At 45.8% G+C, this 568,471-nt stretch overlaps 1 protein-coding gene across 3 annotated transcripts; it reads left to right on the forward strand.

Annotated features, from left to right (window-relative positions):
* The first annotated feature begins 2,765 nt into the window (after nucleotides 1–2,765).
* On the forward strand, nucleotides 2,766–456,119 carry LOC138467526 (zinc finger protein 84-like). Of its 3 annotated transcripts, none has more exons than XM_069607629.1 (8): nucleotides 2,766–3,206; nucleotides 126,899–127,025; nucleotides 254,511–254,615; nucleotides 284,136–284,249; nucleotides 304,283–304,396; nucleotides 337,284–337,394; nucleotides 381,846–381,929; nucleotides 452,909–456,119. In XM_069607629.1, the coding sequence occupies exons 1-8, from the start codon at nucleotides 3,165–3,167 to the stop codon at nucleotides 453,778–453,780; spliced, it is 1,569 nt and encodes a 522-aa protein (XP_069463730.1). In that variant the 5' UTR covers nucleotides 2,766–3,164; the 3' UTR covers nucleotides 453,781–456,119. The 3 variants fall into 3 exon arrangements, with proteins under 3 accessions (XP_069463730.1, XP_069463732.1, XP_069463731.1); XM_069607631.1 differs by lacking the exon at nucleotides 452,909–456,119 and adding an exon at nucleotides 449,877–450,378 and having other exon boundaries at nucleotides 2,790–3,206; XM_069607630.1 differs by lacking the exons at nucleotides 2,766–3,206; nucleotides 126,899–127,025 and adding an exon at nucleotides 192,443–192,513.
* The last annotated feature ends 112,352 nt before the right edge of the window (nucleotides 456,120–568,471 follow it).

Consider the following 568,471-nt stretch of genomic DNA (forward strand, 5'->3'; position numbering starts at 1 on the left):
TAAAATCTTCCAGCTTTTCATAAATACCACAAATCCTTGGAATACTTTCCAACTCTCTTGTCATCAGTACTCTTTACTGGTTCACCAAAATAGTTCTGTCTTTTGAATTCAAAATCACTTGAGCAACTATAGCAAATCACAAGCTTCCTTATAGTTACTTTCATTGGGTTTTTCCAAAAGGGCCAACCGGTCTAGGCGCAGTTTTCCGACCACACGGTCCACCCATTGCTGATTATGCAACCGATACCCTCGCTCATCTGCTTTTCATTAACAATTACCCACTGCTTTCCCTTGACAGTGAAGATGTACTCTTCCAACACTTTCCCATTATTCACTTGTTTACATTTTCTGTACTCTTTTGGCTCTGGCTCATACAGGTTTCTTCTTAACCTGCATTTCCTTTAACACTTTGCTTGTGTCAATACTTGTTTCTCTTCTCGTCCCCTTCTTGGCATTCTATTTGCTTTGCCAACACTTGTATTTCAACCAGTTCACACAGTGGTATTTGCCACTAGTATCACCCTGCTTTCATTCTATTCATGTATGCTCATTACTTGCTTTAGTGCTGCATTCAGAAATGCTTCATTACACTCAAAAAGATTCATAACTTGATTTGGTTTGGTACTACATTCATAAATGCCTATAATGTCTTTCAGTTTGTTCTGTATTCAAAAATCATCTGTTTTAGCCTTGAAACAACTTTCAGTTCCTTCGAGATTTAAAGGCACTTGTTTAGCATTTAAAGTGCTTACGACAATTTCCAGTTCATTTGATATTTAAGAAATGCTTGCTTCAGGTTCCCGGAGTGCCCCTGTATGAGTCTGTTTACACTCACCCGCTGCATGCAGCAGCACCCATCGGCATTGTTCCCTTATTCGCTATGCATTCAGCTTCAACTGACTCTGCTCTTCACTTGCGGAGGTCAGAGAGAGAACTGCTGCTCTCTCCACGGTGACCATAGGGCTTCAGCGCCCACAGCTCCTTCTGCCAGACACAGAGACTGTGCAGGCCTTCCTGACCTTATCTGAGACGCCCTCAGGCCCGGCGTCGCAAGTCTCTGCTTGACACGGCTTCCAGCATCCGTTTCTCCCGCTCCTGTCTCTCCGGTCCGCCTCACTCCAGCTCCGGCCAGCTACACACTCCGGTCTGCTGTTTCTCTCCTCTTCTCGTGGACAGCCCGCATTTTTATATCTGTTAGGCTTGCTAAGTGACCATAGGTGGAAGTCATGTAGTCCAACTGCCTGACCATAGTTAACAGGACATGCCTGGCTGTTCCATCTGAACTCCTCCATAGCCCTCTTCTTCGTCTCATTACCAGAGGGGTGTTTGTGGAGGTTTATATTAAACAAATGAGGATGTGTCCTCCTAGTTGGTCTCTTCATTGTTCCAGTGTAAAAATTGTATTTCTGGGGGACAGTTTGACATTAAAGGGGAGAAAAAGGGACAGGCTTACAATAACCTACAAAGGCTGTTGGGACAGAAGGTTCATTTTGAAAAGGGAATGGGGGATACCATGTCTAACCTAAGGATGGATGTCTTCTCCCCACTCCCCAAGTTCCCTCCACCCAGGTGATCCTCCCTCGCATATCCACCCACAGAGTTGGGATCCAAGAGCGATGGCCTTTCCGTGGCCACCTGAGAGGAGGATCCAGGGGAAAAGAAGTGAGGACGCCCTCAGGTTCCTCACAGAACCCATAAAATTGTATGGTTAAGGGGCTTGGCAGGTGAGTGACGTGATTCCATGGCTGGTGATATCGTCAATAGCGTGTGCAGACATGCCTACATTCTGGAGCCCCTGAGAGGGAGATTGCACTTTTCCCATAGGATTTCATTGGGGTTATAATTATTTTAGGCGCAAGACAGTAAAAAATAGGACTATTTTTTTATAGAAAAATCAGGAGTTTCCTGCCTAAATCGAGAGGGTTGGCATGTATGTTGAGTTGAGAAACATACATTTTGGTTGGGGAGGTGCAAAGATGAAAAAGGTAAGAAGGGCCTGGAAGCAGAGGCCAGCGCCTAAATGAAGCAAGTACTGGGATGAGGAAGAAGAACAGGGAGGCAATGAACTGTTCCATAGCTCTCAACCTTTTGTGGCGCCCGGTCGGGTAAAAACATCTAATTTTGTTTTTGGCGGGTGAAAGTCCATTGACACATATGGGGCTGTAACAGGTAATTGGCAGGTGAGAGATGCTTGTTACATCATGTGTGACACCTGCCAAAAGCGTGTCCGTTAAGGGGTATGGTTAAACAATGCTTAAAAAACGTGACACACCACAATAATCAACTACAATCAAATCATGGCCTAAAATTGAAGTAAACGTAAGTAGTCTCACATTGCTAATCCTGTGAGAGAACACATGCATGCCAACATTCTCGAGCACCTGGGAGAGAAATTTTACTTTGGAAAGCAGGGGAAATTAATTTTCCAATGGGAATTATTTTAGGCGACTAAAAGGGAAAAATAGTAATATTTTTATATGGTAACTCGGAAGTCTCCCGCCAAAATCCGAGGGTTGGCATTGTTATGTCCTGGCAGGGGTGACACGAACACCACAGTCATGTGGGATTGAATGGCATGTTTTTTTGATTTCACGAGTTTTGGTCTTTTTAAAAATGTGTACTAAGCGTACATGTGCTTTATACGTTGTGCTTCTATTTCTTTCTTTTTGGTAGGTGTTTTATCGTTGTATGGTATTGGCTTTATATTTATTTGCTTTTTTATGTTCAAAAACACCCCTTGTTTTGGGCTTCTTTCTGTGGTGCTTGGGCTTGCTTTGTTTTTGAGACTAGGGAACAGTGCTGCCGAGGAATGGTAGCGCGCAAGACTCTATCTATACTCATGGGTTCATGGTATCATATCGGCTATTTTTAACGCTTCTGTTGTACAGATGCACCCATCCGTGCGGCTATATGAACATCAGCTGTGCCGAGACGGGATTATTACACATTTCACAAAACGTCTAGGTTTTCGCCAACTCGCAGCTATCGCATGGGATCAGTATCAAGGTTGTGTGCATGCGCATTAGACTGGACACGGCACTTCCTCAACTACACTACCTTTACTCCTGCTTGCTTTCAGGGACCAGTGTGCATCCAAAGCATTTCAGGGAGCTGTATACAGAGGCCTCCTTCGAGTTTGCTAAAACTTTGCCTGAAACATAACAATGAAAACCAGGAGACAAATGTCACAACAGATTTCGGATAAGGTGAGTGATGTCCCGAAAGCATCGCTATTTTTAGCAGAATATTGGAGTAAACTTTAAGGAATCATTTTTTCACAAAACCTTTGGGGTTAATATTAAGTTAAGTTTTAGTAACTAACTGGTATGCTAATGTGGCAATCTTTTTTTTACATGTACGGTCATGTGATTAAGATTCGGTTCTGGCCCACCGAGCATCTGCTTTGTTTACATATTCATTTGTTCCCTTTCAAATTTCCGTCAATGGTTTCTCGGTGTACTTTATGTTGCAGCTACAGCTAGTTGTTTTATTTGGTGCACGTGACGCACAATCAGCCCCCAACATCCTTCCTCAATCATCAGGCTCCTCTCATCTTAGAAAGCAACCACCATGTTAACCTTTATTTGCAGGGCTGCCATTGCTGCTTAGTGCTATTTCTACTAAATGCGTGTAATGTTATGTTAAAGAGTTAAAAAAAAATCTAGGTGTATCGCTGTAATAAGACCAGACAGTATGGAAAACGTTATTGACCTCCACTCAGCCAATCGGAATGTTGACGGTGCAGTCAGTAACTACACGTATTGACTGCATTCTGGTTTCCAAAGCAGACGGGGAAATTATATTTTCAAATTCAAGGCAAGACGACTTTCAGCAAGACACTTCCTCTCTAGAGTTTCTTTTTTTTAACTGCAATATCCTATTTAACACACCAAAGAGAAGACTAACATATGGGAAAAGGCTTTAAGTTTCTTACAGAGAAACCGTGTACTTTTACACGACCTCTAATGCATCTGTTCAACCCACTGCAATTTACTAACTCAGTTTGCTGATTTTCTTTCTCATGATCAAATTAAACGTGTTTACTTCCCTCTCATGTATTGCTACTTTCAATGTGTGCTAATATCCTTTTAGTCCTCGAGAAGGGTAATTATCGTTTGGGGATAATTGTTCTTTCCCATTTTATGGCCCGGGCAAAGCCTCAGACCATAACTTAGTGGTGTGACCTACTTCAGTCTATAAGGCTATCATTTTTTTTCAAGAATTTACATTGATTGCAACTTAATAAAAAAATATAAAAATGTATATTATTTTTGTTTTATTCTGAGAGTTTTGTGCAACGTGTGAGCTTCTAGCTCTTCCTTTTTCTTTGGTCTTTCTTTAAATGAAAAAGGCCTTAGATCGTTTTCAATTTGTCCTTGGTGCGATCATGTTCACCAGTGCTCCTATGCAGAGTTGGTGTAGTATAAGAATCTCAACTCTTAATAAACTACTCTTTATTTGACTTTGTCTGCGCCCCTGGTACCAAATCTCCTATACCTCTTCGTTGGAGAATTCGAGCCATCACTACCACAAGGCAGTTCTACTCTAGTTTGCCTGTTTTTGTCATCGTATAAGCACTCAGACTTTGGAGTAATTGAACCAGAACTCCCACAAGGCAATTCACACGTTCCCTGGACATTGTCAGTGCATTTTCCGGTTCTCTGTTCTTTCTCAATGCATTTGTGCTCAGTCTTTTGTTCACTTGACTTTCATAGTGACCCTGTGCTCGGGCTTTGAAGTGATTGAATCACAATGCATTTCTTCTCTGTTTTTGCTTAAGTTTGTTAGCACAACTGTGCTAGATCTTTGGAGTCATTGAACTACAACTCCCACAAGACATCTCATCACCCGGTTCCCCTTAGACCTGGTCCCAGGTTTCTCCATTTACATCTCTGTTCTCTACTGGCCTTACGTTCCACATCTCCAGGGTCCCTCCCATCTCCTTCTCAACGTAATGCCTCTCTCTGGTGGTGTATTGAGGGTTTTCAACCCCTCACATCTTCTGTATTGAACATGTTCAGGGAAGGCTTCTCTCTCTCTCTTGTTCTTCCTCCCCCTACTTGACTTTACTGCAAACTCACCTTACCGCCATTCTGGTTTTGGATAGCCTGTGGACTATGTGACCTCATTAGACTGTTCGTAGGTAGCTCGGCAGCCTCTGATTTCTCAGTGTTCTAGAGGTCTGTGGATCCCTGAGGATCTCGGCACAATAATTCTTTCCCAGCATGTGTTGCTGACTGCTTCCTTCATGGGGCTTTCTTTGCATCGTATCTCTATAGCATACTCTTCTCAACTACCACAGACTCCTACATCATGCTGTCTTCTCTTTCTTAGACCCATGCCTCGGCTTGCACTGTCATTTGCTTATGAAAAGAGAAAGAAGAGTCCTTCTTCCTTGGCAAACAGGGAAACTTCATGACACATCGCCAATCTTGGCTTCAACATCTCCAGTGAGATAGGTAAAGGATTTGGGAAGTCAGCCAAATAGTTGACCGCTGAAATGCTTAATCCCAAAATAAAAGGGGTATAGGGCGAGAAACAAATGGAGTACTCCCGCTTCTGTATCCTTGTTCTTTGTCAGCTATACTAGCATTGCATGGTCCGTGATCGGGTGAATGCTCTGTCAGACTGCGATAGTATCTCAGCCCTCTTAATGACCACCTAATCATCAAGAGCTAGTATTCTATGGTGGTATATTCCTTTTCCTTAGGGAACATGTTTCTGCTGATCTATAAGATTGTTCTTTCTTCACCATTACTTTCTTGGCCTAGGACTCCTCCGAAAACCATTTAAGAGGCACCGGTTTGCAGGATAAAAGGTTTAGCAAAGTCCAGTGTAATCCAGACTGGGCAGAACCAAACGTTTTGGAATGATCTTCAGGCTACATTCGTCCATTTTAGAGCATTTTTGTAGTTGTTCGATGACGTCTCCTTTAGTAAACTGGCCCACGAAGAAAACCATGGAATGAATGTAGGTACACTCCTTATCCAGCAAAGCAGCAAGGCTCTTAGGCTCTTCTTTTTAGCAAGAAGCTGGGTTGATGAGTTTGCTTCCTCTTCCTGGACCTATAGTTTGATCACACCATAACGTACTTGATCACCTCAGTGTTTTACTGATTTCTTGGTGAAGGTTCACTTGGCGGGATGTGTTGTTAATCCCGCACCTATATGCATGTGATCACCTCATTGCCTTAATATGCTCCTGCGTAATCTTGATGCTTAAACGAGAACTTGGTCAATTAGTCATTGAAGGGTTGCTAGTTCTCCATGCAGCCCAAATGGAATAACTATAACGTAGCCCTGAGGTTTCAATAAATTGGTTTTTGCTTTATTGGCAGGACGAAGGGGAACTTGCCAATATTCCTTCTTTGTGTCTAGTTTGGATAGATAAGTGAACCTTTCTGGTCGGTCTATCCGATCGTCAACAATTTCCTAAATTCCAACAAAACCTTCAGCTGGCTTACAAACATACTAATGCCAGGTGACGAACATTCATGGCATTACCTCCTTTTATTACTCCATTTTTGAGCATTTTCTCAATTTCTAACATAATGATGGACCTTCGGTCCTCATGTAGCCTACTTGGTTTGGAGCTGTCCTCCTATGATGTTTAATGATCCTGACTTGAACTAATAGGTTGGAACAAAAACCCAGACATTCTCTCGGGTCTCTTGCTGATGGTGTTGATCTGTTGGGATCGTAAGGAACATGCTTCCGCTAGAGTGTTCACAACGGTTCCATTTCATTTTCGATTACCATGATTTAGGCTTTTGGTGTATCTCTTTATGGGCCTCTTTTTTTATCTCCCAGTTTTGAACCAGTTAATATGTCTGATCCTGTGTCTGGTTAGTGAACTCAGCAATTCAGTATTCTGAGACTCCGTTATCTTCTAAGGGCCATGCCATTGTGTCAGGTGATTGTTGTCATGATGCAGTAACAAGACTGATTTCTTGTGTCCTACCTGAAATGTTATGTTATTAAATGGGCTTCTTTGGTGCAGATGGCTTTTTGCTCAGCCTGCACTTTCTCGAGATATGTTTAATAAGCCATCCCAATACTCGCATATGATTTATGTCAGAAATTACTTCACATCCATTTATGCCTACATCCACAGTAGCACCATTTATTACAATTGCACAGTATTATAAATGCTATTTTTAATTAATCAAGAAGTAGAACAAGTTATTTAACACAGTCCCCAAATTGAGTGCAATCAATCTTCTACCTGAAAATGTCCTTAGGAAAATATATTCATGTGGAAAAAGTACTTTCACAACGACATTTTAGTTGGCAACATTTTACCATTCATTTACATACTTGATGTGCAATTGTGGTGTTCTGAAAAAAATACCTGAGTTTTTATAATTAATCAGACATATCAAATGGGATCATAAAATAACAAAATACTCAGTCCACAACATTCATTTAGGAAATGCATACCCACATTCATCTCTTCATACTCAGCATATGCAGTAATTTTAAACAAATTATTACTTTAAAAGCATTAGTACACGACAGTGCACATCTGTAAGGTCGGTTTGTGCTTTGTGCCAGGGCTAATGTGCTGAATTGTTTTATGTTTTTCTCTGAAGAACGACCGAGGGATTGCGAGTGACTGCAAAATTGCTGTCTGCTTTCCATATTTTGGTATTTAGTTTCACATTGAACTTTCTCATACCCACACCTCACTTAGGGCTTGCAAAACTACTTTGTCAAGGGTCACGTGCCTCTATAAGGCCGGTTTGTACTGGCTCATGCATGGTGAGTGCTTGTTATTGTCCTTGTAGGACTATAAGTACTTACCTTGTTATTTTTAAAGTAATCATGGACTATGTTTGAGGCTCGCTAAGTGCTCCCAGTTTGCGTAGTAAAGCCATGTTAAATATTTGGATTTGGCACTCTTTACAACTACTTCTGCCACATCCATTATTTCTTTGCCTTATTCTAATTGTTTTAAGACTGTTCTGTATAATGATGAACGAAACCATCAGTCCAGTGAGGTTATTGATATCTCCTCTTTGTCTAGTTTTCCTACTTTTGATACTAAACAGATCGTCTCAACTTCCACATCTACTGTTTCTATGTGCATTTTCTGGGGAGGATAGCTCAGGGGCAACATGCTCGCCTTGGATGCAAGACAACAATGGAGCACCACAAGTTTAATTCCTGGGTCTGCACTTAGAAACATCTGGGTATTATGCGTGTTATGAATAACCTAACAAGCCAAGCACAGACTGTGGGTCGTATAGACCACTGTCCATGCTAAACCAGGACAGCAAAATTCTCATGTCTGTGCTGGCAAATAAACTCATACACCCCGACCAAACCGGATATGTCCCAGGTAGAAGCATATCTGATAACCACAGGACGCTCCACCATATTATAGAACAGGCAGAGGGCGACTCCGGTGAAATAGCAGTAGTCTTGCTAGATGCAGTGAAAGCCTTCGACTCTGTAAGGTGGCCTTGGATGATGGCAGCCTTGAAAGAATACGGGATGGGACCAGGGTACTTGAGGTGGGTGAAAATGGTGTATAGCTCCCCAACAGCCAGGGTCAAAACGGGAGCGATAATTTAAGATAAATGGCAACTTAGCAGAGGCACGAGACAGGGCTGTCCATGTTCCCCGATGCTGTACATCCTTGCCCTAGAGCCACTAGCGATCTGCCTGAGACAGCAGTACGAAGAAATAGGGTCTCATGCTAGGGGAGGACCGCAATTGATATCATTGTACGCGGATGATATGCTGTAGGGGAGGACCGCAATTGATATCATTGTATGCGGATGATATGCTGTTGTACCTGCGGTACCCAGAAGAAAATTTGCAATACATATTGGAGGTGATGGAGCGCTATGCGACTCTCTCGGGCATAGCGGTGAACCCCAAAAAATTGTGCATGTTCCCCTTGGGAAGGTATAGAGGAGTCCCGCAGGAGAACCTACCTATCTTGCAGATAGCCTGGCAGACCAGAACATTCAGATACCTGGGGATTAACATATATCACACAATTGCAGACGAGCACAAATACAACATGGAAAGAGTAGTAGAAGGTATCAAGAACAGCATGGGGTTCTGAGCAAAGCTCCCCCTAGCCATGGTGGGGAGGGCGGCCTTGCTCAAGATGGTGGTCCTGCCTAGGCTACTACACTTCTTCGTAAATATCCCACACAAGTTGTCCCAACGCTTCTTTACCAAACTCCAGAGCTTATGCAGAGGCTTCCTGTAGCACAACTCCAGAAACAGAGTGGCTCTATGGAAATTACAGAATACGTATGATAGAGTGGGTATAAACACGCCAAACTTCGAGATGTACCACCTGGCAGCGGAGCTACAATATGTTGCTAGGTGGCTGTTGGAAGACAAGACAGCAGAATCTACATTGTTTTTTTTTTATGACTCTGTTTATTGAGTTTGAATAACACAACATAGAAAAAACAGCCATGGATCATCGGCATACATAGGATGAAGACAACATAGCAATAATAACAGTTAGAAGAAACCCACAAGGCAGAGGACCGTGAGACAACAACAAAACAGGGCAGGTAACCAATGCAAACAGTAATATCAATCTATCCCCACCCGCGGATCTCAGTGAGCATCTAGCCATTTACCCCATATTTTTTCAAATTTACGGGGGCAGCCCTGTGCATTATAAATCCGGCGCTCTGAAGCTGCGCACCTGTCCAGCTTGTTACTCCAACGGTTCAGGCACAGTGGGTCGGCAGATTCCCAGTTAGCTGCAATAAGTCTTTTGCCTGCCCCCAATGCGATTGCCAGAAACATTTTCCCATATTTTGACAGGTCTACTTCACCCCAGATGCCCAAAGAATCTACATTGTTGAAGGGTAAATGCAACCCTTATTTCCTGAAATAACTGATATGGCTACCCAAACCAGAGATGCATGGGCGATCGGGATTGCTGGAGCTGGGCTGGAAGACTTGGCACAAAGAGTGTCGAGCTATGGGAAACCCGATCTTCCTGCTCCCCGCAGGCGCCACTTGTGGCGCTATGCGTGGTGGATGAGCAACTGTGGAAAGGGATCTGTAAATATTGGGAGCCGGTAGGAGTTTTATGACAGATCATTACTTAGACGCTTGTCGCAGATGTTATGACTATTGTGGCAAATGTAAGCGGGCCAGACGCACGCTTTAATGAATGTTATTATTTTTTGTAGCAGGTCCACTTGTGAATTTACGCTTAGCGGTTGAGCCGCACGTAGAAAGGCGAACTTTTAAGTTCAATTTTGAACATGCCAGCGATTTCCTGGCTAAGGTCAGCCACTCTTTTGGATATTGACACAATAGCATTCAGCACGCAATGTTAATGTGTTCACTACGGGATTAAGCACGGGGCTTTTTAACCAGCCATATGTAATTCATTTATAAATCCACACGGTACCTGCTTAGTTGGAACACTATTAATATCAGACACCATAGCAATGACTGGCTAGTATCAAAGTTGACAATTGAGGTGCAGCTATTAATTGAAAACACACGGGAAGTTGGGCAGTGTCTAGACACAGCATATAAACAAGAAGCTGACAAACGTAATGCTCAACCGTAAATACTAGTGTGTTGACTCTCTTCTTTCTCCCCTTCCCCCCTCTTTTTTTGTTATGTTTATGTCTCTGTGTATGTGGGACCCTGTTGATTCTGCAATTTTGCAATTTTATGTGATATAATATGTGATGTTTCTTGTTCTCGATTTTCTTTTGATTTTGGTTTTGAATTATCATTATTTTTTGACTTTTTTGACTTGATTGGTCTAATTGTTCCCGATATCGAATGTCTGGCTTTAATTTGTTTGACTAGATAGGCCCCGATGAAGGACTGTTGAGTCCAAAATGCATTGGCCATTTCGGCCCCGATGAAGGACTGTTGAGTCCGAAATGCATTGGCCATTCAGGGCTGTGTTGCCCATCAGTAAAGCGATTGCTCACAGTTACTTTAAATAAATCACCAAATTCAAAGAACTAACGATTTGTTGATGTGAACCGACATAATACTATACTTTCTTTGAAAGCCAATTGGGACGTAAGGGTGTGCGGCCCACACCGCAGGCACGTTTGCCTAGGTCTTTCTTGTCTTGCGTTCTCCTCAATACGCGTTCATTGGTTAAACATGCCATCGAGGTTGCAGAGTATATACAGGATAATCATATTGAGATTGCTTACTTAACTTAGAATTGGCCATCAGACACCTTTGGCCTAGAATTGGCATTTGATATACCTGCTGATTATTGTACTATTAATATTAATAGAGCCGTTGGTGCTAAGGGGTGGGGGTGGTGTCTCCATTAATTTCCGGAAATCCTTCCACATCCATCAAGTTAGTATTGAAAACCCAGAAGGGGTGGAAGTTTCAAGTTGTAGGCCACTAGCCGCACGTAAAAGTCAATCTCCGCCATTGTGAAAGGGCACTACAATCGGAAACTGCCTTATAAACCTAACACCCAAACCAACTCCTCCCACCTAAGACCAAAATAACCCGACGCAGAATTAGAATTGGACGCAGACAAAGATAAAAGGAACACGCTACAAATAACACAGATACACAAGCTCAACCGCCCCCAGCAGAAGACGCCTTCAATACAGAAGACCCCCTGCAAAATAATACTATTGACAGAACAAACATTGCAAGAGAAAAATCCTTATACCTATCACTGTACCTCGCACCAACCAAAGAACCTAGATACTCCAACGACACCAACTTTTCCACACAGATGAAAAAAAAAACACCCGTACAACGGATCAAAAGAAGAGGGGACCCGAGAAGAGAATGTTATGATGCCAATCCCCTTACTCCCTACATTTTAAGAACAGATGGGGATTCCAAGATGGCGGCTGAGCCGAGTGGACGTGCGAAAACTATCGCACCCGATCCGAATCGGAAGGGGCACCAAACAGGGTTGTCCTCTTTCACCCCTGCTCTATGCAGTCTTCCTCGAACCACTACTGGCAAAGATCAGAGAGACACCCGCAATAAGGGGAATGGAAATGGGCGGACAGACGCACAAGACAGCGGCATACGCGGACGATATGATGATGACCTTAACAGATCCAATCAAGACACTCCCTCTCCTCATTCAACAAATCGAGGAATACGGAGCAATTTCAGGCATAAAAATAAACAGGCAGAAATCATCAGTGATGGCTCTGGCAGGAGACAAACAAGCAATCTACAAAAAGACGAAGGATCTCCACTTGCAGACGGCGGAAGACGGGGTGAAATACTTGGGAGTCACCCTAACAGACTCAGTAAAGAACCTCTACGCAGGAAACTACACAGAGCTCATAGAAAAATTGAAAAGAGACCTAAACAGATGGAACCCGTTAGCAATCTCATGGTGGGGCAGAATAACAGTCATTAAAATGACGATACTTCCAAGACTTCTCTACTACTTCCAAGCACTCCCTATTTGGATACCGCCGACATTCTTCAAGACCCTCGCCAAAATCGTCACGAAATATATCTGGCAAAACAAAACACCAAGACTGTCACAACAGGCACTCACAGCACAGAAAATAGACTGGGGCATGGCACTCCCTCACTTCAAGAAATATTACGAGGCCGCCCAACTATGGGTGCTGAACGAATGGATCACCAACACTTCAGACAAGTGGTGGGAGGCGCAGGATAGAGCTGTTGCGAGATCAAATCTACGTCACCTACTATGGACCAAACCCGAGCACAGACACCAAAATGTCAAGATAAGTGAGATCATGAGCTCCGTTATGAACATATGGGACAGAACGACTAAGAAAGGAATACTCACAATAGATCCAGCCCCCTTCATCCCAATCCTAGACAACCCAGACTCCAGGGATGGGAAAAGGAGCATTCCAGAAACAGCGGGAGCTCGACTGCACAAAAGTAGGAGACAAGTTTGACGGACAACGAATTAGACCATTCAAAGAATGTCAAGACTTACTGGGCCTCATGGAAAAGGACAGATATCAGTACGAGCAACTGAATCACTGGCTCACAACTCCAAGAATAAAAGAGGCATTGACAAGAACGCTAACACCGTTTGAAACGTATATAATGTCCCAAACCGGCGAAAGGAAATTTGTCTCCACCCTATATAAGTTCCTGAACGCCCAGACGGAAACCATGACGTGGCAATACATGAAGACATGGGAAAAGACCCTAGGGAAACAACTAACGAGGGAACAATGGATTTACATCTGGCAAATAATCCCCAAATGGACAAAGTCGATCCAAACAAGAGAAGCTTGGTCAAAAATAATGATACAATGGCACCATACCCCGGAATAACTCCACAGAATGTATCCCGCCTCGCAACCAAAATGCTGGAGGGGATGCGACGCAGTAGGGTCCTGGAGACACATTTGGTGGGACTGCACCGAACTGCAGCCATTCTAGTCAGAGGTAAAATCACAAATGCAGAATCTCTTCAAAGAAACGGCAAACATAGGAGAGGAAGTCTGGATGTGCGGCATGTGGGACCCTCGAGATAGGTCTCTCACAAAGACACAAAAAAGGAACTTTATAGCCCAAAACTGGAAACGGAAATCACCCCCAACCAGTCAAGAATGGCTACACAGGATATGGACATATGTGTCAATGGAGAGAATCACATACAATATACAAGGGGACAGACAGAGATTCGCAACAGACTGGGGGAAGCGATAGAGTACCTACAAAGTGACTACATGCTCCAATGGTGTCCACATAAACTCTGAATACTGGACTTGTTCACAGGATAACTCTGAAGCGGGAAAAGAGACTCAGTGGGACAGCGAAGGACGATGCGGCCGGTGCGGGGGACGGGGGAGGGAAGGGAGTTGATACGGGACACTGTTGAGTCCCCATGTTTATGTTTAAAGAAATGCCAATAAAAATATAATTTAAAAAAAAAGAACAGATGGGCACTATCGATACCCGCATCAAATGACGAGAGATGAAGAAACAGTCAGCAACCCAATTATCAATCTTACAGACCGATTCAATGACAAAGCCGCCCTCACAGAACCTATACCGCTCGGAGGCAACATAAAAGCACTCCACCTGAACACCCACAAACCAAAACGGTGAACAAAAAATAAACCAAATGACTCCAAAAAGATCCACTGCAATCTAATCAACGTAAGATCAATGTCCAAACACGCCACCGAAATCTACGGCCTCCTAAGTGACGGAGGCATCATCATCCTTTCCGTAACCAAAACATGGCTAGATGAAAACTACAAGATCACCCTCAATAACTGCCTGCCTGATACCTTCAAGTGCATCCAAGAAAACAGGGAAACCAAATGAGGTGGTGGGCTGGCAATCATCCACAAGGAACACCTGGAAATTAAAGCGGAAGACCCATTAAACATCAACAGATGTGAATCCCCAATCATACGTCTATCAACAAATCCCAGGACAAACCTGAAATTCATACTGATATACAGACCACCAACGTACGATGCAGCCTTCATAGACCACTTCATAGAAGCAATCACCAACCTAGCTACTGAGCATAACCAACTGAATATCTTCGGAGACTTCAACATCTGGTTCGATGAAGAAACCACAACCTCACAACAATCTCTTACCAGCCAACTAACAATAATGGAACTACATCAGCTGATCAAAGGAGCAACCCACATGGCAGGACATACATTAGACGCAATCTTCGCCAACAGAAAACTAATTAACACAGCACCACCGATTCAGATCCTCTGCAGCGCCCACCTCATCATCCCCTTCGTAATCACACTGCCCTCCCCAATAATCAAGAAAGAAGAAAAATTACAAATCATCATGAAAAGAAACTGGAGAACCATAAAAAAAACTCCAACTTAACGGAACAAATGCAGATCACTAAACCACAAAAAACAACCATGGGCGAAGCTGACCTAGACACTAAAATAGATATACTACACAACTGGATCACCACAACAATCGACGAGATCGCAAAAGGAAAAACCTTCCATCCTGCAAAAGAGCAACAGCAAAATGGTTCATCCACTCCATGAAAAGGAAAAAACAAAAACTAGAAATACAATGGAGAATCAATATTGACTGCAGAAAAAAATTCAAACTTCAGCAACATACCCGTTCATACAAAAAGGAAATACGACAACAGAATTCTCAAACCACCAAACGCCCAAAAATAACTGTTTTTAAAATCATAAATGAAATAAAAAACACACCCGGCTGCAACAACACTCCAATACCATCGAAGAAAGTATTCAGTGACCTTGCAGACCACTTCAAAAATAAAATCATAACCATGCAACAGACCATACAAAACAAACTATGCAACCACTACACTGAAGACACTGACCCATGCAAGGAACACCAGAACAAACTCCGAAACTTCCTGCACATATCAGTTGAGACTTTCATAAAACTCGTAAATCAAAGCAACAAATCGGGCTCCCCCGTAGATCCCTGCCCCCGACATCTACAAATCAATCCTCACACGAGGAACACGAATGGAATACTACAGGAACATCCTCAACCAATCTCAACAGGAAGAGTGCCTCAAGCCTTCAAATCATCATACATCAAACCACTCATCAAGGATACAACAGGAAACTTAGAGGACCTCTCCAACTACAGACCTATCTCCAACATCCCCCACCCAGCTAAACTCTTGGAAACACACATATATAGACCAACCCAAGAATTCATAGAAGAAACCCACCTATTAAATCGGGCACAAGCAGGCTTCAGACCGATGAGAGGAACAGAAACGGCACTTATTTCAATCTTGGCTGATCTAAAGGTGAACGCATACTCGAAGAACTGCACCGCTCTGATACTTTTAGACGTCTCTGCGGCATTCGACACAGTTAACCACAACATCCAAATCATGAGACTGGAAGAATTCGGAATCACTGACAACTCCTTACTTTGGATCAGGTCCTTACTAACAAACAGAACAGAAACAATATGGATGAAGCCTTACAAATCAAGCCCACGAGAATCATCATGCAGAGTCCCACAAGGATCATCCTTCTCGCCATTACTATTCAACATCTACCTGTCACAGCTTACTAAAATAATCTAAAGACATGGCCTCACCTGTTAGAACTACGCTGACGACACACAAATAATCTACAAAATACAAGACTCAAAAGAAGGCAATTCAACACTAGAGTACTGCCTTTGTGAAATATAGAACTGGATGAACTTAAACTACCTTCAACTCAACCCAGGCAAAACAGAAATAATGATCATCACAAAAAAACAGAGAAGACAACCTCTACATCCCATGGCCAACTGAACCTGGTGAAACCCCAGCCCCATCATCGACTATAAAAAAACCTGTGAGTCCTGATGGACAACGAACTCACCCTAGAGCCACAAGTAAACGCCCTAATCAAGAAATGCTTATTTCTCCTGCGATCGGTTAAAAGGATCTTACCATTCCTCTCATTAACCAACAAAACGACTACCGTCATCCTTGAATCGTGTCCAGATTAGACTTCGCAAACAGCCTATGTATAGGCATGCCTGAACGACTCCTAAATAAACTCCAACGCATACAAAATCCAGCAGCCAGACTGCTCCTTTAAACTACCACGAAGAGAACACATCACACCAGCGCTGAAAACGCTACAATGGCTACCCATCAAACAGCAGATCAAGTTCAAATCAATGTACATAACCCACAGAACAATCCACGACCAAGGTGCGGAGTTCCTCAGAAGAAAACTAAATGCACATCACACTACAATGCCACTCAGATCTAGCAGCGACATCCGTTTGGAACCCAAATCATAAAACTCTTGAGGATCCTTTTTTTTTTTCTCACCTTGCCCCAAAAACCTGCAACGAACTCCCAAAGAACATACGGAACACAAGAGATCACTTACAATTCAGAACACTCCTCAAATCATGGCTCTTCACCCCATAACCAGAAAGAATGCCCATAAGGACATACACAAAGGAACTAGGCCGAGAGAAGAACCTACCCTGCTTCCCTAAGTCACCAACCCTTATAAAATAAGGATATACGAATCTGTAAAATATCCACTTATCAATTAATAGACAAGCCACATAGAATCATACCAAAGAACACCCACATATCAATCTGAAGGGAGAACAAGGTATGACCCAGCAATAGCACCTGGCCCACCTCGTAGACACGGGCAGCAATGGACCACCGACCAGTAAATAGATGGGAAGGAGCGGGAATGATAGTATATAACACCACTACCAAAGCAGGGATCATGCGCGTCCGCTGAGTGTACTAAGCTCAATAACTTAGCTGGAGGCCAGCCTCACCACTGCCCCCTGAAACTAGACAGTCTGGAAAGGGAAGGGACGAATATACCACCAATGGACTACTGACAGTAAATAGATGGAAAGGAGCTGGTGAATGATAATATACCACCACTATCGAACTAGGGGATAATGCTCGCCGAACCTGGGGTACTAAGCCCAATTTATCTGCTGGATACCAGCCACGGTATCACCCCAGAAACTAAACAATCAGCAAACCAAGAGAAAGAATATACCTACCCAGTATGACAACCTGATATATAAAACTAAACTACAAGGATTATGAGACATACAACCCACTAACCAAAACCTCAAACTTCTGCAAACTTCAAACAAAAACCCACACAACCACCTCTCTCACAGCAAACCGCACAGACATCACCACACCGCAACAACAAACAATCAACACATAAATCGCAACAACAGCACGCGAGGACTTGCTTCGATCCTATCTGCATACCAAGCTCAGCGCACAGTGAAAACCGAACTAAAGCTGCCAACAGTACACCACCTCTCACTTTCCTATGCCCTCTTCACCCACTAACCCACGCCCCACCTTTGTTTACAGATCCGCCTTAGTACCTGGAGACCAACTACTTTGGTGACGGTGCGCTATATAAATACCTTTTAACATTTAGTGTGGTGGATGGCGAGTCATGTTCCCATGTGCGTCAAAACGTCTGCAATCGGATGCACATTAATTTCCATAAAGGCTCAATTACTGGTGCAGATTCTTGCAAAGCAAATAATTCTCATTTGTATGGGCATATTTTAAGCTTGCTGGCTCCGCCTTTACATCTCTTGTATTATATACATGCCGATCGTACCTTTCGGTCGCCTGCTCCATCAAAACACCTAACACTTCAGATCGCCCTCAGAGAGCAGCTCAAGTTCATTGCCTCCTATTACCCAGGTTCAAGCTTCAGAATGCAGTGGGCAGCAGTTTCCCGGGGCTCACCGTTAGGCTCTGGAACTCGTTGCCCAACCCACTGAGATAGGAACACTCATTCCACTCCTTCAGATGCAAAGCGAAAACCTGGATTTTAGCGCAGAACCACTAGAGCTAACACCAGACAACCTGCCCATAATACCTATATCTGCTTTTGCTGAGTGCTTTGCTGCCCTGTTGGACACCTTTGTAAGTATCTTGTATGGATATGTTATGCATATGCTTAATTGTGTAAATGTATGTTATGTAACTGTAACCCTTAAGAAATGCACCCAGATGCCTTTGGGCCATATTGAATAAACAAATTACATCCCTAATGCAGTGTTTTGTACCCTCACTGCACAATCATTTTTGCTGGCGTGCTCTTGACATATCTCATGTCGAAAAATACAACGGTTTTGGATTGATTTCTTCAACAAATATCTTCAAAAACGGCCACCTGTCTTTACCCTAAATCTTCAAATTCTGGCACTGTAAAAAAATAGGGCAGACTTTTTTTTCAGGAGGAAATCAATAGATTCTTTATGAAAAATGCTTGCACTTTACTTTATGAGGAACTTTTTAGTGGCAAAGCAGTCGCGTGGATCGCCCTTGCATGGTGATGTGTGATGCTAGGAAGCGGTTTGGCATGGTGCGGCCAGCCTGCCTCTTGTGTGCGAAGGCCGCACAGATCAGATTAAGGGTTCTATGTTCATTGTTAATTCTTCAACGGGTTTTTTTTCGCTGCACTTTTTGCTGAAAACCTTTTGGTGAAAAAAATCATACAATTTTCTTTTTTCTCTTTTTAGGGGATTCCCCCAAGCACCTCTTCCGTATTATTTATCCCTACACACCACCCCATCCTACCCCTTATATTCCCTCCCCTCCCCCCATATTTTTAAATGTTTTTTCAGCAAAAATATTTCATAAAAAAGTGCAGGGAAAAATTAAACGGTGGATGAATGAACGTCGTACCAGATTAACCACCTCAATGCAGCTCTCATTCACAGGTCCCTGCTCTTGGGCAGTACACCCCATTTCGGCGTGGCCAGTTTGGCTCTGGGACGCCTCGGAATCAGGAGATCGCTATCAAAGGCCTGGCCACACAGACATCTCTGCAGGGGTGTTGCTAGGTCTGGAAAAGATCCAGGGCTGCGCTAATTTTGGGACTGTCGGGACTGGGGGCTAGCTAGCCTTTTTGGTTGTACACCCTCAGTTTCTATCCAGGGCTACAACCAAAAGACCCGGGGCTATAGCCCCCTCAGCCCCCCTAGCAACGCCTCTGCATCTCTGATCCCCTAAGACTGGGGAAGGGAAAGAGTGAAGGAGGGCGTGAGAGTGGGGAGCTTGGCTCCTGACAGCTGCTCTCTTACAGCCACTGTACTTGTTGCCTGCAGGGTGAAGTTTTAAGCCTGCAGTGGGCAGCCTCCAGTATGCAGTCTGCGCTGGGAAATTTGCAGCTATAAGTACACTTTGTTTTAAAGCTAACAAGTCTTTCATGGCAACTGTGTATATGCAGTGCAGGGAAGAGGCCCATTTTTGTACGTGTGCGAATAACTTCTTCCCCCGATCATCCCAGGATCACACGGTTCAAGGAGGTATACGTTGCCAGTGTTATGATATGGCATTTATAACGGGCCTATACACAAGTGTTTCAAGGCGTGACGAGGCAGGGGTGGGGGAACAGTGGGAAGACAGACAGCGATCTTACTAGGCCAGGTGACGTTCAGATCGCGCAAGAGCATGGTAAGGGGGAAGGGGGAAGGAGGAAGAGACAGTGCAGTACATGGGATAATATGATATGATAGGTTATTTATAACACGCTTAATACCCAGAGGTTTCTAAGCGCGGACCCGGGGATCGAACCTGTGTTGCTCCTGTGTCGTCTTGCTTCCAAAGCGAGCATGTTGGCCCTAAGCTATCCTCCCGAGACTCATAGATTATTAGCGACTAATAGAATAAATTAGCAAAAGTATGGCCAGCTGGTGGCAAGTGCGGGGGTAAGTGCAGACATCAGGTGTCAACTGCTGGTAGTGGGACTGTAGGGCTACAGAAACAGTCCCCAAGTGCAGGAGTTGCCAGGAAGGCAGTGCAGGTGTGAGACTGGCAGGGGAGTAGACCTGGAACTGAGAACAGAGGGTGGCCAAGTAACCAGTGCAGATTCAGTTTCAGCCAGGAAGTCAGCAGGGGAGAGGAGGAGAAAAAGCAGAAGCAAAGAGAAAGGTTTTGAGGTGCTTCCGGAACCAGAGATGATTCTCCTCAGGTTTCAGGGAGGGAGGGAGGCTGTTCCAGAGGGAGGCCCCAGCTGAAGAAAGAGATCTACCACTAACTCGTTGCTTGGAGGGGAGACTGACCCTGAGGGAGTTGGAGGCGGATGAGCAAAGAGCTCGAGAAGGAAGATATTTAGGAAGAGAGAGTTGAAGGTAATAAGGCACCAGGCCCCAGATGGCCTTGTGGACAACGCAGAGGGTTTTGAACGGATCTACGTGATCCAACCGCAGCTGATTTTACCGTGGCCGAAATGTTCGCATGAGAAATGTACGAACCACAAACGGTTTGTACATTTCCCATGCGAACACACGTTCATAACCCCCACCCACAACACACACCCCCACAGACCCCAACATACCCACACCCCACTTACCTGTCATTGTGTCGCGCTGTGTCCCTGCAGCGCCAGTTCCCTTTCACTTCCGTGATTGGGACCCGGCACCGCAGGGTCCTTTTCTTTTTCTTTCTTTTTTTTTCGGGAGCTGCAGGGGTTTCCCCCGCAACCCTGCTCGGTATACTGTAAATTATAGTGAGTGGGGTGTTGCAGGGGACACCCCCTCACCCACCATAGTCTTTATTTTTTTTCTTTCTTTATACTTACCTACAATGCGACCACCCAAGGTTCATACCTTGGGTGGTAGCATTTTCCAGTCTTTTTGCACGGTCTTCGGTTAGATCGTACAAACCCTTTTGAACGTAATCCTCGCAGCAACTGGGAGCAAGTGCAGAGATTTCAGTCCTGGAGAGATACGATCCCTGGGCTTGAGGCCAAGGACAAGTCTTACAGTCCTGTTCTGTATGAGTTGCGGAGGGCGGAGAGTAGAAGCAGGCAAATTTAGAAAGAGGATGTTGCAATAGTCCAGCCTAGAGAGAACCAGAGCTCTGGAGACAGTGAGCTTCTCAGGGAAGGAGAGGAAAGGAAGAATACATCTGAGGAGGTGCAGCTGGTAATGTGACTTCTTGGAGACGTCAGAGATGTGAGGAGAGTGTGGAGTCGAAGATGACCCCGAGAATTTTAGTCTCAAAGGTGGGAGCAAGAAGAGGGCCAAGAGAGGCCGGCCAGAGAGTGACAGGAAAGGAGGGAGTGGGTGTGCTGATGAGGAGAATCTTGGTTTTATTAGCATTAAGGTAGAGATCATTGGCGGCACAACGCTCCTGGATGGCGGACCGAGAGTCAGATGAGGGAGAAGAGGTGGCTGAGGGTAGTCTGAAAATGAGTTGAGTATCATCTGCATAGCACTGGAAGTTGGGGCAGAGCGCAGCAATGCGGTGGGCAAGAAGTGCCAAGTATTGGTTGAGCAGCCAGGGAAAGAGGCTAGACCCCTGGGGAACACCACAGGTAGAGATAGCGATAGAGGAGAGGAAGGACCCAAGTTGAACCTGGGAGCATCGATCAGAGAGGAAAGAAGTAAGCCACGCCAGGACCTGACCGATGATACCCAGGTTATCACGAAGACGGTTGAGCAGGATGGCATGGTTGACCGTGTCAAAGGCAGAGGAGAGCTCAAGTAAGACGAGGACACAGGTGGTGTTGGAATCAAGGTTGGAGAGCAGGTCTTCACTGATGTTCAGGAGAGCAGTTTCTATGCTTCTGGCAGCTCTGAAGCCAGACTGATGATCATGGAGACAACCAACAGATTCAGTGTGAAGATTAAGCTGGGAGATGGCCAACTTTTCCAAGAGTTTGCCCAGGAAAGGAGTGGTGGAAATTGGGCGATAGTTAGCCGGGCAGGACGGGTCGGCAGAGGATTTCTTAAGAAGAGGGTGCACAAGGGAGTGCTTCAGGGGGGAAGGGAAGACTCCAGTGGCGAAGGAGTGGTTGCAGAAGTCGGCCAGAGCAGGAGCCAGGGAGTCAATGTGGTCCTTGATGGTTTTGGATGAAGCTGGTTTGATGAGAATTTCATAGATCAGACTTGTCTAGAAACCTCGTCTGGGAGAACAGGGGAAAGGAAGAGAAGGAGGGAGGAGAGGTGAATGAAGAAGGGCCAGCGGAAGAGCGGGGAGTAGAGGGAGGAGGGGGAGAGGAGGAGAGAGAGGACAGGATGTCCTGAGTTTTAGAGATGAAATGAGAAGCCAGTGCCATGCAGAGGGCCTAGGAGGGACAGAAGAGGTAGGGACTGCAGCAGGATTGGCCAGTTCCTTGCAGATTTTAGAGTTCAGCCGAGTTGTTAGATGCCGCAGAGACGCGGCCTTGGATGTGAGCTCTCTTCTTGGTGAGGACAGATAGCCGGTATTGCCTTTAGAGAATGCGACAGGCCAGCTTGTCAGAGGATGTACCAGAAGCACACCATTTCCTCTCAGCCACCCTGCAGTTTGGTTTGAGGGTGAAGAGGTCTGAGTCGTACCAGGAGTTTCACTTGTCTTTGGGCTTCAGGCAGATTCCCATGACAGGAGCAAGAACATCGAGAGTATCAGATATAGCAGAGTGGAGCATGGAAAGGGCTGTGTCAGGGTGTGAGTAGAAAGCCTCAACTGACACATGCTTCATGGGTCGGATGACCGAGAAGGTGGGTGGCAGTGCTGGAGTTGGCTTGGCAAAGGGGTAGGGAGGGTGAGCTGAGAGGAACTGAGAAAGTGATCACTCCAGGAGAGACGAATGGTGAGAGGGATAGAAAGGGGAAGGTCTGAGGAGATCAGAACATCCAGTGTGTCCTGCAGAGTGAGTCGGGCCAAGGGGAGAATAGAGAGTCGCAAAGGTCACGAAAGAGTCCGGAGGAAGGACGGGAAGCATCCAGATGGATGTTGAAGTCTCCAAGAAGGAGGAGTTGAGTGATCGAGACCAGGAGGGAAGAGGAGAGGTCCACCCACTCAGAGAGGAAGGAGGAGAGCTGACCAGGTGGCCTATAGATAGTAGCCATAGTAAGGGAATGGCTAGGAGAGAGAGAGCCTGCAGACGAGGCATTCGAAAGAGGAGTAGGCCTGCGTAGGAATGACAGCGGCAGGAATGGCATTTGGTGTTTCTTGCAGCAAGCATGGCCAATTTGGCGCTGACCCGGCCGTGCCAAACCGGCTCCTGTGGCAAATCGTCTGTGCCTAATCGGCTTGCGCCGTTCTCTCCTGCTCCACTGCCACATGGTGGAGTGAATCGATAATTGCAGAAGTTCTGGAAACCATTGGGAAACACTTTCCAGGCGCCCTTTTATACTCGGCCTAGTCCAATTTTTCACTCACCATTTGCAAGTGGAAATTGCGTGCCCTGGGTGGAACTACTACTCGTTAAACTTCTGGTTTACCTCTTAACCTCATATCATATTTTTTATACTCTACAGACCTCCGCACAAAATACCTGCCTTTTGAAGATCAATTTTCTGTTATGCTTTATTCGTTTGTGAAACCAACCTCCAATATTGTCATTGTTTGTGATTTTAATCTATGGTTCAATGACACTAAGGATCCTATAGCCACCGCTGTTAGCAGTGCCCTTGGAGATCTTGGATTTGGCCAAGTTGTTTCTGGTGCAGAACATAAGGATGGCCACATCTTGGATTGGCTGTGTACCCTGGGCATCTCTGTGGGCCACCCAGAGATTCTTTTGTATCCACGGTCTGATCATTCCTTTATCATTTTTACTGTTACCGTTCCTCAGTTACAACATCATGTTTATACAAAGGATCCCAGTGGATAAACACAGTTTACAGAAGAGCACCCCTCTCTCTCATGCCCCATTCATTGAGTTCCCTGATTATTTGTTAACTTCTTGCTCTTTCCCAGATGTTCTTGCGGATTACTACCGCCAGACTGTATCCATATCCCTTGATAGTATTGCGCCCTGAAGGGTGTGCAAGTCTATCACTTCAGAAACCAATCCACAGTCTTGGTTTAATCAAAGTCTACAAGGCTTGTGTGCCTGTAAGAATAAAGCGTCTAGACTCTGGAAAATGTCTTCCGATACTGTTGACAAAGAGTGTTATCTCTCAGCAGATCGTCAGTATAAGACAGCAATTATTCAGTCTAATAAGGAACATTTTGATTTGCACATTAGTTCTGCTGGATCTAATCTAATTCTAAAGAACTTTTTAAAGTACTTAGAGAGCTTGAGAAGCCTAATATTTATCCAGAAGAATCTATTTTTAGGGACCAATATTGGTGTAATAAAATACAGCATGCTCTCTTAGATAAGGCATCTTCCCTTAAAGCTGCTATCTCTCTTAAACAGTCTTGTATATCTGCCCATTTGTTTCGCCCTGCACCTCCTCACCCTACAATACCGCTTTTTTAATTTACTGAGGTCTCGGAATCCAAAGTGTCGATAGTGATCCAGACACTGACCCACTCATTGTCTAGCAGACCTGTGTCCTTCAAAGGTTGTTAAGTCCTGTGCTTCGACTCTTGTTCCTCTTGATTACCAAATTTGTTGATGCTTCCTTTATGCCTGCTTCTGTCTCTGCAAGTATTAATCTGGCATAGATCACTCCATTGCTAAAAGAAAAATCACTTGATCCTAGTTCTCCAGTAAATAATCATGCCATTTAGGAGTGTGCCCTTTCTTTGAAAGATACTAGATTGTTTGGCTTATCTACAGATACAGGCTCATCTCAATGAATATAACCTTTTGGGTTCCAGACAATCTAGTTTTAGAGCAAATCATGGCACTGAATCTGACCTTCTAGATTTCAAGTCGAGTATGTCAGAAATCATGGATGGTGGTCATTTTGACATCCTCTTTTACAGAGTCCAGGTCAGTGCCTCATTCTGGAAGAATCCAGTCAGCTGCCTTCTATCTTTTTCATCTGGCAGAGCGGCTAGAGTCTTCTGCAAATCTGCTATGGCGTCCCCTAGAAAGCTGTTGTGTGAGATGCTGTATGGCTCTTGCCTGTCGCCCACTCTTTATAATAGTTTTACGAAACAGTCTTCGACTTTTGGATGATGAGGATATTGTGTAAATTAATTATACAGACAACACGCAAGTCTTGATTCAGTGCCCTGGCGATTATGAATTTGACTTGGCAAGAGTGCCATCTTTGACTTAATTCAAAACTGGATGACACACATTTAACGATGCGAAGACAGAACATTTATTGGTTTGAATGCAACAAAGCCTCTCTAAGTTGTCACCTTTGTACAAGAATTGTATTATTGCTGGGTGCCCTATCACTTTCCACACCAAGGTTAAAACCATGGCAGTATATTTTGATTCTACTGTGTCAATGAAGCATCAGGTCAACGCCGTGATTCCGTCACCAGCATATTATCTAAAGCTCCTTTGCCGTATTCAGCCATTTATTTCTGATGAAAATTGCGTCTTGCTTTCTCGTACAATAATTGGTGCTAAAACTGATTATTGTGGGAGCTTATTGGTTGGCATCAAAAACATTAACGAGGTCAGGAATAGATTGTATCCACTGAAGCTCAAAAATCTGATTTCAGAGTAGGAGAATAGATTATAACTCCGGTGGTGAAGCAGTTAGCAACCAATGAAAAACTATTATATGAATAAAACTAATTTTAATAAAATATGATCTGTATTCGTATAAGAGAAATGTGTGTCTTGCCGAACCTCTGATTATTTAGCTGTGGAATACCAAAAGACAACAAATGTGGCCATTAGTGCTACTGGTCATATAGGTTGAGGGTTGGTGACCCGCTAAGAGTAACCCGGAAGTAGTAAACAATAATGAATTTACCCCTGGGTACAGGTGGTGTAGTTCTTCTCTAAAGGACACATGTCTGTAGTGAATCCTTTTGATGGACTTGCATCTGTGAACACACCAATAGGTTGTGTTTAAGAACTCACAACTGAATTGTTGGGTAACAAAGCAATAGAAACCGACTTTTCAAGATAGCTCTAGTTGCTGTTAGGCAACCACAAAGTAGTAACACAATAGTTACCTAGGTTGATCAAGTCCTCTGTAGGGAGAAACTTGATCCCAGGAGACATCTCGCGAATAAATATTGGAAGGGGCGGTAGATAAATCTGCTACAAAAAAAAGTATTGCATGATGAGGTAAGTGTCAGAATAAATAGAACTCACTAATCATGTAATGATTGGCGCATGTAGGCTCACCTCGAGTAAGTGGTGAATGCCACACTATAATTTCGAGCCACACAGAAAAGACCATTCTTGTATATATCTTTGCACTGGAGGGTTGAATACAGGGCCAGCCCGCTGAAATTGAAACCGGCTATATGGACTCTCTTGACCCAAAAGTTAACAGATGGTAAGAATAGTTGAAAGGGGCCATAGGAATCTCACCGTGCAATATGAGAGGATTCACTGAAGCAGATGAAGTCCGCAGATTAACACGTGTTCGAGGGGATGGTAACTTCCCCGCTGCTATGCCCTGGAGATGAAAATATAAATGAATTCTCCATCTCGATAAATGGCATTGAATAGCTAATTCGGAACAAGACAGATCAGGTCTTACTGGGTCCGGATGCTGCCTGTTGCCTTCTTGTAATGTCCGACAGCCGTGTGGGTAGCCTAGGTAATGCCATGCTGTGGTGAAATGTACGCTATAAAGTCAAAACAAAGCAAGGGACAGCATGTCAGTATCAAGTTACAAACTAATGCCAATACTTTGGTTTAGCTCAGAACGTCACGATTGTGGGTAGCGTACCTCTCAACTGAAATGACTCACGTTGACGGTCTGCTACGCATTGTGACGGGTTTCGGGGAAGTGAACAGTTGCTAGGCAAACCAAGTTTATAGGCTCAAGCTAAAGCGTTCAAACAAGCCGGCGCCCATATTAATGAGGTGAAGAATAGTTAATCACCCGTGCTCTCGTAGGCACATGGAGCCTATGCAACTGCACCAGTCAGGTGAAGCTGAACAGTGACCCAATTAAAGGGGGCTAGTATAATGCCTAGCGCTGAAGTTACTTCACTCGAGTTGGAGTTGAATATTATCCAAGCTCAAGTACGGACTTAAAGGGAAATTACTGTGTAGTGGGAGGCATTGGAATCACTCTACAACTAACCTATAATACTTCCTGTGTCAGTAATTGCAGATGACAAACTGTTTCAGAAAATGATGACCCAGACTAGCTGGTTGTGTCTCAGCCCACTGTGACTGCGCCGTGATTATGAATGAAATCTATCACAGGGGGCAGAATCCGAGAATTTATATGTCTAGTGGTGAATTAGTCAATACTGCGATCTTAGTCATGTCATTGCTATTGCCTAAAGCACCTAAATAACAGTGTTTCACTCTATCCTCGCTTAGATAGTGGATAGTCTAAAAGTACTTGGGGGAGGGGGGCGGGGGCCCTACTGGAGTGTGTCGCACCATAGCTCTTTATTATACCAAATGTGTAAACTCAGCAGGGCTAGAGACAAAAGATCAAAATGTAAATTGCAAATATGACTTTTATTTAGTTTTGTGCCATTCGATCGCCTCATTAAGGCCTGTCGCATCACTTTTTGTCAGAAAGATTGAACTCTTGTTCACGTTTTAGGAGTTTGCCCTCCTTAGTTTTAAGAGTGGGTCCTTTCATTGTCTGAAGGACTGTCCATTGAAAAAAACGTCCCAGCCCTCATTCTTGGCCATTCTGAACCTTCGTTCTGTGTCTACGCCTTGTGCTGCTCTTTGCGGCCTGCTTTAAATTGGACCAAGGTAGTTTTGTTAGCTTTTGTGGGATATCTGCTCTGATTGATTCAAGCTGTATGCATGACCCGAGTGCGAGGGGGGTGGGGTAGACGGACTAAGGCGGCCTCAAGCAGTCGAGCGTTCCTCACTTAGTGGTCACTGCTTTCCCGTTCTTCCTTCTAAACTTTGTTACTGGCTCCTGCTGCTCATCCAGCTAAAACTTTGGTGCCCTTTGCCTTTGGCTCGAACGTTCGCAAGGGATTGTGTGCCCAAACCCAAGAGAGACTCCTAGGAGTGAGGGGAGGGAGATGGGCTATGGCAGCCCTTCGTGCATGATCACTCCCAGTACTCTGGGGTTGTTTATTTTTTATTTTCTTATTGCACTGTATGTTTTTAACTGCATTATAATTGCATTACAAATTACCCAGGTAATACCTTGAGCAATTAAACTGTTTTTATTTCTTTTTTGGGTACTGGGTTTTAGTACAGATTGTGATCTCAATTTTACTGTAGAATATTTAGGTATACATCATTGTTGCTCCCTGTTATTTATAGCACTACTGCCTACTCTGCTTTGCAGCATCATTGCACTTTATTTAATCCTGTTTTTTGGGTAATTCACCAGGTGAAGTATGCCTAAGAGAAAGGCTAACGACACCACCTCGCAGAGGGTAGGGCCTAAAAACACTATAACATGTTTGAGAACAGAAGAGAGGTCAATGATTACAGAGATCAAAGACCTTCTACATGACTTTGACGGTGGGGGGGAAGACCAAAGGGATTCACTTCACAAGAAGGGAACCAAATCTAACTGTGTTATTAATTACTATGATATCAAGTTTGTACAACCAATAATGAACGAAAGATCGAGACAAGTCCATCCTGCTGTAATGTGGTGGTAGGCAAAGAATGTCAAAAAGAATTGCTGGAATGTTTTGAAATTGGTCAAAAAGTAGCACAAGAAGGAGGGAAACATAATAATATTCCAGCTATTACACCAGGCTTAAATACCATTTTACTGACCATGTCAGTGTCATTGAACTACACAAAGCTCATATCGATACAGAGGAGGCAATCCCTCTTATCCTAGGTCTTTCTGGTATAGACAGTATTGCTAGTCCTGTCAGTACAGTTAACCATGGGGATAGTGTCAGGATCTCACCTAAGGAAGGAAAGTCTTCTGAGATTTAAACAAATATATATATTTATTACATTTTCGTTATAACAATAACAAAACCACACAGTGATGTACATTATCATATTGCAGTATCTATTTTCGATATTACCTCTCAAACTATCCAACCCACCCCAAACTTGCCTGTGCATGATGTTGTTAATGTGTACTTCTCCAGTTACACTGCGCTTACTTCGTCCGATGTTGCTTGCGTAGCAACTTCCCCTTTTTCACATGTAAACAAAGTCACGGTCAGAGCGATCCACCATTGTCTAGATCTAATTCGAGTTTTTGTTCTTCAAGTGCCTTTTCCCATACTCCCGTTTCTGCCGTTTCCCATTTTACCAAATCCTCCCACCATCTAATAATGCTTGGTTCCTTAGTATCCTTCCAGCTCAGGCTATGCTGTATTTGGCTAGCACGTACATCAGATCCTTGATCTTGTTCAGTGGTATATTCTTCGCACTCCTCCTATAACGGCCAAGCATTTAAGCCTCTGGGGTTTGTATTTCAAGTTCAATGCCTCCTGGTGCCGCTTTATGTGCCACTCTCCTCCAGAACACGTGAACTATCGGGCATCCCCAGAACATGTGTATATGGCCTGCCTCTATCACTCTGCATCTAGGACATTCTTGTTTGTCCGCTCCAAGGCATAAATGAGTTTTCAAACATTGATTAGCAGAGTTTGCTAATTAAAATGTTCTTGATTAGCGAACAAACCCATTTGATTAGCAATATTGTACTCCTATTTTTAACGTCACTATAAGTTGTTTGTTCTCAAAACATAAAATGAGCATCAATACAAAATGTTTGTGTACCACTGGGGTAAGACATTAGTGAAATGATTCAGGCCTTGCAAATTCTTTAAAATGCTGCTAGACATACAGGTCGAGTAACTTAGTGTACCTACTCAACCTAAGAGAAATGCACTCCACCTATGGCAACGTGTGACACAAAGTGTAAATGCGCTCTCTGTAAAATGGTGCAAGTCACTATAAACCCACTTTGTATGGCACACTGCTGCCATCCAAAAGCCAGCCATGCTCAATGAAACCTTTATTTGACATTTACTGCAAAGTAAATTTTAAATATTTCAAACATCTCCTGCAAATGGTACTCGCCCTTTATAAATTCTGCTCAACTTTGCAAGTGGACAAGTAGACTTTGCGAGCCCTGGATGAGTGTCTGTAAAATGTAAAAGGGTAGCTGCATGAATGGACACAAATAAATAGATATGATAAAAGGCTCTGATAACAGTTTGGCAAGCACTCTCCTGCAGGTGCTAATATTTAATGCAATCATAATCCTAGAGCAAAACAAGCTTTGGAGGATAACTACAGCGTATTACTATGCAGTAGATCTGTAGATGTACAGACTGGATGGAACTATTGATCACTAATTTTCGTAAACATCTAGTTAGCTTTGTGTATTCATTATGTAAGAGGAATGAATGTAGAGACTAAGCAGAGTGGATGGCATAGCAGGTAGAGAACTGGTCAAACTAGGTGGAATATTGTAGTTTGCGGCCATCTCACTTTCAGAGTAGCTGGTATAAAGCAGCAGGGTGATCAGATAGTTTGTCTGCTCATGGGTTGAACATCAGTTACGCAGATGTATGCAACCAGAAGGTCATGTAACTAGGTCTGCTATCAAAAGAATTTGGCCTTGCGATCATGTACGTTTTCAGAAGTGTTCACTTGTCAATGTGATGCATCTTCCCCCAACAACATGAAATATAGTTGACACTATGATCCTGATTCACAGAAGTGTTTTATAATGGTGTAATCCCATAGGAAAAAATTCTGTTAATCGGGTCCTATGAGATTTAGATACACTAACATAAACTTTACTGTAAAGCATGGAGACAATGCAGTGTTTCACAGTAAAAATACTGTAATTATGCATCATGTAACAACTTACGTTTTTTATAAAAAAGTTAACACATACTGATATTTGCCAGACCGGATATGGTTTGATTAATGAAAGTATCATCCTGATTACTTCAGGTTTTCAATTATTTGAAAAAGAAGTTCTTGCCTAGCACTCCCACACAGGCCTTTGGCACTTACTTAAGAGTGGAGTGGATGATTATTGCTGAACGCTCTCTCCATTTGCCCTTTTGAACTTGCAGTGAATAGAGAGAGGAGGGTGGCGAGAGCCCGTAGGGCAAGAGGAATGCAGGGTGAGCTGTGCTTTCATTGAGCAAGGTAACTTAAATAGCTAGCTTTGCTACACAAGTGTCAATTTAATTAGAACACCTACATAATTGCATAGCAAATTGCTATGCAACGTGACTTATCTTATGCCTTGCGCTATAATATATAGCATAGGGGACAGGGGGCATCCTTGTCTCATACCTTATGTATTTGCCATTTGTCTGAATACGTGCTCCCCGTCCTAACCCTGCCCATTGCTTTTGGTGTATATAAGCTGTACTCACTTCATGTACTGCGGTCCTACTCCTATCTTCACCATTGTGGCATACAACCAATTCCAATTAACGGAATTGAAGGCCTTAGTTGCATCCAATGAAACAACTGCGCACTGTGCAGCACTGCCTCTCATGCTATAGATCACGTGGTGCAGCCTTCTCATGTTCTGCGCTATATTCCTCCCTGGTACATACCCAGTCTGCTCCGGATTGATCAGCACAGGTATTAATCTACAGAGTTTATTTGCTAAGATTGCTGTGAGGATCTTACTGTCTTGGTTCAGCAGTGAAAGTGATCTGTAGGACCCAGAGTCTGTATCCACCTTATTCGGTTTGAGTAGCAGGATTATCAGGGCTTCCCTCATGCTATCAGGGAGGATGTCATCTTCATATGCTTCATCATACACCTTGGCAAGAAGCGCCGCCAACATGTCTCCGTAGGCCTTATAAAATTCACGGGTCAGCCCATCCGTGGCTGGGGCTTTCCCGGAGGGCAACATTCTGATGGTGGCTACGACCTCCTCTGGGGTTATGGGTGCCTCCAGTGCATCCGACTGCTGTGCATCTAGTTGCGGCAGGGCAATAAGATCTAGGGCATCTTGTAGGTCCGTCTCCCCGTCTATCTGGGGATCTGCGTATAATGCCTTATAATACTCAGAGGAGACTTCATTTATGCCTGTTTGCGTATTTACCTCCGCTTGGTCCGAGTTACAGATGGAACATATAGAGGATCTTGTGTCCTGTCGGTTATACCGCCAGGCTAGCATTGCAATGAAATTCACAGTACTTTTCAAATGCTCTATCTAATAATGATTTGCTTCTCAGCCTCCATGAGGGTATAGGCAGTATTAGGGCAAATACCCATCATTTTACTATAAGTTGAGAGTGGTCTGACAGGATTCTAGCTAAATATTCTGCCTCTGGAATTCTGTCCCAGGTTTATCATCTGCAAACACGTAATCTATTCTTGTGTAGACTTTATGTGGGGCTGAGAAATGGGAGTATTCTCCATCATCCCCATGGTGTACCCTCCACAGATCTCTCAACTGGAAATGCTTCAGAAGCAAGTTTAACTCTTTGGCTAGGGGAGCCGGCCATTTGTGTTTAGCGTCAGATCTACCCATGGTGGGATCTAGTGTGCAAATAAAATCCCTGCCCCTTAGCAACCTTCCATCCCTGTAGGGTCCCAGCCTAGTATACAACGACCGAAGAAGACTATGACATCATGATTGGGTGCATAGGTGTTCACAATACATATTTCTCGGTTCTTTAACATCCCATGTATCTAGTCATTCTACCTTCATTATTCGTCTTCGTGGTCGGCACTTTTAAAGGTATGCCTGAGTCCACCCAAATGAGGACCCCTCTTGCATATGACGAATAAGTGAAACCCACCAACATGCCATGCCCCTGCCAGGATTCTTTGTTTCTGTGCATCTAAATGTGTTTCCTGCAGTAGCGCAATCCCCACTTTATTCCTCTTCATGTACATGCTTATCCTTCTCCGTTTGACTTAGTTATTTGGTTCATGTCATGATTTTAACTGTTTCAGCCATTCTATTTCCATACCCAGGGTACTATTGGGGCCGTCAGCCAAATGTAAGCCTTTGTAAAGATTTTATGCAGCGTTTTTCCAAATATGACAGGCCTCCCTTCCATTTCCCTCTCCCCTCCCCCCTCAACTAACACCAAACCAAACATAAATTTAACTTGTCCAGCTGTGTTAAGCACACTAGGACTACCCCGTTTCCGCTTCATTCAACCTAGTCAGTAGACTAGCCTCCTGGTTCCCAATGGGCGGGCACTGTTCAGTAACCTAAAACAAACTTTTTATGGGAGTAGTGGGTCTGTGCGTAGTGTTCTCTCCACCAGGTTTCTGTGGTTACTCTGTACTACTCCTATTGATACTTTAAATATTATATTGCTTCCATGCTTCTCAACAGCGATTCTCTCATTATAGTCTAAGCATATCACCTCCCTGACGTATATATCCATGAATCTTCAATAATAATACAGAGGTCTTTTCAGGACCCTCTAGTTCTTGTCTAAGTTTGTTGACCTTGCTCTGCATTCTCTGGGATCTGAGTGTTGTCCATCCAGTCTTGTGCTTCCATCGGTGTCTCAAAGAAAAGTGCTTTGCCATTGTGGATAACCTTCAACTTTGCTGGGTATATCAACATGTGTTTTAGGCCCGCCTTCCTGAGCCTTGCGTTCGTAGGGATATATTAGGCCCGTCTCTTTTGAACCTGGAAGGTATAGTCTGGGTATACAGAGATATTCGCTGAGGCCCTCTGTATAGTCCCCCCAGACCTGGCAAAGGCGAGGATTTTCTCTCGGTCTTTGTAATTGAGGACTTTGGCTATCATGGGCCTGGGTGATGCACCTGGCGGTGGCCTCTTGATAAGGGAGCGGTGCTCTCTTTCTATCGTGGACCCCTGCCTAAGTTCCCCGCTCCTATTTCCTGTAACAACAAGTTTTTAATGTACGTAGTGGGGTCAGACCCTTCGGTTCCTTCAGGCAGTCCCACATATTACGGCGTGCCCGGCCTTCCACGTCCTCAGCTCTGTCTTCCAGTAATTTAACTTTCTGTAGGAGGATGTCGATGTCCTTCATTGTCTGCACCCTGACCTCTGTGTTTTCCTTGACTTGTTCTTCCAATTTTCCAGTGCGTTCCGCTATGGCTCATTCGTCCTGCCGTAATAGCCCCACGTCAATGCCCACCACATCAATCTTGACTTCCAGTGTCGCTTGTAGTGCTGCTATGGCATCCAGGATCTGTTGGTTCCCCAAGTCTGCTGTGTCCACTATGGGAGGAGATACCCTCACCTTCTCTTTATCTCCACTGTCACCTCCTTGTCCGTGTACTTCCCTTTCGTGCAGGTTTCCATTGTGGTTTGCTTGTTCTTGGATTTTTTACCTTTGGTTGCCATGATACGCCGTCAACCTTGTTGGGACCACTGGTATCCAGCACTTCAAGGGGGATTATCTTCCCCTGTTATCTCTCGTCTTCGGTTCCCTGACTTGCTTCAGGATACGTGTCCTCATGCACCTGAGTACGCCAGAGCCCCTTCTGACGACAGTCGTGCTTTGTTCTGCTGTTCCAGGCAGTTTCCTTGCAATTTGCGCCCTGTTGGAGGCACTAGTCTCAGTGCGTGTTGCCGCCTGCAACTCGCCGGTTCCCGACACTTGTTCTACTTACCTACCATCAGCCTGTTCTTGGCCTTGTTATATGGTAGGAGCGCTGGGTCATCCTGATATCTGGTGCAGCTCCGGGTGCCCTATGAGTGCACGTTTGCTCGTGCCAGGCCCTTTAAATATATCTGCTTTATTGTTGTTTGCTGGAACAGGAGGGGGCCGGGTAGTCTGCACTGTTGTGCCTGTTCACTATGTCTTCCCTTGTCCTTTCGTGCCCCCAATCCCTTTTGCGGTCTCTATATCTCCCTTCTCATTGGGCTGCAGCTATGTATGTAGTGGCACGTGTGGCCGCCTTTGTGTCGGGCCGTATGTGGCTGATCCTTGCTGCCCCCTGCACTGAGCATCTCGTTGGTGTTAGGGTTCCATTATTGTCGTGCCTGTGCGTGGCAATATTGCCCCATGTCAGTTGTGCAACATACTGTCTTCTGTTAATGTTGCGTGTCCCTTTATGAGCCTATGTTGTTGTGGTCCCCCCCTGCTCGGGTCTTGGTTGCTTGATGGCCTTTACTGATTCCCTGCCTGTGCGCTGGTCTTTTTGTGGCTCCTTGTGGCTAAGGCAAAGTGTGTAAGATCAGACACACTGCTTTATGTCTTGTAGCCGAAATAAGCTGGGAGGGGGTGGGAAGTCCACACTCCTGGGAGGCTTTGTCACTTCTGGTACATTTTATAGTGCGCTTATGTAGGCGCAGCGCTAGAGTTTTATGGGTGGTTGGAGGGAACCCTCTTCAATTCAGTACATTATGTCGACATGTGCGCCGGGCCCCCCACCCTCCAACTACTTACCACCTGCTGTAATAGATGTGGTCTTCCCCCTTCGGTCACACCTCCTCCGTCCCACCGCATGCAGGCTTTGTAGCCGCCCTGCGGGGAAAGTCCTCTGCCTCTGCAATCTTGATGTGGCCTCCTTTGTTTCAGTCCAGTGCCCGTGGGAATAGTCTCTCCGTCGGCCACCTGCCACGTCCACAGGGGGGGATAGTATGCACCCCCAGGGAGGTGCCACCGCTCCAGTTCATACTGCGTAGCGCCCTAGTGACACGGCACCGCAGTCCTGGGGGCAGCGGGTGGGAGCCCTCTTTAGACTGCACAGCTATACTGGCAGTCACGCAGGGCTCACGCACCCCCTTCTGTCTGCCACCCGTAGCGTAGTTGGTTTCTCCCGCCCTTCGGCTCTTCTCCGACTTGTTCTTGTAGTTGCTGCAGTTTTCTTATTGTAGTCAGCTATGTTGTAGGGTTCCTTCGGATATTCTGGGATGCGGCTTCACCGCACTTCGACAGCTTTACTCCTCACAGCGCCTCCCAGGAACTCTGGTCCCTGTTGCCAGTCTCTCTGCTGATTGCCCCTTGAACTACAATGGCCACCTCTCCCTGTATTCCGTGGTGCCACTGTAGCACTTGGGCTCCCCTGTTCCCAGGTCTCTGGTCTTATGTTGTTTCCGCGCTCCAAGAAGCAGCAAGTACTCAGGATTTTATCCTGGGGTATCTCAATACTATTGTCCACTGCCACTGAAGGACTGTTGGTAGCACACTTGTGTCAGCATCTCCTCTATGCGCCCGTGCTGTTATTATCCGGTCAAAACAAATCCTCAGGACTGCGTTTGAGCGAGTGGTTGCTGAGTGGGCTGTCTTGCTCGCGTTATGCCGTGTGAATATCGAACATTGGACTTCTCTTCATTTAATCTACTACAACTGATTGGTTTCTTTTGTATCTTGTATCCTTTTTGTGGATTTTCCCGTCAGTTGGGTCCTCTTTGTGCCCGCACTCCCTCCCAGCAGCCTCCACAAAACCACCGCTCCCGCGCGTTCAGTGCACACGTTCAAGCGAGTGGTTGCTGAGTGGGCTGTCTTGCTGGCGTTATGCCGTGTGAATTCCCGAACATTCGACTTCTCTTTATTTAATCTAATACAACTGATTGGGCAACCACCTTGCAACCATCTGAGGCTTGCTTTTGGATTTTGGACTTTTTCCTCCTTTGTTTCTCACTGATATACAGCTAATCAGTGTTTTTGTTTCTTTTGTTTTCCTAGTTTCTTTTGTATCCTGTCATTCTTTTTGTGGATTTTCCCGTCAGTTGGGTCCTCTTTGTGCCAGCCCTCCCTCCCAGCAGCCTCCACAAAACCATCGCTCCTGCGCGTTCACGCACGCGTTCGGGCGAGTAGTTGTAGAGTGGGCTGTCTTGCTGTCTAGCCTTCGAGCGGGGAGCAGGCACAAGCAAGGTCTCATTGTGTGAGCAAGTATTCCCATACCTGACTAAGGAAAAGTGCTTTTAACATGGAAAGAACATTCATTTTTACATTTCCTCACCTGACCTGCACTGCGAGCTGAGACGGGGCTCTTGCAGGTGCAGGCCATTGAACACTGCCCAGAGGAGGCGGGGCTTGCATGCAGCACATGACCTATCACATGATCCATCTGAGCTTCAAAGCCCGCTGACATCCACCCTTGCGGCGCTAAGCCCGACGGAGACAAGCCTACTGGCTGTTGTGCGGCTGTTTGGCGCTGGAGGCAAGAGGAGCACCCCCAAGCAGTCATTCAGTGTGGCACCGCTGATTTTTCCGGCAGCGCAGGTTTTACCCGTCGTCAACCATAAGTAAGATGCATCCCCGTACTTTAAACACTGGTATGCCTCCCGCAGCAGACTCAGTGGAAATTAGAGGGGAAAGAATACTATTAACCCCTGTACAACGGCAGCACGCTGCAAGTATGACTTGTTCTACTCCTCGTTCCCGTAGATCAAAAGAAAGAGCCATGGCTCCATTGAATCTGGGGAATTGTCAAGATATTCGCACCTTCTGGAAAGACGCAAGAGAAAAGGCCATTGCTATTACTGCTGGGAGGGTGGATCAGTTGCAAATCGAAAACACGGGTATCATAACCTTGCCTGGAACTAAAACACCGAGCACAACATTGGAAATATGCCAACCTAATCAAATGCTTCAAGATACTGCAACATCTGCAGTGCCTGAACCACAGGGTATCTATATATCCCCCCCTGAAGGCTCATCAATCTCAGACAGTGCCCTATTAAAAGCTATTCCGGCAACAGCTAAATTAGCATCGCCAAATATAACAAAGTGCCTGAGTGTAGATGCAGCAGTGATCTATCTAGACCCTGAAGGCTCTGCCTTCTTAATACAAGCACTGCCAGACAACCTGTCCAAATCCCCAATGCTGTTTGACTCCCCTGAAGAGGAGGATAGTACTTCAGCCGCAAGTGTCTCCTTTATGCAACCGACACCTAGAAAACCTTCAAATGGGCCGCGAACGGACATAGAACCTCCTCAGGAAATTAATAATGGAAAGTTACTTGAAGTGACATTGCAGGCCATGAATATGGCGATTCAGGCATTAGGTAGACTATATGAGTCTATTGATTCAAAATTGGCCAAACAGTCAGCCAATATGGAAGATATACGCATTTGGCAAGAAACACTTGAGCAACATCTCATCACTACAATTTTGCCGCAGTCCCCAGTCCAAAAATCGAAAAGTCTGGGGACAGCAGTTGCGTGCCAAACCTCTAATGTCAATAAATTCCTTGAGTCCGTTTTTTTCACAAACACAAGTATACCTCTACCACACATTGGAAAAGTTATAGTGGAGATAATGGAGCCATGCCCAGCTCAACAAAGCAAAAAAATAACAGGAGAATTAGTTACCAACAGCGAACAAGAAACTGCGTCAAAAATGGACTATACAATCTTTAAGGCAGGTAAAACAGGTACTCTTGCAGAAAAAAGATACAAATAAGCTCATTAAAAACTCAAGACACGAAAAATGGGAAGTAACAGCAAGTGCGAAGCAATTCTTCAAGGCCATTACCCTTCCTCAAAAAAATACAACCTCTGCCTCACAAGCGATAAAGAAAAATATAAACAACAAACATTAGCAAAGGAGAATAAAAGCTCAAAGAAAGCTCTGGTCAAGCAGATGTCACACGAACCATTAGACGACTTAATACAATACATCGATAATAGTAACTCAAACCCACCCGTCGAGTCCACTGTCCAAGCGACAAAAAGTGTAACATCAGATAATTCTAGAGCCGGAGCAATTGCAGTAGCAGAAGCTCGCAATTTGGAAGCCCTGAATCAACACAGACTAGATATACGGAAAGCGGTGGATGCCTACATGTCTACCCTTAGAGTACCGGAAGTAGATAAACGAGGCGTAACGAATGCACTGCAGAAGACATTACCTGAGCCAGAGAAGCCTGGTAATAGGTTGTGGGAAGGAAGGGTGCATGAGGGTGATGAAGAGACTAGTCGTATTCAACATAGGGGCGAAGGATCCTCATACCATCGTGATTCATTCTTAGCCCTGGCAGCAATACAAGACATCCAACATACAGCCAAATTGGTGAACAATGATTAAGCAGTTACTAGCTCTCACAAGAACGCTGAAGTTTTACACATAATTGAAGCAGCCTTGAGATCTAATGAAGCTAGTAACAAATCGGGAAGGTTGGCCAAACATCAGCCGGTGGAAAAGAAAAACGAAAAGAATGAGAAAGTAAATCTCAAACTTGGTCCAAAACGCTTGGCAACATATTCCTTGACCCTAGCATGTCGTCCGCCCCCTGGAGTTCAATATGATCTGAACAGTAGATCTGTCATGGCCATTTTCTCAGAAATACCAGAATTAGAGGATATTGCATCCTCTGACATTGACTGTGTAGAATTTACTAAAGATGGCAGACTAAATTCGGTACGGCTTTGGCTAAACTCACGGGTCATCCAAAATGTAATATGGTCATCCAAAAAAGCATTACATAATCTGGGCTTTGAGTTAAGCCCTGAAACAACCATCAATATAAAGCAATGTGCAGAATCAAATCAAGTAATCGCTCACAGAAGAAACACAGTTCAAGAGAAGGAGGATGAAATAAGACATCAAATGCCTCATACCTGTCAATGCAAATGCTCTGAGGAACCATGATAACTAGACAGATTAAAGCATCAAAATCGAGCGACACTGTCAAGAGGGTTCGCCCATTTACTCAATAATGGTGACAGCAATTTAGGAGCTACAGACATCGCATTGCTACAGGAATCTTGGCTGACGTCGGCTCCAGTATGGGACAATCATGATATTTTCTTAAACCCGGCAATCAAACATTCCTCTGGAAGGCCATCATCGGGTCTTCTAATTGCTATTAAATCCACGAGGGTTACATCATCAGAATTATGGGCAATGACAAATAACCATATGCTCTTGGTAAAGGCGGTCATCGGGAACACCGGTTACGCAATTCTGAACATATATTGGAATAGCATAGCTATAATTGAAACGAAATTTTATCATGACTTGTCAATGCTCCTGGATCTAATTGAATCCGACGTCACAGTATCTTATGTAGTAATGGCAGGTGACTTGAACACCAATTGTTGGGAAAGTAAAACACAAAGTGAGAAAATAAAAACACACAGATGGAAGCTATTCATGAAACATCGGAATTTTCATATGCTCAATGGGGCATTCAAAACAGATACGCCACCCCATGCGACGTGGAAACAGGCAATAACCATTCCATAATCGATTACATTTATGTAAATGAGAATCTATTTTCAGCCGTCGTAGGGTTTGAAGTGCTGTACTCAGAAAAAAGTGGCCACAATATTCTAACATTGACCTGGGAGTGCGAGCACCCAAAAACAATTTGTAATAAAATGTTGCAAGAAAACCTTCTATGTGCTAATCCTGGGATGAATCGCCTGAGATGGTCTGAGGAAAACCTACAACATTTCAATAAACTTCTGACAAATTCAATTTCTATGGAAGTAGGCAGTGTGGGCCATCTGGGAATGGAGTATAGCAATGTAATGCAACTTTATCAGCAGCCCAAATCAACATATACCAAATCATTAGCTAAACCTCATCCCCACTCATTTGATTTGACACTGAGATTGAGAAAAATAACATATCGAGCAGAAGTAAGGCACATCATTCGAGACTGTGCGGCTCAGAAGGTACTGCAACTCAGGAAGGCCACAAACCGATACAAGAATTGGGAATTGGGTTAAACAACATCGAGCCCAATTGTATCAAAATGATGGCGCGAACATGTTAAGTATTTTAGCCACGAAAAATACAGCAAAAAATGTGGTCAATCATAAACCAAGCTACGGTTGGCTCACAGGTGGCAATTCAAGCAAATGCAGTTAATGAAAAACAATGGGTACAACACTTCACAAAACTTAACGCCGGTCCCGATGGCAGTAATTGCCCTAAGGATGATAAAACCATGCAACAATTCCATCTAGAATTTGATCAGGAGGATATACTGCTCCTGATCAAATCAGCAAGCAATTTGAAGGCGTCTGGCCCTGACGGGCTATCTAACCATCAGTTGAAATTGCATCCGGAACTCTGGGCATCCATATTGCATAACATTTTCACAGCCATAAATCAAAAGCTAGTGATCCCAAACAGCTGGACTCATGCATCAACTGTACCCCTATTTAAAAAAGAGTATCGTCAACTTCCAACTCGTTATCGCCCAATCTCACTGCTGGACGTGCCTGGCAAAATCTATGGAAGACTTCTATTAAAAGAACTAAACAAATGGACCATAGCTGAACATCTAATTGATCCATTTCAAGCAGGTTTTGTGTCAGGGTTGGGAACAGTACCTAACATCTTATTCCTAAACCTGATAAAACAGCAATATGCAGAAAAAGGCCAAGTGTTATACATGGCATTCATCGACTTTCAGGCCACTTTCGACACGATTGACAGAACTATGCTATACAATAAATTGAAAAAACTTAGTGTCCCACTTCCATATTAACCATGGTTATGCTGCTCCACACGAACACCACAATGCAAGTACGCTTAACATATGGAGGCCTCCTGTCAGCAATGATAGCCACGGAGATGGGCCTGAAACAAGGCTGTCCACTTGCATCTTTTTTATTCAACTTTTTCATTCTGGACATAGGGGACATATTCACTAATATCATCTGTGACGCTCCAAAGCTAGACAATCAAAAAATAAAATATCTACTGTACGCCGACGATTTGGTAATTATGTCCCAAACTCCTAGTGGATTGCAAAATATGTTACAAGCGTTAGACGCATATACATAAAAGAACAACATGATTATAAACGTCAATAAATCCCAGCTGGTGGTATGCACGCCAAGTTTATCAAAAAAGAAAACAAAACAAGAGGGCCCGTGGAGAATCCAAAATACAAGTTTGGCCGTGGTCGACCATTATAAATATCTTGGAATAGTGTTTTCTAACACTATTAATCAAATCCATCACAGAATCGAACCAGATTCCGAACTTCGAGCTTTAACCTCACAAGCTAAAATACTAGCATATAAGTTTGGGAAATTTTCACTTAAGCATGTCCTGTCATTCTACCAAATGAAAGTAAGCCCAATCCTGATATACGGCATGGAGGCCTTCTGGACAATAAAAAAAGAAGATTGGAACAAAATGGAAGCCAGTTTTTGGAAGAAAGTTCTGAATCTGCCTAACTGCACCCCTCTACCCTTGATTCGGTATGAATTAGGGTCACTCTCTTTGTATTCTCAACTACTATGGAAAATGTGTTCTCTGCTCCGTAAATGTATATTGAGTACTCGAATGCATAATGTGTTGGGAATAGCAGCTAAACATTTACTATCAGATTGCAACACACTACCAAAAACCTGGTGTAAAATAACATATAATGCTATGATGGAAGCAGCCATCGATTTAGAACTATTAATAACCAATCTGGGACGAGCAAAAATTAAACTCTGTCAAGGGGATTGGATACAGAACATGGAGTTTTGCGCTCAATACAAGGATTTTGATACCTCGCTGTTTGGAGTAAAAAGGTACAGACAAATGGCAGAATATCTGACCAAATGTCCCTCTCCTCACATCCGGTCTCAGTACATGCGCTTTAGGTTCAACCTATGGCACACTTGCGAAGTATTGGCTCGCAGAAGATTAATCCCGAAGAACTTAATATATTGCCGTTATTGTTTAAATGAAGATGAACCTGAAACATTGAAACACTTATTGGTGCATTGTTCTGCTTTGATTGCAATACGTAAACAATTTTTTCAAAGAGCATTTGAGTTTACAGTATATATGAATGCACAGGAAATTTGGCAATGGGTTTTCTCATGCCCAAAAACATCGGTAAAAGTAGCAATTGTTCACTTTTTTAGAAAGGATAGTACCTGAATTTAGTCAAGGTAGAAAGGTTGGAGGGGAATAATGATGTACTAAAGGAAAACAACTCTATTGCCCCTATTAAGTCAAGTTAAAGCTGTTTTCTTGCCCTCCTTCCTTCCTCGCTTTTGCGTTTTTTTCCTTATCCTTTCTCCTCCATTTTGCCCTCTTTTCTTTTCTTTTGTATGTGAATGAAGTGAGCTTTTGAATAACAAAAATAATTGCAAATTTTTAAAGATTGTATTTTAAAAATATGAAATTTGATTGAAAAATGTTATCTTGAATGAAATGAAATAACTGTATGTTTACAAGTATTTGAAAAGTTGTTATGCAACTAAACAAATTAATGAAAAAAAAGTATTCCCATGCTTATTTTATTTTTTTTTAAACGGTTTTTATTATTTTTAAAACAAACAATAAATACAAACCAAACTGGCAGCGTTATTTGCAACAAAACACATGAACATCAATTGGTCAAGACCACTGCTCCCCCAATCCGTCCCCCCTCAAGAGCTTGTTTGTCCTTCTCATTCCGTATCTGCTGCGTGTGGCAGGGTATCACCTTCTTCTGAGACTGCAGAATCCGTTATTGTTCCAACAGTCCTGCTATTAATACTCTCCATGCTAGCAGGGTACTCACTTCTTCTTTCCCACACTTGCTACATGCCTCCTGCCATACCACCGTTTCAGCCTCCGCCCATTTTTGCAAATCCCGCCACCATACCTCCACCAGTGGCTTATGGCACTGCTTCCAGCCCATGGCAATCCTTCATTTTGCGAGCACATATGCCAAGTCCTTCAATTTCCCAACATGTTTAAGTTTCCGTGGTCTGGGAAACCCTCCCAACAGGCAGGCCCAGGCCGTATCTATAGTGAGCGTGACCCCTTTGTCCGCTAGTTTTTGCGCCACTTCTCCCCAGAAACTCTCAATCACTGGGCAAGACCAAAACATGTGTGTCATATCAGCATCTTCCTTATCGCATTTTGGGCACGCTTGTCGTCCCGCATTTATAAACTTCGATATTCTCATCGGGGTCATGTAAGCTCTGTGCGTTATGTACAACTGTATTTGTTGTAATCTGGCATTTCTGGACACCTTCTTGTGGTATCCCATAGCACGTTCCCACATCCCATCTTCCATCTGTGCTCCCACCTCTGTTTCCCAATCCAGCCTCAAATGCGTCAATTCCTTCCCTACCCGGGTCATCACCATCCCATACAGTCTAGAGATCTCATGCCCTCCTTCTGATATGTCATATATTGTCCCCATAGTGGCGTCTGTCTCCTCCGCCAATACAGTCTCAGGCCAGATTTTACGAATATTCTGCACCAGCCTTAGATACGTGACATACTGGCCCCTATGCAAGCCCGCCTTTTCCCCTAGTCCTTCAAAATCCTTAATGGCCCCCTCTTGCCAGACATCCCCCAATGTAACCAGCCCGGCCAACTCCCAATAGGTCCTTATTATCATCCTTAGTTGTTTGTCTTCCCCTGCCAAGGCCACCAGCGGCACCTGCGGGGAACACGGGTACGGGTCCTCCATCATTCGACATACTCTACGCCACATCTTCCACCCAAGCAACATCATACCCGGGCGCTCATTCATTTCAGACCTAGGCAACCGAATAATTTCTTTCAGGTAAAACGGAGTGCAGTCCTGTCCAAACAGCTTAAATTCGGGAGTTACCTCATCAGAGAGCCATTTGACCACATATTGCAACTGGCCAGCTACATAATGGGCCTCAAAATTAGGCAGCTTAATACCCCCTTTTTCATAGAAATTCTGCAACTTCCATAGCGCCACTCTATTCCGAGTGCCATGCCATAGGAAGTCTCTGCACATACTATTCAGCTTGGCAAAAAACTTCTTAGATATCATGTACGGAATATTGCTGAAAAAATGTAAGAGCCTAGGTAGGACCACCATTTTGAGCATCGCCCCGTCCCATCATTGCCAACGGCAACTTCTCCCAAAACTTCATACGGATTTTTCCCACAGCCACCTCGGTGTTATGCAAATGTTCCTCCTCTACCGTGTGATACACATCTATTCCGAGGTAGCGGAAGGAGCCAACCGCCCATGGTATCGACAACACTGGCAACCGCTCCAGAGGGGGTCCCTCTGTAGCTACCCAATGGGAACATGCTCGATTTTTGGGGGTTCACCGCTATGCCAGACAGTTCTGCATACCTTTCCATTACCTCCAGAATATATTGAAGATTTTCCTCCGGATATTTCAGATATAATAGCAAATCGTCAGCATACAGGGATATTAGGTGTTTCTCTCCCCCTACCTCAATGCCTATCATGTCATATTGTTGTCGAAGGTACACTGCCAGGGGCTCCAGGGCCAGAATATATAACATCGGGGACCAGGGGCACCCTTGTCTGGTGCCTCTGCTAAGTTGCCACCTCTCGGATATCACCGCTCCTGTACGTACCCTAGCCAGCGGCTCACTGTACAGCAACTTCGCCCACCTGACATAGCCCACATAGCCCGGCCCCATCCCGTATTCCCTCAGGGCCTCTAGCAACCACGGCCACCTCACTGAGTCGAAAACTTTGACTGCATCTAGGGACACAACCACCATTTCACCCTCGCTCTTGCTCCCCCCTTCAATCACCCGGTGGAGTCGCCTATGGTTGTGGGTTATATTTCTGTTGGGGACATTACCTGTCTGGTCCGGATGTATCAATTTACTAATAACTCTACGCAACCTATTGGCCAGGACCGCCGTCAATATCTTGCCGTCCTGGTTCAACATTGTCATGACCGCAGCCTCCAAGGAGTCAGGTTTAGCCCAACTGCCTCGGAAGCTGGGTCACAACTTCATTTCCAGGCACCCATCGGCTCCCATAGGGGCCTTATGGACCTTGTCCTGGCGCCAGTGGCGCCAGGCTCATAAGGGGACCCAGTCCCGGCACAGGACGTGCCGGGCTCATGATGTAAGGAATGGTGCTTGGGTGGACCTACCGGCTGCAGACCATGCTGCTCACTCACCTGCAGGATGAAATCCTCATCCATCCATGGCTGGAACTACTTTACCTTCTGGGTGTGGCCAGCACCACTCCCTGGGACTGGATACTGGAACTATTCTGGAAGCTGGGACTTCTTACCTGGGCGAGGCTGCTGTGGAAGGAGACACCTAAGCACTCCAGTAGGACTATTTAAACCACGCCCGATCAGAGCAACGTGCTTCGCGTTATTCTGCAATAGCAGCAGAACGCTCACTGTGTCAGCTCCAGAGAATCTTCAACTTCTGCATCTAGGGAAGAGAAATCCGTAATCTTACCTTCTGAAATACCATCTTCGTCTTCTGCAGCATCTGAGAAGGGAAAAGAACACCAGGTTAGCACGAGATAAAAACCAGCGCAGCACTTACCCAGTCCATCGGTGCATCTCAAGCCACGGGCTGCAGCTTTCCATTTTTCGGCACCCTGTGGAAGTAAGGACTTTGGTTAGTAACCACCGGGAAACTTTCCTTACCTGCGCTGCATTCTTCTCGCCTCCGCCGACGCTGCTACTTGCATCTGCAAAACAAAAGGACATCATTAAGAAATACAAAACTCCATCTATACGCACGTGTTTTGGGCAGCTCTCATCTTTCTCACTCCTCGGCGCATTCCTCGACATCTATTTTTCTACCCAGCTGCTTCTGCAACCTGAAAAAGGAAAAGAGACATTAAGAAGTGCTTTTAACTTCGAATTGACATTTTCTACTTACTTGCCTGCAATACCTTCGCCATTCCATCGCTCTCCGGACCTCCATATTCAAGCAACCGCCGTTCGTGCTGCTAACGACGGCCTAGCTCCAAATCTTCATCCTCTGCAACCAAGAGGCTGGACAATTAACCAGTGAAGTAACTGGCTTCGGCGCCCCTGCACAGACGCAGGATGGAGAGCTCCGCTTTCACCTATATAAGGTGAGCACATTTAGCCTACGAACTACTTGGGGAGTACCAGGAAGGGGAGTCAGCTTGCCCAGTCAGGCTTATATATCCTTATTAACCCCTTGCTCTCCTAATTGCAGACACCTCACCCTTCAGATCAAGATCTCAGTGAGGAAAGGGCCTTTCCAGGGTGGCATTCGAGACCTGCGCGTGACCCTAGAAGACTCCGAGAACCCCCAGCCCAGACCTGCGCCTCCGAGGGATTAAGGTGAGCGTTACAAACATTGACAAGGGCCTATAGGAGCTGCAGCTATGCCCTGGTTTGTTGGGCTTAGGGAGTGGTATTATTATCGCTTCTCTAAGCGATTCTGGCAGCCGGCCCACCTCAAACGATTCATTGAGCATTTCTAGCATGGGGGGGGGGGGAAGTACCTTCTCACTATATGCTTTATAAAATTCGCTAGGGAGTCCGTCCGCACCCGGGGTCTTACTGGTGGGCAGCTGCTTCACCACCTCCTCCAATTCCTCTAAAGTAATCGGTGCATCCAGCTCCTCCCTTTCTTCGGCACTAATCTTAGGTAATCCCATATCTCTTAAAGTGTCTCTTATCTCCTCTTGGTTGCCCCCCCCTTTGTCCTCATGTAGTGCCCTGTAATAATCTAAGAATGCCTCATTGACTCCTTCTTGTGTGTCCGCTACCTCTCCATCATCTCTGGTTATTGTCCTAACCGGGGGCCTAGGGGTTTCGCTCTTGTATAACCACGCCAAGAGACGGCCCGTTTTATCCCCACCTGCAGGCTGTCTCTCAACATACTTCTTATAGTTAAGGTTGCAGAGCCTTTCCCAAAGTTCTGCACACCGCTGCTGTAGTATGAGTACTAGCTCCGCATCCCCCAACCCTATTGAGCTCCCGTTCCAGTTCATCCTCAGCTTCCCCTAGCTCCATTAGGACCCCACCCTGCAGGCCCTTTGATTTAGCAATGGCAGCACCCCGCAATACCACCTTAAAGGCTTCCCAGAGCGTGCCCGGCGAATCCACACTGCCAGCATTCTCCTCGAAATAATGTGTGACCTCATCCCTGATATCCTCTCTAAAGACCGGATCCTTGAGCGCCTCAGCCCGGAGGCGCCACGTCGGTATCCGCGCTCTGGGGCGGCAGTACTGCCAATCCAGGACCAGAGGCAAGTGGTCCGACAGGACCCTCGCTTTGTAGTCTATTTCGGTGGTTTCTATCGCCACATCTGGCGTGGCAAACAAATAATCAAGTCTCGTATGCAGTGGTTGCGGGGCTGAGTAATGCGAGTATTGTTCCTCATTAGGATGTTTCAGCCTCCAAACATCTGCCAGCCCGAGTCGTCGAGCAGTGTCTGCAATGCCCTGGCCGCTGGGGTGGGCCTATCAATCTTATCTGTCTACCCTGGGGTTCAGCACACAATTAAAATCCCCTCCCCAAATAACCGCCCCACCCACACACGCACCCAGGTTGGTACACAGAGTCCTAAAATATGCTGCCGTATTTTGATTGGGGGCATATGTATTTACAATGCACACCTCCCTGTTCTCCACCAGTGTCTTCAGTATGACCATCCTCCCCTCTGTATCCACCACCTCTTGTGTAAGTTGCAGCAGAACATGCGGTGCTGCCACCCAGACCAACACTCCCCTAGCATAGGCAGAATACGGAGAGCCCACTACAGTACCTCTCCACTTCTTCCCCACCAGTTCCAACTTCTGCCGAGTCAGATGCGTCTCTTGAAACAGTGCAATATCAATCTTCTGTCTTTTCAAATACATCATGACCATGTTCCTCTTTAGGTAACTATTGAGTCCCCTGACATTCCACGTTACGATCTTAAGATCCCCCATAGCTCAAAAGTATCCTCCCCCCTTCTGTGCAGCAAATCCCACCTGCCCACGCGATACAGATACAGCCCTCTGGCTTTTTCTTGTAGCCTCTTGTACAAACTCGAACTCCCCATAACTATACACACCCCAAACTCCCCACTTCCCTCCCCACCCTCTACCCATCCCTTCCCCAACACCACACCCCAACTGCTGCCCAGCTCCATCCTTGGAACTCAGGCACCCCCACATCTAGCCCTGCAAGCACCAAACAATGCCCAGAGCTCAGTAGGGTGAAGTCGCCCTAATGGCCACTTAACTAAAGTTACTAAGTGGGGTAAAGAGATCCGCTCTGCAAGGCTCCCCTAAATACAGCAATTGTCATGATCTCTGCTTCCAAAAGGTCAGGGTTTTCCCAACTCCCTTGGAAGCAGATCCATAACCCAGGTTCCGAGTGCCAACCAGTCCCAATTGGGACCTTTTGGACCCAGTCCTGGCGCCAGTGGCACCAGTCCCAGCGCTGGAAGCGCCGGGCTCATAATGCTTGGGTGGACTTACCTGCAGCAGACCATGCTGCTTACTTGCCTGCCAGTTGAGCCTCTGAGCCTCTGATCCTCTTCTGTTTGGAACTACTTTTCCTGTTGGGTGGGGCAGGAGCCACTCCCTAGATTCAGAACACTGGAACTCTTCTGGAAAGCAGGAACTCTTTTCTTACCTAGGCGTGGCTGTGGAAGGAGACACCTAAGCACTACAGGAGGCTATTTAAACCACACCCGATGGATGAATCTTGCTTTGCGTTATTCTGCATCCTCTGCAGCAGAACGCTCATCGTGTCTTCTGCATCTGATCCTGGGCCTAAGGAAAAAGGCTTACCATCCTGAATCCAGTCTTCAGCAACACCTATAAAGACAAGAAAGAACAGGTTAGCATTACGGTCTTCAGTGACAGCTCTTCACTTACCTGGTCCATCGGCTGTCACCAACGCCTCGCACTGCATTCCGGCATCTGAAAGACAAAGGCTTACCTACTCTTCGTGCGCTCCGGAGGTCTTCACACTGCATTCCGGCATCTGAAAGACAAAAGCTTACCAACTCTTCGCATGCTCCGGAGGCCTTCGGCGCTGCATCCCGCATCTGAAAGACAAAACAAGGTGCGTTTAAAGACATTGGGGAACTTTAATACTCACGTGCCATTACTCCTTTCCACATCTAACCCAGTGGGTATTCCGGCACCCTGCAGCCGCTCCGAACTTGTACCTGCAAAATAAAAAGACAGTTAGAGCGCATCGTGAAGCAGGCAACAAGCGCTTACTTACGTGCTTCCAGGCGCTTCTATTCATCACACGGGCTCCATCTTCAACTCACTTCAGCCCGTCATCCGCCATCGCCGGAACCCTGCAAAACAAGAAACATCATTACTAAAGACTTTAAAGACATTAGAATTACTCAAAACTTACCGTTCGTGCAGTAAACGACGGACAGCAGTCCTCTGAAGTCAAGAGGCCTGCTCCCCTTATCCAGTGAAGAAACTGGTTACAGCACCCTGCCCCGAGGCAGATGGAGAGCACGGCGTTCACTTACCTAAGACATCTTACCCTTCAAGTCAGACATACAGTGCACAGAGGTCCAGCCCAAAGAGCCAGCCGTGTGTTACACATCACCTTTGCAGATACGGTATACGCCCAGTCAAGACCGGCGCCTCTACGGGAATCAGGTGAGCGTTACAGCAATAGTCACAGTGCTCATAATATCTTGTGCAACAGTCTGACCTTCTCTGCCTAAGGCCGCGCAAATGACTATAATCAAGTCCCAGAGATCTATTCCGCGCCATCTTGTAGCACCCTCCTCGTGCACTACTTGTCTCCTCCATCTCCTCTTCCCGTCCGAACATCAGGCTCCTGGGGACATCCCTGCGCGTCAAGCCATCCCATGGCATCCTCCGGAGTCTCAAAAAACAAAGTTTTGTGTTTATGAAAAACTTTCAATTTCGCCGGATACAGCAACATGTATTTATGGCCCGCCTCTCTCAATCTCTGCTTTACCGTCCCAAAGTTCATGCGGCTATGCTGCACAGTCAGGGTATAGTCCGGGTAGGCCGTTATGTTTGCCGGTCCTCGTGTAATCGTTCCTCCCTTGCGGAAGTGTTCTAGTATCCTCTCCCGGTCCCGGTAATTAAGGATTTTGGCAATTACTGGCCTAGGCGGGTTTCCCGGCAGCAGCCTCCTTGTTAGAGCTCTATGCGCACGTTCCACCGCGAATCCTTGAGATAAGGCTCCTCCGGGTATCTCCTGCAACAGCATAGATTTGATGAACTCCGTAGGATCGTGGCCCTCCAATCCTTCTGGCAAGCCCACGATGCGAATGTTGTTCCGTCGGATGCGTCCTTCTGCCTCCTCCGCCCTGTTCTCCAAGTTGCCCACTCTCTGCACCAGGGCATTCAATTCGGCCTTATGGGAGGCACAATCCGCGGTGTTCAGGCTCACCTCTTTCTCGAAGGTCTCAGTGCGCTCCGCCAAGGACCTGACGTCCTGCCGGAGTAAATTCACCTCCTCCTGCACCTCACCGACCTTAAGGTCCAATGCCGTTTTCAGCTCAGTTACGGCCAGTTCAAGCTTAGCTTCCCAGGTCGCCTTCAAGTCCGCAATCGCAGCCAGGACCTCTTGGTTAGTACCCGTCGCAGGCATGCTGCCTGTAGGCGACTTATCCTTACTCTTGGAATTTTCCAGACCAGGGGACATCTTGGCGAAGTTGTCCAAGGTGGGCTGCTTCGCCTTTGGTCTCACTGTTCTATTAGACATGACCCAGAGGACCTGCGTTCTGCACAAGTTACAAATGCGCACACAGTACGCTTCTATCGCCCGACCACCGTGCGGCCTGCTCCTTCCTTTGTTCCGGTTGTTAATCGGCCATTTTGTTTCGTCTTTCGTCTCCGGCGCTCCTTATCTTTTTCGCACAAAACTCTGCCACCGTTCCTCCCACGCCTTCCAAAAGTTCACCAAGCGCAGTCAGACCGTCCACACACCGGCATGTGTGTTTTCAGCAGTCATAGGCACGTTGTTATGCACTATTTCGCCAGGATCATTTCAGGATCTCGGGAGCTCCTCCATATCGCGTCCTCCTACATGGCCCTCGTAGCCACGCCCCTCCCATACTTATTTAAGTGCATTTTCAGTTCAAGAAATCCACATTTTGTTTCCACAACGGTCCTTAAGAGATTTACATTGAAATCCGGCATGCCAGCCATTATTCCGGCCCATCCGCTGAGCATTGATCACCTTAAGATGGCAGCGGCGGCCAGAAATTCATGCCTCGCGAGTCGCAGAATACCTAATATGCAGCGTTCAATTTCCTTTACCTCGAACATTCACGCCTTTTATTCCAATGATCCAGTCTCTAGTGATTCCATCCTTCCACGAGCTGATTCATCTACTGGCACCAACATTAGAAATAGCGACGCCACAAACACCAATGGTTGCTCAATTCCACCAGTGATAGCACAAAGTTCAGATTCGGTCCCACAGGGTGTTTCCAACTTATGTAACAGACCTCCACACCCAACCGATTCCAACGCACCAAACATTTTAGGGCTAATAGGGGAAGTCACTGGCATAACTTTAGTATCAGCTTGTGTCTCGGGTGAATTGCAACCCTATAGCTTACCCCCTCCATCTGACCACATCATTTCTCAATTGGTGTTGGAACCAATCAGATGCACATTGGCTGCTCAACACAAGCTGCGTGCTGCACACAAGCTTTTAACAATCGCAGGGGAGGCTGATGATGAGGCCATGGACTTTATGGATACATCAAATAAGTCACCTCCGTAATCTCCCGACATTCTCTACATTTGCTCCAACACTGGTGACCTGATCCAGTTGCATGAGGATGATACCCAGAGCATTACATCAGCTCAAAATAAGCTCTCACCAGTGCAGGAATCTCCACTCCAAAACAGGGACGCAACCTTCCATCAATCACCAGATATCCTGCACCGGCCCAACACCCACTGCGTAGATGAGTCACCATCTTTTATTGCCCCCACCCCTCGTCGCACAAGATTCCAAGAAGCCACACAGGATTCTGAATTCTTCATTAACAAAACACAATCCAAGCGCTTCTCCTTTCCAGAAGCCCCAGCTCTCAACAACACCTTGAGCGCTATGAATACCGCCCTTCTTACAATAGCAAAATTATCCAAAATTCTCGACTCAAAGATGACATACCAAATGAGCCCAATAAAGGCTTGTCACGAATTGAGTGTACCATCTCTCCCCTCACACGTCCTGACTAATCCACAAATGACTTCTGTGGATTTTGGTCATGCCATCAACGCTCAACAAGTGAGGCTTGACAAGCCTCCAACAGTCAATATCGACAAGGATGATCTCGCTCCTAAAGATGGTGAGGCGAAATCTCCTATATTCACTCCTAGTGTTCATACCATTCCCACATCAATGCCGAACATCTTTAAGCTTTTTGTGCCAGTGTCCACAAATCAAGAGGTTAACAAAGTCGCCCCTCAGTCCTCCCAGATTTTGAACACCGAGCCGAGTAAACCTGTGAAATTGGGAAGAACAGGACGGCTCACACAATCAAAAGTCAAAAGTGCGCAAATTCATCAAAATTATCACCACGCATTAAAAGCCCCAGACCAACACATCCGCCAAGGAAATGCTGAATGTCAAGAAGGCCACTACCCAGACATTTATGGCCTGCAGACCTCTAGATGAATTGGTGGAACTTACAACCAAAAGAGATCCAGCAGGCTGTTCAGCGACGTCCATTCCTCAGCCCGACATCTCAAACGCTCCAGTATCTACGATTGACCTTACCAAACAGTTGGTGAAAAACCATCGCACCTCACCACTTTCAGCCTAGGTAAAGCACAAACCGTCCCGCCAACCTTTGAGGAACGGAGAGAACAGATCAGAGCTTCTATCAATGCTTAAATTCGGAGGTCTGTCAAATGGCTCCCTCGCAATAGTTCTCTAGTTCCAATTCACAAGTTGCTACACAAATTACTCCTTTAGTCATATGCAGTGACTCGATCTCGCAACTGTCTGCACCATCTAGAGCTCAACCATTCCAAAAAGATCTGTCTGATTAATTCCATTATACCTGGCCCCTCACCCACTCGGATCGTTTCACAACCCACGAGCTTTGTTTCACCACCGACAGGGCCACCTGCTCAGACAATCTTGCCAATTCAAGACATACGGGACATCATAAAGACATCAATCGACTCTTATTTTGTGGAATATCATGGTCAAAAGCCATGTGCTGACAAAACACAATGCAAAGCATTTCCGGATGTGAGCTTGCTGCTAAAGGGTCAGATGAAACCATCTAATATGACAAACTCAGATGAAGTTCATTCATAGAACGTAGACTCCCCCAAGTACCACAACAAAATCTAGACAAACCTTTGTCCAATTCCAATCGTCTAGACAATGACATAAGTCAGCCAAAATACTGTTTTTTATTGATAAGATGTCGTGACGCACCTTTTCCGAAGTACGCCCTTAACAGAGCGAGCATTCTAAATATTTGCAGTGAAGTTCCAATGCTAGCAGCTTTATCCACAGCAGACATCAATCTAGTGGAATTTACCAACATGAATGATCTCTCAGAAGCGAGAATTCATGTGCAATCTAACCTAGTAGCCAATATCTTGTGGCAGGCCAGAATGCACTTATTCGATCTAGATTTTGTATTATTACAAGAACAAAACACCAAAGCTGATTCTGCCGAAAGACCACAGGTCAATACATACAAGCGCAGCCATATCGGTTTGACACCACAAACTATAAACCATTCAACCTAGATTCCGGCAGCCCAGTCATATAGTTCGAAATCCTAACATGATGCATTTGTCAGTTCTTGTAGTTTAGTTTCATGGAACACAAGAGGCCATAAACACATCATCAATTCTGGGACCAATGGCCTAGCAAATTATGACACAGTTGCACTACAGGAAACTTGGCTCATTAAGACCCCTGTATGGGCGTCTCCCTTCATCGTCGCCACTCCAGCCATCAAGAACATCAGGGGCCGCCCTATTGGCGGGGTCCTCTTGGCAATTAGCAAAACCTCTGCTTTCAAAAGTGAAAAACTCCCCTCGCCCTCCCCCTATTTTCAAGCTGTAACATTGACCAGAGGTAGCTTAACTATTGTCACCATTACCATCTACTGGAGTAGGCAGAACTTATCAGTAGATCATTTCTTTGAATATTTGCTCGAGCATCTAGATGCCCTCTTGTTGGACCAGAATATACAGTCTACAATCAGAGTTGGTGACCTCAACCTGCACTTATTTCCAAATGGAATGAAATGACCTGGTCCAACATCATGCAAGAAAGAGCATTTGTCATGTTGAATGGTGCTGTACCAGGTGGTGATCCATCTCAATTCACTTGGGGCAGGGAGGACCAGCGGCGGCCCTAGATTACATTTATGTACACACCAGCTTTTTGCCAAAAGTCCAATCCATGCAGGTCATACAAACAAATCTTAGCGACCACAACAAGCTCATTATGTACTGCAGAATTCCCCAGCCTACAATTTTACCGCAAAGGAATCTCCACGTCACTAACATCACAGTGAATAATAGTGGTAACCGTTTGCGTTGGAACCCTTCTAAATTGCATCAATACAACAATTCTCGGAGGAAGGCCTTTAATTCCCCCATAATTCATGATACTTATTGCTATGTTGAAAGGATGCGAGTCTTCAAGCAAACCATAATGCCTCAAGCAATAAATACAAGCGCAGCCATCGTTTTTGATCCATTGGTGCAGCTAAAGAAAGCTCATCTACGATGAAATTTCTTCCAATTGCAAGTCGCACGACAGCAAAAGAACAAATAAAAGCAGCCTATAGATCCTGGTGGAAGAGTCACTGTTTGCTTCAATATCAAAATAATGGCGAAAAAATGCTACAACAGATTTTGTCCAAATCCACGAGTGGCATTTGGGCTTGCTTGAATGACGCGACATCCAAAACTCAAGGTTCTGTACAAAACAATGCCATCCCTAATGAGCTGTGGAAAGCCTACTTTCACAAATTATATTGCTCCCCATTTGAACACTTGACTCCAAATTTGACCAGTCAACATATGCTCCATCACTTTTCAATCAATATTTAAGACATACAGCATTGTATTCACGAGCCACGGGTCCGGATGGCCTAAATAATGTTATGCTGAAGGACCATCCATATGAATGGGCGCAGATACTCCTTCAATTCTTTATGCACATATTCACAACTGGAGCTATACCAAAATCATGGAAGCAATCTATAATACTTCCAATATTTTTAAAAAAGGCAGCAGAGATAATCCCACATCATACCGGCCCATTGCCCTTCTAGACTGCCCGGGTAAGAGATTTGCACAACTCATTCTGAATAAATACAATCTATGGCTGGTCTCAAAATGCTTACGTGATCCATTCCAAATAGGTTTTCTTCCAGGCCTCGGTACAGCAGTGAACATCATTACCTTGAACAGTATTATACAGCAAGTACAACAACACCAGGCTCTTTACACTGCCTTTATAGACTTTTGTATGGCCTTTGATGCTGTTCCGGGGGATGTTCTTTACAAAAAATGGATGGACAAAGGGTGTCCATGGTCCATTTTAAAATGGCTCATTGATTTCCATACCGACACTACAATCCAAATTTAAATTGTCTAATGAAGGCCTGTTATCTGATCCAATCCACACTGCATGTGGACTAAAACAGGGTTGTTTTTTGGCATCTGCAATGTTTAACTTCTTCATTTCTGACGTGGGCTCTAGTTTTGCAGCTATTGTATCAGATTCTCCCAAACTCAATGGCGTTCATGTAAAATCCTTGCTCTACGCTGATAACATGGTTCTTTTTTTCAAAGACTCCTAATGGGTTGCGAGCTCTCTTAAGTGCGCTTGACGCATACACACAGAAAAATTGTATTTCATTTAATCTAATGAAAACAAAAATTATACAATTCGGCAAACATAATCAACGTGTTGCCACTCATCAGTGGCCCCTTCAAAACACAAATCTAACCTCAGTCACATCATATATATATTTGGGCACTTACATTACCAACTGCCCTAGTCAGAACGCAAATCCTCAGCATGTAAGGCAAAAATTATTAACTGCCATATCGCAAGCGCGTCTAATTAAAGCAAAGTATTGTAAATGTTCGATAACCCCTGTTATTCTATACTATAAACCAAAACTATCCCCAGTATCTTATATGGTACCGAAGCATTTACAAGTAAATCTTAGCAATATTGGTCAACTGTAGAAAGCCGCTACCGGAAGCGCGTCCTAAATATACCATTGTTAGAACCAATATGTATTCTCAGACATGAGCTCGGGCTACTTTCACTTTATGCAGTATACAAATGGAAACTATGCTCATTTTACCGTAAATGTGTGATGGGCACAAATCGGCCTGGTCTTTTACGCATCATAGCGGAGTACCTCTTGAGATCAACGGAGGTCTTTGCTGTGACCTGGAGACAAATGGCGCAAAAGATCATTAACAATATAGGCATCTCCATGGCATTGCTAATTGATAATCCAGATAAGGCCAAAAAGCGCCTTTGGGAATATGACTGGATCAAAACCAGGAGTGCGTGTCTTAAATATCACATTCTTGTCTAACCCATTTACCCTGAAACGCTACGGTGGAATCGAGAGCTATTTAATCATGTTTCCTGCCTCACGACAGCGAGACGATTTCTTGCGATTTCGCTTAAACATCTGGCCCATTAAGGAAGTCTTGTGCACACGCAAACTGTTACCAATCTCTGATATACAATGTCGTTTCTGTCAAGTTGCTCCTCAACTGATGATGCATCTGTGTACTGAGTGCCCAATGTTACTATAGCAGAAAATCTTACATTTTGAGCCTCTGTTTAATGGGCACTTGATTGTTACTAGTACTAAACTATGGGAGCTGTTGTTTCATACCGCTATGAGAAATGTTAGATATGCGATTCTTAACTTTCTGTAGAGTTTAAATTTGCTGAAAAAATCAACAATCATGAGTAATTTGTGAGAAACAGAATGTGACATAGAGTGAAGTATGTGCTGTAATAATTTTTATCTATTTGCATTTTCTTTATATGTTCTTTCTTTTAATATTATGCATCATATTTTCCAGATATATTTTAATTTCTAATACGTTGAAATGTGTTGATATGTACATTTTTATGATTTTCTTGATTACATGAATTGAATGAGTTTATGATTGTATGATGTTTTATATTTTACATACAAGTTGAAAAATCAAGTTCTCTTGATTATAACTAATAAATAAAAAATCCTCAGGATCCTCTGCGCCGCCCTGTATCTGTCTAGCCGAGAACTATTGGCTTCCTAACACGAGTATAAAAAGCGCAACCTATCGTCAAGACGATTCAGTTGGTATTAATGGTCCACCAACTACATTTCATGTGTCAATTGCAGAAGTTATTAACAGACATACAACAGCTAACCCGCCTCCTCGACACTACCCTGGTCAAGTGAAGAATCGCTTTCGTATCAGTGCAGTTGAAGCTGGGTTGCACTCTAGCATGGGGAACCAAGATGTGGGAACCAACTTTCATGTGCAATGTTCCCAGACCAGTACATGATTCATATGAGAACCAAAAGTCACAAGTAAATAAGTGTATTCATTGGATCTGTTCAGTTAATGGGTGCACTTCGATTATCCGATGAGAGATTCTCTGGTGTGCGCCGCCGGAACCATAATGTTAATACTGATTTTATACAAATCCTTTTAAAGAGTAGTTACTTGGTCGATGGGCTTCTGGCCATTGACTACAGAACGCACCCTCCAATTGGATCTAAGATCACACTAAGGCGCCTCCTTCCTTCATTTGTCAACCACTCGAAGTCATGGGCCAGATGTAGTCGGGACAAATGCTGAGGTGCAAGTGGGCCTGGAAGGAGTGGATTGACTTGAGGATGAACAAAGCACCCTCATGGAAGCTGACCACCAGCTTGTCAAGTTGGTCTCATGGAAAATAGCCGGAGTGGGAAAGAACCTGGATTATACTGACTGCTGTTGTTTATTTGAGGGTTTGAGGTAATTTGTCTACAGAAGATGTGGGCCATAGAGTGTATTGAGTTACAGGGTGTGAGGAACCAGGAATGAGACACGAACACAGAGGACACATGGTATTGGTTATAGACTTTTATTAAATGATAAAGGGGTTGGACATGACTCACTATCCATAATCTAGCAGGGATTGCCCTACCTCAACCAAAACTAAGGGTCTGTCCTGTAAGATGTCCAAAGCAAAAATGTCCTGTGTCTGAAATCCTATCCTAGCCCTAGCATTCTAAAATAAACTCTAAGGTGTTAAGGGTAGTATCTGGCTTGAAAAGTGCACACAAAGTTTAAGTTCAACAAAAAAGGTATAATCAAACTTAAGTTCCAAATGGATAATGTTCACTGTTCCTGAGAATGGCTCCCTTCCCCTGGTTTCTTTTCACCAAAACAAAAGTACCAATGAATAACCAAGTTTTTTAAAGCCCAAGAGGATGACCCCCTTCACTCCAGGGGAAATAACTCCCTTCCCCAAGTCTTTTTCACAATCAATGTAATTCAATATCCTAAGGGCATACCTCACCACAACTTGGGTGCTGGACCCAGACTCGCAAGACACCGTGTATGCATTCCTGCCATGCTTTCTCCTTTACAGAATGTGGGTGCGGGTTCTGCTTTTATTTTTGTATTCACACAGTTCCAATATTCTGTATATCTTTTATCAGAACACTCAAACCCACTTTAATTTACTTATTTTGTTAAATGTTCCAATGACCCAACCTCCTTCTTCAGGGTCACCCGATTCATGTAACTGGCACTTATCGGTACTTGATGGAACTGCTGAAGCACCCCGGTGACCCAGCTTCCTTTCTCAGGGCTCACCGGCTTTCTTAGTGTTCTCTGGACCACTTGCGGCAAACACATAGAAGCACCCCAGCTTCGTGCCTCCACATGACGGGCTTACCGGCTTTGTCTGGCGTCTTCTGTGTCCTTTGCGGCTCCCGCTTCGCTCCTGGGTCTTTCTCCGTGTTCGGGCAGCATCTGTTCCTTTTCTCGGTTCCCGCAGTCTCCAGGAAGGGTCCTCTTCTCTTCCTGTTGCAATCCCAGCATGGCAAACCAGCTCCTGCAGCCCTTCCTCTCGTGCTGTCCCCCAGCTTGCCTGTGGACCTCTCCAGTTGGCGTTCCCGGCAGCGATTAGCTGGTTGTATCTCCCTGTTACATTCAGCTGTTCCATCTTTAAACTCCCACTTCATGGAAGGGAAACTGGTGCTTCAAGGAAGGGAGTTGCTTGGAGCCAATCGGCTTCCGCCAAGCACTAGACTGCTCATTCTGGTTCTGCAGAGTATTCACCATTACTTGGCCCCTCTTCCTCGTCCAAGTCTTTATCATTCTGTTGTTTACAAAATATTGAGGGATACTATCAGCAGGCTTTACGGTTTGCTGAAGATGATGATCACAGTTTGCCATCGAGGCATGAGTAATGGAAGGGATATCCCTAAAAGGGAAAGGAGGAAAGGGGGATACCATGTCTCATCTAATGATGCCAGGCCCTCCCCCTGAGGGACGCCTCCCCTCATGTGGTCCTCCCTCAAATAGCCAGGGTCAGGATCAGGTAGCTGCTACCGTCCCCTGGCCACATGAGGAGAGTCTAGCTCTGGGAAAGGCGTGATGACGACATGACATGGGATATAAGTCCTTTTTTGTATTAATGCCCAGAAAGGCCCCAGACGTAGACCTAGCAGAGGCCTATTCATCTGGGTTGATGTTAGCATGAATTGGACCATTTGAAGTCTGTGAATTTGAAGTCTGTGAATCATGATCTATGGACCTGCAGATTTGATCAATAACACTCCCTGGAGGCCAAAGATTACTCCTGTTTAACATATATAACAGGTTAATTAGGAACCCCTCCTCCTTTAATTTTGAATTACCGTAAGACATCATTACTAGGTGGGATCATAGCAACATAAACACAACCTGCATCCTTGTGGCTGGAGACTTTAACCTCCTGTATGATCCGTTGAGTGCCCTAGTTGTTTTTTGGGAATAACAGATCACGGTCTGGGATATCCCAGAAGTAATGTGAAATTATCCAACTAGACTGCATATGCTCACTGCTCTGTAAAACGGCTAATCGTGTGGACTCGGATAGTATTCCAGGCATGTACCAAGATGTCCTGGGTAACCTTGACACTATTATGTGCGGAAGAATATCCAGATAGAAAAGTGTTGGCTGAATTTGATTCCTTAGCAAAATCTGTTGCCACCTTCATCACCTATGAAATATCTATAGTAAAAAGGCATACGCTGAGAAGAAGAGATGTGGGACGATGCGAAGTGTAGGATGCTAAAAAAAGATTCTTGTCACCTATCCCAATGAAAATTCCCCAGGAAATAGAGAACATCTGTGTTCCCTTAGGAGCAATTCTTAACCTGCCATTAAAAAGAAAAAAAGGGAATTTGAAAGTGCACAATACACGTTCTAAATGCAGCTAAGAATGGTGATTGTTCAACATTCTGTAAGCTGGTCTCTTATATAGAACTAAGTGGTGATGACACCTTCAGAGCAGTACCCCACCTGACACACGACTATGGGGATTCTTCTGCTAGTAGTGAAGATTAGACCATCTCATCAAGTATGATACAGACTGAATTGTATACTAGAGGGACCCCCTTTGGGTCTACATTCCAAGAAATTGAGACAGACGTAAGATCTCAAAATAAAAAATCCCAGCTAAAATCCCCATCGACTTGTACAGGAATGAATTATCAATTTGGCGACTGTTTAGTGCAGCAGTGGAGTTGGGAATGGTTCCTAGGTAATGGCAGGGGGCCGAAATCAAACTGATATATAAAAAAGGGGGGAGGGAGCGTCCTGACAAATACCACCCAGTCTTACTACTGGACTCGTCGGGAATTGTTTTTGCTAAGGTTCTCTTAATACACCTGCAGGATTGGGTGGATACTAACACCTCCAAGCAGGTTTCAGAGAGGGTATAAGTACTATTGACCAGAGCGTTCGATTACAATTGAGCTTGCAGAAAAACAGTGATATGCAAAACAAGGACCTACACAGTGTTTGTTGATTTAAGAACAGCGTTTGATAGGGTCTCTAGTAGCTTGCTCTGGCAAGTTCTCATTCATAGGAAAGTCCCTGCCCACCGTGTGCAGCTTATCCAGCTATTATACTCAGAAAAACAGCTGTTTGTGCGCTGGGGACTCGCAGGTGAGGTGCCAGAATCTTTTTGTGTAAATAATGGAGGGGGGGGGATGTTCTCACCCCTCCCCCCCAACCATTATTTTGTTCAGTATTTATATTCACAAACTAATCGAAGATTTGGTAGTAAACTGTTTGGATCCTTCAAGAATTAGGAATGACAGATTTCCTGCACTATTTTTTGCAGATGATATTTTGTTGGCTACTTCTTCCATGGGCCTAAATATAACTGTTGATAGTGTTATCAGAAAATGCGACCAATTGAAGTTCAAGATTAACATAGGGAGAACTAAAGCCATTGGGCCTCATTACGACTTCGGCGGTAGCCATGCCTCTATTGGCGGCATGGCTGCTGCCGAAATCGAGTCCGGGTTCCCAGAATTGGGGAATTATCGGCCCATTCCGAGTTCGGAGGGCCCGGTAATTCCTCCCTCCAGGAACCCGGGCCCGGACCTTCCCCATTCCCATCTGAGCCCCCATAGGGCTCAATGGGAATGGGAGAGGGTGCAAACAACGGGCCGATTACGAGCGCCCCATTGTTTGCTCCCTCTTCCCCTCGCGGGACCCAGTAAGGACGCCTGGTTTGACCAGGCGTTACTTACCGGGTCCCGCAAGGGGAGCTTGTAATGAGGTGGAACGGGTTTAACGGGTCCGCCTCGTTTAGCGGAGCCCGTTAACCCGTTCTGCCTCAGTCGTAATGAGGCCCATAGTCTCCAGACTGAAACACTCCTTTTTTATGATTACTTGGGCACCAGATTCACTGGCCATGGATCCTCGTTGGCCCAATTATATAAGGCCTTTCTAATCTTAGAAAAGAACTGCCGGCAGTGGGAACATTCTTTTTTAGAAATCGAGGTGGGGCTGTAAGGTCTGCCCTCAAACTACCAGCTAAAGGCAAAACACTCTGCCTTATATGGTGCTGATATCTGGGGATCTGCAAACGGAAAAAGCCTAGCCCCTATGGAAGATGCATTCCTTAAAAAACGTCTCTTGCCAATGAGTACCCCCAATGCGCAGACACACCTGGAATGTGACTTATGCCCATTTGCGGACGAACTGGGCCTGAGGTCGGTGTTGTACTGGATTACACTGTGGGGAACTCCGGGTATACCCACATTTAAAGAATCTCTGGTGCATGTCTTGGCATTAGATGAGGGAGGAGCTTTTCCTTGGTTTGTCCATGTCAAAAGATGGTTGGTATCCCTGGACTTGGGAGCTCTGTGGGAAAATCCAACTTGTATAGACATTTAGAGCAAAACTAGAGTAAATTCGGCAGCTGCTGCATTGTCAAGATTGGGGCAGGAAAATGAATGCCGCAGCAAGAGCCTGGGACCACCATTACTAGTTAAGTAAAAAGGACCGTTTAGAAGAATACTTGGATGTTATTCCTGCTCTTTAAATTGAATTTAGGTTGAATACCTTCAAAGTCGCCGAATTTACCAGCTTGTGGACAAAATCACGCGCTGACACCTATCCGGTCTGTGGAATCATTGTGGAAACTCAGGCCCACTACATGTTATGCAATGGTTTTAAACATCTGAGAGTGATATATTTGAAACCTTTATTTCTACAAGTACACATACGTGCAATAGATAGGCAATGGCCATATGTAAATCGTCTGACAAACTGGATGTGGTCTATTGGGTGGCTACATTTCTCCATCTAGCTTGTTTCAGAAGGTGCCGTGTGCCGACATCCATGAGTTGATCTATAACGCATACATTGAGCCAACAATGTATGCATTTTTATGAATTAGTCATTTTAATTTCGCTTCGTGAATTATTTTTGTTTTATTTAATATGTTGTATATGATAATTGTGCCATATAGGGAATTAACTGATTATTTATTTTTTTAATGTGATATTTTTCTTGTATTTTGCACCTGAAAACCAATGGTCGGCTGAAGTTATAAAGGAAGAAAAAACAAAGAACAAATATAATGTATCAGCAGTTTACTGTCAGTGTAATTTAAATTAAAAAACACATTTATATTACATGTAAATCAATGAATCCAAAGAAAATTTTAGTAACACAAATAACGATCAAAGACACAAAATTAGCTTAATAAATGGAAACATTTAAAATAAAAGAAACACAAATAGATTAAAGGTCAATACTACATTTGTATTATGTATGGCAGACATGTCTTCAGTATTCACATTTTTTATGTATGTTATTTGGATAAACAAACCTAAAGAGCATAAATACATTAATCTACAAATTCAGCTTTTTTATGTCCTTATTGCATTTTGTAACTTACAATGAAGCAATATAACGTGACTATTGGCGAATATCTTCAATATGCAAAGTGCAGCTGAGACTGCAACTATAGTACAAACTATCTTTGTGGCAAGCTTTCATAATTACTCTTGATTACCTAATCAGTATTGTATCCAGACTGCTCCTCTTTTTTCGTGTCTCATGGGTTATCTATGTCTGTACTGAAAATACTAGAGAGCTTTGTTAAGCTAACTGTTCTTTTATCAGGATGATACTAATAATGATCCATTCCATTGGTTATACTGACCATTACTGGGAGCTGTACTGAATTATCCACATTATCGCAAGCTCTTATGTTTTTGACGGGTCACTGTTCTTGTCCCATCCAGCTATTCTCTGTAAGCAACAGTTATCGTCTCCATATGGTTGTATTGGTGGATTCTTTCAAATAAGATTAGATTACACAATGTATTCAGCCTTCTTGGTACCTTTTAGACTTAGGGCCTCATTACACGGTAGGCGGTGAGCCATGGCGCTATTAGCGCCATGGCTCATGCCGGTAAAATACCGGCACCGCCTTGGCGGAAAGGGGATTTACCGCCCCATTCCAAGGTTGGAGGGGCGGTAAATCCCCCTTCCACCATTGCCCTTCCCCATTCCCATTTCTGCCCCATAGGGCTCTATGGGAATGGGGAAGGCGTTAATTACGGCACCGCAATTTTGCGGTGCCGTAATTAGCTCTGAGGTCCCTTAGCGGGTTGGATTTTAACGCCTGCAAAAAGCAGGCGTTAAATCCCCCAACCCGCAAAGGGACCTCGTAGTAAGGCGGTAAGGATTTACCGGTACCGGTATTTTACCGGTAAATCCCTACCGCCATCCGTGTAATGAGGCCCTTAGTATTTACAGCTCTAATTTAAGATGCGATAGGAAATCTTATCAACTCGGTTCAGGCCTCTTAAAATCGGCTTGACCACAAACAGTTTTGACCATTTTCAAGTTACTTGACCTTATGGTTGAGTGTCCATTCTGAAATGTTTGTATGCTCTAATTGCACTGTCCTCAGCTGCCCTCTCGATGGAAACATTGCATCAGATTTTTCTCACTTACCTGAAAGTCAGTATTTATTTATTTCATTTGTAAAGTGCACATACAACCCAGAGGCATTGAGGCGCTGTTGCAGGTACAAGTCAAGGAGGCAAATTTAGCCATACAGTCAAGTATTTGTAGCATAGACAAGAATGAGCAAAGGTAATATTACAGTTACATTCAGACATAGCATTCTCAAACATATTAGTCATAGTGTACATGTTGTAAGGAGTCAAGGTGTGGATAACTTGCTGATGTGATGGGATGGGTGGGCGAGGTAGGAGAAGAGCTGAATTTTGAGGGATTTGCGAAAGATCCAGTAGGATTTCTCAGCCCTCAGATCGGGAGTGAGGTCATTCCAGAGTTTGGCGGCGCAGTAGGGGAAGCTGGAGCCTCCAGCTTTATTTACATCTCCTCACTTTGGGCACAAGAAGTCTGTCTGTGTATGGGGTCCTGGTGGGCCTTGATGAGTGGGATTTGGTGATTCTTTGTGTGAGGTAAGGGGGCACTGTATTGGAGAGGCACTTGAGGCAATGGAGAGTGTTTTAAAAGGATCAGCTCCTGAATGGGCAGCCAGTGAGCTTCTCTTCTGGCTTTGGCGATGTGTTCTCGTTTCGGGATATAAGGGAAGCTCTCAAGGAGTTATTTTGTATAACTTGCAATATTGAAGGTTACCAGGCAGAGGTGCCTGTAAACAGGACGTTGCAATAGTCTGTCTTGGAGCCAATTATGGCCCGGGCAATGGTGAGGCAATTGGTTTTAATGAGGAAGGTTCTGGCTGCATTGAGGACTTAAGTGGTGTAGGCTGCAAAGGAGGCCATGGCGCTAACTTGTCTAGACAAGGTGAGTGAGGAATCAAGGTAGATGTCATGCCTGCGCCTTGGGCGCATTCATTGGCGATCAATATGGACTAATTATTATTCATTTATCTGCGGAGAACTCTTGGATCAACCGTTGTTCACTTTTTGGACCTTGTTTCCCATTTGCGAGACTTTGGTGCTTTTCTATTTTTCCCAACAAACTACACTTGCCACAATGCCCTTGGCTATAACTATCTATTCCTGGCCATTCCTATTCGTAATCTTCGGAACTACAATCCCCAGAAGCCCTAGGGATCAGCTCTGCTTCCACCAGCTCAGGAACAGAGAGGGAGGAGGCAGATTGTATGCAGGTGTGCTGATCCAGGTGCGACCAATTAGCCTGCCTCTGTGCTGGGCTGGGAGGTATAAAAGCTGCTGCCTGCAGGGGCTCAGTCTCTTGCATTTAGAGTCCTTCCGGCACCTTTTTGCTTGGAGCTACGGATCTTGTATGCGGTTCCTCCTTACTCCTGTTTTGGATCCAGTGCCTTGCTGGGCTCTCTGCACTGCAGCCGATCACGCTCTGCTGCTTTCCAGCCTCTGCCTTTGCCCTTCCGGGCTTTTGCCTTGCAGCCGATCACGCTCTGTTGCTTTCCAGCCTCCGCCTTTGCCCTTCCGGGCTTCTGCCTTGCAGCCGATCACGCTCTGCTGCTTTCCAGCCTCTGCCTTTGCCCATCGGGCTTCTGCCTTGCAGCCGATCACGCTCTGCTGCTTTCCAGCTTCCGCCTTTGCCCATCCGGGCTTCTGCCTTGCAGCCGATCACGCTCTGCTGCTTTCCAGCCTCCGCCTTTGCCCTTCTGGGCTCCTGCCTTGCAGCCGATCACGCTCCGCTGCCTTCAACCTACAGCCTTCGTCCGCTGGGCTTACAGCCTATCAGTCCTCTACAGTCCCTTGCAGCCTTCTACAGTCAGCGGCCCTGTTCCTCTGGGCTCACTCCTTGCTGCCCGGTCCTTCTGGGCTCATTGCCGTGCAGACTGCTTCTCTCCGCTGCCCTAAGCCCTTTCCCTCTGGGCTCCCTTCCTTACAGCCCTGCTCCTTTGGGCTTGCTCATTGCTTTCCTGCTCCTCTGAGCTTTCAATCTTGTACCCTACAGTCCTCTGCTATCCTCAACAGTTCACCTTCTTATTTACTTTCAGTTATTGCAGTCCCCCTGTTTCCTGACTGCTGCTCCCTTGATTTCTTCCTTGTTTTCAACCCTCTGTTCTTTATCCCTATCCAATCCTGTTATACGACTTTCCCTTCATTTCCTTCTGCTAGTTTGCTATCGACTTCCTTTTTCCTGGATTTGTCGGTTAGTGTCTTCTCTTGTTCTGTTTGTAGACCCCTTGTACAGAGCTTGCCTGTTGGTTTCCGTCAGGCAACCTCTGCCCTTTCCCTTGTCTCGTTTCTGTGTTAGAGACACCCATAGCTGTTGTTCCAAGCCATGAGCAATCAGCGTGGGCCTCTGTTATAGCAAACTGTGCAGAAGGCTAGAGTTTTTTATAAGGTCCTTGGAATACTCTTTTCCTATATCTGCATACACCCCTAGAGGGAATCCATTCTGTTGTACCTTATTTCCTTGCTACACTTGCCTACTCTTCGTTCTCATTACTTTAAGCTGTGTGTGTACTTATCTGTCCACCTTACTTCGGCACAACCACCCAAAACCCTTCCTGGGTGTCCTGTGCCACTCTTCAAAAATGTCTTGTTCCATAGGCAGGAAAGGCACACACAGACCAAAGATGCTTTCCTTTCGGGTTAAGAAACCTTTGCAAAGATCTATAGGTTCCCTAAAGTCAGCAAACAAGAACATTAGTCTAAAAGACAGTCTCGCCTTAGTTAACAAAGATTTACAAGCACGGTACTACACTCACTGGCTTGCTGACCCTTCTTCCATGTATAATTATTATGACATTTGCGACTATGATCCGCAGTCCTTATATGTTGAAGAGCTACAGCAAGATAATGATAGCAAGATAATGAATTCTTACAGATCTTGTTAGCCCAAACAGTGAAAAACACTCCTGCGTCTTCTGACATTTTTTCTAACACTGCTACAGCCAAAGATATAGCTCTCATTGTGGGAGACTCTAAACCAGAGTACGCTGTTGCTAGTGTGATATGCTCAAGATCAGCTTGGCAAGCTCCCCACACTGCTGGAAACCCTCATTTGACTGTACAAAGCATTAAGTATCCTGAGGTTAGTCCACCTGGTCCTGGGTACAAAAGACCAATACTGCCCATCGGTTGTCTTAATACTTCCCCAGTATCTACCAACCATAATAACCTTAAGGTCAGTCTTCCTATTGCTACAACCAAATTTTCTGCTACACCAGATTCTGAAGCTTTAGATCAGGCTAATGGTACATACCTGCTTCAAGAACAACTCCTACGCCCTAGAAGACAGACCGAAGATCTCTATGATGACTTTGTTTATTTACATAGTAAAAATTTAATGAAGGGACACAATATTCCAGACCTTCTGACACTATGTCCTACACCCGATATTCTATCTTTAAAGATTGACACGATAAGGCCTGGAATTGCCACGCAGAAAAGGATACAGACTTATACCAAGCAGATGCAAGACCCACATTTAGCATATGCATCCCTTCTAAAGTCTGACACAGCTCTTTCACTTTCCAGCCACAGTAACTCAGGTTGTTGTACAGACAGTAAAGAATTAACTCCTTCAGTGGGCCAAATCACTCACACTGCCATTACACCACAAGACAAGTGTAATCTTCTGATTAGAGATCCTTCTGAGTCAAAGGATTGTTCCGCTCTTACCCCTGACTACTGTCCTTTACTCACACTTACAGCCTCTTCTGAAGTGATCAAATCAGAAATGTACTCTGCTTCTAAGGGTTTTTATACCCCAGACCCACCTAACAATCTGAGCACACCAGACTTTGAAGATCAGCCTTCAGAACGCCTACCCTATCCTGACCCCACATCTGACATACTGCCTGTTACTGTATCTGCTAGCCCAATCTCTGCTGCTCCTCCTGCTAATACTTCTAAATCTGCTACTGTTGCAGCATCTCACATCACTCTTTCTGCAGTAGAAGCACCCCCTTCCTCTCTGCCTGCAAGGACAGAACCTGTTGCTAAGTCAGATAACAACTTTTCTTTTAGGACTACAGCTCCGGTTGTTCCTGCTGGTGCCTCTGCAGCACTAAAACTACCAGACTCTACTCTATCAGTCTCGGGTGCGTCACTGCCCGCTGGTTCTTCTATGGCACCCACACTCCCAGTTGCTACAGAATCGGAACTATCTACAGCCATTCATGATCTCCCTGCTGCTGTGGCTTCTGAACTTCCTACAAATCTTGGAGAATCCGCCATTGTGACTCATGAAATTTCTGCTGCTAACCTTGACTTTGCCATTGCTGCTTCTGATGCTTCGGAAAACCTTCCTAGAGCAACCAACTCTGCTGTACCTCTGGCTCCACCTTTCAACACCTTACAGTTGCCTTTCAAAGCAGGATTTGCCACGGAGCCTGCAGCAGGCATTCACAGTTCCTCTATTCATGAACACACTGTTGGGTTTTGTGCTCCAAAGACTTTGTCTTTTCTGAATTCTACCTCAATGGTTCAGAACATTGGTACTGTCTCCGTCCTTCAAGACTCTCACCTTGCAACCTCAAACAGTTTTTGGTGCTTCATGATGTGCCTTTTTGGTATGAGACTCTTTCACGGTGTGACAGACATTCTTCTTGTTGGTCGGTCTTCAGGGAACCTGGAGAGGAGCCTGGAGAGGAGCCTGGAGAGGAGCTTGGAGAGGGGCCTGGAGAGGGGCCTGGAGAGGGGCATACTGTCATGCCTGCGCCATGGGAACATTCATTGGCGATCAATATGGATTAATTATTATTCATTTATCTGCAGAGAACTCTTGGATCAACCGTTGTTCACTTTTTGGACCTTGTTTCCCATTTGCGAGACTTTGGTGCTTTTCTATTTTTCCCAACAAACTACACTTACCACAATGCCCTTGGCTATAACTATCTATTCCTGGCCATTCCTATTCGTAATCTTCGGAACTACAATCTCCAGAAGCCCTAGGGATCAGCTCGGCTTCCACCAGCTCAGGAACAGAGAGGGAGGAGGCAGATTGTATGCAGGTGTGCTGATCCAGGTGCGACCAATTAGCCTGCCTCTGTGCTGGGCTGGGCGGTATAAAAGCTGCTGCCTGCGGGGGCTCAGTCTCTTGCATTTAGAGTCCTTCCGGCACCTTTTTGCTTGCAGCTACGGATCTTGTATGCAGTTCCTCCTTACTCCTGTTTTGGATCCAGTGCCTTGCTGGGCTCTCTGCACTGCTTTCCAGCCTCCGCCTTTGCCCTTCCGGGCTTCTGCCTTGCAGCCGATCACGCTCTGCTGCTTTCCAGCCTCCGCCTTTGCCCTTCCGGGTTTCTGGCTTGCAGCCGATCACGCTCTGCTGCTTTCCAGCCTCCGCCTTTGCCCTTCCGGGCTTCTGCCTTGCAGCCGATCACGCTCTGTTGCTTTCCAGCCTCAGCCTTTGCCCTTCTGGGTGCCTGCCTTGCAGCCGATCACGCTCCGCTGCCTTCAACTTACAGCCTTCGTCCGCTGGGCTTCCAGTCTAGCAGTCTTCTACAGTCCTTTGCAGCCTTCTACATTTAGCGGCCCTGTTCCTCTGGGCTCACTCCTTGCTGCCCGGTCCTTCTGGGCTCCTTGCCGTGCAGACTGCTTCTCTCCGCTGCCCTAAACCCTTTCTCTCTGGGCTCCCTTCCTTACAACCCTGCTCCTTTGGGCTTGCTCATTGCTTTCCTGCTCCTCTGAGCTTTCAACCTTGTACCTTACAGTCCTCTGCTATCCTCAACAGTTCACCTTCTTATTTACTTTCAGTTATTGCAGTCCCCCTGTTTCCTGACTGCTGCTCCCTTGATTTCTTCCTTGTTTTCAACCCTCTGTTCTTTATCCCTATCCAATCCTGTTATACGACTTTCCCTTTATTTCCTTCTGCTAGTTTGCTATCGACTTCCTTTTTCCTGGATTTGTCTGTTGGTGTCTTCTCTTGTTCTGTTTGTAGACCCCTTGTACAGAGCTTGTCTGTTGGTTTCCGTCAGGCAACCTCTGCCCTTTCCCTTGTCTCATTTCTGTGTTAGACACCCATAGCTGTTGTTCCAAGCCATGAGCAATCAGCGTGGGCCTCTGTTATAGCAAACTATGCAGAAGGCTAGAGTTTTTCATAAGGTCCGTGGAATACTCCTTTCCTATATCTGCATACACCCCTAGAGGGAATCCATTCTGTTGTACCTTATTTCCTTGATACACTTGCCTACTCTTCATTCTCATTACTTTCAGCTCTGTGTGTACCTATCTGTCCACCTTACTTCGGCACAACCACCCAAAACCCTTCCTGGGTGTCCTGTGCCACTCTTTACAGAGTGCCATCCGTGACAGTGGACTTCTAGTGTCTTTACTGTAGGTGAGACCAGAATCACACACTGGTCAATCTGGAAGGAAGTGTATTGAGTGTTAAGCGACTTGCGGGCATTGGGTGTGCCGACAATTAAGATTTCTGTCTTGTCGCTGTTGAGGCAGGGGTGATTAGCTGCCATCCATGCCTGAATTGTAGAGTAGATGTTGTTTAGGGTATTAGTCATCTGTGTGATTGCCTGAGAGTGGGATCAGGATTTGCGTGTCGTCAGCATAGTTGGTGTACACTATGCTGAGGGAGTCTAGGATGAAGAGTGGCCTTGTGAAGATATTGTAAAGGGTGGGGGCGATGCAGGACCCTTGGGGTACACCGCAGGTGATGGGGTGGAAGGACATTGGCATTGTCTGAGAAGACTCTCATGACTCTGCCTTCCAGGAAGGATGCGATCCAAGCTGTTGCATGTGGGGAGAAGTTGGTGTGGTTGGTAAGGGGTTGGCAGAGGATCTGATGGTTGACCAGGTCGAAGGCTGCAGACAATTCTAGAAGGAGGAGCAAGGCACAGTTTCCTTCATCTCTGATCTCATCAAGCTGATTTTTAAGATCAAGAAGGGCACATTCTTTTCCGTGTCCTGGGCGGAAGCTGGATTAGCGCATCCCTAGTATTTTGTTGTCCTCCAAGAATTGCTGAACCTGCAGGTAGGCTGCACAGTCTAACATCTTTAGTATAAGGGGGACAGTTGTAATTGGCCTATAGTTGGATGGAATGGAGGGTTCTAGTGAGTTTTTTCAGTGGGGGTACCCAGGCGTCTTTAAGACTGGATGGCACAGTGTTTTTGGAGAATGAAGCGTTTATGAAGGTTGTGATGACTGGGTCTAACACATCAGCACAGTCTTTGACGAGGGATGCTGGGCAAATATCGTCTTTGCATTTAGAGAGTTTCAGACTTTGGACTAGCTTTAAGACTTCACTTTCAGCGAGGGCTCTGAAGGTGAATTGTTTGGTGGAGGGACCTGGGGGGAGGAATAAGGTTGATGTTTGAGGCATTGGGTCATTATTGAAAGAAGATTGTTGTGAGAGTATTGTTTGGTTTAGGGTGTTGATTTTAGCTAAGAGTGCTGCTTGAATGTCAGAGCACCATTTAGCATCTTTGGTGAGGTGGGAGATTCAAGTTTCCTGTATATGGTAAAGCTTTCTTTCGTATTGGACTTGGTCCTGCTAATACTAGTATTGAAGGAATTTGATTTTGCTGCGATAGTGGCTGTCTTGTATTATTTAGATATTTTACTGTACTGATTTTTTAGAGAATCGGAGGGGTCCTTCAGCCAAGTGAGCTAAGCTTGTCATTTCAGAGTGTGGATTTCCATGTGGTCTGGTGTAAACCAAGAGTTTGAGTGTCTGACTATTTTGGATTTGTGAGGAGTTGGATGTTGATCTAAGCCAAGCTGGTTTCTTATGGCATATATGGCATGGGCTAGGCAATGTAGCCATCCCTTTTTTAGAGTCATCAGAAGTCAAAAAGTTAACTTCAACGGATCCTTCCAACTTAAGAGAATGACTTGACCGTTTTGTAGCTGAAACAGATAGGCCCGCGCTGTCTCATGTCTCCACGGAAGTTTCAACAGTCACTGTGCATTCCGCGCGAAGTAAATATGCATAAAGCAATGTTATTAACTTCGTTCCGCCCGGGAGCTCTTACGAGAGTTCATACCAAGTCAGGAGTTCAGAATGCTTCGCCTCGAGTCAGAGAAAGGAAAACAAAATTCCGAAATCACTGCGCGCTGGTTTACAAAAAGAAACTGATGGAAAACCGACTCTGCAAGCAGTGCTGGAGCTCTTTACAGAGTAGAAGCAAGCAGCATAATAAAAGCTGAAATCGAAGCCGTGCGGCGAAAAGTAAGATAATGAAACTGACTTCAAACGAAACTCCCCTGACGTAGCCTTTTCTGCCCTGAGGGAGCCTTCTAGGCGTGAGTGAGTACAGAAAGAGAGAGAGAGATATATATAAAGGAAGTCTATGTTCCTTCCATCCGAGCGGGGAGGAAGGGTGGGCGCATGTGAATCTAAGCAGATACAACCATCAGAAATGCTTTTACGGTAAGTAATGCATTCTCTTCTGATGTTTGTTAATCTGCTTAGAATCACATGCTGTGCATAGACTAGCGAGCAGTACCCGGAGTTGGCGGTGGGTTATGAGAAGGAACAGTAGAGAAAAGGTGTCGTAATACTGCCTGTCCCACCTGGGAGTCAGATCTAGAGTGTGTATCTAGACAGTAGTGTTTTGTAAAGGTGTGCACAGAACTCCAGGTAGCCGCTTTGCAGATGGACTCAAGGGGAACATTTGCAATGAATGCTATGGATGCCCCCGTGCCTCGAGTAGAGTGTGCTCTTGGCTTAAAGGGTAGTTCTCTCTTAGCAAGAGTATAGCAGAGAGTGATGCATTGAACAATCCATCTAGAAATAGTGGATTTTGAAACCGCATCTCCTTCTCTTCCTGCTGCCACCGAGACGAAGAACTGATTAGTCTTCCTCAATGGTCTGGTTCTTTCCATGTAGAACATGACCGCCCTGCGTACATCAAGTGTGTGCAGAGTCCTTTCTCCCAAATTGGAAGGATTTTGAAAGAACGTTGGTAGTTCTATAGACTGGTTTACGTGGAATTTAGAAATAAATTTCGGAGCAAACCTAGGGTGAGTGCGTAGAACCACTTTATCTTTGTGAACTGTAACAAAGGGGTCTAGAATAGAAAGAGCCTGAAGTTCACTTACTCTCCTGATGGAGGTGATAGCTATTAAAAAAGCAGTCTTAAGAGTAAGGTGTTTAAGGGATGCTTTGTGCATGGGTTCGAATGGAGAGCCCATGAGTCTGGTAAGTACCACATTAAGGTCCCATCCGGGAGCAGGGTTAGCTATCGGGGGGTGTATTCTCTTTACTCCCTCCATGAATGTCTTTATAACTGGGATCCTCCACCACGACACTTTGAGTTGGGAGGTGGTGTATGCAGAAAGTGCCGCTAGGTGGACTTTAATGGAGTTAAACACTAGGCCTGAATCCAAGAGATGGGTCAGGTATAGTACCACATGTGTGGGAGAGCAGTCAATAGGGTTGATGCTTTTACTCCTGCACCAGATGACAAATCTCTTCCACTTGCTAGAATAGCAGTGGCGAGTGTTCGGTTTTCTGGCTTCCCTGAGGATGTCCATGCATCTTTGCGGGAGTTGTAGATGTCCGAACTCTATGATTTCAGGAGCCAAGCTGCTAAATTCATGTTCTGGGGGCATGGGTGCAGAGTCCTGCCCTTGTTCTGAGATAGCATGTTGTACGGGCAGGGGAGTTTTACTGGGGGAGATAGAGACATCTCCATCAAGTGAGCGAACCATGGCTGTCGGGCCCACATTGGGGCCACCAGTATCATGGTCACTTGTTCCTGGTCCATCTTGTGCACCACCTTGTTGAGAAGGGGAGTCGGGGGAAAAGCGTAAACAAATTTCCCTGACCATTGCATCGATAGACCGTTCCCCTTGGATTGGTTCTGGGGGTACCTGGAGGCGTAACTTAGGCATTGAGAGTTCTCCAGGGTTGCGAACAGGTCTATTTCCGGGAATCCCCATTGTGTGAAGACGTCGAAGACGATGTCTTCGTGTAGACGCCATTCGTACTCTTCGGGCAGAGGGAAATCTCTGCTGAGTCTGTCTGCCAGCAGATTGAGTTCCCCGGGTACATGTAGTGACAGTAGGAACATGTCCTGTTTGAGAGCCCACTTCCATATATTCTGGGACAGTTTGGACAAGCCTGGAGAGTGGGTGCCCCCCTGTTTGTTGATGTAGTACATGGCTGTAGTGCTGTCCGTAAGGACCATTACTGTCTTGCCTTGTAGGTGTTTTTGGAAGGCTTTTAGCGCCTTGAATACTGCTAGTAGCTCCAGTAGATTGATGTGTTTGGATGCTACGTTCGGAGTCCACACTCCGTGAGCAGTCTGATGGGATAGGTGAGCACCCCATCCTGTGAGGGATGCGTCTGTGGTTAGAGTGGCTTCCGCCGCGGGTGTGGCAAAGGGTTTTCCTTTTTCCATGTTCCCCTTTGTCCACCACTGTAGCGAGAGAACCAAGGCCTGCGAGACCACCACTAGATCGTCCCATTGTCCGCTGGCCTGACACCACTGGCTGTTGAGCCACTCTTGCATTGGGCGCATGCGCAGGCGCGCGTGAGGTACCAAATAAATACACGACGCCATCATTCCTAGCAAGCGCATTGCTTTGCGTACCGTCACCTCTCGGCCGGTCACATATTGGGGGATCTGAAACAGCATGTTTTGGACCCTCTCTTTGGAGGGGAAGACGAGGCCGTCCCTTGTTTGAATTAGAGCCCCTAGGAATTGTTTGATTTGACTGGGGTCTAGACTGGACTTCTTTTCGTTGATGGAGAAGCCCAGTTGGAACAAAAGGTCTACCGTCTTTTGGGTATTGGAGAAACATGTTTCGTAAGAGTCCCCTGTTATGAGCCAGTCGTCGAGGTAAGGGTAAACTGGGATGGACAACCTGCGCAGGTGGGCCGCAGCCACTGCCAGTACCTTTGTGAATACCCTTGGTGCTGAAGCTATACCGAAGGGTAGCACCTTGAACTGGTAGTGTTTGCCCTCTATCATGAACCTTAGGTATTTTCTGTGCGCTGGCAACATTGAAATATGAAAGTATGCATCTTTCATGTCCAATGTTGTCATGTAATCTCCCTGCGAAAGCAGCGGGATCACCTCCTGTAAGGTCACCATACGAAACTTTTGGGGTTTGATAAACTTGTTCGCTGGGCGCAGATCTAATACAGGGCGCATGGTTAGATCCTTTTTGGGTACAAGGAAGTACACTGAATAAATACCTTCCGTTACCTGAGATAGAGGCACGACCTCTATGGCTCCTTTTTCCAGCAGCTGTTGTACTTCTTGAAGAAGGATGGCAAGATGTTCCGGCGTCAACCGTCGTCCCCTCGGGGGTTTGTAGGATGGGGAACTGTTGAATTCGATACAGTATCCGTGGGCTACGGTGGAAAGTACCCAACGGTCTGACGTTATCTCCTCCCATGCAGGAAGAAAGGATGTTATCCGGCCCCCGACTGGTGTTGCATGGGAGGGGACGCGAATCTTCGCGTCACTTGGAGTTGTTGGGGGCTTGGGAGCCTCTGGGGGTGGATCCCCGACCTCTCCCTTTGCCCCGGCGTTGGCCTCTTTGGCTGTACTGTCCACTATTGGCTTGGTAATTGGTGGCAGGGTATTGCTGATGCTGACCTTGTTGTTGTTGCCGTTGGCCACGAAAAAAGCGCTTGTTGCCATAGCCGCGTCTGGTAGTGGGCTTAGAGATCTGGTCAAGAGTCTTGATAGTGTCGAACTCTTTTTTGGCCATCTCTAGGGCTTCATCTACCGCTTTTCCGAAGAGGTTAGCGTCCTCGACAGGTTTATTTATTAAAGACGCCTGTGTCTCTGGTTTAAAGCCTGAGTTGCGCAGCCATACATGGCGCTTTAGGAGTATTCCTTGTACCAGGGAACGACCTGCTGTTTCTGCCGCGTCCAGAGAGTTTTTTACAATGCTCTGGTTCACTTGTGTTCCTTCGCCAATAGTCGACAGTAGGCGTGTACGTAAAGGCTCCGGTGCTTCCTCTGCGTCTTTGCGCAGTTTGGTCCACTGCGCGTCTGCGTAGCTCGCAAGCAAGGAATTGTTGTTGGCAATTCTTGCTGAGAAGGCAGCCGAGGAAGTAACTCTTTTTGCAAGGGCATATAGCCTCTTGCCCTCCTTGTCAGGGGGTGCCTCACTGGTGGAAAGTGGTACCCCTGCCCTCTTTCTAGTATTAGATACAACTAGGGAGTCCGGTATGGAATGTCCTCTAATGTAGAGCGGGTCTGAGGGTGAAGGAGCGAAAAGTTTCTCAATCCGTGGATTGACCCCTCTGATCAAAGCGGGAGTGGACAGCGACGGGGTGATCCTCCTTTTAACTGAAGCGAGGAGAGGAATGGTCTGGCTGACCGGGGGTTTTTCTTTAATGACTCTTTCTACAAAGTCTAATTCTGGAGAGAGTTCTCCCGTGTCCAGTTCGAAATGCGCTGCTGCTCTGCGCAACAGTGCATTGAAAGTAGGCTGATCGTCTATTGGAGACGTGTTCCTAACTGGAGAATTATCCGGAGGAGTTAGATTTAGGGCATCAGTGTCGGAACACACTGATGGTGATTGCCAGGGGTGCGAAGGTCCTTCTCCTGGGCTAATCCCGAAGCCTTCTTCTATAATGTCTGTTCTGTCTTCTAGACATTCCTCCTGGTTCTGTCCTTCGTTGTCCATGAAATCATCTTCTTCTTCGACGTATTGTTCCTCCCCAGTGAGGTCATATACGTCTTGGAAGTCTGAGGCTGTGTCCAGCAGGGGATCGACCAGCCTCGGTTTTTTGGCTCTGGGGTCGTCTTGAGGCCCTTCTCTAGTTCTTCTGAGAGTTAGAGGGGCTTGGGTACTCATAAACTTTTCCATCCTCTCCATACAGAGGTGGAGTCTCTCCATAGTCTCATGGGGTACCCCAGAGCGGTCTAGCGGGGGAAAACTCGAGTTGTCTACCTCGAAATGGCTCGACCTCTCCCAAAGCGTCGAGGAAAGTGTCCCGTCGCCCTCCTCAAAACCCTCAGGTGTGTAGGGAGACTCCCTGACTGAAGGGGGTAATCCCTGCTTTCCTTCGGGTGTTTTCGGCGTATCCTTTGATCTATGCGTAACGCTCGACGAAATTTTCGGCGTACGCTTTTGGGCGTCGGCTACAACGATCCTGGCTAAGCTATCGGCGACATTCTTGTCGGCGGAAGCTTGAGTTTTCGACGCTATGGGTATCGAGCGGTGTACGGCGGTATGCGCCTTCTGTTGATGCGCACCGGCCGGTGGTTTGGTGGTGGCGCCCTTGTTTGCCGAAAGCCCAGTCGCAGGTCGCGGCTGCGGTTGCGAGAGGGGCTTCGAACCCGAACGGTCCGAGGAGGCCGCCGGTGGAACCTGCGTCTCCTTGGGCGCCGAAGCTCTCTTCGACTTAGACGAAGAAGAGCCATGGGTTGTGTGCTTATCTTTATGTGAATCTTTGTGTGCGTCAGTGTCGCCGGGGTGTTCATCCCCATAAGCAGGGCGTGAGCCGAGCCCGTCGGGGCCGGGGACAGACGACGAAGCGCGTAAGCGCTCCTTAGAGGGGGTTTCGACTTCCGTGGCGGAGGTCGTGTCATCGCGTTCCTCGTCACTGTCGGTGGTAGCAGCGGCGGGTGAACCTTCGGCCTTCGACATCGCGTAGGCCGCCCACCTTTTAACCCTACGGTCTTTTAGAGTTTTAGGCTTCAGAAGCCGACAAGCCGCGCACCCTTCCTCCTTGTGATCGAGGGGCAAGCAGCGGTTACACCGTGAGTGCTTGTCCTTCCAAGTGAATTTGCCTTTACAAAGTGGGCAAAACCTAAATGGTGTCCTCTCCATAGCAGAGGCAATAAATCGCGATAAACACCCCCAGGGAAAGGAAGGGGAAAGTGAAAGGCATTCTCAGAAAGACCCAGAGATGTCCCACGACCCCACTCTCCCTACTGTAAGTGGCCAGCGAGGCCAGGCCACGTGTTCGGCAGCGCTGAAGATTTCCTCCGCTCGACCCTCCGTCGACGATTTTGCTCGGCGGAGAACAGCTACACTGCGTCGAGGGAGTGCTGTATTAATCTTCGTAGAAGAAACGACCAAAGGTCGAGGGTTGCAATGTCTCTCGAGGAGCTCCGCGTGAAGGCGACCAGAAGCTGGGCGGAAAAAAACAATCTGAGGGACCTCGACGCGTGAGGGATTGTGGGTACAACGCACGTCACTATAGGGATAGTGTTTCAGACACGCCTAGTCGACGTCCCCTTTTCGACTACGAAAAACAAAATGCAATACTCCGCAGTGACCACTGGATGTCGGACCTATGCACAGCATGTGAATCTAAGCAGATACAACCATCAGAAATGCTTTTACGGTAAGTAATGCATTCTCATAACTCTATGGTGACGGGGAAAATATAAACAAGTCACGCGTATGAAAAAACAGCTGCTACGCCTTCAGCCGTAGTCAGAATTTCCACTGATTGAAAACTGACTTAATCCTTTCTGCACAATTCCGCCGAAGAGCAGAAAAGGAAAGTAATGCATGTAACACAGGGAGCTTTTTTAACTTAAAGGCAAGTGCGCTGCTCCCAAGAGTGAACCTAGTCAATTACATTTAGATGACAGTTCTCAACACAGTATTTAAATCTCCAACTTGTACACAGTTCAAATAAATGATAAAGTTCAAAATTCAATTTTATCCTTTAAAACAAACTTGACAGTTTCACTTAGCTTAGTTCTGAAGAGATTCTCTAAGTTAGTCTTAATCTGCTGGATCCATCTCCACAAGTTTGTCCTACATCTTACTTCAATTTCTGTATAGGCCTCTGGATTAGGGCCTAAATACTGGAACCTTCTGAAACACTACCTACTCAGCCGAAGCATTGACAATGAAAGGCAGTTAGTAGAATTTCCAACTGACCTTGATGAAGTCCCAGCCAATCAGATCATTGACTGAACCCTCCATTTTGGCTAGGGCAAGTGCCCACACTCTAAATGGAATAGTTAAGGCCCAAACTGGTAAATGAATATGAACACATATAGAACATTCCCAAATTAATTCCCAAGGCTCCTACAGGGTAACCCCGGTTAAGGCAACCCTGACAACGCACAAGGAACCTGGCAGTGCATATGGCGTCAAGGTGTGCGCATGGACCTGCCTCGATCCATGTAGAAAAAGACATACCACGACCAGCATATATCTGTGGCTGTTGCATGTCTGCAGTATATTCACTTAATTTCTGACTGCACCTCCTCAGAGGTACTCTGCCTTTCCTCTCCTTCCCCCAGAAACTCATGGTATCGCAAGCTCTGGTTCTCTCGAGCTTGGACTATTGTAACAGCCTCTTTCTAAATCTACCTGCCTCTATTCTCCGCCCTGTGCAACTAATCCAGAACAGGACTGCGAGACTTGTCCTTGGCCTCAAGCCCTGGGATCGTATCTCTCCAGCTCTGAAATCTCTCCACTGGCTCCCAGTGGATGCAAGGATTAAATTCAAAACCCTCTGCATTGTCCAAAAGGCTTTCTGGTGCCTGGGTCCAAAATACCTTCAGCTATCCCTCCGCAAATACCTCCCCTCTCAAGCTCTTCGCTCCTCTACCTCCAACTCACTCAGGGTCAGTCGTTTTTCTAGGAAACAAGCTGGGTGTAGATCTGTTCGGCTGGGGCCTCCCTCTGGAACAGCCTCCCTGCTACTTCAAAACCTTGAGGAGAACCATCTCCGGTTCCGGAAGCACCTCAAGACATTCCTCTTTTCTTCTGCCTTCGCTCCCCCTCTCCCCTGCTGATCTGTTCTCTTGGCACCGTGCACCTGGCCATACTCTGTCTTTTGGGCCCAGGTACCTGCTCATCCAGCCACCATCCCGCACTGCCTCCGGGCCACCCCTTGCACTGGGGTCTGTATCTGTACCCATACAGCCCCCCTTTTTCTTCCTGCACTTATCAGACCTACCCTGTCTGCTGCCTTAAACCTAGCACTTGCAAATTGCTGGCTGCATTACCACCGTTTGTTGCCTTTATTATTTATTTATTGTTATTTATCTGTTTCTCCTCTGCTTCGCACTTTCCACCTCTCCCCCCTTCCATGCACTTTTCCCCTCCCCCCTCTCCCATGCACTTGTGCGTTCTCAATGTCACTGGGCCTAGTAAGATCGCTTTTTGTTCTCCCCTGTTCCTGTTCCCCTCCCTTGACTTGTCACGCTCTGTAACACTTGTGTACGAGCGCGATAGGAATAAAATATCAATCAATCAATCTATATGTAGGTGCTGAAATGGCCCATTGAGTCTAGGAATTGCTCCAATCATTGTTCGCAAAGTGTGCCCTGCAGTACATTTCTGGCACACGATGCAATTTATAATAAACTGTGCCACATGCTCTAACAGGCTTGGCGAGAACCACTCTTCTACAATTGTAGCATATAGACTCTCAAGTCATATGCGCAGGCTAGTGGAGCTGCTCCAACACTACCCTCATTAATGCTAGAGGCATAACTGGCTTTCCAGTACTAACCTGTCTCCAAATTGCAATTGATGAAGAACACCCCCGCTTTTTCCATAATTCTATTCTTCTTGTGGTGCTTGACCTTGTATCTCAATTAACTGGACAATAGACCACATGTTAAAGCCCTCCTTTACCAACATGCATCGTCCTGTCATCTGTTTTAACACTTTCTATTTCAAAATTAGAAATGGTTGGGAAATAGGCTGCCTTTTTGGCCTGCAAATTTGCGGGTTTGTTGATGCAGGAATTGACGTCTTCTCTTTTAGTATGCGCTGCACATTTTACGACTGCTAGAGTCAATAGGAATGCTAATGCTTCAATTAGTTTATCCAATAGGGCACTGGAGTTCTGTCTGCGCGAAGGAAGCCCCTCCTTTTCCAACTTGACAAACCTGCATGTAAAGTTGAGTCATGAGTACACCGTCACTTCCTCATTTTTGAATCTCTGAGGACCGGCGATAAGCACCACCTGTGCTGAATAATGCAAAGGCAATCTCACGCTTGTCACTACCTCAAATTCACCCTCACGGTTCAGCTTTACTATCACTGATCCAGTATGCCTTTCGCCAGTCGTTTGGGAAATTTTTTGAAGAACCATCAATAAAGGGAACTACCCCTGCCCCCCTCCTGAGAATTCTCTCTAGCTTGGGGAATATCTTAGTGTTCAGCACACGTTGTGCAATCATGTACATAATCATCCTCCCCTACTGGTTCTGCTATGAACGTTGCTGGCTTCACTGTCTTACATCTGACAATTTTAATCGCAGGATTCAATATAATTGCCTCGTATCCTGATGCTGTTTGTATGGTCAATGTACTTTTAGGTTTCTCTAAAATTGCAAATCATGCATGCTCTACAAATAGTGTTACTGAACACCCCATTGGTATACTTGAAGCTTTTTCAATCGCGAATACAGCAGTAGCTAAAGACTACTCACAAGGATAATGCCATTTCATAACTGGATCTATAATCCCACTATAATGGGCCAATGGTTTGTGTCCATGTCCTAATGTCGTTTTTTGTGTAACGACTGCTGTCATGACTTATCCATTTGAATAAGTAAAATTCTTCATGATAATCTGTTGTTCCCAATACAGGGGCTGTACTGAGTGCCTTTTTTAATTCTTCAAATCCTATAGTCATTTCATCTGTCCATATTATTTTGCTCTTGCCCACCTGTGCTACTTTAAGCCCTTTTTAAAAGTGGTTAAATACATGAATTGTAATCAAAAACCCAGGCCCTACAATAATTACATAGGCCTAAAAAGTGTTGCATTTCCTGCACCGTTTTAGGTTCTGAGGTATTCATAATTGCCTCTGCTCTCTCAGGTGTCACTTTCTTCCCCTCATGAGAAATCAACTGTCCTATATACAAGACCTCCGCCTGACTGTCATGTCAGTGGCCATAGCCCTCATTCAGGCTTACAGGCTAGGCAGAGAACATTAGATACAACAACAGGTCAAAGGTGGGTGTTAGCCTGGCACACATGGCATTTACATCATTCTCAGCATACACTTCCATAGACCTTTGTGATGTTTTACAGTAATTCCATACACTTAACATTGCCGCCGCAAGGTCCATTCATAAGTTGCAGCACGTTCTATTCATATTGCAGAGGGTGCTATTTAAGCACTGCCTCCGCTGGAACACACACACTTCGCGTCTGCTCTGCTGACAGCGGGTAACGATACTGGCGTTTCTCCTCACAGAACCTGTAAAAGGAGATAATAGAGACATTCGTTTTACAGCAAACTTCAGAGTTTAATGGTTAACCTTAGACGGGTAAGTCTTTTCTATTATCTCCGAAGCAATTATCTTTCATCAGAAATTTCACTCATAGCCGCAGCATCTTCAGTTAGCAGTCAGCAGTCTTTGCTCGTAGTCACAGCATCTTCCATCAAAAGGTTCACTCACTGCTGCAGCATCTTCAGTCAACAGTTTTCGTTCGTAGTCACAGTAGCTTCAGTCCGAAGTTTCTTCCGCAGCTACCACATCTTCCGAAGGTATTTTTCCTCAGTTTTCAGAAAACCTGCAGACAAGACAAGAGTTATTCAAATTCACAATAAACTAATTTAATAGTTTAAGAAAGAAGACGTTTACTAAGCATTTTAGGTACCTGACGGTTTCTTCAAGTTTTCACCTCAGTTGTTTCCATGCGCTTCCTTGAAGGCTGCAGCTACTCCGTGTAGGCGAAGATACGTTTAAAAACGTTTTCTCATCCTGAGTAACTCGGCAGCCCTTCGCAGCCATAATTCCTTTTCCAAAATTCAGAGAACCTGCAAAAGAAAGAAAAGAGAGCAAGTTATTAGACAGATCTCTCCAACGTAGGAATTAATCCAAGCCCTAAAAGATTACAGTATTTTCACCAGTTACTTACCCCAAGACTCATTCTTACAAAAAAGTAAGGACATTTTGTGACACGAGACTGTAGAATACTTCAGCTATCCAAGTTACCATTGTTTCTTCCTCTCAATGCGCCCCTGTAGAAAAGCAGGATGGAGAGCTCCACAAAAAAAAAACACAGGTGAGAAGAGAAGGGAATGATTAAAAGAGTACACATTTCATGCAATAGTATGTTAACCAATAGATGTTCTAGTGTTCTATTATTGTTATTGTGTTTAAACAGAAAGAGAATCTAAAGTGTCAAGCACCAGGTCCACATGCTGAGAAGGCATTACGCTCACAAGAAGTCCAAGTAAGCATTACACTGACAGTATTGTAGCTTCTCTTTGTCCCCTTCATAACCTTTCTTTGAGAGTAAAGTCATGAGCTTAACTGAATCTTCTCTGCATCTTTCTTCTGTTGCACAACACACCAAAATGTCACCCAGGTATTGGACTATTGCACTTCCGAGCTGAACATTGCCTAGGTCCATCTGATGAACTCTGTCAAAGATTAAGGGGACTCGCAGTACCCATGGGGCAAACGTGTATGTTTCAGGTGGATATTTCTATACAATAAGGAAGTCAAATCCTGTGAGCCTTCGTGAAAGGGAATTGAAAAGAACACGTTCTTTAAATCTATGACTGTAAAATATCTGGCCTTAGATGGGATATTGCACAATATTGTATCAGGGTTTGTAACTAATGGAAACTCAGCTCCGACTATATTGTTTAGGGGGTGAAGGTCCTGTATTAACCTCCACAACCCCCATTGATTTTCTCACTTGGTATGCAGCCGTGTTACATGGAGAACCGGATGGTACTAATGTTCCCTGCTTCATTGAAGTTGAGATAGTCTCAAATATACTTTCATCCGCCTCTCTGGACATGGGGTATTGCTTTGCACGTGACCAATGGGCTCCTGGTTTAAGCTTGATTTTAACTGCTCCTACTCCTTTTAATAGACCCATATCATATGGACTTGTGATCCATAAAATATTTGGTACTTTTTTAAAATCTTCCTGGAAAAAGTACGGATTCTTTTTTACTAGTGCCATTCTCTGCGTTATTTCGCTATTCTCTACTTTAATCCAATAAGTGAAATTTATGAAAAATACTAATTCATCATCTGAATACTCATCCTTAAACAGCTCCTCATCTGTCAGCCTGTCGCCTTCACTGAGGGCTATCACTGTTCTCTATCCTCTTCCCTCCTCATCTGTTCCATGAAGAACCACCCTTTCCTCCCTGACCAGTCTGCTGCTTCTAACTCTAAGGGGATAATATGCCATTCTTCATCCATAGGGATTTGTGGTCTGAACAAAAATGCATCAGGTATTCTTAATAGATTGCCTATCAATCAGAGTAGCCACGATAATAAAACAGTCACTCCATACAAGAATACTTCTGTGTCTAAGGGAACTCCTCGTAATGCCTTCTGGCCTGTAAAGGCTAATATAAACACCCTCACATTCATCTAATGTATCCCTGGGGTGGAACACACTATTCTTTCGTCAGTAAAAGATATCGTCATAAGTTCCGTCATTAAGTCACATCCTAGTATGTTTACCGCTGCATGCATAGTATATAATAATGGCATCAATATGTCATGTTCTCCTATAGAGATTGATATGATTTGATATGATAGGTTATTTATTACGCACTTAATACCCAGAGGTTTCTAAGCGCGGACCCGGGGAACGAACCTGTGTTGCTCCGTGTCGTCTTGCTTCCAAGGCGAGCATGTTGCCACTGAGCTATCCTCCCGAGACAGATTGGTAATTCATATGTAAAAGGAACTAAACTCCTCGCCCCAGAGAATCCCTGTACATTCATGGCAATACCTGACATTGGTTATTTTCCATCACAGACGCAGGAATGAGTTGCCTCTTATCGTCACCTTGACCGCTGATTCCTCTTGGGGGTCTGGTGTCACAGATAGTACTGAACACATCGTGTCGCTCTGTGTGGGCCGTCCTATTGTGGATATAAGTTCATCCCTGCACCTGTGAAAGCATTTCCTCATACCACAACCACACTCCCCAATTTGGGTGCAGGTGTTTGCTGGACACCTGTAGTCCTATTCCATTGTGGTACCATGGCCTGTTGTGTCTGCGCTTACTGAGTTTGTACCTGTTGTGTTTGTATGGGTACTTGCTGTGATCGTCCTTTCCGCAATTGCATTTGTAATGGCGCTTGCTGTATTTGCTGTGGTTGCAGGGCAATATGCCTGCATGTGATCTTGGGCATAATACTCCTGTGATTCTCTATTAAATTGCGTAACATAGCCCACCACCCCCCCCGCCCCCTCTTGAAGCTTGCCAATTTAGTTGCATTCCTCCTCTGCTTCTACATGTTCTGGCTATGTGCCCTAATCGTCCGCAATTCCAGCATTGTTGCTGCTGTCGGCCATTAAATCCTCCCCTTCCCTGAGGGTTTTGAAATCCACCTCATCGTCCTGGTCTAGGCCCATTCCCTCTTCCCCTTGGCCAAACATTTTACCCACTCTGATCTGTGGGATACACTGTTGTTTTGTTGTACTGATTGCATCTCCTGTGTCACCCAACCTTCATTACTTGTCAATACTGCTCCCTTTATGGCTGTTTCGGACAACTTTTTCTGTACTAACTTTGCTTCCTACTCCCCGCTTTCTTCTTATTTTTCTCCTGCATCAATCGGCACTAATGTACGATCGTCAATTGTATTTCTGGCCATGGTTTTGTTTCCATTCCCACCTGATTCTTCATCTGCCGTTGCACTGCCTGGGGCAGTCCCTGACACAAATTTCGTAAGATAATGCCAGTGTTTTATCCCGTGGTTTACGCAACTCAGGGCGCCATCTCTCTTTAATAACTTGAATGTAGATGGCAGGGTCTTCATCCTCCCCCGTTTTCCTAGTCATAATCACACCCATTTCTGATGTATCGGGATATTGTACTCTTAAGCACCAGCCATACACCTGTTCTGCAAATATTAAATGGCACTCCATTGTGTGTCGTGTTTTGTGCAGTCACACCCGCCTGTCCTGCTCACTTCCAAATGTCACCAGCTCTTTCTCATATAATGGCTGCTAGTAAGCCTTTTGTCACCTATGGCTAAGGTCATTCCTGATGTCATTCTCTCGAATTCATAAATCAATTTTCCCGCACTGGAAGTTAAACTCAACAATTTACATCTTCTCCAGCATTGATCTTTCATAGATTCACATGCTTGAATATTCCCCGTCATGAGACTGGGAATATTCGGTAATTTAAATAATAAAAATAATAATATAAAACTTCTTCCTTTGGAAGAAAAATTTACACCCATAGAGGCCCGTCGGGCCTGTGTAGACCTTCACTTGTGGAGTCCCTCCACCTCCTTTGGTCCTTTTAGGCCCCAACCAATGAGGTGGCAGGGCTTAGGCTCCACCCCAGTCCGACATCTTCAGATTTTTCACTGTGTCTGCTGCACAGGGGAATCCTCTTCAGCTCTCTGAGCAAATTCGTTTTTTCCATACTAATTCTAGAAATGTTTGTCATACTTTAAGCTTTTCTAGCTTCCCTATCAGTGGGGCTTCCTGGTTCAACCTTTTGAGGTCAGATTCCCAACCTTTGCCACCTGAAAACATTGTGTTTTAGGCTGCTTACTCTCACCTCATGGCTGACACTCAAGTAAAAGGTGTGAAAGAGAAGACCTCCCTTTTCGGGGACTGTTCCATGTGTGGTAAAAAGGTCCTCTTCATCAGAGACCCCCACAAACTCTGCATCTGTTGTCTTTATCCACATGATATCCAGTCATGTAAAATATGTCAAACCTTTTCCAAGAAAACTCTGGAGGACAGGCATGGGAGACTACTACTTCACCTGGAGAGCAGACAAATGTCCTTTGAGGGGGAATCCAGCAAGACTGTGCCTTCAACTTCCTCTAGGCACCCTGAGAAACAAGCTCCAAAGAGGAGAGCTTCTTCAGTTGTCGGAGCAGTCACTCTACCATCCAAGGGCATGAAGAGGAGTGGGAAGTCCTTAATTGAACCAGTATCTAAAGGTCTGCTGGAAGTAGAACTACACAAAGGTAAAAGTTCCTTCTTTTCTTTTCTTCCCCTTTGTCAGCGAAACGGCTGTCCACGGGGACACAGTTAATGACTAAACTAACCTTGACGTCCACTAAAACGTACCCGTAGTCAATGGAAAAACCATCGCCACCGTCAAACCAACCACCTCATCGACGAAGTCACCATCATCGACAAAAGAACCGTCTACAAAGAACCCACCCACGAAGGGCACTGGTGAAAAGACCTTGTCGATGAAGGACCTGTCAATGAAGGACTCGTCGACAGAAAAACCATCAATGGGCCCCCAAGAGCAGGGCAAAACATTGTCGATTCACCCAACACCGTCAGGCGCCATAGAGTCTTTTCCACAGCCAGAGGAAGCTGTAACCATCCATACACCACTACTAGATGGGTTAGAAGGTACCATCCCTCTAACAAACTGCCTGACGTCATATTACAGAAGGAGTTCTCAGAGGGCGAGGAACAACGGCCAGTACAACCCAAAGAGCACAGTCCACAGTGGCAACCGGTAATGGAAGACGTGGCAAACCCTTTCACAGTTCCTGTAAGTGAACCTTCGCGGAGCAAATCTCTGGTGCCCCGCACTGGAAGCAGGTCTCCTACAGATCGTACTCCACATCAATCACCATCGCCTCTGCGATCTTCACCATACTCTTGTTATGGCGGATCACCCAGGTCTCAAAAAAGAAGACCCTCTCCATCTCCTCAAAGGTGATCTTCACCAGTCAGCAGCTACCAAGTACAATGCTCCCGCTATGGCGGATTACCCAGGTCTCACAAAAGACTCCCTCCCTCTCCTCCAAGGTCACCGGACGACATTGTAGACAACACTGGGGAACCTGATTATCCATTTAGAGAGTTCTCCGACCCCGAAAGTCAGGACGACGAGCCGGAAGAGGACAAACTGCCTCCGGACACCCCAGACACAGACCCAGATGATTAGGATTCTATTCTCATTGAGAAGCAGAAGAAATGTCTCACCAGGGGGATCCTCACCTATGGATGGTATTGTATCTTTTCACTTCATCATGGCAAAGTCAACAGAGATCTTCAAAATACAAGTCGCCACAGAGGAGAAGGCATCAGTCCTCTAAGTGTAGACTCTTTTGTCTCTGTGCTCAATCACCACAATACCAGTACTGGACCCTATTTCGGACGTGGGTGAAAAAATCCTGGCCACTCCTCTTTCTACTCCAGCTCTGGTGACTAGACTGGAGAAAACGTACAAAGCGCCGGACTGTGCTCCATTATGTCTCAGGGGACATCCTTAACCTGACTCTGTCATCACAGTGGCGTCAAGGAAAATACTGCAAAACCCAGCCTCTACTCTCACAGCTCCGCCCAATAAGGAGGGCCGTAAACTAGAAGCGATGGGGCGCAAGCTCTCAATGGCGGAATCGTTGACGGTGTGGGCCAGTAACGCAATGGCCATGGTGGCAAGGCTGGATAGAGCATTCTGGCTCTGTATGTTCCATCTCACTAAACCCCTCCCAGAGGAGTTTCAAGAAGAGGCCAAAGGCATTATCACAGATGGCGAAGCGGTCTCGGACCACATGATCGACACCTCTGTGGACACCACCCACTGCAGTTTCAGACAGATGACACACAGCACAGTATTGAGATGCCAAGCCTGGATGAAGGCAAAAAAGTTACACGCCAGAGGTACAGGCTCAGATCATAGACATGCCATTTGATGGGCACGACCCATTGCGCAAGAAAATAGATGAAAATTTGAAAGGCATAAAAGCCGACACGGAGACCGCTCTGGGATTTGTTCTTTAAAGGCCAAGGATCGCAGTCCCTTTCGCACCTTTTAAGGTGCCAGCTCCAAGTACAGGTCATAGGGCAGGTCGTTCCAGGGTCAAGCGTCCTCTTCTACCTCATTCCAAACGGGAGGTAGATACCAATAAGGTTCCACCAGGTACCACAACCAACGTGGCAAAATGGGTTCAATCCATGGCAGGAACTAGACCAAGAAGAACTGACTCGTACTTGGTGCGCCTTCCACATCACACCCCAGTTGGAGTACGCGTCTCACTGCACCTCAATCATTGGTACACCATAACATCGGACACATGGGTGCTTTAAGTAATAAAAGGGGGACATAACACAGATTTTCTTCAATGACCTCTCTCGCCCACCGCCAAGAAAAAACATCCTCCGGCTGAAACAGCTAAGGGTAGAAGCTGCCAAGCTTTTACAAAAGGGCGCCATAGAGTGGGTACCACCTCTACAATGGGGGAAGGGATTCTATTCCCACTTTTTTCTAGCAAAAAAGAAAAATGGGCAGTGGGGCCCAATACTAGATCTACGGGCCATCAACAAGTTTGTCTAAAATTCAAGATTACCTCCCTTCAACTTGTCCTTCCAGGGCGATTTACCCACTAACCTATACTTGGAGGACACCTACTTCCATGTACCCATCCATCCGTACCACAGACAGTACCGATGGTTCACTGTCGGCGACCAACATTTCCAGTTCAAAGTACTTCCTTTCGGGCTAACATCCGCACCCAGAGTGTTTACGAAATGCCTGGCCCCAGTGGCCGCTCACCTCAGGCACTCTGGGGTACAGGTTTGTCCATACCAGACAACTGGGTAGTTAAAGGAAGCTCCCTGGAAACAGCGTCAGAGGCAGTGGGAAGAACAGCAACCCTACTCCAAGGCCTTGGTTTCTCAGTCGATGAGGAAAAATCGTCACTGCTGCCCACACAGACCGCAATCTTTCTAGGAGCAGATCTGGACAGTCAAGTTCCCAGGGTTCGTCCCTCTCCAGACAGAGGGGCCACAATGCAAAACCTTATTGCATGCTTTAGAGAGAGAACAAGCTCCACTGTCGGACAATACCAGACCCTCCTGGGCATGATGTTCTCCTGTATTTTCCTCGTACCAAATTGCAGACTGAAGATGAGACCACTTTAGGAGAAGCTGGACAGCCAATGGGTTAAAGACAGCGGATAGTGGGAGGACATCGTGCATCTCAGTCCAAATTTCCACAAGGCCTTGAATGGTGGGCCAAACAAATCCAATCTTCCACTGGGGTTACCCTTCTAGCTACCCACGTCCACTTCACTCTACTCTTTAAAACGGACGCTTCTCTCTTGAGCTGGGGGCCCATCTGAACAATCTACAAGCCAGGGCGATATGGTCATCAGCAGACTCCCATCTGCACATAAATGTGCTGGAACTCACAAACTGGGCAGCACCAGGTCCAACATCCTCTTGATAGAAGCTCAACAACTCGGCAACTGGGCAATAGACCACAAGATACACATGCGGGCAGAACATCTCCCTGGCAGACAAACTCAGCCGGCAATTCCTTCAATCCCACGAATGGGAGGTCAACGACCGTGACCTGAACAAATTATTCCTCAGGTGGGGAACCCACCATAGACCTGTTCGCAACCCACGTAAACAAGAAGTGCAATCAGTTTGCTTCCAGATACACAGAGATACTCACAGGGGCACGTATTTATTTTTTATATTTTTTATATACAATTGAGGGGGAAATTCCTTAACAGTGTCCTTCCGCAACCTGTGATCCCACGGGTGCTGCGCCGGATGAACGAACAGCGCTTTACAATAATACTGATAACACATATGCGGGCACGCCAGATTTGACACCCTGCACTCCTTCAACTGGCATTGGAGAAGCCATCTCGCCTCCAGCCTCACCTGCACATGTCACAGGACAGGGGCAAACTGCTTCCCCATAACCCGGCCAGCTTATCTCTCTGGTCCTGGATCCTCCGTGGCGAAAATTCCACGACCTTGTTCTAGATCCTGAATGCTGGGGCATACTGCGAGTTCCTAGGGCTCCATCCACCAGGCGGACATATACTAAAAAATGGAAACGGTTCATATCCTGGTGTTTGGATACTGCCACAGATCCCCTCTTGGCATCTTCAGAAAACATTTTACCTTACCTTCTACATCTAGCAAGGAGCGGTTTGGCAATTTCTTCCACCTAAGTCCATCTCTGCTTATACCACCAGGCCTCATCAACTCTCTAGTGGCACAACCGGCGGTCACAGCTTTCATTAAAGGGCTTATGCATTCTTTTCCCAGACAAAGGGAAATTGCTCCTGCCTGGAGTCTTAACACAGTCTTAAGGCGCTCTAATTAGCGCAGCTATAGACCAAGTCACAGGTGTGACACTAAGTTCTTAATGTGGAAAACCGCCTTCTTGGTGACTGTAACCTCAGCCAGGCGCATTGGGGAACTTCCAGCGCTGTCCACTGAGCCACCGTTCACAAATATTTCACAGGGACAGGGTCATTCTTCAGCCTCACCCTAAATTCATTCCAAAGGTCATATCTGAATCCATTTTAGTGGAAATAATTGTTTTTCCCACTTTCTTTGGCAACCACACAAACGCAGCAGAACAGATGCTACATCCACTAGATGTTGCGTGGACACGTAAGTTTACATTGAAAGAACAAAATATTTCAGAACTTCATCTAGACTTTTCGTCGCCTTTGCAGGACGAACCAAGGGTCAATGCATATCAAAACAAAGTCTGGCACGTTGGGTCTACAGTTGCATCACTCGCTGTCACGAAATCAGAAGTTAACCCTCTGCCAGCCACGGCCATGGCGCACTCCACCAGAGGGAGAGCGGCCTCAACAGCGTTGCAGGCAGGAGTGTCTTGGGAGGTCATCTGCCGGGCAGCCACCTGGAGTACTCTCCGCACGTTTGCCCGGCATTACTGCTTGGAAGACAGCAGAATGGAATGCGTAGGAGGACAAGCAGTGATCCAGCACGTAGTCACTTAAGATAGGAGCAGTCTTTTGTTCCTTAACTTTTACTCTTGTTTGTTCCCACCGTCCCATTGCATGTATTTTCTGGTAACCTTCCTTTGCACGCTATAAGTATATTACACATGCTGTGTATATATAGCACATGCACATACAGGTGCAACCTTCCAGCTATCAGACATGTTGGATTGTAAATAACTGCTTGGTATTCTATTCAAGCATGCAAATCTGTGAAAGATCCAATGCTGGAGAAGTCTTAGTTACTTACCTGTAACTGTCTTTCTCCAGCATTGGTATCTTTCATAGATTCAAATGCGCCCGCCCTCCTCCCCTGGGGAGAGGCTGCTCCCTCTACAGTCACTCATCAGTTACTAGCCTTCTTGGTTCAACATCTGAAGATCGCTGACTGGGGGGGAGCGTAAGCCCTGCCACCTCATTGGTTGGGGCCTAAAATTGAAGGGCTGCATAGGCCCAAGGGGGTTCTATGGGTGTAGCTTTTTCCTCCTAAAGAAGACGTTTTTCTTTTTTTTTTTTTACATACATTTTTATTGAAGATTTCCAACAACATTAAACAACAAACCCCCATTGCCCCATCCAAACTCAGCACAAAGGTTCTACGTCCCCTGAATAGTTGTTGTCCAAGCAACTTCCCAGTACAAGTCTTTTGTTGCCTCGAGGGCCCCCTGTGCGGAGACCATTCTCCCCATCTCCCTCTCACACCAGTCCCATCAGTTTAATTTTCTTTGGGCACAATGCTCCTCTGGAGGCTCTTTGAAGGAAGTTCAGTACCAAGTCCCAGTCCGCTTGGAAGCCCTGATGCTTCCCCTGTAGACTATAGGTTACCCATTCCATTACTCTGAACTGCCAGATTTTGCTCACCCATTCAAGTTCCATGGGAGGGTCTTTCGACTTCCATTTCTGGGCGATAACCAGGGCCCCTGAGAGTATCAATATCAGATAGATTTTCTTCTGGTCATTCAATGGAAGAGACTCAATTGTTCCACTTAGGCAGGCCTGGAAGTGCTCCACCCTGACACTCATTACAACTCACCCCATCATCTCCTCGATTGCCTCCACAATTATGTCCAAGTAGGCCCGGATTCGGGGGCAGTCCCACATACATGTCGCCAGGTCCCAGCTTCGCCACATTCCCTCAAGCATTCCTTCCTTGCTTTCGGGAAGCGCTTGCTCAAGGCACGCCGTGTGATATGCCATTGGCACAGTAGTTTGGTCCAGAATTCCTGTATTTGGATGGATCTTGCCAGTTTTGGAATGTTACCCCAGACTTGGGACCACTCAGAATCTTCTATCCGGTGGCTCACCGCCTCGTCCCATAAGTTCTTGTATCGAATGGGGCTGCTTCTTCGTACTGTTTTATACACTTGTAGAGGGTGTCCATTATATTCTTATCCCCTGTGTTTCCCATAAGGAGTTTTTCAAACGGCGTGAGGGGCCTTAGTGCTGCTCTCTTGATGTCTGGTTGGAGTACCCAATGGCGCAGTTGAGTGTATCAGAATCTCTCTTCCTCCCCTAGGGAAAAGTCAGCTTTACATTGGTTGAAAGATTTAATTTCCTCTCCCTCGAACATATCTCTTACCTTGAGGCAGCCCCCCTGTTCCCATCCGGTAAAACCCCTCCCCTCTTCGCCTGGTGTGAATTGCGGGTTATACAAGATTGGAGTGAAGGGCGACGGGAAGGAGGTGATGCTCGGTCTGATTATTAGCTCGTCCCAGGTGTCGCACACTAGTGTTCCTATCGTGCTTTTGTATTGATTTTTGGGGCGGTCTCCCTTGGGTTTCCACAAGACTGTGTCAAGGTGCCCTCCGGCTAGCGTCTCTTCCATTTTTCTCCACTTTTTGTATCTGCCATTTGTCAGCCAGTCTCTTAATACTCTTGCGTGGGCAGCCAGGCAATGTGCTCTAATGTCCGGTACGCCCAGGACCCCCCGATTTCTTGGCATTTGCAACAGGCTTCTAGCCACTCAAGGTTTTTTGTTGTTCCATATGAAGTTCCCTATGAGCCTTTGGATCCCTCTAAAGAATGGTTTGGGGACTTTTATTGGTATTGCCGTAAAATAGTATAAGATTTTTGGGAGAATGACCATCTTGCTCACATTTATCCTCCCCAACCAATAGATCCTTAGTGGACTCCACCCCTGTAGCAGCTGTTTAATGTGGGATTGTAAGTGCAGGTAGTTTTCAGAGTACATTGACTCAATTGTCTTTGGTAATATTTATCCCCAGGCATTTTATCGCTGTGGTCACCCAGCCATAGTGGAATGCTTTTTTGATCTCCCAATCTTCCCCGTTTAGCGTTAGGTGGAGGGCTTCCGATTTGGTGGTGTTGATCTTTTGGCCGGCCACCTCTCTGAACTTCCCCAGTTCCCTCTCTAATGCCCTAAGGGACCTATCCAGGTCCGTTAAAGTCAGCAGGAGGTCTGTGGGGGCCCTGTGGGGCTGCCCTTCAAACGGGATGCCCTGTAAGTCATCTGAGGCACGGAGTTGGCCAACAGTGGTTCCAGGTGTATTGCGTAGAGCAGGGGGGATAGGGACAGCGCTGTTAAGTACCTCTAGACACCTTGATTGCCCCTGATAGTTGCCCGTTTACCAATAGCAGAAGGGAAGGGTTGGAGTAGTTTGCCTCCATCACTGCCAACATATTCTCCCTGAAGCCCATTTTCTTCATGGTGGCAAATATAAAATGCCACTCCACCCTGTCGAACGATTTCTCTGCGTCTAACGCGACAATAAGCGCTTTTCTATGTTGACCTTTTCTACTAGGTGTAAAACCCTTCTAGTTTTATACCCAGTTTGTCTGCCGCGAATGAAACCCGATTGGTCTGTTCCGATCAATTTCGGGAGTTAGAGATCTATCCTAGTAGCAAGTATTTTCGTAAATATCTTCGCGTCAATGTTTATGAGCACTATCAGCCTATAGAACTTGAAACATTCTGGGTCTTTACCTGGTTTTGGTAGGAGGATCACCTTAGCTTCCTCCATCAATGGAGTTATTCTCCCTTGTATCGCAAATTCATTAAATAGTTGGACTAGGTAGAGGGGATTTAAACGAAAGGTCTTATAGAAGTCGGCCGTAAAGCCGTCCGGGCCTGGTGCTTTATTTGCGGGCATCGAGTTAATTGCCCTGCGTACTTCCTGGCCCGTTATAGCTTGGTCAAGTTCTTGTGCTTCCTCTCTTGTTAGGTTTGGGAGGTGGATGTTCTCCATATAATTGCTTGGGACTGCTCTTCGGGCTTTTCGGATCTATACAGATCTGTATAGAAATCTGTAAATTATCTTTGTATCTCCGACTGATAGGTATACTCTCCCCCTTTGCTCATTTTGATTTTGGTAATGGTCATTTCCCTTTCCTCTTTTCTTAGGAGCCTAGCTAGCAACCTGTTGGCTTTATTAGCTTTTATGTAATATTTGTGGCTGAGGTGGTGCAGTGCCCGTTCTGCGTTCCTCGTCTGTAGCACCTCTAGTTGGCCCTTTATTGCCCTGAATTTCCTCCTTGTCTCCCTGCTGGACCATGGCCCCATTCTTGACATTACCTGTTTCAATTTGCTTTCTAGCTCTTCTTCTACCTGCCTCTTTTCCCTGTCCCTCCTGGCCTTGGCTGCAATGAGCTTACCTCTGATTGTTGCCTTGAAGGCATCCCACCTTGAGTTTTGGCTTGTATCCCCTGGTTTATTACGGAGAAAATATTCCTTGATATCCTTTCTTATCTCATCCCGTACTGGGCACTCTTTGACTATGTGGGCCGGATATTTCCACCTCCAGATCCTCTGAGCTTGGGCCCTTCTTTTTACTGTAATTGTAATGGGTGTGTGGTCTAAGATGCTTATTGCCACTACGTCCATCTCGTTTACTGCACCCAACAGGCCCCGCAATATCTACACATAGTCGATCCTTGACGAGTACATGTGGACATGGAAGAAGAATGTGTACCCTTTGGCGTCACCCTTTTTTCCCTCCAGGTGTCTACAAGAGCCAGGCCTTCCAACTTATCCTTCATTTCTTTTCAGGGTTTGCACTGTGATCCCGCCCTCCCCGTACTTCTATCCACTCCTGGGTCTCAAGCCATGTGTAGGTCCCCTGTTAGGATGATCGGGCCCTTAGCAAAACCTTCCAGTTTGGCTACCTTATGCTGCATACATTTGTCCTGCCCCGAATTGGGGGCGTATATGGTTGCTATGGTGTACGTCTCCCCTCTTGATTCTATTTCTAGCAGTTAAATACCACTATTGTCGTTTTCCCAGTCTGTTGGTCTCAGATCGAGGGAAGTCCTAATCGCCAGAGCCACACCCCCTTTCTTCCTACCCTCGTTTGCTTGAAGAATTTAGTTGTACCCCTGGATTTTAAGGTTGTGTGTGTCCCTCGTTTGTATGTGTGTCTCTTGAAGTGTTAGAATGTTTGGTTTTCCCTCTGTAGGAGCCTCTTGAGTTTTTTTCCTTTTCAACGCGGAGTTGAGGCCCCTAACGTTCAGCGACCTAATAATCAATTTACTGGTCTTGACCAACTCCATTCTGGTCCCTGGATTGAGCCCTTTGTCCCTTAGTTGATCGGATGGCTCACCGTCCCAAAACCCCCTACCTTGTCCCCCCTCCAACCCCTCTGGGTGGGCTCAATCGGCCTCTAGCCGCTCCCAATGTGGTTCCTCGGGTATTGAGCCCCTTCGATTCCCTAGGCTTATCCCCTGCGGGCTCTCCCCTGGCCAGATCTAGATCCCAATTCCCACCTTCCTCATCCCCCTTAGTTTATATCTTGGTGCTTACCCTCCCTGGCTTTCGCTTCTTGATATCCCGGCTTCCCCTGGATTCTTATGTTGGGTCTGGACCTCTCAGACCCTCTTGTTGTTCTTGCGCCTTACTTTTGTGGTTTCTTTGTGCCTGATGCTCTTGATCCTGGTTCATGGGTCTCTGCTGCTTCCTCCTCTATGCCCAGAATACTCGCTCCCTCATTGCTAGTTGCGACCCAGTGTTGTTTTCCCTCCCACTCGAACACAAGGCCGAACAGGAAGTTCCATCGGTATCTAATGTTCTTTTCCGTCAGAAACCGGACCACAGGGGCCCATCATCATCCTCATCTTGATCCGTGTTGTTTGGGACAGATCCTGATAGAGCTGGATCTCTGATCCATTGTAGCTCAACTGTTTCACTCTTCTCGCTGCTCGGAGTCTCTTCTTTCTGGCCATATTAGTGGAGGGCCGCCATCATATCCCTTGGTCTAGCTGCGGGCTCTTTTCTCTTCTTGCCCAACTTGTGTACCCTGTCCAACTTAAGCTCGGAGTCCCCCTCCAGCTCCACCAGGTCCATGAAAAATTGCTTGACCGCTGCCTTGAGGTCTTTATCTTGGACGTCCTCTGTCAGGCCTTTTATCCTCACATTCGATCTCCTGGACCTGTTCTCCAAGTCTTCAGCTTGGATTTCTAGGTTGTAGGTGGCCGTAGCTAGCTTCTCCAATAGGACCTCCGTTTTCCTTGCGTCCTCGGCTAGTTCCTGCAAGGCCATCTCATTCGTATCAGCTCTTTCCTCCAGTTTACTGATGTCGCATTTCACCTCGTGGAGTTAGGAAGCCCAGTCCTCACTGATCCTCTCTAGTTGGCTCTCCACCTTGCCTGTAATTTTTTCCCCAAAGTCTTGGAAGAGACTTCTAAGGACGTCTTCTGTTATTGGCTTACCAGAACCCCCACCCTCCTCCCCCTTGGGGACTCATCCTGGCCCTCTGGATTCCCTTCATCCTGAGCTGTGTTTCACCGTCCTATAATGAAGAAGTTTTATATATTTATTTTTATTATTGACGACGGGGAATATTCAAGCATGTAATTCTATGAAAGATACCAATGCTGGAGAAATACAGTTACAGCTAAGTAACAATGACTTGTATTGTCTTTATCCATTTGTGTCCACGGAATATATTGTGGTCGTCCTCCCCCTTTCCCTAATAATGGAAATTGTGAACATTCTGGTTCGTAATCATATCTGCCTACACTTCAGGCATACATCCCTTGTACTGTGCAATCGCGTTTGTGGTCTCTACATATATGGTGTCTATTCTGGTGTTTTTTCTTTGGGAGTCCTCTAAATCTGATCATTTTCCTACACTTGATTCTTTTCAAATCTGCATGCACTCTATAGTTTTCTTCCCTTTCTTCGTTTGACATTATTTTGCCCAGCTTGTATAACTGTTATCCTTTTCCACATCATCACAATCTAGTCTACTTAAAGACGGCGGTCTGGGCTTGTGTCTTATGACGTCATATAGCCTTCCTCCAGTTTCCCTTGATGGAGATCCTTCTACGTTCTTTTGGGCTTTATACACTTCTTTATCCCTCAGTTGTCTGTATTAATCACCAATTCTTTACCTCTTGTATCTCGCTCATCAGCCCATGTTGGTGTTCTTGGTATTCCTTGCAGCTCCCAGCGAGGCTGTTGTGACCCTCTCTCTTCCCCCAAATCGTTCTTGTGCTTCAATCATCACTTTGCTTCTATGACATAAATACTCTATCTCGTCATCTTTTAGTCCCTACTTCTGTTAATTTGTTCTTCCCTTCTCCCTCAAATTCATCTTCCCCTCGTTTTCTTTGCAACCTACATACATACTTTGTGCTTCTAACTCATATCTTCTCTTCTAACCTCTGCTTTTCTTTCTTTGCCTCGCACCTTCTTCATTCTTCCCTTCGCTTGGATTCTCATTCTTTCTCTTCTTTTCTCACTCTTCTCTTTCTCGAACCCCACCAATACACTTCTCATCGTATCTTCTTACTTGTGCTTTTGCACAACATTCTCCACAGGAAGCTCTGCAGTCTACTGGCTAATGGTGGGAGCAGTCGAGCATCCGGAGGTCTGAATCTGGGCCTACGTCGATTAGACCTGAACCATCCACACTGTTACCAAATGTGCTCTAGCACCTTGAAGCATCTTTTGTGCTAGATGGAATTGCCAATAATGATCTCAGACCAAAATAACCAGACAGACTCAAAGAATATAGCAACGTACTACTTTATTCTCAATTTAATAAAGCATGGCAAACTGGCAGACATCAGACTGATGCTTGCACACTCACATACAAACTTGATTACACAGAGGTTTTATAACCCAATATGCATCATTTATGACTGTCATCCTACATGGCAACTGTAAAACCTATTGACGGGAGGGATTGGTTAGGGGACACATCTACTTATTGAATACATATGAATTAGTACTTAATTGGCTGTCTCTTATTTGTAAGGTATGCCTCAAACTACCTCTACCCACGTGGGCGCTCCTGAGGTGGGCTAGCAACTTATGTATGTTCCTACGGGACTAAAGATGATTTGTAAGGGTGTTTTTCTGTCCTAGTGAGGACATCCTCTCTGTAATCGTTGGTATTGGTTTACCTTTATAGTGCACAGCGAAAGAAGGATGCTGTGACCCCAATTAAGCTTTTTGAAATATGTTTGAGATTTTACACCTTAATCCTAAACAGGAGAAGGTTAAGCATTGGATATACCACCTATTGTGACCTCCAGGTCAAATGGTTGCCCTAAGGGCCACCTATTTAATTTTCTTTTAGTGGAACACCAGTTGTGGCTGGTAAACGGTAGTGTGCCATCAGATTCCCCTGTGAGAGAAACATGTGAAAACATATGAGAAGGGGAATGACATGTTGGGCTGCGCTCAACGTTCGCAAATTATAGGTAGTCAAATGCAGCAGAAACTACACAGGAGGTTCCTGATCATATTACAAGAACCATTCTCAGGATTAGTGACTTGGGCAGTACACCACTATCAGAAAGAGAATCTATTAGGGATTTATCCCCATACGCATCTGCCTTGAGGATGACCGAATGGTCGAAACATATGTCGGCTGCGACAAAAATAAATCAACATTCACATAATTGGATGGCTGCTTTCTGCTTATTCTAACATACTTGAGTTTTCATACTAATACTAAGGAAATGAACATTTGAATACAGAGTCTTCTGTGCTGTACAGCTGTAAAATCCATTATTTCATGTGAGAGAAACATATATAGGCCACCTGGGTGTCTCACTGATTACTTCCTAATAATCTTCAGCATAGGCACAGAATGGTAGATATGGAAGTTCTGCATCGGTATGAGAGTGACCATAACCCCTTATGGCTGGATTGTTGATTTAGAAACTAAAGAGAATCCACTTTATAGGTATCTGGAAGACTCCTATCGTCAAACCGTAGAAGGATTTGTTGGGACAAGTTGTACATCAAGTACCTCTAGGATAACAGTGTGAGGGAAGTAAAGCTCAATGGCCAAATGAAGAAAATATGCCAAAGAATTTGGATTTTGTATACGAAGAACTGGCAAAGGCCATTGCCTCAAGATTGACAGAAAAGGTGACCCAGAAACATTGGGGGAAGGGCTGGATTGATAGCAAATATAAAGTAACAAGGGAGGTTCTCTGGGACGCACTTAGTGCCCAGCCCAAGTATTGGAGGAGCTATTACAAAAGTGTCCGCTCTACCCTGAAACAAGAACTCAAACTGGTTGCATGGGGGAATTAGCTCTTTAAAAAGAATTACAGTAACTGCTTTCAATATAAAATATAGCAGTTCTACCTGGTTTTAGAGAGGGGGCGGGGGGTGGGCAAAAGCAATATTTTTACTAAAGAGAGGGCTTAGTATAAAAAGGTTTGAATACCACTGCTATAGCAACCTCGTTGTGAGTTTCGTCCTTCAGAGATATATTTTTAAAAGCTAATGAACAAAATTCAGATACTCGTTCCTATAAATTAAATGTCTGAGGGATGACTTGGATATAGGACTAACTTACCTGAATATCTTGAAGGCAGTTAAAACCCAGAAGCCTAGTAAAGTCCCCGGGCCCGGGTTTTATAAATTCCAATCTGCTTAATACCAACATAGAGCATTGGGCTCCCATTCTTTGCATTCTGCTTAATGCAGTTGTTAGGAGCTGCACAATCCCTCAATCGTAGTGCGCAGCAAATTTTCTTCCTTGTCTATAACAAGGGAGATAGGTCGCTACCAAAATCCTATTGCCCAATATGACTTTTGGACTTCTATTCGAAAATTCGGGGGAGTGTACAATGAGGCTACTTAGTAGATTGGGTGGCTTTTGATAATAGTATGGGGACACACAACCTGGGGTTCAGGCAAGAACTGGGAACACTAAACCACAACCTACACTTTATGCTATTGACCTCTAACCATGCAACTCTAAAGGACGATACAATTTATTTGGCTTTCATGGACCGGTCTACTGTTTTTAACTTGGTGGACTGAGAACAGCGAACAGCTACAGTCAATCCTTTTAGATATGGGATTCCCAGAGAATAATTGTATTTCATAATAGCACAGAGCCTGTGCTATTATGAATGGAGCTCATTGTGGTGGTGGGGGCAGAGGGATCTGCAAATCCTCTTTTGGTACCCAGAGGAGTCTTTGCCAGGGGTGTGTTCTTGCTTCGATTTTATATAATTTGTAAACAGTCGCACTCCAGCCAATTTTTAGAACAGTCCACTCCCGATGTACCTAGGTTAAGAAGAAGGGTCCCTATGCTGGCTTATGCCAGTGATGTTTTCCTCTTGGCACATACACTTGGAGCTCTTCAAAAATTGTTTAACGACTGTACAGAGTTTATGACCCTCAGAATATTACTAACTAACTAAGTGAGCAATACTAATAATGGGCAAGGCACAAAAGCTTTTTTGTGAATGGATCTCAGCTGGATAAAGTGCAACACCTTGACTACCTAGGAATTCGTTTTTCTGAAAATGGCGATGGTAATCACAACAATGAAAATCAAGCCATCAACATGCCTCGGGCCACAGCAGGGATTCATCAATTTGGGATGTCCATAAGAGTACATCCACTGGCAATAATTCTTAAGATTTGCAATACTAAGACCTGTGTGATTGCTCTTTATGGGGATGAGATTTGGAAGGTGGAGCTAAGCTCGCAAACTGCAGGTGAGTAGAAAATAATTGCTGTAGATCCATTTTGAGTCTTCTGCAGAGTTCCCCCAACTTTTCTGCACATACTGAGTTTGGGCTACCCTCATTGAAGATTCCCATCAGATAGCTCCAGTGCTGATATGGCTTGCAACATGGGAGAATATGGAAGAAAGCTTGTCTAAACACATAGCCGCTGATGTTCTTTCCCATGCTAGAGCATTTAAAATTAGATGTCTTATGCATGTAAACGTCATCCTAAGAGCCATAAATGCCAGCCACTGGTTCAAATACCCACACCCGGTAGATGATCAGAGCAAGGAGAAGGAGAAGGTTCTGCTATGTAACTTTTGCCTGGTGTTGGAAAGGAGAGATGGTCTTCCCACCTCCCTAGGCAATACTGAATGAGAAATGAAGGCTAAGAGAGCACATCCAGGGAGCAGGGGGGAGAGGGGTGTACACAAAGGAGGGTGCACAGTCACCGTAGTAGATGCGGATATGAACGCTAACTTGGCAAACGGCAGCCATCTTAGAATTTAGGCCCAGCTGCTGCAAACATTACATGTTAGTATTAGATCCCTTTCATGAGTGCGGCCACCACCCCCACCCTGGCCATGTTTCAGGGATCCATACAATCCTCCATTGTCCAAGAAGTTACAGGCACTCGCGCCCTGGGAAGAATGCGCCTTGCAATGTCATGAGAAGGGAGCAGAGTGCCTCTTGGCAGTACTATCCCATGGAATCGATAGCAAGGCCCTCCTGCCCCCAACGATCCCCACATAGGAAATACAGCTTCGCAATGCTTTCCTCCTGAGACCCGCGGATGCCACAGCACCATCCAAACCCAGACCATCGACCATAAAACCTTTACGCCCCTTGATCGATCACTAAGATCTGAAGGCAAGGCTATCGCTCCTTCAGAAATGGGTCACGTGATTTGTGCCGCGAGGTGCAGTGTGGAGTCAAATTATAGCCTAAAACAGAGGTGGAGGACCTTGGGAGTTGATGATATGTCTTGGAGTGAGTGGAGCATGTTAGTTAGTGTGACCTCGGCTCTCCCACTGGACTCATCCCTGTATCTTGAATAAACAAAATGAAAATAGTTAAGGCTATATTTGTCACACTCCCCTCCTTTTCACTCTGTTTGATGCCAGAACCATGGAAATGTTTGATTTCTCATAAAACACATCTGTTTGAGTTTTAGGTGCCAACAAATCTTGTGTAACTCTTTCTTTTCAAACACATGTATATACAATACATTTATACACATTCATTTGGCCAGCCAGAAGGCCAACATCAAGTATTTCATACACTAGTAAAAACATATAACTTTTTTTAGACACATGATATAGACACTGATATTATGCAGAGTCCTGTTTACAGTTCATTTTCTTCGTTGTGTAGGGCCTGCTCTGATTTAAGCAGTGCTGATGGTCGCTGTATAGAAAGGTTGACACAGTGTGTTTCGGCCGTCTTGTCACCCACACTGGTGTAGAAAGTAAGCATCCTTCATCAGGACGATAAGTATTTTATAGGGAACACGAAATATGTGCGATGTGTCTGATTAGGTAGTAGCCCAATCCAATCTTCATCTGGGGGTGAATGGAAAGACCCCATCTACTAGGAAATGTACACTCAATGTGTGTATGGCGCCACCAATCTCATACAGGTGCCCGAGTTCCAATGGTGACAAATGACACAAAGAGCTAGTGGTGGTAAGGCTGGTCCACGTCAATGGGTTAGAACCGGGACGGTTCTACCGCAGTGTGGTCCTATCAGATTTCCAGGTCGCATCCCTGTATCTGCCAGGTGCATTGTTACAACGATACAATAACATTGTTAGCTATAATATTTAGGCCAGCTTCACTGTGGGTGACGAGCCCAGTTACGCCAACATGGACGAAGATGGACAGATGAAGACGGACCAATGAAGACTGACCAATGGCCTGGTATACAATATGGAGCAGGCGCTACATGTATACGACTACTCCAATTAGTATTGTAGAATTGTACTGTATATGATTACATCATCAGTGACGTCTTTTGGGCTTATGTGCCGCACATGTCTACAAAGCGCAAAACATTCGGCGACGGCAGAGTGCTTTGCTGATGCACTTATATTTTGTCGAAATAAATACTTGTTATCCTTGCAAGCAGTGTCTTGGGCCTTTTACCCTGGCAGTTGTATTTATTCTGGTGTGAGCGTTCAGGGGTGTGCCTTCAGTGGGACAAAGGCAATTGATAGAAATTGGTACATTTTCAAATAGGGCACAACTGGTAATTACATCACCCAGAAAACTGGATCTATATCTTAAGTGGTGTATAGGCATCTCCTAATGCTTATGCTTTGTCCGGCTATGGTTTAACCTTCTCCCCTTGAACTCTGTAATTGGGAAACGGCAGTGGTTGGGAATTGAATCAGAAGCCTGCCCTTCATGCCCAATGATATTGACTAAGGGTAGTTTTTTATTGTTTTGTCATTTATATACTAATTCGCTAAATAACCCTCATTCCTATTTTAAAATCCAGGGGGTTCTATCAGTTTTGGCCGGCATTAGTATACTGCTTATTACAAGAAGAATGAATAACCTTGGCACTTAATTCTTTTATTTGAAAGGCACTTCAACTCAGGAAGCTGTATACTTATGATCTCGAGGATAATACCTCCACTTTATAAACATTGTATTAATATTTGAACTTTTAATTTAAGGTATATCCTTATAAATTCTTCATTCAGAAGGAAGTTTATTGTTGGAAAATTGATTGTGTTAAGATGCATATTGAGCATCAGTTTTAAATGTATTGTGTTCATTGTGACGGTCCTAACGGCCTCATTATGAGTTTGTTGGTATCTCAATGGTAAATCCACAGAGATGCATACTCAATTCCCATTAACCGCAACATGGTTGGGCAGAATAACTGCCAGATTACAAGTGGTGGTAGGCAGTGTTAGTCCCCATTAATTGGAGTCCATTGCACTCCATGAAGATTTCGGTGGAACTACCGCCAACGGTAATTCTGCCAATTTTGCTGTTTTTTAGCAGAAAGGTGGTAGATATACCTCCAGCTCTTATCTGTAGGAAAATCATGCTTTAGAAGTCCTGCATTTCTACCAATATTTTTTAAATGTTCTTGGGATGAGTAATTCCCCCCCCAAAAATTGTGCTTGCTCATTCGTCACAGGGTTAAACTGGAAATTCAAACATTATCAATCTGGAAGGCCAGCAGAGACTGCGTACTAATATCCCACCTGGAAGTCGGTAGCTGGAGTTTATGTACCCATAAGGGAGCAAAACACACTTTCCCTAGGAGCTCTTGTGTTGTGGGGACTGTAAAGAACTCATGGTGGCAACAGTAAAGACAGACACAAGTGATCACAGTTCAAGGGTGTTTATTAAACTGTATAAATGGGTGAGAAAAACACCTAATCTAAATCTAAGATGGGTGCAAGCTATGACCATCAAATAATAATAAGGCAGTCCTAGTGGCGTCTTGTCAAATAAAAAGGGCATATACTAAAAAAATTTTTTAAAAAAGATTGTCAATCCTTACCACTGTGTTACAAAATATTGTGGGATAATGTTCATCAGAAAAGAAAGAAGTATTCACAAAATGATAAGTCAGGATGGTATAACTGGTGTCTCCCTTCGCCATGTTTTTAGCATGGGACAAGGCGGGACTCTCGAGCACCACACACTCCTGGGCTTCTCCAGCACAAGCTTAGTTTGTTTCCAAAATATCAGGGCCTTCTGTGGCCAAGTATCTTTTACACCAGGTCTCTTAATTCAGAGGGCCTGATGTGCTATAAATAACAAAACAAAAGTTCCTTTCAGTAATCTTCCTGTCAGGTGATTTCCCTTCACCCGTGGATCCCCCTCAACCGACTCTGATTATTTTACAACGTTGGGCTCCATTACTCGGTTCACTAAAGCCTTTCGTTCAAGATATCAGTAACTTGTAACATTCAAGAGTCTCAATGTCCCTTTAAACAACCGTTCATTGTGGAAATACGTCAGCTGGGTTCGCACTTGTCAACACAATGTTTATGGGGTGTTATGTTTTGTTCTCATTCGCGGGTATCCCTCAGCTGGGTTCACATTTGCCAGCTTAACACAGTCCACTTGGTTGTAACACCTTGTGGGGATTTACTTCCCTTGGCTTTTTCCGGCCCCCGGTCAGGCTTTCTCTTAAGCCTCAGTCAGGCTTTCTTTTAGGTCCCAGTCGGGCTTCACCTTAGCTCCCAGTTAGGCTTCACACATTCACCTTTGACATAGCGTTTCCCTCAGCCGGGCACAAACGCCTGTTTCACAATGTACAAACTTTGGTAATGGGTTAAGGACTTTCAATTGTACAAGGGATTTTGGCTCTACCCTTGTATGACCACTAACTTTCCATGACTGCCGCCTTTCCTATGGCCTCTTGGTTCTATAAAGTTCACAAGAAAAGGGGACCAGCCAGAGTCTTTAGAATGGATGCCCACGTGGTGCCCGACCACTCTTCAGCTTGTCTTTACCTGTGCTTTAAAAGTTCATCAGCACAAAAGTTCTTTGTTCATAACTTGTTGCCATTTGCAACCTTTGCTCAACACCATCCGGTCTACTGTTGCTTCTCCCTCCGACTCACCGGCTGTGCTGAACTCCTTGTCGTTTCTGGAGTCAAGGACGGTACCAACGTAGCAAGCGTGTCTCCCTGCCTCAGTTATCAGTGTGGATGGGTCCTGTGCACTGTTGACTTCTGTTACACCACACGTCGGCTGTAGTTCCTGGTCTTATGATTCCTTTCACAGAGGCTTTGTGGGATTGGGTGGAGGGATAGAGCTTCTAAATATCCTATGGGGTAGGATGAGGAAAAGGTGTTATAAGGAAGGGGTGCCGCGTCTTACCCGTCGGTGTCCCACTTCCACTCTCCCCCCCACCCCCCATCCAGGTGATCCTCCCCCACTGGTCCACCCCCAGCCAGGAACTGGATCCAATAGCGATGGCCGTGTCCTGGCCACCTGGATGACAGATCCCCAGGAGCTAGCTAGGGAGAGACCTTCAGGTTTCTCACATACCCTTCCTCCATGCGATGTAGCCATAACGGCAGTGAAACCAGCGGTTACGGTAGGGACCCGCAAAGGGACCTCGTAATTGGGTGGTAAGGCAGTAAACCCTTACCGCCGGGTCGTAATGAGGCCCAATGTATCTATTGAAGTGTGACCTGAGGACCAATCAACAGTGCTGCACTTTCTGGCATTCAGATCGATGTTTCAATATTTCCTTCAATTTTGACTGCGTTGTCAAGTCATTAGGGATGTTGTGGGTAGAGGATGAAGAGGGCACAGGAGCGCAGAGTTCAAAGTGGGAGAAGGATGGTAAAAGTGAAAGGAATTTGTGGAGGAGGAAAAGAGGTGGGGATTGAATCAGATGAGTGTAGGACATAAGGGCCAAACATAGGGAGCAATGTGTAGAGAGAATTGGAGGAAGAGGAAACCCCATGAGGGGGATATGAAATATGAAAACTTAAATGCTTCAGTTTGTGATATCAAGAATATGAATTTACAGAGAATTACATATCTTAAATTTTACTTGTCTGATGATAAACCCACTAATGGACAAACAAGAATGACTTAAATACAAACCCGGACATCTTTTCAGAGAGGATGGGAATGCTGGCAAATTGAGAACAATAAACAACAAAGTGTATTTAATATAATGGGAGTGATATTTGGATCCTTTTTGCATTAGGCATGTACAGGCAAAAACGAACAAGTGTAATGTTTGTCCTACTTACCTTCTGGACTAGTACAAAAGGAAGTACTATGCAAGTCCGATAGCTGTGATGAATCCCATGGTGTCATCACTCCTTTCCCAGTCGGTGGTTCTCTCCCCATTCGGCCACGGGACAGCAGCCAGTAGTTGATCCTGACCCTGGGGGTAGCTATATGATGGAGGATCACATGGAGGGAGGCAACCCTCGGGGGAATGGCATGACATCCTCAGATGAGACAAAACCCCCTTTTCCTTTTGTTGGAGCCCCATCCAATCCCCATGCCTTTATGGCCTATTGTCATACCCCCCCTTCCCACCTTGGGAGACTCCTGAAAACATCTTCCCATTCCCTGCACCAAGAACTGATTTGACTTTCAAGATCACTCAGAACACTTTGCAAGACTTTGCCTACAGGTTATCAAGAACTGACTTCTATTTTCCTAAATGTGAAAGTACTGTGACAAAAAAGATGAACCGTGCAATGCCGATCAATGAAGGCCAAGAGTGCAAGCTGCGCTCTAATTGTTGCGAGAATTTACCTGATGCTGGGAGATTTAAACTGGCAAACCAGCTGACAATCGGACGCTGGCTGCAGAACTAGAGTCCTCTCGGTATTGACCGAAGGACTGCAGCGCTGGTACGTGGTCCGTGGAGACTGGCTCATCAAGGAGACGGAGGGAAGCGGTCAGAAATCTACAGTATGCTGCAGAGATGCCCGAAGCAGGAGAGGGACTCCATAGTGTCCGCAGACACCGTATAACAGCTTTCACACCACCAGAGCCTGGAGGGATGCCGAGCAAGTGAGCAGGAGCCACGACCGAGACAGAGGCTACAGCGTGGAGGTGGCAGAAAGGAGCAGAACGACAAAAAAGCTGCCGCATGCATACCGCAGGAGTACCTGTACGCGCCATCAAACCGGTGAATCCACCCAAGGAAAGCAGGGAAACCAGGGCGCATTGGCAAGCATGCCAAAAGCACATAACGATGAATGCAATATACAAGACAGAAGTGCTATTGAATATTATTTAAAGAGCCAGAACAAAGCCAAGAAAAGTGACTGTCAAGTTTGTAAATGTGCAAAGTGCATACATGAGAAGAGCCCTGGCAAGACCATATACCAGGCAGATTCAGGTCCAGAGAGAGAAGCCCTGGCAAGAGAATATACCAGGACTATCTAAGTCATATAAGAAAGCCCTGGCAGGAGAATAGTATACCAGGCACTTGGAGGTGTGTTGTGATACAGGAATGGTATACAGGGAGACACAGACTCGAGGATGTTAATTTCAAAACTTTATTTACAAAGGTTCCTGGGTTGTTGTAATGCCCAATTGGCCCTAACTCTAAAGGGATAGTTCCTCAACTGATGTTTCTAAAGGCAGTTGATGTCTAATAGTCAAAAATAAAACTCTTTCTGAGTCTAAACCTATGCTTGCCCTTTTTTACAAAAATGTGATGGGAAGTCTTTAAAAAGGAAAAACAGTGGGTCAACAGAAAATGGTTAACCAAGGTTGGTTTCAAGTGGTCTTCTCACCAGGTTTAGTTTGGTTAATGTCACAAACATGAGTTCAATCAAAAGGGGCTGTTCATTAGACCTCCTCCATAGCCCTTGCAATGTTCTCAAAAACTTTGTGTCTTTTGTTCCATAGGGTTCCCTTCCCCAAGCTTCAACTTGTTCAAGTTCCAAACACCACAACAGAAATATAACAGTTCCTTTTGAATCTTCTTGGGATTCCCTTCCCCAAGCTTTAATCCTTTCAACACCACAAAACAACAAGACTCCAACTTGACTTAGGCCTCTGAGGGTTCCCTTCCCCAAGCTTGGGCATCTTTCTGTTTCGAACACAAGTTCAGCTTCTTTGCTCCTCCTAGGTGTGACCAATCCGGTCTGTAACCCCTCTTTATTCCTTGTTCCTTTTCTAAACCTTTCACCTTCAGGTGCTCCCTACACCCCTTCTTGTTCTTCTTTACTTCTTCCTTGTGCACGTTTGCACCTCCCTTTTACTTCTTACTGTGCCTCTTGCGCACCTTACATACTTTCTTTCCCCTTAACGTGCACCCTTGCACCTGTCAGTTTCTTTCTTGTGCCTCCTACACACTTGACATCCTGTCCACTCTTTACGGTGCACGATTTGCACTCTGTAACAGTCTTTCTTTCACTTTGCTTTCTTTCTGTGCCGCTAGAGCAACTTTCTCCTTTTCTGTTGCTTTGATTCAGCTTATTTCTTGCGCTTTTCTGCCCTTTGTACACTTTATCTCGTTTTCCGTTCCGTGGCGCTTTAAACTGCGCTTTTTCCCGCATCTTACAAATGCCGCTTTGATAAGCGGTTCCTCTGCATACACAGGGTTGAGGTCAGGGACTCGCCACCTGCCCCATAGACATCCTTGGGACCGGCACACGTCCCAAGGGAACGAGCATTGCGTCGAACGCCACCAGCAGGAGACAGGCTGCCTTACTCCGGCTCCTTGGAGGCACGGCTCCCTAGCTACGCTGCAGCCCCTCAAGCACCGGGCCAGCGCCTTAGCAGGCTGTTCTCGTCCTTGCTTCAACTCCTGCTGCTCTCTGCTCCCTGGCTTCTCTGATTCGTACTGCATCCCCAGCTTGCTCTCCTTCTTGTGAAAAACCACATGTTTTATAGTTGAAAAAACTGTCAAGTGGTGTCGGGTGTGAGTGGTTATTATTAAATGACTGAGCCTGCCTGACTCTATTAGTGGGACAACTTGAGATCTTTCTAAAGTAGGTTTCTCTTACTTTCCCCATGTTGTTTCTATTGGTAATCTTCACTGATCTTAGTTGCCTCATCCTCGTCTCAGTATTTGTTTTGAAATGGGACGGGGGAGATGGGGTGAGATTGAAAATACCCCATGGAGGCTGAGAGAGAGTGGGTTGGGGTATTATTGGGAATGGGGGGAATACCATGTCTAGCCCTTAGGTAGCCTCCTCCCAATCCCTTGTGACCCTCCTTTCGGGTGATCCTCCGTCACTTGTCCACCCCCAAGGTTGGGATCCAAAAGGTATGGCCCTTCTCTGCCCACCTGAATGGAAGATCCTGAGGGAGTAGGTGGGAGAACACCATCGGGTTTCTCACAAACCCTTCCCCTATGTGGTTTGGACTGAATTGCTTCACAAGGTAACCTCGAAAGGAAATCTACATTTCCTTGTTCTTTGCCCTTTCGATGTTCCACTGAGAAGCAATAGGGTTGCAAGTCCAAGAACCACTGCATAACCGTTGCGTTGGACTCTTTCCTTTGACTGATGCATATGAGGGGAGAGTGGTCTGTGATCAATCTAAATTTTTGGCCCAATAAGTAATAATTGAGATGTATGATGGTCCACTTGATCGCTAAAGCCTTTAGTTCGGTCACAGAATAGTTATTTTGCCTGGGAAACAGTTTTTGGCTAGTATATAGAAAGGGATGTTCTAGCCTGTCATGGTTTTTTTCCCCCAACTCTTTATTGAATTTAATCACAGTTACAAGTGGTTTAATACGACTCGAGCTTGAAAGACTCTGAAGCTTGTAGGATTAGTAACACAATATACATATTTTCAACATATATTTGTACTGTGATATCCCCCTCGCCCCCCCCACCTTCCTGCATTCCCCGGGACATGCTCCTATTCTGGCCGTGGTTGACGTGTGCGGTCCGCGGTGCCAGGTTGCTCTCTCAGCTGTGTTGTGACGTGAGGTGAATCAGAGTCTTTGCGTGAGCCCTCTTCTGTCAGATGTATGGGTCCAAAAGCTCCCACAATCGGTCCCCCCTTGTACGGTTGAGCCTTGACTGTCTCTTGAAGGCTGCCTGTTAGAGTCTACACGTCTTGGAGAGGGTGGTGACCCATTCATTGTGGGATGGTGGTGCCGGTGATACTTTGGTTTGTGCCCCTTCCATTGCTTGGAGTCTGTGCCATTGTTGGATAGTCAGTCCTATTGTTGGGTGTGTTTTGAGTGTCGGCGGGAGCTTGTGTGGTGGTGTGGCCATTATCTCTATGGGTGTTAGAAGGCCATCATGGCTATTTCTATGATTCGCCAGCTGGTGTCATCGCTCGCGTTTAACCATCGTTTCATCTGGCTTATTTGGGCCGCCTGATAATAGGCCTTCAGTGAGGGGGCTGCCAGCCCCCCATTAGCCTTGCTCACTTGTAGAGTAGGGAGGCGGATTCTGGCTTTTTTCCCCTCACCAGATGAATTTGATGATGGCTGCGTCTAGTTCTTTAAGCATGCTTGAGGTTGGGCCGATCAGGAGCCTCATGGTTAAATATATCAATTTAGGGGAAAAATTAATCTTTACAGCATTTATCCTCCCGGTCAGGTACAGCGCCAGGGTGTACCACCTCTAGATATGCCTTGATGCTGTGGGTAGTTGAGGTCACGAAGGTCTGCTACCGAGGCGCTTATGCGTCTCCCTAGTTATTTCATGGACTGGAGTTGGAGAGTGAATGGTGTGATGCCGCCCGAGTCCCAGGGCACATCTACTCTCAGGGGCATCACCTCTGACTTATTCCAGTTTACTTTGTATCCCACCATCGGGGCCTATGTCTTGCAGTAGGGACTTAATGTAGGGCAGGGTTGACGGGGTCTTACTGATATATAGTAGGAGGTTGTCCGCGTAGAGTGATACCCGGTGTTCCTCCGTTCCTTGGTTAATGCCTGCCCAATTTAGATCTATGCGCATTCTTATTGCTAGGGGCTCGATGGGCAGGGCATATAGTAGGGGCGAGAGCGGGCAGCCCTGTAGAATTCCCGATTGAAGGGTGAATTCGGCAGAGGCCACCCCATTGATGACTACTGAGGCAGTTGGGCCAGTGTACAGGAGTTTGATTAGTTGGACTAGGCACGGGGGGAAGCCGTATCTGGGCAGGGTGTGGAACATGAATTCCCACTGCACTTAATCAAGCGCCTTTTCTGCATCGACTGCTAAATTGGCATCTTGGTGATTCCTATTGCCCGCTATGACGTATAGTAGTCTGCAGATATTATTGCTTGAGTATCGGCCCTTTATAAAGCCTGTTTGGTCTTTATAGATTATTTGCGGTAGGGTGCCTTCTATTCTTTGAGCTAGACATTTCGCTAGTATTTTTGCGTCCAAGTTTATTAATGAAATTGGCCTATAGGAGCCACATGATTCTGGGTCCCTCCCACCCTTATGGAATACTATAATATTGGCTGCTAGCATGGATTTTCAGGAGCTGGTTCTGAGTGAGTGCTTCTTGGAACACTGCTTCAAGTTTCAGAGCTATATCCTCGACCATGCCTTTGTATAAATCGATTGGTATTGTCACGACCCGTGACCAAAAACCCCACTGGCATGGTCACATGCCAGGTAGGGTTAAGACTCAAAGTTCACTTGGGGCCCCAAGGGCCTTGCACTATCCTTATGGACTCTCCTGGAGTCAGTCCTGACGCCTTTGGCGCCAGGCTCATGTTCAGATTGGAACACTTTCTTGAAGGGACTACTTTTTCATTGGAGGCATGCAGCCAACATGGAGGCACCCACACAGCCTAGTTCCTAGAACCAAACTGTGCGGTGAAGTGTTTTGGGTGTGGTAGCCCAGACTACTTTACCTGGACTAGTTTACTAGAGGGCTATATAAACCACACCCAAGTTACAGAACGTGCTTTGCGTTACTCTGCAGCCAGCAGCGTGACGCTCATCGTGTCCAGAGACCAGAATCCGGCGATCCTTGAACAGCGGACCTGCAGAGGAGACAAAAGAATATCATTAGCAGTCTCTGCTTACCTGCAACTTTCCATCCGTCGATTGTCTGTCTTCCTGCTGCTCGCGGTCTTCCATCCATTCGGCAGCATCATCGGGACACCACGCACGCACCAGAACTGGCTGGGCATTTCTTGACCAGTTCCGCTCCGGAAATCTTCAAACGCCCAGAAAGACCATCGCAACCTGAAAAGGTATAAAGAATGCAGGTTAGTAAAAGAAGACATTACTGCGCTGCACTTCGCGCTTAACCTACCATCCATCATGCGCTCCTGCGTCCATCATCGTGGTAAGAGCCCGATCCGAGCTGCGCATCCACCGAACCTCAGTGCACCTAAGGGGGAATAAATAGGAAAAGACATTAATCACAAGAAAGGAAAGCCAGGACATTTTAAGACTGCTATAACCAGACTTGCCTCCTTAAAGACACTTGAATGGGTTAGCACCAGTGAAGTTAACTCGGTCACTCAAACCCGCAGAAAACTATGCGCCCCTGCACAGAAGGCAAGACGCAGAGACCGCCAGATATCACAACAAGGCCCGACCTCCATAGAAGGCACCATCTGGAATCGGGAAGGGTCCATGGTGAATCCGGCAACCAGGGAATAAGGGTGTTCCCGTGGATACCAGGTGAGCGTAACAGGTATCCCGTCGCGGCCAGCAGCCTTTCCGTGGGAGAGTGATGGTACCGCCCAGGTTATTTCTGCGGCTGTGATGTGGGCATCTAATTCATCTAGCTTATCAAATATTCTAGGGATGGGCACTGTGTCTAGAAAGGCGTCAAGGGCCTGGGGTGTTTATGTATTGGTTGCTGTGTACAGTTCACATTAGAATTCTGAGAATCTTGCGTTGATTTGTTCATCTCCCACTAATAGGTTGTTGTTGTCGTCCCTGATGGTTGTGATCATTTGAGCGGCTGTTAGATGTTCCTCTGCATACCAGAACACTGCTAACACTTCCACAACACCTTCCCCGGGGTCCCACACTACTCCCTTCAGGTTTCGAGACTCACGTGATGTGGTTACCCCAAAGGACCGAAAACTCTGCACCAGGTACAATGCACGTGCCCGGTTACAGCCCTTCCTGCATTGGCAGTTGCCATGGAGAGCATACAGCAGAAGGGGCGGCGGAACCCTTCCGCATCGATCATTCATCCGCTCACGTGATTCAGAGCGGCGTTTTCCACGTGACGATGGAGGGCGTCACGTGACTCGGAAGCGCACAGTATATAACGCTTGAGGCACGAAGCGCTCACCGCTTCTCAGCTGTCTTTCGACTCTCGCTACGTTTTGAACTTACTCTGCTGGTTACCTTGACTTTGGATAACGCACCCGGACTCCCTTGGATCTTCCATTTGTACCTTTGCTTGGAACTGTTTACTCATTGCTGAACCTCGGCCCGTCCCTTACCTGCCTTTGGATCTTCCCTTGGAACTTTGTTGGACTTCTACGCCATTGCCCTTTGGGAACTCGCACTACGTTTCCAGCTCTACTTTCAGGTGGGCTCTCCTGTGCTCTACCTGTTACTCCGGTCCCTGTTGTTCTGGGGACCTCCTCTCATCTGAGTCTTGAACCTCCCTCACTAGGTCTCCCGGGAATAAAGTGATGATGTACCTGAGAAGGCTGAAAGTGGACATAGCATTACTACAGGAGACCCACCTTACTAGGGATAAACTGGAGTTGGTCAAGAGAAAGTGGAGGGGGTCCACAACGGGAGCCACATACTCAGCTTACGCAAGGGGGGTGGTCCCATGGGTGGCACCCCATGTATCATTTCAGATGCTTCAGTCTACGACAGACCCAGACGGCAGAATGTTAGTGGTGCGGGGGATGCTGGAAAATAGGGATTTGAGCATTATAAACTCATACGCCCCCAACCAAGACACAGCGGCCTATTTCAGGGCCCTATATGGCAAAATTAGCCCCCTAGTGGGCGTCGCTATCATTTGGGGAGGGGATTTTAATTGCACATTACACCCCAAATTTGATAGGTCAGACAATAAACTAGACAGACATACCCCAGCTGCATGGGCACAACAGGCCCTACTGCGGGACTTTGGGCTAGAAGATGTTTGGACACAGCTGCACCCAGGAGACGGACAGTACTCGCATTATGTGGCCCCTCACAACCTATACACGAGACTGGATTACATGTTTGTGGCCTCGGAGATAGCAGGGGAAATGATAGGCTCGGAATACAAGGCCAGAGTACTTTCGGACCACTCTCCCCCCCCCCCCCCCACTCCCTGGTGTTGGAGTGGAGGCATCAGCTGCCTAGGGCGAGAATCCCAACATGGAAACTTGGGGCTGAAGCCCTGCAGGATTCAGGATTCCGTGAGGACTTAAGGGAGGCAATTATTGAGTATTTTGACATTAATACAGGTAGCGTGCAGTCGGAGGGAACCTTATGGGAGGCGTTCAAAGTGGTAGTACGGGGTGCAGCCATATCCAAGTCTAGAGGGCTCCAAGGGGGGTAGAGCGAGAGTTACAGGAGTCCGAGAAGGAGCTGGAAGAAATAATACAGAAGGGGAGCACCTCACAGGAGGATACCGCACAGGCGAACCTCTTGCAACAAACTAGCAGGGAGCACTGGGACAGACTCTGTAAGTTAAACTACAATAAATATATCGAGAGGCAACATGCGGGGGGAAGATAAACCGGGAAGGCTGCTTGCATGGCTATACAAAAACGAAACCACGTCCAGTGGTCAGGGAGTTAAAGGGTGAAGAAGGTCAGACCTGGGATACCCAAGAGGGAGTCAATGAGGGGTTTCTCAGATTCTATAGACGCCTATATGAGGATATTAGGAGGAGATGGGGCAGGAGACTCAGGAGACACTGGAAGACATAGGATTGCCTAAGCTAAACGACCACGAGCGGGAGGACCAGGACGCTCCAATCACATTAGATGAACTAGAGACAGTGATTCAGCACCTACCCACGTGTAAGGCTCCAAGGTCGGATGGGCTCCCAAGTGAATTTTACAAGATGTACAAGCAAGAGGTACTCCCCCCGCTGCTCGCCATGCTACATGAGGCATTTGAACGAGGGAGGCTGCCGGAGTCTCTGAGGGAGGCAGTGATAATTCTGCTCTTAAAACCGGGCAATCTGAGCATGGACTGTGGATCATACCGACCCTTGTCAATGCTCAACCAAGACAGTAAAATCCTTACAGCCACGCTGGCAAATAGGCTCAAATGTGTTATTGGCAAACTGGTACACCCCGATCAAACAGGGTACGTTCCAGGCAGGAATATAACGGACAATCACAGAAGACTCCACCACATAATTGAGCAGACAGAGGGGGAACAAGGCGAAATGGCGATAGTCTAGTTGAATGCCATTAAGGCCTTCGACTCTGTGAGGTGGCCGTGGTTGCTGGCAGAGCTGAAGGAATATAGAATGGGGCCGGGGTACCTGAGGTGGGTCAAAATGATATACAGCTCCCCAATCGCCAGGGTTAAAACCGGCGCAATGATCTCAGACCAGTGGCATTTTAGTAGGTGCTCAAGAGCCACTGGCAATCTGCCTCAGACAACAGTACGGGGAGATTGAAGAACGCACCTTACATCACTGTAGGCGGATGACAACCTGCTATATCTGCGCTTCCCAGAAGAAAACTTACAATATGTCCTGGAGGTGATGGAACGGTACGCCACCCTCTCGGGCATAGCGGTAAACCCCAAGAAATCAAGCATGTTCCCCTTAGGGAGATACAGAAGGGCCCCGCAGAGGCACCTACCGGTCCTGCCGATACCCTGGCAGACTAGGACATTTCGATACTTGGGTATCGACATATAGCACACGGCTGAGGACGAACACAAGCACAATACGGAGAGGGCAGTGGTAGCCATCACCTCTTTGTTTTTGCTTTGTCACCCCAAGTGGGACGGGTATGCCCAGATGTGGGTCCCGTGCCTGCTGGGCCTAGAGACCCAAGCTACTCCTCACTGATGAGGTCCAACAAGGCCCAAACATGTTTCGGGATGCTTGTGGTCTCGTGCATAAGGGATGTGACCTAGCAATTCGGGTTGTACTGCCCCTTAAGTGGGACCAAGCCTGATTTGCATATGGTTTTTCCGCTTCTGTAATGGCTTGGCAGGTGAAGAACGATGGTCTGGAAGGTTGCCCAGAGCAACGCCAGTGGTTAAGATTCAGTATAAACCTTCCAGCCATCACCTCTTTGATTTGGCATTAAAAATAGCATGGGGTTTTGGTCCAGACTACCCCTGGCCATGATGGGTAGGGCGGCGCTGATAAAGATGGTGGTCCTGCCGAGACTGCTGCACTTTTTTACGAACATTCAATACATGCTCCCCAAACGTTTTTTTGCGAAACTCCACAGCTTATGCAGGGGCTTTATTTGGCACAACTCCAGGAATAAGGTGGCCCTATGGAAGCTACAAAACCCATGTGACAGGGGCGGGGGTATAAACCTACCGAATTTCGAGCTATACTACCTGGCGGGGCAGCTCCAGTACCTGGCTAGATGGTTGTCCGAAGTGGAGACAGCTGAAACCAGGCTATTGTACTAGTACACCGCCCCCTTTTTTTAAGAGGGGTGGTATGGTTTCCTAAATCTAAGTTGCAAGGAAGGGCGAGACTGTTGAAACTGGGCTGGGAAATATGGAACAAAGCGTGGCAGGTGGTGGGAAACCCGACCCCTTGTTCCCTGCAGGTGCCGTTAGTGGCGCTATGCGGGGAGGATTTGCAAATAACAATAGGGATCTGCAGGTACTGGGAACCAATGGGCCTTGCGATTCTCGGTGATATATGGCAAGAGGGGGAGGCACTAGACTTCAAGAGGCTGATGGAAGGTACTGGGGTGCACAAAGGCCAATATATTACCTATACAAGAATCCTCAAACGAGTGCAGGAAAGGTGGCCTGCGGAAGTGCTATCGGAACAACCTGATATGGTCATTGAGACGATGTATGACATGTTGGACGGTGGGCACGAAATATCCCGCATATACGAATTATTGATGACTAGGGTGGGTAAGGAGGTGCTCCAACTGAGGCGAGACTGGGAGGATGAGGTGGGAGAACCTATGCTGGATGGACAATGGGATAGAGTTAAAAGGTATCACAAGAAGGTGTCCCGTAACGCAAGGCTACAGCAGATCCAGTTATACGTCACTCATAGGGTATATATGACCCCCAGTAGGAGTGGCAGGTTTGGAAGCTCAGCAATACAAAAATTCCCACGGTGCGGGGAGGTGGAAGCTGGGTTGATACACATGTTTTGGGCTTGCCCAAAGGTGGGTAGATTCTGGACAGAGGTTAAGCTACGCCTAGCTGAAAAGGGGATCGCACTGGAGGTGGAGTCAGTTTGGGCATGCATGCTGGGGGTTTTTGCCAGACCACGCAACATGAAGCACATTAGTAAGATGAAAGATCTGGCCTACATCCTGGCCAAATGGAGAATCGCAATGGGCTGGAAGGCTGCCCAACAGCCCAGAATAGAGATGTAGTGGGATGACCTCCTGAAGTGGGCAGATGCAGAAACAGCAGCTTGGTATGAAGCAATCAGTAGAGGAGGGGAGGAAGAAGCGGGACCCCTGATAGCGTGGAGGCAACTGGTGGCCACAATGGTGGGAACCCCCAGGCGGATCTTAGTGAAGATGACATGAGGTGGACTATTGAGGAAGACCAGCACAGAGATATGCAATCTAGTGGCATTGAAGCATGGGCTTGAGTTAAGGGGGTCTGAAGGAGGACGACGGCGATGCACAACGAGTGAACATAATGAAGCAAAATTCATATGCAAATGTCCTCAATGTTTGTAATGTTGGTGTGGTGTTAACAAAAACAATAAAAATTGTTTTAAAAAAAAAACTTGCACTTTCTTGGGTTGGCTGTTAACCTGGCTTTTTGTAAGGCTCTTATTGCAGTGTATCGATGGTACAAGTGGTCTTCCCAGGTTGGACTGTGGATTAAAATGTCGTCGACAGTGTACCCCACAAAATTCTGAATAAGGTTAGAGAATCTTATCCATCAACCTTTTGGAAAGTTGCTGTGCACAATGCAACACGAAGGGTAAGACTTTAAACTAGTATAGATCAATCGGGGTGGCAAAAGCAGTCTTTTCTTTATCTGGTCCATGTAGTGGGACTTGCCAGTACACTTTTGGTTAAATGTAGGGTGGCAAATAGACGGCACTACCCAATTTGTCGATAAGACCGTCAATGTGAGACATTGGGTAGGGGTCGAAGGCTGAGATGTTATTCACCTTTTGGAAGTCTATATAGAACCTCCAACTTCTATCTGGCTTTTCCACTAGTACAATGGAGGAGGACCAGGGACTGATAGATGGTTCAATTATGTTGACCTGAAGCATTTGCTATACTCCTTGAATGACAATATTTTTACAGGCCTCAGGTAGTCGATGCAGTTTGATGTACTTCCTTGCCTGCAGGAGTGCGGCTGTGATGGTATATTCCTTTCACCCTGTCAGGCTCTTCATGGAACACATCAGGGACATTTTTCTAGCAATTCAAGCAGATCCTGTTGTTGAGTGTCAGTGATATCAGAGGGAATCAGAGTATTATTATTCCGCTCTTCAGGTATTGTACAAGATAATACCGTAATATTGGATTCTGAGGTGTTCTCCTTCCACTGTTTTTGTACATTTATATGGTAGATTTGCGTCTTCTGGTGACAGTCTGGTTGGGTGATCCTATAACCTGTCTTGTCCAATACCTGATATGGCCCATGTCATTTAGAAATAAGCTTGTTATCTGAGGTAGGGAGAAATGCAAGGATGTTTTGCCTGATGGAAAAAACCTAAGCGACACCTTCTTATCAAAAGACGCTTTCTTTTGGCTTTGGGCTCTACCAAGGTGATCTTGTTCCAGGGCTCGAACAGTTGTCCTATGTTCTTTTAGTCAAGATACTGTCTGATGACAGTGATATTGGAACTTCTTCCCTCTCCTACATGTTTCTCAAAGCATATCTAAACCATCTCTGGCTTTTCGCCCATACAATAATTCGAAGGGTGAGAAACCCGTGGAGGCTTGAGGTGTTTTTCTGATGGCAAACAAAGCGCACAGAATCATCTGATTCTAGTTGGTTCCGTCCTCGTCAACCAGCTTCTTAAGAATGGTCTTAAGGGTCTTGTTAAATTGTTTAACCAACCAATCAGTCCATTTTGGGATGGTAAACGGAGGTGCTCAAGGTGGTTATATGACAAACTCTTTTACTTCCCCCATGAGCTTAGTCATAAAGGTGGGTCCCTGGTATGTTAAAATGTACTTAAGGAATCCCACTGGAGAGAAGAAGGGAAGTAAATGCTTGAGAATCTGCTGGGTGGTATTATTGTGTAGAGGAAATTCCTCCAGGTATCGGGTGGCCTAATCAAGAATCACTAACACAGATTTGTTCCCTAACTTAGATTTTTCGAAGGGGTCCAATGATGTCCATTACAATCCTCGAAAATTGTATTTTGATGGTGGGTAATGGATTTAAGGGTGGTGGTGGTAAGTGAGTACTGGTACACTGACATATTTCACAAGTTTGGATTAACTTTTTCATGTTGACATGTATTCCTGGCCAGTAGAACTTGTTGACAGGTGATCCTGGGTTTTAGCCTGATCTAAATTTCCTCCTGTAAGATGTGAGTGTGAGAACTCAAGCACCATCTGTTTGTGACTTCGGGGAACCACTATCTGTATTCTTGGTAACTCTCCAGAAGTAACATCCCCTCTGCACAGGAGTCCTTAATTTAAAAAGAGAAATGGCCCTCCTCCCGACCATCCGACTCTGGTATGAACTGTAGGGAGGCTTCAGCAAGTAATGGATTGCTCCACAGAGCAAATGCCAAGTCGGGAAGTATGTCAGAACCTTTGTCACGGATGGTCAGCAATTGGATAGAACTGGGTTATACATCAGCCTCCCCAAAAGCCTAAAGCACCTCTCAGTGACATCTTTCTCAAACTCTTCTGTAAGGATAGGCAACATCACTCTTTGCAGTATTACCTGTCCTATTTGATACCCTGCCTAGATCTGAAAGGCCTCTTCCCCATGGTTATGGAGTAGTACCTTCACATACATTCTAAAATTGGGGTCAATCGCGCCAGCTAGGACATCAATGGCAAATTCCCACGCCTGTCCTGACTTGGGTACCAACCTGATGTATGTTCTGGGAGGTGGAATGAGAACAAGATCAGTAGGGATGACCTGTCTTTCTTTTGGCGGGATGGTTCGTGTCCGGCTACTACAAAAATCAAATTCAACAGACCCTTTAGTGGCCATTGTGGGGATGCAGGCTCTATCGCTTAACTTGTCATATTTCCGGGTCCCCCAACTTGTTTCAGTTGAGTTGCATCCCTCCCTGACACTATGTGAGACAGGCATGGTATCAAGAGAGACACAGACTCAAGGATGGTAATTTCAAAACCTTTATTTACCAAGGTTCCTGGGTTGGTGTAATGGCTAATTGGCCCTAACTCTAAAGGGATAGTACCCTCAACAGAAGTTTCTAAAGTCAGTCGATGTCTAATAGTCCAAAAGGAAAGTCTGTCTGTGCGTTTAAACCTATTCTTGCCCTCACTCTTTACACAAATGTGATGGCAAGTCGTTAAAAAGGAAAACCAGTGGTTCAACAGAAAATAGGAATCCAAGATTGGTTTCAGGTGGTCTTCTCACCAGGTGTAATCTGGTTAATGTCACAAAAATGAGTTCAATCAAAAGGGGCAGTTTGTAAGACCTTCTCCACAGATCCCTTGCAAAGTTCTCAAATACTTTGTGTCTTTGGTTCCTTGGGGTACCCTTCCCCAAGCTTCAATTTGTTCAAGTTCCAAACACCACAACAGAAAGGTAACAATTCCTTTTGAAACTTCTCAGGGTTCCCTTCTGCAAGTTTCAATCCTTTCAATACCACGAAACAAGACTCCAACTTGGCTTAGGCTTCTCATGGTTCCCTTCCCCAAGCTCAGGCCCCGTTCAGTTGCCAACACAAATTCAGTTTTGTCAGGATGTACTTTTCTTTTCTTTCAATATCAAGAAATAAATAGGCATTTCACTTTCTTATGCTTTTCATGGTTTACTTCCCCCGAGTTTAGGGCCCTCTTTGTTTAAAACACAAGTTCAGCTTGTCAGGTTGTGCCTTTTCAATATATTTATAGTTCTTGCACACACTTCTCACTTGTGGGTTACAATCAGAGACTTTCTAAAGCACCTGGTTCTTTGCTCTTCCTAGGCGTGAGCACTCCGATCTGTAACCCCTCTTTTTATTCCTTGTTTCTTTTCTAAACCTTTCACCTTCAGGTGCTCCCTGCACCCCTTCTTGTTCTTCTTTACTTCTTTCTTGCGCACACTTGCACCTCTCTTTTCCTTCTTATCGTGCCTCTTACGCACCTTACGTACTTTCCTTCCCCTTAACGTGCACTCTTCCACCTGTCTTTCTTTCTCGTGCCTCCTGCACACTTGACATCCTGTCAACTCTTTGCCGTGCACGCTTTTCACTCTGTAACAGTCTTTCTTTCACTTTACTTTTCATCCGCGCCGCTAGCGCAACTTCCTCCTTTTCTGTTTTTTATTCTGCTTTCTTCTTGCGCTTTTCTATCCTTTGTACACCATCTCATTTTCTGTTCCGTGCCGCTTTAAACAGTGTCTTTTTCCCGCTGCGCTTCAGTCAAACGCACACTAGTTTCTCACTCACCGGGCAGCATTGCTTTAACAAGAAGTTCCTCTGGATGCACAGGTTGAGATCAGGGTCTCGCCGACTGCCCCTCAGATACCCTTGCACCCAGCACATGTCCCAAAGGAACAAGCATTGCGCCGAACACCAACAGCAGGAGACAGGATGCCTTACTGCGCCTCCTTGGAGGTATCACTCCCTAGCCATGCTGCAGCCCCTCGGAACCACTCTGCCAGCATCGCGGCACACTGTTCTCCTCCTTGCTTCAACTCCTGCTGCTCTCTGCTCCCTTGCTTCTCCAATTCGGAAATCATCCCCAGCTCGCTCTCCTTGTGACAAACCACACCTTTTATAGTTGGAAAAAGAGTCAAGTGGAGTCAGGTGTGAGTGGTCATTATTAAATACCTGATCCTGCCTCTGACAACTTGAGTTCTTTCTATTGTAGGTTTCCCTTACTTTCCCCATGTTTCTATGGGTGATCGTCACTGATCTTAGTTGCCTCCTCCTCATCTCATTATTTGTTGGAAATGGGGAGGGGGAGATGGGGTGAGATTGAAAATACCTCATGAAGGTTGAGGGAGCATGGGTTGGGGTATTACTGGGAATGGGGGAATACCATGTCTCGCCCTTGGGTATCCCCCTCCCAATCCCTTGCGACCCTCCACTCGGGTGACTCTCCCTCGCTTCTCCACCCCCAAGGTCGGGATCCAAAAGCGATGACCCTTCCCTGTTCACCTGAATGGAATATCCTGAGGGAGTAGGTAGGAGAATACCGTCAGGTTTCTCAGTGTTCAGATAAGAAAGCCCTGGCAGGAGAGTAGAACAGGCAAATGTGTTGCTTTGGACATTCTGACATCTGGACATTCTGGCATGAAACTCTGACACAAGTTAGCCATGATTTTGGACAAAGACTTTTATTAAAAATAAAGGGGGTTTGGAAAATGCCTCTCTGACCCTGTTCTAAGAGGAATTGTCTTACTTAAACCAAAACTTAGGATCTGTCTGTGTCTGAATGTCCAAAACAAAATTATTCTGTGTCCAAAGTTTCTTTCTGACCCACACTCTAAAACTTAACTCTAAGGTGAAACGGGAAACGTCTTTAAAGTAAGGAGGTTTAGAGAAGTGTTCACACAAGAATAATAAATGGATCCAACACAAGTTCTTCAAGGATAAAGGTCCTTGCTCCAGCGGGTGGTTTCCTTCCTCTGGATTGCTCTTTATTCTCCGAGGTTTCACATACAACAGTTCCTTGTGCCTTTCTTGGCCCACAACGATATTGACGTACAAACTTGTCTGACTTTGTAATTTTCTCTTTCAGAACACCTGGTATGCTTTTCTGCCAGGGTTTTGCTTCTTCTCTCTTGGTTCACACAATCCCTTTTCTAGTCCTGATGTTTCTTCTCAGTACCTCTTTATTTCACACAGTTTAAAAAATGCGTATTTTTTTCTTTATTTCACACAGTTATTGTTGGCTGGTAAACTCCCCTGCCAGGGCTTCTAGTTTTCAAACACTTGTGATTGCCTTGTATACTCTCTTGCCAAGGCTTCTTGTGTTCACACACTTGCATTCACACAGGGTCTCTGCCCTCCCCCAAAGTTGCACATATACTTTGTTTGTCAATCTGTCCTCAGGATATATTATCCTGTCCGGATTTGCCCTTTACTTGCACGATATATATGAACCTCCTTGTAAGGATTTGATTTGTAGCTTAATTCCCCTTTCAACATTAAGTTCATTCACTCTTTCTCGTTTGCTTGCGGTTTAATTACTTGTTTTCAGCATCACTGCTGACATGTACTGAGGTCTCTGCTGCCTGTTGGTGGACTCACCAGCTCTTGTTGGAGTTCCTGAATTCTACCTTGGTCAACTGCAGAAGTGTTTCCATCTGCTTTTGTTTCACGACCGCTTCCGCTTGGTTTCTTCATCTCTCACGGCTTCAACTTAACACAGCTGCTTCATTCGGGGCTCCGGTAAGTAAAGGGCTGCTCTCTGTCACCTACGAATGCCCAGGAGTCTCTCGCCCACTCCTGGCGTTCCGCAACGTGCCCTTGCACAGAAGCCTCTTCCTCCTTCGTTGGTGAGCCATCTGACTCCACTGCGCCGGTAATTGCCTTTCAGTTTCTTCAACCTCATGGAGAGACGCAGCTCTTTCCTGAAAGCAGCAGACATTGATTCCCTGCTTCACTTCCCTTTTAAACTTTCCCACACAGGTGTATGCAAGCAACCACTAGAGTAGTGACTGGGTTTGTGGCCTCCTTCGCTCTGCATTGCTCGATTTCTCGTCTGAGTATTTTGGCCATTCTGGGAAAGGAAGTCCAGTTTTGAGAATTGATTCCGAAAACTGTATGAATATTTCCAGTAGTCTTAAATGATGAATGAGTCCTGGATGATTGATGGGTGGAACGAGAGAGGGTAATTTCCCTATTCTTCATGGGAGAAGGAAATGGAGGGAGGAAGGGCTATTTTCAAGAGAAAATGAGGGATGCCATGTCTCACATGGAGATTGACACCCCCTCCCCATGTGATCCTCCCTCATATAGCCGTCCGCAGGGTCAGGATCAGGTAGCAGCTGCCATCCGCTGGCCCTATGGGAGGAGGTCACCGCTGGGAAATCAGTGATGACTCCATCGGTTTCATCACACATCTGACAAACCCTTAGTTTTGTTTGAGGTTGGAAAACACCTCTTAGGTTAGGGTCACAGGGTCATTTCGCAACCCCCTTTTCTTTTGTCAATAAAAGTTTATGGCCAAAACCATGAACCCCCTGTGTCCGTGTCACATTCCTTCCTCCTCACAAAGCGCACAATATTGCTTATTGGCTTTGAATTTCTCTGTGGAACGGAGGGAGCATGTATATATTTTCCATTATAGATTGTAGTACATGCTCTCCGAACATGAGACTGATTTCAAGATCACAGAGGTCTGCTGAGGAAGCACTGTAGACCTTGTACCATGGATGAAGTATTCTTCTTGGTGACTTTCATGATTGTGTGAAGGAGCACTATTTTACTTAATTGGACTTCATTGTGTCACATTTTGTTGAAATTGCTGAGAATATCATCACAAACCTTTTTGTTTTAGGCACCGGTTACCTTCCAAGATGTTGCCGCCTATTTCTCTGAAGAAGAGTGGAAGCTATTACACGATTGGCAGAGGGAACTTTACAAGAATGTGATGAAGGAAATTCATCAGGCCTTGCTTTCTTTGGGTAACATTACTCTGTGTGTTGTATGATTTTTGAAGCACGTGATCTGAATAACATGCTGGATTTTCTGAAATAATTTTGATTTCCTAACCGGTTTATATGTAAAAATTGTAAGCTTAATCACCTCTTATTAATTTTGCCTGGACTTTTTGGGAGGATTACATATGTAATCAAATTTGAAGTGTCAAAATCAAACAACTTATTGTGAATACAGCGCCCTGCATACTACAAACAGTGGTGTTGCTGAGAGCATAACATTCTTCATAAATATGTCAGTGTTTCGGCATTCTCTGTTTTCACTATTTCTGCATATAAATCGTCACGTATCAATCTTTAGTGTCGAGAAACAGACCTCTGCCTAATGTTTCAGTACTCTTTATTACCAAGATTATTGCATATTCATCATAATCATCATTCATTCTTTCATGTCGAAAAACGGATTACAGCCTTCACGTGTTTCAAGCAATCTGCTCTTCATCAGGGCTTCAAATTGATGTGCTTTTAGTAACACATACAGTGTGTACATCAAATAAATATATATTGGTATTTTAAAATGTTTTTCATTGTACACACATCATATCGTTGTGGAACTTCGTTTGGTATCCTCTCCGGGTCACAATATGTTGACATTCTGTTAAGTTATTTTTGTTTTTCAAAGATAATACAATTATAAAATTATTTTATTTTGCTCAATGTTAGGTTTGTAGATTTTTTGTCTTTATTCTGCTGTCTCCCAACTCCTACAGTCCTATCATTTTGTCCCCATGTGTAAGGGAGGCCAGTTACCATGTGTTCTCATATGTGAAGTGCATGACTTGATATAGAAATGTGAGCATAGAAAAGCTACTTTGTACATAGAAAACCTGGATTCCAAACATCATATGGATTTTGGTAACTCATAACTTCCATAGACTATATGTATATGTTCTTATGCAGTTAATGTAATGCCATTTATATTACGACACAGGACCAGGCATTTCTGTGGGATCTCATTAAGAATTTATTTTGGCTTTGGGTGAGGAAAAGTGCAACAGAGCAGGATTCTGTCCTTGCGAAAAGCAGCTGATTACTTGGGGAAGGCAAATGCTTCTGGTGTCTCTTGGAAGGGAGTTGATCTGGAAAGTTATATGGTAGACTGACAAGGGTTAGAAGGAGATGAAATTGATGAGGCAAATTAGCATAATGCCTCTAGCAATTAGGCAAGTCTTTAAAGCAGATTTTAATGTAGATGCCATTTGTATTGTGGGTTATACTGATATTCTGAATGCCACTGTAGGTGCCCTTGAACAGACTTTGGAATAGAATATCTTCCTCTGCTCCACCCTCTACTATATGAATTAGAGTGCACTCCTATCAAGAGATGTGAAATGGTAAATACCATGATGAACACTTGAAGAGAGTTAGCCCACATGTGAAATCTTCTCTAACAGTCCTGCTCTTAACTTTTTTTGAGGCAGGATCCTGCCTGGGCTGCAGTTCTTTTACTGGAAGGGGGAAATGTATTGGCGTATCTACTGCATGCTATATTATTCATATTTTCTTTGTGTTTTGTAACCTGCATTCTGTTATAGGATTATTGCATTGAATTAGAAATAGAGTAAAAGGGGGAGGGGCAGTGTGTAGCCCACGCAAGATGGCAGCGACCCACTGGGGCTCTGCATAACAGGGTGAATAACAGCACAGAGCGCAGCACCCAAGAAATACATTCAACCAGGGGCAGTCATAGAGTTTGAACAGCTTACCCTCACCAAGCCTCCCATTCAAAGAACTAATAAGTGGATGGTGTATGGTGTAGGAGTGGTTCACTAGCGTTCAGAAACCTCACCCTGATCATGTGGTTCTGGGTATTGGCCCACTGATGGCCGATGCCAGCCTCACTCATGTGGTACCTGACTGTGCAGCATCGCATTTCCGCACTGAGGAACATGGGACATGCTGGAAGAGCAGCAGGGGCCCACGATGTGGAGAGAAGAGGTAACTGGTTTGGTAGGCGCAGAGTGCAATATGTTTGATTCATGCGCTTGTTAAGGCATTGACTACTGAGCAGGCTACTAGGTGGGGGACTAGGAGGTGGGAACAGGGTTGGCTCCTGAGATCGATGCAGCTACTGGCCGAGAGATTGGCCAGAAATAGCCCGAAAGTGGATTAATGAGGCACTCAAATAACTGCACTGTGGACCACCATGGCACAACTCTAAAGAGTGATCTTTCATGCATATACCACCATGGATACCTGCGAAGTATACGTTTTGCGGTCTAATCAAAATTAAAAATAGCGGCGAGGAAAGACTACGGTCAGACAGGCATGGTAAGAAGAGAGACAACACAGACAACAGAACTCAAGTTTCAAATACCTTATTCAAATGTTAGGATTTTGTGGGGCATAACTTGTCCTATAACTAAAATAGGGATTTCACTTGCCTAAAGAAAACGAAGGGAAGTCTGTGTCTGTAAGTCCAAATCAAAAGGCTGTCTGTGTCAAAACCTATGTTTGTCCTCGCATCTAGAAATAAACATGGTGTGGGGTTTCTTCTTAACCAAAAAATAATGTTCAAACGTAGTCTCAGCTGCTCTCTGCTTCAGTCCTTCAGGCTCAGTACAGTTCCAATAGCTGTTTGTCTCATCAATGTTCAACCAGACCTTGAAGTTCTCTTCCCCAAGTTCAATATGACAGAGTTCACACAAAAAGATCTTGAGATTTCCTTCCCCAAGACAACACTTCTCAGTTCCTTTGATTCTAAGGTTCCCTTTCCCAAGATACATAAGTACATATTCTAATGTCACTTGTTCATTGTTCAATATAGGAAAACAGGTTCACTTGATCTGACTTCTGGCTTGCTTTAACAGTTAGTTCACAGTTCTGAGTGACTTACTTACAATATCCTTTGCTGTTCATCATTTAGGGCTCTCTGGTCTAGGTGCAGTTATTAGACTACACAGTCCACCCATCACCGGTCACGCAAGCAGGAACCCTATTATTCATTCTGCTTGGCTTGATTCAGGATGTCTGTGATCTTTGCAGTACAGTACAGAGCTCTTTGGTCTAAGTCTCACCCTTAGGTTTCTTTATCCCACCCAGGTGCGCTTCTGCTTTGAGCCTTGGGTTTTCCACACTTGGTTTTCTTTTTGGGTAGTGTAACACTTTTCTGTATCAGTCTTTGCTTTGCTACAAGTTCATAAATCTTTCACACACTTGTAGTTCGAATACGCAATTGTTTGTTCAATTTGCCACATGCTTTAGTTCTGTTCACATTGTTGCTGATATACAATTTGACATTCACTATGTCGGTTTAACTTCCAAATGTTTGTTTGGTATTCAATATCACTTGTTCTTAATCAAGTAACAGTTTCCATTCCGTTCATCGTTCAATATTGTTTACATTCACTTGTGCTTATGGACAATTACTAGCCTGCGGTCCCATGGGAGCGCTCCAGTCTTCCGTGTCCTCTGACTCTGACGCTCACTGGTGCTTCGTGTCTTCCCCAGAAACGGTTCTTACTCCTCCTGTTTACCTCTTCAGTAGTCAGGAACCAGACCGCATATGCTCTGCTCACTCGCCGGGCACGTCCTAGCACACGCCGGCCTCCCAGTTCCTCACAAAGAACGCAGAGCACATTCTCTCTGCTCCTTTCTGCAGTTCAGCTGTTTGGCAGCTACGTCAGCCCGCCTGCCACTTTGAAGGCTTCCGGTCCTGCGAACGCCACCTGACCAGTTCTGGAACTGGAAGACAACCCCATCGTGGTGGCCCCCCCCCACCTGATCGCTGAAGGAGGACAGCGGGCCTCCCCGTCACATGTCAGGTTGTGCTACATTTCATTGAACGTCGGAGGCTTGAACTCCCCCAAAAACGCAAATCTACCTTACGGCGCCTGCACGACCTCCAGGCCTCAGTCGTGTTCCTCCAGGAGACGCATCTCCTTGCAGAAGACTTTCCCAGGCTTCAATGACAAGCCTTTCCAGTACAATACCTGGCACTGGGAATTAGTAAGAGTGCCACAGCAATTCTATTGGTGAAGGGCACTTCCTTTAGGGAACGAAGGACCTTGCATAGCCCAAACGGCATACGCGTGGCAGTAAAGGGTGCTCTCTACGGCCAACTCTGCACGCTTATCGCCGTCTACGCACAAAATGATGGCCAGGAAGCCTTCCTCGTCGACCTGGAGTCATCCCTCGTCCCATTCATCGAAGGCCAAGTAGTCATAGGGGGCGACTTTAACAGGTTCCCCAAGCCCTTGTTGGACAAATTGGGCGTCCCGACACCCAGAGACTTCAAAATTGCACTAAGCCTTTGTCACCTATTCAGGACCCTAGGAATCGTGGACACCTGGAGGATCCTCCACCCGGACATCGCAGACTTTTCATCCTTTTTGCATGTCCATCGCACCTCATCCCAGATAGATCTGATCTGGCAAGCCCACAACTTTTGGCATTTACCGATGAGGTGGAGATCGGCACAAGGGTCCTGTCTGACCATGCCCCAATACTATTGACTGCCATGGTCTATTACCCGGACCCCCCATAGAGACTTCGTTGGGCCCTCTACGAGCCAATGTTACATTACATGGCAGTGCGGGACACCATAGCTAAGGCAATCCATAACTACTTTAAGGAAAACCCGCCGGATCTCACCTCTACAGCAATAAGATGGGGAGCCATGAAAGCGGTAATCAGGGGGGAACTAATAGCCCAGGCATCCGCATACAGGAAAACACGAGCTGCCAGGAAGGACCAGGTGGAGAAAGAGATAGCAGAGGCCAAGGCGATTCATAAGAAGAAATGGTCACTGAAAGCTGCCAAACTTGTGAGGCTGGCCCGCACAAATCTAGAGGCGCACTATGTAGAGGACACTGCCCAGACCTTGATTAGGACAAAGCAGAGCTATTATGTAAATGGCAACAAGGCTAACAGATTTCTGGTAAACAAGCTGGCCAGAACTTGCCGCTTTGTCGCTCTGAAGAGCCTGGAGAGCACGCTACTCTATGGAGAAGGGACAAAGCTAAGGGTAGCGGCAGCCCAGCTGGCCGACACACTGACTTCTTGCCCTCGCCCACAGGAACAACTCCTAGCAGGTGCCAGACTCCTGCACCTCTCGGAAGCAGACAGATCCTCCCTGGAGGCCCCCATCACGGTTGAGGAAGTGCTTAAAACCCTGAAACCTAGGGCCCCAGGCCCGGGTGGCTTCCCGCCTAAGTTCTACAAACTCTTTCGTCCCCTTCTCCTGGCCCCGATGACAGAGCTGTTCAACTCATTTCGAGATACAGGCATCATAACCCCCTCTATGCAGGAGTCCATCGCAATCATGCTCCTGAAACCCTGTAAGGACTCAATGGAGTGCACATCATATAGGCCTATATCACCACAACCTGGAGTCGCTGAACTTGCAGGCCTGGCTCCTGCAGCACTAGAGTTTGGAGGGTACGACATCCCGGCCGACTGCAGAGAGGTTCTTGTAAAGGCCAAGGCGTCCTCAACTCTCAAGTGCTACGGGCATAAATGGAAGAGGTTCTCTGTCTGGTGCTGTGCACATAAGATTAACCCTCTGCGGATTACGGCCCCTCAAGTACTGCCGTACCTACTGTCGCTGGCCAAAGCTGGACTGGCTCGTGCCTCCATCAAAATACATCTGGCTGCAATCTCCCGATATACCAGGACGACGGGACGGGCGTCCTTGTGGTCTCATCGCCTGGTCAAAGAATTCATGAAGGGACTATTCCGATCATTCCCGCTGGTGAAGGCTCCTGCCCCGGCGTGGGAGCTTAATGTGGTGCTGACCAAGCTCATGGGGGCCCCATTCGAGCCTATGCATTTGGCGCCTTTGAAGTTCCTGTCATGGAAGACAGCTTTCCTCGTGGCCATCACCTCCGCACGACGAGTGGGAGAGATCCAGGCCCTATCTTGCAAGCCTCCATACTTGACTTTTCATGACACGAGGGTGGTGCTGAGGACACATCCATCCTTTATGCCCAAGGTGCCGTCTGACTTCCACCTCAACAAGCCCTTGGTGTTGCCAGTTTTCTTCCCGTTGCCTTCGTCGCCGGTTGAGAGGACTTTGCACTCCCTGGATGTAGCTAGAGCGCTGAAGTTCTACGTGGACCGCACAAAGAGTTTTCGGAAGACGTCACAACTGTTTGTGAACTTTGGGACTGTGAATCAAGGGAAGGCTCTCTCGAAGACTTCCATTTCCAGATGGCTCTCCGGCTGCATCATGGACTGTCACCGGTTGGCAAACCGACAGCTGCCCGGTCGTCCGAGAGCCCATTCGACCAGAGCGATCGCTGCTACCACGGCGTTCCTGTCTGGTGTGCCCCTGCTGGACATCTGCAGGGCTGCGACGTGGAGGTTGACGCACACCTTCACAAGATTCTACTGCGTCGATCGGGACTCCAGGGAGGAGTCCAGGGTCGGCCAAGCAGTGCTGCGCAACCTGTTTGCCTAAGGTGAGCCTGGTGACGAGGTAAGAGTTACTTAATGTTGAGTTGTTGTATTGCTTAATGTTGAGCCTGTTGCCACCTCCCGTGGTTGTGCATGTGTGTACTGCTATGTATTCTCTTATGCATGAGCATGTGAATCCATGCCAGACCCCATGCTGGAGAAGGAACAAGTTACTTACCTGTAACTGTTGTACTCCAGCATGGATTCACATGTGAACCCTCCCGCCTACCCCTCTGCGGCTCTTCACTTGGTCATACTGCCACTTTACGTGCTACCAAATCTGAGGATGGCTGCCAGAGGCGGGGCTTAGGGAGAGGGCAGTCATTGGCTGGGGCAGTATGACCCAGAGACCAGTGATTGGTTACTACTAAGAAAGACAGATCAGAAACGAAACTGATACTGATTTTTTTCTATACCGAGGATTCCCGGCCTGACGACAGGGAATATTCATGAGCATGTGAATCCATGCCAGACCCCATGCTGGAGAAATTAAGACTGCAGTACTAGATTGCTTAGGCCTGGACGATGAAGCCTATAGGATCCAACTACGGGAGACCAGACTCAGGGCTGGGGAAAGCCCACGCCAGCTTTACTATAGAATAAAGGACCTGGTCGAGAAGTGGCTACTGGCTCCAACCCCCGCTAACCAACCCCTGCTCAACAAAATAATCCCGGTACAATTTATCGAAGCCCTGCCAGGACAAATGCAGAGATGGGTCAGGCAGCACCATAGACCCACCCTAAGCGAAGCAGTGGATATTGCGTCGGCATACCAGAAGGCAGGTCACCACCGTCTACAGCCTACAGGGGTATCAGCCTGCATAGCCATCCCGATATCCGACCCCCCATATGGTTAGGGGTAGCCGAGCCCTACCCATAAGATCGAGATCCTCCGATGAGACCGCCAGAGGACAAGAGACCAGGAGTCGAGGAGAAGACCCCGATGTTGACACCTGGATATAAGCAACCACAATGTTATGATTGCAACGAATGGGGCAATATCGCCCGGTTTTGTCCCAGGAGAAGGCCAGTCGAACCAATGGACATTAGTTACCTGAACCCGGTAGATGAGGAAGGTATCCCAGGACCCTATGTGGTGGACATCCGAGTCGACGGCAGACCATCACGCGCTCTCCTGGACAGCGGCAGCAGGCAGACCGCCATATCAGCAACCGTGAGTAACACTCCCAGCTTATCTAACATAACGGTACCTATTAGATGCATTCATGGGGACGTAAGGTGTTATCCGATGAAGGATGTGGTGATTGACTTGAATAAAACATCCACTCCCTTGAGGGCTGCCGTCCTACCTTGTCTTCCCGCCCCAGTGGTAATGGGGTCCGACCTCCCCAACTCTAATCAGGCATTAAGGGACCTAGAGGAAGAGAAGAAAACTCCACCCGAACACGATGTTACTGGGACGGACTCTGTTTCCCGGGAATCCCTACAAGGGCGGAAAAGGCGGACCCGAATGGCATGGTGCCAGGCCAGTTAGAAGATAATGAAGACACCATTAGTGGGGAGACACTAACCGACCCCACCCTACGAGTGGCCCGGGAAAGGGCATCTCAAGAAGGGGAACCCAACCTAGCCAGAGGCCCAGGGTTCCTTTTACGACATAGTCTTATACCGGAGGAATAAGGACGACGACGACGACACCATAAAGGAACAATTGATGCTACCAAAGAATCACTGCATCATAGTTCTACAACTAGCCCACAACCATCCCTGTGGCGGTCACATGGCTTCTCTTAAGACCCAACAAAACCTATTAAAGAGGTTCTACTGGCCCGGTATTTATGGGGAGGTAGCACGATTTTGTCAAAATTGTCCCACCTGCTAGTTAACTAGCGGGGTCCTACCCACAAAGGCACTGCTACAGAAAATGCCCCTCATAGCGTTCCCATTCCAGAGGATTGGCATGGATATAGTTGGACCCCTGGAACCCACCAGCAGGGGATATAAATACTTATTGGTCTTAGTCGACTATGCCACCCGATACCCGGAGGCTTTGCCCCTGAAGGGAATGTCAGCCCAAGCATTATGCGACCAACTAATTCCGTTTTTTGCCCGAGTGGGGATACCCTCGGAAATGATCACGGACCAAGGTACGAATTTTATGTCGACTCTCTTACGACAAATATGTGGCCAGCTCCAGATCAAACAATTGAGAACCTCAGTATCCCCAAACTGATGGGCTGGTAGAACGTTATAACCAGACGATTAAGAAAATGCTAAGAAGGGTGATGGGACCAACCGGGAAAAACTGGGATCGGGTGATCCCTCTGGTGTTGATGGTATTAAGAGACACCCCCCAGTCTTCCACCGGTTTCTCCCCCTTCGAGCTCTCGTTTGGGAGACAACCTCGGACAATACTAGATCTGGTTAAGGAGGAGTGCGAAACCACCGAAGAGATATCCTTAACCGAATACACAGAGGAATTAAAGGAACATCTGACTGCCTTACGCACGTTGGCCCAAGACAACCTTGGTCATGCCCAAACGACCCAAGAGGAGAATTACAATAAGGGGAGCCGGATGAGGACCTTCAAGCCAGGAGACCAGGTACTGGTACTCCTGCCTACCAGTGCCAACAAATTGTTGGCCAGATGGAGAGGGCCTTACAAGATCACTGATGTACTAAACCCAGTAACCCATCGGGTACATCAATCTGACCGGACCACCCCAGAAAAGGTCTATCACATCAATCTTTTGAAGAAATGGAACAAGCCTCTTCTGGGCGCTTTTGTGAGTGTCGAGGAACCCGAATCGGAGGAGATCCTGAACACCGTTCCTGATACCCTGGATTCTGTCAATTGGGGAGACGCGCTTTCCCTCAAGATGAAGACGGACGTCAAGAGCAGGCTATTTCCTTATGCCGACGCCTTTTCCACCTTACCCGGGCGAACCAATATGCTAGAACATGAGATCAAAACAAACCCCGGACCACCCGTGAGGCTTAGGCCATACCGAATACCTGAAGCCAGACGGAATATCATCAAATCCGAGGTGGATGAGATGTTGCAGGTGGACATCATCGAGCCATCCATCAGTGTATGGTCATCCCCCATAGTGCTAGTTCCCAAGCCAGACGGTTTAGTCCGTTTTTGTATGGACTATAGACAATTAAACACGGTGTCCCGATATGAGGCCTATCCGATGCCTCGGATGGATGAACTCTTAGAGGGCCTCGGAGCAGCCCATTTCTTAAGCACGCTCGACTTAACCAAGGGCTACTGGCAAATACCCTTACGATCCCAGGATAAGGAGAAAACTGTCTTCTCCACCCCGCAAGGTCTATACCAATACAAGGTTCTACCCTTTGGACTCCATGGGGTGCCCGCCACGTTCCAAAGATTGATGGATATCATATTGAGACCACATGATGGATATGCTGCTGCTTACCTGGATGACATTGTGGTGTACAGTCAATCCTGGAAAACACATCTGGACCATCTGGAACTAGTAGTAGCTGATCTACATAAGGCGGGGTTACACATCAACCCCAAAAAGACTACGATGGGGACCCATGAAACCAAATATGTGGGACATATTGTGGGTGGAGGTATACTAAAACCTCAATTGTCTAAAACCCAGGCTATACACGATATACCGACTCACACCAACGGGAGGCAAATACGAGCATTCCTGGGATTAGTCGGATATTACAGGAGATTAATCCCCGACTTCTCCTCGATAGCTGCCCCCTTGACCGACGCATTGAGGCTTAAGGGCATTCCTAACCTAACCAACAACCTAAGTGCCCTGGATGCCATAGCTCACCTGAAGCGAAGGATCACGTCAAACCCAGTCCTATGCTGTCCGGACTTCCAGAAACATTTCTTTTTGCAAACTGACGCCTCAAACCAGGGTCTGGGGCCGTACTTTCGCAAAGATAAAGGAGGGGACCTGCAACCCGTGTGCTTCATCAGTCGGAAGCTATTGTCCTATGAAACAGCATACTCAACCATTGAAAAGGAGTTTAGCCATAAAATGGGCTGTTGACTCACTCCGGTACTATCTGCTGGGTCGCCGGTTCACGTTATACACCGACCATTCCCCCCTGGAATGGTTGGCACAACATAAGGACACTAACCAGAGGGTCCTCCGCTGGTTTCTCTCCCTTCAACCTTTCGACTTCATCACGTTGCATAAACCTGCCAGGTTCCAGCTGGTGGTGGACTATCTGTCCAGGTGTTCTCCCTGGGCGATCGGCCTTGGTTTGGGGGGGGGGGATGTGTGAGGATACGCCTCGGCTAGAGCCGCAGCGTGAATCAAGCACACCCTATTCCATAGACGCCGGGATCCTTAACGACGTGACCACCCAACATACCACGTCCATTCCTTTGCTTGCAAAAACAGGAAGGGCTACCGCTGCTAATAGCCACGGCGGCGCCGCGGCTCACTTACCTGTTTTTCGAGCCGACCCGGATGTGGGTGAACGGTGCGCACGTCAGCTCCAAAATGCGGGGAGAAAACGACCGACCCGTCACCACCATACTCCTCAGAGCAGTCCCGGGGCTAACCGTAGCTGTAGGAGAACACCAAGCATCCGGGCACGCCCATACTCAGCGCGGCCACAGACACGTGACCGACGCGAACGTCCACTGCTACAACAGGGACGAGAATGGCAACACGCCGGGACGGCAACCTTTAAGGGAGCCGGGATAAAACCTCAAGAGCCAATGGGGAGGGGGCTAGTCGGGGCGCTCTGTGATTGGTGGGGGCCTGAAACCATCTGTTGTGATAAAACCACGCCAAAACAAACTGATGGGTTGCTCTTATTCCACGGATACAGAGAAGAGAGAGGAGGGAGAACCGGAGTGGTGAGCCTATCCGGACACCACGAGATAGAACCAAGTTGGGATTAATACCAGCATACTCTGGAAGGCCAAGACACCGGTGAAGCAAACCGGAAGGACTTGATTATTTCTTTAAAAAACCACTGCTTTTCGCTACTGAAAATAAATATTTTTTCAGCATTCGCCTGTCTCCTGAGCATAATTCCACAGGGCTATAACCTGTTTTAATATTTTATATGGATAAATAGGGGGTACATTTGGGTCCCTCACCTTCACTTTAGCAAGAGACAATATTGCTGCTAGTTCCTCTTCCATTAAGTCTTTCTTTAGGAAATCCAATTCCCCCGGCATCACTTTAATTAGCAGTACTGTTTTTAGAAAGGGTTGCCTAGCACAGATCATTTTTAGTCTTTGTTAACATTACAGATCCCGATAAAAATTACACAAACGGGTTAATATCCAAGCCTTCTGTGGTTAGCGACCCGTTGGCTTTCTTAATTTGGTTGAATACATTAGCTTCCCGGTGTCCCCTCAGTGAAATTGCCATTTGCCTAGTTAGTCTATATCCCGCTTCAAAAGGGAATTTGCTCCCCCTTTGAAAAGAGCGTCTCTGTTTTATTAATAGTGTTTCCATTTAATTCCACTCTTGCCTAATCCATTAGGTGCAAACGTTTGAGTTCCCTCCTTTTCATGCATCTGTGCAAGTTTGCTATTATAGTCAATTGTACAGTCGGATGCCCTGAAACCCTTGAGTTTAACTGAGATACACACCCCTCTAAGAAACACTTTAACAGTATACCATGTTTCTTGTAACAATACTTCCAATGACATGTTCAAGGCCCAAAGGTATTCTATTGGGTCTATGACAAGCTGAGGGAATTCGTCCCTTCTCCCCAAGAGGGCCCCCCCACCCGTGTGCGGCTAGGAAGGCGAGTCTGGCCCGCAACAACCTCCCTAGGGGTCAAGGCAAGTGGGACCTCATCGGAAGAGACTACCTCGTTGGGGAAACCGAATCGTGTTCCTGTGAGAAATTCCCTTTAGCAGTAAACATAATGGCATACATGGGACTACCAAAACTTGTCAAGTATGAAGAGTGTGCTGAAGAAGAGGCTGAGGGATGCTATTCTTCAGGAAAAAAAGAAAATGGCTCTTTGAGCAAAAGTAACCAATCCACTGAGACAAGTGGATTGAAAGGAGAACACTTGTCATGTAGAGAACGAGGATGAAGAGAAAGCGAGTAGTGTGTCTCCATGCAGGGGAAGTCCCATGCTGACGTAATCCTGTGAAGAGGACGAACGCTGAATGGTCAGAGTACCCGAGAGCCCAAGAGGAGAAGAATTGGTGGTGACATGACCCTGAGAGAATCCGGGTGGGCAGCTGGCCCATGCAACAATGTCAAAACCATCCGAGGGAAGCTGCTACTAGTGACGCGGCTCCCTGGTGAGATACTGAAGAAACCAGAAAAAGCGCGAGGACCACAGGCGAGTGGCATCGAGGAAGCTGGCTCCCAAGTGCAACAAAGAAATCAAACCAAAACCAGACCCGCAAGTGTCCCAGGACCGTTTCCTAAGAAGAATGAAGGTTAACGGGGGACCGGGAAGGCACAGGAAGAATAACGAAGAGTATAATACAGAATGAATAACTCATCTGAGTACAAATAAGAAAGAAGAGTTACTGTAGCGGAACAGTGATGAAACATACACGAAGCCAATAACGCTCATTGAAGGAAAGCTGAATACAAGTGAATTATCATTGTTAAATGTGAAATGTGATAGTTGGGGGAAAGAACAAGACTGTTCCCGGGAGGGGATGAAAGTAAAAATATAATACATTTACTAAAAGTGAACTTCGTAAATACAAAGGAAGAAAGAATAACGTTCCTAAAGAGGGAGGTGAATGAAAGTGAAAGAAGCCCGAGGTCAATCTTAATGAATGTGAAAAACTTAAGTAAAAGATAGAGAATCGGGAGTTAAAGGCACACCTAGCCTATGCAACAAAACAAGTTGAACAAAGCAAAGACTTGCCGAAAGTGGAATGCAAATTGTCTATTGTGGGAAAGGAATTATCTGAGCTTCTAAAGAGAGTTGCCAGGGAAGAGAACATATAGTAAGGCGACAAGTCCTGGAAGCACAGAGCAGGAGAAGGGAGTTATTCTCCTGCCTTTATTTTTTTATAACAATAGAGATAGGCTCAGATAGTATTAGTTTGAACCGTGAACCGATTCTTTTTGGACACAGAGGAAAAGACGCCTGACAAGCACCTTAGTTAATCTTTAGTTAGGGAACACCCATTGCCATAGCGAAAGCTAGGCCTTTCCGACTTTTATTTAATAAACCTTACTTAAAAATGTCCTCAAAGAGTCTGCATCCTTCTTCTGACCTGTCACAGGTCTCATAAGGTTTGTACAATATCTGGATATTTCAGCAATGCGAGAAGCAATCGCCATATAAGGGTTGGTCCGTCTAGTCTTGGAAATCTCATACATATATATATATATATATATATATATATATATATATATTAGTCCAATATGGCCCGAGGAAGTATTTCACATTGTAATACATTTGATTGCCATTATCCGAAGTGAACCATAAGTCTACCTCAAATGTTTTCTTTGGGGGTAGGAGTAGAATGCAAAGTTACTTTTCTCAGTATTCAATGCCCACCAAATAGCAACCCCACCCAGTCTTCTGGTTAGATCTCCCAGTGCCTTTGCTGTTCTGGTACCACATGCAGAAGATTAGGGGGATCTGTCTAGTTTGAGGGGGAGGGGGCGTTACATTAAAATCTCTGCCAATATGTATCATGTAAGAAATGAATGGGGAGCATTTAGCAAACATCTGTACATAAAATTAGATCTCGTCTGCAGATGGGGCATACACGTTAAGGAACAATACCTTCTATGATTTAATTAATCTGTGTAAAGGTAAATATTGCCCTTCAATATACCTTCCAATAAGAAAATGGTACAGACTTCGCTATTAAAATAAGATCTTGATGATGTAATGGAGCATGATAGCTTTGGGAGAACCACCCGTTAAGGCATTTTTGTGGTTGAAAGACAGCGCCATGCATCTCCTGCAAAAAAAGTACAAAGCACACCCAATGATTTCAGATGGGTTAAAATTCCATCTCTCTTCATCAGACTGCCAGCACCTTGAACATTCCATGAACAAAAAGTGTACTCAGGCATTTGACAGCCATAAAGTGTGATCAATCCTTAACCTTTTTTACATTTTATATCTTGGAAGCACATGAAATAGTAGATTTTGCTTCACATTGCTCTCAGTATTCTCTCCAGGATGCGGTACACATAGTACAAGAAAGCAAGTTAGCATCTTCACATCAGTATTTAGCTCTTGCTACTAGTCTAGGAGAGCCTGGTTAGCTTGAAACCAACAGGTATCAGAAGCTAATTTTGGCTCCTAGGCCAACAGTTGCCTTACAATAATGCAAATGTGACATTAACTCAGAGCATTTGAGAATGTTAATAAAGACGAGTTAGGACATATCAAATAGATATTACACATCATAATGAATCATACATAATGGGCAAAAAGTTAGTGTTCATCTCATTTGGAAGCTAGATTTGCGATGTGCTGAGCATTTGCTTCTGGTTCCCAGTGGTAGCTCCTTCCTACTGGCTGATGCCTAACACCCAAAAGGTGGTTTTAACTCCTGCTCACTGAATTTTGAACCCTGCGTATAGTGTCATTAGTAACTATAAAGATGAACAAAGCACAGGTCTCTTGTTCACAAACCAATATCGCATATTCAGGTAGTACACATAGCCACATACTAAACTAGAGACTATTCTCACAACTAAGGCACCTTGTCAATGGTATAGAGATTTACTATTTAGACCTCTTGTGGGGTGTGCAATGTCACTATGCTCATCTGCTACATCGGGTGGGACTTTTGTAACAATTAGAAGCAATATTTGTTTTAGTCCAAGGTATGATCATTCTATGCAAGTAAATCTGTATGCTCCATTTAGGACTCTCAAAGTAACCTATATATTTTAAAAATAAGGAGATCGACAGCATAATCGGAGCGGTGACACCACAGGAATCTGCTCGTTGGCGGCGACGAAGCAGAGCTTGATTGAGAACACCGCGGCGAGGGAGATGTTATTGGAGCCGCTCCGTGAGTCCCTTGGAGCGGAGAGAGGCCCCCACGCTTCTCCTGATCGTGGGGCCGGCTCCTGCACCCCATAATACAGCCACGCCTCAAGCCAACTGAGAGATCGCTGCAGGTGGGGCTCCATGAACAATCCCGGCTCCGGCGTCACGGAGACGCTGCAACGACCGGCTGCAACCCACCACAGGCCCTAGCAGCGGCAGAAAACACAAATTCCTTGTTTGTGGGTCTGAGGGCCCGCCCAGATACCAGGTCGGTGCTCTGGATCCCCTCCCCTACTCCGGATAAACTGCGACCCTCTGCCCTATACCACTGATGTGAGAGAGTGGGATAGCTCAGGCTGGGGGCCTGATTCACGTGGCCTGCCCTACCTTTACAGCCGGATTTCCACCTTTTCCACCCCAGCCTTCGCTTGAATCTACTGCAGAGTCTCCTTACGGCGCCTACTTTGTTAATAAAGCAGCCTCTGACGTGAAAGAAGATCTTCGTGGGCAGCAGGCTCAGGTCCCTAACCCATATCCGAGGGCTGGGGGAGTCTGGGCTTCCTGCTACCCTCTCCCGAACTGCTGGCGCTCCGGGCGGACCCGTCGAGCGCTAACAGACAGTGGGGCTTCCGTGGAGGTTATTTCCAGCGCCTATGTAACATCATGAACAAGTGGTAAGACCCGCTCTGCGAGGGTTTGGCCGCGCTTCAGTGGCCATTGCGGCAAAACTACACACCCACCTAAAATCACCGAAATTGTGCATCTAAGCCAGCGTTGGCACGCTGAATCTCAGACCTACAGCGAGAGAAACTGGGTCGGGCAGGCCGATTACCCCCAATGGTGCAGTCGTCACTTGGAGCAGTTGCCTGGTGGTACTTGTGAGTCCCTTCTACCCACGGTTAGCAGGAAATTGGCAGCAACATCACAAACCGACTCTGGGGTGGGTCTCAGTGCGTGGGCTCCTCCACCTCTGTCGTCTACCGTGTGCGCTGGGTGCGAGCGGTCTGTACGCATGGAGGGAGAGTAGCCCCCTGTAAGGATTGCGGTCCACACATGAGGTGGGTGAGCTGGGTCAAATACACCCTCTGATGCCTTCACAGGCTTAGTAATGAGAATCCTGGAACCCTGCTACGTAACAGACACGCACAGAAAGCTGTCGTACGGAGGGCACGAGTCATAACACTCCTCCGAAGCCAGCACAAGACCTTTAAGCAAACGCAACCTCAAGGCACTCCGACGACCCAGAGAAGGCAACAAAAGACCACAAGAATAACCACGAAGCACGTTACGGACCTACGAGCTCTAAGCAGTGAAGGAAACTTACACTTGGGTCAAATTCTCGGCTTCCGAGTAGCATAGTCTGCTCCCGAAGGAGCAGCTCTGATGCCAGGAGTTAGGGGAACGACTGGACAGTCAAAACCAAGAACCCAGGCCAAAACTCAAGTGGGCCAAATTGAAAAGTGCTGGGGTCAGAGTTGACGAGCGGAGAGTTATTCACCCCCTCTACCGGTTGAGCGTCCTACCTATGCCGTAGAAACACTACCACCCACAATGACGTCAGATAAAGAGGAACTCCTGAGTTGTCTGAAGGGGATCGAAGCCCAACTCACAAACTCGTTCCACAACCAGCAAGAACAGATGAAGGAAGAATTTAAATCTTCCCTCCAGGAAGTAAGCAGAGAAATGACGGACCTGGGAAACAGAATAGATATAGTCGAAAATGGCTTATCAACTGTGGCTGAAGATACTAACCAGAACAGTGTCTTCCTGGAACAGCTGGCCAGCGCAACAACCAATTTGGAACTACAAGCAGAAGATCTTGAAAACCGCTCAAAAAGATCCAATATCAGGGTCAAAGGCCTCCCTGAAACGATCCAGGACCTTGACCTTAAAGATACAATGCAACTATGCTTCAGTAGTCTGCTGCCGGAAACTCAATCAGACCAAATTGGCTTTGATCGTATACACCGAGTCGGCCAAAAACTGAATGACCCTGGAGCAAGACCCAGAGATGTTCTAATAGCAGTAACATCCTACTGTCAGAAAGAAGAAATACTGAGAGCAGCAAGATTCCACAATGACCTCACAATCAATTGCTCTCACAATCAACTGTACCAGGACCTGGCATTGAGCACGCTCCGCAAAAGAAGAATGATGCAGCCAATTACAAAAGCACTACAAGCAAAACAGATACGATATAGATGGGCACACCCATTCAGCCTCGCATTTGCGTGTGAAGGCAAACGGCAGAAGATCACTACTAAACCGTGGGAATGGTCAATTGAGAAAAAGCATAAGTCAAAGAAAACAGAAAAGCCCAAAGTCCAGCAACAGAGCCAGGAATAACAAGACACAGAAGGACGCTCGGAAAAGCAGCTAACCAAAGAATGTACAGCAGTAGAACAATGATAGAGGACTACAATACATCGAAACCTATAAAACCTACACGGAGGAGAAAGAACAGCACACCAAGAAGGTGGGAGCTGAGAGGGAGAACGAGAGGGCGGCGAGAAGAGCAAAATGAATCAAAAGCCACATCAACAGTGCAAGCTCGAGTCCTAGGGTACCAAAAGGTAAACGTGAAAGGCACGGGCACACCTCCATCCCAGCTTGCAACTGCGCAACCTCTCCTATACCAAAATGGCTGATTCAAGGGTTACATCTCTGAACGTACAGGGCCTGAACTCACCAATAAAACGACGGGCGATATTAGACAGGCTGAAAACAATGCAGACGGCGATTGGGCTCCTGCAGGAGACACACCTCTTCCCTAAAGACAAGAAGCGAATGACCAATCGGAATGTTCCACAACAATTTTTTGTTTCAAGCGGAGAGAAAAAAAGGGGAGTAGCTATACTAATTGGGAGGGCCCTAGACTTCAAAAAACTACAAACTTGTAAAGTCAAAGAGGGCAGATACTTGGGGCTCAAAGGGCTGATAAAAGGGAAATTGTACACAATTATAACAATTTACGCTCCAAATAGTCGCCAAGATGTGTTCATAATGGATTTGCTAGGCAGACTTGGCAGCTGGTGCGAGGGCCAACTGATAGTAGGCGGGGACTTCAACTGCGTTATGGACCCGATGCTGGATAAGACACTCCACCCCCCCCCCCCCAGCAGCTACTGATCAGAAAAACAGACAAGACCTTGGCCGATTCTACAGAGAATTAGGAGTGATTGAAACCTGGCGATTCTTCCATGGAGACGAGAGAGAGTACACCCACTACTCAGCCGTCCACCTCAGATACACCAGGATAGACATGATCTTAGTATCCACATCCTTAGTTCCGCAAATAACGGAAGTAGAAATAGGTGTGGAATATCACTCAGACCATGCACCAGTGATGGTGGGTGTGGATTGGGGTGGGGGGGGAACAGAGTAAAACCACCCTGGAGTCTAAACGAAATCCTACTAAAGGACATTGCATTAAGAGCCCATATGGAGACCGCCATCAACAACTACTTCAAAGAAAACGATAACAGAGAAACGGCCTGGGGGGTAATATGGGACGCAGGAAAGTCGGTGATCAGGGGAGAATTCGCGTCACAAGCAGCGGCATACCACCGTGAAAGAGCAATAGTGACAAACCAACTAGAGAAAGAGGTGCAAGCTGCAGAAGTCCAACACAAAGCTTGGGGCTCGAGGAAAACCTTAAGAGCGCTTCGGAAAATCAGAGCTCAACTGGAGAGTCACACGGCTGACCAGATTGCCCAGTCGCTGCTAAAAACAAAACAATCCTACTATATTCATGGGGGCAAGGCCAATCGATTTCTGGCAGCGGAACTAAGAAAGCAAAAAACCCGGGATTACATAATGCAGCTGAATGACTCCCATGGGAAACTCCACACAGCAGAGCCTGACAAAAAGGAAATAATGAAACGATTTCATGTGAAACTATTAAATAGTGAAAATCTAGACTCAGAACCCAAACTCACCTATATCAATACTCTCCAGCTGCCCCAAATTGCAGATAAAGACAGAACCAAGCTTGGGAATCCAATTACGGCACAAGAAATCAGCAATGCCATCACAGCACTACCAGCAAATATGACTCCGGGCCCAGACGGTTTTGGCAACGGCTATTATAAGACATTCCGTACCCAATCGCTGGGTCCATTGACAAAACTATTCAATACAATTAGAGAAGAGGGGAAAGTCACGCAGGATATGGGGAAGTCCATAACTATTCTACCTCTAAAGCCAGACAAAGACCCCAAAAACTGAGCGAGCTATCGGCCTATAGCATTGCTGAACACAGATGCAAAAATCTATACGAAAATTTTAGCAACTCGCCTAATGGAAATTCTACTTAGCATAATTCATGATGACCAAGCAGGGTTCATCACTGATCGGCACACGCAAGATAACGTCAGAAGGGCAGTAGACGTCATAGATGCTGGGCGACGTACACAACAGTCATTTGCTGTAGCAGCTCTGGATGCCACCCGGGCCTTCGACAGCATGGACGGGGGCTATCTGAGACTGATTTTAGAGAAGAATTTACAAAAATGGTGCTCGCCAATTACCAACACCCATCGACAAGCTTCAGGATCAATGGTCAGGGTACAGAATTTGTGCAGATCAGAAGGGGCACAAGACAGGGCTGCCCTCTCTCCCCTCTGGTTTTCGCGGATGCAATGAAACCATGTGCAATGCAGATCCGCCAGGATGTCGGTATCAAGGGAGTTAAAATAGGTCGGGAAACCCACAAAATAGCCCTGTATGCGGATGACATCATGTTGTTCATGGGAGACCCAAAAAACACAATGCCCAGAGCTATGGCCCAGCTGGAGGAATTCAGACAGGTCTCGGGGTTCTCCATACATTTCTCCAAATCAAAAGCTATGAACATAACAGCAAGGAGAGAAGATATCGAGACATTGGAAAGGACATTTCCGATGTGCTAGGTGGAAAGAAAACTGGAATACTTAGGAATTCACCTTGCCAGAGAATCACACAAGCTATATCAGACAAACATAATCCCGCTGTGGAAACAACTACAGGAAGACATGCGCAGATGGGACTCCCAGGAGCTGTCCTGGTTTGCCCGCATCACAGCGGTCAAAATGACCATTCTCCCCCGTCTCCTCTATGTGGTGAGGTCGCTGCCAGTGCCAATACCGCCTGCCAAGATCCGAGAGCTGCAAAACGTGGTATTCAAATTTATATGGCATAATAAGAAACCCAGGATCCGGAAACGAATCCTAATGCGTTCCCCTCTCCTGGGCGATCTGGGAGTTCCAAAAATGGACAGATACATTTTGGCTGCACAATTAGCACCAATGTTGAGGTGGGTAAAACCAGAGGAACATAAAGGATGGTGTAGAATTGAACAAACAGCTTCATTGGCTCCCCTAATAGCCCTTCTGAGCCTGAGAAAAGAAAACCGAAACAACAGAGAAGCCTTACTGGAAATGACAAAATGGTTTCTGCTAAATTGGGATAAAGCCCGGAAAAAGAAACGCATTCCGAGTGGATTGGGACCATATACGCCACTGATGGGCAACCCAGATTTCACACCGAGTCTTCGGCGAGGATATTGGGCGGGTTGGTCAGGGGCAGAAACCTTGCATCTGAAAGACATGTACAAAGACGGTTCTCCATTGCTCTTCACAGATTGCCAGTTGAAATTCAATATAGGGGAAAACGAACGCTATAGATATGCGCAAATTAGGCACTGGATTACCCACCCAATGGTGAAGAAGGCGGGCATGAGAACTCCATCAGGCCTAGAACTGTCTCTTCAGGAAGGCAACATGGCGAAGGGGGTCTCCAGACTCTACCAACTCCTCCAACGACCAACCAACTGACCATCTTGCATACAAAATGAACTGGGAAAGAGACATGCAAGAGTCACTAACAGAGGAGGAATGGTACCAAATATGGACACGTGCACACAGCACTTCCAGATGCACCACAATAAAAGAATCCGCGTACAAACTGTGCCTCAGATGGTATATGTCCCCGAACCGCATTCACAAAATTTCAAAGTCATACTCGCCAAACTGCTGGAAGAACTGCGGTGAGAAGGGAGACCTGTTTCATATGTGGTGGACGTGTCCTAAAGCAGTTGCCTACTGGAAGGAAATACTAAGCTACATAAAAGACATTTCAGGGGTTGAACTGCCGAGATCCCCGAAGACAATTCTCTTAGAGTCCCTATAGAAGGGAAATATGCAATGTCAAGAGCGACAGCTAAACTTATCACCCATCTACTATCAGCAGCCAGAATGACTCTTGCACAAAATTGGAAAAACAAAGAAGGCCCAATCTCGGCATGCTGGTGGGTTAAGATCTGGGGTGTGATGGCTAAGGAGAAGATATGCGCCATCAGTACTGGTAAATACCTAAGATTCCTAACTATCTGGAATCCATTCCATGAACATTTACGGGACAGAGAAGCCTTTTTCTTCAAACCCCGCTTGCTCCGGAACATACATGTAACCTGAACTCCCCCTAACACAAAGACAATGGGACGCTAATGTTAAGGGGGGGAAGAAAATTCTAAATAGTCTGGACTCTAAAGTGTAAAATAGTGCTTAAAGTTGGGGGGAGAGAGATTCATAGAGGTTGTGTGGGTTAAAAGAAAAATTTTAAATTAAAAAAAGGAGAGGGTGAGTAGGGGATGGGGGAGGAGGGAGGGAATCGAAAACCGAAAATCTTTGGAGGTAATGCGAATTCTAACGGACTGTAAGACATGAACATAAGTAAAATGCAGAACTTAAGAGATTAATGTTGTCAAATGCTATGTTATAATCACTTATATGCCTTCGAACCAAAAATAAACATGGTTTTAAAGAAATAAGGAGATCAATATATCTGAGTTTACTGTGTTGACAGTATTTAAAATCACTAACAAAAACATTGTTAAAGGGACTTTATGGTTAAGTTGCTCTAGCAAAAACCTATGAAATTCAATGGAAAAACGTTGTTACAGGGACGTTATGGGTTATGGTTACGGGTAAAACCAACCACCCCCAACACCCCTTTAAATTTGCCAGTTATGGTAAGGTAAGCAACCATAACTCATGCCACCAGCGTGCACTGCAAGGACTAACACCCATGGCATCAAAGATGCCATCACAAATCTCACTGATGACATCACATGTGTGGCAGCCCCTTTTTTGTTCACCGACATAAGTAGGCCAGGTGTTTTTCTTCAGTACCAGTCAGGAAGTAACAAATTGAAAGGTTCTATCTTTGTGCACGGCACCCTTCTCATATGTTCTTGCACTACTTTCCTCAGGGTTCACTCACATCATATGATACATATACATATAGGGGAAGAAGAAGCGTAAAACACAGCAATAATTTCTGTGCATGAAGGTAATCAGTTATGTTATGAACATTCTGGTAATACTGCTCCTTGTTTGCCTACTGCAATTTCCCTGTATATGCTCATATTTGTATGCATTGTGGTGTCTTTATGTTTTCTGTGCAGTAGTGCAATTATGTAGTTATGAAAGGCAATGGTACCCATCTCTTTCAAGTTTCACAGTACCCGCCGAAACTCTATAACTGGGGCATTCATGATGTCACTATGTAACATGGGAAGATTTTCAAGATTACACTTCTATGGGGCATGGTGCAGTTAATGGCTACGTGTCCACATGAGTTGGTTCATGTACTGCAAGGAAGTTTGTAATACAATGGGGTGTATAGCAATGCATTGCTGAATGAACCATTTATCTCATGGTAGTTTAATTATCTTTGATAGTTTTCTGCCACCATTAGAACAACAATCCCTTGTGGAGGCTTTCCATTAAAACTAAATGCACATGTGATGTCATCAATGAGAGTTGTGATGGCATCTTTGCTTAGGTAACCATAACTGGCAAATTCTGTTTTTTTTCCCGGTTCTACCTGTAACCATGACGTCCCTGTAACAACGTTTTTCCATTGAATTTCATAGGTTTTTGCTAGTGCAACTTAACCATAACGTCCCTTTAACAATGTTTTTGTTGGTGAATTTAATAGGTTTTTAGTAGGGCACTGTAACCAGAATGTTGCTTTAGCATAGTGTTTTCTGTAAAGAAGATAGCCGTTTGGTACTGCAACGGAACCATAATGTCCTGTTAACAACGGTTTGTTACAGATTCCTTGACTGCCCTCATGATAAACGTGTGGAAAGGTCAAATTGTGTGGTGTATGTATCCATTTGTGCTACCCCTTCCTGGTGTATCTTAGCAATTACAGATGTACATGGCAAATGTTGGTGTTTCAGTAGTTTCTCTTTTTGTGTTAACATTGCATGGTGAATCTGTGCCACACAGTACGGGCCGAGATGACTATAGATGAGCAATATGGACGTTTCCTAAGGAGACTGCACCTGGTCAGCGTATGTGCAAGCACACTGCAAGTATCCGTAGCACTCCATTAGTGCCTGCATGTCCGCATCTTCTAATGTACTTTTAAGTAGTTGCGGAAGCGCACGTGTATCCGTTCCACACCTATACCCATGCATAGGTCATCCACTGTGTGCTGGTAACACCGCCCCCGTCACCAGCCCTACGGATTCATACAGTAGGCTACCACATTTCAAGTACTCCTGCCATCTACGTGGGTCGCTCTGCAAACCTACCAATGCGTTGCTAAAGAACGCCTGACTGTATGACGCCCACTGGTAAACAAGAAACAGCAACCTGCAGTGTAACGGGGGCATGGTAAATGTCGCATTAATTTGATTGATGTGCTGCTTGCCTTTCCATGACCCGTGAAACAGACACATCTTGTCTGCAGTGAGCAGTGTAACGGAAAGTGTCAAGAAGTCGCCTGCGAGTCGTACAGTTGAAGAAGACCTGTAACTGCAGGTGGACAGTTTGTAGTCAGTCTGCAAAATGGCAAAGTTGGTGCAGCTTGCTCATGCACATACAAGTGCATGCAATGGCAAGTAAGCAAACAGTGCAATATGCAGAGCGCAAACAATGTTAGTGGTGCTTACAAAAGTACTGTACCTGCATGGGTCACACAGAATAAATGCCTTCCTCCTCCATGTCATGAAGCTGTGTTCCGCGTTGTTGTAAACATTCTTGTATTCCAGAATGTATGCATCTCCGTGAATGCTACCCCTAAGAGTAATGGCGTAGCATGAAGTGTTTGTACTGCATGTGAAGACAACTAAAATGAAAGCACAAGGGGCCAGTGGGTAGTGCAGCGTCCTTCCAACAATTATGTAGGATAAATGCATGTGCAGCATTTGCCACATCTGCTGCGGGCAACAAAAGGGGCACTCCTGTACGGCCTTGAAGACCATATGGCGCGCTACAGACACTTACACGGCAAAGGGAATTGTATTGTGCATGTACTGCAACATGCTACTCTACAGAGGGAAGGTACTTGGAAGTGCATGGGAAAGGTCCTTCCGGAAGCATGATAATGACTAGCGCCTATGTAGCTGAGGGTCACCCAATAATTCCATCTCTGGGCACGTCCCCTATGGTATCCATGCAGTTGCTGGCTCTTCTGTACCGGGCCTTTCCTGCCGTTCCTTCTGTGGCGTGTGTCAGAAGACCATGATAAATGGAAATGGACTGGGAAAGGAAAAAAGGGAAATAAAGAAAGCACATTTTCCAGATGAGCAATGGAATATGGAATTGCCAATGAACGGATGCAGGGCGGGAGGCGTGGCACTGTGCAAAACACTGTAGTTCAATCAGTTGGAAAGGGGGTCGCTGTAGAAAGAGGTTTCTTTATGTGTTGCAGAGCGTTTTGAACACTGTCAGCGCGCAACACTTACTACAACATTTTTTCACTACTTTCAAGAAGGGCACCAAGGCAATTTGGATGGGGTGTGCAGCAATCGGGATGGCATGCATAGTAAGATGAACGTTATAGCTGGGGAAAAGTGTTCGTGCTGTGAAACGTCATAATCCCATGTGTGAAGTATGCCATTTTCACATGTTGTACAAATGCATGAATACACTTCTTCGCAATTTACTGCGCTTTCTCCATTTGCGAACCAAATAGAAAATGACGCAGCCATATCGATGTCTGTATAATACTACAGAAAGTTAAGCAAGAGATCGGAAACAAACGCATGACCTGGGCAAGTGCCTCCTTTATCGCAAAGGGCACTGAAACTCGTGTAACATGCTGTGCAATTTTCCCTCCACAATCAACAATAATATCGGCATGATTGCGTGTCACCAAAGTGTCACACAGACAAACCAAAATCAGTCACTTCATTGTAGATACTCCATAGCACTACACATCCACATGATAGATTCCAAAATGAGCAGCCACTGCACAGTGTTTTCCATTCACTTTGAGTTACTGTATTTCAAAGTCCCCTAAAACCTGCACGCTGTGGCTCGTGAAACACACAGCCATAACCGCACCCTCTGCATGTCTGTCGACAAATATACTGTGTACCACACTGTGCATACACACCACAGCCAGAAAACGTATTGACCAATCCCGTAGGCTCAACAAGCCCATTTCTATGGGCGTCAACTGCAAAAGGGGCATATCTAACATGTGTCACCCTGCAAGTATTATGATATTTGCCGACTTTTCGTAATGGGCGGGAGTGGGGTAATAACTTTCAACCAGGGGAGGGGACGTCTTTAGTTGTGGCGGCTCTTAAAAGAACCTTTTGTTTTTTTCAATAAAGGTGCTTACATACAAACACCTTTTTTGTGGTTTTTATAAGTAAGTTTGTGTTTTCAACGTCAGCTCATATTTTTACAATAGGGTCTTCACTGCAGCCTGTAGATTTTGAAAGAAAATGTCATTGGCACTGGTCAACAAAGGCTTGCCATTTCCTTTGAAAAGGTGTATATAGCGAGAACAAATGTTGTCATTCTAACAGGAGAACATCCCAGCAGCACTCAAGAAGTCACACATGCTTCTGTTGATGAAACCCCTTCCGACATCTAGCTGGCGAGAGGAATCATTGGAATAGTTGAACACTATTCTCGGGGGTATACATGAGAAAAGCACCTTGGCAGTGGGAAAAATGTGCGGCACTGCTTTCATCATCTTCTTCAGTTGACGGTACACACGGGAACAAGGCATGGAACCCAAAAAGAAGGCTCCAAAGTGCACAACCGCAACACGTAAAGGTCCAGAAGTCGTCATGCATTGACAGTCTACAAACACTCTGCCGAAACAGCATGCTTGTACACTGCGCCACAAAGCCTCCACTCCCTCCAAACTGAAATTACCAAAAAAGTCTTCTTGGATGGCATACACGACCAGATCTTCCACAAAGGCACCCACGAGAAAAACTGTGCATCCTGCCATGTTTGCCAGCCGCACTACACAAAGTAATGGAACAAATAATTACTGCCCTTTCCTGTGATGTACACCCTGAGCACCTGACTGGCCAAAGGCCATATTCCCATTTCCATTGGCCACCATGGTGAGATGCACAAAACGTGGCACGTGCCTTTCCCCAATGACAGATAGGGCCACGCCCCGGTGAAGCTGGACTCCTTCTCCCTATTGGTGCTCTTTCCTGGGACGTACACCCTGAGCACCTGATTGGCCAAAAGCCATAGTCCCATTTCCATTGGCCAGTATGGTGAGAAGCGCAGAATGTGGCACGTGCCTTTCTCCCTGTACTGCGAGGGCCCTACCCCAGTAAAGCAGGAGGAGTCCTTCTTCCTATTGGCGTGCTTTCCTGTGACGCACACCATGAGCACCACCTGAAAGGACAATCCCTACAGTCCCATTTTCCATAGGCCAGCATGGTGAGAAGTGCTGAATGTGGCACGTGCGCGTCCCAAGTATGTCGAGGGCCGGGCCTGAGTGAAGCAGGAGTCCCTATTCCTATATCCGCACACCCTAAGCATCTGATTGGACAATCCCCACAGTTCCATTTCTGTAGGTGCCACCCGCAAAATCCCCAGATGTGGCTTTCATGCTGCGTACAGGTGTGGGGGAATAACTTGAAACCAGGATAGGGGGTTTTGTGGTAATGGGCGGCTCTTAAAAGAGCCTTTTTGTTTTTAGTTTTTTAGATGCTTCTACAGAAACACCTTTTTTTCGGTTTTTATTAGCTTTTGTGTTTTCTTGTGCTCACATTAGTGCAGTAAACTCTTCACTGCATCCTGTAGACGGGCAAACAAAACTGCATTGCCAATGGGTGACAACAAAATGCCATTTTCTTGGAAAAACTAATGAGGTAATTGTTGCAGAAGAACATTCCACGAGCGGACAAAAAAGTATACATGCTTCTGGTGATGAGACCCCTTCCTGCGTCTTGCTCGGAACAACATCCATGAGCAGTGGTCCATACTCTTCATGGTATTATGGATGAGAAATGCACCTTGACAGTGGGAAAAAGCGTCCTCACGACATCCAGCAATCTCCTCAGTCTACGGAACAAATCTAACCAAGACAGGTAGCCCAATATGCATGCTGCCATAGTGGATGACTATAACATCTACTGCTGCAAAAGTGGCAAGGTCTGCAAAGTGCATGCATATCAGCGAAATTGCACTCATACACAGCGTTCCACAATGCGTCCACTCCTTCCAAACCAAAATTGCAGTCAGTGTCTTTGCAGGGCATAGTTGTGCAGATCTATGGCAAAGGGGTCACCTACAGTCAACACAATGCATTTCGCCATGTCAGCCACCCTCAATATGCAGAATATAATATACAACAGTTTCACCTACCCTTGCAGTTAACCACACCCACACTACCTGATTGGCTAATCCCCACACTTCCATGTTAACCGGGCAAGGTGGTGTAAAGGGCAGATTTTGGCACTTGCGCATCCCAAAGTAGCATGAGTGCCGCACCCCTGTAAAGCTGGAGCAGTCCTTCTTCCCTTATGATATTTTGATATGATATTTTATTTGTATCGTGCTCATACACAAGTGTTTCAGAGTGCGAGAGTGTTTCCCTTTCCACTAACTTCTCTGCAGCTCTACCTCATTGGATTATGCGTAAATAGGCACACACGCATCCACCAATCGCATCGAAGCCGCCATCATCCAACACTGTCACTCCTGTACAACATGTGAAATGTACTGTTACACATTTACAGTACAAATGTCATGCCATTCCAAAGCACGTCCACTACAAAGTTCAATGAAAATATGCACGATTTCTCCATCCGCATACATACACATAGCCACCCAGGATGTATTAACAACCCAGTAAGTATTAAGTTCATAGAGTTCAATATGTCCGATGTTCACTCTTGTTTCCCCCCTTCCTTTCTTGTCTTGCAGGTGGCTTGTGAAAAGATGCTCTTGTTGCAGCTGGTGGCGCTCAGGTAAGAGTCTGTATTACCCGGCGCTGTCCGGTAAATGTTGCACGAGGAAAACGTGTTGTTTTGTCTCTCTTTACAGATGCAGCACGTGAAAATATGGAGAGTCACAAAAGGATGCCTCCGGTGGTAAATCAGGTAAGTCTATGGTGGTAAGAATTATATTTGTTGGTTCCCTCGGCTCACCTTGTGGTTTTCTTTCGTCTCCTAGGTGCCGAAGTTCGGCGAAGAAATGATGGAGGCAGCGCCGACCCGAAGGATGCTGTGAAGACTGGTGAGTATGGCGCGGCGCTGCAGCTAGAGGTGCGGCACGTGCAGAAATGATGTTCTTTACAGGTCTGGAGACCAGATGGATCCAGAATCAGGTGGAATAGAAATAAATTTGTTTTATAACCTTGTCCCTTTCTTTCCTCTTTGTTTTAGGAGCTCCGGATTCGAGGCGGGCGTGGCAGAAGCCTGGATGCAGGCTGCAGGCACGGTGAGTGTTACGCTGCTGGATGCAGGATAACGCGAAACGTGTGTTGCTGGTCGGGCGTGGTTTAAATAGCCTCAAAAGTAGTCCCAGGTAAGAAGTCCCTAGAACCACACCTGAGTAAAAAATAGTCCCTGTAGAAAAATAGTCTCTTTCAGGCTTCATGTTGGATTGGAGTCATTTGCAGCATGGTCTGCCTGAGGTAAGTAATGACTATGAGCCTGGCGCCTTAGTAGGAATCAGTCCTGGCGCCTATGAGCCTGGCGCCTTGCCCAGATAGCCCCTAGCCGGGGCAGCTGAGGTTTTACTAAATGTCTAGATGCCTGTTCCTGGGGCTGATGGGCTTGGTCCGGATGCCTGGGGGGTAAGCACGTCCACTACAAAGTTCAATGAAAATATGCACGATTGCTCCATCCGCATACATACACATAGCCACCCAGGATGTGGCACGTGTAATCCGGAATGTACTGCGTGATCTACTCCCTTTTCGTGATAGTGAAGTGGGGGGAGGTGGGGTAAACCATATCAAACTGGGTAGGGGATTCGGTCTTCCATTGTAGACGAATAAAGTTTTTTTTACTTAAAAAAAGAAAATGTATGTGCAAGCAAGCAACTTTTTTTGTTTTTTCTCTTTATATGCGTTTCTGTTTGCCTCTCCTCACATTTTTACCACATTCTGATCAATGCTTCTTTCACAGTGTAAAAGAAAATGGCATTGCCACAAGCGCTCAAATAAATGCCATTACTCCGGAACCACTGCATATTTTGCGACCTCATGATCTCATAGTGTTTGGAAACATGCCAGCAGTCTGCATACATTCATGCATAATTCTGTTTATATAGCACACCTTCCAACCTCTGGCTAGGGACAAATTACACTGTCATGGTCCATACTCCTCTTGGTGTTATGCATGAGAAAACAACCATGGCAGTAGGAAGAATGTGCATCACTGCAGTCAGCAACCTCTTCAAGTGACAGATTAATCGTCCACACGACATGTAACCCAAATGTAGACTTCCATAGTGCACCACGACATAGGCAACGTTCGTGACGGATGCCGCATATCTGCAAAGGCGAACCATCCTGCCGAAACTGCAGTCACCATGACAGGCCCAGAAAGCGTTGACTCCTTCCAACCCGAAATGACCAGCAATGCCTCTTTGCACACAACACCTGTGCAGATGGTGCACAAAGGTATCACCGACGATGAGCACTGTGCGTTTCTCCATCTCGACCACCCTCACGACACAATATTGGGACAAAATGGTACCGCCCCTTACTGTGAACCACATCCTAAACTCCTATTTGCCTATTTCCCACAATTCCATTTCCCTTTCCACCCTGCTCATAATGGCATCTACAGTGAGGGGCACGGCCCAGTAAAGCACACACAATACTTCTTCCCTTTGCACTGTAATTTTTGCACCACTCCCCCATTGGGTGCTGTCAAATTTTCAAACACGCATGCAGCAATCACATACAAAACCACTCCATTGCACACAGTCATTTCTGTAAACCACTCCATATTTCCCGTTAAACACCCTCAGTACACGTTCCGTTTAATTGCAAAGCCCCCCCGCCATAAACTTCTGCTTAGGAATGCACAATTGCAACATCGACAAAGATCCTAAGACGCACCCAGCACACCTTTGGCCATGCACACAACAGTGCAGCCCTTTCCACCCCCAACACAACACTATACATCCAAGCAAGCAACCATGTGGGCACCTAGCCTTATGCACAAACGTAACATACGTAGCAGCACTTCTACCCAACTCCCCTACACCATAAAACACTAATTCACGAAAACGTGTCACACTTAGCAGAATCCACAGCCTGCACCACCCCTACGCACTGCCATTCACAAAGTATTGTGTCACTGCCAACCTATTGTTATGCTCACCTGGCTCTCACAGGGGCGTCGGTCGGACCCGGACAGCTGCGGTCTCCACCCACGTGATGCGTAGTGCAGCGATTACTGACTGGATCTGCCCTCCTAATCTTGTCTGCTTAACCCGTAGAAATATTCTCCTGCAAGTGGAGAGATGGATTTAGCCACTTGTGGATTCAAGTGATGGCACCCCCACAACTAATCACCTTCGAAATGCCCTCACAGCAATCTCACCTTATATTCTTGAATGATGAGCTCTCCATCCTGCGTGGATTTGCAGGGGTGCGTCGATTCCAGTTACTTCACTGGTTTGAAGGCTTGGGAGAGTTCCGGAGAGTACCTTGAGGCTCCTGGTGAGGACCAGTAAGTATTAAGTTCATAGAGTTCAATATGTCCGATGTTCACTCTTGTTTCCCCCCTTCCTTTCTTGTCTTGCAGGTGGCTTGTGAAAAGATGCTCTTGTTGCAGCTGGTGGCGCTCAGGTAAGAGTCTGTATTACCCGGCGCTGTCCGGTAAATGTTGCACGAGGAAAACGTGTTGTTTTGTCTCTCTTTACAGATGCAGCACGTGAAAATATGGAGAGTCACAAAAGGATGCCTCCGGTGGTAAATCAGGTAAGTCTATGGTGGTAAGAATTATATTTGTTGGTTCCCTCGGCTCACCTTGTGGTTTTCTTTCGTCTCCTAGGTGCCGAAGTTCGGCGAAGAAATGATGGAGGCAGCGCCGACCCGAAGGATGCTGTGAAGACTGGTGAGTATGGCGCGGCGCTGCAGCTAGAGGTGCGGCACGTGCAGAAATGATGTTCTTTACAGGTCCGGAGACCAAATGGATCCAGAATCAGGTGGAATATAAATAAATTTGTTTTATAACCTTGTCCCTTTCTTTCCTCTTTGTTTTAGGAGCTCCGGATTCGAGGCGGGCGTGGCAGAAGCCTGGATGCAGGCTGCAGGCACGGTGAGTGTTACGCTGCTGGATGCAGGATAACGCAAAACGTGTGTTGCTGGTCGGGCGTGGTTTAAATAGCCTCAAAAGTAGTCCCAGGTAAGAAGTCCCTAGAACCACACCCGAGTAAAAAAATAGTCCCTGTAGAAAAATAGTCCCTTTCAGGCTTCATGTTGGATTGGAGTCATTTGCAGCATGGTCTGCCTGAGGTAAGTAATGACTATGAGCCTGGCGCCTTAGTAGGAATCAGTCCTGGCGCCTATGAGCCTGGCGCCTTGCCCAGATAGCCCCTAGCCGGGGCAGCTGAGGTTTTACTAAATGTCTAGATGCCTGCTCCCGGGGCTGATGGGCTTGGTCCGGATGCCTGGGGGTAGGCTCATGACAGCACTCAAAAATAATCAAATATCTAGGGTTAAAAGTCTGAGTTCCCTTCAGAGGTATGTGTTTTGTAGCCAGCCAAACTTGATCCCCAATCTGGTATTGTGGAGTTTCACTTATATGTTGATCAGCATTTTTCTTATATTTCTCTTTTGCTTGTTTCAAATGTTCTGTTGCCTCTTTAAAGGCTTGTGTAATAGTAGAATGCAAATGACTAACTGCAGGCATTTCTAAATGCTGAGGCGAATCTAGTTCTGAGGTTCGAGGGTGATGTCCATATATGGTATAAAGGGGGCTTTGTCCGGTTCCTGAATGTACAGAGTTATTGTATGCATACTCGGAAATCCATAAAATATCTTTCCAATTACTTTTGGTCTGGTGTAGCATGCAACGTAGGTACTGTTCAAGGGTCTGGTTGGTCCTCTCCGTCTGACCATCGGTCTGGGGATGGTGACTGGTTGATAACCTCATGTCGATTTGCGCCAGTTAACAACATTTCTTCCAAAAATGTGAAATGAATTGACTACCTCGGTCAGAGACCAATACGGAAGGAAATCCGTGTATTCGAACAATGTTTTTGAGGAACTCCTTGGCCAGAATTGAAGCAGAAGGTAATCCCTTTAGAGGAATAAAGTGGGCCATCTTGGAAAAAAGATCCACAATAACTAGAATGGTGTTAAATCCATTACATGGAGATAGATCTGTAATAAAGTCTAACAATAAGGTATGCCATGGTGTAGGTGGAATATCCAAAGGTTGTAAGAGGCCAGCTGGTTTTTTCTTCTGACTTTTGTTTTGGGCACAAATGCCACAAGACATTTCAAATGACTTTGTCTTTTCGCCAGGAGGGTCACCAGAATTGTCTCTTAATTTTAGCTTCATTTTTTGCGATACCTGGGTGTCCTTCCATCAGGGTGTCATGATAATTGGAGATGACTAGTTCTTGTAGTTCCTTGTGTGGTAGAAATAGACGCCCTTGATAATAAGGTAGGTCATTGATGACCGAGTAGTCCGGGCCTTTCTTCACCCAGTCCTGCAGGGCTGTTGGATCGAAGAGTTGTTGGATCTTTACTTGAATATCCTCTAGTGTCTGTAGAGTGGTTATGCCAAGAATTCTTTGTTCTGAAATTATAGGCACCGGTTCCGGGTTTGCATATGCTTCTCCCATCCCTATTCGGGATAAGGCATCTGCCTTGCCATTTTTACAACCTGGTCGATAAGTGATCACGAAATCGAACTCGGCAAAGAACAATGCCCATCAAATTTGACGCGACGGTTGGGCCTTGGCTGTTTTTAAATACTGCAAGTTCCGGTGATTGGTGATTACCGTAATGGTATGCCTGGCACCGAGAAGATAATGCCGCCAAGCCTTGAAGGCGGGTTTGATGGCTAATAATTCTTTATCGGTAACCGCATAGTTTAACTCGGGTGCCGAGAACTTTCTGGACCAAAATGCTACTCGGTGAAGTTGACCGGTTTCAGGATCCTTCTGGGACAGGACAGCTCCCATGGCTAAACTGGATGCATCAGTTTCAACTATGTATGGAAGTTCGGGGCGTGGATGCTTTAAGACAGGTGGAGACGTGAATTTCGCTTTCAACTCTTGGAAGGCCTTTTCAGCTTCTTCGGTCCACAAGAAGCGTTTGTTTTTTCGCAAAAGTGCTGTGATAGGGTGTACAACATGTGAGAAATCCGGAATGAATCTGCGGTAGAAATTAGCAAATCCGAGCACGCTTTGTACCCCTTTAACTGAACTGTGTGATGGCCACTTGAGGATTGCGTCCACCTTTCGAGAGTCCATTCGGACTCCATATGGAGTCAGGATAAATTCAAGGAATTCAACTTCCGTAGCATGAAAAACGCATTTTTCCAATTTTGCATATAACTTGTGCTGGCGTAGTTTCTCAAGGACTGCACGAACGTGCTTCACATGGTCTGATTCTGAAGAGGAGTACACTAGAATATCGTCTATGTATACAACAACACAGACGTCAATGAGTTCACGAAGGACATTGTTCATAAAATACTGGAAGGCGGCTGGTGCATTGCACAACCCGAAGGGCATCACCTGGTATTCGAATAACCCATACTTAGTGCGAAAAGCAGTATTCCATTCGTCGCCTTTCTTTACACGTACCAGATGATATGCAAGCGTCCTTTACTTGGTCTAGTAATTCGGGGATCAGTGGCAATGGGTATCGGTTCTTAACCGTGATCTGATTTAATGCACGGTAGTCTATGTATGTTCTCAGGTCACCTTCCTTTTTAGGCACTAAGAACAAAGCTGAAGATGCAGGGGACTTGGATGGACGAATAAAGCCATTAGCAAGGTATTGGTCCAAGTATTGTCGTAGGTGAAGGTTTTCGGGTTCCATAAGGGCGTAGATCCTACTACATGGAGGTTGTGCACCGGGTATGAGATCGATTTGACAGTCGTATGATCTGTGGGGTGGTAGGGTGTTTGCCTGTTCCTTTTGGAAAACATCCTGGAATTCTTGATATTCCTGAGGTAACTGCACGACTGGAGTAGCGACTGTGGCCAGGCCTTGGTTCAAGGTTTTTTTTGGTAACAAGTATGTGCACAATCCGGGAAGGTTATTCTCTTCTCTCGCCAATCAATACAAGGATTATGTGTTTCCAACCAAGGTATCCTCAGTATTATTTGGAACTGCGGGGCTTTCAAACACAATAGTCTCTCGATGCCAATCCTGACCCAATAGTGTCATCTCTGCGGTGGAATGAGTTACAGGCCCAGAGGCAATTTCAGTCCATTCGACTGTGGTGATGACATCTGAAGTGGTCTTTTTGCAGAGAGATAGATTCATCCTAGAAGCCAACTCGTGGTCCACATAGTTTCCTATGGCCCCGCTATCAATGTATGCCCTCACTGCGTGCATATGTGACGGCCGCCTTGGATCTATAAGGACCATTGGTATGATGAAGTGCGAGGTCTGAGTATCCTTCTTCAAGCTCGGCAAGCGGACCTCTACGCTTGTCGGGCGTGGTCGTTTATCAGGCTCCGTTTGATTTTTATCAGCAACTCCGACTACTTTTTTAGATGTTTTCATAGGGCAATCCTGTAGAAAATGTCCTGAGGCCCCACAGTACAGACACAATTGCATATGCCATCTTCTTTCTCTTTCCTTTTGAGTTAAGGGTCCCTTGACCCCCCCCCGATCTGCATCGGTTCTGATACATCTGTTCCTTTGAGGGTAACATTGGGTTTAACCAATACCCGATTCTCGAACTTAGCTAGATCAGCCTTTCTATTCTGAAGTCGGTGGTCTAACTGGACCACTAAGTCTATATATTCTACACAATCCTGAAGTGGGTTCACAACTTGGGCCAAAACGTCTTTGAGTTCACCCCGAAGTCCTCGATGAAATAATGTAATTCCTTTTACCTCTGGCCATCCAGTTTCCACCACTAACCTATTGAAAGTGGCGATATAGGTTAGTAGATCCTGGTTACCTTGTCGTAATGATAAAAGTTTGTTATACAGGGCCTGTCCCTGTGAATGTCTGGCAAATAGTTTTTCCATGCTCAATTGAAAACCTTGAAAATCCGGAAGAAGAGGGTCATCCTGGTTAACTAATGGAATTGACCAATCCGCTGCGCTGCCACTAAGATATGATGGTACAAAGGCTACTTTGGTTTGGTCGTTCGGAAAAGCTCCAAGTCTGCATAAAAAGTGCAAGCGGCATTGGTTCATAAACACAGCAAACTTTTTTGGGTCCCCAGCAAAACATTCGGGTGGAGCTAAAGGAATGCTCCCTGGTAGAACCACTTGCACAGGATTGCTCGATGAAACAGGAGTTGGATTCCCCCCGAGTCCAGGTAACCGAGTTTGCCCAGCTTGGTTTTGCAGTAATTGTCTAGCAAGATCATCAGTGCGCTCCTTTGACACAATCAGTTCTCTCCTGAGGGCATTAGTCTCTTGGCGCGCGGAGTGCACTTTTGCCCTAAGTTCCCCTAACAATAGGGCTAGTTGGTCGGTTTCTGAGGTTTCCATAACGCCTGGGTGGGGATTTGTAGATAGGCTTCGCATTCTGTTAAGTTCACCTGGCTCCCACAGGGGCGTCAGTCGGACCTGGACAGCTGCGGTCTCCACCCATGTGATGCGTAGTGCAGCGATGACTGACTGGATTTGCCCTCCTAATCTTGTCTGCTTAACCCGTAGAAATATTCTCCTGCAAGTGGAGAGATGGATTTAGCCACTTGTGGATTCAAGTGATGGCACCCCCACAGTCTTCCCCAACTAATCACCTCCGAAATGCCCTCACAGCCCTCACAGCAATCTCACCTTATATTCTTGAAATATGAGCTCTCCATCCTGCGTGGATTTGCAGGAGCATGTCGATTCCAGTTACTTCACTGGTTTGAAGGCTCGGGAGAGTTCCGGAGAGTATTGACTCTGAGGTTCCTGGTGAGGACCAGTAAGTATTAAGTTCATAGAGTTCAATATGTCCGATGTTCACTCTTGTTTCCCCCCTTCCTTTCTTGTCTTGCAGGTGGCTCGTGAAAAGATGCTCTTGTGGCAGCTGGTGGCGCTCAGGTAAGAGTCTGTATTACCCGGCGCTGTCTGGTAAATGTTGCACGAGGAAAGCGTGTTTTGTCTCTCTTTACAGATGCGGCACGTGAAAATATGGAGAGTCACAAAAGGATGCCTCCGGTGGTAAATCGGGTAAGTCTGTGGTGGTAAGAATTATATTTGTTGGTTCCCTCGGCTCACCTTGTGGTTTTCTTTTGTCTCCTAGGTGCCGAAGTTCAGCGAAGAAATGATGGAGGCAGCGCCGACCCGAAGGATGCTGTGAAGACTGGTGAGTATGACGCGGCGCTGCAGCTGGAGGTGCGGCGCGTGCAGAAATGATCTTTACATGTCCGGAGACAAGATGGATCCAGAATCGGGTGTGGAATAGAAATAAGTTCGTTTTCTAACCTTGTCCCTTTCTTTCCTCTTTGTTTTAGGAGCTCCAGATTCGAGGCGGGCGTGGCAGAAGACTGGATGCAGGCCGCAGGCACGGTGAGTGTTACGCTGCTGGATGCAGGATAACGCGAAACGTGTGTTGCTGGTCGGGCGTGGTTTAAATAGCCTCAAAAGTAGTCCCAGGTAAGAAGTCCCTAAAACCACACCCGAGTAAAAAATAGTCCCTGTAGAAAAATAGTTCCTTTCAGGCTTCATGTTGGATTGGAGTCATTTTCAGCATGGTCTGCCTGAGGTAAGTAATGACTATGAGCCTGGCGCCTTAGGCGTCAGGACTGATTCCTACTATGAGCCTGGCGCCTAGGGCGCCAGGACTGAACCCAGATAGCCCCTAGCCTGGGCTGCTGAGGTTTTACTAAATATCTAGATGCCTGCTCCCGGGGCTGATGGGCTTGGTCCGGATGCCTGGGGGTAGGCATCATGACACCTATGCACAACAGCTTCACAACATTGGCCCTACTTCAATAAATCTGAACACAGGAGAGTAACCAACTACATATAAGCTGCACTTCAGCCATACCCCTTCAGCCATTACGTACAGACTGCACCCTGTGGCCACACTACACAACTTCTCACTGCACCATCTCCTGCCGCACACCAAATACTGTAGCATGTTGCAACTATCACCACAACCATGGAACGCACAATACATGCTTTGCAACTCACTTGTGATGCTGTAGCAGGTTGACAATATGCTCCACACCCATTCTCCAAAGATCACCACCCTGTGCCCGATGCACTGTCAAACCTGCATTGCTCCAGTGGGTGTGCTCCTTGCACACATTCCACGCACTGTAATGCAACCATGCATGTCAGCATGTCACCAACTACCACTATGCACATACGCACCACTGGCACCAGCACTCCTAACCAACCTCCACACCGCAATGGATACGCACATCGTTACATGCAACAGTTACCATAATGTATAATCATTACACTGTCTCCGGCACCCCTATACCCTTTCATTCACATAGTATTGTCTTACCCACTTCTACTCAGAAAGTATTGCGTCACTGCCAACTTGACCACAAAATGTTTACAACATTGCCCATACTACAAGCATTGTGCACATAGCACAGTATCCAAGCATATGTAAGCTGCCCTTCAACCATACCCTCTGCCATGCTGACAGTATGCACACACTGCACCCAGTGCCTACACTGCATGACTTTTCACTGCAGCATCTCCAACCACAGTGCACCGCCATGGAGCTATGCAGCAACAAATTGCAACAGTTACCATAATGTACAAACAAAACACTCTCTCCTGCACCCCTGTGCACTTTCAGTCACATACTATGGGCGTACCCACTTCCATTCACAAAGTATTGTGCCACTGTCAACCTACCCACATTCTGTTCGCAACACTGGCCTATGACGGCTGAAATGTGCTCCACAACCATTCCTTACATGTCACCACCCTCTAACTGATGCAGTCAAAAATGCATTTCGAATGGATTGTGTCCTCCCAAGTATTCCTTATCTTTGATAAATACACCTCCAGCTTGCTGGCCTCAGAAAAAAATGTTTCCCAGTAGAGCAGTAGAGGGCACTGCGCATCGACGTCCCTCGAGTCGGTGTCCCTCGAAGGCCTCTGTATCGGCGCCAACGTCATCATAGGTATATATAGTCTTGTGCAGCGTCCGTTGCTCAGTTCCGTTTTTCCACGTTTCGTAAGCCTCGGAGACACAACGCTTTGTTCCTCAGTGAATCTTTGATTTTCTTGAAAAATTCTTCGAATCTACGATGGCATCTTCGTCAGCTTCATCAACGCCACAATCCGGTTTTAAAAAAATGCCGGGATTGTGGAAAAAAGATGTTGTTAACCAATCCTCACAGGATCTGCCTGTGGTGCCTGGGCTCAAAGCACCAGTGTTCGGAGTGTGAGGAATGTATGTCCATGATGATGAAAGCCTTGACGGAGCGTAGAGGGAGCTGGGAAAAGGTAAACCTCTACCCCTTCAAATTGTCTTTGGCCGAGTCGAGACATTCGTCTCCTCGCCATCGGAGAAAACATTCCTGCTCGAGATCTCGAAGTGGTTCTCACCACTCATCCAGATCGAGACATACTAAGAAGAGGCGTCTTAGATCACCTTCCTCTTCATCTTCCAACTCACCAGAAAGGGCCACCTGTCACACTAAACACAGTTCTCCAGCTAAGTGGGAGGAATTTCGCAAAAAAATGCTAAAGGTCTTCGAGAACGCGGCCTTGTCCCCCTCGGAAATGCCTGGAGGCGATACCCCAGGTGAAAAACCCGAAAAAGAGAAACGCCGCGAGTCGTCAACCTCAGCAAATACAAACCGTCGAGAGCAAAGACTGCGCCATCAACGCAGTCATCGAAGGCGCCTACGACACATAAGACAACGTCATCAATGCCGTTGTCGACCCCGATGAAGGAGAGACCATCGAAGCCTCATGCCCCGACCGCACAATCGGCACTCGGGGAGTCGAAGGATCCTTCGAAGGCATCGAAAGTGGCTTCGGCCACATCGACAACATCGAGTAGAATTCTGATTCTCTTAGTGACATTGAGGCCATACTCGAGTATATCGACACTGTTTGTAAGTTTGTTGAGACCTATGACGTCTACATCGTCAACTAGAACCCTATCTCAAGCAGTGTCGACAATTTGGCTCCCTCATCACTTGAAAGGGGTTTTACCTCTTAGCCACGCTCTGACTACTTCAGAGCTTTGTCTTCTATTTATGAAGAAGGGGAAGACTCTGATAACGAAAGTCTGTTTGGCTTACAAACTAAAAGAGTTCCTATTCTAGAGAAGCTAATATCAGAGGAAGTCAGATTAAAAGATCTTCAGGAGTCTTTACAGGATTACAGGATGCCAGTGGCATAGATACCTCTCCAGAGGCTGACTTCGGCAGACCAGAACCTGGAGAGCATGCAGAGTTGTCTTATAGAGCTCTTATGGCGAGAATTATGGAATTTATTGGGTGGTCAGCACCGGCACCCTCTTTCCAACAAGATGACTTAACAGACATCTTGGATAAAGGACCCCAAAAAGACTCTTCAGTTCCTTTTCATGCAGCATTACAGAGAAAGATAACTGCAGATTGGGAAACACCTGAGGTTATCCCTGCAGTAAACAAAAAGCTCTCTGCGAAGTACAGAATGTCGGCCTTAGATCCTCTGTACTTAACCAAGCATCCGACCCCAGAGAGCCTAGTAGTACAGGCTGCGACTTCGTCAAGCAGTAAATCGGCGTACCCCACAATACCACAAGATAAGGGCCGACAAGAAATTTGACGCCCTTGCCAAAAAGGTCTTCTTGGCATGCAGCATGGCACTTAAGTCAGTTAACACCACTTGCACGCTGGCGGGATTCAGCCACACCATTTGGGAATGCGCTTCATCAGCGGCTGACCGGAAAGAGACGCATTCTTGAATATCATCAAGGATGGGAAGGATGCGATGTGCAAGTCCTTCCAAACAGGTCTCAACTCTGCTGACCGCATCAACAGAGCCATGGCGGCTAGTACCACAATCCGCAGATTTGCGCGGTTGCGGAAGTCTGGTTTTGCTCCTGATGTGCAAGCCAGACTTCTAAATATGCCGTTTGAGGGCACTTTTCTATTTGGCAAGAAAGCTGCTGACGGTTTGGAGAAATTGCAAACCTCCAAAGCAGCAGCCAAATCCCCTGGGGCTGCAATTTATCAAACTCCAAACCACCCCACAGGTACGTCCTGGAGGGGAATGCCCTTTAGTTTTTACTCTGCATTTGGAAAAGGCAGAGGGCAGCCAGCTCAAAGGGGTCAGAGACGATTTACCCGTGGTGGATGGGTCAAAGTTACCAAGTTCGCATCAGCAAGTGCTGCATTATCCTCAGAATTTGCGTCAGCCGCTCCAAAACCCCTCGTAGGTCGCTCCACACAAAACACCATTAGGAGGCAGGTTAACTCAACATCTGACAGAATGGCAGACTATAACGTCAGATGCTTGGGCATTGGAAACAATTGCCCAGGGTTACTGCCTGCCTTTCCTACTCACTCCTCAGAGGCATCCACTGGGGAGCAACTCTTTGAAGTTTCCAGACAAGCTCCTTATGCAGGAGATTTTAGACCTGCTAGAGAAAGGTGTCATAGAACCGTTACCTGTAGCGGAGAGGAACAAGGGTTGGTACCCCCCTTACTTCCTAATACCAAAGAAGGACGAAGGATTGAGACCCATCTTGGACTTACGAGAATTGAACAAATTCCTCAAGAAGGACAAGTTCAAGATGGTAACTCTTTCTCAGATCCTTCAGGCCCTCAAGTTTCAGGATTGGTTGGTACCTCTGGACCTTCAGGATGCTTACTTTCATGTGCCTATCCATCTCAAGCACAGAAAGTACCTGTGGTTCGCCAAAGGCAGCTCTGACTATCAATTTCGGGTTCTGCCATTTGGGGTGACCTCCGCCCTGAGGGTCTTCACCAAGTTAATGGCAGTCGTGGCAGCAAGTCTAAGGAGGGGAGGGATTCATGTCTACCCCTACCTGGACGACTGGTTGATCAGAGCAGTGTCCCTGGAACAAGCTCTGATCCATCTAGATTATGTTCGCCACTTCCTGCACAAGCTGGGATTCTCCCTCAACTTAAAGAAGTCACAGATGATACCATCACAGAGACTCCAGTTCATTGGAACAGTCCTGGACGCATCCCTGGGAAAAGCCTCATCACCATAGGTGAGGGCTCAAGATATTCTACAGATGGTGACCAAAATGCCCAGCGTCTACCAGCCTCCAATTTTTTTGAGGTTGCTCGGCCTCATGGCATCCTGCATTTTTCTAGTGCCGGAGGGTCGCCTGAGAATGAGATCTCTCCAGTGGGCGCTAAGGACCCATTGGTCACAATTCTCAGGAAGTATGTCAGATCTCCTAAAAATTCCGAACAGAGTAGCATGAGACCTTCAGTGGTGGGCCTGTCGGGAGAACATTTTGAAAGGGGAACAGTTTTGGCAACCATGGCCGGAGATAACAGTAGTCACGGGCACCTCACTCACGGGGTGGGGAGCCCAAACCAACAACTTAACCATCAGTGGTCGTTGGTCTCCATCATAGTTGAGACTACACATCAACCTATCAGAGCTGAGAGCAATCAGATTAGCACTGAAAGCTTTTCTACCATCAGTACAAGGAAATAATGTTCGGATAGTGATGGACAATAGAGTGGCCATGCACTACCTCAACAAAAGAGGAGGTGTAGGGTCACTGCCACTGTGCAGAGAGGCAATGCAGCTCTGGTTCTGGGCAGTTCAAGAGGGAATCTCTCTATCAGCAGTTCACCTAGCCGGAGAGAAGAACACGACGGTGGACACTCTGAGTAGGCAGACCACAGTCTCCCACAAGTGGGAACTAGCTCAGGAAGTCCTTCAATAGATCTTCACCCTTTGGGAAACCCCCCCAGGTAGATCTGTTCACATCGAGTGTCAACAGGAAATTGCGAACGATAGTGGTCAAGGGAATTTCCCCCTGAGAGGACCTCTAGGAGATGCGTTTGTGGTGGACTGGGAGTTTCCACTTCTGCACGCGTTTCCTCTAGTCCCCGTCATTCTTCACGTAATAAGGAGGCTCAGGAGATTCCGGAAACCCATGATTCTAATTGCCCCGGATTGGGCCTGGAGAACGTGGTACTCGGATCTTCTAGACATGTCCATCTGTCCTCCGATTCGTCTTACACAAAGGGAGGATCTTCTCTCACAAGAGGAAGGTCAGGTTCTCCATCCGGATATCCGGACTCTCAACCTTCATGCTTGGTTTCTGAAAGGTTGAGATACAAAGATTGGGACCACCCGGATGACGTAATGGAGGTGTGCTTTCAACGAGAAGACCAGCAACTAAATCTTTATACCGCTGCCTCGGGAACAAATTCTGCAGCTGGTGTAGAGATAAGGATTCTGACCCTTTTTCATGCAGTACACAGATGGTGTTATCCTTCTTGCTATATATGGCAAATTCAGGACTCGCTACCATTCTTTAAACGCACGACTGAAGAACCCTCATATTTCAAGTTGGGGTTGACTAATGTTTTTCCCCCAAACTCCTTTTCGGGTTCCCCAGTGGGACTTTAATCTAGTTTTAAAATGTCTAATGGGCACTCCATTTGAACCTCTTCATTCCTGTCCATTAAGGTTTCTCACTCTAAAAACAGTCTTCCTAGTGGCTTTAACTTCTGCCAGAAGAGTGAGCGAACTACACGCTTTATCTTGCAAACCTCCACATACCATCTTTTACAAAGATAAAGTATTTCTTCAAGTGAAGCCAAATTTCCTCCCAAAGGTTGTCTCAGAATTTCATACCACACAAAAAATAACCTTGCCTTCATTTTACCTTCCTCCTCACCCAGGGAAAGAGGAAGGGAGATTGCACAGGCTGGATCCAAGGAGTGTCTTGAGATTTTACACTAACAGACTTGCAAGGATTAGGCTAGCAGATCAGTTTTTTGTGGGGTATGCAGGACATAAACTAGGTTTACCTATCACAAAACTGACCATCTCAAGATGGATAATACTAACTATCAGAGTGCTATAAATTGGCAGGAAGAGATCCCCCTCAACACCTAAGGGCTCATTCAACCAGGGGTATCGCAGCCTCGTCAGCTCTCCAAAGAGAAGTTCCAATTAAAGACATCTGTGCGGCTGCCACATGGTCATCTGCACATACTTTCACCAAATTCTACAGTTTAGATTCCTCCACTAGCCAGGAGACTAAATTTGGGAAAGCTGTATTGCATTCTGTGCATTCTTAAAAAGTTACAAAATTGTGCTCCCGCCTCCGGTACACATTACTGCTTTTGTAGTCTATCAAAGAAGAAGAGAAATACTTGTGAGGACACAATCCATTCGAAGAACAAGTTACTTACCAACTGTAATGTTCTTTCGACTGGATGATCCTCCCACGTATTCCTTATCGGCCCTCCCATCCTACCGCGCAGTAAAACTTCCCTTGTAGTTGCAGCCTACGCTCCTCCAAGGGTACTAAACATCTCATGCTGGACAAACACAGCACCTCAAAACGGAACTGAGCAACGGATGCTGCGTGAGACTGACTATACCTATGACGACGTTGGCGCTGATACGGAGGCTTTCGAGGGACACCGACACGCAGCGCCCTCTATTGGGAATTTGTTTTTTTCAAGGCCAGCAACCTGGAAGTGGATTTATCAAAGATAAGGAATACGTGGGAGGAACATCCAGTCGAAAGAACGTTCTAGTTGGTAAGTAACTTGTTCTACTGCCGTTGGTTTCCTCAAGGCCTAGGCTCTTGAGTGCAAGGCCTAAGGCCATGCACCCAATAGTCTAGGCCTTGAACACACCCACAGCAACATAATGCCACCATGCATGTCATCATGTCACCAACTACGACAATCCACATACACACCACTGCCACCAGCACTCCTACCCAACCTGCGCACCACCATGGAGCTATGCAGCAACAAATTGCAACAGTTAACATAACGCCCATGTGGGCAGCTAACATTATGCACAAACGTAACATACGTAGGTAACAGCACTTCAGCCCAACTCCCCGACACAATAAAACACCCATTCACGAAAACAGGTTGCAATTAACAGAATCCACAAACATACCACAGCCTCATCCACCCCTACCCATAGCCATTCACAAAGTATTGTGTCACTAACCACAACATTTTCACTACATTGGGCCTACTTCAACAAATCTGCACACAGCACAGTCCTTGAAAACACACACACAGCAACGTAATGCCACCATGCATGTCACCAACTATGCCAATCCACATACACACCGCTGCCATCAGCACTCCTACCCTAGCAGGGCACCGCCATGGAGCTATGCAGCAACAAATTGCAACAGTTACCATAATGTACAAAGAAAACACTCTCTCCTGCACCCCTGTGCACTTTCAATCACATACTATGGGCGTACCCACTTCCATTCACAAACTATTGTGCCACTGCCAACCTACGCACTTTCCGTTTGCAACACTAGCCTATGACGTCTGATATGTGCTCCACAACCATTCCTTACATGTCACCACCCTCTAACTGATGCAGAGTCAACATGAATTACTGCAGTGGGTGTCCTCAAGTCCTAGGCTCTTGAGTGCATGGCATTTGGCCATGCACCCAATAGTCTAGTGTCATGATGCCTACCCCCGGAGCAGCAGGCCAGGCCCAGCACCCCCGGAAGCAGGCATCATGCCCTCGGGTAAAAGCCCAGCGGCCCCTTATAGGGACTCAAAGGCGCCAGGCTCATGTTGGACATCAGTCCTGGCGCCAGGCTCATAAAGGGAGGTGTTTTGTGCACTTACCTGATGCAGACCATGCTGCATGCTTCAGGCCTCCCTGAGACCTGAAAGGGACTATTTTTTCATAGAGACTATTTTTTCACTCGGGCGTGGCCAGGGAAGGATACATACCTAGTTGGGGAAGGATACATACCTGGGACTTCTTTGGAGGCTATTTAAGCCACGCCCAGACAGCAGCTCATGCTTCGCGTTGTTCTGCTTCCTGCAGCTTAACGCTCACCGTGTCTGCTCCTGCTCCTGGACTCCAGCCACGCCCGCCTCGAACCTGGAAGACCTGCAAGGAAGGTAGAGAAGAGAAAGGTGAAAGCCAAGGACTATTTCAAACTTCTTACCTGCATCCGGAATCTTCTCGCCAGCATCCCTGAAGAAAGACTTCCATTTAAAAGCATTGCGTTGCTCGCTGCAGCGCCACGCTTCACTCACCTGTCCTCGAGACATCTCCCGGCTCCATCGCGGCTGTCAGCATCGGACGCCACATCTCTGTACCTAGGAGAGAGAGGAAGAAACAAAAGGTGAGCAGAAGGAACACAGAAGGAAAGCCTGATTAACAGCTATAATACTTACCGGCTTTTCTTCCACATTTCGGGTCGGCGCCGCCCCGTTGGCAGGTACTGTACCCCGGCCCCTATGGGGAAAGGACAAGAGACATTTCTGGGGAATGATAAGGACATTTAGAGGGATCGCCCTCATCACTACTCACCTCGGCAGTTTAACCCCTCGACGCATCGCCTTCATTCTGCACCTGAAATAAAGGACAGATCACAGGTTAGAAAGACAACATAAAGGGGGCCTCACTTGAACTTTGAACTTTCATACTTACAGCGCATCGCTCAGGAAAGTCAAGTGGATTTTGCCATCGCCATTCTGAAAACCAGTGAAGTAACTGGACGAACGCGCGCCCCTGCACCAGAAGCAGGATGGAGAGTTCATCCTTCCAAACCATAAGGTGAGCTTAAACCGGGGTTTGGAGGAAGTTAGAGAGGAACGAAGGGGGAAAGGGGGGAGCTAGCACACTATTCTGCAGACTGTTAATCCCCTTTCTCATCTGCAGAAGGATATTCCTACGGGCCAGGCAAGCACGATTTGGAGGTCCTGTCCAATCGGTGTTCCGGGTCCTGCGCATCACGCTAGAAGAGGCCACAGCAATCCAGACTAGACCAGCGCCCCCGTGGGAACCAGGTGAGCGTTGCAGAACGCGAAGCCTTCCTACAAATTCCCACCCAGGCGCTATGGAAACTTCCGAAACTGACCAGTTGGCCCAATTACTGGGGGAATTACGGGCCAAAGTACACGCCGCTCGTCAAGAGACTAGTGCCCTCAGGAGGGAAGTGATTGTAATAAAGGATAGAGCTGATGACCTGGCTAGACAGCTTCTGCAAGGTCAAGCTGGACAAACTCCTTTACTCGGTTCCGGGGGGAACCCCGCTCCTGTGGTTTCCAGTAACCCGGTGCAGATTAATCTACCTGGAAACATGCCGCTGGCCCCACCTGAACGCTTTGCTGGGGACCCCAAACGATTCGCCGTATTCATGAATCAGTGTCGTTTGCACTTCCTATGCAGACCTGGGGCCTTCCCTAATGATCAGACCAAGGTAGCCTTTGTGTTGTCATATCTCAGCGGCTGTGCTGCCGATTGGTCAGTCTCACTGGTAACTCAAGATGACCCGATTCTTCGTGATTTTCAAGGATTTCAAACAAGCATGGAAAGGTTATTTGCTCGACACTCCCAGGGACAGGCTCTGGATGACGAACTTCTATCTCTGCGACAGGGCAATCAAGACCTTCTATCCTACATTGCAACCTTCAATAGACTAATTGTGGAAACCGGTTGGCCAGAGGATAAAAGAATCACGTTATTCTATCGAGGTCTACGCGGAGAACTTAAAGATGTCCTGGCACAAGTTCTAAATCCGCCCCAAGAATGCAATGAATATATAGACTTAGTGGTCCAATTGGATCACAGGCTGCATAACAGAAAAGCAGATAGGTCCAAGTTTGAAACCCGGGTGTTGGCCAAGACCCACGCTAACCCCAAGGGGGCTGATGGCTCGGAGCCTATGCAAATCGGAGGGGTTAAAGGACCCCTAACTCAAAAAGAATGGGAAAGAAGACGACAGATGCAATTATGCCTTTATTGTGGGTCCTCTGGACACTTTCTACGAGATTGCCCGGTTAAGCGGCCCAAGAAGGTGGTAGGAGCCGCTGATAAAATCCATGGAAACTCTGTATCGGGAAACGACCACGCCCGGCAAGTGTAGGGGTCCGCTTGCCGAGCTTGAAAACTAACTCTCAGACCTCGCATTTCATTGTGCCAATGGTCCTCGTAGATCCGGAACAGCCTAAACGGTTGCATGCTATAAAGACATACATCGATAGCGGGGCTATCGGAAACTATGTGGATCGAGAATTGGTCTTTAGGATAAACCTCCCTCTGCATCCTAAAACCAACAAAGATGTCATCACCACAGTAGATGGAACCGAAATTGCCTCTGGACCGGTAACACATTCCACAGCTGAGGTGACACTTGTAGGTCCGGATGGCCATCGGGAGGCAGTTGTGTTTGATGTAATCAAGGCTCCACAGTTTCAGCTTATTCTCGGAATCCCTTGGTTAGAGACACATAATCCTCAAATTGATTGGCGAGCGAAGAGAATAACCTTCCCGGATTGTGCACAAACCTGCTACCCAGAAAATCCAAAGATTAATCTAGCATCAGTAACCTCTGTCCCCGTGCAACTACCTCCAGAGTACCAAGACTTTCAGGACGTCTTCCAAAAGGAACAGGCCAACACGTTACCTCCCCACAGATCGTACGATTGCCAAATCGATCTGGTGCCCGGTGCACAACCCCCTTGTAGCAGGATTTACGCCCTTACTGAACCAGAGAATCTGCATTTGAGACAATATTTAGATCACTACCTCGCCAATGGTTTCATTCGCCCGTCAAAGTCCCCGGCAACCTCAGCTTTGTTCTTCGTGCCTAAAAAAGAAGGCGACCTTAGAACTTGTATCGATTACCGCGCATTGAACCAGATAACTGTTAAAAATCGTTACCCTCTGCCTCTGATCCCTGAACTCCTTGACCAGGTGAAGGACGCTTGCGTATACACCAAGTTAGATCTCCGGGGGGCTTATCATCTGGTACGAGTAAAAGAAGGCGACGAATGGAAAACGGCCTTCCGTACAAAATATGGACTATTCGAATACCAGGTGATGCCTTTCGGGTTGTGCAACGCGCCTGCAGCCTTCCAATTCTTCATGAACGATGTCCTTCGGGAACTCATCGATGTCTGTGTCGTCGTGTACATCGATGACATTCTTGTGTACTCCTCTTCGGAATCTGATCACAGAAAGCATCAGTGCCGTCCTAGAGAAACTGCGCCAGCACAAAATGTTTGCCAAGCTGGAAAAATGTGTTTTCCATACCACCGAGGTTGAGTTTCTCGGATTCATCCTGACACCTAAAGGGGTCCGAATGGATTCACGGAAAGTGGATGCCATCCACAAATGTCCATCACCTAATTCGGTGAAAGGTGTCCAAAGCATGCTTGGTTTTGCCAACTTTTATCGCAGGTTTATCCCGGAGTTTTCACGTGTGGTGCAACCCATCACTGCACTCTTGCGAAAAAATAAACGTTTTGAATGGACCGAGGAAGCCGAACAGGCCTTTCAGGAGTTGAAAGCTAAGTTCACATCCGCACCTATTTTGAAGCACCCGCGTCCCGATCTCCCATATATAGTCGAAACCGACGCGTCCAGCTTAGCCATGGGAGCTGTCCTGTCTCAGAGAGACCCTGAAACCAACCAACTGCACCCCGTAGTATTTTGGTCCAGAAAGTTCTCGCCGCCGGAGATAAATTATGCGATCACCGATAAGGAACTATTAGCCATTAAGTCCGCCTTTAAGGCTTGGCGGCATTATCTCCTCGGCGCACGGCATACCATCACTGTGATCACTGATCACCGAAATTTACAATATTTAAAAACTGCCAAGGCTCAATCGTCTCGACAGCTCCGATGGGCTTTGTTCTTTGCTGAGTTCGATTTTGTAATCACCTACCGCCCCGGCTATAAGAATGGTAAGGCGGACGCTCTATCCCGAATTGGAATGGAAGAAATAGACACAAACTCAGAACCTGTGCCGATAATTCCCGAACAAAGAATTTTGGGGATAACCACTTTACAAACCCTTGAAGACATTCAAGCACAAGTGAAACAATTCCTGGACTCTTCAGCCTTGCAGGATTGGATCAAAAGGGGGTCTAACTTTTCAGTCAAGGATGGCTTACCTTACTTCCAAGGACGCTTATTTTTGCCAGAAAAGGAATTGCAAGAACTGGTTATTTCCCATCATCATGATACCCTGATGGAAGGACATCCTGGCATTGCCAAAACAGAGGAAAAGGTTAAACGACAATTCTGGTGGCCTTCCTGGCGAAAGGATATTAAATCTTTCGTGATGTCCTGTGGAGTTTGTGCCCAAAACAAAGGTCAAAAGACAAGACCCGCCGGTCTTCTTCAGCCCTTAGACATTCCACCAGCACCTTGGCACATCCTGTCACTAGATTTTATCACGGACCTGCCCTCTTGTAATGGTTACAATACAATTCTGGTCGTGGTGGATTTATTTTCCAAAATGGCCCACTTTATTCCGTTGAAAGGATTACCTTCAGCCTTTGTTCTTGCCAAGGAATTCCTCGAAAATATCATCCGTTTGCATGGATTCCCATCCATACTAGTCTCCGATCGGGGAAGCCAGTTTATTTCTCATTTTTGGAAAAAGTGTTGTCAACTGGCACAAATCGACGTAAGACTCTCGACCAGCCACCACTCACAGACCGATGGTCAGACGGAGAGAACGAACCAGACCCTTGAACAATATCTACGATGTATGTTGCACCAATCGGAGGGTAATTGGAAGAACATTTTATGGGTGGCTGAATATGCATACAATAACTCGATACACTCTGGAACTGGTCAGAGCCCCTTTTATACCCTATATGGACATCACCCTCGTACTTCAGACTTGGACTCACCTCTGAGCCTTGAAATGCCCGCAGTGGACCATTTGCATTCTACGATTACTCAAGCCTTCAAGGATGCAACTGCACATTTGCAACATGCTAAAAGGAAATACAAAAAGAATGCGGATCTACATCAAAGAGAGGCGCCTCCATACCAAATAGGGGATCAAGTATGGTTGGCTACCAAACACATGTCACTCAAGGGGCCTCGAACTTTTAATCCAAGGTATTTAGGCCCTTACTCGATCAAAGCTATAATCAACCCAGTGGCAATCAAGCTCGGTCTACCAGCTAACATGCGGATTCACCCCGTTTTTCATGTGTCACTTTTGAAACCAGTGCACCCAGGAACCAGATTAACAAAGCCACCAGAACCGATTCAGATAGATGGGGAGCCTGAATTCGAGGTGAAGAACATTTTGGATTCTAAGATCTCAAAATCAAAACTTTTCTATCTAATTGATTGGAAAGGGTACGGGCCTCAGGAAAGGTCTTGGGAACCCAGTGATCACGTACATGCACCTCAGCTGGTAAAAAGGTTCCATCGGAATTTCCCAAACAAACCGAAACCTCCAGAAGGAATGACCTTGGGAGGGGCCTTGGGGGGCAGTGCTGTCATGATGCCTACCCCCGCAGCACCAGGCCAGGCCCAGCACCCCCGGAAGCAGGCATCATGCCCTCGGGTAAAAGCCCAGCGGCCCCTTATAGGGGCTCTTTGGACTCAGTCCTGGCGCCTTTGGCGCCAGGCTCATGTTGGACATCAGTCCTGGCGCCCTAGGCGCCAGGCTCATAAAGGGAGGTGTTTTGTGCACTTAGCTGATGCAGACCATGCTGAGACCTGAAAGGGACTATTTTTTCACTCGGGCGTGGCCAGGGAAGGATACATACCTAGTTGGGGAATGATACATACCTGGGACTTCTTTGGAGGCTATTTAAGCCACGCCCAGATAGCAGCTCATGCTTCGCGTTGTTCTGCTTCCTGCAGCTTAACGCTCACCGTGTCTGCTCCTGCTCCTGGACTCCAGCCACGCCCGCCTCGAACCTGGAAGACCTGCAAGGAAGGTAGAGAAGAGAAAGGTGAAAACCAAGGACTATTTCAAACTTCTTACCTGCATCCGGAATCTTCTCGCCAGCATCCCTGAAGAAAGACTTCCATTTAAAAGCATTGCGTTGCTCGCTGCAGCGCCACGCTTCACTCACCTGTCCTCGAGACATCTCCCGGCTCCATCGCGGCTGTCAGCATCGGATGCCACATCTCTGCACCTAGGGGAGAGAGGAAGAAACAAAAGGTGAGCAGAAGGAACACAGAAGGAAAGCCTGATTAAAAGCCACTTTTCTTCCACATTTCAGGGTCGGCGCTGCCCCGTTGGCAGGTACCGTACCCCGGCCCCTATGGGGAAAGGACAAGAGACATTTCTGGGGAATGATAAGGACATTTAGAGGGATCGCCCTCATCACTACTCACCTCGGCAGTTTAACCCCTCGACGCATCGCCTTCATTCTGCACCTGAAATAAAGGACAGATCACAGGTTAGAAAGACAACATAAACGGGGCCTCACTTGAACTTTGAACTTTCATACTTACAGCGCATCGCTCAGGAAAGTAAAGTGGATTTTGCCAGCGCCATTCTGAAAACCAGTGAAGTAACTGGACGAACGTGCGCCCCTGCACCAGAAGCAGGATGGAGAGTTCATCGTTCCAAACCATAAGGTGAGCTTAAACCGGGGTTTGGAGGAAGTTAGAGAGGAACGAAGGGGGAAAGGGGGGAGCTAGCACACTATTCTGCAGACTGTTAATCCCCTTTCTCATCTGCAGAAGGATATTCCTACGGGCCAGGCAAGCACGATTTGGAGGTCCTGTCCAATCGGTGTTCCGGGTCCTGCGCATCACGCTAGAAGAGGCCACAGCAATCCAGACTAGACCAGCGCCCCCGTGGGAACCAGGTGAGCGTTACATCTAGGCCTTGAACACACCCACAGCAGCGTAATGCCACCATGCATGTCACCAACTTCGACAATCCACATACACACCACCGCCACCAGCACTCCTACCTAACCTGCGCACCGCCATGGAGTTATGCAGCAACAAATTGCAACAGTTACCATAACAAATTGATTGCAACAGTTAACAAAATGTACAAACAAAACACCCTCTACTGCACCCATGGGCATTTTCATTCACATACTATGGGCGTACCCACTTCCATTCACAAGGTACTGTGTCACTACCAACCTACCCACATTCTGTTTGCAACACTGGCCCTACTGCAACCAATCTGCACACACCACACTATGCAAGCAAGCACAAGCCTCTACCGGATGCAGAGTCAAACATGCATTCCTGCGGTGGGAATGTTGAAGCCCTACGCTCTTGAGTGCATGCCCCACAGCCTATGGCCTATGGTCTTTGGCCATGCACCCAATAGTTTAATCCTTCCACAGACCCACCACAACTTCATTCACCCATTCATGCCACCATGTGCCCAACTACTGCATTCCATCCGCAGCGCACAGCCACCCGCGCTCCCACCCAACCTATGCCATGTGCAATTCACTGCCCTTCTGGAATTGACCTGCCACCACTCACCACGAAAAGAGGTGGCCGCAAACAGGTCGCGGCAGAAGCTATAGGGCCGTTACGATAGCTGCGTCCAATCACCACACAAAGTACTCGCCTGTCTAGGTACCCGCAAATTGGCGCAATACGCACAAATATTGCAGGCACTCCTCTGTCTTCTTCCACCTATGTACATATGTCACATGAACCACTTCTCACTGCCCCACCCATTGCCTCCCTTATTGCTGCCAACACATTGCATACGGTACATTTTCCTGCCACCGCACTGTCCTCTGATACACCATGGCGGCTTTCCCCAAAAGCTTTGATACACAGCACGCTTCCCTCCAGCCAACCACGGGCCGCGTCCAATCTCCTCCGACAGCACACCGTACCGCAAGCCAATGACACTTCGGAAATGGGTCTGCAGAGCGGATCCAGATATCACAGATTTCTTGGGTCGTGCATTTCAGTTCTTTGCAACAAAAATACTGGTTGGTTTTCCACCAAACACACAAAATCGCGCTTTCTGATCTAAGCCCCCGCTGCTGCCGCAAATTTGGTGAAAATCCGTCCAACCGTTCGGCCTGTAGCCATGCACAAGGTTTTTCCCCCATTCAGCCTATGAAGAAAAAAAGAAATTGCGAGCCCCCTACAACTGCCCCCTCCTCCCCGGACGAAACCTCGCCCAACTTGGCAAAAACATTCAGAGCTGGCCATATACATTTTTTGCAAAGTTTGGTGAGGATTCGTCCAGGGGGAGCGAAGTTATAATCCACCAAAAAAGTGCTCTTCCTATGAGTTTAGCAAGTTAACCAGAACTACACGGCTGCTACCATGGGCCGTGTAATATATGGTATTGGAGGATAAAATTTGCTGATTGTGTATTGATCTAGGATACTTCTCATCTGGGCTTATCAGACTATTTAGCGCTTTTGAATTTTGGTGTTTGGATTTATTAGCAGAATTTAAAGGGCCTCTCTGTTTCTTAGAATGAGATCCATTCCTTATTGCCCATTGTTTCTATGGATTCTTTGATATGTCTGCTGTAACAAGATGTGAGTGTGAGCTGATGGTGGATGAGGATTACCAGATGGGAGTTAAAAGTGTCTTGCATAAGAGCATGGAGTTTGAAAAAAAAGAAGTACATCTTCTTGGCCACTTGGATATTCCAGGTTTTGGACCAGGAGCCCTGTGTGCACGTTCAATTGTTATGTTTTCAGATGTCTCCATTTTGAGTGCTTCATAAAGGAATGTTCTAAGGAACATAATGGTATCTTGGCCTTCTTTTCCTTATGGCAATCAATGAAGCCTAGATTATTGCACCTCGCCCTATTTTCCTGCTCCTCCATGCTTCTCAGTCAAGAGTTTAATCTCTCTCCGAGTATTAGCTAGTTCCTTGCTTAGAGTCACATAATTATCCTACAAAGCGTTCATTTTTCTTTTAATTGTCCTTAATCCTGTCGGCCTGCTGTACAATTTTAGAATGTTTTTTTTTAAATATATGCATTAACCCAGTAACATTTCTCTTCAAGGTTGTCGAGCCCTCATTGATTCGCCTAATTTCTACTATGAGCTAAACTTATTGTGAGTTTTCGGACAATGCTGCCATTTTTTAAAACATTTTTTAAATATGGTTTATTTTATTCCGCAGATTCATATAGAGAACAAACAGTTATCTTTCAACTTAACTCCCCCTTTAGAATCCCATAAGGTTGTTGCTCTGTAAGTTTTAACTTTTCAAAATCCCCCACCCAACGTCCTCCCCCCTACCACCTTTCCTCCAACATATTCAGTTCCGAGTTTGTTTATTGTTGAGGTCTGCTGGAGTATCTTAGTCTATCTAGGTCAGGCTTATTCGATATTTCAATAGGTGTCAGCATTTCTAAGTATCCTGGGTGTAGTAGTGAGGTTCTTTATCTTTTACTATTTTTCGGAAGGATTCCCAAATTGCTAGAAACTTGAGGTATCTACCAGCTTGCAGCGCGCAGATCTTCTCCATTGCCAAAATTCCACATATTTTAATCCACCACCACGCAATAATTGGATCCTGCACCGTTTTCCATCCCTGGGCCAGAGTGAATCTTGCAGCCGAGAGCAGGCGCGTAATTAGCGTGGGCTTGTGTCCCCTTGCCGCATATTTATTTTTAGCTACCACCCCCAGCAAGATGACTTTCGGGTCATATGGCATTGTGATTCCTGTCATTGCCTTTGTGTCCCAGGACCTCTTTCCAGAATATCTCTGCCTTAGGGCAAGTCCACCACATGTGGTAAAAGTCCCCTATTCACCCACATTCCCTCCAGCAGAGTGGGGAGTATTTAGAGTTTATTTTATGCAATCTGGTGGGGGCAATATACCATTGATAACAAACCTTATAGGCAGATTCTTTAATTGCCGTGCATCTAGAGCTTTTAAGGGCTCCTGTCCATATCCTCCCCCATTCCACCACCGTAATAGTATCCCCTAGCTCCTTTTCCCAGCTTGTTTTGTACTGCAAGACATCTTTTGGCAGGGCCCTATCCAGTAGTTTGTAGAGCTTTGAGATTCCCCTCCTAGTTGAACCCTCCTGTAGAGTTAGTTCAAGACCTTTCAGGGGTCTGTTGGCGGCTCTTTTGACAGATGGGTATGTAATCCAATGCCATAACTGGGTATATCTGTATCTTTCATTTTCCCCAATATGGAATTTTTGTTTGCATTACTCAAAGGAGAGTGGCTCTCCATCCCGGAACATGTCAACCAGGGTCAGAGTTTCGGCAGCTACCCAGTCTTCCCAAAACTTTGCTTGGAGTCTCGGGGTGAATTTGGAGTTGTACGCTATTGGGGAGTGCAGGCTCAGCCCACGTTGAATGTTCCTCCTTCTTAGCTCATTGTATCAACTATTGAGCGCCACCCTAGTTGCTTCTAACAGTTTTACCCTTACGTAACGTTTGTGCAGTGGAAGGGTGTGTAGTGTTTATAGCGGGAGCGTAGTAACCGCCTGTTCTATTTGAACCCAGCCCAGGTTGGAGTTTTGAGCCGCCAAGTATAGCATAGGTGTTATATGTGCCACCGGATGTATCTCTGTATGTCTGGTAATCCTAGGCCTCCGAGCAGTGGGGGACGCGTCATAATTTTCAGTTGAATTTTGGGCCTTTACCTTTCCACACAAAGGCGGAAATGGCTAATTGCAGAGCTTTAGAGACTCGGGCGGGATCCTTACTGGGAGGGAACTAACGACAGAGCTTATGGGGGATTAGGGTCATTTTTACAGCCGTTATTCAGGCAAACCAAGACAGCTCCTGGTTATCCCATCTACGCAGATCTTCCTGCAGTTGCTTCCATAGACGTTTAATATCTACCTCATATAGATAACAACATTTCCCAGTTAAGCGGACACCCACGTATTCTAGGGATTCCTTTTCCCAGGATAGTGGAAGTGACGGTTCTAGTTCCCAGATCTCTCCTTGTTCTTCTGTTATATTCAGGGCTTTAGATTTCTCATAGTTTGTGGAACCCTGAGACCCCCGCAAACTCTTGCAGTTTCTGCATTACCCTCGGCATTGTGTCCCGGATATTTGACATGAAAAGCATAAGATCATCTGCATATAGCGCAATTTTATGTTTGGTTTCCCCGCATTTCACTCCTTCAATATTTCCATCTTGTCTGATTTGTGCTGCAAATGGCTCCATTTCCATGGCAAATATTAACAGGGATAGGGGGCAGCCCTGTCTAGTGCCTCTCTCTATCTCGATCTGCCCAGAGCTTTGCCTGTTGACCAAGAAGTTCATCGACGGGATCTGGATGTTTGCTAATACAATATTGCTAAGATGCGGCCCACATCCGAACGTCTAGTACCAACTTCAGATACCCCCAATCAAGACTGTCAAACGCTCTCCTGGCGTCTAACGCTGCCAAAGAGAAGCGTTGACCCGTTTGGGTGCCTAGTTCAATGATGTTTAAAGCCTGTCTCACATTATCCTGGGTGTTTCTACCCGTAATAAATCCAGTTTGGTCGGCATGTATAATTCGAGGGAGGACCTTCCCCAGTTCAACAATGCTATGGGTCTATAATGAGCACAATCTAATGGGTCCCTCCCCGGTTTTGGTATTAATAGAGTCAAGGATCTACCCATATCTGGGGTGACTATGCCTTCTTCTCTGATAACATTAAACAGTTTTACTAATGGCGCCAATAGTTGTGTGCGGAAAGTTTTATAGAATCCCGCTCCCCCATCCCCCACAAAGCCATCTGGTCCAGGGGTTTTATTGTTTTATTTGTCGGTAGGCCAGTTATTGCATTGCTGACCTCCTGTGCCGTTATCTCGGCTCCCAGTGCCTCATTTTCCTCTCTGTTATTTGGGGGAGGATTGGCTCTGATAGATACCTTTCTTGGGCCTGGGGATTTAATGTCTCTTGCTTTAATGGGTTTGTATGGTATTTTATCATTATCTCCATCTTCTCTCCCCCCCCCCCCCAAGCACAGTTCCCCCTGACTACCCCACAATTGTCATATAGTTGCGGGATTTCTGTTTCTGTAACTTGGCCACTAGGAATTTGTTTGCTTTTCCCCCATGGACATTATAGGACCGCTTGGTACGTAGGAGGGATTGCGCTACTCTATCTGCTGTGTGGGCTTCCAATTGCGCTCTAATTTTTTTAAGCGCTCTGAGTGACTTTTGTATCCGTCTGAGCTTGTGCTGAGTTTCTGCTTCTCTCAATTCCTTTTCCAGTTTTTGTGTTAGTAATGCCCGCTCCCTCTTGTATAGTGCTGCCTGCAAGATGAATTCCACCCCGTATGACTGCCTTTCCCCTGCGTCCCAAATCGTCCATCTCTTCCTTACCACTTCCTTACCATTTTCCTTTAAGTAGTTGAGGATTGTCACTTATATCTTCGCTCTGAGCGCTATGTCTTTCAGAATGAGCTCATTGAGCGACCATCACTTTGCTTTATTCATTTTAACCTCCCCCATGTCCATGTGTATCATTACTGGCGTATGGTCTGTCAGATATTGGACCCCTATATCCACCTTACTTGTGAGATCAATGCAGCCGACACTAGGATCATATCGATCCTGGAATCCCCCCGATGCACTGCAGTGACACTCGCATATCTGGCTCTTGGCCAAATGTCATCAGCTCCCTCACCAAGGATAGACCTTTGATGTCTCCTATAGCTAACGTGTTTCCTCCTGTCATTTTCTCTAATTCATGTATCCATTTCCCAGCACCAGAAGATAAACTAGGGAGTTTACACAAATTATCCTTATCCATTTGGAGCCACGGTATAAACTGTGGTCTGACCCCTCCTTTCTCTAACAATGGAAATTGTGAGATCCCAAAATCGCATTCATCCCCCATCGCCTGTCCATAGCAGGGACAATGGTTCTGCGCATCTTCTTCCTGGTTGTGACCTTAGCCTACTCACATAAGGTGGTAAGTCCCCCCTCTCACTATGGGATCACCCTTTTAGTCGACTGGGCCGCCCAGAGGCTCTGACATCCGTAATTTGGGTAGGTTCAGATCTGACCATCTTACTTCTCTGTCGTAGAACACTCCTCAGGACCACATGCATTAGTTCCCTCCTCCCTATGGAAGGTTTCTCTGTCCTCATTTGACATATCCTGTAACCAACTTGTGACTTCCTTCTTTCTCGTCTGTGTTCAGAGTTAGTCTGTCCAAAGACAAAGCTCTATGTTCAAGATTGTACAAACTCTCGTCTCTGCCTTCCGATTGCATACTTTTAAATCGATCATTTTTTCCCTTTCATTTTGATTCACTTTTGGTCCTCATCTCGAGAGGATAGCTCAGCGGCAACGTGCTCGACTTGGAAGCAAGACGATGCGAGCAACACAGGTTTGAACCCTGGGTCTGCACTTAGAAACCTCTGGGTATTAAGCACGTTATAAATAACATGTAAAGTCAAGTCATGATAGACCTCATCGATTTTGGCCCCAATGCTTCTTATGTCAAAATCATCTTCTAGATTTGTTTTAGACGGACCTGGCATTGGTTCATGTGTTGGTAATAATTATTCTATGTCCTCCCATGCTACTACTGGATTAGGTTCCAATTCTTTCTCTATGCGATCAATGTTGCATGCCCTTTGCCTACTTTTGAGTTTCTTTGCTTCTTCCCTTACTCTGTCCTCTTCTTGTTTTTTCACCTCTCTTCTCTTGTTTGCCATACGTACTTCTTCATCCCTTCCTCTTTGCCTTCTTTTATCTCTTAATTTCTGTTCTTCCTCTTTTCCTTTCAAGTTTCTCATTCTTCGATTGCTCTCTGCCTATTGTCATACTTTCTTTGGTCTTCTGCTCTGTCTTTTTCAACTGCTCACCTTGATACAGCTGTTGTTGCCTTTGTCTATTCTTTCTTTTAGCTTTGTCTTCTTTCAATCGTTTCCTCGTTCCCTGTCTTTTTTATCTTGCTCGTCCTGATCTTCTTTTTGCCTTACTTCCTCAATGCTCTTTCCATCAACTTTGAGCAAAATCTGACAGCCCATCCATTTGTTCTGTATGAGCACTACCTCGTCAGCTTTCTTTATCTCCTTTCCATCTCTTTATCTCCTGCCCTATGTCTAGTGCCATACTTGGTCGGTCGCTTCTGTCCTTGTCTCGTAGGACTTTAGAGATTACATCCCTTTCTGCAGTCTTTTCTGTTCTTTCTTAGCAGCTATGTGCAGGCGACTCACATGTCGGATTGCTGTACCCCATTGCCGCCTTAAGCTCTCTTAATGGGTACACTCCGTCACTCTTCATACTATCGCCATTTATTTCAGGTGAGGCATCCCCCTCTTTGCACTGGTTAAGCATCCAATCTTCAGGAGGTCGGTCTTCCCTTTCCTCCTAATACAGTTTCCAGAGCTCTTTACTCGCTAGCCTTTTTTCTAACTTTCTTGCTGTGTACGCTGCATGCAAGTATGCTGTCATGTATTGCAAAACTGCCTTTGATATTGATCCTCCTTGTGCCCATGGCATGAACATCTTATCTGCCGTACCCTTAACCCATTCCGCACTGTACTGCTTAAGCTTGTGTCCGTGTTTCAGCAACTGTTTGCACAAATGTATAAGTGGAGTAATAGCCTCCATTTTGACTTGTCACACTTGACTGTCATACTCACCTTTTTTTTTTACACCTTATGAATGCTTTTCAGAAAAATAATACAATATGAGCGTGCACCAATCGTAGCAACTTCAAACTTTTATTTCAATCTGTTTTACATAAACATAGTCAATTAAATAAATAATACAATTTCAAATCTCTGTTCTTTTTCACTATTTCTTCACCACATACATATATTACTACAAAAAAACCTTTGTTGAGGGGACGTTATGGTTAAGTTGCCCTACCAAAAACCTGTGCAGTTCACTGAAAAAATAATTTCGACCTCCCCTTTCTGGTTCAAAATAAAACCGAAAAACCCCTGAAATTCGACAGTTATGGTAACCTAAGCCCCCAAACCTGCCACCGCCCCTGTGCACTGCTACCACTAACACCCAGACCATGAAAGATGTCATCTCAAATGTCACTGATGACATCACCGACGACGTCACGTTTAGTCCCTTTGTTTTCTTTCCCTGCCATATATATGTATATGTACATTCAGTAAAAAAACGTTGTTAAAGGAATGTTATACTTCACCGCGAAACTAAAAAACACTGCTCATTCCCCCATTATGGTAAGCTAAGCAACCATAACTTGCACCATCTACGCGCATTGCAAAGACAAACTCCCAGGACATCAAAGAATTCTTTTTTTTTTTAAAAAAAGAGGTAAATGTTTGCGAACAGCGCGCCTGTTCGACCTATCCGTAAGGAATGGAATTTGGGTGCTGTAAAGGCAGTAGACCTACCCTTAGTAATGTCAAGTAAGATGGACTTGAAGTTTGACCGCACCATCTGTTGAAGTTGTGCGTACATAAACAGAAAGGGGCGTCCTAAGAACATTATACCTCGCCATACCGCTTGTAAACGAGATGAAACATGTTCGCAGAACACACCAGATGTCCGGGATGGCTGTAAATAATCAAAATGGGAGTGTGTGAAGGACAAGTATACCTGTACTTATCGGGCGCAGCCAAAATGGTGCCGTCCGTAGAACAGGCGCGGTGGCCGGCAAGTTCGTAGGCAAACAAAATGGAGTTGTGCTAAGGACACTGGAACTGTCCGTACAGTGAACATATCATGTATGCACATGCGCAGTACAACCGTAAGTACAGCGAACATCGCGCCTGTCCCTAACTGACCGTCTCACTTGAGTCGCCCTTTGAAATTATTTGAGAACCCAAACACTGTCCGTAGGACACTTGCGCGCATGCACACATTTGGTACTCTGCATTTGCTATCCAGCGGACTATCATTTCTGGCACGGATGTGTTCAGGACGTCATCATGTGACCGCACCCACGCTGAGCGTGTGGACTAATTTGCGCAGTTTGTGTGCTTCCGCAACAGTCCAAAAGAAATTGTAGACACAAGACAAAATATGTAGAGTGTAAAAATATAATTTCACATATCCCAGACAATAGTTGACCTGAGGACTTAATGTGTAAAATTTTTGTACCGCTTTGCAGTGATGAAGACTGTCACGAGGCACACCCCTCCACCCCTACAAATAGCCACACCCTGAGCGCATCTTCATTCTCCTTCTAGCTATAGCAGATTGAGGTGTAGTGCCTTTACTGCTGTAGTGACCAAAAGGAAACTAATCGGTATGGTTTCCATGGCTGCTGTTGGTTCATTAGCCTCTGCACCACCCCCAAACCCGCCACCACCACCACCTCCCCAAGAGCCTGCAGAGAGATATATGGGTGAGGATGTAGAGAGCGAGGAAGAAGAAGAAGAGGAACAGAATGAAGTGGAGGAACTCAGCAGTAGGAGCACTCGCCGGGAGTCGTGGGTGTGGCGGTTGTTTTCCGTTTATGGGAACGTACCAAAAGCACGTGCGAACCTAGTGAAGTGTAACCAATGCGAGGTGGTGCTGAGTTGCGGGAGAGTTGGTTCGTACAGCTTTGGTACGACAACCATGAAGCAACACCTCTCTTCGTTCCACACTGCGGACATTCGCAAGGTGGTCCCATGTGAAGAGCGTAGTCGCTCGAGTTCCTCCACAGCATCCTCCGTTTCCGATCCTCCCACCACAAGAGACACTCCTGTGGGGGAGCGCCTCCCTCCAGCTGCCTCACAAGCCATTCGCAATGCTGTTGACCCTTACCTTTCAAAGGTGACAATAGTGTTATTTATTGTGACGCATTACTCTGCAGAGGGGAGAGATTTCTAAGTGCTTTTGAGGCTACGGTCGCAGAGCACCAGAAGATCTGCTCCTTAGCTAAATAAAGCTCACCCTATATCTTTCTTTATTCACTTGCCTTTCTCATCCCCGTGGCTGGTGTCCCTTCCTTACCCTCCTTTGGCCTCTTCTCCTAGTGTGTTGTGTGCTGTGAAGCAATAAATAAACGTGAAAACAACAAAAATTACTGCAAAGGCTCTTTTCAGAGCCACCTTTCTCAGTTTAAAGATTGAACTATGAAGTGACGGTCGTAAACCCCCGCAGAGCGGTGGAAAAGTTTGCGGACAGTCGTAGGGGAAAAAGGGAGGGTGCAAGCGAAGCAAACACAATGAAGTGGACGCTGGGAGTAGGTGGTGGCTCTGAAAAGAGCCTTTCGGTGGTGTGTTGTGTGGGTCTAAATCTGTGAATTGGAGAAAACGGATTGTCAAATAGGTTAGTGTGAATTCAGAAGAGGTCACAATGCATTTTGTACATTGCGAAGAAAAATCTGATTGCCAGCATATGTGAGGTGGACTCCATCTCTGCGGAAAAGGAAAGGGCTGCGAAACAAAATGTTTTCATTGTGCAAGGAGGACATGCCAACATCTCTTAAAAAGGCACAAACCGCCTTATTCACATTGCGTCTCGCTTTCTCCATTTGTGGACCAAAAGCAGAAGAACACAGCCATATTTGTCTTTGTGCAATACTAGAAAAAAGTATGTGACAATTTTGAAACATGTCCATGAGCTTCGCAAGTCCTTCCTTCATTGCAAATTGCAAAGAAATTCCAGAGACATGGCCCAAACTGTTTCCTCCGCAGTGAATGATAAGTATATCTGGAGGACGCTCTGTCAGTAAAGTAACACAGAGAGGTACCAGGTCCAGCCACCTCATGCCACGCACGCCATGCCAGTGCACCTCCACATGAGGAAATCCGAGATCTGCAGATAAACTGCAGCTTTCTGCATGCACCTTCAACCAATGTATACATGAGTCTCCCAAAATCCAGATAATCTGTTTTCGAGCATGGAAAGCCATGGCTGTGTGGTGTCCTGTCAGGGAGAAGACGCTTACTAAAGTGCGCAGTTCAGAACACACCTACTGAACTTTATGGACCAATTCCTAGCTCTGCTCATTCTCATTTGCATGCGTCTCCACCCCTGAATCCCCATTGGTGATACGTGCTGGCTGCAAAGTACCGCCATGTTCGCGGACATGTATAGGATCAGAGCGTGACAACGGTACATTAAAGTGTCATTCCCCTTTTTCCCCTTTAAGATGGGTTCTGAAAAGAGCCTTTTTTATTTTTGGCTAGATACTGTACAGACATCTGTTATTTTATTTATTATTTTGTATTATTTGTCCTTGCTTTACTCCTACAACCATTACAGAACCTTCTCTAAAGCAAGCCTTACGTTCCAAAAGAACATCGCATTTCCCAAAGAAGATAGCGCAACACCATATGCTTCAAAATAATCTGCATTGCTTGAAGCAACGTTATCGTGGCTGCAGAAAAACGTACCAGCTCGTATCATGAATGCACGCATGCCGCGATTTATGATACACCTCCCAATACTTTGGTCTGGACCGAAAACAGAATTGTTGTCCCATTTTATTCTAGGCAGCAAAGCAGAAAAAATGTCTTTCGTTGTTGGGAAGATGGTCATGAGTGCTTCAACCAACTGTGCCAAATCAGCCAACAAAGTATGTGAACTCACGTATCCCAAATCGGAAGCACCGTGGTGTAAAATTACCACATGATGAGTGGTCATTGTACGCATGTCTCTGCAAACTTGCAGAATTGCCGCAGCATTGCCATCGGTGTCAGCGCTCCACACCACCTCTACTCCTCTGACATCGAAATGGTGTGCCACATGCCTACTCTCGACATAGTGTTGTAATCCATGCACAAAAATGTCTCCAATCGCCAAAACCCTGACCCTATGCATCTCTGCCATCTTCACTGTACGCACCGTCTTTCCACACAAAAGAGTAATGTGAACATCAGATTGGCTGATGCCTACAGTCCCCTTTACATGCAGGATTTGCTGTAGAAACCTGTATGTGACACGCCCTACCTGCGGACAAGCGTTGCTTACGTGTGGCACGTAACTCTTACCCAGTCCTTCCACCCTTTCCACAGCAATAGCAAGTCGAGTCCCTCATTGGACACAACTAAGCAGTCACACAACCATCCACCAATCACATTGAACATTCTAACTCCGTCATCAACATTGCGCACTTCAAAATTTCTGTCGATGATTGTGAATGGAAGTCGCATATCATTGCAAAGCACCTACTTCATAAGCTACTGTGCAAGTATTGCAAATTTCTACGTACAGCTCCATGCATGCGCACATGCATGAGTATATAATTCAGGTATGTATATTGTAATCAGAGAACATGTGCAACCCTTATGATTTAATTTAAACAAATTAATGGCGCTAAATGTGCACAGGCAATACATACAAACGTTCCCCCTTTTAGTGCAAGATGTCCAATTTATGATTGACAAACCGCACGACTGCTTACTGTCTTCCGCATAACCTATACATACGTTGCAAGCATGCCTATTTAGGGCACAAATCAATTTTGTATGTGAAAATGTCGGAGTTGTGTACTGTGTACGGGCTACAGTAATGCTACTTGCAATGTAATCGTATGAGAAAAGTAAGCGCTCCCGATTGCTGTGGTGACATCTCCCTCTGAGGGTCTCCAGATTTTTCGGCATTGTGCTTTTAATTTGCAAGTAGAAAATGTTTCCCCATCTACTACTGTGCCATATCGCTTGCAAACCTCTAGCCTATACATAGTACACCGTGTAAAAAACAAGACTTTTCCATAAACTTAAAATTGTTAGCAATTTTGAAGTACTTTCAAGTACCATATTGTAAATGCCAGGGAAAGACTGCACAGAGTGAAGTGAAATGCACACATGCACTGGGTTGAAATATGAAAGTAGAATGCTGTGACGAAAGAAGCACAATTAATGTGTGCAGTATCATCACTGCTGTAAACGCAGTCATTTATTTAGTTTTTTTTCACCGCAGTGAAGACTACTCTCCTGAGAATCAACAGCATCTACGCTGCAGACGACATACCCAAAGAAACCTGTTTATTTTGTAAAAAAAAGTAAGTACAGTACTACCTTTATATTGTAACTACTCCTCAAAGAGGCTGTGTTTGTTATTTGTTTATTTTGGGCGCCAAACCAAACATTGATTTCTAAACCATTCCACCTACAAATATCCATTTATTGAACAAAGAATAACAGGCACAATGGCTCACAAATCCCTGTGTGTTTGGAACTCAAATAACATACGTAATCCTTAGAAGGTTAGATTTAGAAAAGAAGTTGCTGTTGCAAGTTTATGGCTTTTCGTTCATTAATAATGGTTTTCGTCACAAGTAGGCCACTTTGTACTCTCATCTGAAGCACATTGTAGTAGTATAGAAACAATAAAGTAGCCTTACCAAATCATTGCACGAGTCCAATGCACATCGACACATCATGACAAAGACCTTCCCCATCAGACTCATGCACACATCCTCACAGCACACAGACATTGGACAACAGACCAAAATATACCTTTTTATTTTCAACAGATACCAAACAATGCCTACCAAAAACCAACTCTGTAGAAGGGAACACAAAAGTAGAGCAAATGAAAATAAGTGTCCAATGTAAGCATCCACCTGTTGTAGAGTTTGTAGAGAATGTTGGAACAAACCAGCTTATGTAGTTGGTTAGCAAAACAAAGGAAGTCTCAACTACCGAACCTTTACCTCCTCCATCAAAATGTGTCACAAAACACAAAAATGTAAAAAAATGAGTACCAGTACAGCTAACAATGTTCCTAATAATCATGATAGTGTAACAAGAACGTATAGTAAAAAAGTATTTTATCAAAAATGTTTCATCAGAGTCCTTCAGAATCTACTAAGAAGAGGACCAAAATCATCCTCGCCCCTTAAAACCTACCTTAGAAAGTTAATCCTACAAGGTCTCGTGGACAGTGCAATCCGTCTCAAAAGGAAGTTGTTTATATTAGTGTTAAATAGGATGAAAGCACTAACAAAACCAAGTACTAAACTACAAAAGAAACTGAGCAATACATGGAATGTGAACAAAAATAATTTCTTACACGTTTGTGGTGGTGAATGGAGTCACACAACCACAGAACCATATTTTAATGAAGAAGCATACAAACAAAATCAAACAAACACAATTGCCATCCACAGCAGTGGACGAGGGTATGAGAAAATCAATACTACCAGATTGGAACAAGAAACACTGCTTACAAATGTATTCCCTGAAAACTCAGAATTACCTCTCGATTCAGCAGAACCACACCGTGCAGTATACAAATGGCTGTGCACATCAATGTGTACCATTCCAAACAAAGCGTTCAAATCTTTACGTCAGTTCCTTAATCAATATGTAAAAGGTAAAGAGAAAAATAAAATGAAAGTGCTACAAAATATGGATATTTGTCCAGTGCGGAAAAGGACATTCATTAGCCTGCATTTCTGGGCCTATTTACAAAAGCACCTTCCATAATATCAAAAGATTATCAATACATCACTCCAATGTAAGAAATCTAGTGTATAAAACATACTATGCAAAAAGCTTCAGAATTAGGCAACTTAAATACCACTCTTCTGCATGGTACACCCAAATATTTACAAGAAGAAATTTCCCCTATTCAGAGAAAGTATTTTGGAAGTGAGAGCCACTTAGAAAATGCAACAGTTTTAGAACATAGTAGCAACAATTCTGCACATAGCAACCTTCTACTACACACATACAGAAAAGAAATAGTAACATTTAAAAGGTCATCGGCTGAAGTAACAAACTGTGTGTGTATGTGTGTGTTGCCGCAGAACGTTTTACAAAAGGAACACAAAAAATGTGGACATCGCATACAAAATAGAAGACAATGAAGATTCTAAATGGTTTGAATTAGCTCTCTACCTTTTCGCAGAAAACAAATATGAACTAACTGAACGCCTAATATGTTGCAGTTACTGTACTACAAAATTAGACAACAACCACACTCCTTCACATGCTATTACAAATCATTTGGAATTGTTTCCATTACCAAAAATCCTGCAGCAGCTCAATTTGTATGAGAGCATAATAATTCAAACAGTTCACCCATTTCAAGCAATTATACGCCTTCGTCCAAAAATAGCAACATTACCTTCCTCTGAATTGGTGAAAGTCATTTTTGGCAAAGTAGTTTATTTGCCATTAGATCTAACGGAAAATGTACACACTCTAGGAGTGAAACGTTCAATAGAGCATTCTTTAATAGTCTTGGTAAATGGAGTACCAACAAAGGACAACAAAAATGTGACAACAATTAGTGGACTTATACAAAGTTAGACAAGCATTGCAATATCTAAAAGACAATAATGAGTACTAAAAGGAAATCAATATTGATGAAAGCTTAAGGGAAACAACTGAAATAATTCAAGAGCCATCAGAAACTGGATAATTCGAACTTCTGGATCCTGCTACAGTATCCACTCTTTTGGACCATTACACAATTCATCCATTGCATTCCAATGAAAGCATAGATGATGCACTAGAAACTTACCAAATGCGACAAACCAAAGGGTCACCGATGAGAATATGGGAAAAAAGTACAGAAGCACGTGCTTTTCCACCGCTATTTCCTACTGGCAAAGGTGGAAGATACAATGATAGACCCACTCGGATTGGGGCATCAGAATACCGTTCATTACGAATGTATTCGCAAGATCCCAGATTTAGACAAATGTGGAATACATATTCCACCTACTCTATGAAAGTGAATTAGCAACACTATGTTACGGAGTTGCACACATTCTTAAATCTGGTACCCACTTTCAAAATATGTCAGCTACGCAGTTAATACAAAAAGTACAGGAAAAGGATGAGGTTTTACAATCAAGTATAACAAATTTGTTTGCAAACATGCGTGGTACAAAGGAATACTGGTTCCGACGCACAGAGACGTGTGTTGTATGATCAGAAACCTAGGACAACCGACTTGGTTTTTTACGCTAAATTGTGCCGAATATGCATGGGAAGATTTACACGAGTTCCTACGCATAGCAAACAGCAACAAAAACAACATAGATATATTAACACCTGGAGAACTTTGCTCTCTAGATCCAGTTAATGTGTTAAGATATTTCCATCATCGTTTCATTGCCATGCTACACTTTATTTGCAATAAAACTGTTCCTCCCGTTGGAGAAGTGCAGCACTTTTTTTTGGAGAAAAGAATATCAAGCGAGAGGAGCACCACATATTCTCATGCTGTTATGGATCAAAGGTGCACCGAAATTTGGTCACGTCAGTGACAGCACTGTTTTGCAGTTTATCCAAAAATATGTCACTTGTGAAATCCCTTCAGAACAGACACATAGTGAGCTGCATGGGCAGATTTGACAATTTCAAAGACACAAATGTGGCAAATATTGTTGCCGCAAATACAAAAACAAAGGTAAATACTACACCAAATGCCCTTTGGTTTCGCTAGACCAGTTACAGAAACAGGTGAAGTAAACAACTTCTTGTCTTCAGTTCGACATAGTGTTAAAGGTACATCACCTAAGAACAATGCAATCATTGCCCTCTTATGGAATGCAAACGTAGGTGTGCAGTCTATTGCAGACAATTCGACTGCTGTTGCACGATATGTTACAGCCTACTTAACAAAAGCAGAAAAAACAGAGCTTCAAGACCTCTGGGATGACCTAGCATCAGACAAAACATTATCACAGAAATTGTACAGCCTAGGCATAAAAATGCTCTCTCATAGAGAATGTCGCGCCTATGAAGCAGCAGATTGTTTAACCGGTACTGCTTTGTATGGAAAATCAGACAACATAGTATGGCTCAGTCTTGGTCCTGCAAAATCTAGAAAAAAAGTGCTAAAATCATATGAGGACATATAAACAATTGCCAGAAATGATCCCAACAGCCAAGACATTCTGAAAAACAATTTACTGGACATATTCTATCCAAACAAGAGTAGCACTCTGGAAAGCATGTGTCTATACCACATAGCTCAAAACTTTGCATACAAAAATAATGTAAAACCCGATGAAAGTAAACATAGATATAGAGTGACCGATTGTGAAGGGAGCTTAGTGAAACTAACCAAACGAAGCTTCATTAATCATGTAAAATTGTCATTAAAAAGTCCTCAACAGAAAGAACTATATTACATGTCTCTGTTACAACTTTTCAAACCATGGAGAAAAGAGGAAGACATACTAGATAACTATGACTGCTATGAAGATGCTTTCAAAGCAAATGAAAGCGCCATCACTGATATGAACTTTACGCAGTACAAAACAATGTTACACAATGAGCAGCAACAGGAAGAAGAACTTCAGGCCCAACTATATAAGGACTCTTCCGACAGTAGTCAACCTTCTGTAACAGGAAGTCAAGAACCACTAGGACAACCACTAATAGCAAATGAGGCTGAAGTAGCTATGGCAGAAGTAGAAAATAGCATGTATCTGTATCAAGAAGATACAGAAGACTTAACGGTACAACAAGCAAAACTTAACAACGATCAGCGCACCATTTTTGAAGACGTAACAAAACAAATTGTACATGGTGTACAACACGAAAATAAAGAATGTACCTGCCAAAATTACAAACCTAAACTGCTGTACGTCAGTGGTGAAGCTGGATCAGGGAAAACATTCTTAATCAAAATCATCAGCAAGTTCCTTCAACAATTGACAAACAACAAACTGTCAGCTGTTGTTACGGCTCCCACAGGTCTAGCTCCCTACAACATAGGTGGTGTCACTTTACACCGATTACTACTGCTTCCAGTACAGCATAAAAATAAATTAGACTACTATGAACTTTCTGCAGAAGCTGCAATGGAATTACGCAGAGTTTTAAAACAAATGAAAATGCTACTAATAGATGAAGTGAGCATGGTCTCCAACCTAATGTTGGCTTTGATTAATCTCAGATTGCAAGAAGTACTTAAAAGTAGCAACAAAGAACTCTTTGCAGGGAAACACATTATCGTTTTCGGAGATCTTCTACAATTGACAGCAGTGAAAGGAGAACCGATTTTTAAAACCTTAGGCCACAAACTCTGCCGGAAAACTGTTGGTAGCATAGGTAATGTTAACCTTTGGCAACATTTCCAATATAGAGAATTAACTGAGAACATGCGGCAATCCGCAGATCTCACTTATGCCAACATCTTAAAAAGTATTAGAGTTGGTGTATTATCGCAAGAAGCACAAGTTGTATTGAAAAACCGGACACATATATGCACTTTATGGCGACAATGCATGTGCAACTGGTGTTATGGAACAAATAGCGCACAAAAATGTCAATTGTATGGCCTTAATGCCAACTCTTGCAAGCTGTTTCAAATTAGCGCCACAGACAAACTAGACGTACATGGTATGACCGTACCCATGTGTGAGCAAGCCACAACAAGACTAAATAGTTTAGAAAATTCAATCTCCAATACAGCTGGGTTGAAAAAAATATTGAAATTATCCATAAATTGTAGAGTAATGCTTAAACGTAACCTTGACGTAGAGCAAGGGCTAGTTAATGGAGCACTGGGCACAGTTGCTGGCTTTCAATCATACCCACGTGATAGCAACATTCAGTTTGTCAATATTCGCTTTGATAAACTTTCAGAAGTGAAAAGGATAGGGCGCTCAATTACTCGATTCCTTCTCTTCAAAGACATGTTTGTACGTAGAGAGCAATTGTCTCTAACTCTTGCATATGCAGTTACCATTCATAAATCCCAAGGTCTTACCCTAGACAAAGCATTGATAGATATAGGAAACACAGTCTTTAAAGAAGGCAAGAGCTACGTAGCATTATCACGCTTACGTACACTTGATGGTCTATTGCTAATGAACTTTGATGCAAGTAAAGTCAAAGCTGATATTCCTTGCATTCTAGAATACAATAGATTGCGTTCACTGTACACCCCTCATCTGAAACAATACCCTGTTCCAGATAAAGTAAAACGTAGTAAAAGAAAACTAAATGAAACAGAAATGCAACAGAATCCAAGAGCAAATTCCAGAAAGAAAAGAAAAGAAGCTAAAGTTTCATCAATTACCGCAAACATAGAAGAACCTACTAGGGAATGTAAACCAGGGACGTCGACAAAGAAGCAACAGAAATTCTGAAAAATGCACTCAGATACAGAACTTGCTGGACCATTCAAATTTGCAAATGAAAGTGGGGTAAGTTGCTATGCAAATGTAGCAATGAATATTCTATTTCAATTGCCACCAATTGTTAACAATATTTACCTCCATAGTACAGACCAATTGTGTTTGCAAATGTTACTGCTGCATAGAAATGCAACAAGCAATCCTGACAATGCATACAGTGTTCATGGAGTAAGGCAACAATTGGACGACTGTGCTGGAATGGTGAGATTCACTATGAACTCACAAGAAGATCCACAAGAATTTCTAATGTACATACTATTAGTATTGGACAACAAAAGCATACCTGCAATGAAATCTTCCAGATTTCGTACATGTGGAAACATACATGCACTCTCTGTAGCAAAGTGATTCAGGAAGAAATCCCAAATGAGCGATTTGTGTATGTTTCCATACCAAATTTGAGAGCATTCCATTTCAGCAACTTGTACAAAATGCAAACCATGGCAGATTATGTACTATTTGCAATTCAGACAATCGCTCCACCTTACTGATACAATCACATAGTGCCTACATAATACTTATGCTTCTACGTATAATTCAGATGGCACAAAAAACAACTGCAAACTGACTGGATTCACACACGGCCAAGTGTCACTTGGAAAGAAAACCTTTACAACAGTAGATATAATCTACCATGCAGGAGCTACAACCAATGCAGGTCACTAAACTGCATACATTAAAAAGAATTGTGGATGGTTCGAATGTAATGATAGCACCATTACTCTGAAGCAGTGATTGCCAGCTAATCTTACAAATGTGTACTTAATGTTCTTAAAGCCAAAATTTACGAAATAATGTGTATTTCAAGATTTTAAAAAAAATTATGTGAAAGACTACAGACAGTTAGAATACACCAACAGGTATCTAACTACCCAAGAGGATGTAAGAATGACACAAAGAAATGAATATCACAGATCGTTGGGAACAAACGCACAGGTAGAATACACCTACAGGTATCTAACTGTTGTTAAAAATCGTCAGGAAGGCAACAAACATAACATTAATGGAAAAGATGAAGGAAACAGGATATAACGACGACACAAATGAATGAATATCACAAAGCTGTAGGAACAAATGCACAGTTAGAATACGCCTACAGGTATTGAACTGTTGGTAAAAACCAGCAGGAAGGCAGTAAACATAACATTAATCGGAAAGATGAAGGAAACACTCAAAGGAAACAAGGAAGTAGTAAGTACCATAGTAAAGGAAGGTTTTTTAATCCGACAAGGATTTTTTTTCCCCAGACCCAAGGTTTAGAAAAGCAAACACAGAAACTGAGCGCAATGCACAGGACACTGGTTTGTAAACTGAATATGAGGGTAAAAAAAAAGGTAAACTGTCTATTAAGCAATGTAGTAAATTTTCAAAAAAATGCAAAGACCAACATACCTGTTTCTTTTATCACAGAAATGGAAAAAAGGATACTTCCACCAATTACGATAACCATTTAAAAATTGTATGTGGATTCTGAACAAAGTAAGGAGTAAGTATATTGGCAGTAATTTTCTACACATGCAAATCTACACGTCTAATCTATGGTACTAATATGCTGCAGTGCCTGTAAGCTGGCCCTTGCATCTTCGGTGTGTAACCTACCATGTACCCCTTACGACCAAGGTACAAGGAGTATAGGTCCTAGCCACAACCATCGCTGCATATCAAAACCATGGTCCTTGTAAATTAGCTACTTATAAATTTACTTTTCGGACCCTCGTCTGCAGCCATGCGGCAAAACACTAGGGCGTCCACACAACAAGCACATTATACCACACCCATATTCACTTGTAACTCCACTGCTTATAACTTCAGTCTTGGGTGCATGGCCTTTGGGCAAGAAATCAATAGTCTGGGTCCTGGCTAGAAACACCACAGCATATCAGAACCATTGTGCCTTGTCATTGTACTATGTACAAACTTGGATTTGGGAGCATGGCATTTGACCATGCTCCCAAAACGCTACGCCCGCCCCACAACCACCTTAAAGATGTTGCATAGTACAAGTGTACCAATAGCTGTGATATGATGCAGTAGTTTGTAGCCACAGGCTACAGAGGTGAGTTTGTGGCCATAGCATTATGAATGTATGGGTATACAGTATTTAAAATGCATAGTTACTTACAACTGCAGTGCTTATTACTTTGTTCAAATACTCTGCATCCTGGCCACTCCTACCACACCATATGACATCCATTGTGGCATATAAGTACACTACGAACAAATGTACTTTTGGGGGCATGGCCTTTGGCCATGCACCCATGATTGCAACCCCTCCCCACAGCCGCCAGTGTGATGCACTACCACACCATATTGTGCCTTGTAAGTACACTACATATAACTGTGCTGTTGGCCTGCGCCCATGTACGCATGACTGCAGACTCTCCCCACAACCACCTGACTGATGTTCAATACTAGGGGTGTTTCTGTAGCTCTGAAATGCTGCACTGTTGGTGCGCAGGGCCTAAAATTGTAGGTGTATGGCCATACCATTTCAATATATGGTTGTGAAGTGTCTTATAACTGCAGTGCTTACATGTTTTCTGTTGGGTACATGCTTGAGTGTATGGCAAACCCATGTGGACTTGTAAGTGAAGAGGTTATAGCTTTGTTGTTGGGGGCATGGCCTTCAATCTTGCACCCAAGAGTACACACACTCCCCACAACCAGGCAATCGATATGCATTAGTAAGGGGGTATCCATGGGTGTGACATGCTGAAGTATTGGTGGCCAGGGCCTAGAGTTTTGGAAGTAATGCCTTCGGCCGACGGCCATGCATCCAAGACTCTAGGCCCTAGCCTCAACCACCGTAGCATGTGCTACCCATGGCGGCGTACTGATGAATACAATAACCATAAGAAAAAGTATTGCATTTATGGCATGGTGTCAATTTCAATGTTCCCTAACGCCACACGTGCCCTTAGAACTCTTACAAGTTCCCCGTGCACTGCACGGACTGAAATACTGCCCTTATTGGACCCCTCGTTTTCTGTGCGTACAAGGAAGCCATAGAAAATACATCACGAAGAAGGTATAAGTGTGTTATTGGGCACATGGCCTTCGGCCATGCACCCAACACTACAGAGTCTCACCACAACCACCTCAGTGATGTGTGGTAGTGGGGGGGGGGGTTCTATAGGTGTGGTATCCTTCAGTGCTTCTAGCCAGAGGCTTCACTCCTCGCTGTATGTCCATAGATCTTACATGCGATGGGTGTGCAGTGGCTTCCACGTCTACTACTTATAACTTTGTTCTTGGGTCCATGGCCTTTGGCCATGCACCCAAGACTGCAAGCACTCCCCACAAATTGCCAATCGAAACGCAATACTACGAGTGTATCCATGGGTGTGACATGCTGCGGTGGTTGTGGCCAGAGCCTACAGTCTTGGAAGTAAGGCCTTCGGCCGACGGCCATGCATCCAAGACTCTAGGCCCTGGCCACAACCACTGTAGCATGTGACACCCATGGCGGCGTACTAATGATTATAATAATAGCCATCAGGGAAAAGTAATGCAATCATGGCATGTTGTCAATTTCAATGTTGCCTACCACTACGCGTGAGCTTTCAACAGTTAGAAGTTTCCTGTCCACTGCATGGACTGAAATACTGCCCTTATTGGACCCCACATTTTCTGTGCGTACAAGGTGGGCATAGGAAATACATCATGAAGAGATTATAGCTGTGTTAAGAGTGCAGGGTCTCTCCACAACCCCCTCAGTGATGTGTGTGAGTGGGGTTTTTTCTATAGGTGTGGTATCCTTCAGTGCTTCTGGCCAGAGGCTTCACGCCTAGCAGTATGTCCATAGATCTTACATGGGATGGGTGTGCAGTGTCTTCCAGGTCTAGTACTTATAACTTTGTTCTTGGGTGCATGGCCTTTGGCCATGCACCCAAGACTGCACGCACTCCCCACAACTTGCCAATCGAAACGCAATACTACGGGTGTATCCATGGGTGTGACATGCTGCGGTGGTTGTGGCCAGGGCCTATAGTCTTGGAAGTAAGGCCTTCGGCCGACGGCCTTGCATCCAAGACCCTAGGCGCTGGCCACAGCCACTGTTGCATGTGACACCCATGGCGGCGCACTAATGAATATAATAGGCATCAGGAAAAGTAATGCAATCACGGCATGTTGTCAATTTCAATGTTGGCTACCTCTACGCGGGTGCTTTCAACAGTTAGAAGTTTCGGTCCAGGCAGTGGACCGAAACTTCTATCGTTATTACACCCCTCATTTTCTGTGCGTACAAGCTGTCCATGGAAAGTACATCATGAAGACCGACCCCCAGAACAAATGCATTGATCACCCATGTCTTACTGTCTGAACCTTCCCCAACGGTCTGTGACACAGCAAAACAGTTTTATGAATAGAGCATATGTACGCTGGTTCTTGCTCCGCTTTCGGCGGATCCAAGATGTTTGCCGCATCCAAACAATCTGACGCAGAACACGTCTTGCAGCAACCAATGGGCAGAGACGTTGTGTATCCATGGTCATGACGCCAGCTCCTTAGCCAATCGGTATCTTGTCCGTGGATCGAACAGGGAAGTGTGACCGCGAAGCGGACATAGATATCACTAATTTTTTCAGACCTACTTCTGGATAATTTTAAGGAAAAGTACTGCACGGCAGGTCACCAAATTTACAAAAGCACCCTGTACCTGCCGCAGATTTCGTGAAAATCCGTCCAGCGGTTTGAACTGTAGCCGTGCGCAAAGGTTTTCCCCCATTCAGTCTATGGGAAAAAAAGATGTTTTGGGACCCCCCCTATAACTTTTGCCTCCCTGGACCAAACATCTTCACTTTGCAAAAAAAATCAGAGTGGCCCACAAACTTTTTTTGCAAAGTTTGGTGAGGATTCGTCCAGGGGGAGCGAAGTTATAAGCCGCCCAAAAAGTGCTCTTCCTATGGAAACAACAACTTAACCATAACTACACGGCCACTACTGTGGCCGTGTAATACAACATATAAACATATAGACAATACTGACAGACTTGGCCGGCCCACATATATCTTAGTCCACGCTCGTTACTACTCTTGCCCCTAAACTTACTCCCACAGAGTGTGAGTTGTTCCCTTTAAGAGAACAATCTGTTTGTAACCTACGTCATCTACCTTGGGACTCTGGAACAGCTCCTTCTAAGAATCCATTGATGTAGGATCTTGGGCTTATCGTATAGATCTCTCCTTGTCTATATGCCTTAATTTCTTGGCTCTCCTCGTCTCAAGTCAATTACTTAATAACTCGACGTTCATTGTGTCAAGTTTTTTACCTACTATCTTGATGCTCACCGTCTCAAGTTATTTACCCCATCCAACTCTGTTACTTATTGCTCCTTATCACTTTCCCCACTCAATACCCATTCGTATTTTGCCACCTCACTCAGTCTACTCACCATTCAGGTTTTCGACTTCCGACTCTCGGGATTGTCGCCTCCTCAACCAGTCGCTTCAACCTTCGGCCCGCTCAGCTTCCTGCAGTAGTCGGGAAGGGATTCCGCTTGAAAACGAGGTGCCCGTCCCACCTGTACTTGCAAGATTTTTAAGCTAGCGGCCGCTATCTACAGGGAGCTTCACGTTCCTCCAGCTAAATGGCAGAGGACGTCCGATTATTTCCGGGACCTCAAAACTTACTAAGTCGACTGATATTTAACCATCCTCTGCTACCACGTGAACTGGGGTAACCGACCCAGCCCTTTAAGACGAGGTAGCAATACTTGGAGATGAATGGGGATGCAGAAGATACTCGAACATCAATAATCAAACTAACTCATGAAGTTGGCAATCACATCTGTTTTATCAACAATTATCTAAAACAGGGAGTTATAACGAACATCAATGTGTTCTCCTGATCTTCTCACTAAGCAAGTTTCATACAAAAGCAGATTGTATAGCAGAAACCTCTCATTATTGACTTCAATCTACGTTGCCAACTACAAAAACCTGCTTGGGAAAGTGATTGGTTAAAAGGGAAAATCTAGGTATACGTTACCTACTTGTCTGGAAAGGTGATTGGGTCTCTAACATCAGATGGGGCAACTAAGCCCTCATCTAATGCAGGTCACTATGAACGTCATCAAATACACGACGTCCCATTGGTAACATAAACTATAGGGCTCTCTATTACGTGGCCCTCTATAATTGGTTGGCACCCTTGTACCCCACTGTACTTTTCCACATACGCCAGCAGTATGCAGGCTGGCCTCCAAGTGCTGGTGGGCTGGTCTTGACCAAAGCTTCCCACCAATTAGCCTGTCACCCATCATCACCCATGCAGTCTACTTGTCAAGAAAAGGCTTTGAACTTGGCCTTGGAAATGTTCTTTGCTCTGAAGAATATGAGGGAGTATAGCATACTATGTATCCTGGAGTTGGTGTAGCACATCATGATTATCTATTTTCACTCATCCACGTGACTGAAGACCATGTGTTAGAGTTCTGCTGCATTTAAAATACTATTTAATGAACCTCTGACGTCTTCATTGTTCCCGTGCCTCCCTTCTGAACAGGAGTTTCTTTTCACACGTTTGTAACTATTGTCCGATCATTCAGGCCCAGAGTGGCCTTGGGACTTCTTGGTGCTGCTACAGCCTCTCCTTTCTTTGATTCACTTCTGTAATTCATTTGCTTTTCAGCTGCAACACATTGGAAAAGCCTTTCTTTTTCTGGGTCCAGCTCTGCTAACGTGCGTTGTGGAATTGACCATAGTTCATTCGTTCGTTTATATATATATCTATTTATCACATGCCGCAATCTATTCACTACATAGCTAGCCTTAAGAATACTTTGTCTGCTTGCGTTTCTTGTGTCTGTACGTGTATAAAAGGACTTAATATCTTCATCGTTTCTGTAGCATAAGCATCTTCATCTCGAGCCCGAAATGTTGCTTACCTTCGAAACTTTCATAACGCCTATAGAATGTCTACGCTCTCTTGTCTCTGAATCTGTTCTGGGTGCGTCAGCCTTGATTCGCTTGACGTCACTAATCTTCTCTTTTACTCATATTTTCACATTTCTTCTGGGATTTCATTCAAATGGCCATCATATTGTCGTGTATGCATTTATGTTTTTTTCAATGGGAGCCTTGCTTCCAGGATTCTCCTTGGTATTGGTATTTTCACTGGTACTGCACATGCCTCACACTCTGGTTCCCAACATTTAGGCAACATGGGAGCAGTGCTTGAGGTGGGGGCCCTTGGCTCCTTCTCTACAATAACATAACATAATGCAATTTGATCAGTGTTTGTCAGTCCTGGCATCAGTTATTGAAATGTAGGCTTATATTTTTAAGGATATGGAGACACACTTTAATGCTATCAATTAACTAACCATTAATATTACAGCAACCCTAAAAACGACGTTGCCACATGTGTTGGCTTATACTTTGCATGAAACCACTGTGAAATTGTTGTGATAGTGAAAAAGGAATTTTCCAATAGAAAATTGTATGGAAAATCGCTGTTTTATGTAAAGAACAGAGCAGTATGTTATAGCTAGTTACAAGCCTACATACCAATAACGAAGGCATTCAATCTATGGGATTACAATTGAAGTTTGAGTCACTTAATTTATTTGTATATCCTTCAGCATACCCCCAGACTCCAGTGCCCTGTGAAGCCATGGCAGCATACCAGTGTCCTGGAAATCTCAGCGCGTTGTAAAAACCACCTGAACTAACTGATAGAGTAAGAAGATGCGTACACCTAACTGAAACCAACGTCTCGCCCCATAACCTCTAAAGCACGGACCAAACAAACCTTAAATTTGTACAGAAAGTATGGTATGGATCCCAGCCTAAGTTCTGTATTTGCCGTTCGATTAATTAGAAGGCCCCTCCTCGACCATCCTGTTGCATCCAAACGGCTGACATTGGACTTCTATGAATGACATCGGATACAGGTGGATTGTGAGCTTGCAAGAATACTGCATTATCTCGCTATGGCAGGAACAACTCCAAGATTCTGTCTACTTCCACAACCAAGAATATTTGAGAGATTTAAGGCCATGTCCTAGTCCTTCATCAACCTACACACCCAGTGGCATTGCCCCCGTCTTTGAATGCACATCTTGAAGAAATGTCTGAATGCTAGGTACTGGCCAATATATAAACTTTGCTCACTTTCCCATAAGAATTTTAGCACAAAGGCGATATCTGACACAAATGTATCAGAACCCCTCAGTATTTGATTTGCAAGCCTGACAAGCTTGTGCTAATTTACAAATCCTTGTGTTCCTGAAGCCCCCGATTCATCAGAGTCCTCTGAACATTCTGCATCTCCAATCTTGATATCCCTCATCCTGCCAATACTAGCAATCCATCTAACATAGTGAGGTGGAGGAGATTCTTGTGGGTTACTCTACAGAGAAGTCATTCAGGAAAGATGGATTGGAAAATCACAGAAACTCATGGAACACCTATTAACTCTACTCATTTGACTGAAAGGGGGGGTTACCAATACCATCTTGTCTTTCTTTTTCATTTCTTTTTCTTAATTTGGGCAATGTCCCGGTTAACCATTTTAAATGAAGGAAAGGAATGGAGCCAGTTCTAATTCCGAGCGTTGTATTAAAACATCTGTTGCCACAACCGTTTAGGTCCAATCTGCAATGGATAGTTGGTATCAAGGCAATATGGAGCCCTAAATTCCAGCTTCCAACTAAACGCATCTGCGTTCCAAGTTCTGTAATTGCAATCTGAAATGTACATGGAGTTCTACAGGTGACCACATTGGCCAACTCTGCAAGATACTCTGCTTGCAAAGAAAACATTTCAATGTCAAGGCCTTATGTTGTTGTTGTACTTCACTGCGGATACATTGAAAAACGAGATTATGCTTGTACATGCAGACAACAATGTATTTCCAGGAGAGTGTAAAAAGCCCTAGAATATTTGGATTTATGCTATCTGCATATGATGAAAACTGGCATTGTGTGAATTTTGTACCACATATTACAAAAAGTACAAACACAGTTGTCTAACAACCAAGTACAAGAGACCTTTAATGATAGTGGTGGTGTAATAATAATAAAGAAGATTATTGCTGTTATCAGGGATGAGATACGAAATGATAAACACAGGTAAGTACTTCATTATAAATCGCCCTACCAAACAAATCACCCTAACAAGCCTTCCTTTCTTCCCATTAGCAACAGTAAGGAATACAACAATCTTGAGCCGAACGTTTCGACATTAGCCAACCATATAATCATGCAAATGGCATGTTCGTCGAGGGGCACTGGCACTGCAAGATCAGTAGTGCACATCACCCATCCCAAAATGCTCTCTGACCACTCCGGTTCACTATCTGTATCAACATTGTAAGGGACTCATGGTGGCAACAGTAAAGACAGACACAAGTGATCACAGTTCAAGGGTGTTTATTAAACTGTAAATGCAGGGTCGAAAAACGCCTAACCTAAATCTAAAATGGGAGCAAGTTTTGACCATCAAATGAAAAATAAGGCAGACTTTGTGGCTTCTTGTCAAAGTAAAGGACTATATATTTTTTTTTAAATTGCCAAATCCTTACAAATAATTACAGCGTGTGTGATGCAGTAAGTGTTCACAAATAATAAGTCAGGATGTGATTGCCAGGGGTCTTCCTTCCCCTCGTTTTGAGCACGGGATAAAGTGGATCTCCTGAGCACAGCACACGCCCGAGCTTTCCCAGCACGAGCCGACAGTTCCGTACTTCTCCAGCATGGGGTCTGGCATGGATTCACATGCTCATTCCCCGTCGTCAGGCTGGGAATCCTCGGTAAAGAAAAAACCAGTATCAGTTTCGTTTCTGATCTGTCTTTCGTAGTAGCAACCAATCACTGATCTCTGCGTCATACTGACCACAGCCAATGACAGCCCTCTACCTAAGCCCCGCCTCTGGCAGCCATCTTCAGATTTTTACCGCACGTTCAAGTGTTGGGATCCTCGTGCTATTGCTCTCGAGCGTTAGTGCTATTTTTTCACGTTTTTTCTCAAAAACTTCAATTTTTTTCGGTCAAAAAGAGCCTCAAGCTCCACCGAGTCTTCATCCGATCAACGGGCACCCATGTCAGATTCGTCTACGCCCCTCAAAGGTGAAGATTTCGTCGAGCTATGCTTTTGGAGGACTCCAGAAGTTTCTCAGGCCCATCTCGGACATGGCCCAGGAGAAGGGAAGGTCGATGCCCGGAAAGCTGTTCAGGGTCTGCCCTGGATGCCAGCTTCAGAATGTCTTTAAGGAGGGCGAACACTCCTTTTGTCTTTACTGCCTACATGAGGACAAGACGCACGTGGAGAAGGACTGTGCGTTTTGCGGCAATATGTCGGAGCGGACCATGAAGGACCGCCATCAACGTCTCGCCAACTGGCTGGAAGGGAAGAGCCTGTCAGGCGAAAAGAAGAGGAAGAAATCCGAGCGGTCTTCTAAGACCTTTGAGGACGCCCCGGCGACGGGGCTCCAACACAAGGCCAAGCACCGTGAGTCCGCTGGCACCGGGAGCGCCGAACGGTCGGGCTCTACGGGCGCCAGGCAGGGCGCATCCTCCCCGGCACCATCAACCACGAGCCAACGCTCTGGTTCGGGTAAGAGGAAGGCCGAGCACCCGGCGAAGCTCCTGGAGAGGCCCCGGTCGAGCTCGAAGGCCCCATCGGAGGGAGAGCGAGGCAGTGTCCCCCCCCCCTCCCCCCCCCGGAGAAGGCGGTGAGCGCACCTAAGGTGGTGAAAGCCTTAATCCATCCGGCCAAGGCCTCTATCGAGACAGTCGCGGCGGCCCTGGCTCAGCCTGTGGAGGCTACACCAGTGGTGGTGACCTCGGGGCTCAGAGTCTCCCTGCCACCGCGGAGGGAGTCCTCTTTTATGCCCATCGACAGGACCTCCGTGAAACCTCCGACGGAGAAGAAAAAGGGGGGGCAGGAGGACGTTGTGGATTCGGCCTCAACCTCTGAGGAAGAGCTGATCGAGGTCTTAAGCCACGGCGTTGGCATGGAAGAAGACCAGCTCGTCGGGAGGGATCCCGACGTAGGAGACGACGATATCGTCGAGGGTGCCGACGGGGCCCCTGACCGCCCGTCGGACTCCCCTCAACCTGCGCCGCAAGACAACTCGGCGGCCATTTTGTTGGCTATACAGTCCTTATGCTCGGAGATAAGGACGAGACTGCCGTTACCACCAGCGGAGGAACCGCTCCCGACGGGGGACCCCGGAGCCGGGCCCTTCTGGGAGCCCTCCCCCTAAGAGAAGAAGGATTCACTCTCCACCTCCTTTTCAGCCATCGCGCCCTGTTCAGCCCTCCTCCCCGTCCACGACTCGTGGGGATGATACGGGGACTGACACGGCCGCGATGGGTACGCACAACGAGGTTTACGACGAGGATCTGCCGTCGTCACCTCCCACCCGGGCTTCCCCGCCCGACGAGATTGGATTGTTTCACTCCATGATCGCCAGGGCATCCGAGCTCTTCCAGCTCTGCCCGGTGGAGAAGAAGGAAGGTTTCCTTTATCAACGGCGCGAGGCCAAGAGGAAGACGGTCCTCTCCGTGCCTCTACTGGACGATATTTGGGATGAGGGCCTCGCCCTCCTCAAGAACCCATCCACGACGCCGGCTAGAAGGGATCGGTACGAGAAGTAGTACCGGGTCCCGGATGAGGCCCCCTTGTGCCTCTGGGCACAGCCGACCACGGACTCCGTCGTCTCTGCGGCGGCCAGGAAGAAAGCGGGGGGGGGGGGGTGCGGCCTCCACGTCGACTTCCCCGCCGGACGGCGAGGGAAAGAAATTGGATACGATGGGATGCAGGGTCATCTCGTCTGCAGCGACGACGATTAAGGCGGCCAACGCCTTGGCTATCGTAGCCCGCTACGACAGGGAGTTGTGGTACAAACTGGCCCCCCTGCTGGACTTCCTACCGGACGTCAAGAGGGCGGATGCCTTAGAGATCTTGCAGGAAGGTGAGGTGGCGTTGGACCACGCCATTACGATTGCGACGGACATCGCCGACACTGGATTTCGCCAGTTGGGCAACGGCGTGTGCCTTAGGCGGCGTGGATGGCTCAAGGCTACTGACTTCCGTCAAGACGTGCAGACCAGAGTCTTGGACATGCCGTTCGATGGAAACAACCTGTTTGGGAAAACAGTGGACAATTCCCTTCAAGCCATCAAAGCAGACACAGAGACGGCCCAGGCTCTTGGGGTTCTCCAGCAACGGTGGCTGCCCTTTCGGAGCGGCGGAGGCAAGGGTGCCTCCAAAGGTTCCGGCGGCAGATTTTCCACCTACCATCAAGCGGCCCGTTCGTCGTCGCAGGAAGCTTACAGGGGACGAGGCAAGTCAGGCGGACCCCGCCGTCGTCGCCAAGGAGGTCAAGGCGGCAAAGCCTCGTTGAAGCAGGACTGAACCGGCCGTGGGGTCGGGCCCCCACCGAAGCACCCCGGTGGGAGGCCGGCTGGCGAGCTTCGTCAGCGTGTGGGAGTCCATCTCCACCGACCGTTGGGTGCTGGACGCCCTAGCCCAGAGTCACGCACTCGAGTTTCAAAGAAGGTACCCGCGCGTCCCCCCTGTGGCCTGGAAAGAACTTCACGTCCCTCAACTTCTCTTGGAGGTAAAGGCGATGCTCAGGAAGGGCGCCATCGAGCTCGTCCCAAAGAGGCTTTGGGGCTCCGGAGTTTACTCAAGATACTTCCTCGTGAAGAAGACGGGAGGATGGCGTCCCATCCTGGACCTACGACGACTGAACAAATTCATCAAGGCACAGAAGTTCCGGATGGTCACCCTCCAACACGTCCTGGGTCAGCTGGAGGAGGGCGATTTCCTGTCGTCGTTGGATTTGGAGGATGCCTACTTCCATATTCCCATCCTAAAGGGACACCGAAAGTTTCTCAGGTTCGTGGTCCAAGGGCGTCACTATCAGTTCAGAGCCCTTCCCTTCGGACTAAGGTCGGCACCCAGGGTGTTCACCAAGTGCCTCGCACCGGTGGCTGCGCAGCTGCGCCGAGAGGGGATCCACGTCTACCCCTACCTGGACGACTGGCTCATCCGAGCCAAGACGAGGGAGCTCGCCGTGGAGCACACGGCAAGGACTGTCCAACTTCTCACGGACCTGGGATTCTCTGTAAACTACGCCAAGTCCCACCTGGTGCCCGCGCAAGACGCACTGTTTCTGGGAGCGAAGCTCGACACAGTGTCGCTTCTGGCCTCCCCGTCGGAGGAAAGGACGAGGGCCATTCTGGGCAAGGTGCAGCAGATGCTGGTTGCGGACGCGGCCAGAGTGAGGTCCATCAAGTCCCTCCTCGGAATGATGTCTTCTTGCATTTACCTCATCCCCCTGTGCAGGCTCCGGATGCGCCCGTTGCAGGAGTTCCTGGACGCGCGCTGGATCCAGACAACGGGCAGCTTCGAGGAGAGGATCACACTCGACGAGAGTTTCCGACGAGCGATCTGGTGGTGGGGCACCCGCGCACATCTGACGGCGGGCATGGACTTCCAGACCCCCGGCCACCAGGAGACAGTGACCACGGATGCCTCCCTGGAAGGGTGGGGAGCGCACACCGAGAATCTGCACGCGAGAGGCCTTTGGCTCCCGACGGAGAAGGCCCTCCATATCAACGTCCTGGAGCTCTGTGCAGTGTTTTGGGCCCTCAGGTCCTTCCTTCCGTCCCTCAAGGGCAAGGTGGTGAGGATCTTCACCGACAACACCACCACCATGTTCTACATCAGGAAACGGGGCAGAACCAGGTCCCCAGCCCTGTCCAGGGAGACACAGGATCTGTGGCATTGGGCCGTCGCCCAAAGGATGTTTCTGGTGCCGTTTCATCTGGCAGGGATAAAAAAACATCATCGCCGACTCACTCAGCAGGGAGCTGCGCTCGTGCCACGAGTGGGAACGACAACAGGATCTAGTGGACCGCCTCTTCCGACGGTGGGGCACACCCCAGATCGATCTGTTCGCGACGGCGACAAACTCCAAGTGCCGGAGGTTCGCCAGCAGGTTTCCCCAGCCGAGGAGCATGGGCGATGCTTTCTCGTTCCCCTGGGAGGGCCTGTTCCTATACGCGTTCCCTCCATTGCCATTGCTGATCCGGCTCATCAACCAGCTCAAGAGGTCCCGGTGCAGGATGATCCTCGTCGCACCTGCGTGGCCGAGGCAGATATGGTTCCCGGACCTTCTGGATTTGTCAGCGTCCCCGTCAATCAAGCTGCCAGTGGACGCGGATCTGCTCTCCAGGGAAGGAGGCGCCATCCTCCATCACGACCCAAAGTCGCTGAACTTGCAGGCCTGGCTCCTGCAGCGTTAGAGTTTGGAGGATACGACATACCGGCCGACTGCAGAGAGGTTCTTGCAAAGGCCAGGGCGTCCTCAACTCTTAAATGCTACAGACACAAATTGAAGAGGTTCTCTGTCTGGTGCCACGCACAGAAGATTGACCCTCTGCGGATTACGGCTCCCCAAGTACTGCCGTACCTACTGACGCTGGCCAAAGCTGGACTGGCGCATGCGTCCATCAAGATTCATCTTGCTGCGATCTCCCGATACACCAGAACCACGGGGCGGACATCCTTGTGGTCTCATCATCTGGTGAAAGAGTTCATGAAGGGACTGTTCAGATCCTTCCCGCCGGTGAAGGCTCCGGCCCCGGCGTGGGAGCTCAACGTAGTGCTGACCAAGCTCATGGGACCTCCGTTCGAGCCTCTGCACTCTGCCCCGTTGAAGTTCTTGTCGTGGAAAACAGAGTTTCTTGTGGCCATCACCTCCACACGACGGGTGGGAGAGATCCAGGCCCTTTCCTGCAAGGCCCCGTACTTGACTTTTCACGACACAAGGGTGTAGTGCTCAGGACGCACCCCTCCTTCATGCCCAAGGTGCCGTCGGACTTCCACCTCAACGAACCCTTGGTGTTGCCTGTTTTCTTCCCATCGCCTTCGTCGCCGGCTGAGAGGACTTTGCACTCGCTGGATGTGGCTAGAGCGCTGAAGTTCTACGTGGACCGCACAAAGGGTTTTTGGAAGACGTCACAACTCTTTGTGAACTTTGGACCTGTCAATCAGGGGAAGGCTCTCTCGAAGGCTTCCATTTCCAGATGGCTCTCCGGCTGCATCATGTACTGTCATCGGTTGGCAAACCGACCCCTGCCTGGCCGTCCGAGAGCCCATTCCACCAGAGCGATCGCAGCTACCACGGCGTTCCTATCTGGTGTGCCCTTGCTGGACATCTGCAGGGCTGCTACGTGGAGGTCGACGCACACCTTCACGAAATTCTACTGCGTCGATCGGGATTCCAGGGAGGAGTCCAGGGTCGGCCAAGCAGTGCTGCGCAACCTGTTCGCCTAAGGTGAGCCTGGTGAGGAGGTAAGATTTGCTTAATGTTGAGTTTGATGTGATGCTTAGTGATGCTTAATGTTGAGCCTGTTGCCACCTCCCGTGGTTGTGCATGTGTGTACTGCTATGTATTCTTTATTCATGAGCATGTGAATCCATGCCAGACCCCATGCTGGAGAAGGAACAAGTTACTTACCTGTAACTGTTGTTCTCCAGCATGGGTCTGGCATGGATTCACATGCGAACCCTCCCGCCTACCCCTCTGCGGCTCTTCACTTGGTCATACTGCCACTTAACGTGCTACCAAATCTGAAGATGGCTGCCAGAGGCGGGGCTTAGGTAGAGGGCAGTCATTGGCTGTGGTCAGTATGACGCAGAGATCAGTGATTGGTTGCTACTACGAAAGACAGATCAGAAACGAAACTGATACTGGTTTTTTCTTTACCGAGGATTCCCAGCCTGACGACGGGGAATGAGCATGTGAATCCATGCCAGACCCATGCTGGAGAACAACAGTTACAGGTAAGTAACTTGTTCCTAGCTATCAGGTCCTGCAATGGTTAAGTCTCTTTTCAATAAAAGGTCTCTTGCCTGATGTATCCAACAAACACAAAGTTCTGCTTCACGTATACTTTGAGTAATCGTTTCACCCCTAGGTCCCCCTCTTCCGGGCGAAGACCCTTCACAAATCGTATTCAATAATTCACCTAAACAGTACCTTTTCCAATGAACTTTGGGTGATAACTTCTCATCCCTGGATCTCCCTCTGCTGGGCTCAGACCCAATTGACAAGGGACACAATTCACTTCCCCTGGTCTTCAAATACTTCTTGCATTCACAAATCTTAATGTCTTTTTAAACAGTTCTTTGGGCTTCGCCCCTTTTTGTTGGCTTCCCTCTGCTGGATTCACTCTCCCTAACTTTTACCGACCGTTCACTGGGACACGTCACTGTCGGGTTCACTTTGGTCAACACACTAGTCATAAGGACTTCAGGTCTCACCCCTTCTCGTTAGCATCCGTCTGCCGGGTTCACTCTTGCCAACCTTTGCAACACATCGATCGTGCATTAGTTTCACCAAGCGGGATTCACTTTCCTTTGCTTCACAATCAGCTGTTGGTCAAAGACTTTCAACAGTACAGAGGATTTTACAAGACCCCTGTATAACCACTTTGACCTCTTCTTTTCCCAGGGCCTTCTAGTTACAGTAGTCTCTACCATTGGGTAATTGCCCAGAGTTTCCTGCATGAGCACCCACGTGGCGCCGGACTCCTCTGTTGCTGTTTATACCCCTCTTTCATCAATATTTTCTTAAAACCTTTTCAATGTTCAAATTAGCTATTGGCTACTTTTCGTTCATCACAGTTCAGTTTCTTGTCGACTCTGCCCTCGACTCACTGGCTGTGATGAACCGCTTGGCTTTCTTTCTACTTCGAGTCACGGTTGGTACCTCGGATACCAGCATCTCTCCCCGGCTTGGTTATCAGCGGAGGAGGGTCTCGTGTACCGTAGCCAACTGCTGCAACACATGCTGGCTATTGTTTGCGGTCTTATGATTTCTTCTGTGAAGGATTCACGGGCCTTGGTCGCAAAGGGCAAGGTCACTTCTCTCCTTGTCACCCCCTAGGTATGCGCCGTCTTTCTCCTCCTCTTGAACTGCCGTGCTGAGTTAGTTCTCACGTCGTACGGTCTGCCTTGCTCATCTTGTGCTCCACCTATTATTCCTGTGGGGAAGGAAAACAGGCTGTCTGGTGTGTGTGTGATTCTAGTCAGTTGCCTGTCTTTGCCTGACCCTTGTATTGGGACATGTCGGGCAAATGGCTTTGCTGTTAGTCCGTTGTCTTTCATGTTGTGCATAAGTGTTTGTGTTGGGAAATTGGGGCGGGGGTTTGGAATATCCTACATTATAAAATGGAGAAAAGGTGGCCAAAGAAGGGGGATACCGAGTCTCACCCATTGGCGTCCCACTCCCAAAGGACCCCCCATCCAGGTGATCCTCCCTCTCTGGTCCACCCCCAGGAACTGCATCCAATAGCAATGGCAGTGTCCTGGCCACGTGAATGACAGATCCCCGGGGACTAGCCAGGGAGACGCCTTCAGGTTTCTCACAACATCAACACAATTTGCTCTTGCATTCCCATCCACTCGCACCATCGTGCCATTATCCAGCATTGCATATCTACAACCTTAGTTAACAGTTCTCGTGTGAGGCATTGTGGGAGGCATGTACAGTGGTTAATTGGTGGGTGCAGGGCGTTCACCTTAAATCGATCGCAAACCTGCAAATGCAGGTTTTTGCATCTACTTTCACATCATGGTGCCCCTTGCCTTTTGCCTGGTACGCACATATCATGTTCATACATACAGGCTGGCCGCCACACAACCAATAAGGGCATAAGGAATTTTGGTAACTTCATCCCCTCCTCATGATGAAAGTAGTACCACCAGTAGCAACATGTGGTGTATTATGGTAAACAGACATCATATTCTTCAACTCCTTGCACCAAACTAACACTCCAACCCTGGTTCGCTGTCTCCTTTACAAAGAACTTCACTCTCTCCACCAGCCCATTACACCTGGGATTTTGCAACTCTTTCATGAGATTAACTCAAACCCATTATTGCAGGCTAATTCATGCTAATTCATCAGAAACTCCTTCCCTGTCAAACACAATCGACAAGAATGAGAAATCCGGGAAAAAAAACTCCACCTCAAACCATTTTGATATGTAGTCATTTAGAACTACTGCACATCTATCATCACAACCCAACAAATCCATAGGACCAATCGGGAAAGATGGCTTTGACCACACTTTTCCTGATGCAGAATTTGGTATTTGCCACCTGGATTAGACCCTTTTCTCGTACGACACAGGACACAATGCTTCACCACCTTAGCATCCACATCAGGCTATCAATAGCATTCTTGGAAATGCTGTTTTGGGATGTTGCAGTCTACATGCGTTTAATAGCTAAAGCTGTCATTCTACATCTCAAGCTCATCAGTGCTACTACTCTAGTTCTCCTCAAGACCCTTCACTCACGATTTGCCAGCTCACTAAAAAACAAAGGGAAACATTGTCCACCCTAGACTTACAAGCCAACCATATCTTATGTTTCCCACTAAGCTGCTCCACTAATTCACCAGCACCTGCCTGAACTCTGGTCACACACACCTCTGCTCCATCACTGTCTCCTATCTCACTTTCCAGTTTATGAGACACAAAATCTGCCATGCTGTTTATTGCTCCAGCTTCTAATCGACAGTGTAAAATTTAACTCTTCAAATTCGCCAACTATCTAGCTATGCAAAGCATGGTCAGCCCCAAACAATGTGGTCACATGTCTTTATAACGAAACATTTTATGAAGAATGCACTTATAACAAAACTTTTATAATGACAAATATATTGAATTTTATTCTATTCCCCCCCCCACCAAACTTAGGTTTCCCACCCCTAAAAACCCACCCCAGCCGTTTCCCCACAAGATGCAACCCTTTACCCGATACATTCTTCCTAACATTTTTCGTTATAAAATATTCGATATAAGTTTATTCGTCATAAAATGTTCAATATAAAGACTGCATACCAACAATGTGTGGTAAATAAATGCATAAAGACCTTATGGAGAGATTGTGGAGCAAAAGCCATACACCATGTGTACTTTGAGATAATGACTTGCACAGTTTCAAACTAAAGCTTAGCACTCAATTTCTTCCGCTGTGTCCTTCAGCCGTCGAGAAGCAAACGTATCTCAATGTCACCCTACTTTGATTCATCATCGCTCTAACGGCGTACTGCCACACAAGTTTTTACAAATGGAAACTTTTGAGTGTATACACTTGTGACAAATGGTCTCTAGATCTCAAATTATAACCAAAAAAGTGATGGGTGGAAAGCTTTAAATACATCTGAACGACTGGCACAAGTGAGAAACCAGAGGGTGTCTCACCCGCTAGTCCCTGGGGATCTCTCTCTCTCTCTGCCTCTCTCTGCCTCTCTCTTTCTCTCTCTCTCTTTCTGCCTCTCTGCCTCTCTGCCTGGGCACGACCATCGCCTTTGGATCCAGACCCTGGGGGAGGACCAGTGCGGGTGGATCACCTCGGTGTGGGGTCTTCAGGGAGTGGGGGTGAGCAACCGATGGTGAGATGCGGTATTTCCCCTTTATTTGTTCATCTTTACTTTACTCAATATAGCACAGCAATGGACCCATAGGCAAAAGGGCGCTGACAAACATAAAGGACCAACACACATGCACCTGAAACTGAGTGTCTATGTTGGAATCAGCTGCAAGACTCGGGTGGGGGGGAAGGGGGGGTGGGGGGAGAGCGGTGGGGTGGTTTTCGGGATTAAGTGAACAGCCAGGTCTTGGCGGAGGCGAGGCCTGTGGTACTAACCTTGACTCGTGAATTGGAAATAGCGAAACAAGAGCACACAGCCGCTGAGCTGGCACGTGACTCAAGAGATCGGTGTGTGTTAAAACGAATGAAGTGGCAAAATTATCAAAAGTGAAAACTGCATGCGTGTGGATGAGACGCGAACAAAAGACAGACCTGTGAATGAACTTTGAAGTAAAAGACAGCTGTAAGATCAGTGATACTAAGTAACTGAGTTGTCCAGCGAAAGGAAGTAGCCCATTCACAACTGTCTGTGAAAGGTATTTTGTTTGAAGCTGTAAAGCGAATAAACAGCAAAAGTGAATTAAGCAAGAGTAAACATGATCTTTGAGTGAAAGTGGTCCTGCAGCAGTCTTTAAAGAGAGCGACGCACATTGGAAAGTCTTCGACATCTGAAAGGGTTCCGACCACGAGTGAGGGAGACCCAGAGTACAATAAGCTTGGGTAAGGGAGCCCCCCCGGCAAGTTTGTGTTGAACTGTTACGTTAGTAAGGTCTGAGCCCGGCAGAGGTGGACCTTTGTGAACTTTACATTGTTCTGTATGGTCAGAGCCCAACAGACGAAGACCTACGTGATCTGTGTGCTGTAAGGTCTTATGCAGGCAGAGGGGGACCTTTGTGATCTTTATGTTGGAATACAATTTTGAAAGTTAATAAAGAGACATTAACGTGGAAGACCAGGTGTGCCTCAGTCCACGGTTTGGAACTGTTTATAGTGTGAGAAACCGAGCCAGAGTTTGTCATCCTGCTTACAGCCTTACTCTGTGAGGTTTAACATGAGGAGGAGAGCTGGTTCAACTACCTTTATTCTGTGAACACTAATTTTTCCTTTGTATACATTTCTCCGTTGTGTACAAGAGATAGGGCAGGCATTTGGTGTTGTTAGCATAGGCCATTTTGATTTCACAGACTCCACTCAGACTGTTTTGTTCATTGTTTTATGGTCGAAACTACTCCCATCTTAGTTATAGGACAACACAGGCGTTTCTCTGACCCCAACATTTTCAATTAAGGTTTTACAAATTGTGTCCATTGTGTCAGTGTCATACCTGTGATACCATGCTGTCCCTACACACTGCTTTGGGCAAACTTCCACACCACTGTTTTTTAGACCGTATGCTCGATTGCAGAAGAGATGTTAAGCGGTTTGGACTTGACTTCCGCTTTTGGGGTGTGACCAAGCCTGATTTGCATGTGGTCTTTCCCCTTTTGTGTAATGGCTTGGCAGGCAAAGAACGATAGTCTGGAGGGTTGTCCAGAGCAATACCAGAGGTTAAGATTAATTCTAAACCTTACAGCCATCACCTCTTTTGTTTTCCATCTCTCAAATGACTACTCAAAGTTTACCCTAATAGTCAATAGCTAAATCAAAGCAGCAGTCAGGGTGGGCAAATTCTTTAAAATCCTCCTTCAGGCCTAGTAACTTTGTTCATGCACTCAACATAAGAAAAATTCACTCGACCCATGGTAACGGCGGAAATAGTTTTTGATCATCCCACTTCATTTTTGGCTCACCACTGTCACCCAGGCGCTAGCTATGTATGCACAATTAAACTTTTATTTGACATTAACTGCAAAGTTAAATAACAATAAAGTCAAATAAAGTTTTAAACTTCCCATAATTTCACTGTTCTCGTCAGCAAAGTGAAGTGCCATGAAAAATGGTACTTGACCTTTGTTAGGAAGAATTCTCTGTTTAGGCTGAATTTCCTAACCTATTGAGTCCCCCAGCAGCTTTGCTGGATTTTTGGGGTTTATTTTTTTTCTCCTGCCAAGAGTGAGACTCTTTTACCCTCACTCTTGGACATGACTTGAGGGTGTTTCTGTGACTTGCTATGTGCTTATGGCCCAGGGGGTAATTTTCCCCATAGGCCATCATTGGTTTTTTGAATGTGTGTTACACAGCACCCTCAGTGCAGTAGCACAGGGGTGTCATAGAGACCCCCAAACATAGACTCCACACCCGGGGACTGACTACTGTCTCCCTGGGTCTGTAAAGTTACCATTGACTTTACTAGTCTTAACTTAGGAACTTAACCAGTACAAACCATCTTACTGTGGAAGTACTGGTAGGGGCAATTAGATTGCCCCTGGGTCTGTTGTCGAGGGGGTACTGTCCCGTCCCCCCTCGCCGAGTTCTGGCTGGTGGCAGTGGACACCACGGAAATATTCCACCAGAATATTTCCCAATGGGATTTCCCATTGTTTTTAATGCACCACTTTTTGGTGCAATGTTAAAGATACCGCCGGTTTATTTATTTAATATAAATTCACCGGTTGGGATTTTTTGCCAGAACTCGCCGCCAAAATGGCGTCTAGGTTCACTTCAGTAACCCTGAACCCGAGTCGAGCCTTTGTTCCACTTTTTGGCGGGCTTCTGCACAGAAGCCCTCCGAAGTGGTGCCATTCTGTCTGGGTACCACAGGGGGTGTGGGAGGGGGTTTAGGCACCCTGGACTGAGTTGCCTTGCCAACTCATGTCGCACTCTAGTGTGATTGGCCCAAGTGGTGAGCCACCCCGCTCACCACTTAGCATGTGTGAGTGACAGCTAGGCTGTATGAATGGGGGTTTGCTGCATAAAAGCAGGGTTTTTGGGACTGGTTCTTCAGAAGTCGCCACAGGACCTAAGAAGCCGAAGAGGGAGAAGCCGAGCCGACCTGCCAAGACGACACCACCGGTGAAGCCCTGCAGAACCGTCTCACCACTTTTCCCGACGACAGAGGAGATCTCCCGCCGGAGAGTCTTCTTCCCTTAACTGGTGGGGACAACAAGTTGCTGCCTTCTTTTCGCCGTCCCGAAGCATCTCGTGGCCGCCTTGCCTGTGCCAAGCACCCTGGCAACCGGGATACCACTTTTTACCTCAACCGCGAAAGAGGGGTAAAAATCCTTTGTGACCGGAAAACTCCACGGCTGGTCTCTTCCCTGGTAGTGCAACGATCTGCAGCTTTCCTCCACGTCGGGATCACCTCTTCCCCTGGACGACGCCGCGACTTACACCCACTACCAGGAACAACTACCACCGCTGGAGGATCCTTTCCACTTTTAAAGGTACTGTGTTCCGCCCGGCCTCCCTTGCCACCGATTGTACGGGGTAGATTTAGCCCTCGGCTCTCGAACCTGGGTAGGCCTGGGACACCCTAACTAAACTTTTCAGAACCGTAGTAAAACCTTTTTCTCTCACCTGCAAAGACTGATGACATTGTGTGATCTTGGGCACATTTTTCGCCTGGCTCCCTCTAAAGCGGGCCCCGAACTAATTCTCCTTGTTGCACCATTGACTGTCTTTGCTAACCTTATGTGAAAAGTGTTTTACCTTACTGCTCTCTTTATTTCTGCCTTTTCCCTCCCTTTTGGTAATACTTGTTGGAGTGTCATCTAACGTTAAGCGCTCACCTCTGGTTGGAAATAAGTGGGGTTAACTTAGAATTGTCCAACAAATGATTAGGGAGGTACACATGAGTAATAGTAACTGTGTTTGACTTTCTTATCTTCTCTATTGTGCTAGTGTAATTTATGAGTGTGCCTTTAATAAATAAGTTTATACTTTTACACCTAGCTCTGGTCAGTGTTTGCTTGTGCTACTTTGCCTCTGTACCTATTGTGTATTCTCTGTATACTGCCTAACTCTTCTTGAGGGAAGTCTGACTGCTCAGCCACAGCTACCACAGTGAATCTGTGTGGTACAGACTGCTACCAAGTGGGTTTACTGCCAACACCTGTAGACTTAAATCTTTTGCAGTGGTCCCAGAGGGAACTGCGCAGGTTTCTGCCTAACACTGGTGTACAGCGGTGGGATCTGTATTGAGTATACACTTTAGAGTACTTTTGAGATACCTTAGTGCAACTAACCACAAAGCTTAAGCACAAGAAAGAAAAAGTCAATTTTAACCTGTCTACTATGGAAAGTTATAGTCAAGAGTCCCTTGCTACAAAAACTGCTGATTGTCTAAGACTTCTCTGTAAGCATAAGAATCTCATGACTAAAGGAAAGAAAATAGAGCTAATAGAAAGGTTGTTAGAAAACCAAAGTCTGGAGGATGGTCCAGAGGAACCGATCAATCCAGCAAATGTAGAAAGCAGCAATGATCTTGATATGGCACAAAGTATTGATGATCTTGGGTCAGAACCAGAAGAGGAGGATGAAACTGTTGTAGATAGTCCCTCTAGGCCTCTGTCTGCTCTACCAGCTGTACCTACTGGACCTTTGCCAGGTCCCACATTTAGCCCTCAATACTTTGAACTAGAGAAAATGAAACTTGAATTAGAGTACAAGAAACTTAATGCTCAAACTGACAAAGAACTAAGGCTAAGGGAAATGGAGCTCAAGTGTGAGCTAGAAATGAAGAAATTGTCTGTTGAGAATGCTTCTCTCTCTGGCTCCTCTAGAAGTTCCAGTCCTAAAAGACCCCGGATGCCTAAGGAATTGATTGGTATGTATGAGCCTAAGTTGGATGTGTTGGATTGGTTGTCTATGTTTGAGTATAATCATGGGCTCCAGAACATCACAGGTAATGAGTTACTCACCTGGTTGTTCTCTAGGCTTCCCCCTGTTGCAACTGATGTGGTAATGGAGTTGGGGGAGGAGGATAGGAAAGAGTATGAATGTGTGAAACTAGCTTTGATAGCTAGATTTGGGAAGACCCCTTCCCAGTATCTTAAGAGGTTTAGGAGCCTCAAAAAGCATGATGGTACCCCTTGGGCTACCTGGGTGTGTGAAGGGTTGAAAAACTTAGAGGGATGGATTAAGGGTTACAAGGCGAACACTTATGAAGGAATGAGAAATCTAGTAATGATGGAGTCAATTTATGATGCCTGCTCTCCTGAGCTCAGACAGCACTTGGCTGATTCACAGGAATTAGATCCTAGGAAACTAGCTAAGGCTGCTGACTTGTGGGTTGCCAACAGGGCTACTCACAAGGATTCTGGGGTAACTCAGAAGAAGGATGAGGGAAGACAGCCTAAGAAAGACTCCAAAGAGAATTCTAATAATCCTAATTCCAAAGAGGGCCCCAAACAAAACCATAAGGGTAAGCCACCTGGGAAACCACAGCAGAGTAGTATACCTTCTGGTGCTAAACCAGAAGGAGGTCAGAACAAGCCTCCATTCCAAAGGACCTTTGGGGCCTGTTATGTTTGTAAGGCTACTGACCATGTGAAAGGAGATCCCAGATGTAAGGGTAAACCTTCAGGGGTCCAACTTGTCTCCTTAGCCTTCATTCCAGAGGAGGAAGTCACTATGGCAAGTGGAAACTTTCTACTACTGGCTGATGAACCCACTGGAGTCTCAGCCAGTGTTTCTTTAGTCTCTCTGGGGTTGTGGGAACAACAAAATTTAGATGTGTATAATTCTATCCCAGATAATACTAAAGAGTATTATAAGGACAGTGTCCACGTGAATGGTCAGGAGACTCCTGCCATCAGGGACACTGGGGCCAGCATAACTGTGGTGGATGAATCCTTTTTCAAGGCAGAGGATGTTGCTAAGGCACCCAAATGCCTCACCAAGTTAGCTGGAGGGCCTGTGCAGATGTGTCCCCAGTTACCAGTTCTCATCCAATGTAATGATATGTCTGTGAAGATACCTGTCAGTATACAATGTGAAGTGCCAGGAAGAGTTCTGCTAGGAAATGACTTAAAAGCTCTGGGAGTTGTCACATACCCCCAGACCTCCTAGTAAAAGGTTACAGGAGCTCAACAAATCTGCAAGAGAGAAAACCCTGCGAGGTTTATCTCAGGAGATGATGACAGAAATCACTCCTCTCCCACTGGAACAACTTACTGCAGTGACTACCAGATCAGGAGCAAAGTGGCCACCCAAGACTCCTAGAAAAAAGCCTACAGCAAGCATTCGCGTGCTTCCAACAAGGACTTCCCCGAGGTTGTCCAATGTTACACCTGTAACTCCACCTCCAGCTGAGGCTGAGAGGGAGGTACAACCCTGTTTGGTTGAACTAGACTCTGAAGAAGAGCTAGTAGGAGGCCCAGAACTTATTGGAGACCTGGACCCGGCTGACCATCCTGAGCTGCAGTCTTTACTGGCAGAAGGTGGACCCAGCAGGACAGCTTTTCGTAAGGGACAAAGAGAATGTCCAACTCTGGAGGGTCTTCGCCAACAGGCAGCTTCTCAGGCTGATGGGCAAGAGCCTGGGAAGTATAGGTTACACTGGGAAGATGGCCTCTTCTACAGTGAACCAACTGAATCTGAAACTGGAGCCTACCAACGCCTGGTAGTGCCCCAAGAGAACAGACAACAGTTCTTGCAACTAGCCCACGAGATTCCTTTGGCTGGTCACTTGAGTTTCAAGAAGACCAAGGAAAGGCTCTCTCTCTCTACTTTTATTGGCCAAAGATGGGGGCTGAAGTAGATAGATATTGCAGGAGCTGCCATACCTGCCAGACTTCTGGTAAGGTTGGTTCCAAGAATGTGGCACCTTTAGTGCCTCTCCCAGTTGTGGGAGTCCCCTTTGAGAGGGTAGGGATTGACATTGTTGGTCCCCTTGATCCCCCAACCTCCTCAGGCAACAGGTTTATCCTTGTTGTAGTAGACCATGCTACTAGGTACCCTGAGGCAATTCCTATGAGGACTGTTACAGCTCAGGCTGTGGCTAAGGCCCTCCTTGGTATCTTTACCAGGGTTGGGTTTCCTAAGGAGGTGATCTCTGACAGGGGGACACATTTTATGTCCAACTACATGAAAGCCATGTGGAAAACCTGCGGAGTCACCTACAAGTTCTCAACCGCCTACCACCCTCAGACAAACGGGTTGGTAGAAAGATTTAACAGAACCATGAAGAGCATGATAGGTGCCTTAGAAGAACCCCTTAAGAAGAAGTGGGACCTTCTACTGCCATGCCTTCTATTTGCTTATAGGGAAGTCCCTCAAGAGGGAGTGGGTTATTCTCCCTTTGAACTTCTCTATGGCCATCCCGTCAGAGGCCCCTTGGCCCTGATTAAGGAGGGGTTGGAGAGTGCTCCTTCCCCCAAGCCTGTCAGAGTGACTGACTATGTGATAGGTCTCCGAAGGAGAATGTCACACATGATGGCAGAAGCAAGTGACAACTTGAAAGCTAGCCAAGCTCTGATCAAACATTGGCATGATCAGAAGGCTAACATGGTTGAGTTTACTCAAGACCAGCTAGTTCTAGTTACGCTCCCAACAAGGCAGAGGGCCTTGCAAGACAAATGGATGGGACCCTTCAAGGTTGTGGGAAAACTTGGAGAGGTCAACTATCTGGTGGATCTGGGCAAACCCAGGGAAGCTCCCAGAGTCTTCCACACCAACCGCCTCAAAGCCCATGTCTCTAGACCAGAAGTAGGAGCATTGCTTCTAGCTTCATCAGAAGAGGAGGAGGAGAGTGAAGCTCTACCTGACCTCCTGAGAGGCTTACCTTTGGACGAAAAGGTTGAAGGAGTTCATCTCTCTTCAGATCTGACCCCTGAGCAACAGGAGGAGTGCAAAGCTATGTTAAATCAGTTTGCCTCCATGTTCTCACTTTCACCAGGCTTGACCCCTTGGGGACAGCATGAGATACTCACTGGTGACTGCCTGCCAGTCAAAAGCAGGGGATATAGAATGTCAGAACATGTCAGAACCCACATCAAAGGGGAGGTCAAGAAGATGCTTGATCTCGGGGTAATAGAGCCCTCTACTAGTCCATGGTCTAGCCCAGTAGTGTTAGTACCAAAGGCAGGATCCAAAGAGTTGAGATTCTGTGTGGACTATAGAGCTCTTAATGCAGTCACCAAGACTGATGCCCACCCTTTGCCAAGGACAGATGAGTTGGTGGATAAACTTGGAGCAGCCAAGTACGTCAGCACACTGGACCTTACGTCAGGCTACTGGCAAATAGCCCTGACAGACCATGCCAAGGAGAAAACTGCATTTTCTACCCCAGTTGGCCTATACCAATTCAAGGTTATGCCTTTTGGACTGAAAAATGCACCTGCAACATTCCAGAGGATGGTGAACCAAGTTCTAGCTGGGATGGAGGACTTCTGCATGGCATACTTGGATGACATTGCAGTCTTCAGCCACTCCTGGGAAGAACATGTGACCCACTTAGGACATGTTTTGCAGGCTCTTGAGCAGGCCAATCTGACCATAAAGGCAAGCAAGTGCCAAATTGGTCAGAGTAAAGTGGTCTACCTTGGACATGAGGTAGGAGGTGGAGAAATAAGGCCTTTGCTCAGCAAGATTGAAGCTGTGCAAAATTGGACAACACCTACTACTCAGACCCAGGTGAGAGCCTTCTTAGGCCTCACTGGGTACTACAGGAATTTCATTGAGAACTATGGGACCATAGCTTCTCCCCTGAATGTGATCTCCTCTCCAAAATTTCCTAAGAAGGTCAAATGGAATGAGGAATGCAATCAGGCCTTTGAAAACCTGAAGAAAGCTCTCTGCCAAGCTCCAGTACTCAGAGCTCCTGACTACCACCAAACTTTCATTGTACAAACTGATGCTTCCAATGTAGGTATAGGTGCAGTTCTTAGCCAACTGGATGAGAAGGGTAGGGAACACCCCATTTGCTTCATCAGTAGAAAACTGAAGGATCCTGGAACAAGGTGGGCAACAATCGAAAGAGAATGCTTTGCTATTGTGTGGGCACTGAAGAAGTTTAGGCCATACTTGTATGGTTCTACTTTTGTCATTCAGACTGACCACCAACCCTTGAGATGGTTAATGCAAATGAAAGGGGAAAATCCAAAACTATTGAGATGGTCAATCTGCCTCCAAGGGTTTGATTTCACCATTGAGAACAGGTCAGGGTGTCACCATCAAAATGCTGATAGACTCTCTAGGATGTATGTCATCGACTAGAGGTATGAGGTTCATCCAGGAGTGGATTAAATCCTCCTGTCCCTTAGTCTGGGGGGGGCGAGTGTTAGGAAGAATTCTCTGTTTAGGCTGAATTTCCTAACCTATTGAGTCCCCCAGCAGCTTTGCTGGATTTTTGGGGTTTATTTTTTTTCTCCTGCCAAGAGTGAGACTCTTTTACCCTCACTCTTGGACATGACTTGAGGGTGTTTCTGTGACTTGCTATGTGCTTATGGGCTAGGGGGTAATTTTCCCCATAGGCCATCATTGGTTTTTTGAATGTGTGTTACACAGCACCCTCAGTGCAGTAGCACAGGGGTGTCATAGAGACCCCCAAACATAGACTCCACACCCGGGGACTGACTACTGTCTCCCTGGGTCTGTAAAGTTACCATTGACTTTACTAGTCTTAACTTAGGAACTTAACCAGTACAAACCATCTTACTGTGGAAGTACTGGTAGGGGCAATTAGATTGCCCCTGGGTCTGTTGTCGAGGGGGTACTGTCCCGTCCCCCCTCGCCGAGTTCTGGCTGGTGGCAGTGGACACCACGGAAATATTCCACCAGAATATTTCCCAATGGGATTTCCCATTGTTTTTAATGCACCACTTTTTGGTGCAATGTTAAAGATACCACCGGTTTATTTATTTAATATAAATTCACCGGTTGGGATTTTTTGCCAGAACTCGCCGCCAAAATGGCGTCTAGGTTCACTTCAGTAACCCTGAACCCGAATCGAGCCTTTGTTCCACTTTTTGGCGGGCTTCTGCACAGAAGCCCTCCGAAGTGGTGCCATTTTGTCTGGGTACCACAGGGGGTGTGGGAGGGGGTTTAGGCACCCTGGACTGAGTTGCCTTGCCAACTCATGTCGCACTCTAGTGTGATTGGCCCAAGTGGTGAGCCACCCCGCTCACCACTTAGCATGTGTGAGTGACAGCTAGGCTGTATGAATGGGGGTTTGCTGCATAAAAGCAGGGTTTTTGGGACTGGTTCTTCAGAAGTCGCCACAGGACCTAAGAAGCTGAAGAGGGAGAAGCCGAGCCGACCTGCCAAGACGACACCACCGGTGAAGCCCTGCAGAACCGTCTCACCACTTTTCCCGACGACAGAGAAGATCTCCCGCCGGAGAGTCTTCTTCCCTTAACTGGTGGGGACAACCAGTTGCTGCCTTCTTTTCGCCGTCCCGAAGCATCTCGTGGCTGCCTTGCCTGTGCCAAGCACCCTGGCAACCGGGATACCACTTTTTACCTCAACCGCGAAAGAGGGGTAAAAATCCTTTGTGACCGGAAAACTCCACGGCTGGTCTCTTCCCTGGTAGTGCAACGATCTGCAGCTTTCCTCCACGTCGGGATCACCTCTTCCCCTGGACGACGCCGCGACTTACACCCACTACCAGGAACAACTACCACCGCTGGAGGATCCTTTCCACTTTTAAAGGTACTGTGTTCCGCCCGGCCTCCCTTGCCACCGATTGTACGGGGTAGATTTAGCCCTCGGATCTCGAACCTGGGTAGGCCTGGGACACCCTAACTAAACTTTTCAGAACCGTAGTAAAACCTTTTTCTCTCACCTGCAAAGACTGATGACATTGTGTGATCTTGGGCACATTTTTCGCCTGGCTCCCTCTAAAGCGGGCCCCGAACTAATTCTCCTTGTTGCACCATTGACTGTCTTTGCTAACCTTATGTGAAAAGTGTTTTACCTTACTGCTCTCTTTATTTCTGCCTTTTCCCTCCCTTTTGGTAATACTTGTTGGAGTGTCATCTAACGTTAAGCGCTCACCTCTGGTTGGAAATAAGTGGGGTTAACTTAGAATTGTCCAACAAATGATTAGGGAGGTACACATGAGTAATAGTAACTGTGTTTGACTTTCTTATCTTCTCTATTGTGCTAGTGTAATTTATGAGTGTGCCTTTAATAAATAAGTTTATACTTTTACACCTAGCTCTGGTCAGTGTTTGCTTGTGCTACTGTGCCTCTGTACCTATTGTGTATTCTCTGTATACTGCCTAACTCTTCTTGAGTGAAGTTTGACTGCACAGCCACAGCTACCACAGTGAATCTGTGTGGTACAGACTGCTACCAAGTGGGTTTACTGCCAACACCTGTAGACTTAAATCTTTTGCAGTGGTCCCAGAGGGAACTGCACAGGTTTCTGCCTAACAACCTTCATAAAGATTCTTCGGCTATGCGAGTGGTCAAGAAGATTTTGCAAGACCTGGCAGTGTTTTCATTGAAATTCTCAGAAAACCTGGATTTAACACTACACTAATTGCAAAGAAAGATCATCAGTGCTCCCTTGAGCCTGGTTCCTACGCCCCCACCATAGTTTTCACAATATCTGGCTTTGGTCTTACCCCTTCCCTATGTATACGATGGCCTAGATATAGCACACTATGGTAGCCAAGGGTGGCCCCTTTCTAAGGGTCACCTCATCCTCAGCATGAAGCAATAATGGGACGAGACACCCGACTGATTGAAAAACAAGCTTCTTGTGTTAGATAGAAAATAAACAGCATACAGAGTTATCAGCTGATAAGCAGGAAAAATACAGAAGTACAAGTGTCCTGGCAGTTGTCACACGTAGCTCTCAAGGGGCAGCACTTAGAGCACAGGTTATATATCATATCATAAGCAATCACTAATATATTATAGCATTTTCACAATGGTGGGTGGAACTTGGCATGACATTGCAGACATTTGACAATAACTGTCATCATCTCACTTGTGACCTTGTGACGCAGCCTTTCAGGTACATTGTGTTGTAATATTGATTAGCAGCATTCGCAGAAACCCTACTGTTATCTACCATGTATGGTGCTAATGCTATGCTTGTAGAGAGCAAACAGAAGAGCCAGTCTGATGTTTCGTTTTGCCTTGTTAAGGGGTCCTGGTCTAATCACCAGAAGGGATTTGGGCATGTCAGGTGAGCTGAGTGCAGACAGAGGCCTCAGGCAAAGGCAAAATGGAGGATCTGAGGATGAAATCTAGCTTACCATAGCATAACCATCCTGCCAATGCTGACACATCAATCCCCTGTTTGGTCATCCTTGAGACAGGGTGTAGACAACAGGGAGCAGGATTGGTGCATCGTCTCCATCAAAGATGCACATGTACATGGGTGGAATTAGGATAGGGTGGATTGGCACAGGTACTGTCACACAAAGGATATTCATTTAGGGAACGTAGATCGTGAGCCTATAAGGTCCCAATTCAAAAATTCAGACAATTTGGCATCATGCATTTGTCCTAACATCTCTACCATTTTCCTGTTCATTGGAGGCATAATTGTATGTGTCTTCCTTAATTAGAGGTGCCTCTATTTCAAGTGGCAGCAGCTTGGCTTCGGCGGGCAAGTGAGACACCTATTTAGCACAGCATGCCAGAAGGCAGCGAATAAGAACAATTATCATTGCAAAGCCAACAATTAAAACAATAATGATTAAAATACCTTGTAGAATGGAAGGTCCCAGTGAACCAAAAGTGTTTTGAATACAAGTTAATACTGAACCAGCATAACCTCAGTTTATTTTGTGTAAGGTGGTGCCAACCCCTTGGATGTGTTTTATGATGTCCTCAACTTGGGAGGATTTATCAGGTACACAGGTGCAGCATTCTTGTCCTATAATTATACAGGTACCCCCTTGGGCAGCTATTAAATAATCAAGCGCCATTCTATTCTGCAGGACCATAGTTCTGAGTGCAACTTGTTTGCTCTTAAGAATCTGTATTCCTTTTGCAGTGTTGTTGGCTAAGTGTTCGAGGAGGAGTGATTGAGAATGAAGATTGGCCCTGTTGATTGCAGTGCCGATTTTCACGACCAGGACCCCTAGTAGGGCTTTGAACAATGTCCAGCCGTTGCATTTGGAACATTGGGGCAGGGGGAGGAGGGTGTATGGAGCTTTTTGAAAAAGACACAATGCGTATCGCTGGGCGAATTAATACAATGGTGCATTGACAAGTCCAGTTAGCTGGTAGCCATTGGTAGGTACTAGCCCCAGAAAGGAAATCTAACCCTTTGTGGGTGTAGAGTGCTGTGGTGTTGCTAGCTGTGCCATGACAGCCGAGTAGTAATAGGTGGTGGTGGTAGGACTGCAGTTAAGGACATAGGTGGCGGTGTGATACCCATCGAAGGCAGGGTTCCTATTGTGGTGAAAGAGATGAGAGCGTATGGAACAAATGCGGTTGGTATTTTGGGAGGTAAACTATTTGTGTAGCTGGGGTAGAAGAATCCCTGGGGATGGGTCAAATTGGGATAAGAAGTGTCATTGATCAGGAGGTCATAACACCATTCAGCAAGATTGAATGAGACGGGGATGAAGGCATTCCCTCTACTGGTGTACATAGGAGTGTGGGAGTGTACATGGCAATCAGAGGCATTCATTAGGTCAGAGTAGACCCAAGAGAAATTGAGGAAGGTGTTGGTATCTAGGTGTAGGATGGCAGATATGGGGGAGGCAGAGCCAATAACATGGTAAGGAACAGCAGCATGTTTTGAAACGATTCCGACATTAAATGGTGAATGCATCAATAATGCAATAGCAGCATCATTCCTAGCTTTAGCAGTCCAGCACTTCTGAGATTAGAGCCTTGTGCCCAAAAGTTCCAAAGATTGTCAGTCGTACAGGACCCGGTAGAGAGGAGAGAGGATGATGCAAATGAGCAGGATCCCCGCGAAAATTACGATGACAGGCGTGTCGAGCTGGAGGAAATAAGCTGATGTGCTGGACACATTCAACTGGCTCCCAAGCCCCTCGGGCTGGAGGACTTATGCACCTACATTCCAGGTGCGTAATATAAGGAACGCATGGTGGCAATAGTAAGGCACACACCAGTGACCACGGTTCAAGAGTGTTTATAGAACTTCGTGCAGGGGGATCCCAAACCCAAATATACAGATGGGTGCAAGCTACGATCATCAAATAATAATAAGTAGTCCTTGTAAAAAAAAAGGACTATACTAAAGAATGAAATTGGCAGTCCTTACCACTAATTTATAAATAATGTGCGGGTAATGTTTATGAAAAAGAAAAGTGTCACAAAATGATATGTTAGGGTGCTCGGCCCGTTGGCCTCCCTTCCCCAAGTTTTCAGCACGGGGCAAGGCAGGTCACTCGACCAAAGCACACATTATGGCTTCTGGGGCACAAGGATGCAGTTAAATTTCCACAGTTCAAGAACTTCTGTATTCAATTATTTTTTCTTCCTACAAGACTCTTGACTCGGAGAGCCTGCTGCACAAAACAATAAGGAAAGGTTTTTCCCCTTCAGTATTTCCCATGTGCACACTTCAAGTGTTCATCCTGGATCCCCCTCAGCCAGGCTCAGAGCCTTTCAAAGCATAAGTTTAACTCAAAAGTTCCAGGTTGGATCCCCCTCTGCCGGACTCAGATCCTGCTCAATTACTCTCCCTCAGCCGTGCTTGGACCAGTGGCGATGTACTTTAACTGATCGAAGACTTTCAAATGTGCACAGGATTTAGCTTGACCCACTGCATGACAACTTCGATCTCAATCTTCCTTTTAATTCATTAAGCATCAGTTGGATACCAAACAGAGACTTTCAAATGAGCACCCACGTGGCACCGGACCATTCTGAATATGGTGTCTTGACTTGACCTCCAAAAGTCCAATTACTCTTGTTAGTTTCCAATTACATTTGCGTCGCTCATCGCCAACGCCTCACACACTGTTCTCTTTATACAAGCCTTTAGAAAAGCCTCCCATGTGCATCCAACAAAGATAACCTCTTCATCGAATCCCTCAACTACAAGGAAGCGATCATACAAGCAAAGAAAGAGACATATAACCAGCGCATCTCACAAGCTAAATCCAATACAAAGGAGCTATCCAAAATCCTTAAAGAATTAGAATCCCCATCGGCCACCCCAGACACTTGCAACAAAGACAGCTCTTGGTGCAATAATATCCAAAACGCTCTCCTCTCCAAAATAACTAGCCTACAAGCCAAAATCAACGCCAAACAAAACTCCCTCACTATCCCCTCCCCTAATAAATTCCCTGCACCAAAAAAGACCACCACATTCACACAGCCTCCTTTCTGCTTTACACCCCTCACCATCCCAGAGGCTAAAAAAATCATAGGTAACCTTAAACCCACCAATTGCCAAGGTGATGCCTGCCCTGCCTCCATCATCAAGGAATCGGCTCACGACCTTGCTCCCTTAATTACCGCCTTCATCAACTCCTCCTTTCACTCCGGAATTGTCCCTAACAATCTGAAGTACACATGGGTCATCCCGCTACAAAAAAAACACCTTGGATACTTCCATATCCACAAATTTCAGACCCATAACCACGGTCCTGTTCCTTCTAAACATCTTAGATAGAGCAGCCTACCTGCAGATACAGAAGTATCTGGAGAATAACAACCTTCTCGGCACAAGACAATCTGGCTTCAGACCCAAGCACGGGACAGAAATAGCCCTTCTAGACCTCAAAACACAAATTGAGGATCTAAAAGGCAAGGGCAAACTAGCCCTCCTACTACTCCTGGACCTCTCAGCAGCTTTCGATTTGGTTAATCACCAAATCCTCTGCCAACACTTGAAATCAGCCGCCCACTTCTCGGAAAAAGGTACCAACTGGATTAGCTCCTTCCTGAATAACAGGCACATGGGAGTATTTTCACCCACCTCCTCGGCCGACCCATGCCCGGTCACCTGCAGAGTTCTACAAGGGTCATGTGTATCAATCACACTCTACAATGTATTTACCAAACCTCTCTTTGATGTGCTTGACTATCTGGGTGTCACCTATACCAACTACACCGACGACACCCAGATACTCATCCCCATCACCGATGACTACACTGCAGACTCCAAAACATTGAATGACATTTACCAAATTATCCAAGCCTGGCTGGCCCAATACGAGCTCTGTCTCAATGACGACAAGACGGAGCTTATCATCCTGGGCACCCAACAAAGACTCAACATGCTACATTCTTCATTCAGCACCTTCAACATTGACGGCAACTCCATCAAATTTGCCAACAACACCAAAACCTTAGGAATCTACCTTGATTCCACCCTCTCCCTTAACAGACAAACTAACGCAGTTGTCGCGGCTTCAGCTTACACATGCAAGCTGATCACAGCTTGCCGCCCCTTCCTATCCACTCAGAATTGCATCACCCTCGCCAGGACCCTGGTCATGTCAAAAATCGATTACTGCAACACACTCTATCAAGGCACCAACCAACTAAACCTTAACAAACTCCAGATCACCCAAAATAACGCTATTAGAGCAGCCCTCAACATCCCCAGATCTGCACACATCACCAAAACCAGGAAGAGTCTTCATTGGCTCTCAGTTGCCCAAAGGATATCACTCAAATCCTTGACCCTCACGCACAAATGTGTAAACAATCAGGCCCCTATTTACCTATACTCTTGTTTTACACAGCACATACCCGCACGGTCCCTCAGATCTGCCCAGGCACAATGGCTCACAATCCCCAGATACAAACTCCAGACAGCCGGAGGTGTCAGCTTCCCAGTCCTCACGGCCAAACTCTGGGACCAACTGCCACTCACCATCAGAACCACGCCTTTCCCCACCGCATTCAAACTCAAAGCCAAGTTCTAAATATCGGCTACATCCGACCCACAACCGTCCTTCACCACCTGACTATCCAGCCATGTACTCTACCACCTTGTTATGAATATTGTTTCCCAATAACGGATTGTCTGATTGCAACTGTACTTTAGCATTTATGTATGTACCTGCCTTAAGATATGCGCCCGGTTGCCCTCGGGCCTGGTGCGCTATACAATAAATAAAATACAAAGTTGCTGCTTGCAACCGTGGTTCAAAACACAAGTTGGTTCGGTATCAGTCTCTCCGATTCACCGGCTGTGCTGTCTTTTCTGATGCCGCTTTGTTGTAGGAGCTAAGGATAGTACCACTGCTGCAATCGCTCCTCCCCGCCTTGGTTATCGACGCAGGAGAGCCCCGGGTACCTCCGAAACACTGTACAGGTTTGATCAGCCTTCGTTCCTGGTCTTCTGGTGTCTTATGTTGCAAGGTTCACGAAAGTAACAGTCTTTAGACTTCTAGGGTACTTCCCTCCTTGTGACACTCTCTGGTCTCGCCGTCTTTCGCCCTGTATAAATTCGGCCATCTTAAAACTGCTGTCTCCTCCTGTGTTTTGTCTCGCTCAGAGTGTGCTTGCGTGCTCCACCTTTTATCCGTGTGGGGAAGTGTGATGGAAGTCAGGTGTGTGTAATGATCCGTAATTGCCTGACCTTGCCTGATCATGGTGTTGGGAAATGTCAGGTATACTGCTCTGGTGTTAGTCTGTTTTCGCTCACAGAGGGCTGTCAGTGAGAAAGTGTTTTGTGTCAGGAAAGGGGGTTGGGGGAGGTTGAGTTCCCAGGTATCCTACCTGGTAGGATGAGGAAAAGGTGTCATAAGGAAGGGGATACCGGGGTCTCACCCTTCTGTGTCCCACTTTCACTCCCTGAAGACCACCCATCCAGGTGATCCTCCCGGAATGGTCCAACCCCAGGAATTGGATCCAAAAGCAATGGCTGTGTCCTTGCCACCTGGATGACTGATCCCCGGGGGCTAGCGGGTGAGACACCTTCAGGTTTCTCACAGCAGCGTTATTATAGCTGCTTGTTGAAAAAATAAACGTTTGAGAGCGATGGGCCACCCGTAGGAGACAGGTGTAGCAGTGGCATGTTTCTGGTAGGTGTGGTTCACCTGCTGATGTCTGGTGAGATGGTGGCCTCACTCCACAAGTTGTAGTTTGGGACAGGTTGCAGAACTGTGTCGTCGAGGAATGCTGGATTTGGAGTCACCCTGGTTTTAGCTGCTGCGACCCCCGGTGGGTGGATTGAAGAGGGGTGTCTTTATCCTGTACCCCTGCAGATTGCAGCTTTGCTCTGTCTTTGATGCTGGCGGAGGGCAGGGTGTCTGTCCTGGACCCTTTTCTGTTCTTCGTCATTGATTGGAGGTGATGTTTTCACACACTGGCTGGCGTGGACCCAAGAGTCATGGCATCAACAGCGTACTGCAGTGTGGATTGTCAGCAGGCCCTGGAATGGTCCTTTTTCATCGAGGGTGCAGTGAGGATTTTTGCTGCTGCACTTTCAGCACCACCCAGTTTCCAGGCAGGAGGCCTTGGCACAGTTTTGCAGGCAGTCGAGGAAGGGCCTCTTGGATTTGTTGGAAGTCAGAACTGACAACAAGCATTCGTTTTTTGTAAAAAGAAACAAGATCATCATTCAGTTTTAAATCGGAGTACAGGAGAAGGTGGAGGAGTAACTGGCATTCTCATGGTATCCCCATGATAATCGTGTGTGGGGAGAGACTGTGTACTTCATTTAGAGTGTTTCTTATGTGCATGAGTACAAGAGGGAGGGCATCAGGCCAAATTAGGCTAATTTCATGGCACACCTTGGCAAGCCGGTTCTTAATGTCGGAATTTTGGCATTCCACTGACCTGGGTGATTCCAGCAGTGAACATTCTGTAGGATTCCTAGGGTCTTACAAATGTTCTGTAATTTATCCTGTGAAATGGGTACCCCTATCAAAGTAAATGTGGGATGAACTCTGAGCAGTTTCTTGGCCACTGTAATGGAATCAGCATATTTACAGGGGTATGCCTCAGTCCATCCTTAAAAAGTGTTGATCACCACCAGGACATCGTCAAAGGAGGCACACTTGGTCATGGTAATGAGGGCGATTTGGAGATTGACGAAGGGGCAATAAGGGACTTTGTGCCCTTGGAATGGTTTTCACAGGCTTCCTAGGGTTGAACGTGAGACATGTTGGACAGTGAACACAGTATTTCTGAGGGAGGAATGAGTCCCTATGAATGATGCCCCTCGTGTCCCCTGCACGTCACTAGGCTGAGTTATTTATGTCCCACCTTGTGCCAGGGTGGCCTTACTCTTCCCCTGCACCCCAAGTTAGCTAATTCTTACCTACTCGATATACAACCTACTTAGGTCTGCATCATCAGTGTATGTTTTGCTTGCACAGTATTTCTTAGCAATGGAGGGGAACTTGGGGGCGAACAAATATCTCTGGACCTCCTGAGTTCATTTTTCCCTTGCTTGAATGGGACAGAGTGAGCAACACAGGCTAGATACGGTACTAACGGGAGTGGGGCCACTAACCGGCCCGAGTTATCACGCCATAGGCGATCAGAGCAACAAACACATGGTTTACTTTCCCAGTCCTGTTTTTCTGCCTGGGGGACCGCATCTTGGAGGTCTGCCAGGACAGAAAGAGATGCTACGAGGTCCTCAAATGAAAGTAGAAACAGCGGCACATAATCAGGAGCCTGAGGGTCATGGAGGGCTGCATGTCTCGCATGGCACTCAGCCAATGCGTTACTCTGCGGGGTGCTGTCAGAGAATCTAGTGTGGGCCTTACATTTCACAATGGCCAACGCAGTGAGTAGGAAGATCGCATTAAGCAGTGCTTCAATAGAGGGAGCAGTAAGAATGGGAGTACCTTGGGCAATGAGGTTAACCTCCCTGTTTCCAGGAGGTTCCATAGTTGTGTGAGATATTAAAGGCGTAAACATGAATCGGTGTATACAGTGGCCGTGCATTGTGTGGCGATGGTGCAAGCCTGTATGAGGGCAATGAGTTCAGTAACTTGTGCTGATCGCTCTGATGGGAGCTGAAATGCTTCTAATACTTCAAAGTAGGTGCAAACAGCAACACCTGCCTGGAGCCTCCCTACGGAATTTCTCAGACAAGAACAGTCAACGAAGAGAATCAGATCTGCATTGGAAAGGGGGATATCCTTGAGGTTGGTTCTTGGTGATAATACAACGTCAACCGCTGCAAGACAGTAGTGCGGGTGTATGTCATCAGGTGTGGGTAGGAGGGAGGCAGGGTTAAGTAAGGCGCATCTGATGAGTGATATTTGTGGAGGAGAGGAGCCATTTTTAATATTTGGTAAGATGTGCAGCAGATAGGTGTTGTGTTTTACCCCTGGGGAGGAGTGCTAATGCAGGCAGCCTCATTACGAGTTAGGCGGTAAGTGGTAAAATTGGCGGTAACTGAGTTACTGCCAATTTTGCCACTACGCCAAATTATTAGTTTGGGTTTTGAGTGGAGGATTTACCTCCAGGACAACCCTTGAGGTAAATGTTCCCACTCATTGGCAGAATTGGTGGAATTACCACTGCAGTAATTCTGCAGCAGTTATTCGTGTAGGCTTGGCGTGGGGTACTCTGGCGTCCCCAGAGGCAGTTTTTTGTTGAGCATGCTGCATTTTCAAAGCCATGAGGCGGGTGACACCATCTTGCTCCTGGCGTTTGAGTTAGTCACAGAAATGTTGAGCTACATGCAAAGCTTTTTCATTGATTCCGCTTTCCACTCAATCTGAACATTTTGAATATTGTTTGAAATTTCAGGAAGGAGACCGTTCACAAAATGAGAAACGAATGCAGGTGTAGCTTGTTCCCCAGCATTTGCAATACCGGAGTATTTAGTGAAACAGTCAGTCAATCTAGAAAGGTAGTTAGAGGGGGATTCAGACAGGTTCTGTTTACAGGCTGCTATTCTTGGCCAGTCAGATTTAACAGGGTATTTTTCTTTGAGTGCAGTAATATTAGCAGTAACAGCATCACCTTCCGCCAGTGTGTCAGTGTGTAGTTTGTTATCATTTGTTTGTATAGTATGTCTTTGAGCACAGCTCGTAGGAGTTGCTTACGGTCCCCAAAGGTGGGATCATAACAGGCAATCACTGTGTTCAAATGTTCCATGAAAGCAGTGGGTTTGTGGCGCAACGTGGGGTTGTGTTGTGCCATGTGGTATAGGTCAGTGGAGCTCTAAGGAGTGTGAATTTTCATAGGTGCAATCTCGATATTGGCCTGAGGCTAGGTGCACATAGGCAAAAGGGCGGTGGCAGCAGCAGAGGATGGTGAGGCATCCATAGTGTGTAGTGAGGTTGGCTCACACATGGATGAATGTGACAATTGAATATCTTGCCTAGTAAGTTGTCCTGCCCTGGAGTTAAAAGCATAAGAGTGGGCGGTGCCTGCAAGTCATCAATGTATCTTTGGCAGATTGAGTCAGGCATGCACCTGGAGGTCTGGGGTAGGCAGATGAGTGGATGTAGATTGAGTTGGGAACCGACTTGGTTGGGATCGAGTCCAGGGTGGTGTGTAGGTAGAGGCCATTGGCTGCAGTGGAAATGTAGGCGGGCGGTGGGAGATGATTATGTTCAGTTGCCTTTCAGAGTGGACAGAGAGGTTGTGTTGGGAGAGGAAGATGAGATGGTGCAGGCACAGGGGTGAGAGGCAGGGGAGGGTGGTGGTGGTGGTGGTGGGTGGCTGGGCTGTCATGATAGTTCGCTGTGGTATAGGTGGTGGTGGGTCCCTCTGATGCAGAGTAGGTGGTATCAGGGCAATCAGGAGAGGCGAAAATGGTGGCAGTTGATCTAAAAGGTCAACAGGTGGCGCTGTAGGGACTTCTGAAGGGGAGTCTTGAACTGTGTCTGCAGAAACACTTGAGTAGAGGCCAGTTTAGCAAGCATGTTTACTGTTTGGCTGGCCGGCCTTGGAGGGATGCTTGTATTGTTCTAATACCTTCTCTAGCCTAGCCTGAGAATTCCTTAGCGAGCTAGTATGACTGTCATTTAATCTGATCATTGCTTCATTATACCAGACGAAATAGGCTGACCAATGACCATCTGACACTTTCGACTTTCTTTGTTCCAAGGTCCCGCTTAAGACAACAAGATGATCCATATGAAAGGAGCCCTCCAGTGGCCACTGAAACTCCTTTTGAACCAGAGTAAAAAAATTCGTCTTTCAAATATTTACAGGTGAACGCCCCATAAGTTGAAAATACAAAGGAGGCATCGGACCCTACTGCAGGTGTAAGTGGTGTTTTGGAAAGCTCAAAGCCCATTGCTAAGTCTAGGAATAGAAAGAGCAGGGAGACAAAGAGGGTGATGGGCCTGCAGGCACTACAAGTACTGCAGGTCAAGAAGGGTGGTGCACACAACCTTCCGGTAATTGGTACTTACTGGTGGTGACAGCGTAAAGTGAAACAGGAAAGGTGGTACAGTGGAGAGACAGGAGCAAGCAAGGATTGATAGAGGTTGCGAAATATAAAGATCTAGTAAGACAGAAAATGAACAAAGCAACCACCTTAAACCGCATCTCCTCCTTAGCCGTGAGAAAATAAAAATATATAGACCGCAAGACTGAGTGTTGTAGTAGATAAAGTAACGAAGGGGGGGCCAATCATGAAAATGTGGTTTATAATTGTGTTGTCAATCACTAACCGCCCCCCCACCCGAGCAAGGTAGCAAAGCATGTAGGTATGTCTGTGTACTAATTTGTCTGTAGCATGGAAGCGGTGCTGGTGAACAGTAGCATAAAATCTTGACAATGCCCTCAATAAATCGAGAAATAAAATACAAAGTCAATTCATCAACCAAAAATCACAATGACAAGTAACCCCAAGGGAATATGGAAATCCCCAAAACAAGGCAGGCCTGCAGGCAGCAATTTAAAGACGTCTGGAGTAGGCCAATGATATATGTGTGGTAATGGCGTACCACAGTGACCTTTTGATTGAGTGGCAAAAGCAAACCATGGCATGGAGAAAATCAAAAATAACACTGCAGCGGAGGACAAACACAAAGCAACACAATCAGCTGCAACCATGGAAACGCCAGCCCCAGGAATGTACAATAATCCTACAGCAACGACCCGCGGAGAAAGAACTTTTTATTGACAACAGGGGGCAAATGCATCAGAACCAGCGGCTAATCCTGGGGCCCATTCGACAACACACCTGGACCCCCAAACTGTACACCCACCAAGGTCACAAATCGTGGTTATGTGGCAGCACACATTACCCACGGGTGCAGTGATTCTGAAACTCACTGAATCTGGAGACAGTAGCATGTCCCATTAGTTTGCAAACACCAAACATAGACTGTGGGGTCACACAGGGGGGACATAGGCCTGAATCACAAGAAAAACACAATGAGGATAAAAACGTCATCTTCACTGAAAACAGTGTGAGAAGCAAAACGAACAGCAACATAAAATGGTAAAACCTAACGTGACGAATAAGAATCAAAGCATCACCGTCAAAAATGCTATAAAAAAATTAATACAAAATTAACAGCAGTAGAAACAGAAGCAGTTTTAATCAACATGACAAACCGACATTAAGAAAATGTACACGGTAGATAGGTTGTTTGAAAAAAAAGGCCCTTTAAAATGTGCAGATCTTCACTGAGGGACATGAGGGAGTTGTGGGCTATGTCGGGCACCCTGCCAGTGCTTTTCGTATCTGCAGTATGCTGGTCTGATAAACTACAGTGGGGTATCGAACTGTTTGTTTTTAGCTTGTCTGCCAAGATCGCTGTACTCGATACTTGTAACCCTATTGGTCTCTCAGAGATGGCATCAGAAATAACTATGCCCAGGAAAAGCCTGAGGCACTAATCTCACTAGTGGGCATTTAGTTTGAGTATATATCTCTACACTGGAGCCAGCAAACAGTGCCTAATGACAATAACCACTAGAAGCTTGACCGACACTATGAAAGTGACAGACAGAGCTAAAAATATCTGCGGTGCAGCTATCTTTTATATACACAGACGAAAACAAAATATACCAGGGGGTGTAGATAGAGAGACGACAAATAAATGAAATGGCAAATCAACTCTTAGTCACATTCACAGAAACTCTGTTATCTACCATATAAATGGCGCTAATGCTATACTTGTAGAAAGCTACTTGAAGAGAAGGTCTGGCATTTCCCCTCTGCCTTGTTACAGGGTCTTGGTCTAATCTGTACCAGGAGGGTTTTGGACATATCAGATGAGCCGAGTGCAGCGGGAGGCATAGGGAGGCCTTCAAGCAAAGGCAACATGGAGGATATTGAGGCCTAAATGTTTGAGAGCCCAATGCAGCTTACCATAGCATAACCATCCTGCCAATCCTGCCACATCAACATCTAGTGTATCTTGATCTTGCACTTTGCCACTCTCACTGTCATTAATACACCAATGTATCCATGACTTTGTAAACTAGAACATCAAGTTCCACTTCATTCTCTGAACATTTTGTCTTTGAAACAGGTGACTCCTTTGAGCCCACCAAACAGATTTTCCATTATTCACTGTGAAACTGTGAAATCGGTGCCAGAACAAACAGAGGGATTTTTATTGATGGGCACCTTAGTTACAGATAAAGCTAAAAGCCCGACTCTGGATGCAGCACCACCCGATTATAAGCTGGTAATCAATCCAAAGTGGAGAACAAACTGGTATTTCACACTGTGGTGAACATTTAATTACTACTATGGATACGATAGCCATCAACTAACGTGACCTTGTTCAAATCTTGCAAGTTTGTACATGTATGAATGCAGTTGCCCAATACTAAAAATTCGACCTTTTGGTTTTCGACCAAATTGCGTCGACCAAATGTCATTCGACCAGTTTTAGGTCGACCAAATGTCTGGACACCAGCTAACTGTTTTATTTCCTCTCTTCCTCTAGCATGGCTTTAAAAAAGTTAGCAAAGCGATCTATTTTATTACATATCCCACATACATACAAACAAACAACACACACCAGTATGTCAACACGCTCATTAGACGATGTATGTATCCAAAGTACTCTCATCAGAAGCATGTAATTTTTCCATTGCCCCCTACTCGAAGACCTTGGCAGAATTCTTCACCAGTACCCAGCCCAGATCCACCCTTCGCACCAATCATACCTTCACCAACAGGCGTGAGTTGAACACCCTTGACAATCAGGGCCGGTCTTACAACAGATTGCACCCCAGGCGGGAAGCATCGTTGGTGCCCCCCCTCGCCCGATCTGTGATCTCATGCATGTGTCATGGGCTGAGCAGCGGTAGTGGGGACTATGAGTTAACAAAATTGTCAATGCTGGCATCTGCTGAATTTCATGAACCTCAGAAAACAGCAATAAGAGGGTCAAACCCGAACAGGCCTGGTTATGTTAGTCTGCTTTTGCTCTTCATTTTTAGTAACAATAGCCCGTTTGCTGCTGTGACTCAGGTCAGAGAATCGACAATTTCAGATCTACACTAATGTCATTCGTATGACCTCAAACATTTAGCCACTATTAAAAGGTGATGAACTGGTCTTCAACAGAGTTACTCGAACCTCCAAGAACAATCACCAGCAACATACCCACCGATAGCTGTACAAGCCCGTCTTTCTCAGCATTGAAATACATGCATTTATGCAACATGTATTGCATCCAATATTTCACTGGAAGTTAAATATATTTAGGAAGGAAACACGTAAACAATATCACTACTCCATGTGAGTGGTAAAGTCTACTTTAAACATATGCAGAGAGTTGGCATGCATGTACAATTCAACATAGCTCCCAATGTTAATGTTGGAGAGGTGGCGTTCTAAAATTATGACATTACAATGTGGACTTTACATTGAAACACACTGCAGTGCATTACCGCGACAGAGAAATGGCAGTTCGAGTGTTGGGGTTTGTTTCACTCAGGCTCATGAACTCTCACAATTCTTAAATGTTTCCTTCGTGATCACTAATTTTAGCTCCCGCCAGCACCATGAAACTGTAAGATCGCAAAGAGAAACGATGTCTACCATCCCAACATAAAAACAAAAACAATCAAATTCTTAAAGGGTGGAAGGCAACCTTTCCTTGGGACTCGTTAAGTTTACTTTTTGCAAATTACTAGTTGTGTGCTGCTTGAATAACAGCGGCCTTTGCACATTGTGCAGTGTATAGACAAATTTCATTTCAAGGGACTTGGAGTACTGCGGGTATCAGGGGAAGCATCTCCAGTGTACCCCAAGCGTAGTGCGCTTTGCCCTCCACCCTCACTCCCCAGCCTTGCAGCCCTGCGCTTTTTGACATTCTCCATTATGGTAAAGAACATTGTCCCGAGCTTGGGAGAGAAATGGACTATGCAGAAGGTGCTATCTCCCCACGGTGTGTTTAGCTGCTGGTGTATCAAATGCAGAAATGGATGGCATCAAGAGCCCCACGCTCTAAAACACCTTTTGCGCACTGGTTGGTCACACGACAGAAAGTGTGAGCAGGTGATTCCCCAACACTTGAACCATTATTTAGAGACCTGGCTTTGATTAATGTAGCGTTAACTAGTCATGGCCATTTCCCAGCGTTTGTGTTAAAGGAGATCGGAAGATGCACCGTGCGGGGTATTTTAAAGGCCATGAATTGATGCTACAGCATGTCGCCCCCAATGGAACAAAGAAAGTGAAGCATGCATCCTGCAAGTCTCGGCATTTGCATTATACGGAAGACGGACCAACCATCCACGGAGACAGTTTCTACTGTATTTGCTGAGTCACTTTCCCAAACCAGCTGCTGTGCAGACTTCGCTCAGCTTTTGGTCCAGCACCTGCATCCATCCTTCACACCATCATTCACAAGGCGCGTTTGTGTAGGTGTTTGTTTATCTCGTTAGACTAGCGTGATTGCTGTTCCAAACAAAAGAAGCACAACGACAAAGAAGAGTAAAAGACAAGTCTGAGCGAACAGTGAAATGTATGAAACTCTTGCACTAAAATAAAGTCAGCAGTGCATGCCCAGGAAAGAGGGAACAACGAACAATATGCTTGGGAGTGGGAACTAGGGGGCGTAGTAACCCCCAATCCGGCCCAAGTGTGGTACCGGCCCCCAGGGCCTCGCCCTTGAAGTGATTTTGCCCTGGCCATGGCCGAATGGACCAATCCAACCCCGATGGAACGTGCAACTGTCTAAGATCTGCTGACGGTGACACTCTGCACAGGTCTTCCGAGAACTGGCCTTTTGATCTCCTGAGGAGAGTCCACCACCAGTGCTCGCTTCCTTTTTCATGACTACTTGAGCCTTGACAAAAGTGTCTAGCTTTGTGGCCTCCAGAGGCCGTTCTTGGTTGGCCCAGTCATCTCCGCAATACCATTTTAAAATAAATAAAACACCTATGCAGCAATAGGCCTCACCTGCGAGGACGGGAGCAGGAGGAACAAAGTGTGCTTGCCTCGGCAGGCTGCAGTTACTGCCGGATTTCCTGAAACAAGGCCCAATCAGCGAGGGCAGGATGCGGCAACAGTATTTGCTGATTCTGCTGCTGCTTGGCAGTGTGTGCTTGTGATGGGAACAACTTCAGGATTTAGTGATCCAATCGCTCCTCTTTTCTGTAATGGCTGGGGCCGACAACACCAGCCAGCCTCAATCGATCCACACTTCAGTGTCAGTGTGCGCCCATAACCTGGAGGAGGGCACGCCACACGTGCGCCCATGGGCCTGGCTGGCGCCAGCGGCGCCAGCACCACCCGGAGCCGGGGAGAAGGTAATAAAGCAACAAATGTTGCTAATTTATTTGCCAATTGCCCTGCCCTGCCTGAGGGCCGAGGCCAGGTTCGTTTCTTGGCCCGGGTGATGCGGCAACCGCCCGGGGTGCAATTGCCCCGGTCCCTGAAGCCACGAACCGGCTTATTTATTTATTTATTTATGCACTGTTTGTCGGGTACATGGAGACGGATAATTTATTTATTTATGGAATGTTTGTCGGATACCTGTATCCAACACACATTGCATAAATAAATAAATATGCAGGTACCCGACAAACATTGCATGAATAAATAAAGAATCCTGGTCCATGTATCCTTACAACAGTCAAGACTTTACTGTATCAAAGCATACACTTGATTCCCACTCAAACAATGTTAAAGTGATTGTTTATTGAGTTCAGGTGTCTCCTTGTCATTGCTCTTTTGGCTTAGGTTGCCTCCAAACCCCCTTCAGCATCTTGTGTTCTTTGTTGGTTGTATATACTGCATCCTATGCCATATTCGTGGTCCCTTGGTGTGCCCATTCCTCATTATCTGCAGCCTAAGTGGGACTGGGGCATAACATTGTTTTGGGCACCAGTGAAAAGTGGCCCACCGTTGCAAATGGCAATTCATTCCTTGTGCGACGGACTGTTTGACTTTGGGTAGGAGTTCCATAACGGTGTAGTTTGGGAATGGCGTGCAGGGTGCAGTGGGATGCGGTGGGAGTGGTGCGTGGGGCGCGGGGGGAGTGGAGCGCGGGGTGTGGTGGGAGTGGCGCATGGGATGTGGTGCGGGGGAGTGCATTCCTAGTGTTTCGCCCTGGGCACCAAATGGACTAGAAACTGCCCTGACCAAGGCCACAGCCTGCAGCAGTGCCAATGGTAGAATACACGTGAAACACGTTTGTTTCCTAACATTATAAAAATGAACAGGCACATTAATTTTTATAATGTTAGGAAACGAACGTGCTACACGTGTATTCTAGCACTGGTACTGTGGACTGCTGGTGCAGCGCCCCCTAGAGGCAGACTGACGTCAGGCAGCCACCTGGGCTGCCTGATGCAAAGACCGGCCCTGTTCACAATAGTCATTGCATTGTTGAGTGTTGGGATTTTACAAAACAAAGTCTTTCATGGTGGATATATCTGTTGGATGCTGCCATCTTTATTTTGTCGCTTATGTATTCTTTCCTGTTGCCCTTGGCTGTTTGGTTGTGGCATTTTCACTGTTGCCATATAATTATTTTCTGCTTATAATGGGGGTTCCTAACTCTACCGATTACATTGCCCTCCCACTGTCTCAAGACAGGCACTATAGTCCATCCACCTGTCAAAATCCACCTTCCCCCTAGATGAGGAAAGCAGTTTTCCTTTTATTTTAAAGATGCGCTTTCTGCTAATGTATATACCTGCATTTAGCATAAGGGGGAGGAATGAATATACTTTCAAAAGTCTTATCGCCATTTAGCCAACAAAATGTTTTGTAGATGAAGCCTAAAATAGACTTCATTAACATTTGTGAGGACACGATCTCATAATGTCTACCTCTAAATTAGTACAATGTGTAACCCTTTTGTCAAGAGTGTTGTTTCAAGTTCTGACAGGGTCCGCTGTGGACAGCACAGTACTAGTGCTGTGGCATCGGTCATCCCCATCACACTGCTTGCATATGATAGTTTTCCAGCTGCAAGTTGCCAGATGTTGATTGTCTCCCTTTTCCTTCCTCCCTGCACACCTTTTCGACTACAGTGACTTGTGTCTGTCAAACCACTGCTCATCTGTCCCTTTACCCCGCAATTTGAACTTTATAAATACAGTCTGAGGGGCTTAGATAATCATGGCTGGTTGTTCCATTCCTGGGCGTTGAGTTCTCTGTCATGTGTATTGTGGGAGTTGCAGTCATTCAGCCGGACCATAGGTTCCATTTTAAGGGCATTGGCGACCATAGGTTCATGTGCACTTAGGCACAACTCACATCCCAATGTTGGTGGACTAGTGTTAAGAACACCCTTCTCTAAACTAGACACTGCAGGAGCTGGGATTGATCCTCTCCACCGACAATCCTATTATTAGAATATTGTTTTTACTCCTCAATTGTAATTTGATGTTTTTACATTTCAGTTGTTTTGACTTTTGTTTGGTTTCCATATTTTAAAGTTTAGCCCTCCTGGATGACCACTGTTCTTTTCCTACTGATGCATGATGCACATAGTAATGTGAAATATTTCAAAGCTGAGGTAGCCGTTCAGAAGTGGTTTGAATAATTTCTCAGGACTGTAGGGCTGTCCATCTCTCTCCCGCTCGTCTTAAAAGCACCAATCCTTCTTAGCCTAAGTATCCCTACTCTCCAGGTTAGTAAAATATTGACGCATATAGTCTAATTTCTAGTCTTGCTATTTGGATCCATCTAAAGGCAATATCATTTTCAATCTAAACTCAGTCAGGGACTTCAAAACCTATACTGGCTGTTGGTTTCTGACTACCACTTCCTTCAGACACTCCTTTCTCGTGCACCTTAATGTTTCTCCAACTATCCCTATTTACTACTCTCCTCTCTCTACTCTCCTGTCTCTACTCTCCTGCTCCCAACTCCACTCACCTTCACTCTTTGTACTCCTTGCATCTTCCTCCTATGCTCATCCAATTGATCATACTCTTACTAGTACCTGCCTACATACTTTAATGTTAGTACTCCCTCCTTCAGACTACTACTCCCTCTGCACTACTACCCACTCCTCCAAACTACTCCTCTTCCCACAACACTACTACTCCTTCCTCCCATCTTCCCCAGTCACACTCCATTCACTCTCACAACCACTTCACGTTCACCTCCAACACTCCTTCCTATAATCTTGCTGGCTAGTCTCACACGCACACTCACAATGCAGTGAATGCAGTCCACTGAACCCCTTTTACAATGCTCCCAACAACCATCTTTGTTTGTAGTTTTTTAAGGGAATTTGGCAGTTACCAGCCTGGTTTGTAAGCCTTTAGTGCTATAGCTGTAAGCCACTACCCACCACTCGGTCAGAGTTTTTAATTTGTGCCTGGGCCAAATTGCAAAGCCCCCCCTCCTTTCAGTATATTGCCTAATAATGTCTTGTGAAGTATAACATGGATAGAAAATGAAGAGGTACTAATACCTGATTTTACATTAAAAGTGATGTTAACAGTTAAAATAAAGGCATTTTAAAATAAAAATAAAAATCACAAAATCTATTAGTTTGCGTTAAAAAATAGTTACTATTAGTTGGAATGGGGATTTTCTGTTTTATTTTAATTTGGTATCATATTGGGAATCGCCTCACTGCTGCATTCCCCATCAGTACCCTTATTTTTCAATTACATATCAGTAAAGGCATATTTTCAAAATGTGGGGATCTCACCCATGCTCACAAGCACCATTTCAAACCTCCGCTACATTTGTCTGTTCTAAATTGTTCTCCTGATTGTAACAATGTTATGCCTAATCAAAGGTTTGCAAAGAAGAAGCTTTGGGAGTTAGATTGGATAATTACTCTGGATGGTATCACCAGATATAAGCTATATCAACACCTTGTGACGGAGGTAAAGAAGCAGGGTTATCTAGCAACTTACATACATTTCCAGATGCACGCTATAGAGAGATCTTAGGATTTTGACTGAGCATCTTGTTTGCAGGTGAAATCAAGATTGTCTGGTCTAGCCAGCATTTGCCGATCATGCGAAGCCGGATCCGTCAATTCTTGGCCTGTCCGGAATCCTGTAAACGTATACTTTGTGATTTTGTTGGTGCTGTTGCTCTCAAATGCATTTATTGGTACATGTCTTCACAATGTTGATTCTTTATCTAATTACCAGTTTTGGCTTATAATACTTTCTGGTAACCATACTTCGTTGTGTCTTGCTGTTATTAGACCTGTAAAGGTTATTTTATCCTTTATTGCGTAATGGTATCTTAAAAATTGTTGTTTAATTTATTGTACCAGGATTCATACATTATAAGTGTATGTTTGTTGCTAAATTTTATATATGTTGTATTACTGTGAAAGGTTTATTTTGAACCGAAAAACATAATACAAAATAAATGCAATGTTCTGTTCATAGCCAAACATGGTTTTCTTTTGGTTTTGACTTACTTTATGTATTCTTTTTTAAAGTCTTTTTATTTGTATTTCTTGACAAAGAAAAAAATCAGTACAACAAGAAAACACAAAGAACAGGCAGCTGAGTGCTACAGCAAAAGAAAGAGGGAGCGAATAATCATATCTCATCTACTTTATATATTTTTATGAATTATTAACATTGGATTCTTTTTCATTCTTCATGTTTAGTTTAGCTATATTCTATAAACTTCATTTTACTGTATCATTTTGAGTAGTAATTTTTCTGAGCTATTTGTATTATGTATCTACTTCACCTACATTATTTTTGCTTGCTATTAGTGCCTATTACTTATGCATATCTGATATTTGTCACCCATATTGCTGCCTCTGATCCAGAAATGTCCACTCAGAAAATATTTTCCTTTTGGGTGGGACCCCCATAAGAAGTCTATTCTAAACATTTGTATGCTGTTATGTTATCTGGACTGTTTCATCCGCATTACAATGGATAAGACCGTGTCTCATTTATTGGTTCCTCAATTAATACGCTCTCGCAGGTTCCTTAACAAAAATAAACATGGCCTCTTCCAAAAGTGTGAGAGTTCCTTTACATAGAACAAACAATGCCTAAGAACTTATTAAATGGGATGGTGACCCCTCGCGGATGTCTACAATATTGTTTTAGCTCTCTTCACCTTATCCGAGGATAACTATCAAGTTGGTTATCGGTCTGATCATGCCCATGAGCGGGACTGAAATGCCAGGGTATTGTTCTCTGAACAAGAACAGAAGACCCACCAGCAACCCCAGAGACATGTTTCTATCTTATTGGGCTTCATCAGTGAGGCGTGGCTGCATATAATAGGTGTATACGGTTGTTTTGTCATTGGCTCCTCTCAAAACGGGTGAGGATCTTCGGATGGGTCCTCTTCTAACAGTGGGTGGTTTTCAATCAGTCCTTAACAAGGGCCATGTCAGATGTGTCTGCTAATTGTGCACACTTTTTGATATCACGTATGCATTATCCATGCTGCTCTCTAACCGTCTTGCTGAACGTGTACTGTTTTGCTACATCCTCAAAATGTAAGCAAGGTCAACGGTCATAAAAAGAGGAAGAACTTGTAATGTTTTATTGCAAACCAGCTATCCTAATTGTTCAATTCCTGGTATTATGACTCCAGTCAATGCTTCTCTTTTTGATACCTTTGTTGATGCAAGTGTATGAACATTAGTTGCTGTTTTGGCACTAAATGTTGTGTGAGCTCAGAAGTGTTCAATATCTAAATCAAGATCTCCTACAGGGAATCTTGCTGTATTTTGGATCAGAGATGACACTTTTCTTTGCTTACTGGCCGAACATGAGGGTGGGGTGAGGGTCTTTAAGTCTGTGTTTGTGCTAATCTGTGTTACTTTTTATGCTAGTTCATTGTTGTTCCTGCATGTGCTTTTTGTTGGGTCTATGTAAGTAGTTATGTTATACCGCACCTGTCTCTCTGTGCAGTGGAGTGCCTGAAGAACCTATTAGGCCTGTGCCTGCGGGATCAGATCTTTGTCGGTGGTAGTGAAATGGAAAATGGCCGGAAGGGGAAGGGGTTGGTAGCCATATGGATCGTTTCTATGGTAATAGATTGAACAGGAATGTGAGATATAGTGCTTGTTTGGCTGTGTGAGATCACTAAACTGGTGATTTGAGCGAGAAGTGTTTAGGACTAAAATAAGATGAAGATTGTGAGCCAATTGCTAGTCTGTTTTTAGGAGTGATGGGCTCCAGATGTGCCCAAGCACCTCTTCAGGGATGGTAGCCAGTTTGTTGTGGGTTTTGTTTCACATTCACAACATTCAAAAATTACACACTGTTATATTGCCTGTATGTTTTTTGTACATCTCGTAGTTAGGGTTTTATTTCTAAAAATCAAGACATTAGTAACAAAGAAAACAAGCCCAATGTAAAGTGTCTTCACCCACAATAGGCACAATAATCTCATAAGTAATAAAGGAATAGTCCAGAAATAACCCTACTGAACTAACTGGACGAGTAAGCATAGCGTAAAGACAAATGTCGAGCTGACATCAACAGTTCCATTCACAAAACAAAAAAAGAGTATCATCTCTGTGTGCAATAAATAACAAAAGTGGAGGCTAGAATACTTGTAAATCCATAATGCGATTTATATCTAAAGAAGTTTCCAAGAGTAAGCCAACTCCATAAACATATTTGCCATGTGTAGCATGAGTTCATCAGTGTGCAGTGAGTACGTATCGGGTGGTAGCGAAAAATCGGTAAGCACCGAGCCCAAGCCTACACCACTGCTCCCACATCATTTTACTTCTTGTTTTGTATTACTCTATTTTGTTTAGTAGTGTACCAGCCTTGCTTCGCATTAAGCCATAATGCCATAAAAGAGGGTCTACTAGCAGAACACTGGGCCTCATTACGACCCCGGCGCTAAGGGATTGCCAGCACCGGTAAGGGCACCGGTGCCGGTAATCCCTTACCGCCCTATTCCAAGGTCCATTTGCGGGTCCTCCCTTAACGCCTGGTTCTACCAGGCGTTAAGGACAGGACCCGCAAAGGGACTTTGGAGCTAATAACGGTACCGGAATTAGCGGTACCGTTATTAGCGCCTTCCCCATTCCCATTGAGCCCTATAGGGGCTCAATGGGAATGGGGAAGGGCCCTGGTGAATGGGGAATTACCGCCCCCGCCAACCTTGGAATGGGGCGGTAATAGCTCCATTCACCAAGGCTGAATCGGTAAGGGTTTGGAGGCAGCCATGGTGCTAAAAGCGCCATGGTTACCTCCAAACTCGTAATGAGGCCCACTGTATTGCTATGAGGCTTTTGGCTGGAAACTATCCTAGTTGTCTAAACATACAGCTACCATGTTTATGCTGTCTATCACTGCTAAATTAAGATTTAACTCTATAATGTCACAACTTGAGGGATCCTAGGAAGGCTCGGACATCACTGTTCCCGTATCAGAAGAGGATTTATTGTACACAACACCTGGTATAGGAGTACCTTAAACAAGCCATATCTTCCGATAACAGCAAGGAAGGTCCAATGCAAACATAAGGCCGTGTAATAGCAATTTGGGTTAAGAACTGTGGTCCTGACGCTTCTATAAGAGTTCTATAAGGCATGGGTTTGTGGTCAAGGTACACACTCCTGATCGAGTCATAATGTCAGTCATTCTTCTTGTGGTTGGGGTATTTGGCACCCATGCCAGCAGCTGCTGACACATGTTGGTCCTCCCGGGAAGTGGTTGCAGATGAGTCTATTTTCTGTTTGTTCTGGGTTGATTTTCTGGCCGTTGTTATTGTAGCGCAGCAGCAAGGGCGGTGCCTTAACTGGGTCAGTTAGCCAACTTGGCTCCGTGTAAATACAAGATCTCTATGGTCCATATGCCAATCTGTCTCAGGTCCGTGGTTTCTCAAACTGTCTTTGTCTGAATCTGGAATATGACTCCAACCAGCATATAACTCTCACTTCCTTCCTTTCTCTCATAGGTCTTTAGGTAGTGGCCCTTCATAACTTTGGACTCAATTCAACAAGGATTGTCTCTTTTTAGCATGTGTGCTTTAGCTGCACCCTAACTTAGGTTTGACTGGTTCTGCCACCTACTCTTCAGCACCCCCTCTGTTTTGACCCCTGGCTCGGTCAATACATATTCTATACATGGGACCTCTATGTTCCCTTCCTCCTCCTCTATGACCCTTCTCTGTCTCCAATCTCTCAATTTCTTGTTGCTGTCCTCCTTTCTCACGCCTCTTCTCTTCTTCAACCTCCTCAGGTGTCACCATTCTCGCCTTCATCCTCTGACCCTTCTAAATTGTCAACCTCTCCTGGCAAGTCTTCCTTTTTGCTTCCTTATCTTTTCTTCCTCTAACGCCAACCTTTCCTTTCAACTCTTTCCCCCTTCCTCCACTTGGTCTTGCCCTTCTTTGATGGCTTCTATTCACTTATCTCCTTCACCCACTCTAAATCCTGCTCTCTCAATTATTCCTGCACTGCCTCCTCCTCTCCAGTCTCCCACAATCTGGTGCAGCCGCTGCCCCTTTCATACTTCAATTGTAGATTGAGGCACTAAGGGTTTAGTTGGGGGACACTGGTGCATGCTTTATGTCCCAAGCTGCGGATTGAATGTTCATCCTAAGCACTACCCCAACCCGTCAACAGTAGCCGTTTTGGATTATTTGTGGGTAGCCTAAGCTAAACGGGGCAAGGTTACAAATTACATGGCTTCATCTTGAAATCAGATTGCCCTGTCATAGCAGTTGCCTGACTCTGTCATTGCTCTCCGTAGTCTGTGGGAATGGGTCTGTCTTGCCTTGGACGGCTTCTTACAGGTGTTCATGGTTTCCCACTGCCCTTCATGCATCCCTAATCCCTAGAGGAGATCACAGTCTTCTCCTTGGACCGTGTTGGCATGCATGCCTTCCCTCCCTGCAGCTGCTTCACCCTCACAAGTGGGAGTTGTCATCTGGACTTGTGAGGGACATCTGTCATTATCATCCAAATATAGGTCAGACCTGTGGTTTGCAGGTATGTGGATGGCCTGAAAACAGAGGCCAAGGACTGGGATTCTATGTCCCACCTCCAGGATTGGCATCACAGAACAAGTGGCCACTCCTGATCCCTGATGTACCTCACCACATTTCCCAGCCTTAGAGATTGGTCTTTGTTATAATCAGTAGTATGAATTAATAAATAGTGATTTTTGCAAGCCTTTCACTCAACTACTGTTGGCTGTATCCCATACGTGCCCCCACATTATCACTAGGTGCGTTTAGGGTTGGAAAACGCAGCATTTCTCTAATTGTTTGGCAATTGCTATAACTGTCTTCACTTGAACACCCCAGGCATTTCTGCTCTTTGCATTTGAAGCCGTTGGATTCAATCTTTTTCTCTTCCCATGTTTGGCTCTTTGTTCATTTAGGCAATTTGGAAAATAAATAACATATTTCTTAAAATTTACTTGTAGGTCCTGTCATTGCCACTTCCATCTTTTCCTTAAGTGTTAAGGAAAAGCAAGATTTGTGTCACATGGAAACAGATGCAAACAGAACACAGGATATTTATTTGCCAGGTAAGTGAGAACTGCTTAAGTGGAGCTCCCAAAATGGGAGTAAGTTACAGACAGTAGTACATCTACCCACACAGTCACAAAGAAACATATAAAGTTTCAAAATGTTGGTATGAGAAAATGAACCAGTGTTGATTTTGGGTTCAAAGCCTTTGTGCAGTTAATCTGTGCAGTTAGAATTAATAGCATGGGTTTGAATGTGGGCTTCACCAATCAGGTTTCTCCATCAATTGTAAGAAGTCTTTTCTGTCCCTCTGAATATGTCATGATGCCTACCTCCAAGGAGCCAGACAGGGCCCGGCACCCTCTGAGGCAGGCAACATGTATACTAGGGAAGTCCCAGCCACCCCAGATAGGGGCTCTTTGGACTCAGTCCTGGCGCCGTTGGCGTCAGGCTCATAAGGGATAACAGTCCTGGCACCATCGGCGCCAGGCTCATACAAGATATGGAAGGAATAGTGTTTGGTGCAAACTTACCTGGCAGACCATGCTGCAATTTTCTTACCTGGCAGATCATTCTACAACTTCCAGATGAAAAAGGAACTAGTTAACCACACGGGTGTGGCTGGTGGCAGGATACATACCTTCAGTGAAAGGATACATACCTGGGACTACTTGAAAGGCTATTTAAGCCACGCCCAGACAGCAAACCACGCTTCGCGTTGTTCTGCTCATAGCAGCTGGACGCTCACCGTGCCTGCTCCTGCTCCAGTCCTCGACCACGCCTGCCAGCATCCTGGAAACACCTAAGGATAGAAAAGGGAAGAAGAAACAGGTGAAAACAAACCTTACCTGTTAAAGCTGCATTCCGGATTCAGCACTCCAATGTTCCTGCAAAAGACATCATTTTAAATACTCACCGCGTCGCATACATCTCGGCGCACTTCTCTTACCTGCACGTGGCTCCTTCGGCTCTGCGACGCCCATCCGGATCTCCTGCAGCATTCCAGCACCTACGGGGAGACGAAGAGAAGAAAGCAAGGTGAGAAGGGGAAAATAACCAAGAAGCACTTACCCGCCAAGCTAATTCTTCTTACCTTCGGGTCGATGCCATTCCTTGGGCATTTCAGCACCCCGGCCCCTATGGGGAAAAAGCAAACATCACATTAGTGAATGCAAGAACCGTAGCAAACTAACTATTTTAAAACTTGCCTGCTTACAGGTCGGACCCAGCTTCTGCCTCGTACCGGCTCCATTTCTTCGGCATTCTCGAACTCCGGCCCCTAAGGAAAAAGAGACAGGAAAAGACAGTAGTGGGCCTACACCAAAACTCACCTGAAATCAGGTTTTCGACGGAAACCGCCCTCAGCCCGGAGTCTTCCATTACCTGCAAAAGAGAAGAGGAACAGTTTAGACTCAAGCTTGCCATAAACATTTACTGTACTTACCGGAACAGACAAGCAAACTCGAACTTACTATCCAGTGACGTAACTGGATCCCAACGCGCCCCTGCATCAGAAGCAGGATGGAGAGCTCGCCTTTTCAATCCCTAAGGTGAGTCTCCACAGGGAATTACAGAAGGGTTGCAAGGAGGGTGAGAAGGGGAACGGGAGATCAACACAAAACCCGCAGAGTATTAACCCTTCCTTTTCGCTCACAGAAGGGTATTCAAGGGTATTCATCCGAGCCAGACAAGCCGGATTTGGGAACCCAGCCCACTCCATCTTCAGGGTGCTGAACATCTCCTTCGAAGAGGCCACTGCCGTCCAGACCACGCCCGCGCCTCCGTGGGAACCAGGTGAGCGTTACAGAACGCGAAGCCTACCCACAATTACCCACCCAGGCGCCATGGAGACTTCCGAAACAGACCAACTGGCCCAACTATTGGGGGAATTACGGGCGGAAGTTCACGCCGCCCGCCAAGAAACCAACGTTCTTCGAAGAGAACTGATCTTGTCCAAAGAACGTACCGATGACCTGGCTAAACAGCTTTTGCAGAATCAGGCTGGACAAACGCCATTACCTGCTTCCGGGAGAGAGCCCACTCCTATGGCTTCCACTAACCCGGTGCAAATTAACCTGCCGGGAAACATGCCTTTGGCCCCACCTGAACATTTTGCAGGGGACCCCAAGAAATACACTGTTTTCATGAACCAATGTCGTTTACACATTTTATGTAGACCTGGGGCCTTCCCTAATGACCAAACTAGGGTGGCTTTTGTTTTATCGTATCTCAGCGGCTGTGCAGCCGATTGGTCTATTCCGTTGGTAAATCAAGACGATCCTATCCTTCGTGACTTTCAACGCTTCCAGGCTAGTATGGAGAGATTATTTGCCCGCCACGCCCAGGGTGAAGCCTTGGATAACGAACTTCTGTCTTTGCGTCAAGGGAACCAAGACCTCCTATCTTATATCGCCACATTTAACAGACTGATCGTGGAAACTGGGTGGCCTGAGAATAAAAGAATCACCTTGTTTCATCGAGGACTTCGTGGAGAGCTAAAAGACGTTCTGGCTCAAATTGTGAATCCACCCCAACTCTGTGAGGAATACATTGATTTAGTGATCCAACTTGATCATAGACTCCAGAATAGAAAGACTGATCGGACTAGATTTGAAACTCGGGCTTTGGTAAAAACCCACACAAACCCCAAGAGTACCGACACTTCGGAGCCAATGCAAATTGGGGGAGTAAAAGGACCCCTAACGCAGAAAGAACGAGAAAGAAGAAGGCAAAACCAGTTATGTCTCTATTGCGGAGAGTCTGGACACTTTCTACGAAATTGCCCGGTAAAACCACCCAAGAAGGTGGTTGGAGCCACAGACCAAAACCTTCCAAAATCTGATTCGGGAAACGATCAAGCCCGACAAGCGTAGAGGTCCGCTTGCCGAGCGTGAAGACAAACTCTTTGACCTCGCATTTCATCATGCCAATGACCCTCGTGGATCCAAAGCAGCCTCAACGATTGCATGGAATAAAGGCCTATCTCGACAGTGGGGCTATTGGGAACTATTTTGATCTTGAATTGGCTTCCAGGATTGGTCTCCCTCTCTGACCAAAAATCACCAAAGATGTCATTACCACGATTGATGGGACCGAAATTGCCTCTGGGCCGGTAACACATTCTACCACAGAAATTACACTGGTTGGCCAAGATGGTCATAGGGAAACCATAGTGTTCGACGTAATCAAGGCTCCACAATTTTAGGTAATCTTGGGGATCCCTTGGTTAGAAGCACATAATCCTCGAATTGACTGGCGAGCAAAGAGTATCACCTTTCCTAACTGCAGACAAACTTGTTATTCCGGAAATCCACAAGTGGGTCTAGCCTCAGTAACCTCTGTGTCAGCACAACAACCACTTGAGTATCAGGACTTTCAGGATGTTTTTCAAAAAGAACAGGCCAACACCTTACCACCTCACCGGCCATACGATTGTCAAATTGATCTGGTACCCAATGCTCAACCGCCTTGTAGTAGGATTTATGCCCTTACCGAACCAGAGAATCTTCATTTACGCCAGTATTTGGATCAGTATCTTGCCAATGGGTTTATTCGCCCGTCAAAGTCACCGGCTTCTTCAGCTTTGTTCTTCGTGCCGAAAAAGGAAGGCGACCTTAGAACATGTATTGACTATCGCGCCTTAAATCAGATAACGGTTAAGAATCGTTACCCCCTGCCTCTAATCCCTGAACTCCTGGACCAGGTGAAAGATGCCTGCATCTTTACCAAGCTGGATTTAAGAGGGGCTTACCATCTGGTGCGCGTCAGAGAAGGCGATGAATGGTAAACGGCCTTCCGCACCAAATACGGACTCTTTGAATACCAAGTGATGCCCGTCGGGTTGTGCAACGCACCTGCTGCCTTCCAGTATTTTATGAATGAAATCTTTCGAGAACTCATAGATGTTTGTGCCATCATATATATTGACGACATCCTAGTGTACTCTTCCTCGGAATCTGATCACCGAAAACATGTTAAGGCCGTCCTGGAGAAACTACGCCAGCACAAACTATTTGCAAAGCTCGAAAAGTGCATTTTTCACGTCACGGAGGTTGAGTTTCTTGGTTTCGTCCTAACGCCAAAGGGAGTTCGAATGGACTCACGGAAAGTGGACACGATCCTCAAATGGCCATCCCCTAGTTCTGTGAAAGGGGTTCAGAGCATGCTTGGTTTTGCCAATTTCTATCGAAGGTTTATCCCGGAGTTTTCTCGAGTGGTTCAACCCATCACAGCCCTCTTACGGAAAAACAAATGCTTCGAATGGACTACGGAAGCAGAACAAGCATTTCAGGAACTAAAAACTAAATTCACCTCCGCACCTGTGTTAAAACATCCCCGTCCAGATCTCCCTTACGTTGTGGAAACTGACGCATCTAGTTTCGCCATGGGAGCGGTTCTACCACAGAGGGACCCAGTCTCGAACCAACTGCATCATGTGGCCTTTTGGTCTAGAAAATTCTCAGCTCCAGAAGTTAACTACGCAATCACAGATAAAGAACTATTAGCTATCAAGTCAGCTTTCAAGGCTTGGCGTCATTATCTTCTCGGCGCAAGACATACTGTTACCGTAATTACAGACCACAGGAATTTGCAATACTTAAAAACGGCCAAAGCTCAATCCTCACGCCAACTCCGTTGGGCCCTGTTCTTTGCAGAATTTGACTTTGTGATCACCTATCGCCCCAGCTGCAAGAATGGCAAGGCGGACGCACTATCTCGAATAGGAATGGGCGATTCTACCCCAACTCTAGATCCAGTTCCGATTATTCCCGAACAGAGAATTTTGGGGGTGATCTCCTCACAAACTCTAGAGGATATTCAAACTAGAGTTAAATTGCTTTTCGACGCTGCAGCCCTGCAAGAATGGAGCCTGAAAGATCCCAGATTTTCAATTAATAACGATTTACCTTTTTTCCAGGGGCGACTGTTCTTGCCTCAAAAGGATTTGCAAGATCTCGTTATTGCCCATCATCATGAGACACTAATGGAAGGACACCCGGGCATCGCTAAGACTGAAGAAAAAATTAAATGGCATTTCTGGTGGCCCTCCTGGCGAAAGGATATAATATCTTTCGTGATGACATGCGCAGTATGCGCCCAAAATAAAAGTCAAAAGCAAAAACCAGCCGGTCCGTTACGACCTCTGGACATCCCACCGGCACCTTGGCACACTTTATCGCTGGATTTTATAACTGACCTACCTCCTTGTCATGGATTTAATACTATAGTGGTAATTGTAGACCTCTTCTCCAAGATGGCCCATTTTATTCCCTTGAAAGGGCTGCCTTCAGCCTCCACCCTAGCCAAGGAATTTCTTGAGAACGTTGTTCGTCTACATGTTTTTCCATCCATATTAATCTCCGATCGGGGAAGGCAGTTTATTTCCCGGTTCTGGAAGAGATGTTGCCAAAGGGCACAAGTTGATGTGCGTTTATCTACCAGCCACCATCTTCAGACTGACGGCCAAACCGAGAGAACAAACCAGACATTTGAACAGTACTTACGGTGCATGTTGCATCAATCAGAATATAATTGGAAAGACATTTTATGGATTGATGAATACGCGTACACCAATTCTGTGCATTCAGGAATTGGCCAGACTCCTTTTTATACCTTATTTGGCCACCATCCCAGAACTTCGGATCTTGAACCACCTCAAGGCCTTGAAGTGCCCGCCGTGGATAACTTACATGCCACCATAACCCGAGCCTTCAAAGAAGCCAAGACTCATTTACAGCAGGCCAAGGACAAATATAAGGAAAATGCTGACTTACATCGGAGCGAAGTACCTCCTTACCAAGTTGGAGATCAAGTGTGGCTGGCGACTAGACATCTACCACTTAAAGGCCCGCGAACTTTTAACCCAAGATATATAGGGCCTTATCCAATCAAGGCTGTAATCAACCCGGTAGCCTTCAAACTCGATCTGCTCCCCAACATGCGAATCCATCCGGTTTTCCACGTATCACTGTTGAAACCTGTACAACCCGGAACCAGGCTACTCAAGCCACCAGAACAATCCCAGTAGATGGGGAACTGGAATTCGAAGTTAAATTATCATATTAGATTCTAAGATGTCCAAGTCAAAGGTTTTTTACCTAATTGATTGGAAAGGATATGGACCTCAGGAGAGATCTTGGGAACCAAGCGATCATATACATGCACCTCGTCTAATACAAAAATTCATTGTAAGTTTCCACACAAACCAAAGCCTCCGGACAGTACATCCTTGGGGGGAGGTACTGTCATGATGCCTACCTCCAAGGAGCTAGACAGGGCCCGGCACCCTCAGAGGCAGGCAACATGTATACTAGGGAAGTCCCAGCCACCCCAGATAGGGGCTCTTTGGACTAAGTCCTGGCGCCGTTGGCGTCAGGCTCATAAGGGATAACAGTCCTGGCACCATCGGCGCCAGGCTCGTACAAGATATGGAAGGAATAGTGTTTGGTGCAAACTTACCTGGCAGACCATGCTGCAATTTCCTTACCTGGCAGATCATTCTACAACTTCCAGATGAAAAAGGAACTAGTTAACCACACGGGTGTGGCTGGTGGCAGGATACATACCTTCAGTGGAAGGATACATACCTGGGACTACTTGAAAGGCTATTTAAGCCACGCCCAGACAGCAAACCACGCTTCGCGTTGTTCTGCTCATAACAGCTGGACGCTCACCGTGCCTGCTCCTGCTCCAGTTCTCGACCACGCCTGCCAGCATCCTGGAAACACCTAAGGGTAGAAAAGGGAAGAAGAAACAGGTGAAAACAAACCTTACCTGTTAAAGCTGCATTCCGGATTCAGCGCGCAAATGTTCCTGCAAAAGACATCATTTTAAATACTCACCGCGTCGCATACATCTCGGCGCACTTCTCTTACCTGCACGTGGCGCCTTCGGCTCTGCGACGCCCATCCGGATCTCCTGCAGCATTCCAGCACCTATGGGGAGACGAAGAGAAGAAAGCAAGGTGAGAAGGGGAAAATAACCAAGAAGCACTTACCCGCCAAGCTAATTCTTCTTACCTTCGGGTCGATTCCATTCCTTAGGCATTTCAGCACCCCGGCCCCTATGGGGAAAAAGCAAACATCACATTAGTGAATGCAAGAACCGTAGCAAACAAACTATTTTAAAACTTACCTGCTTACAGGTCGGACTCAGCTTCTGCTTCGTACCGGCTCCATTTCTTCGGCATTCTCGAACTCCGGCCCCTAAGGAAAAAGACAGGAAAAGACAGTAGTGGGCCTACACCAAAACTCACCTGAAATCAGGTTTACGACGGAAACCGCCCTCAGCCCGGAGTCTTCCATTACCTGCAAAAGAGAAGAGGAACAGTTTAGACTCAAGCTTGCCATAAACATTTACGGTACTTACCGGAACAGACAAGCGAACTCGAACTTACTATCCAGTGACGTAACTGGATCCCAACGCGCCCCTGCATCAGAAGCAGGATGGAGAGCTCGCCTTTTCAATCCCTAAGGTGAGTCTCCACAGGGAATTACAGAAGGGTTGCAAGGAGGGTGAGAAGGGGAACGGGAGATCAACACAAAACCTGCAGAGTATTAACCCTTCCTTTTCGCTCACAGAAGGGTATTCATCCGAGCCAGACAAGCCGGATTTGGGAACCCAGCCCATTCCATCTTCAGGGTGCTGAACATCTCCTTCGAAGAGGCCACTGCCGTCCAGAGCACGCCCGCGACTCCGTGGGAACCAGGTGAGCGTTACAGAATACTTTTATAGAGGCAGTCTGGATTCAGAGCTAGGCATGGCCTTTTCTCCACCATAGAACACTCTGTCATTCAGATCATGGGGCCCCTCTTCCAACTGAACTTTGGACTCCCAGCCAAAGGTTTTCTTGAGAAATGTTAGGGTATATGGCGTCCTGCATCTTCATAGCCCCAGAAACAAGACTGCACATGGTCAAAACAATGGTCCCTCGGAAGGCATGGTCGCAGTTCAATGGGGATATGAGGGCCATTATCCTGGTCCCCCAGAGGTCTGCAAGATCCTGCTTTGGAGCATCTTTCACCAACTTCTTTTGGGAGCCGTATTCTGGCAGCGTTGGCCGACCACCACTCTGGTCACGGACTCGTCTCTAATGGGATGGAAAGCTCATCTGCAGGATCCTTTAGTGAACAGTCTGATTGAACGCTCATTGTAGTCCTTCCACAAAAACTCTCTGGAACTTTGGTCTGTCTAGCATTGCGGTCCTTCTTACAGTCAAACAGTACTTAACTGTACAGGTCTTCATGGACATTACTGCCATGCACAACAACGACAAAATGGGTGGTTCGGGTTTGCTCAGACTGTACAGGGAGGGAGGTCTTGCTAAATTGGTTTTTGGCGATCAAGAGCAGGATGAATGCACCGGCAATCTGAACACTTAGGCGGATGCGTTGAGTCCACTCTTGTGTGTCCCATACAGGGGGGACCTGAATGGGAAGATTAAAGAGCAGATGCTGTTCTCCAGATCACCTTCCTTGCTTCTAGCTTGAAGAAGAAGAGTGAGTTCTTCTACTCCAAGGAGACCACAGTGCTTAGCTCAATGGTGGGATGCACTGGTAAATCTCCGAGAGTTAGACCTGATGTGCATATTCCCCCCCATTACCACTGATTACTTTGGTGCGGAGGAAGTTGAAGCAGAGCGGAACAACCATCAATTTGATGAATCCAAACTGGGCATGGATAGCCTGCTACCCAGTCATGCTGAACATTCTACTATTACTTCCTTGGAAGACCCTATGGAGGGAGGATGTGCAGAAGCAGGGTTGAGTGCTTTACACCATTTTCGGGATGCTGAGCTTTTGTTGTTTGCCATTGATAGGCTGAGATGCAAAGATTGGGATCTCTCTGAAGTAGTCCTTAGTGTGATGATCTCTATGTGGTGCACATCCACCAAGTCCATTTATGCTCGTTAATGGCACAAGTTAAAAGTTAGTGCTGTGATAAAGGGTGCTCCACATGCATGGTTTTGGAGTTCCTACTATTGGCTAAAGAAGATCTCAGTATTGGCACTGTGAAAGGTTACCTAGCAACACATTCTTAGTAGTGTGAGTGCTTCAGCAGTTGTGGAAGGGCTTGCCACTATCTCGCTGACCAAACCGAGGTGATCACACGACAAACGACTTCTAAGGCCTTTGAGGATTAAGGAGGGTAGAATGCCACCAGCAGAAACCTTGAAAAAAAACAATAACATGGGAATCACCATGCATGTCACCAACCCCAGCCTCCTCTAGCCTCATGGTAAAATAATCTCACTCCCCACCTTCGCAGGCATAATGTTTGACTTAAGCACCATCGTGCAGAACTGTAAAAGAGGTTAAAGTCGGTGTAATCGGCTGGGTTTGTTATATAGGAAAGGAAACTGGGGAGTAAAGGACCCTCATTTAAGAATACAAGAATGGTTGAGGGGGTAATTTATCAGCAATTCTATATATTTTCCTTCTCGTTCCTGGAGGGAGAATTGTAAAAGTTTCTTCTGAAGTGAAGGCTAGGCTGTGTACCAGCGAGATACAAATAAAATATCAAATAGGTTAGGGGGATTTTAAACATTACAGTGCTGGTCAAGGTGATCTGGATTTGGAGCTCATGAGCCAGCTGGCAGGCTTTGCCAAAGGCAGCTCTTTCGTCTTCAAACTTCAGCTGGAAGGTCATGAAATAGTCATTTTTGGGGGGGCTTTCCAGATGAATGGGCTCTTGAATTTTAGAGCTTCTAAAAAGTCTTTCTCTCTTTTACAAGTTTAGACATTTATTTCACAAAATCATTGCTAGGTATTGTGGCTATGATCAGGTACTTGCCACTATCGATTCACGAGTAGTAATTGGACTTACATTTTTACCCCCGAAAAAAGAATTTTACTCCCAACTTTTAAAAATAGGGATTAAAATACTCCCTCTTCAAAATCTTATCTGGAGCACTGGTCATGGCCTTGTCTGGACGTCACTGCCATCTTGGGGGGAGACTAGACCGTATGCAGCGGTTTGTGGTGGAAAAACACTGATGGCCAGTGGGCAGAAAAGCAGCCGCTGCCAAGGTGACATCAGGTAAGTGCTGACAAGTATTGAGGCAGTGAGAGATTTTTTATGCCTAGCTAGTAGCTTGGAACTTGACATTTTTACCCTTACTATGATCACAGAAGAAGTGGTCTTTAGAATTTATTTCAACGGTGCCTATTTATTCAATTTAATGATTGCTTTCCAGGATTAAGCTACTTGCGTCAGTCTCAGGTTGTTTACCTGAACTTTACATTTATTAAGCGTGTTTTGCACATTGGGTTTAATGCAGTCAAGTATACCCCTCGGCAGGCTCTAGCTGATTTTCAGTCCTATCTCACAAGAGGATGTTCTTAATTTAGGGTTGAAAACCCGGTTTTCCCCATCAGTCATGCTATTTTCAAAGGTGAACATTAAAGGTGTTACCTATGTAATTTCTTCCAGTATTTGCTATCTTCGGTGGAACATGTCAGAGAGTTTTCAGGGCCCTCTAACTCCATGAAGATCATGATTAGGTGATTCACTGGAGTCACTGGGTCATTTGTCATCTGCCTCAAATTTGACTGCCTGTTCCTGGAAGAGAAGGCCATCAGGAGTTGCGACGAACCCGAGGGCGTCCTCACTTGTTTTCCCCATGTATCCTCCTCCCGGGTGGCCAAGGAAAGGCCATTGCTCTTGGATCATGACCCTGGGGGTGTTGATGCGAGGGGGGGGGGATCACCTGGATGAAGGAGACTTGGGGAGTGGGGAGGAGACGTCCTTAGGTGAGACATTCTATCCCCATTTCCCTTTCGTAATGAGTCCTCTGCCCCTCAAGCCTTTATAGGCTATTGTCAACCCTTTCCCTATTCTTCCCTTAAAACATTCCCCAAGAAACACCAGTTTGGTACTGGGACGAGGAAGAGGCCAACTAGAAACACATCATCACTTTATTAACACAGACACACATACAGACATCCGTTGTGTTCTGGGATTAGGAGGAGGCCAACAAGAGTAACGCAGGACTACCATTTCAACAGTGAGCGGATGGTCCTTTTTGGACCAATCATGATGGCAGGAACTTTAAAAACAGGAAGTATTGTGGAAATGGAGTCAGCTATGGACTTCTGGGTGAAAACAGACCTCTCCAGAGAAGCGGTGTGGCAAGTGGAGTGCTCAAGACCCCTTGGAAGATGCAGAGCTTATGGGAAGCGAAGCTGAAGGACGCTGGAGGCCGGTGGTGAGACTGCGAGAGAGAAACTGCTGTGACCCAGCAAAGCAGTCGTAGGAATCCCTAGCTGCAGGAGAAGCATTGCTGATTGAGCGAAGCCACTGAGAGCCGCTGGCAGACTAAGTGATGTACAGCATGGGAAAAAGAGAGCTTGTGGTGGCAGGAGACCTCACAGGCAAGCTGTATGCTCCGACTGGTGAGTTTACCAAGCAGAGGGAATGCCGGGATAGCAGACAAGCTTACGTAGCGAGCAATGAACATTGGTTTGAATGAAAACAAGTTTTTCTGTGAACACTGATTTGAGTGCAAGCAAGTTTTAGCACTTTCGAATGCCGATCTGGGTGAAACAAAATTTGTGAAACTTCCTGATACAAGGAACTTTGTATGATAAAACAAGCATTGGCCAGAGCCAAGAGAAATATTGGTTAACACGCATTGGTAAGAGCAAAGAGAATTTAAGGAACTGTATGAAATGAGGAAACAAGTATTGACAAGAGCCAGGAGAACATAAAGTGCAACAAGGACGTGGTGGCCAACCAAGTCACGATACAATGTTGAAAGGGTATGATATATGTGTATAAATCAAGCAACACTGTTAAGCTGAAGAGGTGGCCATGCATTGTTGCAAAAGAAACAACTAAGGTGTATCGGTTGCGTGACCTGTAATGGGTGGACCGTGTGGTCCGGCAACTGCGCCTAGACCTATTGCACCCCTATATGGAAAAGCCACTGAAAGCACCCACTAAAAAGCTTGTGTTTGAAGTCAAGTAACTGAAATACACATGTGAATTGGTGAAAGTTAACGATATCATCTGCACGTGCATGTATCTCAATGAATTGTGTTGTTTTGGAAAGCTGGAACACTTGAGCTCTTGGGTTAGGGAACCCCTGTGCCTTGTGAACTATTTTGAACTTGGGGAAGGGAACACTGGTTACAAGCCAGGATCTGGAAGAAGCTCTGAACTCTTAATTTAAACACTACTTATTTTGATGCTGACATCCCTACACATTATGTACATTTAGATTTGAGGGCAAGTATTTTTTTTTATTATTCTTTTTTATTGTTATTGATACAGTTGATAAATCAACTTTTCAATATATTTACATTTATACAAACTTAAAATAAACCTTTCATGATCCACATATTAATTTTCACTTTTTTTATCAAAACTTAAAAATCCCCCCCCAAAAAAACTCGACATGAAAAAACTAAATAAGATGTAAGAACAGATATCAAGAAATAAAACAGCGTCATGTCATTTCTCTCTTGTAGTTCATGAGGGGTAATACAAATAAAACATCTTTTTGAGTCAATCATTTCTTAAGGGCTGGGCATTCAACAATTGAGTACTGCATCTTATTCAAATTATACCAAGCCAGAACTTCACATGCAAAAGAATTTTGGAACACTTCTGAGACGTCATGTCCAAGTTTAAGTGACAGCAGAAAGTTTACAACAGCAATTCTCAGTTTGTTTGTATCAGCATTGTAGACCCTGTACCAAAAATCTGCAACCGTCAAAAGTCTATAGGTTTCAAAATGAGGTTTAAAATAAATGATGATTCTTTCTAAAAGCGCGGAGCATGCTGATATTAAATGTGGAAGAGTTTCAGGTATGTCAGAGTTCGTACAAAACCGACAGACATTCTTGCCACTAGGAATCAATTTCCATTTAACAAGTACATCTTGGGTATGTCATACATTGAATCTAAACCTAAAGAATAGATCTCTATATTTAGAACTAGGACATTTTGATATATAACATTCTGGCATTCTCAATTTCTTAATTACAGTGCAAAATGTTTTAGTCTGCTTGATTTTCAGACATTGTACACAAGTATTGATCCAGTCTCAAAGCATGATTTTGTATTTAGCCTTATCAGGATTTGAAATCAATAGCTTCTCGGAAACCTCAGTCTCCTGTAAAAACTCCTTAACCTTCTCTCGCCAAATTGTCCTTAAGTGAGTAGTCACTTTCTTGTAGTTAGACAGCACATGTAGAATGCTGTTTGATTTATCCCTCACAATACACATGCACATGTACATTGTATAAAGAGAAGTTAACCCCAGCTCATAGCACAATAAACACATCGACATAACTTTAGGCAATCTCAACAAGGTCTTCCAAAAAGTACCTTCCATAGTCGACCAAAACAACTCATCTCGCCATGTCCTTGTTTCAGCACCATATATTCCAGTTGGAACAGTTTTTGACAATAGTAAATTAATAATGGTTTGAGTGAAAAAATGCCATCCTTGTGATGTAAAGTAGAGGCCTGTGCAGTAGCTGTTCTCATTTTAGTTCTCATCTCGTTATAGTATGGATCATCTGACCGCAAGGTGTTAACATTAAGGCCCAAATATTTATATTCTAATACATTTTGATGAATCCCTTTTTTCACATATGTCGGAACAACCATCATCACCTTTTGATTTATTTAAATTGACAGTTAATTAATTCTCATTTACATATTTTTCCAACTTGTCTAACAGAACTTGCAGACCCCTTGCGGTCTTCTTCAACAGCACCAGGTCGTCAGCGTAAAACAGCTAGGGGATTGCGCAGTCCTTTAAGCGAGGGGAGTCAGATATCGCGTCAGCAAAATCAGTCGCTATGTCTGCTATAAAGTAATGTGTCTAGATAAACCATCAAGGCGAAAAGGGCCCGGTGCATGGTTCCTAGCGAATGAACGACTAGAAGAAGTTGATACTTTCAGATATCTGGGAGTCACCTTCAGCAATAAAACTAGAGAATTGCCGATGCAAGAAACCCTGATTTTAAAAAAAACAAAAGCTTGATCAATCAAATAATTCTGATGGACAAAAGTTTTGGCACTTTTCGCTCAAAGCGGCAATTACATTTTACAAGGCGAAGGTGGTCCCGGCACTCACGGAGTGGAAGCCATGCCGATGATCTCTGAAAGCATTTGGAACAAGCTCAAAGGCTCTCTGTGGAGGAAACTGCTACATCTTCCCCCATTCAACGGTGGACGTTAACAGCCTAATGCTTTATAGGAAAACACAATCCTCCAAGGAAAAAATATACGTCCTTATTCACGAGGAAATGAAGAAAGGATCCAACAAAATGCTTCGAGACTGGATGGACAAAAATCGGACAATCCTGGAAGAGATGGGAAGCTCAGAAGATGAACTTTTAACCAATCCAACAAAAACCGCCAGAAAACTTAAGGAAACAGATTGGTGTGACACGCAGACAAAAGCCATGGGCTACAAGTGCATTGCACACCTGCCTCCTTATGAACAAAAATTAAATGAGCACACCAACTACTTATTGAAATTTCCAAATAAGAAAATCCGTTCAACTTTTTTGAGAGCAAGGTGAAACATCTTAAAAACGAACGAAATCTTGGGAATTTGGAGAAAAACAGACTTAAATCACTGTCGCTTTTGCATTGAGCCCCACGTAACTGAAAGCTTGAAGCACCTTATTCTTAAATGTCCAGCACTAGCTCCCAACAGGAAAACCCACCTGGAACATCTATATTTACAGTTTTGTATGCTGGATGAAGACTATTGGTGGGCCTTCCTGATTAAATCAAAAGCCGGTGATTGCAGCTGGTAACTTCTTGCAGAGCCTCGATTTGGACTCATTGCACCAAAAGGAAACTAATGATTTAACCCTTCCAAAGTTAAAGAAACAAGTTAACATACATGATGAAATGTCTTTTTGTAAAAACTGGTAAAATACAGTTAAATACAATAAAAAAAATAATATATAAAGTAATTAAACAAAGAGGATGCCAAGAGGCATCCCTGTTTCAAACCTTTGTAAGTGTCAATACAACGCTTTAGTCTACCATCCATAGACAGTCTTATTTGTATGGAGGTGTTGGTATGAAACTCTTGTATCCAATGTTGCAGATGTTTAGGGCAAGTGCTCCCTGCTAGCTTACTAAATAGAAGATGCCCTGATACGAAGTCAAACACGGTTTTGAAATCGATAAACGCCATGAATAAGGCGTGCTTCATTTGCATCTCATGTTCTTTAATGGCATGAAGTACATGCAAATTGATTGATGTTCCTAGCCCTGGCATACAACCCGACTGAAATGGATCATTCACATTGGATGTACTGGTCCACTTGTTAAAATCATCCAAGATCAAACGCGCAAATAATTTTCCAGGTGGGTCCAGCAGCGCTATTGGTCTGTAATTCTGGGGTGCCAACCTGTCACCCTTTTTGTAAATGGGCACGATGATCGATTTCTGCCACGAGCGTGGGATTTTTTGGGAGTGAACCGTTTGCTGGAATATAACTTCCAAGATACTAGACCATGGATCCGGATGGGTTTTTAACATTACATTAGACAGCCCATCCGGGCCAGGGACTCTGGACGTATTCAATTTTTTGATAGTATACAGTATATCAGCTTCGCTGATGGATTAGCTGAGCTCTTATGTCAGAATCAAAGGGAGGTGCATAATTAGCCCAATGTACGTCTGAATACAATGAAGTGTAACATTGTATCCAGACTTCCTCCGCGACTGAATGAATCTGTATAACTGATTGTGTGCTGACGTATGCTGTTTTTATCAGACCCCAACTCATGGCAGAACTCTTAGATGCCATAGAGCGCAGCATGATGCAAGCATCTTTAAGAATCATGTCAGCTTTATGCTGTTTAAGACAGTTATTATATTTGTTCTTGAGTCCGGATGTTTGTCTATTTTTTTCAATCAATGGAAAATTTGAGTTCCGAATTTCCATCCTGAGCCTGGCCTTGTGGACTCTAACATCTTCATCATATCCATGGGGATGGATTTTGTTGATTAAAGGTCCGTACTGGCCTTTTTGTTTAAAAAACTGGGGGATGACTACATAGATTCCATCTTGATAGAGGGTGCTAGGCCCTAGCATATCTATTGGGTATGTTACGGCTGACAATATATTATCTAGGGTTGATGGAGCCAATCTAAGTCGATTTCCCTTAGCTCACAAAGTTAAAACGACATTGTAAAACTGTGCAATGTCTTTATTGATATTAATTGGCCATTCCCATGTCAATTCAAGGATGTTATGGTCACTTAGATCTTGTTCAATCACTTTAAAGGTCTTCACCACTGCAAACAATTTAGTGTCGACATATACATAATCAATCGGGGAAGTGAGATTACCATGTCGCCAGGTGTTTGGCAGAATATCATCTTGCACAGAACCATTGAACATGCTAAACCCTCTCTCTTTCATAAGTAGTCCAGTATTTAAGTCTCCATCAGTTTGCCCCCTTTCCCTTTTAAACAGTTCATATTGAGATCCCCTGCTACAATTATATGAATTATGGAGGGATCTTTGGTAATGAGGTCAAAACAGATGTCTAGATCATTAAAAAATCAGGAGTCTTTGATGGCAGAATGATTCCAGTACAGATTTAAACAGGCAACACATTTTTGATTGCAAGTGATCTTAACTAGTTGAATATGACTGTTCGGGGAGGCCCACGATTCTAGAGTCAAACCACTCGAAGTCTTGGTGGTTATTAAGAGACCCGCCATCGGTCTCCCTCTTCTTGGAATAGTAGCAGCGACCAGAGTTACTTGATGGTTTTCCCAAGTAGGGGGTGTCCTAAGCCACACTTCCTGCAGTAGGATGATGTCAGATTGGGCTAAAAGGGTTGCTGAGGTTGACATCAGATGTGTATGTCCTCGCATATTCCATGAGGCCAGTTTAAAAATGTAATTTGGGATGATCTTGCATTGTTAATGCCTAATCTCTGGGGTCCGAGTGCGTGGAAAGATTATAGAAGAATCGTTGGGCTCCTCCATAGGATACGAAATTGTCATAGGGGCATTTAACCAAGGTTTCTTATAGGTAGCCCCATGGTTCATTTATAGACTCTGATTATCCACAGAGTCCACCTCAGCAAGATGTAGCAACAAAAATCCCAAATGGTATATCTCAAGTCTTGTTTGCCAGCTAGCGTTTCGGCCTAAACCTGATAACATCCATATCTTAACCACCGATTTGTCGTGGTCATGAATAAATTCAATCTGCGCTATGTCACTAGTTATGACATCTTGTAGACAAGGGATGTTATTCAGTATGTTCAAGACAGACGACCTATTTAGGTCATATATACCAAAGTCACCACCTCGACACTGTAAAATAAGACTTAAGTGTGTAGTATTGCCACAATTATTTTGTCTGCCCTTTGGTTTGTTTATTTCAACATTCTTGCTACATGGCAATCCAGTGCCATTTGAATAAGTTTACAATCGATTTGTACCCATGGAGTTGTTGACTATGGGTTGAGATGGCATTGTATGTATCATCTTACTTCGCAGTGGTTGTTTAAGCAATTCACCACTCTTTGTGCTTTTTGTGTTACGAAGGCGGAAGGCCGAGACATAAATAAGCCCACCGATTTTTGGATTTCTTCACGCCTACTGTCTAATGTAGGGAACAAAGGGACCTGTTTGGGAAGCATGTAGAAGTTAACTCATATTTATTTGGGAAGATGGAACCATTTTTAACCCAGAGGACACAGTTCTAGCTCCTGTGATTTTATCAACTAAATTATCCAGTGGAGCATATTGTAGATCATGTACCAAAGGGGAATTAACCTCGTCATTCACCTTGTTCACCTGAGATGAGGTTGCCTTAATTTTTGACATGGCTACATAGTTTCTCACAATTGCTGCACCTTTTTTCTTTGATTCCTCTGTCTGGCAAGGACAGCATTTTGACAAACTGACAAGAGTGTGTTTTTTTTTTTTTTTTTGCATCTTTGATATTTTTTCATTCTTTGTTTTTTTGGCAGACACCATCTTTGCATTGGTTAGTTTTTTCTTGCTTTGGACAGCAAAGATATTACATGTTGGGTTATTTAACGTCTCAAAATCAGCCGGGGCTGGTTCAAGTTCTGGAGGCTCCACGGACAGGATAATATTAGATGGTGTTATTTTGTCCAATTCCCCTCCCTGATGAATAGAGCAACCGTTTTCCTTCATGGGGGCACTTGCTTGTTCTAGTGCACAGGCATATATTCTGGCTAGATTAGCTCGGTAATCTTTAGCTCTAGATGGAGCATCCAGAAGTTGAGCCCCGGCGAGATCTCGATCCAGGTTGTGATTAGAAAGCAAAGAGGGCGCCTATGTGATATTCTGGAGTCCTCGCAACAGAAAATTATGATCAATCAAACGTGAGTCCAAAGTTTCGTAAAGCTTTGCTAGCGAAAATAACACTGTGTTCATAGACTGAAGGGTGGTTTCAGTGAATAAGACCGCAGCCTGGGAAGGTGCCTCCTGACAATATGGAGACTGATGTTTTATCTGTCTTGGTGTGGGCTGAGTAAACAAGACAGATAAAATCGAAGAGTCATGAAGAGATTCTGTAAACATAACAGGAGATTGTGACAGATGGTCACAATCTAGTAGTGCACTTTGTTGGTCCATCTGAAATGCAACGTCATTTTTCGGCATCACTGATGAGATTGTTGATCGCTCATGTGAAGAGTTTTGAGTAATGTGAGTTACTTCCACTAATGGAGGGGTTTGAGAAAGTCCTTGTACAGTATGCACTTGAACTCTAGTTACAGTTTGAGTGTTCAGAGGTAAAGCATAATCTCCCAAGAGATTTGCCTCTGTGAATGCTGCTAATAAAGAATCTGACGAGGTGCATAGGTCAATGGGCTAAGCCTGCAGTGCATCAGTTGCACCGCCCACTGTCAAAACGAGCAATTCATATTCAGGTAACATTGACGCCTTATTAATAGACACCGCACTTTCAAGAAAACGTTCAGTGTTAAACTTTCGAATATCCATTGTGAGTGATATTGATCTACAACGTGCAGTTGTTTTGACTTGGCGTGTTTAGTTCGGTACATGATTTACACACTTCAGTGTAACATGACTTGCAGAGGGACACTCCGAGAAGAATCTCGGAGGGGGCATGTCAGACAGGAGCGTATACAGTTTTGCCATTCGCTCAATATACCAAGATATCTATGCAAACTTTGTTAGTAAAAAATATAAAATATAATGAGTATAGAAAATTTGAACACAATCACAATTGAAATACCTTCACCTCTTCGCCCTCCAGCTCTATCAGCCCTTAACCAAAGCCCTTGCTCGAATGCACGTGTGCAAATGCGCGTGCGCAGTAGTTGAAATGGGCTTCTGGGAGGGGGAGGAGGAGCCACAGGGATCACTGGGGGAATGAAACAAACAGTTGTAAAACTAGCTGTAACCGTTGTAACAGTTGAAGCACACTGTTTGAATTGTTTTTTCTCATTGCTCAGGCTGCAGCTTTACCGTGGATACAGAGTCCAAAGAGTCCACAAACGTAGAAGTGTTGAAGTGAAGGAACTTCCACACATGAGCAGCACGATCAGCTGTATCAGCCCTTAACCAAAGCCTTTGCTCAAATGCGTGCAATGAGGTCAAGTATATGTTTTGAACACAGATAGACATTTGCTTTGGATCTCCTGACGCAGACTATCCTTAGTTTTCTTTAGGCAGGGAAATCCCACCTTTGCATAGGGCAAGTTAGGCCTTATTCCATCCTGCATTTTTAGTTTATAAATGTTTGTTGAGTTGATCAAACTTGAATCCACGTCTGTGTCTCATTTGTGATGCCTTCATAGAGTCCAAAAGTCTCAGATATAAGCGTAGAAACTGCCCTGGGAGAGTAGCTAAGTGCCCAAGCTGCCACCTGAGTCAACAGATGTTCTAGAAAACATCCCCACATTTCTTCATCTGCGAATGTGGGCTGCAGTTTGTAGGGGTTTCTATGGTTAGCTGCTGCCTCTTTCTTAGGGAATATGGAGTTTAGTTCCCACAGTGCAATTAAGCAATTCACTAATGGGAATGTGGACTGTACAACCCTTCTCTTGCGTATTTGACCTTCAAATGCCTCATGAGTATTGCCTGCCAAAGCAGTTTGATGCAACATCCGTCCTGGAGTTTGCTAGCACTCTTTCCCCACATTCCCCTTTTTACCATGCCAGTTTCCTGGCCTCTTCTATCTTCACGTAGGTTTAGCAGTTGGCTCTCTTTACCTGGGATCAATCTCGGGCCATTTTGCAGCACTCTACTGAATGGGGATGGCCAACCACCTCTCCCCTACCACTGGCTGCCTCAGTTTCGGACAAGCATTCTATGTCACTAGCTCAGCTCTCACAAGTACACCTTGTGGTCAACATTAGTATGTACACAGCTCTGCTGGTTCCGGCTTGCTCGGGACACTTCCTCCCTCTGCCAAGGAGCTCTTTCGCTTTCCCCTTTCCTCTCTTTCTCCCTCTCCTCTTTTGATTCTCCTGAGGTGTTGCTCAAGTGATAACACTCATGGGTGGAAGAAAGACTCTTATTCTGTCTGCTGGCTGTTTTATTGGATGTAAAGGTAAGGCCACTTCATCACAGTGTTTATTTGTGTGTTAAGTGTTGCCCCAAAAAAGACAACAAGATGCCTTGGTTAGGCTTAGGCTAACAAAGTCATTTATTTGCAAGCTTTTGTAATCTTCAATTACTTCATCAGGCATAGGAAGAATGAGGCATTTGGAATAGCAGAATAGTTAAAGTGTTCACCTCCAGAATGTCTTATCTGTTTGTGTCTGTATCTGATTTGATTCCTTCACAGGGAGCCTTACACTTTAGAAGCTCTCCCATGCCTTCCAGTCACAAAGATTTAAGCGGGGCACTGAAAATGACATGCAAGCAGGCAAGAGAAAAAAAACAATGCTGGACTGCTCTCAAAGAGGCATGAAAGAATGGGGTAGTGTCAGACATAACATGTGCCAACCTACAGAAGGCCGGTATGTTCGAGACCTAGTCAATTGCGAGCCCATCTCCACTGAGCCTGCTGCCCACCATGCTCACCATTTTGTTTAAACTTGGGATAGGAAACACAACCTGCCACTTGTTCGACAACTGCATTTAGAAAATTATTCGGGCTGTTGGTCACATTTTCAGTATTGTTCTCCTAGAAGGCCAATAAGGAGGGGGGAACCATTAGCCATGTTTTTGCTCCTTTGGCTTGTGAAGGCTGGTTTGAAAAGGATGTATATATATATATATATGTGTATGTATGTATGTATTAATCTTGGTAAAGCGTGATCTATCTCCAAAGGTATATAGGTGCTAAAGGCAACTGGGGAGATCGTCGCGAGAAGCCACAAAATAACTAGGTTATATTTAGAGCTTTATGAAAGATAAAATGATTGTTAATTTCATGAAGCTGGTATGGAAGACAGTTCCACAAGGTCGAGACAAGAACAGAGAAGGCTCGACCTCGAGCACGCATTTTGCAAAACCTCTAAACTTTCAAAACAAGTTGCAAGGTCAAACGCAAATGTTTCAAATGGGTATAGCGGGTCAATTTAGATTGAAGATTAACCACGCCAGATTGATGAATGGCGTGATGTGTAACACACAGATTCTTAAAGTTGCCCTGGCTTTTCACAGGAAGCCAGTGGAGCTGCTGGAGTAAGAAATGAAAATGAGCCATCCTGGGTGCTCCCAGAGCTAAACGTGCTGCAGAATTGTGCAAGCTGCAGACGTTGAACCAGAAACTCTGGTTGGCCGAGATATATTCCATTGCAGTAGTCGGGGATCCCATGATTGACAAAGTCACAACTGTAGAGCGAAACTCAGATGGTATAAAAGGAAGAATCTTTTTTTAAATGTTTCAGCTTGAGGAAACTAGAGTTACAAACCGAGGAAATATGGGCTTCTCTAGAGCCTGAAGATAGAAGTTTGATCCCAAGGCCCTTAACAGATGTACAATGGGTAGGGCGGGGCAACCAAGAGGCAGGACAGTATTCAGGATTCCAAGCCTCAATGGCATTGAAAGAGCCAATCACCAGAATCTCAGTTTTGTACCCATTTAATTTGAAACAGTTACTGGACATCCTGTCTCCAATAGCAAGTAAGCATGACTTCGGTTTGGAAGGAGGATCGGACTCGGATGAAGCAAGATGAAAAAACAATTTGGAATCATCTGCATATGTCTTAAAATGCACATCATGTTCCGCAATAAGGTCAGCCAGAGGACGGAGATAAAAATTCAAAAGAAGCGGAGAAACAGAGGCTCCCTGATGGACACCACATGTTAAAGTTACAGGTGTAGAACAAAAAAAAGGAAAAAGAGATACTGTTTGAGTCTGATCCACAAGAAAAGAGGAGAACCCGGATAGAGAAGAGCAAAATATACCAGACATTTCCAGGCGGCGAAGAAGGATGCCATGGTCAGCAGTATTGAAAGGCGGCAGAGAGGTCGAGGAGAATCAGTACTCTGATATCACTGCGGTCCTGAAGCAAAGCCAGATCATCCATGAAGGACTCCAACCCCATTAAGTGTCTAAAGCCAGATCAGTAAGGGTTTTAGAGGTGATTGGATTCAAGATAGCGATAAAATATGGGGGTGACCATGACTTCGATGAGTTTCATTACAATTGTAAGAAGAGATCTAGGCCGACAATCATCACCTGGGAAGGCTGGCTACAAGTGAGGTTTCTTCAAAAGTGGAGGAACCCGGGTGTGTTTTAATGGGGCTGGGATCATGCAGTTGGAAAACGACTGATGGAGAATAGCAGTGAATAAGGAAATAGTTTCAGATGGTAGTGATTGAATAATGTGAAGAAGAATCGGATCAATTGGAAAAGCATATTTAAGTCTGCACAGAGCAGCAAAAACAATATCATCGGTGAAAGGTTGGAAACATTATCTTCAAAGAGTCATTTGGAGTCGAGATTAGCACAGTCCCAGTGGATGCTAAAGATTGAGAACTAGCATTAACAATAGACTGGCGATTCGTACATATCTTCTCCACAAAATACACAGTCACACCGAGCTTGTGAACAAGACAAGTCCACTACCGGCAGGGGATGGCCTGGAGGTGAATGTTCCTTAACAAACATAAACAGTTTGCGTGAAGTGCAGGATGCTGATATACGATTCAAATAGAATTGAGATTTTGCTGCTTTGATCGCATCATGATAACGTAACAATGCCTGTTTATAGATCTGTTTAGTTGCAGAATCCAGATTAGTGTGCCATTTGTGTTCTGCAGGTTTGTTTAAACATTCTCAATCCTGAGAGCTGAAGGGTTAGCACTGCTAGCATTGGTTTTAACTGGGGCACGTGTGTCAGCCACCTCTGCCCTAGCATTAAGTAATGCAGTACAAGGATTTATCTCAGTGAAACGGGATGTGATAGCCATTAGATGATCAGCCGCTGAGGAAGGATCTACCCTACCCCAATGGCAGCGAGAATGCTGGACTTATAGAGGAAGAGGATAAGGCAGGAGTCTGAGGAATGGAAGAAGAAAGTGATCAGATCACACACAGAACCAGCGTATATATTTGAAAATGGCCATCTGTGGCTATTGTCTTACAAAATCAAGTCAAGGACATTACCCATGCAGTGAGTAGGGAGGTGGCTGCATAAAGGGAAGTGTATATCAGCCAATGCATCAATCAAGTTACTAGCATGAGAATCGGTGGGATTACTCGGCCAGTCATTACAATTGACCATAAGAATGACCTTGGCGTGGGCTAAAGCGAGATCTGAAATGAGTTGAGTGAATTCACAAGCGAAGCTAGCTAAAAGATGAGGAGGGGGCTGATAAAAAGCAATATATTAATTCTAACATTGGATGTAATTTGAATCAGAACTAGAAAAAGTTCACAAGGCAAATTGTGTGTCCGTGTCATCGAGGTGCAGTTAAGGACATCTGAATAAATTAAAGCCAGACCTCCACCCGATAAACGGAGGGGTCCTGTCAAGATGCATAATGTCAGAATTGGATGCAGATGTAAACCAAGTTTCTGTTAAACATTGAATATCAGCGGAGAGATCTGTTAAGTATATGAATGTCATCTCAGTCAGCAACTGCCGATCTGGCATCAATCAGAAAACCAATGAGAAATGGAAATGGGAAACCATTGGTAAAATATACTTTGGGAGGGGACTTGTTCCTTCCTTCTCCAGGTCCATCAATCTTGGCTTGGTCCAAGGAGAGCCCATGGCCTGTCTGGAGCAGACGGGCTTGTCTTTAGCAGATGCCAGCCCTGGCACATTAGTGCTGGCGACCACATGTGGCTGCGTCACAGAAGCAGCGAAAGAAGTAGAAGAAATACTTCAAAATGTAAAACTATATTTGCGCTAAGTTTAAAATATAGATTTTAAATATTAGAACACAAATAATTCAAGCCTAAACGACTAAACCACAAACATTCAACAATTTTTGCTTGAATACAAATAAATAAAATAGCAAGCAAATCAAGTGTGCTCTCAGCATACAGTTTCACCCATTACTGCTGTATTGAGTGTGTGTCTCTACATCTGTAAAAAACGGTTGGCTTGGAACAGACACGCTAACCAGCCTTTGGGGAGTTTGTCGGGCAGAGCTTTTAAAGAACTGGTAGGGCTAGGGCAGAAGTGAGCCCAGCAACATAACATTGCACAGCAGAGGATGGGGATGAGGATGTCGGTCAAGTGTCAGTGAAGAGCTAAAGAAAATGTCATATAGGAAAATACAGGTCCATCCGTTTTGACCTATGGTTCTCTAGGGTTGCAAAGAATGGTTATTTATTATTTGGGATAGTTACTCATGAAGACACAATGGGCCTCATTGCAGGTCTGGCGGTAACCCTGCCGGTGCTACCAGCGGGTTGCCTCTGGACCGTAATAATTTACCAGCGCCTGACTTCCCAGTGCCACCGGCTCATTACGAGTCTGGCAGCCCGGGAAGTCAGGCGCCAGCAAATTATAAGTCCCCATTCCCCTAGAGTCCTATTGGACTCTATGGGGGTGGGGACACTGAAGCACCGGGACCGTTGCAAACGGTGCCAGTGCTTCCGTGAAGGGTTTGCCTACCGTGACCTGTGACCTGTATGTGACCGCTGCACCCGGCAAATGCGTAGTTTGCTGTTACGGAAACAAGGGTGCCAGTGTGCTTACCAGCACCCTCCTTTCCGGAACAGGAACATTGTATTGAGGCACAATGTCTATTTAAACCAATTTCAAGTCTATTAAAAATCTGCATGTATTTGTATTCCTATGTTTTTTGCACATTTTCTGTTCTAAAGTTACATTTCAGCAGTAGAATTATCAAGTCACTGAGGGTGTGATTTGGGCCTGCGAATTGCTGACTAATGGCGGTGTCCTTACTTCGGCTCTTAAAGTGTTGTCTCTATAGATTCATCTATTTATGTAGTTGCTGGGCAGTTTCCCTAACATAGTAGCGCCGCAAGGGACCAAAAGACATTTCATACACATAATCAGATGCATTTGTTCTGCTTCTGTCACCCTCTGGTCAGCGTGTTCTAATTTTGTGGAAAGTTCAGTCATGCAGGACCTAAATTCAGATTTAATATCAGCCATGAAAGCCAGAAGGCCGTCTCTGATTGCGAGCGTCCCCTTTTCTTGCGGGTTCTTCTGTGGTGTAGGGTTGGGGGGGGTCTTGTTTCTTCCCCTTGTCAGCTGATCACTTTGTGGCTATGTCGTAGTTCTTGTTGGATTTTGATTGTTTGGCCATGGCGTCTCCAACAATGGAGTGGGGAGTATGACGACCCCCTGAGAGGGCAGAGTAAGTAAGCGGATGTCCAAAATTTTACATTGAGGTGGCTACCAGTACAGTTCTGTGGTACTATTTTTTAGGATTTACCTAAGCCACAACACTCCCCACCCCTTTTTACTCAAACACTGATGGAGTTGCTAGTAGGGGAGAAGGCACTCACGTCTCCGAGTTGCGGGCGGAGTAGGAGAGCCCGCCTGGGCCAGCCCAGAGGGAGAGGAAGCCGAAAAGTGGGCCGGGCGCCCCAGGAGATGCTCAAGTGAGGGGAAGGAAGGGAGAGCAAGCATTCAGCCAAGGCTGTGGGGAATCTTGGATTGAAGTGGAGCTTCCCAAAGTCTGTTTGTGTGCGGTGCTTGTGCTTCACCTGGCTAGGGGTTCCGGTTGCAATGAGAGGCCCCTTGACATATCTGGAGCATGACTTTGTGCAGTGTTGGGTCGCCGGGTTCTCCTGAGTGAAGCCTGGGTCGTGGTCCGCCAGAGCGCTTACCGTTTGTGGATGAGGGCAGGTGTGGGAGGGGGCTCCTCCCCGCCCCCCACGCCCTTGCTCTCTGGTTGGTGGTCTAGTCAATATCCCCCCTCCCCCCCCGGCCCCAGCTAAACGAGCCTTGCGAGCCGCAGGATTGGGTCCACTCCTCGTGGCCTAGGCTCCAACCACCTACCTCAAGAGCCCATTAGTGGGGACCCCCACCCACATCCCGCAGCGGCCCGGGCTGGGGATGTGGGTTGGGGGGCCCACTAATAGGCCCTTGAGGTAGGTGGTTGGGGAGCCCCAGAGGCAGGAACAAGGCTCAGAGGCCGGTGGGTCTCCAAATGGCAAGGGGAGGGGGGAGGATTGCAGAAACTGATCAGGCCAGCAGAAGGGATCACACGCTGCTGGCTGTTGCTATCGGGCGCTCACTGGGTCTGGAGCTCTCACCCACCCTTGCTCCTCAAAGCGCGACCAGCAGCCCCCTCAGAGCCCCCAATCACTAAGTCTCAAGCCCCTGACCCGGGGCACGGGCGGGGGCGCAGCGGCGCAGCAAGAAGCCCCCCGGCTGTCTTCATCAGGTGCTCAATGAGGTAGGTCCCCTGACGAGGGGAAATGGTGGTGGCACCCGGGGGGGCACACTGTTGCCAGGACGTGACAGCGTGGCTCAGAGAGAGAGGCCGCAGGCTCCTTCACTCCCCCTCTCCCCCGCACAGGTCCGCAGGTCTCCTGGTTCCGCCCGCCATCTTGGATTCTGCGGCGGGGAGGCTGCGGGGTGATCAAGTCCGTATTCTGTCTTCCCAGGGATTACGGTCCCTAAAAATGCACCGGCAGAGGCCCCATATCTTCATTTGTCGGCACCAGTGATTTAATCATGAAGTAAATAGCTGGAGTTACATCAGGATGTGAAATGCAGCGGGCACCCCACGCAGGCCATCAGGAGAGCGACCACATCTTTGGCGCTCCAGGCCACGCTCCTGCCTGTTCTTTGTTGACAGCCAGCTACACAAAATGGTAGTCCAATTGCATGCCATTTGCATTATGAGTCATTCTTCTTGTATACATCTACTTCCACCACAACTGTTGCCCAGACTAATTGGTAATTGACAGGAATGACTTTACCTGTGAGAAACCAGAAGGTGTGTCTCACACGCTAATCCCCAGGGATCTTTCTCTCAGGTGGCCAGGGCACAGCCATCGCCTTTAGATCCAGACCCTGGGGGTTGACCAGTGTTGGAGGGATCACCTGAGTGAGGGGTCTTCGGGAAGTGGGGGTGAGATAACCAATGGTGCGATGCGGTATTCCCCCCTCCTTTTTTTTCTCTACCCAATCCTATTTTTTAGGATTTACCTAAGCCACAACACTCCCCACCCCTTTTTACTCAAACACTGGGCCGAGGAAGTGAGTGACTAATAGTAACAAGACTAACTCGCTCACATTGTACTGGACATGTCCCGTTAATCGGGTCACGTAAAGTCGGGCGCTTTACCCTAAGTGTGTACACCAGATACCAGTTGGCTCTCCTCACACTAATAAAAGGCAGCACCTAAAGACACACTCTGAGAAAGTCGAAACGGGAAAACGAGCAGAACCTCTGGGACAAAGGCCCACCTACTGGAGCAGAGTAACAAACCAAGGGATGAGAGCAGCGGGCCAAAAAAAAACCAAGGCTTCCCTATTGGAGGTTGTTGCCTGCGACAGACTGCGAAAAAGACATGGAGAAGGCCAGATCACACAAGTAAAGATTGCATTGTGTTTCAAGGACTCCAGCGACCCTTGCGGGTGAACGGCAGAGTTGGGGAGGTGAGGCCAAGCCTGTGTTACTTACCTTTACTCAAAAATTGGAAACTACGAAACAAGAAGGAAGCATCACAGCCGGTGAGTTGGCATGCGACCGGACAGACCAGCGTGTGTGAAAGTAACTGCAAGTAGCAACCTCATATCACCAGTGAAGGCTGCATGCGTGTGAAGTGATTGCGAAGAAAGGCTGACCCGTGAATGAACTTTAAAGTAAAATGCAGCTGCAAGATCAGCGATACTAACTGAGTGGTCAGGTGAAAGGAAATAGCCCATTCGAAAGTCTAAACAAAAGGTACATTGTTTCTTGCTAAAAGTAAGAGTGAAAGTAAAATAGTGAAAGTTGAGACGAAGTGGTTCTGTGGTGGTCTGTAAGAAAACCCTGCACAGACTTGGACATCCAAAAGGGGTCCAAGCCCGATTGAGGGAGCCCGAAGTTTACTAAACTTGGGGAAGGGAGACCCCCCCCTTGCAACTTTGTGTTGAACTTTATCATGAAAGTTCTGTGCCCGGTAGAGGGGGAGCTATGACAATTGTGTAGTGAAAGGTCTGAGCCCAGCAGTGGGGGGACCTTTGTGAATTCTTTGGTTAGAACATTAATTCTGAAGCCAGAGAAAGAGACTTTAACGTGAAAGTCCAGGCGAACTTCCGTCCACAGTTTTGAACTGTGTACTGTGTTGGTAACCAAGCCAGAGTGTGTCATCCTGCCTACAAGGATTGCCTTACCCCGTGAGGCCTAACATGGGCAGGAGAGCTGGTTCAGTCACGTTAACATTTGAGCACTGATTTTTCCTTTTGCACGCATTTCTCCTTTTTACACTTTTGTACAATTGATAGTGCATGCCTTGGGTTTTGTTAGCATAGGCCATTTTTATTTGACAGATTTCACTAGGACTGTTTTGTTTATCATTTGATGGTTGAGACTACCCCCATCTTAATTATAGGGCAGAATAGGAGTTTCTCCAATCCCAACATTTTCAATAAAGGTTTTACAAATTGTATCCATTGTGTCAGTGTCAATACTTGTGATACCATGCCTACCCTACACACCATACACTCATCTTTCTGGCTATTTGCTGACCATGCAGAGGGTGCTTTGTCAAACACTATAGCAGGGAACCAAAAAGACAGTGGAATCACTAAATGGCTTCTCTGCATCTGCACTTGGATTGTGGACATACTTTCTTCTACTAACAAGGCAATATTTGCTTCATGGGCCAGAGCAGCTTTTGAAGAGACTTTCCCGATTACTATCCCTGCCCACTTATCTGCTATACCCTATAAGGTCATGTTTTGATTGCTTCTGGGGAGAATAGGCTGGGGAGTGAGGTGCAAACAACACTGAAGACATTTTCACTATGTTTCGAACTGGGAGATTTAAAACCAATGATCGCAATTTATATTTTCTATGAATACGTGTTTTTTTTTTTTTTTTTTTTTTTAACAAACGCGAAAGAAATTGAGACCTTTTGGGACTATTTCAAAAAAGAGAGTAGGTGTTCACATGGGAAATAGGCGCAACATTTCAAAGGTGTGATCATTTCATTTGAGACTTGAAACCTTCATTTCTATCAATATTTTATAGGTAGCAAGATTGACAATTGTGATGTGTTGTTCGGGATAAACCGAGATGAAAACCAATATCTGAAGGATTGCCAGGAAATGGATGAGAGGATAATCAACGATTCTTTCAGTACAGGTAAGATAGTAGCAATACCTCTTTACAATCTTTTGAAGACAAACCCTTTACACTTGACAAATAATCAGTATTTTTTTCATGAAATTAAACTAATTGTTTTTTTCATTAAATTAGTGTAAAATGTTAAATAGTTTCTCTATTTTAGTAAAGGAATAACACATGGTTTTAACTCGGTCTATGGGTGTTACATTTACACTCCCACTAGCCATTGGCTAGTGCTATTTGACTCTTGGCAAGTAAGAAATGGTATGCTGTATGTATGTATATCATTGAAGTGGCAAGTGACTTTTCTAGCTGGCTAGTAGCTTGCAGCTTGAGCACCCTCCCACCCCCGTAAGTCTAAAAGAATTAATAAAATGGCTGGCAAAGTGAAGGAACTACAATAATATTTGGTCTTTTGGTTTTTTATATAATGTGTTAAAAGAAGGCAATTTTTAAATTCTCTTACAATCTTCAAATTGGGATTCCCCACATCTGAAACATCAGTGATAAGACATTTTTTATTTCACAATGTCAAAATAACACATCACGATAATGAAAAAAACATAATTACATCAAATAGCAAATCGTATACATGGAAGTTTAGACACACTTGTACGAATATGGTGCTGTACATAAAGCCTTATATGTTTGGGTCCCTGAAAAAGCATGGGACCTTCTTGAGGGGCAGATGGAGTCATATGGGCACGGAGGTGACAGACCAACTGGTGGAAACAAGTAAAAGAAGGGGGCACAAAGAAAGACAGACAGAATGTGTATACTTCAGAGTTCATACCTTTGCATCCTGCTAATTCATAAGAATCAGAGAAACTAGAGATTCTTCTTCTACTTGCCCGATGTGCGAGGAGGCTTATGACTGAAAAAATTCAATAACTGCATTCTAAGTGGTGTCAAAAGTGAAAAGCGAGATCTGTGGGAAAGACTACAGTATAGTAATAGTTGATAGTAAAAGAAATGTGCACTCATTTAATTTCAGATGCTTTTGAATCTGCTTAAAGCCACATCCTGTACATATAGTCCGAAATCTAGTGGAAATCGCAGAGTAGTGCATCTTTCTTTCGAAGATCGAAAGGTGACGGCGACATGGGCGTGACTTTAACACTATCCCTAACGTGACATGTAGTGTACCCAAAATCCCTCACGCATTTAGGTCCCTCAGATTGTTTTTTCTGCCAACCTTGTTGGTCGCCTATGTGGAGCTCGCAAGTGTTAATATTGCTAACTTTGTCCCAACGAACTTCAGTCGTCTAGTCTCCCAACTAATATTCTTGTAGGTTTCCTGCCACTGAAGACATCTACACTTGCTCAGCGACTGTTCAACTGTTCAACTGTTTGACTGTCGACCGTGTGGCCTTGGCCCTCTGGCCAGGCCCTTACAGTAGGGAGAGTGGGGCCTCGGGTTTATTCTTCTCTAAGAATGCATTTCCTTAACCCCTCTTTCTCTTCTTGGTCTGGCTGCAACTACACTCTGCTATGGTGAGGATGCCCTTAAATTTTGTTTGTCGTGTAATGGCAGCCATGGCTCCGAATTGCAAGCCATCGACCACTCAGCAGAGCCTTCAGGCTCCCATATGCCCGTCCCTAACAGCGCCACAGGCTCTGTTATGGGGAGTTCATAACCCGGTGACAAGAGCACCCACACACCACAAATACAAAAACACACAACCGCTAAGACCTCTTCAGCAGAGTCATCGAAGAAGAACACACCGCCAACAGGGCCACCCAAAATTTCTACAGCGCTTTTGGAACTGCACGTTTCAGCACCCTCCACGCAACCACTTTCGTGGCATGTGACTGGCCATTCCTCTGGAAAGGGCATTCACCCTAAAAAATATACTGCCGTCGACACACCATCCAAGGGCGCACAAGCACCCAAGGCCTCGGTGTAAGTCACCAACCATGATGGCACCATTAGGTGCGTTGAGACCTTCAATTCACCCGCTGAAAATCTGCGAAAGCCTTGTGGCTATCATTTTGGCACCCACAGAGCACAAGGTCACCCCCTCTCATCGAGAGGAGTATTCTGAAGCCTTGCCAGCTTCTCTCTAAGGCCTTATTGGGAAAATCTACCTCTTCTGGGCAACCTTTTCCACCTCTCTATAAACTAGGGAGCGATTTGAGTAATACGTGGACAAAATGGTCCAGTTTGTTGACTTTTCTGACGGGTACATTACACCCAAAAGGCCCAGGGAAGAGGACCACTGCCCCATTCCTTACAAGATGCTGAAATTGCTCATCTCGCCACAGGAACACCAGGACGATATCTTGGATGCCCCAGAGGACCCAACACAGGAAGAGACCTATGAGGACATTAATCCCTTTGCACACGACACAGCTGATCAGGACCCAGACTGGGATCAAGATCCGGCAGGGGATCAGGGCCCTTGGCTGTTACGTACACATACCCCTGACCCTGACATCATCTGTCTAGAACCCCCTTCTTCGACTCCACAGAGGGATTTGTCACCTGTTGACGACCAAATGTTCAATGCTATTTTAAAAAGAGCAGCTGATCATTTCCATATGGCAACACATGAGGCAGCTCCAGATTCAGACTTTGTTGAGGATATCCTGAAGGAGAAGACTCCTACTAGTCCAGCCGTCCTCTTACTGAACTCTATAAAGAGGTGCCTGGCCCCTTCCTTACTATTGCCGTCGCTCACACGGGCGGTCCCCGGGTTGAAAAATGATTACGCCCATTACCTTCCGACACTCTATATAAGTGGCCATGCTACACCGGAATCCCTGGTGGTTACTACCACTCGGAAAAGGGCGGGGGTTCCACTATCCTCTGCGTTAGCACCTCCGGACAAGGACTGTAAAAAGCTTTATGCTCTGGGTAAACGAGTAACCGCCTCTGCGGCCTACTTTACTAGGATCGCAAACAATAACACTCTCCTGGCAAGGTACAGCAATGTTCAACGGGGCCTAGTCCAGAATGGCCTTCAAGATGTCCCAGAGTCCACCCGATCACGCCTGCTGGTGGTCGTGGCTAAGAACAGACAGTTTACCCATAACATATTGAAGAACACTCTGGACTCTGCTGAGATCGCTGGACTCCCTCTAGCCCAGGTGACCTTACTTAAGACACGCCTATTTAAAGAACTCCGGCTTTAAACCCGAAACTCAGGCCTCTGTTATCAGCAAACGAGTTGAGGACTCCAACCTTTTTGGGAAGGCTGTTGAGGACGCCTTGGAGACTGCAAAAAAAACCACGAAACACTAAAGTCGCTCAGCCAGATCACGGCTAAGCCCTATCACCAGCGTGGAGGCTCTAACTCAAGTGATCCTTTCGTCGGCAATCTTTTTCCCGCTCTCCCCATGGATAATACGCCTCAGGGACTACCCCCTGGTCCTCTGGCCGAGGCTCTTCTAGTAACAGCCAATATCAACAAAGAAACCCTTGCAGAGGTAAGGGTGGAGGCAGGAACTCTACTCCTAGAGGGTCCCCGGCCTCCCCCGCAAAGTGACTTGCTGATTCGGGTCTCATCCCACGCTTCCCCGGCGGTCGCTTGTCATCATTCATCCACGCCTGGGGGGGGGAAATCACATGAGACCAGCGGGTGTTAAAGACCGTTGCCCATGGCTATTGCATCGAGTTTCACCGGCCACTTCAATACCACCCAATGAAAAGCAGACTCCTGTCGCCAGAACACCTGCACATCCTGCTGGAAGAAGTTCAGGTCCTGCTGGAAAAGGGCGCCATAGAAGTCGTCCCCATTCTCCAGGTAAACAAGGGTATTTATTCAGGGTACTTCCTTGTATCCAAAAAGGCTCTCACCATGCACCCTGTTTTAGACCTGCGCCCGGTGAACAAGTATGTCAAACCTTAACAAATTCAGGATGACCACACTGCAGGAGGTATTCCCACTGCTGCAGCAGGGGAATTACATGCTTACATTGGACATGAAAGATGCATACTTTCATATTTCAATGTTGCCAACACACAGAAAGTACCTCAGGTTCATGATAGAGGACACCCACTATCAGTTCAGGGTTCTTCCCTTCGGCATTGCCTCAGCGCCACAGGTTTAAAAAGCTACTGGTGGTAGTAGCTGCTCACCTGCTCAGGCAGTCCATCCCAGTCTATCCTTACCTGGGCGACTGGCTCATAACGGGATTCTTATGGAACATGCCAAACAAATGCCCAGAAGACGGTAGATCTTCTCTTCAACCTAGGTTTCTCTATCAATGAGAAAAAATCCAGTCTAAACCCCAATCAAGTCACAGTCAAGTCAAACAGTTTCTGTGGACTCTAATTCAGACCAAAGTGGCCTCGTCTTTTCCCCCCCCCCAACGACAGGGTTCAAAACATGCTGTTCCAGATCACCAGGTGACCGTACGCAAAGCCATGCGACTGTTGGGGATGATGGCTTCCTGCGTCTACCTAGGTCCTCACGCTCGTCTGCGCATGCGCCCCATGCAAAAGTGGCTCTCGAACCAATAGTGTCAGGCCAGCGGCCAGTGGGATGATCTAGTGGTTGTCTTGGCAGCCCTTGTTCAGTCTCTGCAGTGGTGGTCAAGGGAAAGCCTTCTTTATGGGAACACCTTCCCCACCCCCGCAGTTGAGGCCACTCTCACCACAGATTCATCTCCGACAGGGTGGGGGGGGGGCTCACCTCCTTCAACAGCCGCCGCACGGCGTGTGGTCCCCACTGGTACCATCCAATCGCATCAACCTGTTGGAAATGCTAGAAATGCTAGCAGTGTTCAAGGCCCTTAAGGCCTTCCAGACATGCAACCAGGGGAAAACAGTTCTAGTCCTCCTGGACAGTACTATTGCCATGTATTACTTACAAACAAGGGGGCACTCGCTCTCTAGGGATGTCCAAACTGTCCCAGAACATATGGAAATGGGCTCTCAAACACAAAATCCTCCTTTCACAACATGTTCCAAGGGAACTCAATCTTCTGGCGGACGTACTCAGCAGAGACGTCCCACTACCCGTAGAGCACGAGTGGCGGCTACAGGAGGACATTGTACTCAACGTCTTTGCAGAATGGGGCTTCCCAGAGATCGACTTGTTCACCACTCTGGAGAATGCTCAGTGCCCAAATTACGCCTCCAGGTACCCTCAGAACCGCTCCAAGGGGAACAGTCTTTGGATAACATGGTCTGGGAAATGTGTCTACGTTACTCTCCCTACCCCCCGATTCCCCTGCTCAACAGAATAGTGCACAAGATGCACCAAGAGCCAGTCAGGATGATCTTGGTAGCCCAGAACGAAGGCCTGCGAGCCTTCGTTCTCCCATCTCATGGCAATGTCAGTCTCCCCTCCCAGGAAGCTGCCCTGGCCGTACAACATGCTGTCTCAAGACCAGGGGGAAACACTACATCCATGCCCTCAAACTCTCAACTTGGCAGCCTGGCACCTGAGGTCATAGAGTTCAGACACCTCTAGCTCCCTCAAAGGTACATAGACCTACTCCGAGAACCACGGAAACCTAACACCAGGCATTGCTACTCCAGCAAATGTAAGCAATTTGCCATCTGGTGTAATGACAAGGGCAACAATCCTATTGAATGCTCACCTAAAGTTATCGTCCTGTACCTAACCGACCTGTTCGATTCAGGACTGGTTTTCAGTTCTCTAAAGGTCCACTTAGCCTCACTTTCGGCATACACTACGTCCCAGAGCAAGGTTTCATGGTTGAAAATTCTTCTAATTAATGCCTTTTTGGAAGGGGTAAAGAGACTTCATCCCCTATTTCCAACCCAGCTCCCGGGTGGGACCGGAATGTTGTTCTTACCAGACTAATGGGGCCTCCCTTTGACCCATTGCACAAGGCTACCCTTAAGGCACTCGCCTACAAGACTGCCTTCCTGGTGGCGATATGTTTGTTTATATTGCGCCAGAGCCCGCAGGCTATAAGGAGAGTAAGTGAACTGCAGGCCCTTTCAGTTCCGGACCCATTTGTCATGATTCACAAAGATAAGGGCGCACACCCTCGCTTTGCACCTAAATTTATCTCAAAGTTCCATGTAAACCAATCCATAAAACGACCCACCTTTTTCCAGAACCCCACTAATGTGGTGGAAAGAAGCCTTCACGCACTGGATGTGTGGAGAGCGGTTATCTTCTATCTGGAAAAAACAAATCCACTAAGGAAAACAAACCAGTTCTTCATTTCAGTGGCAGCTGGTAGAGAAGCAGACCCAGTCTCTAAATCAGCTATCTCATAGTGGATCGTAAACTGCATAACAGTGTGTTTAAACTCTTGCCAAGAGAGATTTACCCTTCACGCCTAGAGCACGCTCTACTCGGGGCACATGGACTACCATAGCATTCATTGCAAATGTTCCTCTTGATTCCATTTGCAAAGCAGCAACCTGAAGTTCTGTACACACGTATACACAACACTGCTGCCTAGGTACACACTCTAGGTCTGATTCTAAGGTGGGACAAGCACTGCTAAGGCATCTCTTTCCTACTGTTCTGTAAAACCAGATAGTATGGCGAAGCCTGGTTTGTTATCATTAGAGAATCATTATCCATTTAGGGATCCAGTTATCCATCATACATTCTGATTAGTACTGATTAGTAGTGACATGAAGAAGTGACATTAGATTATCCACATTATTCTGCCACTTTGTAGCCATTTGTATTTGCTATAGAATGAGGCCCGTTATATTTGAAGTGCCATGTAGAGACTCATGTTATATTTGTAGAGACATGTAGACACATGTAGAGATATGTTGTTATGTATTATGTATGCATTGTAGAGAGACACGCATGAGTGTGCACTTAGAATATGCATTGAGTCTTCATTTTAGATAGCGCTTGTGTTTGTGAGAGAAAGAGTAAAAGCTAGACAGAGCATGTACTTGGCTCTTAAGCTGTCCTGAATGAGACACACAGAAGTGCCACGGAGTGCAAAGTTGTTATGAGTTAGTATGAACTAGTAATGCGTAAACAGTTTTCTTGGCAGACAGAGATAACGCGACTCTTGTCCGAGTGGAGAAGGGCATGGGCTTATCAGGCTCTGGGTTGTGCTTCGCAGACAGAGAAAGTTGGGGGCTGGACGCAGAGAGTGCTTTTGCATGGAGAGACATGGAGAAGGAGAGAGGGAGTGAATGGAGAAATATGAGGAGATGGTAGGATGTTCTGCAGACAGAAGAAGATATGGTATAGATATGTAGAAAATGTGACGATGATTTGAAAAAGTACAAAACATGGATCACAGACTTTTAGGCACTGCTCACATTTAGAAATGGTGATAGACAGAAAGAGATGCATTTTAGCTTAGAGAGACATGTAACCATCTATGTATGTACATCATTGAACAGTATAATGAGAGGTGAGGCTTTGGGAGTTTTTAGTTGTTGGAGATGGAGTTTTGGATGGAGCTGCTCTTTGAGAGATCGAGAGATGACTTGGAGAGGTGTTTGCGAGTGATTGGATGTACTTCGGGAAGCGGTTTTGGGTGCAGCAAAATCTGATGGCTTTGGCTGATATGCAGAGGGAAGCATTCTGATGAGAGCTGAGAAGATCGATCTGGCAGAGAGAGGCCCTGACTTACTGGCTGGTTGTAGAGTTAGCTGGAGAGGAGAGACAGAGCAACACAGAGCAAAAGGGGAGTATTGTTGAATAAGACCCGTGCATGGGGAATTAGAACAGACACTTACACAGAGCTTTGGCTGACATGATAGATGGGGTAATCAGGCAGGGTTTGTCTTAGAGAGTGTGAAGTATGGTGTGGAATGGAGAGGAATGGTGTGGATTGGAGTTGCTATTAGATTGCTTGCATTAGAAGCCTGTAAGGTTTATAGTTATTGCATTGCATGATAGATTTGCACCAAAAGCATAAAAGGTGCAAATTCGAGATTTGCATTATAGTAGTGTTTGCATCATGCATTTCTGTGTATGAATAAAAGTGTTTCTGTTGTTGAATCGATTCATGTGTTTTCTTTGTGTCTTATGTTAGTTTGTCCATAGGAGTAATTTAGGAGTAACACAGTGCACAAAGGCCCTGAGATACAAGTGTAGGGGTGGGGGGTATAGTGATCACCACCCCACCCTAGGAGATTTGTCTGGGTTTGACAGTTCCTTCTCACATCCCACCACCATCTCTGGGTACTGCTCGCTCGTCAATGCACAGCATGTGAATCTAAGCAGATTCACAAGCATCAGAAGACATGCATTAATCACCGTAATAGCATTTCTGATGATTGTATCTACATAGATTCATATGCGCCCACCCTTCCTCCCCTCGTGGAGTAGAAGGTACATAGAATTCTTACACCTTCTCTCTTTTGTACTCTCTCACGCTGACTATAAGGCTCCCTCACGGCAGAAAAAACAAAACCAGAGGGACCTCGACACGTGAGGGATTTTGGGTACACTACACATCACGTTAGGGATAGTGTTACAGTCCAGCCCATGTCGCCGTCCCCCTTCGATCTTTGAAAGAAAGATGCAATGCTCCACTAGATGTCGGACTATATGCACAGCATGTGAATCTAAGCAGATACAATCATCAGAAATCCTATTACAGTGAGTAATGTATGTGTTATGGTTACCTATATGGAAAAAATGTTCACCTCAGACAAAAATCGCAGTTGTTCTTCTATGTATCTATCTTCAATTAGAAAGATACAAAAGGGATGACTGTTGGAAAAGAAAGATACAAAAGGGATGACTGTGAGAAAAGAATACCAAAAACAAATAACAAGGCTGTCACCATGAAGTCCTGAAACCACCTCACTGACACACTCAGCATCCCCCTGAGGCCTACGATCCACCAGAAGTAAGAACATGTGCAGACTTGAACTCCACTAGTACACTAAGGAAAGAACCAGGACATAGGCCTTCTCTGTCTGCGCTGCCAGACTCCGAACCTCCTCCACGTCAACACCAGACTCGCCGCCTCTGTGCTACATTTCAGGAAGGAGCTCAATACCCTCCAGTTCAAGGAATGGGTCGTCCTCAACACCTAGTTCCATACACTCCACTTAATCTGAGACTTGTCATGTTTTCCTCCCCTGCTTGTTTGTAGACACCTTGCTGCCATATTGCCAACCTCCAGCTGCCCCTGTTGTTACCACCCCACTCCCTTGTATCTCTGCTTCCCTCAACTTGTCCGTCCCCTAAAGATTTGTAAAATGCTCCGATGTTTCCTGGATCTAGGTCAGCGATCAATAAATACTATAATAATAATAAATCATAAATCAAATTATAATAAAGGCAAGTTGGAAGCCATGTTGCAATTATCGAGAAATGGACTTGAAAGCTCAACAACTTAAAATGGCTGACTTAGATGGAACTGCGGCAGCCACATTGCTTATACCAGCTAACATAGCTAAATAGAGAAAATTATTTGGTTTTGGGGTGGATGGCAGGGTTGCTGTGGGATATTGTGGGCTAAAATGTATATTTTGTATATCTTCAGAGCAATGGTAAATAGTTGACCCAATGAATGGTTGGCGGAAGCATGTTTTAATGTAAACACGTGCCATGGAAATAAACAAATAAAAGAACTACAAGGTATAGTCATGTATATTCTATAAACCAAATCATCAAATCATTGAGTCCATTGATGTACGCGCCAGTCTTCAAGATCAGATGTTGTGCCAGTTCAAAAAGCTTGATAGGTTATTAATAACGCACTTAATACCCAGAGTGCGGACCCGGAGATCGAATTTGTGGTTCTCTGTGTCGTCTTGCTTCCAAGGCAAGCACATTGCCCCTGAGCTATCCTCCCAAGACTCCCAAACTAACCAGAGTAATCCATTTTATATATCGCCTTTTCCAGGAAATGCTTCACCAGTGGGGTTGTTAAATAGGTGTTTCGTATACAGCTCCTGGGTTCACCGGTTTGGACTTGGTTCTTTCTTGTTGCCATACTTATTTATTGCAGATCACAAGGACAGACTATAGCATATACAACTTTACTGATGTTGTAGTTGGTAAAGTCAAGTTGTTCTCCAGGTGAACTCCAGTATCAAATGCCTTGCCTTTTTTGACGAGGTGGCAGACGAAACAGTTGCCACAAGCATAGGGGCCAGTGTGATGTGGCTTTCCCCAAGTTTCAGTAAGGCATTTGGCCCTTCTCACCTAGGGGGAACAACCCTCCCACATGGGGCTAGGGAGGTGTGACCATTCCACAACACCCTACTTAGGGGTCGAGTCAAGTGGGCCCTTACTGGGAGAGACTCCCCCCTTAGGGGACAAGGACTCCCGTTCCTCTGAGGAACTCCCAAAACTGTTACACATAATGGCATACATGAGACTCTAAAATACCAAGAACGTACAAGTCCTAAGACTTGAGTGAATAAAGAGTCAATCTATTCTCTTTGAAGAAGAATGTGTGCCTTTAAATACAAGTCTCCAATCAACTGAGATGAATACGTTGAATAGCAAGTACCTGCTGAACGAGAGCGAGAGAGAGAGAGAGAGAGAGAGAGAGAGAGAGAAATAGGCACGGAAGATGTCCTTCCTGCATAACACCTGAAGTAAGCAGAGTAGAAGTGAGCCACGTAGCCTGCAACGTTCAAGCTTGCACTGAACAGAAGATCTGGGACACAGCGTATACCAGATGCAAGAAACAGAGGGCTAGAGTCCAAAACGAGGTAATAGCATGACCACGTAGGATACGCCCACAAACCAAAGCTAGCTGAAACCATCACAAGAACAAAGTTGCAACCTGACCGATTACATGAAGGAACACAGGGATGTTGTGGGAGTGAGGGAGTTTTCCTGGAAGAGGACACCGGCGACAGTGAGCTGATGGCAGTGGGAACCCAGAGAGAAGCTCCCAGACAGACACAGAGACCAGAGATGTCCCCCTGCTTTGTAGAAGGTAACTGGGAGAACAGGAAGACCGGGAGACCCAAAGGGAATTGTTATACAGTTCAAGAAACCCGTCTCAGTACAAGTAACACAAGGTTGAATACAAAGCTGATTAACTTAAATTGCTTTTATGTGAGAAAGAAAATCATTGAAGTCCTTGAAACAGAGAGAAAGCAACCTTGGATATCAATACTGTGGGAAAAGGGGGTATACCAAACCTTCAACACAGAACGAAGGGAACATCAGAGAAAGAGAACATTATGAATGAAAGTACAGAGAAACCTTTAGGAGCAATATTTATAGAGAGAATGAAGCTCATAGAAATCCATGGGAGGGAGAACAAGAGAAGTTTGATATCAGTACGCTGTGAAGAGGAAAAGCAGACAAGCTATTCAAGAAAGGAAGAGAGGAACCTAAGATAAAGAGAGTCTAATAAATTGACCACCTAAGTAAACAATATACAAGACAAATGTCAGAGTAAGTTGCTTAGAACGCCAGAACTACAAAAAGGAATAAAGGTCAAGGAGAGATATTCTTCAGTAGGAGAGAAAAGCGAACACTCTTGCGAAAGACCTGCATGAACTGATACAGCAAGTAACTATCTTAAGATGACCTGTTAACAAGAAATCAAGACTGATACAGGAAGTACTCTACTATATAAGGGTGCCTGTTTGGGCCTTGATTATCCAGGTGCTTTTAGTGCAAAATCGAGAAGACCAGTAAGATTAGGACAGAGGCGCAGTGGTTAGCAGGAAACAGTGTCACAAATGAGAATAAAAAGAACGCTATGTTGAGTGAACATGACCGTTATACTGGGTGTCAAAGCACACAAATGGAGATAAAATCTTGATATGAACGGCAAGCTCCATAATTATTCGGAGGACGGGGCAGTATCCTATGCACAAGGCAGAATTAAGCTTCAGTGCAATGTGGGTTCATCTTCAGGTGAGGCAGTCACCTGAGCATGACCAATTACAGTTGGTGGGGTCCAGGGCTCAATCTGTTGAGATAGGCATGAGTACACAAGAGTCTAAGCAGTGGAACACAGTTCAACGTCCACTATTGTCCTGAAGAAGGCTGGCACACCAAAGGACCACAGTAAAATGCTCATGTATTCTAGCTGAAATACGTGCCGACAACATTTTTGGTTGATAAGCAATGGACGCACGGGTAGAAAGTAGGTGTAATGTGATAAAAGAAACAAATTGTTATTGTGAAGCCCTATGAAATAAAAAGGGCATAGGTTTGCATATTGTTTACAATAGATGGTGGGGTGAGACTGAGTGAACAAGAGGATGCATGAGTAGTTGTGGATGTAATTGTGGCGATACAGAATATATAGTTTTTGTGATATATAAATAACATTTTGAAGATGGTAATTTATATATTTTTGTAATGAAATGATTTATCTATTAAATCTCAAGTTGTGAGATTGGGAGGCGATGTGATCTGTTTTGTCTATCACTTATGGGTATTGATTAGTGTGTATTAAATTATGATACAAGAAGTATCCACAGGAGAAGGGAGACATTCTCTGGTACTTAGTTTAATTTGTATAATTGTAGGGCCAGTTAGATTAGTTTTGCACAGCGGACATATCCATTTTAACATTCACGAATGATTGACATGCACCCTAGTTAGAAATATAGGTAGGGAATGTGCCATAGTGATAGGGGAAGTGAGGCCTTATTCTTTAATAAGAAACATTTGGAACATGTCCTCAGAGTTTCAGCGTCCTTCAGACCCCCCCCCCCCCACAGTAGGTTGTCTGGACTTAGCCTTGGTATAACATATGTATGTACTAGGCAGTCCCTTAAATTGGTACTCCAATTAAAAAGGAACAGGGCTTTTGCTAACTTTGATGGACCTTTTCCTAAAAAGTGGCAATTCCTTAAAAATTATTATTATATGTTATAGGAGAGATTGGAGAAAGTACTGACACATCACACGTGCCAGGCGATCCAATTGTGAGCTTACGTGTTATTTTCATTGCATGTTTGAAGCTTTGAGATTTATCACAACTATTCCTATTGTAAGGGTACAGAAGGAGGAGACTTGACACACAGGTGGCATGAATTTTGGCATAGACATTTATTTGTTAAAAAATAAAGAGGAAACATTTCTATCCCTAACTCTAAGGGGTTTCCCTGCCTCAACTAAGGGACTAAGGAATCTGTGAGGATGCCCAGGTAAATGAAAGAGTACACTGTTGTGTGCCAAAATGCCTACTTCTATCCCTTACACTAGTAACTTAACTAAAGAGATATTCTATTTTCTTGGTCCAGAAGAATGGCTCCCTTCTTCTGGACAATTAATTAGAGTTCCAATTGGCAGGTGAGAACTGCTCCTGAGTGGATGACTCCCTTCTCCAGCTCTCATTTCCTTTCCAGGATACATCACAAAGTTCCAGCTTGAGGTTCTCAGTTCAAACTTAAAAGTTCCAACTCAAACATCATTTCTTATTGCCCATAGTTTTCTTCACTATTGAGTTCCTGGAGAGTTCCTCCCTTCACAGGTATCTTGTTCACAATACTTTCACAGTGCCAGGGGTATGACTCCCTTCCCTGTGCATTCCTCGGCTTTGCTTCACGGTACAGCACAACACCAGGAGGTATGGTCTCCTTCTCCTAACCTTTCTTGTTTTGTAGTTTTCACTGTAGTAGGGTGAATGTCTCTCTTCCTGGGTGCTTCTCAGGCTCTTTTTCCACAGTTCACTAAGGCTGGGTGAATGACTTCCTTCCCCAGACCCTTCTCGGGCGCTTTACCAAAGTTCACAATGTCAGGGGCACTGACTCCTTTCCCTTGCTGCCTTTCACCTTGTTTTACTGGTATGTACATGTAGGTCCCACACCCGTAGTATTCTGATAGCGTAAATGTTCCCCAAATCCAATTTCACCTACTCAGACATCTTTTTTTTTCTTTCTTACAATTGGTTAGGTAAGTAGGTACATTTTAAACCATAGATGGGGTGTGGGGCAAGGGGATAGTATAAGGTAGGGGGGGGGAGTGGTGGATGCAGGATGTCTCCCCCCCAATAATAATAAATAATATTCGAAGAAAAGCTATTGCAAAGATTTTTCCTTTAGCTAATAGACGAGCACAGTGAAATGCACTCTAATATTTATCAGTGCCTTTGTATGATGTTGCAGTCACTTTAAATCACATGCCTAAGGCTAAGGGATGGCAGCGCTTTGAAACACATTGTGTATAGGCGCTATATAAATAAACTATCATATCATATCTTCTGCCTAACTCGGGTCTCTGCCACGAGGAGCTCGGGTCCATTGTACCTTCCATCATGGCTGCCATCGTTTCCATCTAGCACCATTTGGTGCAGCCTGCCCTGCCCTGGATTGGCCACTCTCTTCACATCTTGGCCAATCGCGAATTGGAAGGCGCAAGCCGGCCCCCGACTTTGAAGGCCCGCATTAAAAGGCTCAGGCTGTGCCTGTGTGGGCCGAGGTGGGCCTGGAGAGTCACAGATTCACAGGTCTAACTATGTCCATTCCCCTGGGCTAATTACTTAATTGCTTTCACTGCCACTGGTACAAAGGCCATCCACCATCCCTGCAGTCCTGAAAGTGAGTTTGGCGGTCCTCCAAAACTAACTCTGAGGCCTCTTCAGTGCCTCTATTTTAAAATCGAATTAGGGTGTTTTTATTAGCATTACTTGTGCACCATCTGCATTGCATTGTTTGCTGCCTGCATTTTAAAATCGAATTTGGGTGTTTTAGCATTACCTGTGCACCGTCTGCATTGCATTGTTTGCTGCCATCATTTTTCAAATCGATTTTAGGTGTGTATAGTTTATACAGCTCTGGACCACTGATCCAATGTAATTCTGTTCCTTCTGCGTTTCACTTATTCTCGCAGACTCAATCTACTAGGCCTCCTAGTGAGTTTATTCAGAACTGTGCGGTGCTGCCAATCCTCCCTCATTCCTTGGCTAAACCTCTGCCTTCCTATGGCTCTCTCCATCTCTATATTCTCTAACTGCTACACTATCACCTATCCCCCATCCCTCTCAAAGTAGGCAGGAAAAAGCACAAAAAAGACATCCTGAGTGCAAACCCTGGGCTACCTATTGCAGACACCTATGTCAGTGCTTCCTCTAGAGCGGTTTTCACTGATATCTTTTTCTCTGTCCCCTCTCCCAATCTTTGGACCCCCGCCCCATCTCATCTCCACTCTCTCTCCTGCCACACATTCTTTTATTAACGGTGGCACCAATTGGTAAGTCCTCTTGGCCAGTTTTGCATCCTCACGATGCTTCGTTAATGTCTATCACACTGGCGCCATTCTGATTCAGGGTCCACAACCCAACCTCCTTCTCTCATTAACTTCCTTGCTTTGCCTTCATCTCCCCCCCTCCTCCTCTCTCTCTCCCCCTCCTCTGAATGGTGTCCCACGCCCCTGTACTCTACCTCAGAAAACCTTCAAAAGCTCTGACAACTCCACCTGGTGATTCTTAACGCCCACTCACCCAACAAATACTCCTCTGACATCTGTCTCCTTCTTGAAGACATTGGCCTCGACATTCTCGCTCTTACCGAGACTTTGTTCAATGCCAGCTCAGTCACTGCCTTTGCCTCCCTCCTCCCTGACGGCTTCAAGATAATCTCCAACCTCAACGCACTGGCGGGAGGTGCAGGGGGTTTGCCTTAATCTTTCCTGTGTGGGTTCCTGCTTCCATCTGACCTATCCAGCCTGATTTCTCTTTTGAAAGCCTGGTTTGCAAGTTGGTCACATCTCCCACCTCCACCCTGATCATTGGTACCATCTACTGGCCTCCAGGCGCCTCCTCCCTGTTCCTCTCTGAATGTGCTGACTTCTGCTCTTCTTTACTTTCATCCACCTATAACCTTCTCCTCCTGGGTGATTTCAACATTCAACTGGACTCCCCTGGCTCTTCATTCACTCTATTCACTTATGTACCTTGCTTTCCCTCTTCATTCTCCCTTCCGTGCCAACCCACGCAGCTGGGCACACTCTCAATGCCCTCATACACTCTGACCTCTCTCTCTCTCTCTCGCAGCGGAACAGAAGTGGCTAACTTCAGGCTCATCCTCCGACACACTGGCCTGCCACCTGCTCCAAAGGCAATACAGACTTGCAATCCATGCAAAGAAATGAGCCCACATTTCGGCACAGGTCTCTGGGGCATCCAATAAATCAGCAGAACTTTTCAAAATCTGCAGGGAACTAGCCATCCCCTCCGTAGTCTCCTCCCCTTCTCTTCCCTGGCCCTCTGCAATGCACTGGCCTCACAATTTGGCAACAAAACTCAGGCCATTCTGATTACCCATTCTACACTCCCTCACAATCTATCCCACAACCCCCTTACCAGACCTTCCATTCTCCCCTGTCACACCTGAAGAAGTTACCAGAGTTATCCGCTCCATGAAGGTCTCTTCTAAACAGGTCTCCCTTTGCTCATCCAGGACCATCGAGGATAATATAGACTCTCTTGCCCCTGCTCTCGCTGATTTCTGCAATCACTCTCTTGCCACTGGATCTTCCCCCTACCCCCTTAAGCAGTCCCTTGTGCACCCACTCCTGAAAAAACCATCCACTGACCCTACCTGCCCTGCCGGCTATCACCCTATCTCCATTGCCCCCTTCCTGGGGAGGCTGTTTGAGGAGCTGGCTTTGCCCCGACTCAACTCTCACACTGAACTTGTTGGAGGCCTCCACGACCAACAATCTGGATTCCGAGCATCCATAGGCACGGAAACTGCTCTTCTGAATACTCGCGAAGAACTGCTCGCATCTCTGGACTCCAACTCCCCAGCTGTCCTTATCCTTCTCGATCTCTCCTCTGCATTTGACACAGTTAACTATTCCATCCTCATACAAAGGCACCGCTACTTGGTATCTCGGAACGGGCACTGGATTAGCTGTCCTCTTTCCTCATTAATCGCTTTTCCCAAGTTATCCTTGGCCCCTTCTCCTCTCCTACTTCCATCACATGTGGTGTCCCCCAGGGCTCTGTACTCTCCCCCTGGCGTAACATCTACCTTGCTATCCTTGCATGCCTCATCTCCTCTTTCTCCTCCAACTTCCAGTGTTACGCAGATGACACACAACTCTTATTCAGACTCCCTGCTGACCCTTCTGCATCCCTGACTGCCTATCTGCTATGCAGTCCAGCTGCGCCTCCAATGATCTCTGCCTCATCGCCTGTAAAACAACTGAGAACCTTCCCACTGGGACCCCTGCTCCCTCCTTCCCCTCACTCTGGCCTTCTTCCTTGGGCTCTCTCCCTGCGCCTTGGAGTCATCTTTGACTCCTCTCTCTCCTTCCTCCCTTACGACATTGTCAAGAAGTCCAACTATCAGCTCTTCCTTTCCAAAGGAATTTTACCTTTTCTCACGTTCCCTCAGAGGCTCAATGTGACTCAAGCCTTGGTCTTCTCTAGAATGAACTACTGTAGCAGCCTCCTCCTGAATCTTCCTTCTTCCACTCTGTGACCCCTCCAGGTAATCCAGAATAGGGCAGCAAAACGTATCCTTGGCCTTACTTCTCTCCTGCACTAAAAAGTCTTCACTGGCTCCTGGTTACGACACGGATTAAATTCAAATCCCTCTGCATCATCCACAAGGCTGTCTGGGCCCGGGGACCACACTATCTTCAACTTTACCTCACTAAATACTCTCCCTGTAGACCACTTCTTTCCTCTGGCACCAACTCTTTGTGTGTAAAGCGTTTTGCTAAACAGAGGGCAGGGGGTCGCTAGCTTTCCTCTGCGGCTCCCTCCTTTGAAATAGCCCCCCCCCATGCCTGGATCAGGATCTTCTCAAATTCCGAAAGCTCCATAAGACTTTCCTCTTTTCCTCCTCCTTCCCTCCCTCTCTCCTCTGCTAATCCCACAGTTGCTGAATCAGTGTCCTTGACCCTTATGCATCCTCAGGGCCTTGTCCTCCCACACCAATTCTTCCCCGCTCCTGTGTATCCACAGCGCTTTGCATCTACACACCCTCCACTCTGGAGGCTCTCACTTACACCTCCCACAGCCCATGCCGTGTGGTACGCAACATTCCTAGCACTTCATCTATGGCTCACCCACGAGCTCGGACTCCCCAGCACTTACTCCATCTTCCCTCTTCCTTTCTGCACTTGCACGCTCTGAATACTCTAGGCACAGTAGGTTCGTCCCCCCTTCTGCTCTTAAATATTGCATTGTAATGTATTTCCCACCCTCGCTCCCTCCATGCCCTGTGAGCGCTTTGAAACAGTATTTTCTTATTGTATAAGCGCCTAACGAGCAAACAATAAATAAATAAATAATGAATGGAAATACCTATTGAGTTACTTCGATATCGCATTTAAATCGGTACCTTCACTATGTTGATCTAAATGTGGTTCCTATCTTCGTGTATTGATGGAACATGCTTTAGCCTGGATGGAATGTTTGTGACTTACACTCAATCTTAAAATGGGTATGGATTTCCTACCTATCATCAACAGGGATGCTTAATTTAACTTTAGAAATCGCATTATTGTTAATGGAAAATGGCACTTGTTGGTTGCCACTTATATCCAGTGAAGATGTATTTTACCTATAGTGGGGAGACTTATGTATTCTGGGAACCCACCTCTGGCAACACACTGCAGAGCAATAGCTGGACTGAGAACCTTCTCTAGACGAGAACATCGTTGGAGGGCCTTCTTGTGAGCGATCAGTCTTGGTTTAATGAGGCTATTTATAAAATAGCACTCTTGGGACAACTCCTTTGGGCGTGCGAACACTGATTAAAACAGTGAGAAAGTGTTAGGGTCTCTCAGTTAGAAAAGAAAATACCAGTAGAGAAACACACAAGAGTTTAGGGAAATTTAAAATAATTGGTATGATGTCCTCTTTACCCCCTGTTTACAGAGGATATTCAAAGGGATTATTTGGAGTAGCCACTTGGCTCATCATAGATAATCATTTAATGTATACTCTGAAAGGTCCCTATTCAAAACAAATACAAATATTATTCGAAATCAATAATTAAAGTTGGATTTGATGCTAATACTGTTTAGATAGTTCATGTAATTTGTTAGGTAGTTTGTGGGTGGCAAATCAGACGTGTCTTCACGAAATGTTCTTTTAAACACGTTTTTATTTTAGAGCACGGAAATAAAAATCAAATGGACTAATGTTTACTGCAAATGTTTTTTCATTGAGTTCATAATTGTTGGTTATACAGTGAGTTGTGTTTATGCGTATATATTTCTTCACGTGTATTGTTAAATTTAAAAAGACACCTCTATTTCGGTGATAGACTGAAATGTGTTATTTTGAATTTTCATGTGTGGATATGTTAATGATTGTGGGGCTCATATTGGAGGTCCCCCTAATTTGACGGCGGGAACCCGTTACGTGCACCGTGCCTTTTGCCCTCCCCTTTTGCACTCCTGTGCAAATTGAGTAAACCCCACCTGCCATGTATGCATGGAAGGCAACTTTTACAATGGATCCCTATGGAGTCGCCTGCTTTTTGCTGGTGCATAACAGTGGTCACAATGTACGAAAATAAGTAGTGGAACTATGTTCCCTGCTAGCCTGCACCACTCCCCACAAACCTCATCGCACACGCCCCCTCCCATGCACAATACCTACCCCAAAACACATGTGCCTGCTGTTTAAAGGAACGTCCAGTGCAGTGCACCTTTCAACTTCTTCCTACACTTTTATTTTAAAATGAAACCATTCCGGCATGGTTTCTTTTAAAAATAAAAATATAGGAACGGTAAGACTGACTTAAAAAGGAGTAGAGGACGAGCACCGCTCCCGACCGCTCCTGTTCACTTCGACCACTGGTGCATAAAGCTGGTGGACTCCAAAGGGATCCTCAGCATTTGCACCCGCATGAAAATGCACGTTGGCGCAAATGCTAGAGTATTTGTATAGTGGAGAGGAAGGGAGGCAGCGGAAATGTAAGTCACATTCGTCCCCTCCTCTCCTCCATATGTATTCAGGCAAATGTGATGGAAATCTATAGCATAAAAAGCCTTGTGCAAGGCTTTGACGCTGAAGGTTCCTGGCACGGCCATTTGTTTGAATGTTTACTGGTCCTGTTTCTTTGCAGCGTTATTGCATCATCCATTTTAATTGTAGATTATATAGCTTTAAACACTTATAGAGGTGAGATGATGTTTGGACATTCTGATACAAATATGGATGTTCACAAACAAGGGAAACCTTATTAGTCATGTTTTCTTGTAAGGCTTGGAGTAAAATGTCCCTTTGTCCAACAGCATTTCCAGTTTCCAATTTTGAAAATGTGCTGCGGCTGGAACATGAACTACAATCTAGTTTGATGGCTTCTGAAGATGCAGATGGGGCAATGAGTGGCCCTCACCCCAGCTCAGGTAATATTTGGATGCTCTCAGAGATCGGATATCGAGTGGTGGATCCTCCATGGGGGAGGGGGATAAAGGAATATCATCATGTGCTGCAGGGTGCAAGATGCTGAACCCACAACCAAGAACCCAACTTGCAATCCTGTGCTCTAGTTGCCTCCATGGCAAAGTCTCCTTGGGTCTTTCATCCCTTGTGTCTCCCACCCCCAACTCATGCACCGCGCTCTGCCCCTGTCACAGAAAACCACAACCCAGTTGTGAAAGTGGCCATGAGAGATTGGGACATTTTTGTTCTGCAGTTAGTTACATTGTTTGGTGTCCCACGCCTGGCAACAGGAGGAATTAAATGAAGCACCCTTGCTCTCTTCTAGGGCTCACGCAAAAGCCAGCCATCTTGTTAACCAAAGCATGATCAGGTAATTCGATTTTAACCAGGTAAAATTAAACTAATATCTGCAAAAGGAATGATGATCTTCAGGTTTATATTGTGGCAGGACCAGAGGGAGAATATCACATATTAGATTTGGAAGTACCAAATAGATGATTTATTCACAGTGTAGATCAGTAAGGATAAGTGAAGACTCAATACATTTAGAAAGTGGTGCATTTTGCCTCGCACGTGTCTGTAGTGTAGAGCATTCCAATTGACTTGCCTTTTGATTATGTGGTAATATTGAAGTTAAGAGTAGTTAGCCGCATGTTAAGCAAGAATTTGCAAGGCCAATACATTTGGCGTGTGTATTGTTAATTGCAACTACATTTAAAGGAATAAATGCTGCAAACCTGTCTGACCCCCCCATACACTGTAATTTCTAACGGATGAATGGACCCACATCATGAGGAAAGGACAGCATGAGAGTAAGGAATGAGAGGTGGGGGCAATGACAGCTCTGAGGAAACAGCACAGGGTGAATGGCAGGGAATCGGGAATGTTAATATATAGGGCAACATTCAGCATTTGGATGGAATGATGGCACGGGGGAATCATGGCACGGGGATATGGAATCCAACAGATTGATGCAAGGTCAGTGACAGTACACAGTAGCGTTGTACATCATATTCATGATACCTCTGCCCGCATATTTGCCCGCATGAACCTGTAAAACACTTTTTCATTCTTCCTGTGCCCAAAATCTGCCAGCATCGCCACTGTAAAACACTTACGTGATGGTAGCCCCAACATATGCCAGCATAGCCACTGTAAATCGCATGTTCATAATACCTCAGACCATAATATATGCTATACCGTATGTGTCTGCAATTCATATTGAATTACTTAGGATCCCGCCATACTGCAAACACATGTTATTTTAATGATGGTTGATGCCCACTCCTTTTTCCCTTTGATCTGAAGGCCTGAACCATACGGGGTAGTTACCAGCAAAAAAGACAAAAGGGAGGAGGGAGCATCTAGGCACTGTACGATAGGCACACACGTGATCTAGGGGAAGCAAAACCACCTTCCCTGATCCTTTCTTCATATGGCCACGTCTCTAGCCGACATCGGGAAAAGGCGTTAGAGACAACCACAACCATGCTTCCACACACAAGTCATTCCTCCAGCCAGAATATTTAGCGTCCGGGCACAGAGGGGAGAATCAGCACATGAGGCGAACCATTGCACAAATGCCACGCATTCCAGCACCTTTGGAAGCGATTTCAGCTAATGGTGTTTATTATAACAGGTAGAGCCAAATTAATAAGTGGATCCCTGCACAGCTCCGCACAGAAATACTACACACTCTGCATCCCATTCTCCTGCCCACATTGGTTGTTATTGCAGTTTATAAGAAATAACAAGTGATTTTCCCATTTCATGCATCCAGTGTTGCAGTTGCCATGCCAATCATAACTTTGCATCACTACATCTCTCGCTTCTCTGTAGCAATATTTTGCTGTATATGGGGGCACAAAGTGCTACCAAAATGCACGAAAAACAAAAAGTAATATCCATTCAGAAAAAGAGGCAGGAAAAACTTTAAAATGAACAGCAGTCCACGACAACTTTCCCTGATGTACAATCATGCTTTGTGTACCTTGGTTGTTTTTTTGCATCCGTAAACGCAGCCAAGCAGCCTTCCAAAGAAAAGTCTTATTAGTAAAGGGACATTTTTTTGGACGATGCTCCATTAAAGGGGAAGTTCGCTCAAAAATGTTAATGTCCCGATCGTTTGGGCATGTATTTTTAAGCATACTGTAATCGATCTTAAACATTTTTCCTATGCATCTTACCTTAGTTTTCCTCACTTTTACACATGCAAAAACAACGGGTTGGGTGTGGCCATCTTGTGCTATTCTTATCCATTGATGCATGGCCCAAAGTTCAAGTGCCCTCGCAGCACTAAATCATATCACCCGCCCCTGAAGCTGACATCACTAGATGCTTATGCCCCTTTTCACAGCGCCAATGCACGTCTCGTGTCAACCTTCTCTTTGCGCAAGCTATTGACAGGTCTCCATGGAAATGCCAGTGCACTTCTTTCCTCAAGTATAAGCAGACCCTTTCTGAGCAGACAACATTGCTTTTTCAATTGTTTCACTGTATTTAGTGTCGATTGCCTGTGACTTGTTTCTGCTCTGTTCAGCTATCTTCCTAATACAAAGCCCTGCGAACAGGCACTTACACTAGCAGAACTGACGTAGTTTCATTTCATTTAAATATTTGTCATATAATGACAACAATACAGCCCTACCAGTACGAGCCTAAGTATTCCAAAGAGCAACTAATGGAAAGAGAAAGAGAACGAAGCAGAAAGGATGGGGAATAGGACGATATTTGGGAAGATGTATCACCGGAGCCTGAGCCTAGTCGCATGGAAGACGTTTCCACCTGGTGTAGCTGCAATCGTTGCAAGGTCATGCCAATCGAGGTGGAGAAATGCTGCTACCAAGAAAACTCTGGATGCTCGGCCTACATAGCCGAAGAAAACACACCACCGCTATGCGTTACCAAGCAGCATGACTTCAAGGAAGCCTGCCTCACAAGGTCCATGTTGAGGATTATGATGGTGCTTATGCATGAACTTCGCACAACAGTTCGCCCTCGCTATCCAAGTGACAAGTAAGTATACTCTAGATGTGATGTCATTTTGACCACTGAGACGACTAACATTTCATGTTGTTCTCCTACATTGTTGTGACTTCGATCGATCACTGATGAATGAATGTAAATTGAATACATTTCTCTGGTTTATTACAAATCAGAGTGTTCTCACTTACGTGTCTTTCACTTTCAACTAAAAAATAAAATATTTCTCTATGGCCCAAACCGTTCGAGCTTGAATAGGTGTACACTTTTATAATCTGTCTATACTTCAAAGCCCAAGTACATTTTTCCAGCAAGATACTTTTCTAAGGGCAACTCTGCCATAGAATTCAGGATGCATTTTCGAGTAAGGTGGCACACTTATCTGGTTTATTCAATTAAAATGTTTCTCTTTCACATGTGGTACAGGCTGGTGGCCTATCGTCCGTTTGCATGGTGGCTTTATGGGAAACGTGGATTCCGCGTTCGACGAGTAATAGCCTCCTGTGTCGTTCTAGCCATTTGCGCCAAATTACCCGGTGACAGCGGACAGTACAGGGGATTTTCACCCATTTTGCTGCAAACACAAGTATACAATTTGTAGTTTGTTTGTGCCATCAACATCACCAAACTAAATAAAATACAAATGAGCAAATGCGAATAGTTGTTTGAATTTTTTAGTGAGTCAAAAACACGCTCAATCATCTGAGGGTCATGAAAGAATGTTCGGTGCCCTTTTGCCCTTGCCGCGTACCCATCCATCCTCCCTCCAGTGGTGGGTGGGTGGGAACAGTCAATGTGCCAAACACCATACAACAATGCAAAGGGATCCTGCAGGCTCCCCTCTTCAAGACCCTGCCCCTGCAATCAACTTAAGTGTGTGTCCCGTCAGCAAAGTTCAGGGTCTTTTGCGCTCGCATCATGCCCATCCATCCCTTCTCCAGTATCAATGGCAGTTCACACCTATAACGGGCGCTCCCAAGGGGGTTGGTGGGTGGGAACACTCAAGTTGCCAAACACCATGTACCCCTGAATGGGATCTTCTGCACAGTGACCATTGTTCACATGACCAACCCAGACCCAGTGTTTCCAGACCCCCCTCTTCAATACCATCCATCTCCCTCCCTCCCTGCCAAGTATCGATGGCAGTTCGCACCTAAGACCATGCGCTCGCAAGGCAACTGGGTGGGTGTGGACGCTCAAGGTGCCACAAGCTTTGGAATCGCTAGCCTCTGTGTAGCTTTTAAAATATACATTACGCATGATACAAAATTATGCAGACTTTGTTTTTGTGTTGGCAATAAGTCTGTGGCTTTTATTAAACCTAACAATAATAAACAAAACAAGATTACTGTGTTTATGTCACATATCAACAGGAGTGCAGAGTTATTATGATTCTGAACTTTTTGGCCACTTGGACCATGAAACAGGAAATGTCCCTCCTTGGCTCACCAACTGCCCCGATTGTGGCCTTTCAGGTCTGTGTGTTGGGGACCTACATCTTTTCTGGTGAGCACTCTTGCGCTTGCTGGCAGCTTCTTTCTAGGCCGATGCTGCCACACCTGAGTCGGTCTAGGCCACTCGGGTTCACCCAAAAGACCCTTGGTCTCCTAAAGCTCTATTTGCACACCCTTGTTTCATGTAGGTTTAAAATCCCTGTATGGAATAATTCCATCCCATCTACTGATAGGTGTGTTCCATTTTTGTGGAAACACTCTGGGTCAGAATAGACTGCTCCCACCCAGGATGTGATCGTGTTTTTAAATGGTAGCTTGCTTCTTGACTCTTCGGTCCACTTTCCTGTCCTACCCACAAAGGAATGTCTCACGATGCTGATTTGTAGGGTTTCTCTTATCTATTGAGATATTCTTTGTCAGCTCTGGTCTTATACATCTTATGAAACAATGTGATTTCCAACCTCCTATCTTATTGACTACTTGTGTTCCCATGCCTCCACGCCATGCTGATTTGGCTGCGACTATCCTCAAAGAATGTGTCCCATATTCTGTGATATCCGTTGTCCACATGGCCAGGCCAGACCCAGTGTCTCCTGACTACCCTCTTCAAGAACACGTCCCTGCAGTCAACATATGTTTTTGTCCATTGATCAGTGTTCTGGGACTTTTGTGCTTACCTCGTCCCCATTCATCCTCCTCCCTAGCATCAATGGCAGTTGCCACATATGAACAAGGTCTTACTGGGCCATAAGTTTGACTCGGGCACCAATCAAAACATGGCACACAGTTCGAGGTCGCTATTCATTCCTTTTCGGAGACTGTTTGAATATTGCCCAAAGGTGAGCATTTTGATGAAAAGGTGATGCAAATTGTGCATTTCAAAAAATATATATTCAGCAACAGCGTTCACTACTACTAGCCGTATATTGAAGTAACACATCAAACTGGCACACATGGGCCAAAAAAGTTGGCCACTTTCATTTAAAAAAATGACACACACATGCATTTTGCATTTGTATTTCAACCGTGACCCTATTGCCCTAAAGGCAGTACGAGCAGGCCTATGTCTGTGCGCTCGCAATGGGGATGGGTGGGTGAGTATGGCAGATGTGAAACATTGGCCTTGAGGCTGAGTGGGTGTCAACGAACATGTCACACATTCTCCTACACACCCACCTTTCTAAGCCTTTGTAAACACCTTGACATTTACCATGAGAACATCTCGAGATCGACAAGGTAGATCGTCATCTAGCTACCTGTTCCCCAGATACCTGTCTACGGATACTTGTTACCATGCTTGCTGAATCGGCTCATTTGTTTGTCCAAGTAAGGGTAGGTCACCTATTTGCTTCTCTATGTTCATCGATCGCTACTCTGAAAGTTTCTGTCGATTTCCACCTAATGTACCCTGTATTCTAATGTTCATTTATCTCAAAGACTTCACCATTATCGAATGTTTGATGTATTTTGATCTCGGTAAATAGTTCATTGCAGCACTGTGCATTGTAATAGAATGTTTCGTGGTCCATGTTTGCAAGTATGTTTTCCTTTGATGTTTGAAAGTTCATTCAATGGACGAGTAACACGTCATGATTTGCGATATAACAATCAATTCTGTAAGAATGTTATCGCAGTGTTCATAGGTTAGATAGGTTTTATTTATTTATTTAAAAGAAACTTTAAAGACAGAGCTGTGTAATTGCTTTATTCACATTCATTTGTAATAATGAATTATATTTTTTATACAGATCTTATGGGGTTTTCAAGAATGCCTTCATGTGTCTTTATCGGTTGCCCTTCTGTGAGCCATGACAAAACTCAGGGCACAGTCCTGTATACATTCCCGAATGATATTGATTTAATAATAAGATGGGTTACAAATTGCTGTTTTCCAGTGGACGAGATTGAAAGTAGAGCCCAGGCTGTCTTGCGAGACTTGAGGGGCAATCGATTCCGCCTCTGCAGCCTGCACTTTAACGACGATATGTACGATCAATCAAAGTACACACAAAAATTGTCGACCCAGAATTCTCTGTAAATTGCTTGCAAATGCAATTCCGACTCAATTTCGGCGCATGCTCATTCAGGTGAGCAGTGGACGATGAATTTGTTATGTTTGTTGGTATGTAGGACGATGGTCTGTATAGATCAGTATTCTCTATGATCTCTCAATTTATTTAAAGTGGTGTATTGAAAAGGTAACTTCATGAACGGTTTAGAGTTTTCAGTGTTTATTTCCATCAAAGTTGTATTACTCAAGTATCCATAGTTACTAGATTCGGGATCCTCTAATAAATCAGTGAAATGTGACCCTCAGTAAAAACATCCATAGTGCCGTTTAAATGTCGCATAATGTTTTCGAAATGTGTTGGTTGACATGTCCTTCTTTACATAGAGCACACTGATGGAAGCACAGCCCCCACGAGTGACAAAACCACTGACACGTCTAGTATCCCAATAGCACTACCAACTTGCACAAAGTGATATTTTAGAGCGTTGGATATAGACCCATTTCTAATACTAATTTACCTTTTCCATTGTACTATTTTCTGACAATGTACTGAAAATGTAGGGGCAAGATTCTGCATCAATTACTTTTCCAGAGTCAACATCACCCTTACTTGCCTATCAATTAATTATATTGTACTAGTCCTTTATATGAGACTGAACTACGTGCATGTATTATGCTTGGAATTTCAACATATTGAAAATGATTATGTATAGTATTGGTTATTTAAACAAAGTGGCATGTATGGGTGTCTTTCTCTATGAACCATCATCTGCACCTCATTTTTCAGTTGCAGTTACCTTTTTCATCCGTCTTAAAACAAGTTCAATGTTAAAGGGGGATGCTGGAACTTCGACTACAATCACTTCCTCCTTTGCAACAGGTCCAGAGTATGAGGTATGCGTACTTACAGTTCCCTTGCTAGAATGAAAATAAATCCTACAAAGGATATACTTTGAGACTGAACTGCTTGTAACTTTGCACTGTTTAAAACTTTTCTGAATTTAGTTAGAACGTTACACTTCCTCCATAATGCAGACTAGATTACAAAGCAAACATTACAAAGCAAACTACCTTAGAAGGCAACATTATAATCACTATGTTTTACTGTTTTAAACTGTTTTCGAGGGTATGGTCATATGAATGTTCTATTTGTCTATTTGTGTTGCAACAACAAACCATATACTATATGTTACATAATCATTTGAACCTACTTTGTGCGGAAGTGCTCTGTGCGATGAAATATTGTAATTTTCAGTATGATTGACATTTTGATTATTCTATTCAAGGAATGTACTCTAGATGTGGAATTAGAAGAGGCACATGGACCAGAGGTATACATAACCTAATATGAAATACAATTGGGAATCACATTGCATTAGGAATACATTTTTATAATGTTCTAATGTTTTCAAGTACGTCAAGTTGGTTCTGTTTGTACATATGTACATATGTTTGTTTGGGTGGAAATTAAATTTGCTTGATTCAAACCATATGAAAACAATTTTTTTTTTTTTTTTACTTTTTTTTTTTTTACAGCTTGATGTTGTGGTCGGCAAACGGAAGGCCACGGTTTCGAAGTGAATTAAGAAACCAAGTGTAAAGACCGAACCAGTTGGTTTTGGAGAAGTTTTTAAGATGATGTTTTAGTCATATTATGTTTTTAGTTGGAAAATCATATCTTCTGTATGTGTGCATTGAGCATGTTTTTCTATAAATCTGTTAGCGGCCCAGAAGGAAGAGGGGTATAAAGACTCAGACAACAACTGAACCCAAAGATGTCGCTTGCCAAACAGATTTCACAATGGAGCAACTACTATTTGAGGCACAGCGTGGTTCAGTCAATATTCAGACTCATGATGCATATGTCCAGTGGCCGGAAAATTAATGGAATCTCACCTGCTAACCATACAAAGTTACCATGGACCATTGCTACTTTGTGCAAACTCATCCGATGAAACTGAAAACAATGATGCATTGCAATTGCTCGCAGACCATTTGGCACAATTTACACCCTCTAAGAATGTTCCACCCAACAAACATTCAATGTTGCCTGTTTCTCTAATTCATGCATAAAGATCACAGCCTAAACTAACAGGCTAAAGCTTCAATGCAATTGACTGATGAATTTGCTCAAGAACTCGACTTCAGTTTGCCTAGTTTGGGGGACTTGTCCACCACCATCGCAAAACACAGTACTACAGTACGATTGACTATTAAAGGAGCAAACATACATTGTATTTGACAGCTGCCTTCTAGAGATTGTTCAAATGCTGAAATGTGATCATAAATTAAGAGGCAACATATGTGGGGAGCCATTGGTGAATGTTTCTCGTGCATTACAAGGCACCAACCTGAATGTCCAGATCAGCTGTGTCCATCTCCATAATACATTTTCATGGTCTGCTCAACCAATGCTCGGCAAAGTGCCTGCTGGAAATTTACTTTGTTCAGCAGCTTTACTGTTCAGCGGATCGACTTTGAGTAAGATTTCTAGTTTCTGTCTATTTGTGGGACTTGAGTTCCTTGCTAAAAACCCAGTACTACAAATGTCAGAGGGAATTATTATTCTTAGTCATGCCTGTAAACTCGAACAGATGTCAATGGATAGTACATTCTCTGGCAAACGTTTCAGGCTAGCTGGCGACGGACAGTGCGACAGTCAAGGATTTTCCACTAAGTACTGCACATACCACTTTCAAGACATGGAAAATAAAAAAGATTGATTGTAAGTTCGCTCATCGTGCAGATGTCTGAATGTATGTCGTTTGTGGCCAGGGACAAACATGGTTTCATTAAGTCCATCGAACATCTGGAATCCAGGGGAATGCAAAAAGTCCTGATAGCCACTGACAGGCATGTTTCAATAGACCATGCCATGCAAGAGCAGTTTCCACACATTCTGCATCAATTTGATGTGTGGCACATTGCCAAAACAATCAATAAACGAACTACAGCTGCTGGTAAAAAAAAAAAAAAAAAGGGTTCGGAAAACCTTTTAAATTGGTGTCAGTCTATCAGCAACCATCTTTGGTGGATCCCCAAAACTTGTGATGGATCTTTAGCGTAGGTGTTCCAGAATAGGGTGCTCCATGACTTGGATCTTTTGGAAAAACAATCGAAAGGGAAGAATGAATTTTATAACATCAGCCGTGGAGAAAACAAAGCGATGCGTAAGCTATTTAACAATAGAGAAATTGTGATTCGTAAAGCGGACAAGGGGGAGCTATAGTTATTTTGAATCGAGAAGACTCTGTGAGAGAATGTAACCGCCAACTATTAGATCTGGCTTGTTACGAACCCCTGATAGAAGATCCAACCACGAGACCGATGAATTTGATCTCACTTAGTCTCGAAAGCAGCTAAAAGAGGGTGGATCACTCCGAAGGAAGCTGACTTTCTGATGAAGGATAAGCCACAAATCCCTCAATTCGATATACTCCCTTAAATTTATAAATCTTTGATCTCCCCACCAGGTAGACCAATTGTTTCTGGAGTAAAGTCAGTACTCGAGCCCCTGTCTCGCTTTGCAGACCCTTTTCTCCAACTTCTGGTAAGAAAAATGGCATCATCTGTCTTGGATACTACACAAAGGATTACAGAGGTAGAAGGTGTAGAATTTGACCCTTTGAGGAAATATTATTGGGATTAGATGTGGTTGCACTTTATACTAGCTTCCCCCAGAGAGCCCCCTAGACATGCTTGAAGAGAAACTCCTCCAAGACTACACTGTAAAATCTACCCCAGTCTCATTTATTCTATGGTGTGCCGAGATGGCCCTCATGGAAAATTACTTCCACTTTGATGGAGAGTTCTTTAAACAAATTCAAGGAACCAACATGGGGGCCACTCTGGCCCCCAGTGAAGCCAATTCATGGAGGCATTTGAGACCACGAAAATCATGAACTTAACCAATCCCTTTGTGAACAATATAAAAACATGGAGACGCTATATCAATGACATTTTTGTCTACTGGAAAGGGACGGTGAACGAACTTGAGAACTTTTCGTTATGGATTAATACTCAAGCTAGGTTCTTGCAGTTCACCTCCAACCACAGCGTGACGTCACTGGAATTTCTGGACATTACCATCACAGTTGATCCTGAAAATAAAAAACTATATGTGAAGCACTTCAACAAACCGAGAGATACAAATTTGGTACTTCACTATTCAAGCTTTCACCCGCGACATGCACATGACAATCTCCCGCTGGGCCAATTCCTTAGGTTTAAAAGAAACAGCACTAAGAGATCGGACTACAAAATGGAAGCAACTAAAATATAAGAACACTTGACCAAAAGAGGCTATCCAGTTAAAGTTACAACCAATGCGCTCAAGAGAGCCACTAATAATAACAGAGATGCTCTCCTTGAATATAAGGAACAGAGGGTGCAAAAAGAAAAAGTGGAACAAATCGTGTTTGTTAACACCTTCAGCCATATGTCTAATTCAATCAAAAAAATCATTGGTAAAAACTGGAATATTTTGGAGAAAAGTCAACAGCCAATACCTAGACCAATCATCGCTTTCAAAAGGACTCGGAACATTAAAGACCATATCACAGGCAATTACGTCAGATTTAGACCAACTAAACCGAGAACACTACCTCAGCAATGGGGATTGCCCGAGGTCTTTGTTCATTATCCTTGTGGACTTTGTACATGCTGCCCTTTAACATGTAAAAGCACATCTGTAGATGGTGGTTTACGAACTCCATGGCAACAAAAGGCTCATATCAATTGCTTTTTGTGGTATATCATCTATGTTGTTTGGTGTCCGTGCAGGACAATATACATAGGCAAAACAAATAGAAAAGCGAAGTTAAGAATAAGTGAGCACCGAAGTTGCTTCAAAAACCGCACGTCTAATGCCCCACTTGTTGACCACTTGATCGGACACGGTGTATAGGATCTTAAATGGTCCATCCTTTACAAGCTAAAACCAGGAACAGACAGCAACAAAGACAAAAGTTTGCTTTTCAAAAAACGAACAGCTCATTTTTTTGACCAACAGCATGCGGACAGGACTAAATGAAGAAATTGATTGGATGATTTAGTTATGGTAATGGAGTTCATCAATATACTATCCGACCCGTGTTGTGGAACCACAGCTATAATGGTCAAACATTGAGAACATACCAGCAATCGTCTAATCCATTCAAATGCCCAAAGGTTGGACTATTGTAGAACCACGAGTAAAAGTAATAAAGTACATGACCCACTGACAGAGGATGGTAATGTTGTGCCGGTAGAATTGCAATCACATTTTTCTGCATCTGAAATACATCGAGATGAACATATACTACACAGGGTGAATTTACAAGAGGTAGACGGAGGACTATCAGCTACTCAGTCAGATGCAAGTAGGAAGCTCAACATGACCCAATGAGAATTGAACTCACTGGAACATGAATGGTTAAAACAAGCAGCCAATGGTGCTGGACGCATTGACGTCTGAGGAGGCGACTGTTCTGTCGGACGAGAGTGAAAGGTTTCAACAGAATTGCTCACAGTAAGATCTTCTTCTAATTCCCATCTCAGATAATTGCTCCCAACGGTAGATTATCATGCAACATTACTTCCTTCTGTTGGTTTATATTTATTTTTAATTTTTTATTTACTGCATTTGATTACACGCCCAAACGTACGTCTTAGTCAAGCATATTGTGTTACATTCATCTTAGTCATATTGGGCATTTACAGACAAGGTAGTTACATGCGGATACAGTCATTACCGGTATATTGAGATAGTTTGGCAATATGGCAGTCTGTGTTGCATTTGCATTGCCAGTATTTATTGAACAACCAGGTTTTGAGTTGTTTCCTAAACTTCGGAAAGGACGTTTTGTTGCTGAGGTGGGTGGAGAGCGAATTCCAGATGCGCAGGGCTGCTATGGGGAAGCTGGTGTTGCCTGCTCTGGCGGTGGTGAAGTGTGGGATTGTGGAGGAGTGTATTGGCGCTGGATCCTAGTGTTCTGGGTGTGGATTTGCGGGAAATTGGGGCCATGTCAGATATACATTTGTGGGTGATGGTGAGAGTTTTGTGGAGGATTCTCGCTTGTACTGGATGCCAGTTTGCATCTCGTCTGTGTTAAGAGATGTGCTCTCTTCTATTGATTCTCAGAGCTGCCCTGAGCACATTGTTTTGGAGGAGTTGTAATTTGGATAGTTTTTTTTTTTAGAGGTGCATAGTAGTACAACGTTGCAGTAGTCTAGCTTAGTTAGAATGAGGGCCCTGGCAAGGGTTAGACCGTTATCAGTGGATAGAAGGGGTCTGCTTAAGGTGATGAGCATGGCGGTGTATGCCGTGGATTAGGCAAGTGCACTAATGTGGTTGCTCATGGTGAGATTTGAGTCAAGCTGTACCCCTAAGGTTTTGACTTTGTGGGAAATGTTGATGGGGGTGCCGTCTATCACTATGGTGGTGTAGTCAGGGTGGAGTTTGCTGAGTCTGGTTGGGGTACCGATAATGAGGATCTTAGTTTTTTCTCCATTAAGACAAAAACTATTGTTAGCCATCCAGTTTTGGATAAGAGAGTAGATTTTGTGAATATCATCCGTGTCTTGTTCAAGGTTACCTGTGATGGGAATAAGTATTTGCGTGTCGTCAGAAAAGTTTGTCTAAATTACTTCCATAGAATCTAGTGCTGCGAAGAGTCGTTTTGTATATGAATGTGTAGTGTTTTGGAGAGGCGAAATCCTTGTGGTACTCCCAGTGGAACGGGGATGGGATCAGCTGCTTCTTCCCCTAAAGTAACTCTTGAAGTACGGTCCGAGAGGAAGGATTTTATCCAGGGGGTGGCTTTCTTGGAGAAATGGAAGTTGGTGGATAAGGTGTGGCATAATTTGTCGTGGTCAACTAAATCGAACACAGTAGAGAGGTCTAGAAGAAGTAGGATGCCCAGTTTACCACAATCCCTAATAGAGTCCATTTGTTTTTTTAGGTCTAAAAGGGCGGTTTCGTTGCTGTGACTAGGACGGAAGCCTGATTTTCTGTGCCCTAACAAGTGGTTCTGTTCTAGGTGAGTTTGAACTTGGGTGTATACTATTTTGTCTATGATTTTGTGGAGAATGGCACTGTTGTTGTGGGCCTGTAGTTCGTGGGGATTGCTGGGTCTAGCGACTTTTTTTGAGTAGGGGTGTGACCCATGCTACTTTAATAGATGCTGGTATTTTGCTAGAGTTGAAAGATTCGTTAACAAATTTGGTGATAATGGGAGATATAGTGATGGCGCACTACTTTAGCAGGGGTGACTTGTGTGAAGTGGAATTCAGGTACATCGGTTCTTGTGCTGGTGTCAGACGGATGGGAAGGAGTGGCGTTAAGCTCTAGGAGTTTTTTTTTTTTGTGAGGCTATTTTGCATTGGAGGGTGTTCACATTGGAGGATAGGGCATCCTGTATGGTGGTGCACCAGGCTTTACTAATAGTAATGGGGCTGGTGGGTTGGATGATTCTAATGCCCTGATAATAGTAAATAGTTCTTTGGTGTGGCAGGCTGCGTTGGAGATACGGTTATTTAGATATTCAGCTTTGTGGAAGAGTACGCTTAGTTTGTAGGTTTTGACTAATTGCTGCAATTAGATTTTGAGTTCAGGGGAGTTATTTTTTTCTGATTAAATGTTCTAGGGCTCTTTTATTCCTTTTGAGTTCTATAAATTCATCGTTGAACCAGGTGGAGTTGCTTTTGAGTTTGGGCACTTTGGTTTTGAGAGAGGCTACCTCGTTTATTGTGAGTTTAAGGCATTGGTGATAGTGGTTTGAGATGCTTTCGGTATTGGTGCTATTTAGTGGTTTGGTGTTGAGCAAGTTGCTGAGTAGGGGATTTAGGTTCTCGGGGGTGAGTTTGCGTGCATTTCTAACCTGGATGGGTGCTGGGCTGGGTATTGCAGTAGTAGGGTCTGTGTCTAGGTTAATATTAAAATTGATAAGGTAGTGGTCTGTCCATTGCATCTTGGAGGCTGCAGTGTTCAGGGTGAGTGTCCAATCGATCGTTCTGCCTTCAGAGTGGGTGGGGGCATTAACTATTTGGGAGAATTCCATCTCGCAGAAGGCCTTGTGGCATGCCGTTGCTTTGTTGTCCAATGGATCATTAAAGTCTAGGTTGAGGTCTCCTAGGAGGATGTGCTTGGCTTTGGGTTTGAGCATGGGAGTGATTAATAGAGGTAGGTCTAAGTCAGCGTTGCTAAGGGTGCCTGGTGCTCTGTATACTATTAGGAAATTGATGGTTATCTTAGGGCTAATGGCTAATTTGAGGGCGAGGGCTTCATATCCAGTGGGTGAATCCAATTTACATTCGCTGAACTGTAGAGAGGTTTTGTGGATAATGGCCACTCCTCTGCCTACGGCATTAGAGATGTCTGCTCTGAGGTGGCTGTACTCGGAGGGGATGGATATGTTTCAGTGAGGACCAAGAAGTCAAGTTTGTGTTCTAGTATGCAGTCATGTATATCAGTGGCTTGGGCTCCAACGGATCTGACAATAAGTAGTGCTCCTAGTAGAGGTTGAGTGGATTTGAGCGTGCTGGGGGGCGAGGTCTGATGGGTCAGGCGGAAGGTTGTAGGGGTGTTGGGTATGTTTTGTGTTGTTTCGTTTGACATGTTGGGTTGCTGCGCGTTGGTGTCCTCTGAGACGTATATGGTGTGGGCGTTGTAAAGGATTGTATGTGTAGAAAGGGGTGCTGGTTTTTGGTATGAGGGTGGTGATGGAGGGTGTTTGCAGAGAGTCTGTCATTTCTATTGGCTACAGTGATAGGTCTTGTTTGGGCTATTTTGTGTGGGGTTCTGGAGGACAAGCGTGCATGGCATGATCTACCCAAGAGTGTCGGGGTTTGGGAGTGAAGGTTGAGGTGTGGTCGGAAAGGCTGGCGTACTGGGGAGGAATGGAGTTGGACATGGCAAGGGGTGATGCCTGGGGCAGAGAAGCTGGTACAAACCTGTTTTATGGAAGATGAATGCACCTTCCCAGCAGTCTGTATTGTTGGTGAGCATGGACGTAGGGTGATTAGCGGAGGTGGTATGGGCTAGTCTAGTTTTGTGGGAGGCGGCACTATAGAGGAGGAAGAGCACGTTAATGGTAGTCAGGAGCAAGTGGATTGGGCTGTAGTTTTTATGCTGTGAGTTCCCAATCCTGTTAAGTGGCTCATTCAGCTGTGATGGGAGAGCGCCAATTCCTGGTAAGGCGTAAATTGGCATTGGGGCAGGCTCCCTGGTGGGATGCATGGGGGTGCTGAAGCAGGGCATATAGTGAGAGCAGTTTGTTCTTTTGTTGTTGCGCCCAGCAGAAGGGCAAGTCGGGAAGTTTACTAATGCCTGCGACGTTGAACGTTGAAAAGTGCGGCTCGTCGCTAACCCAAGGGTGACCAAGCAGCAAATTATAAAAGGGGTTTTTTTTCGGCCGCGGAACTAGGTAAGACGTTAATCGAGTTTATTTGACGCTTTTCCATGACTATTTGAGAGGTTTATGTATCTCAGAACTGGTTAAAATAATGGAATCGTCAATACCGTATGTGGTTGCACAACACACTCATGGGCCCATGGTGTCATTTTTATATTCTCTGGTAGTCTCCATGATGCCGGCTACCACAGATGGCGACGAGACGGTGGGAAAGAAAATTATACAGTCAATCGTATTGTTATGAAGAAAACACCTTTGATGTATGCCGAAGGACGCCAATAGTCATAGTAGTAGGAGGCGCAAACTGATGTTAGTGGGTAAGGAGACTGGTCAATTTGAGTCCTTGGGTTTAACGGGGTGATGATCAATAATGAGCTTAAAACCACTGACGTAGCACGGTCAATTTTTCAGATTTTCTTTATCTGGTTTTTAGCATCTCAGACTGAAGGACACTGAGGAGAATCCTCAGCTTAATGATCCAGTTGTGGATGAAAGGACGCCAGTTTTGCCTTATAGGCTTGGGGAACATTGCAAGTGCAGTAAGCAACGTGCTTTTTGTTCTTTCTTGCCCTCTTCCTTTGTAAAATGTATGGTTGGGAGACGTTTTTCAAATGAGAGGCTCTTCTGACTAGGGGACAGAATGAGCGAGACCCCGCCACTTCCTGCTTGTGTAACAATGTAGGCACATGCTGAGTAAGAAATGGCGACATGGAACAATTTGTATCGTAACCCGTGCCGATGACAATTTCGTGGAGGTTCCGTCGATGTGGAGCTTTTGAGAAGAGGTAGTGATTAAGTTTTGAGATGACCGGTGTGATTAAGTGGCACGACTCCTATTGTGGATTTATTGCAAATAGATGTCAGTTTGAAATTAAGATTCATGAACATATGGACATTTAATTTCCTATGTTTGTTGTTTTGTTATACGGGAAGACATCCACAGTTGCATAAGTATCAGATATGCTCAAGGATGGAAGACTTGGGATACAAATTAAATTAGGAGCATTGAAATAAAATTGATGTTTAGACGGCTCATCAAAGTGAGAGAGTTGTTTTGTACAAAACCAATAGCCCCTGACGGATTTCCAGCTATTTAAAAGACCAAAATCCTAAGGAAAGAAACAGGTTGGGCATTTTTTTATGTATGTTTTTTATGCATTGAGTATGTATTTGGTATGATGAGAATGGTATGAATTGTATGTAAGTGGAGTAGTGCTTTTGAATGAGGTATGTCCAGTGTGAATTTTAAACAGCACGAGTCACTTTAGCAGAAAGAAACTGAAATAGATTGCTTTATAAACTGATGTGTTTTGTACAGATGACTCTGGTTGTATTGTGATCACTTGTCTAACTAATGTCTAGTCAATCAGCACCATGCTTTTAATTGTGGAGTATAACTATTAAAATATGTATTTTGCCAAATTGGTCGGCTTGTGCGTTTTTTATGTGTAAAGTAAGGCTGGAGCAGTGAATGTCTTCCCTGAATAACGAACTTCATAAACCACAAGCCCTTTGTGTTTGTTGATTAAAGGTTATCAACCTTTTTTGAGGGATTGCTTGGTGTTTTACATTTCCCTCTGCCTTTCAAAGTTGCTGTTTGGATCTTTAGAAACTCTACTTGAAACATGGTGTTCATTGATGCACCATTGTTCCAATGTACACTGGTGGACAGAAAACCAACATTTCCACGAATGTGCACATGGACCCTTATCGAAGGAGCAGGAACGCAAGAAGTGGTTGGTGCCATGTTCTCCTCCACATAAAGCACTTGAGAAGATTGTGTACGATAAAACGCATTCAAGAGACCTGAAGGCACTCGCGGAATTCAGTCATACTGGAGATTTTGAGGTGTTCCATAATATGTGCCTAAAGTACAGACCCAAAAGGTAGCATTTCGGCATAGACGGTATGGAGACTACCTGTAATTGAGCACAATGAGAAGGTTGGGAGGGAACAAGCAAAAACTGCAGGCTCATTCGGAATGCTTAGTTACCTCATGGCCTTTACAAAACGAGGCAAACAATGGGTGACCAAGCCAATATACCAGGAAATGGATTTTGAATTTGTGAAAGATCGTACATTGACTGGGTTGGCCATGCATACCCATGGAATGGATGCTGATTTTGTTCCCAAGACACATGCAATACCACAAAACATTGCACACGAGCCTTGTCCTCCAAAATCGGAACTTGGTGAAAGGTTGACTTCCGATTTAAATGATTTGTAGCTGTCTTCAAAATCTGCTCACAACAAAATGTTAGATATGTTCCCCAATGTTAGGACATTGTACAGAAACAATCGAATGCTATTACACTTGCAATTTCAATGCTAGATAATGTATTACAAAGTATTTATTTACGCCGATATAATCGGGTTTATGATGCATTAATGTATGTCTTTTACCTTTCCTTCATTTATATTACTTATCCTCTGTCTAGTAGACATGTGTCTGTGGTTGCTATTGGTACTATTGTTCAGAAGACAATTGACCTATCACATTGGTGCTGCACTGCCCATTTGGGTGGGAGCAAGACTGCTATGCAAGTGGGTATTTTCCATCAGTGAAAGGTACACTGAGGCTTGGTGTCTGTGAACCCTCTGCTATACCCAAACCCCATGCAAACATGCAATCTATGCCACTTGCGCCTATGGCCTCTGCTAGGTAAGAATTTCATAGTAATGATAAATCTTCCTGACCTGTGTCAACCCCAGAACTTTAAGCTTTATGGGTGGATTGTTTTTTCTTATACCTCTGTGAGTGGGAACCTTTTTCCACACACAATATTTTACTCTTTTTATGGCTGTTATGTTTTGGGCTCTCCATAGTGTCTTTTCAAATGTATCCTCTTTGACAACATTTTGGCAATAAATGCCTGTTGTTGCTAGGTTGCCCTGGGTGCTCCACTTTTCACTTTCTCTGGCTAGCCTTGAGAGAACTACAGTTGCCAATGGTAGAAAGGATCTTTGTATCTCTTTTACATGTTAATAAGTGAGACCAGCACCCCAAACCTTAAGTGGAGGGCTGGGGTGATACTGAGTATCCCTTATCTCATTATAAATAAATGTAACATTTACGTTACACAGACAAACTTACCATTAATGGCTGGTGGCAGTAATTTGTTTAATACTTAACTAATGTGAAAGGCTTACCTAGACTTCATTAGAGCATCAAACTGTGTTCACATTATAAGAAATTATGTTCTCACCTTTCAGCAAAGTATATAAAAGGTTAGTTTATTTACCTTAGAAATGTTGTGCCATTCTGGAAAGTATATACAAGGTTATTTTGCTCACCTGTAAATTGTTTGTGCCTCTTCCAGAAAAGTAATGCTGTTGGTTTCACTTTATTATTCCGGTAAGGATAATTGTATAAGTGTCCCACAACTGGGTTTTGCTTCCCCTGACTTGCTGTTAGCCTGTCCAGAAAAAGTCTGCATAAGGTTTTACCTACATAGAATAACTTTGGGTCATTCATACAGTGTAACACTGGCTTTTGCTATCCCTAGTCTGTTTTAGACCGACACAAAAAGAGTCTTAGGTTACACCTGCTTTCAGTTGCTTATAGAATCGGTTTTACTTACCTTTACTGTAACTGTGTTATCCTAAAATAAGTAGAGTTATTGCTTCCGTTAGTCTGTGAACTGAAAAGCAACTGTAATTGAATACTATAAAAGGTTTTGGTGGGGATGTGTGTTGGTACAACCTCTTCTGTTGGCGACCTTAAATTAATTAGTAAGGCTTTTCAGCCATGTCGCATCCCTGTGGCTTGAGTCAGAACAATTGAATTTGGTTTGAATCATGATAATGAAATGGGGAATTTCCTTTGACCTTATGAATATGAAGCAATAGGTGTATCATTAGACTCATGACACTTCAGTGACAAGTGTGGAATGTGAATCACATTTGGAGAAATGTGTGGGGGGAGATAAATGAATATAAAAATGCGTAACAATGCATCTTAGTTTTCTTTTGAATGGACAGTGGGAAGGGCTCACTGTTTATTATTGAATCCATATTCAAATAATGATTTTCTGGTTCAATTTCAACATGTGTTAAAAAGGAGTATAAGTGGTAATTAGACTAGCCGATTAGAGGTAAATGTGAATACAAAGATCATTTGTTGAGCAGTATGCCCATGTACTAGACATAGTATAAATAGGTTGTAGCTTTTTGGCACATCATAGATGACACTGTTGAGTAGCTAATTTAATATGATTTTTACAGCTAATATGAACTACTTACATTAGAATTGTTAAAGTGTTTGCAATATGTGCTCTACAAACCAGCTTTGTTGTAATGTGGTCATATCATTAAAATGCTTGCTCATATTAACGAGATAAACAAGGGGAAAGAAAAGAAGAGATACGGGATCATGGACCGGCTTAACAATGTAGGTATGTAAAATATGGTTTTTCATTTAAACGCAATGTATAATAAAAATTAAATCTTAATAATGCACCTAAAATATATTAAAATTAAAACACAGGGTCGAGCACGTACTTACGTGGACAATTAATAAGAACTACTAAGGTGTTTGTAATACACGGCCCTGTGTCTCACATTTTGAACATACCGTTCTAGAATGGCCACCATGTAAGAAGTAGTAGAAACCGAGAAAGGATCAATTAGGGAACCATGGCAACAGTATACAAAACTGGGCAAGACTCGCGGGACGGCTCACTATTGTTGCCAAGCCGACGCGAGGAACTTTGAAGTTAGAACATTTGAGGTAAGGAGACAAAAGAGGGTCTCTGGGCCGGGGAAAAGGAGACGGTTTTCCACGCCCGTATTTTTTCGGCACCTTTTCTGATATAGATAAATGTATGATAACGATGAGCACACAACACGGTAAGAAACGTGCCTATGTGAGGCGCAGAAACTCTTTTATGACCTATCTAAGAGCTAACATAGCTATATAAATAAACCCGACACGGAGGGTGTTTGCACTTTTCACTAGTTGTTTGAATCAATGTGGGGCACGTTTTGCGAACTGACATGTATTCAGGGAAGGCGCTGCAACGCTATTTTTGTTCTTTTTAAAAAATCAAACAAACTTATTTAAATAAATGGGACCCGCTTATTAGTAATAATAGGAGGGGCATGTAAAAATTCATACTAAAAAGGGATGTATAAAATATAACAACTTTTTTTGAAATTGACATCTGAATTGGAATTTACAATCGGTTGGCCAATTTACTACAATTTATGCCTTAATTACAGGGATCTACCCGGGACTATTGCAAATATGACGGGTAAGAATATTTTAATTTAAATGACATTATAGCATGATTTTATAGAGTATGTCAAATAAGAGATGTCACAAACCTACAACCAGAAACTTTTAGTGACCATCAAATACAAATGGTATAGCATATGGAATATTATCGGGAATTAGATAAAAGGATGATATATATATCATTGGCATTATTAAATGTAGAGAGATGATCTTATTATGCTTTCAATATATGACAAACATGGTAAAACTATTTTCTTTATTTCTTTGTTCTTTATATTTTTTTTGTCTTTTTGTTTTTTTCTCTTCTTTTGTTGTGTGGTATTTTACCTTTGTGGTACGTTTACCGTATGTGTTTTTTGTTTTTTATTATATTATGTTTTTAAACTGATGAATATATATATATATATATATAGTTTTGAAAACAAAAATCTATGTTTAACTGTTTGAATTTCTAACAAATATCTACTAAAACCTAACCCTATGTTTTTTCTGTCCTCCTCTGTGGTCAAATCTATGAATATGTATATAACTTTGTATATAGATTATGACATTTTTGCTGTTGCCCTTTTTGTTTTGAGAAAGGCTCTTGAGCAGCCGAAACACGTGTAAACCAGGAATAAAGGGCTCTGTGATTTTGAATGTGTGGCGCAATCCTTAAGTGGCAGACTCCAAAATCTGCTGTAATTGAATATTACACCCCAAGGTCCAACTCCCCTAGAATAACTGTGTTATCCTGAATCAGAGTTATAGGTTTATGCTGTGCCTAATATGAGTATATCTTAGATGAGACATTTATTTTGTCCAGTTCATTAGACTTTGATTTCTTGCTGAGGGTCATGGTACAACTGATCGGGTCTAATACCGTGGTATTACTGAAAGTAAAATAACTCTTGGTTTTGACTTCCCAAGAACTCCTGGGTTTTGGTGTTCCAAATAAGGTTATATGCTTTGGTCTGTGTACCTTCAAGCATAGTGTTGTGTTTTTATAAATGTGGTTATATATAATGTGATAGTACTTATTTACCCCAAGATTTATCCTAGCCTACTCGTATTTAAATAAACCATTTACTTTTACAATACATTGTGTTTCTGTGTTTCTTTGGACCGTTTGAATTACAATTTCATTTGTACTGATTCTATAGCCCTCTCTCCCTCCTAAAACAAGCCTAGCTGCTTTGTCGACGCTACCCTGACCTCAGCATTATACTAAGGTTGGAGTATTGGACTGCCTCAGTTGAATTTTTTTTACTAAGCCCTTATTTTGACCGAAAAACTGTCCTAATAGCCTCACACGTAGGTGCAGCGTGGTCTGTGCCCATTTAGGTCGGGTGCGTTTCATTGCAGCTCCTGTGAAGATCCCGAAGTCGCATCCTGTAACTGCGAAATTGGAGCTCTTTGCGAGGCATGATCTGAAGTCGGGGGCGTATGACACTCCTGCCCAGTACCCAGCGAAGTTTGGAGAAAAGCCGCAGCCTGTGGAGCCAGTGCTCCTGTGGGAGAGTTTTGTAGAGGAAGGAACCAAGATGGCGAAGTTCGTGGATCCCGTAGGGGACAGACAAAGACAGTGACCTGTGGTGTGACGACAGTGTGGACTGGCAAGGAACCGGAGGATAGCTGGAGGTGGCGATGGTCACCTGAGGGGGTGAAACTGTTGCCGATAAACTGGTCAGCATAGAGCCCTCACTCCCCCTCTTTCCCTTTGCTGGCCGCTGCGAACAGGAGTGGAGGAGCGGCATTTGCTGGCAGCTGCGGGACGCGGGAGCGAGGGACCACACTGCTGATGGCATGAAGATAGCCATAACCGGATTGCTGGCAGCGGAGCTGGGGGACGAAAATGGACAGTAGAGAGGGAGCCGCAGCTTATGAGAGCTGCTTTTTAAGGCAAGATCAAGCTGCAATACTGAAGGCAGGTGAGGAAGCCACTCGGGCATGGGGGGGTGCTACACTGTTAGGAGAATGTGCGCTGTGCGAACGCACATTAGGAAAGAGTTAAATCGGACACCCCACCCAGCAGATAACTGTGCAGACCGGGACAGAGCTTGAGGTGCAAAATATTGGAGCACTGGCAAACACCGGCGGTGTGCATGACAGGGATGAGCCACAGCTGTTAAGTGGGCCCCCACAGAGCCAATGTAAATAGGACATTTGGCAATGGCCCTGCATTGGTGTCGGATTGGGAGAGTTTACACTCCGTGAGAGCGAGGAATTTGAATACATCGGGGCCAGAGCCTGAAGGGCATCAACCTGAAGGGCATGTCGTAGCTGCCCCTTAATGGTGATATAGGAACAAAAGCAGGTGAGGGAATCTGGAAGAAGACCAGGGTGAAGCGCTGGACGAGCGAGGTAAAGGCACCGAGGGGCAAGCAGCAGAGAGTTTTGTGCCATTGACAGAGATGCTCCCGGCCCCCCAAAAATATGCAGAAGTAGACGATTATGGACTTGTTTCCAGTACAAGCTACATGCGATGGGAGCGACACGAGAAGGGACTGGGGGACAACAGGATGACATGCAGGAGCCCAAAATATTGGCAGCAGTCCTGGATTTAAAAACGTCGCTAGTGGGTAAAATTGAGGCAGTAGGCATAGATGTGCAGATCCTCCGACAGGATGTCCGATCATTGATAAGATATGATATGGCATTTATAACGCGCCTATACACAAGCGTTTCATTGGCAGAGGGTAACCACGGCAGAGACTACACTGAAATAACTGATTCCCACGGTGAGAGATTACACAGCGAAGTTGCGGCAACTAGAAACCAGAAATGCTGCATTGGAAGCCAGGATTGAGGAGGCGGAAGGACAGTCCTCTGTCCCGACAGGCCATCCCCACCATCATCGGGCAATGTCCACTTCTCCGGTGCTGGGGTGAGGACAGGTGCTCTGTGGCACAGTAAGTTGAGCAAGTTGTGTAATGCTGCCTCTTGTATTTCGCTGTCCCCCCCTGTTGTATGCATGCAATGCCTGTATGCTTAAATCCTTCATCTTGCTGTCCCCCCTCAAGGCAGCCCTCTCCTGCTATCCCCGCCTGCATCAACAATCCCTCCCTGCCCATTGTGGGAGTTTGTATTGGCACATTATGGTGACGCCATCACCGCCTTGTTGCTGATTCTTTGATTTGACTTTTGGACCCATGTGACTCATGTTCGTTCACTCATCTCGAATCTCGTCGTTCTCATGCTGGACTTCCTTAAGCATCATGTAATCATGTTGACCATGAGTCATGTTGTGCCCATATATGACTTGAATCCTGGCTTGCTGATTTCTTGCAACATTATGTGTTCAGTACTGACCTCTGCAACTTCATGTGCTCTCTCCACTTGCTTATGTGCTCTATAACACTGTATTTCGACAGCTTTGCTTCTTCCTCTCTTTCACCACACTCACTGCTTCTCAGTCTTCTCTTCCTCTCTGTCTTTTCCCTCTCTCCGCTCACCCATCCCTATATTCTATGCACTCACCCTATCAGAATTGTCGTCAGACCTAGTATGATAATCGCTTGTTTGTTTCTCTCTCCCCCCCTCACTTTTTGTCAATCTCTAGCACTACCAGAAATATCATCAGGCCTAGTACGATAGTCGCTTGTTTTGTTCCTCCCCCCCCTTTCACCTTTGTCATTCCCCTGCACTCCCAGAAATGTCATCAGGCCTAGTATGATAGCCGTTGTCTGTCTCATCTCCTACCTCCCCCTTCCTCCCTCCCCTCCTTATCATTGTCAAAGCTCTTGCACTATCTGAAATTTCATCAGTCCTAGTACGATAGTTAATTTCACATTCTTAATGTCTCAAGGCCTTGTAAGAATGTCATTGGATTTTTCCTTGCTCCCTTCCTTGCCTTGAAGCTCTTTGAAACACGTGTGTATAGGCACTATACAAATTAACTATCAATATCAAGGCTGAAGGTCCTGCATGGGGGGAAGACGCACTTCCTGGAAACTCCAGCAGCTACCAACATGTGGCTGGACCATAACCACCTGGGTGACAAAGATGATGTCCCACCAGGAGAAGGGGGCAACTCGTAAATATGGTAGACTGATGTTGGTGGAGGAAATTCTGGCCCAATAAGGAACTGGATCAAGAAGTTGACTAGGGAATGGGATCGGATACGGTGCGACATGAAAGTGATGTATGGTACAAGGGTTGCAGTTACAAATGTGTTACTTAAGTACAGGGGCGGGCGATGATGCCGGCAGATGGTGTTAGGTCAGCCCCACACCTGGTGTGTACCTGGGTCAGCTTGCATAGAACCCGATGCTCGATGGCTAGGATTGGTCCGGGTGGCATGGGAGTGCCCGAGCGGAACTTAACTGTTGGGCACCGTTTACCCCCAGAGGTTGCAGGGTTGTTTTGGTTTTATTTGTTCGTTTGTGGGTTTGAGCTCAGATACAATATGTACCAGGATATGTACGGGACAATGAAGGAAGTGGGCAATGTGACTGTTGTGGAATATGTGACCTAGAAATGGCATCTGGCCTTTATCGACTAGTGACGTACCAATAGCACTGGAGGTATAGCAAAATGACAGGCGGATAGGAGAAGCTGGGAGCGGAATGGGGTTGGTTACATATCAATATGACCAGATTGAATATTTTGTCTTGGAATCTTATGGGGCTGGGGACCTATATGAAGAGAAATAGGGTGAGGTCCTTCCTCAGAAGGAAGCGTGTGTCAGTGGTGTTACTGCAAGAGACGCAATTGCTCCCATAGAGAGTCAGGGGCAATTAGTGTTTAGGTGGGGTGGGGTGGGATATGGCTCCACATATTCCCAGTTTGCAAGAGGGGTTCTTATTTGGGTGTATGCTGCAGTACCACTGCAGGTGTCGTAGGTTGTGAGAGATAATGAGGGTAGGTATGTTGCATAGTGAACTCATACTGGGATTCTGGCTTATGTGAAGAAATTTTGCGGGAAATTGGCTAGCAGGCTAGACCTGCTGTTCTTTTGGGGGGGTGATTTTAATTGTGTGCAGAATGCCACACTGGATAGAGTGACACCGCCTAGAGGTGGTCCTTCTGGTGACACAGTGGCCCTGATAGCGGGCCTATCAGAATTGGCCCTAGTGGATGTCTGGTGGGAGCTACATATTGGTGTGAAGGGATACTCTTTTTATTCGTCCCTGCATGACTTGCGTACATGGATTTACTATGTATTTGTTGGTTCCGAAAATCTGGGTGACTGTATGGGGGCAGATTACACTGGCCGCACAGTCTCTGATCACCCGCCGCTGCTGGTGGTGTGGGAAATCTGAGAAAACCCAACGTGGCGTTTTCCGGTGACGACAATGGAGGATAGGGCTTTTGCAGTGGCCTTGGGGAAGAAAATTGAGCAATACTTCGAGATAAATGTGGGAAGTGTAAGAAGTTGGGGCACAGTGTGGGAGGCGATGAAGGTAGTAGTGAGGGGCAAGACAATTTCCTGAGCGGGTGGAATTCGTAGGCAATTGAAGAAGGAACGGGAGGCGCTAGAGGAGGAGATTGCAAGGTTGGAAGCGCAATACCTGATAGGGTCAAATGTAGAGTGTGTCCTTGCTGAAATGTGCATGCAGTGTGAGAAGGCCTGGGGTAGGCTGTCGAAATTTGACTTTGAGGTAAAAGTGGAAGTCTCCCTGTAGCAGACACAATAAGTCGTTAAAATAATGTATATGTTTACGTGTTGGAGGTGTGTCCCTTTCGACAATAAGTTTGATGAAGGGGTAATTGAAAGGAGTAAAAAGCGTGTAATCGCAGACATAAAATCTATCTCATGGCTCCAGTTGTCTACACAGATCAAGCCCTTGCATCACTTGATGGTTTTGGACCGGCACAAACAATCCCTTTTACGCACGGATATCCCATAAAGGCATTTAATGTTGGCTGGGTTAGCCTGTGCTCCCAGCTATTCTCACCTTTTAAAAACTGATCTGCCGCTAAGGACACATCCTATTCGAATATTGGGAACCAATTCTTCATCGCCTCAGGCCCCTTCCTGACTTGGCCTTCCCAAGCAGAACCGCTTTTTACTTCACGGGCGGGATAGTCCGCTTTCACGCACTAGTGCAATATTGAGCTCAGGGCTACCCACTTCTCAGGGCTGGACTAGGAAGTTAGGGAACGACTCAGTAAAATTGTCTAATGCTCCTAGCGTGGTAAGCAACCTTTCGCTTTACAGGTTGGGTCTGTGTTTTCCTCATTTTTTCGCATTATGAAGCATATTCTGTACATGCTGTAGAGAAGTATTGTCTGTGGTAACTGTTTACACATTACTAAAGTTTACTTGTATCTATTTGTCCTGTCGACAATAAATGTATACATATCTTTCATATACACTTGTCTAAGAGTAATTTGTGGTTCGTTGCTGTGTGTGGGCTTCTGATCATGATCATCCCTCCAGAGACTTAGTCTTGACCGCCTGCCAAGCTACCTAGATTGGTCTGGCTTGTCCAGAAAGTTCCCCTGTTTCACTAAACCGAGGGTGGTCTCCTAAACTTCGGCACATCGGGTAAGAGTTTAGAAATGCATCTTAACACCGTTTTCCAGCCCATAAGTCCTCCTTCCTTACCCTATGCACTAGTACAGCTGATTGGTACAAGGCCTAGTCGAAGCATGAATGTAACTTATTTAGTATGGGCATGCAATCTCACCTGTCTCGCATGAAGGTAGAGAGGGCTGGCTGAGGTGCGCAAGGGAGTATGAACGGACATGCATGAGTTATAGTAAGCGCTGTGCAATTGAAGGCTGTACCCTGTTATACTCAAACCAGAATGAATACAACCGTCTTGGGAAAGAAGCCAAGAGATAGCTTACAAGGATAACATGGTTTAATTGTACAGAATACAAAAAATATCAGCAAAGGACTCTGCTGCTCGAGAAAGTTGGGACTCCAGAATGAATGTTGGTGCCTTTTGAGACGCCACAGCTTCAGTAATGACATCACATATAGGGTCTGAACCCGCACAGTTGATTGGTAAAACAGTATACATGATCCTGCTCCATAGGGGATGCCATGCTACAATTGGTTTGTTTCTCAGCCGTCTGTCGATTCCCACGTGGGTCAGCTGGGCTCATCTCTCCATCAAGTGAAGGTCAGGTCTCTCATAAGTTACATTGTGAAAATTATGACAATATGCTAAGCCTACTACTACATCACAATGTAATGTACCTGGGAGGCTTGTGGGCTGGTGCCAGGGGGAAGGGAGGAAGAAATACAGTCACACTGACCCAACATTCTTTGCTTCGTTCCATGAAACAGTGCTGAGGAGGGAGAGGTCAGGTTTTGATTACATTTTCTTACAGAGATGATATATCCCCGGAGGTAGCACCCCAACACATGCCGTTCTGAATTGTTCCTACATTCCCGTTGCGAAAATGATTTTACATAGCTGTTTGACACTGTCCTTTGTTTTCTGAACCACTTGCGCGCAGCAGCGTCATGTCCAGTTTTTATTTTTGTGGCATTCTTTCACAAAATCTAAACTTACCCATCTCTGGCTTCAACCACTGAAAACAGGGTGCTATTGTTATTTGTTCTTGAGCGAAGTCGACAACTGTTCGAAGGACACAATGTGTCGAATACCCACAAAAAATTATAACAATTACTATATTGAAAGTGGACATACGAAAATATAGTTTCCATTTCTGCGATCTGTTGTTCGGAGTGGTTACTCAGTGTGACAACGAGAGAATAGAACTTTCTGAAATTATGTAAGCTCAACTATACATATTATTTGTGCGATTAAAAATGGGATGTGTGCTAAATGCGTAATGACTAATTCAGCGATGTGCGATCTGATCAAGATTTGACACAGTACGTTATGTTATGTTGAATGATATGATATTCATACCGCGCACTATAATAAAACGAGTGTGTAACTCACGGTCTGTTTATCGGTCTAGTAATGATTGTTATTTGCGTATAATTTAAAGAGAAGTGAATAGAGGTTTGATTTTTTTTTTTGGGCGTATTGCTTACTGTCCTTGTTATGGGTTTTTGCCTGGAGCATATTGTGACGAGTATTCATCGAAGACCCGCAACCACAACCTGTATGCAGGCTAATGATATTTCAACCCGCTTTGTCCTGTGGAAAATCCTGGTGTGCTGTCACCGTTGAATCGTTGTGCACCATAAAGTGGGGGCTGGGGGAGGGGCGGGGACTGAACCTTTTCAGTGGGCACTTGGTTCTCATTTGATCTTTAATCTTACCAGTTCCATTATAATGCCACCTGTCTGTGGTTCAACATAAAATGTTACTATCTCTGATCTTATTTTCTGGTGGGCCCGCTATGTTAAGCGGGTCCATCTGGTTCACCATCCCATTCAGAGCTATACCTACTTCACAGCGCTAGTTTGATGCACGTGTGGTGTAGTTTGTGCAGTTTGTGTTTATGATTAGGTTTCATCCGGTTTCTGAGTTATACAGTAACTTGTTATATTTGATTACACAACGGCTACTAAAATACATTATTTTATTCTCTACGCAGATATATTGTACCGTTGTGCGTATGCCATAGTTTCCAGCTACCGTCGGATGGATTCTTCAATCGACATTGGCAGATTACCACGCACGGTGCTTATTGTATAACCGTTATGTGGGAGGCCCGACAGGGACCAATCTGCCCTTTGGCAGTAACAGCAATAAGGAGTAGCTTGTCCGCATTCACGATGTAACAACGTGCTGAAGCGAAAGCGTTGCACTTGAAAGTGCAAAGAATCCACAACGCAACACCATGTGTGTCATTAGAAAGTTTTGCTGCTTGTAACATAAGGATACACAAGAATTGGAGTACAGGGATTGATCAATCGTAGATCGCAATCTGCGCACCATGAGGAAGTTATAAACAACATTCTAACCATGCGATGTTCGCTAGCTATAACTTGTATGGTAAAAAAAATCGTTAATTTTGTGGACTTAATATTCTCTTGTGAGCGTTATTTGATAAATAAAAGCACTTGTTACATTTCAGACTATCAATGTTTTCTGTTTTGCTATCCTATTTGGGATAATAAAGAAAAGTTACATACTGTGAGAGGATGTGTGTGTTTATCTTCCTGGTTCTGCGTGAAGTAACGTTATGTCATGGGTGATGGCAGGGCACGTTTGGCTACACTGGCCACAAACGTCATGAAAATAGGTGGAGCATATCGTTTGGACTAATAATGTCAGCTTCAGGGGTATAAGATTTAGTGCCACGAGGGCACTTGAACATAGGGCGATGCATCAACGGATTGGATTAGCACACGATGGCCGCGCCCAACCCTTATTTTCGAATGTGTAAAAGTGAGGAATACTAAGGTAAGTTGAATAGGAAATATTTTTAAGATTGATTACAATTTGCTTAAAAGTACATGTTCGAACGATCGGGACAATAACATTTTTTAGCAAACTTTCCCATTAACTACTTCTATTGTTTACATCTCCTTCATTACGGTTTTTGAGCGTAGCCTGCTCTCATTAAAAAAAAAATTGTACCTTGGTACTGTAATATCCAGGATTTAGGCATTTACAAAATGTCTCATGACTCTTCACTATTGAGTTTAGCTCTGCCATCATCGGTTAACATCTTGCTGATGTTCTCATTTAAGAAAGGATTTTATTTGTACTTCTGTTTTTTTTAAAGGTATGAAACTGTAATTGATTTATCATCGCGACTTTATGCATGACAAGTAATGATGTAATTAATCTCCAGTGTGCACCATGTATTTGGCAGAAACATTGTATTCATCCTCTTTCCTGAAACTATCCCTCTGTTGTATGGAATAGCCCTCTGTTGTATGGAATATTAGAGCACAAAAATACAGACATGCAGGAGTTGATAGGGATGCCTATATTTTCAGGAACCGGTTCCAACACAGTGACAAAGTGTAAACTCAAGGATTGATCAGTTTCATTGAATTAATAAGACCACAAATGTTTACAAGACACACTTCAAATTGTGCTAGGTTTTTATGCATTTTGGAGCTCTGAAAGATATGTTTTGGCTGCGTCACATGCTCACTAGAGTATAATATAACACTGAAATTGAGGGTACTTTAGGACCCACCTGAGGGAATAAGTGCTTTACCGTTATAACTTCATCCTTTGAATGTTTTATTTAATGGTGTACTTTTAGATTTATTTATAGAATGTTTTAGTTACAAGCTGGGCTTCATTGTTTCGCTACTACACAGGAAACAATAATATGATGAAAGTTATCTTGTTGGTGTCTGCTGTCTTATCTATTTTCTGTGCAGTTTTGAGATATTTATGTAGCAAGGAGTTTTAAATGTTATGCTTTAGCATTTTGAGTACTCCTCTGCAGATGTCCAGAATCTTTGGCAAAATAAATGCTTGTCCTATGGTAGTTCTAGGGACTTTTTGTTGGGAATAAGAACAGGACTTCCTGCCATCCACCTCCACAATTCTGAACATAAATGTATGACCTAGTAGCAAAACAAGACCACCTTTTTCGAGGTATCTGTGTTCCCAATGGCACTTAAAGTGCTAAAGGATGTGTTAATGTAATTACTCTTACTCCAGTCCAAGAGCACTATTGCTGCTTCATTTAGAGTTTCCTTGAGTCTTTCATTTCCTTGAGCAGGTTAATCTGTATGAAGGAAATTGCCATAGTAACATTGGGCTTTTCAACTGCAAGGAGACATGCAAGTTCTTTTTGTAAAAGTATTTATCATCTAAAGAGGCCCTCTTGTTTTCACGCCTTGAAACACTTGTGTATAGGCGCGTTCTAAATGCCTAAATGCCATAGCATATCAGTATACACATGAGCATGGAATATTGTGGGATTCCAAGTTGCTTGGGAGATGCCATGTTGTGATGCCAGGAGCTGGAAGCCTTGCAACCTCTAAACAAGTGGACATAGGGAAAGTAGCACCTGCAATAGCATGTTTACAGATATGGTTGGACTGTAACAACGACATGTTTGTGTATCTACCATTGGACATGTTATGCAAAAGACTACAATGAACTGTCATTGTCCAACAGTCTAATATATACATAACATATATTTTATTTATTTATTTTTACATTTGTATAACGCACATACAGCCCAAAGGCATTATGGCACTGTTACTTGTGGCATACTTAGTTTCATAAAGGTTATATACATGAAATGGAGGCAGGTTACAGATAATCCATTAATGGGTACATGCGGTTACATATATGTAATGGAGGTAGGTTACAGATAATCCAATAGCAGGTGCACAACGAGTAAGCAGTCATGGGTAAGGTTTAGTTGAAAGCTATGTTTTGGCTGCATCACATGCTCACTAGACATGCAGACATATAATATGATAACCACTATTTTCTTAAAAACAACTATGAATATGTAACAATTATGGCACAATAGTTGTAGTTTATTTTTACATTAAATCAATGCACATTTGAAGTGAAGTTGCAAGTTTGACAATAAGCCGACGTATGTTTAGTGTATGCATAGCTCTTCTTGAGCGTTCAGATGTTGATGCTGCATAACATGAACATCTATGTCGCTATTTATAAGATACAAACAGTTCATCTGGTTAGTGGTGTGCCTGTGCCTTTATTGCAGACATTAACTGTAGTTACATGCTAAGAATGCCTCTGTATTATATCAATCGACTATTGTTTAAAGTATGCATATGTAACATGGAACCCATAAACAGAGGTATGTGCATTAGGGGCTACTTTCCATATGACATGGTTCCCTGCTTTACCCATTTCTTAAATCCTATTCCCCTATAAACTGAAGAATGAATTACTTTATAAAATATTGAAAATCTTCATAAATGCATCTGTTATTGTCTTAATTGTTGATTGTGTTCCAATGTAGTACAAGAGACTGTCTTTCCAGTAATTTCAGTCAAAATTAAGCAAGAGGAAGAGGCTTATTCTGTTGACCACCAGAACTTTGAAAAAACAGAACCCATCTATATTCAGAGGGGTAAGTACAGTTCTCTCAACTTCTCAGTTAGATGTATGTGTTAAGGAGGTCATTTCTCAGACTTAGCCCCATGCAGCCAGCTATCCTTGGAAATAAACACACAATGTGCAAGAAAGAGAAACCTCTTTAAATTTTTACGACAAGTTGGGAGCGATTGATAAGATAACCAGATGTTCAAGTTAGCAAGGAAAAGTAGTTTTTCTATCTGTGGCATACTTTAATAGAAAGAAGATATTACACAACAGTTCTTTTCTAATATGATACTTACAATATGATAGGCCAGATTTCTTAAGCAAAGTGCATGGCCTGTTTTCATTGGACATAAAAGCTTCCTGATTTCTTCTTGCAATGACCTCATGTTATGCTAATCAGCACAAAACATGTTTTCCCCTTTCTACTAAATCACAAGACATGTTTTGCAACTTTAAAAACTGGATAAAAGCAGTTTTGAAATGGCACAGGCTCTAGCACACACTGCTAAGGACATGAGATTCGCTGTCACGTTCTTATTGGTTCCCTGGATCTTTTATCTATTCCTTACTTTCTACCAACTTTAAGTCTAAAACTCCCTTTCTGCTGTGGCACCGCTAGAAATGTATTTTCGTACCATATAAAACTGATAAATTGATAAATCACTGTACCTGCACTAGTGCAATCTCAATGTCACTTGGCCTAGTAAGATCGCTGTCTTGTCCTCCCTTGTTCACCCCCCTTGCCTTGTCACGCCTTGAAACACTTATGTATAGCCGTGCTATAGATAAAATATCATATCATATTACCCGTCATTTGTCCAGGGCTCGCCCTGCTACCAATAACCTTGGGTTGCATTGCTATTTTTCCGAGTTCTGCCCAGCCCTATATTTCTGTATTTTGAGAAATTAGAATTTCCATGAGGCTTTGAGGCCTGCATTTATTTGTAATGCATGCTATGGCATCAGTTTTAGGAAAAATGGCTACCTTTTACTGTAGCATTTCTATATCAGGGCGCTATATTCTGTGTTATTCATGTTGTACACGTTATGCATTTATTTTATGTTTCTTTTCCTAAATGAATGTGTGTAATGTAATATTTTCCATATCTCTTAAATAAATTTGTACATGTGTACTCCTTTCACCTATTCTCGCCACCTCTAACCTACATTGCATCAATTCCCTAATGCAACTGCCTGGAATAAAAGCAGTATGGCTGCCTCAATGGACACTGCTTCTACCTGATTCTTACAGAGATAGACAGGAGGGCGGGGCAGGTGCCCTGTAGGGCATGTTCACCTGTCCATCATCAAGGGGTGGGGGGGGTCTACTCCTCTTCATTTCCCCCTTCTGGTCGAAATATCAACCACACACTCATTGTTTAACCCCCCCAACATGAGATATGTTTGCATATCCCTATCTCAGTCACCCCCATCAGCTCAGTGCTCTTATCTAAACATGGGAGGTGTCATGGAAAACACTCCTAAAGGACCCATAGTATCTTCAGCTATATTGTATTCTTCTTCTTTATGTCTCTTTTGTGTCTAAGGTGGCACATATTCTGCCTCCTTTTATTTTTATGTCTATCTATGTATCCTTTAACATGCACAATGAGTGACCCTGCCACTATGAGAATCAGGATATATCATTAAATGACATTTATATACTCTTTGAGGGGACCCACCAGCCCATTTTCTACTTTCATTGCTCTTTCTTTTTCTCATAGAAGTTCATTAAAAATGTATATACACACATTTTATTTCTCTACCCCGCAATGTTTCCTTGTCGCTGTCCCATTCGCCAGCAGTTCTTTGATTGAAACGCAATTAACTGGCTCAACTTCCATCTACGCATCTTCCATCTATTTCTTTTGTTCTTCACCATATTGAGCCCAAGGACCCTTTCATTAGTCTTTTATTTCTTTGGCTGCTTTGCAGCAACTTCAAGGGCCCCTTAGTTCATATAAGGGCCATACCTTATATTCTTGAGCAGGATAGTCAGTCAAGAGCACATTGTTGCAATTGGGCACACAAGGATGGGGGAAGGGCATAAGAGGAGTGTTGTTTCTTTCATTTTGATGGCAACTGGCTGGGTCCCTTAAACCCTTTTTATGACGGTTAGGGCCTTCCTCCCTGCTTTTAGGTTTGGGTGCATAGGTCACTTGAATTGCAGCTGTTCTCTGTCCATCTGTAATTTAAAAAGAAACCTATGAGTTTCTTGAAAAATAAGTGCATTTTATTATCAGCACTTCCTCCTAAAACCTAAACATTACTCCTTGAATGCTTTTGTTTCTTTGAAATACTACTACCTTCTAAACATTTGGTACTAAATGTCTTCTTTTTTCAGTTTAGTTGAATGGCTACTCCTCCCTCTTGTGCTTATTTTACTATAACCTATGTTCATCTATGCTTATACATGGGTATGCCAGGGACGTTTTACCCTTTCTTGCCTCACACTTTTCACAGGTTCATATCTTATTCTGCTCTACTCAGTGCCATGCTGAGCTCAAATGGCATCTCCAAGTGCTTCTCTTAATTAAAAAAGGGAAAAATCTCGACTATCTTTTGATAAAATTAATTGTGTACTGTTGCATCATTAATACTACTGGGGATAAACTGTCCCCTTTTCTTTTATAACCATAAAATGAAAACGAAACATACAAGACACAAGCAACAATAATAAAAAAGGAACAATCTCTTTTTCTTTCTCTTCTGCTGCTCCTTTTCTTTCTTCTTTGTGCATCCATGAGAAGATATTATTCACTTCCTGTAGAAACCAAATGGAGGCAAAAGTCATGTTATACTAACAAACACTATACTTCCCATTTAGCAAGTCTTCTCCTGTCTCTGCATGTAGGGCATTGGCCTTGTCACTGTATATTTCCTTGTTGTGATGATGCTGGGGTCATCGCTGTTAATCCATGACCAGGAACAGCGCAAGCTCATATTTTTAGAGCAGAGGCAGTGGTGCACTGTACTTTATCCATTTTGTATGAACGTGATGGCAGGCCTGCTTTTAGCTTTCTCTATTTTTATGAAAATTATCTCTTTACTCTTCTTTTTGTAGTCCTTCTGATGTCGCCAGACCACGGTCTCTTCTTTCTTTGCTGTGTTTATCCTGGCGAGATATAATTAACACTTAGTGTTGCCCTTCCTACTGTAATAAACCTACCCATGATGCTGAAAATGTGCACGTGTTCATAAGTACAGGCAAGTGTGACACATGTATATCACTTCTTTTTATAACCCAGTATTTCTTTGTTACTTTACTAAAACATAACATAATACATAGTAAACATATTTTCAATACTTTACATTGACATAATCATAAAAAGGTTACTCCACCTTCTTCTATCCTGGGGTCTTCTCTACCTTCTTTAATATATATATATATAGCAGAATGAGGCTTTTCGAAAGAAGGGCAACTTGTGGAATGCACTCCAGGGAGCAGCTGTAAGGGGGGGGGGGGGGAATGTCCCTGCGGCAGTTAAGAGGAAAGAAAACACTTCTGTATTTCCTGGCAACACGATTTTCTTTATTGATGTTTATGCGTCAGGAAAAGGAACCATCTAAGCAAAAGTATGACGCGTTTTGCGGTATGCAAACCGCTTGATCACGTAGGTTACAGGGAACACAGATGATGGACAAAGATTTAAACCTTGACAACTCTCTGATTATCCATAGAGATTGTCTACCTGTTAGTTGCCGCTGTTTTACATGTTTTAACAGGCGGACATCTTTAAACAGTAAAAAAGTGTATAATTCACATGGGAAGGTGCAGTCAGATTCCATTTACACGAAAAGCATACAAGACAATTCAAAGAAAGGTTAAAGTAGGTTCATAATTTCAAAACCAATGCCGTAAAAACAATATTAATGCCGTTATATGTAAAACAACTTTCGTAAAGGGCATTTGTTAATTTTAAACTGTCTTGTTGTATGTCTGATGTTTTTTAGCCTTGCGAAAAAATGAGAAAAATAAGGTACTGCCCGTGGCTGCTTAATAAAGATAAAAAAGGGGCAGCCTATGCAAGGTGTATACTGCATATGTAATCCCTGATTATTGGATGCTGTGACTACATATGTAGTACAGCAGGCATAGGTAAAGCTTAAAAAGCGAGCATGTGGGTAAAGTGACCTATTCAATCGGGTTGTGCAAATACGCAAGAATAAGAATATAAAGATATGTGCAAATTGCATTATAGCAGCAAAAGTTTGCATTTACGTAGCAGCAAAAAATATAAAGTGCGTAGTGCTCTCCGTCCATGCATATCACTCAACTATAAATATAAGGCTCTGTAGTCGGATGTTAGTATATGGATTATAATATCCTCCTTGTTATACAATAAAGAGCATCTCTATTAATTTGTTTCTCTCTGAGTCTTCAGTGCATGCATGGGCTGCTAGTTCTTAATACTGAGGGGAGGAAAAAGTTTCCTCTTATAAAGTGCAAAGTGCGTGCAAATATTGCTTTGTAAGAAAGTGCTGTGCGCATCGAATCTCAATATTCATAAAAATGCCTATAAGTCATATTAATATGATGTTGGCCCATATTCATGCATCATTCTATTTTTGTATAAATAAAGGGTATTACAAATGCAGTTAAAGTCCCTATATATTGCACCCATTGTGAATTATCACAAATCTTAACAGATAAGCAGATTAAAACAAGTCCAATAATCTCTGTGTTGAAAGGACCACTTAAAATAAGTACCGAAACCTGTACAGCTACAAAGTTAAAACAATATTTAAAAACACTCAATTTAAAAGAGAAACAGCCCAAACCTAAATTATGTATGTCGACAACCATAAAATCAAAAATTATGAAGTGAAATATTCATACGTAAAGTACACAAATAGAATTGAACATACCATAGCAAAAGGCATAACAGAAAATATACATAACCCAATCTATACCTGGAAAAGGAATATCAGCAATAAAATGCATATGAAATCTAATTCAAGCAGGTCTGAAAAAAAGGCTATAGAGAACCTCATGTACCCAGGAAGGTGTATAGTTCCTCATCGAGGTTATGACCCCTGGGTTTTTTTGTCTCGAGGCCTAAAATACATTTAGTTTACAATTGTCTTAGTGTTAGTTCACGATTGCCGCCTCTAAGTGGTTTAGTCACTGTATGTATTCCAAAAAAGAAAATCCCTCTAGTTTACCACCGTGTTTGCTCTTAAAATGGAGGGCCATTGGGTAAGTCGGATCAGCATTCTTGATTGTCCTAATGTGCTGTAGCACCCTCAATTTCAATTTTCATTTGGTGCTACCGACGTACCACTTGTTACATGGGCAGTTTAACACGTAGACCACATATTCAGTTTCACAAGTAATCCTAGATACAATCTTAATGTTCTCTCCCAAAATAGGATGTAAATAGCAATTAGTGTTGACAGCATAGGTACATGGTTTGCATTTAGAACATTTTTGGAAGCCCGGTCTTTTGATGTTCATCCAACTGGCCCCTGATTGATCAAAAAGAGGACCCATGAAGCTGGGTACAAGGGTAACTTTAAATGAGGACGATCTACGAAATGTGATGTTTGCTTTGGATGCCAGTGTCTCGCCAAGATGTTCGTCTAACTTTAGAACGTGCCAGTGTTTCTGTATTACCTGGCGAATATTCTGGGCACCATTACCGTAGGTCAAGATCAGACATGTATCTGCATCGTCTGAAGTTTTAGCTTGGACAACATTGAAAACCAGTAACAGAGAGCGATCCATGTCCCTAGCTTTTAAGAACGCTCTTTCCAGTACTTTAATCGGATAGCCACGGTTTTTGAACCTGTGAGCCATCAAGGCACATTCGCTGTCAAAAGTGTTAATGTTAGAGCAGTTTCTACGAATGCGAATAAATTCCCCATAGGGGATGCTCCACTTCAGGGCTGTGGGATGGCTGCTCTTCGCATGCAATGGAATATTAGAGCTGGTGGGCTTCCTATATAGGCTGCTAGTAAGTTCGCCATGGGCCACAGAGACTGCAATATCCAGAAATACAATGTCCGTTTTACTGTGACTCTTAGTAAATTGTAGGTTGAGCTCATTGGTATTCAATACACTAACGAAGTCTAGCCATTCCTGATCGGTGCCGTCCCAGATCACAAACAGATCATCAATGTAGCATAGCCACAGTGCTATTTTATCTGTGTGTGATGTTTCTGGGATGCCAAACTACAAACTTCTCCCACCAGCCCATTGTCAAATTTGCATATGGTGGAGCGAACGTAGTGCCCATAGCAGTGCCTTGGAGTTGGATGAAGAATTCTTTGTCAAAGAGAAAACAGTTATTGGTTAAACAGAGTTGGATCATATCTAGTATCATGAGGCCATGTTGCAGGTAGTTCATGGACCTGGTTTACAAAAAGTGCTCACATGCTTTAAGGCCATCAGAGTGTCGGATAGATGTATAGAGAGAGACCACATCTAATGTTGTTAGTAAGTAAGACGATTCCCATGGTATACCTTCTATCCGGCTCAAGAAATCTTTCGTATCCCTCAAATAGGAGGGTAGAGTAGTAACGAAAGTAACCAATGTATCATCCACAAACCGTGAAAGATTTTCCAACAGTGCCCCGCAAAGTGTAACTATCGGTTTGCCTGGGGGTTTAGTCAAGCTCTTGTGGACTTTAGGCAGAAAGTAAATGGTTGGAATAATAAGGAATTTAGATTGTACAAATGTACAAATGTCTTGGTCTAACAAGTCTCTCTCCTTCCAAGTTTGTAAAAGGTTAGATAGTAAAAGACTCATGGCTTGTGAAGGATCATCCTGTAGTTTAGCGTAGCAATTCTTGTCCATAAATTGTCTCTGGGCCTCCTTAACATAGTCGTGCCGATTCATAATGACTATGTTAGTCCCCTTATCTGACGGTTTGATTATGTACTCCGTCATTGCACCTAGTTGTTGTACTGTACGTTGTTGTGCCGGGGTTACATTTGTTCTCAATGCGGTCCATTTTTTCTGGATCTTTTTGAGATCATTAATAACCAGGTCCTGGAAAGCCTCAACATGGCCTCCCGGATTAAACATAGGGTTGAATCGAGATTGTATCTTTTAATGCGGTTTTCCCTGGCCAGCTGGTGTCAATGTTCATTGGTTCAAATTCTTGATCCATATTATTTGTAAGGTCTGCATTTTCAAGTTCCAAATCTTCAAGATTATGTAAGGTGAGAGTATCCTGAATCGAGATGTCTGTATGTCCTGGGTGGCAGGCTTTGGGTTTAGGCGGGTATATATATATATATATATATATATATATATATATATATATATATATATATATATATTTTACCAACACCTGCCACACTCTACTGGGAGGAATGCTATCCATTTCAAACCAATATATCCCTCACTATCTTTCACTTGTACCCACCCGTGTCCTCTTTACTGTAATTATAATCCATGAGGAAATCCACACACTCCCTGTGTTCACAGATACCTACCTTTTCTCTCTCTCTGTCCATCTCCTTCTTTCATCCCCTAGTACTTAACTTTTCTTATGATGTTCCTTCCAACTGTATTGCTACACTATACTCCACTAAACCCATATAAAAATTCCTCTTGCGCTCCAAAAATGACAATGTTTTCATCTATAACATAAATCAATATTTTTGCTAACACATGTGTACAAAATAAATATTTTCTGTTGCTTACTCTCCTACATTGCTCCATATGCTGGCAGGAGGTTTCTCGTTATGTTTTCCCTCGCTGTCCCACATTCCTGGCCCTCACAGTTGCATGTTGCTTCATGTCATTTTATTTCTTGTCGTCCTCCCTGTTTTCTCATATACTGCTACCAGGATATGGGGTTACTGTTGCTTAAACTGGTGCTATGCTTGCATTGTGGGAATATTGTCTACTATTGTGGGCGGTATTTAGGTTCAGTGTATGTGTGTTGCTGCCCCCCTCTTTGTGGCCATAACATGACAAAACTATAACATGATATCCCTGTGTTTTTTCATATTTCACATCTCCAAGTTTCCTTCTCTTTACTCCTTCTAATCAACCAATCATCATAGATACTACTCAGACTCTGAAGCATATAGTGATGATGCGATGCTGCAAAATGCTGCAAAAACGTCAGTTTAAAAAAAAGCGCAAACACACCCGTGAAAACTGCTGTTTTTGCAAAAACAACAGTTTTTAAAAAATGAGACACAAGGGGCAAGGTTCTCAACTTTTTGGACCTAAGAAATTAAATGCACAAGCACATCTCATCACTTGCCCCAAAAAAAGCGCAGTCCAAGCCACTATAGCATTTGAATGGGCGCATCTTATATGCACCCATCCAGATGGCCTTTTTCACCCCTTTGCGCAAATCAGGGGGTGTTAAAAAGTGCATCCCAAATTTACAAACAAGATGCACTTTGCGATGATGTGCAGAATTTGTAGACAACACTATGTGCCTGCTTCAAATAGGCACACACTGGGCCTCATTACAACTCGGGCGTTAAGGGTTAACGCCACCGTTAACCCTTAACGCCTGATTCTGATTTTAACGCCTGCTTTTAGCAGGCGTTAAAATCCATGGCGCTAACCTGCCATGGTGCTAATTACGCCGCCGTAATTTACGGCGGCGTAATTAGCGCCTTCCCCACTCCCATTATGCCCTATGGGGCAAAAATGGGAATGGGGAAGGGAAAATGGGAAATGGGGATTTACCGCCCCACTCACCTTGGAATGGGGCGGTAAATCCGCCATCCACCATGGTGTAAACGGAGTTTACACCATGGTGGTAAAGTTGGTGCACTTAGCACCAAGGTTGTAATGAGGCCCACTGAGTGCTACTGCATGATAGGGTCTTTCCTGACCCGGTCTTGACATTTAAAAAAAAAAGATGTTAAAGTGTCACAGCAGAGTTATGAACCACTGTTGTCTCGCCTGATTTCTGTTACTCAAATGTGATAGAAATGCATTTTTTGGTTTGCATTTTACACTGGCAGGCCCCTTAATGGCCTGCCACATAAAAATGCGCTGGTAGCCTGTCTAGAGAGCGCTTCCAACACAAACCTATTCAAGGCGGCTGGCCAGCATATATGCGCTACAGCTCAGCCCACTGGAAATGCGCAGGTCACCTTTGAGAATAAGGTGACCTACCCATTTCCAAAAATAGGTTATCTAAAAAAGCATATCCTCTCATCTATTTTTAGATGCCCCATTTTTGGAGGATCAGGGCCAAAAGCTACATTAAAAAAATAAAAAAAAGCTCACAATATGAGGGAACTCTCTACCTCTCTCTCTATTCGGTCCATTCCCACCTACTCCTCCTTCTGTGCCTCCTTGAAATCTCTTCTCTATCCCCCACCATGACAGTCCTCCTTACCGCCTTTATTTCTCTCTCTCCTCCCTCATCATTTCCCTGCTTACCATTTCCCTCCTGCTCCTCATTTTTATCTCCCTGTCCTGCCTCCCTCATCTCTACCGTTTCCTCCTCCTTCCTTCCTCAATTATAAACCAGGTAAATTGCCCTACATACTGTTTTGTTAGCTTGTTTCATGTTTGTAATTTGCTTCAATTGATATTTCATTATATTCTATCTATTATTGTTGTTCTAATGTAAAGCGCTTTGGCATAAAGCACTATATAAACAAAAATAAATACAAATACAAAGCGGATGGAGACCAGTGGGTTAGAGGGGGAAACGGTGGGCAAGGAAGCAGAGAGAAAGCATTGGGGCGGTGGGCTAGAGATCACAGAGGGAGCAGTGGTACAGAAAGTAGATGGAGCAGAGGCTCAGGGGGAGCAGTGTGCCAAAAAGCAGAGAGGGAGCGGTTGGCCAGAAAGAGGCCGTGAGCTGCAGATTATTGGGAGAAAGGATGCACAATGCAGAAGTAGCGATGGGGAATTGGTCAAACGTGTGAGGTGTGTTGTTGATGGATGTGTGTGGGTGTTTGGGGATTAGAGATCATAGAAAGGGAATATTTTCAACATTACAACAGATAATGATCAATACTATCAATAATATTAAATAAGCACACACATTAACACAAAAACATAGCCAAAACGAACACTGTTCTGCCAACCCAGAGATATATGGTACTCTTCCTATTAAATTGATACACAAGGTACCAATAATGACACCCTGCCTTTCTTGTAGACTTACAGACTGCCTCTTTCCTGCAATGTGCCATTCTATGAAATGTGCCACAAAAATCCAGCAATAAATACAGGTTTGTGCCGCAAGATTTGCCATTTCATGTTGCAATATACTGGGTATCTGACTACTGGTCCACAAAATGCTCAGTACTTCTGCCAAATCCTCCTTGTTTCCGTTTGCAATCCTTAACTACTAAATAAATGTACATTAAACAAGCATTTGTTTGTCAAATTAATCTGTGTCCCTCACCAAGAGCGATCATTGCCCTTCAGTTTTATTCCCTTACTTTAGTAGCTCCTAGCTTGCTTGCACTCATTGGTCCTTCTTTCTCATCCATGGGTACTTTTTATCTAGAATAAAACAATGTGGATAATTTTTAACAATCTGCCTTTTATTCTTGAAAGCCATGCTAATCAGTGTGTGTGCTCCATAAGTAATACTTCTTGAGCTAATTCTTCAAATTTGCTGGCCTTAAAATGCTAATATGACTTCTTGTGTGTGTACATAAGTAATCCCTGAAGTAGTGTCTCAAATCTCTCCCCAATATGTCTGCTATCATTTTGCACAGAATAAAAAATAATAATAATAATAATGGCATAGGAAGGCCATGCATGCTCCATCCTATGGTGTGTAAATGCCCGCGTGTGCTGGTGAAAGTGCTCCCTCCTATTATTGCTTCCGCTATTCTGGTTATAGGTCTGTGTCACTGCATGCACATCCCATGACGCTACTGTGTTTTACTGCAAACGTGCTTATGATTGTGTTAATTCCTGCTGTGCTTGTGTAGGGGCTTGCCGTGCCTAAACTAGTGCCACTTGCTGTTGCATTAACCTTCCCTATTGTGTAATTTGCATTTATAGTTTTTCCTTTATTCTTGGAGCATTTCTGGCACTATGTGTGATCTTGGGCATAATATTCCAATGGTTCTGTGCTATTCAGTGGGGGATATGCCGTCTCGCTGCTTTTTGTCCTTAGTTACTTTTCTAACCAGTGTCCTCACTGTCTGTTTACTTGCAGCACTCCCATGTGCCTTCATTGCAATCTCGGTCTCACTCTTGCTCTCCCATGCCCGTTTCATTCTCACCACCGTCCCTCTCCCTTTCCTTCCTCCATCTTTCTCATTTCTCTTCTTATACTTAATTCCTTGCCTTCTTATTGTTACACATTCTATAGAAATAACCTGTGTGCAGTTACTCTTTTTTATGATAAATGTGTGTTTCACCCTTTTCTGTGTGACTGACCTGTGCATACTTATAGTGTGGCTTTAAAAGTGCCCCTCTTTACTAATAAGGGTACCTACAATGATTAAATGAAATTAACAAATCTAATCTGTGCTAATAAAATGTCTATGATCAGGGCCAGATAAGTGTTTGGCATAGCCCTAAAATCCAAAATAGCTAATCAAATCTTAAAATGAGAAGTGCCTTGTGTAATTTTAAAAATGATCTATTGGAACCAATCTGATCCATACATGTGCCACGAAAGGGGGCAGAAAGTGTGCTTAAAATATCGTTAATCATACATATTGACCAAAACAAAAATATAGACCCACCCCCAACAAATCAAAACCACCCCACAATCGCATATATATAGCTCGATCAAATGTGCCCCAGGGGCACCACCTTAACATAACATATAACAAAAATCAAATCCCTTTTCTTTAAAAAAAATAAATAAAAATAACCCATCCAATCGCAAATTCCTTCAACTGGTGTTAGATCAACCTAAAAATTACATCCCCTCCCCATAAAACACCATTATTACTGATATATCTCATTAAAAAAGCCTTAAAAAGAAAGGTCAGTTCAATGTGGCCTGGCTCTGGAACACTATTAGAATGAGAGTGGGACTGAACCCCGGCTTACTTAAAGCTCTGTGTTAATCATTCATTTTTTCAAAATATGTTATCCCAACCATTCTAAGATTTTCTCCACTGACAATGTCAGTGCAAAATCACTTTGCTACTATATACAGCATACCGTTTCATCCTAAAAAATAAAAAACATCTTTATTCAACTTTTTTTATATCTAAATTAACAACCAATAACCGCCAGCTAAAGCAAAATACATTTCCCTCACATTACATTTCAGCATTGCTCAATGTATATATACTCTCATATTTACATAGCTGCTTGATTCAAGGCGCTGTTCATGGCATATATTATTCATACATTACTATTAACTTTGTCCAGTCAAAATTAACACAACTTTTCCTTCTATGTCAGCATGTGTCTGTGTGCAGGATTTATCAAATACTCCTGCTGACTGTTTGGGTACTAAAAAACATTATGCCACTCTTTCACTTATTTCAAAAATGCTTGCTCAATCCAGCTTTCCTCAAAATATAAACACGAACCATCTTTTCTGAAGTTGTCTCCACAACCATTCAACTGTAACTACCTCATCTGGCATCTCTAATACAATAGCTCTTAAAGAAACTGGCCTTAATTTAAATTCAAATACTAAACTTAAACTAAACTATTCGTGAATATGTTTCTTCAAACCCTTGCCTCCTGTCTCTTGTTTTAATGTTGTTAAACTTCATAAATGCATGTTACTCCATCATGTGTGGAGCTGAATAACCAGTGCTTTCACTAACTGAGCTACTATGTTTAGTCTTTGTTCGTCTCCATACATAAACGGAATGCAGCCCACCTGTTCTGCCATGCACCACTGCCTATACCCTTGCTTGTTTGAACTCTGCAAGCACAGCAAAGGAATGTTACTCTGTCTGGCAGACGACTATAAATTGTAACAGAATCTTCACACAGAAGAACACTGTCTCTGTTTTAAGCTCTTTTAATTTTTAGCTTTAAAATACGCACATGTAAGGCATAAAAAAAATAACATTGTGAAAATGTGCTTCTTTTAACTCTGAGCTTATAACAAAAAACACCATGTCTCCTTTTTCCAGCTTCTGCAAGTCAAGCTGTGTCTGGGCTGTTTGTTTAAAACTATGTTCACTGGCTATCCACCCCTATTCAAGAAAGCAGCCATGCCTTTCTGCAGAAAATGCAGCCCACATTCCAAGCCAGCCATGAAACAAACTGCATTTCTTTGTTTAAAAAAAATGAAATCCCGGGGGGCGCTGTTGCGCCGAAACAAGATGTCCGCTTAAGCGTGGAGCTCCGGACGGGGAGAGAAAACGATCCTCATTTTTTGCCATCAACCTTTACCAAACTGCACTTCAATCCCGCTGCCTCCGCTGAAGCCTCTCTGGGACACCCCTGCGAGATCCCGGACCCGGAGGTGCCCCGGGCGCCGTGCTACGCCTCCCGCTCTGGCCCGGGATTCCACTGCTTGCTCTCCCTCGCCCCGAGGCTCCAGAGACTCCGGCCGCTTCGCCACCCGGGGGCGCGGCGTGGCGGCCTGCTGTGGGTGAGGGGCGCTGTGCCCCGAGGTGCGTCGGGCCACTGAGGCCGGTGGGCCCCGCCCGCCACACACTACGTTTTCCATGCTGCATCCAGTCTTGGCCCCCGTCCCCCCCAGCTGTAAGGGGCTGCTGCCTTCCTCACCACCGCCAGTGTTCTTCCAAGCGTCGGACCTCCTGTGCCGCCTTCTGTGTTACGCGGCGGCCTCGCTGCACATCGCCGGCCTCCTCCCCCCTGTCATCCCCCCTCCAGGAAACATCCGGACAGCTACAAGGTAGGGGGTGCGGGGGGGACGGGTGTGGCGGGCACGCTTGCCCTGACGGACGGCCCCGGCATCTGGCTCTGTCCTGTCCGCCCGCCCTGCCCCCCCTCTGCACCGGGGGTGCATTCAGCGGACCTTGGCGGCGCAGGCCGACGCGGGGCCCCCTCTTGTGGAGCTGAGGTGGGGCAGCCCCCCCATCCGTGGACCTAGGGGGCCCCCTCCTAATTGCTGCATGTGACACGCAGCTCTGCTGCTCTTCTCTCTGCTCCCCCTGCACATAGCCGGCATCCCGGCGATCTCGGGCTGGCTCCGTGCGGCCCACCAAGAAAAAACCTTGTGGATCGCCTTCATCCCCTTGCCTCACAAGCTCTGGCCCGCCTCCTCCCTGCAGCGGAGCAGCCACATGAATGGACTTACCTGAGTGGCCTCATAAACTTATTTCTTGATCATCACGTTTGCTGGACTGGATCAGTGGGCTCCTGCACCCCCTCACTGAAATCAACTACATCCGTGGTCCCTCCGCCTGCGCTAACAGTGCGGGCACCGCACGCCCTACGGTCTAGGGGTGGGGGCAGTGTTAGCGCATGGGTTGCCCCACGCACAGTTCCCCCCATAGGAGCTGAATCGCATTACCTTGTGTTCCACCGAACTGATCCGCTCGGCCCCCTTCTGCCATCAACCCGAGCTATATCGTCCTGCACCACTCCACCAAACCAGCAATCTTGTGGCACCATCACATCTAATCTCCCCTTCAGCTACTGGGGGCACGCCCCCGACCCGACGGTTCCTGGTGGAGTCTTCCCAACACTGCCACCAACGTCCCCAACTGCTGTCCTTGCACTACCCCCCCCTGGAACACCCAACAGGGTAGCAGCTGGTGCTCCTGGTCGCCGTTTCCCTCTGTCGCCCTAGGCGCCAGACGCGGCTCGTCACCATGACCAAGGGAGCTGGCCCTGGCAAGAAGCAAAGTTCATTAAATATGTTCGCCAAAACACCCTCCAAGCCGCCGGCCGACCCCCCCCCCCCCCAGAGGAATCACTGACTGCCACGGCATCCTCAACCCCCAATGACTCGCAGAAAATGCTGGAGTATATGCGTGAAGGCTTCACCACGCTGCATAATAAACTGGACGATATGAATGGGACCATCTCATCTATAAAGGCCCATATGGAGAGAACGGACGGTAGAGTTGCCGAAATCGAAACAAGGGTTGGCACTGCGGAGGATGACCTGAGCTCCCTACGCGCTGCTGTGACCACTCTCACCAACCGGGTCTCGGCCGTCGAAAAGAAAAATGACGACCTCGAATCCCGCTCTAGGCGGAATAACATCCGCATCATCTGCGTACCAGAGGACAACATCAAAGAACCCATGGAGGATTACGTGGAACGCACCCTTCTAACACTCCTTGATAACCCTAAGCTTTCGGCTCAGTTTGCTGTGGAAAGAGCTCACCGCTCCCTGACTGCTAGGCCCAGGCCGGGGGCACCGCCTCGCCCCATCATAGCCATAATCCTAAATTTCCGTGACCGCGATGCCCTCCTTCGAGCGGCCAGGGCCAAGGGTGAGCTACGTCTTGGGGCGGCGAGGATACACCTGTACCCGGATTTCTCTATGGCTGTCAGCAGGAGCGTAAGACCTTCCTTGCGGTCAAAAAGAGACTTCAAGACTAAGAGTTAAGTACTCCATGCTCTTCCCCGCTAAACTGAGGATCGAACACTCCAACCAAACATTCTTTTTCACCATCCCAGAAGAGGCCTCGAAATTTATAGACGAGCACATTCCCTGTTGACCTATGCATTGTTAATTCAAGCGCCACACCAGAGCACCTTGTATATGTAGATATGCAGCCACATACATCCAAATCGTACATCTTTCATTTACTGTGTACCCTCTCACAGTTATACAATTATTACCTCCTGAGGTATGGCTAACACCGACCTGACCTTTATGAGCTGGAACATCAGGGGATTAGGCAATCACAAAAAGATGCAACAGATTCTCCTTCATGCTGAACGCCACAGGGTTGAAATACTATGCTTGCAGGAAACCCATGCCCGCTCGGAGCAATGTGAACGGTTCGCTAAGCAATGGGGTCCCCAAAGGTACTATAGCAACTATTCCATTCAGAGCGGTGGCACGCTCACCTTAATACACAAGAGCCTGAAATTCACATGTCACCACTCCCACATAGATCCACTTGGAAGGTATGTATTAATCACTGGTACACTACAACATCAGGAGGTGGTTATCCTGAATATATATGGTCCCAAAGTCGACAACCCCGATTTCTACCTTCACCTGGCCACACTACTGATTCCCATTTTATGGGGTGGGGATTTTAATACAATACTGGAAATCACTCTTGATAGATCGGGATCTAAGCCTCGCCAACTGTCTAAAGCAGCATATACTATCCTTACCACGCTTTCCCGTTTGGCACTGGTAGATGCCTGGCGTTTGATGAACCCTGAATCCCGTACATACTCCTTTTACTCCTCATTACACGATTCCCACTCTAGAATAGACAGATGGCTTATCACAGACATGCTAATTAGATGCATATCTAACCTGGCTATCCTCCCCAGAACACTATCAGACCACTCACCGGTACTTATCTCCTTTAACTGGGGACTGGATGTCAATAAAACCAGACAGTGGAGGATGAGTCCTTATTCGCTTCTCGATCAGGTTTTCGCATTTGAAATCGAATCCTCCATCGAGGAATACTTTGAGATCAACACAAATTCTGTGTCAACACAAGCTGTACTCTGGGAATCCTTCAAAGTGCACACAAGAGGAGTCGCCATCTCCAAAAGCTGTGGCATCCTGAGAGGCATCTGTGCCGATATCGCCGCTAGCGAATCGTCCCTGGCCGTCCACGAATCCCAGTATGCTGAAGATCACTCCCCGGCCACCCTAGCGGCGCTAGGCTCTGAGCTGGACAGGTTCCGAGACCTTGCCGAGCGTGAGGTTAAGTTCCTGGACTCCCCTCAGTCGGTGAGGAAATACGGTGAGGGAGAGCGGCCCGGTCGGATGCTAGCTAGACTGCTGCGCCGTGAACTCGGCGCCCCCAATATCCCGGCCATAACTAGACCTGATGGCTCACTCGCCACCTCCCCCCAAGATATCAAGTCGGAGTTCCTCTCGTTCTACACCTCCCTTTACTCGGACACTGGCGGACTCCAGGCTCCCGAAATCGACTCCTACTTAGAGAATCTTCCCCTATCAGTCCTGTCAGCCGATGCAAGCGGCTTCCTTGAGAGACCCTTCACCCTTGAACAACTTGTCGAGGCAATCGAGTCGTTGGCATCCGGGAATGCCCCTGGCCCGGATGGGCTCCCGATGGACTTCTACAAACAATATAAATCTCAGCTGGCGCCACACTTGCTGGCCCTATGGGAGGAATCATGCGACAGGGGAATGGCACTGATTACAGTGCTCCTCAAACCTGGTAAGCCCCCTACTCAGTGCGGCTCATACCACTCTCGTTGATCAACAGCGATATCAAAATATTCGCTAAACTTCTAGCCAACTGCTTAGCCCCGTACATGCCCCACATCATCCACCCCGACCAGGCCGGTTTTGTCCCTGGCCGGTCCACTTCCCTAAATTTAAGAAGGCTCTTTAATGTGATCAGCAGGATCAGCCCGACCACACAGGCGGTTGCAGCTACGTTGGATATGCAGAAGGCATTTGACTCGGTCTCGTGGAAATACCTATGGCGAGTTCTCGAGAAATGCAAATTCGGTCCCAATTTCCAAACCTGGAGAAAGCTGCTCTACACCGCTCCATCGGCCAGAGTCCGCACGGAAGACAGATGCTCCACCCCCTTCCAGATATCCAGAGGCACACGTCAAGGATGCCCCTTCTCGCCACTCATCTTTGCCATAGCCATGGAGCCCTTCGCTGACATGGTTCGGCAATCACACTCGCACAGGGGATTGGGCACTGTCGGCCAATCCGATATAGTCTCCCTCTACGCAATGATGCCCTCCTTTATGTCCGCTCCCCTGAAACCAACCTTAACCCTATACTGGTGGATGTGGCCCGTTTTGGCGACATATCCGGCTTGAAAGTAAACTGCTCCAAGTCTACCTTATTCCCACTCACAGACTCAACACCCCCCTCCCCCCCCGACTTGCATGGGTTCAATTGGTCTCCTAGCTTCATTTACCTGGGGGTGGTGGTCTCCCGACACACGGCACAGCTGGGGGAGGACAATTACCAGAGCTACCTAACTAACTGGCGGCAAAAACCTCCAGCTGGACTAAACTCCCCCTCTCACTAGCAGGCAGAATTGGAATGCTAAAATGGTGGTATTACCCCAATTGCTTTACCGATTCACCAATCTGCCTCTGTGGCCCGGAGATGCGTTTTTCCAAACACTGCGTGGCATAACTAACACCTTCCTCTGGCACTCAGGGGCAGTCCGCCTCAAATTGTCCACGCTGACCGCCCCCAAGGCATTGGGCGGCTTCAGCGCGCCAGATTTCATCAGATACTGGGTGATGGCCCAATCTCAGTTTGCTGCTTATTGGTTCAATACCATTGATCCCCCCCCGCATGTTCGCCTTGAGAAACTAACGGTCTGTGACCGAGTGATTGGATCCCTGATCCTCAATCCAATCCCCCCGACTCAAATTCTGCAGACCCTGTAGCTAGTACATCATTGACATTGACCAAACTCTGGACAATGGTCGATGCACTCCACCCATTTCACGGGGATCTCTCATTATGGAACTTCTTCTCTGATGTCCCACACATTCCGCATTCAGTTGTTTCTCACTGGGCCGATGCCGGCTTTCTGATACTCCGTGACGTTTTCGAGCAAGGAAACTTTATCGAGTGGCCCGATCTCCCTCTCCCACTTTGACGCCGGCCCTCGGTCTGGCTACAATACTCTTCACTCCGGGAGAAACTTAAGTCCAGATATCCTGATTCCCCCCCCCCCCCCCACCGCCCGACGAGCCTATAGTGGCGGAACTTTGCTCCTTTCTCTCCTTCAAGGGTAAGGTGTCGAGACTTTATTCCCTGTTGCAGACGAGAGCTGCCCCCCCTTCACCAAGCTGAGGCACAGGTGGGAGTAGGATCTAGGAGCTGAGATCACCGATGATAGATGGTCCCGAATGTGTGCTCGCACCCACGATGTGTCCTACAACACCAAATTTAAACTTATCCAGTTCAAGATCTTACACAGGTACCACCATACACCAACGAGACTTCATCGCATGTTTTGTTCCGTCCTTCCCACTTGCCCCAGGTGTGGCATGGATCAGGCTTCCTATATCCATATGCTATGGTACTGTCCCCACCTAACCCAATTTTGGCTGGACATCTGTTCCACACTGTCTGACATTCTGGAACACACTATTATCCCCACTCCACTGCACTGCTTGTTCCATGACCTTCCTCAGTTGTCCCGCGACTCTAAGAAGCAAGCGGGTCTCTGCATGCTGTTGGCAGTCCGCTGGATATTACTATGTTGGCACCGCCCTAGGGCGCCTACCTATACACAGTGGCTCAGGTCAGTCACATGGGCCCATGACACGGAGCAGTCCTGGAACGCAATACAGCACCCACATTCAAGGCCGAGGGACATCTGGCTGAGATTTCGGGACTATATGTCCGCTATGGCCTCACCATCAACTCCCCCATCCTCCCCCCCCCCTTCCTCCCCTGGAAGCTCCCCGTAGACGTTGTCCCCTCTTTTTCAGCTGTTCACACGTTGTATATTGCCTTTTTTCAATACGCTTCAGTCTACACAGTATGTACTGCTTAATATATGTGTTGCTTGTTTTTTTCCAATGCTGGTGCCGTGTGGCGCCCTCTTTTCTCTGGTAAGCTGTCAAGTCAAATAAAAAAATGTAAAAAAATAAAAATAAAAATGAAATCCCTGCCTTCGAGCTCACCAAAAATGTTGCATCACAGAACACACACATTAATAAACATAAGTCAGCCGTTTCTGACACATCATAAAAACATATATGACAAACACTTAACAAACATTTACAGGTTTCAAATTATACTTTATGTATTCCTGTATTGAAAAACCACCAAATTGGGCCAGCCCCAAAAACAAAACGCTGCCCATTCTCTAAATCACACCTGTTTGACTCCAAGCTACGTGGTAAAAATATGCTGTAAAATAAAATCCACTTCTATTCACCAATTCACCATCAAAGCCTACATTATTTTATACATCTAACACTAATGCAAAATATCTTATTGTCAGACAAAAAGAAAATGTGCACAATAATTCTACAATCGTCTTCCTCTACTGTCTCTAGTAGATTTTCAAACAAGCTTTATTCTGCATTATTAACCATAAAAGCATTATTACATTACCAGCAAATTCAAAATCAATTATAAAAAATCCATACAATATTGGCAGATACTTAAAATGAAATTTCTGATAATTGTTTTAACATTCCTACAATTCCAATTTGGCTCTTCTCAACCACGCCTGATGGAAACATTTTGCTATAAAAATGACTACGTTCACATCATTAGTGATTTTACAGAATGTCAATGCGGCTTCAGTTTGCCTAACATCTTTTAATCTAAATAAAGAGACAAGATACCATCTCCTGAGATCCGAGTACCCAGGACAAAAAAGCAAGAGATGTTTTGTTGTTTTCTCTGGGTAACCATTTTCCTGGGTTACCACATACTTTAAGTTGTACATCTGAGGAGTGAGACCATCTTGCTGTAAAAGAGGCCACCTTTAAAGTGTTAGTGCGTAGTTGCTGAAACAGGGCCCGAACATACCCAGGTGCCACAGAGTCTAAATATGGCTCAAAGCCCTCAATCTGTTCAACATTAGATACAGAACACCAGTCTTCAGTGCAGCGCATGCCCTTCTAATATTCCTAATCATGGCATCATTGCACTTTATTTTAGCCAGCTTTTCGAGGTAGGTAGTAATCCCAGAGAATTGGACCAGAAAGTTAGTAAATTAAGATTCTCAAACCTTTTGCAAATCTTCCTGAGCCGTGGGAGAGAGCTCGATCTGGGGACTTTCTGCAAGCTGATAATCGCTTCCCTATATTTTCCAAGTTCAGGAGTACTCCACAACCTGGTCCAAAATAATAGTGGCTTGGTTGCTGCAACATCAGACAATGGCTTCAGGTCTCACTCGCAGCACAAGCTGTCCATCAGAGTGCCCATGGGTAGCAGAAGTAGCTACCTCAGGAAGTGGCTATCTGCCACATTAATCTGTGTGCTTACACAGTGACCCCACAGTTCTGGCCCAGCAAGGGTCGCTGCCCATCCCTGGGCTTTGTGCATGTCAATAGCAGGCGAAATTGCACCTCTCCCAAGTGTACTAAAAATGCGACTTAGTCCGTTGCTATATTTTTCTAGGGTGGTCACAGCCTTGGCAAAATGAGCTGTCCATGTTAAATCTTCTGTGAATATAATCCCCAGATAATTGTAACAACATACCTGCTCCAACATACATGCTCCTATTAATATCCTCAGATTAATGCTCTTACTATTTTTGCAGCCAAACACCCTCACCTTAGTTTTTCTGTGTTGAGCTCCATGGAAAGTTCTTTGCACTTTTTTACAACACTTTTCAAGTTATGTTTTAAGCCCATATGGGTGGTGGATAGAAACAGCACATCAGCAGCGTAGAAGAGAGCTGGTAGTATATTTGTTCCAAGTTTAGGGTAATGAAGATCACAAGCTAACAACTCTTGAATTATTACATTAATATACAGGCTAAAAAGGAAGAGGGTCAACACACACCCCTGTCGCACACCCCTCTCTACTGGAAAAGTGTTTGTGGTCTCCCCACCGAGCCCCCATGTTATAGAGACACTATTGTTAGTATAAAGTGACTATGTTATACAACAACAAATCTGGTACCCCCCTGCTTCTCAGCACTGACCACAGCTTACATCGAGATACACTATTGAATGCTGTGCGTACATCTACGAAAACAGCACAAATCCTGTTTGGTTGCAAGGTGTTGTATTTGGCTGGGACTGCATACAGCCAAAGGCATTGGTCTACTGTGCCAATGCCTGGCTGGAAACCAGCCTGCAGATGATTTATATGATTTACCTCATTGTCCCAACACTGTAGGCCAGTCAGCAATACCTTTGCATAGACCTTCCCCACTGCATCTACTAGTGAGATCGATCTATAGTTCCCGGGGGTTCTTATTGTCTCCTTTCTTGTACAGGGGAATGATGTTTGCTTCACGCCATGATTGGGGAACATCTCCCGTACTTGCAACATGGTCAAATACACGAGTTATTGGGGGGCCCAGATGCAAGGGCTCATCTTTTAACAAGTCAATGGGAATTCCATTCGGCCCTGGTGCTTTACCACTCCCGAGCCGCTCAATAGCCTCTTCCACTTCAACAATTGAACATTTTAAAGGGAGCTTTTCCCAATTTTTCCCAATTTGCAACTTTGGATTGACTTATCCTGTTTTGTTTTTTTTTCTTCTTTTTTTTTTAAAGGTTACTAAAGTGCTTAAACCATTGTGCCGATGAAATATGGCTACAAACAGATCCCATGGATATCGCATTGTTACCTCCAACCAACCTCCAGAAATTCACCAGATCACCATTCATACTATAGGATAATAGTTTGTCCCATTTATTTTTGGTACATTGTGCTTTTTATCTGCTACAACGGCTTTATAATTTGCCTGTAAGCTACTTAAATTGGACTTAAATATCACTCCTGCCCTTTTAAGATAATTCAGCAGGTCCTGCTTTGCTGCTAAACAATTTTCATCAAACCATCCCTTATTATCCAAATTATACTTTATAATTTTACTTGCTGATTTTAGAAAGTAGGACGACAGAATCTTCACCATGCCACAGTATAATTCTCCAATATTAGGAGACACAGGGTCAACCATTAAATGCCCACAATATATTGATCAATACTCGCGTAAATGTTCGACTTCATCACACTCTGGTCCATCGATGACCATTTAACAGCCTGTTTCGAGTTGCCAGTTACTGTGATTAACCCCCCCCCCCCTTTTATCACTGAGTACATTCCTCAAACTCCACTCCAGACTCAGGACACACTTTATTGGGTAATGGTCACTGTATGTCCGCCTTATTACTTCCATACTGGAGACCACATCCCAGTTAGTCACATTAGTCAGGATGTAGTCTATCCGTGAGCTGCCCGGGAACCCTTCATATGTGACTGCTGCTGGCTTATCCAGAGAAACCCTCCCATTTCAAGAGCACAAACCTGCCTCACATATTAGCCTAGCGACCTTGATGGTGCCGGGGTGGAGCCTAATAGGTTTAACAGACTCCATTTTAGAAATCCCAAACGCTACATCTTTGTCGTCTCAGAGACCATCTAACACGTCTGTGGGTTTGTATTGTACATTAAAATCCCCCATAGCCAAAATTAAAGGGGAATGTTTAACATTTTGGTTGTCCCCAATCATGTGACTCATCACCCTAATACTTTCTATAGAGGCACGCCCCTTTGGTCTGTTATGAATGTTAAAAATCAATATATATTTTCCTTTAAGGTTGGTCATCTCTGAACACCATCCAAGCCTGTTGCTGAACTGACTAGGACTGCCAGTCCTCTCTTGGGTCTACCTCTGGGGCCTTTTGTTGGACCTAGACTATAGGAGCTAAACCCCTGCAACTCAATGTCCTCCAGTGCCCATGTTTCCTGAAGGCAAACGAGGTGAAACTGATGGATAAATTGGACCCACTGTGAGTCCACTAAAAGTTTGGCTACCCCTGCAACATTCAACGAGAGCACATTCAGTTCCTTGGTGGTGACTGTTTCTACCTCCTCTGATAATTGCTGGGGTGTGTGTTCCAAAGAGGTGGGATTTCTATTGTTTCCCTCAGTCAGTCAATCAACTTCATCTAATCCCTGACCGGGTCCAGCCTGTACACCTCACTGCATACTCATCTTATTAGGGATGCTTGGGGCCAAATAACTGTGTTGGTATTCTGGGTCGCAAGCAAATGTTGGTTTCCCTTTCCCCCTGCACTTTTCCCCCTTCCCTTCTCCCCTGCACTTGCGCGATCTCAATGTCACCAGCCCTAGTAGGATTGCCGTCTCTGTCTTCCTTCTGTTTCCCCTCCCTTACCTCGTCGCTCCTTGAAACACTTGTATATAGGCATGTTATGAATGCCATATCCTATCGTATCATATCATACTGAGGGGCATGATCTAAACTCTATTGACAGGAGCCCTTCAACCAAGTCTGTATTTACCAGGGTAATCTGAATTAAATCTTGATTTCCCAGGGGCATCCTGCCTCTCATACAATAGACAATATCTTCCCAGATTACAGACTTATATCCTCTAACATAGCGCAGCCAGTGTGTAACTTTATTCACCAGTGACGATTGATTTCAGTGCAGCCTGCCCTTAATCCTGGCACATCATACATGAAGACATCCCCTTCTCTTCCTCACACTGGGCCACTCTTAAACTTCTGTTTTTTTTATTTCTCTTTCTTGTAAATGGGACAAGTCCCTATAAGCACCCCTTAAATTGTCATGTTACCAACCACTACATTTCTTCCTATAAACATTATCATTTGGAATTACCAGCATTGGCTGAACGACACCTGTGTTTAGTACATTATTACTGGTTCTCACTGCCCCTCTATTTAAGTGGCCAGCACCGTTAGTGTGTCTTTCATACCAGGGACCTTCCTTCGCTATTGCAGTTTTTGTGTGGGCAACCTTGGGACCGGGCAACTCTACATCTCTCATCACTGTAGGTGGTTTCACCAGATTAGCAATTGGAGTTACAGTACCCTTATCTGACTCTGTAATAGCTATCTGAGCTGCCCCCTTTTCGGTGGCTTTAAGCAATTTTGCCATGTCTCTCTTTAGAATTACCATTTTCTTTGTGATGTTACCCAAAAAATCCATTATTCCACTCAAAAACTGCAGGCACCAACTGCACAGCATGGCAGACTCAGGGGCTGATTTTCATCGGTAACAGTTTGCACCCATATTGAACAGGTGGTCTTTCTCCCTTCCTCCTCCTCCCTCTCCTTAACCTGGGGCCCAATCCAATGATGCCTTTTCCCCCAGTGTCAGGCCATTGCAGTGTGAGGCTACAGAACTCTTTTAGTACCGCTGCCTTTTGCGGTGCAACAGTTCAAACAGTCTCTGTGCTTTTCTCCTCTAGATGTTGAGTCAGCGTTTCACCTAATCTACGCTGTGGTGAATGATGCTTCCCTCTGATGAAAGGCGTCAAAATGTCAGGATCAGTATCAATACATGTGTCATTGACTCTCTCCTGTAGTCTGCTGGGTTCACTCAGTATGGCGGTGCATGTCAGTCTTAGAAGTTTTGAAAGAAAATAAAGATAACTGGAACAGAATGGAGGCTGCTGGGCATTGGTTGATTGAAAGTGGTAATGGTCTTCACACTTTAGGCATATTAAGATATTAAGAGGATTTAGGGATTGACTTAAAGGGGCCTGAAACCTGAATGCCATTTATTCAGGATATCCTGATTGTTCAGGAAGGTCGATAGCTTTAGGCACGCCACCTGGTCCAGAATCGTCCAGAGAAACGGTGTGTTGGCTATTGGCCTATACTTTACAGGAGTAGCTGGACACAGTCCTGGTTTTGTAAGTAAGGGGGTGATACAGGCATCCTTAAGTTCTATTGGGACATGATTCTCCACAAATGATGCATTCACAAACTTGCAGAGTGCGCTCAGCAACAAGGGTGTACACTCCTTAATTACCAAGGCTGGACAGGAATCTCCTTTAGAATTCGACGGTTTCAAATTTGCAATGATCACTGCTAGATCATTTTCCGATATAGGACTAAAATTAAATTGAAGGTCATGATTGTCAATGGACTGATTAGTCTCTATGGACTTATTTTATCCAATTTCCCAAGCATGGCCTCCTGGATCATGGCGCACCAAGCAACATCCTTTACAATAATATCAGTTTTAGTCTTACAAGCATCTTCCAACTCCTTTAATATTTAAAAAAAAAGTTCCTTAGAGTTGGATTGAGCATTACTAATCCTGTTATCGTAGGTGCTTTTCTTAGCTGCCAATACTACCAACTCATACTCTTTAGCTTCAAGCTTATACACTTCTTTATCCCAGGTAAGTTTGACCAATCTCCAGGCATAAAAGCATTTATTTTTTTTTAGCCTTAAACCGTTGTAGCTCAGACGAAAACCACAAGTTGTTCTTCTTTGCGACCCACTTTGGTTTAAGAGGGGTTAAGGAGTCGGTGGCTTCTTGCATGGATTGCTGAAATGCCCCTGCAACTCCTTAACTGTAGCCAGACTCGTGACTTTCTGATTTTAAAGTAGTAAGACAGGGTGCCATTTACTCTTGAGTGAGCTTTTTAAGGTTCCTGGCAATTATACTTTTCTTCCCCTCTACCTTAGGGAAAATGCTTTTATCTAAAACTAATTTACAATGTACAAAAAAGTGATCAGACCACGGGCTGGGTACAACACGCAGATCCTCCATCTCAGTTTTATGAGTAGCGATCCAGTCTAGAGTATTGCCTTTTTCATGTGTAGAAACTATCACATGTTGCTTGAATCCTAAATTAACTAGGGATTCCTCTAGCCTTTTAGCCATGTGGTCGCTATCATTGCCCAGCCATAAGTTAAAATGCCCAAGGACCATCGCCCTGGTGTTGGGTTTCAAGGTACGCAGTAGAATATGACACTAGCATCATATTAATGGTTGTCTCAGCATTAGGCCCTATCTTGATGTATTTCATTTAATTCCCCTTAATAATAGGTATCTCCACATCCCAAAAACTCAATGCTTGACTTAAAAATAAATGCCACTCCTCCCCCTCTGCCATGGGCTCTGTCCTGATGTAACATACTATATCCATCTGGAATAGCAATAGCTAGGGTGAGACCAGCTGCATCATAACTCCATGTCTCCATAATAGCACACATATCCACATCCTCACTACAAATATAGGAGTCAACTTCAAGTGCATACTTCAGTAGGGATCTAGTATTAAATAAGAGTAGTTTCAGATGATCCCCATGTACTCTGATATTTGTGATGTTCTCTTTAACTTGCCGTGAATCCTCCAGCTTAGCAGTCACATCTCCAGCTATAACCTGCATGTTACCAATACCATACAGTGACTGTTTGTTCTGTACAGACCCTACATTCACAGCAGCCAGAACCCCCTCCATGAGCGGGGAAAGGGAGACTGATTGTGGCGCATCAGCTTCAGCCAATAGCATGTCCGCCTCATTCACCTGCTGTGGGGTCTATGTGCAAATACCAGCTATGAGTTGCAGACCAATGACCGCCACCTCCATGTATAGTGGGCCTCATTACGAGTGAAGCAGAACGGGTTAACGGGCTCTGCTAAAGGAGGCGGACCCGTTAAACCCGTTCCGCCTCATTACAAGCTCCCCTCGCGGGACCCGGTAAGTAGCGCCTGGTTAAACCAGGCCTGCTTACCGGGTCCCGCGAGGGGAAGAGGGAGCAAACAACGCGCCGCTCGTAATCTGCCCGTTGTTTGCGCCCTCTCCCATTCCCATTGAGCCCTATGGGGGCTCAGATGGGAATGGGGAAGGTCCGGGCCCGGGTTCCTGGAGGTAGGAATTACCGGGCCCTCCAAACTCGGAATGGCCCGGTAATTCCCCCTTGTGAGAACCCAGACCAGATTTCAGCGGCAGCTATGCCGCCAATAGCGGCATGGCTACCGCCGAAGTCGTAGTGAGGCCCAGTGTCTTGTAATATCTCTAGCACGTGCAACCACTGTGCTCTGAACATCCTTCAGAAGTGCGACTAAGTGATCACTTCTGCTATCAGTCTCAGTCCTAGACAATAATGCCGCCCCGGAGCGCCAAACTCAAGCTTACCCTGTGTATTGTTCCACGGCACCGTGGACCGCCACAGACGGGCTGGTCGCTCTCACGCCTAAACTGCAAATTAGTAATGCGTGCATACTACATGGCTCTAGGGAGTTGTAGTTCAGTCAAATGTCAGGCTACCAAGCAGTTCTACTCGTAACACGCTAAAAGCACAATGGCAATGTAACTCCCTAACTATAAAAACAAGGCTCACTAGAAACCCATATATACGATACACAAAGTTAGAAAAAAAGAGACTTAAGAGACTAGCACCAAATATTGTAATAATACTCTGTAATAAAACGAACAGTCACACAACTCAAAGCATTCGGTCAGAGAAAGGAAAATAAATAACAATCAATGGAAATCAAAAGGGCAGACTCTTATGAAAAAACAATAACTCTAAAAAGAAAGGACTTGTTAGCAAAGAAGATTGTTAATAATTCAGAAGTAGAACCACCTAGATTCCTAACTACATTTAACATTTGATCTCATATGATCAGAAATATTTTAGATAACATTTAAATACCTTGAGGACCATAAAGTGCTCATGACATATAGAAACCCACTTTCAGTTAGGACCCTGTTAGTTCCAAGATGCAGCAACAATATACATTCTACAACATTTACATGCAATCAAGAATAAGTATTGTTCTTATGTTTTAGCTAAACACTTTGAAAATGTTCACAATGGTAATAAGAGTCTTTGAGACATTTTGTGATTGGCTAAGTGGACACACACCCTTGATGTGGAGATAAAGAATTAACACTCCCTCAAAGAGAGTTTAAATATATACCAGACCTAGATACTATGCACCTGCAAGTAGCTCTGTTACCATAATAAATTATGTATTATGCACAGATTTTGTGTTCTGGATTTATGTTGAATTGTCTAATTTTAATGGCATAATTAATGACTAATTCTAATTAATCGATGGATAAACTTAGATGGACATGTATTAATGTATGGACCACATAAACTGTCTGCAAGCTATGACACTCCAAGGTGGCGACCGAGTTCACTCATATACACGTGAACACATGGGTTTGACCAAAAATAGACGATGGGCATGGAATTTAGAAAACACATATAAGTGGATTGTGACACAAAGTTAATTGATTGTGAAGAATGAAACACATTAATCTCTCCTGTCTACCATTTAATAAAAGTGCCATACTTTGGAAGGAGGCTGGACTGAGGGTCATGAATTGGTGGTACAAATGAATCGGTCCCGTTGAGTTCTTTGAAGGATAAGCCCTCCCTGGGTGTATATTAGAGTGCGACAAGCTTAGTCACAGACGCAGGCATCTGCAAACCACACTGTTATATGTTATGCCATTGCCCAAAAGCATGCAGTAGTCTAAATTTGTCTTTGACATTTCAGAAAATATTTTATTTTTTTAAACTTTGTTTATTAAAGTAGATTCACGTCACAAACATTGACAGCATAATGCATTGGTTGATACAGTACTATTATACATAGCACTATAGCAGGAACTGTTGCAGACCAGCATATGCTCCTGAATAAAGCAACAATCCCTAACATTATACCAACAGCCCCTAGAGCGGCAGGGCCTCTGCTGAATTGGCTGGACACTGTGCCAATAGGTACGTCACAAGAGGGCCCCATATGTCCTTTGGCTTTGACCCTGAGCCACTGAAAAGCACATACTCCTTATCGAGTTCACTCAGTCTGATCAGACTGTCTATCCACATATTGGTTTATTGGGGATATCGGCTAGTCCACCGCAATAATATACATTTCCTGGTCACTGTCATGCTCGTAGCCAGCAACCTCTGACCCGTGGCCCCGGGGAATCAGCCAAACATACAGCACATTAGCTCTGAAGGAACTTCATAGTGTAGCATTGCCGTAAGAATATCCGTCACCCCCTCCAATACTCCGCCACCTGCAGGCATGACCATAACATGAGGTGTGTCTGCAGCTGGTGCCTGGTATCTCGGGCAATTGTCACTCTTAGATGGGTCAAACCGGGCATGGCGAGCAGGTGTCAAGTAAACTCTATGAAGAGCTTTAAACTGTATCAGTTGGAAGTCCGTATTGAACGCCCCACTATGGAATCCTGAACACAACAATGCCCACTGCCTAGCAGTAATTGGAACCCCAGCATCGTTCTCCCACCTACCCCGCATCGTTCTCCCACCTACCCCTACATTTCATCTGCTCTTTTGGGGAGTCTCATTGGATCAACCCATAGATGGATGAAACCAAGCGTCTAGCAGCAGATGAATTAAGGAGATACTGAAGGGGGAAGTGTTGGGAAATGAAGAGGGACCATGGTTTAATACTGAAGGGGGAAGTGTTGGGAAATGAAGAGGGACCATGGTTTAAGCACATCTCTCATATGGAAGAACTGAAGTCTCCTGTGCAGACCACCACACATTTTAGCCACAAACACCTGCTGTGTCACAAACATCCCTTCCGGGTATAAATCCACAATTTTACCTATTCCTGCCCACTTCCACTCATGCTCCAGTGCCCCATCACACATTGGGCCAAGGCACTCAATCCTCCAGAGATGAAGCCCCCTGGATCAAATGGAATGCCTACATTCTCACCTTCCTAGGACCCTCTTACAAGCATGCACCGTGCAAGCAACTTGGTCAAACTTGCACCTATCGCACATTTTCCTTGACACCAGTACCCCCTGTATAACATATGGTTGCACAGAGCACTTCTCAATATGCACATGAGGGTACCACAGAGAGCCTGGCATCCAGTATGAGGCAAAATGTAAGTGCGTAGCCAGAAAGTATAACTCCATATCAAGCGCACATATACACCCTGAACCCACTGGCGAACAAGGGTTTTCCAGGTAATCCGAGGGGGCTTGGGATGCCACGTCAACTTCACCATCAACTGTCTCAATTCATTTAAAAAAGGATACACCCAGCCACACCGTGAAATTCTGAAACATGTACAGTATTTTGGGAATCACCACCATCTTGGCAATAGCAACCCCCCCAGTATAGACAAGGGCAGCGTGCACCACTTATTTACCTTGTTTCTCAAGACCTCCAGATACAATACATGATTGTCTGCCAAAAGAGACCAGTGGTTCCTACTAACTTTCACACCCAAATATTTAATAGAAGTCTGTTCCCACCTAAAACCTCCCAATTCCTCAAGTCTCGCTGCCACCTTATTTAGAGGAAACAGAATAGGCTTGACCCGTAGGCCCAAATACCGTCCAAATTCCACGACGACCTGCGCCAGGATATGCAGGTTCGCCTCAGGATCCTTAAAATATAATATCGTGTCATCTGCATATAACTATACCAATTCTCTCACCCCTCCCATTGCCAGCCCACGATTAATATGAAACCTCTGCAACCTAGCCAGTAGGGGCTGTGAGAAACCTGAAGGTGTCTCACCCTCTAGTCCCGGGGATCTGTCATCCAGGTGGCCAGGACATGGCCATCGCTATTGGATCCAGTTCCTGGGGGTGGACCAGTGTGGGAGGATCACCTGGATGAGGGGTCTTTGGGGAGTGGAAATGGGATACCAAAGGGTGAGAAGCAGTATCCCTTTCCTGTAACACCTTTTCCTCATCCTACCCGGTAGGATACCTGGATGCTCAACCCCCCCGTGCCCCTTTCCCGAAACAAACACTTTCTCACTGACTGTTCATCATGAGCGACAACGGACTAACACCTAAGCTATATACATGACATGTCCCAACACCCTGGTCAGGTAAGATCAGGCAATTACTAATCATTACACACACCTGACTCCCATTACACTTCCCCACGTGGATAAAAGGCGGGGCACGAAAGCACACTCTGAGCAAGGAAATGCACACAAGGAAGCATCAGGTCCCAGGTGGCAATTTAACACAAGGAGAAAGGCGGCAAGACCGGAGAGGGTTGTAAGGAGGAAAGTACCCTTGACCTCTAGAAACCGTTACTTTAACAAGCCTTGGAAAGTGAGAAGCCCAAGACCGGGAACTGAAGCTGAACAAACTTACGCCGTGCATCAAAAGTATGCGGACGCTTCCGTGTCGATAACCCAGGCTGGGTGGAGTGATTGCCGCCGCGGTACTGTCCTTGGCTCCTGCAAGAAAGCTGCACAGGTAGAAGCAGCACAGCCGGTGAGTCGAAGAAACCGATACAAAATCAGCTTATGTTTGAACTAAGGTTGCAAGCCCGGTAGAGGGGGATCCGCAATATCTAAGAAGGAATCTGAGCCCAGAAGACTGGTATCCATAGTATCTAAAAAGGGATCTGAGCCCAGCTGAAGGGATCCAGGGTGAGACACCCGAATCGCATAATTGTAAGAAGTGAAGAACTTGCTGTTTTTGTTTTGAACATCCGGTCTTCTGAAGTAAGAGACTTTGATGAGAAAAGAGACTTGGGTACAGAAGGCCCTGGTACTGGAATTAGAACTGTATCCTTGTGACGAAGAAGCCAGAGTGTGTGCTTGGCTCGAGTAAACATGCCTTGCCCCGTGCTGAAAACGTGGGGAAGGGAGGCCAACGGCCCAAAGATCCTGAATTATCATTTTGTGAACACTACTTTCTATTTCATGAACATCACCCCCCTCCCCCACTATTTGTAAAGTAGCAGTAAGGATTGGCAATAGTTTTCTTTTTTAGTATAGGCCCTTTTCTTTTGACAAAACTCCAATAAGACTGCATTATTATATTTGATGGTCGTAGCTTGCTCCCATCTGTAGGTTTAAATATGCGTTTTTCACCACTTGTAAAAGTTCAGTAAACACCCTTGAACCGTGGTCACTTGTGTCTATCTTACTGCGATACCATGCCTTCCTTGCAGGGCTCTATAGCAAGGGCAAAAAGAAGCAGGGAAAGCAGGCATCCCTTCTGTATACCCCTTCCCTGGGTGAACAAATCTGAATGCTTCCCAAACAAGCCGATCCTAGCTGACTCTCCTAAGTACAATAGCCTCATGGCAGAAAGGAATATTTCGGGAGACCCACGACTCTCACACCTCGAACAAATAGCCCCACTCAACCGAATCGAAAGCCTTTTCCATATCCAATAGAGCTGTTACAGCCTGTACCCTTAGGTCAATCTAAGCCAAAAATAAAAGAAAAAACTCTTGACACAAATGGGAGCAACCTATCTTCCAGTACCTTGGCAAAGAACTTGGTATACAAATTCAGAAGAGAGATCGGACGGTGCAATACACAATCCAGGGGGTCTTTACCCTCCAACAATAGAACAGCCACTGCCTCCTGCATCAAAGGGGGTAGCTGGCCCGACTCCAATGGCTCCTCCCACACACCCACCATATATTTAGCCACCACCGGTTCCATTTCCTTATAGAATCCCACGACTATCCTGTCAGACCATGACGCCTTAGCCGAAGGGAGAGCCTGTATCGCTGCTAGAATCTCCTCCTCCTTAATCGGTTTACCTAGCACCAGGCATGCCTCCAGGTCTAATCTGAGCATCTCAACTGTTTCCAGATATTAAACCATTTCGCTCACCGCCATAGATCCCTTAGACGCATATATCTCTTCAGAATATTATGCAAATGTGCCCAAAATCGCGGCAGAGTCCGCCACCACCCTCACATCCGATGTTCGAATTGCTGCAATGTCCAGGGTACCCGTTTCCTGGCTTAACATAGCTGCTAGGAGACGCCCATGGCGTCCCGCTTTGCCATAGCGTCGTGCTATCACTGGACATGCCAAATATATAACCTCCCTCTCAGCTAAGTCATTAAAACAATCCAGTTTTGTTCTCAATTCATCCCTTGCACTTGCATCACCGGCACCCTCCAGGGTGGACTCAACAGACTTAAGTTCCCCCTCCAAACTCGATAACCGTCTCCTGATTGTTTTCCAAATGCCAATCTCCAGGGACATACATCTCCCACGCAGTACCACTTTAAAGGCCTCCAAGACGCAGGGCATCGATCCTACAGAGCCCACATTGTCAAAGTATGAGCGCACATCAACCACCACCTCACTTCAGAACACATCCTCCAAGGCCGACACCTTAGACCTCCATTGGGGTCTGGCTACCAATTCCCGCCCCATTTCCAGAGAGCACAGAACCGGAGAATGATCTGATAGCGTTCTTGGTAGTAGCACACAATCCTTTGTCATTCTCGTCAGATATGGACTGGCCAACACGTAATCCAGCCTAGACGATGTACCATGGACTGACGAATAATAAGAAAACTCTTTCACTCTGGATGCAGCACATGCCTTCCATCCACCAGACCTAACATCAGCATGCTCTTGCATACCCGGCGGTCCGCTGCCTGTGAGGACTGGCGGGCATTACCCTACCTACCTGTCCAGCTGCGTTCGCAGCGTGACATTAAAATCGCTGACGCAAACAATATTATTGTGTATATACTTAAAGCACCTGGAGAGCAGGGATTCAAAAAAAGTGGATCCTCTACATTTGGCCCGTAGATAAATAATAATAATAATAATAATAATAATAATAATAATAATTTAGCATTTATATAGCGCTACGAACCCTCAGGTATCTGAGCGCTGCTTATTATTACCCACGGTGTGTGGTGCTCATTTATCGACCTCGGAAGGATGAAAGGCTGAGTTTGGCCCCGCCGGGATTCGAACCTGCGTCAGCAGGCTCTGCACAGATGTCAAAGCGAGCGCTCTACTCGCTGTGCCAATTGACCGGCTATAATTATAGATATTAACAAATGTCACCAAAGAATGAGCCCAGCTCCCAGACACAATAACACATCTACCCCTTGGGTCAATCACTTTCTCCAGCAGCTGGAAACGTAAAGATTTATAAAGCAATCTCATAAACCCTGCAGAGTAATTAGCATACAATGTGTAGTATTTGTTGGAACCCCAGGTTTTGGCCATCCCTTCGTTAGCCGCTCCAACCAAGTGAGTCTCCTGTAGCATAAACACTTTGGCGCTGTGGCGCTCAAAATAGTGACTACCTTTCTTATGCTGGTTATTCAAACCATGCACATTCCAATTTATAATGTTACATTCTGACATGCCTCCCGTAGTCTCTGAACTTGTGTGCTGCATCTCCCCACCATCAAATGACATGAAGCAGTTTTTAAAGAAAAACGCACCCACAACTCCCCCAACTCCTTCACCCTCCCCCATACCCTTGTAACTCCCAACTCTCCTCGCCACCCAGCACCCTCACCCGCTCTCCCCACCCACATTGCCCATACCCACCAAGCAGGGACATACCCCCCCTCCAACTTCTTCCCCCCACAACTCCTGAATGGCAGGCTTCTACCCGGGGGCGCTGGACCCAGCAACCTAGCCCACTCGACCCTCGTCAGCTCCTCCCCTTGGGGGAGAGGGCCCACTTAAACACTATGAGTAGCAAATAGCCTATTTCATTACAGTAATCATCTACTTATAAGCCCAAAATCAGCCGTTCCCAGCTATGCAACATCGTGCTCAGCCACCCATCAAAAATGTGCCTTAAACATCAACTGGAGGGCCCCACCTGCGGACACATCCCATCCCCAACAAGGCAAACACAGGGATTCAACAAATGCAAGAATCTCTGCTGGGTTTGTGAAAAAGATTATTGTTTTGAAAGCTCTCAGTTTTGAAGGGTACAACATTGCATACTGTCTTTGCTTTTCGTGCAACATATGCTTTGCCACCTTGCTTTTTGCACAGATGGAGTGAAATCTGGAAAGAAAGATATCCTTGCCTCTTTGTAGTACAGATCCCCCCCCAGTTCACAAGCCCTGCATATAATTACATCCTAGTCACTGTAGTTCAACAGTCTCATAATAACCGTGCAGGGATTTTGGCCCGGCTTCCGGACCTGGCCTGATATACGATGTGCTCTTTCCACAATGAATTGTGGAGAAAGAGGGGATCCTGCAGCACCTCCTTGACAAATGCTTCCATAAATTGTTCCATATTGTGTGTCGAGACTGACCCCGGTATCCCCACCACCCTAAGGTTTTTCCATCTGGATCGCACTTCTAAGTCTTTGTTCTTCTCCCGGATTTCCTTCATTTCCCTTTGCAGGCCGTGAATGGCCTCTGTTACTTCATTACTAGTATCTTCCAGCACTCCTACTCTGTACTCCGATTCACGAAGACAGCTACTCTTCTTGTCTATCCTTTCTTGCATTATGTCCATTTTATACTACATGCTGTCCAATTTCGTGTTCACTGCTGCAGTGCTATTCTTCATTTCGGCTAGAAACAAGCTGAGCTTGGGTTGGCTGACCGTTCTCGCGGACTGTGCGCCGCTAAGTGACCCCGGCAATACTCCACAACATCCTCCCCTGACATAGGAGAGGCCATGGTGCCCTTATGCAGCGCTAGGCCTTCCCTCTGTGTAAATTGCAGGCAGCCCTGCTTTTTAGTCGCCTTCGCCATCCGGTGTAACAATGTAACAAACTCCGTCCAGGGCTTCTCAGTGATGCACCTCCAACTTCGTGGGATAATCCTCGAGCAATATGATGCCCTCAAGGACTTGGCCAGCAGGGCACCACTGAACCCTTCCCACATTCCGCAGAACCACCAGGACCTACTCGGCCTGCAAGCGTGCTCTCCGCAGGGGCCTGCAATCAACCAGGCCGCACCACCACTAAGGCCAACAGAAAGGGCACTTGGATCACCCTATTCCCTCGCCGGTTGGTGCAATGCTCCTCCCTCCTCATGAGTGAGGCTGCACCAATATTGGACACGAGCACCACGCCAACAGCCCCCAGTGTCCAGGATGAATTATAACCCCAATGTTGGTGCTCTCCTCCTTACTCCACGTTAGCCCGCCATGTTTAGCACTTCAACAGTTCAGGGCTACGCCAAACATTGCCCAGCCTCCTTGCATTGCAGTGCCACCATACAGGAACCTTCTAGCTCTCTATTCCTGGCAGGGTCAAAAAATTGAAATGGAGCAGAAACTGCACCTTGCTGCGGCGGACAAAGCAGGCACATCACTGCATGATCACAGGTACCCACTTGACGCCCCATCAGTCCACTCACCTCTGTGGCGCTCCACCTTAGCAGGTGGCTGCTATCACAATGACTGCCTCGAGTGGCAGCAGTACGCTGCCTCGCCTGCATCAGATGGTATGCCAGCCTTGCTCGCCCCTACTCGCTGGGATGGCTCACGCCGCTTCTCATACCCCGAAGCTGCGGCCCAGGCCCAACATGGGTTTTTACCTGGTGCTGAATCGCCAGCGCCTCTCTGCCGCTGCAAGTCTTCCGCCACCCAGGTCTCCTCTAGCCCACAGGAGTGCACGCCGGGGTCCCTGCTCCTCTTCCCACAACTCCAGGCTGCACGCGTCCACCACAGATGCAGGTGCCCCCCAGAAAATAACATTTCTAAATAACTTTTGAACCATTATGTGAAAAAGTCTGAACAAATTTATACAGCACATTTTGGCAAATGCCCCTACATGGAACATTTCAGAATTTTTCTTGGATGGCTTCATATTTTTTTTAACAAAATGCTGTTTTAATCAGCTGTTAACATGGGATTTTCCAATAGGCAAATTAAACATAATTTTGGCCAAAATATCTTAAAATTGGTTGCTTCGATTTTCAAGCTTTTTAGCCTGCATCTATATCTTATAAGGAGTTGGCGCATGGAATACACATTTTGTAAATCGAGCTCGCCAATTGTGAGATATTAAAGTTTAAGATGTGTGTGTATATACATATCACAGATGCGCAGAATAAATGTGCCTCTTTCATACGAACTGTACACATATGTGTAGGAGATGTACATTTGCAAGTGTAGACTATGTACACTAATGTACATCTGAAAACTCACATCAAAGTCAGGACTGATTGTGATGTGAGTTTTCATTTGCATAGGAGACGTATAGGAAATGTAAGTTGCGTACACGTATACAATGTAAAATTCGGACACACCTCCAACATGTACAACCATCACATCAATGTTAGACAGCACTCTAAGTCAAGTTTGTATATGTATAGGAGGCGCATAAGACATGCATGGAATGAATGTGCATATTCTCTACAAATTGTGCATGTACGTATAGGAGATGTACATTTCATACATTTATTAAGCACACATAACCCAAGGGCATTGAGGCGCTGTTACATCTAGGTACTTTTGCATTTTGAAGAAGAATGAAGTGAGAAAAGAAGAAACAGAGGGTAAAGTGCCTCGGGCGCTAGGTGAAGAGCCACATTTTCAGAGCTTTTCGGAAAGCCCAGTAGGATTGTTCTGCTCTCAGATGCGGGGGGAGTGAGTTCCATTGGCCACTCCACTTTTGGCTGGCTTAGTTTTAGGACGGACAAGTCTGTGGACATAAGCATATGCATATGAGTCGCATATGCATACGAGAAGTATAGCAGATGTACATTGTGTACATGTATGATCTGTAAACCTCTTACCCATCATATATGTAAAAAAAATCATTTTAAAATCAAACCTCACTTTAATGTGAGGTTTCATATGTAGAGGAGGCATATAGAACATGTGCATTTCATGTGACTTTTCTCCATACTCTCACATTCTAGAAAGTTACACACCAAGCACTCATACACCATTGCACCACATGCTCTTATGCCACATGGCCTAGTACCATGTAATCTTGTTAGACATGATCTTATGAGACACACCTACGAGACACCCACCTGTGACACATACTCTTACTCCACATGCTCTTATGTCACATGCTTTTGTGCCCCAACCTCTTAGACCACATGCACATACTCATGTACTTTTATGCCACACGTTTCTGCCACATGCTCTTATGGCACCCACATGCTCATATGGCACATGCCTTTTATACCACAAACCTGCTCACACCATGCACTTGTACACCACATGCACTTATGCCATGCGCGCGTTAGCCATGCTTTTTACATTACTCTCTCTTAGGCGGCCATGCTCTTTTAGGCCCTGCTCTTTGGTGCCACTCTCTATGATGCCACGCTCTGAAGCCAGGCTCTCTGACTCCACACACTTAAATCATACACTCTTATGCCATACACTGACATTAAATATATTGACGTGGCATACAAGCACACTGCACTTGTCACTTATACCAAAGTCACTACTATGCCTCATGCTTACATACCAAACACTCATATGACACTGCTATGCCATAAATGTATATGCTGTATGTGACACGGTCAGTACCATTCACCGTTTGAAGAGGGAATGGGAACCCCTCTCAGCCCGGGGTGGGAATCCGATCAGGGAGAAACGTAGAGCCAGTCATACCCCAGAGGAGGATGGTGGCAGTTGAGCGGGGCCCCATTCCTGCCTCCTTGCCCCCCAAGTGCTAGCATGTTCATCTGAAGTACTAATTTGCATCACCCCATGCCTCCCAAGTGCTGGGCTAGTGTGTTCTACTTTTTTCAGAAATACCCCAATGGTGGGAGAAGAATACCAGCAAGAAGAGAAAAGGTCAGCATACCACATCACTGCATTTGGTTGTTTTGCCAGGGAGAGTCCAGCACAAAGCAAACTGGATACCAGCACAACCATGAGGTGTCCTATGCAAGTGGCAAGTGACAAGCCGCTGGTGATAGATACAAATCTGAATGAGAAACTGGAGTTCCTACACAGCTTTCTGAAGCCATACACCGCATGGCAGCCATTTCCCACCCAGGAAGGGAACCAGTGCAGATCTCCTAGCCTTTCAGGAACATCAACCCCACCAAAATGAACTTACCTTGAGAGCAGCTTGGCCAGGCCCCCAATCATGAACTGGGACACAGTTCAGGCACCATTACCCTGTGCAAAGAGAGGGTTGGGGCTTGTGAGGCATTCTAAAGCTTATCCTATATATAAGCCCTCTAGGGCAGGAGAGAGAGGGCCAGATTGGTTGGGGAATGCGGCTCAACCAGTACACAGGGAGGGGTTAAAAGCAACCTAAGGAAGGTTGTCCGGGGGAAGAGGTGGCAGTGCAACAGATCAGCTGGAGAATGGACTAGTAGGTGAGGCATTGGCTAGTGTCTGCAAGGGGTACTGTTTTGTGCGTGGAAGAGTAACCGGAGTAATTGAGTGAGGATGTGTAGGGAGTGAAAGTGAAAGGATGGTGTCTGAGTAGGATGTGGGGTGGAGTTGTAGTAAGAGTGGAAGAGGGAGTAGCAGTGTCGATAGGAGAAAGCAGTTGTGCGGAACGTAGTAACCGCACAGGGTGGAAGTGAAGCTTAGAAGGAGTAAGACATTTGGGGGCTACAGGAGGAAGATGCAAGGACTGGAAAGAGTGAGAGAGGTGGAGGGAGTTAGGAGGGGAGTAGCAAGAGAAGAATATCAGTTAGTGAGAGAAATACATGGGTGTGATAGAAAAGATACTGGGGGGGTCATTCAGAGTTTGGAGGCAGCCATGGTGCTCTTAGCACCATGGCTGCCTCCAAACTCGGGTCCGGGTGCATGGTGTTGGAATGGGGACTTACCGGGACATTCCGACCTATGCGGACCCAGTAAGTCCCCATTTCGAAAACCATTCCCATTTGAGCCCCCATATGGCTCAATGGGAATGTGGAAGGAACAAATAACGGGCCCGCAAATTGCGGGCCCGTTATTAGCTCCATGGTCCCTTAACGGGTCCCGCTAAGGGCGGCTGGTAAAACCAGCCGGCTCTGGTGGGACCCGCTAAGGGACCTCGTAATAGGGCGGTAGGGGGTTAACAGCACCGGCATCCTTACCGGTGTCATTAATCCCCTACCGCAAGAGTCGGAATGACCCATACTGAGTTGAGTAGAGTGCCTGCCAGGCACATTCCGCTACCTCTTTGAAATTATTACCCACTGGATGGAGTAAGAACAGTCTGGGAGGTCCCTGAGAGAGTTTACATAGAAAATGCAAACTGCCTTTAGTCTTCACCCCAGTGAAAGCTGGAACCTAGACAGTAGGGGTCGATAATCAGGATTTACTAACCTGGGGTTTAGGGATGCATGTGTTAGGGAGTGAGTGAAGGAGAGGGGAAGGGAGAGAGGGGGAGAGAGAGAGAGATCTTAGTAAAAACATGTTTTCTTTTTGTTATTGTGATTTAGCAAAAATGAAATATCGACTTTTTACACATATTACAAAATATATAAAGAGCATATGCATGTCAATTTAAAATATGAATAAAAATGTACAAGATCAATGTTATGCAGATTACCAATTTAACGAATCAAAGGAAAAGTAAAAAGAAAAAAGAGAAAGAAGACAATACATCATAAAACAAATGAAGAGATAAAAAGCATATTAAACATTTCACAGTTCAATCTTAGCATACTCTTGCAGCTTGATCTACCAGATTTAAAACATTCAGGATCTTTACAATCTCTGCCATGCGAAAAACCTAATTTCCTGATACAATTCTTTCCCAGGATACTTCAGATTCTAAAAATTCCACTTTATGAACAAATCTTTTCAATCTGTCCCACCTTAATTCCCTTGTCCCTGGGCATATCAGCAGAAGATGTTCAGTAGATTGCTTTGAATTCGTCTCACACTCCTGACAAATGTCATTCGGATAGGCAACACTGCCTCGAATTTGCAGAATTTCCACACTAGGCAAGATGTTTAATTTAAATAAGTTTGCTCTAACTTTAGAATCTGGGCATTTTTTTAAGTAAATGGGTAAGTAAGATCTTGGCTTATCATTAATTGAAAGATTCTGAGAGTTTGGCTGCTCTCATCCTGTCAGTTGTTCTGATCCAATCCCATTTTTTCATACATTCCATGGATTTCAACAGATTGTAAATCAGAGTTTCTTGATTCTAGTTTCATTTGGCAAGGATGTCAAGACATCTAAATTTAAGAATTTGGAGAAATGTATTATTCCCTTTAATCAATTCGATGGAAACGTCTTCATACAAAGAATCTACTTGGGGGTCCAAAATGTGTCTAAAAAAGCAAGGCCCATCGCCATTCCATCCAAGATAAGCAAGATGTCAACCCCAGCTCGAAGCGAATCAGGGCCATGGGAACTGAATTTGGAATATTCAAAACTCTTTTCCAAAGTTTGGCCTCAACTCTTTCCCAATTAATTTCAAAGCTTCAAATATTGCATTCTAAGCCGAAGAGTAGAGTCGGGACCACCTTCAGATAGTATTTTATGATGGGAAGGATAGAAAATGTACAGTATTTCCTATAAATTGTGATCATGTGCAAGCCTACCTTCACTATTTCGATATCTAAGATGTTGTTTAATTTCAATTTTGTAAGCCAAGCACTGATCACAGAGCCCATTCCTTTACTAATGGAATTTCTTGATTATCAGTTTTCCAGGTGAATACTTTGGTCTTTGCCTGTGGATGCTTAGAGATCATTATTCTGGATTTTTCTGGGTTAATTTTAAAACCATTTAATCTGGCATACTCACCCAAGGCATCCGCCAACCTTTGTAGGCCGATTTGTGTGTAATCCAGAATAACGATATCGTCAGCATAAGCTAGCCAGGAGACTCTTGTGTCTCCGATCTCCGGTCTCGCCAGGACCAAGGCTAGGAAGCATCGAAACAAATCCCACAAATAAAGATTGAATAAGAATGGAGCCACCAGGCAACCCTGGCGGACTGCTCTCTTTATCTTTAATCACCTGTGATAGATCGCCAGATCTGGATTGTCTCACGCGCAGGTTAGAATTATGGTGGAGTTCTATCACGATGGCCAGAAGATTATCTGGGAGCCCCCAACTCTTCAGTTGTCCCAGAGACGATCTCTGTTTGTCGTATCAAAGGCCTGGGATAAATCCACCCAGGCCCCAAACAGTGTTCTACCCCCTTTAACATTACTCCCTGTGCTCATACAACTAAGAACCAAATTGAGTGCCGTGGACAAGCCTCTCCGAAATACCGTTTGGAATTTGGAAATGATATGTTTATCTTTTGCCTGTTTTTCCAAATCTCTGAGAACCAGCCCCACAAAGACTTTACCATCCGCATCCAATAAGGATATTGGGTGGTAGTTTGCAGCCGCCAAACAATCACCACGCTTGTAAATGGGAACAATCACTGAACTCCTCCAAGAATCCAGGATTGTTCCAGTTTTTATTATGTTATCAAACAAGGCTTTTAATATCCTGGCCCACAGTACAGGGTTGGATTTTAAGATCTCATTAGAGAGGCCATTAGGACCTGCCGGCCGTGATGCTGGTGATTTAATTATTATGGTTCTAATGTCCTCCAGGGAGTACTCACTTGATCATCAGTGGTACGAGTGATCTTATGTTCTCTGATCTCAGATGGACCATAGATATTACTAAAGTGCTCGACCCATATCTGTTCCTGTATAATCGTCTCCTGGCCCTGTATTGATTTCTTATTAATTGGAGACCAGATGTTGCACAAGTTATTGAGGAAAACCATCTTTAGCATATCTTCTCCATCATTCTGTAGTTTAAGGGATTTTTGGGATCTCAAGCAATTCCTAAAGATGCTATTGATAGATCTAGCCTCAAGAGAATGTTCAGCTGTTCAGATGTTTATGAATATTGTTCTTAGAGGGAAAACATTTGACCTGTCTCTGAGAGTGGGAGTGTTTAAGCATTTGCGACAGGCACATCACATGCTCCTATTCCATCCAACATAAAAACATACCCCATGCACATATTACCTGCTCACACACCACACACTCATATGCCATACACCAATACACTGTAATCCTGACACTCATATGCCACACGCTCACATACCAAACACACTGTCCACAGCAAACACATACAGCATACAGACATACTCTGAACACTCGCACAACATACCCCATACACTCATGCTCATCCATATACCAGACATATAGGCTATATGCTGTATGCTCATACCTAATACACTCATACACCATATTCTCATATGACATACACTTCTGCACTAAACGCCATACTTCCACAATACTGAAATAAAATTGAAAAAAACACTGACATTTTTGTTACATTTACTCTAACAAAAATTAAAGTCTACCACAACAATGTAATTAACAATATTAAGGTACAAACACTCACTCAGCTGAACTATGGTATTGATGTAATCTGCCTAATATTTAAAGTGAAACTTCACCAGATTCTAGTACTCCAAAAGGTTTTATCACTTACCTGCCTTTTTAAATGCCTTGTATAAAAACCACTGCAATTCCCTTCTTTAACACCTTGCAAAGTAGATTAAAGAGTATGACATGTCACAGATGACTTTAATAACAGAGAGGTTACTATCTACTGCTTGTTTCCCCCTACTATTTAGTTTCTGTCTTTCTATCGGGGGGGGACTAAATGCTTCTGCCTTCTACAGCTAACCTTCCTTAGGAACTTCGTTGATATGGTCTACACTATCTAAATGTTAGTTCTAAGGGATTGTGGGTTTTGTAACTTCAAGACACTGAAGCCCCAATCTATTGTCATCCTGATGTTCCTCTCCATATGCCTCTTGATGATTACAGTCTCCTCTTGCTACTCTACTCCCTCCAACTCCACCTGCTTTGTCTCTCTCCTGTGTCTTCCTTCTCTGTCCCTCCAATGTCTTCCTCTATGACCTACCTTCACCCTCTGAGGTTGCTCCTTACTACTCCCTCTCTCCTACTACTCCCCCCCTCTTCACTCCTATGTCCACAGTTCTACTACCAATACTGCTACTACTATTGGTCTCTTGGACTGCCACCTGCTCCTCCTCTGAACAACCCACAACTTACTGCTTACTGGTCCTCACCCACGGGCCGATCTTGCCTTGGCATCCCTACCCGGAATGTGTTATAGGTGTCTTTATGCATGAAAAGACGGCTCAAACACACCTTTTTGCCTTGTGGGTCCCCCATGCTGGAGTAATGCTGGAGTAATGTTTGCCCACCTCTCCATTTGTATTTTTGGTGGAGCATGAACAGCACTATTATTCTTTCATGTACATGCAGGTAGTGTATGTTGTTTGAAGGCTGAATCTTTGCAACGAGAAGTTATGTTGGTGTACATTTTAATCAATCATCCAGTAAACACACCACATCTATTTAAAATGTACCTGTGTTTGATTATTGTCCAACAGCATTACCTTTTTCCAACACTGAGCCGGCGACAAGTTTCACAGAAGATGCTGATGGACCAGAAAGCAGCATTGTTCACGCCACAGGTTAATTCTCATTATTAATATTAGAATACAGCAAATCGATTTGTAATTTGTTTGATTCGCTGCTTCAGATGTGCAGTTGAATTTCTTTCTTCAACAGAGCTTGTGAGAGAGGGGAGTTGGCATCAGAGCTTTTTTGAAACTTCACATGGCGAACCAGTGGCCCTGCTGATGCTGGAAGCATCAGTATTTCATCCAAGGGCAGAATAAGCAAAGGCTTGCCCCAGAGTTGAAAAATGACCAAACGCAGTGCTGCAGAGAGAACTGTAGGCAAAAATAAAATAGGCGTAAAGTTTTACTTGGGTAGTGCACCCTAGCAATGAAGCTTAACGATAACGAAGCATTGTATAGTTAAAAAGTCTGCTGTGAAAACACTGCTTGAAAAAAACGATACTAGGAAATTATTTGTGGGAATTGTGCCCAAACTTTCTTACCCAAAACAGCCAGTATGATTGCTCAGTATTCTAATACCCTGATTAAGGGCCTGAATAGCACAACTTCAAATACTAGCAGAGCCAACTCTGCCTTTAATCTTTCCAGGGTTGATGGAATTATTCTAATTAAACTGAGCAATACCAATACTTTTCAAGCGGGACGAACCCTCAGCACTGTATGAAAATGTGATATTATAGATAGAATTCAACTTTGCTGTGATATATTGATATTCATTTCATCCTGGATATTCTGCACAAAGGTGTGCTAGCTAAAGCCTGAAGTGTGTGTGCTTGTCACTGTGAGTGTCCTATCATTCTGGATGCGCCTGTCATCATGTACTTTCACCATTCATGTCTATAGACCTGTCAATCTGCCTGGTGGCTGATTGTAATTTGTTTGCCACTGTATGTCTCCATTCAGTTTGGGTGTGTGGCTATGTGCCATTGACTGTCAAAGTGTGTGCGTCTGTGACATGGTTTGCATTTGTGCACATATGTCCTGCCGTCACAGTCTTCGCATGTCTTGCAGGGTGTATGAAAAATGTGTGTATCACTATGGATGAATCTGAGATGGAAATCCTGAAACCTTAAATTAAGGACCCCATAGGGTAGTTGTATTGATGATGTGGAGGTTCTTTTCTACTTCACACATGTGGTTGCTTAGGTCAAACATGCTTTTGTTGCTTTCATGCAGATATGTGTAACTCATCAAGGTGTAAACCACTCTGTCTCATAGCCATTTTCTCTGGGCATCGTACCACTTATAGACTATGCTACAAGGAAGCCCCAGCCTAACCTCCAAAGAAGGCCTGACTTCTGCTAAATGCAATACAGCGAGCAACCATGCCCCATAAAAACAGGCCTCTCCTTTTAAGCAGGAGGGTTGATTTCTTCTTTTGGTAAAGTTAATCCGAGTACTGCCAGCTGCCCTTGGATCTCAGCATCCTACAGCTGGAACAAGTGGTTGGCTCCACCTTCTTCCTGGGTGCTGCCCCCCTAGTGCAGGTTGATCCATCAGCAGGTTGATCCCTGAATATAGAAGGAAGATTTTGCCAGCCATAATCACTATCGTGTATAATGATTTGTACTGACCACAGTTTCTTTTGTAATAAGTCTTTATTATTTTTTTACATAAACAACACAAAATAAACAAATGATACAATACAGACGGCAACACACTACCCACCCCTGACAATACAAATAAGGTTGCTTACAGCCAAGGAGAAGGAGACAATTAGAACCAGACTTATGTTGCCGACCGATGATCTGATCCCTCGGATACATCACTGCTGAGCGATAATAAATAGGCAACATACGGACCCCAAATGTCCCTCAGCCTCGAGGCTGGGTGTACGATAGCTCCATAGTCCAACTCCATTTCATAGTAATATAATATGTAATTCCTCCATTGTTCATATGCAGGAGGGCAGCCCCTCCCCCACACACCAAAGCCACTCTCTACTTGGCAAGCAGCAATAACAAACCCAAAAGCTTTCTGACGTGTTTATGTAGATCATATGCACATCCCAACAACGCTATCATGGAAGATGGGGCTACCTCCTCATCTGCAATTCCCCCGACTAGATTGAACACTTGCACCCAAAACAAGTGAATACGAGGGCAGGACCATGCTAGGTGTAAAAATTGAACTGGGGAGTCACTGCACCTCCGGCACAAGTCTGCTGTTTCGGGGAAAGACCTATGAATATCCACTGGGGTCAAGTAAAACTGGTGCAGGAAGTTGAAGTGTATCAGCTTAAAGCCGCTATTGATAGGTACCTTCTGCATCTGCATACAGAAATACCTCCAGAAATCCGAGAGGGGGCTACCCAGAGCGTCTTCCCACTTAACCCGGTAATCCCCAGCCCACTCTGTTGCCTTGTCAGTTATTGAGGAATATAGTTTAGAGAACCAGTTATGACCGAATCCCTGAGCTGATCACCTCATGTAGGACCGGTGCACTAGGCGCCTCCCAGGGAAAATCAGTGAACCTATCCTTTAACCCGGTACGTAATCTAAAATGCATGAAAATATCTAGTGCCGACACCTCCCCCTTCGCCGTGAATTCTTCCAATGTCAGGAACTGCCCTTTCGGGAAAAGGGGAAAATATCCCGCCAACAAGCAAAGCCCAAGCTGTCCATACATTGTGTGAAAACCTTCTCCCCTGTTGGTGGGATCCCTGGTACATGCTTGATGGGGAGGAGCCGGGGAGTACAGGACCTTGCTTTAACCTCCATCTGCTTCCAGACTCTACAGGTGAGCTTGACCATGTTGCAGCGAAGTAAGGATAACTGCCCTCATCAGCAATGGAGCGACTGTCGACCTCTCAATCTGGATGTGCGCCCTGTCTGGAATCAAGTCATACCAGTGAGATGGAAAGGATGCTTGCGCTGTTGTTTAGTAGGCTTCAAAATCGGGAAGAGCGAGGTGCCCTCTTTCTAATGGAGTCACTAACTTACTCCAACACACTCGCACCTGCTTTCCTTGCCATATAAATTTCGATATTAGAACCATCAGTGATTTAAAGAAATTGACAGGGACCACTACGGGCACATTAAGGAATCTGGGCAAAATTACCATTTTAATTAACGATATCCGACCATATATGGACGAAGGCAGGTTCATCCACCTCCCAAGAATTGCCTCGGCGTGTGCTAATCTCACCCCATAGTTCTCCCAGTAAAGCACTTCGCGAGATCTAGCTACCACCACCCCGAGATATCGAGTGTGATCAGAGTGATATTGATATTTTATTTGTATCACGCTCGTACACAAGTGTATCAGAGCGCGACAAGTCAAGGGAGGGGAACAAGGAAGAACAAAAATAACTATCTTACTAGGCTACGTGACATTGAGAACGCGCAATTGCATGGTAGAGGGAGAGGGGAAAAGTGCATGGAAGGGGGGGTGGAAACTGCGGCACAAAGGAAAAACAGATAAATGATAAAATTAATAAATAATGTAGGCAACAAACAGTGGTAGTGCAGCCAGCAAGTGACAAGTGCTGGATTTAAGGCAGCAGACAAGGGTATGTCTGATAAGTGCAGGAAGAAAAAAGGGGGGGGCTGTATGGGTACAGATACAGACCCCAGTGCAGGGGGTGGCCTGCAGGCAGTGCAGGTGAGTGGCAGGGTGAGCAGGTACCTAGGCACAGAAGGCAGAGGGTAGGCCAGGTGCCAAGAGAGCACAGATCAACAGGGAAGAGGCGGGGCGAAGGCAGAAGCAAAGAGGAAGGTCTTGAGGTGCTTCTGGAACTGGAGATGGTTCTCCTCAAGTTTCAGAGTGGCAGGGAGGCTGTTCCAGAGGGAGGCCCCAGCCGAGGACAGAGATCGACCCCCAGCTTGTTTCCTTGAAAAACAACTGACCCTGAGGGAGTTAGAGTAGAGGAGGGAAGAGCTCGAGAGGGGGAGGTATTTGCGGAGGGATAGCTGAAGGTATTTTGGACCCAGGCCCCAGAAAGCCTTGTGGACAATGCAGAGGGTTTTGAATGTAATCCTTGCATCCACTGGGAGAGTGCCACTGGAAGTTGAACTCCTCCCGAAACCTCTGTTGCCTTGGTCAAGTGAAGCAGCACTGATTTGGATGGGTATATATTGAGCCCTGAGAAGGGTGAGAAAACTGAGAGCATTATCCCAAGTAGACCCCAAGAATCCCTTATTCAGGTGGCCAGGGTAGGGCTGGTGCTCTCAGATCCCAACTCTGGGGGTGGACAAGCGAGCGAGGGAGGATCACCTTGGTAGGAGAACCCTGGGTTACGCTTGGGGTAATACCCCAGATCAGATGTGGAAACACTTGTGTATAGGCAGATTACAAATGATATATCATATCATTTCATATCATATATCACCACAGGGAAGAATGTGAGGAGGACGAAGTCCCTTAAGCTTTTATAGGCTGCTTCCACTCTTTCACCACAACAGCCCTGTCCCCTTTCTCCTGATAAGGATTTGTACGATTTTCCTATGATTTCTATACCAAACTACAATTCCCATAATCCCTGTTTTCATTATAGAAATGAACCACTGTTCAATCATTTTGCAATCCCACCTTCTAACAGATTTAATTTTTACCCTGCGCCAGGAAACTACTTTTCCCAAAATCCACACCACTTAAACCCTAACCCAGTTGAATTAGAAAACTATACCTCCCAGAATCCCTATTTCCCTGTTGACCACCCAAGTACTCCCCTTTCACAACCACACACCTAATCTTCTTTTTCTGACAGCAAGTTATATCATTTTTCTACACCTCTGGGAAAGCACTACCACTCCCACAATAATCACAATCCCACTTTTATGGTAAGGAAAGAAAGGAAAAGAAAGGACAGACCATGGGAGTTTTACCTTTTGTGACTTGCCATGGCTCTTCCCCACTAACAAGTCAGGCAAGTCAGGCACAGAACCCACACCTGCAGATGGTTAACTCTCCCCACCTGGATAAAAATCAGAGCTCAGAGGCACACTTTGAGCAAAGCGAGCAGAGTGTCAGGAAAGAATTCCCCTTGGAGCAGTGGTGACCCTAGAGGCAGAGCAGGCCAGCTATTGAAAGTAAGGCTGTGGCGCTATCCACTGCAAAGCAAGGTCGCAGCAGAAATTGAAGGCTAAGTCAGCACCTCCTTCAGGTGGAAACGAGCAAGTTGGAAGGAGAACAAGCAGTGCTGTGTAAAAAGCCCTGACTTCAAAAGGGAACAAAGTTGATAAACTATATCCTACGCTACCGTGAGTGAATCGTGATGCGAGGCCGGCATGCGCTAAGGAGTAGAAGATACAGTAGCGGTTGAAGGCTGCGCGTGTGCCATTGGAAACCGCGAGAGAAAACCTGAGACATTGTTACCAATAGAGAACCCAATTTCGGGGTTGTGAAACAAATCGGAAGCAAAATGAATAGCGGAGTGAACCGAAAGGCTCCATAACCCATGGAACTGCAAGTGTTAACCCGACTGAGGGATTAGAAACTACAAGTACCAGGAGGCCTTCGTAGAGGCCGGCATAAGATGCCAAAATGGTCCTACGAGGGTAAAACCAAACCCCTCCTACAGTCGAAAGTCTTTGACAAATGGTATAATGCTGAACTGTGAACCCAGCTGAGGGAAGCTTAAAGTACATTGAAATTGGTCCGAGCCCGGCTGAGGGAGACTGATTGAAGGGATCTGAGCCCGGCTGAGGGGCATCCAGGGTGAACACCCTACATGCAAATGAACTGTGCTATTAACAAGGCAAGCGTGTACCCGACTGAGGGATGCCATTGTGATAGATACTGTGCTATTGATTTACTAGGTTTGACCCCGACTGAGGGCAACACATGGAACTGTAAATCAAACTGTTAGTTAAAGGAACTTTGAGATACGAGCCAAAGCTAGGGAAGCTTGCAACACTGGGAAGCTGGATCAAAGTGTTAACTTGCTGAAGTGTGCCCCACAACCAACGAGTTCTGCCTGCCCCTATGCCATTATCGTGGGGAAGGGAGTTACTATTACCATGTGCAGATAGACTGACACTTCTTTTGAGACACACTTATTTCTTTTGCATTTCCCATTGAAAACCTGACTACTCTATTTTCTTTGAGAACACAACCCTGTTCTGTTGAAAGCTTACATATCCCTTGTCACTTTTGTATTAGATTGAGGGCAGGACATACGTTTATTCATTTTAGGCCTTTTTGATTTGACTAGACCGGCTAGGACTTTCTTTTCTTTTTGTTTGAGGTCGAGACTTCTCCCATTTTAGCAGTAGGGCAAGATAGGAGTTCTCCAACCCTTTGAAACTATTAAATAAACACCCTTAAACTTGAACTACTTGTGTTGTATTCTTACTTCTGACAACCATGCCATCCTCACAGAAGCGACCAAAATCCAAAATATCCCTCATAACCACCGCTATGTTTGTTGTAGGGTCTTTAATGAACAGAATCAAGTTGTCAGCATGAAGCAAAATCACCAGTTTATGCGCAAACAGTTGCATTCCTCTATGTGCCTAGAGCGGACTAGTTGCACTAGGGGCTCTACAGTGAGCACGAATAGTAGGGGAGACAACGGGCACCCTTGCTGCTTCCCCCATCCCATCCCAATGCCGGCAGATATTCCACCATTCACCCGCAGTTGTGCCAGCCGCAGGGCCTTCATATAGCAAGGAGACCATCCTTATAAATCCCTCTCATCCCCATGCCTCTCAGAACAAAGAAGAGGAAAGGCAACGCAATCGAGTCAAATGCCTTCTCGCCGTCGGGAAGGGCTGTCACTACTGAGAACTGCTGCTCCAAAACCGAGAGGAGGCCAAATATTCTGCAAAGCCCATATGATGTGGACCTCCCAGGAATAAAACCAGCCTGATCAGCCGGTACGTATCTAGGCATTATCGGGGCAAGCCTACTAGCCAGTGCCCTGGCCAAAATGTTACTGTCCATATTTATCAGGGAGATCAGTCGGTAGGACGAGCAGTTCTCTGGGCTCTTTCCAAGCTTTAGTAGCAGGTAACACCGTTTTGCGCATTGATTCAGGCAAAGAGTCATCTTGCTCTGCATGTTGATGAATATGCAACATGTGAGGGACAAGAATATTTGCATATGCTTTATAATAATTATCCAAAAGTCCGTCAGGGCCAGCTGCTTTGATGGCCTCATGGGTCCCTTGTTCCTTTAGCGTCCTGCCCAGTCGCTCACCCTCTTGCTGCGCTACCCAATACAGACCACCCTGATCCAAACACTCATCAATCATCGACTGGCTCACTTTAGTCCTAAAGGAATACAAAGCCCTGTAATAATCCACCAGTGCCCCCATTATCTACTCTTCAGTCTGCAGTAGCCACCCGGCCTGGGATTCAATTGCTGTGATATGTGACCTGGCCTTGACGGTCCTAATCAGTCGGGCTAGCAAAATGCATGTCCTTTGTCCCTCCCCATACTGTGGTACAGCCGTGTTCCTGTTAAGGAATCTCACTTCCCTCTCTGCTGTGTTTCTAAACATCCCCAATTCCTCGCAGAATCTGTCCAGCTTCCGATTACCTGTAAGGAACCCCACTTGTGTTTCCAGGTCCCGTAATCGAGTTTCACAGGCTGCCAGCTCTGCTCTTATAGCCCTGAGAACCCCAGCTTCTTTGGCAAGACATATTCCCTGAATTCACACACTTAAAGGGTTCCCAAAGGGTGAGGTAAGATGCAACAGAGCCCTTATTCTCTTGAAAAAAAGTGGCGTACGCCCTCCCAAACTTCCTCCTGCCCATCTGCCACTTCCCCAGTGGTCACAATTCATTTGAAGCAACCCTAACATGGTAGGGAAGATGGCTACAATGCAGATGACACCAAGGTATGCTCTGACATGCTAGATAAGACGCATGGAAACAAGTATGTCCCACATAAGGCGATCAAACTGATCAACCTCGCCTTTTCTGTTCTCTTGGCAGTGCATATTGAAGACTCCACGGCTTTCGCACCCGCGATCTGAGGCAAGCACCTCAAATAAATAGAAGTCTATTACACTGACATGCTGACATCATTGTGTAGCCTTCAAAGTAGGCTAGCCTTTTTTATACATATATTTTTTGTATATATTTTTTATATCTTTTCTTCTGCATATAACAGTCAATCTGCCCTTACACGGAATAAGGGTTATTTTTTTATACATACCTTGGTTTCCTTTTAGTATTCAACCCAGAAAACACTGGATGTCGTCTCCTGGACTCACCAGCAGTAGGACATCCAGAGGACAGAAAACTAATAACAATTAAGATGTTGACGTGCCAGATCAGGTATTCCACTTCATCTTCCCTACCACGTTGTTAGGGTTGCTCCAAATGTCGACCAGCGGCTCTTTAAGTTTCTAGCCAGCTCTCTAAGTACAAATATATTTTTACTACTTCTACTTTTGCCATCCACACAGGATTCATTAACAACATAGGAGTGCTGTACTCGGATGACGTAGCGTTCAGGAATTGAAGAGTTGAATTTTGGAAGTCCCCATTTTTCACAAATTATGATTAAGTTTATACCCAGGGATGAGCTTAATATCAGGCAGTTGTTATAACTTCTAGGTACCACTGGCAGTAGCATTCACGTACAATTATTTATCTTGTCTGCTTCCCCATAGGGTGTGCCCACCTGCCCCGAGGAAGGCTCTATTATGTCAACATGATGGCTCAACGCTGAAACGTGAAACTGAATCCCAACCACAAAACAGGGGTTCTGTAGAGAAGCAAAGAGTTTTACTTCCTTGTAGACAGACCTACATATGAAAATTCAAATATTGTGCCCATAAGAGTGACACATTGCCTCACGAGTTTTGGCTAAATAGAATCCCACATTAGTGTTGTGCTACCAACAAAATACAAATATTTTTCACAAGCTTAATGATATACAACTACCTATGAGCTATAAGGAAGTAATTATTGAATCTTTTTATTAACAACCAAGTTGAATGTTTTTATTACCAACCAAGTATTGCTTTCCTAATTAGATATGGAAATCAGATGTTTAAACTAATTGATTGTACTCAGTTTTTTCTCCTTTCTCCCTTTTTTTAACCAATTCAATATTTGAAAGAATTAACTCATTTTTGTACTAGTTTTAATATAATATTTGTTTTCCATTTCTTGCTTTCATGTATTATGTTAACACCAAAGATTTGTATAATTTCACTGATTATTTGGATTCTTGAATATATCCTCTTAATTTATGATGTTTTTCACACTATAATACAATACATGAATGTCTATTTGACCAGGCTAGACCAAGCTTGTTATCATCTAGATACGCTCCTTCTGAGTGCATTAGAATCCTTCTACAACATTGGGTAATGTTTTTTATTTTATATATATATATATATATATATATATCACTAAATAAAACTTTAAGGGGACGTTATGGTTAAGTTGCGCTACTAAAAACCTGTGAAATTCACCCAAAAAAACTTTATCAACGTGACATTATGGTTCCAAGTAAAACTGAAAAACCCCTTAAATCCGCCAGTTATGGTAGGCTAAGCAACCATAACTGGCCGCACCACTGTGCACTGCTAACACTAACACCCAGGACATGAAAGATGACATCACAAATGTCATTGATGACAAGAACACTGTAATGGACAGGCAGCCAGTCACCAGCAGTTGCATCGGACGGTGAAAGAAGCCGTCACTCGGCATCTGGAAACCATGGCACGCACAGAATGGCAAGATGTAGCTAGGTGGAAAACATAAGAGCAAATCTGTGTCAATAAACAACCTTTAGGAAAAAATTCCAAAAAAGACACAAAGATGGTGGAAAGTTGCACACACATCGAAGTAGACAAACATGACATTTTAAGGAAATATTAGCGTTGACCATGGGTACATATAGTGACAGCCTACAAACGCTGATAATCAGCACTCGCCGTAAGGTTTAAAAAAATGGCAACTGCACAGTGAGATGGTAATTCAGTTATGAAGCCAAAAGGGATGGACCAGCAAGAAAAAAGTACATGTCTTGATTTAACACAAGACCAAAAGAATGTGCAAACTGATACACAAAGCTATGTGGGCAAGCATAACATTTCAAAGAAGAAGAAATAACGGTCAACAAGGATGAGTCTGGTCATAGCCTGCAAACGCGGACAATCTGCACTCTGTTATTGGAGGAAAAAGACAACTGCGCAAAAAAATAATACTTCAGTTACATTGTCACAATTGGTGTTTTGGTAATATAAAATTAAAACACGGGTCGGTGTAGAGTCGTTAAAATTAAACTTGCATGATGTTGACAGCCTCCATTGTTTTTGGCCAAGTCAGACAGCAATGTGTTCGCACCAAAGAATCTTCGTGAAATGATATGTCATGTTCCTTATGAACGTATATAAAACATAACCTTATCAAATGGTATTTTTTTCGAAGCTTTCATTCCTTGCATAGCTTTTGAAGTTTCCCTTTCGCTCTAGGTCAAAAAACATTTGCACCTTATAGATTGACTTGGATGCGTGGGCCTACTGAGCTTGCAACCAAAAAACCAAATCAACTGACCTTCACTCAGAAGGCAAATACATTCTCACTTTGCAACAACATATGAGCATCCAATCATGAGAACCGCTACTCCCATACGCCTCCAGTACCACTGTTGCCATCAAACACTCCAGGTGGCAGCCTCAGATTTAAAAAAGTAGGATGCCAGTCCGACTTCAATACTAATCTGAAAACATTGTAACACAGGCGCAGGCATTAGTCGCCATACATTGAGCACCAACTTCCACTTTACCGTATGAATTTGGTGGCAAGAAAACACCACGTTTTGAGTTTCCGCTGCAACATTCCATCCCAACCTAATTAAAGCTTACCTTCGGAAACAGTATTTCATAATTATAACAAGTGCATTGGTGTCTTGTTTTGTATGTGTTACCGGCGATGTCCGTGTACAGCAAAACATGAACAAAAGATGGCGGGGGCAGCAAAGAAATCTGCCGCACTTCATGCTGTTCCACAACCAATCAGTGAAAGCGCCACATGTCCGCGGACATGATGCTACGGATTAGCCAATCCATTTCTTGTCCGCGGAGCGAACAGGGAAGTGTGACCGCGGAGCGGACATAGATATCTCTAATTCTTTTAGACCTACTTTTTGGTTGTTTTAAAGGAGACTACTGGACGGATTGTCACCAAATTTACAAAAGCATGCTTTCGGGACCAAGCCCCTGCCCCTGCTGCAAATTTGGTGAAAATCCGTCCAGCGGTTTGGCCTGTAGGCGTGCGCAAAATTTTTCCCACATTCAATGTATGGGAAAAACAGATGTTTTGGGATCCCCCCTATAACTTTTCCCCCCCTGGACCAAACATCACCAAACTTTGCAAAAAAAAATCCCATATACTTTTTTTGCAAAGTTTGGAGAGAATTCGTCCAGGGGGAGTGGAGTTATATGCCGCCCAAAAAGTGCTCTTCCTATGGAAACAGCAACTTAACCATAACTACACAGCCACAAGCGTGGCTGTGTAATATATATTTACGATTAATGAAGAGGAGGACCCCACACTAACAGACTGTCTTGAATAACTTTCCCAATGGATGAACACTAATAACCTTAAAGTTAACCCGGACAAAACGAAAATCATGATTACACCCGACAACCAAGAAAACAACCAGGACATCCCATGGCCCACAGAACTGGGAACCCCACCTGAACCATCCAAAGTAGTCAACCTTGGAATCCTAATGGACAACGAGCTAACACTAGAACCACAAGTAAATAGATAATTAAGAAATAGTTATTCCATCTTCACACGATCAAAAATATTCTTCCCTTCCTTTCCTTCATGCACAACGCACTTACCGTCATCTCCCTCATCATGTCCAGGATATACTACACCAACCGTGTATACCTTGGAATGCCAGAGAACTTGCTGTGGAAACTGCAACAAATCAAACTCTCCCGAAGAGACCACATTACACCAGAGCTAAGGATGCTACATTGGCTCCCATTAAAAAGACGAATCACCTTCTAAACAACGTGCATAAAACGCAGAGAAATCCACAGCCAGGGAGCGGAATTCATACATGAGAAAATCACCATCTACAAACCAACAAGAACACTTGGATCCAGCAACATTTGCCTAGAACCTAAACTCTACACGAGAAAAAAATTTGGTAGATCAGCTTTCTCTGGAATTGCTGTAAAACTCTATAACTCCCTCCCGAGAGAAATCTGAACTACATAGGACCATCAACAATTCAGGAAACTTTTAAAAACCTTGTTCGCCAACTCTAAAGGGGATGAAAACGACTGAATAACATCTACAAACCACGAAACAAACAAATGCACAGAAAAGGAGTCCAGCAAAACCAAGGACGGAAAGAACACACCCAACATGAACCGAGACCGAGCAAAGGAACCGACCCCCATCAACACAATCCAACAAGCCAAACCAGACAACACCCAGCAAGAGAAACAAGCCTGAAAAGGAGGGAAATACAACCACTAAAATATTCACGGTAAACAACCACTTTGGATAAACTGATACCATGCTCCTACAGGCATTTAACCTACCTGCAAAGACTGTTTTATCTAGCATACACACTATTTGTGTAAACCATCCACTCACACTTAGCATGTATGTGTAGGTCAGCCGCATTCAGCATCTGGTCTAATAGTATAGCTGAGCCTTATGCCCCTTGCTGCGCCCAGAAACAGACACTATATAACTTCTGCATCATGCTGGGCTAATCAAGACAGATTAAGGGGGGTGGGAAATGCATCAAACCTAATAGACGGATGGGAGTAGAAATTGTAACACACCCAGATGTATTCATTAAGAGTGAGGAGTTTGTCGCACTGGGGTTGTGGGTGGGGGATGGGAGAGGCGTCTCACTTGGAAGGGTGGTTGGAGACCAGTAGGGTATCTCACCTTGATAAAGTGCTGAAGGTGGGAAGTGTCCCTCTCTGGGGTGGACAAACAGGGCAGGGCTATGTATCACACTTAAATTGACTACTGAGGGTGTGAAATGCCTCCCGCATAAAGGAATGAGCTTAGGGGCAGAAACCCTGCTGCACACGGATCGAGGTCGGGGGACAGGGAACTTGTCTCTCCTGGAGGAATTTGTGGGGTGGTAATTGCTTCGCACTAGAATGAATGACACAGGGAGGGATATGGGTTGCACTTGGTCAGAATGTGGGGGGTAGGAAATATATTGCCATTAGATAATCATACTAAAAACTCACCCCTCTGCATTCGCCTTCTCAAACTCTGAACTAAACACAACCATACCTTTACAGCACCACAAACCGCACACACTTCACAACACCCGACAAGGAAACAAACTATACGCAATCTCATCTCAACACCACATGACAGCTACCAACCAAAAACGCACCCACGGTCGGTGACCGGTTTCTCCGAACTGAAGCTGCCAACAGCACATCACAGCTCTCTTGCTCTTCTGCTCAATCGGACAAAAAACCCCACCACCATCTTTGCATTGCAGATACACCAGAGTGCCAGGAGACCACGTAGCTGGCAACAGTGCACAGTACAAGAACCTTTAGCATAACATAACACCTCATGAAAATCTCATGCAGACATAAAACCTGGAGTCATTTGAAAGAGGGGGAGGAATGTATGCTCCAAATACTAAATCTGTTTAGTGCCCCTAATGCGTTGAACCTCCTCTGGAGTGTAAATGTAAGACGTAGACAACTTACTCTTTGCCTTTATGCCTTAAATTTTGCACTCTGCCTCTTTAAAAATGTCCCTCCACAAGTGAACGTACCGAAAATGAGAAAGGGTGAGTTCTCAATTCCATCCGCTTAGCTATGGATTCTAATTAACACAGTGAAACGGCTACAAATTATGGTGCCCTTACTGAACAAGTTGCTCCTTCTGTTTTTGTTCCTCATCCTGCAAGTGCTGACTATCCAACACCACATAATTACAACAGTGTTCTGCACTCACATGCACACTCTCCACACATATTGAGTACCACCATCCGCTCACAATATTTTCCAGACTTTCTCCAGATACTCTTTCCACAGCCCAAACTTGACCGTCATTGGACTTGACATCATTTCCATCACTTGCACAATACAACACATAGGTTTGCTGTAACTACTGGTTCCATTCACTGTGTACCAGGATATGGCATGGCAGGAGAAGAACAGAGCAGTACATTCGTACTGATGAATGGGTTGCATACATCCCTATGAGAAAACAAAGGGGGAAACATCATACCCACTTGACAGCACTATAGAAACTGTGCAATGAGGGGAGGAAACACAGCAATAACGTGAACATGTATATTAGGGCTTCTGGGGCTCGTTTGGACCACCCTTGCAAACTTCTCAATGCCTCTCCTACAGGTTAACCTCAACAGCCAGAACGTATGCCTCCCTCCTGGCCTCAGTAGATGCTCCCAAAAAATGGCCTGCAGGAATTTCCCCCTTATCAGAGTTCTTCAAACCAACAGCCACTTTCCAGGGGTATCGAGAAACGAGGACATGGAGAATCTTTATGGTTGCAAAGGCACAGTAAAATGACAAATACCTATAAACACTAGGGGCAGATTTTAGAGTACAACAGGGATCAGCTCTACAACATTGTCAAGGTGCGAACAACGCAAAGGTGATTTTTCTTCAGTTCCACGGGTCTCAATCCTTTCAAAGTGTCTTTCCACTAAGCTTAATAGATCTCTGTACTCTAACAGACATTTTACAGTACACACAAAAAGTTCAGAGGGATGCGCTAACAACATAGCATCTAGCCTAAACTTAGTGAGTCCTGTTAGTCCCAGGCTAACCCTATTATTTTTGTTTTAGTCCCAGGCTAACCCTATTATTTTTGTTTTTTTATCATTTAAACTTTATGAAACTCTTTTCTCTTTGCACCAAAAACAAGCATATCATAGATGGTCTTATACATGAGGAAAAGGCAACAGAGGAGAAGACCAGGATGCCCATCTATTTGGTTCCTTTAGTCCTCTGGCTGCCAAGCATGAAAATGAAAGCACCATGCCATATTGAAAAGAAAGTGAAAGAAATAAAAATAGCATTAAATCTCAAGCAAAAGCATGAATGTGGTGCAAGAAATATTCAATTATGGAACATGCGTAAAACGTTATCGGTTCAGAAAGGAGAATACTCAACAATTATGAATATGCATAAAACATGAAACATTTCCAGGTGCAATTCTCAGTGACTATCTGGTATTTTGTAACTTATATCAGTGAGAATGATGCCATCTTGTGGGATCCATGGTGGATATTGGGGTTGTCGTGTTCCTTTACGTATGTAATTAGTGGAGCCCAGTCAGAAAGAAACTGTGGTATCCGCTTTTGCATTGCCCCATCTATCTAGCTCATGGTGGCTACATACCAGACTTGTGCCCACCATTCCTTAATATCTGGTTCTTCACGGCCCTTCTAGTGTTTTGCTATCACCAGTCTCGCCGCAGTCAAAAAATGGGTTACCAGTCGAGAACTTCTGGCTCAGTGTGTAATGGCCTTGGGAGTCTTCCTTGCCCAAAAGCAACACCAAGGGGTCAAGCTCGAGCTCATACCCACAGATCTTTTATTTGGGTGACCACTTTCTTCCAGAACCTCTGCATTTGGGGGCACACCCATATGAAAAAAGTAGGTTTGGGACGCCCTGCATCTCCATCATTTGGTGGAGAATTCTGGGTTCATCTTCATCTTGTGCAGCCTTTCCGGGGTCAAGTGCCAGCGACATAGTAATTTGAAACAGTTCTCTTTGAGCTGGACCGCCTGGGATGCCCTGCCCGCCCTGCCCGCCCTCACCCAGATGCGAACATGTCCATGGGCCTTCCCACGTCTTCCTCCCATCTGGACATGTACCCGTTTGGGGCTTTGAATCTACTGGAGTTCAACACCTTATATAAGGATGCAAGCCTCGCTGCTGGGGGAATCGCCCCATGAATAGATCCTCAAAACGAGTTGTATCCCGCTTCCCCAGGGTTGCTACATGTGATTGGCACACCGAATGTTGCAGTTGGATATATCCATATCTGTTCAGGTCATTGACCATAAAAGCCTCTTTGCACTGATCGAACGTGAGAGGAGAGGGAGGTTATGAAACAACTGCCCCAGTCTAGTCAGCCCCCCCTCAGACCATCGAATGAGACGCCCCTTGTTTAATCCCAGGGGGAACTCGCCATACCCCCAGAGAAAGGTAGTCATAGCGTATTGCCGGGCAGCCTTATCCCAGTACTGTGGTACTGGTGGTTGAGAGCCCACATGCACCCACCCTCTGAGAGATCCAACACCAGTGATGAAAGGGGGATCCTAAGGCCTCCCGTTCTATGGCGGCCCAGTGCTTTGGGTTATTCTCCGTAGCCTGACTTCCCAGGACGGGTGCAGTCTTAGAAGCAAAGAGATAACTTTCAATATTGGGTACCGCTAGTCCCCTGCGCTCCTAGCCATCATGAACATTCGTCTAGTGTCCCTGGGGAACTTTCTAAACCATACAAATCTCAAAATATGTGCCTGGGGATCCAGATTTGAAACACTTGAAATGTATACTGTAGCATTGGCAAAAAGGTCATCTTGATTGCCGTTATTCTGCCCAGCCAGGAGATTTCAGAGGCCCCCCATCTCATTAAATCTTGCTTAGCCCCGCGAATAGCGGTAGACTATTGTCCGCATATAAATCGGCATATTTCACTGTGAGGTGAACACCCAGGTATTTTATAGAATGAGAGGCTCATGAGAATGGGAAGTTGGATTTCAGATGATCTACTGTCAACCGTGATTCTGTCACATTGAGGATCGTTGATTTTGAATAGTTAATCTTGAAGCCTGAGACCACCTGGAATCTATCTAGTAATTAAATGATGTGAAGCAGAGATGTCGAGGAGTTCGGCATGTAGAAAAGAAGGTCATCAGCATAGAGCACCAGCTTATGTTGGTAGCCCGCTACTTCTACCCCGAGAAAATCCCTCGAAGAAAGCACCAGACAAGCCAGAAGTTCCATTGCTAAGGCGAAGAGGAGGGGGGACAGCGAACATCCATGCCGGGTCCCTCTTCGTAGTTTCACTGGGTTCGAGAGGACTCCATTTACCTTGATCTGAGTAGAAGGGAGAACAAAATTGGCCAGCACTAATTTACTAATACCGTAAGTACATTAGATAGCTATACCTTGGCCACGCAATCAACCGCTTTCTCTGTGTCGATTGAAAGGAAAGCCAGTGACTGTTTTTGCTGCCATACCAAGGTCGAAATATCTACCGACTGACGGATATTGTCAAATGCTTGACTCCCAGGGACAAAGCCTGTTTGGTCCGCCACTAGCATTCCAGGGAGTATCCCTGCCAAGTGATGGCTAGTATTTTTGAGATTATTTACGAGCATCATAATTCAGGACTGCTATCAGACGGAAAGAGGAAAATAGTGTGGGGTCATTCCCAGGCTTATTGGGCAGCATTAACATTGATTCCCCCATCGATGGTGTGATGGACCCAGTTTCTATAAAGGAATTAAACACCCTTGCCATATAGGGAGAGAGGTCTTCAGAGAATTTTTTTATAGAACAGGGCCGTGAAGCCATACGGTCCTGGGGCTTTGTTTCCAGGGAGGGCACGAATAGCCTGTGTAACCTCCTCCACCGTTATAGGCGTTTATAAAATCTGTTTATGCTCTTCAGATATTCGGGGGAGGCAGGCCTCCAGCAGAAATGCATCCTTCTGTGGGCCATTAAGGGAATCTGCTGTAAACAATTCAGTATAATACTGTGATAATATCCCCATTTTAGCAGGATCATCATTGTGCAACAGGCCTTGTGTGCCCTTTAGCCCACCAAAAATCGTTGTGGTGTTTCTCTGGGCTTGAGGATTATAAACTAGGATTCGGAATGCCTTATTCAAGGTGCTGTAACAGAAATGTTTCATCCTAAGCAGTTTATGGGAGATGACATCTGCCGTAACGCTTTCGATTCCGCCCTCGCCACCTGTAGCTGCCAGTATTTTCTCCTGGCTCCATCTACCTTATATTGGGCTTCCCACTCCTGAACTGTCCCCTCTGCGCGTACACGCTGGGCTGTAAGGATTTTCTTCCAAACTGACGCTAAACCAATCAGCTCCCCCTCAGTGATGGCTTCAATGCCTCCCATACCCCCGTGAATTAGACCTCACCCGTAAGATTCTCCTGGAAGTATTGGGTAATCCTCTCTGTGACAGTGGCACATATCGCCTGGTCCGCCAGTAAAGAATCATTCAACTTCCACCCAGTGGATTTCCTACCCCTTTGCCCATTCCCGTTTATTTGTAAAGTAACTGGCGTGTGGTCAGATACCAGCGCCACTTCTATAGTGGCAGAGGATATTCCCAGGTGCAGGGGCCTAGATGTCAGAAAAAAGTCAATTCGGGAGTAGCTACGGTGAACATGTGAAAGTCTCGTTGTTGGGGGTGCAGGTGTCTCCATGGGCCTCATTACACGGATGGCAGTACGGATTTACTATGCCTAAATCCTTACCGCCTTACTACGAGGTCCCTTTGCGGGTTGGGGGATTTAACACCTGCTTTTTGCAGGCGTTAAAAACCAACCCGCAAAGGGACCCAGGGAGCTAATTACGGTACCGCAATTTGCGGTACCGTAATTAGCGCCTTCCCCATTCCCATTGAGCCCTATGGGCCAAAAATGGGAATGGGGAAGGGCAATGGTGGAATGGGGGAATTACCGCCCCGCCAACCTTGGAATGGGGCGGTAATTCCCCTTTCCGCCAAGGCGGTGCCGGTATTTTACCGGCATGAACCATGGCGCTAATAGCGCTATGGTTCTCTGCCATCCGTGTAATGAGGCCCCATATGTCTTATCGGGTGCATGTCCCCCATAGCCTTCTTAATGCAAACCGTCTTGGACGCCTTGGTCGGGGCCAGTGGACCTGTCCTATCAGTGTTCCCTCCAAAACCACATTAAAATCCCCTCCCACCACAAGCTCCCCACTTTGAAATTGTGGGCATAGATCTGATCATGGTTTTGATTAGGGCCATACACAGACACAAAGGTGAAGTGTCTGCCTGCTAATCATATGTTCAACCCAATGTATCTGCCTAGGACATCCATGAGGACCTTACCCTATTCTAAGTGAAGGGGAACTAGCTATAAGGATTGAAACCCCCACTTTCTTCTGTGTAGGGGAAGTAAAGTATTGGTGAGGGAACCAGCGGGATCTCAACCATGGCCAGTCTCATTGCAAAAGATGGGTCTCCTGAATTAGAGCTATATTAGCTTTTAAGTCTATCAGCTTGGTTAGCATGCTTTTCCTCTTCCTTGGCAAGTTCAAAACCTGGACATTCAAGGACATGACCTTCACATCAGCCATCTCTTGTAATCTGTACATCTACTGAACCTAGCCCACCTTCGCATCTCCTGCCCCTCCCCGATCTGACCTCCCTCCAAGCCGCCTTCCCATCCCCCATTTGTGATAAGTCAATGGCTGGCACCTAGACACCTCCCCGCTTTGCACCAATTGGAGTCGCACCAACAAATAAGAAGAGATAAAGGAAAAAAACTCAAAACATTAACAACCATGTGTTGGGTGAACATCCGGTCTGTTGCCTGAATTAAGGCATAAACTCCTAATGCCCTTTTAGTTGCTTACAGTTGTATTCCCATCGGCTACTTACAGCCTCTGCACCTCTTTTAGCTGTCTTTCCATTGGGATCCCAGATTCATCGCGGTTTTCCCTACTGGTTAAAATATTAATCTCAAAAATACTCCTCTCAGTTCAATTATAATCTCATGATCACATAAGGGGAACCCTCAAGTGGGGGCCTCTCGCCTGCCCATTGAGGGCCTGCAGCGGTCTCTCCTCCTGCTTTTCCTCGACTGGACTTGGGCCCAGGTAGATGTTGAAGGGCCCCTGGCACTATTGTCAGGCAAATGGATGTCCACCTCCGGTATCTTGAGTTTCCACTGCCGCCTAGAGGGAAGTAAATTGGTGCTGGACACGTGTAGCTGAAACATGATGCAAAAAGGATATCCCCACCTGTAACTAACACCCTTGTCGACCAGCCAGTTAGTGGCCTCAATAGTCTGCGTCTTTGGATTGTCCTTTGAGAGAGATCCTGAAACAATAGTTGGGAAGCCCCCTTGTATTCTAGGTTGCGCTGTTCCGTGGACTTCTGAAAGATCAGGTCTTTAGTCTTTAAGAAATGAACTCTCGTCAAGATGTCTGGCAGCAGATTTTGACGCGTTTGAAAGTTGGAGTAGACTCTGTGTGTACGATCTAGGGTGAGCTTGACCTCTGTGTCTCCTAGTATTCCTTGATACAACCCCTAGACGTAGCCTTCCAGATCTTGATCTTTAACTTCTCTTGGCACCCACGTGATGCAGATATTGTTCCTCCTGGAGCAATTCTCTGCATCCTCCTGCTTTTCCTCTGCAGCGTTTAAGTCTCCAGCGCTGCCACTCTTTGTTCCAGCGGGTCTTGTGCATTCGCCTGGTCACAGTAGGCTGTTTCCAATTCCACCACTCTAGTTTCATTCTGTTGCACGTTGTGGGACAAGTCTTGAAAGGACCTTTTTGATTCCTGTAGCATTGCTGGCATTTCCTTTTGTATTGACTGAGCCAGACGCAGGATATCACCTCTTGTGGCGGGCTGCATGTCATCGTCTCCCATGGGAGGAGGCTCGGATGACTGCTTAGGTTGTTGCTGGAACAGCTCCTTGATGGACGCCCGCGGCTTTTCCTTGGTCTTCCCAGCCTTCATTTTGTTCATGAAGTGGTCAAAGTGGGGGGGCGGGGCGATGAAGTGGTCCTGTAATAAGCTTTGACCCCCCAGGAGCTATAACCCTGGCAGCGAGACTATAGCTCTCGGTAGTTCCACTTTCTGCGCAACACACTGCACACCGGTCTGATGAGGCCCAGCCACCCCTCTTTGCTGCCGATTGAAGCCGACTCCAGGCGAGGGGGAATGTTACTATTTCTCCAGCAGTGGCACAGTATTCTCTATAAGGTCAGGTGGCCACTCAAAAAGGGTGTGGGCACCTTGGTGTGCCTGTATATCAGGCCTTCATGCACTCAGAATGATTGCTAGTTCCAATATGCCCGTGAAGACAGTGTTCCTCTGTATCCTCCAGAACTGCAGGGTTGGGGGCCTATAATTCCCCCTGTTAGCTCTGTTTTCCAGTACTGTTCATACATGCATTGCTGCAGGGACTGGGCCATCATGGATGCAAAGCTCCTTTTATTTCAGGGAATGGGACCTACCCCCAGGTTCTGCCGTTATGGCTCCAATTCCACGGTCCTCTGTCCCTCTGCACCCGCTGGGGTACTCCATAGTTCAGGGGCCGCTCGATACTCTGGTAGATGGGAGGGAAGGTGGTTGCCACACTGCCCAGACGTTCAGCAGCTTACTTCCGTGCTGCTACTCCAGCAGGGAGGGTTCCCGCTCTCCCAATCGGGATCTAGCCCACGGGCGCCATCCCTGCTTGGCTTCCGTATCTGGTGCTACTCCCCCTGCTGCGGGACTCATCTCGTTCTTGTCATTGTCACCAGTTTGTCCCTCATTGGAGTTGCAGGACGGGCACTGATCCATGCTCACCATGGGGCTGTTTTGCTTCTGACGGTGTCAGACTGCCAAGAATCAAATCCCTCAGCAGTTCATCTGCACTTCCCTCGTTTCCTGATCCTAATTGATGCGGTTGTGAGGGTGAAGTCACGGTTTACGCTTCATATGGCTGAGGAGCTAACAGGCTCACACCACCGTCAGCCTCCAGCCAGGCCACCCCCACCCCCAGGCTAATCCTATTCTAAAACACAAAACCAAATCATACCATCCAGCACAATGTTAAAGGTTTTGTGAAGTTGATGATCCCTAGGTGTTACTTCCCTCTGATACGCATATGATGGAGGAGGTTCGTTTGGGATCGAGTCCTTCTCGGATTCTTCAAGTTTCTGATTGTGTGCACTGCCAGACCTCTGGGTTCTTTAGGTTCTGGTAGGTTCTTCTCCTGGCTTTTCTCTTGAGGGCACCCCAGAACAATACTTTCTGGCCAGGCCTTTAGTTTTCTTGGACCCACCAAAGGGCATTTTACGAGGGGTTGCTTTGGAGGTCTTTTCTTCGTGTATGTGTGGTCTCAGGTCTCGAACAGACCTGTTTCACTTCTTAGCAGGTCGGTCTGTCCTCAGATCTTCAGGGTCTCTCGTAGATCTAGTCTGTGGTGTTTCTGTAGGTCTGTCCCTCACACAGGGGATTGGGGCTTTGAACTTCAATGTTCATCCAGCCCTTTGTGTTTCTGGACTACTTCTGCATGTATTTACCACGGGAGTAACAAGGATGGGTGATTGGGTGAAGTGGAGACCCGGCTGACCAGTGAAAAAATTTATGCTGAGAGACCCAAAGTGTCAGAGCTGAAAGCATTTAGTATACTTGGAGTGAGGAGAATTGTGGGTTTGGGGTGCGGAAACATGACACTTCAGTGCCACATGCCTCTTTGTACATTTGTTCTCACTGGATGCTTCTTAATGACTGACAACTCATAATGGGAAAAGCATTGTAAAACATCCAGCAAAGAACACCATATGGACGGGAAAATGAATGTGTGCCTTACAATGTTTTCATGTATTGAAAAGTCAAACTTCCGATCTGATTTGCAGATGCGGCATCCTGCCCAGTGCTGCTGGCGGTTTTGGATGCATGGGGTTGATCCATTGTTGAAAGATGCAAGAGCATCATGTGCATATGATGAGCATCTTGGCTATGAGGCACTGACGTTACATTGCTGCCACAGCTCATATTGGTTTGAGCGTGCCATCATGGTTCCCAATCTGCCATGGAAATACAATTATCACAACACTTTAGAAGATACCAGTATACCCTTCTTTCTGCCTTTATGAACTATGGTCTACCTAGCTGGACTGACATACTGACATGCGCCCATGCTAACAAAAATAAATCTTCCCCCATTGCATCCTCCTTCACCTTTTGTTTACAACATTTGTTTACCTTGCTCACATCTTCTTATCTTCTCACTGCAATGTATTCCTCCACAGCTTAATGTCTGGGAACCACGATGTGGCACTCTATGTACAAGCCCTAGGTATTCTGAAACTACTATGGTTGTGCTTTGGCACAATATAAACGCCTATTATCATAACATGTCAATGTTTGTTTATTGAGTTTATATAGCGCTTTACTCCAAAGCGCTTAAAAGCGAAAGAAGTAATATACATTATATACATATATTAATTTTGTTTACAATGCGTAGTTATCTTCACTGGTGCAATGCTGGTGTGCGATGTAGGGTGGCAGGGAGAGGAGAGGACTCCCCTACTGACTTCCAAAGCACTTGCCTGGATAGATGGAGGGTTTTCTTGGTAGTTTTGAAGGCCCTGAGAGTGGTTGTTTTCTATTTTACTGCACTGGTTATGGTGTTCTAGTGGTGGGGCGCAAAGTGGGTTAAGAAGAAAAAACTAGAATAGTCGCAAGGAGACTGTCTGATTGAGTAGGGCTTTGAATAGCCAGGCGCAAGAAGGAAAATAAGAGAAGATAGTTGGACAGGTAATGCGGACATTCCAAGAATGGATTTAAATACTCTGAGGATGAGTTATAGCAGGAAATGTGTTGCATAGCGAGCAGGGTGAAGCTGGTGGGCAATGAGCATTTCATTGCCGGGGAAAGAGGAAATCTCAGGAGAAAGGCTAGGGCAGATGTCAAATCATCTGAGAACCAGAGAGGAGATGAAGGGGTAAATAGAGGTGCTGGTGAGGATGAATCTTGCAAATATTAAAAATGTTTAACCTGCCCACTGTAGACAGCCCTACAAATAAGAGGTGTATCGACCACTTTTTTCTCTCTAGAAACTGGCAAATATTCCCAAAAATAAAAAAAACGGGGAGTAAAAATAAAACAAAAATAGGGAAAAGACCTGTAGAATCTTGCACCCCTGCTTTCACCCTCACAGCTCCATGAATATGTTTGCCCTAGTAGTGCACAAAGTACCACAGGAAGAAAGTACTATTTGTAACTGTCTGATTGGAAGAAATAAACCTGTATCTTTTAATGTGCATGAATAACTAGGTGCAAAGAAATAAATATTACAAAGATATTCTGTTTTTCAGTTAAAACATATTTACTTGTGTATAAAATACTCTCATTGGGAATTGAATTTACATTTTTACTCCCTAAAAATTATTTTACTCCTAACTTTAAAAAATAGAGAGTAAAATACTCCCACATACAAATCGTATCTGGAGCACTGCCTGTAGAGCTTTAATTCACTGTCCTAGAGCCCACAAAGGTGTAAGGCTTGGTAGCAGGGGTGAAAGGATTGGAGGAGGAAAGGAAGGGTGGGGCATTTGGACTTGGGTGGTAGATAGTTTCAGTTCTGGTAGAGTGCCATCCAACATTCTTCCAATGACATTACTCGCCCAGGCATCCAGGTAGAACGAGATACCAAAGGAGTCATTGCTATTGAGTTATTGCTGCGCAATCAAGATGATGAGGGAGGGATCGACAGTTGGCAAAGTAATTGGGGTCAGCAGAGGTTTATTTTCAGGGTGGGTAGGACAGTAGCAGTCAGGAAAAATCCCAGATATAAGTTAGAGGTTGAACCAGGGGCAGGAGTAAGAGCAATTCATTGTTGCTAAGTTCCTTGATGGTCTTTGGGGCACATGACGAGTTGTCAGCTCAGAGTATTGGTGCCAGCTCAGTAGGGGTAGTGGAAGAGAATGTAAATAGAGAGGAGGAAGCTAAAGCAAGTAGTGGGTAGAAGGAGAGGGTATTGGAAGCTGGTTAGAGGTCTATAATTTTGAATTTTTTCATGTATAACAAGAATCTCCTTCACTAGAACTTCGATTCCAACTTTGGAATTCTCTTGCTTATTTTCCTGTTGCAAGACCATCAGAATGTGTTGTGAACCAGGCCACAAGGTGATTTTGATCCCTCGTGGATGGTTCAGCACTATAATAGTCACTCCTTTTGTTTCTACAAAGACCACTCTTCCGCTTGTATTTCATCATTGCTTGAAAACCGCAGACACTATCAATCACATGGCCACAACAGCCCTTAGTTGGGTTTCCTTGTTTGATTTTAGTAATTGTCTTGTCTAGTCACATGAATTACTGTATTTAACTGTGTTTTGCTTTTTTGGAGTATTATGTTCAGTTTCTGTTAATATTCGAAATCATATTCTATACCTCATACCTCAGTTTGCCATTTATTTGTTTAAATTGATTTAGGTGATTGTTTGGTATGGCTATGCCGTGTGAATGATGAGTGTATGAGAGTTCCTCTGAGGGGTGTGTGGTTTCTTTTCTGTACACTTGTGAGATTTATTATATTAAATTTATGGTTTATAATAGACGTTTGTTGGATATTTATTTTTTTACTTGACAAATCACATTTGAAGTATGAAATTTTAAGATTCCATTAATGGATTTTTTAATTAGAATAATACATTTACTGTGTAAATCTTTCACAGGATGTGATTTGAATTCGTTCATGTCCTACTCAATTGGTATCCGGTTTTCGATTAGATATTAGATTGTGTTACCAATAGACAGTCTTGCATTTCCCATCACAGAAGCATATTAATTCCGGTCCGCTTTTTGTACCCCTATATATATGATATGATAGGTTATTTATAACACGCTTAATACCCAGGGGTTTCTAAGCGCGGACCCGGGTATCAACCTTTGTTGCTCCGTGTTGTCTTGCTTCCAAGGCGAGCACATTGCCGCTGAGCTATCCTCCTGAGACATGTATGGTGTTGGCCAGGTTTGACTGGAGTTTGATATACCCGGTGTCCCTGTTCTTTTGTTTTTTGTAGCCCTTAGTTACAACTTTAGGTGGCCCAAGGGTTGCCACTTCTTTATGGAACATGTCCTTATATATGTGCTGTGGTAGAACTATAAATCGAGCCAAATTAGCCAGTAATGCTGCTGATATCCCATTTATGAATCATGGTGCCAAGTCGTGTGCTGGTCGTCCATCTGCACCATCCTGATCACAAAGGCAGATGATCATGCCAGGTCTCCTCCATATCCCTGTCTTTATCCACTTTGACAGTGGCACTCAATGCCACATTATTTAACTTGACCTCCCTTTCATCATTTTCTTGCAGACTTGTGCAAAATGACTTAGTAGGGCAGGGAAGAAGCATTTTGTGCCCCACACTGAGTAGTTACTGGAGGTAGATCAATGTAATCTACCCCACACCTGTAGGCCTGTGGCCCTGCACTTGTCACTGAATGTTCGTGTGCCCTCCCTAGATCTTTCTTTCTTGATGCATTCTCCTGCTTCTCCTTGCTTGCATTGTAGCGTGGATGATCAATTGCTTACAATCTTAACAACTAAGTTGCCATCCGGTTATCACAGAACTCCACCCGTTGACTGCTCAAGGGGGGAAAGAGCACAGTGTTTGGTGCCATGTGGAGCAGAGGAGCTGGCTGGCATTTAGTGGACACACCAACCCTTCAACTGCTTATAAGCTTGGTGATTGCCCCGCATGGGGAAAGGAAGCAGTGTTTGGGGCCCGCTTGGTGTTCGGCGCCAGTGGGAGGAGTGCCCGCTTTTGTCGGCTGTTCGCAGAGAATATCTGATCCGCACTATGTTTATCAGGAGCAGGGTGAGCTACAATAAGCTACATTAAGTATGTGAAGCTGCAGACTTCTGTATTTCATCCCCAGAGGGAGTTGTGGAAAAGGGAGTTTGGTGCAAAATGCTCAGGGGAGAGAGGGAGCGCTGTTTGTCCTTGTGTGCCTAAAACCTAGGATTTTAGATCTGGCCTCACCCCCTGTATGTACCTTTATCCCCCTGGCGGTGGGGGATGAACTGTTTATGCAAGCTGTATTCATTGTGCTACATTCAATTTGAGAAAAAGCAACTAAGAAGTAACTGCTTCTATTTTTCTATGTGACTCCTAACTTTTTTTACAAAGTGGATACAGGACTAGTGTTTTCTTTCTTTTAAGAAAACCACAGTTTTTAAGAAAATCATTTTCAAATATTTCTGAAAAGTATTGAATGGATTAAAACTGAAGTTGAAGCTGAAAATCATTGGAAAACCATAATTCCCACCACTGTTAACTGCAGTTTACATTGTCAATATTGTCCCAGGAAAAGGATTGAAAGTGCATAGACTGGGATAGATGGGTGATTTGGAGTATTGTCTGGGACTTTGGATCCTTGACCTCTGCAGACAGAAGTACTAACTGACCTTTAACAGGGATTTGGTGTCTAACATTGGTGCTGTTTTTTTTATTTTTTTATTGTGCTGTTGACAGGAGAGGGGGGAGCTAGACGCTGGATGCCCCTTAAGTCAGTCGGACGTTCCCCTCCTTCCTGACGGCTAGCACAGTTTATATTCCTTTTTATGAAGGACTGAGTGAATTATAGAATAAGGAGCATTCTTTGTGCAATCGAGTAAACTGTTTCGGACCAGTGCTTTAGGAGTATTGGTATTTTCTACCTCTAATAACTATGTCCAAAAGGAAGGCCACTTCCTCTATTTCTCCTGAAGCAAGGCAAACAAAAATAACCAGAATGTTTAAGCCTATTAAGGAAGTAAATAATCACATATTTGACATTAAGGGGCTATTAAATGATAGAGGGCCCTACTGATCAAATAAAAAAATGCCAACAGTGGCTGGTGTGGTGGGGGGCAGGGTTAAATTGTGTGGTTGTGGACGTGAGTATTGATCAACCGTTGATCTCATTTGATGAACCTGCACTGTCTAAGATAAATGATTGATGTGTGTACACGTAGGTCAAGCAAGGACCCACTAGATCTTTTCAAAGTGGAAAAAAGGCATGGGCAGGATAGTGCGAAAAACTATATATTTCCCATTGTTGGGAGGTGTGGAGATGGTTCCCAAAGTATGGTTAACTGTATGATTGAATGTCATTCACTTGAGGAAAAAGTGACTTCCTTGACAGAGATATTGGAATTGGGAGTGGAGACAGGAACTGAAGCTGAAGCTCTTGAGTGTGTTAAGAAGTGGAGTGAATTTGATGGGAGCGATTGCGATTGGCCCTGTGATTCCACCGCGTAATAAATGTTCTGCTCTTGCAGATAGGGAAAAAATGACTTCCACCCTGCTTAAGGGCCCAAAGAGAGTATACAAAAAGAAGTTTGTTAAAAGCAAAAAAGTTAAAGGGAAAAAGCTATTGGATGGCCCCACAGAAATTGATATTAAGCATATGACGGCAAAGAAAGTTAATCAGTGTGAGTGAGCCATGCCCCGATCATGTGAATCTCTTTGAAACAGAGATTAGGGATATGTTGGCAGAAATTTGGTCACTGGTTGCAGTAAAACTGGGTGGCTGTATGAAGGGCCTGGTTGATGAGATAAACGTACTAAAGGAAAACATTGTCACTTTATTATCCAGGACGGAGGATCAGGAGCCTAAAAGCTTACGGAGTGATGTCCCTAAAAGAGTTTTGCCCAATAATACATACAGCCAATAAGACTATGTAATATTGATTACTGGTGAAGGTTTGCGTAGCTCTGTGGACTATTCTGGGGTTGCCCGTAACCATGTTCAGACACCCTCCGAATGTACCTCGAAACCTAAATTAACCAGGGCACATAAGCACAGTGCACTGCAACATTTGTTTCGCCTAGGAACCCTGAGACTAAATAATATGCAGAACGGAACTAGGAATCCCGATGCTATGGGAATCGAAGATATTAGAGAAAATCTCAGGGACCGGTAGAGTAAACCACCCTTTGTGACAATGACCAATGTTCCCAAACTCACACAAAATGCTTTTGAGGATGAGGAGGTATTGAAAAACAAAAGCATGTATTGGTTTAGACATGCGAAGGGGTGTCTATCTATAATAAGATCAGATATAGTTAGATGCTGCCAGGTTCGCAATGGCCAGTTATCACGCTGATTACGTTCAGGTCTTTCTGCGGTCTTGGGACTTGGTAGATGGAATTTTGGCTACAGCTCTTTGAGCATACCCCCAATGAGAGCATTGATCTTTATTAGTTTGCTGCCCCTATATATAACAATTGAGGAAAAGTGATAGCAGATACTTTGCCTTACCAGCAGTTTGCAGCCCTTCGCCTCTATGTACATCACAGTGGCGGGGAAACATAACGAGGGAGTCAGTTGATGGGGGGCATGGGGGAGGTGGACTGGATGCAGCGAGATTCTGTTCCTCCCCTGTTAGATATGGGCTGTCAATTCCTTTCATGGAATATCGCTGGAATAGCAAAGACTTTGGAGGACATGGCTGGACTGAATTTATGAGGAGGTTCCAGTTGATCCTCCTACACAAAACATGGGCTATCGATAAAGTAGACCTGCAGGGGTTTCGATCTTTTTGTGTCCCGGCCAAAAAGGGCCCAAACGTTAAGCCATGTGGGAGGGCTCCTCGTATGGCTAGATTCCACTCTAGTGACGGTGTGATCAACAAATATTGGTGAACTTCAACATTTGACCATTTGTACCGGGGATGATAACTGGATCTTGTTATTCAATATGTATAACGGACCATCTGAATCCACAGGATTAGAGGTGGCGGGAAAGATTCATGAATTGATGTATTCTTGGAAGGGGTCGCACCACTTAAAACCTATCATAATCATAGCAGGTGATCCGAATATGCAATTGGAACCTATACAAGAGTTGGAGGGGCTCTGGGCAGACCAGGATAGTGCCTGGGATATTCCTCTACTGATAGTGGACCAACCAAGACGGGTTCACTGACGCGCTTTGATATGGCCCGCTACCTAATTAACATGGAGATTAGGGCCTCTAATGGCTGTTTCTTTGATGATCAACCAGCAAAACCGACCTTTGTCAGACACAATGGGATGTATATTATAAACTATATTCTGATCTCGGCTAAGGATTGGCAGCTTTAGAATACTTCGAGAGAGTTGAAATTGACCATAAACCCTTAAGTGCATTGATCCAATTAGAAATAGCAACTAATCCATCATGTGATGATCAGAGGAGGGTTGAAGCCATAGCCCTTAATAGACATGCACGGAAACAGTAAAGTGGACTAGAGTGATTCAGCAAGATTTAAAGCCCATGATATATAAAGCAATCTTGGATATTCTTGTAATTGTTAGCTCAGATAGTGCCCCTGATGGGGAGATACTGACTGAGCTTAATAAGATGATACAGAATTTGGTTCCATGTATGACTTGTACAGCCTCCAGATTGAAACAACTTGCAACAGGCATGACCAAATTCGCAGAGATGCAAAAAAGAGATGCAAAAAATAAGATATTGTTATACCTAAACGCCCCTGGGGTAGCAGACAAGTCAGAGTTTAGGGATTTTAGAAATGATTATGGGCCTCATTACAACCCTGGCGGTACGGAGTGAACGGCGCCGTAAAAGGTGCCAGCGCCGTTCACCCCGTACCGCCGCATTACGAGTTCCCCTCGCGGGACACGGTAAGCACGCCTGGGGAAAACCAGGCGTGCTTACCGGGTCCCGCGAAGGGAAGAGGGAGCAAACAACGGGCCATCTCGTAACCGTGTCCGGATCCTTGGAGGGAGGAATTAAACGGGCCTTCCGAACTCGGAATGGCCCGGTAAGTCCTCATTCCGAGGACCCGGACCCGGACGCGATTTCGGCGGCAACCATGCCGCCAATAGCGGCATGGTTGCCGCCGAACTCGTAATGAGGGCCTATGTCTGTAATAGCAGAGAAAAGAAAGGCTATCATTCAAAGATGGGAGTTACTGTTAAAGGCCTATGAAGAAGGGGATTATATCTTGTACTGGAAATTGGTTGCTGCAAAAGAGGTGAATGGGAAAACAAGTCTGCAGTGTTCTATTACAGCAGAGGTCTGGTGAATGCATTTCGTGAATCTGTATGGCAAATATGTTGAGACTCGAATTGTGCCGCTAAACCGTGGCATGGTTACCAGTACTAGGGATGACATTTTTCAATGTAATATTGAGGAAGTGAGGAGGGCAATATAAAGTCAAAGCGTGGGAAGGCATCGGCGCCGGATGGGGTACCGATTGATATTTATAAGGATGAGGTAATGATTTGGGGCCCAATACTGTGTAAGTGTTCTATTGAGACTGAGGAGGGGACCCGCCTCCTGGAGAAACGCAACAGTGGTACTGATATATAAAAAGGGAGGGAGGGAACTACCAGCTAATTATTGGCCCATTTCTCTCGACAGTATGGGGAAAATATATAAGCTAAGGCAATCTTGTCCTATCTGCAAGCCTAGGTCGAAGACAATAAAATCATTAGTGACCTTCAGGCAGGATTCCAAAGCCACAATACTACTGTTGACCATTGCTTTCGGCTGGTATTGTTAATCCAGAAGTACAGCATGTTGCTGAAAATGAATCTATACGCTGTGTTTGTGGGTCACAGGACAACGTTCATCAGTATCTCAAGGGAAAAACCATGGAGGATTATGAGAAAGAGAGAGAGGGGGGCGGGGGTCACCTCCAGAATTGATCACTGCTATTTGGCTGTTGTATACCGATAATAAGGCTTCTGTCCACTTTGAGTTAGATGGCGAACTGACTCTTTTGGTGTGGAGAAGGGGGTAAGGCAAGGCTGCGTCTTTGCACCCCTTCTGTTTAATATATACATTAAAGAAGTAATTAACGCTTTGAGTCTGAAGTGTATGGATTGATCTAAGATGGGCAAGAACAAGTGAAGGAGGGCAAAGGGAAGCGAGACAGGAGGCAGCGCACAGTTTGGCCCCCCGCTGCACTGAAAAGAAAAGCGGGGCAGTAGTTATACCATTGGGGGGAGGAGGTTTGGGCCCCCTATCTAGGGGCCTTTGCTCCCTCACTGCCCCCCCCTTGGAGAAGGCTGATTTGAAGGGGAGCGAGGCAAAGGAGAGCTGCCAACCTCCCTTCCACAAGCAGTCTGGGGGTGCGGCGTGCCTGATCCAGCCCCCCGGGTTGTACCTGGAGACCTAAGGCATCTGGCCCTTGGAGCAAACACCTACAGGGAGGCCCCCGAGGCCAGAGGCAGTGGGGCTGTCACTATTTGGTGCCAGGAGGGCCCACAGAAGGCAGCACACAGTTTGGGCACCCCCTCGTCACCACAGAGAGAGAAAAAAGCAGTGGTGTCACCAGTGGGGTGAGAAGGTGTGGGCCAGGGGGCTTGTGCCTGCCTCCCGGTCCCCCCCTCCCATGGAAAGAAGGAACCTACGGCCCCCTGAGGATTCAGGAGGAGAGGCAGTCTCAGCTCGGGTTGGAGTAGTGCTGGTGGTGGGAACAGCCCCATCGGCGGGTTGGGAGCCCGCTTGCCCGTTGAAGTGCACATGTAGGGCGGCCCGCTACTTTGAAGGTGGTGTTGGTCCCCTGGCGGTGTCACAACGGCTTGACTCGACCTAGTGATAAAAGTGCCCCCCCCCCTTGGACAAGAGACCATCCTACTGGGGGCTTAAGAGGCACGAAGGACCAAGCATAATACGGAGATACACCAAATATTCGCACTATCCATCCTAGGAGGCGGGAAAGGGACATAAAGGCCCCACTAACACAAGGGGGAAGCAGTGCAAGTCTGTGGTCGGACCACCACTCATAGACCCAGACACACATGGCTATTCTTGTTGGCACATGAATGGGAGATCAAAACTAGACAGTTTTTAATATGTACCGAGGAGGACTGGCGTTGGGGACCCCCTACGGGGCGATATGTCTTCCGGGGAAGATGAGACCCAGCGACCAAAAAAGAAGTTGCAGCACTTATGGAAGAGATCAGAAACATGAAGGCCGACATTGGAGGAAGGGTGGATAGAATTACCCATGGAATCGACAAAATGAAAGAAAGATTGGAGGAGGTTGAGCACAATCGATCTTCCCTGGACACCCTAGAGACCCAAATGGATGTTCGCATGTTTGAAATGAAGAGAAGAGAGGCTGAGGTTATATTGAAGATGGATGACCTGGAAAACCGTGAAAGACATAATAACCTGAGACTTTTTGGAATTCCAGAGAGAGATGGAGAGTCGGAGTTGGACCTGAAAAGTACCCTACATGAAGTTACGAAACTCATCTTCGAGGAAGCCTTCATTGATGAAGCAAAAATTGAAAGCATCCACAGAGCTGGAGGGTCGGAAGAGGGCCAAAGTCGGTCTAGGCCCACTTTCACAACTACGCAGACAAGCTGAGGACTCTGGAGAAAGCAAGTAAGAAAGCCCTGGTAATGCATGGCATGGCTAGAGTAACGATCTTCCAGGATCTCTCCTCCTTGACCCTGGCAAAAAGAAGAATGTGACTACCCCTCACGAAGTGGCTTAATGAGAGAGGTTCCCGGTACAGATGGGGGTGTCATGATTCCTGCCCCTCATGTCCCCAGCCCTCCAAGATGTCAGGCCTGAGCCAGGCCACGATCACCTACATGGCCCTCAAGGGCCTCTCCATCCCTCCAAAGACCCACTTGGAGTCAGACTTGGTGCTTGTGGCACCAGACTCACTCACTCCCATAGGATAACATTGGGGATTGGACTTGTAGTGCATTGATGGGGACAAGATGGATGCCCCACATATTTCAGTTCCCAGAACTGCATGTGCGGTCTAGTCTTTTGGGTGTGGTTCAGCCCTGAGACACCTGGGATACCCAGAGACTATTTAAGCCACGCCCAGGGTGAGAAACATGCTTTGTGTTTTCTGCACCTGCAGCGTGACACTCACCGTGTTCGGATCGGTCTCCAGTAGGCCTGCATCTTTCTTCTGCACTCAGCTCCTGCAAGAACAAGAACACCGTTAGGAACAGCCTTACCTTGCGGCGCTTCTGCCCATCATTCATCGCTTCTTCTGTTCTGCGGGCATCTTCGGCGGTGTCATTCCCATCCCGGCACGCTGCTTCCTAAGGAAAAGGGAAAAGAACAGAAAAAAGACATTAGTAAGCATTCAGCAAATCTTCGCTTATTTTTAAAGACTGTACGAGCTTCAAACACTTACCTGAATCCCAGCCGCTCTGGGGGAACTCTGTCTCCGGAACTTCTCATCCATCTGCAAGAGGGAAAAGACATTCCAGGTTAGCGTGGAAACACCTAGAGGCGCCGCATACCACGCTTACTCACCGCATTTATTCTTCATAACCGGCATCCACGCTGAAAACGTCACAGCACCTAAAAGACACAGAAAAAGAACTCAGTTCAATACAAATACAAAAGTGTCGCATTGCGCATCGCGCTCTCACTCACCTTCAGCGCTACTCATCTCAGCAGCAAGTCGCCATCCCCGGACGTCGGCCATCATCTAAGGAAGGAAAGGAACGAAGTTGGAGAACTGTTCAAAAGACTCCTTATACTTACCTGTCGGACTCTTTCCAGTGAAGTAACCAGGCAGCAACGAGCCTGCATCAATCAACGCACCCCTGCGCTGAAAGCAGGACGGAGACCACACTTTCCAAGAAAACGAGGTGAGCTGTGGATCAAAGGGAAGGGTTGGACCCCGGGGAAGAAGGGGTTCAACCACACAGAGACAATAGGGAGTTAAACTACCAATCCTGTGTTTCAGGCCCAGTCTCCAGTCGAGTAGACTCCAGGGAAGGGTTCGAGGTCGTAAGAGGTCAGAACAGGCTGAGTGACGTCCCCGTGGATACCAGGTGAGCGTTACAGGGGGTTTCCGTTATCCATCATGTTCGAGGTTGACGGATATAAACACAAACTTTCTACTGAGTAAGAAATGCACAGAGTCACGAGGGAGCGCTTGGGAGAGGCCGTAACTCCCCGGGGTCCAACAGTGTCAAGGGCTCGAGGAAACGGAGAATGCCTGGATCACGGAAGTTTAGAAAGCTGAACGCATCTCCTACAGCAGAGACTTGAAATGACACTGGTTTAGAAATTGGCAGTTGATACCCCGGTTGTGTTCCACAGAAGCTGAGGGGACTTAAGGTGGGGGGCCCTGATGGGGTCTGCTGAAAAATCAATATTCTCATTTTGTTCAGAAGGATGGCGTTACGGGGCGCAAGTTCCGGGGGACTTGGAGTTAAAGTGTTATGTGAGTTTCTTAAGGAGGGGTGGAGTAGTGGGGTTCTAGAGTAAGTGATTTGCTTGATGGGATCCAGCGGAACAGGTTCAACTGGTGGTCTGGTTTTGAGCTAGTAAAGCTAATTGGGGAGAGCTGGGCACCTATGGGGAATTGGGGGGGTAGGTTTAGGGGTGGAGAGGGAGGGGGAGGGAGGAAGGAATGGGGACCTTAGTACAGGTTTGCGCCTTTTGGGCTATCCTTCTTTGAAGATGTTCGAACTGGCACATGGTCGCTCACCAGGTGGGAATGAGGGTCCTCCAGTAATGGGGTTGCATGATGGCAGTTACAACAGGAGGGGCACGGTCTGACCGCCTGAGGATTGGCACCCTCAATGTTAAAGGGCTGAGCTCCCCAACAAAACAGTCACTGGTGACAAGGGAATTCAGGAGAGTTGGATTGGATATCCTTTTCTTACAGGAGACTGGGTTCATTAAGGGAGAAGAACTGAGGATCCCGTCTAGATTGGTTGGCCAAGAATACTGGGGATCTGGTCCCCTAAGGAAAGAGGGAGTGGGTATCCTACTAAGCAGAGCACTTAAGGTGGAGGTCTCTAAGATCTGGTCTGAGGTTGAGGGGACAGCCCTCCTGGTCTCGGGCACCATTAAGAAGGTGCAATTCACACTCTACACGATCTACGTCCCAAACCAGGGACAGCTAATATTCCTTAAGTCCACCCTTTCAAAGAAAAATGCTTGAGAGCTCACAACACCTATTTATGGGAGGGGATTTTAATATCTGGGCTGATTTTAATTTAGATGGGCAGGTGTCGCTTCCCAACGAACATGAAGCGCCAGGGCCTGAATACGGGAAGATCAAGGATACAATGGAAGTGTATGGGTGGAGGGACATATGGTGCCATTTCCACCAGCAGGAATGTGGGTACACCTTCTACTCACCCCACTACCCCCCATGTTACTTTTACTAGGATTGACTACGTGTGTATTTCGAAGGACCTGTGGGAGGATGCACTGAGCTCAGAGATTCGCCACATCACCTGGTCGGACCACGACATGGTAATGGTCGATCTGGGATGGGGGTCGGGGGGTGTGTTTAAGGTGGAGGTGTAATGAGTCCCTGTGGTGAGACCCTGTGTTTCTCTCGGAAATGACTAAAGAAATTGAGAAATACTTTCACACCAACCACACAGGGGAGGTGGAGAAAAGAATTGTATGGGAAGCAGGCAAAGCCACTTGGAGGAGGATTCTGTTCAGAGAGGGGGCTAGGAAAAAGAGGCAGCGGGCACTAAGTGAAGATAGGCTGCGAAAGGAGATAACATGAGTCATCTGAGGGACGTGAAGATCGGATGTTAGAGGCAAGGGGGGAAAGGGAGGAGCTGAGGCTCCTGGAGGAAGGGAAAATAACTTGCAACCTGCAGTTTATTTCTGAAGCAGACATTTTACAGGAAAAGGGAAAAGGTGGACTAAGAGGACAGCAAGCTGAAAGATGGGTTACTGAAATTGAAGGGATGGAGAGAGTACACAAGTCCAAATCAGGGGAGGGTGACACTGACACATACCTAGCAGACATCCATCTCCCAAAACTGTCCGATGCCGAAACCGGTACCCTAGAGGCCCCTATAATGGAAGAAGAAATCAAGAAGGCTGTGGGGAGGTTGCCGCTGGGTAAGGCTCCACGGGAGGATGGTTTCTCTGCAGGGTTTTACAAATCGTTCCTCCCTGTACTACTCCCATTTATGATGGAACTATTCAATTATATATTGGACATGTTGGGTCTTCTTCGTCCTGGTGCTTATTTTGGTAAAAAAACAAGGAAGAGAGGGACCCCCGGACATGTGGCTCGTATCGTCCCATTTACCTTCTAAACATAGATGCCAAAATTTACACCCAGAGGTTAGCGGCCAGCTTAGAGTTATACATGCCAAGACTGATTCACCCACACCAAATGGCTTTCATTAAGGGACGTCAGGGGGCTGACACGACAAGGAAAACTCTTCACCTGATGCATGAATCCCTGCAGACTCACGGGGGACCCCTTTCTCCTTTCAGTAGACTCTGAGAAGGCAGTTGATAGAGTGGAGTGCAGTGCTCATTAAATGCGGTATTGGTGAAAGGTTTCTCAGGGGACGGCAATGTATTCCTCCCCCAAGGCATGTGTGGTGGTAAATGAGGGGGGGTGCGCTCGGCAGTTTGGTTTGGGAAGGGGTACCAAGCAGTGCTGCCCCCTATCACCAACGTTGTTTGCCATCTATGTTGAACCTCTCGCGCAGAAGATTAGAGCGGACCCCTGCATAGAGGGATTCCAGGTGGGAGACGTGACCTATAAGGTTTCACTTTATGCGGATGACATACTCCTACACATAAGCAACCCCCTCTCCCCCATACCATTTGTGATTCAACTGATTGAACAATATGGCTCCTTGGCAGGATTAAAAATTAATAGGGGACGAAATCGGTGCTCTTTCCTTTTGATAGGAAGAAGGATGGGGAAGCTGGCCGATTCAGATCCCTCGGTTTGCCGGTCAACCTGGAAATGCTCAGATACCTGTGAATGAATGTACCAAAATTAAGATTGACCTGGAAAAATTGAGCAAATTAACGATATCATGGTTGGGGCTGCTCACTGCTTTTAAAATGGTGGTTCTCCCGAAGATCCTTTATTTGTTCCAGATGCTCCCCATTCAGATACCAGACTCATTCTTCAGAGAAATATAGGGGGCCCTATCCAGGTTTTTCTGGCAGGGGTAGAGACCCAGGATTGTTGGGGAAGTACTGGTCCTGCCCAAAGAAAAAGGGGGAGTAGGCCTACCAGACATGAAACTTTATTACAAAGCTGCCCAGTTTAAGGCCCTTATACCTCATTTTAGGGCTCAAAGGCATCTTCCGTGGGTTTTTAATTGGATAACCTTCAGTTATGCCTGGCCACAGTCGGGGAATGGCTATGGGTGCCAAGAGGTAATCTCCCTTGCAGAATTTGGGAGCACCCTATTATGAGAACTATTTGGGGCATTTGGCGACAAGGCACAGACATGAGAGGTGTTACAACGTGGCCCTCTCCTCTAGCACATCTGTGGGTGCCGGGAGTTAGGGAGGCTATTCTGGACCCCGAACACTTCCAGAAATGGTTTGAGGCGGGATTGGTGCAAATTGGCCAGCTCTGGAGGGGATGGTAGCTTCATCAATATACTCGACTTAGAGGAGGCCCTGGGCATTGGTAAACTCTGTTTTCTCTTACCTTCGATTGAAGGGGGTGCTAACGGTAGCACGATGGAGGGAGCAGATACAGAGAGACCTCACCCCCTTTTGAAAAAATCTTAGACCAAAGCATGGAAACAAAGGGACTAATCTTGGCAATGTACGGGGCTCTGGTGGAATCGGGGAAGCGGTCCACGGAGAAGCTTTGAACTAAGTGGGAGCAAGACATGGAGGTTGACATAGATCCAGTATTGTGGGACAGACTGTGTAGGGCAGTTTCAAGGACTTCAAAATCCAGTCAATACAAGTTGCATGCCATCAAGCTCCTTCACAGGTGGCACTATGACCCGGTAAGACTCTCCAAAATGTTTCAGAATACAAGCCCTACATGTTGGAGAGGGTGCGGAGCTCGGGCCGATTACTGGCATATGTGGTGGAGATGCCCCTAAACCGCCTATGCTGGTCCTGTTTGAGCTGGAGGGGGAGGAGGGAGATTTCTTCAGGCTGCCAAAAATGCCCTCGTCACTGCTCCTAGCGGCAAGAGATTGTTTAACCGTGTAGTGGAAAAGTGCCCCCCCCCTCTACCAGGCAAGAAGGAATAGATCATGTGGCTATGAATATATACACTATGAGGAAATAACTGCAGTGCTCCAGTCACCCAGGCCCTCATGAAATTGAGTGGGGAAAATGTATTGATAAACATGTTAGGCCCAGGACAAACCCAGCAGTGACCAACGCCGAGGCTTGGGAGGGGGAGTGTCTTGACCCCATGCAGGAAATCGGGTAGGGCATGGAGCAATGTCTGTCTAATATTGACAATAAGCCTGTGTGGAGGCCAGGTGCAAATGTTATAAGTTCACTTTATATTCTTGTTTCTTAACGAAGGAACTAAAGATATGACTATAGCAGCAAGAAATCAGTACCAATGGGGCAGGGTGGTGGGACCAGGGAGGTAGGGGGGGATACAGTTTGGGGAGTACAGTGGTCGGAGGGATAGGGGTTTACGGGGCCCTGCCTGTCTGCTGTTCGAACCGCCTTATGTAAGTTGCTTATTGTATTCCATTGAACTTATAATAAAGAGAAATCTGGAAGAAAAAAACATCCACTGAGCCTGCAAGGGGGGGAATGTACCCCATGTGTAGCTCATGATAGGAAGTAACTAATAGGGCTGAACTGTGCACTGTGGGATTTTCCCGGTAAGATAGAGTCTGCCCTGACCAGGATAAGGAGAACAGTAAAAATGCGAAAGAAGGAGCTGATGTTGGTTGCAGCCATAAGACTTAAGCTGGGACCAGCTTACATTGAGGATAAACCCGACTTTGGTTTAGACTGCTACCTAGATTACATCCAACCGCCATATGAGAAATCTTTGTATATTCGGTTTAGGATGGGAACGCTCCATTTGGCATTACTAAATCCTAGGGTCAGGGCGGATCAGGAATATGCCCATTATGTCGCCTGGGCATGAAAACTCTTATCTACTTTCTGTTCATTTGTGGTGAATTGAAACAACTGAGAACTCGATACTTAAGAACCCTCTTTAGGGCAGCTGGCCTCCGATCGACTATTGAAGCTTTGAAGTTCTGCAGATCCTTTATGAGCACCATATTGTATTTGCGGTTGCCCGATATGTGCACAGGGCTTGGTTGCTTAGGTCAAAGATATTGGACAAGGGTACCATAGACAGGGATCTAAATTTGAATACATGAATTTTAATGAGGCTGCACGTTTACTCTCCTCGTCATTTTACTGTTGGTTTTAGGTAAAGAGTCTGAAATTGCTTCTGTGTTTAAGGAAATTACCTTGAAAATGTTTTGATTCTGTAAAATGCATGATGGTTTTAGTCAAATGTCTATTCTTTGTAAGTCTGTTTTTATGTACTTTATGCTTTTATTCTGAATAAAGTATTGAATGACTGCTCTAAGTGGCAATGGTGTGTAGTGCAACCACATGTTCTTGAATTCTCTCACTGGTGTTCTGTTCCTTGGTGTGGAATTGATGGTGTTTCATGGCTGTGTTCACATTTGACAAGCAGTACTTGTGTAGGTTTGCAAACTAATTGTCAGACATTCAGAGATATTTATTGTGGAATGCATTCGGAGGAAGAGTGTAGCATACATTCTTTGCTTCTGAGCCTAGGCAGTGTTGCCTTCCTTTACCCTGCAGAATACTCCGACCATGCTATGGCTTCCAAATATATACATAACTCTGCCTCTTACCTATGGCAAGACACATGTAGAATGCCAGGTCTTTGTAAAACCTTCAATGGTGACTCCAGATGTTGCACCGTTCCAGTTCTGATGGGTCTTCATACTGCCTGCTATTCTAGTGTGGGTAAGATTCTTGTGGGTGTTCCGCTGTTCATACTGCCATAGTGGCAGGGGCTAGTAAGTATCCTTTGCATAGTTCATAGTTTGTGTGCACAGGAATGCACACAACGCTTTTGTGCAGACTCTGTTGGGGAATTGTTTTTGAAATGCAATGTCAACCTTTTCTGTGTTTGACAACTATGCTCCATTTGTTGGGTTCTGCTGCTGAATTCTTTGCTCCAGATTTGTACTGCTGTTTTTTAATTGAATCCGCTACCCCCACATTCTAAATATATGTGGACGACACGCACATTTTACGGGACATTTCAACCAAGGAATCAGAAAATGTGCCTATTTTCGCTCTGTAACAAAAATTCTTGGACTGTACTATTAAAAAAAAAAAAGGTCTGAACGAGGAAAACAGAGTTTTTGCTTTGGTTCACATGGACCAGTGACAAGCCCGTTCAAATGGGCAGTTGTATAGACATCATGAAGTAGACACAGACAACTGAATTCAGGTTTTCTCTTTATACCTTTATTAAATCAAAAAGAGGGCTGGAAAAAGGCCTAACTTGCCCCTATACTAAGGGGGGATTTCCTACCTAAACGAAACTAAGAATAGTCTATGCCAGGATGTGCAAAATAAATAACTGTGTCAAAACCTATACTTGCCCTCACTTCGGTTTGTATACACTGTGTAGGGATGTCAGCTTCAAAACCATAAGTCTTCAAATAACCGTTCCAAGCTTCTTTCTTCAAATCTGGGTTGGAAAATATCTCCCTTCCCCACGATTCAAGACAGGTCACAAAGTCTCCTAAAATGGGTCTCTTAAGATAGTTCACAAAGTCTCCCAAAAGGGGTTCTCTCTTCTTCAAGGCTTCTACATAGTTCACAATACACAAAGGTGGTTTCTTTCCCCAAGTCTTCAGGATAGTCCACCAGCACCAAAGGGGTCTCCCTTCCCTAAGTCTTTCAACAATTTCACAAAGTTCAAATCCTCAATTCCAGTTCTCACCGGGTTTCAATCAGATTCAAAGATAAGCTCTGTTGTGTGTATTTCAATTGGCTTTCTGTTGATGGGTGTCCTTGGTCTACGTGCAGTTTTTGGACCACACAGTTCTCCCATTACTACAGGTCATGCAACCAATACACCTAACTGGTTTCTCTTCACCTTTGCGTTCCCACGGTTTCAACTTTACAGTGGGATGTAGATTAGGCTCATTTCACATCCTCTTGATGCTTTACCTTTTCTATTCTTGTGGCTCTTGCCAATCCTTGTTTCTCTTGAAATAGACACTTCTGTAATATAGTTCATATGGCTCTGGCCAAAGCATGTTCTCTCAAAGTTCACAGTGTCTGTATTCATAGGTTTACACACATAACGGCTTTAATTCGACTTAGTATTGAAACTGCTTACTTTCATTCGGATCGGTATTCAAAAAGTGCGTGATTATATGTGAAATGTCATTTGCATCTTTAATTTGCTCCAGCTTGTCACTTTCTGATATTTTCATACACGGGCCGCCTCCAGTATGCGCTGGTGTCCCTTTCCTAGTTCACAGGACTCATCGGTCTCTCCTGGTGCCTTTGGTTTCTCTTGCAATGAACCATAGCACCCGCTACAGGGAATTCTGCTCTGTTTTGTCTTCCTTTGGCTCCCTCAGGCTTCTGTGGTCGCCACCTATCCCAGCATCTCGGATAAGAGCTCCAGTAAGCCTAGTCCGGCTTGGCTGCACCTGCGACGCCGCGGAGCTTCTTCTCTGCTCTTGGCGTCCACACAGCCTGCTGCTTTCTTGCCGCGGCTCTCCTCAGTGACCCTCCTCGCTCCACCACACTGGCAATCGCTTTTCCTTCTGCACGGCTTCCCAGCTAGATTTGGTCCGTTCGCATCCACAGCCATAGCCAACACCATTCTCCTCTCTCTTCCTGTAATGCGGGTATTTAAACATTCTGCCATGATAATTGGTTCTCTGACTACTAGACCGCACAATGTTGATTCTAGTGGCTTTTGTCTCTTGTTGTTGCCTCTACCTCATCCCAATACTAAAGTGGTGTGTGTATGAATGAATGTCAATGGGAAAATAGGCATCTGACCTGCAATAGCCCATAAAGGACTGGGGAACTGAGGGGACATTTTGAGAGGAAAAAGGGGATTACCATGTCCCATCTAACGGTACCTCATCTGCTCCCTCCAAGTCTCCTCCACCTAGGTGCTCCTAACCTCGCTTATCCACCCCCAGGGTCAGGATCCGATAACGACGGCCTTTCTCTGACCACCTGGGGACAGGATTTATTAGGAAAAGAAGTGCAGAAACCCTCAGATTCCTCACACCGTACACTGGAGAACTCTGCCAAGCTTTGTCCACAAAGAAATAAATATGGGTATTATATTTGACATGCGTGGCATGTGCAATCCAGAAATCTGCATGATCTTTTTAAAAAGCACATTATGAACTGCATGTGGTTAACGAAATCCTTCCACATCGTCAGATGCCACTGAAAATAGAGGTCAGGGAGACCTAGTGTTGGCTAGTTTGGAATACTACACCACAACCTATATAGGGTTCAGAAATCACTCGATTTATCAACTACAAGTTCTACTATGAGTAATTTGTTTACCATGAAACCTTATACCACAATGACACTGGGCCTCAAGCCACCATTACTCGGGCTTCCTGTCAACAGGAGACTCATCCTAAAGACCCTATGCATTGTCCACAAAGGCATATGAACCGTGGGTCTTTGTACATCTAATCAAGCTTATGTAAATACCAACCCAGAAAGAATTTAAGATCTGCCAACCAAAATGTATTTGTCACGCAGTCATTAAGAAGGAACAGTCACAGAACCTGCAGTCTTAGTGTACGGGGACACAGCCAATTGGAATAACCTTCCTATTGAAATCAGAGCAGGTCTCAACCATGTGAGCTCCTAGAAACTGTTCCAGGCCTGGCTGTTGCAACAGGCATAATCAAGTGTTCCTGCATAGCATTACCAAGGCTAATTTCATATTGCCCATATATGTCTATTTATTATGGTATATCCCTATGTAATTGCCTGTTCTTCACATTGTGACTGATTACTGATCTACTCACTTTCCATGTACAATACTTTCTTCTCCCTGTGCTACAAAGCAGTTTTGCTGCAAGTTTGATGTGCTACCAAATTCTAAATAAAATAAATATACCACCTCTGAAAACACAAAAATGAACTAAAAGTAGTGTGAAGCTACCTGTTCCCCAGCATTTGATGCTTAATGTTCCCTGTCTGTGTTTTATCATACAAATGAGTTCTCGATCAAAAGCCCCAAGACGGTCTACATTGGTCATTATCCAAATCATCTGCACTTGTTGGAATTCATCAACCTCGAAGCAGGCCTTGAATTTCCTTTTTTGCTGCTTTGTGATGTTGATTGATGCTTCTGGAATGCATTCCACCCTGTAGCTTCAGTATTCCCCTCCACACAAAAACTGAATTACATTAATGTACTGTTGAAACCCCAGCTAATTTCTCTTTGATGTTTCAGAAAATCTGGACCCTTCTATCCTGACACCATACATGTCACTAGGTGCATTGAGTTGCATGTTCAAGTGATGAACGATTGATGAAATAATTAACAAAGGCACTCTAGTCATTCCCCTATCTCTTCTTGGACTCAAGAAGGTTGTTTTAATATCCGGACAAGTGATTTACCAATCATTCTATAACAAATAACCTGGACCCCAAAGCCTCTTCATCATCAAGGTTTGGCTTGAGGAAGACCCAGAATACTCTCGTTCAGAGGGGGAATTTGTTGTGGAATGTGACTATGTCAAAAGGCCTATAATTAAAGATCAAGTTTCAGCAAAGTAGAATGCACGCATCATGTGACCAGTCATGAGTTTTTCCTGGGTTATGCAGCTAGCAGCTCGAGACAGATGGGCCAGTTTGGATTGCTGCACGGTATTTCCTTTTTTGGGGAAAAAGTGGTGGAAGTAAATTGGTGGGCTGTCATATGTGGCGGTTCAGTTATCTATCAGACACTGGGCCTCATTACACGTTGTGCGGTAACCATGGCGCTACCAGCGCCATGGTTGCTGCCGGTATTTTAACGTGTCCGCCTTGGTGGATGGCGGAATTACCGCCCTACTCCAAGGTGAGCGGGGCCGGTATTTCCCCATTCACCAAGGCCCTTCCCCATTCCCAGATTTGCCCCCATAGGGCATAATGGGAATGGGGAAGGTGCTAATTACGGTACCGCAAATTGCGGTGCCGTAATTAGCACCGAGGTCCCTTTGCGGCACCCTACTTTAACGGCTGGTAAAGCCAGCCGTTAAGGTCGGGTCCCGCAAAGGGAACTCGTAGTAAGGCGGTAAGGGTTTACCGGTACTGGTGCCCTTACCGGTACCGGTAAACCCTTACCGCCTACCGTGTAATGAGGCCCACTGTCTTTTGGGGTTCATGCCTGTTAGGAAGAAGAGAGGCGCCCCAGCAGCCAAGCTTGTGGCTTTGGGGTTAATGTTAGCTAAAAGACATACCGGATTGGCTTGGAAATCTATTAATGGGCTGAGATATGTGGCATGGCTGGCAGGTGTTAAAACATGGGTGAGGGCTAAAGGGGATGTCAGGGATGATGGAAGGCAGAGGGGGGAAGAAGCAGACAATTATACAGTGTGGCATGCAGTGCTTGATTTAGTGAATGAACCTTCAGACTTGTACCCACCTTGAAACTGTTAAACTCTTACGAAGTATTGGTCAGAGGGCCATGGAGCTCTAATGCCTATATTTAGGGGTAATGGGCTGTATCGGCCAAATTGTGGGAGCATTATGTTTAATGAAGTGATCATTATAGGGCCTGTTTGGATGCTACTAATGTTGATTGTTGTAGGGACTGTTCATGTGGGTGATGGGCCAATTTTCTTTTTCTTATGAGCATGATTGGGAGACTGTTCATATGATCGTGGCTACTGGAAGATTTACATCTCTGTTCTTTTGGTTTGATGTTATTACAGAAATGCTAATAAACAGATGTTTAAAAAAAAGGGCTAGTTTGATGATGTGACTACACTGTCGCCAGATCTAGGCTAGCTGAGGGCAGCATGTGCAAGTGCCACATCTTAGCCTTGACAGTCTCAATCCCTAATATTTCCGGATACTTTTAGATTGACTCAGACACTGAGATGAGAGTTGCAGTGTGTGGAAGCAGACAAACAGCAGCTGCTCTCTGTGTTGGGAAAGGATACTGGGCCCAGTGTAAAGTCAAGGGTGAAGGAGAGTTACTAAATCGAGTGAGCAGGAAGGGGATACGCTAGAGAGTTTATGACAAGATGGCTAGAATGATTAAGAAAAGGATGAAAAATAATTCACCACTTACAACTCCAAGGTCAAATAGATGAAGAGTGAGAACTGGCAGAAAACATGACCGTATGCTTAAAAAGAGAAGTATTGAGAAAGTGCAAGAGGACTACACAATATTTTATGAGATCAAAATGCCATTGATAATGCCCTGTGAACAAGAAAAATGCACGGCATCACCAGACAACATGACCACCAGCACCCAAATTGAACGTAAAGAGCAGGGCTGGAAATGTGACGTACTGATATACCCAGCAAGTGAAATGATCACATGAACACTGTAAATCAAAACTATGTAGTAAGTAAAAAATTATCATTTAAATCAAAATTGCTAAAATAACTGAGCTATCGGGTTTGTATCAGAGGAGGCTAAGAGAGCAAAGGAAAAGAAGCAGAAGTATTAGAAATGGAGAAGTTAAGTGAATCTAAAAATTACAAATTATCTCTAAAACTCTCTGAACAAGGAGAAACAAAGTTAAATTCGCTGGCTTTCCGGAAAATGTAGAGATGGGCAAACCTATGGACTTCCTGGAGAACACTTTAATTACCTTACTCAAACTGGATCAAAAAACAATTTTGGAAATGGAGAGAGCACACAGACGTTTGTGGCCAAAACTGCACTTGGCCAGAGACTTAGACATTTTGTTGTGAAATTCCTGAGGTTCCCTGTCAGAGATGATTTAGTGAAAAGCGTGTGATCTTGGTGATCTCTCTTGGGGGGACACAAGATCATGATATTTGGAGATCTGAGCTTAGAAGTGTTGGAAAAGAGGAAGGAGTTTAATATGGCAAAGGCAAGAGCAAAATTCACAAATCTCAAGCACTACATGGTAGACCCAGCCATATTTCGTGTAGTTATAGATAGACAGCTACACTCTTTCAATAATCACAGAAGTGCAGAAGCTTTCCTAACAGACCTGGAGCAGGAACAGAGCCCATGGAGTCTGTTGGGACCACACAGAGAAGTTCAATGATAAAGAAGTAGATTTAAGATCCATAAAACTGCAAGTCATTACCTACTGGATATATTGGATACATTTTAGGAAATTCTTCAAATTAGTTTAGTTGATTTTATAACATTTTACTTGACTTTTTTTTATCTTTCACTGTTTGCCAAGGTAAAACTATAATTTATTAATTTATTTCTGTTAAAACGGTTGTGGGTTGGAGCCTATGAATGCAAATGCTTGAGTAAAGCACCCTACAACAGCTTCGGGTCGTCATGTGACTGCCACTCCATAAATATTTTGTCAAATCGCTGTGTTGTTTCTGGATGATGGATGCCACATCCTGCAGTTCAAAGATCCATATGCAGGACACTAGCGGGAGTCGGCACTGGTACACCCAGAGGGCGAGAGCGCTCTCTGGAGCTCGCCCAAGTCACGTTTTCCTACCAACTTAACCCCACCACGGCACCATGCCATCCTGTGCTGCTCCTCCCCCAAGCACTGCGGGCTTCACTCCGGGTGCTCAGGCGGGCTGGCAGGCTCCCGCTAAGCAGAGTGAGCTCCAGTGGCAGCACCCGGTAGTATCAGCTATTCGCCTGCACCGTCATGGAGGGATGGTCCTTACTCCATGACATGATCGGATTGCTATCACAAGGTCACGGAGACCTTAAACAGGAAGGTACCGGGCAATGAAAATGAATGAGCGGAAAGCGAGGGAACAGGATCTGGCTAACGTGCTTGCCGCGGCACCATGGAGGGGCTATTCTTGACTCATGTCTCGATCACTAATATACTACCACAAGGCCAGGGAGGTAATGAGGAATGAGTGACATAACGTGATCCCTAATGCCATTACTCATCTATGCGAGGGATGTTGATATGGGGGATTTTTAACAACGGAATGGTAGGGAAGAGCTACAGTGTCAAGGGGACAACAGCCCATCACTATTATACTGGATAACATCTTTTAACTCACGCCTGGCATTGACAGTAGTTACCTATATACTAGTCATACATTGTGAAACTCTTAGGAGTAAATTATCAAATATGGATGTTATAACGTTACATGATTCCTTCCTGTTTAGGGCAAGCAGGAGTGGCTAAAGATTGCAATTCTATAGGGATTATCCTGCACTTAGATGAATATACTGTTTACTTTACTGTGAAGAGGGAGGGGGATCCATATTATAATTTAAAGTGATAATTGATAATGGCACAGTACTCTGGGAGAATGGTTCAGAACTTTTATCACATTGTATATACTGGAATTAATTATCATTCTGTGGTGATGCTTGATTTTTGATTTTTTTTTTTTTCATTTTATACGCGCATTAAACAGACTAAACTACATTTGGGCGCAGATGTTGACTATATCGCAGGCAAGAGTGAGAACATTGTGGCAGAGAGGGGTACGACATTTATTTAAATAGGAACATTTTTTATCTTTTTCTGAAAATTTCCAGCGATGGAGAAGATCGAATGTCCCAGGGTAACTGATTCCAGATCTTTGGTCCGAACACCATGAACCTCATGTCTCCTTGGTATACCTTTGTAGTCCGAGGTACACACATCAGGAGTTTAAGATACCCAGGCATCAGGCCATTAATGCATCTGAATACCAGACAGGCCACCTTAAATTTAATACGATCTTCCACCTGCAACCAATGCAATGATCTGCACAAGGCAGACACATGGTCCTATTTCCTCAGGTGTCCAAAAAGCCTAACTACAGCATTTTGTGCCCTCTCTAATCTGTTGATCTGCTTACCTGGCAGCTCTGGTGGAGGCTATTGCAATAGTCTAGGTGTGAATTGGTTAAAGCACTTTCTACTATTGCTTGATCCTCTTTTGGAATGAAAGGAAGGAAGTACCTAACTCAACACTCGTAATGAGTAGTAGACTGCTTTCACTTTTGCCCCCACCTGTGCTTCTCCCCCCAAGTTCTCTTGCCATAGACACCAGAGGTTTCTGACTTTTTTGCAGTAGCACAATTCTTCCCCCAATATCTGAGGGGAGGGTATTTGTTTCTCCTGAATCAGTTTCCCTTCAGGGCCAAATAATATCAGTTCCATTTTTGAAGCATTTAGCTGCAGTTGGTTACCTGCCAGCCACATCTTAATTTATCTCATGCATTGATTGATTTTTTTCAAATGCATCTTCGAAATGATCGATCTGAATGTACATTTGGGTATCGTCTGCGTAGGAGTGGAATCGCAGCCCATGTCTCCTGAAGATGTTAAATACCGGGCGAAAATAAAGTTTAAAAATCAGAGGGGACAATGATGATCCCTGTGGAACTCCACATTTCAACCACATTAGCTCTGAGAGAAAACCTCCTAGGGCAACCTGTTGTGTTCTATCCTTTAAAAAGGAGCTGAATCACTATGTCACTGAATCAGATGCTCTCCCAATTTCCCTTATCCTTTGGAGTGCAATCTGATGGTCCACCGTGTCGAAGGTGCGGACAGGTCCAGCATCGGCAGTGCTCTGACCTTCCCTCTCTCCGCAGCCTCCAGCAGGTCATCTTGAGCGGTCAGCAGTGCCGTCTCTGTAACAAACTTAGGTCTGAAGCCGGACTGAAGTCCGCCCAGGAGATCCTTATTTTCAACAAAGGACTGAAACTGGCTGCAACCCACCTTCTCCAATATTTTAGTGGGACAACATAAATTGGCCACTTGGCAGTAACTTTTATGTGTTGTGGGGTCCAGAGTAGTTTTTTTTAACACAGGATTCACTATTGCCCTCTTTAGAGGCATCAGTACCTGGCCTTCTTGTAAGGATTTGTTGACAAACATGGTTATAAATGGAGTTATGTAAGTCACTAAATCTTTCGCCAGAATGGCCGGCATTGAGAAAGTCTGGTCATTCGATGGCTTAAGTTGAAGTATTAAGGCGTGTACCAATTCTTCATTTACCAGCTGAAAATGGAAGCCCTCCTTTCCCCCCTCGATTTCCAGCATGTTGCTTTTCTCCTGCGTGTATGTAGTAAGTGCTAACATAGGTGTTTGTAAATCTGGCCACTATGTCAAACAGTGCCTTGGCTTGGGTCCCTGCCTGTTAGATTTATTTATGGAGAAAATCTCCTTTGGCCTCAAAGAGCGCATCTTTATATGTTTTTAACATATCTTTTGCCTTACTAGCTTCACTGGATGATTTATATATCCTCCATGATTTATTTGCCTGGCGGACCTGTTTCCGCAGCAAAATTAATGCTGGTCCAACCATGATTTGGATTTTTTGGCAGTTTATAATTTAAGAGGAGCATATTTATCGCAAATCTCCTCCAGGATAGCTGAGCCTACTTTAAAAAACTTGGAAAACTCCTCACAAGGGAGCATAACATCTAGGTCTGCAATTATTCTCTGTACTTCTTCACCCGGAATATGCGCGGAGAATACACAATATTGGGGGGTGATTTTAATTGCTTCCTTGACCACAAGCTAGACCGCTCAGCACTGTGTAGGTACACTGCATTAGGGGCAAGTAAGCCATTTGGGGACAATTTTGACTTAGTAGACGCTGGAGAACTCTACACTCAGGCGAGAGAAAGTATTTTTATTTTAACCGGTTCATGATTCATACTCTAGAATTGATAATTTTTAAATCTTGGCTAGACTAATTGAAAAGACCACAAGTGTCAAGATGATGGAACAATATATGATTAAACTAATGTTAAATCTAGGCGGCGTGAGGGGTGGTGCCTGAAACCATTCATACTGAATAACCAAGATATATTGAAGCAGTTAAAATCATTTATCAATTCTTTCTTTGGGGTAAATGAAGGTACAGATGATTGAGTTAATGGTATGGGACAGTTATAAAGCAACAATCCGTGGGGAGTTGATGAACTTGACGTCTCATACTAGGATGTCAGGATTGCGAGAACTGAGATGTTTGGAGAATGAACTTGGCAAACTGCAAAAGAAATATCAATTATCAAAAGAAGTAAGGACAAGGCAAGAATGGATAGAGCAAGAGAATCTCTGAGATGTGAAGCGGATTTACAGGAAGACAAGGGCTTGTTCTATATGAAACAAATATTGGGAGAAGGGCGATAAAGGTGGTCAACTCTGGATAATAAGTTAAACGGGATAGTGGATAGGACATATGTCCAAAGAATAGTAGATGAACAAGGTGTAACAATGGTGAAGAGCGAAGAGATATGTGAGTGTTTTCAGAGTTTCTATAAGTCTTTGTATACGGAAACTCAATTTCCATCAGAGGCCAATTTCTTTAGGAAAATTGAATTGTCAAAATGGACTATGGAGAATGCAGCAGCCCTCGATCAGCTGATTAGTGAGGCAGTGATACGACTTGCTATTGATCAGCTCAATACGGACAAATCACTGGGTTTGGATGGATTGGCAGTCAAATTTTATAGAGCTTTCAGTTGAGCTCGCTCCATTTCTATGTTGGTTATATAATTATTTTTTGACTGAGGGGGAGTTATGTCCAACCATGAGGGAAGTGTGTATCACGATCATTTCAAAACAAAGCAGGGACCAAACTAAGTGTAGTAACTGTAGACCGATCTTGCTGCTTAATGTCGATGCTAACATCTTTACCAGGGTTCTGATTAATCAGTTGGACAAATGAATTTGTGACTTAATTGATCACTCCCAGGTTGGATTTATGCGGGAGAGACATAATTATGGCCACAGCAGAACCATCATAGAGATCTTGGGACTCCCAAAGAATGATGTGGAAAAGATTCTATCGATTTTTATGGATGCCGAGAAAGCATTTGATCGTGTTAATTTGAGCTTTTTAGACTATAAATTAATCAGGATGGGGTTTGGAAACACCTTTTTGAGAGCCGTTAGAGCCTTTCACTCATCAATTAGTGAAAGGGTATGGGTGAATGGGGAACCTTCAGCTACCTTCCCTTTATTTAGAGGTACTAGGCAGGGATGTCCACTTCCCACTTCCCACTTCCCCCTTTCTCTTTAATCTGGCACTAGAACCCCTTGTGGCTTACATCAAACAGGAACAGGGACTTCGAGGTCTAAGGGTTGATAGATCAGCAAGGAATATCGAGGCTTAGTACCACCAAAAATTTAATCCGCCAGCCACGAAGTCAAAGTTATGCATATAACTTTACTCTGTAAAGATCAAATATCAAAGCAGATAGCTTTCTGGCTCCCAAGCGCCTTGCAGTGTGTACCAGCAGACACAGTGAGGGGTGAGAGTACTGGTCATCATAAAGCATGCAGTATTTATACACAGTCCTGGTCATTGCCCACCCCTTCTCCAAACTAATAAGTTACAAATTTGGGTTTATGCCCAGTTCACATGACAAATATAACCATATTCGTTTACACTTTTGACATGTTGTCCTATCCTTGGAGATTCAATGGCAATGTTGGTTCTACAGCTCAAGTTAAGCCCAGTTTCAATAAACAAATTCAATAGTTTATTGGAAAGGCACATGGTTTTAGTTTGTCTGCCATTCAGTTCTGATGTTTGTATATGGCTGAAGCTATTGATGCAGACAACACTTGAATTGAGGTTCACTGTGGCTCCAAGGTTCCTTAAAAATACAATACTGAAAAACTTTGTTATATTCAGCTGTGTAGATCTTTCCTTGTTTCTTGAGCTTGAGGATAAGTCCTGTTCCAAGAGATGCATAAATGATTTCTTCCAAAACACATGCCTGTAGTTGCTTTGCTTTGTGTGTCGTTGTTTAAAAGAGGATGAATCTGTAGGCACAGATAACACTTTGAATGGGAGTTCATTTTGACTACAAGGTCTCTTTGCACAGGACACACTGCTTTTGGCAGTTCTAGTGTTGACATAGGCTCAAAGGTCTTTCTGCTCAGTGGCAGCTGAAAACATGGTTAATCATTTCTGAACAGGCAGCAGGAGTTGGGATCAAAATGGCGGATGTTTTCAAGATGTCGACAAAATCAATTCTATCTAATCAAGTTAATCATAGGTTTTAATACAAATGCGAATATCTTAGGCAAATGCTCATAATCAGGTGGCATTTATGCGAATGTGGTTTTACAGGGTGGGAGATAGTAAAAATCAAAGTTGTGTGTTATACAGATGACATGACCATAATTCTGGCCAACCCAAAAGAGGGAGGGGGTAGACTGAAAAGCATGTTTGAGGAAGTGGGTCTCCTATCAGGCCACAAAATCAACTGGGAGAATTTGGTGGTCTTTTCACTTGATACCTCGCATCCACATGGAGACTTGACTGCTTGGACCTGTCAATGGGCTAACACAAGTGTGAAGTACTTGGGAGTTCATCTTGTCTGGATTTGAAGAAGCTAGTGGATTTTAATATAGTTAAATTGATAGAGATTCTTCAACAGGATGTACAAAAATTGATTCGCTTAACACTTAATATATGGGCGAAAATTAATGCAATTAAGATGGTGGATTTACCCAAAGTTGTCTACATTATTCAATCACTCCCTCTGAGATTTCCAAAGAATGTCCTCAGACGTATTGACAAAGTCTTTCAGAATTTCCTTGGGGAGAAGGTAAGAGGCCCGGGATTCCACAATACATTTTAATGCGTTCAGTGTGAGAGGGGGGTTTTGGGTATCCTAATCTGGAGCATTATCACAAAGGGTTTATATTGAAGAAGTCAGCACTTTATTTCACTGAGAGGGATAGTTGCATGCCACTGTGGATGTCTATAGAGAAATCTAAATGTTTGCCGTATTCCTTGCAAGATGTATATTCTATGGGAAAAATGCCCAACTCAATCACAAAATTACTCACTACAGAGGCAACTAGAGATGCACTTAGTTCATGGATAGCTGGTTGTGATGAGAATGTATGGATTCATTATGGAGCATCCTTGTGCTACAACCCAGGACTACAAATGGAGAATAAGACCTTGTGGTGGCAGAGTTGGTTGAAGAAAGGAGTTTTAAGAGTGTGTGATGTTTGGAATGAAGGGCGGATGATTTCTTTTGACTCTCTTGGAATCAATTTTGGTTTAGTAAAGAGGGAACTAAGGAGGTATACAGAGTTGGAGTCTCTTCTTACGCAGAGAAGGGATGCTGAATGGACCAACGAGGGATACATCTATGGCCTGTAATATATTTAACTCACCACCTCGTATGGTTTCAACATTCCTGAAAATGATACCTATGGGGAGGGTTCATGTACTAGCTCCTGGGAAAGATTACGGCAAGCATGGATGAGCGAGCTGGGCAGGGACACAACCGTAATGGATTGGGATATTTTATTAAGGGTGGGTACGAGGTCAAAAATGGATTTGAATCTGCGATTCATTCATTAGAGGATTTTGTGTTGTCTGTATTGGACCCCAGTACGTATGCTTGATTTAGGTATGACACATGAGTAATCTTGCTGGGGATGTCGCCAGAGGGGAGGTACTCTGCTACACATGTTATGGGAATGCCCGAGAGTGATCATTTTTTGGGGGGGGAGTTCTAGGCAGGTTGGATACAATTTTGGAAGTAGTGTTTCCTAGATAACCTTATCCAGTAATCCTGCTCTCAGATACTGGGAGATGTAACGTGGCTCGAGGCTATAGCAGCTGGATAAATAAGTCGCTGGTGATGGCAGCTAAGCAAATTTTGAAGGTTAGGAAAACAAGAAAAAAGCCAAAGGTAGCTGGATAAAGTCTGCAAATCAGACAACCATCCCTATATGAGAAACTCATGCTACAAAACAGAAGAGAGGATGAATATTTGGAGATATGGGGGCTATTTAATGAATTTTATGGTTGAGGCTAATCTACCATTGTAACAGTTGGGCAAACGTGTGATTTGTGAAGATGTGAGTGAGTGGTATAATACTCTGTGAGTTGTGCTGTATTGTCTGTACACATCTATGTATGTCTTTGTTTTGTGTTGTTTCTCTCTTTAATATCTAGTAACATTGTATCGGGTTAGTTATAGTTGATGACTCTATGATATGACTTCACAGAGAAGAATGGAGCTACTCTGTCTTTCCTCACTGGGAAAGACTCATCTGATTTGTTTGGATATAACCCAATAACCTTATTTTGATGTGTGTGTTATGTTTAATATTTTAAAATAACAGAGTTAAAAAAAAATTATTTTAATGAATCCACCCTAACAAAGGGTGTGTTTTAGCCCCAATTCTTTTCACCCTTTATATTAAAAGGCCCCTAAAGGCTCTGGTGGATACAAGGGCGGATTATCCGTATCTGGGGGGGCAGGGCTTTTCCAGTCCTAGGCATATGCAGACGATACTGTGCTAATTGCCAGGACACCTAGAGCCCTCCAGATTCTGATCTCTGCCTATGCAGCCTTTATGGAAAATCTGGGGCTTAAATAAACACCTAGAAATCTGCAGTAATGGGATGTGAGGGACGAAAGAGGTTGGTGAAGATGGAATTTGATTATCTGGGGGTTAGATTTTCATAGATAATCACGGGTCATGCCCATATCAAAAAAACAATTGACAAAATTAAATCAACAAGTGGGAGGGATTTCATGCTTTTTGTCCCGCTGTCAGGGCCAACCGCTGGATGTAGTAGTAAAAAGTTTATTCGAAGGGATTGTGTCCTGCGACGTATTTCACATCTATGATATGTAATGTCCACAGCTGTGCACTTCGGAAACTTTTCAGCAGAGGGTGTCTTGCGTCGAGCCGATGTCCCTCGAGGGCCTCCATCGAGGGTCGACGTAACCGGATGTTATATATAGGATGCATGGCACCCGTTGTCTCAGTTCTGTTTTTTCAGACGGCGAACGTGTATAGCTTCGTGAAACTCGGCGCGTCTCAGGTGTATCATCGACCTTTGTGATGTCTATTTCTTCGACCGACTCCAAGGTCCGGGTTCAAGATATGCCGGGATTGTAAGTCCAAAATGTCGTTGACCGACCCACACCGTATTTGTTTATGGCGTCGGGGTGAGTCGCACGACACCGAGGACTGCACGAAATGCCAGTTTCTAACCGCCAAAGCCTTGCGTGAAAGGAAGGGGAAGCTCAAGGTAAGTAGGGGGGGGCCCTCAAAGTCTAAGTCCGGATCGAAGTCTAGCGTTTCCACCAACGACTCGAGGGGCGACTCTCTGCGTCGGGAGGAGGCTTGAGGTTCTCGGTCCCAGAGTGGTTCCTGCCATTCCTCGTCCTCGCGGCACTCTAGGAAACGCCGGCAACAGTCTCCTTCCCCGTCCTCCTCGGAGGATGGCGCTGTGCGTAAGGAAGCCTCTCTCACAAAGTCCTCGACTCCGGAGGAGTTGGCGGCTTTTAAAGAGCAAATGATGGCAATTTTCCAGTCCCAAGGCACAGTTCCTGTCGCGCCTTCTCACAAAGCCAGCAGAGAATGCTCTCGAACTGCAGCTTGCACGCCTACGGGCTCGGGTTCGTGCCGTGACTCGCACAGGGAGCCTCCGAGGTCCCGTGTGGACAAGAGCAGTCGCAAGAGACGTGCGTCCAGGTCTCGGTCCTCGTCCTCAGCGAGACCGTTGCGCCCTGTGGAGGTATCGACTTGTTTGCGTCGGGAAAGTCAGACGTCCTATCAGCCCACGCCAGTAACGGCGTTGACGCCGAAGTTCTCGGCGTCAACACCCATGGCACGAATTCCGCCATCGAAGCCCTCGGCTGTCTCGACGTCGATGTTCCCAATGCCCTCGGCCTCTATGCCCTCAGCGCCCTCGCCGCTTTTTGGCTGTAATGTGTCTGTGGAGTATCCTGAGGAGGTGGTTATGCCTAGGAAGGCTGGGAGGCCGGTATTTGGCCCCAGGCCCTCTTTTGTCACTTTAGCTGGGTTTTCCAGACCTTTGGCTGACATTTGTGAAGAGGAGGAAAGGTCAGAGATTGAAGACCCTGCTTCTCAGGATGAGGCTCCGGGATTGTTGGATGACCCTCCATGATGCCAGTGGCCTGGACATTTCTCCGGAAGTTGAGTTTAGTAGGCCCGAGCCGGGGGCTCATGTCTACGGTCTCTGAATACCTGGGGTGGTCCAGTTCCCCTGAGGATTTTATTCAGGATGACCTTACTGACATCTTGGACCAAGGTCCCCCCTCTGATCTGATATTGCCCTTTCATCTTACATTGCAAAAAAGGGTGTCATCGGCTTGGCAGGCCCCGGAATTGCTTCTGGCAGTCAATATGAATTTGTTGAAAAGTACCGCCCATCTGTTAGCGACCCCAGCTATTAGTCTACTCACCCCACTCCTGAGAGTCTGGTGGTTCAGGCGGCTAGGCCACCTCGAGGCAGCAGGCGTACCCTACGGTCCCTCCGGAAAGGGCAGATAAGCACTTCGACAGATGGGCTCGGAAGGTCTTTTCTTCAGGGAGCATGGCACTGAAAGCTGTCAACTCCACATGTGCCTTGGTAAGATTTACACACACTCTGTGGAACTGTGCTTCCTTAGCGGCTGAGCATATTCCCGAGGGGGAGGAAAGGGATGTCTTCCTAGCCCTCGTGTGTGACGGCAAGGATGCCATGTGTGAATCCCTTCAGTCGGGTTTGGACACGGCAGACTGTGTCAGCTGGTCCATGGCTGCGAACGCCGTCCTACACAGGTTTCCGTGGTTGCGGAAGTCAGGGTTTGCTCCTGATGTGAAAGCCTTTCTTCTGAACATGCCCTTTGATGGTGTTAATTTATTTGGCAGCAAGGCTGACGAGAGCCTTGAGAGGTTGCAGACCTCCAAAGCTGCAGCAAAGTCTTTGAGCGCTGCAGTACGTCAACCTCTGCCTTTTCGTCCTAGGGGACATCAATGGAGGGGAGGTTCCTTTTTGTTTCTACTCCTCTTTTGGTAGATCGAGAGGGGCTGCCAAAGAGGCCAACGTAAGGGTACCGGTAGTAGGCGGGGAACTCGGGGTGCCAAAGCCGCTCAGCAGTTGCCTCTTTGCCTTCAGGCACTGCCGTGGCTGCTACGACTCAGTCATGAGGCCATATCCCATGGTTCGCCGGCTGGGGGCAAACCTGCGCAGCATCTTGGAGAATGGCGTGCCATTACTTCAGATGCGTGGGTTCTGGATATCATAGCCCACAGCTACTGCCTTCCCATCCTTCAGCGGCCTCATGACAATCCACCTGGGAAGCTCTCTTTGAAGAGCCCGGATCCGCTCCTTGCACAGGAAATCCTATCCCTGCTGGAGAAAGGCGCCATAGAACTGGTGCCTGTAGCGGAGAGGAACAACGGATTGTATTCCCCTTATTTCTTGATCCCAAAGAAAGACGGGGGATTGAAAGCCATCATGGACTTGCGTTGGTTGAACAAGCTTCTCAGGAAGGACCAGTCCAAGATGGTCACCCTTTCTGAAGTCCTCCAGGCCCTTCAACTTCAGGATTGGTTGGTGTTTCTGGACCTCAAGGATGCTTACTTTCATGTGCCGATTCATCCCAAGCACAGGAAGTACTTGAGGTTTGCGGCTGGTGACTTGCACTTTCAGTTTTGGGTCCTGCCATTCGGATTGACCTCCGCCCCGAGGGTCTTCAACAAGCTGATGGTGGTTGTGGCAGCGGTACCTCAGTAGAGGGGGTATTCACGTCTACCCCTACCTGGACCATTGACTGATCAGGGCGCGCTCTCCCGAGCAAGCCCTGGATCATCTCTCCGTCACCTGTCATTCCCTTCACAAGCTGGGCTTCTCCCTAAATTTAAAGAAGGCGCATTTGACACCTTCCCAGCGGCTCCAATACATCGGAGCAGTGCTCGACACATCCCTGGGGCAATATTCGCCTCCCCATTCTGCAGATGGTGGACAAGTTTCAACGTGCCCAGAGTCTGCCGGCTTTCGAATTCTTAAGGTTGCTCGGCTTCATGGCATCCTGCATTCTTCTGGTGCCAGAGGCCAGACTGCGGATGAGATCCCTGCAGTGGGCTCTCAAGATGCAGTGGTCGCAGTTCTCCGGCAAGATGTCGGATCCTGTTCAGATTCTGCTCTCGGTCGCCCAGGACCTTCTATGGTGGGCCAATGAAGGAAATCTGATGAAGGTGGCACTGTTTTGGCAACCATGGCCGGAGGTGACGATCGTGACGGATGCTTCTGTTACGCTCACATGACTCCCACGGAGGCGCAGGCCTGGTTTGGAGTGCTGTTGCCTCTTCTATGGTGAAGCGCAGAACTCGGAAGATGGACAGGACCGGACCCTCAAATCTGGCTTGTCTGGCTCGCAGAATTATCCTTCTGTGTGTGAAAAGGGAGTATTAACAATCTGCGGGATAATGTGTAAGCCTCCCACTCCCTTCTCACCCTCCACGAAACCCTTCTGCGATTCCCCGTGAAGTCTCACCTTAGGGTCTGAAAGGACAAGCTCTCCATCCTGCTTCTGATGCAGGGGTGCGTTGTAATCCAGTTACTTCACTGGATCTTGGATTGTAGAGAGTTCAAGTTTGCTTGACCTTCCCGGTAAAATACTGTGAGAATTCTGTTTATAAGTATGAGCCCGAAATAATAATTGTTCGTTGTCTCTATTTCAGGTGCAGAACAAAGATTCCGAGATGAGCAATGGAACTGACGAAGGAAACTCAGGTGAGTTGTTTGATGAGAGGTTCCTTTAGTGTGCTTGCATTAATGCACTAATCCTTGTGTCTTTTTTCCCCATAGGGGCCGGGGTTTGGAAATGCCGGAGATATGGCACCGACCCGAAGTGAGAGGTGCAGTTCCAGTAGATATCAGGTAAGTCTTTAATGAGCGTTCAGGTAATGTCTCAGCATTCGCTCACTAACGCTGATGTCTCTTTTTTCCCCTTAGGGGCCGGGGTCCGGAAATGCCAGGATGCGGCACCGACCCGAAATGAAGTGGGAATGACCCAACAGGTAAGTCTTATGATGGAAAATTAAGGTTTTCTTATTCTCTTCCCTAGCTCACCTTTGTTCTTGTCTTTTTCTCCCTCGGCGCTGAAATGTGGCTGCGGATCCAGATGGTCGCTGATGAAAATGGAGGCGCCCAGTAAAGGTAAGTGGAATGCGGCGCTGCAGCGATCGATGCGATGTGCTTTTAAAATGAATGTCTTCCTTTTCAGGATCGCCGGCAAAATGTCTCCGGGATGCGGGTTTAGCAGGTAAGGACTCTTCTTTCTTCTATTCTCTTCTCTTCTCTCTTTGCAGGTGTTCCAGGATGCTGGCGGGCGTGGCAGAAGTCAGGATGCAGGAGCAGACACGGTGAGCGTCCAGCTGCTAGATGCAGAACAACGCGAAGCGTGAGTTGCTGCTTGGGCGTGGCTTAAATAGCCTTCAAAGTAGTTCCAGGTATGTATCCTTCCTCTCAGGTATGTATTCTTCCTCCGGCCACACCCGTGTGGTTAAGTAGTCCCCAAAGATAAAGTAGTCCCATTCAGGCCCACAAAGTCATCTTTTATGAGCCTGGCGCCTATGGCGCCAGGACTGTTGTCCAATATGAGCCTGGCGCCAAAGGCGCCAGGAAAGAGTCCAAAGGGCCCCTATTTGGGGCTGCTGAGACTTCCCTTGGGGACATGTCTGCCTCTGGGGTAGCTGTGCCTGGTCAGGCTCCTTGGAGGTAGGCATCATGACAGCTTCCCTCACAGGATGGGGCGCTCATGCCAATGAGTTGACAGCTAGCGGCCGTTGGTCTACGTCGGAGTCCAGGCTCCACATCAATCTGTTAGAGCTGAGAGCCATCAGGCTGGCCCTGAAGGCTTTTCTGCTGTCTGTGCGGGGGAAGACTGTCCTGATTATGACGGACAACATAGTGGCCATGCATTACCTCAACAAAAAGGGGGGGCAGGGTCACTCCTGTTCTGCAGGAAGGTGATGCAGCTCTGTATTTTGTTTATTTGTATAGCGCACAAGGCCCAAGGGCAACCGGGCGCATTATTTAGTTACAGTCAGCTTACATAGAAGTATTTACATTTAGAATATACAAAATATACATGTGACATAATCAAAGGTATACAATTTTCAATATACAAGTGACATAATCGAAGGTATACAATTTACAGGATAGGGCAGAATGCAATGGCAGAGACATAAAAATAGCCTGTGGTGTCATAGAATATTGTTACAGTCAATAGTCATCCTTAGTCGAGGGTGGATAGCCAAGCTTGAAGGCAGTGAAGGAAGGTTCAGCTCTGAGTGGGTTGGGTAGTGTGTTCCACAGCTTGGCTGCTAGGACAGGGAAACTACGACCTCCAGATTTTTGGAGGTTGGACCGTGGGATGACGAGGCAATTTGTGTGTGCGATTCTGAGAGGTCTCACAGCTGAGTGCGAGGTGAACCTGTTGGAAAGGTAGCTGGGGGCTAGGTTAGCGAAACTTTTATGTGTGAGTGCCAAGGCTTTAAGAGAGACTCTTTGGGTAACTGAGAGCCAGCGAAGGCTCCGTCTGCATTCAGAGAAACGTGCAGTTCTAGGAATGTTCAGGGCCGCTTTAATAGAGTTGTTTTGGATGATTTGACGTTTTCTGATATTGCATTGGTTAGTGCCCAGATAGAGGGCATTGCAGTAATCGATTTTGGAGACGACAAGAGTCCTGGCTAGAGTTGTGCAATTGGCAGGAGACAGGAAAGGGCGGCAAGCTGTGATAAGCTTGCATGTGTAAGATGCGGCTGAAGAGACTGCATTAGTTTTCCTGGATAGGGAGAGGGTGGAATCAAGATAAATACCTAATGTCTGGGTGTCCTTGGCCACTTTGATGGAGTTACCATCGATGCTGAAGGACTTGAATGAGGAGTCAAGTTTACTGAGTTTTTGGGGTGAACCTAAGATGAGGAGCTCAGTCTTCTTGTCATTTAAACACAGTTCATGCTGCGCCATCCAGGCCTGGATGACTTGATAAATGGCGTTGATAGCTAGGGAGTCAATTTTGTGGTCACCCATGATGGGAATAAGTATTTGGGTATCGTCAGCGTGGTTGGTGTACATGACGCCCATACGGTCCAGTATGTCAAATAGAGGTTTTGTGAAAATGTTGTAGAGTGTCAGGGACACACATGACTTTTGGGGGACACCACATGTGACAGGGGAAGGTTCAGCAGTGGCAGAGGGGAAGAGGAGAACCTCATAGATCTATTGTCCAGGAATGATGTAATCCAAGCTGTGGCTTTCTCCGAGAAGTTAGCCGCTGATTTAAGGTGGTGGCAGAGGATTTGATGATTGACTAAATCGAATTCTGCGGAGAGGTCTAGAAGGAGTAAGAGAGCCAGCTTTCCCTTATCTTTTAAGTCTTCTATTTGTGTTTTTAAATCTAGTAATGCAGTTTCTGTGCCATGGCGAGGGCCATCCAACAGGAAATCTCGATCTCTGCAGTTCATCTGGCCAGAGCCGAAAATGCGGTGGCGGACGCTTGGAGCAGGCAGAGCACGGTCTCTCACGAGTGGGAGTTGGCTCAAGAAGTCCTTTTGGAGATCTTCGCCCTTTGGGGAACCCCTCCGGTAGATCTCTTCGCCACCAGTGTCAACAGGAAATGCAAGAGATTCTGCTCGTGGGAATTTCCCCCAAGAGGAGCCTTAGGACGCGTTCGTAGTGGAGTGGTCTTTCCCACTGCTGTACGGGTTTCCTACGGTCCCTGTCATTCCTCAAGTGTTGCGGAGGTTCAGTTCCCGAATGATCCTCATTGCTCCGGATTGGGCTAGGTGAGCGTGGTACCTGGACCTTTTCGACATGTCCATCTGCCCTCCACGCCGTCTTCCCTACCAAGACGATCTGCTCTCACGGGAGGGGGGGGGGTCAGGTTCTCCATCCAGAGGTCAGGTCTCTCAACCTTCATGCTTGGTATCTGAAAGGTTGAGATACAATGATTGGGACCTCCCGGATGATGTGATGGAGGTGTTGCTTTCGGCCAGGCGGCCCGCAACAAAATCCCTGTACCGATGCCATTGGCGGAAGTTCTGCTACTGGTGCAGGGGTCAGAATGTGTATCCTTTCCAATGTTCCATTCTTATGGTGTTGTCTTTTCTGCTTTCTTTAGCCCACAAGGGCTTTCAAGTAGGTACCATTAAGGGCTACCTGGCGGTGCTGTCCATATTTAAGCGCTCGTCTGAAGTGTGTTCTTAATTTAAGATTCCTTTGATTTCACAGTTTCTGAAAGGACTATCTAATGTGTTTCCACCGTCTCCTTTCCAGGTGCCGGGTTGGGATTTGAATTTGCTTTTAAAGTTTCTGATGAGAGCTCCGTTTGAGCCCTTATACTCTTGTCCGTTGAGACTGTTGTCTTTTAAAACTGTGTTTTTAGTTGCGGTTACTTCCGCACACATAGTGAGTGAATTGCATGCACTTTCTGCCAAACCACCCTTTACTGTTTTCCATAAGGACAGGGTTGTCCTGCGGGTGCGACCTTCTTTTCTTCCGAAGGTTGTGTCTGAATTTCGTTTGAGCCAGAAGGTGATTCTTCCGGCATTTTATCCTCCTCCGCATCCTGGTAAGGAAGAGGAGAGGCTCCATAGGTTGGATCCTAGGAGAGCTTTGAGCTTTTATCTTTCACGGATGTCCCGGGTCACAGTGGACGATCAGCTCTTTGTTGGTTATGCTGGACACCGCTTGGGTCAGGCTGTTTCCAAACAGACCTTGTCCAGATGGATTATCCTAACTATCACTGAGTGCTACCGGTTGGCGGGGAAGGGCCCTCCGGTAGTCTTACAGACTCACTCCACTAGGGGTGTGGCTGCCTCTACTGCTCTAAAAAGGGGTGTTCCTATTTGGAATATTTGTGAAGCAGCCACATGGGCTTCTGTCCATACTTTTGTTAAACACTATTCCCTGGATTCCATCCATGGGCAGGTTAAGGCCTTTGGTAAGGCGGTCATCTATTCGGCCATTTGATTGGGTAATCTAAACTCGCATTCTAAATTCTTTCCCTCCTCCATAGTCTGGTACTGCTTTGGGAGTCTGTCATAGATGTGGAATACGTCGGAGGACACAATTCGAAAAACAAGTTACTTACCAAACTGGTAACATTCTTTCGATGGGATGTCCCTTTGACGTTTTCCACATCGCCCTCCTAGCCTGCCCCTCTAGAGAATTTCCTCTTTGATTGCAGCTTCCGTTTCCGCAAGGCTGTAGGCAGTTATACTGGCAGGAGACTGGTGCCACATGTTCTGGGGAAAAAACTAAACTGAGGCAACGGGTGCCGTGCGTCCGATATATAACATCCAGTGACGTCGACCCTCGATGGAGGCCCTCGAGGGACATCTGCTCGACGCCATCGACGCAAGATGCCCTCTGCTGAAAAGTTTCTGAAGTGCACAGCTGTGGACATTACATGTCATAGATGTGGAATACGTTGGAGGAATATCCCATCGGAAGAACGTTACCAGTTTGGTAAGTAACTTGTTCTCCTGTCCAGACTAAAGCTGTGACCTTGTATGTAGATTCAGGTGAAGGAGGATACATTTTTCAGAATGCTATTGGGACTCACTGGATCCGCTCCCTGTATCTCTATTCATAGGGAACTGGGAATGGATTTCTGGGAGGACCAATGGGCCTTGGCACCAATAACATTCTGGATCCGGCTTTGGGCGAATTAATATGCTACCCTATGCCACTTGATTATCGGGTCATTAATGGCAAGGGATAACTGGAGAAAAATCCTGTGGCTTGCCTATATTGATGAAACTTTGTCCTGTGGAAACAGTGGAAGCATTCTGGTACTTTCACCCCCAGATGATCTGTTGACCAAAAGTCAATTGAGATCCTATAAAAGCATTCTGGGAGAGGCGATAAAGGTGAAAAGGGATTTCATGTAGTTCGCAACCAATTCAGATAAAGTACACACAGTGATCAGTCGGGTGAAGGAGATCCAGCCCTATCTAATCTGGGATTCTATAAAAAGAGATTGTTGGCTGATCACATATGCTAGATTTGACTGTCTGCAGCTGAGGGGGAACTACAGTAAAATGGAGTGGGTACCCTGATGTGGCAGGTTGCCCAGCGTGAGGGGCTGATAGAGGGGACATGGTTCACCTCTAATTGTTCTGCTCAGCTTACAATAGTATTAGACGGTCAACTCTACTGTCAGTCCTTAGGTCAGCTAGCATCCGCTCCTATAGGCCGGCAGTTCTGTTTCTTTGTGTGCAGATTCTGTCTTGACATTGTGGGCACTACTATCATTTCTGAAAAGAGCTATGTTTCAAAGAAAGGGGATGTTGACCCAATTGCTCTAAAAAAGAATAGCCACCTACTGGGAAATTTGAATTAGTATTGGTTGTAATGAATTGTTGGTATGAATTAATATAACCTATGAACTATATAGTATGCACCTTATCTGATTGAACATGTATTGGAATGTATGAATTGTCTGCACTTTGTTATTAACCTTTTTCATTTTTGAGAGAGTTGTTCTTTGAATGTTATTTTTAATTCGGGACATTGTATTTTATAAGTAAGAAGGAATGGTAGTTTTATTATGCATTGTTTTTTTTATTTTGTATGTGTTTGATGGATTATTTGATCCAAATAAACATATTGACCATCTGACTGATAAAGAATCAGTAAATTACAGTACATCATTTTGGAAGAAGCATTGACAGGAGGGAACAGTAGAATTCTAAATTGTGTCAAGTGGGAACAAGACCTGAGGTTCAAAATGTGAGAGAGTGCAACAAGAATATCAAGGAGATTAAAAGAAAAGTAGATGATTTAATATTGCCATTCCAGCATCCAGAATGTTCAGACCATTTCTCTTCCATAAAACTATCAAACATTAACTGAGTACATCTGAAAAGTATTTAAATCAGGGATATGTGGAACAATGGAAAGGGATCAATCTGAAAACTCATGTATTAACCTATCACACTCACATCTGAGTTATATGCAAAATTCAATGAAATGTTAAGGATATCGAGGAAGGTATAAAGTTTGGATCAGAATAAAAATGGCAGGAGGAGGCTTGGGCTATAAAGGAATGTCAATGTAGCACTGTAAAACTAAATTAAATTTAACTATTAGCTGCACAAAATCGAGGATATGGCATTAAGGGCATACCAATTCCCAAAAAGGTGTGTGTGTGTTTGTGTGGTCTACAAAAGAGCCAAGATGCCAGAATTATGGGGAAACAGATTTCATTGAATACAAAAAAATGTCTCCTGTACCACTTAAACAAAACAAGTACTATCACCACCTTTTCTTCCTAGTTGTTAGTTCAAAAGTTCCTCTTCAAAAACAAAGTTCACAAGGATGTTGAGGGTAAATCCCTGGCATGCTGTCTCTGGTGCTTGTTCCTAAAACTATCCTTCTTTGGCTTGTTTCCTGGCGTAATCAGTTTCAGTCCTCCTGCAGGATCTGTAGATGCTATTGTCTGTGCCACAAGTTGTAAAAGCAAATGGCATTTTTCTTCACGTGGTAGTTAGGGCTACGTAGACCTTCTGGCCGCAATTTCGTCCTAGGTTTACTCCACTTTCTTATCACTGCCCTCCATGTGGGGTCCTGATGTCTAGATCTCCTTTACAGCTGTCTTTTGGTACTGGCCCTTCCCGACGCCATGCAGTGCCATGTGCTTGTTCCTTTTCCCACATTGGTTTTGACCCCTTCAGATCGGCCCTCAGCCCTAACCCCTGCTTTTATCAATGCGTGCCTTCTCGTTTCTGCCTACTTTCACTGGGACTCCCTAGTCGTGGGCACTTACTGCTTTACAGCCTCCTCCTGCAGGGTACCTCCTGCTGCCATCTGTTATTGTTCTCCTACCACTCCTTATTCTCTCCCATGACCACCACCACCTGGTGTTTCTCTGCTGTTAGCATTTTATGTTCTCCAACTGCTACCTGATGTTCACCTCATAAACTCTTTCTGTCCTCCTCATGCCACTACTTTCACTTCTTCTGCCAACTCCTGAGGTTCTTCCTTCTCACCCCTCGCCTCCAGTCGTCTCTGCTCCTTCCTACCATGCTCCTTCTCCCGGGTCTCTGCTAACCCATGCCACACTCTAATCGTGACCTCCTTCAAAAATGCTCACAGACTGCCTTTCTGCACGCAGGTTTTCATATCCAATGAGATATGTTAAAACACATTTGTGCGAGTGTTCAGCTGCAAGAAGGGAGCCTAGCCTGCTTCGCCCAGTGCAGTGAGTGTTCTTGGAGCATGACCAGCAGCAATAATGTGATCTTCGGCGGTGGATGTTACTCTGCAGTGAATTGGTAAACTATGTTGGGCAACCCTTGACCCTTACAACATAAACATCTTTTTTTTTTGCATAGTCAGTGGAATTTTGTTGATACATGTGGTGGTCCTCTGCCCACAAGCGAGGACTGAGTAAGGGTGACCAGGGATTTGTCCCCATACCACCTCAGGCCCTTCATCCACTAGCTCATGGAGGCGCCTGACCCTTATATATGTCGCCAAAACAAGATAAGAGGGTTTGTCATAGGGTGATAATCATGAAAAAAAATAACTAGAATCATGAAAACAAATAACTAGAATAACTAATGGCAGTAACATAAAGGAAGACAAGAAAGATGGAGTGAATACTGAGAAACAGGGAACTTCAAACACAAAGTGAGGATCATTGAAACATGTAGAAGAAATTAAGACGATGATCAATAGGCTACCTTCCCTCCAAATGAAAATACATGTGGGCATTCCAGAAATTATGGAAAAATGAAGTAGTCGAATAATAATCAACAAAATTGAATGTGTTAAAATGTGGCAACAATGATACAGTTAAGAGAAGTAATTATGTGCAAAAAGAAATTGACACACAGCATTACATTTAAAAAAAATACAAGGAACAGAGCTCAAACTGCCCGTACACTTCATAGAAGATGCAACATGGGAATAAATCCAGTGTAAAGTAAGGTATCAACAATATATTTTCAGAAAAAAGATCCAAGTAAGAACAATTCAAGGTAAATTGTCAGGACTTTTGACAATAATATCCCCTACTGTAGCCCCCTATGTGGTGTGAGACCGGCTTGTGGAAAGCAAGTGGAATGGACATTTTAATATGGACATTTTAGACTGCGCTGCATGCAAAGAAACACTACAACTCCAACAGCACAAACAATAGTCCATGGATAGTTTCCTTCACCGGTTAAGTAACTTCACATGTCTTTATTATTTTAATTGTGGAAACGTCGCCTCTCTTTTTCCCACACCCTCTGTGTGCCAGTGTGTTGAATTGTTATATGGCTTGGAACTCCTTTTGCTCTGGGAATGGGATTGCTTACTTACTGTTGGGAAGTTGAATTAGCAAATTGGGTAGAGGGTTTGGCCTGGAAATTTGGACTGTGTATGGGACTTTGTTTTTGAGCTTTTGAGACCTAGGACTCTTCTGTGAAATGTCATCCTATTTTTTTGGGTGTACGTTGAGGACCTGGAATCACTATTGCCTGCGGCACGTTACAGGGGACACTTTGCTTTAACTACCCAATTGTTTCCATCCTGGTTTGGCTTGCACCTTTTTTCTGCTGTCATTTTTTCTTGTATCAGGTTTGAAATATGCATTCTCATTCCTTTAAATGGGTATTATTGTTCATGCTTTGCTGTTTTCTGAATTATTGAATAACTAATACTTGATCCTTTCTTTTTACAGCCCTTGGGTGGAAACCTTTTTATTATATTACAGCCTGTTTTCTTTTATACTGTATCATTCAGGTAGCTGAAAGGTCTCTGTGGGTTGGTGGTGGACCAGATAACTGTCTGGACATAAATGGAAGATATGCTATAAGATTCGAAATTTAGAAATTGGGTCTCAACTAATATCTTACGTGCAAATAAACGTGTGGACAAGGCACTTGTAGGGGTAGCCCCATGAAATAAGGTATATTCTCAAAGGGACGGCTGGTATGTATTGCACAAATGAATAAATGAAGATACCATCATAGCAGAAATGACTGGATGAATGCACACGGTTGTATAATAATCCGATGCAGGCAAGCACCACTACAAAAGTAGATGTCAAATTGACAAAGCAAGAAGAAGAAGAAGAAGATGAAGCAGGAATAAAGGATAAACAAGTAAAGAAACAAAATGAAAGCAATATAATTTAAGAGTTAAATTCTGACACATCCAGCACCTAAACCCTGCCAAAAGTAATGGAAACCTCCTCAAAGCACCAGTACGGTTGGAATAAAGATTTGCTAATAGCAGAGTCTCTCACTATTGCTCCATGTTTCCGCTCTGTCTAGATTGTTTTCATTAAAAAACAAATTGATGATGATTGGTTGTTTGAATGAAACATAGACTAGAAGAGGTCTTTTGACTAGAAGTAGACATTTGAAGAAAGGCGAACCCATAGTATGTAAAGTAGCTATCAGCACAAGAGCAAACTCACTTCCAGCCTTGCAACTGGAAAGCTGGCCTGCCAGGCCAACATGACACTAGAGCTTGATCTCAAGATGCCAGGCACGCTATATTGCCTCTTGTATGTGGGCACTGAGGCATTGGTGTAATTCGATTATTTAAAAACCTGCAGCACCTGAATATAAGGAAAAACAAGGACAGGCAAATGAGGATTAGTAGGATCCATAATGCACTGACCACTCATATGAGCATACATTAATAAGGAAATTAACCCACTGATCCCGGCTCTCATTATAACAATGCCCCAACCACCATATAAAAAGAGCTTGCAACCTCAAAGGGGAGAGGGAGTTACAAAGTTGTTCCTCAATGTTGACGTGAGAGCCGTAATAGAAGCTGGAGAACAGAACGTGGCAAAGCTTACAAGGTCAGCCCCCCCCCCCGCCCTGATAAAAGCTGATCAATAGGATGTGTCCAGAATAAGTAGGCCAGACTTCAAGAGAGCTGATACGCAGAATGTGGCTAAGCCAAAGGGGCCACACTGTAAGAACTGAACAGGAAGTGGTTACGCCAATTAGATATCGCTGCAATGGAGCTCAATATTTCAGAACAAACGGGGTAAAAGGCTGCTGGAGGCCTTGACCCAGAAGCTTGCAGGCGTCGCAGTATACTGAATAAAAAAATCACCTGCTGGGGATGCTATCCCAGATCCTGGTGGTGGTTGCAAAGCGGTCAAAGTGGAAGAGAGGCGTGTGACCCTGAAGATCTGGCCAGACTCTAAACCCAAGCCAAGTAGTGTTGCCCCTTGGCTAGGGCTATGCGTAATTACTGCAGCCTGACAAGTATCTAGTAGGAGGGGAGAATGTCCTGCTCGCAGACACCCCTGGGGCAAAGGGGGAAACGCAAAAAGTGCTTGCCTCGGTAAAGAATCAACTGAGACCTCTATTTCATGAGACAGAAAAGCTGTAAGGGCTTTCCTTGGTAAGATATCTGCTGAAACGCCTATGTCAAGAGGGGGAATGTTATAGGGTCTTGTCACTGTGAGAGTGTCACAAAGCTACAGAGACTCAGAGGATTCTCCATCATCTTCCAAGGCCAAGTAAAGAGGTGCGCTGGTGCACTTCACAAAACCTTTTGACTGTGATTAAATTGAAGGACTCTTTTCTGTGTGAATTAGAATATGGATAGTATATTGGACCCTGGGTCCTTTAGCCTCGGACCCCTTTTCACTGACATTGAGTTATTCCTCATTCCTTAGCACTTGAATTCTTAAATCCCAAGTATCTCCTCTTTTGTATTGTAGTTGGATAATCTTCATAGCGGAAGGTGTGATTGCAACCCAACCCGGAGACCTGTAAACAAGGCTGACGAAAATGATGGACCAAGAGAAAAGAGATCTCCAAGCAGAGGATCAGTGAGGGGAAACTAAGAATGGGGAATTACTTAGAGCCCCTGTGACATCCTTTCTTTGCCAGTGAGCATATTTCACAACCAAGCTGTTCTTCTGAATTTACAGAATACCTTGTTTGCGGTTACCCACACAAAGATGTATAGTTTATGTGCCAAGTAAACAAAATTGGGTTTTTCCACACTTTGTTTTTTTCGTTATCTGTGCTTTCTAGTAAGGACCAAGAGATGCAAAGGGCCTTCATTTTAAAAGGTGAATTACATATGAATGGTTTCCAAGGCTTGCCATCAATAATTTGAAAGTTAAAAAAGACATCTGCATATAACGGTACCGTACTGACAGCTTTCCATACCTACCATTTACGTAGAAATGGTCAATGTAAGGGAAAAAACAAAAATCTCCAAAAAAGAGAGAAGCAATTAGGGGCTTGGTGTAGAGCAAAAAGCATTTGGGGGCTTAGAACCAGCTATTAAAAAAATAACAAAAAGGGTAGTGAAAAAGGAAAGTTTCCAAACATGACTCATTTTTCAGAGAATCATAAAACATGCCAATTTGTGCTTCTGACATATAAGCGTTTGAAGAAATTGAAATTACTTGATAACTGATCCAGTACATAGACATTCCCAAAATAACCCTCCCATGCTTCCTCCTTGTTTTTATATCTATTGTTAATTGTTGCTGTTTTACTTTCTATTTAAGAACAGCCTGCACCATGTGCCATCCCTGTCATAGTAAATGAGTGATACATTAGAGCAAGTTAAGGAGAAATAAATAATGTTGTAAAAATAGATTTAAACTAATGTCTTACATCATTGTTCGTAAGGATTTGGGATTTTTTTTAATGATGTGTAGAAGAATATATCCATTTGTATTGATAGAAAGCTAACTGTATGTTTCTTCTTTTAATGCAACAGATTATGCGGCCATACAAAGAAGAAGGCAAACTAGAAGTACAATAAAAAAGCCAGAAACACCACTATGTAATGCTTCGTCAAGAAAAGTAAATGTTAATTTGCTCGAGGAAGTTCAAAAGGGATGTACTTCTGAAAGCCAGATGTCTGCAGAAAATAATCAAGTACCAGGAGGAGCAAATGCTACTTCATGTGAAATTAGCTTCAGGAAACCGGTGTATTCCAATTTACATCAAAGAACCACAAAAGCAGTGATATCTTCTGGATACGATGAATGTGGGAGTAATGTGAGCAATGTGACTCTTGGACTAAGTCCACAAAACACAGATCAAAATTGGAGACAATACACAGATAGTGAATATGAGAAAAATATCAGCTTGAAGGGCATTCTTGTTAAACCCAAGACGTCAACAACAAAAGGGAAACAATACATATGTAGCGTATGTGGGAAAACCTTTACTCAGATGGGAAACCTTCTAAGGCATCAGACAATACATTTTGGACAGAAACCTTATAAGTGTACTGAATGTGAAAAAAGTTTCAGCCAGAAGGTACATTTCATCAGGCATCAGAGAACACATTCAGGAGAAAGACCTTACCAGTGTACTGAATGTATGAAAAGCTTCAGTCGAAAGGAAAGTCTTCTTGCTCACAAAAGAACACATACTGGGGATAGACCATATCAATGTCTTGAATGTGGTAAAAGTTACAGTGTAAAACAAAGCCTTATATTTCACCAGAGAAAACACTCAGGGGAAAAGCCATATCAATGTACAATATGTGATAAAAAATTTAGCTGGAAGCAAAACTTCATTGGACATCAAAGAACTCATATGACGGCAGAACCTAAATCCACTAACTTAGACACATGTTGATAATATTTACAAAAGCTCAACAACTAAAGTAGTACAAAAGTAAAAAACAATAACAGAGGCATGTTAGTAATTGTACTTTGTTTATGACCCTGGATTTCACATTGAATCACCAACAAATAAAACAGAAAGAAGCAATTTACTGAATCATTCTTCCATTTAACGAAATGTACCACTTGCCCACAAAGAACAACATATCAATTATTTTATACAGCCACATTGTGCACATTAATAGATACTGGCCAAACATTTATGGAATTTCACCTAATACTATGATGGCTATAGCAGGAAAGATGAAACCCCAGTAGAGTCAAGAAACTGGTAATTTGAAATAAAGGCATGATATGCCTTTTCAAGAAAAGTATAATGTCATTGCAGCATAGAGAGAGATAAAAATAGAATCAGGCCTCAAAATCTGTGTTCACCAATTGGGTGTTGTGTACATGTGGAGAACTTGAATTCATGCCAGGGGAGAGTGGCCTATATGCCTGGCTGCTAACTTGCAGCTGGAAAGTCTTCACCTTGATTCAAACTGAAAGCTTCTGATATTCCATTCTGTCACTTAGAATTTTACACAGTTTAATTAATACCCTTTAAAATCATTCAGCAAATGGCAACCCACCCTTCATTAAAACAGGTCATTATGGAAAGATGCAACAAAGAATATTTCAAGTGATGAGGGCGTATCCACACACTTATGATTATTACATTCTACAAAAATGCTTAGTCACTGAGACACCTCAAATTTGAGCTTGGCCTTGGCTGTAGCTTTAACATAATCCCAGCAAATAAGCAAACAAGTTAGCCCATCGTCTACTTTTGGAGGACCTCAAAAATGTACTTTTAAAAGAACATCCATCTGAATGAACTGCTCCATTTGTAAAAATATCCTCCAAGAATGTAAGGATATAGCTTCGCCATGGAAAACAAGAGCAAGCGCATGCTGAAAACGCCTTTGAGAAAAAACAAAAACACAACAAGCACTGGTACATAAGTGACTATATGAAGCCAGGAGAGTGGAATAGCGATAGGCCAAAAGTCAATACTAATATAGACAAAATTGTGGTACTGTAAAATGCAGCCAACAAAGTCCAATTTATTTTGCAATGTTATGTTATTCTTTTTTCCTACAGCTTTGGAGTCAATAATTATCGGATATAAAAGCAATACAAATATAACGTAAACGTAACCTGATCTGATGTAAAAACAATAGCAGGTAATCTACAAAACCCATTTTGCAGTACACCAAGATTATCTATTGAAGGAAAATGTGCCTCTCTCAAAATGCAACGAATGTACAGGTATAATCATTTTGATTGACCAAACATACCAGAAAACATCAATGGGTTTGTATGTTTAGAAGAGAAGCAGTCCAAAGAGAATACCTAAAGTTGAGTCTGTGCGCCTACTTTAACCAAACCTTTACATGCATGTACAACTTATGATTTTCTAAAAATATTTAAAAAGCAGCAAATGGGAAATATGACAATTTTAGAAACTAGACTAAGAGCAAAAAAGGCAGATCTGTAAAAACTTGAAGTAGAGTGAGAAATAGAGAAATATTGCTGAAAGCACCTTGCTCGTGGATGAAGTTGTTTGTTTTAAAAAGCAACATCTATATAGTTTATCTTGATATTTTATTCCTATTGCGCTCGTACACAAGTGTTTTAGAGCGCGACAAGGCAAGGGAGGGGAACAGGGGAGAACAAAACAACGATCTTACTTGGCCCAGTGACATTGAGAACGCGCAAGTGCATGGTAGAGGGGGAGGAGAAAAGTACATGGAAGGGGGGGGAGTGGAAAGTGCGAAGCAAAGGAGAACAGATAAATAATAATAAATAAATAAATAATGAAGGCAACAAACTGTGGTAGTGCATCCAGAAATTGGCAAGTGCTAGGTTTAAGGCAGCAGACAGGGTAGGTCTGATAAGTGCAGGAGGAAAAATGAATGGGGGCTGTATGGGTACAGATACAGACCCCAGTGCAAGGGGTGGCCCGGAGGGTGGCAGGGTGAGCAGGTACCTGGGCCATGAGGACAGAGGGTGGCCAGGTGCATGGTGCCAAGAGAGAACAGATCAGCAGGTGAGACGGGGGAGCGAAGGCAGAAGAAAAGAGGAAGGTCTTGAGGTGCTTCCAGAACCGGAGATGGTTCTCCTCAAGTTTTAGAGTGGCAGGGAGGCTGTTGCAGAGGGAGGCCCCAGCCGAAGACAGAGATCTACTCCCAGCTCGTTTAGTTGAAATATTAATTGTAGTGGCCTGTCAATGGTTTATGTAGTTAAGCTTTACTATGTATTTTAACGAGGAGAATAGGTAATAAACCTTTTGAAGCATTCTCACCCTCAGCCCTACCATGCAGTTTCTGATTATCTTGGTTTGAAGGCAGAGGGACTGGATGCAGAAAGATGCAATTAAGTGTACTTAATGTACTTGAACAGAGTTTTTAATGAGCTTCTGCCATGCACTTTGAAACCAAACTACCAGTTAAGATTGTAGACTTAAATAGACTATATTTCACATATCGCTCATAATACATGAATGAATGTATGATGCTACTAGTGACTGTGGAAACCTGCACTATGTAGAAAGGAAAAATTACTCGCTGTACGGACTACTCTGCTCCCAATCCAAATTCCCCTTTCCTCCATAATGTATAGCATCACAGACTGAGAACCGGTACAGAGCCTTTTCACCAAAAAAAGAAGCGCTTCCCCTTAATATACAAGGACACAATCACTGGTTGGAGCACGCCCGCTAGCCATGACCACATTGGTCTCTCTTTGCTATGTCTGGGGCAAAGCTAATTCAACTAGACAGTTAAGGGGGAAAGGGGATTTGGGTATAGGAGCACAGTTGACACTATGGCAAGTATAATTCATTACTCCTACTTCCAGTTCCCTTTCCTCCACACTGTATGGGCAATTATAATGCACTGACTTCTGCGGGAGGAGGGAAGCTCACTCACTACTTTGAACAAAAGATTCCTCAGGGCCTCTTGCTAGAAGGCATTGTCCGCCCTAGAAATGACATCAAGACAATATTGCTTGCAAAAGACTGAGGGGGTTGCCCACATAGCCTTTTAGCTAATAACGTCCCAAGATACATGTTATTGAAAGGCCACAGCACTTGCTTTTGCGCTAGCCGCATGAGTATGGATTACCCTCTGGGATGTTTTCTGTTGACCTTTTTAGACTTCTAAAATAGAAGAGTATATCCTTCCAAGCACTTGTGGTGTCTTTTCACCACAAGATTAAAAGAGGAAAAAATCATGGCATCAGAATTTCTACATGCGCTGATAGCTGCAAGATAAAGCCATCTGCACCCCAGGTTGCACCAATTGGAGTAGACATAGCGGTTGTCTGCTCCAATTCCGAAGCCCCACAGGAAATGGCAGCGGTTTGGATGGGTGCTGGCACATACAAAGTATAAAGACAGAGGGCGAAACACTGGTTCATCCAGAAAGGAAATAGTGAGGCGGAATACTCCCGGTCATGGGAGAAATTGCAAGCAGAAATGCAGGCTGTGTGGTGGACAGATGCCAAAAGGGCAGCCACGTGATCCGGCGGTCCGTCGGCACTGCAATGCTACTTCGGGGCATGTCGGCTGCCACAAGCACCCTCCAGGAACCAGGTACCTGTAGGACCAGGAGCAGCGACAGAGGTCAGGAGTGAAAATCAGACCAGGCTGACATGCAGAGCTCCCCAAGCTATGGTGGGCTGCCCCCACTTCCCACTGAATACGGAGAGGGAGGCGGACGTCCAAAGCTGGAGCCCATAACCTGGGCACGGATGGGACAACAAGGGACCTGAAGCGCATAGAGGAGACTACCAGTGGTGAGAGGCAGACCACACATCAATCAAAAGCAGACGGGCCCTAAAATGAGACAGGTGAAGGGGAGACGCTACACCAACCCTGTTTGACACTGCTGGGAAATTGCCCTAGCAGAGAACCAGCAAGAGGAAGGAGCGGTTTAGGTTGAAATTACCTAAAAAAATAATAAATAAATAAAGAAAGAAAAAAATGGTTGCATTGACCAAAGGTTCTAGAAATGCTACCACCAAAGGTTCGAACACCAAAAGTTTAAACCTTTGGTGGTAGCATTGAAAAAAAAAAGGGGGCTGCTGGAGTGTCCCCTTCATCGCCCCGCTCACTATACTTCATGGTATAGTGAGCGGGGATTGCGGGGGGACATGCCCGCAGCCTTCCGTTTAAAAAAAAGAAGAAAAGGACCCTGCAGCGCCGGTTCCCGATCACAGAAGTGAAAGGGAACTGGCGCTGCAGGGAACCCAGCGTGAAGACAAAGTTAAGTGGGGTTTGTTTATGTTGGGGGGTGTGGGTGGGGGTGTGCTGAGGGTGTGGGTGGGGGGGTGTTATGGGTGTGTTGTGTGTGTGTGAGAATGTATGTGTGTTCGCATGAGAAAGGTGCAAACTTGGTAGTTTCTCATGCGAACGATTTGCCCGCGGTACTTTCAGCCGCGGGCAAATCACTCGGATTCGAAGGAGCCATTCAGCACAAATTACAGGATCATGACAAGGGACAAGGAGAAGCAAAGCCCAAAATCTACACATTCACACCTGCCAAGAGAATCGCAGGCAATGGGTTCAGGATATAAGGCAGCGCAGGAGGGTAGCAGGGCCGTCTCTGCCCAATTCACACATGATATTCTATGGGCCATCCTCGAAGCAAGAACATTGCTGGAGCAAAAAATGGACGCAGTGGGAGTGAACGTAGGTCTCTTGAGACAAGATTTGCACATGGTGTCGGGAGAGCGAGTGAAGCGGAGCAAAGAATATCAGATATTGCGGCTACTGTAACACCCCAACAACGTGACATGCAAGCTATGCTGGAAAAAACGCATCAACTGAAGGAAAGGATGAACGATGTGGAAACAAGGACAAGGTGCAACAACTTACGACAAAGTGGCCTGCCGGAGAGAGTGAAGGGCCCATTCATGGACATTTTCTTGGGAACGTGGATCAAGGAATGGGTGGGATTGCATGGTCTGTCCAATTTCTTCTCCATCAAATGGGCATGTAGAGTACCAAGCCATGAGCCTCCGCCAAGGCTCACTCAGGACAGGTGATTGCGAAGCTATTGAGTTATCACGATCGGGATTGGATTCGGCAAAGGCCAAGAAAGAAAGGGAACCTGGAATATAACCGGGCCAGAATCGCAGTCTACCCGGATTTCACCATGGCGGTACAGAAACCCTGTCAATCTTTTGAAGCGGTTAGAAGAAAGCTGAAAGATAAAGAGGTTAAATATGCTACAATCTATCTGGTGACTTTCACAGTGAACGGCCCTTAGGGGGCAGATTCTTCACTAACCCAATTGATGCATGGGATTGGGTGGAGAAAGTTGGCTCACACCGCAAGGAGTGAGCGCTGGGTAAGAGCAGTGATAAAAAGGAAGGAACGGCTCCAACTGAAGAGCAACAAGGACATTTGGGAAAGACTGACAACTGAGACAGGTGCACCATGAAGTAGGAAGAGCTCAAGTCCTGAAGAGACGATAGTGCATGTAGGAACGGTCAGAATAAGGTGTCTAGCAGCTGAAACAAATAAGACTTAAGAGGGTGGGACAGGCTGAAGGTAATCTGAGTGGAACAGGTGTTCACACAGCCCCACGCACATTCAAAGTTCCAAGTCCCTTAACAAGGTCGAGGGTGAATGTTTTTGTGGTTTCAGGGTCGATAGATGCTTCATGTTGGGGGGAAGTATGGGGTGGGAGATTCAAGGGGTTGGGGGCAATGTTTGTTTAAGATTTTACTAATGTTGGGGGTGGTCGAAGGGTACAGTAGACACGCCAAGGGGGTTCCTACCTCTGCCACACAGAATCAGCATAGGCCACCATATCACAGTCAGCACTAGGGATACACAGATTAGAAAGAAGGGGCAATGGCGAGGAACGTAGAGTAGTGAAATGTCTCACCTAGAACGTAAACGTATTGAACGACAAGATTAAGAGAGGACTGGTTACTAATTATCTTAATAGGCAAAGAGCAGACATAGTGCTCCTGCAGAAGACACACCAACTAGGTTCTGAATGCAGATTCCTGGAAATGGGTCAATATTCGGTGGTGGAACATGCAGGATATTATAAGGGATGCAGGGAAGTGGCAATCTTCCTCAAACGCACCATCCCACTCATTGTTACACAGTTGAAGAGAGATACTAATTGAAGGTACATTCTAGTGATAGGTGAACGGTGGAGGGAATCGATCGTTATACGGAGTGTATTACACTCCACCACCCATACAGGGGGAGCTACTGAAAACGGTTCAGTCACTACTTGACACAAATGGGGCAGGCTTGATGATAATGGATGGGGATGTCAACAATGTCATCTAGGGAGACTTAGGAGTTTGCAGAGGGATGAACCTCCCCAAGAGGTAACACACACCAAACTACCAACATTCGTGGATGCAACAGGATTGAGGGATGCGTGTAGGGGGCTGCACTCACTGGAGCAGCATTTCTCGTTCTACTCTGGCGTACATTTGCCCCTATCACGATTAGATCACATTTTTATACCATGCACAATTGCAGAGAGGGTGATGGAAGTGAAAAACCTCCTGATCAACATTTCAGATTATAATCGGTTTTATGGTATGATTAAGATGAAGGAACCCGAAGGATCAGGGAGAATGGAGACTCAGTGCATACTACCTGGGAATTGAGCCAATGCTAGAGGAACTGGAGATATGTACAGAGGACTACTTTGAATTGAGTGAGAGAAATGTGGGTAGCAGGTGCACCCTTTGGGATGCGTACCAAATAGTCCTCAGGGGGAAGGCAAGCGTGGCAATTGGTCACCACCGGAAAGAAAGATGGGCCAAAATGGAGGCTTTGCAAACAGTCATAGAGTAGAGAGAATGGATATACACGGAGAACACCACGGCAGAAGCAAAAGGTGTTGCTGGTGAAGGCTATCACCCAAAACCAATCCAGATGGGCTAGAGGTATAAGAAATGCGTCGGAGAACACACAGAGGGAAACCAAATCGCTGAAGAATTTTCCAACTTCTACCAGAGGCTGTATAGAGAAGTGGCTGGACTGTGTAGAGAGGAAGGTTTGTCATACCTTGAAGTGGTTAATTTGCCAGTGGTGGGAGAACAAAAGCGGCTAGAGATGGATAGGGAAGTCACGGTGGAAGAAGTACAGGAAGCTATTAATAACTTGCAATTCCGGAAAACCCAGGGCCCGAACGGGTTCCTGATCGAATGCTGGAAGCACATGGGGGATAGAGTGGTGAAACCGATGCCAGACATGTTCCTAGAGAGTCGTGACCAAGGAGAGCTCCTGAGGGACTTGCAAAACACCACGACTGTGGCAATACCCAAGAAAGGGAAAGCTGCAAATGAATGAGCCTCATACCGACCAATTTTGCTACTGAATGGAGATGCCAAAATCCTTGTGAAGATCCTCGCCTCTATATTGATAGGGGTAATCAGCCAGTTAGTACACTCTGACCAATGTAGCCTTGTCCCCGGCAGAGCCACAAGAATTAATTTACAGAGGTTGCACAATGCGTTGCCACTGTTGGACACTCATTAAGGTCCCCACGCAATCCTGTCTCAAGATTCAGAAAAAGCTTTTGTCTCTGTGCGATAAGAATTCCTGTGGGCAGTGATGGCGAAGGTGGGTTCTGGACCCAACGTTAGACAGTGGGTGCAATTACTATATACAAAGCCACTAGCACAGGTAAGAGTTAATGGGTTTTCATCCCGTACCTTTCCACTCCAGAGGAGCACTGGGCAGGGATGCCCGATCTCTCTGTTACTATTTCTATTGGTGATCAAACCACTCACCGAAAAGACCCAGTCAGATCACTCGATAAAGGAGTTTGGATGGGGAGGGGGGGTGGGAAGACAGAATGTTATTGTATGCAGACAACCTTCTAATATACATGGGGGGGGCAAAAAGGCAGGCCCAAGAGTAATGGTGATATTGAGTGAATTTGGCATATACTATGGGCTCAAAATAAATTGGGAAAGGTGTTCATTGTTCTGGGGGGGATATTAGGGGGAGATGAAGCAATACCAGCAGGAGGAGTTCCGGAGGAATATTGACTCCAGTGTCTATAAAGTTCAAAGAGTTCAATATTTCCGATGTTCACTCTTGTTCCATTCCCTTGTTTGGTTGCCGCTGGGTCCAAAAGAATATTGCCTGGAGGCAGCTGATGGTGTTCAGGTAAGAGTCTGTATTACCAAACACTGTCCGGTAAAAGTTGCATGAGTTTAACTTGCTGTTTTCTCTCCCTTTATAGGTGCGGCATAGGAAGATGCGGCGAATTAAAGAATAATACCTCCGGTGGTAAAGCAGGTAAGCCTATGGTGGTAAAGAGATTGTCCTTGTTGGTTTTCTCGGCTCACCTTGTTATTCCTTTTGTTTTCCCCCCAGGTGCTGGGTTTCGACGAAGAAAATGATGGAGGCAGCGCCGAGTCGAAAGATGCGTTGGACTGGTGAGTATAACGCGGCGCTGCTGCTGGCGAAGCAACGCGTGCTGAAATAATGTCCTTTCCAGGCTCGGAGATGTGCTGGGTCCGGAATCAGGTAAGGAATCAAATAATGTCTGTGATCTAACCTCTTCTCCTTTCTTTGCCTTTTGTCTAGGAGCTCCGGATTCGAGGCGGGCATGGCAGAAGACTGGATGCTGACTTGCAGACACGGTGAGCATCACGCTGCTGGATGCAGAATAACGCAAAGCATGGGCTGCTGTTCGGGCGTGGTTTAAATAGCCTGCAAAGTAGTCCCAGGTAAGAAGTTCCCCAGAACCACACCCAAGTGAAAAATAGTCCCTGTAATAAAATAGTCCCATCCTGGCCTCACGTTGGCTTGGACTCATTTGCAGCATGGTCTGCATAAGGAAAGTAAAGTCTATGCCTATGGCGCGAGGACTGATTTCTATGATGAGCCTGGCGCCTAAGGCGCCAGGACTGAATCCAAACAGCCCCCAGCCGGGGCTGTTGGGGTTTTAATGAGTATCTGGATGCCTGCTCCCGGGGCTGATGGACTCGATCCGGATGCCTGGGGGTAGGCATCATGACATCGCACAGAGGTGTCCCTACTGCGCCATGACCTTCAAAAATTCACGACCCGAACAGGTGAGACCGAGGGCTGCATATCGGAAACAGAGGATGGCTTGAGGTCTGTAGGCCACCAAATGACTGGAGTGGTGACACGTCTCAAAGCACTACAGGAGAGAGTCGAAGAGGGAGAAGGCAGAGCAAGATGGAACAACTTCCGCATTCTTGGTATGGTTGGTAGCTGAAGGCCCAAACATGGAACTGTTCCTAGAGCAGTGGCTTGCAGACCTTTTCGCTCCCAAGACGCTATCGAAATTCTTTTCAATCAAACGTGCTCACCGCATACCAATAGGCGGCCAGATCCCTGGTGCTCCTCCACGCACGGTGATAGCAAAGCTCCTGAACTATAGGGATCGAGACACTATTGGCCAGAACCAAGGGCGCAATAACGTATAATGGCTCCAAAATTGCTTTTTGCCAGATTTCACCAGGGAGGTTCAGAAGGCGAGAGACTGTCTTCCGACCCACTTAAAAACATCTTCAAGCCCTCAATATAAAATACGGGCTCATGTTTCCCGCACAATTGAAAATCTACCATAATGGTGCGACCCTGCACTTTTCGGATCCCAAGGATGCATGGAACTGGGCCGAAACTAACCTGGAGGGCGACTGGAGACCTCATTGGAGACGAGATACTGGCAGAAACAGGCCGATACCAGAGAGAGCGCCACCGGAGCGCCCACAACGAGAGATGGGTGCACCACTAAATGAAGGCAATGACTGCTAAGTTACATGGACTTGCTCACGCAAAAGGATGCTCACAAGAACCTGGAACCAAAATGTCGCCACTCGATTAACCTGACAATGCAGCTGAGGATTGAGATTACAACATAGCTGGCGACCCCAGTAAGCATGGACCCCCCCAAGATAGTTATCACTACTTGTTGTATACCTGTATTTGTAAGTTAGGTTGCAACTATGTTCGGGCAACAGGTACTTCGTGTTGGGGTGTAGTATACGGTGGGGGAAAGGGACAGTTTATGTTGTTTTTGTATGGATCTAAAGTTACTATGCATTCACAAGGCTAATGAATCATACCAACTAGCACACGTTGTCATATGTCACCCCCCGATGGCAGCACATCCCCTCTGTGACCAACCCCTGCATAACACCCCTATAACACGATTCCACAAAACCTGTGAATCCGACCCTACAAACTATAAATGGCGCCCACGCTGACTCATGCACTACCTCCTAAACTACCCAAATATCTCAAACTGATCACGTGGAACGTGAACGGGCGGGGTTCTGGAATCAAGAGACGTCTTGTGATGCAATTTTTGAACAGACACTCCCCAGACATTGCCCTGATTAACGAAACACACTTAGCTGCAACTAACTGCACCCTCTTTCGTAGAACCAACTACCGAGTGACATTACATGCGGGATACACTGTGGGATCTAGAGGGGCACTCATACTGATACACAAACGCCTCCCATTCGTGCCACTGACAGTAGGCAGGATCCCAGGGGTCGCTATGTGGTGGCCACAGGAACACTAGGGGAAGAAACATTGGCCATTGCATCAGTGTACTCTCGGCCGGGGCAGGGGGAGGAACTATTAGAGGACCTGGTTATCCTCATGGCAAAACACCAACACGATATGTGGGTCTTGGGGGTGATTTTAATGAAGTTATGTGTAACATTAAGGATCACACTCACATCAGGGACCGCAATCATAACACCTCCACCAATTTAGCCAAATTTGCGTCAGCCCTGGGCCTCCGAGATGTGTGGCGACATCTTCATCCTGATACCGAGGCTTACTCGATCCAATCGGGAGCACGTGGCTCCCTGTCCAGATTGGATTACTTCTTCCTCCCAAGTACCGATATACATAAGGCGACTACTGCGGGTCTGCTCTCCCGTGGCATCTCAGACCACTCACCCTTGATGATGGTGTTGTGAATGCGGGGCGTGGCTCCCCCCAAGTCATGGAGATTGAACAGTTATTATCTGGGCTGCCCTGATTTTGTCGACCAACTCACGGAAGCAACATTGAAAATAATAACACCGCGGTAGATAACCCGGTTATTATTTGGGAAGCGTACAAAACGGTGCTGAGGGGGGGACATAATCTCCTGGATGGCAAACAAAAAGAAGGAACGACTTCGGGAATTAGCTAAGGCAGAAGCTGAAATGAGGGACTGGGAAGCCAAATATGTTCTTGATCCAAGCTCTGAGATCCCTTAAGGGCCCTAGAGAGAGGCTTCGGGACATCGAGCTAGACAACGCTAAACACGCCCATCGAGAGTCCAGAGCAAGGGTCTATGAACATGGGGACAAAGCTGGGAAAATGCTGGCCTGGCTTGAGAGGAGAGACTAGGGTCAACGCCATGTCAGAGGAATTAAAACACAGCAGGACGGAAGATGCCACTCAGACCGTGAAATAGCAAAGGCTTTCACAGACTTCTATGCCTCTCTGTACTGCACCCCGGTATCCCCACTGGACCCCACCCTTCTAGATGATATTACTCTGCCTCAGCTGTCGGAACAGCAGAAAGCACAACTGGACTCAGCTCTCACCGAAGCAGAGATAGCTGAGGCTGTAGTCCAATTACAATCTGGGAAAACACCGGGCCCCAACGGATTTCTGGTTGAGACCTGGAAGAAGCTGGGTGGTGAGAAATTAGCACCGTCCCACCACAAAATGTTCCTCGGTGCTCGGGACCAGGGCGCTCTCCCGCCGGATTTGCGCAAAGCCACGATTGTTGTCATCCCCAAACCGGGTAAACCACCTGAGCAATGCTCCTCCTATAGGCCCATCTCATTACTTAATACTGAAACCAAAGTCCTTGCCAAACTCCTAGCTAACCGGCTACAATTGGCCATTACCTCTCTGGTCCACCCGGACCAATGCTGGTTTATGCCACATAAATCAACGTGCATGAACATACGACGCCTCCACCTATTATTGGAAAGAGCCCCAATTATAGATAAGCCGCTTGTATTATTGGCCATAGACTTTCAGAAGGCGTTTGATTCGGTTCGTTGGGACAGCCTCTGGGAAACTATGCGAAGAATGGGCTTTGGAGACAATTTTCTGGGATGGGTGCAACTCCTCTGTACAGATCCACAGGCAGAGGTAAAGGTGCACGGGTGGCCCTCTGAGCCCTTTTCCCTTGGCAAAGGCACACAACAGGGATGCCCCCTGTCCCCCCTCCTCTTCGCTCTTGCGATAGAGACACTCGCTTTATGGCTCCGTCAGAGTGGGGACTGGATTGAATTCAGATGGCCGGAAGGACATGAGGACAGGGCGTCTTTGTACGCTGACGATCTCTTGATCTATCTGGGTGACCCGATACGAACATGCCCCGTAGTGATGCAGATGCTTGTCCGCTTTGGTGAATTCAGTGGGCTGAGAATCAACTGGAGCAAGTCTATCCTTTTTCTGGTGAAGGGCGGTATACAGGCCATGCCCCAGGAATGCCCATACAAAGTGGAACCAAGTGGATTTCGATATCTGGGGATTTGGGTATCGGAGGACTTAACACGCTACAAAACCCACAACCTTCAACCAATCGTGGACCGTTTTAGAGACGATGTCCGCTACTGGAGACTTCTCCCCCCTGACACTTATGGGTAGAGCCGCCCTCTTTAAGATGATCACCCTGCCCAGATTTCTCTATGTATTACAAAATGCCCCGCTTGAGATTCAGGATCCTGAATTTGACCGCCTAGATCAGGGGTCCCCAACCTTTTGTGCGCAATGAGCAAAATTGGCATATCAAATTAAATGGTGAGCAACATCCATTTTTCGACGGAATATATCGGCGCATAGTTGGCAGACAAATTGTTTGCAACACAAATTAGAAATGTAACAAAATTAAAACTGCATGTTGAACATTTAATTTGCAGTACTTAATAGTTATATAGACCACGTGTTATTCTAGTCAAGGAAATGTGCAAGGCCTTTAACTTCATTTGACATTAAGTGGTTGTTTACAAGGAATGTTGAGGAAATTGAGTGGTCAGTAATACATTTATAGACATATAGTACCAGTCCAGCTGTTCAAAAATAGAGTAGGAGTAAATAAACATTACCAGGGGTTTCAGGTTCCCGAGCAAAATATTAGTGCAAATGTATGGACAGTAAAAATGGCCACAAACGGAGCCTCAGATTCTGCCTAGGATTTTTTGGGATCTTTAATGGCAAATCGTGCATTCCTAAGCATGCAAGATCGGCAGTACTGTTCCACAGTCATTGATGACTGCATTGTGGATGTTTTTTTTCTTCAGGAATGTTATGAAATGTTACATTTCTTATTGATCAAAGAGTAAACACAATCCTCTTGCGTTCATTTTCCAATGGCCAGGGTAGGCACCACGAAGAAGATATCTGACAGCCAGAGAAGCTGGTTGGCGATGCCTACGCTCGAAAAGGAGGCATTGGAAAGAATTACTAATTCACAAGAAATTAACATATTCTCTTAAAACTGTTGAACAGTTCAGAGGCCACAAAGGAAAGCGTCAGTTTGTCTGAGTCTATAGGAGAAACTATCCAGGAGAGAGCTATTGGCAAACCGTGCCCCCAAGTTGAGGAGTTCCAGGTTATAGAAAGGGCTGCACCATGGTTTGATGCAGAATGTAGAATCTCGAAAAGAAAACTGAACCATGATTTAATGAGGGGTGTGTACACTGCTGGTCAGATTTATAGTTTCAAAATGGCATAAAAAAATCACGTTAAGACAAAAAAAGAATTTGAGAAAAAAAATGGGAGCTTTTTTGAAGGACACCAAATCGTTTTATGTTTATTGCTGTTGTCAAGACAGGCATTATGCCATCCCCTTAGACAAGTATTTCTTGGACCACCAGCCCCTCAAGGTTATAGGCCAATTCCCTTACTGGGCATTGGGGCTTATTACGAGTTAGGTGGTATCGCACCGGTACCGTTACTGCCACTTGGTCCAGCGGTATCACTGCCAGATTCCAAGTGGTGGTTTGGCGGTGTTAGTCCCCAATTATGGAGTCCGTAGCACTCCAGGGTGGATTTCGTCAGTATTTGATTGATAGAAAGATAATGTGGCGGAATTTACATTTTATTGGAGTCGGTGACAAATCTGTGGATGCTGTCCCTTCTCCCCTATGGGGGAGACCATTCCCATGCCAGCGCAGTACGTCCTCGGTACAATAGTTCCCCTGAGGGTGGTGCACAGGGAGAGAATCACATGGCAGAGGAAACCCCTCCTGGGACTAGGAACAACCCTTCCCTAGATAAGTACTGGGACTATGAAGAGCACAACTGACCCAAGGAAGATCAAGGTTAGAAATACTGAGGCGAGGAAGAATGGGGAAGAGTTGAAAGATATGTTATTGACAACCACTGAGATAAATAAGATGCATGGAGGAATGTAGAGTGTTCTGCATAACCAACATGAGCATTCTAGACAACTTGGAATAAGTACTGGGATGAAGTGGAGGAGCGGAGGTATGAAGAGTTCTCCTAAGAACCACAATGAGCAGTCTAGTTGTTGCTGGCTGCTCATTGGTCAATGCACAGTAGAAAAGGATGAGGGACTCAGGAAGAAGTTGTCTAGTCCTCCATGAAGGAGCTGCAGGGGCCAGCATGGTGCAGGAAAGTGCAAGGAAGCACACCAGGATGCCAAGAGGAGCTGGAAGGACAAGGGCCAGTCACAGTGGAAGGACCGAATGGCGAGCTGGCAGAGAGAAGCTCCCGGTGTTCCTGCAGACAGGGAAGCTTGTGAATGGAAGACCACGCTGTCCTGGGAAAGATTGACACTGCAGTGTTCATGGGCAGACCAGAGCCCACTACAAAGGGGTGCACTCAGGCTGGCTGGTGGGAAACTAAGACTGTGCAGTCAGCATCTTAATAGTCACAGTACCTGGCAGGCATGTGAACCATGTCTGTCCCCCAACAAGAGAAACTTAAGGGTCTGGGTCCCACTAAACGAAAGCAACATGAGTCCTCTTCCTTGTGGCGGTACTTGGGAGGAAAGGGCTCCAAGTACCCACACACATAGAAGGTGTCTGGGACCCACTAGAGGAGAAACACACAAGTCCTCTTCCTCGTGGTGGTACTTGGGAGAAGAGGGCTCCCAGTTCCCAAACATAAAGAGGGGTCTGGGGCAAAATCCCATGAGAAGAAGGGAAACCACAGAGTAATTTACTAAGCACCATACTTGGCAAGGAAGTGAACCAAATTGGCCCAAGCAGAAAGAGAGAAAGGCAGAGATCTAGGACCTACAAGAGAAGGAACCAGGGCAAAGGAGTCATTGCCCCTGGCTGTGGTCCAATAAATAGAGAGTTGCCAAGAAAAGGAACCAGGACATGGGTGTGGTTGCCCCTGGTTGCTACAAAGTTTGTGCAACAGAGAAATATCTAAGAACTTTATGGAACTTTGTTTTACATTTAAGAACTTTGGGTTTGGAACCTGTCTTATTTGGAACTCGTTGATTGGATCTACAACCTATTCTTCTGAATTAAGAAGACATTTTGTTTTTTATAGGTTAGTAAATAGTGTGAGGGATGGAGATAGGCTTCGGACTTGTGACAGTGGACTATTTACTTTAGACAAGACATACTGGCAGTTTCCTTAGTTTTGGTTGAGGAAGGGAAACCCCTCTTGACTTTAGGGAAAGGCAGGAGTTTCCCCAGTCCCCCACCCTTTTACTTTCAATAAAAGTATATGTCAATCAACATGAGCCCACTGTGTCTGAGTCCTACTTCTACATTCTTACAGGTCACTAATGGTATTTTAAGTCTTATCCAACGTGATACACAGACATGTCAACATCTGTCCAATATACAAGATTGTGGAATTATACATTGTTTTCCAACACCAATAAAGGTGGCAGGCAGGGATGTCAGTTGGTCCCAATGTATTCCTTTTGGATGTTGATTCTAGTACTTCTCTTAGGAAAGTTAATCCACCCTCCACCTGAAGGGTTCATTATAGCATGCTTCCTTATGCAGAAGACACAGCTATTTTGGACTTGCCCCCAGCAGGTCTCCAACAGGGCCTGCTAAACACAAGTTACTATTTTGGGAATTACAGTTTGAAATTAAATATAATAAAAACAAAAAGGATGGTGTTCAGGCAAAGGGTGAAACCTTGTAGATCGTTTTTAAATGAATGTAGAGATGAGGGGGCAGTCTCATATTTATCTGAGCCTACTCTTCTAAAAGAGCAGTGCTTGCGTCAGTCATTTTAAGAAGATAGCTGAAAAGGCATCATTAATGATTAAATGGCTATTTATGTTGTTATTTCAAGTTTGCTGCATTCTGATTGGAAAAGTTGGAGGTATATAAGACAAAGGTCTGCTGCATAGGCAGGTATGTTGCTTCTGCTATGTGCTTGAGGTTATGGTTACACTGTGCATCGCGATCTGTCTGTCTGTTGCGCTTGAAGTGCCATTGCACTGTTTGAGATTCAGGAGTTCTCCAAGGGGAAAACATAATACTGCGTCTCGCAGCTGGTGATGAGCCGAGGTAATCTTTCTCCTTCCAACCTCTGGGAAGCATGTTAGGTAGTGGTCAGACCATCCATGTCTCCTGTGCTCGACCCCGACCCCCTCATTGCAGAGGATGGGTAATACCTCAAATTCACAGCAGCTCTTGAAAAGGGTTTCGCAATGAATATGACAAACTTTTGCAATCAATTTGCAGAACATCTTAAAGCAGTCAGTGCAACTTGAATAATTGCAACATCTTTACTTCTGAAGCCAGTATTGACAAGAATTAAGAAAGAACATCACTCGCCTGCATTCCACACCACTGCCTCTTACATCGTGTGACCTCGGAGAGCGTAGGAATCTACAGCTTTTGCATCATCTTTTTATTTTTTATTTTAATTTTTTACTTCTGATGTCTAGCTGATCAGATAGAGGCCATTTTGTCTTCAGTGTTTCATAACTGTTTTGCCATAGCAATTTCAATTTGTTTTGTGTTGTCATGTGATATATTTTGGATTTGATGATTATTTGTAGGTTAAAGATTTTAAACTAAAAGATTTTCACTGAACGTGACCTTGTCGCAGGAATGCCACAATCTTATCCTGTTTTTGCCCCACGGAGGCTGTGATCAATTATCTATTCTTCAGATAAATGCCACTCCGTGGGGCAGGACTTCACCATTAGTCTCCCTGAGGTTTCCCTTCTCTTCCTCTTTTTCCTCATGGTGGTCATGTCGGACGCAGAGGCTGCTTGGTTCATTAATGGCATATACTGTCTTACTGCTGAGACATCCCGGGAGGATAGCTCAGCAGCAACGTGTGCGCCTTGGAAGAAAGACGACACGAAGCAACATAGGTTCGATCCCCGGGTCCGCGCTTAGAAACCTCTTGGTGTTTAAGCGCGTTATAAATACACAACTAAGACAACACCAATTACGCAACTAAATAAACAAAAAAAACAATTCCTGTAACAGCGCCTCGATGTCCGCGGGCTGTGTGAGCGCTTTAAAAATGTAAAATAAAAATAAAATATTTCTGTCGCACCTATCCCACATTTTGGCCCTTCTTCCCTGTCTTGGAGACCTGGCACTGTCTGCGTCCAAGACACAGCATGGTACAGATCCAGGAATACTGGTATAGATGGGGTGGCATATCATGGGCATGGAACCACCTTCAGTTATACAGACCCTCTCTGCCTAAACCCCTCTGTTTCCACTCCAGAGGGAGTTTCCTTCAGGGGGCTACAGGTAGAGACCCGCTGCATACTTGAGCCTTGTAGTATGGACCATGAAGTGGCATCAGGCGGACCTCCAATGTTTTTTGAAGAACAGAAACCTTTCAATGAGTTCTAACTCTTTTAAAGCCTGATACCTTTGACACTCTAACTGTTCTAGTCCCAGAACAAAAAGGAACAATAAGAGTGAGGGTAGTCCTCATAGGAAGACTTCTAGCATAGTTTGGTGAGGTCTGTGTAGCAAGGCTAGTCCCTTTTTCTATTTCCCACATTCTTGAGACATCCTAATTCCCAAATAAGTAACAGCCAGCCCAAACATCTAAAGATTTCTGGAAACTCACCTCAGGAATGCATTTAGGCAGACTCTTGTTGCTTTACGAAAGCCGAGTGCCTATAACCAGAACTCTGCTTCAAGGTTGAGAGAACTCCTGTATTGGAACCCCACATTGTATTAGTATTCCTGCAAATGTAGGCAAAGAACTAAAGAACAGGTTGGATCTTTCCCTGTGCATGCCCGAGATAAACCTTCACGTGTGGTGGCATAATTGGCTCACATGTTGCATTTGGTGATAATGTTTTGAGGACAGGCTCACTATTAGACTATGATCTGATGTCAGACTTATAAATCTACACAGGAGTAGCACAGAACATATATGGACTTTCTAAAGGCTTACCACACTTCCTAAATATAAAGGTCTAACAGAAATTATGGGAAACCCCAAGGCTAGGTTTTACGGAGGTCAGGAGAGACTACAACTTATACAAATAGGGGTGACAAAACACAATTTAGTTCACATTGGTCAAATCAGCAATCATGCTAAGATGATTTCCCTACCTCAAAAAATAGTCTTGCTGGGTACGCTTCCTATACTTCATAGCTTCATGGGTTTGAGAAAACCTAGCACCTAATTTGGTAGCTGCTCAATCCTCATCTCTTAAGCTGAATTCTTTGGCCATTCATATATAGTTAAGAGATCATGTTGCTATAATTCTGGTGGGTCATAGGGATAATGCTAGAAACAAAGTCTCAGTTCTCCATTCAAGGCACCAAAATTGACTGGAATATTCTCCCGATGAGTCTACAATAAACAAAAGGTTCCTACCTTAGTTTTGTGCTTTTGTTCCAGCCAAAAACTGGTATTAATCACTTTCGGTTTTCACCTTTTCACACAATTGCAGACATTCCCTTGACCAAAGAGAGAAAGTTCACTGTCATTATTCTCGCAGAATCACAAGCAAAAGGTAGAGGACCAGCGATGTAATAAAGCCCTGTCATTGCCCATCCGAGATGGCCATCCACACACCATCCTGTACTTGTATTACTGCCAATTTTTGCTTGTCTTCCGTTTGTTCATCCACACAACTGGCACATTGTCAGGGAAAACTAAGTCCACACATAGAATTTGGAAGTGTAACAAGGGTCAAAGTCAGTTTATTACATTGCAATGAAATGAAATAACTTTAAACATTTCCCGGTCTAAACTAAAAGCAGCAACAACCCCCAATGAACAAATGAGTGTCTTTTTATTCACTCCTTAGAGCTGACAATGGGCCTCTTATCATACACTTCATTCAGCCTTGGAGAATGAATACCTGGAAAGTTGTATTATCGCACTTGGGGGGCAAACGCCTGCTTTTTCTTTTATACAATTTTTTATTAATTTTTACAACACATCAAACATAACCACCACGTCAGACATTTTGTTTGCAAGTTTCTCAGCTTACATTTGCATGTTGTTTATTTCTGTTTTCCCCCCCTCCCTCCCCTTTAACTCGAGCTTCCACTTCAGTGTCTCGAATTTCTTTTGTCTAGGGGTTAATCGCGATCACCGTTTTCGGACGTGCTATATTCACTGGATTCAATATGGGAGGATCCCGACAGTGTGACCACCATTTGTCTTCATGCTGTCAGGGGTCCCACTTCCTCCTCCGGCCCTCTGCTAGCTGCCTCATACCATGCTGCTGTCTCAGCATCTGCCCATTTCAGGAGATCATTCCACTACGCCTCTAATCTGGGTCTGTGGGATGCTTTCCAGCCCATAGCAATTCTCCTCTTAGCCAAAATGTAGGCCATGTCTTTAAGTTTACAAATATGTTTTAGATTGCGTGGTCTGGTAAATCCCCCCCCAACATGCATGCCCATACCGATTCCACCTCTAGCTTAATTCCTTTTCCGGATAGGCGTTGTTTGACTTCCTCCCAGAATTTTCCCACCTCCGGGCACGCCCAGAACATGTGGATCAACACAGCGTCCACCTCCCCACACTTGGGGCATTTTTGTGTTGCTGCACTCCCGAACCTGGCGATTTTACGTGGGGTCATGTATGCCCTATGGGTGACATATAACTGAATCTGCTGAAGCCTCGCATTCCTGGACACCTTTTTATGATATCTCTGGGCTCTTTCCTATTGCCCGTCTTGCATAGGTTCTCCCGCTTCCTCCTCCCAATCCTGCCTCAGTTGGAGTACCTCCTTACCCACTCTGGACATCAGCAGTTCGTAAATTCGAGATATTTCGTGCCCTCCATCCGAGATATCATACATTATTTCAATGACGGTGTCAGGTTGTTCTACCAATGCTACCTCAGACTATGTTTCCCCAACTCGTTTGATTATTCTGGTATATGTGATATATTGCCCTGTATGTACCCCGGTTCCTTCCACCAGCGTTTGGAAGTCTAGTGCCTTCTCCTCTTGCCATATGTCTCCTAGTGTTGCCAGGCCAACCGGTTCCCAGTATTTACGGATCCCTTTCTTCAGTTGCTCGTCCCCTCCACAAAGTGTCACAAGTGGCACCTGCGGGGAGCATGGGGTTGGGTTTTCCGCGACTCGGCACGCTTTGCGCCATGTCTTCCAGCCGAGTTCCAGCAATCTCGATCGCCCCCGCAGCTCTGGTTTGGGTGGCCATATCAGTTCTTTCAGGAAGTAAGGGTCGCAGTCGCTCCTCAGCAGTCTAGATTCTGCTGTCTCATCTTCCGACAACCACCTTGCAACGTATTGTAGCTGCCCCGCCAGGTGGTATATCTCGAAATTCGGCAGGTTTATACCCCCTCTATCATACGTGTTCTGCAATTTACATAGGGCTATTCTGTTTCTAGAGTTGTGCCATAGGAAGCCCCTGCATAAGCTCTGGAGTTTAGTAAAGAAGCGTTTGGGCAACATATATGGGATATTTGTAAAGAAGTGTAATAGCCTGGGCAGGACCACCATCTTGAGCAGGGCCGCCCTACCCACCATGGTCAGGGGGAGCTTCGCCCAGAACCCCATGCTGTTCTTGATGCCTTCCACTGCTTTCTCTGTGTTATGTTTATATTCATCTGCGGTCGTATGGTATATATTGATCCCCAGGTATCTAAATGTCCTGGTCTGCCAGGGTATTTGCAGGATAGGTAAGTTTTCCTGTGGGACTCCCATGTATCTCCCCAGGGGGAACATGCATTACTTTTTGGGGTTCACTGCTGTGCCCGAAAGAGTCGCATAGTGCTCTATCACCTCCAAGATATATTACAAGTTTTCCTCTGGGAAGCGCAGGTATAGCAGCATATCATCCGCTTACAATGATATCGGGTACGGTGTGGACCCCTTTTTCTCTGTACTGCTGTCTTAGACAGATCGCTAATGGTTCCAGTGCAAGGATATACAGCATGGGAGACCATGGGCAGCCCTGTCTCGTGCCTCTGCTAAGTTGCCACTTATCTGAAATTATCGATCCCGTTTTGACCCTGGCTGTTGGGGAACTATACACCATTTTCACCCACCGCAGGTATCCTGGGCCCATCCCATATTCTTTCAAAGCCGCCATCATCCAAGGCCATCGCACTGAGTCAAAGGCTTTTACCGCATCTAGCGAGATTATTGCTATTTCACTTGGGTCACCCTTTGCCTGTTCTATGATATGGTGGAGTCTCCTGTGGGTATCGGATATGTTTCTGCCTGGGACATAGCCGGTTTGATCGGGGTGTATGAGTTTGTTTATTACCCTTTTGAGTCGGTTCGCTAACACGGCCATAAGGATTTTGCTATCTTGGTTTAACATGGATAGGGGTCTATACGACCCACATTCTGTGCTTGGCTTATCAGGTTTGAGGAGCGCAATAATCACCGCCTCTCTAAGGGATTCTAGCAATCTTCCCTTCTCAACGGCCTCATCTAGCATTGCTAGTAGCGGGGGGGGGTCACTTCTTGTCTATATGTTTTATAGAATTTGCTGGGGAGCCCATTGGACCCCGGGCTTTACTCATGGGTAGATGCAATATTACTTTCTCTAATTCCTCTACTGTGATTGGAGCATCTTGATTCTCCCTTTCTTCCTCATTTAATTTAGGTAATCCTCTGTCTTCCAGCATCTCCCGAATCTCCCGCTCTGTAGTCTCCCCTGCATCTTCATAAAGGTGTTTGTAAAATCTGATGAAACCTTTGTTCTCTCTCTCCCCTGGGTGTTCCAGACCTGGCCCTCTTCTCCCATTATCTCCCTAATTACTGGTCTCGGGGGTCTTGTTTTTGTATAGCCATGCTAGCAGTCTCCCTGGTTTGTCCCCTCCTGCATGTTGCCTTTCAATATATTTATTATAATTCAGGTTGCATAGCCTCTTCCAGAGCCCCTCGCTAGCTTGTTGTAGTTGGCTCGCTTATTCGGCGTTCCCCCGTGAGGTACCTCCTCTTTTCATGATTTCTTCAAGTTTCTTTTCTGTCTCCTGCAACTCCCGTTCTATGCCCCCTTGGAGCCCTCTAGATTTAGATATGGCTGCCCCCCTCACTACCATCTTGAAGGCCTCGCATAGGGTTCCTTCTGACTTCATGCTCCCTGTATTGTCGAAGTACCCAATAATCTCCTCTCATAGGTCCTCAAGAAATACTCTATCCTTCAGAGCCTCGGCTCGAAGCCTCCATGTTGGGATTCTAGCTCTGGGGGCTGGTTTCGCCACTCCAGGACCAGGGAAATGGTCCCATAATATTCTCACCTTGTATTCTGAGCCCATCATTTCCCCTGCAAGTTCCGAGGTAGGGAACATGTAGTCCAGTCTTGTGTACAGGTTATGCGGGGCGGCATAATGTGAGTAGTGCTTATCTTTCGGGTGTTGCTGCCTCCAGATGTCCTCTAGCCCAAAGTCTCTCAGCAGGGCCTGTAGCGCTTTCACAATGGGAGTTGTTTTCTCTAATTTTGTATCTGACCTATCCATCTTGGGGTTTAGCGTGCAGTTGAAGTCCCCTGCCGCTGTATCTTGGTTGGGGGGGGTATGCATTTATGATGCTTAGTTCCCTGTTCTCTAACAGCCCCCGTAGCACTATCATCCTCCCGTCTGGCTCCGCCGTGGCCTGGAGCATCTGAAAGGGCATGTGTGGCGCCACCCAGGTGATTACCCCCCTCGCATAGGCTGAGTATGTTGCTCCCATGGTGGTCCCTCTCCACTTTTTCTTAACCACCTCTAGTTTCTCTATCGTGAGGTGGGTTTCTTGAAGTAATGCTATATCCACTCTTTGCCTTCTCAGGTACATCATTACTTTGTTCCTCTTCAGATAACTGTCAAGGCCTCGCACATTCCAAGTTACTATTCTGAGGTCTCCCATTTTCATCTGTATTTTATCCCTTCTCCCTCCCTCCTCGTCCTTCTCTCCGAATTTGCTTGGCGTGAATGTGGGCTCGTTCCCTGTCTAACAACATAAATTCCCCAACTATCCTGCCAGCCCCAATTCCCCCCAACTACGTTCACTACACACACTCCTCTACTTCACCCCTCCCCACCCAACCCCAATTGTTGCCCAGCTCCATCCCTGGATCTCAGGCTCCCCCGCATTTGGTTCTTTCCCAGAGTACCGATGTCCGGAACCCAGCAGGGTGTTACCAATCTATCGGTAACCTAATTAATCTATCTTTGGGGGTACGAGAGCGAGTCCCTCAAGTCTCCTGCAATTTTGCGCTATTTTGCCGTGCTTGAACATTTTTATTTATGCAGCCCATCTCGTATTTATCTCAGCTGGCTGTGCCCTTTCTTATATTCTAGTCCCAGTGTCTAATTCTACAGCACCTTGGTTACTGCAGTCTCTATTTTACTTATCTGCTCCATTTTCCTTCTGGTTGTCTGTTTCCGATGGGCAGTTCTGGGTGTCCAACCACTCCGACACGTCCTCTGGGGTGTCAAAGAACAGTGCTCTGTTTTTGTGGTAAACCTTCAGTTTCGCCGGGTACATTAGCATATATTTGTACCCCGCCTCTCTCAATCTCTTTTTCACAGTTCATTCGTCTTCTCTGCACCAAAAGTGTGTAGTTCGGGTACGCTGTATTATTCGCTGATGCCCTTTTTATCGTGCCTCCTTTCCGGAAGTGTTCTAGGATCTTTTCCCTGTCTCGATAGTTCAGGATTTTGGCAATTATTGCTCTTGGAGCGGCTCCCGGTGGTGGCCTCCTTGTTAGCGCTCTATGCACTCTTTCCACTGCGAATCCTTGGTTGAGTGCCCCTCCGATTTCTTGCAGTAGCATTGTCTCGACGTATTCTGTCGGGTTTGGTCCCTCTGCTCCTTCCGGCAGTCCCACAATACGTATGTTGTTTCTCCGGGCACGTCCCTCCACTTCTTCCGCTCTATTTTCCAGGTTGCTCATGCGTTGTTCCAGGATGTGGATCTCCGATGTATGGGACGCACATGCGGCTGTGTTTGGAGTCACTTCTTTCTCCAGTTCGCCCGTGTGTTCCGCTAGCGGTTTGACATCTTGTCTGAGGAGATTCATTTCCTCCTGACATGCGCCAACTTTGAGTTCCAATGCCGCCTTCAGTTCGACCATGGCTGATTCCAATTTGGTTTCCCACGCTAATTTCAGGTCTGCAATTTCTTCCAGGATCTGCTGGTCTTTGCTTGCCGTGGCGGTGTCTGTGGCGGGGGTCTTCTCCTTACTCCTAGCCCCTTCTGTTGGGTGCAGTGTTCTTGCGTATTCCTCCATAGTGGGTTGTTTCACTTTTGCCTTGGTCTGTTTGCTCGCCATCTTAGTGTTGTGTTTATTCCAATTTGGGCTATCGGGAGTGTGGTCTCCGACTCTGCTGGGCTGATTTATGGACGGCTGTGGTGTATGAGGGAGGCTGTGGTTGAAGTCCTCGTGTGCTATTGTGTTGCTTCTCGGGTTGGTTGTGCTCTCCCACGTACCTGGCTGCTGATGTTTCTGTCGTCTTTATAATCCTGCCCTTGATGGGTCATGTCACTGTCCGCAAACTCGAGGGTACGTGGTCCTTCTCCGGCTCTGTGTCGGACCCGGCAGTTCTAATTGTGGTTGCGGTGTTTCTCTCTGGGTGGGCACCTTGGGCTTGTCCTCCCTCTTAGCTGCCCTGTCGGGACCCTCCTCTGTTGTTATATTCTCTCGCGTAACAATTGCATTTTCCTCTGGGTTGTGCGCTGCACTTTGGTTTGCCACTCGGGTGCTCTCTTGCGTGGCCCTTGTATTGCACCTTTTGTCCTGCTTGGGCCAATTATATTAGTAGCTCTCCGTGGGGCGATCTCGCTTGCCCTGCTTTCACTATGGTTACCAGCGCATCAGTTTCTTTTGGCAGGTTCTGTATATGCTCGCTAATGCTTGTTCATGTTGTGCACTTGTGCTGCGCATGTCCCGGGCACTTTTGGTGGGTTTTGCTTGCATAATCCTCACTGCGCTACGAGCGCTGTCGCAATTGTCTTAGGGAAGGCGCTATGCGCTGTTGTTCCTTTGGCCCCCAGGCGGCCTCCAGCTTATCTGTGGCTGTGTCCTGATGTGTCTTTTACTTCCCACACCTATTTTCTTTTCTCCTGCAAGAGACTACTGTGTCTTGTGGGCAGTGGGCCCTCTGTGCCATTTCAAGATCCTTTGTTTGTCCTACGTCTTCGGCTGGTGGTCTGCAGGGTGGCCAGGCAGACCCTCTTCCATTCGAATTAGACTGCACTGCTTGTATTCTCTGCCCGGTCCAGACCACTATGCAAGCCTAGCTCGCGCTGGCTGAATGTTCCTGAGGTGTGAAGAGATTCATTTTCATGATGGGGCTTCTTGTTGTAGTGTGGTGCGGAGCAGTCTGCTCCTTCTCTTTATCTTCCTCTCTGGTCGGGGCACCTTAACATTTTAGCCATTGTTTGCCTTTATGGTATGATGTGCCCGATTAACTGCTGCGCTTCACACCAGTCTTTCGTAAGGTGGACTCTGGAGGGAACCGGTCTTTTGCTGTTTTGTCCAATGCCAGTCCAATGCTTGTGACAATATCGCCAGCTAACTGTGTTGGCTTGGGGGACGGGGGTAGACTGCACTGGAAGCCAATTTGCAGCTTGTATGTGCGCAACTGTATAGCGTGTTCCTTCCGTCCGTGTTTAGTTCTTTTTATATATTTTGTTTATTTATTTCCTTCCCCCCCCTCCGTTGTTGTGGGCGGGCTCTGGAGGGAACCCTTCTTGCACTGATTCAGCTTCTTTGCTTATCTTGTTTATTAATGGACATGCCTTGTTGGTTGTAGGTGCCCTGACTATTCGTTGCGCTGGTGCCGGCGTATATGTGTTACTCCCTGCCGGTCCTCACGCTGCCATTGTCCTGAAGGCATCGCCGATTTTTAGTTTCCTCAGAGCGTCCGTCGCGCTGCACCGTCGGGTTGCAGGCATAGCCACACTGCATCAGCGCCGTCTTCCGGGCATAGTTAATGCCCGTTGCAGTGGCTCACTACAGTAAATCGCGGCCAAGCCCACCTGTCTCTTCGTGTGCATCGGTTCACTTTCCCTGGGGGAAGAGGCCCACGCCGCGTTCCTCCCCTTTCCCTGCCGGTCTCCCGATGCAAGGGGCTGCAGGGGACTGCGTTCACATGTCTCCCCGCGTGTGTTTCCCTATTGGTATGTGAGCCGCTGCTATGCCTGCTCCAACACTGGACTCACGCTGCACCTGAGCTGCGCCGCATCAGGGGATCAGTGCTCCTCTTTGATAGTTATTTCCTGCCCTTTGGACGCTTTGGACGCTTCCAGCCGATTCGCCAATCTCTTTGTTTGTTACGGGCCGCCATCTTTACTCCTTCATCCGCGAGTGGCATCAGTCTTTTAGAGACAAATTGTGCTCGATTCCTGGCGGCAATTCACTCCGTTTGTGTCTCAGGCTAGCAATACAACTTCATGGGTAAGTGCACTTATTTTCATTGGTTGTAGACTTCAGTTAATATAGCTTATACATAGATCTTTCCAGGATCGGCAGGAGCTCTTCGGGAAGCTCGTCCTATCGCATGGTTCAGTAGCCATGCCTCCCCACCCCCTCCCCCGAGCAAACTCCTGCTTGTCCCTGGTTTATGTCGGTTACAACTGTCACTTCCTTTGATCACATGACCTCAGCCTCCAAAAATGTCCCATCTTAGAGGTAGCCTCAAGAGGCTACGTGCAACCATCTTCAACACAAATCACCCTCTGTAGTTCAATCTAGTAATTCTAGTTCTGCTTGTTGCCAATGCCCACTCTGTCAGAAGGTGTACTCTGGCTAGGCTTGGGAAGTGCTAAACTGACATAAATGGAGAGCAAAGCACATAAAGCAGGAGGAGTAAGAAGGGAGAAAAGATCAGGTAAATAAGAACAACAGACCAGGAGGAAAAGACAGACCACAATGGTGAATGTCACAAGGGGGCGTACACAGGTCAGACATACGACTGTCCATACAAATGAGGGAAGCTCAATGCCCCTGTGTGAGTTACCATTACAGATACTCAAAATGCAAGCCCATGCAAGAGGGGCAGCAGGAGTTTCTGTGTCTGATACCTAAGGCACAAGCCAGGAGTGTACTTACACAGGTCAAGCCTATGTTTGTTCCAGCCGGAACGTAAAGAGTGGATCCCTTCTGTGGGAACAGCAATCAACCACTGTATAGGCTTTATTGTTACAATGTCTACAAAAACAATAAATCACAGCAATCATCACTGTAAGTGTTAACATTGTGATGATCCTTAAATTACGTGGCCTATCCTTCATTTACTCCAAAACAACACATAGGAAGGCAAAAGGCACAATGCACTTGGTGTCTGTCCGTAAAATGCAGTTTTAAATTCACCTCTTTCCCTATCATATATTGCCTCAACAATATGCATGTATCTACATCAGAGGTATGTTGTGCTTGGTCCACGATGTTAGGGGGATTCAGGAAATTGTGTGGCAACAGGGCAGTCCAATTAAATAGTATTTCATAATAACAAAAACTTTCCAAACATTTCCTTTCAGCCAGCCAATAAACTGTGTCTGTTATAGTGTGTTTTTGCAGTATAAAGTGGATGTCTTGTGCGGGTATACCACTAACCCAGACACAGCTATCATTGGTGATAAATAACTCTTTCTCATTGAAGGAAACTCATGTCCTAACCCCTCCCATTATATCCAATTACCCAATACTAATATTTGACCAGATTTCATTTTACTAATACACTGCAGTTTTGGATGTTCCAAGGACCACAGCTGCCAATCAGTTCCAAGACCTAACCAGACATGTAGTGATATCTCTGGGACACTTAGCACAGACCTCCTGGGATTTCCATCAGCTTTTATCTGACGCATATGTCTGTGGGTGACCCAGTTCTATTCTAGAACAAAAAGCTCATCAACCAATGATGAGAACCCATGCACTCCTGGGTTCTCGTCATTGGTTGTTGAGCTTTTTGTTTTAGATACGTTTCCTATCCCTGAGCCCAGGATTTACCAGGAGCACCTGAAGGTTAATGAATATTTGTAATCATGTTTACAATATTTACTATATTGAACATGCATAGTGCATTCCCCTTTTCATTTTTGTGACCCAGTTATATTGACATCTCACTCAGCAGAGTCCAGGCAATATCTGGTTGGTCATGGCCCCAATTCCTTTGATATGTCCTTAAGTTTGAAAAGAACACTGAACATTCGAGCAATTGTATTGGCCACAGGTCAGGAGGAACCCTAAATGTCCTCTTTTGGCTAGATGGACCTGGTGTTCCAAATCCTCAATGAACTGAAGTCTTGAACTTCTGAGATGGGAACATCCCATTCAATTTCTTCGCCTGCAGCTATAACATTCCAGATCAGACTCATCAGCAGGTCTTTGAGTGTGCTCAGCAGAGATATCAGACAGCTCACCGATGTTGGCATCGGTGTTTGTCAGTTTCGCCCCAGTTATAGGACCAGCTGGTTTCTCTAGCCAACCCAAGCAGTCATTAAGTGATTGTATCTGATAGACATTCTACATTACGACTGCAGAATTTCCACATCCAATATTCTAAATCCTTCTTACTTATCCTGGTGAATAATGGCTTCTGTGCTGGACATATGGCTGCATCCTTGGAACAATTTGGCACCTGGAAGGTAAGGTAATATGAAACTGATAGTTCCTAAAGTGACATTTAAAAGTGATCATCTGTGGCCTTATATATCTAACCTAGCTGGTGTTTGATACGGTTGTTGGCCCACTACAGTAGTGGGATTGTGGATTTCTGCCCCATTCATAGCATGTGGAAAAATAATATTGGATCACATAGCAAGATGCATTGTGTACCAAGTACTTCTGCATAAGGGTTTGGCAAGATCTGTCTGAGTTAAGCCTTTAAGTAGTTATCTCATTCATTACCAGGAAGCCTCTAGGACCCTTTTCATTTTCTGTATCATAATCTATGTAGCGAAATCTTGGGTCGGCCTCAGCGCACACTATTTCAGGAAGAGTGACTTTAAGGCTAGTGTCTCCTTCATAGACATTGTCAGTTGCATTGTATTGTGTAACCAACCAGTCTCGTGCATATCCTGTACAGACTGTCCTTATCACTACTGACTGTATATAAATGTATGATACTGTACAGCATTGTAACCTAAGCTGAACAACCCTCTTGATGCCTATTGCACCCTGATACCCCTGGGTCTAGTGCGCATTACAAATATTAAAACAAACAAACATTGTATTGAAATATATCTTTAATGGTTACCTGAATCATACCATCATTGTGCCATTCTATCAGTCTCTCATTGTGCTTTTCATTGTCAAGAAAAAAAGATTTGTTTGGTCCATTTATGTGCTAGTAACAGGGACTGTGGGGGAAACCTGTATGGATATTCGGGACTCTGCAGTAGTGGCAAGGATTTGTTTGTGAGAGTCTTCATCTGACTTTCAGTTGGGAAGGGCAATGCATGCCAGAGTAACGTGTCCCACCTGATCCTTAGCTGTAGATGGGATAAAACCTAATCGATAACTGACTCCACAATACCACGAGACAAGACATCTACAATGCCCTCCCTGTGAGGCATTTGTCCTCCTCTTCTCCCAAAATGGCTATCACCTCATCTCTGCCGTGATAATAACATTAATCAAATTGACAACTCAAGACAATATTTTCAGATAATTTTCTAGTTTTAGCCCACTGTTTTCTTTCCCAAAACCTAAGCCATTATTCTTAGTTTGTATCCGAATGTACAGAGACATTAGTAAGACAATTAATAGTAGATGATGCCTCATCTTTTGGTGCTTCGGGCACACTTGCCACTAACACTGCTATATAAATAACGACCTACCTACTTGGATGCAGGTCACCCACCAAATAGGTACGTCGTTATTTATATAGCATTGTTAGTAGATAAGAGTACCTAAAAGGTTCCTGTCCAACACGGGGCATAGATGTCTTCAGCTGATGCATTTTCACACGCGCAAAGTCCCTGAGCATCAGCAAGTGGCACATCTTTTCTGGGGCTTTCAGCAAAGGTTCATTCACTTTTGTATGGATAGACCTAATTGCTTTGATGGAATACTTGCAATATTCCAAAATCCTATATTTGGTCAGATGAACATTTATCTTAGATGCATTCAACCTGGTTGATGTGGGAAAAACTCTTTGGAGGGCCCATTAGGATTTTATGTGGGCTTAACTCTGTTCTCTTATTGTACTGCAGATTCTAAAAACTATAACTTAGACACTTGATTTCTTATCCCTCTATTCTGCCTATCGACTGCCCCTGCTGAGAGAAGTTGGTGTGGGTAGTGCAGTCGCTGTTGTATTTTCAGGGCTGTACAAAGTTACTTGACTTCCTGACTGGTTAAATGCACCCTTTCCCCTTAACCCTCACTCACTATTAACACTCACAGGCACTTCAGATTGGGGAACAAAATTTCACATGAATAGTTTCACCACAATCTTTGCCTCTGTCTTGCAACAGGGATACGGTTCAATCCATCCTTAAAAAGTGTCTACTATGACTAACCGAAACAGAAACCCACAGCACTTTTGCATTTGAATGAAGTCTACATGGATATTTGCAAAGGGGCCCCAGTGGTGAGGGTGGGCACCTGGGTCCACTTTAGTGTCTTACCCACATTGTGCTGTTTGTATATGATACTCTGTCTACAATGCATTTGGGCTATTGAAGAAAAATGTGCCTCAAACCGAACCATATTGAGAGAAGCAACGCTTTGTTGATCAGTTAATACACATGCTCTGGTAAGAGCAACCAATTTAGCAACTTCAGTAGAACACAAATTGGGCAGTTGGGCACTTTCTACGACAGTCTAGATGGAACAGACCGTGCATCCAGCGACTAACTTCCCTCCTCAACGACGACACATGACCCATCAACAAAATAGCTGAAATCAGTATTGTGTAATGGTACATGAAGAAGGTATTTCTTTGGTCATGCATGATCATATGTGATAGCCACTCAGTTGTTTGGCTTGCCATCTAATAGGCTGTGTAGTCATGCTGCAGGATTTAAAGCAGGGCACAATGTTAAAGTGATAGGGGAGGAGTTCAGAAATAGCACGCCATACTTGGTAAGGCAAGACAATGAAAGGTGTTTTATTTTTAGCATGTTTGTGTTTATATCATACCATAGTGCAACGTCAAGTGCATGTATGCATTACCTACAATGCATTGACATTGTTGTAATGTCAGTACAGCTGATGCAACTGACCTGAAACAAAGGGGAAACCCTACCAGAACTGAGTCAAGTGCAGTGCTATAATATGCAAGTGAGTCATCCTTTTCACCCTGTTCCTTTGTTAACTGCTAGTGCATAGCCATTTAATTTGCAATACAATACAAAATAAACTTCTTGTTGTAATCTTGCATACCTAAGGCAGGTGCAATGGAGAGTGCATGTTTTGCTACACTGAATGTCGGTCCTGCTTTTGAAGACCATGAGAGTGGGTCTGGTGTGTTTAATTTTGTTAACTTTTGTAAGAATGTTACCAGGCCTGCATAACCCAATATACAAGGATGACAATATCCTGACATACCCACAAATGTTTGCATCTGTATAATGGTGGTGGGTTGAGGTACCTTTAATGTTGCTTGTGTGCAAGTGTTTTGCGAACACAGTGTCCTGAAGAAACATCATGCCCTAGGTAATAAACTCTTACTTGACACACTTGCAGGTTATATGGCTACATTACATGGAACAGACTGTACTTCTATAACACACTGGACATAGGCATCTTCTTTATCAACCCATATCAGGAAAAATCTAACAAGCTTATCTCTAAGGCTGTCTTAATTGTGGTCTTCATTTGAGGCACTGGGTGGTGCGTTAACTGGCACAAACGCTGCTGCTGCCGCGCCACCTATTTGGGAGTGGTGGCGGATTCAAGAGTGAGGGCTGGCTAGGGAGTTTGTTGGTGCCTTCAGTCTTCTAATGACACTCCTGTTTTCAGTAATTTACTGGTGGTAGGTTTTCCTACACCTGTTTCCTGATATCTCCCACTGCCCCATCATCTCATGCCTCCCTACTGGAAACTTCTCCCTTCTCCCTTGGAGTCTGACCTTGGAGATTCTGTAGCTGTAAAGCCAAGCACCTACTCCATGTTTATTCCTTCTTCTCCTCCTGATGTGCCAAACCGTGATTTGCAACTGATGAAGGCTTTTTTTCCAACGTACACATATAATTTTTGAACTGCTGAAGTTTTGGCAACAACCCCTGAATTAAAGCGTTTGCTACAGCATCTTGAGCATTGTCTAGTGGCTTCAATATACCCGAATGTTGTGTAAATATCACTTTGTCCAGCTAGTTGGCAGGGTTTCTCCTTTGCACTGCTTGCAATGATTTATTTTCCCCAGTCTGTTTTCTGGGAACAAACCTCGGAAATCGTAGCTGGCAAGGCATCTCATGTGTGAGTCTGTTCTATGTCTATCCCATGGTCAGTTGCTGGCCAGCTACTTTGCTGTGTGAGTTGCTGCTTGGCTGCTATTATCACTTACATGAGTTGGCTCATAGCCCAAGAGGACTAATACCACTGGATTACTCGTTCTGGTTCCTCAGAAAATCTTTGTGGTTTATCTCTAATATTTGCAAAGTATTTTCCTAGGTTTCTGAGGTCCCCAGTGTCCATTGGGCGTACACGGTAACTAAGTTGTTCCCTACGCCCGAGTTCCCCAGAAGCTTTCTCAAAGGAGCTTGGACTAATGGGCTTAAGCATGTTGCTGGGAGACAGTACGGTGGGAAAGATGGAGCAGACTGCTGTGGGCCAGATCTTACATTGCTTGTGAAATCGAATACATCCTCCACTGCTTTGTCCGCCTGTATTTCATTTATTACTCGAGGATAAAGCAGAGTGGGCGCTGGCCCTCAATCTACATCTTAGATAAATGTATTCCTTGACTGTAAACATTTACTTTGCTTTTTTCAGTTTTTCATTGTAATCTTGTAATCCAGTCAAATTCGATGGATTATGCACATTTGATGCCTCCTTGCCTCCTCATACAAATCAGAAAAAGCGCCATGGCTGATTGTGGCACATTTGATCCTTTTGTAAATTAAAGCCTTCTCTTTAAATGTGCCTGTTTCTCAATTACAAGGGTATGTGCAAGCGGGAATTGCTTGTGTCCGTTTTCCTGCGTTAATACATTCCATTCCTGGACATATTTGCATGGTTTGTTATTGTGTACCATATATATAGTGTGCTGTGGTGTTAGGTGGTGTCTGGGCAGCTTAAGACTGCCCTTCCTTCCCATTTATGGCCAGGCTTTACTAATCCTGCGCTTCTTTATGCATCCAAAATATACACTGTTCTAACAGAGCCCATTCCTCATCTGCTCTCTTCACATTCACACGAAAAGGGTAAACTCCTCCTTTCCTGTGGCCCTGACTGGGGAAGATTTGGGGCAATTAAAAAAAAAAGCGAAACTATGCTGAAAGGCCCTGAGACAAGAGGGGAAAACATTGACTTTCGAAAACTCTGCAGACATGGAATGGACCAGAAAGCAAAGCTACTCAGTAATGGGGTTCCCCGATCTCCCCCTTTCTCTCCATATCGCCTGACATGGAGGTTCTGTATGTGGCTGGATGATGGGGTAGTCCCAGACTAAAACAACTTTCATGCACACAATTCTGGTGTCTCCAGCCGCCTCTTACAAACGGTCTTAACTGTATGCCTCGCTAACTAACTGCCTGACCATATATTTTTTTTTAGCTGACTGATTCTGACTGACTGACTGCATCCATCTGACTGACCGTTCATGACAGTGTTGTGTGTTACTGTTTCATTCGGTTTGGTGCCCATGTGATTCTCTATTGATATCGCTTTTGCAGGTTACAGAGCTGACCACCTTACACCCCAGCCTGCACCCCCTCTTGTTACAGTGCAAACATACTGTGTTCATGTAGACCAAAAAGGGAGTGGTCCCTCTTACAGTCAACCTTTCTCCTACTCCTCGGGCAGGGGTGTTGCTAAAGTCTGGACTGGAGGGACTCGGGGCTAGCTAGCATTTTGGAAGTAGCACCTGAGCTTCTATCCGAGGCTACAACCAAAAGACCCGGGGACTATAGCCCCGTGAGCTCCCCCAGCCCCCCTAGCAACGCCTCTGTCCTCCAGTAACACACTATGGGCCTCATTAAACGGTATGCGGTAACCATGGCGCTATTAGCGCCATGGTTGCCGCCGGTATTTTACCATGTCCGCCTTGGTGGATGGCGGAATTACCGGCCTACTCCAAGGTGAGCGGGCCGGTAATTCCCCATTCACCAAGGCACTTCCCCATTCCCATTTTTGCCCCCATAGGGCTCAATGGGAATGGGGAAGGAGGTAATTACGGTACCGCAAATTGCGGTACCGTAATTAGCACCAAGGCCCTTTGCGGGCCCGTTCCTTAACGGCTGGTAAAACCAGCCGTTGAGGTCGGGTCCGGCAAAGGGACCTCGTAGTAAGGCGGTAAGGGTTTGCCGGTACCGGTGCCCTTACTGTTACTGGTAAACCCTTACCGCATACCGTGTGATGAGGCCCTATGTCTCCAGGGGTTTGACTGAAAGCCAGTGTGCAATGGTGTTAGTGTCCTCAAGGGGGCTGTTAGAAATGCGTGTTGAAGGCATCAGATTGCCAGGGACAACAGTGTCTGCAAAGGGAATTTGGAAGTGCGACAATAAACATAGACGTTTTATTAAATTCGAATGCAATACAATAACAAACCTGCAGCAAGACTCGGTCTAAAATATAAGCAGCAGCAAACCCAAAAGAACACATCTGTGCCCTTTTATTCCCGCCTCAGTGCTGACAATGGGCCCCTTATAAATAATTTTATAGAATATATCATTCAGCAGTGGGGAACAGATAGAGTTCCTGGGAAGATGCATTCTTTCGAGTCTGGGAGAGAACTTACCCTTGTTCATTGTTAGTGTCTTTTACACCTGCTGCTTGCTTTGAGCAGCATGGACTTAGTACTCTTTCAGTGGCCATAGACGTGTTTACAACAAGGCCAACAGATTGCCAGAGGAGCAGTATTTTATTGCAGTTTATTTTCAATTTACTGGTTGTCGTTTTTTAAATATAAAACCAATTTGAGTCTGGCTGATCCACAACACTTAATAATAATAAAAATAATAATTCCACTCTGACAGCTAACGTGTTTGCTGGCAGAACTTTTATATATACTTGATATTTACAAAATCTTTAATGTTAGGGTGACTTTTGTTTAAAAGAAAACAGGAAATACGTACCAAACCCAGCATGCTTTGGGTTTTAAGTGATTCAATCATAGAACTCTCACAGACTATATGACAGATATGAACCTCTTTGCTCATTATCTTCCCAAAATGCTCTTTAATATGCAAAACAGCCAAAACCTCATTGGTTTTATTGGTGCCACTTCATATTACATTTGGAGTTATTTCTAATCAATACACACATACACTGTGTTAAGCAATCACTTTTATATTCAAATACACAACATGCATTTTTTTAAACCATTGCAAAAAGAGGGTTTTCCCTTCAGAAAAGTAAAAGTGTAAATGTATGCATCATTTTACAGTATTAAATGCATGCCTATGCTTAGGGCAAGTACAGAGTTTCCGAAGGAGACACTAAAATGATGTTCAGAAGCAAGCACTAATTTACCTCATTGGCCCCACATTTCAGAGGTCTGTGGCTGCTCAAAAGCTGCAAGGATGAAATAAATCGTAGAGAAGTTAAAATAGCGAAGAGTAAATCTGAATGCATAAGTGCATCAAGAAACCTGTGAAAGGATACCCAAAGCCATAGAAGGGTGAGAACAACAACGGTGTGCTAAAGGGACACATTGTTTCACAGCTGTAAAGGTGTCCCATAAAGATATCCATTCATCCATCTTTAGAGAAGCTGCTCAGTGCTAAGCAGGCAAATGGCATCCCTGCTGGGTTTATCACGTGTCTTTGACATTCTGCAGCATGCTCAGTGCTACCAGGAGGACCAACCGCAAAGTTTGTCACAGAATGCATAACTGTGATGTTTATAAATAATCTTTTCATTAATTTTATTTTAAATGCAAGGTAGGACTTTTACTCAGAAACAGTACTTCAAATGACAGAAGGACTTCTATATCTATACCCACAAATCTGAAAATGTTCCTATTTATTGTACAATCCAGCCAACTCTACAGAGTTAACATTTTAAATTACCTTAAACGCAAGCTCTGAAGAGCCATAGCCTAAAACACACCAACAAATGTAATATTGTGCTGGAAAGCCCAATCCTTTCCCCATTTTTCTCTTGGAGTGTTGGGTATTTTGAACAATTGCATAAACAGCAATGATATAAAACACTATGTACTACTTGATTTGTTATAAACGGTGCCTGCATTGTGCAGCTACAAGGAATGCTGTTGCTTCCCACACATTAATGTTCAGGGTTGCCCTTACCCATTACTCCATCGCAAGAATGAACAGCCAAACATTCCAAGAACCTTCTCCAACTGTCTTTACTCTATGGAGGTGTTTATGCCAGGCAGAGTTTACAAATGTCACTTGTGATTTTGCCATATTTTAATGGCGAGGTAAATTGGCTGCAGCAGGTAAATTGCCTTTTTTCCATTTTACCCCCTGCTAACACCAGAGCTGTTACCATGAGAAGGCGGTTGAGTGCTTTTTATCCAGCATTTTTATAAGATGTTCCTGTTTCATTTGCATATCTTTCATATGTCAACTTTACCATTTGACAGGACCAGATGTAGAAATGTAGTTATGTTGCATTAATATTACAGACCAGTCTAGGTGCTTCGCATAGAGTGATCGCAGGCAATTTGTGAGAGAAACCAGATATTAGTATTCAAACCATGATTCCTTATTCCAAAATTCTCTCACTTGTGTCCAGTTGGCAGACAGCTTATGTTTATTTTATTTAGTATTTATTGTTTGATTGTTAGGTGCTTATACAATAAGAAAATACTGTTTCAAAGCGCCTACAGGGCAAGGGAGGGAGGAGGAGTGGGAAATACACTGAAACACATAAAAAACACAATATTTAAAAGCAGTGGGGGAAAAGAGGACGAACCTACTATGCTTCGTGAGTATTCAGAACGTGCAAGTGCTGAAGGAAGAGGGCAGGGGGGTAATGCTGGGGAGTCTGAGCTCATGGGTGAAGTTCTCATCACTTCCTCTAACAGATAGTTTTTGTACCTAACCGAAAGTAGACAATTTGCCGTAACAATTCCCTCTAGTGCACTCAACTGTAGAACACACTACCTTCTCCAAATCATGGGCAACAGAGGTCTGTAAACACTCTTTCACCTAACATAACATAGAAGTTGACAGGCTTGAATTAGTAGAGAGGAAGCAATGCCTTTCTAATCCCGGCAACTTTAAAAATGTCCTTATAATGTTTTGTAGCCGAAATGGGGGACAGAATGGCAGTGAAGGGGTGTATTTTGGACAACGCAGACAGTTTGTTGAAGGGGCAGAATCGTGAAGGTGCAGAGTCTGGCAAAGGTAGAGTAAAGTTGGGGGGGCAGGCACACTTATTTGGGCCTTCGGCAGCAGAAAGCCTAAATATGTCGCTGGCAGTGCCCCATCTTGAAGGTAGCCTTGCGGGGCTACCTCCAGCCTTCTCCAACACAAAACATCCTGTGTAGTTCCATTAGAAATGCTTGTCCCGCTGTATTACCTGCCTGTGCCAAAGCCCACCTGGCAAACTCAGCACTTGTTTCATAGTGCCAACAACCATGTTGGCTGTGGCTTCATATTAATGTTTATAGCCATCTCTGTTTTCCATGTTTGCTATTCACTGTTCAAATTCATTACAATAGGAAGAATGATTTTAGGTCCCCAAAGACTCTTTCCAAGAAGTCTTAGGGGCCGATTCATGGAACAAACGTGCGCCGAAAATCTTCGCGCAAGCAGGCGCAAGCGGAAAAAAACAGGCGCACGCGCACGCGTGCGATTCATGGAAGTCCCTGCGCGTGTTCACCTCGGGATGTGCGCCAAACCCATGCATGGCGCACAAGTCACTGCAACATCCCGAAAGGCGTGCGCGACGCGCACAGTGAAAGCGCACAACCTCGGCGCATACACCAGAAAGTGGGCGGGACACGAGGCGTAACGCGCGGAATGGGGAACAACGCACGAAAATAAGGGCGTAACTGGGGATGTACTGCAGGGAAGCAGACGGAACGCCCACACGCACTCGAACCACACGTATTCATGGAATCGAATAGGGCAAAGCCACGCACAGCCAAAGACACGCACAAGCTGAAACACGTCCGCCACACAAAGGCAGGCGGTAGAGTCCCAGCGCATCACAAAAGTGGCAACATACAGTAATTGGGCCTGTGCGAGCGGGGCACGTGTATTGCGGGGGTGCGATGGAAGCAACACACGCGATCACATCAGGGTACGTGTATTTCGGGGGTGTGCGGGAAGTTACACACGCGATTGAGTGGGGTACGTGTATTTCTTGGGTGCGCGGGAAGTTACACACGCGATTGAGCGGGGTATGTGTATTTTGGGGGTGCGCGGGAAGTTACACACGCGATTGAGCGGGGTACATGTATTTCGGGGGTGCGCGGGAAGTTACACACGCGATTGAGCGGGGTACGTGTATTTCGGGGGTGCGCGGGAAGTTACACACGCGATCACATCAGGGTACGTGTATTTCCGGGGTTTGCGGGAAGCTACACACGCGATCTCATCAGGGTACGTGTATTTCGGGGTGCGGGGGAAGTATCCCACGCAACATCAGCAGGGTACGTATATTCCAGGGGTGCGCGGGAAGTTCCACACGCAATTCCATCAGGGTACGTGTATTGCAGGGGTGCGCGGGAAGTTCCACACGCGATCTCATCAGGGTACGTGTATTACAGGGGTGCGCGGGGAGCAGCACACGTGAATTGCACGTGTGGGTCCTCCCAGGTGTTCCCTCTACACCCTCCACGGCCCCTGCAGGTCGCTCACACCACAGGGGCCTACCCTGCACATGTCCTGCAGGCACCCCATCCACCATGGCCATGCCCCCCAGCCAACCCACGTCAACTTGCACTACTGCCCACCAACGCATGTCCCCCTGCACCCCCAGCCACCAAGGGCACCCACCCATGTCCAACTCATGTTCCCCACCACCCCCACCCACGAGGGGCAGCCTCCACCAGGCCCCCACCCATGTCTCACACCACCCCCCAGTCACCAGGGGCAGCCTCCACCAGGCCCCCACCCATGTCTCCCAGCACCCCCACCCCCCAACAGCGCAGGGGCAGCCTCCACCAGGCCCCCACCCATGTCTCCCACCACCCCCACCCCCCAGCAGTGCAGGGGCAGCCTCCACCAGGCCCCCACCCATGTCTCCCAGCACCCCCACCCCCCAGCAGTGCAGGGGCACCCACCACCAGGCCCCCACCCATATCTCCCACCACCCCCACCCCCCAGAAGTGCAGGAGCAGCCTCCACCAGGCCCCCACCCATGTCTCCCACCACCCCCAACCCCCAGCCACCAGGGGCAGCCTCCACCAGGCCCCCACCCATGTCTCCCACCACCCCCACCCCCCCAGCCGCAAGGGGCACCCACCACCAGGCCCCCACCCATGTCTCCCAGCACCCCCACCCCCCAGCCACCAGGGTCAGCCTCCACCAGGCCCCCACCCATGTCTCCCAGCACCCCCACCCCCCAGCAGTGCAGGGGCACCCACCACCAGGCCCCCACCCATGTCTCCCACCACCCCCACACCCCCAGCAGTGCAGGGGCAGCCTCCACCAGGCCCCCACCCATGTCTCCCAGCACCCCCATCCCCCAACAGTGCAGGGGCACCCACCACCAGGCCCCCACCCATGTCTCCCACCACCCCCACCCCCCAGCAGTTCAGGGCAGCCTCCACCAGGCCCCCACCCATGTCTCCCACCACCCCCACCCCCTAGCCACCAGGGGCAGCCTCCACCAGGCCCCCACCCATATCTCCCACCACCCCACCCCCCAGCAGTGCAGGGGCAGCCTCCAGCAGGCCCCCACCCATGTCTCCCACCACCCCCACCCCCCAGCAGTGCAGGGGCAGCCTCCACCAGGCCCCCACCCATGTCTCCCACCACCCCCACCCCCCAGCCACCAGAGGCAGCCTCCACCAGGCCCCCACCCATGTCTCACACCACCACTCCCACCCCCCAGCCACCAGGGTCAGCCTCCACCAGGCCCCCACCCATGTCTCCCACCACCCCCGCCACCAGGGGCACCCACCACCAGGCCCCCACCCATGTCGCCCAGCACCCCCACCCCCCAGCAGTGCAGGGGCACCCACCACCAGGCCCCCACCCATGTCTCCCACCATTCCCACCCCCCAGCAGTGCAGGGGCAGCCTCCACCAGGCCCCCACCCATGTCTCCCAGCACCCCCACCCCCCAGCAGTGCAGGGGCACCAACCACCAGGCCCCCACCCATGTCTCCCACCACCCTCACCCCCCAGCAGTGCAGGGGCAGCCTCCACCAGGCCCCCACCCATGTCTCCCACCACCCCCAGCCACCAGGGGCAGCCTCCACCAGGCCCCCACCCATGTCTCCCACCACCCCCACCCTCCAGGGGCACCCACACCAGGCCCCCACCCATGTCTCCCAGCACCCCCACCCCCCAACCACCAGGGGCAGCCTCCACCAGGCCCCCACCCATGTCTCCCAGCACCCCCACCCCCCAGCAGTGCAGGGGCACCCACCACCAGGCCCCCACCCATGTCTCCCAGCACCCCACCCCCCAGCAGTGCAGGGGCAGCCTCTACCAGGCCCCCACCCATGTCTCCCACCACCCCCACCCCCCAGCACTAGGCCCCCACCCATGTCCAACTCATGTTCCCCCCCCCAGCAGTGCAGGGGCAGCCTCCAGCAGGCCCCCACCCCCCAGCACTGTGGGGCACCTGCCAGCAGGCCCCCACCCATGTCCAACTCATGTTCCCCAGCCAACATGTCATCACAATCTAGATCCCTGGTCCCTATGGTCAGCCTCCAAATGCAAAACACCCACCTGAGTATAGCATCCACCCACTCATAATTTGCAATTACATCACAGAACACCAATTGCAAGTTCCGAAACAAACACATTTCCCTCACATACACCCAATGGGTGTCAGTGAATCTCAAAACACATATCACGAAATGCATGAAACCAATGAGATACCACAAATTGAAGTTCACCAAAAAAAATATGTATTAAAGGAAACATAAATAGAATCAAAAATGAAGAAACAGAAATGTGAATGTACAAAAATTAAAAGAAGCATGTCCGTGAAAAAAAGCAAAACCAAAAATAAAATTCCAAAGTAATGTTGTCCAAAGTCAATGTCCACAAAACAAAATCCAATGGGAAATAAAAAAAGAAAGCCATTGCTCCATGGTTAAAATGTGAAAAAATAAATACAATCCAACAGTGAACTATGTACATGGGAACAAGTCAGGGTCCATTATCCCAACAAAAGAAAGGAAACCTATCTAACTACACTAACTAATAAGATAAATATATACAAAAATGTGGCCAATGTCCGAAAGGTCCAAATAAAATCAAAACAAAAATGAAACCTAAAACTACCTACATAACTATGTACAAGGGCAGCGGGCTAGTTTCACGGCTCACTTGTGGATGTCCCGGGCCAGGGCATCATCAAACTCCTCCTCAATGTCCCGGAGGCGGTCATCCTCCATGGCCCCAAGGGTCCGCAGGGCCGTCGACGTGTCCACCTCCAAACCCCTGCGGATTGCCTCGAGGCACTCGGCCCGCCTCAGGGCCCTCCGCATGGAGTTCTCCGCCCTGACCATTGTGAGCCGTGCCTCTTCCGCCCGCTGCCGCTCCGCATCTATGGCGTGGCCCAACCGCTGCCACACGGAAGACACTCTCTGTCCTGGGTCCTCCTGCCGATGCCTGCCCCTCCGATGTTGAAGGCCCCGAGCCTTCATGGCTCCCACCACGTTGCTGCTGCTGCTGTGCCTCTGCCCGTGCACTGCCCCCTTCTGCCTGCACATCCTCCGTTGGTTGGGGTGCAGTCGTAGACGTAGCCACCCCTGCTGGACGTCCGACTCCCGACTGTGGCAGGGATACCTCCTCCACCAGCCTGGCCGCACCGTCAGAGGCAGCTCCACAGGGCACCCAGGTGACTGATGGGTGGGAAGATGGCACGGAGGACGACTGGCGCGTAGGGGTTCCAGTTGAGGAGGGGGTCGTAGCAAGCCCCATCAGACGGAGGAATCCGGCCTGGGTGACCTGTCCCAGCAGGCTGACGTGGTCAACGAGCCATTCGAGATGACGTGCAGTCTCCCCATGAAAAGACTGCAGGTCACCTCGCATGGCCCGTTGACGCAACGCCACACCAGCCAGTACAGGCTCAACCCGGACCCGGATAGCCACGTCCGCAGGCAGAGGAAGGCCAGTTGACGTGAGCTCATCCCCTGCCTGAAAACGGATCTGGACATAGGCATCCCTGCTGGTGCAAGATGATGCAGGGACAGGATCAGGGACAGGATTGCACAAAGGCACCCCCGTGGCGGCCTGTGCTGCCTCCTGCCCCTGGTCCTGCACTGCACCACTAGCACCAGTGGGATCCCCACCTCCAGACCCCGTCTCTGGTGCTTGCACAGCCTCCTCCTCCACCAAACCCCCCACCAACTTGGATGACTCCGTGCCATCTTCCCCTGTTGGGCCCTGTGGGGTCCCAGCTGCCCCTTCTGCTGCTGAGGAGTCCAACTCCAACCTCCGCCTCTTGGCCTGGGACGCGGCACCGACTCCTCACTCCCCGACGAGATCACAACATGGGAGGGGAGCCGGGCCTTGCGTCTCCAGCTGGCGGTGGGATCCCCGCCGCTGTGCTCCACAGCACCTTCTCCGCCCTCTTCATCAGTTGACGCTGCAGACAGGGAGAAACAAAACACAGGGCACTGTACAATGGACACATACACACATGACAGTTGTACATGAGTGCAATGGCAAACCTCAGACATGTCATCACAATCCCCAACACACATGTCATTTCAACTCGCACACATGAGCCATACCACAGCCATATCGCAACTGCCAGCACCATCCATACACATACAACAGCATGAGCAGCCAAAGGTGAGCCAGACATCACATGCAACACAGGAAGTGCACCACACATGTACACACACCACCACACTTGCATGCATGTGTACACCTCTGCCAAGTGTTGCAGTGTTCAGACGGGCATCCATGTCACATCTGCCAATCAGGCTTCCACATACCGCTGTCGCATGCATCCATGTTGCATCACTGTTGCACCCTTGTCAAATACACACACATGCACATGTACACAGTGCTGATACATGCAGCCGAAAACAACATACATGCGTGACATCACAGACATGTCTACTTACATACACATTCATCCAAACATGTGTGCCCACACAACTGCATTTGGCATGCAAGCCTACACACACAAGCACCATCCATGTCTCACACATACCAGCCCTTGCATGTGTTAGCCCCACGGCCCTGTACACCCCCACCCATACTTGGCCCTTATACAAACAGATGTGCAACCTGCACACTACTGAATAATCACCACACGCACTGCTCACAATCAGGATGCATGTACACTCACCGCTCGACTCCAGACGGGTCTGCCTCTCAAGGACCTGGACGTGGAGCGCTGGGGATATGCGTTCCAGGACCCTCATCTGTTCTTCCGACAAGTGGCCCTGGCATTTGGCATCCACTGCCTTCAAGAGGCGCCGGGCCTTATTCAGGGTCCTGGACCTGAAGTCCTCCCAGCGCTTCTTGACATGTTGTAAGTCGCGGACTGCCACCCCCTCCGCGTTGATGGCAGTCACGATGTCAGTCCAGATCCGAGTCCGTCCTTCCTTGTCGGCGCGGGAACTTTAGAAGAGGGCATCATACTGCCCCAGGACTTGCTCCACCAGGACACCAACTTTGGTGGCACTGAAGCTGGTGCCCCTCTGCCTCTATGGCCGGGGGTTGTCAGTGGTCTCAGATGGTGTTTGCCCCGACATGACAACCCCAGAGGCAGGAGTGGGTGGGCAATTGGGTCCTGGGGCTGGGCTGTGGAGCGATGGAATCCCAGTCGGGAATCTTCCGTTCCAGCAGGGGTGGTCACAGCAACAGCACCCCTGGCTGATGTGCAGGCAGCAAATGGCAGGGCACGTGGGCAGCAGGCAGCAAGGTAGCAGCAGATGGCAGGTGGGAGCGTGCTCGGGGCTCTGGGGGGCAGTAGTTCAGCCTTCTGGGCAGGAGCGTGGTCTTCCATGTGCTTACGCGTGGCCAGCTTGATACGGAGTGATTTGGCACGTGAAAAATCTGCACGTCAGCATGTAATTCGAGGAAAGGCCGTTAGCGCGTAAGCGCGTCTGCACGCATACGCATTTTCATTGGACAGAAGGCCCCTCAAGCGCAAGCGCCCCTGTGACGTGACGCGTACAGACGTGCATGGGCATTTCAGCACGCGTGGAAAACTGCACGTCCGCGTGTAATACGAGGAAAGGCCCTTAGCGCGTATGCACGGCAGCACGCATATGCGATTTCATTGGACCAAAGGCCCTTAGCGCATGAGCGCGTCTGTGACGTGACGCGCGCGGGTGTTTCCCCTCATTGCACGTGATGACAGAACACATGTGGATTTCCACCAATTGCGTGTGAAAGTTCCCGGCACCCCGGAACACACGTACCCAGGCTAATCGCGTGTGGAACTTCCCACGCATCCCGAAACACACGTACCCAGGCCAATCGTGTGTACGCCCACTCCCCTCCGATCACACGCGATGACACTCGGACCTACAGTCTTACAGCGTATCCTAATACGGGAAACCTGCACACGGCAAAAGACGTGCACAGGCGTCAACGCGTCCGCCCACACGAAGGCAGGCAGAGGCGTCCCCGCACACAGCATAAAAGTGCGCGCAAACAACAAACGCGTATATACAGCTACGATGAATGCCCCATTTGTCGCTGCACTGATCGTGGGACACCGCAGGAGGAGGAGAATAGCCAGGGCACGCATTTTCGCACCACGGACAAGCCTTTTTGGGATGCCTGACGACCAGGTCTACGGCAGGTATAGGTTTCCACCCCATATCATCCTAGACCTGGTCAGGGAGTGGGAAGATGACCTCACATCCCCCACCCTTTGCTCCCAAGCATTGAGCCCCTTGGAGAAGCTGCTCAATGTCCTGCATTTTTTGGCCACTGGGTCATTTCAGCGGACCACTGCCATAGTGGGGGGGGGGTCTCACAGGCCACGCAGTCACGCTGCCTACACCAGGTACTGGCAATCATGACAGCACGCCCCTCAGTCCGTAGGCACATATACATGCCCAGAGCACCCGCAGAAAGGCAGGCCGTTGTCCTAGATTTTTTCAGGGTGGCACACTTCCCCAAAGTGCTCAGTGCCATAGATTGCACCCATGTGGCCCTACGTCCACCTAGGGCCATTGAGCACATCTACCGAAACCGCAAGCCCTGGCATTCCATCAATGTACAGGTGGTATGTGATGCAAAGGGAATCATCACCTCTGTCTATGCAAACTACCCTGGCTCCACCCATGACAGTTTCATATACAGAATGTCCGCCCTGAGCCGGGCCCTGGAAGCTGGGCAGCATGGCGACACATGGCTCCTAGGTCAGTACAAATGCCCTTGCACATGCATGCAAGTCACACACAGACAAATATCCAAACCCTAATGATCTCAACTATTATCACCTCCCCAGGGGACAGTGCCTACCCTCTGAGCAACCACATGATGATGCCAATCCGGAACCCCACCATACCACCCCAGGTAAGATACAACGCCGCCCATATTGCAACCAGGGGCATAGTGGAGCGCACATTCGGAGTGCTCAAGTCACGTTTCCGCTCCCTTGACCGCTCTGGTGGGCAACTACTCTATGCACCACCAGTAGTGTGCAGGATCATTGTGGCAGCATGTCTCCTGCACAATGTTGCAACACGGCAGGGCGTCCCGGTGGACATGGTGGTGCCCCCACATCCCCAAACACAGGCACAGGCGCTGCCCATGGGAGGGGACAGGGCATGTGGCGAGGAAGCCCGGACCCAGCTTGTGGCCACATTTTTCACCTAAACTCCCACCCCTGCGGAGTGCACACAGGCCTGGCACATACCAGGTGACAATCGATGATGACAAAGAGACAGTCAACTGTCACAACCCTACCACCCTGAGATAGTTTCCATGGAACTGCCACATCGTCTGCATCCCTAGCTACTTAAACACAAGCTATCCTGTGTGACCAAAAGGCACACATATGACATATGACATGATATGGGCCATACACAAGTATTTCAAGGCGCAATGAGGCAGGGAGGGGGGAACAAGGGAAGACAGACAACGGTACTACTAGGCCAGGTGTCATTGAGATCGTGCAAGTGCAGGGGTAGGGGGAAGGGAAAAGTGCAAGGGGAAGGGTGGGGGGGAGTCCAGTACAGGGGAAGTAGCCCCAAAAAATAATACATAGGTTAGCTGGTGGCAACTGCAAAGGTAAGTGCAGACAAGTGCTGGGAAGAGAGGGCTGTAGGGATAGAGAGACAGTACTGCAGTGCAGGGGTTGCCAGGGAGGCAGTGCAAGTGGAGAGTGGCTGGCCAGGGACCGAGGTCGGTGAGAGTGGCCCAGTTGCAGCTCCTGTGCAGTTCCAGTGAAGAATTCTGCAAGGGAGAGGCAGAGAGTAAGCAGAAGCAAAGAGGAAGGTCTTGAGGTGCTTCCAGAACTGGAGATGGTTCCCCTCAAGTTCAAGTCAGGCAGGAAGTCTGTTCCAGGGGGAGGGCCCTGCTGCGGAGAGAAATCTACCCCCAGCTAGTTGCTCTGAGAAGCGGATGACCCGGACATGCAAGGTGTGCATCACACACACCTGCAAAACAGGCCATGGCCATCACTGTCATGTCACTCAAACCCTCCCAAACATCAACATGACATGGCAAGCAATACCCATACACCAACACAGTAACGATAAGCTACACATTGCCATGTCCTAAATGTACAGTGGCATCAGACAATGATGCCTGACCCGGAATCAGATGAAATGACAGACCAACAAAATCTCCCACCCAAAATAAGTCATTTCCAAATGCATTACAACAGTCGTAGACGTAACATAACAATGAATGCCTGTCTACATGCACATTATGCATTGCAAAATCAACACTGCAGCTCATGTGTGCAGTGTCCTACTCCTGCATCACACTGCTCAGCGCACAGCACAGTGAACAGCCATTGTGTGTGATGCACACCCTGAGCATCACATCTAAGTGACAGACCACATCAAACATCAAATTAGGCATGTACTGGATCCATAATCGGTCACAGAACATGTGCTGCCGGGACACAGTGGGCACCAGAAGGCAAACAGTGTACACGTGGATATGCAAGGGTGGGAGTACATGTAGTGCATCAGAGTGCAAGTGTGTGGTTCTGCAAGGACATGCACTCCACATATGCATGTGCACTCAAGTGACCATCAGTGTTCCCTACACATCACATGTGAACATCCACCATGTGTACACCCCAGCATGTCAAACCACAACTATCCCCTCGCACCTGAAAGGAAAACACAACACATGAACAGGCATTGATCAGCAGAACACAACATGTACATAGGATACCACCATTACTATGTCAGAGTTCCCATCACACTGCAGGGCAAGGCAAATATCAACAACAACCCCCCCCATCCCCCCTCAAAAATGACCATGACCCACTGAACAACTGCACCTGGGTCATGGAGCCCCCAACCCTCAATTCCACCTGGCCACAGGATCACCTTTACCCTTCGTCACCATCTCCCACCTTGTGTGTAAAAAGATGCCTGAACCCTCAGAATCCACACTCATTTCCAAAATCACAAAATCCAAGGCATAAAAACGAACCCAAACACCCTCCAGTAGATGACTCGACGTAGCAGTACCTCGCAAAGGCCAAGTACTACCAAAATGATGCAACAACCAAGGTAGCACAGCAAAACAATGTCACGACAGGATGTGAGACATGTGTGGTACATGACATACGATGATGCACCATGAATGGATGTGTACTGTCACAGGTCCCCTGTACAGGCGCGGGAGTGTCACGAAACAACCACCCCCACTATGTCCCGGGTGCCTGCAAGGTCAAACTCACACAGGCCCCTGAGACCCTGGTGGGGAAGGAGGTTCAGGGATATGCAGTCGGGACAGGTGCTGACACACTGGATGACTAGAATGAGTGGCAGGAGAGGGGAGGAGGAATGACACATGAAACTAGGGAATGCACGAAAATGTACAACCTGCATGAACACATACACAATTCAAACAAACTTGGACATCATTGCCATGGCCTTCTGTAGTCCAGGCTCAGGAGTGGTACGAACCAACCACCCCCTCTAGGGTTTTGGCGCCTGCAAGTTCGGGGCTTACACAGGCATCCGCAACCCCAGTGGGGAATGAGGGTCAGGGACCGTTGCTTGGATAGGTAGGGGAAGCAGGAACACCGGGTAGAGGGTACAGGTTTCAAAATTGCACAGGATCACGGGTGATTAGGGAGAAAAAACATACCAAATTGAACCACACATACATCCATGCATCAGTACACTCCCCAGCAAGCCTATGCAGAGCAGTTCGAAAGAAAAACAACAAGACACTTAGCTCTGGTTTTGAGTGCTGGCCTCCTGCCTGCGTACTCTCAGGTCCGGTTACAGGAGCACTGCAATGCTGCAAAGAGAGCCACAGTCAACAATCTGTACGTGCCAATTACACAAAAACACAACACCAAACATGCCCCATAGCAACAAACTACTCTACAAACAGACAATCTGTGGTCGATGCTTCGTACCCATATATAACATCACCCCTGTGACGGGTCATACACAGTCAATGCAGTAAGTCAGCCGCTGGTGGGTGCGTGGCAAATGGAACACCAATGTGTCACAATTCACACAACATGCAATGTTCCCTGGGTAAGCAGACAGACCCATATAGCAAGCCATGACTACAGAGCAAATTGCGTACCACCATGACCGAAACAAAGTTGGCAGTGCATTTATCATGAAGTACGTGGAAAAGACATGCACTGCACCCGAGTATGTCCCTTGCTGTATGTCCCTGTGAGCTGCCCCTTTCCATGTCTCGGAAGGCTACATGGTTGATACAAGTGCTTCAATGGACCTTGGTGTACCGGAGGGTATGTGCCACTGCCCCTGCATGTGTCCCAGACAACCCTACTATCAACAGCCATCAGTTCACAAACACATCTGAGCTGCATTGTGTGCTTCAACACCGATATTCGTCTAAGCTCACCCTCAGTGCTGTGACTAAGCCTGCATGTGCAACTCGCCTGGTGCAAGCTTTGCTGTGTCGTGGCCCCCCTGTGATGCTCACCTTGCCTGGAGTTCCTTGGAACATGTCAGCAGTTCTAGGATGTGGGTCTGCAATCACTGTGCCTCTGCTTGTGCACACATGTGCATGTGGGCACCAACAAACAGGTCCAGAATTCTGTCACCCAATGGGCCATGTCTGCTGGCAAAGGTGTTCTGGAGGCTCATCCCCCTGCAGAAAGGGCATGAAACACATGATTAATGCTTCAAAGTCATCTGTGTGTGTTTCATAAGGCATCTCGTTACTTGACCATGTCAGAGAGTCACATCACAAATCACACCATTTGTCCGTCTTTCACCTCCAAAGTGTGGAACACTATCTACAGCATGAATTGCAACAAGCACATGTACAGGAAAGATATGAAACATACTACACAATGCATGGCAATCAATGTACACATTAATCATGACACACCCCATCTAGCAAAAGCTGAACAGTGGACAATGACACCTAAATCATCCCCACTAGGGGTGTCAACACAAGTCACACAGCACCAGACATGCCACAGATATGACAGTCCAAAGCCCTTGTGTAATATTCTGTAACACCGAACCATCCTTGCGAGCCCATGGATAAGGGAGGCAGGAGTGGCATATGTGAGTCAAGGACCCCAAGCAGCAAACACATACACAAGACAACCATGAAGGGCCCAGCTGGAACAGACAGTGGATGCCTTCAAAAGCCACAAAGCACCGCACCGTCACACGAAAGCACAATAGACTAGCAATTTTGAACTAACTCAACTATTAACTAATTACACTAACAATGGAAAACCTACATTACCTATTTAAACTAACTATCAAACAGAAACTTAACTAACTAAACTAAAAGAAAAATCAAAAATGGCCACATACGACCCGGGGGGGAGGGGAGGCACCCAGGAGGGGGGGAGGTACAGGGTGCTGCTCAACATCCACATGCGATGATGCTGGGCCAAAACCAAAAAGAAAATCCTCCATGGGCTCAACGCCTGCACAGCCCGACCTATGTGGGAGATAGATGGTCGTCCAAGTCTGGCTCATCCTGTAAAGGAGGAAGTGGCACAGTAGCCTGGCCACGCCTAGCCCCAGCTTGCCCCTCAATCGGCAGCAAGTCTGCCGGACGGGTGAGCCTGGTTCTGTGTGGCGATGTGACATAGGTCTGCATGCAGAACCTCACGTGATACACGTGCTTCCTCTTGCAAGGTAGCACGTGTAACACGGAGTTCCTCCTGCAAGGCCTGGCTGGACAACCGCTGCACCTCCCGGCAAGCCTGTAGCTCAGCCGAGATGGTACGCTCAAGCTGTGCAAACCTCTCCTCTACCTGCTGCCTCTGGGACATCATAAGGACACCCAGAGTGGATCTGAGGGAAGCATACTCCTCTCTTAGGGCATCCATGTGCGCCTCTGCGTGAGCAGCAATTGCTTGATGCAGAGACGACATTTCAGCCTGGCGTGCCCTGTCTGAGGCCGCCATGCCCAGCCTGAGCGAGCGGGCCGTCGACCGTGCCGCCTGATGCTGGAGAAGCACCTGCCTAGCAGGGGGGAGCACAGATCGGGCCACACGCTCCATGCTCTCAGTGATGTTCTCCATTGCTGCCCCCTGCCGTTCGGAATTGGCAGTCATGTCCTGCTCCCACTCAGTAAACAGCGGTTGCGCGCGGCGACCGCGTTGCCGGGCTTGACCCCTGCGGGACCCAAGGACCGGGGGTCCTCGCTGTGTTGGCACCGCCTGCGGCTGCACGACTACATGCCCCCGTCGACGTGATATCCCAGGCACATCAGTGACTGGTGTGGAGGGTGACCCTGCGTCCCGATCCACCACGGGCGGAGGAACCAAGACTGTCTGATCCCTCAGTGCAGGTGTCGCAGACAGAGGAGTGTCCACATCAGAATCACTCACCCCTGACACATGGACTTGATGCTCATCCAACTCAACATGGACGTCAGAGTCGTCATCAAGGCTGGACTCATAGGCAGCCAGAGACAAGATGGACTGCAGCACTTGGGGGTTTTCGTGGCCTACCACCCCACGACCCCCACTAGTGCCGGGTTGATGTGGTGTTACCAACCCTGTGTCTGGCATGACAACACCATCCTCCGCCTCCATTGCGTCATCACCTGAAAAATAGAGAGAAAAGACATGTGACACACAACATATGACCTGGCATGCATGCTGGGTCTACTTTGAATAGCTTCTGTGATCAGACCTGTTGAAAGGTGGCAGTTTCCATGGAAGTGGGTCTATGCAGTGCAGAAAATGTGTACGCCACTCACTACCTACATGTACAAGCACTCCATGGTGTGTGCCAGGAAATGTGAAGGCAGTGCAATGTCAAATTCAGACATCACGTTTTTTTTGCATTCAATGTGTACTATGTCTAGAAGCCAAGCACCCCTCCACCCCAGTACCAAAGCAGGGATGCCTAGCATGGTATCAAAAGGCTGACCATACACCTGTGTATTGACAGGCAGTGTTGACTGGCATCAACAGCTTAATGTGATTCAAATTACAACACTGCAAATGATGCTGGGACAGTGGGCAGGACACATGATGAAAGAAGACACAACAAGAGTTGGACAGAGTCATTGGCCATTGAACAGGCTGAGGCCTGTGAGCCACACAGATTGTCAGAGCCTAAACATGTGTGCAACGCAGGACTGAGCCACAGTTGACATGGGGAGGCCGATGAGATGGCAGGCAATGTATGTAACCAAGGACTCATATTACAGTGATCATCCAGTCAAGGACACATAGGGGCATGCGTGCAATGCACATGGAGCATGAATGGGCACTCATGTCCCTGCGGGACATCTGACCCATGCACAGTACAAGTGAGATACCCTGCATCGAGTACTAAGGCTGTACCACACGGCATATGTCTGGCAGTTTCTACGCTGGAAGTTAGCATCTACACAGGACACATGAACAAGAAACTACACATTGGCAAGATTGAAGCAGACCAGTGCAAAGGTGGAACTGGGGTGCAGAGTGGCGGAGGAGGGGCAAGGGAGCATGCCCACATGGAGTTCCGCATGCAGGCAGAGGAGACATGCATGACGGTAGCATTGCATTACTTACACATCAGAACCATGTACACGTCACATGTAGAGGCAATCATGCACAACACATCCCACAAGTGAAACACACACGTCCTCAACAAACACGCATCAACACTCACTGGACTGGGCATCAAAGTCCAGCATCTCTCCCACTCCTTCGACCAATTCAGGTGGTATGAACTCCGCAACGAGAGCCTCATGCAGAGTGAGTTCTTCCTCCTGTGGTGCAGGCCCACCGCTAGTCACCAGAGTCAAGTTGTAATTTGAGGCACGCTTAGCCTTAGTGCTGCGCTTGATGTCATTCCAACGCTTTTTGCACTCCTGCGCCGTGCGCACCTCATGGCCGAATGAACTGACATGTTCCACAACATGCTTCCAGTGGGTGTCACGTTGGGCAGCCGTAGTCTGACTATTGGCACCCACTAGCATGTCACGGCTGTGGCCCCGCACGTAGTCCACGAGGAAGTCCAGTTCCTGCTTACAGAAAGGCTTCTTCCTCGCCGTGCAGGAGGTCGTGGCTGTGTGTGGGGCCCCAGCCTGTACTGCAGGTGCAACCTTCCTCCTCTTGGACTGTGGCGCAGACCCTGTCTGGCTAATGCCGCCCTGACCAGTATGGCCAGTGGGTTCGGTGGATTGAGCCAAGGGAGTGGCAGGTGGAGGGATGACCAAAGGCTTGACTTGTGTCAGTGGCAGCTGGGTGCCCACTAATGGACCCTGCGCAGCAACATCAGCTGTGGCAGGGTCATTGACCGCAACGGTCCTGGTTGGCAGACTCACAACCGGGGTGCTGTTGGGTGCATCTGCCCCTGCACTTGCCAACACCCGGCTGTTCGGGGCAGCAGATGACATGACTGCCCCAGGGACACGTGTCTTGGTCTGAGCAGCCCGGCGTGCCCCTATGGTTTCCCCCCTGGCCTGTTGGAGATCTACCAAGGGCTCTTCAAGTGCCAACGCAGCCCGCGCTGGCAGACCCTGAGCCTGGGTGGCGGTGTCCACAGCTGAACCTGCAGCTAACACTACCCTTGGGCCCGTGGCAGTCGATGGAACGGACTGCCGGGTCATACGGGTGCCAGTGCCAGATGCAGGAGCCGCATCCCCCGGAACCACAGGGGGTGGTGGCATGGCTGCACCGACACATGGCACAACATTGTGCTCAAGTGGCGCACCCCTGCCTCTTCCGCCTCTGTGGCTGCCCTGGACACCCTGGAGTCCCCCTACTCCCTGGTCACCACGGCCACGTCCACTGAAGACTCCCGACTGGGATTCCATCGCTCCACAGCCCAGCCCCAGGACCCAGTTGCCCACCCACTCCTGCCTCTGGGGTTGTCATGTCGGGGCAAACACCACCTGAGACCACTGACAACCCCCGGCCAGAGAGGCAGAGGGGCAAAAGCTTCAGTGCCACCGAAGTTGGTGTCCTGGTGGAGCAAGTCCTGGGGCAGTATGATGCCCTCTTCGGAAGTTCCCGCGCTGACAAGGAAGGACGGACTCGGATCTGGACTGACATCGTGACTGCCATCAACGCGGAGGGGGTGGCAGTCCGCGACTTACAACATGTCAAGAAGCGCTGGGAGGACTTCAGGTCCAGGACCCTGAACAAGGCCCGGCGCCTCTTGAAGGCAGCGGATGCCAAGGGGCGCCGGGGCCACTTGTCGGAAGAACAGATGAGGGTCCTGGAACGCATATCCCCAGCGCTCCACGTCCAGGTCCTTGAGAGGCAGACCCGTCTGGAGTCGAGCGGTGAGTGTACATGCATCCTGATTGTGAGCAGTGCGTGTGGTGATTATTCAGTAGTGTGCAGGTTGCACATCTGTTTGTATGGGGTTGAGTATGGGTGGGGGTGTACAGGGCCGTGGGGTTAACACATGCGAGGGCTGGTATGTGTGAGACATGGATGGTGCTTGTGTGTGTAGGCTTGCATGCCAAATGCAGTTGTGTGGGCACACATGTTTGGATGAATGTGTATGTAAGTAGACATGTCCGTGATGTCACGCATGTATGTTGTTTTCGGCTGCATGTATCAGCACTGTGTACATGTGCATGTGTGTGTATTTGACAAGGGTGCAACAGTGATGCAACATGGATGCATGTGACAGCGGTATGTGGAAGCCTGATTGGCAGATGTGACATGGATGCCCGTCTGAACACTGCGACACTTGGCAGAGGTGTACACATGCATGCAAGTGTGGTGGTGTGTGTACATGTGTGGTGCACTTCCTGTGTTGCATGTGATGTCTGGCTCACCTTTGGCTGCTCATGCTGTTGTATGTGTATGGATGGTGCTGGCAGTTGCGATATGGCTGTGGTATGGCTCATGTGTGCGAGTTGAAATGCCATGTGTGTTGGGGATTGTGATGACATGTCTGAGGTTTGCCAATGCCACTCATGTACAACTGTCATGTGTGTATGTGTCCATTGTACAGTGCCCTGATGCCTGTGTTTTGTTTCTCCCTGTCTGCAGCGTCAACTGATGAAGAGGGCGGAGAAGGTGCTGTGGAGCACAGCGGCGGGGATCCCACCGCCAGCCGGAGACGCAAGACCCGGCTCCCCTCCCATGTGGTGATCTCGTCGGGGAGTGAGGAGTCCGGTGCCGCGTCCCAGGCCGCAGCTGCCGGGGGGAGGTCCAAGAGGCGGAGGTTGGAGTTGGAATCCTCGGCAGCAGAAGGGGCAGCTGGGACCCCACAGGGCCCAACAGGGGAAGATGGCACGGAGTTATCCAGGTTGGTGGGAGGTTTGGTGGAGGAGGAGGACGTGCAAGCACCAGAGACGGGGTCTGGAGGTGGGGATCCCACTGGTGCTAGTGGTGCAGTGCAGGACCAGGGACAGGAGGCAGCACAGGCCGCCGCGGAGGTGCCTGTGTGCAATCCTGTCCCTGATCCTGTCCCTGCATCATCTTGCACCAGCAGGGATGCCTACGTCCAGACCCGTTTTCAGGCAGGGGATGAGCTCACGTCAACTGGCCTTCCTCTGCCTGCAAACGTGGCTATCCGGGTCCGGGTTGAGCCTGTCCTGGCTGGTGTGGCGTTGCGTCAACGGGCCATGCGAGGTGACCTGCAGTCTTTTCATGAGGAGACTGCACGTCATCTCGAATGGCTCGTTCACCACGTCAGCCTGCTGGGACAGGTCACCCAGGCCGGATTCCTCCGTCTGATGGGGCTTGCTACGACCCCCTCCTCAACTGGACCCCCTACGCGCCAGTCGTCCTCTGTGCCATCTTCCCACCCATCAGTCACCTGGGTGCCCTGTGGAGCTGCCTCTGACGGTGCGGCCAGGCTGGTGGAGGAGGTATCCCTGCCACAGTCGGGAGTCGGACGTCCAGCAGGGGTGGCCACATCTACGACTGCACCCCAGCCAACGGAGGATGTGCAGGCAGCAGGAGGCAGTGCACGGGCAGAGGCACAGCAGCAGCAACAACGTGGTGGGAGCCATGAAGGCTCGGGGCCTTCAACATCGGAGGGGCAGGCATCGGCAGGAGGACCCAGGACAGAGAGTGTCTTCTGTGTGGCAGCGGTTGGGCCACGCCATAGATGCGGAGCGGCAGCGGGCAGAAGAGGCACGGCTCACAATGGTCAGGGCGGAGAACTCCATGCGGAGGGCCCTGAGGCGGGCCGAGTGCCTCGAGGCAATCCGCAGGGGTTTGGAGGTGGACACGTCGACGGCCCTGCGGACCCTGGGGCCATGGAGGAGGACCGCCTCCGGGACATTGAGGAGGAGTTTGATGATGCCCTGGCCCGGGACATCCACAAGTGAGCCGTTGAAACTAGCCCGCTGCCCTTGTACATAGTTATGTAGGTAGTGTTAGGTTTCATTTTTGTTTTGATTTTATTTGGACCTTTCGGACATTGGCCACATTTTTGTATATATTTATTTTATTAGTTAGTGTAGTTAGATAGGTTTCCTTTCTTTTGTTGGGATAATGGACCCTGACTTGTTCCCATGTACATAGTTCACTGTTGGATTGTATTTATTTTTTCATATTTTAACCATGGAGCAATGGCTTTCTTTTTTATTTCCCATTGGATTTTGTTTTGTGGACATTGACTTTGGACAACATTACTTTGGAATTTTATTTTTGGTTTTGCTTTTTTTCACGGACATGCTTCTTTTCATTTTTGTACATTCACATTTCTGTTTCTTCATTTTTGATTCTATTTATGTTTCCTTTAATACATATTTTTTTTGGTGAACTTCAATGTGCGGTATCTCATTGCTTTCATGCATTTCATGATATGTGTTTTGAGATTCACTGACACCCATTGGGTGTATCTGTAGGAAATGTGTTTGTTTCGGAACTTGCAATTGGTGTTCTGTGATGTAATTGCAAATTATGAGTGGGTGGATGCAATACTTGGGTGGGTGTTTTGCATTTGGAGGCTGACCATAGGGACCAGGGATCTAGATTGTGATGACATGTTGGCTGGGGAACATGAGTTGCACATGGGTGGGGGCCTGCTGGCACGTGCCCCACAGTGCTGGGGGGTGGGGGTGGTGGGGAACATGAGTTGGACATGGGTGGGGGCCTACTGGCAGGTGCCCCACAGTGCTAGGGGGTGGGGGCGGTGGGGAACATGAGTTGGACATGGGTGGGGGCCTGCTGGCAGGTGCCCCACAGTGCTGGGGGGTGGGGGTGGTGGGAGACATGGGTGGGGGCCTGCTGGCAGGTGCCCCACAGTGCTGGGGGGTGGGGGTGCTGGGAGACATGGGTGGGGGCCTGGTGGAGGCTGCCCCTGCACTGTTGGGGGTGGGGGTTCTGGGAGACATGGGTGGGGGCCTGGTGGAGGCTGCCTCTGGTGGCTGGGGGGTGGGGGTGCTGGGAGACATGGGTGGGGGCCTGGTGGAGGCTGCCCCTGCACTGCTGGGGGGTGGGGGTGCTGGGAGACATGGGTGGGGGCCTGGTGGTGGGTGCCCCTGGTGGCTGGGGGGTGGGGGTGCTGGGAGACATGGGTGGGGGGCTGGTGGAGGCTGCCCCTGCACTGCTGGGGGGTGGGGGTGCTGGGAGACATGGGTGGGGGCCTGGTGGTGGGTGCCCCTGCACTGCTGGGGGGTGGGGGTGCTGGGAGACATGGGTGGGGGCCTGGTGGAGGCTCCCCCTGGTGGCTGGGGGGTGGGGTGCTGGGAGACATGGGTGGGGGCCTGGTGGTGGGTGCCCCTGGTGGCTGGGGGGTGGGGGTGGTGGGAGACATGGGTGGGTGCCTGGTGGAGGCTGCCCCTGGTGGCTGGGGGGTGGGGGTGCTGGGAGACATGGGTGGGGGCCTGGTGGAGGCTGCCCCTGGTGACTGGGGGTTGGGGGTGCTGGGAGACATGGGTGGGGGCCTGGTGGAGGCTGCCCCTCCACTGCTGGGGGGTGGGGGTGCAGGGAGACATGGGTGGGGCCTGGTGGTGGGTGCCCCACAGTGCTGGGGGGCTGGGGGTGGTGGGAGACATGGGTGGGTGCCTGGTGGAGGCTGCCCCTGGTGGCTGGGGGGTGGGGGCGCTGGGAGACATGGGTGGGGGCCTGGTGGAGGCTGCCCCTGGTGGCTGGGGGGTGGGGGTGCTGGGAGGCATGGGTGGGGGCCTGGTGGTGGGTGCCCCTGGTGGCTGGGGGGTGGGGGTGGTGGGAGACATGGGTGGGGGCCTGGTGGAGGCTGCCCCTGGTGGCTGGGGGGTGGGGGTGGTGTGAGACATGCGTGGGGGCCTGGTGGAGGCTGCCCCTGCACTGCTGGGGGGTGGGGGTGCTGGGAGACATGGGTGGGGGCCTGGAGGGGGGTGCCCCTGGTGGCTGGGGGTGGTGGGAGACATGGGTGGGGCCTGGTGGAGGCTGCCCCTGCACTGCTGGGGTGTGGGGGTGCTGGGAGACATGGGTGGGGGCCTGGTGGTGGGTGCCACACAGTGCTGGGGGGGGGGTGGGGGTGGTGGGAGACATGGGTGGGTGCCTGGTGGAGGCTGCCCCTGGTGACTGGGGGGTGGGGGTGCTGGGAGACATGGGTGGGGGCCTGGTGGAGGCTGCCCCTGCACTGCTGGGGGGTGGGGGTGCTGGGAGACATGGGTGGGGGCCTAGTGGTGGGTGCCCCACAGTGCTGGGGGGGTGGGGGTGGTGGGAGACATGGGTGGGTGCCTGGTGGAGGCTGCCCCTGGTGACTGGGGGGTGGGGGTGGTGGGAGACATGGGTGGGGGCCTGGTGGAGGCTGCCCCTGCACTGCTGGGGGGTGGGGGTGGTGGGAGACATGGGTGGGGGCCTGGTAGAGGCTGCCCCTGGTGGCTGGGGGTGGGGGTGCTGGGAGACATGGGTGGGGGCCTGGTGGAGGCTGCCCCTGCACTGCTGGGGGGTGGGGGTGCTGGGAGACATGGGTGGGGGCCTGGTGGTGGCTGCCCCACAGTGCTGGGGGGGTGGGGGTGGTGGGAGACATGGGTGGGGGCCTAGTGGAGGCTGCCCCTGGTGGCTGGGGGGTGGGGGTGGTGGGAGACATGGGTGGGGGCCTGGTGGAGGCTGCCCCTGCACTGCTGGGGGGTGGGGGTGGTGGGAGACATGGGTGGGGGCCTTGTGGAGGCTGCCCCTGGTGGCTGGGGGGTGGGGGTGGTGGGAGACATGGGTGGGGGCCTGGTGGAGGCTGCCCCTGCACTGCTGGGGGGTGGGGTGCTGGGAGACATGGGTGGGGGCCTGGTGGTGGGTGCCCCTGGTGGCTGGGGGGTGGGGGTGGTGGGAGACATGGGTGGGGGCCTGGTGGAGGCTGCCCCTGGTGGCTGGGGGGTGGGGTGGTGGGAGACATGGGTGGGGGCCTGGTGGAGGGTGCCCCTGGTGGCTGGGGGTGCAAGGGGACATGCGTTGGTGGGCAGCAGTGCAAGTTGACATGTGGGTTGGCTGGGGGTCATGGCCATGGTGGATGGTGTGCCTGCAGGACATGTGCAGGGTAGGCCCCTGTGGTGTGAGCCACCTGCAGGGGCCGTAGAGGGTGTAGAGGGAACACCTGGGAGGACCCACACGTGCAATTCACGTGTGGTGCTCCCCGCGCACCCCTGTAATACACGTACCCTGATGGAATCGCGTGTGGAACTTCCCGCGCACCCCTGAAATGCGTGTACCCTGCTCGCACGGGCCCAATCGCGTGTGGAACTTCCCGCGCACCCCTGGAATACACGTACCCTGATGGAATCGCGTGTGGAACTTCCCGCGCACTCCTGGAATACACGTACCCTGCTGATGTCGCGTGTGAAACTTCCCCCGCACCACGAAATACACGTACCCTGATGAGATCGCGTGTGGAACTTCCCGCGCACCCCTGAAATACACGTGCCCTGCTGATGTCGCGTGTGAAACTTCCCCCGCACCCCAAAATGCACATACCCTGCTGCAATCGCGTGTGGCACTTCCCGCGCACCCCTAAGATACGTGTACCGTGCTCGCACGGGCCCAATCGCGTGTGGAATTTCCCGCACACCCCTGAAATACACGTACCCTGCTGAAATCGCGTGTGGCACTTCCCGCGCACTCCTGAGATACGCGTACCCTGCGGAAATCGCGTGTGGAACTTCCCGCGCACCCCTGAAATATGCATACCCTGCTCTCACGGGGCCAATCGCGTGAGGTACTTCCCGCGCACCCCAGTGATACACGTAGCCCGCTTGCCGTGCTGGTACAGGGTTAGCGCAGCCCTTTGCGCTGGATTGGGTATATTGATGGCTTTTCCCTGCGCGAGAGGCGTTCTTGGGGGCGTAACTGGCGCTGCTGCAGGGTCGCTGCGCCACGGCTGGTTTTGGTGGCTGGAATCCATGAATACGCTGTGCGCGGAAATGGATTTTAGCGCACGCGGCTGGCGCAGGGATTCGCACGCGCACACTGTGCACCAGCCGCGTGCGCCACTTGTGCGTTGAATTCTATTAATTACCCCTTAATGTTGTGTCAATAACCTAGATGAGCATAAAGATAGCCCCAATTTACCATGCCTTATCTAACTGATCACCTGAAGAAACCTAGTATGTGAAATAATTATGCCCTAACTAAACTACTTATGCATGATACCATATTTTGCAGCAACACCAATGCTAGCACCACTAACCGCACCTATGCAATCCCAGGTGGTAACAGCCACATAAAACGTACCTGATCCTCATGTGGATCAAACGACCTAACAGAGGACATAACTCGAGTAAGCCCATAGTGGTTTAGGTGGTCAGTAAGGTGTAAATGTGAAAATCCTCTTCCTGACAGCAGAAGTCTTTGCTTCTCCTCAGCCATAGTAATGCACACACATGGTGATGAAACAGGTTCTGAAGGGCATACTGTTTGGTAGTCCATTTCTGCTGGAATGTTGCAGAAGCATTAAGGCATTAACAAGCTTGTTGAAGAAGTCACTTTCCAGCACTCATCGTGTGACAGGCAAGTTTAACAGGGTCAGGAAGTAGGGCTCTTACTAATGCCCTGAACTATTTCTCTGGAGAGACAGAATGGGAGTCTGGAATATGATTTGATCTTAGCTTGAGAGGGTTCAGCCATCATGGTGGTCTCCTGAGGAGCAAAGCAGCAGAGAGAGAATGTTACTGATCTGCCTCACCTTCCATCGCAATAGAAAATCGGTTGCCCTTGGAACATCTCCATGTAAGCTATGTAGGCCATGCTTCTTCCTACATTTTTGACATGTTGCAGCTCAAATATTATGCACTTCTCACCGGGAGTTTAACCGGGATGCTTGGGTGGATCAGGACTTCAGCCTAAACTTTGTTTAACGTACCGTACAGACAAACCTTCCATTAAAGCTTATTTTAATTTTAGATAGGTGAGTGACATTAGCAAGGTGAACTTGTATCTCTTCACAGGAAAAGCAGTTAACCCTTGTTTCTTCCCCTCAGACAAATTGTTTGTAAGCTACATGTTCGTATAAAGGAGAAGGATACATGTTGGTATTTGGAGGGTTCGGCATTGTGAAAGCATCATGAAGCAAGACACAGACAACAGATTCAAAGGTCAAAAGAAAATGGTTTATTAAATCAAATGTCAGGATGGTCGAACGCCTTGAAAGAGACCCCTGGGGGTCCCTCGTGCTATGGAAACAAGGCAATGACCTTACACGAAAAGATGCGCCAGACATGAGGTTTCAAATTCCCAATGCTACGGTTTATTGCAAGCAAAAGATAGTATCAATTGGCCAATTCTGATCTCACGCCCCGGCCCGTGAGTTTCCTAGACCTCGAGGGACGCAAGAGAGCGAATTACATACATCAGTTACATATACACAAAATGCATATCATACAATCAGCAAAGTCATGTTCAACACCCCTCTGTATCACGTTCCTTTGAACTCGGGATGACGATGGACATATCCGACGAGTATGACGATTATAATGCTTTCGATGTCTATTCTAGTAACAATGTGCACTTTAGAAAGTGCGGAGGCATCTTTTAGAACACAGTGGTTCTGTTCTTGGAAGCAATCTGTACACGGGGGAGGAGCCACATTCCAAGCTTTGCTATCTATGAGGTACTATTCGTGTCCTGGGAGCCGACACGTTCTAAAGGGTTTGGCGAAGGGGGGCCATAAGAGAAGCATAATTCAAGCCTTTAACTGTATTATTCTAACATATTCTACCATCGTACGAGACTGGCTGGCAGCTGTGAAGTGATTAAATGCCCTGCAGCTTCCTCCCAAGGCTACAGAGAGGGAGCGTGGGCATTCCTCTCTGGGCTACTCATGATGAGTTTCAGCAAACTCTTCAGTCCCGCGACCTTGTCCTTTCATATTCAGACAACAATGTTAACAGTTGAGCAGAGTAAGCAGAATCTGCAAGAATTGCAAGCTGCAAAGCAGTTTTTAGACAAAAAGCAATGAGCAATGGTTAACAAGCAAAATGGCGATTCTTACTACATTTAAAATGGCCGCCCGTCGGTCAAGCATAGCAGTTCATATTTCTCCAATTCGGTGCATAATACGGTTGGCCCACACCATCAAGTTACGTCTATCATTCAAATGAAGGGTATTAATTTTTCCAGATTGACAGCCTAACTTGCCCTTGCCCTATGCTAAGCTGGGATTTCCCTACCTGAACGAAACTAAGGAAAGTCAAAGAGTTCAACTTAAAAGTCTGTGTCGAAAACCTATCATTACACTCACAACTAAAGCTAAACAATGTGCAGGGTTGTCAATAATCAAAGAAATGGTGATCTAAACAAAGTTTTGAGCTTCTTCCAGCTCTTAGCTTCCTCTTCAGATCCCCCTCTGCAAGTTCAAGAAAGTTCCACAAAAAAGTCTCAAGTTTACCTTTCCCAAGCACAAGGCAATATAGCTCCACACAATCCTCCATCCTCAAGACAATATTTGCAGTTCATCAAACCTCAGGGTCCCTTTCCCCAAGATTTCAACGTAGCAACTTGTACTGGTTTCAGTCTTTCAAAGTTCAAGACAACTCTATGTCCACTTGACTCTCCTTCTGGTTTGCTTTACCATTTCACTAACAATGCTCCTTGGTTTATTTCACAATGGTCCTCATTCTAAGTTTGCCGGTCTGGAAACAAGGGTGTCGGTAAACTCCCCGGCACCGTTGTTCCCGAACCGGTAAACTACGTGTTTGCCTGCTGTGGCTGCTGTGCCGAAAGGTCTGACCCTGCTGGGCACAGTGGTCAAGGTAGGCAAATCCTTCATGGAAGCGCCAGCACCGTTAGCAACGGTGCCGGTACTTCCGTGTCCGCACTCTTATAGGACTCTATGGGAATGGGGACTTACAATTTACCGGCGTCTGACTTCCTGGGCCGCCGGACTCGTAATTAGCCAGTGGCACCAGGAAGTCAGGCGCCAGTAAATTATGGCTCTGGCGTCACACTATCTTGATTCCTCCTGGTTAGCCTCTTGGCTCTGCCATAACGTGTTACACACTTCTTGTCAGTCTTTGGCCTGGCTGTGCTGTATCCATTCATAATGTTCACTTTCTGGTGGTCTTTTCCATGCCCCAATCTTTCACACTTGCACTCTCTTCAGTAAGTTGCTTGCAAATGGGCACTTTCCCTTTTGGCCTTCATCTGCTTTCAGCCTTGCCTATAAAGTGTTATTCAATTCTGTATGCAATAAGTTGACTTTAGTTCAGTTTCAAAGTTTTATTCAGTTTCGTATGCAATAAGCTTACTTTAGCTCAGTTTCAAGGTTTTCATTCAGTTCAATCTTCAATATGCATAATTCAGCTTTCTTTCAAAGTTTTACTCAGTTCGGTATTCAATAATCATATACAGCACTTGATTACCTATGTGTAGCCCGCTAGGAGCGCCACAGTGCTGAGTGACTTTCCCTGACACTCACCGCTCGTCTGCATTCCTCTCTGGGGCTCTGCTTCTCCTCTTTTGCTTCTCAGGGTGGTAGCCCGGCCTCTTCGAGCCCCGCTCACATTCTGGATGCAGTACTCCACACGCCAGCGGCTCTGCTGCTTTTGCACGGATGGTGTCCTTTCCTCTTCCTTTCTCGCTCGCAGCTCCAGCTACTCCCTATCCAACATGCAGGCTCCCACGCCTGTGGCAACATAACAGCCCAACTTGCCCTGAGCTCCACAGGTCCTTTTGGAGATCAGCCGGCGTCCTAGCTTCCTCTCAGGTCCCACCATGGCTGCCTCCTCATGACACAGGTCCCCTGCTGGTCTCTCCCACAAAGGCATCCCTGTTGCTCCCTCTGCTGTTCCCTGGCTCTCCCTTTATACACCTGAAGCCACTTGAAAGGTTGCAGGTGTGGACTCTCAATTAGGCTTGCCTGACTATAGTTAAAGAGAAATGCGTGACATTTAAAGCACTCTACAGGCATCTTCTTCTCCCCAGTACTAGAGTGGTGAAATTAGGTTTTAGTGTTCATCACTCCTAGTCGCCTCTTCCTCGCAGTAAAATGTGGGGGAAAAAAGGGGATAGGGTTTTACAATAACCAATAAAGGCCAGGGATGGGTTTGGTTGGTCTTCAATAAGGAAAGGGGATACCATATCTCACCTGAGGGCACCCCACTCCCCAAGGACCTTCCACCAAGGTGATCCTCCCTTGTTTCTCCACCTCCAGGGTCAGGATCCAAGAGTGATGGCCTTTCCCTGACCACCTGAGAAGAGGATCCAGGGGAGTAGGAGTGAGGATGCTCTCAGGTTTCTCACAGCATGTACATGCATTTCATGATGGAAGCCATCTTTCTTTAACACAACATTCTCAATGGAGATTTGCTCATCAAGTTAGCTTTGAAGGACACATATGCTGAATTCCAGTGCAAGAATGGGGCTATATCTTTTTTGGAATAGAGTTCTCTGATAGTTAATTTATCTTTTCATTGATATACCATTAGCCTGCAGAGGTTTCAGAAAGACACTGAAGCCAGTAACTACATAAGAACAAGGTGTCTGAGGCTGATCATCTATCTAAACAGCATCCATGCATTGGCATAGCATGGAGACCATGAATTGAGAGATATATAAAACATTATGTAGCTACTGAAACCCTGAGGTGTCGTCATCAACCAATGAAAGTAATTTCTGCTGCCCACTCATTCCCTAATATTTCATGGTTTAAAAAACATACAGCCTTTTTACGAGTATGGTGGTAAGGTTAGTGCTAATTCTGCAGCGCAGAATTACCAATACTGCCATCTCGTCTGAAGGAATTAGCAGTAAATTAGCGCCATATCATGAATCCACAAATGTTTGGTGAAAGACTTGGCAGTATCACTAACCAGTGTTCTAAATAAAATGTGGGCAGTATCATTCTGTATTTCCTCTACTTTGTTTGGCGTTCACGCTAACTCCACTAAAACTAGTCTTACCGTACTAAAGAATAAGTGCAAAAACGCTATTACTGTATGGTAATACCTCTGAGTTTTAATGGAGTTAGCGTGACCGCCCGGAAAAGTAGAGGAAATACAGAAGGATACTGCTCACATTTATGGTACATCACTGCAAGAAGGGGGAAGCTAAGTGCCAGAGATCTTTAAAACACAATTCAATCAAAATCACACAATTTCCTGTTGTCATCAATTAGACAGACATCCTGTCAGGGCCAGAAAGCTATGTACAAATTCCTAGAAATGAGCCTTCAGGTATTAGCGGATGAGATGTTATGGCACCCTGAGGAAGAATATTCAACACACAAAGCCAAAAAACCTGGTCTCAGATATGGTATAATGTGGTGGCAGTGGGCACCATGCCATGGGACATTGAAGGTGTAAAAAAAAAGATGGAATGATTTTAAGTACTGGACAAGCTCCTTTGTTGTGCAACATTGAAGCAAGGCTGTAGGCACTTGTGGAGGTATGGCGGAGCTTCTGATCCTGCAGCTGTTGGGGGAAAAGGTGAGCAGCATCCTCAATATTGCTTGCATTGAAGGCATCAGAGATGCAGCGGTCAGAGCAGACGACTAGGCATAGTCTGGTGAGTACATCCATATCCCTTTGCCAATGTGCAATGCCAAATATTCATGATACCACACACCTTGCAGTGGCATGCGTATTGTATTCGATGTCCATGGTGAAACCACATCATAATACTATGGCACCAGTCATGAGGGCCCAAGCAGCTGACAGATAGAGAGTAAGTGAAGCTATGGGAAGCAGGAAAGTGTTAACACAGCTGAACTGTCATTTGAGTGTGCTCCATGCCAGCACACAACCTAGCCACTGGGCCGTCCCTGACAATTCCTCTATACCCCAACCTAACCACTGCAGATTCAAGCAGCCCCAATGTAAGATTGATCATCAGGCCCCATCTAACATTCTCAGGATCCCTATGCTGTATTCATGTCCCCATGCACTGACCACATGTCCCTACCTGTACCAACATCATTAGCCAAAGGCACTGTGTGTTTGCCAAAAACCATGCATCTTGGCATACACCAACAGGAGTAGCATCATACCTTACTGGTGTCCACGCCACACTGGCCCTCTGCAGTAGCAAGAACAGCACATATTACCCAAGTATATTGGTCCAGCCATATAATTGGTGAAAATGTATGAACAGGATAGCTGAAATTTCCATATGGCTGCTTACAAGAATGACCATCAACTGCAATACAATATCAGACCACACCATTTGTTAAGACAATCTAAGCCCATTTGGTAGTCCAAAATGGAGATATCCCATATGTACAGACATCGTCCCATGAGAAGAAGGAAGCCACTTACAAATTGCATGCCTGCAATACAGATAAATGGCATAATCAACCGTGCACGTGACAGCATGTCACATCCTTCCCAACAGGCACCCAAAATAGATATGGAGAGGACGATCATGGCAGCACAGATGGCACTTCTTCTGCAACAACTACCACCATCACCCGGACAGCAGTACACAGTTCTGGTGGCAAAAGCTTTGTGACTGAAAAGCCAAAAAAGATCATCACTGTGGCAGCACTCCCCACTCCAGTGTCCAAGGAGCCAGCCACCATGGAGACAGCAATGCCGACAATCTGCATGTGAGGCGCCTGCTGATCATGACTCCATAAAGACGCCAGCTACTGAGAACTTATTTGAGAATGCATTTATTTTCTTAATAAAAATCAAAGGGAAAGCAATGCATGTTTGGCACAAAAACGCTTACAGGATTTATCATTGATACTAGAGTGGAGGACATGGGTCCTTTACAATAGGAGTGAGTGAATGTAACTTGAAGACCAGATGCTGCAGGGGAAGGTGGAAACATAAACTAGGGATGAGGACATAGGAACGGGATGATGGAGAAAGTGATGAATTAAGGATGCAGGGGTGACGGAAAAGTGCTCCAGGGTTCTTCATGAAGGGTACCGCACTTGCACAACCCGAATGTCATGAAGCCTAGTAGGACTGTTTTTGTTATTTGTCATCTGCTCACCCCCTCCGAATATCTGTCTTGTGCCGTGCAACACCATTTGCTGCATAGGTGTTTTATAAATACCCGATAAATAAAAAAAAGAAAAGGGTAGGGACAAAAACAGGGTGATTACATTAGTGGAGAGTGCCTATGAAACGAGAGAGAGAGAGAGAGAGAGAGAGAGAGAGAGAGAGAGAGAGAGAGAGAGAGAGAGAGAGAGAGAGAGAGAGAGAGAGAGAGAGAGAGAGAGAGAGAGAGAGAGAAAAAAAATAATGTGTGTGCATAGGGGGCAGTGATTGTAGAGATAGTGTATTTGAATGAGGGAATATTAGCAGGAGATTGGGGAGTAGGAGGTTTGTAGGATGAACACAGTCCTACACCACCACACCGCAGCTAGTGGGGCAGGGAGGGTGGGTGAAGGTGTAGGCAGGGTCATGAAGGGCAGAAAGAGTTGCAGAGTCAGAAGGAGAGATCCAGGTTTCAGTAAGGGTAATAAGGTCAACAGAAGGAGAAAAGAAGAAGTAAGAGATAAAGGAGATTTTGTGGCATAGCATCATTGAGTCTGAGAAATAGAGAAGCACTGGGGATGGATATGAGAAGAGGATGTGTAATGGAAGTTAGGGTTGGAATAGGTTTTGTGAATAGAAAGAGTGGTGGAGCGAGAAGAGAGGTGGCGTTGGGGAGAAGAGATGATGGGGATGGGGAGAGAGTTGAGATGGTTCTGAGTGAAGAGAGAAGTAGAAGGGAAATGAAGAGATAGCCTAAGAAGTAAGTGCATGGCAAGGGTGCAGCTGAGAAGATGCAATTAAGGGTACTTACAGATAGGTAGCAGGACAGAGCAAAGCATAGGCTCATAGGCTAAAAGGCAAAGAGGCTGGTCATCAGCGGGTCTTGACCCTTCACTGTTCTGTGGCTGGACAACACTAGGGAGTTCAGAGGGATGATACACGCGCTTGTCACCCGATTGCCTAGTCCATCAGTGATTGGTCTCTCTGATATTGTCCCTGATGTTGCTGGGATGAGGAGATTTTTTCCTGATTGATGTTCCCAGAGGAGCCTCTTGTGGCCTTCAGCTGGAGATAGGGCTGATCCATGACGGCCGCAGGAAGTTATGTCACTGATTGAAGATGGCCACAGGAAGTGATGTCATCAATTCAAGATGGCCACTCAAAGTGACATTCCAGACAGAAAGTGAAGCCAAAAACCAGAAGGGATGGCATGCTCTTGTTACCTGATCTCCTAGTCCATCAGTGGTTGGTCTTGCTGATATTGTCCCTGGTGTTGCTGGGATGAGGTGATTTGTTCCTGATTGGTGTTCCCAGAGGAGCCTCTTGTGGCCTTCGGCTGGAGATACCACCATGGCTGCTAAGCAACCACCTGCAGCAATGCCCACAACCACTTCTTCCTATGAAGAACTGCATGGAAGTGGCATAAGCATGGTTACCACCACTATACCACTATGGCCCCCACCCTGCCACCTCCACATCCAGCATGCACCGATACACTCATGTCGTGGGCAGTGTTTGGATAGGGTCAGATCGACATTTCTCCCACTCCTTCTCTTTCCCCTCTCCACACTAGTCTACTGCACAGGTACTGCTGTGGCAACCCCGTCATGAGGCTGAACCTCCTCATGACAACAACACAGCAGATGATGGGGAAGGACAAGGAGGTAGTTTTCCAATCCACTGTCACCCAACAGACCCTGGATGCCATATGTGACAGGCTTACTCAAACAGTGGTAGGATACCATGCAGCGACTGGCAGGTCAACAGCTTTCCCACTTGTAAGCTCTTTAAGACGTAGTGCATTGGGCCTCTTACAGAATAGGTTGTGTTTATGGACTTCCAGTGCAGGGGGATTTCAGGAGTCAACTGTGGCCATGTCGGCAGGGTTAAAGGCCTTGCTGTTTGCCATGATCTTGACATTACAGCAACTCCACTGTGGTTACAGTGAAAGCTCTGTCCCTGATACACCAAAGAGATGTCTGTGGCAAGCAGCCCTTGTCAAAGATTGTGCAGCACAACTGGCCAGAGCTCACCGCCTCCCTGAATGGGGCAAGTGCTCACAGAAATAGGGACTCATGACCGCTGTACTTTTGCAGGGAGTTAAGGCTGGTGGAAGGGCATGGGTGTTGAGAATGAGGGCGGTGGGAGTGTATGGGTTTTGGGGATGTGAAAGGTGAGAGGGCATACGTGTTAGGGATGAGGGTGGTAAGAGGGGCTGGGTGTTAAACAAAAGTTAATAAAAGCATGTTTGTACAATTATATGGATTCCAGAGATAATGCTGCTGTTGTGTTGGTTTTAGATTTGGTCAATGGGTACATAAAGATTGATAGGTGCATAGGTATGTGCTCAGAATAAATTGTAATGCATTATTGGCAAACAAGGCATTTGTCTTTTCCATCCAAACGGCCGCCTATTGGTCCCATAAGGTCAACAGCATTATCAATGTCATCGCCCCAGCAAGTGTTTGCCATTTCTGTCTATGGTGGCATGGGGCATTCCTCTGAATGCACATATTGTGCAGCATACAGCACATGATGACCATCTTGCCCCCTTGCTCAGGGCTATACACAAGCGTCCCCTGTTTCGCTCCAGGATATACTCTTGCAGCGTTCTTAATGGGAGTCATGAGCCAAATCAGGTAGGAATATCTGGAACCACTTGCAATGGGAAGGGTATGTGGTTAGTACATTGACAGAAGCCGCAGTTGATGAAAAAGAGCCACTCATTCATCCAAACCATAGATTGAATATAGATGTTCTTTACTCACAAAAAAGGCAAATAATCTTCTTACCCCACACACTTTAAGACATACCCTATGTTATGCTTTACATACATATGATCCACTCATCTGAACTGGCATCCACTCAGGCCATGACACAACATTTTACCTCCACTGCATCCCTCAATCTCTTTCTGTGTTAGGCACCTGTTTCATCTTTTTCATCCTCTTATATTTTCACCAGCATCTTTTTTTTTACTTTCGTAGTCTAAAGTCTGCATACCCACGGTGAGAGCCAAATTGACCAATAATCCAGATGAGACTACAGTGGTGGTGATTTGGCACAGTTAAAATGTCTTATAACAGTGCATGGCATTACCAGAATAGTGTGTTGGAGAACATGCTCCATGTATACATGATTAGACTCACATTAGTGAACTGGGAGATTAGGCAGATCTTATTGCTACAATGCCATTGAGGTCTGATGGATTGACTCTGTGTTCTGGGTGAGTCCCACTTATTTACATCTCATTGTACTTTGTGCACTTATTTGGTATTGCATGTGTGTCTGTGCCTTAACAACGTACTATTTACCATGATCTGCTGGACTCTGGATGCATGGGATTATTGTTTGCCTACACACCTGAATAACTATTTGCTGATGCTTCCCGTGTCAAGCTAGTGGAATGGATAGTGTGTTGTGGCACTGTAATTGGCATTGCATTATGGCACTTGTAGTCCTAACATTGCTACTATGTGTAACAGGCTGCAAGTTCACCTAGGCTATGGTCACTCACAGGTGCGGCAGCCTTTTAAGGCCTGTTACGTGGTGAATTGCCTGCTCTGGTAAGGCTGTATGTATTCCATTGACGTTTTGTCTGCATTGTGTATACATTTGCCCTTTCCTTACCAATTCTTCATCGCCATATGCAGAATATGGTTGTGAATCAATTTAAATAATCAAGATCCAGGTCTGTAGTCCATGTATCCTGGCAGGGAGCTGCTCTGTAGCACCTTGGCATTATGGGTGGAGTGGGTGCAGGTCACCTGTAGGTTCAACATGAGATGCCCTTTCTCGTTCTGAAAAACTAGCTAGCAGGCCACAGTGGGAGATCAAATGCAGGTGGAGGCAATCTAAAGCTACAATGATGCCGGGAAAATATGCCATACTATAGAAGCATGCCTTGATAGACTTCACCCTTGCTGGGGTGGTAAGCAGGCAGATGAGCTGGTGTTAATGTTGCAATAGTGCATCAAGCATCTATACCGGCACTGCAGGAAATGTTGGCTGGGACATACCACCCAGCATGCCAGCAGTGTGCTGAAATGTGCCTTTGGCACACAGTGCAAGATGGACACCAGCAGCTTCAGCGGTGGGTATTAGCACTTTGGTTAGTAATCCTACTGGTGAGGTGGCCCCTTATTGGGGTGAGCAGGTCCATGATGGTATCCCTGTTGAGACGATACAGGTTGCGTGCCCATCTGGGAATGCCTAGGTGAGTAGTCTGATACTGGTAATGAGCAGCTGCATCTATCAGGGCTAATGGGTTGATCAATGGAATCGGCAAAAGGTTCAGCAATATCTTCCTCTTTACTTAAGTAACAGAGTTCCCCCGATCTCCCCTCCTCCTCCTCCTCACCCGATGAGGTTGAATAGTCCAACTTCTTCCTTCGGGAGTGTCGAGCGTTGGGCTTCCTTTTCTTGAGTAGATAGGGTCTGCCTCGAAAGGAAGCCACCGTGACTCTAGATCAAGAGATCCACAGTGTCTCCCATCCGTGACAGCCAGATGTTGCAAGGGGAAAAAGCCTTTGCTCAAAAAACCCCTTGGTGCGGAGGGGAGTAGACGCCGGAGAAGCTGTCAGAAGACTTGGCTGGGGTCTCAGGAGTGTCCACAGAATGGAGAAGCGGGTGGAGGAAAGTACCCGTGCCGAGAACGTCCACTGGAAGAAGAGGCACAGGATCGTCACTCCTGGAGGATGACTGGTGGAAGATCCACGGAGTGAAAACACAGCGAGAACAGGTGAGAATCCTAATTGGAAAGGCAAAACGGGGGAGGAAGCAAAATAGAATGCTCAGGCAAGACAAAGGGAGTCAGATCCAAGGGAAGGGAGAGAGAACCAGGGAGTAGAAAGAGGGTGAGCAAATAGCTGGAAGTAGCGGGCGGAGTTAAACTAGAACACCGCCGGGAAGGTAGCAAACGAGCACATGCAACGGAGGAATAAGCACAGTTGCAACGCGCCGAGCCGCCGACAGACGAATGGTAAATACTATCAGCGGCGGCCATGTTGGAAAAAAAACTAGACCGTCAAACACGTAGAAAATGGAACGTGGCGGCACAGTCTAATGGCGTCCTTGTTTCCACCTCCTCCACACACGCCAGTCGCCAGCGGCTGTGACAGCCTCACCCGATGTCTTTACTGTCTTTGTAGTCGTGGTATCCTTGGCATGTGCTTCCCTGAACGCCTCTGTAGATCAATGTAGAACAGGAGGTTGTGGGTGTCAAAGTCTGCATCCAGTAGATACTGCATGCTGTTTGAAAGTGAATTTGGTGAATGTGTGGCTCTTGAATACCCTTTTGTAGACACCTGGGTCCACTTAGACCTTCATTCTCTGTATACTTTGTCCTTGAATAAATCCCTACTTTTGGAATACACAGAAAGTTCACTGCAAAGTGAGCCTTTCTAAAAACGTTAATAGCAGTATCTGAAAATGGATTATTTTTAATAATTTGATGATTACAATGTCTGTATTTACCTAGACCACACTGATGGCAGTCCACACCGTTACCTCTAAGGTAACGACAGACACCTCAATGATGGAAACATCATCCCTACTGACATGCATGTAAACTGATTTAAAGAGTATAAAATTGTCTCTTTGTTATTACTTGTATATGTTTTCTATTGACCATTGTTATGAATTAATAAATTGAATAAAGGAACAAGCTTCAACATCGACAACTATTCTGGAATCAACAGTACGTTTGGGGGAATAAACCCCACTTTTTCCCCAGTATTTTGGCTGTATTCTGTAGTGTGAAACGGTGGAATGACCATGCACGAATTCCTCCAGAGAAATTATTTACTGAGGGACTCCTAATTTGGTGAAGTGGTAAAAATGTCTCATAGTCGGTGGTATTGAAGCTACCCCAAGAATGATTTAAGCACACAAAGAAGGGTTGATGGGTCTACTCATCTGTCAAAAGATTGCCCTACGAACGTTGGGCAGCCTCATCAACCATTTTCCCAGTTCTATTGAGGTTTATTGTTTCCTATCATATATTGAAGAAAGGTCTCACGGATAAAACTACTGTGATATTTAACATAGAAGGCCAGGGTGACTCTATCTAATGGTGTCAACTAATAGAGGTCTGCAACAAAGAGCAATATTCAGATCAAACACAGACACCATGTTGGAGTCAGCCAACAGTTGGGACACATGGTGCAGGATCCACTCCTGAAGGGATCGGTGGTCCGCACAGTAACACAGATGACTTATCATGCTTTTGATCTGCTGGCAGGATAATTGGCAATCCAGAATTTTTCTTAGGGAATTGTAAGGTTTGTAATGCTCCTAAAGATTCAGAATGTTTCAATGTTACATTGCATTAACCATGTATTACTCCTCGGAAGACCTCCAGAAGTGGCAACCAGCTCCACCTAGGTACCCTCAAATTTCATCCTTAAAGACCTAAACCTTGATGTTCTTGCTCTCACCAAGACGTGGTTCATGGCCAGCTCTGTCACAAGTTTTGACCCCCCTCCTCCCGGAGAGTTACAAGATCCTCTTCAAGCCCAGGACTACCTGGTCTGGGGGCAGAGTGTCCCTGATCTTCCCTGAATGGGTAACTGCTACTATCATAGTTTATTTGGGGGTTGTGATAATCGTAGTATAAGGGAGAAGATATGGTGCCACACATTAAGAGCTAATGTAAGGAGGCTTGGAGCCCAAGGGTCGGCTATACACAAGCAGTACGGGAAATGTACAACTATCCTGGTACTGACCCTTTACAAACAAAAGGTTGTCCCAATTTTAAGCGGAACCAACTCTGCCTTGGCAAATGTGGGGGATCTTGGAGGGACTGTTTTGGAAAAAGGTACTCTGTCTCCCCAGATGGTTACCGGTGGTATCTATTAGACATTAACTGGGGTTGCAGTCAATTACTTCGATGGAGTTCTGGCAACCGATATCCATGTTTAGGACATGTCTTATGTCAGACTCTCTTCCCCCCTTTGAGGTTTTAAGAAACGTAAATCATGTGAAAAGGGATTGGGTTTTGTAAACTGGCATCAATATGAATGGGCTGGCTGAAATCATTCTAGATCTCGATTGAGATGCTAATAGCTAACTTGGGGATGGTGAAGATAAAACTACTATGGCAGGATTGATAGACATGCAGGAAAAACGAAAGAAATAAAATAAATACAGGTTAGCACTTAAACTGGTTCATGAAAAGAGAGCCATTAATCAACTTCCAGCGTATCAGACTAAGTTTCCCTCTTCCCATTACGGGGACTTATTTATGAGACTGCGTTTGAATATCCTTCCGACTAGAGAAGTTCTAACACTTTGCAAACAGATAGAGAAGACTAACTCTAACTATAGGCACTATGATGAGACGGGTTTGATTGAATCATTAAACCATCTGGTTGTGGCTTGTAGGGGTCTAACAAATGTGAGAAACTGGTATTTGGGAGCTTTTATTAAAGATGTTAATACATTGTCGGCAGAGGAGTGGTGAAAAGGGTTCCTAATCGGGGACAATCCAAGTATGATTTTTGCAGTCATTACATTTTCGGGGAAAGTTCTAATGTTGGACTAGAGGGAATTGTGGGGTTTACTTTTTGGATTGGTTTAATTTCAAAATAGTTGTAAAGGAAATTTTGTTTGTGGATTTGTAATGAATTTTATGATGATGTATGGATTGTAGAAATATGAAAGGTTTGTAATAAACCAAACATAATAAAAAAATATTTAAAAACTATCATACCCACTCAGTCCTACTCTTCCTTTGAATGCCTTGTCTGTAGGCTTGGTGTCTCTCCTATCCTCTCACTGACTCTTGCCACCATCTCCAGGCCCCCTAGTACGGTCTCCCTCTTCCTCTCAGAATGGTCTGAATTCACCTCTTCTCTCCTGGCCTCCACCTCCAAGCTTCTCCTCCTCAGACTTCAATATTCACCTTGAGTCCCCTGATGCGGCCTCTGGGCTCTTCCGCAACCTCTGTGACTCCCTTTCCCTCTCCATTCTTCCCTCCGGTTCCACACACTCAGTTGGACACACCTTGGATGCTCTCATCTCAGCAGACATCCCCAATCTCCAACCCTCTCACTACACCTCTCTCCTGGTCTGATCATGCTCTTCTGTCCTCTCACCTGGACCTCTTGGGTCCCCCGGCTAAGCCTTTGCCCGCACTGCCAGTCTCGTTCTCCATCATTTGACCAATAAAGCGGGTGTCAGTTGCTGCTTTTGCTGCCATCTTCATTCCCCCTCCCACTCCTGCCACTGACTCTCACACTGACACAGCCCTTACTGACCTTCAACTCTCCATCTCCAACACTCTGGACATCCTTGTCCCTGTCATGAGGATCTGCATGAAGCCTGCCTCCAAGAGCAACACATCGTATGACTCCGACATAGCCTCTCTGAAACGCAAGTGCAGAGCTGCTAAGCAGAAGTGGTATGCTTCGAGCACATCCTCTGACAGACTGGCCTGCCACCTGCTACAAAGGTATTACAGATTATCCACTCAAAGAAGAAGGCCTATATCCAAGCCTGCATCTCTGGGGCCACTAACAGCACGCCTCAACTGTTCAAAATCTGCATGGAACTCGCCAATTGTACTGCAGTCTCTATTTCTCCTCTGCATTCCCTGACCCTTTACACTGTACTGGCTTCTCACTTCATTAATAAAATTCAGGACATCCTGTCCTCACTCTCCTCTACACCGCTCCCTTCTCCCTCACCTACTCGCAGGCCTCCCTTGGCCCCCTCTCCCCTTCCCTCCTACTCTCCTCTTTCTCTCTCATATCACCTGATGAGGTCTCTAGACAAGTCTGCTCTATGAAAGTCCCATCCAAACAGGTGCTCCACTGCTCCTCCAGAACTATCAAGGACAACATATCCTCCCTTGCTCCAGCCTTGGCTGATTTCTGCAATCACTCCTTTTCCAATGGCGCCATCCCCCTACTCCTCAAGCACTCCCTTGTCCACCCTCTCCTGAAAAATCCTTCTATCGACCCCTCCTGTCTGGCTAACTACTGCCCTATTTCCATTACCCCCTTCCTGGGCATACTCTTGGAGAAGCTGGCCTTTTCTCCGCGTATCCACCATACTGAATCTGTTGGTTGTCTCCACTACCACCGGTCTGGCTTCAAAGCAGCCAGAGGCACGGAAATGACACTCTTGAACACCCATGAAGACTTGCTCTCTAATCTCGATTCCAACTTGCCTTCCTTTCTCATCCTTCTTGACCTTTCCTCTGCCTTTGATACGGTCAATCATGCCACCCTTATAAATCGGCCCTGTGATACCCTTGGCATCATGAACGTGACTCCGGACTTGTTTATCTCCTTCCTCTCTGACCGAGCGTCCCAATTTCAACTGGGCCCTTTTCTCTCCTCCATCACACTCTCCACATGTGGTGTCCCTCAGGGCTCTATTGTAACGCTCACCTGATTCCCGTAGAGGCACCGGCCTTGACTGGGCGTATACCGTATCTGCAAAGGTGATGTGTAACACACGGCTGGCTCTTTGGGCTGGACCTCTGTGCACTGTATGTCTGACTTGAAGGGTAAGATGTCTTAGGTAAGTGAACGCCGTGCTCTCCATCTGCCTCGGGGCAGGGTGCTGTAACCAGTTTCTTCACTGGATAAGGGGAGCAGGCCTCTTGACTTCAGAGGACTGCTGTCCGTCGTTTACTGCACGAACGGTAAGTTTCGAGTAATTCTAATGTCTTTAAAGTCTTTAGTAATGATGTTTCTTGTTTTGCAGGGTTCCGGCGATGGCGGTTGACGGGCTGAAGTGAGTTGAAGATGGAGCCCGTGTGATGAATAGAAGCGCCTGGAAGCACGAAAGTAAGCGCTTGTTGCCTGCTTCACGATGCGCTCTAACTGTCTTTTTATTTTGCAGGTACAAGTTCGGAGCGGCTGCAGGGTGCCGGAATACCCACTGGGTTAGATGTGGAAAGGAGTAATGGCACGTGAGTATTAAAGTTCCCCAATGTCTTTAAACGCACCTTGTTTTGTCTTTCAGCTGCGGGATGCAGCGCCGAAGGCCTCCGGAGCGTGCGAAGAGTAGGTAAGCCTTTGTCTTTCAGATGCCGGAATGCAGCGCGAGGCGTTGGTGACAGCCGATGGACCAGGTAAGTGAAGAGCTGTCACTGAAGACCGTAATGCTAACCTGTTCTTTCTTGTCTTTATAGGTGTTGCTGAAGACTGGATTCAGGATGGTAAGCCTTTTTCCTTAGGCCCAGGATCAGATGCAGAAGACACGATGAACGTTCTGCTGCAGAGGATGCAGAATAACGCAAAGCAAGATTCATCCATCGGGTGTAGTTTAAATAGCCTCCTGTAGTGCTTAGGTGTCTCCTTCCACAGCCACGCCTAGGTAAGAAAAGAGTTCCTGCTTTCCAGAAGAGTTCCAGTGTTCTGAATCTAGGGAGTGGCACCTGCCCCACCCAACAGGAAAAGTAGTTCCAAACAGAAGAGGATCAGAGGCTTAACTGGCAGGCAAGTAAGCAGCATGGTCTGCTGCAGGTAAGTCCACCCAAGCATTATGAGCCCGGCGCTTCCAGCGCTGGGACTGGGCATATTTATGAGCCTGGTGCCACTGGCGCCAGGACTGGGTCCAAAAGGTCCCAATTGGGACTGGTTGGCACTCGGAACCTGGGTTATGGATCTGCTTCCAAGGGAGTTGGGAAAACCCTGACCTTTTGGAAGCAGAGATCATGACATCTATCCTCTTGCTGTGGCACTTCAACATCTACCTTGCCTCTCTAGCCCATTTGATATCCCTCTTTTCTCCTAACCTTCAGTGGTATTGTTATGCATCGACGACGGACTTGGTCGGTTTGGCACCGTTGGCGTCACATCTCGTCAACATATCGCTTTAAATCCAAGTTGACGTTTAGTTCTTCCAAAATGGCGCATCGAACTGAGAGTAACAGTCTAGTCCTGCAGAATGGCGGACAAGAGGCTCCTCCCTCTTTCCTGGAGACGGTACATCTGAAGCAGAAGCCAGGAGAAGGGTGCGTTGCTACTGCTTACTGTAGCTACGTTACGTGAGTAATCGAATAGTTCCGAACTTTCCTCCTGCTTCCCTACCTTCCGCAACTCCTCTGCTTCTTACCTTTCAACTCCTTTATATTTCCAGGTTTTCTTTTCCTCCGCGCCCACCGAGCACAGAGAGTACTCCCACGGCCCCGAGCTTATCGCAGGAACCCTTTCAAGCAGCGTTCCCCGTTGTTAAGGAAGATTCTTTTCAAGTAGGTCGCGTACCTCGTCAGATACTTGACTCCCATCAGGCTACTTTTTGCTGTTAGTAATTCTCGACCCTTTCAGGTTGTGTTCCTTTCTGCTAACGAGGATTCGTGGTATCAGACTACATTTCCCATAACCCCTTCTCCACAAGTCACGAACCTTGTCCTCGTCAACTTAGGTAAACTAAACTCCTCAATAGGTATTCTGAGTAAGACTTCCTACTCCCTTCTTTCAAACCTCTCTTTTTCCTTACTCTTTTACCCAAAGGAGTCAAGCGTGTTTCAAACAGCAGGACTTCCCATCCGTCTATTCTCCCGTTCTAACAGAAATACAGTCCGGAAAGGTATCCTCATTTCCTATATCCTTTGACATACCTTTCCGTCAAAAACATCTTAGTAATTCTCTCCTTATATTATAGTTACCTCCACGTGAAGTAGAATACACCTGCTAGACATTGGGGATCAAACTACGCTCTCTAGCCACGCACCCCAATTTCTATTGACCAGCGCTCTCAAGCAGACCAGGGTTTTTTCCCTTTCAAGGGTTTCCCTGCTGTGGTCTCCAAGAGCTTTAATTATAAGCGCGAGGAGAGTGCGGCAGGTGAACTTTCATCACTTCCTGCAGCTCCGAAGACAAGGTAGGCTATACTTTGATTGTGTTACCCATCGGCCAACATCAAGAGTGAGAAATAGATCATTTGATTGGTATCCTAAAAGTTATTAACAGATAGCAACGCCAGAATATCACCTAGTGTTGGCGGTTGGAGAGCGCAACCGAGTGTAGCCCTACTATGGAGCAACAAGTACAATAGTTGGTTTCTGCCATGCAAGCACTATCGGCGGAAATGCAACAACTTAAACAAGAAAATCTCAGTTTACGTCAGACTATAGGGCAGTCAGGACAGAGTTCAGGGGTTCCCCCGGGTCCCTTGCCTTGTGGCAGATTTGATGGAAACCCTCATATGGTGAGAGAATTCTTAGAATCCTGCACAGTCCAATTTACTATCAAAGCAGCGTTTTTTCCTACCGACAGGGATAAGGTAGGTCACATGATCGCCCAGATGACGGGAGCCGCTCTGGCATGGGCCACTCCTCTTGTGACCAACAACAATCCCATTCTCGACTCTTATCCCGCCTTTTGTAATAGTGTTAAAAGTATGTTCGGGAGACAAGAAGTTACCATTGTATCCCAAGAGAAGCTATTGGATTTAAAACAGGGAAATCAAGATATCCTAACATACATAACCAAATTTAAACAAATGGCTGCAGACACCTCTTGGGCAGACGATGCTCAGATCACCATATTTAGGCGAGGTCTTTCTGATGAACTTAAAGACGAGGTATCCAGAGTAGCGAGACCACACAACATGGCCGAATTCATTTACTTAGTAATGCAACTGGATTTTCGTCTACAAGAACGGAATAAGGAAAGAAGGAAGGGACATACTTTTAGACAGCTGACAGAAGGTGGTACTTCCTCAAACAAAGGCACTTCATCTGAAGAACCTATGCAGTTGGGGACTACCAGAGGCCCCCTTTCGGCAGAAGAACGAGTTAGGCGAAAGACACAGGGACTTTGTATGTACTGTGGTTCCAACACCCATACTGTGAAAGAATGTACTGTAGCTCCACAAAGGAAGCCGGGAAACGCCAAAGCCCGACCGTAAAGGGAACGACGGGGCAGGGCTTTCTTTCAGTTACCGGTTCCCTACTTAAGAATGAGTCTCATCCTCCAAACTTCATCAATAATTCCATGGTGGTTCTTGAAGTATCCTTGTCTTGGAAGAACATTAGATTAGAGAGAGTATCCGCATTGATAGACAGTGGCGCTGCAGGTAACTTTATAGATGACTCTTGGTCTAGAAATCATGGGATACCCAGAGAAACCAAACACGTGGAAATCCCAGTTGAAAGTGTAGATGGTAGTCCATTAAAATCTGACCCTATTAAGGAACAGACTTGTTCCCTTGGTCTTCACATATCTGCCCACCAGGAGATAGTGGTCCTTGATATAATTCGCACTGCACATTATCCGATCATACTCGGATTACCTTGGTTGAGGAGACACAACCCATACATCAACTGGTCAGCGGGTACGCTTTTTTTGGGTTCAGAACATTGTGTTCATCACTGTCAAGAAACGAAAAGATCTCCAGATGACAGCATTTCCAGCAAGATACTTAATCAGGTTTCTTCAATACCCCCAGAATACCAGATGTACCAGTCAGTATTTTCTCAGTCAGAATATTCATCTCTCCCACCACATCGAAGGGACGACTGTGCTATCGAATTGCTTCCCGACTGTCCCTTGCCCTTCGGTCGCATGTATATCCTATCAGCCAAAGAGAAGGAAGCCTTAAAAGAGTACCTTCATACCCATCTACAAAACGGTTTGATCACGGAATCAACCTCCCCAGCGGCCGCGTCTTTGTTTTTCATTCCAAAGAAGAACACAACGGAACTTCGTCCGTGTATCGATTATAGAGGACTAAACAAAATCACAGTACCTGATAAGTACCCCATGCCGCTTATACCAGACATCTTGGAGGCGATCAGAGGAGCCCAAATCTACACTAAACTCGATCTACGGGGTGCGTATCATCTGATTCGCATACGTACTGGAGACGAATGGAAGACAGCGTTTCGAACGCCCTTTGGACATTTTCAATATCGTGTAATGCCCTTTGGCTTGGCAAATGCCCCCGCAGTCTTCCAAAGGTTTATGGATCATGTTTTTTCAGACATTTCTCTTCATTATGTTATCGTCTACTTAGACGATATACTGGTGTTTTCTCCTTCCTTGTCCGAACATATACGACATGTGCGTGAAGTCCTACATCGATTACAACAAAATCACCTATTATGTAAACTGGAGAAATGTGAGTTCCATCAAACAACTGTCGCCTACTTGGGTTATATTCTATCCCCTCAGGGTATCGCTATGGATCCAACAAAAGTGTCAACCATCATTGACTGGCCCTCACCAAGATCGGTAAAGGATATCCAGAGATTCCTAGGTTTTGCAAATTTTTACAGGCGCTTTATACCCCATTTTTCTAAGCTTACCATGCCTTTAACTCATTTGTTGAAAAAAGGAGTTGCCTTCAATTGGTCTTCTGAAACACAAAGGTTTTTTCAAGACCTGAAAGGATTGTTTACTGCTGCACCTATCTTATCGGTCCCTGATCAAAGGAGACGTTTCATTGTGGAATCCGATGCTTCTCATCACGCCATCGGCGCTATTCTTTTACAACCGGACCATAGAAACAATGAGAAACCCACCGCCTATCTTTCCAAGACTCTGACCTCTGCGGAACCGAACTATACAGTCCTCGAGAAAGAACTCTTGGCCATCAAACGTGCCTTTGAGGAATGGCGCCATCTCTTATTAGGAGCACAACATCCTGTTGAGGTGAGAACGGACCATCAAAACCTCCGCACCTTACAATACGCGCAAACCTGCAACAGCAGACAAGCGAGATGGGCATATTTCTTTTCTCCTTTTCGCATCGTTTTCACCTTCATTCCAGGAAGAAACAACCAAAGGGCGGACGCACTATCTCGACGGGATCCCTGGGAGAAGACAGCTTTTCAACCTGAACCTTTGTTTCCCAAGGCGCTTTTCGTTTCAGTCCTCCATAACTTCTTGCAAAGGATGAAAGACCGAAGCAAGATTTGGGTCTCTTCTAACCCCGAGATTATCGCACGACATGGTCTTACACTTAGCAAGGGATTGCTGTTCAAAGATGAAAAGATGTTTGTTCCGGAGGAAATCCTGCAAAAAGAAGTCTTACGACTCTGTCATGATTCTCGTGTTGCTGGACATCGGGGTTTTGTAAACACTACGGAATTGATCCAGAGACATTTCTGGAGGCCTTCTCTGCAACAGGACGTACAACTATACATCTGTTCCTGCCCGGTCTGTCTTCAAACCAAGTCATCACGTCAACCCCCCATTGGTGAATTGACTCAAATGCCACTCCCCAAAAAGCCATGGCAAATAATCTCCACTGACTTTATAGTGGATCTCCCTTTGTCAGAGGGTTGTAACACGATTATGGGCACGGTTGACTCTCTGACCAAGATGGCTCATTTTATTCCTCTCTCTTCCGTACCTTCAGCAAGTACGATGGCTCGAATTTTTCTGGACGGTATTTTTTCATTGCATGGACTCCCTGATACTATCATATCAGACCGTGGTCCGCAATATACCTCCAACTATTGGCGCCACCTGTGTAACGCCTTAGGGATCTCACGAGCTCTGAGGTCGGGCTACCACCCACAAACCAATGGGCAAACCGAGCATCTCAATCAGACCCTAGACGGTTACCTCAGATATTACATATCGTCGGCCCAAGACAATTGGAAGGAACTTCTACCGTTAGCAGAATTTGCGTACAACAACGCACAACATTCCGCAACCCGTTCCAGCCCCTTCTTTTGTACATATGGATTTCATCCGTCAGTATTTCCTGCTTCTCTACCTCAATCCCTGCCTATTCCGAATTTGGAGAAACTCGCTGACGGAATCCGACAGGGACACGCCAAAGCGGTTACGGCCCTACAAGCTGCCCAAGAAGCAAGCAAGAGGCAAGCGGACAGACACCGGACTCCAGCACCGCTTATAAATATCGGAGACAAAGTATGGTTGGCAAGCAAGTTCCTGCCCAGAAGACTGGTCCCTTCCAAATTGTCACCTAAATTTTATGGCCCATTCACTGTATTGGAAAAGAAGGGAGCAGCGGCTTATCGTTTACAGTTACCATTGTCATGGAGTCGCATTCACCCTACCTTTCATGTGTCTCAATTGAAACTGGATGTGAGGAGTCAATTCCATCCTAAACCCTCTGGTATGCCTCCCCCTGTTTTGCTAGACTCTGCCCCTGAATACGAGGTGTCGGGAATTTGTGACGCCCGCTACTATCGCGGGGTTCTTCAATTCCTGGTGGACTGGAAGGGATATTCCGTGGCTGAGCGCTCTTGGGAACCCGCTTCAGCGGTTCATGCCCCGCACCTGGTTCGCTTGTTTTACAGAAATCATCCGGGCAAACCGGGGGGTTCTTCCCTTGGAAGGGGGCATACTGTTATGCATCGACGGCGGACTTGGTCGGTTTGGCACCGTTGGCGTCACATCTCGTCAACATATCGCTTTAAACCCAAGTTGACGTATAGTTCTTCCAAAATGGCGCATCGAACTGAGAGTAACAGTCTAGTCCTGCAGAATGGCGGACAAGAGGCTCCTCCCTCTTTCCTGGAGACGGTACATCTGAAGCAGAAGCCAGGAGGAGGGTGCGTTGCTACTGCTTACTGTAGCTACGTTACGTGAGTAATCGAATAGTTCCGAACTTTCCTCCTGCTTCCCTACTTTCCGCAACTCCTCTGCTTCTTACCTTTCAACTCCTTTATATTTCCAGGTTTTCTTTTCCTCCGCGCCCACCGAGCGCAGAGAGTACTCCCACGGCCCCGAGCTTATCGCAGGAACCCTTTCAAGCAGCGTTCCCCGTTGTTAAGGAAGATTCTTTTCAAGTAGGTTGCGTACCTCGTCAGATACTTGAGTCCCATCAGGCTACTTTTTGCTGTTAGTAATTCTCGACCCTTTCAGGTTGTGTTCCTTTCTGCTAACGAGGATTCGTGGTATCAGACTACATTTCCCATAACCCCTTCTCCACAAGTCACGAACCTTGTCCTCGTCAACTTAGGTAAACTAAACTCCTCAATAGGTATTCTGAGTAAGACTTCCTACTCCCTTCTTTCAAACCTCTCTTTTTCCTTACTCTTTTACCCAAAGGAGTCAAGCGTGTTTCATACAGCAGGACTTCCCATCCGTCTATTCTCCCGTTCTAACAGAAATACAGTCCGGAAAGGTATCCTCATTTCCTATATCCTTTGACATACCTTTCCGTCAAAAACATCTTAGTAATTCTCTCCTTATATTATAGTTACCTCCACGTGAAGTAGAATACACCTGCTAGACATTGGGGATCAAACTACGCTCTCTAGCCACGCACCCCAATTTCTATTGACCAGCGCTCTCAAGCAGCCCAGGGTTTTTTCCCTTTCGAGGGTTTCCCTGCTGTGGTCTCCAAGAGCTTTAATTACAAGCGCGAGGAGAGTGCGGCAGGTGAACCTTCATCACTTCCTGCAGCTCCGAAGACAAGGTAGGCTGTACTTTGATTGTGTTACCCATCGGCCAACATCAAGAGTGAGAAATAGATCATTTGATTGGTATCCTATAAGTTATTAACAGGTATGCAGACAACACGCAGCTCTCCTTCAAGCTTCCCTCCACTGCCTCCTCTTCTTCCTCTCTCATTCCTGACTGTCTGTCTGCTATTCAGGCATGGTGCACTGCTAGCGATCTCTGCCTAATGCAGTAAGACTGAGATCCTTCTCATCGGATCCCAGCTCCCTCCTTCCTTCCTACTCTATGACTACCCTCCATGGGCCCCCTCCCTCAACCTCCTGTGAGGCAAAAAAAACCTTGGCGTCATCTTCGACTCAGAGCCATTATCCCTTTCCTTAACCTTCCCCCAGAAATTGAATGTCTCAGAGCTCTGGTCCTCTCCAGGCTAGACTTCCTCAATCTGCCTAATTCTTCCCTTTGCCCCATTTAACTAATTTTTATTTTTTTATTTGTTAATACATATAGCCTCTTTGGGCTTTGTACATAACATACAACACAATAATTTCATACATCATCAATTTCAACTAACAGTAATTTTAAGACAATATCAATATAGTGTGATTCATTTGCCTCCTTCAACTAATCCAGAATAGGACTGCAAGACTTATCCTTGGCCTCAAGCCCAGGGACCACATCCCTTCAGCCCTAAAATCTCTCCACTGGCTCCTGGTTGCTGCCGGAATCTAGTTAAAGACCCGCTGCATCATCCACAAGACTTTCTGGGGCCTGGGACCCAGCTACATCGAACTCTGTCTCCCTAAATACCTCCCTGCTGGAGCCCTTCTGTCTTCTAGCCCCAGTTCTTTGCAGATCAGATGCTTTTCCAAGCAGAGAGCGGGGTTTGGGGGTAGATCTCCCTCTTCCTCAGTAGCCTCCCTCTGGAATGGCCTCCCTGCCCCTCTCAGACTTGAGCCGGATCTCCTTAAGTTCCAGAAGCTTCTCAAGACCCTCCTTTTCTCTTCTTCCTTCCCTCTCCCCCTCCCCTGCTAATGTTCCCCCTCTGCCACATTGTGACTGGCAGCCTGGTTCCTTCTGATTCATACAGGGAACCAGGCCCTCCCCGCCCAGTCTACCTCAGCACTTCATTCTCCCCTGGCCCCTGCCCCCTAACCTGCACTTGGCCTCCTGGGCTCCCTCCCCTGCACTAGCCTGGCTGGGCCTGCACTGGCTTGAGCCCTTTCAACTCCGCCCTAGCACTTGCTTGTGGACCTTCGTTCCCCTGCACTTCTGCATTTCCTGGCACTTGTCCACCTGGCCTCCCCTTAGCATTTGCCTAGTCCAGGGGCCCTCTTCCCCCCTCTCTCCAGCACTTGCACGCTCTCCACTCTGACCTGCACTTCCTTTTCCTCCTTAGCACTAGCGATTTCCACTCTGATCGGCACTTCCCCCTCCTCCCCACTCCCCTGCACTTCGTGTTCTGCACTTGCATGATCCCAATGTCACAAGGCCCAGTAGGACCATTTTTGTTTGTTGTCATATGTCCCCTCCTCCCTGCTCATCTGTCTTGTTGCGCCCTGAGACACTATTTGCTGCATAGGCGCATTAAAAATACCCAATAAATACAAAAACAAATTGCAGACAGTATTACAGATGTCACCAATCATTTAAAAAATAAAGTGGAAACAGACACTAAGCATATCCCTGTGGAATGGGACCAACAATGAAATTCCTGTCAGAAACATATAAGCCATAGCACCCAGGATGAATATATTTAAACCAATAACTGAAACAAACTTCAATAAGCTAGTAAAGGAAAGCAACAAAGCTGGTTTTCAAGCAGACTATTGCCCACACACCCCTGGCTGTCTAACTAATAAAACACATCCTTAAAGAAAACCCAGCATGACATTATCATAAACAGTTTAACTCCATACTAGAAACAGGAATAACACTAAAAGCTTTCCAGGCAGCTTATGTCCAACTACTACTAATTGCACAGTGGAAGACCCAGAAGACCCCATTAGTTACTGTCCAATCTCAAATATGCCATACCCAGCTAAACTACTAAAAATCTACAGATACAGCCAGCCAAATCCTGGAGCACATATAATCTAAAGCCTATTAGATCTACTATCAGAGGACAAAAACACCACCTCCTCACTCTGTAAAATCTCAGCAGTCTTTACATAGTCAGCCATGGTATGCTAATCAATAGACTGGAATGAAGCAGAATTCCAGAACCCCATTCCATAATAAATATGATCTTATCTAATAGAACGAAAATCACCTGGGTTCCCTGATCCAGCTCGAACACACAAAAATCCCTGATGGGACCCCTCAGGGATTAAGCCTTTCCCCAAACCTCTCTAACATCTACATGCCCCCACTTGAACAGTAAAACATACAGACTCACCTGTTACATTAAATTACCAGGAAAGAAAGCAGTGCCAATCTCAGCAAATGCTTGGCACAAGTGAATACTTGGATGCCTGCTGAAATCGTGAAACTCAACTTGTAACAACTGACATAATGACAGTCTCACCAAGTCCCACATCAGAGGTGCCATTTCCATGGCCATTGGAAATGGACACAATCTCACAAAACCAAACAACCAGAGAACTAAAATCGCGTAACAACCCAGGAATCAGAAGCAGGTGATACTACAGAGAGCCACGGGGGCTCATTCCCTCCATCATGGGAGCACTTTGCCTAGGGAAGTGTACAGTATACAGGAGTACCTTACATTCAGAAAATACCTTGAGGTATGCATAACTGATGGAAAAGCTAAACAGCCACTGGCAATTCCAAGAAAGACAATCACTGCACATAGCACCCAGACACATAACATGTGAATAAACTCGGAGGGAATGCCACAACAGCTCCAAATTGTCACTTTTAATCCACTAGGACACACAGATAGAATTCCTACCAATAACAGAAGCGATCTTCAAAATGCTTGCAACAGAAAGTAACAAAGCTAGCTAAAATAGTATCAGTTTCCAAGAGGAATTTCAAGTAGTAATAGATTGTGTAATTCAACTGCTCTTTAACCAGTGGCTTTGAGCTATTCCCCCAGACACATTTACCTTACTTTGACGATGATGAAATTGGTCCCTACAAGAACCACTGAAATCAAATCTGAAAGAATTTACAGGTATTTTAGAAACGCTCCCCAAGAAAACTGATTGGACCAAGATCAATGAGTATAAATCGTTTAAGAACGAGAAGGTTTATAAATTGCTATGACATATATTGGGGGATCTGCAATGCAGATTAGACAGCTGAACAAGCAGTCATACCTGCATTCGTAATTTGATTATAGGCCAAGACTGCATAATGAACTGGAAAATTTATTTGAAGAAGTACTCATAGATTGGTAAGGCAAGTTTAACTAAAGTGCTGTCATACGCACAGCACTTTCATGAAAATGCAGGAAGAGGCAACTGAAATCAAATTGTTGGCTTTGCAGATCCAACCTTCTCAAGGGAGAATGGACCACAGGGTGGGTCTGGGAGAGAGGAAGAGGGGAAAGACTAGCCGAAGAAAAGAACCTACCAACTCAGCATCTGGCAAAGCCCAGGAGCGACAATTGACAGACCCATAAAATGAACAATGTAACTATTGCAATTAATTTGGACACTAGAAGTCTGAATGTACAAAGAGGTCAGCTCAAACGCAGGTCCGATCTTTTCCTCAGCCATTTTCTCAGTTCCTTCAACCACTTCCACCTCCGACTTCATTCAATCTACAATAGGAGAGCCAAACAGCCAGCAACATCTTTGTGCTTTTAATCCCATTTGACCCATCTGTGCCTTATGTAGAATGCTCTATTGGCAGAAAACAGGTTTCATGTCCAGTGGATGCTGGGAAATGTCAAGCTACCTTAAAGTCTTCAGCGGTTCCATATGCTTTATGTTCAGATGAGTTCATACATTCTCTGTGTATTGCGCCAACCTATACACCAGCCTGTTTCACAATCACTAAATGTTACCCTGGTTGCTATTTATGACCATCATGCCTGCTTACTTAGCCCTGCGATTCTTCTAGGGCTAGCTCTTCTAAGTAAAATGAGATGCACCACTTACCTTTCTCCTGATGATTTTTATTTGGATATTCCCCTGCGCAGGGAACGTGAATGTTTGGCTGTTTTGCAGGATTCACCTGCTTTAATGGACAGATTCTGGAAAAACACTACCTCATTGCCACATTAACTGTTAGGTAGGTATGGTCCTCTGTTGCAGACGAGGTTAACACATGTTGAATGTCGAACCTGTATATATCACTCTGAACCGAGCCAAATCTTTATCCTGCAGTACGCCACTTCAAAAGAATCAGATAGCATAAAACCTGATATTGAATTTCTGTTTCAGCAAGGTATTTTTGTGCCAACCCTTGGTCCTTGAAATATTCCTATTTTGACCTTGAAGAAACCTTGTTATGAGACTTATAGATCTGTACAAGATCTTTGTTCTGTGAATGCAGTCACCCTGCCTTCCTTTCCTATTGTTCCCAACACTGGCCCGATTCCATCTTGTATCCCCACAAACATAACCCAAATCCATTCACAGTACTATATTTCTGCTCTGCTTTTTTCTCTGTAAGGTATACTCTGACACTTAATACTTGTTTGCCTTTACTTAGAAAATGTGTAGTATGTATTCATAAGACCATCACAGGGGTTTGTAGAAAGCCCAACCTTCTTTTCACAGATTTTAAAAAGACACCTTGATTCTTTTGTGTTCTAAGATGGGTCTGTTTTGAACAATATGTTGACACATTTCTGCTAGCATGCCCATTACTAGAAGTCTGCCTGAAATATTACCTTGATTTGTTAACAGCTCTTGCTTTGAAAGGTCATGAAGCCTAAAAAGAGAAGCTTCATCAGAGAGACCTGTCTCTCGTCAAACACAATTTAATCTACGGGTTTCCAAGCCCTTGTCCCGTAAACAGATGCAAGGTTTTCTTACAATTATCAGCTACTCTTGCCATTGTTTACTGGGTTAAGCCCCCACAGCCTATTATCCTTGATTTAACCACTGAACACCATCCATTGTTCCAAAAAGCAGATGAAGCATTTTTCAAACTCAAACAAGAGCTATCAGAGTCCCCTGCCTTAGGTTTGCCTGATTATTAGAAACCATTTACTCTTTATTGGTATGTATTTTATGGTAACGCCCTAGATGCTTTGACGTATGCTTATGGTGAGAAGCACCAGCCCTGAATGATGTTGTAGCCAGCTTGCCCCTTTGCCTCTGATCTGTCTCTGCAACTGCCCTGCTAGAAGGTAAAGCTGTCACTCTAGTTTTAGTACATCCAGAAACTTTGCTTCTGAAAGGAAAGACACACCACATTTCAAATTCTAATAACCTGACAAAATATGAGAAAATGTTGCTATCTTCTATTAATGTAACCATTTTTATTTGCTCCGTTCTGAACCCTGCTTCTCTACTGCCAGCTCCCTCTGATGGTCAGCCCCACAACTATCTTATGATCAAAGAACATCTACTGACCCCTAGATTTTATCTGAAAGGTGTACCACTGCAAAACCCAGAACGGATTCTCTATGTTGACTTCTATTGTCTGAGAAATTCCCATTGGCCTCTTACATTGGGGTACGCAGTTTGTATGCAGTATGAAGTTTTGGAAGTTTATTCATTGCCCAACACTCATTCAGCTCAAGTTCCCACAGCTGACTGATGTCACACATGCTTGTATTCTAGCAAAGGATATATCTGCTACAATTTATTATGATTCCTGCCATGCCCATGGCATCATACATGATGTTGGCATACTGTGGAAACAACATTTTTTTTAAATTACAACTGCTATCCCTATGTGCATTGGTTCCTATGTGTCTGCCTTATAAAAGGATTTGTTGTTACCTTATGCCGATGCAATAGTAGTCAAATGCAAGGCACACAAATTCTGTCTCTAATTTTGCTCAAGGAAACACCCTAACTGACGAATCAACTAGAACTGTAGCTCTAAGATACTGTGAGGCGCCAGGAATGAGACGCAGACACGCAGACCTCATAGTCTTGGCTATTAACTTTTATTCAAAATAAAAGTGGGTTGGAAAATGCCTCACTGTCCCTACTCTAAGAGGTATTTCCCTACCTGCACCAAAAACAAATGGACTGTCTCACGTCAAGATGTCCAAAGCAAAATGTCCTGTGGCTGCAATTCTATCCTAGCACTGACACTCTAAAAGGAACTCTAATGTGATAAGGATAATGTCTTTGGACTTGAAAGTACACAAATGTGCAAGATCAAATGGAAAAAGTAACTCTGAGACAAAGGCTCACGGTTCCAGGGGATAGCTCCCTTCCTCAGGTTTCTCTTCTTCAACACAATGAATCAATAACACAACGAAAGTTCTTTACAGCCCAAGAGGATAATTCCCACCTCTTGGCATTGCGGTTCACTCCTGGGGAGCTGTCTCCCTTCCCCAAGTCTCATTATAATACTTAGGAACTCCTAAGGGCATGAGTCTTCCTTTGGAGTTTCTTTGGCCAACAAAACAACTTAGACTTGGCTTTTCCTGGTGTATTCCCTTGGCAGGACTTTCCCAGGTGGCTTCTTTACACACTTGCAGACTTGACTTTGCTTGGTATACTCGCCTGCCAGGGCTTTACACATGTGATTCACTTTACACACTTGCAAACTTGACTTTGCCTTGCCATATATTTCTCGCATTCACTTTGTTATTATTCTGGAGACATCGGGTCTCAAATTCCCTTCATTCACCTTGCTTGCTTTCCTCTGTTCTTGATAGCATTTCTGGAGCACCCTGGTATCCCAGTTACCCTTCTCAGGACTCACAGGCTTTCCTTGGCCTTCTCCAGCTCTTCCGTGGTACATGGCTTGCAGCGTTCCAGGATCCCACTTCCCTTTAACAGGCTTGTTGGCTTCACTCAGCTGCTCTCATGTCCCTCATGGCGGTGTCTAGTCAAAGGATCGAATATAAAGGGTCGACAGGTCAAAGCATCGACACCAAAGGGTCGACAGGTCAACGGATTGAATTTTTTTTTTCACTTTTTTTTGGGGGGGGGGGGAGTGGTGTTTAGCAAAAAAAAGAAAAAAGGGGGGTTGGTGGAACCCCCCTAAAAAAGAAAATTTGAAAAAAATAAAAAAAAATGTGATCCTTTGACCTGTCGACCCTTTGGTGTCGATCCTTTGACCTACAACCCCTCATGGCTTCCGCCTTGCTGTGGAGCCCTTCCCCATGCACAGGCAGCTTCGGTACTGCTGCTCAGCTCCTGTGGCCATCAGGGAGACCTCCTTCTTCCCATCGCGGCTCTGACACAGTGAAGCAGCATCTGCAGTCTTCCTTCCTTCACCGTTCCCCAAAGTTGGTTGGCTCCACGGTCTCCGCCACGAGAGGACAAAGCTTTCCCAGGCAGTGTCTGCCGTGAACTGGAGAACTCTCCCAATGAATAAACTCCCAGCTTCCATTTGGTACACTGCCGGTGCTCATAGGTTCTCTCCCTTTCTGGGGTCCACAGCCGTTCCCTGGGTAGCCCCAGCACTCCACAAGCTGTTGGGGTGCATGAGTTCCTCTTTCTCTCCTCTGGAACAGCAGCTCAAAAACCCCTTCTTCTGCAACAAACAATTCCTGTTTGTTGGCCCTCCAGGGAGGGCCTCTCTCATACTGTCTGAGTCTTTCCTTGTTTTTATACTGGCTCTGGCCAATAAGATTTTGGGAAAGATTAGACTGCTGTATGTGGTTCTTACATGTAATCCGTATTCCTCCATTCTTCTCCCTTGTCACAGTACTGATCTTATAACTCCCTTGTGAGTCATTGGGGATCTTTCTCATCACAGTACTGGGAAAGGGATTTTCATTTAGGTAATTTCGATTCTTCCTCATTGCAGTTCTTGTTAGAGGAATGTTAGGATAAATACAACCCATGAGTCCATTTGGGAAGAGATTGTTCCCAAGGTTGTAGAAAGGGGATCTAGGGTCCCTTAATTGGGGGGGATACTGCATCTCACCTGATGATGTCCTGTCATCCCCCTGAGGGTCGCTTCCCTCATGTGATCCTCCCTCAAATAGCCACCCCCATGGTTAGGATCAGGTAGCTGCTGCCATCCACTGGCCACATGAGGAGAGGTTACCCCTGGGAAAGAAGTGATGTCATCATCAGATTGATCAAAATGCCCTTAGGCTCTTAATAATGTCCTTATTTGTGTTACAGCGGATCAGTCACCAATTGCTAGCCTCTCTGATCTGGCTGTGTTGCAGGATCTAGGGCCTGAACAAGAGAAAGTGTGCTGCTCTCTAAAAAATTGTAAATTGGACAATGATACTTTATGGTGGAGTCCTGATGGCTGCCACTAGCACGGAAATTACTTTTACTCTACCTTGCTCGAATGGTTCACTTAGAGATCCACACTGGTAAAACTGAAATGATAATTATTAATTATAATTGGTTTGCATCATATTTCCCTACCATGGCTCGTCATTATTGTAGCACTTGTCCCATCTGTTTAGCTTATAATGTAGTTTATGCAGTGAAGAATTTACCTTCTGCTCATTGCTACCCATGTAGGTCCTTTCCTGAACATGCAAGTTGATTTTATTCCACTCATAAATGTTTGTCCTACGAATATTGCATGGTTATTGTAGATGTGTTTTCTGGGTGGATTGAAACCTACCCACGTAGAAAGGCTGACACTATCCCTGTTGCCAACATGTTTTTGACCAAATTTACTCCTTGTTTTGGCCATATTGTTACAACAGTGAGTGGCAGAGATGCACACTTTACCCGCCAGGTTATCATAGATGTCTGCAAGCTCTGAGTACCACCTAGCATTGACATTGTGCCTATCACCTCGAGTTCAGTTCTGCATTATGGAATATAGAAAGAGAGACATAAAGAGTATACAGTCTATTGTTTGCCAATAACCTGGCCTTAAATACCCTACATTCTGCTTCACAGGAGCAAAAATGTGAACAGAAGCATGGACTGCTACCTAACGAGCTATTCAACCAACGCCCCATGAGGGAGGCCACCACCCCTGTCTAAGACCCATTATATTGAGAATCTCCACGTGGAAGATGATGCTGTTTTAACTACTGTAACCCCCTAATAATAACTCTGAGTTATTTATCCCTAGGTAAAGGAAGCCCTGACAGAAGTTAGTTACAGACCTGGCCATTCATTGAAACTGGGCAACTGAATCCACGTCAAGGGCACCAGAGGAAGACATCGCTGGAACCACCTTGATGAGTCGGTGGTAGGAGCTACCACTACTCAGATAGACAGCAAGTGCCAGAGGTTTTCATCATAGTTCCATACCTCTTTCTGCAGAAAAACCCAGCGTCCAAGTGAAGCTGCAGAATCTACTATGGTGTCTTTAGGGAGGGTATTTCCCCTGAACAATCCTTGAGCAAATATGCTCTTATCTCAATTCTGCCATATCGATTACCCCACCACAGTTGACTGTGCTGGATTGTGATTGATTTCCAGACTTCATCTTTAACTTCCTCTCTGCCAGTGAGCACAAGTTTTGCTAGAGAAGTTCAACACATGCAAGCATGTAATGCTCAAGGTACTCACACTGCATCCTTGCATGGGTATGTTCTCCTGGAGGACGATTAAGTGTGTCTGTGTTTCTTGAATAACATTGATTGTACCAGATAGCAGAATAACCACACACGCTGATGTTATGTTTGTTGTGGAAGTTACTGAGAGTGTGAGAGAAAGAAGAAGTGATAAAGAACTTGTCCTCAACTATTACTCTTCCCTGCCTCTCTACAACATATCATAGGGGTAATCTTGCTCACCGTTGGCACATTGATTTAGGTGCATATGTATATATAAAATACTGGAAACCAGCAATGTTCCCCCACCATCACATGAGCACCCTAATGACCATCTTTGTTTATGAGCAAGAGTATTGTGCTTTTTGCTTGTGGAAATGTGAATCGCTTATCAATTTTTTCAAATCTTGTAAAAACTGTGTTGGTTACTGAACTGCAGTACAAGTACTGAAACTGGGCATAACCGAAACAGAATTCCAATCTTCTAGAAGAAAAAAATCATCTCCATAGACTTGCACAAAACATGAGATTGAAAGTATTTTTTGACACACAATTGGAAGCTGAACATCTAAGAAAGGAACACAGATACTTGGAAATCAAACCTAAAAGTCAATTCGACCCACAAGTGAACAATTTAACCATCAAAATGTTCAAGGAACAAATGATCAAGGATTTGAAAAGAGTAAACTTTAGCAAAACCAGGCACTATAATATCAGAAGAAGATAGAGTGAGATTATCAAGGATTTAGCAGATGATCGGTACCTAACTTTGAAACCTGCCGACAAAGGAGGGGCAATTGTCCTGATGGACACAATATACTATGATACCAAGATCAACAAATTACTTGAGGATGTGAATACTTATATAAAAATTGACTAGGATCCAATTAAAGAAATCACAGAAATGCTACAGAATATATTGGACAAAGCTTTGGAAAATGGATGGATCTCCGAAAAAATGAGACGTTTTCTAACCAATGAATATCCGATTACACCTATATTTGATGGGTTACAAAAAATCCATAAGGATCAACGCACCGCCTTTTAGACCCATAGTGGCGGGCACAAACAGTATTTTTAATCCTCTAACAACATATGCGGATAAAGCATTACAACCAATAGTGCAAGGGACGCGTACCTATCTTAAAGACACCACAGATTTCATAAACCATCTGGATTCACTTATTAATATCAAGGAAGATGACATACTGGTTTTGTTTGATGTACAAAGCTTATATACATCAATTCCACATCAAGACGGACAAGAGGCACTGGAATGGTTACTCTTGAGAAATAACTGTGAAGCTAATAAAACATTAATTTTGGAATTGAGTAAAATCATACTGGTCAATAACTATTTTAGGTACAAAACACAATTCTTTCTACAAGCCTCAGGTACATGCATGGGCTCATCAATGGCTCCAGCATATGCTAATCTCTTCATGTTCTATCTAGAGAGCAACAGAATTCTGAATGAACCCAAATGGCATAAGAACCTTATAACATGGAAGAGGTATATAGACAACGTTTTTGTTGTCTGGAGAGGGACAAGATCAGATCTTAATGCATTCTTGGACTATATCAACAGCATACATAATCACATTAAATTCACGATGGAAGTAGGAACACCCAAGTTACACTTTTTTGATCTAGAATTTCAGATTGGACCACAAGGCGAAATTACCACCAACATCTACCATCAGCCCACAGACGTTAATAACTCTCTACATTATCTAAGCCATCACTCCGATCATCTAAGGAATAATCTTCCCTACAGCCAATTTCTACGGTTGCAAAGAATAACATCCTGTACAGAGACACTACAACAAGAGAACCATTTGATGTCCAACAAGTACAAAAAGAGAGGCTATCCAGAGGAAATTATTGAGAAAGCCAAAGACAAAGTTGATAAACTCAATAGGAGGGATCTCCTTACAACCAAGAATAAGAACAAGGATATTCCTTTTCTCTACGCACTCAGATACTCAGCACAAAGTCACAATATTACCAGGATAATTAATAAGAATTTGCAGATCATCAAAATGGACGCACAACTAGACAGACTATTTCCTAAACCACCGATTATTGCGTACAAGAGGGGGTGAAATTTCAAAGACCACCTTGTTAAAGCGGAAAGACCCCAAAGAGATAAACAACTGACACTGGAGAAGAAAAAACATGCACATTTCCATGCCTTAATTGTTGTAATTGCAACAACGTTATGAAAGGAGGATACGTGAGACATCCGAATAATGGGAACAAGATCAAGCTTAATAACTACACAACATGTGAGATAAAATCTGTGATATATGCACTGAGTTGCCCGGGTGTCATTTTTTACGTGGGACAAACCAACATAAATGCAAAGGAATGTTGGAACGAACTTAAGAGTAACATACGTTCCAACAATATAAGATCACCAGTGGCACAGCATTTCGCCCAAAGCAAACATAAAATAGCACGACTCAAAGTCATTATTTTAGAAATCGTCAAAAAATCACAAAGACGAGGTAACCATGCTAGACACATGAATCAAAGGGAAATTTACTGGGTGGACAAATTGAACAGCTTGTCTCCCAATGGTATGAATGAAAAGTACAATTTGAGTTATTTTTTGTAAACAAGAAGGTTATCTACACATACACGTGTCGAACAAGATTATCTGTGAAGATATGTGACAGATAGGGTGGAATATAAACTATGCAATGCATGATGTCCTGTACAATTTTATAATTGCAAAATTGTTGAAAAGATTGTGAGCATGATGACATTACTCATAATCTCTGGATGTTGTTTATGTGAATTATGTTTAACAAACCATTTTTACTAATACCCACGATGTTCTAGAAATGTTGGTATTTTTCCTTAGAATGGACGTAGACAGTCAGGGTATAACACGGAAAATAGACACAATGGGATCACTCCAGACTGTTATTCAAAACATCCTTTTTATCTCTATTTTGACTATGCACTCTCAATGACCCATTTAAACACCAGGTAGGATTAGATCTACAATATGGCCCAGTTTTGGATTCACTTTACTTACTTACCTTTAATCCATCATCACCCCTTATTCATTGCAGGTTAATTTTTCGTCATCTAAATATTTGCATTAGATTGGCATCCACAGTGTGGAGGGCTACGATTGTATTAACATCATTACATTATACGCGCTATTGCACACAAAGGTAAACAATCTGACATCATCACGTTTTAACGTGATGACATCACAACGTCATCCCCATAATAGCAGCCATTTTGTTTTTGCCATTTTTCGCGGCTCTGGAAAATGTTATAAGAACCTTACCACCGCCATACAGGCAATTTAAAATTTAAAATGACTGTGATTTGGGCAATGTAAATACAGGGATTCTTAGTAATTCCTCCAAATCATGACTAAAGTAACTGCTCTTAATTACAAATAGTGGATTGGCACACACCCTTTTATTATATCTTCAGATGATGATTGAAGTGTGTATTCCATGAGGAAAGAATACTCAGACCCAGGGGGAGACCTCTCTATCAACTATACTGAATATATGGTAAGGATTATCTACTGAGTAGTGATAATTTAACTATGCACTGTTGATCTAAGCCAATGGGGTAACAGTTACAGGTAGCTTTTTTCTCCTCTTGACCTACAGATCATCTATTTTAGACAGATCTACTTACCCTAACTACACACCACAGAGAAAGTATGTACACTCTAGGACCTAAGGGCTCCCCATCAACGTGACAATGACTGAATCAGGTAATAATGGGCACTGGATTTTTATGAGGCAAACTGCAAACTAGACCTTTTTACTTGTGATTTGGAACTTTTTTTTTAATTTAACATAGTTTTTTCATTTTTTAGGGCCAGCCACTTGAGGGAATACTAATGAATAAAAAATCTCAATTACAAGATTTATTAACCAACAGATCACACATGCAGGTGATTATAAGAAATTAGTCATTAAGTCATGACAGTGGAATATAATCTCATATAATGATAACTAAAAATATTCCTATCTATTATACACTGTAGATACACTGAAAAAGGGATACTGCTGGTAGACAACTTCTGAAGAAGGGGAATGTGTTGCCCCGAAACGCGTCAAGTGAAAAGCATTGCGCGTCAAGTGAAAAGCCTTTAAGGATACCCTGTACATATATGACTTGATATGAAGAACTGTTGGGTTATATATATGAGTGAACCAGAGGGGACCTATATCATGCTAATGTTTACCTGAATAATCAAGAAATATTGAATGTTGGTGCACCAATTGAATAACCAGACTATGATGAGTTTGCAATAGTCTGAGTTTATTGACTAGTACTGAAAAACATATACATATACATATAAACTTCTTCATAAAGTATCCCTTTGACAAATTTTCAGTAGTAAATGTTGGTTCTTTTTAATTTTATCACATTCAATACTTCTAAAATATACTAGATACAGTTTGATTGTTTTTTCAATAACAATAGGGTGTGCAGGGGTTGGGATTGTTCCACAAGTCTGTGAACATCTGCTGTTTCTACAAAACCGGAAAATCTAGCATGGCTTTTCTTCATCTCACTGTTTTGTTCCCAATACTGACAGTAGGTGCTTTCAACACATGCTGTCATCCTCAAAAGATCTTTGATACACATCAATGAATAGAAAGTAAGAACAGCTATCTGCACGCTACCTGGCAGTATGCTTGCATCCAGAACATATCTGACTGCCGGGTCAGTGCACACATTCCTCATGATATGGACTCCACCTTTCAATGGCACCCATTTTCTTTCTTTGAGGAGATATTCCAAGCGATTTGAGACTAGTCCTAGTGGTGGTAGCAGTGCGTGGTATAAGTCAACATAACATAACATCACTAGTTTACAGAACCTGAAGATTGTGCCGGCCACAGATCATTGTCTGAGTTTACTGGCCTTCTGACCTTTCTACCGCCTGCTGATTTCTATAAGAAGCCTGTCATTATTAGACTGTCTTTTCCTGTAAAAGACCTGGTTTTCTTCTGTTTTGATGTTCTGCAAGTTGGATTTCCTTTTCTTATATCGTTTAGCTTTCCATCTTCTTCGAAAAATCAGTAAATACCGCCAGATGTTTCCTCTTTATCATCCCCTGAATGTACCCTACGGGTAAGATGTGCTGCTGTTTTTTGTACCTCACTTACGAATAAATCAGACTGTCCTTCCAATTCATTACTTGATACATCATACAATGTATTGCTTACTCTTGTATTCTTTTGGTACTGTTTAGTTTGTTTAGAGCATACATCCTGCCAAGATGGATTTAGTGAAGTATCTCAACTAAATGTGCACCTTTTTGTGGCTTCTAATTCTTTTTTGTATAGTTCTAATTTAGCATTGATTGTTGCTAAGGTAGAGGTTAATTTCCCATTAACCTTTACGTTGTTTTTTAGGATTTCAGTTTCTGAAATCAACTTTGTGTACACTTTTCACAAATTCTTCAGATTTAAAAAGAATCAAATCAAGAAAGCACTTATTCAGATTTGACATCAACTTTTAATATATGATGGACTATCAATACAAAGAGTGGGTTGTAACGAGGTCCATGTGCACCATGGGATTGTGCTAAGGGAGAAGCATGACGTTTCCGATTAATTTCTTTGCGTATGAGGTATTCCAATTTTTTTTTTACAATTTGCTAAGGTTTCTCTTGAGTTGGTAACTCTTCTTGCATTTGTTTAATTAAGGATAAGATCTGTGTAGCTTATTCAGATGTGAATGCTAAAGTTTCGTGACATTTATCAATAAGGTTACCAATTTTATGGTGTGGTTCACCAAATAACCAAGTAACCTATGAGAAGGGAACACTGCGGTCCACTGCACGCACTTGCACTTAAATTAAAAGTAAAAATCCAAAGGGTCCTACAAACATTATTCCATTTTAAGTGTATGTTTTTAGCTTTCTAGTTTTAGCTTCATTATTGTGTCCTGAATATATGCCGCTGATGAAGGGGGCTACTGGTGGGGAGATACAGGAGTGCTGTTGTTGAGCTTATGCCTTTTCTACATCATGTAGTTTGGCAGAATCATCCTGTGGCATTCCCTTACAATGTTCTTGTAACCTGTTCATGTGTGTTCTGGTCTTCTGTGGGGTATGGGCTGTCTGTTATTAATCTGTCAAGCCACACTGTTGTATTCTTCTCACCTGTTGGTTCTTGAATCTGCATCTGGAATATCTGCATACTGTCAAATGCTCCCATCCTCTCTTCTGGGCACCCAGTGAAATCTGTTTGGGCTTTGGAGTCAGCGTTGGTTGGCTGAGGACCTCCTCCACCCATGTGCTGGGCTGAATGCAGGGGAAGTACGCCATATAATACATCTAGGATGCTGGTCTGATTTCATTGCTAGGAACAAGGCAGTATTGGCTGATTTCCTTTGCTTTTCGCGCCTCACACCTTCTGTGTAGGTGAGCAGCCCTGTTGTACATGAGTTGAGTAGTCTTCTGTACAGCGGTGGAACCTGTGGGACGCTTCATGTTAGTCCTGCAGGTTGAGCATTTGTTGCAGGAGAGCCTTTGGAGCTGCTTTTACATTTTGTCACCGTTTTTACATCACTCTTTATTGTTTTAAAATAACAACATAACAAACAAACACATGTCAATGCTTGGTTGCACATCATCATCTCCATTGGTGGAGAGAGGACCTCATGCATAATAAATCAACCGTGCACTTGGTACAGGTAGGGCAACAAACAGTAAAGACAATAACATACCTCACCCTTCCCCCCACCCACCAGCACCACACCTTCTGGAATTTCTGGGGCAACCCCTTGCAATATACACCCGTCACTCAAGGGACACACACCTGTCTACCTCAGTGATCCAACGACTGAGCCATGGGTAATCAGCTGAGCCCCCATGTTGCACCAATTATACTCTTATTTATTTTATTTATTGGTCATTTGTAAGGCACTGCTACAACAAGTGGTGTTTCAAGGCCCCACAAGACAATAAAGGGGGTGGGGGACAAGGCGGAACGATACAATAACGGTCCTACTAGGCATTGAGACATTTGGATCGTGCAAGTGCTGAACGAGAAGTGCGAGGGGAAAAAAGTGGAGCGGAAGTGCAGGTCTGGAACCAATGAAATGCTAAGGAGAGAAAGGAATGGTGTGGGGGAAGTGCAGTTTTAACGGGAGGCCAGGTATGCACAGGGAAGGGGGAGGTAGGAGTTAAGGGTGAGGTTGGGGGGTCAAGGGGATTGTTGGGGGGCAAGTTCCATGGAGAATAAGTAAGCAGAGGGGGTGGTTGACTGGTGGAAGAGGGCCAGGAATCCTGTAATACTCAGAGGAAACCAAGAGGCCAGTCATAGAGGAGAAAGAAGGGGTTAGCAGGGAAGGGGGAGAGAGAAGGAGGAGGAGAAAAGGAAGGTCTTGAGGAGCTTCCGGAAATTAAGGAGATCCGGCTCAAGCCTGAGAGTCAGGGAGACCATTGCAGAGGAGAGGCATCGGCCCCCCACTCTTTGTTTGGAAAAGCGACAGGCTTGCAGAGAGTTGGAGCTAGTAAACTGAAGGGCTCAAGAAGGGAGGCATTTAGTGAGAGAGAGAAGGATGTAGCGGGCCCAGGCACCAAAAGGTCTTGTGGATGATGCAGAGGGTCTTGAATTTGTTCCTAGCAGCAAGCCGGAGCCAGTGGAGAGAGATTAGGGCTGGAGAGATGCGGTCCCTGGGCTTGAGGCCGAGGATAAGTATTGCAGTCCTATTCCAGATTAGTTGATGGGGACGAAGGGAGGAAGAAGGAAGATTAAAGAAGAGGCTGTTACAGTAGTCAAGCCTAGAAAGGACCAGAGCTCTCGAGACATTGAGTTTCTAGAGCAAGGAAAGGAAAGGGAGAATACCTTGGTGGAGGTGGAGCTGATAGTGGGACTTCTTGATCTCCTCTTAGTCAACCCCAGTGTTACAGAAACACCTTTTCATGCTTGGTCAACCTTGCCTCCTCCAAACCCCAGCAATGCCGGCTTTGGATCACAGGGGACATAAGATCCCAATAATGAAGTTAACCTATGAATGCACCACCCTCAGAAAATGTGCACTTGTTCACATTCCCATGATATATGGACGAAAGTGTCCCGCGTTCTCCCACATTGCAGACAGGTGTCCCGATGTGCTATGCCTTATTGCGCTAGTGCTGTCCGCGAGTAATATACAAAGTGCAATATTTTGGAGTACATAATAGAGCTTTGAGGTGACTTTAGCAACAATGTGGTTGGGGAAGAGATTAGCTTAGGGGCAAGTATTTCTGGACCTCCTCCAAGGAGGGGGAGGGGAACTGAGATCTAATGGCATGGGCTAATTGCATGTGGCTGTATTGTTCCCCAGCTAGTAACCCTAGTGTGTCTTGCAGCAAACTAAATGGTATAAGTGATCCCTCCCACACCACATCTGCAGGACATGTACCCTGTGATCCTCCCAGCTTTTGAAATGGCCCATTTTAAGTAACTCTGGAAGATGTGTATTATTTCAGAGGGGCTGCTCCAATGTTGGCTTTCACCCTACCCTGTGTGTTGGTGCACCTCAGCCAATACCTATTGGGTGTGTCAGAGCATGAGAGAAGGGCTGATTTCTTACTGCCGCACCTGCTTGGGTGACATCCCTTCCATCAAACCCTTTTCTATCGCTATGTGGGGAAGCCTGGGGTCACTGTGTAGTCAGTCATTCACTGCACCTAGGCAGGCCTATTCTCCCCCCCTTCCACACAGGGCGCTGCAGCATTCTCAGAGTAATGCGTGGTTGTTTCCCCCCCATCACAACAGCCTCTGCAAAGTGCCCTTGATCGTGGTGAAGACCCCTTTAGGGATAGGAAGTGGAGCATTCTGCAGCAAATAAAGGAATTTAGGGAGTATCAGCATTTTAAAGAGAGTCACCTTACCGAGCAGCTTCAACACCAATGCGCTATATCTGACGAGAATTTATCTATCACTGGGTGCAGGTTAAGCCGAAGGAAGTCTGAAGGATCCAGAGTCACGTGAATGCCCAGATAATTAAAACCTGGGACCGAGATTGCATAAGAACAATTCCGTCCGGGGGACATCCCTGTCCCCTCCCTGTAATGGGAAAAGTACAGACTTTTGCCAGTTAATTTTGAGCCCACTAAACCCTTGGTACTCTGCCAATATTCTGGTCATGGAATGACCGGAAACAGCAGGGTAATTCATGTAAATGAGGAGTTCATCAGCATAGAGTGAGAACTGGTCAACCCCCCCAGCCGCCAAGGCCATTGGAATCTCCCCATCCAGAGTTTGATCTGGATTCAATAGCCAGAGTGAACAGCAGGGGAGAAAGGGGACAGCCCTGTCGCGTGCCCTGCCCCACGGAAAATGGCCTGGAAGATACCACTTAATCCGAACCACCACCTCAGGGGAGTTATAAAGCAGTGGAACCAATTTCAGGAAATTTAACCCTCGCCCCATACAACCCATGATCTCCCAAAGGGAAGCCCAACAGACTGAATTGAAAGCCTTCTCAAAGTTCACAGCACAAGCACCAACTGATCCAGTATTAGAGGCTTGGCTTACAGCAAACTGTACTCTGTGAAGGTTCATGCGTGTGGATCTGGGGGGCATAATCTTCATTGGTCCGGGTGTATTAAGCAATCTATTACCCCGAGTAGGCGATTGGCCAGGACCCGCGCCAGGACCTTGGCCTCCCCATTAATCAGTGAAATCGGCCTATATGAGGCACAATGCTCAGGTGGTTTCCCAGATTTTGGCAGGACCACAATACTGGGGGTCATTACAAGGTTGGAGGTAGCCATGCCGCTATTTGCGGCATGGCTACCCCCATACCGCATACCGGGTACGGGTTCCCTGAATGGGGAAATACCAAGCCATTCCAACCTTGGAGGACCCGGTATTTCCCCATTCAGGGAACACATCTCCATTCCCATTCGGGCCCCCGTAGGGCTCAATGAGAATGGGGACCATGCTAACAACAGGCCCATTGATAATGGCCCGTTGTTAGCATGCTGGTCCATTAGCGGGTCCGACTAAGGGAGCCTGGTAAAACCAGGCGCCCTTAGTGGGACCCGCTAAAGGACCTCGTAATGCGGCAGTAAGGGGTTGATAGCTCCGGCACCTTTACTGGCGCCGTTAACCCCATAACGCCAACCTTGTAATGACCCCCAACAGTCTTTATTAAGAGGTGATGCATAGGCCCAGTGGCCAAGTCCCCCAGTTGCTTCCAGATCTCCACCGGGAAGCCGTTAGGTCCCTGGGTCTTGGCTGGCTGTAGCTGCGAAAGCACAGTGACTATCTCCTCCTCTGTAATGCCTGCTTCCAGCCCCAGTGTCTGCTGTGCTGTGAGACAGGGGAGCACAAAGGAGTCTAATGTGTCTGGTACGCCTGTTAAGGACAACTCCCACTGGGGGAGATATAGCTCCTCATAAAAGGCTGGAAATGTGCCAACGATGTCCACATCATCTTTGGTCACCCCACCCTGGGTGTCCTGTATGGCCCTTACATATCCGCCCCACCTGCCCCACCTTTCCAGCCAAGCTAGCACTTTCCCCACCTTGTCCCTCGAGTCATGAATCTCACTCTGCACTGCCCAGTGGGCCGACCTGACATTGGCCAGGGCCACATTGCGTAGAGACTCCTGTGCCATAGCTAGAGTCTCTTGCAAAGACCGAGACACAGAATTCCTCCTCCGCCCTAACAGAGAGTGCTTCCGCCTGCTCCACCTCCCTTACGTGCAGCTTCCGTTTGGCCGCAACCAGAGAAAGTGCCTCCCCATTGAGTACCACTGTGTAGCCCTCCCATAATGTGACCGGACTCTCAACAGGAAGGAGGATAGCTCAGGGGCAACGCGCTCACCTTGGAAGCAAGACAGCACGGAGCAACACAGGTTTGATCCCCGGATCCAAGCTTAGAAACCGCTGGATATTAAGTGCGTTATAAATAACCAATTACAGTTACAACAGACCCTTCGTTTATAGTAAAGTATTCCGGTGTGTTGCGGAACAGCCCCTCCATGACCTCTGGGACACCCAGGTTGTACACATTGAGGCGTCACAGTGTTGTGTGCTTGACCCGCCCGCTTTTGAGTTCCTTACAAGTGGGGAACAATCTGAGATCCCCCTGGGCTGGGCTGAAATTTTGCTGACAGCATGTGTGCAATGTTGTGGGGAACAAGGAAATAGTCGATCCGTGACATAGAGGCATGCGCATAAGAGAAGAATGAGAACACTGACCCGGACGCATGCAGCATTCTCCATACATTGACCAGACCTAGTGCAGTGGTGAAGGAGCGCAGCTTGGTGGGGAGAGCCTGATTTGTGCTGTTAGCAATATAGAACTGCCATGACAGGCTTTTTGATGGAACCTTCAATGCAATTTCGTCCAAGTTCTTCCACTCGACCGTGCACATGCATTTTAGTTTGGACTATGATCTGACTGTTACCCTAGACTGCTTAGGTCGGCGCAAAGATTGTGCTTGAAGTTGGTTCCTAAAATGGATTATTTTTCCCAGTTGACATTCATCTGGCTATGGCTCCCTCTGAGCTGTCATCCCACACAAGTGCTTCCTCTACTTGGTTTCCTGCTGTGTGGATCACTGCTTATGGCACTGTAAACACTGGCTTAGCCCTTTCATAATTGGTTATAGGCCACAGGCAGGTGCCACAGGTCAGTGGGGATCACCCTCATACAATTCTTCTACCTCCTCTATCAGTCTCTTGGTTGCTGGTCCCGTCTTTGGGATGTGAAGGTAATGCTCTGATTACTTACAGTACATCTTCATTACTGACATCCTCCTCCCCATCACCGGTAGTAAGATTGTGCTGGTTCCTTTGGTATGGACAAAAGGATTCTGGGACAGTGTCTGTTATACCCTGAATGCAAGGGGGCAGAGCTTTAAAGAAGGAAGACAAAATAAAGGTTCTGTCAGAAGGTGGATTGTATGCATGACTAGGTACTGTGACAAGGAAGAGTAGGAACAGGAATAATGAAGATTATCAGTAAGTGCACATCAGGTATTTTTAAGTGGAACTGATTTTCTGACACGCTACACATCTGTGTTTCACAGTTGGTTCTCTGAAAAACCACATCTGTATAATGTACCAACAAATCTGTGCATATTGGATCCAGGCACATTATTGGGCAAGTTTGAAACCAGTCTGTGGTTAGATGCCAATTGCATAGCTCTAGGTTGTGATCACATAAAGTTTTTTGATGATTTATTTACTATTATTATTATAATTATTGGGGTATTTATTGAGCCCGGACCTAGCTTCAGGAAGCAACGGTGCGCTTTAGAATCATAGGGGGAAGAACATGGTGAGGAAAGCAGAAGGAATAAGGCATGGGGAGTTAACAACAGTGTTGGGTCAATTTGCCAGCACTCAATCGGCAATCAACCAGGGTAGGAAACCGTGGGGATCAGATCACCCAGTCTCAGGTAGTGAGGTGAATGGAGGGTGTGTAGACGTAGATGTTAGGGAGGAGCGATTCCCTGAAGAGGAGGGTCTTGAGTTCCCTCCTGAGCTGTACAAGCAAGGGGGTGAGTCTGATGCTGACAGAGGGGATGGGGGGGTTCCAGAGTCTTGGGGTGTATGCACAGAAGGCCAGTCTTCTGGTTCCTTCCTGCCTGTTTAAAACCATGGTTGTCACTTGTGCCATGTCTCTGGGATATATCAGCCCACCAGCTATAGCATTAATACCATATACCACTACAAAATGTTTCGGAATTCTACAAGACTAGAGACACACAAAACATGTGCTTTTGCTTACTGTAAGCTAAGGCCATCTCAGAGGTGTTGCCATTGTTATCATATACTTTGTATATATTGTTGGCCCAAAGTTTGCAACATCAGCATTATGAGGATATTGTTGTGCTGTTTACTACACTCTGAGGCAAAGTTGTTGTATGTCCTTCTAATACTCAAATCTGTATTATACACTGGAAAAAACATGTTCACTTTATGTTGTAGACTATGTGTTTGTTCAGAACAAACTGGTCTTGCCTGAATAGTGATCTGATATGTGAAGAATAACAAGAAATTGTGTTAATGTTGTTGTGGATGAGGTAGGAACATTTTCATTCTTTTAACTGCTGCTAGTGTGACATGTGTAATGCATGTTTTTGTAACTTCCCTGACTACTGAGTGAAAGGCTTATGTTATGTTATGGTACTTGGAATTTGTATAGCGCCTTATCTATCATTGGTATGATCTCAAAGCACTGGTAGGTTGAACGCCCTCGGGAACCGTAGTTCAAGTCATTAGCGAGAGATAGTGTTGTACGGTGCGTGAGTGCACCGGATATGTGTGCAGCTGGTGTAGTTGTTGGATGATAGCTGCTTCCTAGCGATAGGTGTGGTGCTGAGGAAATCAGTTGGATGTGTTCAGTCTGGTGGGTGGACACCTAGACTGGGTTCTGGCTGCGTTAGGTCTGACAGACGCCTATGCGAACAACTAGCCGAAATGAGCTCCGCTAGCTGCGTTTTATTAGGGTGATGAGGTGATCATGGAGTCGTGTTTGTATGTGAACATTTAGGCTGAATTAACAGGGTTATAGCTGTGTTCTGGTTGAATGATGGTGTATAGTAGAGAGTAGGCATAGTGGTGTGATATGGTGGTTATCAGTATAAGCGCCTAAGACCACGCACGTGAGCAGGACAGTGGGGATGTACATAGCGACATACAGATATATAGCGACAGGATGGATACAGGTATATATGGGATACAGATATATAGGGGGATACAAGTAGATAGCATATCTAGGGGATACAGATATTTGGTAACATCATGGTGAACAGGTGTTGCCTCTATCCACAACATCCGCACCATCTGTAACATCTGCACCATCCGCACCATACACAACATCTGCACCCTCCGTAACATCTGCACCGTCCGTAACATCCGCACCATCCGTAACAACCGCACCATCCGTGACATCAGCACCATCCGTGACATCAGCACCATCCATTCCATCTGTTACATCTACTCCATCCGCTCCATCCACTCCATCCGTTCCATCCAGTCCATCTCTTCCATCCACTCCATCTATTCCATCCACTCCATCCGTTCCATCTGCTCCATCCACTACTTACGCCCCATCCGCTTCTTCTGTTCCATCCGTTCCATTCAGTCTATCTGTTTTAGTCACTCTATCCGTTCCATCCACTCTATTTACTCCTTTAATTTTTCTGTTCGATCAACTCTGATTTTCTGTTAACTGTGTCTATTCACTCCATTCACTCCAATCATTCCCTCTGATCCATCCATTATGTCCTATCATGTGGGTGTGCACCAGGTAGGACAGCTTTGTTGTGTGTTTCGTTGTTCGGTTGCTGGGGGGTTTGGACACATCTTGGGTGGTCATCAGTGTTATGGGAAGAGCCACGTTTTCAGTAGTTTGCGGAATGACAAGTAGTCTTCGGTTAGTCGGATGTGGGGTGGTAGCGAGTTCCATAGAGTGGGGGCCAAGGCTGAGAATGAGGATCCTCCTATCCTGACTGAGTTGGTGTTTGGTATCACTAAAAGGAGGGCAGAGCTTGATCTTAGAGTGCGCGGTGGGTGGTAGGGTTTTAGCTTGTCTTGCAGGTATAGAGGGCCGGTTTTGTGCACTGCTCGATGGCTAATGCATAGGGTTTTGTAAGTGGCCTTTTGTCCAACTGGGAGCCAGTGGAGAGTTCTGAGAGCTGGAGAGGTGTGGTCTCTTGGGTTCAGTGCTAGGAGCATTTTGGCTGCAGCGTTTTGCGCTCTTTGTAATTTAATGAGGTGGTATGCCGGACTCCGAGATAGAGGGAGTTAGCGTAGTCCAGTCTCGACATTACAATAGACTAAACAGCCGCAAATCTGTTAGGAAAGGAGAGGTAGGGAAAAATACATCTAAGACTTTTGAGGTGGTAATGACAAGACTTAGATACGTTGTTGATTTGGCGATAGAGGGTTAGGTCAGAGTCGAGAGTGCATCCAAGGTTTTTTTACTGTGGCTGAGGTGGTGGGTGGATTGCCCATGGATGTGGGACAAGGTAAAGGGTGGGGGAGAAGCTTGGTGTTGCCCCACACCATGATTTCGGTTTTAGTGGGGTTTAGGAGGAGGTGGTTTGTAGTCATCCAACGATCAATGTCAAGGAGGCAGCCTGCAAGGTCAGGCTGAGAGTTGCAGTCTGAGTTGAGGAGTTTTAGGATTATCTGGGTGTCATCGGCGTAGTTATAGCACAGGATATTGTGCGGGTGGATTATTCCAGGGAGGGTGGACATATAGAGGTTGAACAGGAGGGCTGATAGGCATGCTCCTTGTGGTACTCCAGTATTGACTGGTCGGGCGACGGAAGCAAAGGTGGAGTGGAGGGTTATTTGTTTCCTGTTGTATAGGAAGGAGCCTATCCATTTGAGAGCGTTTCCAGAGATTCCTAAGGAGGGGAGGTGGTCAAGTAGGATTGAGTCGTTAATTGTGTCAAAGGCGGCAGAGAGGTCTAGGAGGATAAGTGCAGCGCATCGTGCAGAGTCCGCAGTGATTTTAACATCGTCCCAGAGGCCAGAGTGGTTTTGGTTCCGTGTCATGGTCTGAAGCCTGATTGTGCGGGGTCCAGGAGGTTGTTGGATTTGACAAAGGCGTTTAGTTGGGGGTATGCGGCTCGATCGATGAGTTTTGCAAGGAACCTGGTGTTTGAGATGGGGCAGTAGTTTTTGGGGTCGAGGGAGTCAAGGGATGTTTTTTTTAGAAGGGGCTTGACATGTGCAGTTTTGAAAGTGTCGGGGAAGATTCCCGAGCTGAGGGAGTCATTTAGGATGGTTCTTGTGTACTCTCCTGCTCAGGTGGATGAGAATATTTCTTTAAGGACTGAGGCGGGGCAGGGGTCAAGGGGGGAGCCAGATGGTTTCCGAGCAGAGAGAAAGTCAAGAAATGTGTCTCTCGAGATTGGTGTGAACGAGTCGAAAGTTGGTGAAGTTGTTGTTGCCGTGGCGGGTGGGGGGGTGATTGATAGGGTGGACGGATTATGTGGCGGTGAGAGGAGGGCCAGTTTGTTGTTAAGAGAAGTTGTTCTGTCGAGAGCAGTGGTGTAGAAGTGGGGAGAGAGAGAGTCGCAGAGTGATTGAGATGGGGTGGATTAGGCTGAGGTACAGGTCGGTTTGACGAATTCAGAAATGATTTTTTGGAGTTCCTTCCTTGCTGCGGTTTCCACAGTTGAGGATTCGGGAGTTGTAGTGGGCTTTTTTAGCTTTTCGGATTTCTTTGTAGTGGCGATGGTGCACAGCGAGGGTGGATCTACTCAGGTTGGTTGTACTTTTCCGCCATTTGCGTTCGAGGGATTTATTCAGTTGTTTCGAAATCTTCAGTTCTGGTGTAAACCATCTGGGATAAGGACCACGGTGAGAGGAGGATTGGCAAGTGGGGGAGAGCGGGATTAATGAGATATTGAGCCAGGATTTAAAGGAGTCGATGGTTAAGGGTTCATTACGTGGGATGGTTGAGGGAGGTCTTTGAAGCAGAGCTTCGGCTAGGTCAGGGAGGATCTTTAGTTTCTTCCAGCATTTGCAGCGGAGGGGGGCATCTGGCTCAAGGATGGGCATGGAGGCTGGCGAGTGGATGGTGAAAGGGACAATTAAGTGATCAGACCAGATGAGAGGTTCAGGGGGGCTTATATGTATCTGGTCGTGGGAGCTAAAGATGGCATCAAGGGTGTGTCCTTTAGAGTGAGTTGGGCCATTCATGTGAAGGCGCAGGTTAAGCGCATCAAGGCAGTCGACCAGTGCGTGGGTCATGGGGTTGGTGGGAATGTCTAGCCAGATATTGAAGTCCTCTAGAAAAGTGAGAAAGGGTTGGTTTACTTGGATGGTGGCTATAGAGTCACAGAGATTGGTTGTGAAATGCCTGTCATCGCCGGGGGGCGGCGGGGTCTGTAGATGATTCGGAAGCTGTGGGAGAACGTTGGGGGGGTGATAGTTTAACGAGAAGCGATTTGCAAGAAGGAGTGATTGTCTGGCAGTCGACAAGTGAGACAGAGAAGTGTGATTTGAAAACTACTGCTACTGCACCTCCTCTAGAGGGTCTGTTGAGTGGGAAGAGGGAGTAGTCGGGGTGCAAGGCTTCATGAGCAACAGGGGCAAAGTCATTGGAGAACCAGGTTTCCGTGATAAAGACTAGGTCTGGATTGTCAGAGGCGAGAAGGTCAAAGATGCTGTGTCTGTTTTTTGCTACAGAGCGGGCATTAAAGAGGATGCATCTTACTTCGGAATGGGGGGTTGTCCTGGAGGTTGTAGGGGTGGTGGTGGGGGGATTTGGGGGAGAGGCTGGGGATGGTTGCGGGGGTGGGTCAGGGGTAGGAAGGAAATGGAGGGGGTAGAGTGGCAGCAGGATCTGAGAGGAGAATGATGCAGACCGGTCGATGGAGGTTGGGAAGAGTAGACGGGCGGAGGAGGGGGTCGGCGGGGGAGGACAGAGTTGGATGGGTGTGTGCGGGTGGGCAGTTGGGCAGAGGGATTTGGGACTGGGGATTCAATGGTGAATCACATGGGGTTAGGGATGTTAGGTGTGTTGGGCGAGAAGTCGAGGAAGAGGGGTTGGAAGTGGGGTGAGGGAGGGGGTGATGGTGGGGGGTGAGAGATTGAGGGGTTGGGTCGAGGTAGGAGGGGTGAGGAGTAGTGGGAGATTGAAGAGGGACCAGGCTTGTTTTCTTTTTTCCAGGGGTTTCAGTGCAGTTGGTGTGTGTGAGAGGGTGGGGGGCGGAGGGCGATGGAGATGCGCCCACTGTTCTTGCTAGGGCGAGACGTGCAGCTTTTAGGGAGGGGAAGGGATATGGTGGGTGGGGGATGGTAGTGGGAGTCGACGGAAGGAAAGGGCAGGGGGTCGGGGGGTGGCGGTGGGTCTGAGCGGGTGGGTGGGCGGTTCAGTGGTGGGGTGGGTGCGGTGGACTCTGGGGTAAAGAGGGTGAGGGGGGGCAGAAGTATGCTCAGAGGCGAGCGGGTGGAAGGGACGGGAGAAACAGAGGTCTTCTGATGGTTGGCACGCCATTGGGCTCCTCTGGCTTGGGAGTTGGATAGGGGGTGGGGTGAGATCATGGTGGAGGGTGGGATAGTTTGAGAAGGGAGGTGAGAGGAGTTAAGGGGAGGGGATGGGAGGTGCTCCAGAGTGAGGCCCTCACCCTGGACCTAGCTGGGACGGGATGGAGTCATGGCGAGGCGCAGGGGGAGTTAAGGCTTGGTTGTAATATCAAGAAGTGGATTTCAACACAGTGGATTCACTGCACAGTGAAATTAATGGGGTACACTCAATATCGCTTGACCCTAATATGTAGCTGCACAATTCAATACAGTAAACCCTAGTGGACGCTCAATGGTGTTTGGGCACACTTTCCAGATGCAAGATTCAACACAGGGAAAATTTTGGGACGACACAGTGAGATTCTTAGGGCACACTCAATGTTGTTGGGCATGCTCATTGTGGTTTGGGCACACTTTCCAGATGCAAGATTCAACACAGTGAACATTTTGGGACAACACAGTGATATTCTTAGGGCACACTCAATGTTGTTGGATACACTATCTAGATGCAAGATTCAGCACAGTAAACTATTAGGGCACACTATCTGGATGCGAGATTCGGCACAGTGAAGCTATTAGTATTGCTTGACCTTAATATGTGGTTGTACAATTCAGTACAGTAGACTTTAGTGGACGTTAAGTGATGTTTGGGCACACTATCTGGATTTAAGTTCAACGCAGTGCAACTTTTGGGTACAAGCCAGTGAAACTATTAGGGCACACTCAAGGTTGTTGGGCACGCTATGTAGATGCAAGATTCAACACAGTGACGCTGTTAGGGCACACTCAAAGTTGTTGGGCACACTATCTAAATTCAACTTCAACACAGTAAAAGTTTTTAGGGGACGATATTAGGCACACTCAAGGTTGTTGGGCACGCTATCTAGATGCAAGATTCAACACAGTGACGCTACTAGGGCACACTCAATGTTGTTGGGCACACAATCTAGATGCAAGACTCAACACAGCAACGCTACTAGGGCACACTCATTGTTGTTGGGCACACTTTCCAAATTCAGAACTTCAACACGGTAAAAGTTTCAGGGGAAGACACAGTGAAATTATTAGGCACACTCAATGTTTTGGGCACACAATATAGATGCAAGATTCAACACAGTGATGCTGTTAGGGCACACTTAAAGTTGTTGGGCACGCTATCTAAATTCAACTTCAACACAGTAAAAGTTTTTAGGGGACGACACAGTGAAGTTATTAGGCACAGTCAAGGTTGTTGGGCATGCTATCTAGATGCAAGATTCAACACAGTGACGCTGTTAGGGCACACTGAAAGTTGTTGGTCACACAATCTAGAGGCAAGACTCAACACAGCAACGCTACTAGGGCACACTCAATTTTGTTGGGCACACTTTCCAAATTCAAACTTCAACACAGTAAAAGTTTTAGGGGAAGACACAGTGAAATTATTAGGCACACTCAATGTTTTGGGCACACAATATAGATGCAAGATTCAACACAGTGATGCTATCAGGGTACACTCAATGTTGTTGGGCAAACTTTCTAAATTCAAACTTTAACACAGTGATGCTATTAGGGCAAACTCAATGTTGTTGGGTACACAATCTAGATGCAAGATTCAACGCAGTGATGTTTGGGCACACTATCTGGATTTAAGTTCAGCACAGTAAAAGTTTTTAGGGGACGATATTAGGCACACTCAAGGTTGTTGGGCACGCTATCTAGATGCAAGATTCAACACAGTGACGCTACTAGGGCACACTCAATGTTGTTGGGCACACAATCTAGATGCAAGACTCAACACAGCAACGCTACTAGGGCACACTCATTGTTGTTGGGCACACTTTCCAAATTCAGAACTTCAACACGGTAAAAGTTTCAGGGGAAGACACAGTGAAATTATTAGGCACACTCAATGTTTTGGGCACACAATATAGATGCAAGATTCAACACAGTGATGCTGTTAGGGCACACTCAAAGTTGTTGGGCACGCTATCTAAATTCAACTTCAACACAGTAAAAGTTTTTAGGGGACGACACAGTGAAGTTATTAGGCACAGTCAAGGTTGTTGGGCATGCTATCTAGATGCAAGATTCAACACAGTGACGCTGTTAGGGCACACTGAAAGTTGTTGGTCACACAATCTAGAGGCAAGACTCAACACAGCAACGCTACTAGGGCACACTCAATTTTGTTGGGCACACTTTCCAAATTCAAACTTCAACACAGTAAAAGTTTTAGGGGAAGACACAGTGAAATTATTAGGCACACTCAATGTTTTGGGCACACAATATAGATGCAAGATTCAACACAGTGAT

Source organism: Ambystoma mexicanum, chromosome 4q, assembly GCF_040938575.1.
Source record: "Ambystoma mexicanum isolate Mex_15411 chromosome 4q, UKY_AmexF1_1, whole genome shotgun sequence".
Taxonomy (NCBI): domain Eukaryota; kingdom Metazoa; phylum Chordata; class Amphibia; order Caudata; family Ambystomatidae; genus Ambystoma; species Ambystoma mexicanum.

What these genes read in the sequence shown, in the direction of transcription:
- LOC138467526 (XM_069607629.1), top strand. Translation starts at nt 3,165, where the DNA reads ATGAAAACCAGGAGACAAATGTCACAACAGATTTCGGATAAG. An exon ending in CACAACAGATTTCGGATAAG is followed by an intron (nt 3,207 to 126,898) that starts GTGAGTGATGTC and finishes TTTTTGTTTTAG; the next exon opens with GCACCGGTTACCTTCCAAGA. An exon ending in ACAGGATATTTATTTGCCAG is followed by an intron (nt 254,616 to 284,135) that starts GTAAGTGAGAAC and finishes AATATTTTATAG; the next exon opens with GTAGCAAGATTGACAATTGT.